This window comes from Drosophila nasuta, chromosome 2L, assembly GCF_023558535.2.
Source record: "Drosophila nasuta strain 15112-1781.00 chromosome 2L, ASM2355853v1, whole genome shotgun sequence".
Classification (NCBI taxonomy): domain Eukaryota; kingdom Metazoa; phylum Arthropoda; class Insecta; order Diptera; family Drosophilidae; genus Drosophila; species Drosophila nasuta.
Genome location: NC_083455.1, coordinates 27326200 through 27741740, shown reverse-complemented (window position 1 = coordinate 27741740; position 415541 = coordinate 27326200). Strand labels below are relative to the sequence as shown.

At 38.8% G+C, this 415541-nt stretch overlaps 26 protein-coding genes and 2 long non-coding RNA genes across 33 annotated transcripts in view; 15 read left to right on the top strand and 13 right to left on the bottom strand.

Moving 5' to 3' along the window:
- The window catches only part of LOC132789254 (homeobox protein aristaless), a 12425-nt gene extending 4352 nt beyond the window's left edge, over positions 1-8073 (bottom strand). Inside the window, exon 1 of the mRNA XM_060797149.1 lies at positions 7684-8073. The gene's annotated coding sequence lies outside the window, so the exon portion shown is untranslated. The remainder of the gene's footprint in view (positions 1-7683) is intronic.
- A 13185-nt stretch (positions 8074-21258) lies between these two features.
- On the bottom strand, positions 21259-23416 carry LOC132796867 (60 kDa heat shock protein homolog 1, mitochondrial). 2 transcript variants are annotated; one of them, XM_060808221.1, is made up of 2 exons: positions 22603-23416; positions 21259-22542 (listed from the first exon to the last, which is right to left on the bottom strand). In XM_060808221.1, the coding sequence occupies exons 1-2, from the start codon at positions 23290-23292 to the stop codon at positions 21391-21393; spliced, it is 1842 nt and encodes a 613-aa protein (XP_060664204.1). In that variant the 5' UTR covers positions 23293-23416; the 3' UTR covers positions 21259-21390. The 2 variants fall into 2 exon arrangements, with proteins under 2 accessions (XP_060664204.1, XP_060664195.1); XM_060808212.1 differs by having other exon boundaries at positions 21259-23416.
- A 12833-nt stretch (positions 23417-36249) lies between these two features.
- LOC132785917 (equilibrative nucleoside transporter 1) lies at positions 36250-40090 on the top strand. Its single transcript, XM_060792250.1, has 4 exons — positions 36250-36768; positions 37240-37540; positions 38218-38697; positions 39445-40090. The coding sequence occupies exons 1-4, from the start codon at positions 36460-36462 to the stop codon at positions 39837-39839; spliced, it is 1485 nt and encodes a 494-aa protein (XP_060648233.1). The 5' UTR covers positions 36250-36459; the 3' UTR covers positions 39840-40090.
- Positions 40091-40092: 2 nt separating this feature from the next.
- On the bottom strand, positions 40093-104355 carry LOC132785890 (1-phosphatidylinositol 4,5-bisphosphate phosphodiesterase classes I and II). The gene is given in 18 exon segments (XM_060792198.1): positions 40093-44382; positions 44440-44584; positions 44751-45119; positions 45216-45687; positions 46119-46982; positions 47041-47254; positions 49320-49495; positions 51521-51671; positions 51673-51759; positions 52404-52584; positions 53265-53447; positions 53897-54100; positions 54162-54347; positions 54767-54900; positions 55999-56136; positions 70528-70674; positions 83535-84042; positions 103514-104355. Coding segments are annotated over 17 exon segments (4026 nt in total). The 5' UTR covers positions 83628-84042; positions 103514-104355; the 3' UTR covers positions 40093-44100.
- LOC132785915 (uncharacterized) lies at positions 58654-61271 on the top strand. The gene has a single exon (XM_060792236.1). The coding sequence runs from the start codon at positions 58788-58790 to the stop codon at positions 61146-61148; it is 2361 nt and encodes a 786-aa protein (XP_060648219.1). The 5' UTR covers positions 58654-58787; the 3' UTR covers positions 61149-61271.
- On the top strand, positions 64071-66831 carry LOC132785906 (uncharacterized). The gene has a single exon (XM_060792222.1). It carries the CDS (start codon positions 64221-64223, stop codon positions 66738-66740), a length of 2520 nt encoding a protein of 839 aa, XP_060648205.1. The 5' UTR covers positions 64071-64220; the 3' UTR covers positions 66741-66831.
- Positions 67014-70840, top strand: LOC132785936 (uncharacterized). The gene is made up of 2 exons (XM_060792270.1): positions 67014-68108; positions 70476-70840. Exon 1 carries the CDS (start codon positions 67292-67294, stop codon positions 68069-68071), a length of 780 nt encoding a protein of 259 aa, XP_060648253.1. The 5' UTR covers positions 67014-67291; the 3' UTR covers positions 68072-68108; positions 70476-70840.
- On the bottom strand, positions 73628-74675 carry LOC132789758 (trypsin). The gene has a single exon (XM_060798009.1). The coding sequence runs from the start codon at positions 74638-74640 to the stop codon at positions 73711-73713; it is 930 nt and encodes a 309-aa protein (XP_060653992.1). The 5' UTR covers positions 74641-74675; the 3' UTR covers positions 73628-73710.
- LOC132785926 (lectizyme-like) lies at positions 76107-77133 on the top strand. The gene has a single exon (XM_060792258.1). The coding sequence runs from the start codon at positions 76122-76124 to the stop codon at positions 77028-77030; it is 909 nt and encodes a 302-aa protein (XP_060648241.1). The 5' UTR covers positions 76107-76121; the 3' UTR covers positions 77031-77133.
- Positions 78316-83529, top strand: LOC132799036 (transmembrane protease serine 9-like). The gene is made up of 3 exons (XM_060811170.1): positions 78316-79166; positions 80660-81493; positions 82640-83529. Exons 1-3 carry the CDS (start codon positions 78337-78339, stop codon positions 83478-83480), a joined length of 2505 nt encoding a protein of 834 aa, XP_060667153.1. The 5' UTR covers positions 78316-78336; the 3' UTR covers positions 83481-83529.
- A 722-nt stretch (positions 104356-105077) lies between the features above and the next one.
- LOC132785895 (rap1 GTPase-activating protein 1) lies at positions 105078-207908 on the bottom strand. The gene is given in 8 exon segments (XM_060792211.1): positions 105078-106654; positions 106727-107239; positions 107386-107427; positions 107429-107611; positions 107613-109091; positions 149442-149628; positions 197386-197918; positions 207546-207908. Coding segments are annotated over 7 exon segments (2862 nt in total). The 5' UTR covers positions 197688-197918; positions 207546-207908; the 3' UTR covers positions 105078-106498.
- On the top strand, positions 140246-239726 carry LOC132785943 (uncharacterized). 3 transcript variants are annotated; one of them, XM_060792282.1, is made up of 6 exons: positions 173275-173727; positions 188385-188410; positions 201139-201268; positions 210718-210776; positions 224953-224983; positions 239523-239726. In XM_060792282.1, exons 1-6 carry the CDS (start codon positions 173635-173637, stop codon positions 239550-239552), a joined length of 369 nt encoding a protein of 122 aa, XP_060648265.1. In that variant the 5' UTR covers positions 173275-173634; the 3' UTR covers positions 239553-239726. The 3 variants fall into 3 exon arrangements, 1 of the variants encoding a protein (XP_060648265.1); XR_009632377.1 differs by lacking the exons at positions 173275-173727; positions 210718-210776; positions 224953-224983; positions 239523-239726 and adding exons at positions 140246-140501; positions 154903-154976; positions 170717-170788 and having other exon boundaries at positions 201139-201200; XR_009632378.1 differs by lacking the exons at positions 173275-173727; positions 188385-188410; positions 201139-201268; positions 224953-224983; positions 239523-239726 and adding exons at positions 140246-140501; positions 154903-154976; positions 170717-170788.
- A 2202-nt stretch (positions 239727-241928) lies between these two features.
- On the bottom strand, positions 241929-316491 carry LOC132788629 (uncharacterized). Its single transcript, XR_009632641.1, has 7 exons — positions 316327-316491; positions 296926-296966; positions 273649-273726; positions 273508-273580; positions 273245-273439; positions 272974-273176; positions 241929-242124 (listed from the first exon to the last, which is right to left on the bottom strand). It is a non-coding gene; the product is annotated as an uncharacterized LOC132788629 (long non-coding RNA).
- LOC132798198 (uncharacterized) lies at positions 262847-267262 on the top strand. The gene is made up of 5 exons (XM_060809965.1): positions 262847-263811; positions 265210-265588; positions 265654-266274; positions 266417-266757; positions 266824-267262. Exons 1-5 carry the CDS (start codon positions 262912-262914, stop codon positions 267016-267018), a joined length of 2436 nt encoding a protein of 811 aa, XP_060665948.1. The 5' UTR covers positions 262847-262911; the 3' UTR covers positions 267019-267262.
- A 76-nt stretch (positions 316492-316567) lies between the features above and the next one.
- Positions 316568-317229, top strand: LOC132788623 (NADH dehydrogenase [ubiquinone] iron-sulfur protein 6, mitochondrial). Its single transcript, XM_060796123.1, has 3 exons — positions 316568-316768; positions 316839-317015; positions 317073-317229. Exons 1-3 carry the CDS (start codon positions 316634-316636, stop codon positions 317139-317141), a joined length of 381 nt encoding a protein of 126 aa, XP_060652106.1. The 5' UTR covers positions 316568-316633; the 3' UTR covers positions 317142-317229.
- A 1641-nt stretch (positions 317230-318870) lies between these two features.
- Positions 318871-321944, bottom strand: LOC132789781 (uncharacterized). The gene is made up of 5 exons (XM_060798045.1): positions 321837-321944; positions 321283-321651; positions 319900-320087; positions 319718-319835; positions 318871-319657 (listed from the first exon to the last, which is right to left on the bottom strand). Exons 2-5 carry the CDS (start codon positions 321336-321338, stop codon positions 319072-319074), a joined length of 948 nt encoding a protein of 315 aa, XP_060654028.1. The 5' UTR covers positions 321339-321651; positions 321837-321944; the 3' UTR covers positions 318871-319071.
- A 190-nt stretch (positions 321945-322134) lies between these two features.
- Positions 322135-324296, bottom strand: LOC132789773 (protein insensitive). The gene is made up of 3 exons (XM_060798034.1): positions 323993-324296; positions 323766-323851; positions 322135-323694 (listed from the first exon to the last, which is right to left on the bottom strand). Exons 1-3 carry the CDS (start codon positions 323994-323996, stop codon positions 322555-322557), a joined length of 1230 nt encoding a protein of 409 aa, XP_060654017.1. The 5' UTR covers positions 323997-324296; the 3' UTR covers positions 322135-322554.
- A 1827-nt stretch (positions 324297-326123) lies between these two features.
- LOC132784729 (early boundary activity protein 2) lies at positions 326124-327625 on the top strand. Its single transcript, XM_060790555.1, has one exon. The coding sequence runs from the start codon at positions 326328-326330 to the stop codon at positions 327483-327485; it is 1158 nt and encodes a 385-aa protein (XP_060646538.1). The 5' UTR covers positions 326124-326327; the 3' UTR covers positions 327486-327625.
- LOC132784748 (probable NADH dehydrogenase [ubiquinone] 1 alpha subcomplex subunit 12) lies at positions 327613-328888 on the bottom strand. Its single transcript, XM_060790578.1, has 5 exons — positions 328749-328888; positions 328592-328687; positions 328337-328514; positions 327848-327932; positions 327613-327787 (listed from the first exon to the last, which is right to left on the bottom strand). The coding sequence occupies exons 2-5, from the start codon at positions 328684-328686 to the stop codon at positions 327723-327725; spliced, it is 423 nt and encodes a 140-aa protein (XP_060646561.1). The 5' UTR covers position 328687; positions 328749-328888; the 3' UTR covers positions 327613-327722.
- A 38-nt stretch (positions 328889-328926) lies between these two features.
- LOC132784739 (actin-related protein 2/3 complex subunit 5-A) lies at positions 328927-329944 on the top strand. The gene is made up of 2 exons (XM_060790566.1): positions 328927-329253; positions 329320-329944. Exons 1-2 carry the CDS (start codon positions 329041-329043, stop codon positions 329560-329562), a joined length of 456 nt encoding a protein of 151 aa, XP_060646549.1. The 5' UTR covers positions 328927-329040; the 3' UTR covers positions 329563-329944.
- LOC132784717 (dynamin-1-like protein) lies at positions 329179-335939 on the bottom strand. Of its 2 annotated transcripts, none has more exons than XM_060790535.1 (9): positions 335701-335939; positions 334337-334481; positions 333604-334268; positions 333093-333544; positions 332685-333033; positions 331197-331419; positions 330926-331137; positions 330273-330866; positions 329179-329280 (listed from the first exon to the last, which is right to left on the bottom strand). In XM_060790535.1, the coding sequence occupies exons 1-8, from the start codon at positions 335800-335802 to the stop codon at positions 330810-330812; spliced, it is 2205 nt and encodes a 734-aa protein (XP_060646518.1). In that variant the 5' UTR covers positions 335803-335939; the 3' UTR covers positions 329179-329280; positions 330273-330809. The 2 variants fall into 2 exon arrangements, with proteins under 2 accessions (XP_060646518.1, XP_060646526.1); XM_060790543.1 differs by having other exon boundaries at positions 329179-329277.
- A 5377-nt stretch (positions 335940-341316) lies between these two features.
- LOC132795690 (angiopoietin-related protein 2-like) lies at positions 341317-342832 on the bottom strand. The gene is made up of 3 exons (XM_060806554.1): positions 342660-342832; positions 342034-342606; positions 341317-341978 (listed from the first exon to the last, which is right to left on the bottom strand). Exons 1-3 carry the CDS (start codon positions 342788-342790, stop codon positions 341861-341863), a joined length of 822 nt encoding a protein of 273 aa, XP_060662537.1. The 5' UTR covers positions 342791-342832; the 3' UTR covers positions 341317-341860.
- Positions 342833-348478: 5646 nt separating this feature from the next.
- Positions 348479-349276, top strand: LOC132792615 (uncharacterized). Of its 2 annotated transcripts, none has more exons than XM_060802050.1 (2): positions 348479-348572; positions 348646-349276. In XM_060802050.1, the coding sequence occupies exons 1-2, from the start codon at positions 348506-348508 to the stop codon at positions 349137-349139; spliced, it is 561 nt and encodes a 186-aa protein (XP_060658033.1). In that variant the 5' UTR covers positions 348479-348505; the 3' UTR covers positions 349140-349276. The 2 variants fall into 2 exon arrangements, with proteins under 2 accessions (XP_060658033.1, XP_060658041.1); XM_060802058.1 differs by having other exon boundaries at positions 348694-349274.
- Positions 349277-379306: 30030 nt separating this feature from the next.
- Positions 379307-380384, top strand: LOC132791239 (trichohyalin). Its single transcript, XM_060800083.1, has one exon. It carries the CDS (start codon positions 379376-379378, stop codon positions 380294-380296), a length of 921 nt encoding a protein of 306 aa, XP_060656066.1. The 5' UTR covers positions 379307-379375; the 3' UTR covers positions 380297-380384.
- Positions 380385-380733: 349 nt separating this feature from the next.
- Positions 380734-382031, top strand: LOC132794863 (microfibril-associated glycoprotein 4-like). The gene is made up of 3 exons (XM_060805132.1): positions 380734-381082; positions 381136-381719; positions 381782-382031. The coding sequence occupies exons 1-3, from the start codon at positions 380810-380812 to the stop codon at positions 381897-381899; spliced, it is 975 nt and encodes a 324-aa protein (XP_060661115.1). The 5' UTR covers positions 380734-380809; the 3' UTR covers positions 381900-382031.
- A 5705-nt stretch (positions 382032-387736) lies between these two features.
- Positions 387737-387964, bottom strand: LOC132798758 (uncharacterized). The gene is made up of 2 exons (XR_009633972.1): positions 387848-387964; positions 387737-387784 (listed from the first exon to the last, which is right to left on the bottom strand). It is a non-coding gene; the product is annotated as an uncharacterized LOC132798758 (long non-coding RNA).
- A 6277-nt stretch (positions 387965-394241) lies between these two features.
- On the bottom strand, positions 394242-394931 carry LOC132798181 (uncharacterized). Its single transcript, XM_060809934.1, has one exon. It carries the CDS (start codon positions 394929-394931, stop codon positions 394242-394244), a length of 690 nt encoding a protein of 229 aa, XP_060665917.1.
- Positions 394932-408629: 13698 nt separating this feature from the next.
- LOC132797746 (ficolin-2-like) lies at positions 408630-410359 on the top strand. Its single transcript, XM_060809527.1, has 3 exons — positions 408630-408781; positions 408839-409405; positions 410124-410359. The coding sequence occupies exons 1-3, from the start codon at positions 408648-408650 to the stop codon at positions 410242-410244; spliced, it is 822 nt and encodes a 273-aa protein (XP_060665510.1). The 5' UTR covers positions 408630-408647; the 3' UTR covers positions 410245-410359.
- The last annotated feature ends 5182 nt before the right edge of the window (positions 410360-415541 follow it).

Genomic DNA, 415541 nt, shown 5'->3' with positions numbered 1-415541 from the left:
CGACGAGCAGTGCGCTGCGTTTATTTAGTTGTTGCGCCTCTCCACGGTTTTGTTGGCCATTTCATGTGCAGATCGTTTGGAATTTTAATTAAATTGGGCGGCAACTTCATTTTCATCATCATCAACGGCTGCACAGCAACAGCAACCGCAAAACGGAGGCAAGTTTCTCAGTTTGCTGAGATCTCAGATCTGAGAAATGCATAAGCGAATATCAGGTGCCAGCTGTCAGTCAGTCAGTCAGTTTGGCAATCTTTTGGGTTCAATCAGTCAGTCAATCAATTTGGTAATTTCGACATTTTGTTAATTTCATGTTTTGCTAATTAATATACAATGTGCTTTAATGACAATTAAATGCGTTAGCCCAAAATGCAAGTCGCCTTCTTCATCTTCTTCTCCAAAAATGTGCATTCCCTTTAGGTCCAAAACGAAAACTGCAAACTACAAAATTGCCAAGCTACTGCTTTTGGCTTTGAAGTCAAGTCAGAGTCTCCGTTTTTTTTACTGACTGAAGTCAGTACCATTCCGGTTTGGCCAAATGCTGCTTGATTGATGGCCCCAGCCTTAAGTTGGCGTTGTTCCTCCGTTCGGTGTTCAGTGTTCCAGCTACCGTTGACATTTCGCCTCGACCATCTCTCTCTCTGAATACATATATCAAAATTGTCCAAATACCTTGTTAAATGGCAAATTAGTGTGGTTCTGATTGATTTAGTTGCATTCTTGCGCCGAGACGATGAAGTTGCAACGCGTTGCAGACAACAACATCATGATCATCTTCAGCTGACAAACAGACAGACAGACAGACAGAGTGGCAGAGAAGCCTTGTCATTGGGTGTGTACAAATATGGGGGAGAGCGAGAGGGTATTAAGTATGGATATGCTCGATGGCTTGTTCAAACTGGATTCCAACAATACTCTTCATAAACAGTATTAAACATTCCATTGTTTTCAAATTATGTTTCTCTATTGATTCGATTCAGAACAGTTTAAATAACATAAGAAGAAAAATGAAAATGAATATTCCATTCTATTCGAATTGAACTTCTTTTATTTGATTCAGAATAGTCTAAATTATTTTAATAGAGAAATTAATAATTAATTGATCTATTCTTTTGAGCCTCTACTCATTCAGATATAAAAAAAATGAGTACTCCATGAATCTTTTCAGCAAACTCTCTCAGATTCTCCAAATGACTACTATCAATATTTAATTGAAATAATAGTTTAATTATATTCTACAAAATGTATATAAAGTGTTGACAAATTAAAGCATACAATCAAATGAAAAGCAATGGCTTTATATAAAAAAAAATATGATAAATAAGTCTGAGATTTCAAATAATAGTATTATTATACACTGAAAAAAGTATATAAACTGTTAGCAATAGCTTGCTATCAGCAATTATAATAAATAAGTCTGAGATCTTCAAATTTTTGCGTTTTTTATGCAATTAACTCAAAAGTCTCGCAAGAATTTCATTAATTTTTGTAACATTTCTCTCACTTAACTTCTTTCATCTGTAAGGGCATTCGTGGTGCGTTGTGCTGAGCTTGAAGTTTACTTTCTGGTTTTTATGCTGTCGATCAGTTCATAACTCATTGCTGGGTTGCTCATCATTAATAACTTTTATTATGATTCGCACTGTCAGTTTTCAATGTTGTTAACAAATTCCGCGCATTGACAGCTGACAAACTTAATTTGTGTAACTCGCTTTTGTCTCCCTCCCTCCTCTTGTTCACTCTTTTGCCCGCAAATTATTATTAAATTAGCTGTACGAATTGCAATTATGAGAAACCTGCGGAGTCGTCCCCTTTGGATAATCTCTCAACATCGCAACATCGTAGCATGAACATCATAAAAGAGCGTTGATTAATTCATTGCATGCGAACTGTGCTGTGGTACAGTAGACACTGCTTATGATGATTGCGATTCAAAGTCAAAGTCAGAGAGACTCGAAGTTATGTGCAGAATGTGTGTCGTTTGGCTTTGTTCTTCGACCGCCTTATAATTGTATCCGCGTTACGACTTTATTATTGCACTGAGGATGAGGAAAGAGAAGAAGGAGGGGGAGAACTGGCGTTAGTTGATCAGCCACATCAAAGTCTTTTTTACCTGATTGACGTTCGGTAATTAAAAAAACTTTTCAGTCAAACTGTCAACTCTTGACGTCGACACGTAGCCAACAGCCAAGGCAGAAGCTGGCCAAGATTGGCTGGCAATTTGGCTTTCATGGCTTCATTTAGTTGCAGTCGCAGTTGCAGTTTGCTGTTTGCTGTTTGTTGCAGTTGTCTGGCGACATTGTAGACTGTTGACTGCGGACTAATCAAGTTAGCGCTGCACTCGCTCTGACCAATTGCAGATAGTGCGATTTCCCACATTTGGTCAATTGGCAATACGCAATACGCGTTAGTTTAGTTATGTGTTATGTTTAGACCGATCTCCGGTCGTGTTTAACTGTTTGACACACAACTTCAACTGCTTAGAATCCACATGCTAATCAAACCAAGCGCCAGTCTCTGCAGTCAGTCACTCAGTCTTTAGCTCAGAGTTCTCAGTCTCAGCCTCAGACTCTCCTCCTTTCTGCCTCTTCAAGACTTGTTTGCGGTTGCTTGTTTCGTTTAGAGATAAGCTCCATTAGTGTCTGGAAATTATTTAAGAGCAAAGTTGCAGCTTGCAACTTGTGGCAACTTGTGGCTGCGTGTGGGTTTTGTCTGCCTTTCCCCCCACCTTCGCTCCTCTTCTCCTCAGTCAAGTGCAGAAATTAAGAAATTAATTCCTAATAACAACAAGCATTCGACTGCGAGTACAATTTTAATTTAACGCAGATTTCAGTTCTCTCTCACACACACACATCTCTGTCAGGTCGATAAGCATCAATGTTTTTGGCCCTGTTCTCGCATCATTTGACTGTACCTCACTTCTCCTCCCTCGTTGTGCTTCAGCCTGCTGTGCTCATGTAGCCTGGTGTCGTTTTTATGGCTGCACTTTTGTGTTCTGAGTCGCTGAAACTGGGACGACGACGACTTGACTTCTCTGCCTCGGCCACTGGCATATTTCATTCAAGCCAAGCCAGCAGGGGAAGCAGAAGCAGCAACAGCAGCAAGCAAGGAGGAAACCGAGACGAGACAGGTAGAACGAGAGAAGAAGAAGCAGCAAACAGAAGCTCTTTTTCTGGCATTTTGTTAATGCGTCTGCCTGGTCCACTTGGCTCAGGCTCTTGCTCTTGCTCTTCGTATCTGACTCGCTTTATTTATGGGTTTACATTAGGCTAAACCACTTTAGTCACACTTTGATGATCAGCATTGCCCCCCGCTCCCTTTCTCTCCTCCCTCCCTCTCGATGATAATGGCAAACATTTTGGGTGGCTTTTGTCCCTGTGGCAAAAGCTCATTCGCTTGGCCCATCATAATGATAATGGGGGGGAAATACATTTGTGTGGGGTCCACGTAAATGAAATTGATGGATTAGCTGAGAGCGCTAAGCCCACCTGCGCCTTTTAACTTATGAGTCGTCGTCGCGTCTCTTGTTTTACATATGCGACACACTTGATAAGGTCAATTATGAATTTCGTATAAGCGCAGACGACAATCGACAATTTCGTGAGTCACCCAAAACACATAAAACCGATAGCGACCCGCTCTCTCGCTTTGACTCTCGCTCGGAGGCTGCACCTGAGCTGTTCCCGAGCTGAGCTGGCTGAGCGGCGCCTCTTGCCGCAAGAAGAATGCCAGCTTATCGCACCTGGCGGCCCAAAGGCGGCGCCAAGGTAAAGTCAATGCAACCAACAGCAGCTCAACTCTGAGTCGAAGTCGCAGACGAGTTGGGTACATTATGGCCCTCTAATGCATACACACTCCCAATTATAATTAGTTTATTCATATCCTGTGTCGAAGTCTCTTCAGTCTCTCGCTCAGCAGCCTCATTTGTTGATGGCGCAATCTTAATTCAATTTGCCGCCTATCAGCGACTGCAACTGCGACTCATCATTACTCTTTCGTTTCGGTTAGAAATCTGTCTAGTAAATCTAAATTGGAAGTTTCGAATTAAACATATGTATTTGTGGATAGTTTGAATAATTCATAAAAAGTAATAAATTGCAATTGAAGATTTTTTTAAATTTGCTATTTCTGAAATAAATTGCCTTAGATGTGAAATTGTTGTGTATGCATCTCATAGTATAATATCTCAATACGTATAAAAAATATACTGTAGTCACATATGAGTATGAGAAGAATGAATACATCCGTAAAATATTCGATTTGAAAATTGATAGAAAGAAAATTATAAAAGTGATAGTGAAACAATGTTCAACAATTTTATAGAATTGCATTGCAATCACTCTTAGTATTTTTAAACTCTAGTTACTATGATCAAATTATACTGTTGATTAAACTATTATTATGCGTCATCTTGTATAATATTTTAATATAATTAGGAAGTATTTTTTAATCAAATATTTGATTTTAAAAGTAATATAGTCCATTACGCTAAAATTATACTACTATTTATTATTCTTTTATTATATTTCGCCGAGTATAATGTTTTTATACACTTAAAAAGTACATTTTCAAAAAAAATATTTGATCTTAAAAATGCTATTTGAATGCCTTTGAAAGATGATTATAATACTGATAATGGAAAAATGTTTCTATGACCACATTTTGTAGTACTGCAATAGTATTGCAATTAAAGTATCTATATAGTAGGTTTCTTATTCTACTGAAAAAAGGTTTAACACAGAATGAATTTATATTCTACAAATTCATATTCTAATTTATTTTCAACAAATTCATTCTGTGTACAACCGTTTTCTAACTAGATTTAGTTAGAGCATTTGTGGTTCGATGTGACTGCGTCTGCTTTCGTTTTTTTCAAGTCTTGCCTGCTGCGCCCTGGCCACCCTAATGGAAGAGTTGTTGACGGTAGCTAAAGGTAGTCGACATTGCTGTTGATGTTGCTGTTGCTGTTGATGTTTGTTGTGCTGTGTTGTGCGAGTCATGAGTCAGGTCCAGAGCAGAGATGTTGAGCGTAGCTCGCTGCTTGCGAGCTGTTGATGTGGATGATGCGGGGCCAATTACTCATAAAATGCATGTTAAAAACGCTGACCAAGGAGCTGGCCAAGAGAAAGAGAAAGAGAGAGAGAGGGGTAGGAGAGGAAGCTGTATGCGAACAACTGTTGCTCGACGCCTGGCGCTGTCTTGGCCAAGTTAAGCGAGACGAAGTCTGAGATGCATCCGTGTCTCTGCCCTTTGTCATTGTCTTGTACGCTTTGATAAGAGCAGCAGACGCAGACGTCGATGGTGATGGGGATGGGGAGACGAAGAGCAATTTGGGGACGTGTCTGAGGTTGATATTTCATGTTTGCATGTTCCATTTGTTGGTCAATACTTTGAGAGGGGGAAGGGCAAAGGGGGGAATTAATGAAGCATATGCAGAGCTCGCTCGCTCTCGCTCTCGCTCTCATTGGCGCCAACTGTTATCTGGCAGCGACAGCAGAAGCGAGAGGCGAAGTCGAAGCTCGATCTCGAGCTGGGGGCGTGGGTGTCGCCTAGAATTCATCGTAGTCAACGCCTCCAAGGTAGCGAGAGTGCGAGACAACTCTAATTGGGAAATGTCTCTGCGACACAATCAGAGAACAGCAGATAGATAACTGCGCATTGTATCTGCCAGATACGAACTCAAACTATGACAGAAAAAGACGCTATCAAGCTGACAAGTTTTAATTGTGTGTCGGCCTAATTGAATTGGGTTGCGAATCGCGACACGACACATATTTTTTTGGCAACTCTTCTTTTTGTTTGTAACATATTTTAATTTTCCTCGCGCTTCGAAATCTAATCGAACTGTAGAGATCTCGTTGGCACTCGGGTTGTGTGCTATCTAATGGGAGATGCTACCTTATTGGTTGCCAAACGACTTGCGTCACGAGCAATACGAAATTGTTAGTGACAAGTCACATGAGCATTATTATTAATTAAATCAATGTGCAATGTGCTGCTAGCAAAGTTATTATCGCTTTCAGCTCCGAGTTCCCGAGTTCCTTATAAAAAACCCAAAACAAAACGAGAAAAAAGAAACGGAACCCACGTTGAGTGAGTGACATTGATAGGGACTTGGTCTAGGGCTTATCGACTGACCGAAGCATATCTTAACTCTTCGAATTTCAACTACGACGCGTTGTTGTTGACATGATTATCATTGATGGGCGGGCGAGGGGCGAGGGGGAGCTAGATACTAGCGTAGTTGAGGGGGCCCAACAGTTAATTTCATTTATAATAATAATATTTTGTATATATAAATTTCATTGTTTGCGATTAGGAAACATTGGAAAAGACATCACAATGACAAAACGTGATTTCGTATTTGGCCTGCTGACAATTTTTGTACGCCTTTAATGGTGTTTAATTAAAGCCAATCAGCGATAAACCTATCGGGCCTATCAGCATGTGGCATACCCTATAAATAAGTGCTCAGACCTCACACCTTGGCTTTGGCTTAATCAAATTTTCCGTAGTCTGTGTAGTCTGTAGTCTTTGGTGTCTCGGTACAAGGCGATATCGCAGTGTCCGAGTGAATTAATCAAATTTAATGATATTTAATTTTTGATTTCTTCAGCTAATTCAGTCAGTCATCGAATAGAGAATGGGGGGTAAGTTCTAGATTGAGATAGACTCATTGTCGATTACTCGACTTGTGAAATGTAATTCCATCGTCAGACCAAAATCAGGTCATTTGTAAGACAAACACACGGCGATCGTATCTCGAATATATGGGCAATTGTGATGATGATGGACAGATCGAACAGTTTTGATAGTTTGACAGGTAAATAGGGTCAAGTGGGGAAGTGAATACCAATTATTAGCTATTGATTTTTTGTGCTTGTTAGGAGTGATAATTGCTTATAAGATCTTCCGGTAGAAGTTTTTCTAAGAAATGAATAGCAAACAGATAAGAGATGTTGCCTTTTTTTTTTTTTTGGAAATTTACCAAGTACTTGAGATATTAGTTGAATCGAGTACAATACGATAGCAATGAAATTTGTTTACTAATTTGGTCTTATAGAGAACTGATGATAGATTAATATACTAAAGAAATATATAGTAATAATAAGTATTCATAGTTTCTTTCTTTTTTATTTGTCAATGATGATAGATTGTCATACCAAAGAAATATTTATTTCGAATTTAAGACAGATTAATATATTAGATTTATTTCTTGTTTCAGAAATGAAGCGTAATCATTCCTTTATCAATGAGAATAGATTAGTATACTAAACCAATTCATGTGAGGAAATGAAGATAGATAGGACTTCATCTAATTCTTTCCTATACAGAAATAATAAATTGATCTATTTGCTTCATATACAGCAATAAATATAGATCAATGTATTGAAGAAGTATAATATATACAGGGAAGTAAAGAGAAGAGAAGAGAAGAGAAGTATTTACAAATGAATCTAAATCTAATTATTATACTAACTTCGTTTGTTTAGAAAAGACTTTCATTATATTGTTTAACTAGAAGTAGACTATATAGACTATATAATGAAAGTTCTTTCTATATATATTTCTAGTTATACAATGGATCAGGTTATTAACTTTTCTACTATTCTTGAAGATCTTATAAATATAATTATGATCATTTCTTAGTCTTTAGTTCTTTAAGATCTTTTATTATGAACTTACCTTGCGCTAGTTTAAATTTACTGGAGTTTTAATATAGTCAAGTCGAGATGTTGCTGTGATCTCTGCTGGTTATATAGTTTTCAGATTTTGAATCTTTTTCACTGGTTTTGTAAGGAACTGTTGTGTTGAGCACTTGCCGACGGTCTTTCTGCGCACGCAAAACGTTATGAGAAGTCCGTTTGAACAATCAGTTGTATACTTTTCGGATATATGTAATTATTTTGAATATAGTTTGACACTAGAGCACTAAACACACACTTGGATACACACACAAACACACACTCAGATTAACTATTAACGTAGAAACATGGAAACATTCGCAGCGTGTGTCTCTCGAGAGCGCGACGACGCCGTTGTGATGACCGGGCTCCGTCAGTGCCGCAAGCGAACTACGCAAAGAGCAGGCGGCTGACAGCGAGGCCGGCGAAAAGTCGAAACAACTCGCAACACTCACAACACAACACGCTGAACACTCAGGTGGGCCACGCCAAACGGCAAAAGGTAACAACACTTCTTCCACTACAAATACAAATAAAAATACAACTACAACATCAACCGGTTGTTGTTCGACTGGGAATTCGTGTTGGCCAGAGCGAGAGAGAGCGATGCGATCGTGTGTAGTCGCGATCGTTGCAGGTGTCTGCGTTGTTGGCAGGTGAGCAGCAGCAGCAGAAACAGCAGCAGCAGCTCCGCCTCTCTTGCTCTCTCTCGCACATCAGTGCAAGCGAGAGAGCGCACGCTGCCGACGTCGCATTGGCGCTCGCTAAGCGATGCGCCACTCAAATAATGGCGGACTCAGCACGCGCTCTCGCTCTTGCTCTCTCGCTCTCTTTGTTTGCTTTTGTTTGTGTATTAGTTTCTATGTGTTTGTGTGTGTGGAGTGGCACGTAATTGAATAAGCCTCGCACAAAGTGCAATAAATTTGATTAGCAAAATGGAAATTTATTTCCCAGACTTTTGTTTGCTTTCCCATTTGTTTGCCATAGATGCGTTTTCTTTACTCTTCTCTCCCTTCCCTCTCTCTCTCCCTCACTCTCTCCCTCTCTCTCTCTCTTTCTCGTTACTGTTGCGCCTCATAAATTACATAATTTAGACTTCGCTACGAGTGTTGCATTCCACTTGATGCCATATATAAAATGCTGCTTAGTGTTAAAGGGTCTCTAGTGAATGCCTTTGTTGGTTTATTGAATCCAACTTGGCAACTCGCCTGTCAAGATTCTTAATTGCAACACATGACGTGCAACAAAACTGCGGAGTCGCAGTCGTCAGCTAATCGAATTCCGCTTTGAAACAATAAAATACTCATTCAAATTAAGCAATTATAATTGCACATTAACTTACAAACTTTTCACAAAAAACAATAATTTCTTAAAGAATGAAGAACATGAAAAATTTGGTTAATTGAAACAGAGCACGTAAACTAAATGTAATTTAAAGAGAATCTAATTAAATTCATCTTATCTGATAACTGATCTTTATAGCAGGCATATGTGTGTCTCCTTTTTTTCAAGATATCTTTAAAAACCAATTTAACGCGGAATTTTTTTTATAGCTTGGATTTAATAACTAAAATCGGAACTAAGTTTTATAATTTCTTATATTTTTGGGAGTGTTCTTCTTATTGATAAGATTTTTTAATTTATATTTTTAATGTTTTTTAGATTATCTTAAACCAATCTGATCTAATAACTGATCATTATAGGAATCACACATTTTTTATTCTTTTAAACATGTATTTAGATCGGGAAAGACAATATTTGGCAGCATTCTTTTATAGATTCAATTTTAAAACTCAAACATTTAATCTTTTCATAATATCTTAACCCAATCTGATCTAATAACTCACTTTTATAGCAATCGATTGAGTATTTTTCTTATATTTTCGAAATATCTTTAGGTTGTGAACGACAATATTTGGCAGCGTTCTTTTTATAGATTAGATTTCATAACTAATATATTTAAAGTTTTCAAAATATCGTTAAACTCGTCTTTGCTGATAGCTGAACTTTTATACAAATCAGTTGAGTATGTTAAATCTTTGTGTAGGTCTTTAATAGATTAGATTTTATAACTGAATAACCTTTAACAAAAAAAAGCTTATTAAAAATTGTGCATTTTTAATATCATATTACCCCATACCATTTTAAGTACAGCGGCTTATGTCAGTAAACCTCGTTTAGAAAAAAACTTTAATAGAGTTTTGGGGAATTAAAAAAGCATAAAATATTACTCGTAGATAAATTAATGGGCATTAATATAATGCTTTATGTTAAGTAGTGTTGAAATGTTCTTCAATCGGTATAATAATAAGAATAAAATGATTATAGAGATAATCATTTAGTGTTGTGTAAATAAAAAGTTATTGGAACTAAAGGTAATAGTAAAATAAATAATAGCTTAATGGCAATAACAATTACGCGAATAGAGCTTAATTAATTCTTTGAATTGAATCCCAAAGCAATTTCCACTCTCTCGGTGTGTTAGCAGCTCGTTTATTCTCTCATTCAATGATAACTACTTCATTAAACTCCAAATGCAGCGCCAACTCCAACTCCAACTCTCCTCTCCTTCTTCCTCTCTGCTGTTCGCCCACTCGCTTGGCAGGGCAATAAATAAAGTGTTAATGGCAATTGCATACAAATAGTTTGGTGTTGCCATTATATGGACATTATATTAGGCATTGTCGGGGCCCCGAGCCGAGGTAACAAGAAGTAAACAATGCGACGCTACCTCGTCGCTGCACTCGCTGCACTTTGGCCAATTTCACGCTTCATTTACAGTCGAAATGCAAACAAAAGACGACCATTTGGCGGGTTCCAGTTACGAATTACGAATTGGGAATCGAGCTCGGGTTCAATGTACACCAGTTTGTCTCGATGGCTGGATGGCTGCTTGGCTATTGGCTTCACTTCGTTTCAACCTCGTCCCCATGTGGCCGTGTCAATCAGCTCGTCGCGCAAGGTGTGCACTCTCTTTTTAGGAATAGTAGCCGGGTCTCTGTCTCTGGCTCGGTCTCTTTCCCTGCTGACTAGTCAGTCTCTGGTCAGTCCATATGCTGCCGACTCTCTAAAGTCGCGCATGCGCGCACGTCCTAATGTAATTATTATCTCAACAATTGAATTTCCGGTGCGCCGTTTCTCTCTCTCTCTCTCTGTCTCTCTCTTTCTGTTTTTTTCGCTTCTTCTCTGCGCTTCGGTCTCTGGGACAGATGTCGCGCAAAACGTTACAAATGTGCACTTAATTGCGCAATTAAATAATTTTATTTCTGCTGCGCGTTTTCCTTTTGCTGCTCACCTTTCCTTTGCCATCGAGCTCCTCTCGGTTAAGTGCCAGTTGAATTGAGAGCCCAATAGCAAACAAATTGCAGCTATGCAGCCATCCACTCTATCTACTCCTGCTTTATCGCCTGTCCGAGGCGTCCTCTTTATTATAAAACTATAATGCATAGCACAGCGATGTTATATCATTCGTTTGCTGTCGACAGAACTTTCCACTTTTTTGCGCGCGAATCTCAAAATTAATGCCATTTATCATTGCTGGCAAATTTGATTGCCTTTTTATACTTGGCGAGGTTCTATAAAGCGATTAATATGTTAAGTAAAGTTAATAAAAGCATTATAACACTAAAATGTATTCAACTATATTTTATTTCTATTTTTAAACCCGGTTCCCATAGGGTAGAAGGGTATTATAACTTTGAGTCTCCATAAAAGGTAGAAGTCCCTATAAAGTATATATATTCTTGGTCAGGGTCAAGAGACGAGACGATATATGGTTGTAGTTCACTGACGATCTGCAATATTTTGTACTCTATGATATATTTTACATGTAGTATATCAATATACCATATATATCATAAGGTATATTTATAGTATTTTTGTAATATACTAATTCGGTAGATTTTTAAATTAATACCACACTGTTTAGCGTTCATTAAAATTGGGTACGGTATATTTTTAGTATTTTTGTGATATATTAATTTGGTATATTTTAAAATTAATACCACACTGTTTCGCGTTTATTAAAATTGGGTACGGTATATGTTTAGTATTTTTGTGATATATTTATTTGGTATATTTTAAAATTAATACCACACTGTTTCGCGTTCATTAAAATTGGGTACGGTATATTTTTAGTATTTTTGTGATATATTTATTTGGTATATTTTAAAATTAATATCACACTGTTTCGAGTTCATTAAAATTGAGTAGCGGGTACTCGATTACACTCGACTTTAGCTTTTAAAAAATCGAATTTAATACTCCTATTGCTAAAAGCATTATTCCTTAATCGCATAATTAAGAAAATATATTTTTAATTTGTTTACTCATAGTATTTTTTTTATAAGCAAATATATTTCAATTTTTAAGATTATTAATTTATTGCTATAATTTATCTACTTTCAGTTCCTATACTTGGCAAACACGTGGTAAGTTTCCCTTCGTGTTATATAAATAAGCACTTGTAGTTTTCCCAAAATGACAAACAAATAATTAACAAAGTATAGATTGGGAATTCTCATAGTCAAATGTTCTATCTAATTTCGTTTAGTTTATTAATATAATTTGTAGCAACAAATCCTCGAGTCATACTACTGCGATCTAGTATATTAAAAAAGTGCCTGTTAGATTAGTAAATTGCAGATGTTATCGCATTATTTTCAATGGTATGTTTAGCTATTTCCTATGGACTTTGGAAATTGTGGTGTGCTCGTAATTTATTTCATTAATATTGCCAGTGATCGTGTAGTTGATTTCAAGTGTCTGGCTATCTTTAGTTAGTTAGTTTGGCCAGGGTTAAAGCCAGAATTCTATTACCAAGGTAGCGAGGTATTCTCACAACTTGTGCTCAAGTGTTTGCTTCCTTAGGCTCAATAATTTCTTAGAGGGAGCAGAAGGGTCTGCAGGTGTAAGGGAGGGGAGGGGCAGGCTAGTCAATTATGCGAGCGAACGATGCGTTGGCATAATCTTTGGTGTGGCCTACATAGGCTGCCACAATTTCCACCCCAGCCTAGACAATAGTTGCGTAGCGGTTCATGAAACGCAACACAACTGTAAACGATACCAAATTATATTTAATTACGTGCGATTAGTTAGGGTTACTGGAGTCGCGCGATCAAATTGCAGCGATAAGCTGCTGCCTGTCATTTGAGGCAAGGCCCAAAATAGTATGTACAAAAAATGTATACCAATCCAAAACTGGCTAACATTAATTCAATTACAAATGGTTGCGTTTGTGACAAAATGAGGCAGGCGTGTGACATAATCACCCCAAATGGGGGAGACTACGAGTAACTAAAATATATAGCAAGCTAGAAAAAGAGAGTTAGAGTGAGAGCTATGTAGTCGCATTTCCTTGGCATTGGGGCCCCGCCTACAAGTTTTGGTAATTTGATACGACAATTTGTCTTGCTTTCATTGCGACTTTGGCTTCGACTGCGGCTGCGGCGACATTTTCCAACGACAACTGCATTTTCACTCAATTTTCGTGGGCAACAAATTGACTTAAGCGGAAGCGCGTTATTAACTGGTTTATGCAACCCATAATCGCCCAGATTTCCAGCCCCCGATAACGCAGCTAGCGGGTGTGGGTAACCGCCTGTCGATTACCCGACTTTCCACTACACAAAATGTCCCGACTAACCGCATACCTCGGTCTTAGAAGACAGCATTAGGTAGACTATCGAGTTGGGTATGTAGTTGGGTGTTTTAATGAATACTTAGTTATATATATTTTGAATTATTATTTTTGTATTACATTGAATACTAATTAGGATACTACAACGGGTTAACTCTACTGGACTTCCTAGCTAACACTACATCTGCAGTCCTGTTGGATGCTACGGCATTTATCCTAATGGGTGATTTGTTTTTGGGCCGCTTCTTTGCTTCTTTGGGTGCTTTCTTTATTGATTGTTTTTTATTTTAGCTTCTAGCTATCCAACTAGAATGTTTAGGAAGGCACGGACATAACCTGTCATGTCTTTTTCTTGGTACCTCTTTGTTGCTTCGGGTGTTTTTTGTAGTACGAACTTTTGGTGATACCTTCACAGCCTTATTATCTTTGGCACTTTAATAAGTACACATTATATTTAATGCTAATGATTTATGTTATTTATATGTTTAGAACTATCTTTTTAATATCTAGCTTTGCTATTTACTTTTACAACCATTTGCCAACTTCTTTGATATAAATAACTTGGGTATTACCTGTGCTACGCAGTATAAAAGTATCTGAATTAAGAAAGGGATACTTTTTTTTTGGGTCCTCAGATGTACAATCGAGCTCTCTATTAGCTTAGTATATCATTTTTTTGTGGATGATACCTTGGGTACTTGGTGATGCCAGTTGGGTAATCAGTATTACTGCAGCATTAGTTATGTTATATTATAGACCACCTCAGCTGCGCAATCTTCGCTTTTAACTATAGTTTTGGCTACCCTATTGGGTGGCTGTCAGCTGGGTATAAGAGTTGGGTACTATCGCAGTTAGCCGATTACCCGACGTCTCAATAAGCAGTCAACAATTAAAACGAAAGCGCGGTAATTTCATTTGTTCGTAAATCTAATTGTGGAAAACATGAAAATGTACACAACTAATACACACACACGCACACACACATAGCATATCCATCTATGGAAAACAAAAAAGAAAAATGCTTTGGTAATTAGTGCGTGTACCATAGACAGGGGAAGGGGGAAGGGGCAGAAGCAGGAGAAGAGCGGGCATCAAACTTAATTGCCACTCGGTAGTTTCAGTTTCAGTTCCAACTTGGAGTTTTTCCAGTTTTCGTTTCGTTTTCGGCTTTCATTTTGCGCCTTTTTGTTTTGGCAAATTAATGTTATAATGTTGTCGTTGGTAATTTCAGTTTAATGTGCGTCAATTAAAATTATTAAAGTTTATCTCGTTCGAAAATTCAACGTTTTTGAGTAAATTAAATATAATTTGTTGTACAATGACCAGCGCGAATTGCAGCTGATTTCCATAGCTCTGCTCGGATGATAAACAATTTCCAATTTGGCGATACCCTTGGCCTGGGATTGATAGCAGTTAGATGCCAGATATATCTAATTCTCGCTATTGTACTTTTGTTAAATGTATTAAACTATACAATTAATGAGCAGGAAGTAAAGAGTTGTATTCAAATTTGCTTAATTATTACTTTATACTAAATAGTAAAAAGTAAAGAGTTTTATTCAAATTTGATTAATTTCGAAAAATTTACGGAATTCATGTAGTTCAAATACTCTAAATATTCTAAATAGTAGTAGTATGTACAGTATTTACAGTATACTGAGCAATATGCAATATACTATATGTTAAATGGTATATACTATACATACTATTTAGTATATATACAGTATTTTAAGTAAAATTTATCTTGTAAATTTTATTCAGTATTTTCAGTATATAGTAAATACTCTTATACTATTTAGTATTTCTGCAGTACAATATATGTGTATATACTTTATATTATACTTTATACTAAATAGTATATACAGTATATATATTTATATATGTATAGTACTTTAAATATTATACTAAAAATGCGAAAATTCAAATATACCTTTCATTGATATTTATATTTTAACACCTATTTCTGTCTAACTGAAAAGTATCTTTTACTATTGCGTGATCGTTCAATTCCGTTTTAGTAATAGTTAAATCGTAAGGCAAGTATCAGCAAACGTTCAATTATTTTCAATATTTCGATTTCCGCTTGCATATTCCGAGAGTCCATTTGAAAACTTCTTGCAGATGCGCCTCAGCCTCACTTCTCTCTCCCTCTCTGTCTGCTTCACTTCCAGTTATCTCCACACACTCAGCAGATGTTGAGACCACGCTCCAGGTGTGTGTGTGTGAGTGTGTGTGTGTGTCTCTCAGTCTTCGTTTTATCCCTTTGGCGCGACTCTGTCTCGATCCCCGCTCACTCTGCGTCCTTCTCTCCACTCACTGTGGCTATCATCGCATCGAATTCGTTTGTTTTATAATTGATTAATTAGAGGTCGGTCTTTTGTGAGGGAAGCGGAGAATCATCCTTTGGCTATCGCTAGAATTATAATTGGTAGTGCGGCATGTGTTATCCTAAGTAATATCCCTATTTGGTCTCTGGTCGTTTGTCTGTCGGCAATTTGTTTGGTCTCAGCACCCAAATTGATTTTATTGACTTGTAAATGATGTTCACTCTGTCCCTCAGTCCCTCGTCCCTCGCTTGCATGGTCCACTGCTTCCGTCTATTTCCATTTTCATAACCGATATGCTATAACACATAGTCATCTCACTCCTCGTCCCATTTCCATGTCCATGTCCGTGTCAGTGTCCATGTCCGTTGGCTACTGATGTCACCGCTAGTTAAATTTACGACTATTTTTGCTGGCATTGGCTTTGCCAGATGGATCTTCTTGTAACTCTTGCACTCGAATACCCTAACTGCTGGGGTGTTTTAAATGAATTATCAAATGTGTTGAATAATTTTTGAATGAATGAGTGGCAGTAATTGAATTGTAGGATTGGGAACTGGGTGAAAACGAGGAAAGGATATGCGGCGAGGTGAGGTTTTGCTATTTATTAGAAAATTTTATAGTAAAAAACCTTTGAAATAAATAATATTAATATTATATTATTGATTGTGCTTATTTGAAGAAATATTCCTTTACAAAAATGTATGACCGTAGCATTTGTCGTTACTTGACAATAAACTGTTTGCTATTATTATTGAATATGTAAATGTATATTAAAATGAATTACTTATTCAATTACTTAGAATATATTTCACTGTTGAGCTAGCTAATATTTGGCAAGAAATAGGTTCACTTATCAATTGGAATTTATAGGAATTTCATTGGAATGCTGTGTAACTTTTGATACTACTTTTTACTCCCATTGAAATTTAAATTCGATGTTAAATTTCATATTAACTGATCATTCTTCATTATGAGTAATTTCTTCCAAATCCGCTCTCTTTTGAAGCTCACTTTAATCCTATTTAAATCAGTTCACCTAAGAATTAATTAATTATTACTTGGAATATACATTCTTGTGTTGAGCTATCTAATATTTGGAAAGAGATAGATTTGCTTATTAATATTACATTTAAAACAATTCTTTCGACTTGCTGTCTAATGTGGCACGTAATATTATTACTTCGATTGTCATTTGAGTTCCATATAAAATGCCTTATGAAATCTATTTTCATTGTGAGTAATTTCCACCAAACATCTGCGCTCTCACTTAATTTTTAAGTCACTTCAATCTTGGTTAATTAAGTTCGCCTAATACTTCTATTTAGTTGGCCATCTTATCAGCTGTGATGATCAATGGGCCAGTGTATTTTAGCCTGCGGCTTGTCTCGAAATAGCTGCTGTTTCTTGTAGCATATTAATTTATTGATTTCACGCCGCCATTGCGAAACGCTTATGAGTATTTCAATGGACTAAAGGCGGCCTCCGGGCAAGAGACGAGCATCGAACAACGAGCATGGAACGTTGAGCTCTGAGAGTCGAACGTCGAACGTCGATTCGGCGCCGGCGCAGCATTAGCGAGCTGAGCTCGCTATTAATTACTTTTTGTAATTAGTTGCAAATTTTATAGCTGGCCGCATGTGGCAAGCCGCAAGTTGGGAGTCGAAAAGTGCCTAAAGATGACTATAGACCGCATTAAGATTGATAACGAGCTAATGAATGTAAATTTTATACTTGAACCTCTCTCGCAAAACAGTCGCTCAACCCGACAGTCACTCAGTCAGTCAGTTGTTGTTGCGTGGAGTTTTCCAGTTTCCCAAAGCGGCTCGCAAATTGAATTTCGCACTAAGCACGGCTTCCGTTTGCAGTAGCCAACTTTGCGAGACACACGGCGACGACGACGACGATGGCGACGCCATCGAACATCACAGTAAAAATCCCATAAAAACGAACTAACTACATGTGTTTAAGACGCCTGTAGCCAGCTGAGTTACAAGCTAATTAAATTCGTACCCTCAATAAATCCCAAATCAGCTAAAAGTAATGAAAACAGCCGCAGACTTATTAATATATCAAACATAATGGAAATTTATTAAAAGTTTGAAGCGATGAAGATAGCAAAGATATGTTTAAAGTCTATGAAAGATGTAGAGAAAAATTAAATTTAAATTTAAAGAAATATTACTTTAATCATACTATAATAACATTTTGATTATTTGATATAACATTATTCTCTTCTAAAGCCCACCTATAAGTTTTACTTTGATGGAAATCTTAAAGAAATCTTTAATAAAGATAAAATGCTTTAGATATTGATATTCCTTTGTACTCCTTTAAAGCATTAGTTTTAATGAAAATACTGTAATATTATTGTTAGTATTTTATTGAAATAACGAACTCAACTTCAATTAGATCGACTGAGGCCTTCAGGCTATTTTATCTTATAGTTGGTAACTTAAAATAATTTAAAATAGTGAAATGTACTGAAATACCGAAAACTGAAATGATTGCAATTATGATTTCCGCTAAAGAGACTTCCTAAGAGCTAAATTCCTAAGTTGTTGGAGAGGAATTAGCATTTGGGATGAAAAACTATAACATATTGAATACTAGAAAAAACAAAACACATAATAATTTTGAGGCATCGAAGTTGTACTTTAAATGCCAAGCTTAAATTTCTTCCCTATTTATATTGGTTTCCTCTTAACTGATCGCATTTTAGTTTAGTTTTAGCCAAGTTGCACTGCAGTTTTGGCAGCAGGAAGAGGGAGGAGGCAATGTAGGAGTGGCGAAGGCAAGGCAATTACTTGCAAATGTGCAAGCTACTTGCTAAGCAAAATATTGGTAATTAAATAGATGGGTCGAGGGCTCATCGGGAGGCAGCCGCTGGACGACAATGCGACGTTGACAAATGAGTTCATCAGCAGCTCCTTTTAGTTAAAGTAAAAAAAAGAAAGAGAGAGAGAGAGAGAGAGAGAGAGGAGGAGAGAAAGAGATAGAGGGGCGAAAGCAGGCAGGGGCTAGTTGAATTAATTTCAAAGTGAAAAGCGATTTATTTTCGCCATTTGCGCCAGGCGGCCGTTTAATAAACAATTTAATAGCGCGCATAAATTTCAGACATCATATAATAAACCCATTTGTCTTTCGATGAGGAATGGAGCAAGAGAGAGAAGGGAGAGGAGAGGGCGACCGGTGAGGAGAGACTTATGCACATGCCACATGAATGTCGGGGTTATTAAATTATGCGGCTCAAGCGTAAAAATAAACCGTAGCAAATGTAGGACGGGCTCCAGCGACAAGCTGAGAGAGCGCTGCCTTTAACGAGCCCTAATGTGAGTCGCTCTCTCTCTCTCTCTCTCTCTTTGTCTCTGTCCCTTTCTCAGTCTAACCTGTAGACTTTCTCTAAAGAAAATTAGACGCGAGTCGGCTTCAATTAATCAGAGATATTCGAATAAATCAAGTGCCATAAAAATGACACAGCGTGAGATACTCGCAGAGAGAAGCGAAGAGAAGAGGCTGCCCAGGCACAAAAGATGAATATTTAATTAGGAACAAATTAAGAATGCAAATAATGTGGAACTACCGTGGATAACACGGGGCGTTCTGAGTCGATTATTAATTGATAGACTTAACAATTAGTGGGCAGCCCAATCATCATCTGACTGTGGGATATCGCCTCCTTCTCCTTCTCTCCTTCTCTCTTTCTCTATTCTATTAGCTAATTGGGTTGAATCTCCACAATTCGATATACGAAGTACTTTTTATAGTACTTTGATTGCCATACACAGAGCGCGTGCTGTTTTTGGTTTTTAAAAGGTTATCGGATCTTCGTTTATCGATCGAGGTCATTTTTTGGCATTTAGTTGCTTGGCTGTTGCGTGAAATAGAAGCCAAAGAAATTGATTTTAATTGAATATGATTGATGTGCTTAGTGCGTCGTGCAATCAGCTTTTTTAATTGGTGCCGAGTTTAGTCATAATTTCATTAGTTGTTCGTTTGGCATGTCAACGATGACTTTCTTGGGGAGTCAGTAAAGTTCCTGGGAACTCGACAACTCGAACAACTTAATTAATCCAGGCAATAGATAGAGGGAGGAAAGAGCGAGTGAAAGAGTTGTGATTGCTATCGAAGGCATCAAGCAATTTGTATGCGACCATCAGGCGATCAGGCGATCGGACAGCAACAAGTCATTTCACACTTTGATCACGCTTGAAAAGTGAGCAAACTGTGCAGCTGCAAAAGCAGGATCCACTCACTGGCCTGGCTTTGGCTTTGCCTTAAAAGGATGCCCCCAACAAGATTGGAATGTGGCAACGTGCATATATTAAGCCCAGTAGTCGATGCCCACATACTTCATTTCGCCCCCGCCACCTCCTTTGCTCCCATCTACAGTTGGAGTTGAAGTCGCAGTCCGAATTGGAGTTGAAGTTGGCAGTTGGCCAGGCGAGGCACCTCCACACAGTAATTAACTTGTTTCAATAATTACGCATGCGCATTTGCACATGTTCCTTTTGGCCAGTTAGTTGGCTCGCATTCGCATTCGACCCAGTCGATTGCCTGTTGCCAACTTTTAACAAGATTTTTGCATTGCGTGCGCATTGGAAACACAACAGCAACAACGACTCCGTTTTCCCCAAATACTCTAGCCTCAAGTTGTGCCAAATTTATTGATTAGTTTGTCACACAAAGACTTTAGGCGTTTTATAGAGATCGTTGAAGCGATGTGTAAAATCTGCCTGTTATTAAATTAGTAATTTTCTGAGTAATCTCTTCTACAAAAGCGATAGAATTTATTTTTCTGTCTGATGATTTTATTGCTAGACCTTTGGGATACAGTTGGCTGGGACTGTTTCGATTTTCTGTTTCCCTAACAATATATCGATCTAAACTCGCTTAATGAATGATTAGTATTCAACTTTCTTTCCCAAACATTGCCTAAACATAAATTACTTAAAAACTAAAAGCGAATAGAATGAATGAGATTTCAGAATTCTTTGGAATATCAGTACCTGAATACTCATTTTTCTTTTGTGATTTGAGTGCTACAATACTTCTAGGAAGAAACTTCCTCGTTTTCCTACAATTTTCTCAGTAATATGTCAATCTAACTAGTTGAATAGTTTAAATGGTTCTTGCTTCGAAAAAAGAATATAAATTAAATAAAATTTAGCAAATTGTCCTATAGTTATAATGTGAATTCAATTCGATACTCGACTCCCTATATTTGCTGCATAAGACCCCGTTGATATCCTTAGGAATAATTTCCGGAATAACTTTAGAACAACTTTCCTTCTAAATTCGCTCCATTCCGACAGAGCATCTAGAGTGCTTCGTTGCCTACTTCATATGCGTTTGTCGTGTTTTTTTGGGTGGAAATTTATGCAGCAGCCGCCGCTTATTAAGCAGGCCATGTCCACGTCTCGGGCAACTTCCTCTCCAGCGCCTCGGTGATCAGCTCCTTTGTCCAGCGAGGTGGCAGGCGGCACTTAATTATTGATAGCATTACAAACGCGGTTCACTGGGTCACGGCGTGTTCAATGTCCTTCCTGACAGTTGCTGCCCTTGTTTCCCCCCGTTGTGCAGTTGTGCAGTTGAGATCTCCATTTGGTTGGAGCACTTTAACAATTTTTCTTTATTCGGACATTTAAAACACACAAAAGGAATTTGGCGCACAGCAAAATACAAACACAAGACAACGCGTTAAAGAACAGACAAAAAGAGAGAGAGGAGAGCGAGAGACACGTACTCAAAATTGACTGCTGTCAATGTCGTGCACCTCCACATCCTCCATGCCGGGAATGCTTTTGACCGCCTCGTTCATATCGGCAGCAGAACCACCGCCTCCCATTCCTGCCATGCCTTCCATTCCACCCATGCCTTCCATTCCGCCCATGCCTCCTAGAGCAGCTAGTGCTTCCATGCCTCCCATGCCGCCCAAGTCCATGCCGCCAAGAGCTTCCTCTAGGGCGTCAGCTCCTCCTCCATCAGCCAGAGCAGACAGCACATCTTTCTCCCGCTTTTCGGTGATGACCACCTCGGTAGTGCTAAGCAGCGAGGCAACTCCCGCCGCATCCTGAATCGCTGTGCGCACCACCTTGGTGGGATCAATGATGCCCTTGTCAATCAGCATTCCGAACTCGTCGCGCATCGCATCGTAGCCAAAGTCATCGCTGCCATTCAGCACTTTGGCCACCACCATCGCTCCATCCACACCCGCATTTTTGGCAATGGTCATGCAAGGAATCCGCAGAGCATTGCGCACTATATCGATGCCCTGTTCCAGATCCTCGTTGTCGGGTTCCAGTTCATCCAGCTGTGGAATGCAGCGCAGCAAAGCGGTGCCACCTCCAGGCACAATTCCTTCCTCAATTGCAGCTCGTGTGGCATTCAACGCATCGTTGACGCGATCCTTTTTCTCCACGACTTCCACATCGCTAGTCCCCCCAATGTGTATGACAGCGACGCCATTTGTGAGCGTGGAGATGCGTTGACGCAGACGATCCTTTGCCTCTGGCTTCGTGTTGGGATCGTCCAGTTCATCCTGCAACTCCTGGATGCGTCGCTGCAGCGCCTCGGGTGAGGATTTGCCCTGCAGCAGCATGGTGTGATCCTTAGTGATGCTCGCCTCTCCCACCTCGCCAAAGTCCTTCTCCTTGGCCTCCTCGATTTTGGCATAGTCGATGTCATCGCCGAATACTGTGGCTCCGGTAGCCACCGCAATGTCACCCACCAGCTGCTTGCGATACTCACCAAAGGCGGGCGCCTTCACCGCGCACACTTGAAGTCCCATCTTGAGGCGATTGAGGACCAGAGCATTCAGAGCCTCGCCATCGATGTCGTCGGCAATGATGAGCAGCGGACGACGCTGGCGCAATGAGATCTCCAGCGAGCTGACGATCTGCTTGAGGGATTTAATCTTCTTCAGCGTGATGAGGACGAAGGCATTGGCGAACTCTACCTTGGCTCCCTTCGACTGGTTGATGAAGAACGGCGAAATGTAGCCCTTGTCGAACTGCAGTCCCTGGAGTATCTCCAGCTCATCCTTCAGCCGCTTGCCCTCCTTCACGGTGATGGTGCCTCGAGGTCCCACACGATCGGTGGCCTCGCCAATCAAGCGTCCGATCTGCGCATCGCCATTCGCCGAGATGGTGGCCACCTGTTCGATCTCCTCACGCGTCTGCACCGGACGCGACATCTTCTTGAGCGATTGCTTCACTTGCTCCACGGCCAGCATGACGCCGCGGCGCATCTCGACGGGATTTGTGCCGCGTGTGATGTTATTGAAGCCCTCCTTGGCAATGGATCTGGCCAGCACAGTGGCTGTTGTGGTGCCATCTCCAGCCGTTTTATTCGTGTTGTCCGCCACATCCTGAACGAGGCGTGCGCCCAGCTGCATGTGCTGATCCTTCAGGGAAATCGCTCTGGCCACCGAAACGCCATCTTTAGTGATCTTAGGCGATGTCCAGGGACGCTCTAAGATAACGCTGCGTCCCTTGGGTCCCATCGTCACAGCAACTGCATCGGAGAGCACATCCACGCCTCGGATCATCTTGGCACGCGCCTCAGCCCCAAAGCGGACATCTTTCGAGTAGACGCGGGCAAAGGAGCGACTGGAGCGAACTGCTTCACGCACATACGAACGAAACATGATTCAAATTCAAATTGAAATTCAAATAATGTATATATTTGTGTAATTATCAAAATGGGGAATACTAGAGATATTTATTTTTTTTGCTAGCACCGGCTCTCTCTCCTTAAACAATACAAATGTGAATGCGGAAATGTGTGAAACCTGAACGTTAGATCGTTAGCCTACTTGCTACTTGAGTATAAACTCTTTTTAAAATTGAATATTGGGAATGTTGAATCTGTATCTAGTTGGCCAGAAGTTGCAGCTTTTTATGTAGTATTTAAATTTCATTCACAGAATGCTGATAATTATATAACTTTTGATGTGAGTTTCTTATTTTTATGAGTACCTTATATATTTATTTTACTGGACTCTTAATGAGTTAAAACATTGTCGCTTTCAGAATAACAAATTTTGATATAATTTTCCTTTTAATAATTTCCTGTGTTTGTGTATCCTTATTTACTTTTAATCCATATTTAAAGTGACAAATAAGAGTGTCAACTGAAGTCTGCTAAGATAATTGAATTTCCAGTACTAAACTAAAATTGAATGCATTTTAACAGCTGTCTATAAATTTTTAGATTATTACTTAGTGTAAGTTTTTTTTTTTTAATTTTGACTTTTACATCACATAAAGCATTTCTTATTTTATTTTGCACAGTACGAAAGTATTTTCTAAAAAATACTTAAGTACATTTAATTTCAATATTTAGTATAGTGTTTGGTATTTTTTAATATAAGTATTTACTGACTAAAATTTACCTTCTTTTAAGGTATTTGGTATTTTGACAGTAAATATGAAGAAGGTTGCATTTACTTACATTTTTTTGTGTACAGTACAGGTTGTGTATTGTTAAAAGTTAATATTATGATATATTAACAGAGTATAGAGTATAGTATATTGATATTATCTTTATTGAATTACCCTTTTTATTTTCTATATTTTCTGAGTTTCGCCAACTAATTAGAATAAGATCTTTATAGATGTCACAACAGTTTGCAGTTGTATTCAGATGATAAGTTGACAAACAAGTGAAAATGCTTATCAATCATGCTGTGACGTCAATATGCACGAGCGATGCAATGTCGTTGAGGAGAATTTCCAAATATCTTGTTAGCCTTACGCACTTTTCCAATTAATTTCATTTCCGTTTCGTAGCTGCGGCCCCGCGAACACATGTTTCAATCTTCAAAAGGTAGCGAAAACATAGAATCAATAATTAAGAAATGTCAAACATAAAACGAGAGGCCCGCAACAGTTCCGATAACACACAGATAGGTGCGGGCGGGAGGGGAGTACTGCAGGAGGGGGGGAGTGTGTTTTTCATATCGCTAAAGTTTTTGTTCATTTTTTTGTTTTGCTTCTTTTAGAGCTCGCGTGACAAATCATAATTGATTGTTCGCTTAATTGAATTGGAGGCTGATAAGTGGCCCCCGCAAACAATCGCAGAGTAACAACTTGAAATCAGTGACAGGATAGATCAGAGAGTGAGACAGAGAGAGGAAGAGTGAGAGAGACAAAGAGAGACGGAGAGAGAGAGCTTAGCTGAGTCACTTAGCAAACATGACTCACGTGATCGGACATAACTCAGTACAAATGCCTGACACTGCTTCGAACACGCTAATAAATTGTTAATGGTTTTATCACAGCTTTGAGAGTTTACAGATATCACACTAATATACCTACGATCGTCGTAAAACCAAAGACAAGGCAACTGCCGCCTAGGGAATGCCCCAAAAATGCTCAGCCAGGGAGGTCAGAGATAAGCGGCGTTTGCCCCCGACGACTTGCTCCAGGCACGCTCTACGCATTAGTCACACACTCAGACAAAGTTCAGAGGATGGTCATTGAGCTCCTCTTCAAATAATAGGTGCAAGTGGGATGGTGCAGGAGACAGAAAGAGAGAGAAATCGAAATCCATTTAGGGGTAGAACTCAGCTTATCTACTTTAAAGATGGGATCTCTTTGCCTTATAAAATCAATTTGTTAGCAGAAGAAAACTTAAACTAAAAATGTAGATATATTATTTTAAACATTTCTTTATATGAAACAAGGAATCTGACGTTCGTGAATTGTTTGAAACTTTAAGAAATAATAGAATGGAATAGTATGTAATTTAGATTCTATATAAAAAAATGTTATTTTTCAGTGTATTTTATACTTTTTCTTTAGTTTTATAGTATTTATTTAATAGAAATTAGTTTCTATATACGAGTATAGTAATAATAAATTGTTTAAAACTTCAAGGAATAATAGAATAGACTAGAATTTAGATTCTATTAAAGAACAAGTTTTATTGCACTCTCAGTTTATTTTAAAATTATTTATTTAATTTATATTTATTTACTTCTGTTTATCAGCAAGCTCAATAGCTAGGTTGTTATTAATGAGATATTTATAAAGTAATTTTGTTTGACACTATTTCGTGTTAAAATTTTTCTTCCGCTCTCTGAAATCTTCGCTATAGAGATGCTTAAATATGCAATACTTGATATAATAATTGTGCTATACTTTCATTATGTTTATTAGAATTTATAGTTTGTATTTAATACTTATTTACAGTATTTATTGTAATAATTCCAAGAAAGCATGAGTTCAAATTTAAGTTGCTTAAAAGGAATTTTTGTTGCCATTGTTACGAGTTAAAATTTAAATAATAGTATAATTCACATATTTTAGGAACTTCTTTGCTTATATTAATAATAATATTTATTGATACTTAGAGGAATAATAATAATCAAAATTTTACATATGTATTTTGCATAGATAAAACACAATTCACATAGTAATGATAATATAAAATAATAATACAATTCACTTATTTTCGGAATTTCTTTTCTTGTATTAATAATATTATTTATTGGTACTTAGATAATGAATACAATTATTAATATAAGCAAATAAGTTGCTAAGTAATTTTTTTATTATCTGAAATTTTTCCCTCTTTGAACTCTTTGCCCATTGCTCGTTCTTTCCTTCGAAAGATTCAGTCAGCTGCTTGAATAATAATATAATTCTTAGAGAATCCTTAACACTTTGGACACACAATAGTGGGGGTGCAGGGGGGAGAGAAGCAAAGGTAGAACTGGCTCCTGGATAAGGATCGATTGTCAACGACAAAATCAACTCATCAACATTGACAGGCGGCCTTTATGGCCATGTGGATGGGTTTCGTAAATAGCCCGAGGTCTGTTTTCCAATTGACGCGTGATTGGCATGCAGACCTGTCATCCATCCTCCACAGCAATCGCTGGCAACTGGCTAACTGGCAACTGGCAACTGGCAAGCGTAACCGCTTCGCTTCCCAAAAATAGTCATGACACAGCAACAGAGTTGCCAATTGTCAATTCTGTCGAAGAAGAACGTGCTGCTGCGGTGCTGGAGTCGAAGTCGAAGACGAAGTCGAGGCTTTTAGGAGGTGTCACCTACTTGGTATGGATAGTATCGTATCCCGCCTGGTATGGAGCATGTCTTGCCTCACTCATTTAGCCAATGCATATTTTAAATTAATATTATTAAGCAGCGAGACATTTAATTGGTTTCCAATTGCAAACTACACAACTTGTGTCTTGCCGTCGGCACTTCACTTCTCTCTCTCTCCTTTTCCTCTCTTTATCAGTTTCTTTAGGTAATTTGCGCACACACACAAAATTCGCTTTATTTAATTTTCGAGCCTAAAATCGAGTCTCAGCGAGTTAAGTAGCAAATTGCAGTGGCGACACCTGCCTCAGTTAACCTCACCTTCAGCCTCAGCTGTCCACGCTGCTCTCCCTTCTGTGCACACACACTCTCTCTCTCGCTCTCTCGCTCTCTCCCTCTCTTCTTTGTGCTCTTGCTCAAGCGCCGCCTTCTTCAGCTGCGCTCTCAGCCAATCAGCGCACAGCAAACACAGCTAAAGAGTCAACAACGCGGCTGTCTCTGTGTGTATGTGTGTGTGTGCTTTAGTGTTTGTGTGTGTGTGCTAGTGTGAGACTCGTGATGTTGGTGTTGTTGCTGGTGTTGTGTCGTCGACAGGCAATTTACATGAAATCAAAATGAAACGTATAATAGGCACAGATAGCAAAAGCATAGACGAATATCGCATGCGCTTGCGTATATAACGTATACGCAATGTAATCAGCTCCTGAGTATAAGAATTGCATTTTTGTTTAGCCGTTGCCATTGCTAACTAATATATAAATACATTTTTAAACAGAATTTCTTTGTGAAGCACTAAATATGCTTTATGGGATCAATAAATGCTTTTAGTTTTTGTGTGTATTATTTATATTATTCAATTATTAAATACTACAAAATAATCCTAATAACTTAGGGCGCTATTATTTCACATTTCAAATAATACACTTTTTTATTGGTAATTTAAACATTTTCAAAAAGAAATTTGCATTATTATTAAACTACTAATTTGTTTTCCGCGTTGCATTTTACTTTAATATATTAACATGTACACTATCCATTATTTTATTTTTATTTTCATACTTTTACTCTTATTTCTAGGCTTGGATCAGTGTTCATTATTATTTCATACTTGTTATAAAGAAGGGTAAGTAGTTCTGAACATTTTTAAAATATTTTATCTATATTTTCAAATGCAACAACATATTTCTATCAAATCCACAATACTACCATTTCTTTTTAAATTGTTTCGTAATTCATATTGATTTGTTGTTTTAGATGATTATTACTAGTGTAAATAGGCTACCCAAGTATCATAATTAAATAATAAGTTATTAAATCTTCGTTTAATAATTACTCGTTCACAACAACTTGTCCGTTCTATGTGGTTAAAACAAAACAAATGAGAGAAAGAGAGTCAAAAGAGAAGAGCAAAACACTTTTAGTGTTACCAGCTTGCGTTTGGTCAATTATTTTTTAACTCCTTGAAAAATGGAATTGGTATTTTTCTATAATCACTAAATAAGGGACATCAACTACTCTTTTTAAAATGAATTTGACCATATTTATCACCCCAACATTCGTGCGCTTTCCTTACACGTAAGTTAATATACCGCATCTGAATGTAGAGTACACTTCTCGCCTTTGAGCGCGCCACTCAAGTTGTGTTTACTTTAACTTTTACCATTTGGGGGCAAGTGTAAAGTGGTCTGCTGCCGCTTCAAATCGCAAGTTCGCCCCTCTTTATGTGTGTGTGTGGGTGTAACCAAATAGGAACTGAAACAGAGCAGAGCAGCCAGAGTGTGGAGGGTAAAGGGAAGAAGGGAATAGGGAGTCTCTCTCTCTCTTTCCTTGACTTCTCCGCTCTGCTCTCGCCTGATTTTTGATTGTTTTTTTAAATTGTTTTTGCACGCGATTCGTGTTTAAGCCGCTTTTATTGCTGTAATTGCCATGGCCAATTGTTGTTGTAATTGTTTGTAGTTGTTATTGTTATTGTTGTTGTTGCAGTTGCAGCTACATAATTTAATTTGAATTCATATGCGACCCCAAAGTGAGTAATTGAATAACTTTGTTTTTCTCCACATTTTTTCAGCTGGCATTTTGTTCCTCTTGTTGTTGTTGCTGTTGTTTTTGTTGTTGCTGCTGCTGTTTTTATAATAAATTTGATTAGCGTTTTGGCAACACTCGCGTGTGGGCGTTTGCTAGAGGAGGCGTGGCATTGCCCCAACTCCTACTTTTGCCAGCTGCTGCTTTCAGTTGCAATTTTCGCCTTTTATTTCGTTTTTGTTCCTGCATTTTTTGCAGTTGTTACTTAATTTGATTTCATTGCCTGTGGCATGTGCAGTCCATCACTTTGTTGTTCAGTCTTGTTGTTGTTGTTTTTGTTGTTGTTTGTGGGCCGAATTGATATGCCAAGCTATTGAATTTTTAATCTCTGTCAACAGGCGAACGATGAATGTCGAGCGACATTTTCCATACCCTTTTTTCTATGCTGATGGATTAAAGTGTTTGTTTAGCTTAGCTTAATTGTTTATAGCACTTAAAATGTGAAATAGTGGGACGAAACTTTCTTTGAGTGTTTGTTAATGAACTACCAAAAATGTAATTATCATAATCATAATTCTACGCGTTAATGAGCTTTCTCTGTAGTATGTTCATTATCATTTCATTGCCTTAATAAAAATTGCATAGAAAACGCAGTTTTTTCTTTTCTGCACTCCAGCAAAAATGGAAATCCCACAAAATATGAGTGCAATTTGAGTAGTAATTAAAAAAAACTGCCTTACAATTGCTTTCTCACACTTCTTTTTACTTCTAAGTGCTCTTTAGTTTTGTTGTAGAATATAATTTAGTTTTGTTCATACTCTTCAAATATTTTGAATTATTTAAGTCTTTTATAGAATTAATTCTTCAATCAAATTGTTATGTAGTCCTTGTGATATTTTTAGTATTTGTGTGGTATATTAATTTTGTATATTTCAAACATTCAAATCAATCAATTTGGTTTACAAATATACCAAATATAGTCATTGGTATATTTTTAATATTTTTGTATATTTCAAACATTCAAATCAATTAAATTGGTTTATAAATATACCAAATATAGTTTTTGGTATATTTTTTTTTAGTATTTTTAAGGCTTGCAAACTGTTGTACAAATATTTTGAATTATTAAAGCCTTTTATATAATTGATTCCTCAATGAAATTGGTATATAGTCCCTGTGATATTTTTAGTATTTGTGTGGTATATAATTTTGTATATTTCAAACATTCAATTCAATTAAATTGGTTTATAAATATACCAAATATAGTTTTTGGTATATTTTTTTTAGTATTTTTGTATATTTAAAACATTCAAATCAATTAAATTGTTTTATAAATATACCAAATATACTCGTTGGTATATTTTTAGTATTTTTGAAACTATCTCTCGAACTTATTTTTAATTCACTTCGTACACTTTGAAAGTAATGTATTTATTGGGAAACATTTAAACCTCTTGCAGAATTTCCTACCAAATCAAATCGATATTTCTTAGTACTACTTACAATTGAATAAATTGCTTTGCTGCTTTTTTTTTGCTAAATTGAAGCTTTAAATCAACGCCTTGAACAGCGCCCAGCAAAATGCAATTTCTGCGGTTCCAAAATTGAATTCGGCACAGCAAAATGTCGAGATGCGAATTCATATATGAGTATGTTCCATCGACAATTCGTTGTGGCCGGAAATCAGTTTAAGATCATAAAGGAAATCAGAGAGAGAGATCACGTAGACGGGGAAGAAAATTGGGCCTAATATGATTAAGATTCATTCATTTTACGCATTAAGCAAAGTGCCGAAGACGCCTTCGAAGGGGTCAGACATTTGATTAGAGCGTTCTCTTTTCGATTTCAATTTCAATTACGTTTCGATTCGAATTGCTGCTGCAATTTTGAGCTGTCATTGAACTTACCTTAACGGAAATCGAATCGATGCCAAAAACTTTATTTAAATGTTAATAGTGATCGTTGGTAATTACGCGAGCAGCTGTCAAATTTGGCCACGTTCATTAATCTTTTGGGCAGCGGCTACTAATTAATTAATTTGATTAGCATTTATTGCGAATTATGAATTAATTTATGGCACATTTTGGCAACAAGTTCGTTGCCTGAGTCTTTCGTTTCGTTCGTTTGGTTTCTCACAGCACAACGAATTTGCCTAATCATAAGCTATGTTCATTTCTTGATATCTTTTTGGATTTGCATAATTTTAATTAGTGTCTTGAACGCACTGCCACGCCCCTCCAGCGCTGCCCCTGAGCAAGTCAGCTCATTAACTGGAAAATTGTTTCATTCTTTTTCTCTCAATTCGCTTCGTTTGGTTTTGGTTTTGGTTTCATTTCTTGTTTCGTTTGACTTTGACTTTGGTTTTGACTCGAATTGCGTGGGCAGCAGCAAGTTGCGGCTAGTTTGTTGCATCATTGAAAACAAGACAAAAACAACAACAACAAGAAACACAAACACTGATCATGAATATGCCATTTCGATAATATATTAATCGTGTGTTCGTCAGATCGTTAGTTTCTTCTTAAATATGGATTCATGGTGAGCGCGTGTCGTGTTCTTAACATACACTTTAATTAAGCTGAACTCTGTGCAACACATTTCAATGTTCATGTTAAATGTTATTTATATGATAACAACATTTAACTTGTTATTAGTTATTTACAATTAATTAATAATTGTTAATTGCTTTCAAGCAAGCTGAATTTTAATTTCAGTCGAAGTGATTGATTGGTTAACTGACTGACTTACTACATGTTTAACTTATTTATAGAATTGCTTATGTTATTAATATATTAACAATAATTGTCTTGTTATTAGCTATACTCAAGTCAATTTAATTTCATTGTTTTTGACAGCTTTGAGCTGAACTGAACTAATTAAGAGAAGGTTGATTTTAACTGACTGACTGACTGACTGACTTACTATCTGTGTGATTGAATACCTAAATACTACACCATATCAAATATAGTATATACAATGCAATGCAGAATATAGAATAGAAGAATACAGATTAGATATTCAATTAAAGTATATTTCAATCCTTCTTTCTTGCTATCTCTCACTTTCTTTTTAAATGTATATAGAAGTTTTTATTTCTATATTCCTAGTTGATTTGTTAGTGTTGTTCCTCATTATCTTTCTCTACATTCTAAAATAAATTCGTATTAAGAAGAGGAGAAATTTGAGTTCCATGACAATTCAACTTGTTCTGCTTTATGTTTTCTTTAAGAAATTATATTATTTTATATCTCAACTTCTAAGAGCAAAGTTATATTATCTGATTGATTTTTTGGATATACTTCAATTATGATTTTCTGATTAATACTCCTTCATATGTGTAATTCAAGTTTAACCTCAGCTTACTAATTTCTATATGTTTTCTTAAAATAATTTGTTAATCTCACTATAAAACTTCCTTGAGCTTAAATTCCATATTAAATCATTTAGTTGATTTTTTTTGGACTTGGATTTGATGCCTTATTTATCATTCTCTACTTATTGCTTATTAATGTGTGTAGTTTAAGATATACTTTTGTATATCTTATATAATTTTGTCTATTTCGCTTTCTTTGATGTTTAAGTACTTCTTTTTACAACTGCATATTACTTCATTTAGTTGATTCCTAAGTAATCTTGTAACTATCTTTCGCTGCTTTCCCCTCCCGTGAATTCCCGCAATTAAGAATTCTTCATTAGATGAGCTGCTGAGTGTTGCGAGTAATGAAATCGCTGTTGGACGCTGTTGTAACGTCGCTCGATCTCTTTAGGAACAGGGAACAGAAGACAACAACAGTAGTTGCTGTGGGGCCGTTGGCCACTTGCGTCGTCATGCTCATTTATATGCATGTCTCATCGAGGCTCCATCTCCCATCTCTCTCTCTCTCTCTCTTTCGCTATCTTTCTCTACTCAGCTCAGCTCGTTGTCGAGTCAAACAAATGTTTGCACAACACACAATAATGATGACAGCGCAAATTAGCTACTAATTTTCACAGACAACACACTCAATGATGATGGCAGAGCGTTGAGTATGAGAATCGGGATTGGGAATTAAGAATTGAGGACTGAGAATTGAAATGAGGGTTAGACGCAGGCTAGCAGGCAGGACCTCACACAGCTGGCGCCGGAAGTGATGTGCCACGGCATCTCACAACTCGCAACTCGGAGTTGGAAATTGCCATAAATCAGCATTTGATTATCCTTCCTTTTGGCTAATTTGAGCTTGTCCCTTTGCCTCGTCAGTTGCGTGTTCTTCACTCCTGTTTCTGCTTCTGCTTCTCTACTCTTTTTTTAATTTATTAATTATTAGGCGGTGCGCCGACGCCGTCTCTCGAAGTCTCGCTTCCGCTATTAGCGAAAAAAATACTCATCGAGAGGCTGCATCAACCGCTCTCTCTCGCTCGCTCTCTTGGGAGTTTTTGGGCGTCGGCTGTCGGGCGTGACTGTCAGTGACTGGCACTTGGCTACCTCGCAAATGCATCTTCCATCTCCACATCCTCCTCTCAACCACTTGGCGATCATCGCTCGGGGTGGCCACCCGAACGTCACTCAAATTGAAGTCTCGCAAATGAGAATTGCGTCTGCAGTTGCCCAGTTGTTGGATTTTTAATTAAGCGTGGACTGCTCTACCCCAGGCCATTTCAACAGCCAGAAAGAGATGACAGATCATGAGGGGAGGAAGTGAGACAAAGAGAGAGCGAGATAGAGATAGAGTGAGTTACATGTCTTGCGATGCACCTTGTCGAGAAAGCATTATAATTATCGCGTGAAGATTGCAACACATCTGAGTTGCAAGCCGATATTAAAGTAACTTTAAATTAAATAATTTATGCAAGATTATTAAATTGATATTCTTTACTTTCTTAGAAGATGTAAGAAATACTTGTCTTATCTCAAAAGTTCTTTAATTCTGCTTGTGTGAAGAAGTTTAAGAAAAAAGTTGTATAGATAGGAAATATCACAAATTAAAATATGACAGTGTTTACATAGGAATAATAATTATTTTTGGTGAGTTATCATTCAGTATTATTAAATTTTTCTATTAACAAATATCTTATATTGAAGTTATCAAATTTCTCACATGTTAGAAAATTTAATAGAAGTCTGTAGGAACTAGATAAGACAATTTTTATATTTTATACCCGCTACCTAGAGGGTAGAAGGGTGTGACAACTTTATGAGTCCTGAAAATTTGGTTGCTAAACTATTTAGATGTCATTAAAGAAATTCTTTTGTATGAAAATAAACGCCTACTTACTAGGTGACAATCTGTTATTTTTTACACTCTATTAATATATCAAATAGAGCGTTTAGTATATTTTTAGTATTTTTGTATACTACTACTATACACAATTGGCTGATAACATGGTATATTTTACACTCGACTGTAACTTTCTTAATTGTTATCATGGAAGAGTTTCTTTTAACAAACTAAATCAAATTAAAGTCAGCAAATTTGGCTCATAAGTTGTCAGTAAACTAAACAGAATTTTATCGTAACTATATAAGGTAATTTTGTATTTTTAAATACTTGGAACACGCTTTGACATTTAAAATATTTTAAATTTGAATCTATTCAAATATAAATAGCAAAATTTAAGCAAAATTAGATACTAGCAAATCGTGCAAAATTAGATGACTAATAATTCAATGCATATGCTCCAAAAATAAATATGGCAATTGAGTTCATTTATGGAAAACTTTTTTGCTTATTAAAATAACACAATCAAGCAAAGCTGATCTAAATTGAAGCATTTATGTACAAAAAATTAGAAATTTGCAGGTAAACATGTTGATTACATCTCACTGCTAGCAATAAATGAAAATCCTTTTGTCGCTCTTTACTTCTAGACATTTTCAATGTAAAACAATCTAAATTTAAAATACCTAATTCCGTAAGAGTATTTAAAGTGCGTAGAAGCAGACAGCTGGCTACTCTTTCTTGTTAGTAATTTTTAATTTGAGTTCTTCTGACAGCTCGCTGTCATATAAATTTAATTGAATTTACATTTTTATTAATTGCCGCAAGAGTTGCAAGAGCAGAGGAGAGAGAAGGGAAGTGCTGTACAAGCCGAAGAAGCATGAATGACCCTCCTGGCTAACTGGCTAACTGACGGACTGACAGACTGAGTGACTAACTGAGCAACTGGCTAACTGGACAACTGAGTAACTGGCCTGGGCAAGTGAGTGACTGGTTGGTTTCTGCTCCTCTAGCTGTGTGTTTGCTCTTGAATGAATTTAATTTGAGATGATTTGTTGATGGTTTCGTTGCGGTGATTTCTTGCTGACTAATTTAATGTGATTTTTAAATTGCCACAGACCTGGCCGAGTGTGTGGTCGAGAGGAAGAGCGGAGCGAGATTGATGCTGAGTTGGAGTCTCAGCTGTAGATTGATTTGGGGCTGCGATGCATTAGTCGAGACTACAAGATATTCATTCGTTTTTTTTCTTCTGTGTTGTAGGTTCAAATTGATGAGCGACACGCCTCTTCTTGTTTGGGGTTTCTCTTCTCTCGTTTTTTGTACTGGGCTCCCATTATAAACTAATCTAATTTGTTGTGCGTCTCGCGATTCGCATTGCGGATGACAATCTGTGTCTGAGTTTGGCTAACGAGCCGACTTCGAGGCTTCTTCTCGCTTGGCTTTTATGCAGTTTAATTCGCAAATCAAACAACCGCAGGGCAGATCGCAAATTCACGCATACGTATAAGTAAATTAAAAATAAATTTATGTTCTGGCCAAAGGCGTTGGCCGGGACGAACTCTCAGGATGCGTGTGTGTCTGTGTGTTGTGTGTGAGTGAGTAAACGGGTTGTGGCTCCGCTCGAATGCAAATCCAATTAAAATTGCCTAACTCTGGCATCGGCTTCAAGAGGGTCGATATCAAAAACTGCATTGGCTGCTGCTGCTGTTGCTGCTTGTGTTGCTGTTGCTGGCGCTAAGCCGTAAAGCGGCGCTGTGCGCTGATTTAAAACACTGCGGGGCGTGCTTATTGATTAAATACAAATTGCATTCATTCATCATCAGCTGCGCTCTGCTTGCTGCTGCTGTTGCTGCTTTGGCAATTAAATTACACTTTGTAGTTGAGCCTCTGCACATAATTCGCTCGTTTCTCAACCTATAAAACACAATTAAGCTGCCAAAGCGAAACGGCACTCAGCCGCAAAACACACTTAACAAAGCAATTAATACAGTACTCTAATTTCAAATTACGCGCTTACTTGCAAGCAAGTTGGCAGCTTTCAAGCGTGTGGCAGCGCTTTGGCAGTTCGCATGGCAACTCTGCTTGTCAAGCAATGGTTGGCAGCGCGTGCGATTGAAAATGAAAAATTATTAAATTAAGTAATAGACATTTGCAATATTTTTAATATTATGTTAATAGGTTATCAATTAATTTTATTCTAATTTCCTTCCTTCTACTTCTTTGCCTGACCGCGTTAATTTAATTTAATGTGTTTTGGTATATTTTTGCAAGGTCTGATGGTATATGTTTGCATTGACCGTGCGGTCACACTGCTGGCCAGCTGTTGCGTTGGATTCCGAGAGAGAGCAAAACGCGTAACACAAAGCTGAGCGTATTTTTTTGCGCTGTTGATTAATTAATATTGGTTGTGCATTGAGTGGCGCAACAATAATAAACAAGAAGAACGCATGAAAGCGCGCAACTCAGCAAAACAACTGTTGATAAAATTGAAGCTGCTGAATAAAAGTGATTTAAACAAGTTGTTGACATTCCACGCCTGCCATGCAACGCAACGCAGATGATCGCCAGCGGTTGGTGGACCATGAGGAGGAGCCAGCAAACGATGAGCCCATGCTTAGCGGGGATGGTGATGAAGGAGGTGGCGGAGGAGCTGCCTTTGTGCCCGCCTTCTCGCCACACAGAGATGAGTATAACATCGATGATGAGCGCTGCCTGCTGGAGCGGGAGCATGATGAAGTGGTGCTAATGAGCACTGCTCCCAGCTCGGGCTCGGCTCTGACCTACTGCGTGTTCTATCTGCTGGGTATTGGCACCATGACGCCATGGAATTTCTTTGTGACCGCAGAGGATGTAAGTAAATGATGCGACCCGCATCTCCTCCATTCACAACAATTGATTACAAAGTGAAGCAAGTGGGAGAAGAGAGTGAACGACTGCGAGATACCCGTTAATTAAAATGTCATTAATTGCATGACATCATTAACTACTACGGTACTGAATTATATTCAGCTTACAGTTGCATCGAGCTGGAATACCCTTTTAGCATTTGGGTACCGGGTATAAAAAGCAAAGTACACATAACATTTGCTTTGCAGTCTAAGGTTTTTCTTATCGCTCTCTCTCTCTTTCTCTCTCGCTCTCTCTTTCTCTCTCGCTTCCCGTTTATTGCATTGTTGTTGTTTTGTTTTGTTATTATCGTCTTTAGTTTTTCTTTGTTTACGCTACTTTTGGTTGACTCAATCCAAGTCGAGCCAAGTCATCCCCCCTTGGCACCATCTGCTCAACGTGACACCCTCATCTCATGCTCCATTTCATTCACAGTATTGGAAGTACAAGTTCCGCAACACAACATCGAATAACACCTTCGATGTGGATGAGCTGACGCCTCTACAGAAGAGTTTCACCTGCGATCTAACCTTGACTGCCACCATCTCGGGCACCACATTCCTATTGCTCAACGCCGTCTATGGTCATCATGTCACACTGCGGGCCAAGATGCTGGGCACGCTCTGCACCATCTTGGTGCTGTTTGGCATCACGACGGGATTCGTTGAGGTCAACACAGACAAGTGGCAGGAACAATTCTTTCTCATCACACTCATCATTGTCGTTGTACTAAATTGTGAGTAGTTGATTTTATATTTAGTAAATGTTGACTTAATTAGAACTGTTCACTTTTTGTAGAGAAGTTAGATTTGTTGGATACTCAGTGATATCTCCAACTTCATAAAGTATTAAAGTAAATCTTCTGTCCGTTTGCATAATCAACTATCAGCAACTATGCTTGAAAGATAGTAATATCTCCCCCATAAAAGTTACTACGAAGAATCAAGTTATTTGCATGAAACTTAAATAAGTGTATTTTTCATTGATTCTCAAAACTTAAGGATTGTACCAACATAAAAGTAGAAAATAGAAGATGAAAGACAACAATTATTTGCTCCTTCATTTTATTTTGATTCTCAAAATTTCTGATAGAAAAGCAACGTAAATATATAAAATAGAAGATAATAAGTGATGAAGGTGAATATAGAATTGCATTTATCCATCCCCATAAAGCTCTAAGTTCGTCTGTCGATGTGTCCGCTCCCTTAAACAATTAGATATGAGCAACTATAATATTTCTTCCGATAATATGTAATAGATTCCCAAGACTTCATAAAGATCTGAAACAAGGAATGAAAGCCTTTATTGCATTTTATAAAGTCAGCTTCAATATTAACTTGTAAAGCAGATTGTGAACAGTTCTGTTTAAGTGAGCACTTTTATTGCCCTTACTAATGATGTGAATGTTTTAAGGTTCTGCGGCCACAATGTCGGGAGCTTTGTACGGCGTCGCTGGACTGTTTCCCTCGGAGTACATGACAGCTGTGGTCAGTGGACAGGCTTTGGGCGGTATTCTAACTGCCTTGGCCTTCATCCTCGTGCTGGCCTTTGATGCTGGTCCCTCGGCAACGGCATTTGTGTTCTTTTGCATGGGCGCAGTGCTGATCTTCTTCTGCATCGTCAGCTACATTGCAATGAGCAGACAGGCGTACTTCAAGTACTATCTGGAGGGCGGAGATAAGTACAAAGTGATTAGTGCGCAGCCATCGCACAGTCGCAACGAGGTGGCAGAGACGGGCGTGCCTCTCGAGCCAATACTGCGGCAAGTGATGAGCAAGATCTACATTCATGTTGTGTGTCTGGCTCTGCTCTATGCAACGACGCTTTCGGTTTATCCGGCGGTGACGATACTCATGCAGTCGGAGTACTCAGCCAACCACACAGAGTGGAGCGGTAAGTTAGCTGAATTATTATTATAGAGTAAGAAAAACTTTCTTAATAGATTAGTCAGGCCATTCTAAGGCCTTTTGTATATTTAGATTATATATATTTTATATAAAACAGTAGTATATTAGTATAGTATTTTTAAATATGATTCATTCTATTAAAGTGTGAGTTGTTAGTTAGTTTTTTTAGCAGTTTAAAATGCATTGCGACCACAAAATATAGATTCATTTTAAATGACGAGAGAGTAAAAGCTTAGAATAGACTTAAAAGAAAGTTAATTTCATTCTGAGACAAAGTAAAACAAACTTAAAGTAAAAGCTTATAATAAATTCAAAATAATTTCAATTACAAAGTAAAGATATTCGGTATTCGGTTTAGTTTTAAATTTGGTATTATCGTATATGTATGAGTGGGTTTATTTCATGAGTTATTTGTTATCTGCTAATTTTCTTGATATCGAATGAGAAAAAATATATGCGTAATCATACACAACACTATAATTGTTGATTTCGGGCAATTATTCTTTTCCAAGTATTACAAAATACTTGAGGGCTTTGTTGACGCATGTTTAATAGCGGACTTTATCGAGATCTAAACGAAAAATCTCAAAAATGTTGAAGCGTGATGCAATTACATATGAATTTTACTTAAAGTAGTTTCTTTTTTATTATAGGATTTGTTTAATTATATGAGAAATTGTTAAATTTGTAAATCAAAGTGCAATCAAAGTTAATCACTGCTCTCTTTTTTTAGATGTCTACTATCTGCCTGTGGTGAACTACTTGTTCTTCAATTGTGGCGACTACTTTGGCCGTTTGATCGCTGGATTCTTGGAGCGTCCGACGAATCAACACACAACGCTTCTCCTCACCGTGGTGCGCATCATCCTGGTTCCGTGCTTCCTGCTTTCGAACAGCAGTGAGCATCACTTTCTGCCCATTCTGGTGCAGCACGATTACACGTTCATTACCATGATCATTGTGTTTGCCCTGTCCAACGGTTATCTGACGAATATCCTGCTCATCATGGCGCCACGGAGCGTGGAGCAGCACGAGAAGGAGTTGGCCTCATCCATAATGGCCGCCTCCTTGAGTGTGGGCATGGCCATTGGCTCGGTATTGAGTCTGGCATTCGTGCAGATGTTGTGATTGTTTTAATAATGTCTCAAAAAAGGTGCCTTAGATAGATTTCATGTTTTACAACTTGACATAGCTGAATGAATTTTGTATGTGTTATTTTAATTAATTGTAATGCTCAAGTTTGCCAATGTCTGCAAAGCTTGCGACATATCAAAAGTGAAATTATTTATGTGTCCAGCGTTCTGTACGTTAATGTCTTACCTGTAAGTTAATACGTTTTTATACACTCGAACAAGATAATCAAAAATAAATGTAAGCTTCGTTTTTAAGGTTATTCACTTTGTTCAACGTTTATTATGGTATTTGTTTTTTTTTTTTTCTGCAGATCACAACAACAATGTGGATTAAATTTAGGTTCAATTCTCTTTTTGTTCTGTATTTAAATTGTATGCCATTTTCGTATATTTTATATGAACTCCATTGCAAATATTTTAACTAACATAGTTTTGCACATCAAATTGGGAAGTTATATTTGGTTTTGTTTTTATTTTGCCCTAATGTGCCCAGCTGCCGCTCAAATTCAAATGTCAACTATCGGCACGTTGCCAATTGGACTGTGTCCAACTGATTTCAACCTAGTGGCAACGCCAGTTTAATTCCGTTCCGTTACTTCGCTTGCAGTTGTTCTGCACTTGTTGCGCGTTTAAATAAAAAAAAATTGTGTTAAATGTTTAATTTGTGCGCGGAAAAGTATATAAATGTAGAGTCGGTATGGTTAGCCTTTCGTGGATACTCGTTGGTCGTTAATTAGTGTCGTAGTTTTCTTTTTAATCGCATTGCAAAAATTTTGAAAAGTGTTCGCGTGTGTGTGTGCGTGAAAAGGAGCCGCGCGCGCATTTTTTTCAGTGCTTGTGAGTGTGAGTGTAGTGTCAGTGTGGGTGCTCCAATAAACAGGCTGCAAAGCTTAAATTAAAATGTGTGCAAGCATTTATTTAATATCAATTGGAGCTCTAGTGTTGTGTTTAAAATGCGCTTTGCAATAATTTGCAAATTCTGCATGGGCAGAAAGCCAGTGCACGCATTTTTTCATTTTTTTTGTGTTAGTGTGAGTGCGCGTCATCCTTTAATGATAGAGGCATTGCAAAAAATTTGCAGTCTACGCGTGTGTGTGAAAAGAAGCCGCGCGCGAGCATTTTTTTTAGTGCTTATGTGTGAGTGTTAGTGTGGGTGCTCCTGTAGGCAAGCTACAAAGCTGAAATGAAAATGTGTGCAAGCATTTATATTATGTAAATTGGAGCCCTAGTGTTGTGTTTAAAATGTGTTTTGCAATAATTTGCAAATTCTGCATGGGCAGAAAGCCAGTGCATTTTTTAATTTTTTTTCTTGTGTGTTAGTGTGAGTACGCGACACCGGTAAAGTTAGAGGCTGCCATCTTGGTTTTCGTTTTGTGTATGTGAGTGTTTATTCAAGGCCAGCATTGCGACGATCTTATATGCTGTCCCTTTTCGACTTGTGGTGACAAGATGTGCTGTTGTTGTTGTAAAGGTAAGTCTTTTGCACGTTTAAACATATTTGACAGAAAAAATAATCAAACGGCAAGGCTTTCGGGCACATTGGGTTGCAATATTTGAAATTCACATTTAAAACGTATTTAACTGGGAATGTACTTGTGTGGTGCACAATTGTAAAAGTGAGTATGCAATTGTCTGCTTAATTCAATAGTTATTTAGTTTGTAAATTCTTTTTTGCTTTTGCAAGTTCAGTTAACAATGGGAGTTCTTTAATATGCATACATTACGTACAATAAATATGTTCTAGGTCTGGTCTAAACATTCATTTAGCTAAATTGTTATTCCATTTTAATTATTATTAATATTATTATTGATGTAATGTTTTTATAGTAATACTTATGCAACAACAAATTCGTTTGTTGTTTGGGTTTGGAATATATCCATAAATTTATTTAATAACATTCAATTTGTTTGTCAGGGCCTAAATTGTTGTTTTTTTCTTTCAATTTTGTTTGCTTTTTGGTGTTAAACACCGTTTTTGCTTGTTAGTTACCAATTTCGTATATTTAGTGTTTTTTTTTTTTACTTTTCACTTAACTTATTTTTTATGAAACACACACACAAGAGAACAACAACGAATATCGATTAAAGCATAATCAAAGAAATATGGATGAGGGGGCGAGGGGGAGGCGCATGCATTGTTAAGGAAAAGCAAAAGAAATGAAAATTTGAAATAAGCGCTGCAACTACAACAACAATAACAAGAACAACAACAACAACAACAACAACGACAACACACAGATACAGACAGAGAGTTAGTTATGCTTATGGACATATGTACATACATACAACACCAAAAACTATTACAATACTTTATTTGTTATACTCTGTTATACTATTGAATCGTGGGCCAATTACTGTTATACATATATAACATACACATAGATATGAAAAAAGTGCTAAACACACTTGTTCGCTAAACACCGATAGACACATTAAGACAAAGAACATTATCATCATGATGATCATCGTGGGGATGATCATTATGAGATTACTATGAAAAAAAACACACACATACTTATATATTGTATTCACCTATTTTTTGTGGGATGGGATTGTGGATGGTTTTTGGGGGCGGGGGCGGGGCAGGGTTATAATATTGCTTGCCGCTATTTGTTGGATTTCTGCTGGTATTGTACAACAACAAGAGTAACTCTACTTTTAACACATTACACAACATCAATTTAGTGGGATTCGGATTTGGGGTGTTTAGAGGTTTAGAGAGGGGCAGGGTGGAAGAAAATTTCATCAAATTCTCTAGCTTTTGGAAAGTATTCGATTTCTTTTTTGTTAGTATAGGAAATTACAACATCTAAGGTGGTTCTGCCGTCCAGTGAAATGTTCTTTCAACTTGAGTTTTTTTTATAGTTGGTTTAAAGTCGCATTTCGCAATTTGTTTTTCGTTTTGTTTCGTTTTTGATTTGTTTTGATTTGCTCTCATTTTACATGTATGCATACATCATATATTGTATAGACTTTTTGTGGACTTAGCACATGTAATGCTGAAATTTTGGATTTCGTTACAAGGCAGCTTGGGTTTTACCTAATCAAATCAAATGATAATCGTAGATTGGTTACAAACAAAGAGTTCCACATTAAAAAGATATTCTCCTGCTTCTTTTTCTGCTTCATTTTCATATTAAATTTTCCTTCTTAGTTTTTGTTTTGTTGGTTTTGATTGTCGCTAGAAGCGTGAACAGTTTCGCAGTGCTGCTCAAACTGTAGCACGCTATATTTTTTTGTTGATACTTGATATTTGGTGTTGTAGGTTGTGCGTCGTCTGTGTGCGTGTATGTGTGTGTGCATGTGTGAATTGTGGGGAAAGAGGGGGAAAAAGAATACACGAAAGAAAGTTGTTCTTTTGTTTTTCTTCTTATTTTTCCGATAAAATAAAAACAGTTGGACAGAGAATTGTTTATTAGAGGTTTTTCATTGAGTAAAAACTAAACTAAAGAACTAAAAAAATAGTAAGTAATAGTATAGTGACTAAAAACAAGCATAAATAAATATATAGTTTGTTGAGCCAACCAAAGAAATTGACTAAATGTTGGCATTTTAGACTTGTGCTTTCTTTTGTTTTGCGCGAGATTCGATTCACAATTTTTGTGCAAGAGCATTAACAAATAATATACACATCATATATAGTATATTGTATATATGTTTAAATTAATGTAAAAGTAAAAAAAGTAATACACACAACCACATTTAATAGTAGAAAATGGAGCACATATTTAGCATCCTTCATTCCTCATCGTCATCGTCAACGTCATCGTCATCATTCATCAATCAATCCTTTTCTACTTTCCTGCTCGTTTTACAAGTAGTTTTTTGTTTAAATAAATATATGTATATAGTTTATGCTTAAAAGGTTAGACACTCAGAGTTTCAGCGAATAGTTCGAATAGGAAGAAACCGTAGTATGGTGCGGCATAGAGATATAGATACATACATATACAGTACATGGATATAAATACACCGACTGTTACAGTTACACTACATAGACATAGAGAGAGATAGTACAGCTAGTTTGTTCAGTAAGAAAAACGTATTTCTCAGTTATAAAACTAACGCGAGTCGCGATCCCAATGATCGATCGATCGATCTCGCCTAACGCTACGAAGACTTGTTTTTTGTTTTTTTGCTTTCTTTTTTTTGTTTTTTGTTTTTTGTGTTTTGCCGCGAATACTGAAAACCGAAGAACAACTTTGCAACTATGATGCCATTAAAAAAGATCCTCTGTAATCCTTTCGATTTTGGATTTACGTCTTCATCTCCGTTGTCGCCGATGCGGCCGTAATGCTATTGTGCGATTTGGCCGGGGATATGGCCATGGCACCACCGCCAGCACCACCGCCGACGGCACCGCCAACATCCAGGCTGAGTGTGAGATTATTGCCAGAGATTGTGGAGTTTGCGGCACCGCCAGAGGCAGCGGATGCTGCTGAACAGCCATGATGATGCGGCCCATGGAAGAGCACCAGGAAGCCACTGTTCGAGACGCAGCTGCGAGATTCCGCATCCTTGTCGAGTATTTGACGCGCCTGCAAAACAAGTTGCCCAATCAGTTGAAAATTTGAGTTGATTTCTTTATTTTGTACCTTTGAGCGATGTTCTGCGAGACCATTGCGCACTGCATCGTGCGTCTTCTGCAGCTCATCCGTGCGCTTGTCAAACGTCTGCTTGAGACGCACACGTTCTGCTACGCCTCGCTCCACCACAGAGCTGGCCACCTCTCGTTTCATTCTGTCGAAGAGAGAGAGAGATTAGGAATATTAATCAGATATTATCATTATCTTAATCTTGCTTTTCAAGAACTTGTTTCTTGCTTCATGAATGAAAAACGGTGTAGGATTCTAGAATGTTTTCTCTATCTAGAACTCAAAAGATATTTTAAATTTCTTAACCCTACCTGACCAGCTCGTCGCGATCTCTGTGCACGGTGGCCAAGTTCTTGACCTCGTTGCGTCGCGCCTCCTGCAGCTGATGCATCACCTCGCCGGTCACCTTGTCCAGCGACGCCTTCAGCTGCTTCATTTGACTAGTCTGCGAGTTCTTCAGCACCTTCTCCGCTGCCGTGTAGATGGCCTCATGGTACTTCTCCTGCAGTTCCCGATACTGCGATGTATACTCACGGCACGCGTAGCGGAGTCGCGACTCTTGGGTGCCTTCGAGGCTACTGGAGCCGGTAGCCTCTTCGCTGAGTTCGCCGGCGCCGGCGCTCTCCTCGCTGCTGTCGCCTAGATCGAGAGGGCAGGGGGGAACTTCGATGCCGGGCTCGCTGTATGGAGAGAAACAATTACTAATTTCAATGGCGTCGTCTGGCAGTGCCTCCACTCTTTAGTGGAACCCACAAAGTCGCCCGCTGCACACTTACAGACTCTTGTTGCTGAGGCGCTTCACCAGCTTGTTGGTGATGGTGAATTTGGGTTTCTTGCCGCCATCGAGGGGACTCATCTTTTGGCCAGCGATCTTGAGCTTCTCCTTGTCGTGTTTCTTGCGCAGCGATTCAAGCTTCTTCTCCATCTCCAGACGCTTCTCGCGCACCGATTTGTGATCGAGTATTTTCTCCAATGGTTCCGCCAACACCTGCTCGACATCAAACTGCGAGGATTCCACCTGTCTGATGGATGTGGTCACGGATTGATCCAGCGAATGCTGATGCTGAATGCCAGTTGTGACAATCGATACGTTGTCATCGTTGTGGCGTCCGCCATCGGTGCGATCGGCGGGCATCTCCACGCTGAGAGCGGCGACTGTGGAAATGCTGGCGCGATGCTTGGGTGAGGTGGCTAACGATTCCACCGGACGTAGCTCCTTCTTTTGGCCACCTACTTGGACGAAAACGACTGGAGGATCAGAGACATTCGAGCAGAAAGAGCAGAGAGCGAAGAGACAGAGAGAGAGAGCAAGAGAGCGAGCGAGAAAAATAGTTGGGGAATAAAAGGAAAAAGTGGAGTCGGAAGTTTTTGTTGGGTGCAGTTTGTGTGTCCGTCAACCGTTTTTTATTTATTGTTTTGTGTGGTATTTATAGATTGTGTGTTTGGTGGTTTTTGGGGGTTGGTGGGTGCGTGTGCGGTGGTTGTGGTTGTGGTGGTTGTGGTGGTGGTTTAACCAAATCCAAAATCCAAAAGTTTTTAACCGAAAGTTACATTTGACATACAAAAGAAAAGTAGAAAGAAAAGAAAGTAAATTAAAACGCAACTCGGAATGCTACACAGAGTCGTCCTCAATCGACTACATAACAGACTAAGAGGCAACTACAAAACGAACAACTTACACGACTTGGACAGATCCTCATCCGCATTAGCCACCGCATCCGTGTCGTCGGTCAGCACCGACAGCTGAATGTCGCGCTTCTCCAGCTCGCTCTGATACTTGATGGGATTGGCCAGCGCCTCGGCAAAGTTGGACAGATCGTCGGGCACATAATCCTTGACAACGACGCACAAGAAGAGCGAAGCCAGCGCAATGGGTTGTCCCACCTCGGAGCGGAGATTCACATGACGATAGCCGGGACAAAGACCAATCACGGGCAACACTCGATGACCAATTAACTTGCCACTCTCCTCGTAGGCTGCCACACGAATGCTGGCCAGTTCCGGAAGCACCACCTTTTTGAAAACGAAGGGATCCTCATCGTAGACCGGATTCATGCCATTATCGCGCACTGTCTTGGTGCGAAACTTCTTGCGCACCGTATCCGCAGGCAGACCGTACATATCGACCTCGACAAAGGTGTTGACACGCTTGTCGGTGAGAAACTGGCCGGAGAGCACAGTGATGGAGACGGTGCCCGCAATGATGCCGTCCACGGTGCTCTCGGCGAAGGGATCGAGTCGTCGGTCAGAGCGTCGCATGAACTCTGGCTTTAGCAGATAGCCGGAGCGTGCGTTGTACTCGAAGATGCCCAGATTTAGTTGCATGGCCAGATCGAGTGTCTGGAAATTGAGTGCGACCAGCTGGCAGCCAGCATTCCAGAACAGTTGCGGCATAAAGTTGGAGCTATCGAAGCGTGTGCCGGCGGGATAAACTCTCGACAACTGATGCTTGTTGTAGTTGACAAACTCAATGGGTCGCTCCTTGAGCAGCGTCGTTGCCTGCTTCTCATCAAACGAGGACATTTCATAGCAGCGGTTCTTCTCTGTAAAGTATAGGAAGGTAATCAGTGGGAGTTTCGTTTATGTCTGACTTGGACTCACTTTCTGCATTCTCGAAGGAGCTAAAGTGAATAGGCTGCACGTAGTTGACCAGCGCTGAGATCTCGGCACCCGCCTCGGTTTCCTTTTGTGCCTTCTCTGGAGGTGGCTCGTTGCCGCTGGGCAGACTGGGCGTTGTATTGGGCAGGGATTCATCGTCGCTGGAGCTGTCCGAGTCGGAGGAGCCAGTGCTGTCCTTTGAGCTCTGTCGGATTTGCTGCGAATTTAAAGAGACAAAGCACAAAATTGGTCAAAATCCAAAGCTAAGCTCTTAAATTGGATGTGAAGGCGAGTGGCGAGCGAAAGCAGCTGCCAATATAAAAGCCATTATAAGGTTGTATCTGCAGCTGTGGAGGAAAGCGAACGGAGTCAATGGGGTCGATAATGCAAGCAGCGCATAATGGCAAGAAAATCGTGCAGATTATGTTGCCCCTCGGGGGGCAGAAAGGACGAAGGAGCAGCGCACAATGGAGTGCATATCGCACAATACATTGTGCATTGCATAAAGTCATTCATAATGCAAGGACAACGATGGCAGCAGCAGTCTCAGCAGTCTCAGCAGTCTCAATTGCCTTTCTCCATTTCGATTTTCCCATTGACGTCGCGCATTGAATCGATTTCGCTTTCAAAAGGCAACACCAGCTATAATTGTGACAGCTTTCTGCTTTATCCGACAGTTGTTCCTCTATTTAGTCTCTATTTACTCGACTCTCCACTCTCATCGACCCTGACCGCAACGCATCTGCATCTCGTGTGGCTAATGAGCCCAAAAATGCAGTCCAGTGCAGTTCAAACTGCAATGCATGAGTGTGGTTGTGTGTGTGTGCTCTGGACTCTCTGGCCACAACGGAAGAGCAACATCCGTTGCCATTAGCTCACATTTGAGCCCCACACACAACTCGTCGGTCGTTGGTTTTGGTTGCGGTTTGCGTCCTCTGCCTCTGGTTATGCAACAGCGCCCCCCAAAAATCATGAATAATGTTGTGCTCTAATAGCAAACTGTGCAATTAAATTAATATGCATAATGCTCGTGAGGCTCACAGAGCCATTAAACCCCGTACATTGACCAAGGATATGGACACCACTTTGTTGACAGCCGCATGGGAGCCGTTGAAGTGGGAGTTTTCATTAAGATAACTAATATCTTTAATCTTGCTGAGTTTACACAACTCATTCGGGCTCTATTTGAAAAGCATTCGTTATGCTGCAGTCTGATTTAGTTGAGTTCAAGCTTAAGCTTAACATTTGATTTGCAAATTAGTGAAGATGGAAATAGTGATGGTAGGAATACTCAAGAAATTAAACCTGTTGAGGACTTACTTTGAACTTGAGTTAACTTGAGAATTGAAGAGTTTTAGTAAAAGAATATTCGAGGAATAGGACTTACTTTAAATTGGTTGAACTTGAGTTAATTTAAGACCAATTTAAGTCGAATTTTATTGCATTTTCATGGCAGTTTGTTTAGACCTTAGTTGAAAGTGGACAAAATTCACAGCAACTCGTTAAAATGCGCTTTATAACTGATCTATAATCCATACAATTACGTTATTAAACCACTGAGAACTCATGAAAATGAAAATTCGAGGAATTTATTGAACTTTGTTGATTTTTCGCGGAAGACTTTGAAGGGCCACTAACTGATTTCTTAATGGAGACGCACATTTAATTTGGAACAAGTCGCTGTGATGCTTTTAGCCACAGTTATCTTCACTTATCTCGTTCGGGCGGGTATCAGGATGCCTCATTATTATCGTCATCAATTGTTGAGTCGAGTTGAGTTGAGTCGAGTCGAGGAACCCTTTTTCTGGTTGACGCTTCGTTGACTGTCACTGGTCATCAAGCAGCTCTCGAATTTATCCATTTATGTGCGGGTGTGTGGGCGTGTGGAGGAGTATGTGTGTGTGTGTGTGTGTGTTGGTATGGCGCTGTCATTACGACATATGTAAACTCAGAGCGTAAACACCGACAACGACGACAATCAACATCAAAAACAACAACCGTAATACTCTTTTGCTCTCGCTTTGCTGCGTGGGCGTGGGAAGCTAAGGTCAAAGGAGGTGAGGAGCGAGGGGAGAATGGGGGAGTGTTGTGTACACACAGAGATAAACAGTGCGACAAATCAAGCGAGTCCCACGTTGGCATCGCAAATAGAGAAAGGAACGTGTGCGTGTGCTGCTATTAAATGCAATTACAGGCATGCTCACACACACACATTCGCACACTTCAGTCACACCCACACACACACATACACACTTGAGCTTTGCTTTTATACTTATACTTACTTGCAGTGGCGGCGCATGTCCTCCTCCTCCTGCTCCGCTGACAATGTCGCCATTTGCGGCGCCTGTCAATACGCGTCCTGCCGCCGCTCCGCCTCCTTCGTCCTGCGCTGCGGCAGCCACTTGTTGCGCATTGGCAGCTGCTGCCGCAGCTGAAGCCGCCTTGGCTGCCGCATCAACTGCAGATTGCAATAAGAGGGGAAAAAAATGTTATTGAATAAACAGAATTCCAATGCCAACGGCAGTGGCTGTCGAAGTGGCATAAAAAATAAAATTATACATAAAAATGGAATGCAAATCGAAATAAATGTAAATATATTACAATTTTTTGTTCACACAAGTTGTCAAAAGCAAAAAGCTTTTTAAATAATTGCTCAGTACAATAAATAATAAAATAAATTAATCGCATTACACTCTCTCTTGTATAATATTGCGAACAGCAGCAGCAGGAGATTGGAGAAGAGGGAGAGGGGAAAAGACCTTGCACAGGCGCAGCCAATTGCTCTGGGATTAGGTTGGGTGCGAGGGCGACGAAAATGATTGCCAGACCAGAAATATTCCCTGGCAATTGCCATGCTGCTGTGTTCAACTGGGATCTGCAAGTTGCTCCCGACTGCGGCTGCGACTGCGACTGCAGCCAGTGGCAAAAGTCATTTGCATTTATAAATTGGCTTTTTGCAATTCATGAGCGAAATGTCAACTCAACTGGCGCTGTTCCCGAGAGGGAGGGGGGCGGCAAGGGCGTGGCTAAATTGTGCAGTTGTGCATGCAAATGGCTCCTGCAGGACACGCAGTGTTCAACAGGACGTTGTCGCTGTCTCTGCGGCCCATTAGCCAGGCGGGCAGGCACCAAGCCAATGCCATGCCAACGCCAACTAAATACATTTATATGCAAAATACTAATAAAACTTTATACGAGTGCGGAACACCAGACAGTCAGTGCACAAGATGAAGGGTTAAAACTGCCCCTTAAACTATACTAGTACACATAACATATGGGCGAGATAAAGTACTCGGTAATCGTGGCTGGTAGACAAAACTCTGTTGTAAAGCTGAGCACAACTTGTTCGCAACTAAAACAGATTTGCATTCAGTGAGTATCTTATTATATACCCTTTAAAGATAAAGATAGTAGAAGGTAGTATAGACTAATTCCTTTGTTTAGCATTGTGTTGATAGTATTCTTTGTACTTTAGGTTCGATATTTTGTTGAAATTATTGTTACTAAAACAGATTTGCATTCAGCGAGTATCTTATTATATACCCTTTAAAGATAAAGATAGTAGAAGGTAGTACAGACTAATTCCCTTGTTTAGCATTGTGTTGATAGTATTCTTTGTACTTTAGGTTCTATATATTGTTGAAATTATTGTTACTTCTTAATGAATAAGTATGTTATTTTTTCTTTGTACTTTAGGTTCGATATATTATTGAAATTATTGTTACTTTTTAATGAATAAGTGTGTTATTTTTTCTTTGTACTTTAGGTTCGATATTTTGTTGAAAATATTTGTTACTTTTTATTAAAGAAGCATTGTCTTGAATCGAAGCGATCTAATTCAAAATATTCTTCGAACTTTGGGTTCGAGCTTTGTTGAAATTATTGCTGCTTTTCAATAAGAGGGTTCTTAAACCAAGACGATTAAATTGAAAATATTCTTTTTACTTTGAGTTCGATTTTAGTTGGATTTATTATTACTATTTATTGAAGAAGCGTGTTCATTAATCGTAGTGATCAATCACTTAATGCGTGTTGCAAGTCAAGCAAAATAAATTAGATTAACTTGAGCAGCTCAGCAGGTCGAGGGCTTTAGCACTTTGTGTGGTTGTGTGTGTGTGTGTGCTGGCTTATCTAAATACTTTTCTTGCGAATAAAGTTGGAATATAGTTGGGAAAACACGTTAAGAAGTATGGCTAAGCAGTAAGAAGAAGTAAGAAGTACTACGAGTAGTCTATGCAAAGAACAACAGAAGACAGCTGCGTGCGTGGAGCTCATTTGCATTTGCCAGGTGCTAAACAAAGAAAACATCGTGGCGGGCGACGGTGAAAAGGGCGTGATGATGCCGTCGTAACATATGTAGCATCAGCAGCAAAACAATAACATCAATAACAATAACAACAACAACAACAAGAACAACAGCTACACGAGAATATAAAAGTTAGTTGGCATTACGCATACGCCATGTATGGCAACCGAAACTCACCTGAGTTGGCTGTTGTGAGTTTATTGCTGGCAGCTGGCGTTCCCTGTCCCAACGCCGACGGCTTCTTGTGATGATGGTGATGGTGATGATGGTGCTTCTTCTTGTTCTTGATGATGATCTTGCGACGCAGCATCGATGGCGGTGGCAAATCCCAAATTGGGTTCCAACGGATGCGAATCCAGCGGCTTGTCCAGCAGCATATCGCCAAAGATTTCGCGGCAATAATTGGCAATTTTCGCCTATAACACAGAATGGATTTTGGGGAAAAAGGGAAGTTAGTTGCTTAACTGTCTGCTAACTGAAATTTGATGAGTTTTTCCTCCCCCTCCCCCGAAAAAAATGAAAGAGAAGAGGAAATCGAGTTGAGGCATTCACGTATGTTGATAACTTTCGTGTGGCTTCGTTTGCTTCTGTTTACCTGTGTTCCCCATGGTAAATTTAGTTTATATTACTACTTTTAATGGTTAAACTTTTGCACAGTGGCCCCTCTTTGCCCCCTCCCCCCCCTCGCAACTTTTGCTTTGCGTCGGCCCATAAAAAGTTTGCCTTTGTTATTATCTCGTGGAGCTGAAGCATCAGGCAATTACCTTTGGAGTGGCTTCTGAGATTTACCACGGCGCACAGTTCGCTGTGTGCTCTTTCCCCTCTTTCTTCTTTTTCTACTCCCCTCCTCTCACCTGCCCCGATCCCTCAGCTGGGACTACATACATGTGAACGTGTAAGTTCTCTGTTTGCCCACTGACGGATTGTTTGCCTACAGCGGGAGTAGAGGGAGAGGGAGAGAGAGAGAGAGGCCTCGTCATTCAGCCACTGTTTTATTAGTTTAGGACGCGTTACTTTCTGACTGGCAACTGTTTTTGTCGAAATGCGGGTCAATATTCACCTGTTGCCTGGGATTGCAGTGATTCTCAAAACTTAATATCACAGGGTATTCGGATGTTTTAAATGCACTCTCCGCGATGGCCTCAAGCACGTCCTTGGCAAAGATTTCGGGCACAAACGTGTAGCCATGGACGATGACTGGCTCCTCGGTGCGACCATTCCAAAAGTCTAGCTCGACGCATCTGGAACAAAAAACACATTGAATGTGAAGCGATAAAATTAACTGACGAAAATCCACAAAAAATGGTTCAAGCATAAAAATTGTTTATCAGACGACGTAGCGCAAACAACCAACAAAAAAAAGGAAGCGAAAAACAGCAATGCGCGAAAAAATAAAGAAAAGAGAAACGTTTAAAATGTCCTTGGCTGCGGCAGCGGAACGACTTTTGCGTCAATAAATTTTGTGATGTGTGTGCATCATCAACGTCGACAGCGACGCCGGCAGCGACGCCGGCAGCGACAGCAACAGAGAGTCAGCGAGTCAGCCATGTTGATGATGAAAATGGCGGCAGTAAAAATGGCGACCATGCAATTTCCGTTGTGCTAAAAGGCAACGCAGCAGCAAAAATGCACAAAACACCTGACACATTGTATGTAGATGTGAGTGTGACGACTCTATGAGTGTGTGTCTGTCAGTGTGTGTGTGTGTGTGAATGTGTGTCAGTGTGTGTGGAGTGGCCTTCAATGGACAGCGTAAAGTCGCATCAAGGTCACCGCCAGCATCCAAACTGACCGCAACAGACATTTGTATTCATGTGCATGTCCCATTTAATTGCGTCATTAAAAGCACCTTACGGCCACGCCCATTTGCCGCCTGTCATGGCGTGTCGTGGTGGTGTCGTGTGCTTGAGTGGACACTCACCTGCAGCCGGCGAGAAGGCATTGCCTGTATATTTCCACAGAGGATTTGCCCGTCAGCTGATGGCCAGTCAGGTAGGTGTTGTGTGAGGAGTTGATGAAGTAGTGCGACAGCGGGTGATCCATATCATCGCAGAGATCAAGCTTATTGGGCGCCATGATTGGATTATCATCGCCCATGAGATACCTGTAAAATAAAGAGAAGTGGTTAGCTTATGTTTATCATAGAGTAACAACATTTTGAATGTGAAAGTACAAGTTCTTTTTAGTCAGACAGCAATTTCAATAAGTTGCACTTCGCATGACTCAAGGCGTTAACAAACTTGTGAAGCGGCACTCGTTGTGTGTTTTATATTCTGCATATGTGAAGGACGCAACGGCATCCTCAGCACTGTCGTCCCCCTCTGCGTTGCCGTCTTAGCCTTCGTCTTCGTCTTTTGCGCGTCATATGCAAGGCGCGTGCTGTTGTGTGCTTGAAGTGCCGTGAAGTGACTCTAACAGGCGCGTTGCCTGAGCTGGATAAGCTGTCAGTCAGTCGCAGGCCCCGAGGCCTACCTCCGACTACCGACTGCCTAACAATGTTTGCAGTATGAAGAGCAGGGCGGGGAAGGGTGGGAGAGGGAGAGAGAGACTTACCTCAAAAAGCCATCCAAGCTGAGTTGGCCCTTTTGTGCGTTAAACTTGTTGGGCTCGTATTGTTGAATGAGTTCTTTGGCGCGAGCAGGATTTGCATATGGATAGAGTATCTCATTGAGGCGCGGATCGCGTTGCGTCTTGTTGAGGAACTCCACCAGCTGAGCGATGGACATGCATTTGCGCTTTGCCTTGTCTGTGCCACAACTAAAACAGAAGATATTGGGTTAGAGGTTAGACTACAGTTGGCTACAAAGGGTCGACTCACATGGTGTCGAAGAGACGTTCGACTTCGGAACGCTGCGTCAGATATTTGTACAGATTGTAAAAGTCCTCAAATTGAAATTTCGCCACCGATATGCTATCGACTTTGCCCGATGGCAAGCCGGTCACGTCCAGCGCCTTCTCGACACGTTTCCGATCCTCTTTATTCTGCGCAAAAAGTTTAATGATGCTAAAGTGGTCACGACCAGGAAAACACAGACGAGGCGAGGTGTGTGTTAAGGGTATCAGCCAGACAATGCGGTTGGTGTTGATGATGTTGTGTTGTCGTCGTCGTCGTCAGTGATGCATGAGCCACGTTTCGGCCACATTGAATTGTTGCGTTGCCAGAAGTAAGTGTGAGAGGGATAGGAATAAAGTGTAAAGAAAGAAATTGGCGTAAATTTCAATTTTCTAGGCAACACTTAACAAATATTGTCAAATGCTTCAACGCACAATGCACAAAAGCCAACACCAAGCTCAAGCCCAAGCCCAAAACTTTGACAACAACCCAGCTGGGTTCACGGTCGAGTCACAGAGTTGGGGTCAAACTTGAGAGTTGGGGTTAGGGTTGGGATTACTATCATACTACACTGCGACAGTGGCAATTACTTTTTCACTGGTATGCGACCGCTTTTGTCCACCTGCAGACAGAGCTTTGTGTGGGCCTTCTGCAGGAACATAATCGCCGAGCCATTCAGCTGGGCCAGGCTGTAGGCCAGTTTGATGAGGCCATCCGACCAGATCTGCAAAAAGACAAAAAAACACAAACAAGCCAAAGGGTATAAGGTCAGACTCTCGACAGTTGGCAAATGCAAATAAATCACTTGAGATTTCTTAAATTCACAATCACAATCGAAGCTATCCCATAAAGGAGGTTGTGTCAACGTTGCAGAATAAATTCAAATGTTCCGATTGTGCCACATTCCACTGCCAAAAAAACTAAAAGCTCTACTTAGTGGTTGAACTGTTTCTGTTTCTGTTTCCTCTGCGGATCATTGACTACATACAAAAAACTATATAACTTTAGCAATTTGTGGTCTATAGTAACTAAGAGAGAAAAAACTAATAGCCTCCCTCCTACTCTCAGTCAATTTGAGTTGTTGCAACATGCATTGCCAAAAGCTGCATGTTTGTTTACTTTATTTATATTATACATACATATATTTGTGGTGCCCGAAATTCCGTAAAAGTTTATGAAATTTTGGCATCCAGTTTTGTTTATAGAAATGTGCGCGACGCGTGCCAAAAATAATAACAATAACAACGCACATGCCAGCTCACCAACCTCCCCTCCCTTGTCCACGTCCCCACTCTCCGTCTCCGCTTCCGACTGCGGCGTGTTAAAATATAGAACATTGATTTTGACCAGGCCAAGAGCGAAGTAGGAGCAAGGACGCTTAGTTGCGACTGTGTCCAGTCAGACATACAATAGAGGGTGTGGCACACACACTCATACTCACACCCACACTCACATTCATACACACAACAGCAAGCCATTATGTTAAATCAATAAAATGTGTTCCGTCAGTTATATTTTTACGCGCATTTGGCAAACGGTTAAAAATAGCCCCACGACCGACGACCGACAACTGAGGACAGGTGTGTCCCAAGGTGCCCCAATCGACTCGACTTCAAATCGCTTTTAACAGTTCTTTCGATTCCCAAATGTCTTTGACCCACTTTCTGAGCTATCAATCTATTGACTATTTCTTCGCATTGAACATTTCGAATGTCGTCAAGTTGTCAATTGGCCATAATGAAGAGCAGCTGTTGAGCACTGGAGCATTGCCAAACGAAAACTAAAAACGCTTTAGATTGCTTTTTTTGTTGTTCGCACTCACCTGTGCAATGTCCCGTCGCGTGCAGCAAAAGTTGACAAATGTCATGTTAACAAAATCAGAGCCATGGCAAATGGTGACGGTCTTCTCCTCGAGCGTATCCTGTGGCCCCAGCGTCACAATCTGTCGCAGCTTAGCGTCCTGCAATGAAAAAGCATAGCATTAGTATGACTGTTATTAATTACCAGAGCCAAGATGAAGTTTTATGACCCAACTGGAAGCCATTTGCTCAGCCTCAGCCTCAGTCTCAGTCTTAGTTGTAATCCACCGAGAGAGAGAGAGAGGCTAAAACTCATTTAGCTGCTCGTAAAGCAAATAACTGTGCAGGCAAAAAGGATAAGAGGACTACTTACAACAGGGCATCATATTTCAATTAAATATCAGCAAATAGATTTACGAGTCGCAGCGCAATACAAGTCTTAAACAATGCGACCAATGGGCCACACCCAGCAAATCAACCCATCTAAACAATGGCAACAAGCGGACAGCACCAACGATAGAGAGTGACAGAAAAAACCACAACTAGGTTAAATGCAAATCAACCCGATGGCCAGATAATCACGCAACATGTTCTACAAAACTAAACCAAGTGCGAAAGTGGCACAACTCAACTATGAGATACCATAACAAGTACGAGTAGAAACATCACGACTCTACACTTTGTTTTCTACAGTAATTTTCAGTAAAATCCTTCTCAATGTAATTCCCAAACTTTCACAGCTTAAGGGATAATTGCAGTACAATGTGTGAAAAATCCGAGCAATGTGTGATCATTTTTATGTGGATAACGAAATTGCAGCTAGGACAAGACAATGTCCCGGATATTGCAAGAGCTGCATGCTCCCTTAAAGTAGTCTTAACCATTTGATGGCAATAGGGTATAAATATAAAATGGAGCAAGAGATGGCAGCAGGACAAGCGACTGTTTGGCGAGACAAGCGGCGGTATTAGTTTTGGCTTTGTTGTCAGTTTAGCAGTTGGTCGTGCTCCAACCAACTAACCAAGACTGACTGACTGACTAACTGACTGACTGACTGACTGACTGAGTGGCAGTTGCAGTGTCAGTCAGCAGCCTGGGGCGCTTATCTCCAGCAACTGTCGACCGTCGACTGTCGACTGTTGACTGCATTGTTGCTGCCACCCGCTGGCAAGTCCAACATGCAGCTTTAGGATTATCAGCGTCCTTTAAAATGCATGACACTAACACACACACAAACAGCAGGGATGTAAAAGGGGCAACGGAAGCGGGAGCATGATTTTGGCATTAACTTTCGGGCTGGTCATGTCTTGATATTTACAGTAAACCCAGCAGCACAGCGTACAACATGTGTGTGCACTTCCGATGTCGAGACAGTTGACAAACTGCTGGATAACGGACAACTGTCAGTGACAAATATGTGGTTCTTGTTGTGTGTGTGAGTATGCTGTGGGTGTATTCGTATGTGCTGAATGTTAATCATGAATATTTTAATATACGAATTGTCGCACTCACGCTGCGACCATGTGAAATATATTATACAAAAATTATCCTTAGAGAAAAGCCGATAAAATTCAATAGTTGAGCATATGCTCGACTGCAAACTATTCTGCAGCTGTCTTTATGATCGTTGATTGATTAAGCTGTCAGTTGATATCTGATCGGTTTCAGCCAACGCTTTGGCAACTTAATCCACTTTGAAAGTGTCCGCAATATCCTGATACTTTCTCGATGACTTTGCCAGTTGACAAGCCAAGTCAAAGGCCATGTCCATGCCAGAAAATTGAGTAAACTCCAGGTCAAAGCTGCTTTCAATGCAAAACGGGGCTAATAATGAGTTGTTGTTGCTGGTTGTTGTTGGTATTTGAGCAAGTGCGTTTACCCGCTGATTGACTGACACGGAGAGCAGAGCCTGACAGGCATTGGCATAAGCACGAGACTGGCCTTGTGTGTGTGTGTGTGACAAAAGATAAGGGTGAGGAGCGAAGAGTTTCTGGCCAAACGTTTAGTATCCGTTTTGGTAAAAGTTCCCTTGGCGCGTGGCCATAAAAACCGGCTGTGAGCTGGCTCTGGCTCACATGGTTTTTGGCCAGGCTTATCTGCCGCCGCGTCATAATTTGCTTTTAACTAAAAACTAATTCGGGCAAATTTGTCGCTCTGAATAATGTAAGAGCCCAGACAAACACAGACGCAAGGTACACAAGTATAAAGCTGGCAAGGGAACAGGTACAACAACAGACAGCGAGGACTTTCGCGAGGAAGCGTAAAGCGGAAATGACTACGGTGATTATCTTAATTGCTTCTCACGCAGCTCACAGCTCGCGCCTGTGTCTGCCTCCGCATCGGCCTCTATCTTTGCTCTCCTCTGTCTCTGTCTGTGTCTGCGTGGGAGCACTGCTAATCCTTTGGCTCTGCACGAAATTTGAATTTTAAGAACCCTCATTATGTAGCCAGGCATGGTTAGGCACAGCCTGAAGCCTCAAGTCTGCAGCCCTGACGTATATAAATTTAGACCGTTTCTCCCCATTACCACCACCCAGCAAGTCCTTTATTGATTCTAAAAGGTGCTAATAAATTGAATACCAAATGCCTCGACTATCCCTATTTCACTCCTCTTTTCGCTCTGTCATTCGGATTTTTATTTCCTTTACAAAATTTTCGTTCGGTTCTTGTCAGATTTTATTTGTTCGTTGTAAACTAAAATTAGGTAAAAATTAAAGTACAGAAAAATTAAAACAAAAAAAACTGTTTTGGCCAAGTCCAGAAATACCAAAAAAAAGAAAGGAAAACAAAGAGTTTTAAGTGTTGGTTCAGAATGCGCAACCAGAAAGTGGAAGAGCAAACCTTAAACCGACTTACGCCCTACAATGTGATGCGTTTGCAAAACTGCAAATCCTTCAAGTTTCGCAAAGGCGAAATGTATCCCAACATCAGGCCACCGGTATCGCAATGCAGCCCCAGCCATACTTTCACCCTGCTATCGTCCACAATGGAAGCCAACGGCTGTGGACCCATCGATCCTTCGTTGCTTGAGCAAACTAAGGATAATCCCTATGCCGATAGCATGCCAAAGGTACCAAAGAAGCTGATTGCGCCGCCAGATTATCCCTGTAGGGATAAAGAGCGGCGACTCCATGCGCAGGTCTTGGGAGATGCAGAAATGGCGGAGAAGTGGAGCAAACTAACGCCCAGAGAACTGATACGTATGCACAACTGCAAGACGCATGTGTATCAGAAAACAGAGACATATCCGTCCATTAGGCCGCCAGTGTCGCGTTGTAGTGTGGGGAAGACGGCCGAGTGGCTGGTCGATGCTCTCGAGGATAATTGTTGTAGCCGCCTGTTCGATATGGAGCAGGACGATATCTTAGACGTGTGGAAGCAAAGTCCGCACAAGCACACTCTTAGTTTTTACGGCGTTGGCCCCGGTATTCCTCCGCCTGAGGCAGTTGTCTTCAATAAGGTAATTTCAAAGTGCCTCGACAAGGTTAACACCCCGAAACCCGCAAGAGAAACGTACACTTCCCCTAAATTAAAGCAGAAACTGCCATCCAGGAAAACTGTGCCGTGCGGCGGCCTGGTGCTAAATCAACCATTGTTGGCTGTGAAGCTCAGTAAGATGCCAAACGTGAAGAGAAAATTGAATGCAAAAGAAGTGCTCGATTATCTTTACTGCTCGCGTCCTGCAAACGCTGAAGTACCTTTTCTCGATGAGAAGAGGATCGGTTTAAATGCAGCTCTTGATATGGAGAAACCAGTTGCAAAATCACGACATAGTCTTAGGAGGAAGCACTACTATTGTGATTTAAAATGCGGACTTGCCGAGAACAAGTGCACAGATCTCGAGTGGATGAAGTATAAGGCAGCACCTGAGCCATATAATGAGGCCTTTAAACGGGAGATGGAGGAAATGGAGCAGGATATCGAGCCGGAGCCTAAGAATTACGATGAGCTTTATGATGAATTGCTAACTTGTTTTGAGGATGATACAAACATAGATCCTGCATGTGAACTTTATAAACGATGCTGTTGGAAGTCCACTCAAGACGGTTCAGAGGATGGTAGTGGAAATGTGCCCACTGCAGGAGGAGGACGTGTTCCAGGCAGAAAGCCTCCTGGAAAAAGCTCTAGTAGACACAGTGGTAAGGAAGAGATTGATCAACCCGATAAAGATGGGCATGGAAAGCTGGTGCCAGAAAAGGATAAAGAAAAGCCCAATATTACGATAGATAGTCCAGACAAAACAGATAAGGATAAGCCTGATAAGAAGCCCGGCAAACAGAGACCTGATAAAGACAAAACTAATGATGATCAACTAGAGGATGAAGACAAACCAGCTAAGGGAAAACCTCATAAGAAACCCGCTAAAGATAAGCCACATAAAGATGATACTACAAAAGACGATTCGGCGAAACCTTCAAAGGATGATAAGGATAAGGGGAAGGATAGAGATAAAGATAAAAGTAAGGATACAGATAAAGATAAAAGTAAGGATAAAGATAAAAGTAAGGATAAGCTTGGCTACGAGTCGGACGACGAAAAAGGCAAAAAACCTCCGAAAAAAACTAGTAAAACAGGTGACGAATTTGTTGAGGAGACAATTGCTCCTCCTATTGCTCCTCCTATTGCAGTCCCTATTGATGTACCGTCAAGGGATACGATCACAGATTTTTTTAAAGAAAAGCCAGAAGGTCATTACAAGAAACCGTCTAAAAAGCCTTCTAAAATATGGAAACCACCTGGAAAAAAACCAAGTATTATCAAGAAACCCCCGAAGACTGATGAGAAACCAGCTGAGGAGCCCGTCAAGGACTGTCCTTGCGAGATCTGCGAGTTTATGAGACGTCGCTTTCAGGAGCCCGACTCGCCTCTCATTATCGAGATGAAGCGAAGAGAGAAGCGTAGGCAGCTCAAAGAGTATTATAGGCAAATGTGTTGTCGCCAAAGACCTCAGGCTCCTCAGTATCGAGCTCCATTGCACAAATGTGATCCCATCGAGTGCGACGATACGTTTTGCCTTAATCCCAAGCTGGCCGAGTATAGTGACTGCTTGGATGCGATGTATAAGCTGCAACAGCTATTGGGCCCCAAGCATTGCATTGTGGACAATGAGCTGAGGTTCAATCTGGAGGATCTTAAGCGTCGCATCTGTAAACGCTTTTGTGAATGTTTATAGAAAGTCTATCTATCTATATACATATGTCTTTTGTATCGATCAGTGCGTATACGTAATGGGTTGATTCTGGTATATATATTGCTGTTTGTGTGTATTCATAAATTTCCTTCTCTTTAAGCAAAAGTATAGAATTGTGTTTTATTTTCTATTGAATTTAGCAGCCTGCCTACTTTAAGTCTTCAGAATCGTCTGACAGATATATCCCGTCAGCTTATGAGTTTATTATTACTTTTAGTTGCAAACCGAACAGACAAAATTTATATGTAATTTATGAAAGTATCGACAAAACAGATTTTATGCACGTCTTAATTAGTCAACACGATTTTTAGTGATTTTCTATTTGTGGGATTTCTATACTGCGAGATTCGAAATGCGCAAAGAGCAAAAGGAAGTCTTTCCATACACTGAAGGCCTTACTCCATACAATGTAATGCGAATGCAGAATGTCAAGACTTACAAATATCGCAAAGATGAAATGTATCCGAGCATCAGGCCACCAGTTTCGCAATGCGGTGCAGTAGAAACTGCGGAATGGCTGGCGGATGCCATGGAAGTGAGTGGCCTGGAGCGTCCGCTATGGAATCACAATCAACCAGAATGCCTCAAGGGTGAAAGCTTTATTCAAGAACCGTCGAAATCCAATGAGAAGCGATTCAATTTGTGCAAAGCTCCCAGATCGCCCAGAAGAGAGATGAAACTCACAGCTGCGCAAAGGCAATTGGACTGGAATAAACTCACGCCCACAGACTTGATGCGAATGCAGAACTGCCGGACATTCGACTATCATCCCTGTGAAAGATATCCCACCATAAGGCCACCAATATCGGAGTGTAGTCCACTGCAGACTGCCGAGTGGCTGTCGGATGCAGTAGAGGCGAGTGGCTGCAATCGACTGTTTGATATGCAGACCGATGATATCGTTGAGGTTTGGAAACGTAGTCCAGGAAAAGAAACTCTTGGCTTTTACGGCGTGGGAGCTGGCATACAAAAGCCTGAGGCTATAGAGTTCAATCAAGTGATTTCAAAGTGCCTCAATAAAGTCAGCAATGTAAAACCAATGGCACCTTTACCGAAAAAGCCAGTCTGCCAAGAGCCACAGATACAGCTGAAGCTGCCGACGAAAGCTCGCGGACCATTTATATTAAATCGTCCACTGTTGACATCGAAGATCACCAGGATGCCGACTGTGCAGAAAAAGCTGTACGCTAGCAATGCCTACACCTGGCTTCACTGTCCCCGTCCACCGCCAACACAGCAACCCTTTGCTGCAGATTCGCCTGGAGTCGCCATGAGAGCTGCTCTCGATATGGAAAAACCAACGAAAAAGCCAAAGCGTGGATTGCGTCGAAAGCATCCGTATTGTGAGCTGCAATGTGGCATTGTTGAAAGCAAATGCACGGAATACGAATGGAGGAAATACAAAGAGGATCCGGTGGCATATGAAGAGGCCTTCAAGCGAGAGATGGCAGAGATGCGGCCAGAAATTTATCCCGAGCCGCAGAACTACGATGAGTTGTATGCACAATTGGTGTCGTGCTTTGAGAAGTCGCCTTACCGGGATCCACTTAAGAAGGCATACATAAAGTGCTGCGATGCGAATGCATTTGCCGATGACGATGGTGGCTTCGGTGGAGGTGCCGGCGGTGGAGGTGCTGGCGGTGGAGGAGCAGGCGGTGAAAGTGGCAAAGGTAAAGGAAAAGATAAAGGAAAAGGAAAAGGCAAAGGTGAACACGATGAAGACTCATGGGATTCAGATGAAGGCAAAGATGTAGGTGGATTCGGTATAGAGGGCTACGGAGAGGATGATGGTGATGGTACGGGAGTAGGTGGTAAGGGTGGGAAGGGTGATAAAGATGGTCAAGGCGGTGGCAAAGGAGATGGCAAAGGAGATGGCAAGGGCGATGGCAAGGGCGATGGAAAAGGAGATGGGAAAGGCGATGGGAAAGGCGATGGGAAAGGCGATGGAAAGGGAGATGGCAAAGGTGATGGTGCAGGCGGCGGAAAAGAAGATGGCAAAGGAGGTGGTAAAGGTAAAGGAGATAAGGACAAGGACAAAGGTAAAGGCAAAGGAGATGGTGGCAAAGGCGATGGTGGCAAAGGCGGTGGAAAAAAACCAGGAGGAGGCGGAAAAAAGCCCAACACCGGTGGAAAAAAGCCTGGTGATTCAACTTCTCAAACTGAACTGCCACACGAAGGTAGCTCTTACACAAATCCTTCTAATATATCCAAGAAGTCCTCCAAAGTATCAAATGGTTCACATAAAAAGAAACCAAAACCACAAAAAGCCAAGCCTCCAAAATATTCTAAGCCTGTCATGGTAACTGAGACCGAGATCTCAAAAGATTGCCCTTGCGAAGTGTGTCAGTTTATGAAACGGCGCCAGAAAGAGCCAGATTCTCCGCTGATTCGCCAGCTAAAGCGTGAGGAGAAAAGACGGGAGCAACGTGATTATTTAAAGCGCATGTGTCATCGCCAATACATCAAATATAGATATCCAGATTATCCAGCTCCTGCCCATAGATGCGATGCTATTGAATTTGACAACTGCTTCTGCAGCAATCCAAAGATTGGTGAATATTGTGATTGTCTAAATGCCATGCAGGAACTGCAGAAATTGTTGGGTCCCAAGCATTGTATTGTGAACAATGAACTCTTGTTTAATGTGACGGATCTTAAGGATCGCATCTGTCGTCGTCTATGTGAGTGTCTTTAGTTGAAGAAAGGACTAAGACAATGGCAATCTTAATTATGTTTTTTATAATTTTCGAACTTTTTTATGCGCAATATAACGAACTTCACAGGGTAATCCATTTGTGTTTGATTTCATAGTTCCAAGCATTTTCAGATACACAATTAAGTTGGGATTCATCTCAGTATACTCAGTTGAAAAATCATATTCGCCATTAGTAAACTTCATTTATTCAGTTCCAATTGTTAATCATTTCATTTTACTACAATGTTTTGATCGCATAAATTTTTATTTTTAACAAAATTTTAGAAATTTTAGTGTCGTCCAAGTTTTTGCGGCTTTTAATGTTTTTAATATACAATTTGAATTGAAATTTTAACAAGATGCATACACAAAAAGAATCTCACTGTTTAGCAAAAAGTCTTCATCAACGAGAATCCTATTCTTTAGCGAAAAGTCCACATCAAAAGTTAGATTGGAGTCAGATAAGTCCTTACGATGTGATTCAAATGAAAAACTGTAAGCTATTTAAATTTCGCAAGAGCGAAATGTATCCCAGCATTAGACCTCATATGGTGCTTGATTGGAGCAAAATTACACCCTGCGATTTGATGCGGTTGCAAAACTGCAAGGCTTTTGATTTTAAAAAACGCGAAAGATATCCCAGTATCAAGCCACCAGTGTCGCTTTGCGATCCTGAGTGGACAGCTGAATGGTTAGCAAATGCTGTCGAAGATCAGGGTTGTCGTAAGCTATTCAACATGGAGAACGACGACGTTGTAGAAATATGGAAACAAAGTCCACAAAAAGATACGCTCGGCTTCTACGGAGTTGGCTCTGATATTCAGACACCGGAGGCCGTGCAATATAATCAAGTGGTGTCCAAGTGCTTAAGAAAAGTTCGAGCCTCTAAATTGAAGAATAGAAATAATGTTTCTAATATCTATAAATTTTCACAAAAGCCTCCCAAGGCATCCCGCAATTTAATACTCAATCGCTGCTTGCTGGAGTCTAAACTGGCAGAGATGCCAAAAGTTCAGCAAAACCTCCATCCAAGCACAGCCCTCAAATGGCTACATTGCCCCAATTCAACATATAATCCATTTGAAAAAACCCAACATGGTTTTAAGCCTGTTTGTCAGGGAAAGTTTGCTGCTAGGAGGAAGCAAGTTTATTGCAATTTGAAGTATGAAATTCCTGAGAAGAGATTCACAGAATTTGAATGGATGAAATACGGACAAGATCCAAATTTAAATGATGAAAAATTCAAGAAGGAGATGGAGCTATTGGAAAGGGTTCTAGATAACGAGCCAAAGAGCTACGATGAGCTTTACTCTCAATTGGTATCTTGTTTTGAAAAGGAGTACAATCGAGATCCTCTATCAGAGTCTTATTATAAGTGCTGTCAGCAATATTTAAAGAATAAAGAGCAATTTGGTTTCAGCGCAGATGATGGGGCAAGTGGAGGCGCATTGGGAGAAGGTCTTGGCGGTGGATATGGTGACGAATGGGATCAATCAAGTGGTGACAAAGCGAACGCTGTTAAAGGTGCAAAAAATATGGGTGTTAACTTTGGGGACTTCGGATTAGCATTGTCAAGTTCAGGACTCTTTAGAGAAGGTGGTGCACAAGCCGAAGAGTTTGGAACAGGAGACGCAGGCTTAGGAGGCTCTGGAAATATCAGCTCAAAAGGAGGTGCCAGCTCAAAAGCCCTAGAAATAGGAGGCGCCAGCTCAAAAACTCTCGGAGCCACCAACTTAAAAGCTCTCGGACCCACCAGCTCAAAAGCCTTAGACCTAAAGGCCACAAGCTCAAAAGCCCTAGAAATAGGAGGTGCCAGCTCAAAAACCTTAGGACTGGGAGGAACCAACTCTGGAAATCTACAAGCGGCAGGTGCAAAATCCGAAGGCTTTGGAGCAGCAGGTTTAAGTAGAGTTGAAGTTAAAAAAAAGCGAGGCAAAAGCAACTCTCGTGTTCCTGTTAAAGGCGATAGATCTTCTAAAATGGGAGCTGCTGATCACGGCGATATCAAGAATAAAAAGAAAGGAGAGGCGAAGACTGAGAAGGCAGCAGGCATTAAGAAGAATGGGGTTAACCATGTCGGAAATATGCTCGGTAAAGTGTCTAAATCAAAAAAGGAATCCATAAAAAAAACAACTGTGGAAACGAAAACCAAAGCTACAACTAGTTTAAATGATCTTGATATAATAGAGCATAGATTTCTCACTGAAGACAGGGAATCTAGTGATCCCTTAGTTTTACATAAGTCGCTAGGTAAATTGAATTCATTTTCGTCCGATTTTCCCAGGGGATCTTTAAGCTCATCTTTATTTTGGAAAAAAACATCCAGCGATACCGGAGATGAAAAGCGCAAGGCCAAACGTAGAAAAACAAAAGATACTAGTGTGAAAGGTGGTTCACGAAGAGGAGGTGTACTTAAGGGGAAATCAATAGAAAAACGAGGCAAAGGTAAACATCAGAAAGAAGTCTCATGCGAGGAACCGCTTCTCGAGCAAAAAGCAAAAAATCCAAACGAAGACTGTCCTTGTGAGATCTGCGAATCTTTATATCAGCGCAAAAGTGACGCACCTTTTATTGTTCAAATGCTGCGAGAGCAAAAGCAGCGTCAATTAATCGAGTATCACCAGCGATTGTGTCGTCAGGCAAATGAGTTGTGGCAACCGCCCAATTATCTAGCTCCACAGCACAAATGCGATGATATCGAGTGCGAGGAATACTTCAACTTGAATCCCAAAATTGCCCAGCTCTTTGATCGTTTGAATGCTTTAAAGGATTTACAAAAATTGCTGTGTCCCAAACATGACGACGATAAATATCAGGTCTTCTTTAAAGTACAGAATCTGAAGGATCGCCTCTGCTGGCGTCTTAATCAGTTGTTATAAGCTGAACTTCGAAACAAACATTTTAATGTCATTCTGTCGTTAGGTTTTATTTGTTCTGTTTTAATAAAACTTTATTGTTTTAGGTTTTAAACACAGTTTTGCTTTTTTTTTAACAGAAAGTTATATTTGTCGATTAAAAATAACAAAATGATTGCTTGCGGTGTAATTTGATTGCAATATTAAAGTATAATGATGTCATATTTTTTTTTTTTGCTCTTATGAAATGCGAGTCGCAGCAAGCTTTTAAAATATAATCATCTGTGTTTGTTTCTCTAATATATTCGTCATCGCTGTTCATTTAAATACATCCGGGTTTTCAAAATTTTTGTCATGAAATAGAAATATAGAAATCTACAAATTTTGTTTGGCAATAGAAACATCTACAGCAAATTCCTTCAACATGCAGAACGAAAAACAGGATCTGGATTATCCCCCCTACAGAGGTGGATTGGACCCAAGTCACGCCTTACGATGTGATACGACACCAAAACTGCAAGACAGCCAGATTTCTAAACAAGGAGACTTATCCCAGCATTCGACCTCCGGTGTCGATGTGCAGCAATGTCCAGACCATGGAATGGCTGGCCGATGCTGTTGAAGAGAATGGCTGTGCGAGGCCCTTTGGATCGGAGCAGAACGATGATGTGTTGGAGGTGTGGAAACAGAGTCCCAACAAGCATACGCTGGCATTTTATGGGATTCTCTCGGACATTCCCAATCCAGAAGCAGTCAAGTTTAATGCAACAATGTCCAAGTGCCTTAACAAGGTCAATGGCATCGAGGATGAGAAGAAACAAAAAGGCATGAAAGGATTGGAATCTCCCAAAAAGGCAAAAAAGCCAAAAGGACCCTACGTGCTCAATCGAGGCGAATTGAAGTCAATGATCGATAAGATGCCTACGATTCAGCGTAAACTAAACTCGAAGAATGCACTCTCTTGGCTGCACTGTCCTGAGCCCGAAGACCCTGAGTTCCCTTTCACAAACGATGGTCAAACTATTCCTCTCAACAGTGCTCTCGACATGGAGAAACCAGTGCGGAAGCCAAAACAAGGCTTACGACGCAAACATCCTTATTGCGAGATGCAATGCGGACTTCCCGGTAATAAATGCACCGAGCTGGAATGGATGAAATACAAGAACGATCCCATACCCTATGAAGTTGCATTCGCTTTAGAAATGAGTGAAACGACTGATGAACCCGATCCGGAGCCGAGAAACTACGATGAACTTTATACTCATCTTGTCGGATGCTTTCAGAAGAGCAGCGACAAATCGGCTGCTGATAAAACCTACGCCAAGTGCTGTGGAGGCCCTCGAAACGTAAAATGAACCAAGGTTGTGGGGAGCATGTTCCAAGCTCGACTCGGTAAGCAGAGGGTAACATCAGGGAACAATAAGTATTTGAAAAGAAGTTTGCCTTGTCCTTCACTTGTCATTACTCAGTTCATTCCATAATTTGTTATGAGGATAGGAATAGGTTGCCTCTTTAAGTATGTCCGAGTCTCTTTACCTTTTACATTCGCCCTTGGCGTCCATTTCGTTTGCCAACGTTCCACGCCTCAGCGAATTTTAATAAAATCCGCATTCCATTTCGTTTCAATGCAACAACAACAACAACAAAAGCAAAAACAAAGGCAAAAGTACATTTTTAATCAACGTGCGCCAAAAACGACAACGACCACGCCCACATGCCACAAGCACACACACACACATAGAGGGAGAGAGAGAGAAAAAGAGAAAGAGAGAGTGGGTTCCTCTTCTAGCTTTGAGTTGAGTTTTATGCAGACTTTTAAGTAGACTTTATGCACCGCAGCATATGCAGCACTTTTTGCCCAACTTTTGCGAGTTAATCATCGCATATTTGCCATGGCAGCCAGTGCTAGTGGGCGTGGTAGCGCCCTCGACCTGCTCACTCTCGTTTTTTTTTCGTATTTAATGAATGCAACAATTTCACTGTGTCTTCTTAGTACTTAGAAAGCGAAACTCATTACGAGAGGAGGTGAATGAGGAGGCAGCCTTGTGATGGGTCAGTCAGTCAGTCAGTTAGTCAGCTGGGTGTGTCGTATATGATTTATTTGCGTAGATTTGCTGAATTCCGACTAACCCATGCATGTGAGCTGGGTTTTGCCCATTGACCTGTCTCAAATGTGCAGCGCAGTAGTTCTAACAATTGCCTCAAAAAAAGCGACGGAATAAAAACGAAGGGAGCTTTAAACAAATGATGTGTGAGAGGGGATTTCTTTATTTTTTTAAGGGGATTCTTGTTGGAAATGCAGAGCAAAAAGTCAAATGTTTTTTGTTGTCTTTAGATTCATTGTTGTTGTTGTTGTTCTTGTCGTTTCCTATTTGCAGGCAGGATACGCTCTGCCGGCTGTGTTTCCCTTCCCTTCGTCTTCGCGCGCTGCTTCCTTTTAGCTAACGTTACGTAAAATGCTTTTTGCGCTCAATTCCTTGCACAAGGCGAATGCGAAAGTCGAGAAGAAGTGGAATCAGAAGCATGTTGCCGTGTCATTGCAATGATAAATGTATTGGGTCACACACAGAATACACACCCACACTCCCACACACACACATACATACGCACATGGGCACTAAGTACACACAATGAGCAGTTGCGCCATGAAAGGAAAATTGTGTGAAACACACACAGGACGCCAAGATGAGAACGGAGAACAGAGAATGTGGCACGGGAAACGGACAAACAGACTAGCATAACAGACTGTAGGAACAACAACAACAACTGAAACTACAATTGGCGACAGCAAGAAATGCCAATGAAAGAGACAGCAAGAGAGTGAGTGAGACAGGCCAACGCAACCCAAATGGTAAACCTACGAAAACTGGACTCAACGCACGTGACCTGGCTAAGTAAACCGAAGTCGAAAGATTTGCCCAACCAACAACCACTCCACTCGCCTCTCGTAGAGAGGATTATGCGTGACGCATAGACTCACTTGAATGTCCCAGCCTACCTGGGACAATGAGGAAAAACTCCGTCGTCCTGTCCGTCTGTCTGGATTTCAACAACATGTAATTGGATTTCAATCGTTTGGTCGGGCGCCAGTCAGAGCAATTTTTATTAGCTCATAATGTGAACAGCTCACCAAATGTTCTTGTTTGCATCGCCCAAGCGAATCCCAATCTCTCGCTTCTCGCCCAACCGTCCAAATAATTATTGTTTCCAAAAAAATGTGTTTACAAACAAACAAATAACCGGGGAATAAGGAATGCCCCGAAAAAACAAACTGGAACAGACGATAGACCGAATTTTCAATGCTCTTATAAAATAGGAAAATACTTTAGAAATATAGACAATTTATTGAGTTCACTTATTAAGAGTCAATAGAGTAACGCACTTTAAATATCTAATTCGATTCCACCTTATACTCTCCCAATTTGATTAAATTTAAGCAGATATTTTAATGCTGTGGCAGCTAATGCATGTTGTCGAAAGCTTTTTGCTTTTAATAAGTTTACTCGTGACTTTGTTTCGCCCCTTTAAAAGCATATAAATGCTTTAACTTTGTTATAATATCCGTTCTTCGCTTCGCAAAGTGTATTTGAAAGCAGCTCGGCATATTTGTACACACACGTACACATCCAGAGGCACGTTCACACACAAACACACACACACGCAGTAGACAGTTGAAAGCAAACACGCACACACACAAACAGAAAGACGAGCTGCCACATTGTGCGTGTCGAAAATCAAGCAAATATTTCTTTATTTTAGAATCGACACGGATAAATCAATAGAATGATGTGCAAATATTACGTATACGAACCTTTGGCTTCTTGGCATATTGTCCCGTGCGCACGTCGCGTATGGTGGCAATGTCTAATATGTCCAACTCATTGTTCTGATCGACCCAATAGAGGAAGAATCCCTTGGCATCCACGCGCATCGTAACCGGCGTACCGCTGCCCGAGTCCTGAAAAGAAAGCGAAAGAATTAATAAAAGGAAGTGGGAAAAAGATGAAAGTAGCAAATATGAAATGAATAAGTCACCAACAGTAACACCCCAACTGCGTATAAGAGGTTCTTTTTTTATTCGAATTGATTCAATTTATTAATAAATTCCATATTTTTTTCGGTCATCATTCGCCGTTTCTTCACGGTTCATTCAACTTGATGATGGGTTATTGGCAATGCGGGAGGCAACCTAATGAATTTATTGTTGTGAATTTCATTTTCCGATTGCCCACAGAATGGTCGCCACAAAACGCACAAAAAGCAACAATGAAACAACACAAAAATATTGCATTGCTTATTATTTAAGTCAAATTAAATGAGACTGTAAAATGTGCAAGTTGCCGCCGCCGCAACTCCCTGCTCCCTGCCCCTCAGGTCCATAAATATTTTAGCATCCATTCATAAAAACCCCAAGAGAAAAATGCGAAATTTTGTTCATCTTGGCCGCAGCTGGCGAAATGCCTACAGAAGGCAATGGCTAACAGATGCGTTATGAGACTTGAGTTTGATAAAACATCTCGCAGCCAAAAATGAAATATTTTGTATTTTCTTTTGCTTTTCCTCAATATATATAAATATACATATATATAGACGTATATTTTGAATATATATGCAAAACAAACGCGCCACGAGGCAAATGAAAACTGGAACTCGTTGAGATGACATTCAATTTTGGGTGCTGGGCATTAAATGGTGTGAAAGCAAAAATACTTTGCACTGGCATTAACTAGGCACTCGAAATGTGTATGCTGTCGAAATTTGTGCAGAATTTATAACCACATTATAGTCATGTTTCATAATTCGCACATAAAATTTCACTGCTTGTTCTTTTGAATCGATATCTTCTTCCCAGAATTATCGCTGTCTCATTTTATGGTGAAATATTTAATAACATGGAATTTTAAATTATGACACAAGAGTTTCAGTTGATTAAGTAGCTGAGGCCTCAATGTGATATATCATAGACGAAAACAAAAGTTCCCTCCGCTGCTAGCTCAGCTTACATTCTCTTGGACATAACTTGAACTGTAAGTGAACCCAGTGAAGTAAGGCCATTACCATTTTGGTGGGAATTATTCTAATGTTTGGCGATGAACATTGAAATGCTCGTAATGAGCAAAATTGTGTTGGCCAAAAGAGCGCGATGAGTTCATTATCCTTTTGCCTGATGTTGGTTTAATGAACTCGCAAAGGTGCCAAAGTGGCTACAATTTCACTTTTGGGGGTCGGCCACAGTCCCCTTCCGGGACTTCTGCTCCCTTCCGTCTCCTCCGCGCCGTCAATCGTCAGTTCGTTGCCAACCCAACGAAAGTGCCTTCCTAATAATTGATATTGAAAACATTTACTTGCACTCCGAAATATGCGCAGCGCCTTCTCCTGTGGGGGAAGCGTTTGGGTCAGGTTTGGTTTGGTTTGCTTTGCCTGTCTCCCATGCCACTTTGATATTCAATTAAGCGCATATTTTGTCGAGGGATATTTGGGATGCCATTGGAAAAGGGTTTTGGGGCAACGCTAATTGGACTACAGTTTAGCCTACAAGCTCCTCCTTCTTGGCCACTTGAGCTCTTGGCCTGTTTGTCTAATTACTCTGAACTAATTGATCCAGCAATCCCAATCGCAATCCCCCAATCAAGCCACCCAAAACATCGAGTTGTTAATTTGATTTCAATATGCGAAATTTGGTGTAAACCAACAAATAAACTGGCTCAAAAATGTTGTTGTGCTCGTGACTGGAAAACTGTATCGCAGACACTTGTCGCTTGGTTGGCCTTGTTGCTGCCAATGCTAAGAGCGATTACATGCATAATTCAATTGATGTAACAGGCTGCTGCTGCTTCTCATATATGTAGATGCGAGCTGGGACCTTAGTTGGACAGAAAAGGGATAACTCTGAGTGTGTGAGTGTGGCGCAGATGCAGATAGAGATATAGCAACAGAAAGAGCTACAGATAGAGATGGAGATACAGATACATCTGGCAGATACAGATACAGTCATCTAGCGCTGTCAATCATGCTTAGGGGAGCTGCCAATAAAGCGACAAGAGGCAAGTGCGTGTTTTGGGGCTGAGTTTAGAGCGAGAGCAGCTTTGGGAACAGCTATGCAAATGCTCTTTGGGGCGGGGCCATGCTTCAGTGTTAGTCAGTGGTGTCACTTCTAAGTCGCAAGTGTGTGTGGAGAGTGTTTGGCTTCAGCTGCTGTTGCTGCTGCTTCTGCTCCTTCGCACTTAACTGGGGGGACAAAACGAAAACTATTGGAATAAGTGTCAGCAGCTGCAGCTTCAAACTATATGCAAATGATGTCATAACAATGTTAAAGAATGTTTAATGCTGGCACAACGGATGCTTACACAAAACTCTCACATTTATTCTCCTGACTGACTCACATATATAGCCCTTTTGTGTGAAGTTTACGAGGTATAAGAATGCTTGTCACCTGTGCAAAGTTTGTCAAGCACTCGAAACTTGCTGTTGCGTGTGTTCTCTTGTTGGTTTAAAGTTTGGCATCACTTATTAAGTATACGCAGTGTAGTACATTCGGCACTCGTTAAGCAGCATTCGTTACTCAAGCAAATGGCTGTGGATGCAATCAACAGCCAGAGCAGCTGTCAACTTCGTGTCACACAATTGCTCGCCTCGCTGTTTCGCCTCAGCCCAAAATGAAGATTGATGTGCACACTCCAGAGTCACACACACTAGCTTTAAATTGACCATGAACTCGACCTCCGCACAGCTGTCTTTGTGTATTGTATGACAACTATGTAGTCATGGTGTTCAACCTGACGACAATTTGGGCAATCGAATGCCGAATGTCGAATGCGAATGCGACGAGCTTATCGGCAAGTTGAGTGACCATCGCTTTTGGTTGCCCTGCCCTGCGATATCTAGTAGGAGGTGAATTGAAATGCCAGAGATTAGATATGGTATTGTTTGCTATTTAATTGCCGACAAGTGTTGTATTACGCAAAGATCGCTCGATTTAGATTCTAGATATTGCTCAATTCAGCTGATAATACGCGCTGATCACTTGATAGATCCAATCCACATACGTCGGCACCGAAGTGTATACCGTCGGTCGGCTGGCATATCCGCATGGCATGTAGCTCCAGGAGCCGAGAGCCACCAGCTCAGCAGGTCCCGAGATGGGCCAGTAGACGAGCGGAGTGCCACCATCGCCGTAGCATGCCTTGATCTCGGCACACACCTGATTCTTGGTGAGTGGCGCATCCGAGGGCAAGAGCTCGGCACAGCGAGTGCTGTTCAACAGCGGGGCAAAGGCATATTGCAGCTCCTTGGAGTATTCATCGCCATCGACATCGGTCAGTCCCCAGCCGTAGGCAATTGCCGTCTTTCCACTGTAATCCTCATCGAGGTCGGGCAGCGCAATCTGCTGCACACGTGTCGAATAGACGAATGACTCAGTGACATGCAGCAGGGCAATGTTGTCGCTGCCGGCGTTGCCATTGAATGAGCGATGCGACGAGGCAAAGTCCACGTAGCGCACCTGAGCGTCGCTCACATTGGAGCGATTGGCGAGACCCGCATAGATGGCCGAGCCAATAATGCCGTTGTTAAAGCTGCGCAATTCCTCAACACAATGCGCCGTGGTGAGCACCCAACGCTTGCCGATAATGGCGCCAGCACACTGATGACTGTAGACGAGGGGAGTGAGACTCAGCGAGACGAGATAGGCGGCATTATCCACACCCTGGACATCGAAGCCATCGATGATGCGTGCTGAGGGTTCCTCGTAGTGTTCTTCCTTCAGCTTGAGCAGCAATTTCTCCAAGAGACTGCTCACCGATGATGAGGCATCCACATCGTCGAAGTGTCCGGCGAGGTAATGACCCAAGGGGGGACTGTTGACCTTGGCGTTGACCAGCGCCAAAAGCGGCAGCAAAGCCAACACAATTTTGAGCGACAACATGACGAACTGCGTTTGTTTTGAACTCCTCCCGGAAGCTCCGTTCCTCTTTTATAGACATCGCACGGAGCTTTACAAAGGCCTAGATAAAGGCACGAAGGTAGCACGAGTGATTATCTTTAGCTAGAGACTACGAGAGAGGAAAACTAACTGAGAGAGAAACAAACGAAGAGCGAATTTCCCCTAGCTTAACACCTAGTTGCCGAACGATTTTTTCCTAATCTATTTCATGCCCTTTAACGCATTTTTAACTGGATTCAAACTCTGTCTTAACAACACTAATTATAAAATTAATCATTTACTTTTTAGTAAAGAATATTATTAAGCTTTCTCTTCTTATTTCTCCTTTATTTGCAGAAAAATAACTCAGCACAATTTTCTATTTTTATGGATTGGGTAAGTTTTGTTTTAATAATCAATCTAAACGTGATCAAGTTATCAGCAAGAATTTTCTTGTCACGCTGTAAATCTTAATACAATTAATAGCTATTGATTCGATTCACGGAGATACCCTAAAAACACCGGGAATTACCAACTAAGCATGTAATAGGTTTTTATTTAATCTGCAAAGGTCTATACTCCCTAATCTCTAGACAATTTGGTAATCTTTTAATAGTCCACTATTAATTGCATAATCTATAGAGCAATCTTACGTCAGTCAATTGGTCATTCTTACTGAAATATGACTTCAATTACACAATCTCTCAATTATGCTCGTTTTAATCAAATATGTCTTTAATCCTGATGCAGTTTTATCAAATTTCAATTAGCCAGTCATCAATCAATTGTCCATTATGAAATGACTCTTTAGGTGTTGCCTCTCTCGCCTCGTGTGCTGCACAAAGTTGATTATCATCAACGGGTAACTGGACTTTTAAGTGGTCTTTATGCCACACACGGTATTTTCCCGCCGCTGGGCATTTCCCAGTCCTGTGCTAATGTTGTCGTTCCTCTTGTTGTTGGTTTTAAATGTGTACACAATTTGTGCGGTCGGACAAAGTCCAAAGCCCGCTGCGGCGTAAAATTTGCTTTTAATTGGCAAAGCCTGGAAAATGTGGGAAATTGTGGAAAATGGGGAATTGGTTAACGGTCAGCCAGCCAGCATCTGCCGCCATCGAGAGGACACTGTCCATTCGTTCATGCTCTGCGTGCACTCATGAACGCAGCCAAGGACCAAGGACGTGTTTCCATTTATAGACCCCCATACACATGTATTTTTAGCGCCCTTTTATGTCTACGTGAGAAGGGAAGTCGCTCACACCTCGTTTGCCATTACACTTTACACACGCGTTTAAAGTGTAAAAGTTGCGGAAAAACCCATGAGTGTATTCAAGGACACGATCCTTATCGTTCGATGACAAGTTTCTGACTGGGGGATCAGCTACACTGCGTTAATTGGGGAAACTTTAATATAATAAACTGATGATAAGGCAACAGAGAAATCTTTTTCATAAATCTATCTGTTAATCGGACCCGATTAGACCATGACAGCGATCGCCTATAAAAACCTAGCCCTATATCAACGATCCAATCATTCAGAGTCCACAACTCATTCAGCCATGAAGGTACTTGCTATCACCTTGTTCGCTTTGCTGGCGTCCAGCGCCCAAGCTGGCAAACTGACCGATGTCTTAGCCAAGATTGTACCAAGCTTCCCCAGCGGAGCCGTAATCAACGGCACCGAAGCTGATCCTCATGCCGCGCCCTACATTGTCTCGTTGTCGACCAGTTTTGAGAGGCACTCACACATCTGCGGTGGCACTATCATCGCAAAGGATTGGATCATCACGGCTGCCCATTGCGTCTCCAAGCCCGTTGGCATGAGCGTCATCGCTGGTCTCCACAAGCGTGCTGAAGTCGATGAGCGCACTCAGCAGCGTCAGATTGATTTCGGTCGTATCCATGAGCAGTACACCGGTGGTGTTGGACCCTTCGATATTGCCATCTTGCACGTGAGTGAGTCCTTCGAATTCAACAAGTGGGTGAAGCCGGCTACGCTTCCCAGTGCCAACGAGATCAACGAGGGAGAGATCCATCTGTATGGCTGGGGACAACCCAAGTCTTACATCCTCACCGCCTCCAAGGCTCTAATGACTGTGACCACCCAGATTGTTCCTCATGAGCAGTGCGTGGAGATTCTGCCCGATGATGCTCCATTGGCTGAGACCAATGTCTGCTCGGCCTCCCTGCAGCAGAGCATCTCTGCTTGCCAGGGTGACTCTGGCGGTCCATTGGTTATTGAGCGTGAAGATACTCCCGCTCAGGTGATTGGCATTGTATCCTGGGTCTACATTCCTTGCGGTTTGGCCAACTTGCCATCGGTTCACACCCGCGTCTCTGCCTACATTGACTGGATTGCCAAGATCCAGAGTGCTTACTACATTCTCAACTAAGACGAGAGAGTTAGTTGGTTGTTTGCTTCAATTCAATAAACATGCTTGATTCCAGTTGAGCTCAGTTTAAATAAATATACGATGTGTATTATGTTTAATTGTATAGATTTAAAGATTTGTTCTTAATATTCAACTATCTGGATGTTTGTTTAAACTTTCTAACAATTCTGGCTAATCCTTTCGTTTCATATCCAATCCATCGTGATCTTTTTGCTTTTCACTTTTTCAGTTGACAATTCGATGTCGCGCTCATCCCTAAAAACTATTCGATTTAAAAAATTAGTGATGCTGAAAACATTGAAAACGACTATCGGTATTTGGTATAGCGATGTTGTACAATGTTTATTGATATCGATGTTAAGCGATGCATCGATATTCTATTTTAAAAACATCAACGGATATGAACATCGATGTTTTCCTCAAAATTATATAATATTAAGAAGAACAGTGACGTAACAGAGATAGGAGAGTAGTAAAAGGAGCATAACTAACATCACAAGAGAGTTAGAATAATCGAGAAAGAGTAAAGTGAATGGCAAGTTTTGAGTATGTAGATTAGTTCAGGTGCAATTGGACTAATAACTTATGATTTTTAATTAGAGTTACTTTGTGCTTTATCTGTGGGCGTGTGCCTTTCAATTTTTTGCGATTTATTTTTGCCCAATCAAAGCACGATTGAAAACTTTGAGCGGCTAATCTCAACCAGATTAGAAGCGTCGAGATTGCTGTCTTTAGTTTTAAATTATTAAAAGCTTTTTAGCTTAACGCTAAATGAGGCGTCTGACTATTTTGGAATTCCCCAGAAATATTATCGATAACAAGCAATAATAAGGATTCAACCAATATATATCTTAACAAAAACTATCGATATAGACATATTGATAGTTTCATAAAATATATTTCATTCCAAAAACTATCTATATTTTTATCAAATTTTTTTAAACTGATCTTTTTTTTTTATTAATTTTTTTATGGTAGTTCAAATATTTTTCTCATAATCTACTCTGCTAATTTTCTAAAATGGACTTTGATCTATTGAAAATAAAATGATACTACGTAATTCCCATTCTTATCAGCCAAGGGCATGTGGAGAAACTTTACTCTTCGCTTAAACAAAATTTGTATAGTGTGACAAGCAATATTCACTTACAATAAAGAATAAAGATTATCATTAGGATTATCGCTAAAACGGAAATCTTTTTCATAAAACCATTTGCTAATCAGTCGATAAGAGTCCATAAGCTTTCTATAAAAGACGGGTCTAGACCAGCATGGTCAACACTGGAACTTCTGAAATTGAAGTAAAATGAAGGTACTTGCTGTCACTCTGTTCGCCCTGCTGGTGGCCAGCACCCAAGCTGGCAAACTGACCGACAACCTAGCTAAGGTTATTCCTAGCTTCCCCACTGGCTACGTGATCAACGGCACAGAAGCTGATCCTCATGCCGCACCCTACATCGTCTCGCTGGCCACCAACTTCGACAAGCACTCGCACATCTGCGGCGGCACCCTCGTCGCCAAGGAGTGGATCATCACGGCTGCCCACTGCATCTCCAACCCCGTTGGAATGAGCGTCATTGCTGGTCTCCACAAGCGCGCTGAAGTTGATGAGCGCACTCAGCAGCGTCAGGTTGATTTCGGTCGTGTCCATGAGCAGTACTCCGGTGGTGTTGGACCCTTCGATATTGCCATCTTACACGTGAGCGAGCCTTTTGATTTCAACGAATGGGTGCAGCCCGCTTCTCTGCCCAGCGATGGTGAAATCAACGAAGGAGCGACCCATCTGTATGGTTGGGGACAACCCAAGTCTTACGTCTTCACTGCCGCCAAGGTTCTGCAGACTGTGGAAACCCAGATTGTTCCTCATGAGCAGTGCAAGGAGATTCTTCCCGATACCGCTCCCCTGGCCGAGACCAATGTCTGCTCAGACTCCCTGCAGCAGAGCATCTCCGCTTGCAACGGTGACTCTGGCGGCCCATTGGTCATTGAACGTCCTGCAACTCCAGCTCAGTTGATTGGCGTTGTTTCCTGGGGCTACATTCCCTGCGGTTTGGCCAACTACCCATCTGTCTACACCCGCGTCTCTGCCTACATTGGCTGGATTGCCAAGATCCAGAGTGCTTACTACACTCTCTACTAAGATGTGAGAGAAAGTGGGATAGTTTGATGTTTGCTTTAATTCAATAAACATGCTTGACTCTAGTCAAGCACAGTTTAATTAAATATACGATGTGGATTATTTTTAATTGTCATCGACTTCAGCTAATTTTGGGAATTTATGACTTGAGATTATTTTCTAATTTTAACTAGATTAGCTCAGGTGCAATTAGACTAATAATTTATGGTGTTTACTTAGGCTTATTTTGCACTTTGTCTGGGGGCGTGTGCCATTGAATTCTTGCGATTTACTTTTGCCCAATCATAGCACAATTGAAAGCTTTGAGCGGCTAATCTCAATCTGATTAGAAGTGTCTAGATTGTCTTCTTTACTTGTGAATTATTAAAAGCTTTTTAGCGTGACGCCAAATGAAGCGTGTGACTTTTTTGGAATTCTCCAGAAATACTATCGATAACAAGCAATAATGGTGATTCGACAAATATATTTTATAACGAAAGCTATCTATCTATATTTGAAATATATAATATTTTTATTGGGCAGATTATTATATAGAGTTGAGTTTAATCATAATCTAATATATATCAAATACCAAATATATCATTTGGTATAGATTTAGTATTTTTGTGGTATATTAATTTTGTAATGACAATGGTTCCATCTAATAAATTTCAAATGCCAAATATACCATTTAGTATATATTTAGTATTTTTGCGGTAATGATAATGGTTCCATCTAATATATTTCAAATACCAAATATATCATTTGGTATATTTGTAGTATTTTGTTGGTATATAAATTTGGTATATTTTAAAATTAATATCCCACTGTTTTGCTTTTATTCACAATAGGTAGCACGTATCTGACTGTCGAGTACACTCGACTGTAGATTTCTTACTTGATATATAATTTTGTTAGATTTTTATTTTTTTGATAGACATTTTTTTGTCGGTTCTTGAACTGTGTATTTCATGATTGCTGTCAAATTCATAATTTATGAGCATAGTGTTCTGATATAATTTATTGATCTATTTTCGTTCAAGAGATGCCAGATTTTTTAATTTTAGAATATTTGTGATAAATAATTGGAATACGGTTTTCACTAGCGATGTATTTATAGATTTTAATTAAATATATGCATAATTTAGTTTGGTTGAGGGAGCCCATATTACCTTTTATAAATCTTCATAGTCCGATTCTTTTACTCATAATCTACTCAGCTGATTTTCTACAATGTACTTCGATCTAATGAAAAGAAAAGGATAATACGTAATTCACATTCTTATCAGCCAAGGGCATATGATGAAACTCCACACTTCGATTAAGCAGAATTTTGATAGTGTGACAAGCAATAATCGCTTACAATAAAGAATGATTATCACTAAGACGTAAATCTTTTCCATAAATCCATCTGCTAATCAGTCGATAAGAGCACGTGAGCTTCCTAGTTATAACCTCTATAAAAGACGCGTCTAGACCAGCATGACCAACACTCGAACTGCGGAAATTGAAGTAAAATGAAGGTACTTGCTGTCACTCTGTTCGCCCTGCTGGTGGCCAGCACCCAGGCTGGCAAACTGACCGACGCCCTAGTCAAGGTTATTCCCAGCTTTGCCACCGGTTTCGTGATCAACGGCACCGATGCCGATCCTCATTCTGCGCCCTACATCGTCTCCCTGGCTGCCAAGCCCGAGAGTCACTCACACAGCTGCGGCGGCACCATCATCTCCAAGGAATGGATCCTGACTGCTGCCCACTGCATCTCCAACCCCGTTGGAATGAGCGTCATCGCTGGTCTCCACAAGCGCGCTGAGGTTGATGAGCGCACTCAGCAGCGTGTGATTGACTTTGGACGTGTCCACGAGCAGTTCGGCGGTGGTGTTGGACCCTACGATATTGCCATCTTGCACGTGAGCGAGCCTTTTGAGTTCAACGATTGGGTTAAGCCCGCTGTTCTGCCCAGCCGCAATGAGATCCACGAGGGAGAGACCCATCTGTATGGCTGGGGACAGCCCAAGGCCTTCCAGTTCTCCGCTGCCTCGACTCTGCAGACCATGACCACCGACATCGTCAACTACGATGCCTGCTTGGAGAAGATGCCAGAGAACTCGAAGCTGGCTGAGAGCAACATCTGCTCGGACTCGCTGCAGCAGAGCAAATCCGCTTGCAACGGCGACTCTGGTGGTCCTCTGGTTGTGGAGCACAAGAATGCCGACACTGAACTCATTGGCATTGTGTCCTGGGGCTTCATTCCCTGCGGTCTGGCCAACTACCCATCTGTGTACACCCGTGTCTCTGCCTACATTGACTGGGTTGCCAAGGTCCAGAGTGCCTACTACATTCTCTACTAATTTGTGTATTTTATAAAATAAACACATACTAAATTTACTTTTCAACAAGTAATTGAAATATCTTTTGTATCTGTATTAGGAGTGTATAATTGTTGAGTTCTCTCTATAAGATATCTGGATTATACCAGATTAACTATGAAACTTGCAAAAGTTTTGAATAAAATTGTTATTTAAATGGTTCTCAATTCCTATGAAAGAAAAATTTTGAATTTCATTAGTGTGACAACGTTAAAGAATTGGGGAAGATGATCTTTTATTCAACAAATCTATGAGTGAACGAATTGGGGAAGATGATCTTTTATTCAACAAATACATATATTCAAAAAATCTTTTAAAGAGTTTTTTTTTTTAATACTATAAATGGAAGTTTATCATCTCTGAAATAGTTATAAAGTATACGATCTGATAAATTTTTATTTGAAAATGAACTGAATCATATTCTTATGATGAAGAACATTGGAATTTTATCAGTCTGGCAACTTTAAAGACATGAAGTTCACCTTTTGTTCAACAAATTCGCCAATGAGTTAGTTCTCAATTCGAAGAAATGTCTAGATAAGAGCAAAAGCTTCTAATTTACGATAGTGTGGCAACGCCAATGCCTTATAAACTAAGCGTTAAGTTGGCTGCGGCTTGCTAACGGAAATTTTTTAACACTTCTTTTGGTTTACAACACGCTTAAAATCAGTCGGATGATTTGGCAAAAAATAAACCAAATACTAGACGCACTTCGTGTGCTTTGTTTAGATAGATTAGCTTAATATACGGTTGCCCATAAAGAGAATCATTGATGTTTAGGAATAGCAGCAGATTTACGATCCACTTGCCGCATTATTTATTTACGAAAAGTGGAAGAAGAAGCAGAAGTAGGCCGCCAGCTACTTGAGGAGGAGGCAAAGCTATTCAGGTAATCAATTGCCATTGATATTGATCAAGAGTGGCGACTTGACACGATCTAAATGAGGCGAAATAGATAGAGGTAATCAGGACAAAAGCACTAACGAAGCGTCCGACTGACAGACGGACGGATTGTAAATCTGTCACATCGATTAGACTGCAAAAACATGATAACCATGCCATTCATTATCTGCGATAAGCAGAAGCGCTATAAAAGCAACAGCGCGAGTCTGAAATGACAACAGTAGCAGCGGTAGCAGCAACACAGCAATCGGTATGAAACAATTTGTGGCACTTCTTGTGCTGGCCGTGGCCTCGGCTAGCGCCAACACCATCGCCTGGCCAGGCTTCCCCGAGGGACGTATCATCAACGGCCAGGAGGCTACCTCCGGCGAGGCTCCCTTCATTGTCTCCCTGCAGTCGACCTCTGGCTCGCATTATTGCGCTGGCTCTCTGATCCAGCCCGATCTCGTGCTGACTGCTGCCCATTGCATGACCTACACCAACTTCCAGGTGGTTGCCGGTGCTCACAGCCGCACGGACAAGACCACCACCCAGATCCGTCAGGCCAGCAGCTCGCGTCAGGTGATTCACGAGAAATACGGCGGCGGTGTCGGACCCTACGACATTGGTCTGGTCTTCCTCTCGGAGCCCTTCGATCTGACCGTCCGCAATCGCGATGGCAGCTCCCCCGTATCGACCATTCAACTGCCCGGCAAGACCTTCTCGGCCAACTCCGATGGTGTGCTCTTCGGCTGGGGACGCGACAACTCTGGCTCCTTGCCCGACAAACTGCAGAAACTGGATGTGAACATCATTGGCTACTCTGACTGCGCCAAGGCTCTGCCCAGCGGCAACAAGCTGGCCGATACCAATGTCTGCACCTTCACCAGCGGCCTCACCGACGGCGCTTGCAACGGTGACAGCGGCGGTCCCCTGGTCAACAGGCAATCCAATGGCGAGTACCAACAGATCGGTGTTGTCTCCTGGGGCTACACTCCCTGTGCCAGCACCAAGTACCCCTCGGTCTACACTTCCGTTGGCTCTTATGCCGATTGGATCGAGGAGCACCAGAACGACTTCTAAGCTCTCTCTCGAGATATGAATAATAAATATTTGTGATTTGCGATTACTACTTACGTCGTCCCATTTGATGAACTTCTCGCCATCCTGCAGCGCCTGTGGCACCTCCACGCTGGCCGTCGATATGTAGGTGCCTCCTGCGCTCATCATTCTGCCACTCACTTTGCTGCTGCTTCCTGTTGTTGGTTGTTTGGGTTTCCTTTGTTGCTGTTGCTGTTTTGATCCTCTTCTCTCACCCTCTCAATCTCTAGGTTACTCTGGGTGACCTCTGGGTGCGTTGATGCGCTTTTATTTATTTGCAACTCTGGTCTCTGGTCTCGACTTTGGGCTTAGCCTCGTCGCAACATTGCCTTTGTTGTGTTTGCGGCTCTCTCAATTGTTGCTGGCTTTGCTTTGCATACAAATGACGCCATTTGACCGTGTCCTGGTCCTGGCCTCAATTAGACCCGGTTGCCGTTGCCGTTGCTGTGGCTTCACCTGCTTCACGACTACACCTGCTTCATGCGCTGCGCCTGCTGCATTCTGCGGGTGCTTCGCTTTTGCAGTTTGATTAAAATTCCGTGTGCTGCAACGAAAAGCGAAAAGAAAACAATGTGAATCGAATGCTTGTGGCTCTCTCTGTCTCTCTCTGGTTTCTTGTTTGCAATGCCATTCAATAGAGTTAGTTATCCATGAATCAAATATGCAAAAGCCTCCTCTGGCCATGACTCTCGAATTTTGCACTCGAAGAGCCTTTAAAGCATGACCAAATCAAGTTGCACGTGCCACAGGCATCATTGATCAGAGGCTAATGAAAAGCGGTCACAGCAGGCACAAATTGCAAACAGCTCTCATTGTTCGACTGTCATTTAATTTGGCTAGTTGCACTCTGCTTGCTGTCGCATATGCCAACATTTTTTATAGCCTGACATTTGTAAATGATTGCGAATTTTAGAGAACCAAAATAGTAACATTAAATTGGAAATGAAATCAATATAAATAAGTAAGAAAGAACCGGTCGAGAGTGGTCGACTGTGAGGTACCTGCCACTCATTTTCAATAAAATTAGATTGTACAAATATACCAAAAATATACCACCACATTACAAATATACCAAAAAATACAAAAACCTATATTTGGTATACATTTTGAATATGCGTATTATAGTACTAAATGATAAAATGAAACAAAATTTTACAAATATACCAAAAATATACCGCAGAAATCTTGAAATCTTAAAATCTTAAATCTTTTAAATACACCATGCAGTACAAAATATATCAAATTGTGATTATAGCTCTATCTCTTATAGTTTTTGATATCCAGTGTTTCATACGGGCAGACGGACGGACAGACAGACAGACGGACAGGCTCACATAGCATAAATTTCCTGCAGGTTCAAATTTACCCGTAGACTAGAAGGGAATTAAAAATCGAATGCTTTACAAGTTTTTAACTGTCTTTTTGATTTATTTTCAACGTTTCATCATCATCAGATAGAAGACAAGGCTTTCCAAATGTGACCTCAACTTAATCACGAAAGTCAAGTCGCTGCGAATCAGCGAAAAAAGCGCGCCAAGGACGCGCTTATAAAATATGGCAATAAAGGGTGCGGAATTAATGCTGCTTTGGTTTTAGTCAAATCGATTCGCGTTCCCCCCTTGTTCTCCCCTTTTCGTTTGCCTGTTTTCATATTTATGAAAATGTCTTTTGGTTGCGCTTTTGTCTCGCTTCGCATTCGCGTTTGCGTTCGAGTTGCGTGTTAAGGTCAAGTCTGAAGTCTGAAGTCTGTTGCCAGCTGCCTTTCTTTGGCTCTGGCTGAATTGGCATTCAGAGTGTGGGTTTCGCTTTTGTTAGTCTATTTTTAGGCATCTTCTCCCCATCTCCATCCCTTCCCCATCCCATCTATTCATTGTGCATTTTTCGCATTTCGCATTTCATTTATGCAAAATTGTTTCGCTAATTTGGCGCACAAACATTTCGAGTTTACAGCTTTCGGGTTTTCAATTAGCAGTCGAACTTTTGACCTGTAGCGGTAACTGAACTGTGCTCAGTTCTCGTTTTAGTGTATTGTCTGCGTATCTTGAAATAGGCATCCGGTTTGTGCGGCAGTCCGAAACGGAACTACAGCACCCAGATGCTCTCCGATGACAGCTGTCGATAAAAGCGACGCTCTTACTCGGACTCGGACTCGGACTCGACTTCATTCAGCAATCTTCTGGGGATGTGAATCATGGCAAAGTTGAGTTGAGGCTTTTGGCTGTTGCTGTTGCTGTTGCTTTCAAAACTCATAATCCACTTACAAACAAAGCAAACTTGCTGAGACAAAGGAAAACCCAGAAAAAGATATAGAATAAGGAAAGAAAGAACAGAACAACAGACACACACGTGATTTTCGAACTAATTCATTTATAATTTCTTTTGGCCATGCCATAACCAATTCCAGCCAACTTGCCACAAAATGAAAATGTAAGCAAAACTTTTAGCCAGTCCGAGAAAACCACATAACTTTTTCCCAATCTGTGTGTGTATGTGTGGGTGTGTGGGTGTTACAAACACACAAACACTCTCTCACACACACATTATCATCATTGAGCAAAGGAAGTCATTTGTTTTTGTTGCGTTGTTTGGTCGAAATTCTCTCGTAAATAAAATTAAATTTGTGTTGTATTTACTTGGCAATTTTTCGAAAATTGAGTGAAATTTTGTGACGTCATACATCACACATACAGACGCAGCAAGCAAATTGAGCGACTGCCGGAAATAATTAAGCATTTTGTTTTGCATGCAAAATGCGTGTGGAAATGATTGGAAAATTGTTATGGGTTATATAACAATCGGAGCACACGGAGCCAAATCGAATGAAAATTGCAAGCGACGCCGTTTCGAGTTTTTCTCCTCTTCCCTATTTTTCTTTTTTTGGTTTACTTTTTTTTTGGTTTGTGTGTGCTTTCTTTCTGACTCTCGCACAAATCGTTTTAAGTGTTTTATGGCAAACGGGCAAAAATTTATTGCAGGCAATTTGCAGATGTACCCACGACTGGGGTGGCAAGAGAGTGGGAAGGATGGGGGCAGGAAATCACAGCGGCAACACACAGATTTGAAGTGACTTCCACTTTTAGCAGAGCGAAGCGACAACAACAATAATAACTGAGAGCTGGAGAGTCACATGAATCATGCATACGACACAAACAGAACAGAACAAAATGGCAGACCCCAAACAGAACCCAGAAAGCCAAACCCCAAACTCTCTGAAAACCCTCAATCCCTAGACCCGCTCTTGTAGTCGGGATCAGCGCCATAAATCAAAGTGCCAGTCAAAAATATGTTATCCGACTGTAAACTGTGAATTTTGTTGTGCAAAAAGTGCCGAAGACGAAACTTTTAATACTCTATCGTCGTCGTCTTCTGGGGGGATTTATTTATGTTTTCAAAGTGCTCACTTTATGAGCATCGCAATTTTAGTAGTGTGTACTTCATGGTCAGTTAATTCGCTCTCTTTCTCTCTCTCTCTCTCTCTCACTTTCTCTCTCTGGGCACACATTAGATGTTGTGTGTGATAAACAAGACGGCCTCTTGAAATAAGTGTCCTCCAGGTCACTTTGTATGCTTGAAAGCGTTTCTTTTGCATTCCATTTATTATGCAAGGCAACTTCGTGTTAGAAAATTAAATTTTGTTTGCCAACTAATTGAAATATGGATGCGACATGGTCACTTTGGGCCTATTAGAATTTAGTAAAAGTATATTTCTATTATCATGATTAGTTAAAAAAAAAGAACACAGAGAGAAAAAAATATAGATCGAAAAGTAGATTGCAAGTTTTGATTAAGGATTTGTTTCATCTTAAAAAATAAAATGTTATGTAAGATTGGGTTGAAAATCATTCTTAAAACAAGATTATAATAATGAATTTCGCGATTGGACAATCTAGATTTTTTGTTGAATTTCAATCTTAATTTAATAATCCTCCTTAACATCATACAATAGTGATCCAAAATGTTATTCTTGAGTTTATCGCGTTTTTTCTTTCCTCATAAATAACAATTATTTTAAAATTAATGATGACATATTTTAGTAACTATGCGATGTATTTGCAGCCATAAAATACTTTTTATATAAATTACACATGCTCTTAAAGCATGGAAATAAATATTATTAGTCAATGGTTCGCAATTATCTCGAATGCTATCAAGTATTTATAGAGATTTATTGCTATATAATGTTTCCGTAATTTCTGATTATAGTTCCTCTTAGTTTCTGTAAAAGAATAACTAATTACGGAGTTTTTTATCAACTCTATGTATTCTTTAGTCATACTTTGAAACATACTCAGCATGCTTTATAGATAAGCATATTCTGATAGATCCACCACATTACCGCAGATACTCTTTCCGGGTGATAATCAAAGTTGCCCTCACTTTTCCCCCTCCCGAATCTGGCTGTCTGCCAAGCAGAGTCAGCTGCTCTTGTTGTTGCATGGAATTGAGGAAGTTGCTTGTCAAACGGCAATCTTCTTTCGCACAGGCAACAACAACAAGAGCAGCAAGCTAAGGAAAAAAAACATGATAATCAAATCAAGGCGCCAGCTATTTGGTTAATGTGCATGACAGCGTTGCCAGCGCCAGCTTCATCGCCATCGCCATCACCGTCGCCATCTCAGTCGCTGTCGACGTCGCCGTTGACGTCGCAGTTGGCGTCGCAGCTGGCAGCAAAGTTAAAATGCTTAAAAGTGAGGCAGGTGAGCGTCGAAAGATAAGAGGATGAGTGAACGATAGAGGGAGAGGGGAGAAGAAGCAGCAGCAACAGAACAGAAGGAGGTGAAGCAGGCGGCAAAAATGTGTAGCATGCTTTTAGGAGCGAACGTTTTTGTCGACGCGCAAATTGCAGCGACAGCCTGTGGCCTGCCTCTGTGTGAGTGTGTGTGTGTGAGTATGAGTGTGTGTTGTATGCGTGCGTGTGTGTGTGTGTGTGTGTAGCTGACTATAATTTCATTTGTGGTACATAAAACTTTTGCCTCTCGCTTCATCTCTGACTGCGCCCAAAGCAGAGAGCAAGAGCGAGATAACTGCGTGTACGTGTGTGTGAGTGAGAGAGAGAGAGCGAGCGGGATGGAATTACATTAAACTAATTGCTTTAGCTTGTCATTGTTGTTGCTTTTGTGTATTTATTGTTAGTGGAGAGCTTTTAGGCGAAAACCAAATTATATTTACTTGTATGTCAAATACATTTTTGTTGCCTATTACAAAATTTAAGGCCGCTTCTCGCTTACAGCCTCAGCTCACAGCTTACAGCTTGACAGTCCTTGGTCCTTGGCAAGAGCAAAGTACTGAACAACAACAACAACAACGAGGGAGCCTGCAATTACCTTTGACCTTACGGACCGCACACACACAAACACACTCACAACTTAAACACAAGCAGCCAGTAAACAACAAGCAAATATCAAATATTTAAGCCAAACAACCAACGCCGCTGGGCCACGCCCACAAAGGACACTTGGAAAGTGCTTTTTGGGGTTTATTAAAATGCGAAAGTGTTGAGTAATTTGCGGTCTGTTTTCCCTTTTTTGTTTTCCTCTACATGTTGTTGATGCTTCGATACGCATCGCAGAGAGAAAAAGTTACTAACTTGGCTAACCAGGTTTTGCTGGCTGTCAAATAACTTTATGAGTTAACATCTTCTTCTAATGAATAGTAAATGATATTTCATACGAGCTTCATTCAACAGTTCTTAGAATACAACTATAGATATTTTTATTTTTATACCTGATAGAAGAGTATTAGAACTTTGCGCTTGCAGGAAATGTTTACAACAATCTGTCAATCTGGTATATTTAGTATTCTATGGTATATTTTGAATAGTAGCACTATATCAATATAACAAATATAGCATTTGGTATATTTTTAGTATATTTGAGGTCTATTAATTTGCTATATTTATAATTTTAATACTAATTTACTCTTACTAAAAATGGGTAGCGAGTATTTCACAGTCGAGCACTCTCGATTGTATGTTACAATCTGTCAATCTGGTATATTTTAGTATTCTATGGTATATTTTGAATGTAGAACTATGTATATCAGTGTACCAAATATAGCATTTGGTATATTTTATATGAACTCTATGGTATATTTTGAATAGTAGCACTATATCAACATACCAAATATAGCATTTGGAATATTTTTAGAATATTTGAGGTTTATTAATTTGGTATGTATATTTTTTAAAATTAATATTGATTTGCTCTTACTAAAAATGGGTAGCGAGTATTTCACAGTCGACCCCTCTCGATTGTAGTTTTCTTACATGTTTTTCTCTTATCTTTCTCTGTTTTGTTATTCGCTACATTTCTGTCTAAGCTCAGCAGCAGTTTTCTCATTTTGAATTTAATATTTACACAATGAAATAGTTCCAAGAAGAGAACTTCCATATCTGAATTTGCATCGCGTCAAAGTGAATTTCCGATTCTGTTTGCTACATCAAAATTCGAAATAAATTCGATGCGTTTGAAGGGTATTTATTATTCGAAAAGGTGCAACTGTTGTTGTTGTTGTTGTTTTGTGCTGTTGATACGCCTTGAATATTTCAACACTGCGCAGCAATCATGTAAATTTCACTTTTGTTGTTGTTGTTGTTGTTGCTGTTTCCTGCTTTTCACATAACGGACAATTTTTGCCCGTTTCACTCGTAAAAATTCATCAGGCAACAAAACAGAGCGAAAGTTGATGGACGGCAACGAAGAGCGGGGGAGTAAAAGAGGCGGCAGCGTGTTGAGTCAACAATTTGCCGCCCCCTTCGGCTATAGACTCGCATATCGGTAGCATAAAGTACACAAATAAATAAAAATATAAAGCACCGTTTGTCTCCGTCTGCTTCAAGTCGAGAGAATAGAAGGCGAGGTGCGGAGCGGAGCGGAAGGGAATTGCCGAATATTGTGTCCTTCTGGCCACAGCAAAAGCAGAAGCAAAACCAAAAGCAGCGGCAACAACAACATTAAGTTCAATGACACCCTAAAAACAACAGCCCTCTGGACCCGAGTTCGGTGCGAGTTCGGTTCGAGTTTTGTGGCTCGTTGAGGAACCTCCATCAACGTCAAGGGGCCTTCACCTCTCAGCTCTCTTTGCACGCCTTCAATTGGAAAACTTTTGTTACACTTCTCGCTCCTTTCTCTCTCTCTCTCTCTCTCTCTCTCTCTCTGCATTTTTAATTTTCCCCTCCCCAACAGAAATTCACTTAATTTGTGTGAGGAATGAAGTTTAGTGACCCAACTCTCCTCTGGCCTTCCGCCAGATAACGCGTTGTCGATATACTATAAAGTAGGCAAATTGTGAAAATATTGACAAAACAATTGATGGCTTCAGCACGCGAATTGTGCTCCCTCATCACCCTTTTTCTTTTCCATTGCCATTTCCATTTCACACGTTTTGTCTTTATCTACTTTGCATTTGCTGCTCAATTTTGCTATTTATAAAGTGCGATGAGCTCTACAAATGCTTTTCGCCCAAGGGGAAAGTGCAAAGTGCCAAGAGCTTAGCATAGTTTTCGGCGCTGCCAAAAGCGAAGATGCGACATTGAAACACGCAATTCTCACGTATCGATTGATAACTTGCGATAGTCATTCAATCAATAAGTGCCAAGGAAAATGTCTAATGAAGCAATTAGAAATCTGTATTATTTAAATTCTGTTATAATGAAACAAGTAAGAAATCTATAGTCAAGTGGGCTCGACTGTGAGATACCTATTCTCGGTAGAAGCAGAACAATGCGGTATTAACTTTAAAATATACTAAATTATTATACTTAAAAATACCAACAAAATTTACTAAAGGCAATATTGAGTATTTTAATATTGTTCAACTTTCAAAATATACCATAGAATGTAAAATATACCAGATTGTTAGCATGTATAGTATATTCTGTTATTAATATAATGGTACATTTTCAATGGTTTATTTTAAATGTAGTGGTATATTTTGCATTCTATGGTATATTTTGAATATAGTAACCATTAGTAAGTAAGCGCTTTTGCCCATACAAAAGCATTTCTTTAATAACTTCTTCTTTTAGCTAGAAATAAATTGAATACGAATTCCATTAAACACGAATTTACATTCCCACTTCTCATCCTTGCAAATTCTTTAGCCTAATGAATTTTGTAGTCGACTGCAAATCGCAGCGTCTCTTAATGAAATTTCATAATTTCTGGTTTGCCGAGAAACCACATAATGATTATTATTATGACACTTCATTACAATCGCCTGTCGTTCAAAATGTGCTCGGGATCATTATATAAATATTTAATCAACTAAAAAGCCACAGAAACCAGCTTGCTTTCTTGTGCTTGTGTTTCGACAGCTTCGCATTTCATAGGCAAAAGTTCATGCGCCGCCTTCCTCGTTGCTCTTTACTTTCCTTTGCTTTGCTCGTTCAATCTTTTCTGCTCAGCATCCTGTCAAATTTTTGACATTTTGGCAAAGATCAAAAGTCAAATGTTTCCAATTCGACGCTCGCCCACCGCGAAACCAAACCGAACAGAAACAGAAACGCGATACAAACAAAAGCATGCGCTGAAAGCAAGCACGCCCATAAACAAAAATGCGTGGAAATGCGGCCCATAAATCTCGGACAGCTTTTCATTACGGCTAATTACGGGGCGTCAGTAAAGGGGAGGCATCAGGTGGAAAAGCCACAGTTGAGGAGCTGAGGGAAAACGTTGCATTAGCACCCAAAAACAAAAACAAAAAATAAATAAATAAACACGAGCATTAATTAGACACTATCATTAACTCAATGTGTCTGTCTTCTTCCCTCTCTCCTCTCGCTCTCTGTGCGTGTTTGTGTTTAGTTTGCATACAAATGCATGGCCCATGCCCCATGTGGCATCACACGGCGTATGCGTAATGTTTGTGTGCGTTGCAGGCACAGTTGACAGTTGTGTCAGAGTCTTGCGGTTTGCCCTTTGGCAAACACCATGATGATAATTATCGCCATCATCATCATCATCAGCGCCATCGCCTTTGCTATTCTAATCATAATTATTATGCCAACTAATGAGGTTTACTTAAAGCGACCGCTGCGACAACAACAACAACAACGAGCAGGCGAAAGTAAAATGATAATTATTAATTAAAACCGCGTTTCAATGTCGACAGCACACAGCCCAACGCTTTGGGTTAAGTTTATCGCGCGTTAAAAGTAGCAAACAACAAATAAGAATATGCATAAGCGGGCATATGGGGAATGCCAGACTAAGAGTTACTCTATAGAAATCAGATCTATTTGTTTAAAATTATTTAGATAGCATTATGAAATTACCTTAAGTCTAATTATTGGATGGGGTCTTAGTTGTTTTGTCTGACAAGCTGGTACATTCATATATTTTGAATATTCTATGGCCTTTGGCATATTTATAGCACTTTGGCGGTATATTTGTTTGGTATATTTTTAAAATTAATACCCCACTTTTACGCTACGCTAAGTCAGTGTACCCAAAATAGCCTATGGTATATTTTTAGTGTATTTGCGGTATATTAGTTTGGTATATTTTTAAAACTAATACCGCATTATTGTGCCACTAAGTCAGTGTACGCAAAATAGCCTATGGTATATTCTTAGTATATTTGCGGTATATTAGTTCGGTATATTTTTAAAATTAATACCGCATTATTATGCCACTAAGTCAGTGTACCCAACATAGCATATGGTATATTTTTAGTATATTTGCGGTATATTAGTTTGGTATATTTTTAAAATTAATACCGGATTATTGTGCCACTAAGTCAGTGTACTCAAAATAGCCTATGGTATATTCTTAGTATATTTGTGGTATATTAGTTTGGTATATTTTTAAAATTAATACCGCATTATTGTGCCACTAAGTCAGTGTACGCAAAATAGCCTATGGTATATTTTTAGTATATTTGCGGTATATTATATTATATTTGTTGCATTAATACCGCACTATTTTGCTTTTATTCAAAGTGGTTAAATATTTAATTAAGCTAATTATTTTAAAATAAAGCTGAAATTCATAGAATAATTTCAGCAATTGAATAACTTCGACTTTCTTTAAAAGTAAAGGAATTAAATATGCAAGTATTTGACACTATAAACTAAAGTTCATTGATCTTCAATCTTTTTGGAAATTGCTCTCAAGTTGCATTGAGAAAATTCACTTTTGAAAAGTGCAGTTTAATTTTAAAGGGCAATAAACACGCATTTACCACACAGCAAAGTGTGATAAGTTGACTTTACATTGTTGTCAGAAGTGAGTGATAACGTCTATAGCTAAAGCTAGAAGTTACAGGTTAACAGCAAAACTTAGCTAGAATATATCAAACTCAGTTAAATTTAATTTGTTATTGAGTATAACGCTATTCAAAATATACCATAGAGTACACAATAGACTAAATTATCAGCCAAATCAACACCTCAGTTAAATTTAATTTGTATATTGCTAGAGTAGTATATTCAAAATATACCATAAAGTAGAAAATATACTAAATTCTCAGCCAAATCAACACCTCAGATAAATTTAATTTGTATATTTACCAAATATATAATATACAAATATACTGCTTTACAGGGTATGCTAGAGCTGGCAGAGCAACAGCAATTGGCATTTGGCAGTTTCAGCTCATTCATATTCATGGCAGCTGCCTCCCACTCTCTTCATTTGCACAGTAGCTCCGGACGCACTCACTCGCACATTCACATTCGTATTCGCATTCACATTCACATTCACTCACTCACACTCGAAACTCCCGACGGGCAGCTTATTCGACTATCCATAGAATATTCAAACATCGCTGTTGTTGTTGCTGCAGCTGCTCATCTTGCTGTTTTATTTATAACGATTCACTTCAGTTCAGTTGAGTTCGCTTCAGTTTCAGTTTTGTGTTCTGTTCTGCGTTCTCTGTGTAAATTTTGTTTTCATTTTTATCGCGCTTTTATCTAGTTTGTCAACGTTATCAGGGCGTGAGTATGCGACTGCTACACTTAGCATTCAGCATTCAACATTCACCATTCAACGTTCAACACACCCACCAACTAGTTACTAGCTGACACACAGAGTGAAGAGACAGTGAGAGAAAGAGAAAGAGAGAGTGGAGAGCTTTGCTCTCCTTTTTTAGCCACAGCTGCGGAACCACATGGCAATGAAGGCAGTTAGAAAATTCCCGTATTAGATTTGACGCTTCATTATAATGATAGATCGTTGTGCGTTGGTGTATGACACAACACAAAGCAATACTAGACGGGCAGCAGCAACAGCGACTAGAACATGTAGTAAATAGTTGGCCTACGCTGCGTATGCGCAACTTTTTTAATGTTGCAGCCGAGCTGGCGTCGTTGTTAAATAATTAATGAGCAGCTCAACTGAGGCGCGCGGGTTGCGGGCATAAACTGCCAGTCAGCAGTGTGCGAGGAGGGGTGAGGAGGAGGGAGGGGGGATGGGGCAAAGGAAGAGCAGGATAAGCAGCATAATGAGCCAAGTGTGCATCACATTGACGATTCACCCACACACACACGCAGGACATAGGACACTAATTGCCGCTGGCTTTCACTATCATGCCCTCTCTTTCTCTTGTTTCCTCTCCCTCTCTCTCTCTCTCTATTGTGCTCTCTATAATTTCAGTCTGTCCTTTAATGCCTTAATTGCGTTTGACTGATTGAAACTGGCGGCTTTGCGAATGCCACTCAAATGCAACCGACAACAACAACTCAGCTGCTCTGCAAAATCTATGGCAAAACTGTAAGCTGTAAGCTCATTACAGCTTAAGCATTGTTGTGGCATGTAACAAGAATGTAAAGTGCTCCAATTAAACAAGCAACCAACTAACTCTACTGCTTTTATTTGTGGTCCAATTTTGAGTGAACTGCAAAATAAACCAATTGATATCCAATGCACTTATGACAAAGTTATGTGGAGAAACTTTTAAGGCGTGTTTTTGCCAACTTTTACACATTGAACTTTTCCGCAATAACTGCATAAATATTTGGCAAAAAATACTAAGGTTGTTGAAGTAACTGTAGTATTGACGATTCTCGAAAATTTCATTGCGATCAGATAAATATTGTTGAAGTTATTTAAAAAATAGTTGCTTCGACTAAAAATTTGGTATATTTTGTACTCTTTATGGTATATTTTGAATGTAGTACTATTATTACATACCAAATATAGCCTTAGGTATATATTGCTTGAAAATCTAATATATTTTGAAGGTAATACTATATCAATATACCAAATATAGCATTCGGTATATTGGTAGCGAGTATTTCACTTTGCTTTCTCACTTGTTTTAAATATCTGAAAATTTTGTATATTTTGTACTCTTTATGGTGTCCTTTGAATGTAATATTATATAAATATACCAAATATAGCTTTCGGTATATATATTAAGTACTTTTGTGGTATATTTGTTGAACATGGTTTTATTGAAAATGGGTAGCGAATATCTCATTTTGCTTTCTCGATTGTTGTAAATAGCTGCATTCGCTTAAAAGATAAACATTCTCCTACCAACTCATACATCAATCAATCAGTCAATCGCCAATTGAATTTTGGCTGTTTGTCAGTGGCTTTTTATGAGCATTGACAGCAATTTTGAAGTGCAACTTCCCCTCGCCACAGCCACAGCCAGAGCTGTCCGATTTTTGTGTAGCATTTTGCGTGCCTCGCACTTTTTCTAGATAGACTCATAGATACGTATCTGTGAGATACTCGCGTTTTGTTGTTGCTTGCCATTCGCCTTATGAGTTCAAGTACAACCGGCGAGTGGCAGCAACAACGATCACATGGAGAGCAACAAGCCGCAGCGTCAACTGTTGGACATGCCAAGTATTTGCCCCTGTGTGTGTTGCAACTACACGAAAATCTTTCAACTTTTCAACACCGCACACAAAAAAAAAAACTGAAAAAGAAAACAAAATGAAAACACAAACATGAGAAAAACCGAAAAACAAACACACACCAAAATATCAAACAGCAAAACATTTTCTCTCTGGACACACGCGAAAATCTGGCCAGAGGCAAAAGCAATTTTCGGCACAATTTTCAATTAGCAGCCACAGCAACAACAACAACAATATCGAGAGGGGGCGAATGAAAATGTTTAACAAATAAATTGAATTGAATGAAATTGTATTTTGATTTGATTTGTGATGGATGAAATCAACAACAACAACAACAACAACGACAAAAGCAAATCCCAAGCAGTAACTGAAACCGAATCGAATCGAATCGAAACTGAATTCAAAATCATTCGCAATTCCTGCCCCAAGATCTCAAATTTATGCCACAAAAATTGCTCAATGCCTCCCCTCCCTTCTCTGTTTTTTTCTTTTACCTGCTTTTGACTTTCAGATGAGGCGACGAATGTATTTCAATTACAGATTTTGCACCCAGTTGGAATTCCGATACAACGGGGCGGATGCTTAATATGTTAAGAGAGAGGAAAACTCGTGTCTTTTGGGTCTTTGCTGATGATTTACAGCTGGGCAGCGCCGTGTACTAAGCGCTGACTTATTAACTTAGTCACAGTCACCCAAACACACACACGCTGAAACACATTTACACACTTAAACACTTGGACGACACAGAGTTATAATCACACGCGTTGCGGATTCTGCGGAGTCTGTTTGAAACTGAAACTCAATCACAATCTCAATCCCAATCTGAATCTCAATCCCAATCCCAAGCGCACAAAATTCTTTCGCCGCGGGGAATGTGAAGAAAGTTTTCAGTGAAAAACGCGACCGAACGCTTCGGCGTACGACGAGTGTCTGTTGGGAAAACGCGAGCAGCGAAAAGCCAAAACTCAAAATGAAAATTTCAGCATTTTGAGAGAGCGTCATAGAGTGAGAGAGATGGAGAGAGAGAGAGAGGGTGCGGGCGCGTGAGCGAGAGCGAGAGAGAACGACCTTTGTTGGAGCCAAAGCATGCGTGTGTTTATGTGTGTGTGTGTGTGTGTGAAGGTGAGCTGCTACTCGAGTACTGTGTGTGCGTGAGTGTATGTGTGAGTGCTTGCAAAATGTCAAATTGTAAATAAACGAAAATGCCCAAAAAGCTGTTATACAAAAGCACAGAGGCAGCTGTTCAAAGGGGTGACTGTTATACTTCCAATTTCTGGTTTATTTAGCAATTTTTTTAAACTAAATTGAATTTAGGTATACACTTTTAAGGTTTAATTGATTAGTTATAATATTAATTTAAAAAGAATTTAATAGTTAATAATGTAGAATATGTGATGAAAATATGATTTAACAATACCTAATTTAATCCGCAACGACTTTAAATAGAATTAGATATATACAATTAGTGGATTGCGGATAGATACAATCCGTGTAGGGGATATACAAGTTTTATATATCTAATTTGGGTAGTATTACTTTGTGGCCATAGCAAAACAGGCATAAGAAGTCGCCTCCGACCCCATCAACAATCTGGTTTATTTTCTACTGCTGTCGACTATTTTGAATGTTATAAATTCCCGATAAATGTATGAACCTTATAAAGTCTTCGGAATATTTTAGTATTTTTGGTAAAATTGTAATTCTAAAAAGCCAACGCTCCAATTTGACATTAGACATTTGCCAATTTAAATTGTTAATTCTAATTAGAAAATAATTTATATTGAATTTGAATTTAAATCAGCAAATATTTAACTGGACTTTAAATATCAACTGAAACTGATAATTAACCCTCTTTCATATCTATTCAATTTCTACTTCTAATTAGCAATCATAATAAATATTCAGGCTTGTAGAAAATGTATTATAATTTTATTATATTTATATCTTTTATGCAATTTCTACTTGTTTATCTTTTAATTTGGAATAATTATTCACTCTTGTTAAAAATCCTCATTGAACTCCCGCCTCTGCAGCTGCTTCGAATTGTGCGCGCCCAACCCCCAACAAAAACAAAAAGAAACAGCAAACGCCAAACTGTTAACTGGCGACTGTTATACACTGAGCTTTTTTTTGCCATGCTGCAAACAGTTTGTGTGTTTCTGCTCTCTGCAGAAGCTCTCTCGACTGCTTCCTCTCGCTGTCCCGCTCTTTCTTTCTCTCTGACGCTCTCTGCTGCTGCGTTGAGTTTTGTTTTTGTTTTTGTTTTGGAAAAGCTGCCAATGTAAAGTTAGGCATGTTGTGATAAGAGAGAGTGAGAGCGAAATGTCGCTCTCTTTAATTGGCTCTCTCTTATTAGTTAAATAAACATGCGGAACTACTTAAAAGGGGGTAGGAAGGGGATGCGAGAGGGAGAGGGAGAGGGCGGCGGCTGTTGATAATAGTTTTTGCATAGTTTTCACATTTGGGGAGTTGACAGCGACAACAGCAAGAACGGCAACGACAAGTGGCCCAAAGTAGGCGTGTCGCCCGGCTGGTTGACGCCGACAGCGACGTCAGCAGCGACGCGACGCTTCACTCGCTAATCAGCGACAAAAACGGGCAAGAATCACATAAAAATTGCCAATTTGATTTGTTTGTTTGTTATGCTATTTACTTATTTTTTGGTTGTGCGGGTGTCTGTGTGTGTGTGTGTGACGACGGGTGTGTGTGCCTCAATTTGAATTTGAATTACAGTTGCAGCCAAGAATTTTTATATATGATTTTAATTTTAATGTGTGCTCGAAGCGTAAGTACGTGAGGAAACAGCGCCAGCCAAATAACTTTGACGGATCGGACGCGCGCATGTGGCCGGGATATAGATACAGATATAGATATATAGTACTATATCATCGTGAAATGTGAATGAAAAGTGACGATATGTGAGATATTGTGTATTGTATTGTGCTGGCTGACCCACATTTTCTCCCTCTCTTGATTGACAAGGTGAAAAGCGTGAAAGTATCTCAGGGATAAAACGACGTGTGCAACACACAACACACAATGGGACAACAAATGTTGCACGGCTTTTAAGCTGCCAACGAGCAGAGCTGATTGATTGTTGTCCTCAAGGTCGTTGGACAAAAGATATGCAAATCCATTGAGAGCTTCTCTTCCCCCCTTTCAACTCGCAGCCCCTTGTCGATCGTCAAGCATATAGTACTCTGAACTATTCGCATAAAGTTGCCCGAATTATGGCACAAAGCAATTTCATTGCATATTTATTTGATCATAAAGTACAGCAGCAGCAACAACAACAATTAGACAAGCATTCCACAAGGCAAACAACATGTCTATGGGGAATTTCGGACCAGAGAAAGCGAGTGTGTGAGAGAGAGGGGGGGTGGGAGCAGGGGTCAGGGACAGTGGGCAGACCAACTAAATAAATTTCTCAATTGTTTATTTTTTCCCAAACAAATCAGCGAACATTAAAAACAGCGGAGCGCCCACAAAATTTGCCCCGAATAACATTAACATCCGGTGAGGATAAAGAGGGGGGAAGACCGGAGAGGGGAGATCAAAGAGGGGGAGAGCCGAAAATTCTTTGAAGCACTCGCAGGTGTGCTGTAAAGCAATTTACATAATCAAAGCAACTATTTTGTGGATAAATCATGTGAAATATTTGAGTTGAGGTATTTTAATGAGGTTTCAGCAATAAAGTCATTTATCATTTCGCAATACGGAAATTCTGCTGATCTATAACAAAAATCGAATGCGAAAATGTTTAATGTAAAATTCTCTCTTTTTTCTTTTACAGATTTCCACTTGACAACAAATTGGTGAGTAAAATATTTCCACATCTTCGATTTACTTTTAATTATAAACACAGTAATAATTCTATTAATGAGCTGTGTGGTCAACAGACGTGTTGCATTCCTATTTAAGATTATTATTTCATTTTTCCAAACATATGTGAAACCGCTGAACAACCATATCACGAGTTGAGTCGACCCAGAAATAGTCGCAAATATGTGTTTAATTAGGGCTGCAATGATTTACATAAAAAAACATTTGCAGGTCGCTTATAATCAAGTCAAATTTATCACATTTGCGTTGGGTTGGGCTGTTTGTTCACTTTTATAATAAAATGCGTTGAAGGCGCTGAAAAACAATTGCGAAAATGAAGAGAAATGAATATGCTACGTGATTTCCACCGAAAGAACCATTAACAGATATAAGAAAGCAACTCTAGGGAGGGGGGAAGTGGAGAAAGGGGAGTGCGACATTGGCTAGACTTTGAAGAGAACCCGCATTTGGCGTGGCGCGTGTCGAAAATGCAGAAGCGAAACAAAATGCAGCCAATCGAACGAAAATTATAACATTTTTATATGTACTTAATGATTTATTTATAAAACTCGATGATGACGTCTCTTCTTCCCCCTTTCCGCTTCACACCTTCAAGGGCAAAGCGGGATGAGAATCAAACACGAGCGCAACAAAAAGTACAAGCAAATGAGAAAAGGAAGAGAAAAGACGCGAAAATAGAAAAACAAAAACAAGTGCAAAAATATTCGGTGACAAAGTGTGCTTGACTAGACGATGCTGCGACTGTCTGAAAGTTGATTCAATTTGCATTTAATAATCTATTAAATCTTTAGGAAATTCTTCTGGGTAAATATCCTAAGATAGAAAAACTCGATTTAGTGTATCGCAATCATTTTCGCCCGAGGGGTAAGAAATCTCTTAAATATGTCATAAACATTGTGTAACTTGGTCATACTCTTTTCAAAGGTTTTTGGCAGACTTTCTGAAATATATTTTAACATTTTTCATTTTCATTTAAGAATCTATTAACTCTTTAAGAAATCTAGTAGGAAAACTAAAACTTTAAACATCCCAACATATGAAAAAATCTTTTAAGTGTGTCGGAAACATGTTCCTATATATTTTCATTTAAGCAACTATTAAATCTTTAAGATGGATAGAAAAAATGTCACTAAATTAAATCTTTATTAAAATACACAAGCTGGGAAAAAGTCCCTTAAGTGTGTCACAAACATTTTCGCAACTTGGTCACACTCTTTTCGTAAAGTTTTTGGCAAAGTTTATAGCTGATGCCTCGAAGGAGTGTCAGACAGAGAAGAAGGGAATTTCCTGCGCTAAAATGTTTAATTTATTAATGAGATTTATTAATAGGAACCGCTGAAAGGTGAAAGCTCAAGAGGTCGCCAACAGCCACCGAATTATTTCGGGGGGAAACAGGAGGGGAAAATAGCTATGTGGAGCACCTGTCGCTATCGCTTTTGCTGGTTTAGGGACGAGTAGTTTCTCTCTCTCTTCTCTCTCTCTCTCTTGTTTGTAATTAAACTGAAAATTATGCCCCCCGTTTTTATACACTTGAAATATGTGTGTGGTTGCCCCCTCCCTTCCCCCTCTCTGCGCTCCACAAGCTGATTCACTGGAAATTCATGCCGTTTGCGGTAATGAGCAGTGGGTGGCACAGGTTCCAAAGTGTGAGGTGCGAGGCTGCCGCCTGATGTGTGTCTGTGTATCTATGTATGTGTGTGTGTTTGTGCTCTGCCCCCGAAAATAATTTCGAGTGTTGTTTTGCCTGTTGTCTCGTTGGGTGGGTGAGTGAAAATAACAGACGCCAAGCACTGGAGACGCATAAAACAAACCTGAGACAAGATAATGGCCGTGTTATGGTTGTACACGAGGCATATGGCACATTAGCAGAGATAAACGAGCAGCCAGACGGACAGACAGACAGTCAGACTTCCACTTTCACTCTCGCTTGCACAATTCGCTTTTCGCATGGACCATTAAATGGCCACCTGATGCACATATTCCGATGATTTGTCACACTGTGCACTCGGGAATTACAATATGTTGCATGGCAGATATGCTAATTGTTAATTGTTTGTTTGTGATACGCTTCAGCATTGCCTAATTGCCAAATTTATTGAATGACTTCTAAATTGATGGAAGTTTAAGGAGGGAAAATCTTTCTAGTATAGTTCTTTCAATATATGAGATACATTTTATTAAAATGTATAGGAAAAAGATGATAACAAAGTGAGGTTTGTTATTCACCATATTATTTATTGATGTATTATATTAAATCGAGTATTATTATTCATTTAATTACAAAAAAGAGCCTCTCTCTTCATCAACTATTTGAGAGAATTCATTTTAATTTTCGATTTATATTCAGTCCAAATTGTGCACAATAATAATCGTTAATTCGTTGGACTTTAATGGATCATTTCCAAATTATCAAATTAATTAAAGACATCAAATAACTTATAGAGAAATTATTATTTTCATTTTTATTGAAGTGTTTATATGTCATATAAATCCAAGTTGTTGCTGCTACCATAATTAAATGTTGTATTCTTCTAATTTGTTTTATTATCTGCTGATTTTATTTAGAATTCTTTTTATGGGTATTTCTCCCACAGTAGAATCCGGACCTAGAACCGCTTTGCTATCTATTCCCAATTTCGTTCACCTCCGGTGCTTGCACTGCACCCCCCACCAACCCCCCGTCTGACCACCACCCACGTACTGCTTTTCACCTCTCGTGACACCCGAGATAAAGCCTGACTTAATCTACAACTTACGGCGCGAGCTGTTGATTAGTCGCATCTTCTCGCCGAATACTCGACGTATACGTAATGCTAACCTCTTGCCCTGCTTGCTCATGTGTGAAGCCCACCCACTCCCACTGCTGCGCTGCTGTTGCTGCTGCTTTTGAGCATTTTCAAATGCTTATTAATTGGTGTTTTATTGTTGTCCAAGCGACAGTAAACAACAACAACAATGCAAAGCCTGCAGGCAGCGCTGCCGGCAACGATTACGGCATCTCAAGGTGGGTGGCTTACGCTCTCTTTTGCTCTCGCTCTCTCTCGCCTTATCATGCTCGCTCGCTCGCTTGCAAAAGCTCGGCTCAGAGTGAGAGCGAGATGAAGCTATATTTGAAGAGAGCGCGCTGATCAACAATGGCTGCGTGCTCTCAGCCCTCTCTTTAGTTGTTGTTCTAGCTTTTGTTGTTGTGCCTGCTGCCTACTTATGTTATTCAATAATTTGTTTGCGTTCTAAATTTTTTGATTCATTTGCTTACGCACACTCACACACAAACACACCTATACAGCGATATTTAGGTATAGCGTCAGTCACAATTATTTGCTTATTTGTCACTTTAATAAAATAAAATGCCATTAATTACCTTTTTGTGGCTGAGGCGGTTGGCGGTTGAAATGCGAATTTAGGCGATGACGAAGACGGGGGCGAAGGAGGAAGGCAGAACCCAGAGAGAGAGGGTTAGCCAAAGCTTAGCAGCTTAGTTTTTGTTGTGGCTGCTGTCGGTCGTTGTTGACTGCAACCCTCCTGTGATGAGGCCGGTGTGTGTGCGGACAGAGCTTAAGAGAGAGCAACTACGAGAGCGCGAGAGAGCGAGGCAAATGCTGGCTGCTCTGTTATGAAGTAATAACGATGGAAAAAATTGCCTCACTCACAACACTTTCTGCTGCTGCTTCTGCTCCCGCTGTTGTTGTTGTTGTTATTGTTGTTGTTGTGTTTTTGCTATTTTAATGAGAATGGTTTTTATGCTTTACGTGCACACACAGCAGCCACCGCCGCCAAAAAACACACAATTGCAAATACAAACAAAGTCACACACAGATTTTGTGTGTTTGTTGTTGGCTTTGCATTTGTTTTGTGTTTGGCCAATTTTTCGCACTATTTCATCGCTTTTCAAACACACGGCGCGAATTCGTTATGTTTCGCCATCAAATTTATTTCTATATTCATTAGAATTTTCTATTTTGAGTGACTTGTTTTTTTTGTTTAGTTGTATTCGAGTTGTTGAGAGATTTGCAAATGTGTTTTAGTTATTATTGCTATTGCTGTTGCTGTTGTTATTCTAGTTATTGTTGTTTTTGTTGTGTAGAGCGCACCTTTTTTGCAGCACCTCGACTAAGCCCCTAAAAAACAATAACAATTCTCAAATTTAACAAAAAAAAGCAAGACGCGACGACGACGACGACGATACGTCCGTCCACAGCAAAAGTTTCTCGCGTTTTGAGAGTTTGAAAATAAATTCAAAGCAATACGGCCAGTGCAGAGCACATCAAATGATATAAACGACTACAAAATACCCTGCAAGTTAGTTAAGAAAGAAAATAATAAAATATAGGTTCGTTTAGTAAATAAACTGGTGAATATAAAATCTCAGAAGTAAATAGTGCTAGGAATTTGTTTTTAAACCACAAAAAAATTAACATTTTTCTTTGACAATTGCAAAGCTTGGTCGACAACAATATACCCTTTGTTATGTTTGCTCCGAGGGTAGCATAAGCTTGTGTGTGTGACAGAGAGAGCATGCGCAGAGCGCAACAGTTGCAGGGAGAGAGCAACAGACCTCTAACAGAGCCTTGAGATCATTTTTGAAAGCCACAATTAATTTGAATAATGTTTAGTACGAATAAGCGCATACAAATTAATAAAAAATTAAAATAAGCAACAGTAAATATCAAATGTGTTGTCAAATAAACAAAACTGAATAATAAACACTTGCAGCAGTGTGACCAGAGCTATCAGAAAGCATAAAGAGCGAAAGCTCGATGCAGCTGGTCACCCTAACCGCAAAAAAGCTTGCTGCAGTGTTGGAAAACGCTGCAAGTTGAGCGCTAAATTTGAAAATAATCATAGAAAGTATTCTTAAATTCGAATCGAATTTATAACTAGAAAATCTATGCTTTGCAGTAAATAAGAAGAACATTTTTTGATGTATATATTCCATATATTTTGCATATATATTTATATTTGTTGATTTTGTTTTTCTTTTGTATATTTTACACATAAAAATTACGGATGCTTCTCAACAAAAACAATTTGTGGTACTTATGGTAGAATTCATAGATTAAATTTTGTTTTTTTATGTTTTCTTTTTGCATAATTTCATGTCGATAACTTGATAAGAACTCTCTTTGATTTTTCTTTGATTTTCTTTTTTTATTCATAATAATTGTCTAAATATGTGAAAATTGTTTGTTGTGATTTTGAAACATTTCTTGTATCGTTTTTGTTAAAGAGTTTTTTGTTAATTGCGATTGATCGATGATTGATCGATTGATCGAGAATTATGCGTTGTTAAATTAAAAATATGTACAATGAGTCCGCAGATCGATTCGATGCTTCGTCGTCGTCTGCTCTCAACTTAAATATTTAACATAGTTCATTAGAAATATTTAAAGCAACTTAAACTTAATTGATAAGAGTTGATTTGTTGGTTTTGTTGTTGGTTGATTGGTTGGTTTGTTATCTTGTGTTATCGATTTTGCTGCTGCTAGAAACTATCGAGGGGATGTGATATCCTGTGAAATGGTGAAACACATACATACATAATACACATATATATCGAATATATATCGATTATATTGTAATTTCATTGTGTGAGTGTGTGAGTAATTATTATTGGTTATAAATTGCTGATGAGGTTGTTCTTGTGATGAAAACGAGAGTTTCACAGAATATTGCCAGGTGCGACTACAAATTGTGTTGCGTAACATTGATCTACTAATCGTGATTTGAATTCGATAATCGTGGAATAACTTTCTGTATCTTTATCTTTAACTTTAACCTGTAACTGTAACTGTGATGCTTGGCTAATCGATAGCACTCGCTCTCTTTCTCTCTCTCTTTCTACGACACTATTTGTCTCTTTCTTGCACTCTTTCTACTTATAATAAGGATTAGGGATTAGGGATTTTTTTTCGTCTGGGGTTGGGGGAAATTCTAGCATTGCGTTTAAATATGCTTAAAGACTTAGATGCTATATATTTGGTGTAACTTTTTGAGTTTTGTGTTCTGTGTTGATGCTTTTTTTCGTTTTTCGTTTAGTTTGTAACTGTTATACATATATATACGCATAGGTAGACTACTAACTGTACTCTCTAACTGTAATAATAATTCTCGAACTCCTTCTCCTCTTCGTCCGTAATAATGTTTTGTTGATCTCTGCGAGTTCTACAGATCTAATGCAAACTAAATATAATACAGTTTTGCTCCTTCGACTTCGATTCGACTTATTCTCCTCCCTTCTCTCGATGCTTCCAAAGTGTTATACACGGCACAGTGGTTACTCCTGCTCTTTCCTTTCAACTTCCTCTCTCTCTCTCTCTCTCTGTATCTCTCTCGCTGCGTTAGACGCTTAGATGGGCGATATGGAGAGCGGCGCGGCAGCCGTGTCCGGCATGTATTCCTTCAGAAGATCGCGTAGTCGCAGGATCTCGCGTCCAGCTGCAGCCAGATCACCCTGCAAGGACATCTCTCGCTCCCTTAGTCGCTTGATATCTCGCTGACAGGTCTGCAATAGAAAATAGAAATTAGTTTCTCTTCAATCCACATTTCACTCTCTCTCTCTCTTTCAATTACTTACCACATTCTGCCGCAGCAGATCGAGCTTGTCGCACTTGAGGCGCGTGACCTCCTGGCGCAGATTCTCAATCATCATGATGGTCTCGTTGCTGGGCGAGCTGCCCATCATGGTGCCCTGCACACCCTCCAAGCACAGCGAGCACGCCTTGGTCGTGGCCTCCGCCGAGCTCATGCTCTCCAGCCCAGTGTCGCTGTCGATGTAAGCGGCGCCTCCATCGAGGTGACCCATCATTGGGTCAAGATCTACGCTGTTCAAGCTCGAGTCATCGCTGGTCTCCGACATGGTGGCCACGGCCACGCCCACAATACCGCCATTCTGCGCTGCGCTCACAGCAGCTGAGGCCACGCCTCCAATGCCGCCGCCATTCTGTTGGCTGGCAACTGGAGCGTGGACAGCCAAGTTGTTGTTGTTGTTGTTGTTGGCCGGTCGCGAAGTGATGTCCGGCGACGAGGAGGTCGACTCATTCGACGACTTGGACTTGGACGACGACTTGGACGCCGTGCGACTGCAGGTCTGTAAAGTAAAGAGAAGAGAGTTGGGTTAGGATTTGTTGTTGATAGGAAATTCTTTGGTAGAAGGAAGGTTGTTAATGAGGAATTATTTCATTTCAATTTGGAGTGTTTTTGAAAGACTTTCCTAAGATAGGAACTTCTACTTACATTCAGATTGGGCGTTTGCGTCTCGGGCTGTGGCTCCTTTTTTGGCATTGAGTGTGCCCAGCTTGGTGTTCACACTGAACTTGTCCGGATGCGCCCCGTTGCCGGTGTCGACGCTCTGGGAGCGCACGCGCATGATCAGCGCCTTCTTGACGGTGTCAATGAAGCGAGTGCCTGCATTTCCGCCGCTGCCACCGCCACCGCCGCTCTCTGACTTGGGTGTCTCGGGGGGTGGGACTGCCGGCAATGGTCTGCGACAGATCGGCGCCGAGGAAGTCGCGGGTTTTCTCCTTCAACTCCTCGACGAGGTTCTGCAACAGCGAGGTGCGAGTGCGCAGCTCGAGCTTGGCAAACTTCTCGGCCTTGTAGCAGGCGTTCTCCGCATTGATCAGCTTCGTCAGCAGGAACTCCTTGAACTCCTGTCCCTTGCGGAACACCGCAGGACTGGGCAACGTCGGCCCGAAGAAGGGAACATCGTCGCGAGCCGTGACGCTAACCTTGTAACGAGTGTGTGGGGTGTTGGGTTCGAGGGGCTGCACCACGATGAAGGCATGCAGGAAGTGGCTGGCAATCATGTCCGGCGAGAAGGGCGTGTTGGTCTCCTGGAACACGATGGCCACGATGTCGTTGCCAATGTGCCGCTTGCGCTGCAGTTGCTGTGGATCACCCTCGGTGTGGGGTAGCAGCGTCGAGACATGGAACATGATCTCGCGTTCCTTGAACACCTCATAGACTGCTGTGTCGCCAGTGTGTCCGTTCTGAATGTCCAGTCCCCCGCGATAGCCCTTGTGCTCCTTGAGGCGAATGCGCTGGCCGAGCACATCGAGGAACTCCTCAAAGGCGGGCGACGTCTGCTGGTTGCCAAAGAGCTCCTCCTCGGTGGTCTGGCCGTATCTTTGGTACAGCACGCCGAACTTGAAGTGCGACACTAAGACATGCTCATCGTAGACGCTGATCAGCTGCGAGGCACGCGGACACAGCACGGGCATAAAGTTGTCCACCTGAATCTGTTCGTTCAGCAGTCGCACCATTTTCGCCGGACTCGGCTGGGCGCCCATGCAGGAGACGGGAATCTGCTCGTGCATGGTGCCAGTGCGGAGTCGCAGCAGGATGCGCATGTGCTCCTGATTGGCCACGTTCTCTGTCTTGATGGAGATGAGCACCGGACCCAGTTGCTCGTCGTGACCCACGAGGTTGGAGTGCTCGCGTCCCGCATAGAAGCGACGATAGCACTTGGCCGTATCGTCCGTCTCGAACTTGGCCATCCAGGTGGTCTGTGGCAACTGTGGATTGCCTCGGGCATCGTAGCTGCACTCGTGCTCGGTGCCATCCAGCCAATAGCCGCCGTGTAGGGGCAGCAGAATCATCGGGTAGGGCGCCGTCTTGGACAACGCATCCTCGAGCAGACGCTGCGAGGCGGGAATGGCCGAGACAATCGAGGAGTTCGATGAGACCGACGATTGCGACTGATAGTGATGACCATTCGAGAGCAGTTGGCCGCCCGTTGCACTCACCACGCCGCTCAGCTGAGGCGAGGCGGGCGTCGAGCTGCAGGCGGAGCCAGAGACTGAGGTGCTGGAGTGATTCATCGAATGGCGCAATGTGGCGCGCGATCCCGAGTGCTGCAGTCCTCCTCCATTGTGGCCAGCATCGTGTGGTGAATGCGGCTGTGGCACGCGCTCCTCGCTGCCATTGCTGCCGCGATGGTTCTGTAAAGGGAAGAGGGAGAAGAGAGAATGGAGATTAGTTGAGGCAAACTAAAAACTGAAAACTGTGTGGGATTAGCAGCGCATGGCTGCATTATAATTTCATGCAATTATCGTGGCTGCTGCTCTAGGGAGCGCAATCCCTATGTAAATAAGCGGGGATTGGAGCTGGGATAATGGCAGGGCTCGCGACCATGTTTGGAGGCTGCTGCCTTGCAATTTTGTTGGCGCAAAACAAATACGAATGCGAGAGATATGTGGGCGGCATTTGTGGCTGTTAAATTTTGATAGCATTAAGCCAACATTTTCATTTGACATGCGAACACACAGAGAAAACATGGCAAACATGGCAGAGAAGAAGTCCTGTCCTGGCGCCAGTTTGGCTTTTGTCTAGTCTCCAGTCGAGCCTCGCCCTGTGGAGGTAGAGAGAAGTCACGCCCTTTGTGCTCCGACTGAGCACACACACACACATATTAAAAAGTTCTTTTTATTTTCTCAGTATTCCGTTTCCATTTCCATTTCCATTTTGTCTGTTTAGCCAGCTGCAACTGCAATTCGCTGGCTTGCAGCCAAATGTGGCAAGTAAGGCAAGTAAAAAGGTTATAGAGTTCATCGATAGTTCGTGGCTTGATTTAATAGTCTGCTATCTGCCAATTGCAACTGTTGTCAAGACGCTGTGCGAGTTCATTGAAGGATGCTAAGGAAATGTGTTGAAAGAAACAGGAACAAAGCGAATCTTTGGCAACTAATTAATAGGAATATATTTCAGCTGTCAACAAAGAGCACTTCCCAAGGTTCACAACTATCTTAAACTATTTCAAGCATATAATTTTCGTAACTGCAGTACTTAAAAACGAAGGTCAGACCTTCGCTGACTTTGAGATTTGTGATTTGAGATGCATTTATGCAGCGATCTTTTGATTGAGTGCAATTTAAATGGCAGTTAATGGACAAATTGTGGCGCGCTAATGAATTGCATTGTGATGAGTGACTGTGAGTGCATTCGAAACGCGCTCAAAACTCACAACGAATGCACCCAATTCGAACAAAGCGAATGCAAATGTTGCAAGTCGTCAACGAAATACAAAATTCATGTGGCAATTGACGGGAATTAATAAATTTGTTGTAACCCGAGACTTGACAACGACTCTGAAGAGGGGGAAGGGGTGGGGGGATAACACAGGCTAAACGGGAATTGGTCTGTTCGGGTCGTCACACGCTTAGTTGGCTTCATTTGCTGAGCTCTTGTTGTTGCTGTTGGTGTTGCTGTTGCCCTCCCCCAAGCAGATAAATAGCTGGATAAACAGTTGCGACTGTTTGTCTGGGTTTGGCTTATTGGTTAGCTATTTGGGATTGGAAAGAAGGGGATCAAACGGAGACAGGGAAGAGGAGGAGGTGGGCACATGAGTCATGCAGACAATGACCAAAACTTAATTTCCCTTTATCAGGACCACGCCGGGGGGAACTTAATTGGGCCGAGGGAAATGTGTCCAACCGAATGTGGAGTCTAATTTGATGAGATTTGTGTCTCAAGAGAGCGAGGGAGAGTGGGAGAAAAGGGCAAGTGGAGTGAAGTGAGCATGCAACCGGGGGGAAGTGTCTAATTAAAAACGCATTGCTCGACTAGAGAACTGTGTCTAATTGAAAGTGGGCAAGCTTGAAGACCGAACTGAAGACTAAAGAGTAGAGCAGCTAGACCTGCAGAGCGTATTAAGAACAACCGGGAGAATCTCAACACAACAAAAAAAATCAATGTGCGGCGAGTGCTCATGGAAAGCATAACGAATACAGCGACCTAGTGCACAGACAAAACTTTATGATCATCCCATTGCTGCTGCTGCTGTTGCTAATGATAACGATGATGATGATGTTAGTGATAATGATGATGTTGTTTATGGCGTTGTGCCGATTCTCTAGAACTTAAGCGGATTACATAGAAGGCGAGAAAAGTGTTACGAGCTCAAAGAAGACGCTGACAACGACAACAACGACAACGACGTTGACTTTAGGCCATATGGCTCTGTTTCGAGGTTACTGGGCTAGCGAGGGGGCACAGAGGGGACAAGAGGAAAGGCGCTGCCAGACAAGCAACCCCTTGAGCAGCAGCAGAAGAAGAAGCAGCAGCAACTGCATTGAACACAGACCATAAAATCTGGAGACGATTTGCATAAGTCGAAGGGCAGGCATCGCAGTCAGGCGTAGTCAGACGCTGATGATGTTGTTGCCCCTGCCACACACAAACACACATACATATGTGAGTGTGTAGCGAATCCTGCGGGACAGAGGGAGAAGGAGAGACGTCAACGTCAACATCAACGTTGCCTCAAGTGCAGGGCCCCGTCATTAAAAATGTGCATTTTGCATGCTGCCATTTGCTTGCGGGGGCGTTGAAATCTTTAGCTGCCACAAAATGAAAACAAAGTGCAACAACAGAGACAAACAGCAGAAAGAGAGTGAGAAGAGTGAGAAGGGAGGTTGAGAGCAGAACAAGGCACAATGCACAGGAAGCTGTTGTGTTCTTTGCTGTGTCTGAGTGCACAGTTTGAGAGGCAGCAGTGAATGTCAAACAGGAAGTTTATTTAGCATTTCCTACAGTTGCGCAGCCAGTGACTCGGCAACCCCAAAAAGTGCTTTTGCTAGTGTGTCTGACTGTTTCTGTGTGTTTCATAACTTATGCAACGCACATTTCACAAGTGTGGCAGGGAGAGAGAGAAAAGAGTTGCAAGTAACTCAAGTGATTGATAGACACACGAAGGGGGCGACGCACGTGCAAAGTGCCAAGCTTCAAACTCGAGTCGGAGACACAAAAACGCAGAGACAATCTCGCCTGGTATAAGCCCAATTCAACCCACACTCGGCCCCCTTGACATGATTTATGCTTTGCGCCTGTGACAAACACGTTGCAAGCAACGTTGTTGTTGTTGTTGTCTCTCCACTGAAGCACAAAATAATCAAAAAGTAAAATATATAAATGTAGGGGAAAAAAACGTATTTTTTCATTTGTTGGAAAAGTTATTTCGAATCAAACTCGCATAAATCAAACCAGAGGCCAAATAAATCAAAGGAGTGCGTGTCAAACTGTCAGTGCAGTTCAAACTGCGCACGTCATAAGACACTTGGGTGAATGTCGTCGACTGCATTTGATATTTGATATTTTAAATGCATAGATTGTAGTCAGAGAAACAACAAATTCAACGCCATATTTAACTAGCTTTATTTTGGCTAGAATATATGTTATTCCTCTTTCTTTTTCAACGCTCTAAAAACCCTTTCTTCGGGGGCATCATCGTTGCTTAATTGTCTTCATCTTTATGAGGGGCTTTCGTCAGAGAGACGCGTTGCACGTGAGCTGGCTGCTAAAAAGAGTTGCTCAAGCTATAAACGCTTTCACAAATTCAATTAACACACATATTTACATATGAATACGCATGTGTAAGTAAGGGTTTTATTTTATTTTTATGCTCAGTTACAGTTCTTATCGCCGTCGTTCTCGCAGCTCATTAAAAGATTGAGAGAATTCCTAGGAATAATACTTGTGGTAACTGCAAGTGAGCTCATCGAAATGTTTTCACAGGGGGAGGGAGGAGGCAACAATAGACGGCAATAAAAAGCGAAGAGTGTGAACTCTGACAGTTTGAGCAGCACTGCTCGTTGATTGGCTGTGACTAACAAAACAGCCATAACATTGGCCACTTTAGGCAACTTGTCGCAGTTGCTGTTTTTTTGTTGTCTGCGACAATTTCATTAGGCCAAAAAAAGCGAAAGGCGCCTCCAAAAATGGAAAACAAAAACCAAAAACGATTCGAATTCGATTCGAAAAATTGTCAAGTTGGCGAATTGAATTTTAAATTATGCAAGTTTGCTGATTGATTTTCAAATGCTATAATTACTTAATAAACATTTTGAGTAGCGTTATTTAAGCAGTCGTATTTTAAGCTGAATATATTTTTAAACACATTTTTTGAGAAATTGTTGTGTTTGTGCAACTGTGCAACATTTTGCTTTTAATTGCCACTGCAACATTTGCCGCTCGCGTTGCATGTCACAACTTTGACCCAATTTGTGCGCAATGAACCCAAACACGTAAAATTTGCATAATTAAGAGGGTCTCTTTCTCTCTCTCGCTCTCGTAGTGGCTTTTTCCACTTCGTGTGTAGCATAAAATTAGTTGCAACAATTTGATTAAAAGAAAAGGCAGCAGCAGCAAAGTTAAAGTACTCTCACGCCCACGGGCAAACACCGAAGAGGAAACCAGAAGCGGAACCCTCAACCCTGAACCGAACCCAAGTTGACTTGTCACGTCATCTTTCTTTCTCTCGTTGTCATGCTTCTCTGCGTCTCTGGGAAGCAAACTGCCTCCCAAACTGTCTGCCAACTGCCAACTGTCAGACGCTATCACAGTGTCTCACAGGTGTCCAGCGAGCGTAGCAAATTTCTTCTTATATAATCGAGGAAAACATTAGCGAAAAAAGTCTGAATAATGTGCCGTTTTGTTATGTTAAATTAAGTAATTATTTTAGCTAAGATTCTACTAGACAAAATTGCTTTAAAAATAAAAATATGGTGATGGAATTTTTATGGCCATCAAATTTGGTATTAACCATATTAAGTGTTCAAGTCTTGACAAAACTTTGAGTTATTGCTTCTTTCTTAGAGTAGAAGAGTATTAATACTTTGGTATATTGTTAGTATTTTTTTGGTATATTAATTTGGGATATTTAATAACATAGTTAACAACCATCAGGTAGAAGGGTATACCTTATATACCTTTGGTATATTTTTAGTATTTTTGTGGCATATTTTAAAATGAATACAGCACTTGTAAATGTCCGCTACCCATTAGGGTTTTATAACTTTGGTATATTGTTAGTATTTTTTCGGTATATTAATTATTTAATATTTAAAAACTTATTTGATGACCATAAGGTAGAAATGAATTGTTCCTTTGGTATGTTTTTAGTATTTTTGTGGTATATTTAAAAAGGAATACCGCACTTGTAAATGTTCGCTACCTATAGGGTAGACGAGTTTTATAACTTTGGTATATTTTTAGTATTTTTTTCGGTATATTAATTTGGTATATTTAAAAACTTATTTGATAACCGTAAGGTAGAAATGAATTATACCTTTGGTATATTTTTAGTATTTATGTGGTATATTTTAAAATGAATACCGCACTTGTAAATGTCCGCTACCCATAGGGTTAATATATTTTTAGTTTGTTTGCGGTATTATTTCATTTTAAAGTATATACCGCACTGTTTTGCTCACTCGCTCAGTCGACTGATGCTTTCTTACTCGTTTGCTTTTCTTGATCTTGCACCACTGTGCAGGGCCGCTTTTCAAATGTAAGCTCTCTTTCCACCTTTCGGTGTTTTGTCAGTGGGCTCTGGCCAACGCAAACTGCGTCAATCGGCAATCGGTGGACTTATTTCAATGCCTCTTCGAGTGCAAGAGAGTGAATAAGACGCCGTTGTAGGGCCCTTTTAGGCTGCCTGCGCATGTGCATTGAAGCTGCGCCGTGTTTCCACTTGGCTGCACAAACCGTAGGGCGAGTTGCAGGCAGCGAGGTGGCAGTAACTGCTCTGCAACAGCAACAACAATCGTAGTCGCTGTCGCAGTTGCGCATTTAAATTACAAACAGCTGACAAAAGTTGCCGCCAGCTCTTGGGATATTGCCCAATCTTGGCAGCTCTTCTGCTCCCTCTCTCTTCTCGCTCTCTTTCTCAGTCTTCCCTTTGAGTTTAGTGGCTATTGTTGAGCTGTTGCTTTCCCGCTGCGCTTCGTTTGCTTTTCTCATAAAATAATTGCGCGTGTGATGAAGTTGATCCACGCTAGAGGGAAGACCTCGTTCACTCTCCAGCTCTGGACGAGAAGGCAGAAGCCGTGGCAAAAATAAAAGAGGGAGGCAAAAAACCGAAGCGAAGACTTTTGGCTTTCAACTGAAATTAAGAGACGACAACGCTGTTGTTATTGTGGTTGATGTTCTTCCTCTGCTTCTGCTTCTTGCTTGTTTGTCCCACGTTCTTCTGCCCCTGAGAATTTGGCAACGAAGCGTGAAACATGAAGAGCTACAACAAACAGCTACAACTACAATTTATAGAATCGCTGTTGATGTTAACGTTTCTTGGCTGCTTCCTAGAACCCGACTTGTAGCCCAAAAGGCAAAAAATTGCCCTGTCTCAACTTGTAATCTTTCGCTAACACAAAGAGCGTAGATTCTCGCCTCCAGAAGAGGGACAGGAAAGAGTGGGAGCAGAGAGGGGAGGGAGCAAAGAGGTCTATTACCTCACGGCGCGCTTACTGAGAATTTGTTAGGCAGACAATTCCTTGATATTCCGGCCAGCTGTCATAACTTTGGCAACACACACCTCAACACAACACTCTCTGGAAAAGTCGCTGGAAATTCTGCTGTTGTCTTACACTTTTAATTACACAGCTGCTTGGCAATTAGGCAAATTCCCCTTTGCCCCTTTCCCTCCGGGACTCGGCAGCTAAACAACGTTTAATATTGATTTAACAAGACCACAAAAAACATTATGTGGAACGCGTCGCTGTTTACTTGGCCCAAACAAGCGAGAGGCGCACATTTGCATCATTGATGGCATTGGCAACCCTGATTGCACCACCTTTTGCACCTCATTCTTTTTTTTGTTGAGGTGCAACGGGGTCAGCTCATAGAACACACTCGAGTTACCTCTTCAGGTGCATCTCTCGCATTTGGCAGCTGCCAGTTGCCGGCTTTTGGCCCTGAGCCTTTTGACGTCAGCGCATTCAACACTCTCTTCAAAAAGTGTGTGCACCTCAAATTGGGTTGCTCTATGGTCAACATGAATTTGCACCTATTTTAAAGTCAACTAGAGAAGAATGCTTAAAGTGAAATCAAGTTAATAGCGAGCTAATAGTAAAGTTGATTCTACATTTTACTTTTTGCTAACTAGAAAATCTATAACGAGGCAATTAGCTGCATCATTGTTGTGTTTCTGAGTATTCCATTTAAATTCTAATTATAAACCAGATGCTACTGATGCTGATTAATAACTTTGTCAGCAAAAGTTTTGCTACTAAACTTTTTATACCCGCTACCCATAGGGTAGAAGTTATTTAAGAAATTCTTTTGTATATTTCTGTTTTATTTTTTCACTGTATTCAATATACTAATATACCGAATATACATTTTGTGTATCTTTAGTATTTTTGTGGTATATCAATTTGGTATATTTTAAAACTTTGTTGCTGTTATTCACAATGGGTATTGGGTGTCTCAAAGTCGAGCACAATTTCTTGTTTGTGATTGTTAAAAGCACAAAAGATAGAATTTATTAGAACAGCTTGATACTAGAATATCATTATTCTCGAATAATCTTATATATAACTGTATGATAAAAGTATAGAGAATTGGCAGCTTACGTAAGATTTTTTAAGCTAATCTGTTGTTCTACAAAAACTGAACAAGTTTTACTCAGCTTATTATAAAAAACCTTAAGTCTAAACTTAGATTTTAGCTTGCTGTTGAAAGCAGTCAACACATTCTCTGCTCTTTCCCCTGCTTTCTAACTCTCGCTCTAACTCAAGTCTATAACTCAACCATCCTGCAGTGGCTATTTGTCTGCCTCTTCGCTGATTGATTTATGTTATGGCTCGGCACATGGAGATTTACTCTCCAGTTGTCGCTCTCGCCTGGCCACCCGCAGTTCAGTCTACATTCACTTTTTGTCGTCGCTGTATCTGTATCTGTAGCTGTATCTATAGCTGTTGATGTATCTGTATCCGTATCTGTATCTGTAGCTCTGCATATGCATAACTTGTATGTTGCCGGCTGACTTTTTTGCATATTCGCGTTGGTTTTTTTCGCTGCTCTTTTTTTGTTTTTTGGCTGCTGCTTTAATGTGGGTCAACGCACGTCCGGCTCCTCCAACTTCTTCTGCAGGCAACCCGCAACTCGCACATCGTTTATCTTATTCATTTGCAACTGCTGCTGCTGCCGCGTTGTGACTGTCAAACTGTGAACTGCAGCGACAATTGCCACAAATTGCTTATGCACTTATTTACGCGCTGTATTTTTTCGCGCTGTATAAATATAGCAACCGAGAATGCCCACAAGTGAGTGTTCATCATCTCCCCGCCCCCCTTCGATCCCCCCTCTCCAGTCTCTCTTTCGGCGCCATTGGGAATTATATTGGTTGCATTATGAGTACAAATGGATCGACGACGCGACTGCAGAAGCCAGACATCGTGGTTGTTGACTTATTTATATGAAGATGAAATGATATCGCTGTCTGCGCTGTTCTCTAAATTGGTAAACGATGCTTTTAAACTATTTATCCCTTTCGCTGCTGACTCAGTGTGGAGTAGGAAAAGTGGGCAGGAGTTGGGGAAAGTGCAACTCCTGAGTCATCGGCTTTCTACCTGCAAGAGTCACTCTCAAACTGAGCACAGTTGCAAGACAATTGAGAGTGGGTAAGGAAAATGGTCGCCGAGAATTATAGAGATTACTGTGTTGTGTACCGCAATAAACAGCAAGATTTAACAAATTGCCATGAATACCAGACTAAACAGTGTTGCATAGTAATAATCAATAAATTAACAGCGCATCAAATTAACAAGCCAAGTTAACAAAACACAGCAACAACAATAACAACAACAACAATAATTGTTGCAATAAGCTGAAGCACGCAATGCGAAGCTAAGAAATGCAAACTGGGAGACTACAGTGAGTGCAATCAATCAATGCACCGACGAATACAAAGACACACACAAATGTGTGGAATAAATGGTAATGGATAGATTGGCATGTTGCATGTTGCATGTGCCGCTGCAATTAAAGTTGAAAAACCGACCAAAAAAACGCAATAAAAACAAAGCTGATTGCAACGACTTTTGACAGTCAACTGATAAGTGCCACAACACCAACAACAGCAACAACAATAACTAGCCGTAAATTGGCTCAAAGTGAAATGCAAACAAAACCAAAATGAACCGCACTGAAAATCCAAAAAAAAAATGAAGCGAGTTGAGCAATAAGCAAAACCCCGAAAAATTGTTGTGTTTGGTCAGCAAAAAAGAAAAAAACGCAAAAGCCAAATAGATAAATAAGTATATAATATATATACACAATGTTTACTATGCAATGCAGTCAACACTTTCAACACACGACCATAACAACAACAACAAAAAGTAATTGCATGATTCACGTTGTTTTGGGTGCGTTTCTACAGTTTGACAGTCACTGTCGCAACTTTCTTTTTACGAAATTTTTATGAAGAAACTCTCGCAAAGAAGCAGCCAAAAAAACGCCGCGAGAAAACAAAAGCGAAAAGACAGCTGTGCGCGAACTGGGCGTGGCACGTGTGGGCGTGTTAACAATATTTTGGTGTTATTTTCTGTTTTTTTCTGCTTAATTTTTTTCAAGACATTTTCTCAGATCGTTCAGCTGCCCCTCGAGGGGACTGAGCCTCTATCTCTGAGCTAATGAATTTCAGCTTTTTTTTTTCTTTGCTCAGTTTGATTTAGAAACCAAAGCGCAGACTTTCTTTCCCAGCTTAGCTGAAGATATAAAAACGCCGAAAAAAAAAAACGAAACGACTGAAAATAAAACTTAAAGACAGCACAAAAACCGGAACCAAGCCAAGTGTGTATCTTAAAGTATTTGTATCTGTATCTTAAGTATCGTTGGCTGTCGTTGTCTCGGTATCTCTCTAGCCTCTAGACGTCGACAACGTCGACTGTATCTGTATCTCGTTTGTTGTCTCTATCTCAAGCTTATTATAATTTGTTTTATTTCTTTTTTCACGCACGCGACGGCAACCTTTGTTGCGGCTTTTGTTGTTGTCATAAACCTTGGTTCAACTCGGTTTTATTTTGTTTTTAGTTGAATAGAAGCAAACTCGAAAATTCAATTAGCAAACCACGAGAGAGAGAGAGAAAGAAAGAGAGACGCAGGAATTCAGATTTTTATTATTAATTGAACTATAGTCAAGGTTTTCTATGATTATTATTATTATTTATTATTGCTTCCATTGCTGATCTGCAGAGTAATGAATTTTTACATATGCCATAGATCGCTTAACATCGCCAAAATGAGGTCAAGTGAGCCATGATGAGCAATATTATTGTGATGATCATCATGATTATGATTATGTGCTGTGCTGTGCTGTGCTGTGGTTCATGAAGCACTAAATCAAAGTGACAAGTGATGAATATGAATATGAATTTGAAGAAGATTCAAGCCAAAAGAATTCACTGCGGGCAATGCCAACACAAAATTAGAGATGTTCAAGATGAAGATGAAGGCTAGATAGAACGCATGATATAATACTGTTAGTTGTAATCAGAGGAATCTGAGAATATTCTATAGAGAGCACACACTCCATTGAGAGCTGGATCAACTCGGTTGCTTTTAGCCTTGGCTCAGTTGTTGGCTTACATTCTGATGACTTGCTGAAACGTTGAATGCAACTGTGACTCCGTCTAAGGTTTCTCTAATGCACACAACTCACAACTCAAAACTGTAGTTGGCCCCCTGTTGGCTGATCTGTTTACACAAAGCCTAAGCTTCAACGCTCTTAAAGGCAACTGCAAGTTGACTCTGGCTCTGTCTCTGGCTCGTCTTACACTGCAGTTAAGTTTTCATTTAGACAGAAAAAAAAACCAGTTAACCACTCGAGTCGACTTTCAGTTTTGCCTGCCTAGCGGAAAAACATTGTTTACATTCGCGAATGGCAAACAAATTACACGAAAATTAGCAAATAAATTATGGATTCCAAGGCGTGGTTCAAGAGACAGAGACAGCAAGATAACTATTTGATTAGCATGCGAATAGAGCTGTAAGAATTATTATGACATTGACTGTCAGCTGTCCGATAAAACAGTCTTTGGCTATTCTTTTAGTCTCGCTTTTTATGGTCTCGACTCGGACTCTGAGTGATCGTCGATTAGCTGGTAAATAATGTAGGCTTGGATTGTATCATCTGAATCGGAATAAGAATAAGAACTCGAAGTCGAATTTGAATTGAGCGCATTGTGTTCTTCGAACTTAACTGCTTTAGTGCCGTTGTTTTGTTTATTTGCTGCTAACTGTTGTTCTCCGCTTCCTCTACTCGCTTTTTTTTTTGTTCAGCTATCGACGCTTCGATGACCTTACGTTTAATTTATGCCACAGCACAGCAGAGCAACAATAACAACGGCAGTAAACCCCATGGCCTTGTAATGGTTCTGGGACTGGATGAAACTCTACTGCAAACTGACTTCTTATGCCTGGCACTAATTAGTTAGGAAAAGCGAGTATGCTGAGGATGTGAACTGCTTTGTGATAGCAAAGTAAGGGAAGGATTTCATTTATTTTGAATGCAGTAATAGTAATTAGCAAACAGCTGGAATGTTATATAGAATATACCAAGTCATTACCAGGTAATCGATATATAATTTTTGCTATTCAAATAAGTACTTTGCAGTCGAGTATACTTTACTTGTATAGACTCTTATATGAGCTATTGCATGCTGTTTAATTGAATTATAAATAGTAAAAAACTAATCATATCATTATCAGATAATCGATATATAGTTTCCACTATTCGAGTAAGTACTCTGCTGTCGAGTACACTTCACTTTGCTATTTGAAGGTTGCTCAATTAAATGCTAGATACAAGGTAACTTCAAGTCGCGTTCCCTCTCTCATCTCTTTAGCTATTCTAACTAGTTTTGTTTTGGATTTTTGGCCAAATCGTTGGCTGTTTGTGTGGTATGTTGCACTCTCTCTGTGGCACGCCGGAAAAGCATTGTTTATTGTTATTGTTAGTTCGCTTTTGGCCGTTGCCAACTTTCGCTGCCTGAGAAAAGTTGTGTGTGAAAAGCGACTGTCTATGTAAATGCTACATCTGACTATCTGTCACTGTGTGTGTGTTAGAGTGTTGTTGTGGCTGTTTGGCATTTGCAATAACAAGGCTATAGAAATTAGCTGACACAGAAATATGCGCGGCAAAACGAACCAAAGTATTTGAGCGTGGCAATCAATCTGCAAGTCAATCTACAAATGCCATAAGCCTAAGCCTACAGCTCCAGTTCCAGTTCTACCTCGCTCTTCTCCCCTTCCCCCTCTGCACACTCCACTCTCTTGGCAATCCCATTGAAGGCTGACAAGTGAGCGGATCATTGCCAAAGTGCCCCAGCTTGTTTGAGATGTGCAAAATGATGATAGCTTTGACATATTCATCGCGATGCGATGCGATGCGATGCGAAACGAGAGCGTATCGAATGAGCAGGCGAAACGAGTTTGCGCCCCAAAATCATGGAAAAATAAACAAAAAACTGAGTGCAGCTCAAACTGGGTTAAGTCAAGAGAGCGAAGTTGCAATTGCAAAGAGCTTTAAGCTGCTTAAACTGTTGACAACGACGAGCTTTAAGCTGCTTAAGCAGCCGAGGCAACAACTTCATTTAGAGTGAGACCAAACTTTTATACATATGAAAATGCTATTCTAGTGTTGCTAAATATTTGCAGCTATTAACTAGCAGCTTAAGCTGCTTACGCTGACTGAATGTTTTAACAAAATAAAAAGCTTTAAGCAGCTTAAAGTTGGCAACTCAATTTCAAGTGTTGTCAAGAGCTAACAAAACTATTACGCACTTGACTCGACTCCCTCGCAAAAAAAACGCTTGGCTTAGCTCACAGCGTTGTAATCAAATTATTTTTAGTTTAATTCCTCATAAAGTACTTAGTACTCACACTCTCCCCCCTCCTCAGTGTTAATCGCTGGGTTGTTTCATGAACTTTACTTCGCTTCGCGCCAGGCGATGACCTAAGCGATGTGAATTCCATTTGGCGAATGATGATGACGAGTTCCCAAGCGACTGCGTCTCCCATTATGGCCAAGTGTAGTTGTTGTTGTTGTTGTTAGTCGCTTTGGCTAATTTGTTTAATTTTCATAAAATGGGCAAAAGAATGCGAACAACACAACAGAGCGCACCACACACAAATTAAGGTCATTAATGGGTTAATAATGAGCAAGCACCCCAAATAATATAATGCGCGAAACTTCTTAGACTAATTAAATGTTTTGGGCACTCGCTCTCTAGCGTTTTAGCCAAATTTGACAGCCCGTTTGAGCGGTTATTGAAAGCACATTAAACCACAGACAGTTTGAGAGCAACTGGTCTGGTTCATTGACACATAAAGTTGGCGTTTTTACCGCTGTGACAGTTTACGGCCAAGACTACTGACCCTTTTGCTTTTTCTTGATGGCCATTAATTTGGTTTCTTGTGTGTGGCGTGCGCCAAACGATCTTTAATCTTTCATCTCGTTCGTGTGTCGCCAACTGGCCAATAAAGTGTCGCCTCTGGCTGACCTCTTGACCTGACCCCTCACAACGTGTACTAACTGTAAAGCACAGACTTTATTATGCCATTTCACAACACTGTTGTTTACTCAGCTCAACGTTGCAACACTGTTTGCCTTTGGGGCAATTAACAACACTGTTTATATGGGAAAGTTTTATCGTTGCTTCTCTTTGCGCCCACAAAGTATTGATTTCCAATACACCTGCCACAGGATGTGGCACGTGCCCAAAAAGTGCCAAGCCGCAGAGATATAAAATTTCATAAATTGGCAGCTGTGTGTTGAGCAACTTGGCAGCACAGCTGCCACATGTCGCATGTTCTGGTCAACATCGACCAACAAAAAATGTAATTAATAACTTACAAAACACGACAAAAAAAAATGAGAGCGAAAACGTTAAAAGGAAGACAAACAAATCCCACAGACTGACAACTGACAACTGGCCGGAAGTCGAAGGTGGGCGCGTGAGAAGAAGAACAAAAGAAAACGAAACCAGAACAATCGGAGGTTCGGTTCGGTTCGGAGGTTCCAACAGTTCCATTTCGAACCCCGACTCTGACCTGACCACAAAACGCATCCTTCCGGCTGAGTAGGGGGAATTTGATTGAACGGCGCGCTTCCTGCGGCTGAACTGAAACCGAAACTGAAACTCAAATTGAGGCACAAATGACGTCAATTCTCGGGGCCACAACTAATAAGCCAACAATGGTTGGCAGTTGGGTAGTCGGGTAGTTGGGCAGTTAGAAGTGGGATGGGTCGTGACACACATTTTATTGACAGGGAATTGGAAATGCCATTAAATGAGTGCGGCATGAGTTGACACAAATGCGACACAGACACAGACGGAGACACAAACAGAGGCAGCGAGCGTGAGGCAGGTAACTTGCCGCGTTGCCGCCACAAACTATGATTAGCTGCGCCGCGCTGACTGACAATCATATTAATTATTGGGCAGCCTTCGCCTTCCCATTCCCCTTAGCTAATCGTGTCAGTTGTGTTTTGTTATTGCACCCTGTAGTAAGAGGGTATAAAAAGAGTGATGTGAATGTGGAAAGAACTGAGAATGAATGTAATTATCTTATTAAATATGATATTTAACAGGCAACGCCTCTATCGGGAGACACTTTATTGCTTCCCAACTTCAGCTACAAGGCATTTCAATGTCGATCACACTCGAAAGCATTGTTGTGTTTATTACTCTATATTCTGTGGGTATAAAAAGAGTGATGTAACCACGGAAAGAACTTTAACGATCTTATTAAATATAGTATTTAGCTAAGACATTATTTGGAATTGCTTTAGCTACAGCAAAAAGACATCGCAATGTCGATCACACTCGACAGCATTGTTAATGTGCGCTGTGTTTGCACTGTGCTGTTGCTATTGGTTTATAAGCCGAGTTTATTGCTTTATGGCACGACGCCCATTGCCTGCCTGCTGCCAGCTGGCCCCAAGGATTCGTTGCATAAAACATGAGGCAAGCATGGACACTGTGTGCTGAGTGTGAGTGTGTGTGAGTGCTGAGTGTGTTGCTGCCCCCTCAATCGGTTGCACGACAGCTGCGTAATGTGGAGCAAGCAGCAATTGCGTGTCAGCAACAGCAGCGACATCAGCAGCAACAACGACAGCGGCTAAAGTTCAAAGTTGACGCGTTTGGCAGGCGAACATTTGCTGCGCAATAAATCTTAAACTGTGCAACACAGCAGCGTTTATAAATGCATGGGAAAAAGCAACGAATGTTGTGTTGTTGCCGTCGATAGAACAGGCAAAAGCTTTTGCAGCTTAATCGAATCAAAATGTCAATCGATTCAATTATGATTTCATATCAATTTGATAAGCTCACGCAAAAGTATTTAAATCGATTGAAATGTATTTTTAAAAGGCATTTCCTTTGTCGATTGGCCAACTGAAATATTTTTAAATCTATAATTTCCTTTTATAAATTGGCCAAACCACGCATACAGTTTGGCAAGCGCTGGCTGCGGTAGGTGGGCAACTGTCGAAGGGGCGTGGGGACAAGAAAAACCCGCTTAATGTCTGGGACATGTTTAAAGTGCTGCTGGCAAGCATGCCATAAATTCTAAGACTTTGCCAGACATTTTTATTAATGACGCAAGTCTCGAGGCTGCCTTCGTTCGGACTTTGCAGACTTGCTTTAGCTCCCAGCTTAAAGATTTCTTCTGGCTGCCAGTCTCGCAGCCTCGCAGCAATGTCAGAACAGGTGCGGGGCATTACTTCCTAGCGCCCACTTCCTGACACACAACTTTGGTGCCAGCAAACTGGAAACTGGCCACAAATGTGGCATTGCAATCGAAAGAGACTGAGAGAGAGAGAGATAGAAAGAACTTGGTTGGTTACTTCGATCGCTTGCATAATTAACAGAGCAACAACAACAATCATAACTAAAGCTAATATGCAGTTACCAATACCGTTAAGACAGCAGACTGCGACTCGAAACTTGACTTTTTATACCTGGGTAGAAAGGGTATTATGGCTATGTGGTATATTTTGCACTCTATGGTATATTTTGAATGTAGTACTTTATCAATATTCCAAATAAAGCATTTGGTATACTTTTATAGTACTACATTATAAATATACCACAAAGAGTATAATATACCAAATAAAGCATTTAGCATACTTTTACAGTACTACATTACAAATATACCATAAAGAGTATAATATACCAAAATATTATACCGCAAATATACTAAAATATACCGAAGGCTTTATTTTAAAAATATTGTTAGTCAATATATATATATACCAAAAAAGACTTTGGTATATTTTAGTATATTTGCGGTATATAAATTTGGTATATTTTCGAAATAATACAGTACTGTCTTGCTGTCTTGGGTACCTCAAAGTCGAGCACACTCGACTGTGACTTTCTTACTTGTTTTTTATTTTGCTTCCCATAATCAAAGCGCAACTGCAACTGCAATAAAAATTTAAGACTCTTTTGTACACACACTCGACTCTGCGCTTCTCCTCCTCCTCCCCTCTGCCTTTGCATTGTGTTACTATTATAATTATTTGCCAGGCCATAAATTATGGGAACTGAGACTGAGACTGAGGCTGAGCGAAGAGACGTTGCCACATCGCTTAATTACCCAGCGGCCATCTAAGCTTCGCTCTCATGTGTTGACTAATGGAACGATTTTTGCTCAAGAGTCGCCATCAAGCAACAACTTTGAGAGTTCACTAAACCTCAGTTCGAAACAAAATGAGCTAAAAACTTTTGCACTCTTGATGATGATATTACATGTTGGCACAGTGGTAATTGCCTAATTTGCGCCACACTTGAGTCTAGAGCAATCAAATTTGATTTGCTGTGAAAGCGCTGCACATTTAATGCAATTACGCGTTCAGTGACTGCTCAACTGTAATGGCCACCCCAACCTTGACTGTCAAACTATCAATTGCTATCAATGCAAATTGATTGTAAAAGTTAAGTTGAGTCTCTCGTTCAGTGTCTGCGTGGACTGACCTTGAACCCCATTAACAATCTGTCTCATTTAGTCTGTCCACAGTTTCATTTCACTGGAAATCAATGTAAATCGCATCGCTTGAAGCTCCATTAGCTCGTTTAGCTCGCCACTTTGGTTAATTAATCAACAAAACATTTTTCTTAATTGCTTAATTAACGCAGCGTTTTCATCGCCTTCGTCATTTCCAGCCTCCAAATGGAGTCAATTTTTCCTCATAGTGTGTACAAATTTGTTGGTCAAATAAATTTTTGGGGGCCAAAAGAACTCATTTCCGTTCACCACCGCTGTTTGAGCCCATTCATCAAATGATGTCATAGCCGAGAGTTGAATCGAGTCTATTGTATGTGTTTTTTGTGTACATTCCTCATAAATGTAATTAAAAGTTGTCACAAACTTCGCTTCCCATGCTGCGCTCCATTGAGCCCAAAGAGACCAGCGGATATTCACATACGAGTTTATTCATAAGCTTAATCGAAGTCTTGGCATTATTCTCTCATACCGAGTATCGTCTTACGCTTTTGTAAACCACAAAACAGTCGGAAGGAAGGTGAGGGTGAGGAAAGAAACCATTTTCTCAGGGCGGTTGTTGTCAGTTTGCTATTTGGCAGTTGATTTGATTTGGGCCGCCTGCAGACATGTCAGCGCATGATTAAACACGTCCTAATGCTTGCTTAGTTGACGCCTGACGAGGGCCCAAGGAAATGGCCTCGCAATCGCTGGGGAAATTAAATCTTGCCTCGAGTGCTCTGAGTGCTGAGTGCATAAAAATCGATTTCGTGCGTGTGCTTGGAAGTGAAAGCGAAAGTGACGAGACAAAAGAATTATCGCTAATTATTCGCTACACCTGCTCTCCGAACTAGCAGACTGACCGATTACTCTCCTTTCTCCCCTCTCCCCTCTCTCTCTCGCCACTAAGTCCAACTAATGAGCTTTAAGCCGAGCTGAGCTCTATGAGCTGAGCGACTCTCAACGAATCGTTGTCAGTCCTCTTAATCCGCTTAACATATCTGTCTACAGTCTGTCCTCGCTATGCAGCGACAGCAGCTGCAAATCCTTTTCTAATTAAACGCCATAAATTTGCCCATTTCATTTTGTCGCCTTAAGGGTCAGGAATTTATCCACAGCAATTGCATTAACTAAATTAAAAAGCATAAATATAAAATGGAAATAGAAATGGAAAATGATGAAACCGCAGCCGCAGTTGATTCAACTAATCCGCTTTGGAAAAACTCGAGGATGAAAACTCTTGGAAAACTAAAGCCGCGGCATATTTCAAAAAATGTGTACGAAGAGGGGGAGTTTTAAAGGCCTCTGCACCTCTGTCCAGCCTGCGGGGCATTCATTTGGCTTTTCCCATAGCATAGTTTGAGTTTCATTTCGAGTTTCGAGGTCCGTTCTTGTTTGTTTGTGTCTATTGAATACGAACCTGCAAAGAAATGGGAAAAAAACACGAGCATTAGTTATAGTTTAGCTTACAAAAGGCGGCGGCAGCCACGCCCACGCTTAGCCCAGAGGCAGCTGCCTGTAAAAAAATATATATATATGTGTATATGTGTATATGATTTTGATTTCTTTTCTCCCTTGCAGTTTTTCTCATTTTCTTTTTAAGAGGTTTTTCGCAATGGGGTTTTTTCAGCGGTTTTTATTGCACAACGTGGAAAAACTGCGCCGAGGGTTGCTCGGGATTTATGTGCATGAATTTTCAATGCGAAAACTGCTGCCAGCCACTGTGGCAATCCCTTAAAACTGTCAGGCTAATGCGGTTGCCTTACACATGTGTCTTTGTGTGTGTGTGTGTGAAGGAGGCAAGGATGTAAAAGCAGGGAAAAGTAGGTCGACTTTTGCGCAGATTTTCGCGTTGCTCTTAACTGATTTGTAATGCAAATGAAGGAAACTCGGTGGATAACTAGCGCAAAAGGATGTAACTATGTAAAGGAGGTAACTGAAAGAGAAAGGGAAAGAAACACGCGCGCGAAGCGAGCATTAAAAAACAAACAAGACTACACTCGACTGTGAGATACCAGAAGAAAAGTGCGGTATTTTAAAATATACCGAATTAATATACCGCAAAAATACTAAAAATATACCAAATTGTATGTTGGTATAATATATTGGTATGTTTATATAGTACAAGAGTGTAACATATACTAGATTGTCAGTCCAAGAAAATATACCAAATTAATATACCACAAAAATACTGAAAATATACCAAATGGTATATATGGTATTATATATTAAAATACTAGATTGTCTGCCAAAGCAACTTACTAAATTGATATACCGCAAAAATACTAAAATTATACCAATAGCTATATTTTTTATATTGAAATAGTAATACATTCAAGAGTCCAAATTTTAGTAGATTTTCAACCCAATTCCATACCCTTCTACCCTAAGTTATAATACCCTTCTACTCTATGTGTAGCGGGTATAAAAACAACAAGCGGAAAGAAGCGAAATAAACGAGTGTAAACAGGGGGAAAATGTGAACAAGGGAAAGAAAAGAACAAGGACGAGACAGAGAAAAAGAGGGGAAAGGACAATGTGCTGTGCACTTGACAACAACAGCTGATGTTGCTGCAGCAGTTGCAAGCGAAACAATTGTCTCTGAGAGGCAACTCGATTCCAAGATGCCAATCCTCTTCAGCTCTTCAGTTCTTCAGCTGGCGGCAGGTGGCACTCGAAAGGGAGCGAGGGTAAAACAATAATAAGCCAGCACAGCGGGTGGCCAAGGATGGCATAAACAGGATGTGCGTGGTGTGTAGCTAACAAACACACACACATACGCAGACAGCAGATAATATATGATAGATAACGAGCTGGACACAAAGATTCATTAGATGCCCCCCAAAACAAAACGAAACGGAACCTGTCGCGGAAGTCGAACTAACGAGCCAAGTTCCAGTCCAGGACTGACCCAAACGAACTGCTGACTGCGTGTTTGTGCCACATGCATCATTAGAATTGTAACATGTGGCATGCCCCAGCTCTGCCTGCTGCCTCCCAAGACAAGTGCAGCGTCGAAAGGATTACGCAAAATGTCTGAATTGCAATCAAAGCAAAACTGCAGCCAGCTCTAAAGCAAGTAGAAGTGCGGTACTTAAACGAAGGATAGACTGAGAAATACCCTGTAGTATTCTGAGTTAAAGAAGAGACATTTGACTTGGATGAAATACTAAGATTTGATTAGCAAACTGATTGCTTAGGCATAGTTTTGTAGTTTAAAAGATTGGTATTATTATTATTTGGTATACTTAGTATAATTGGTATATTAGTATATGGTATGTTTGGTATATTATTGCTTGGAATATTTTGTATATTTTTTAATTATAGATTGAATATTTACTTCCTGTAATATTATCCTCAAATTAGCTCTTCAAACTGCCTCATTTCAAGCGTATCCTCACTTTCAATCTTGTTCAAATTTTCAGAATAGTTTGCCGACAGCTTAAGCTATGTGCACAACAAATTGTTTGACTTGGTCTCAGATATTTCTCGAGTTATCTCAGCTCGATTAGCTGTAGAGCTGAGCTACCCGCGATAGTTGGGTAAACTATTAGAGAGTATTTGATGCAGAGCTCGCTAGAGCTTCCATTTGGCAGCTCAGTTTGAATTCGCTGAAGCCTGAAATTGTTCGACTGGGTTGCTGGATAAGCTGCCTCTCTCGACTGGCTGGCGAATGGTTAATGTGTAAATGGGTGTGCTGCGGAGTGTGCAGAGAGGGGAGGCAGTGTGTGGTATTGAGTCTGGGTCGAATGCCTCGTTGCATTTAAATATTAATAAACATGGCGTGCCAAGCAAAATGCGCCAAATGCCGCGCGAACCAAATGCGAGAGCTGAGCTGCTACGTGACTTCCATGAGTCAAACCCACCAAGAGCTGAAACTCTGGCTCTGGCTTTAGCGCTGGCTTTAGCTTTGGCTGCCTGCCCCGCCCCCTCTGTGTATAGCTTACAAAAAGGTGTTGCCATTTTTTTGCTGTTTTTTTGCGCTGAACTTTGGCCAAAACGCCGCAGAGTCATGCAACAACATTTTTCCAGTCTCTGCGCTGTGAGCTGTGCTGTGGGCGCACCTTTTGCTCGTTTTGGCCATTCATTCTTGCAGTCTTTCATTCATTCATTCACCAAGTCAGTCACTCAGTCAGTCAGTCAGTCAATTCTCATTACTTTGTGGCCTGTGTCATGTCATAAGCTCTTTGACTACAACTACATTAAATCATAGTCCAAAAGGGTTGAGTCTCCACAGTCTGTAGTCTGTGGGCAGCAGCTGCCCAAGAGACCAACTGAAGACCAACTGGCCAACTGGCATCCTGTTGCTTTGCTGCTGATGGCGCCAGCTGAGAATTACAATAACCATATGTAAAACACAACGCCCATGGCCAAAAAGACTTCTGTGACAGGCGACAAGCGACAGCAAAACGAGAAACGACGACAACAACAACTAAAACTATATGGCCAAAATTAGTCATGTCCGAGTTGGAACAGTATTTGTAGAGTAAAAGATCAGCTAGAAGACTGCTAAATGCTCTAACAGTTATAGAGAAGGAATTGTTAATTTTATATTTGAATTGAAATGAGTTGTAAGCTAACTCTAACAGTAAGAGAGAAGGAATTGTTAGTATATTATTTGAATTCAAATGAATTTTAAATAAGTAAACAGTACTGAAAGAATACTTGTTTTAAATAAGCATTAGGAAGAGGTTTAATAGTTGTGAAAAAAAGTGTGTTTAAATTTCAACAACTCAGTTCTATTCAACAACTCAGTTCTATTCAAAGTCGTAGATTTCAAAAGTTATTCAAAAGTAAGCTCAATAGTTTCGCTCACTTTAATTCAAGTTTTAGACTAAGAGAGATAGCTTAATGAAAACAAGCTTTAATTAGCATTTTATATATAGTTTTTTTTATTCATTTTAATTAACAATTCTTTAATTCTTTAAATTGAATTGAATTGTTACAGATTTCAAAGTAGTTTCTATAGTTTCGCTCACTTCTTTTCACCGCAAACAATTGCTGCAAGAACTGTTTTCACTGCAGCAATTTAAGCATTGTGTTAAAGTGTTTTCATCACAGAAGAATGTTTGTTATTTTCTTGCTAATTTCAAGCCAACAATTCACTCTTTCTCTGTGGCACAAACACAGAGTGTTTGCTGGAAGAAACTACCCCATAGACCAGTCCAAAAAACAAGCATATTGAAATACGAGTGAAAAAGACACGAAAACAACTTGGCAGCCATATTCTCCTCCGATTCATTCTCAAAAACATTTTTGCCTTTGTCTTTGGCCGCAGAATGTGTTCACAGTGTGTGTGTGTGTGTGTGTGTTTGTACGTGTGTGGCTTATGACATCATGCCAACTTGTTGGAGAAGAATGAACGACACACAAGAAAAAAAAAGACCCAAAAGGCAGCTGCCAATACAATGAACGATGGATAAACTGAGCTGCAGCTGGAGACAGAGTTGGGAGCTGGAATTGGGATTAGCAGTTGGATATTTGGTCAGCTAAACTGACATTTGAATGTGTTTTATAATAAATGCCAATTGACAGAGACTCGCAGCGAGTCTTTCACCTGGAAGCGATGGTCAGCGATGGTTTTGCCATTTATGGAATTGGCCATCGATTTGGCTGGCATTACGCAACGGGGAAACAGGACGGAACTATTATCACCGTCTCTCTCTATTTCTCTCTACTTACATCGTATCTGTCGCCGTTTTCGGGCGGAAGCGCATTAGGCCAAAACAAATTCTACAGTTTACGACTGCGCCATTTGTTTTATGTGTTGCTATGTTTACAAGCCATTTGACCTCAGATGTTAGACGTTAGACGTCTGCCAGCCAACTCGAATTGAGTTAAAGTTTTTGGCACACAATTCTAGGCCGCAAATGGCCTTAAAAATTGGCCCAAAAAAAGAAAAACTGAAGCAGAAGCCACAGGCAATTAACTAAATGAAGTGTCATTTGTAGTTAATCATCATCGTGATGATAATCATCATCACTGCCAGCATGGCTTTTGTCAACATTCGCATGTGGGCGACCTCATTCGGAGGTGTGTCCACAATGGAAAATCAATAAACAACGTTTTATCATATGCAAATAAAGCAAACCAATTTCCCCTCGCCTTATCTCTTTAACACTCTCCGTCCGACCGACACATTATTTGTTTATATAGTAGACGCGACATTGATAATGCGGTGCCTCAGGGCACCAAATAAATATAGATAAACAATGCCGATAATCGGCGGAAAACTACATCAAAGTCCTACAACAAGTATTAGTTGTAGTTGACTGGCTCTCAAACTGTGCAGTGGCTGCCCAACTGCGTCTCATTAGGTTGCAAAACAGGCGCCACGACGCACGGAACGTGATCATCAACAAACCCAAAAAAAAAGACGAACAATGAAACTACAACGAATGAAAAAGGGATCGTAAATTCAAACTAAATTATAATACACACTATCCATAACAGAGAAAGAGACAGAGAGAGATAGAGAGGGACAAACGACACATTTCACATTTTCTAGATGTCTAAATGTCGGCATAAACATTTCACTCGACCACTTTTTTATGGCCTCGAGTGTCGAGTCGTAACAGAAAATTAACTGAAAAAAAACAGGAGAAGAAAAACAGAAACAAAAGCAAAAACAATGTAAAGCGTGCGACATTGTGTAATGCGTAATGACAATGGGAAGGCGCAAAGGGGCGTGGTCAGGTTGGGTCGAAAAATAAAATAAGAGTTGTACTTAAAAAGCAATATCTAACGACACAGACCGAGAAAGAATGGAAAAAAGTGAGTCTTGTGCCTCAGGCGAAGGCGTAGACCGCTTGGGACGTGACAACAACACATGCTCAGGGAATTACTTAGAGAAATAACAGCGAGAGAAAGACTGAGAGAGAGGGAGGGAGAGAGAGACCCTCAGGTAGTTTTCAGCGCAATTCGTGGAAGCAACTTAAGCGGCGATTAGAGCTGGCGCCAGACATCAGGAAGCAATCGACTCAAGGATGTGATTCCAGGATTCGTCAAATTGACTTCGCTGCGATTGCGATTGCGATGGCGATTGATTGCCACTGGAAAAGCAAACACAAAACACAAAACTGAGAAAGCAAAAGCAAAGCAAACGCAAAGTCAATTTGCAGCAATTAAAAACAATCAAGTGACAGTCACTCTTTGCGAAAAATTGCTGGCATTATTGTACCCGGTACCTAGAGGGTAGAAGGGTATTATAAACGCAATTTCTAGTATTTCTTAAAATTTCGTTGTGATCAGATAAAAATTGTAGAAGTTATTTTAGAAATACTTTTTGGCTGACATCGTATTACTAGGTATATTAATATACCAACTATATCATTCAGTATATTTTCTAGTATTTTTGTGGTATATTTAGTAATTGGTATTATTCAGTATGTATTTTGGCTGACATCGTATTACTATATTAATATACCAACTATATCATTCAGTATATTTTCTAGTAGTTTTGTGGTATATTTAGTAATTGGTATTATTAATGGTATATTTTCAATATGGTACAATATTAACATACCAAAAATGCCGTTCGGTATACTTTCAGTATTTTTTTTTTTTATGTATTCATTTGATATATAGTTAACGGGTATCTCACAGTCAAGCATCTGTAGCTTTCTTGCTTGTTTTTGCTGTTGTTGTTTGTGCTCTCATGACAATTCCGTTGCCATTGACATTTGAACTGATGATTTGAACGACGCTGATTGAACTCGAAATAGAAATAGTTAGCTGCGATATAAAACGCAAAACAGATAGTTCCCCCCTCCCCTACTTTTTACGCCTGACAGTTTGAACGGCACTGTGTCATTGACGTGCTTTGAAGGGGCTGTGGTGGGTGGGCAGCAGCAGCAGCTAACTTGGCCAAAAAGCGGCAGCTGGGACACACCTTGCACACATAAACAGACATCACAACAAAAGGCGCTTTGTAAAGTCGATGTGGTTGCTGCTGTTGCTGATGTTGTTGTTGTTATTGTTGAGCAACTACAGACAGCAACAGCAACAATGATAGAAAATATTGTGTATGCCTTTCGAATTGCAAATACGAAAACTGTAAACTGGTTTGAGTTTGCCCCACCCCCTCCCTCCTGCCCCCTTGCTGGCGCAGCTGTCAGTCAAAAAAGTGATTTGATTTTGATTATTTTTTGTACATTTTCAAGCTGTTGTTGTTTTTGCTGTTGCTTCGGCTGCCGTTGCTTGGCTAATTGACCTTTTGGCTGGCATAAAATTGAATCTGCGGTTAGTTTAGCTCGTTTTTCCATGCCATTGGCCAGCAACGTTAGTTGAAAGAGGCGGTGGAGGGGAGGGAGGAGTTGGAATTACATTGTATTTGTTATTTAATTTCAAATCTCGCATGATTGAAAATTGATTTTGATTTTGCTTTTGCTTTTTGCTAATTAAAATGAAAGTTTTTTCTTCGATTTGCCAAGTGAAATTGCCTATTGGCAATCAACGAGCAACACAGAGAGGGAGAGAGCGAGAGAGAGAGAGAAAGAAAGAGAGGGGGAGAGATCGAGTGCAAAATTGTAAATTGTTTCGCCTGGCGGGCAGAATGCGAGCGAGAAATGCCAGCGAAATTGAGAAAATGTCATAGAAAGCAAATTGTTCGATTGCAGCACAAATTGGCAAAAGGCAAATTAAACTAATTGAAATGTGAAGTGCAGTCAATAAGTGCCACAATGATTTTCCCCCACTACATCAAGTGAAAACTCATTGAAAGTCAGCTCAAGAATTTTCAACCCATCAACGAGAGAAAAGGCAGCGAAACCAGTTGAAACTAACTCTCAACTGCAAGTAAAAGCTTTTAGTGCACAATTGTCACCTACTTGCTAAATTCTAGGACAAATAAAATAGCAATTTTAGTCATTGATTTCTAGATTCGTTTTTATTTAATATTTATAAAGTTTTCCTTCGCATTCTAGCAATTAATTTTATATTATAGAACTTGTTTATTAATAGCATTATAATTCTACAGGTTTTTATTTATTAAAATGATTTGTGCAATTTATTTTTGCTTAGTATTTTTAGTATCTAGTATATTTCAATTTTGTATTTATTTAGTATTTTTAGTATTTAGTATTTTTCGTTTAAATTTATAAAAATTTAATTTTTATTTAGTATTTTTAGTATTTATTAAAGTGATTAGTGCAATTTATTTTTGTTTTATTTGGTATTTAGTATATTTTTTAGTTTTCTATTTATTAAAATGAATATGGCAATTTATTTTGTTGTAGTTAGTATTTTTAGTATCTAGTATTTTTATTATTCAGCATTTTTCGAATTTAGTATTTTAAATAATTTAGTATGTTTATAAACCACCCTATTTTCAGTATTTAGTGTGTTTGCTATTTAGTATATTTCAGTGTTTTTTTCTTATGAATATTTGTATTTTTGTATTTAGTATTTTCCATAATTTGTTCTCTAACGCTTCTCGTGCTTGCAGTTTGAGATGCACTGCACATTAGCTAAGCACAGTTGTAGAGTCACGCGTAATTTGCTTTTTTGTTGCTGTTTGTTTTTGATTACATAAGCATCAACTTTTTTGTGCTGTTGTGTTTTACAACTACAACTACAACAATAAAATAACTTGTTCATTAAACACGAGAACTGCAAACACTTGAAGCGCGGCCCAAGTCAAATGTTTGTAAATAAAACTCGTTTAAAATATGAAAAAAACAACAACACATGATGATGGTAGTTGTTGTGGCTGTAGCTGCGGGCATGTAAATTTTTGTTAATAGCACAAGTTTTTCATCAACAGACGATGAATAATAAATAAATATAGTAAGTAAGTAAACAATAAGCGATGCAAAAATAAAACTGACTGAAAAAAAACGGGCGAAAAGCAAATGCTAAGTTATGGCAACGATTTAATCACTCGACTCGAGCAGGAATTGCCTAATCATTGAAACAGGTTGAAGCCTGCTGCTGCTGCTGCAGATGCGAATGTGTGGATGCCACAAAATGTGGCACATAAATCAACGCGCCAAGTATTAATTATAAGTCAAATGCCATTGCCATATGTTGAGAGAAGAGGCAAAGACAGACGCCCCCATGCTTTAGGGCTTCGAGTGAGCTGCCGCAAGACACTTGCAGCTGCTGCTGCAACGCGCAACGCGGTTGCCAGCATTGCGGTTGCAGCTGCTGCAGCAAAAGTGGCATGAAAGTTTTCTGTGTTTTCTGTGCTTTTTTCTGGGTCAGCGACGCATTGGAAACAAACAAACAAACAAACCAACAAGCAAAGCAAAGCAAAGACAACTAAAGCTGAGACTGAGAAGCTGTGGCAACAAAAGAAAAACAGCGGCAAAATGATTCTCCATTTGCGATAAGCAGCAGCAGCGACGACGGCTACGTGGCGTATGCGCAATGTGGCTAGCTTGGCCCACTAAAAGTGTGTGTGTGTGAGTGTGCAAATTATGATACACATGGCTCAGATTACAAACTCACACACATTTCTGCTAGAGAACTGGACAGTTCAAAGACCGAGTTGAGACTCGACGAGACTCGTTGAGTTGGCTAATACTTGGCTGCCAGTTGGCTGCTGCCTGTTGGCTGCTGACGTGCTGTGCAAACTCTTCTCTGACCCAAATCGCGAGAGCCCCGCATTCCACACGACAACGACGATGGCGACGAAAAAACCTGCAGCTTGCTGCAAACTGTGCAACTTGGCACTTGCAACCTGCCACACAGCCATTTACCGCACGCCAAAGTATCGAATCACAGCTCAAATTATATTGAGCAAATCGAATAGAGAAAAAAAACTAAATAAACCAAACATAGAAACAGCGAAAAACTTAAAGCCGACAGCCAATTATGTTAATTGATACTCAAATCCAAGACTCGAGAGCTGCTAATTAAGCGCGAAAAATATCTGCTATAAGTAAAAAGTCGAGGCAAATTAGTTTGTCAACAAACAAACAAACAAACAGACAGTCGACAAGGTTTTCAGTTTGGGCAACTTGGCGGAATTTCAGCTACTATTGATACAGCTGCTGCCAATTTAGGCCGCTCTACAGCAACATTTAATAGATACAGATACCAAACAGAAAAAAAGAAGAAAAAAAGTGCTAAAGGCAACACGCACACAGATAACGATACAATTTGCCAACTTTAATTGAGAAAGATAAGCGAAATATGTAAATAAATAATAAATGAAAAGAGAAGAAATAAGCAACTAATTAAATGATAAACTTGAAGAAATTAATGCAGACGATCGTCAAGTGAGATTAATAAACAAAGCAAATTGATTCGAAAAAGAAACCAATTCAAATAAGTAAAGAGTTTAAGGAATGTTCATTTATTTATAATAGATATAATTCAAATTAATGCTAACTTGTTAAATGAGCTTAATAAGTAAAGCAATTTGATTAGAAAAGAAACTATTTGATTGTCAACTTGTTCATTTTTTAATATAATTAAAATTAACATAAACTTTATACTACAAATATAGTATTACATTCAAAATATACCATAAAGAGCACAATATACCATAAAACTATAAGAACAGAGTTTCATAAACTGAATAGAGCTATAAAAACAAAGCAATGATTAATGGGTTGAAATATGATTCTAATTAAAAACCAAAAAAACGAAGCTAGAGATAACAGCTTGTTTCGAATTTTACGACTCAATAAGTTTGTGTACATAAAAAAGTGTTTTAAAGATGATCGCAGCATAAAACAAATGTCATTGAACTGCTAAAGTTCTGTATTAAATAAGTTGTCTCGGACTAAGGAAAAGACAGTTTGTGCGTAGAAAAAAACAAATGGCCAGAACACGACAGCGTGATCAATTGGCTCGTTTTGTGAATGATGTGAATAATGTGAATGTTGTTCCATAGGATCGTGTGTGTGAACGTTTTTTTTTGTGGCGATTATAAATTGCTAAGCGACAATTTTCAGCTACAACACGATTCTCAGAAGTTGTTGTTGTTGCGTTTTTTAGTTTTTCTTGATTCTAATTCGAATGCGAATATAAATTTATTTTTGTTGTCTTTTTTTTTGTTTCACTGTTCAATTTGGGTCAATAACATTTGGCAACTTCAATGCGTTGCCAGCAAAAAAAAAAAAGAAAAACCAAAAAAGGCAGCCAAGGCGCCAAGTTCTGTGTAAAGGCCAACAACAACAACAACAATGACAGCCACAAAGTAATTGTAAAAAATAATTTACAGAAAATTTAGCTTTGGCTATTTTCATGTGCGGTTTGCAATCGGCAGCCAAATTGCGGCCAAACTAAAATAAATTATACGGGAAGCACACATTATATGCATATATATTTACATATATATAATCTGTTGAGTTTGGAATATTTGAAGCGAAAGTGTAGCGAATTTGTCAAGTTTGTTTTTGTTTCTCTCATTATGAATAATAAAGTGAAAATTTCAATAATAAAACGTCAAAATCATCAAGAGAATATTTAGCTGTTTTTGTTTGTTTATTGTTGAAAAGTGAAACAACTTTTACTTTTCGACGTACGCTGACAAAAGAGGCAGCTAAACAGCTTCAGATACAGATACAGATACTCAGATACAGAGATACAGATACAGAGATACAGAAATAAACACAAACTCGACTCGTTCAGTGACAAATTCTTTAGGCGAGTGAAACTTTGTGTAACTGTAACTCAGAGTCGATTTGCATGTGTATTTGTGTGTCGAGATATTTCTGTAAACATTTCATAATTATTTCAACGTGCGTCTCTCTCTTTCTGATCTACATATAAACAAATAGAAATACGATAGTTGCGATAGTTACGATAGCGTGTTCCAAGAATCGAGAACACAACCTGAACTATTTCGCCATCAGAACTAAAACACTTTACACATATTTGTCAACTGTTGACAGTCGACGGACGGCGAGAGAAACTGTCGCAATTTTGGCAGCTCACAATTTGTCAATCTACAGCCAGAAAAAAACACTTTTCCAGCGTGAAAATGTGAAAATGTTGTCTTATAAATAGGCACACAGCTGCCACTCGCCAGCAGTAAAATGTTTAATTAAGAATAAAAAACGCGAAACATTAACAAAAAACACAAAACTAATAAAGCGATAAAATAGAGGTCGCACTGTATAAATAAAAACCCGAGTGCTTATCGCTTTGGCCTCACACAAACACACAAAAATATTGTTTAAATATGAAAGAGAAATTTGTTTTGGACAAAGAAATGGGAAATTAATGACCCAAGGTAGTTAGAATACAAAAATACCCTTTCTTAAGGTGATTAATAGAGTGGGGTGGAAAGTTATCAACTCTTTTTTCTAATGATTCATAGAATAGATTTGTAAATATAACAAGAGAAACAACTGTTTGAAGTCATACGATATTATAGGAATTTAATCGTGATACGACTTCAGCAATTACTCATTTATTCTTATAGAATAATAACTAAAGTTGTAACGATAAGTGAAAATTTGGTTGCGATCAGGTAAAAATTCTAAAAGGTCTTTAAGAAATACCGACAAAATGGTATATTTTAAACTATGTGGTATATTTTGATTGAAGTAGTATATTCATATACCAAATATAAACTTTAGTACATTTTTAGTAGTTTTGTGGTATATTTTAACATTATTATTCAACTCAATTAACTGTTTAGATAGTTTTTGAATAGAAACATTTTAAAAATTAAATCATTTATACATTTTTTATTCCAATTGTTGGTTAATTTTCTTCTTCTTTCTTCTTCTTTTTTGACAAATCAGTAAATTTAACAAGCGAAACAATTGCTTGAGTTCATACGATATAGTATGAGAATTTAACCATGTTTACCATTTATATACCCCTTTGCCAGTCACCTTTACAGGGTATCACAAAGCGCGTTTATTATCTCGTGCGCTGTGCAATTTGACTGTGCAAATACAGCAAGAACACACAAAACACAATCCAAGACGAATCCAAGGCGAACCTTTCAGCACAGATATGATATGATATTGTGTACAGTATATAGTATGTGAATATGATTCTTCTTTCGTATCAGCTCTGCGCTTATCTCTCCAAGTTGCTCCACTGATAAGTGATTGCATTTGTTGCCTCACTCTGAGCCACGTTAAGGTAGCTACTGCTAGTGTGTAAATTGACAACTTGCAACGGTTGCTTGCTTGTTTAATTAATACCGCTTGTTTATAGACACTCCTCCTCCTCATCTTCCCTTCCTTTGGCTGCCACCTGAAGCCAGCCAAAATGTAGAAAGAATTGTTGTCATTGTCTTGACGTTTTCGTTTTTTTTTCATACGAGTATACGCAATTTCATTTCTTTTGCTTTGCAGGCGGCAACAATGCAGGCCGAGAGGCAACTGTTGTCACTGTCATTACACAACACAACAACAACAACAGCAGCAACAACAACAAATGACAAGCCTCTAGTCTGCAAATTGTTGTTGTTGGCAGCATCGGGTTGATTTTCATGCCGCATTGTCATCACATTTCTGAATGTATCCAACGAGTACTCGCACTCAAAAGTATTCATCCACATCCACAGTGGCTGCCATTGTCTGTGGACTTTGCGAGGCCTTCAAAATGGATGCGACAAACAACAAAAAACAACACACACGTGTGACAACAGAAGAAGACAACACAAGACTCGGGTAAGTCTCATTTACAAGCATATTCATAGTGCACATGATTTGAAATATTTTGATGAAATCGGTTTGACAAATTGCACAAAACAAACAAACGTATGCACAAAAGCTGATGAAATCTAAATGAATGAACGAATTGTTCAATTATTGTATTTACTCAAAGTTTACTTTCAACATTTCTTTAGAGTTTTCTATTGACATGCGAGAGAGTAATGTACTCGTAATAAATGATCTTGAGTTATTTTTGGGTTATGCAATTGCAACTTCATTCATTGCTCATCAATTTCTCCAATTCTATTCGATAACTTTCCCTCTTATCTCTCTATTTGTTGACAGATGATTCTTGAAATTGTTTTTCCCTCTCTCGCTTATCTTTGCTACCTGAAGTTATCTTTAGCTATCGATCAGTTGAGCTTATCTGTGATCTACCTCTACCTAAGATACTCGAATTGTGTATTTTTGTAGCGCATTCAGGTCTCGTCGTGTTGCCCTTCGCTTTGCTTTTAATCAGTCTGAGGCAATGCATAATAATCATCAGCATTATCATTGTCATTACTTTGAATGTGAGTGTGTGAGTGTGAGTGTATTGAATACTCCCCAACATTCATTTTTATGTTCACAAAGCGGCAGGCATACAAAATGCGGACTGCAAACAGTCGACTGCAAAATGCATATCCGGTCGCTTCGGCAAGGAAGTGACGATGGAGGCGACGACTCTCTGGAGGAGTCAGAGTCAGGCATTGCCTCTGTCCATGAATCACTAACTAACTAACCAGAGACAGAGACAGAGGCAGACACAGCATTGTTGCCTCGTTTGGCTCTCGACTGTTCTCAGAGTTGAAAGAGGGAAGAAGGGAGGGAATTTCGAGGCGCATTAATCGCCAGCCATTATGCAAGACACGCGCCTGGGGCGGCAACTGGCAACTGGCGATGGCAATGGCGATGGCGACTTCGACTGCAATCCATATGTAGAGGAGGCAGCCCACAGTCTAGTGTATAGAGCTGCCTCGTTGCAGCTCACTTTATATGCCACACGTCGTTAGTTACATAGCTTCCTGACCATTTAAGGGCAGCCAAGCCAAAAACTACAACGACGACGACGACAAAAAGCGAAAGCGTTTCCAAAGACCTTGGCGCGGGTTTTTCAACTTCTTGCGATGTGTTGCCCAGATGCAATATTACAGTACAACTCGCTCGCTCGCTCTTTTTTCCTAACCTAAAGATACACTCAGCGAGTCGCAGCAGGAAGTCGAGTGTCCTCAAGTGGCATTAGTTGCAAACCTTGACATCAAAGTGGGCAACGTCATAAATTTCCATTTCGATTTCCATTTCCCAGCCATGTGTTGTCGCGACCGCAAACTCAGCTGAGTGTGGATGGAGTAGAGTCTAGAGTCGAGTAGGCGGCACACACATAAAGTATCTGACAGATACATGGACTGCCTGACAGCCGAAAAAGCGACTGAGGAATGTGTGGGCGAAACGAAAGGAAAATTCTACATGAAAAGCTGATGTATAAGTAAATATACACATATCTAAAGTCAATGTCTCCCCACCTGCTGAGTAAATTGATTCGAGAGAGAACGCTTAAGAAGGTGTCGATAAGCGTTTACCATTGAGGCCACAAAAGAATTGAAATTGGAATTGGAAATGCCAATTAAAGCGGAATTGGAGCGTGCGATCCAAGCGCAGAGAGCAAAAAGAAAGAATACTTGTAATAATTCTAGCCAAAAGTCGTAAGTTGAAAATTGCCCAGGCGAAAGTTGGCCGCATAGATTGAGGAAGGAGAGGGAAAGAGGGGGGAGGAGGAAGTGGAAGCAGTAGTAAAAGTGCGTAGGTAAAAGAATCATAATGGGCGCATAATGATGATGAATGTGTAATCTTCATAATGATCAGAAGAGCCAAAGCGAAATGATGATTGCAGCGCTTTCGCTGAGTGTGGATGGTATGAGTATGAGTGTGTGTGTGTGTGTGTGTGTGTGTGGAACCTATGTGGAGAGTCTGCCGCAAAGTGATTTATGCGATTTATGTCAATGCCTCTGTGTGCCGCATTTATATTCTGTATTTCTATCTCTTTATTTTCTTCGGCATTTTTTTGTTGTGTGTTGGTTTCCAATCACTTTTGTTGCTGCCTTACAAATTGCCTGAAAATTCTTTTGTGTATGCGTATGCGTGTGTGTGAAAGGTCACACTTAAGTAGGTAGCTAAAAAGAGTACAGCGAGAGAGAGAGCGAAAGAGAGAGCGAGCACTTTAAATTACAAATACTTGTGTGTTATCAGTCAAGCGTTTGAAATGGTTGTTGCTTTTATTTAAATGAGGCAACTCCACTCCACAACCGCAACAGCAGCATTTTTATGTAAATTACTATAAAAATTGGTATTAAAAAAGCGACGCGCGGTTCATTGATAACGCAAACCTTGCATTAAATGGCTTAGTAATACAGTTTGGAAATCACCAGTGGCTCCCAAACTGCGACTCACATTCTCTGTGTTTCGGTTTTTGGTCATCGCCCACGTCAGTGGCTCGAGAACTGTAACACGTTTGTGACTAAGCCAGGGGAGAAAGAGAGAACAACAGCAAGACAGACGCCAATTACAACGCCCAAATTGCATTTAATTAATGAAAATGTATCGCCAAACACAACCCACACACATTTGTACACCTAGAAGAAGCAGAACTCACCTCTCTGTGATTGTTGTTGTTGTTATTGTTGTTGATGTTGTTGTGGTTATTATGGTGATACTGTTGACTGTTGTTGTTATTGTTGTTGCTGCTGCTGTTGTGTTGTTGTGCTGCCGCTGCGGCGGCTGCTGCTGCTGCTGCTGAGCTCGAGCCCGACGACGACATTCGCGATCCGGGCAGATCGCGCCACCTTAACACCCCCATGACCGCCTGACGCACCCAACGCCGTTCAGCGCCTTCGCTGTAAAATGCCACCTTCGCTTGTTGTTCTGCTTCTTCTTATTCTTCGTCTTGCGTTTGCAAGCAGTTTCTCTGTTTCTCTGCTGCTTCTTGCTGTTGTTGTGGTTGCTGTCTAGGCTGACTGCATTGATCGATAGAAGGAAGAGGGAGACAGCTGCCAGTTGCTCTTGTTATTGTTGTGGGCGGCATGCAATTCAAACTGTAGCCGCAGCCGTTGAGCTAATTGTTATAATTTGGTAAAGTCGTTTTTCTTCTCTTCAAAATTATTATGACTTTTGTTGTTGTTGCTGTTGTTGTTGCCTGGCTGTATATTTTGTATTTTTTTGCGTTTTCTTTGCACGTCGTTCGACTCGTTTGACGAGTTATTTGTGTTGCTTTTTTGCTGCTGCCTTTTCAATTTTTTTTTTGGTTATTTTGTGTGAGTTAGCCAATGGCTGTCAAACTGTAACGGGCCGCTGACGCGACTTTCCAAGCGTCAAAGCTGAGCTTTTTATGCAAATAACACTCGCACTGCGCAAATTTCTAAGCAAATATTTTCACTTAACTCAAACACTCACACATACGTACTTACACGACACACACACACAATCTCACATACAATTCACAGACGAAATGATGTTTTATTTTTGTCAGGCGAATGCACCTCCAAAAGAGTTGCAATGCGAGTGAGCGAGAGAGTGAGACACAAAAAACACACGCACAAAATTATATTTTTAAATTTGTAATTTGTTGCATGGAGTGCAACTGCATCTGTGCATTTGGTTTTGATTTGGAATTTATAAATAACTCGCGTGCGTTTTTCTGTTGCTGTTTTGAATTTGTAACGAACAACGAACCGACTACGACGACGACGACGTCGACGATGCTCTGACGAAGTCTGCTTCTACTTCTGCTTCTCTGCTGCTGCTGCAGTCCGACAATAAACAAAACACAACCGAACCGGAGCGCACGTCTGCTTCGTATGCTGGCTCCGTTAACAGAGCTGTGCTAACAGCGTGCGACGTTAACAGCGGCACACGCATGTTAGCGCTCTCCGAGAGAGAGTTGCTGCTCTGTTACTGTCCAACAGTTCATGCGAGCATAACAGCCAATTACAGCGACTGTTGTTTAACAGCCGGAGAGCGCCAGCATGTAACAGCACACTGTTATGGCTGTTAAGATATGGAGTTGCGTGCGCTAGAGCGAGACAAGCGTAGGCAGCGCGCGAAAAACGTAAATTTCAAATTGAAATTTATCAAGGGAATTTCAGAGTTTCGTTTATTAAATTGTTTTACAACTTTTTACAAAGAAACTACGCACTTTTGTACGCTGCTCGAAGATGGTACGATAAGTGGCAACGTATTAATGATTCAGCAACGGAATACGCCCGCAAAAGTGTGATAAAAGAGTGGGAAATATATTTTTGGGTTCCACATAAATAAAACTATTTATACCGAGTATAGAGATGTGGCAGATTTATGCGCTAGACCCACTTGACCTTGGCATTTAAGCTATAAAACGAGTCGAATTTGAAAATTTCAACTAAAGAAATGCAACAATCGAAAGAACAAAAGCAATGAAATTAAATTGTTCACACAAAAACAACGCGTTGCACACGTTTCTAGTTCTTGGTGCGCTTTTTGTTTATAAATAAATAACGAAATGGGGGCGTGGGAGGCGTGGCCCTAAGCTGAGTAACAAGCTTCATCACGCCCGCATTGAAACACAGCCCCAAAAAACAAAGCAACCCAGCTTTAAAATTAGTTGTAAACTAAAGAGTTAGAAGAAGAAATTGTTGTTGTCGTTGTTGTTGTTGTTGCTGCTGTCAGACAGACGGCAATCAACAACGAAGCCAGCGAAGCAGCAACTTGGCAAACAACAGAGCCAAACCTCAGTTGAGCGGAGGGAGTCAGGTAAAGCCAGGAGAGGGACAACGGAGAAGGGGGAGCGGGGAAAGAGGAGCCGCAATGTGGCCCTGAAGCGCCTTGGGGCCAACGTCAGCGTCGACGTCTGCGTCAAAGCCACAAAAAAAAGTGCCAGCGACTGAAATCAACAGGCAAAAAGCAAAAAGCGAATGGACAAAGCAAAGAAAATAGTTTAAAGTTGCATTGTTTCTATGCAGGTGCCAACAAAACAGAGAGGGGTAGCGAGGGGAAATTAAAAAAGCCGCAAGTAAAGCAAAAGTTCGGCTAATAACGGCAAAAGATTTCCCAAACTTGGCAACAAAAGAGACGAAACGAGACGAGATGAGATGAGACTAGAAGACATGCAACAACCGGAAAATAATTATAAATTTTACAAGTGCAACACGTGCAAAGAGTGAGAGAGAGAGAGAGAGAGAGAACTATGCCAGGTAGATCATAGAAGAAGCCTTGGGAGTTGCTTTATCTCTGACTGCCATCTGTGGCCGAGGGGACTTGGATTCCGTGTAGGCAGCGCTATAGATAAAAATCACACACTCCACACACAGGTGTGAGTGTGTGTGTGCAGTTCATTCTGATGCAAAAACTGCACTGATAGAAAAAGGTAGTTAGGAATATTGTTTCTAAGAAAAAACTGTTTTGATTCAACAACAATTTAATCATCATTCGAAACCGCAACAAGAAATTTATAATGAGTTCAGTTCAGAAATCTTTGAAATTTTGTTAGAAATTTAAAATGATTCATATTTATTATGTAAAGCATATTTTATTGATTTTCATTTGTTGGAATTTACAATTATTCATAAAAGTACATTTTATTGAATTTCATGCTGGTATTTACCCTCAGAACTTTATTTACTAAACTTATTTCTTTCTATTTTTGGTTTGGAAGCAACATTTATTTAGAATGAAATAAAGCAAATGAAAATGAATCCAAGCACTATATTTATACAACCTAATTAGTAAATTAAGCATATTAAATAGCTGTATATTTAATATTAATAAAATTTTGTTTCATTTTCATTTGCTTCAGTTCAAACTAAGTAAATTTAATGAGATTAAATTTGAATTGAAACATAACTTAACACTTTAAGAGTTTCTTCTTGCAATATTATCAGTTATTTCCTGTTCTAAATTGAGTCAAGAAAAGCTTATTTTTATTCACATTGTTTCTTTATTTAATCGCTATTTTAAATACCAAATGAAACCACAAAAGCTTTGCAATTTTGGATTGAAGATTAAAGACATTTTATCTGCAATTTATTCTAAGGAACTGCTTTCGAAGTTATGAGTCGAGTTATTTTTAGTTGAATACAACTTTCCGTTGTAGGAATAAAGATTAAAGCACGCCAAGGCCTTGAAATTCAGTTTGTGAATTTGTTCGCCATGAATAAAGAACACAATCTTTTTCGCTCAGTGTAAGAACAGAGCATAGAGAACTTCTCAATTCGCGTCGACTGTGGGAGTTGCTTTGCTCGCTGGTGTGTTGATGATCCAAGAGACACAGACACAAAGACAGAGACGTCGTTGCGGCTGACGACCATGGCAATTAACAACTTCAACGTTCGTTGCATGCCCCCCGTTTGCGCAGCTGCCTCACCTGCCCCCTCTTCTCACTCTCTTTCTCTGCTTCACAGCAGACAAATTGCATGCAGCCCATTGAAATACACACAAACAAACACATGTGTGTGTGTGTGTGTGTGTGTGTTGCATGTGGCAGCTTCTAATGTGGCACTTGGACTGGGCGATAATGTGGCAGCAGCAGCGTGAAAAATATGCAAGAAAAACGCGCGCAGAAAAAAGCCAAAATGAAATGCTCAACTTGAATTTGTATTTAAGTAGGAGAAGAAGGAAAGAGGCAGGGGGATGGGGAGGGGGAAGGAGGGAAGCACTGCAAAGTGCGGCATAAATTTTAGCAGCTTTGCGGCAGACAATGAAAAACCTCAGTGGCGGCCTATTTCCGGCTGCAAGCGAATCCCCAAGATACAGAAAAAAGCAAAAGATACAAATGTATCTGCGAGTGTGTGTGGGCCACATTTAAATGGACGGCGGCTTAATTAGGCGTCCCAACTAAACAGCAGCAGCTGTGCGGGAAGAAGGGAACTTGTGGAGAAAGGGGGAGTGGCAGAGAGAGATTCAGAAGGAGGCAGCAAGGATACGCGGCAGATGCCAACACACACTTGATTAGCCCGAAAGTATGCAATGGCCATTGGCGCGTGCAGCAATGCGGCAAAGCGCCTGCCACGCGCTGTGGCATGCAACAGAGATTTATAAAGAACTGGGTACAGTTTGACAATCACTGAACTACTGAAATTCAATTTAGCGACTTGGGCAAACACATAATTTTTGTTTAATTTTGCAAAAAGGAGCAGCTAAACGTCGCATGCCTCTTTTCACGTTGCAACGTTGCAACTGCAACCTAGTTTGCGTCGCTTGGCATCGCCTTCTTCTTTTTTAGCCCGCATAAAAGTTTTAAAAGGCAGCAGCGTCATTCGGGTTAAGCGAGGAGTTGCTTGCTTGCCCAGGCCCGCATATTGTTGCAAGTGGCAGCAACAGCAACAACAACAGCAGCAAGGGGCAAGGAGCACGAAAGTGCAAACACAAGGAGGCAAGACCCGGGCAGCGTTGCAAGCGCCTTTGATGGCAAAGTTTGCATCGAAATTTCTTGAGAAAACTAAATTAAAATTTGAAAAGAGGTTGCCAAGTGGCTGCAGCGCAATACAAAGCAAGCGAGAGGGGGAGAGAGTGTGAAAGAGAAGGACGGTTGGTGTTGAAGTGGTTTCAATGCTGAATCGAGTGGCGGCTGCCTCAACAAATGCAATTATCAAGTGGATTATGTGTTAATGGGTTTACATAAGTCGCACAGAAAATAATAAAATTTCTTACAATAACGCCAAAATCTTAGAAAACTAATTCTTACACTTATAAAACAAACAATTACGTTTAATTTATCAGCAAACTTTACATAAATTTAGTATTAGCGCCAGCTGGCGTTAGTTGTGGCTACTGCATGTCGCATCGCCCTCTAGTAACAGCTAAAGCAACTAACTGTGTGGCGCTAACTATTGCTATTTGAGCTTACTACACTTTTCAAATGAGTAGCGCCAGCTAGCGGTAGTTGTCGCTGCGCGTCATATCACGACGCCCTCTACTTTGCGGCCTAAGCAACTAACTGCGTGGCGCTAACTATTGTCAGTTCTGCTAACTACACACATCAAGTGAGTAGCGCCATCTAGTGGTAGCTGAGCTTACTATGTATGTCATCTACAAGCAGTGGTCTAAAGCAGTGTACTGCTCAACTACTTTCAGCACTGCTTGGGCCGTGCACTGCTTTTGTTCAATGCTTGGGGCGCTCTATTGCCCGCGGGCGGTATTAAAAGCGCCTGCTCAGTGTCGACGCGCTGTCAAATTGCAACTGAAAAAGCGCAACTAATTTGTGAGCTGGAATTGAAATTGAAATTTATTAATCAAAAATAGTGGGGCAAGCAAAGGCTGTTCCGCTTGGCTGTTTGCTGGCCCAGCCACACCCATCAGCTGCCAAGCAGCTGAAATTGGCCATAAAAAAACTAAAATGTAAAACTCCCAGAGGAGACAACAAAGACAACTCGCGTAATCCCTGGCAATTCAGCAATAGCATGACACCCGCACACACAAGCACACTCACACACACACACACATGCAGCTGTATGACAATAATGCGTATTTTTGTTAGAGACCACAACAAAGCGCAGATTATGTCAAATTATACAGATGTTTTTAAAGGTGCGCTGAAGTTGTAGAAGAGATAAAGATACAGAGAGAGATAGAAAGAGAGGGGGCAAGGGTCGTCTGTGGGGGGTGCGAATAACAGACTTGTGGCAATTTGCCGCCTGCATTCCACATGAGCATTGTTGTCGCAGTTCTTCTCGTTGTTGTTGTTGTTGTTATCGCTTTGTTGTCCTAGTTGCCCATTTTTATGACAGAGGGGGGACAGTAAAAATGTTAACGACTCTTGGCTGCAAGTTGCGATTTTATGGGTCAGCCGCAGCATAAGGGATGTTCTTCTGTGTTGTGTGGCGTGTGTCGTGCCACAACTTGTGGCACATTGTGTCAGGTCAGTGGATAAAGAGACGAACTGCAACTCACCTGTGAGAAGTAGGCTGGGAGCACACAGCGTTGATCATCGAGACGCGAGCATTGCACTCTCTCCAGCAGCTCGAAGAGATCCTGTGTGGCGCCTCGCAATCGTTCCGGACTGTGGGTGACGCTGCCACCAACTGTTTGTGCCGATTGTTGCTTCTGGTTGTTGCCCGCCATGAAGGCATGCTGGCGTCTATGGAAGAGAGAAAGAAAAAGAAGACAGGAAACTGTTTAATAATAGTGCACGCAAAAAACTAATCACAAACTGCAAACTGCAAACTTCAGAGTTGTGTGTGCGCAGCCAAGCTGAGCAGGCAAACGAAAAAGAAGTCAAGTCAAGTGAAGTCAAGTCAAAGCACTTGGCAATGTCACAGCTCTTGGACTTGGCGTTTTGGTCATGCAATCTCTTCATGCTTCAGCGCCAACTACAACAAGAACTACGATTCCACAATCCCAACTTGCATTCAATTGACTGCGCAAACTCAAGTGGTTTCTACCTAAGGGTAAAGCCAGACCCTTGAGGAAGAGGAGAAGGGGAAAGCGAAGAAGCAGAGAGTGCCACTAGAACGTTGTTAACTTGGGCCACAGCTGCGGAGTAGTCAAGATCACACACAGAGTGAGAGGTAAAGAAAGGGCAGTGGAGAGGGGGGAGCAAGGGTTGACAGCGAGCTGTGAATAGAAGCTTGACATCGACAGAAAAGCTAAGCACAGCGTTTAACTAAAGAAAGCGACAGGAGTTGAGAAAACAAAAGCAAAGTAAAAGGGAGGAAAATGCTGAAAAATGTTGTACTTTATAAGGTAAACAAAGGAAAAGGTAGAGAACTAGAGAAGTGAAATATAGTGGAGTATTTATAAGGAAAAGAGTCCGAAACAAAAGAGTTAAATAAATGATATAACATTATGTGAAATGGAGAAGAGTTATTTAGAGTCAAGAACTTCAAATTAGGAGTTAAATGAATATAAAAGTAATAAGAACTAAAACAGTTGTTTAAATTCGAAAAATTTTTGGGATTTCTAGATTTTTTTTTAGATTTTCGATCTTGATTTAAGAATAAACCTTTTTGGTTCAATTTTGACTTACAAACAATCTTGATTCAAGATTTTATTCTTGATTTTAGCACAATTTTTCATTCAGTGTATGTATATTTTAGTTCTTATTACTTTTTATTCGGATAATTTTGCCTAAAGTATCCTAACATACATATGTGTAAAATATTAGGAGAGGAATATGTTATGCCTAAAATTCAAGCAAAAGAAACTATTTTAAAGAAATATGTATCTTAAAACTTAAATGTTTTCCATCTCCATCTTCTATTCAAAAATAAATCAGAAAATATGTTTACTAAGTCTGCTTCTTTAAGCAAAATCAGTTTACTCATTGTTATACATTGTTACTAAAATGAATAACGATCACAATGAACAAAGTTGAGGCTTAGAAATTGTAAAGAATTGAATATGAAAAGTGTGCAAAATAGTTCCCATTGATGATCTCGTAGAGAAGTGAAGAGAACTTTCCTATAAGTTGCCACAACAATTGCCAAAAGGAGAAGTGCACTTGAGAAAAGGATTCGGATAGTTGCCTTTTGCTTTTTAGTGTTTCGCTTTTTGCTCTTAGCTTTTCCTTGAGCTGTCAGGAAATGTCGAGAACTGAACTGAGCTGAGGGAGAAATGCACGGAGTTCAAGAGTGAAGCATTTCTCAACTTTTTAAGTTGCTCTCACGCATCAGAGAACACAACAACAACAGCAACAAAGAGAACAAGAATTATGAGTGCCTCTTGAATATTTCAGTAATTTTTGCAGCATTTGTTTTTTTGTGTTTTTTTGCTCTCCATGTTTATTGTCACTTGTGCAATGTTTTTTGCGCTCATTTGAATGCGAGTTGTGTGTGTGTTGAAGTCTGCTCTCAGATGTTTCCTTTTTCTGTTTTTTTTTGATGGCTGAAGTTTTGTTGCAGCCGTTGCCACTTTTGTTGACACACAAAAAGCAACAAGCGCCTCAAAAAGAACACACAGAGCAAATCAGCAAAGAGATGAGGAGAGAGGGAGTGAGGAGGGGGAAAGAGGGAACTTCAGAGGAGACCTCAAAGCGACCTCAGCTGGCCCAAAGGAGCACATCACATACTCGAAGAGGATGTCGTAGTTGTTCCAGTTGTTGTTGACATTGTTGTTGTTGTTGTGGTTGTTGTTGTTGTTAGGTGTGTGCAGCTGCTGCTGCTGCTGCTCCACATTCTCCCAAAGACAATAAAAACAGCACGAATATTGTCAGTAGTTGTTGTTGTTATTCTAGATGCACATGGAGCTGCTTCTGCTCCTGCTTCTTCTTCTGCTCTGCTCCTCCTTCGGCGGCCATAAATTAACACCTCCAGAGAGAACTGAAGCATGAAGATGCCTGCCGAAGAGGAAGAAGAAGCAGAAGAGGGACAAGGATGCTTGGCATACATAAAAATCATAAAATGATGACAGTTATGCGAGAAGGATATCAAAAACAAGACAACAACATGCAACGTGCACCGTGCAACGCCACTCAGTTGCCTCATCACAACTCAGCTCATGATCGCTTCAAACAACAACAAAGTCAAAAGTAGAAGAAGCAGAGCAGCGAGTGTTGATAGTTTGAAGTGCGTGCCACAAAGTGGCAGAGAAAGTGGATTGCTGCAACCCGTTGTCTCGTAATACGAGAACTACAAAGTAGTTGCAACATGGAGGGGGAGGAAGAGTAGGAATCGGAAGTTAGAATACTAATGAAAGGAATACAAATCGCAGCTGTCAGTCATACTTTTAGATCGATATTCAAGTCACATAGATATGAAATATTGTAATCTTTTGACTAAACAAAATCTGTTCAAAGAAACAAATGAAATTTCAAATGTAAATTCCGATTTAAATCTTGAAAGATCAAAGAATTCACTGAAAAATTGAAATTCAGTTTTAAAACTCTATCTGATATCAAAAATTTAACTGAAATACTTTACAATAACTATCATTTATATCTTTCAATATTTCATTAAACATCTGAGCTAAAAAGTCAACTTATAAACTTGAATGTTGTATAATTCAAATTCAGTTTATAAACTCTATACAAAAACAGTTTACAATTCAATTGAAATAACTCAATTATTGATATGAAATATTCTAAACTTTTGACTAAACAAAAATTATTCAAAATTTTAAATACTAAATTCAGAATATTGATTTAAGTCTTTGAAGATTAATGCGAAAAATTTAACTGAACTACTTCAGCACTGTAAAATTCAGATTCAGATTTAAAACTCTAACTCAAAACTGTTTAAAATTCAATTGAAATAATTTAACTAAGCCACAACTCCATTTGACAAGTTTCTAAATCAATAAAATCGTTTTATATTTCATTGTTGTCTGCATATTAATATGCAACTAAAGCATAGAAAAACCTCTCAACCTTGCTCATAAACAAACATTCAATACAACTTGTTTTGAATTGAAAACAATTCAATCAACTGCAGCGTTTCGTGTTTCAATCTGCATAAAACACAAATATTTGTTCATAACATGTTTTCGTTTCTCTCTCACTAAATTGCTCATAAAACATAAAACAGGGATTGGAATGACTTCCTTTAGCTAAACACAAAACATAATTTAATCTACCAAAAGATATCAAATGTCGAATGAAATGCAAATTTCAATGGGGAATTTTAACACTTGTAAATGCATTGGAAATAGATTTAAATATCTTTAATAACTTCGTTTCATACAATATTTCGAGCTAACATATAATAACAAATATTTGTTAGTTGGAAAATCGAATGAATTTATGGATTTTTGCAAACAGCATCAGCAAAGGAACTCGACGTAGTTTTTGGCTGATCAAATTACGAGCAAAACATTTTATTGCATTTTTATGACAATTTTTCACATGAATTGACAGGGAAAAATGCGCTTCAACTTCAGATTCAGCTTCAGCTTCAGGCAGGGCGACAAAGTCCGCATAGAAATGAAAATTGAAATAGAAATAAAATCAGAATCGGAATCAGAATCAGAATCGAAGCGGAGTTTAGAAGCTGAGCATAAAAATGAATGAATGTCCCTAACAAGCAATAAAAATCAGAAAAATATGTGTGTGTGTGTGTGACAACAACAGGATGAATACATGACAACCGATGGCATCCTTACAAGGGGGGAAGGGAAAGGGAACGTGGACAGCTGAAAAGTCAGCAGGCGTGGAAAGGGAACATTCAGCAGCGGGCATCAATTGCATTTTCTCTGGCTGTTGCCACCCACAAAAAAACATTACGTTTCCGGTTGCAAATGTTCTTGCAGCAGTTACCGTTGCGCCTGCGTCTGTGGCATGCCACAAGGCATTGTTCCACTTCTCCGCCCCTCCCTACCCCGCCCACTTCATTAAAAGCTATTACGAGCTAAACAAAGCGTTAATATTTCCTTAGCTCAGTTCTCAGCTCGCTTATTTCTCTTTTCCACACCAAAAACTGTTCATTAAATGCAAATTTATGTCACCCACCCAACCTCAACCCCCTTCCCTCTCCTCTCTCCCCTATCCCCTTTTCCTTCCTCCCCCCTCTGCCTTAACTCATTTGGCATGCGCGGCGCATTGCGCGTGTTTTAAAGTTTTGCCGCCGAGTTCAGAGTGGAAAATGTTTACTAATGAAAGAAAAACAATTACAACAACAACAGCTAAGAGGGGCGTGTTGACAGTCGGGAAAAGGAGTGAAAGAAGATATATGACCTGCTTCGCTGCACTTAATCACAGCCCCAACCAAGCAACAAACAAAACGGCAAACGGACGGAGACAGGCGGCAAGTGTTTCACTTAGAATGCGCCGAAAAAATACGAATATATTTCATAGAACTCGGAAAAGTCGAAGGGGAAAATACTCTCTCTCGAAGAAAGTATCTAAAATGAATTATTATTATTATTAGGGAAATTCTTTCGATCTTTCAAAGAACGAATAAAAAATGAATTATTATTATTATCTTAAAACCCTTTCAAAGAAAGTGCCAAATATTAATTATTTTTATTATTATATTATTGTCAAGAAAATATATTGAAAACCCGATTAATAATCTTACATATCTTTCAAAGAAAGTATCTAATATGAATAATAATTATATTATTATATTATTATCAAGGAATTACTTTCAATCTTTCAAAAATGAATTATTATTATGATTAAGCGAATACTTAAAACAAATCTATTTTTATCTTAAAAACTTTTCAAAGTGCCAAATATGAATTATTATTATTATTGTTGAGGAAATACTTTGAAAAACCCGATTACTAACTTAAAAATCTATCAAAGAAAGTATCTAAAATGTTTAACTTTTATAATTATCAAGAAAATACTTTGAAAAATCTATTACTAAATTTTGGTTTCATAAAAAGTATTGAAATTTGGTTTTATATTTATTTTATTTATTATTACAGTTTATTCGTTTTATAAAAGTATTCGATTCTTTTTTTTTTTTCCTTTCAGGTTTTGCTGAAAGTTGGATTATAAGATGTGAAATAAATTTGATATACAACTATTAAAATAATAACTAAAGAAAGGTAAGTTCTTCATTAAATATCTATCTTAAATACTGGAAAATCTTTAAAATGTGGCACATAAGAATTAGTTGAGAACTAGATAAAAATTGCTAAAACTCTTTGTTAATTGAGGAGACTAAAGTATTTAACTTGACAGTAATTTGTTATAGATTATAATTTTCATTTCGTAAACTCTTCTTTTGAATATTCCCTACACATTCGATGACAAAATCAAGCGACTCTCAGCCATGAAGTAGAGCCTGAGACTTGAGTTGGGTTTTTTGTTGTGCAAGGTTCAGTTTGGGGTTTCTGTTTGGGTGTTTTTCGAGTTTGGGTTTCTCGCTTGGCTTTTTGGATATCCGCTGTGTGGTTACGTGGGAAAAACACTTGTCTCAGCCTGAGAAAGAGAAGCAGAAGCAGAAGCAGATGAAGCAGCTCTGCAGATTTTGATAGAGAATCAAGTTCTCTTTTCAGTCTTTTTCTCTGTGTAGTTTTCAGTTTTCAGTTCTCAGTTGTCGCTGCTCCCCGGGCGCTAATTAGTGAGTCAAGTGAGTTTTCCCAGTGAGAAATTACAGGAAATGTCCAGGCAGGCAGGCAGACAACAAATCAAGTCCCAAAGGACAAAGGCGACACACACGCAGAGAAAGAGACAGGCAGAGAGAGAAAGAGAGAGAGTGCTAATGGGTCAGCTTAGAGTTTTTGAGTTTCAGTGGAAACTGGAGCACAAAACTGATAATATCGCCTAGCACACATAGCAAGGACATAGAAAGGACTCGCACCGACTGCAGTGCGATGCACTTTTCGATAAGCTAAAAACACAAACTGGACAAAGGACAAAGGAGAGCGAAATAGGGGCACATGTAAAAGGATATGCCAGCGACAAAAGTCACAATCAGACCGAGAAAGGAAGAGGGAGAGAGGTCGCCGGGGTGTCCTGGCTTGGCCTGGCCTGGTCTAGGTCGTAATTAATAGCATAATTGTAGCCGCAGGATATATGTGAACAATTTATACGAAAAGTACGTGAAAATGACGCCAGTTACACTTAGAGCTAAATCCTCGAGTCAATAACCGAGCGTGAGCGTCATTTATGATGAATGATGATGGCAGGACATTCAGAGAGAGAGTTGAGAAAGTCGCCTTGCGGAAGTGAAGGAACTGAAGAAAGCAATAAAAGGAGCAAAAGGGCGGATTAAAGAAAGAAACGAGGCTAAGCTAAGGAAATGGGAAATGGGGTGGCATTATCCTTAAGAACAGGAACAAGATGCAACAAAGGGGAAAGAAGTCGCGACGCGCTCCGCGTGAATTGTCATTAAAATTAGTTGCAAGTCTTGGACGCGGCATTCAGATTTCAATTCGGATTCAGATTCAGATTCGGTTTTCAACGATTTCGATTCGCATTCGCGTGAAAGTTTTTCTCATTTCCGCCAGCGGAAAAACTTGTCCCTGCCCATTTCCCTATTGTGTCTGTGTCTGTCGAAGGACTTGTCTTCAAGGGTTGCAAAACGGGTTTCTCGCTTCGTTCAGCCTCATGAAAATGCAACACGTTCCACGCTCCTAGAAGACGCTTCTTGAGATGATGTCAGCCAGGTACAGGCAACGCTTTTCCGCTTTTCCGCTTTTCCGCTTTCCTCGCTTTCCTTTCGCCCGCTCGTAAATTAGCCACAAATTTGCCGTAAAAGTTGAGGCTGTCAAGACTTTTTTCCTATTTTATTGGTTGGCTATTTGCATAATTTTCATTTCCCTACTTCAACTCCTTTTTTTTGGGTTAAAATTACACAATTTTCGTGGCGATTTTCCAACATCTTTTATTGATAACCCCAAGAAAGAAGAAGGAACTTGTTTCTGCTGCTGACAAGCTGTAAAATTTATAGCGTCACAGCTTCTTAGTTGATCGATCGAAGGAAAGTGGCCGCATTTACTCGTAAAGTGAAAGTGAGACCAGAAGGAGGAGTTTTCCCCTTTCCCCCTTTGGGCAGCTGCGCTGTGGTCAGTGGAAAACATGGGAAAAACAATCAGCAACTGATGCTGATTGCCGCCAGGCAGATTAGCTGAAAATGTGATTTAGTTCTTCTTCATCTTCATCTTCTTCTTTTGCCCTGCAACCTTTTCTCAACCTAAGCAAGAACTGGGTGAGAGGTGAAAGTGTTGGATGGATGTATGTAGATCAGGTTAGTCAATGAGAAAAGAACTTGTGATGCGATGCCAGATTAGAATACTCGTATGCATAGCTAATAGATTGACTAAGCAGCTGAGTTAAGGAATGGGGAAGGGAAGAGGTAAGCAGTGTGTGAGGGAGCGAGTGAAAGGATGAACAGACGAAGATCAACAGAGTCAAAGACGATTTGAATATTCAACACAATTAATAAGCATGCTAAGTAGCTGAGAAAAAAAGCAAAAGAAAGACTGAAGTGTGAGAGAAAGAGAAGAACAAAGGAATGCAGAAGAACCAACGATAGATAAAAATATAGAAGATGTTGAGGTTGAAGATGTGAGTTAAGATTCTTGAGAGGGATTCTTGAGTAGAGAGTTGGAAAGTGCGAAAACTTTTAATTAAATTAATAACAAACTACAAACCAAAAGATGAGAGTGAAGTTCTAGGGAAGATCTCAGCTTTAAGATAGCAAACTATTTTCGTGCTAGAATTCAGCTAAAAATATAATTCTTTAAAGGAAATTTCCTATGAGTAGCACTCATTATTTTTAAAGACAAGGATTTCAGCTTAAGGATCTTACTGAATAAAATTTCCTAGGAGACACACTTAATTATATTAAAAGCACAGATTTCAGGCTAACGAGAGTGAACTATTTTATTATTATAATTCCGCTTATAAAATGATTCTCTTAAGGAATTTTTCTACTTGTAAAGACAAAGACCTTGGCTTAAGAAAAACTAACTATTTTATTAGTAGAATTCCGATAGAGAAATGATTCACTGAGGAAAATTTCATAGGAGACGCACTCATTATTTTTAAAGACAACGATCTCAGCTTAAGGAAAGTTAACTATAGTTAACAAAATATATTTTGTTACTATAATTCCGATAAGAAAATGATTCACTAAAGGAAATTCCCTATGAGGAATTGTCTTTCAAAGACAAAGAGGTCAGCTTACAGAAAGCAAACTATTTTTGTATTAGAAGTGAGCTTAGAAAATGATTCAGTAAAGGAAATTTACAAGCTTTAAGAAAGCAAACTAGATTTGTGAGCTGTGATATGATTTTTGAAAGGAAATATCCTGGGAGATGCACATATTACTATAAAAGACAAATTTCTCAGCTTAAGAAAGGCAACTAATTTTGTAGAATGTGATTCTCTTAAGGAAATTTCCCAGGAGACGCACTCATTACTTTCAAAGACAATCAATTTTATTACTAGAAGAAACTATTTTATTACTAGCGCTAAGAAAATGGTTCACTGAAGAAAATTTTCTAGGAGTAGCACTAATTTTGTATTAGAATTCAGTTGGGAAAATGGAATTGAAAGGAAATTTCACTCATTACTTTTAAAGGCAAAGGAACGCAAACTGTTTTATTTTTAGAAATTGAATTGAATTAAAGTGGCACTCATTACTTTTAATTTTAGTTATCAACTCTCTTGTAAAATATTATTTGTATTTTTGAGCTTACAATGAAGTCAACTTGTTTAGCCCTAGAACACGTGAAAGTCGTGTGATAAATAACGCCTGAAACGAGTCTATCAAGAGCTGTCTTCTGTCGACTATCGAGTGTCGAGTGTTCACTCTTAACCCATTTCGCGGTCTACTTAACGTCCACTCAGTGTGATCCATTAACCATTATCCAATTGACAAAGAGCTCGAGGCGCACGATCCAGATCATCTTTGTGTGTGGATAATTATGCAAATAGCAACAAGTCAACAATCCATTTCGCTCTTCTCGCTCTCTCTCCCTCTCTTTCTTCTGGCTTATATAACTGCCAGCAGCGTCATTAACAACTACAAGCGATTCCCCCCTTGGTGTTCTCTTCCGTGCTAAGTGTTCATTTCCCCCTTTGAGCAACTTCAATTTGACACGCAATTGAGTTCAGCGCAACCTGTTGACTGCTTCCCCCCCTTTCTCCCCCTCTTCCTCTTCCTTCTTTGACTTGGATTGAAAGTTCTCCTTGGCAAATGCAGCATGAAAATGGCTTCGAGTGTTGATATTTTTATGCTATGTATATAAAAATAGCCCAGCCAGGCTTTTTAGTTGTGGCAGCCACTTTGCATATTAATGCAGCGCAGTCAGACACTCAATTGATGTGCCACAAACACGCGCCACATGCCACGTGCCTCCCCAAATATTATAAAAAAAGGCGCGCTTTTCTCTCTATCTCAAGGTGTTGGTAGCAGATACTTTTCTTGGTCACTAATTATTTAAACTCGAGAGAACTTTAGCAGTGTCTTTCTCTTTCGCTTCGCTTCGACAAAGTTCTCCAAATAAGTTGCGTGGGTGAAGTTGAACGCAAGGTCGAAAATACAGCAAGTGCTGCAATCAGCTTGGCTCAATCAGCAAACGTTAACGTTGCCCAAGGCAACCACAACTGGTTAATTTGCAATTATATGGCCAAAGCAAAAAAAGAGATGTGGGACGCTGCTTTGTGGGCTTTTTCGATGATGTGATGCCAAGAGATCCAAAGCAATCCAAAGCAATCCAAAGCGATGCAAAGCGATGCGAAGCGAACGATTCGCAACGCATTTCCTCAAAACATTCGCTGTCGCATTTGACAGCTTGACAATATTGACATATTGAGCGATGGAAGTGGAGTCAAGACTCGCTCAATTGATGGATCACCAGGTAGTTAAGTGTAGTAAGCTGTGCCGTGTTAGTAGGTTAAATGTCAACATGTATTATTATTACAGCTGTCCGATTACCGCACTCTGAGTGACTGCAAAAGACGCGCGCGTTTTCGGAGCGTTTTCTTCGCGATTTGCGCGCGTTTTGTGTGCAAAGTGCAGCAAATTGTTTTGTTTACTGTGCAGTCTGTGATAAACTTATCACTTACAATTTGCCTTCAACCTTTTTTTATTGCTTTATCATCTAATTTAACTAAATTTATTTTGACTTAGTTGATTCACACATAAATAGACGAATAAATAAATAGATTGTTTGTGAGTCATCGACTACTAAATGCCTAGCTTATGTTGTGTTACTCTCCTCTCAATTTATATGTTTCTTTTCTATTTCAATTGGTTTTTATGTCACATTGAATATCTGATAAGTTCGTAAGGTTCATTTTCAATCTCGAAAGATCTCCAAACAATTTGTTTACTAAAATTCATTCAGATCAATTCACAATTATTGGTATTATAGAAAAACATTTTTGAGGTTCAATCTCCAAACATTTCTATACCTTTTGATCTAATCTTTTGCTGTCTGAAATTATCTTCCCACATGATCAATTCACAACTATTTGTATTGCATAAAAACGTTGTTGTTGAATTTGCAACCATCTTTAAACATTTTGAACGAATGTTTTGCTGACCTGACTCAAATTAACTTCCCAAATGCTCAAATTATTTGTATTATATAACAATTTTGTTAATTATTATAAGTATTAAAACTATAATTGCTTATATATAAGTGTATAATCTTTATATTTGAATACAATCTATTAAAAATATATTATTTAATTATGAATTTGGAATAATTTGTAATTAAGTAATATATTTCTTTAATAGTTTGTATTGAAATGTGAAATTTGGACTTAAAGTTAAAGTTAAAGTGAGTTAGGGAAAGTCAATTTTATGAGTTATTGAGATATGTTTAACAATTTGTTGCTCAAAGCTAGACTAAATATAATAAAAATGTATGAAGATTAAACCAAATAGAAATATATATACTAGGTTAAAGGGTTGTAGAAAGTCATAAAATGAACTATCATAAATGTTAATTTTATAATTAAGTCATTTAGTAAGCAATTTAGTTAGTGAAATATAGTAATATAGTATTTGTTGATCAATATAAATATATGAGAATTGGACAAAATAGGAATTTCTCGCTAGGCTTAAGGGTTGTAGGGAAGTCAGAACATTTATTCAGTTATTGAAAAATAGTAAACTTTTTTTAGAACATTCTAAATTCATTCTTATTAACGCCTTTCTAATTAGTTGTTTGTAGTTGCACATACATATGTTAGGCTGCTTCCTTCTCAGTTATTTTTTTATTGCATGACTGTTGATCATTCCCCCGTTGATAGCCATTCTCCCCCCTCACTTCCTCTCTCTCTGCTCATCAGCAGTTGCGCTGCGGGCCAAACCAACAAAAAAATATGTTTTTTTTTTGTGAACCACGCGATTTGAAACGCCAGCTGACCCAGCGTAGGCGTTGAACTCTGGCTAAGAGAGAAAGACTGAGAGACTTTAGCGATCTCATGTGGGTTTGGCCAACAACAAATGTGATTTATGGTGCGCAGATCGATCGATTGGCGATATGCAACTGCGGCTTAACGCCTAACGGTTCTCTGTAGAATGATTGCCACAAAATTGATAAGCAATGAACGAACTTCTTGTTGACTTTACTGATTTGCAAAAAACTACAAAAATGCCAATCGAGGGTTGCATTCCTAGGCGAGAAGGGGTTAAAAAAAGGGTTAGGCATATCGCCTTACAGCATTTTTTGGCGACAACCGAATAAAAAAAGGAGAGATCGAAATGTCCTGCTACCGTTGCATGTACAAATAAAAATAAACAGCTGTTTGTTTGAGCAAATAACAACTGCAACATCATCATCATCATCATCATCAACAGTGTCTTGGGCTCTATTCATTAATCATAAATTTAATTAACAATCTATGCTTAAGGAGAATGACAAACGTTGACAAAGACTTTGCCAAGGCGTTGCCCACAAAATAGGAAAAGCGGGAAAAAGGAAAGATGGAAAAGGGTTTTCAAGGAAAAAGAAAATTAGCCTGCAGCTCCGATTGTAGAGAGAGAAAAAGATAATGGAACTCTTTGATAAACCATAAACTCATTTGCAAATTTTTGTCATTTGCGGTTTTGTTTGCAGTGCCACACAAAGGGGCATGCAACCGGGACAACGGGACAACGGGATGCACACAACATAGTAAAATGTGCAAAAAGGCAACAAAGCAAAATCGCAAACAAAACAAACAATAAACAACAACAACAACAACAGTGTGTGTGACATTTTTGGCCTGGAACTGCGAAAAATTTGCATATTTGATGCGCAAGAGGGTGGGGAGGGGGAAATGCGTGGCACGTTGTTCAAGTGCGTGGCACAAATTGAATTGCATTTAATTAAGGCGAATTATGCGAAGCTAATCAAAGCAAAAGAAATTTGCATAATTTTCGCATATGTCACGTGAAACAAACACAACATCAATATTTATTATTAAACGACACTTTTGATATATGATCAATGACTGGGGAATATGATATATAGTCTAGTAGTCTCTGATACGTACAGCAGGTTCTTCATGTAGCGTTTGCGAGCGACCAATGTGTAGGATTCCTTGTGTGTATGCGTTAGATATTTCATTTTGTTTCCAAATTTTCCCACACAGGTAAAATTATCCCGAACAAATCAAAAAGAGAGACAGACAAAGACAGTTCTTGGCTCTCTCCTTTGGCAGGTATTTTTATTCTGATTTCTGTTTTACACTTTTGTCTTTTCTGTTTGTTTTGCCTCAAGATCGTTCGCTGAGGGATCTTCGTTTCGTTTCGCTTAACAGGTAGTTAGGAACTTGCACTTTCAGAAAGCATTTTGTATTGCACTTTTGTAGTTGGAAGTAAATGCTAACTAAATCTTACAGTTACACAACGTTCTACAGTTCTACACTACGATGTTAAGAATATGTTTCGCGATTTCGATTCGATAAAGTAAAAACCCAATATAACGGAGCCCCGCGTATGTACAACCTAACGACACGACGAATGTGTTTCAACTGAAGTCGCGTTTGGAGTCGGACCAACTCCGCAGGCTCGGCTAGCTCACAACGAACCTAGTCGAGTCGAACCGAAGCGTAGCCAAGCGAGTTTCAACCCCGGAACTACGCTGTAGATCGCAACGAACAAGTTCGACGCGTAGGCTCAGCGCTTTGGCTGCGATCGAACATGTTCGCTTTGAACTTGTAGTCGCTGCTCGTTCGCCTGGCCTTTTTTGAGTCTCTCTATCAAGCCATTATATGGCATTATACCGACACCGGCCGGCTACCGGATATGAGCGTGCTGCCACACAAAAGGCCTGACTGACTGACTGCCTCTGCTTCTGTGCTTCTTCTGTCAGCTCCGGCTTTGTTTTTGGGGTGGCCAGAACAATGGAATTGAGCGCTGTATAGAGGCCTCTATGTCCACAATACGCAGCATACTAATTTCAACCGGACTTTTGGGCATGCAAAACATGACAAACAATGGTCAGAGAGCTCACTCTGCTGTTCTAAAGGAGTCATTAACACCTGAACTGTCAGCCCAGTGGTCCGACAGATCAGATATCTGATATCAGTGTTCAAATTGAAGGGCTGAATCAGCCTTAAGTCAATCAAAAAGTGCGAGAAATGTGCGGAAAATGAACTGACAAGCAACCCTCGACTTTTGATAACAAAAACTTGAAGTGCTTAAAGAGTTTTGCAGTTATTTATTGGCAGAATTATACTACACAAAGATTGCTTAAATCAATATGAAGTCTATGATAAATAGGAAAGAATTGCTTTAGGAATTTTCAGTAATTTATTGGTAGTATTATTCTTGTTACTTTGTTAAATTTCTAAATTGTACTATGTGATTTCAACAAAGTAAATGGTCGAGGTATAAATAGAATAACTTTAGACTACAGTTGATGGGAAAAGCACAGAAAAGTTCTGCAGATAAATGAATGAAGAATACTCTAAGTTATCTCTTATCATATCAAGTAAGTTTGTAATGAAATATCATCATATGACATCATTTCATATCTTATCAATATGATATCAAGTAACTTTTTAATGAAAAACTTATAAAACTCTGCAATTTAGATTATTGATTTCATAAATAAATTATTTAGGAGAAGTCAGCGAAATAAGTGACGTAAGGAAAGGAAGTTCCTTTCCAAAAAGCAGCCTCAACTCCTCTCCCAATTAATCTCAATCGGAGAAAAGTGGAGGAAAACCTTTTTCATTGACTGCAATTTGTCAGCGATGAGAAACAAGGGAATTTCCTTTCCCCAATCTGTATAATTTTTCTCGTTGATCTCAAGAGAGAACTAATCGTAATCATAGCCTAAGCACAATGCAATTCTTGAATCATTAAAATTCAATTTCAGCAAGTTGAAAAATAAAAAACCTCAACATCATTTCCACTTCCACTTTGACTTTGACTTGTACTTGGACTTCCTCTGATTTTTTTTTTGTTTGGTTTTTTGATTAGGTCACGAATAATAATCTAACTCAATCTGCAGTCGGTCTTATTAGACGTGTTTACGTTTAGTTTGTAGTTTGTTCTTCAGCGTTTTGTTATTGTCTCTCTCTCTGACTGCAATTTTAGCCATGAAACACATAACTTTCTATCTATTGTCTTTTGTGGCTGTTATGTGTTTTTAGTTACCTTAGCTAACTAGGCGAGAGTTGAGAAGCGAGACTCTGAAATATGCCCAGCGGGGTTTCTTGGGGCTGTTTCTGTTTCTATTTCTATCTGGCATTTCTCTGTCTCTCTCATTCTGTTCTCTGAGGTTTGTTTTTTTCGTAGACGTTCCGCTAGTCAAGTTAACGCTCAACACCTCATAATTCTATTGTCTTTCGACCCGAGAATGTGAGTAAGTGTGTGTGTGTGCATACATAATAATGATAATCAGGCACTTCTGGGCAACTCTTGGGTCGCTTCCCGACTCGTTAACTTCACTTTCGTCGACTCTCGCAGCACCTTCTTCTCCATCTCCATATCTATCTGCGTCACCTTCTTTGGCTACTTTTACACGTTTTTATACCCGCTACCCATAGGTTAGAAGGGTATTATAACTTTGTGCCGACAGGAAATGTATGTAACATGTAGAAAGAGGCATCTCTGACCCTATAAAGTATATATATTCTTGATCAGCGTCAACAGCCGAGACGATCTAGCCATGTCCTTCTGTCCGTCTGTGTGTCTGTCTGTCTGTCCGTCTGTCCGTATGAAACACTGGATCTCAGAGACTATAAGAGATAGAGCTACAATTTTTTCGACAGCATTTGTTATGTTTGCACGCAGATCAAGTTTGTTTCAAATTTTTGCCACGTCGGTATATTTGTAGAATTTTTGCAGTATATTTGGTATATTTTGAGAATAATACCGCAAAATATATTGCTTTTATTCAAAGTGGTTAGCGGGTATCTCACAGTCAAGTACACTCGACATTAGCTTTCTTACTTGTTTCTAGTTACTTGGAGGAAATTATGCAAATTAGTTGCGCTTCTGTTTATGTGTCTTCGTCGTCGCCCAGTTCTCCGAATACCCTTTATGAGGCATATAGTTTAGTCATAAAGCGACTTAACTACCGAGTTCACCCCAAGGAAAAGCACGAAGACACCAAGGAACTCTAAGAAGTTAAATCTTTTGCGGTTCAAAGATCTATTTGAACTGCTTCTCTTTAGATTTTAGTAAAGGGTTTCTTTTTTATTTTTCCCTTTTTTTTAGGGTTTTATGATTTTATAATTTGCAGTTCATTTCAAGTGGCAAGCGCAGCTCTCTCACCTCTCATCTCTCATCCCTCGCTGTTCCAATTCCGATTGCATCTACTTCAGGTGTCAAAGGCGTCTGCGCACGCGCTTCACCCCTCAAGGGAGGTTTGCACCCTCCGTTCCTCACCCTGAACTACCCTGAGCACTCACAGCTTTTTTTTTTGGGTTTGAATTTATAATTTTTTATGTTAGTTTTTTTTCCATTTACATTTTTTTTTTTTGGATTTACTTGCTCAATTGGCAGCGTTTGATTTGATAATTTCAGAGCGGTGGGGGGAGACTTTAAAATCATATAAAATTAACATAATTTTATGAATTGACAGCAACAAACCATAGAGAATGCGACAAATAAACTATAAATTTGTTCGACTCTCGTTGCATATTAATATGCAACATAAAGTAGGAGGCAACAACACAACCGACTATTAATGAGAGGAGAGCGGGGAAATTTATGAAATGCTCTGCCACTTTTAGACAATCAATGATCCCTTTAGATCACTTCGAAATTTATTGAAAATTATTTATTTTATAAATGGAAAGTTTAGTATATTTTTGATGAAGAAAATTTAAAGAAAAAGTTATTAAAATTTTATGAATTTCAGAGGTGGAAGAGTGACAGCAAGATTTCTATTTCAGCACCCAAAGATATCGATGACTAGATAAACTTTGAAGAAGAATATTAAGATTAAAAATTATTGAAATTATGAATTATAGATTGTAAAGTTGGAGTAAGATTTCTGTTTAATCATACCAAAAGAATCTATTAAAAAAAGAATCAATGATAAAATAACGCTCAGAAATATTTTGAAAAATGATTTATGTATGGAAAGTAGAGTTGATTTTTGGAGAAGAAAATTTTGAGGAAAAATTATTAAAATTTTATGAATTTTAGAGGTGGAAAAGTGACAAAAAAGATTTCTATTTCATTACATTATCTATTTATTAAATAAGCGTTGAAGAAGAATATTAAGATTATAAAATTAAAATTATGGATTATAGATGATAAAGGGAACAAGATTTCTATTCAATCATAATTTAAAAAATGGATTTCTTTATCAGGCAATACATTATGATAAAATATTGTTTAGTTATGAAAAATGATTTATTTTATAGATGTAAAGTAGAGTACATTTTGGTAGGAGGAAATTCTGAAAAGTTATTAATATTTTATGATTTTTAGAGGTAGAAAAAAGAGAGCAAGATTTCTGTAACAAAAGTATTGATTTCTTTGTTAGACAATCCATGATGTTCAACGATTTTAATGTTTAAAAATAATATTCAGATTCTAAATTATTCAAATTATGAATTGTAAAATATAAGAAAGTTTCTGTTCAGTTTATTTTAAACATTATTGATATGAGACTTTAAAAATTTAATATCAAGTGAAATGTTTTCGAGTTATCTCTTTAAAACAAAGTAAATTAAGAATGATTTGAGTTGGTAAAATATTCAATACAAATGTGACCTCAACTCCTTGATTTGTCTGTCTGCCTTGTCTCCACTTTGGATGCCGCACATTATTGGCTTGACCCTGACATTGATACAAAGCGTTCACCTCTCATTGGACACCCAATCTCAGCCCCCTTTCAACCCTTTTGACAACCCCCAATAAAAGGGGGAGCATAAAATCCATTTCACAAATTTTGTCGAGCTAATTCGTTTCAATGAAAATTTCCGCAATTACAAAAAGCAAAAAAAGAAAAATGAAATGTTAGAATTACATTTTGTGCACACACTAAATAAAACATTTTATCGCCGCCAACGAGGAGGGGAAAGGGGGCAGCCAGAAGGGGGGAGGGAAGGCAGAGAGAATGGGGCCAGGCTGCCAGTCAAGCTGACGCCGTAAAAGTACATTAACCCAGGCCTCGCACTGTGCTCTGCAGATTGCTTCGTTGTAAGGCCAACCCCAGTACCCCCCTCTCTCTCCCCTCTCTTGCCCCTCACCTTCCTCTGCTCTTCACTCTTTACGCTGGCTGCGCCTCATTCAGACAGATTCCCAGCTGGCCACCCACAAGAGGCAGAGCAGCGACACCCTTTGGACACATTTCAAGCTCTCTCTTTCACACACACACTCTCTCTCTCTCTCTCTCTCTCTCTCGCTCGGTCGTTGTGTGGGCCTCTGTTACGCTTGTTAATTTACGCCAAAGCTTGCAAAACATTCACATTCGCATTTAGATTCACAGGCTATAAATGTGCAGGAAGTGGCTGGGAAGGTGGAAAGAAGGGGGAGTAGGGGTTGAGAGCGGGAAAGCGGTGCTTTAGTTGGGTCGCAACATCACTTAATGAACTGCAAACACACACACACACACACACACACACCTATTCACATGTGAGCTTTTAAATGTTTAATTGCATTTATGAATGTGGCTCACATGAATTTCGCTCAGTGTACGAATGTATTCATATTCATATTCAGGGCCTAGACGAACATCCCAGAGGGAGAAGGGTATGAGGGAGAAAAGCTTCGTTGCCGCATTGCCGCATTTTTCGCAATGTTTCCGTTTTGAATTCACTTTTCATTTGCAAAAAAATACAGCAGAGTAAAAAAATAGAAGCAAAACTCCCACCCGATGCCTAAATCCTGCGTCAACTGTCTCGCTAGCGTCTCGGCTAGGCCACCTCCCACCTCCCACCTCCTCCCCCCTCCTCCCCCCTCCTCCCCCCTCTCCCTCTCTCTCGCTGTCTCGCTCGCTCAGCTGGTGGCACGTTAATGCAGCCCCTAGTCACAGTTGCCTTCTAGGCACACATAATTAAAACGTCATCGCAGTCGCAGTCGCAATCGCTGTAGTCAGCACTTTTTATACTCTAATCCGGGTGCAATTTGCTGCAAGGGCATCGCGGATGGATCTCAGGAATCCATTAAATACCAGATACCAGATACTTGTGCAAACTAGCATCTCATTTGCGAAGGTATATGCATAGATGAAGTGCAGCAAGGAAATCGCTTATGCGTTGTCTAAAGGGTTTAATTTTGTTATGTATTATCTGTTCAAGTTGATGAACATCTTTTTAAAATAATTATTGATGAGGAACGTCGTTTAGGGGTAAGTCTCTAAAACTATAATTTTAAGAAAGTTATTGTTGAGGAATATCGTCTAGGGACAGGACTATCGTTCTCCAAATCTATTCCTACTATATTACATTGAGGGTTAAGCCTATTTATGTATTATCTGTTGAAATTAATGCATATCATTTAAATTAAATTAATGATGAGGAGCATCGTTTACGGGACTTTCTCCCAATCCGTTCCTAATAGGTTACTTTAAGGTTTAAACTTAGTTGTGCATCATCTGTTTCAATTAATGAACATCATTTTAAAGCAATTATTGATGAGAAATCTATCCTTAATCGATTTCCTTAAATTCCCCAAGCTATTTGTGATGCAAAGTTAAACGAAAATAGAGAAAGGTTTCTTTATTAAGAGAAGTATTTCTAGTTCAGGTTCGGAGAATACTTGTTTGTCTTAGAATTATATTATAATAAGGAATTTATTGATGATTACCGATTAAGGAGTTTGCTTACCTAGTTTTAAATAAAATAGTTTCATTCAAGAAAGTTTAGTTAAAAAAGAATTGTGATCAGCTATTTTTAGAGTATCTCATCTTCGACTTTTCTTCAATTCTCGCGGCACCTTTGCGACTTTGGCGACTTCAGGCTGGCTGAAGCTGAAGCTGAGGCTGAGGCACTTGAACAGGTTTTAATGCAACTCGCAGCGAGCTCTTGACTGCCACCCGCACTCCCCCCATCTCTAAAGCCTCCTCTCCTACCCTCTTCTCCCCTCTGCTTTGCCATATAATGCTGTCAAGGTCTATACAAATATAATTTCCTCATTTAATGCTGCAAATGCAATTTAAGCAGATTCGTCGTAGGCAAATCATAGGCAGCCTCAACATGATTTCTCGCAGTGTAGACGACAACTCAAAAACAGAGAGAGAGGGACAGACAGGAGGAAGGAGAAACACTGCGAGGCTTTTTTATGCTGTTGTTAGCTTAACAATTCAGAACTCGGGAAAACTCGGAGAACTCTGCTTAAAGTCTGGCAATGAAAATGCAAAAAGTAGAAAAGTAGAAAAGTGGAAAAGTGGCAAATGAGCGACTTTAAAGCGAACGTTTGACAAACTAATTTGAGGCTCATTTGTTGCCCATTGAGAGCGGGTAATTGAAATTTAAAGGGCAACACACTCGATGAATCTATCTCGATTCTCGATATTGACAAAAAACAACAACGGACGGAGAAAAAAAAAATGTAAAACTAATAAATGTAGAGCGTATGGAACGGGACAAGAACCTCACGACCCTTTTGCCTGATGCTCGCTGCTCTGAGGGGTTAATGTCAGAGCTCAACAAGAGGGAGAGAGACAGAGAGAGAGAGAGAGAGAGAGGCAGAAAAGTTGAGAAAGTTGCCGACTCACATGCGGCTGGTCCCAAAGCAAATAGCAGACAGACAGACTGTGAAGCTCAGGCAAGGATTGAGCATTGAGGATTGAGGATTGAGGCCTGAGCCCAGGCAGACAGTGCAATGTCCCGACGCTGCATTGTGCACAGCGAGTCCTTACAAGTACACAGCGAGAGAGAGAGAGAGATAGAGAGAGAGAGCGAGACAAGGCAGAGAGACATCATTTCATCAAAGTTGACAAACTCATCGTCGTCGTCGTCTGCTGATGGGACTTAGTAGTCGTTAACCGAGCACGAGCACGAGCTCGACATTGACACATCATTTCCTCCCTATCTCTATGACATTCCTTCTCCCTTCTCCTATTCCCCCATTCGCCTCTTACCACTTTCCTTTTCCTATTAACATTTGCAGTCTCTTTCTTTCTCTCTGTGTGTGCTTTCTCGGCATGCAAATTTACTGCCACACGCCTCAAATGCCAATTGGAAGGTTCTGTTAACTCTTTTTTCCCTTCACTTCCCCTCATCCATCTCCTTTCACACACCTACAGTGGCGAGCCTTGGTCAGCTCATCACATTATGTACCCTGTAAACTTTAAGCTGTGTGATGAGTGAGGTAGACAGCTGAGTTAATTTTTCAGTTCCTTAGAAAATATTTTCGAAATTTAAGCAACAATTTATGTGCCTAACAAATGGACTACATTTAATTTCTCTTTTTCTTTATTTCCAGGATGTTTGCAGCATGTTCTTCGCCTACTTTGCAAACTGTTAAGCAGAAAATATAATTTACAAGAATAACAGAGTGAGTCTTAGTCACAACTCATATTATTATTATAAAATTTTATAGTTAAATAACAAGTTGAGGCTCATACAATGAGAAATTATTCCACAAATTGCGAGCAACTTTAATGCAAAGCCTCTTATAGAGTATCTCATAGTTTTCTTATATTATAATTCTTGAATTAAATAATTAAATCATAAATTTAGGCTCGGACAATAAGAAATTGTTCAACAAATTACGAGGAACTTCAATCCAAAGCCTATTATAGAGTACCTTATAGTTATCTTATATTATTATTATAGAATTTTATAGTTAAATCACAAATTTAGGTTCAGACAATCACAAATTATTCAACAAATTAGGAAGAGCTTCAATGCAAAACCTTTATAAAGTATCTCATAGTTATCTTATTTTAATATTATAGAATAGGGTAGTTAAATCACAAATTTAGGGCCAGACAATCACAATTAAAAAAATAATATCCCCAAACTTCAATTCCTAGCCTCTTCAATTATTATTATTAAATTGTATATTTAAATCACAAAATTTGGGTCAGAAAATCACACATTATTAAACAAATTACCAGGATTTCCACTGAAAGAAAGTGTTTTATAGGGTAACTAGTTAGTCTCCTCCACTTTTCTAGTCCGGTTTTGTCTATTTGCTTGTCAACTTGTTCCGAGTTAATTTTTTTCAATTAAACAAGATCCTGTCTGGTGCCGCATCCTTGGCAAATGACATTTCGTCTCTGGTCAGCAGCACCTCATCCCTCCCCTCACTCTCCCCCCCTACTGCTTCCCCCCACACACACTGCTTCTATATGCAAATTGTATTCCTAAAAAGTTTCGCACAGCAAGAGAAACTTTTAAGCTGCAGCCCGCTTTAAGCAGAAATGAAAGCCTAAAGACAGCAAGAAACTTGAAGAGCTGAAAAAGTCGAAATATCAGCTCACAGTATTGCGGAATTCTCAAGTTTTGCGATTGGTTCGAGGCGAACAAGAAAACTAATAATTAAATTAGGTATTAAGTTGAAGAGCAAATTAAAGTAGGATTATCACTGAGAAATAATTGAAGAAAATAGCTGAAGTGTATTCAATAGTTTAATATTTAACGCAAAGGTATTCTATACTCAATATTATAAAGTTTTAAATGTAGTACAAGACGAAGAAGAAGTCTATTATGAAGTAAATTGAAAAGCATATTAAAGAAGAATGAAAGAAAATATCATTCTGCAATAATTGAAGAAATTCGTGAAGTGCATTTATTAGTTATTTAAATATTTGACACGTGTGTGTTCCATATAGAGTTTCAAATGGAGCTAATTAGGACAGTTTTAAGGAGACCTTTTGGTCTCCTTCTCCTTCTTCTCCTTCTCCTATTCCTTCTTCTTCTCGTTCTGCGTGTCCCTGTCTAATGAGCCGTGTCAGTTGGGCGCTTTCTAGGTGTGTGTGCACGGCATGTGTTAACACGGCACCAGCAACAACAACAACACTCTTCACATGTCACAAAATGTGTTTTTAATTTGCCAAAGAGAGAAGAGGAAGAGCGCGTGTCGCTTTGGTCGCTTTGGTCAGGTGTAAAAATGTTAAAAGGTTCGCAGTGCCAAATGATGATGATTGAAATATGCACACTGTGACCACACACGAACACAAACGCACACACGCACACATTCAAACGCCTGTCTCTCATTTTCATTCTCTCTCCCACTCGCCCGCTCTCTCGCTCTCGTTGTCCTTTGCTGAATTATAATTACGCGTCGCTTGGCTCGTTAGCGCAAAAGTTGACAACCAAATTGCAATAATTGAACTCCGCACAAAATGCGAGTGTGCTCAGCAGCCAGATACCCTACTGTCTTTTTATTACATCAAATGTGTTACTAGTCAAGCGACCCCTTACAACTGCTGCACAGGGTGTAAATGTACTAAATATATATATTAATTAATTTCAATTTCGTTTCTGTAACACGACCTGATCCACACGACCATCAATTAGTTGGCGCATCGAGGCGCAGTTTTATGACCGCAGCATTTAATATGCCAAGCCACATTCTGGAAGCCCCATTATATTTGTCACCTTTGCTGATTTTTATGGCACGTTGTCGTTAACAGACAGACAGACCAGCGTCTTGGGTGGTCTTTGGTCCTTTGTTTAGCTCGCACACCTTGCGCTTCGCTTTTTTGTGTGCCATTAACGGCCTCTGGTCACATCTAATTAATAATAGTCACCATTTACGTAGCGAGGCCACTTTCCAAGCTCTCATATTGCTGTCTTACTCTGACGCCTTGCAAAATCAAATTATCACGCCATTCGATCTTCCAGCAGTTAATGGCACTCGCAAAATGGAATTATGCAAAGCAGCAACAACGCACAAGTGAAGCTAACGTTTAAGAGAGCGTAACTTCAAGAGAGCAGCAAAGCCGTGAGAGCGCATACGCTGCGAAAGGGCTTTGCCGAAAATGACTCGCGTAAGCTCGACTCAGTTGATCTACGCTAATTGATGGGAACGTCATGTGCTCGTTAATTTGTCAGTTGTGCGCGTCGTATTTTGCAATTAATTAACCATTTATGTGCCGAAAAGTGATTATCGTGTGTGAAAATGTAGAGTGCAAGTGCGTGTGTGTGTAATTTGTTGCTTTAATTCGGTAAAATGAGACGCGCGGGAGTGAAAATGTTCTTTGCATTGTGGAGAGCTGGAATGGATCGCCTGAAGCAGTGAGCGCAAAAGAGACAAGGCATGTGCGATGAAGACGTGCAAAATATTGGTGCTGCTCTGCAGCTGCCCTTGCTCTGCTTTTACTTGGGCTGTTCTGCAGTCCGCAGCTGCTGCGCTGCATTTAGTATGCCTCTGCCACGGCGCTGCTGCTGTTAATGTTTCTATTCTGCTGCTGTGCTGATGTTATTCCTTTGCCTTGGCTCTGCTGCGTCTCACTCGCTGCTCTGCTACTCTACGGCTGTTGTCTGGTGAGTGACGTCTGTTATGTTCTTACTTATTTATGTTAAGAGTGGCTCTGTAATTGTCACTGTAAATATGAATGCAGATTGAAAGCTTCTATGTTTATTTGATCTTTATGCTTTTGAGACCCACGCGAGCTTTTCGAGCCTGTTGACACTCAACCAATTAATGTTACTTGTTTTGGCCTACGCAATATCTCAGCTCTCTTGTTGTTGTTGTTTTTCTTTTCGCCTTAACTTCGCACTTTGTGCGCCTAAAAATAGACTGAAAATTTATGCGTTTATTGAAATCTTTTGCTGACACTGACAGCCAACAAAATGGCTGCCAAAGCAAGCAGCACCTGTGGCTATGGCAAAAAGCTTCAGCTATCCAGCTGAGTCTATTGTCCACCTCCTGTGGCCTGAGGCCATTCTCTCTCTCTCTCTGTCTCTTTGTTTCTCTCTTTCACTCTGCAGGTTTTTGGTAATTTCTCATTCGTGATTACAGTTTCTGGCGTCGACGTCGCAATGACAGGCAAATTGTTGTCAGGCTGGACACAAGGGAGGGCGCTTGCGGGGGCGTGGCAGCTGCCGGCAAATGGGCAGCCAGTTTAATTAAACTTTAATTTATTTCATTGCAATATTTATAGGCTGCTGGGCTTTTTAATTTATCCGCCTAACCGATTTTCATCATCGCAAACATAATAGAAAAGAATTTTGATAGCGCAATTTAATTGTGATTTTTCTGTGCCACATTTTTCACAGCCACCACATGTCTTTAATTAGTTCAAAATTCGTTTTGCATCACATTTTATTACGTTGCCACAGAGAATTATTTTGTCTATACAGTATAGTGACAATAAATGAAATGTTTTGCAATTAACTGCAATGTGTCACTGAAATTAATTAAAATTAAATTGAAAAAACATGTGATGCAAATTATAATTTAAAATAATTGTTTCGCGTTTAATTGTTCATTCAAAACAACAATTCTTAAACACTTTCAATAATGCCAAAAGTGCACTTAACTGCAATGCATTTAGAAGTGATCAATTTAAATTTCGCTATTAAATACAATATTTTATATATGGTATGATGTATTGTTGCATTTATCAACTTTAAATTGCTTCTAAATTTATTGGATACAAATCCAATTTAAATTTACATTTTTTGTTTTAAATGTGATAAATTTGTGTGTTTGCATTTTATTCCATTTGATGCTCATATTTGCTCGCAATTCACTCTCGGGTCTCATTTCTCACATGTCGCAGCAGAGAATTTCTCACACTGAGACAGAGACTGATGCAATCTTTCGACTTCTACGTGCTCTGGGGGCTTCCTACATGAGTTGTCGCTGCACAGTCAAGGCACAATATATGACCGACCATTCAAAGGTTCACTTGCAGCGATAAATATTGCAATTCTCTGAGCCGCAACTTGCAATTGCCTTGCCTTCTTATCAATGCCTGCGACAGCGACGAGGCAAGTTTCTCACGATGACGACAACAACGAGGCGCAGGACAAAAGTCGTTGCCACGTTGCCTTCGTTTTGGTTCCCTGCAAAAGTTTTATTTATGCGAAATGCCCATTTTATAAGACCCAGACTCGACTCTGCATATGAAATGCCTTAGTTGAGGAGGAGCTGTGAAAGGTGGGCGTTGAGAGTTTTGTCACCACAAGCATGCCACACGTTGCCAGCTCCACTTTCCGATTGTGCCGCAGGAACACATTTATCAATAAGTGGAGTTTGCAGATGCAACTAGAACTCGAGTTGGAGTTGCCATCAGATGCTGCCGCCGGCGGTGGCAAACAAAGTTTGCAGTTTGCTCTGTTCAGCTTTGAGCTTTCAGTTTTCTCTGTTCAGTTTTCAGTTGAGTTCAGTTCAGTTTATGGAGCAGTTCCCACAATGTGGCGTTATCTGCCACTTGCTGGGCGGTTTCATGTTTCGCTTTGCCATTGTCGTTGTCGTTGCTGTTGTCGTTGAGGCTGTCAACAGCATGAATAATATTGAAAGCGACAAAATGCAACGACACTTTGTGAACGGAAATGTTGATGGAATATCAAACACCTCTTAAGTTGAATGACCCTTCGAAACTGTTTTTCCAGACTGCTTATTAAATTTAAGAATTTAATAAACATTTTACTGCATTCGCCACTCAATAGTGAAAATACCCTTTTATATAACCCCACTTAGGGTATATTGACTGCGAAATATATTCGATACAATAAAAAATTCATCGCGTTACGGAAGCTGTCACATTGATTTGAAATTGAGAAACTTGTTAGGTGTTTTCCCCGGAAGGAACTCATAGCGAGCATATCAAATGCAAATTGAAGCTTAATATTTAAAAGGCAATCTTACTTACAAGCACAATCCGCAAATAAATATATGAGAGAAAACACTCTGCTTACCTGTAAAGATAAAAGCAAAATGCAAATATTTAGTAAAACAAATTCCAGTTAAATTTACTAATCCATAAACAATGAAGAGGGATTCTCTGATAGCTGTTAATTAAGTATGCAAACAAAATGATACCAAAAAAATGTCATTTATGGTTGGTTAAACAAACACAAATTTGATATGTGAAACAAGTTGAATGTTGTTGCCATTTTATTGCTGTTGTTGTTTGGGGGAATGTCACAAAGTTAAGTAAATCAAATTAAATGCATATTGTATACAAAAGCCGAAGCGATAAAACCATTTACAAAACTTTGTGGATAATTTAACAATGCCTTTTCAATCGATGTTGTTGTCGATGCTCATAATGACCATAATCATCATAATGATGATGAGGCCAATTTGCAATACTCTCTGTATGTATGTCTGTCTGTCTGTCTGTTGCTCTAGGGAAGTCCAAATGAAATTATTCTCAATGTGTTTTCCACACAACGTCAGAATAAACGAAATGAACATTTCTGCCGTCTGTCTGAAGTACTTGAAAAGTGCAAATCCAGAGGGAAATCAGCACAATGAATCGCCAGACGATACAGAATCGAGCATTGAACACTTGAGCAGCTGAATGTCAGTTTTCATTTGTCCCAAACTTGGATAAATCAAGCCACATTGACACTAGTTCCCAATCGCATTTGCTAAATCGTGATGGAAGTTGACAGAGGAGGGAACTGAGATCAGAATTGAAAGTCGAAATACAATAAAATACGGGTATTACAGCTTTGTGCCTTATAGCCTTTGGTATATTTTAGTATGTCATTGATATATTAATTAAGATCAGAATTGAAGGTCTACAATAAATTACCGCTAACCGTAATGCAATATGGTATGTGTCTTATAGTATTTGGTATATTTTAGTATTTCGTTGGTATATAAATTCGGTATACAGAGGAGAGAACTAAGATCAGAAATGAATGTCGAAATACAATAAAATACGGGATAATAGGGTATTATAACTTTGTGTTTTATAGTATTTGGTATATTTTAGTATTTCCTTGGTATATTAATTCGTTATACAGAAGATGGAACTGAGATCAGAATTGTAAGTCGAAAATATAGCCTTTAATATTTAGTATTTTTTGGTATATTAATTCGGTATATTTTAAGAATATTGTTTAATCGAAAATGAGTAGCGAGTATTTCACAATCAAGCCCACTTGACTGTAGATTTTTTAGTTGTTCTTAAAGTAAAACTTTCCATTCTATAATTTCTACAATTTATTTATTGCTATATCTTTTCCATTACTTTTGAGTTTCCTTTAATGAAATCAAAGAGTTTTTTTCGTTTAGTTCTTTTATGTGAGTTGTCTTTGGCTGATTGCCAACTTTTGAAGCAAACAATAATTATGGGTTTTGACGCAATTTTAAATTGCAAATAAATCCATTCGTAGAATTTATTCTAACAAATTATTGCCATTGGCAACAGTTGAAAGTTTATCTTTTTCGGGTATTATAACTCAGTTTGTTTGACACTTTCAACTGATGAAATGATAGCGTTATTTTCCGCTGCGTAGTTATGTGAATTTTACGTGGTTGGTGGCCAACTTTTTTCGGTTCGAGCAACTGTAATAACTTTTTATGCAATTTTAATTTGCAAATAAATATTAAATGCGAGCAGACGAAGAGACCACAAAACGCACTACAAAACGGCGAGTAGAAACTGTAATTTAACTAATTTCATTCAATATAAATTATAAAGGTAAACAGCAGCAACAACAATGACCAACAACAACAACAATTAGTCAGCCAGCCACAAAAACCTTATAAGCGTGTAATTTAATTTAATGCAGCCAAAAACAACGAAGCAACAACAATAACAACAAAGCAAAGCGAGCGCGTGAATAAATGTAGAAAATGCTGCCGAGTTGCAACACATCAGCAGCAGCAACAACAACGACAACAACAACAAAACAATTTGGCTTTTAATGCGTTGCAATCGCCAAATCGCCGGAGCATTCAACGGCTGCCAAATGGCCAAAAGCAACAACAACAGACGGGGCGTGGCACTTGGGAGGGGGTGGGAAGTGTAGCTTATATCACAACACAATTTGTTGCTGTGGCTAATAAAGTTGTTTTGCTGCAACAACAACAACTAAATTTGTTGCCAAAATCAACGTAAAACTAAAGCAAACAATGAGCAGAGAAGAAAGAGCCCAAGAAAAAGCGCAGATAAACATTGCTCAATGCGCAGTGGAAGATAAAGAGGAAGCACGAAGAAAAGAAACGAAACAAAAAAGTCAAATTAATAGGCGTCTTAGCTGAAATTGTTGTTGTTGTTGTTGTCTTGGCCAACAATCGGAAGTGCAAAATTAAAAGCCAGACGAAAACGAAGACACGAAAACCCAGCACAACAAACAGTCTGACTGCGGATGTATGTATTATTCTATGTGTGTGTCTGTCTGTGTGTGTGTGTGTGTGTGCTTGGGTCTAGTTAACTGGAAGGAAGTGCGGCCTAGAAGTTGCAGCCAGTTTAGTGCCAGCGGAACTCTTACAAGTTCATCTGGAGCTCTCGGCAAACATTAGTCAACTTTCAGTCGAAAATCCTTTAGATGGAGAGTGTCCAAGTCTAAGTTTGCCAATTACAGTTGCGTTGACTTGCCACTCAAGATGACTCATTGGATTTGCCACCAACATACCCTGTACTCAATGTGAAGAGTCAAAGGTCAATGCATGGCAGATGGATATGAAAACTATCTAGTGAAAATCAATAGCAATTCTAAATTGGATAGAATAATTCATTACTTCGCTTACATATTTATTGAAAGTTCAACTGAAATACATGTTTTATATTATTCAGTTGTTTGTAAGCACAATATTGATAGATTTTACAAATTTAGTTGCACGCACAGATATTGAGAAATCAGTTTTGCTTGATATGTCGAAAAGCATTCATCAATTCGTTTACTATCCAAAACACATGTTTCAATTGTTTTAAAAATATATATTGTAGTAATTTTCTATTTGCTTCAACTTTCAACTTATAGGCAATCTAGACTACATTTTATTCAATTACTTATTTAAAACTTTGTTAAAGTGACAACCATATACTTAAATTTTAGAATTCTCATAGATAATTTTTATGTTATTCCTACGAGTTTTTCAAAAATCCGTATAAATGATTAAGTTTTCTTCTTTCTGCCAATTTCGATTACTCTCGATTTCTTTGAAATAATTTCTTGTCGTAGTTTGTTTGCAGTTTTCTTAAAATCTTAACAACATTCTAAAGATTCTTAACATATAATAAGCTTATTTTACCACTATGTAGTTTCTCTTCAATCGAATTGCACACATAATCATTATTTGATTCCTCTACTTTCTTTATTCGAATACTCATTAATTAATTTACACTTTTGCTTAACCAAATTGTAAAATTGTTCCCACACTACATATGATCACAATAAGCACAAGTTTTTTAGCTTCTTCACTCGCTGCCAATTTCGATTGCTCATAATTTCTTTTAAATAATTTGTTGTCATAGTTCGTTTGCACTTTTTTTGAAACCTAAACGACATTCCCAATTTTATTTTATTTATTCTTAAAAATAAAGTTTCTTAATAATCAAATTGTGAACATATACATTATTTGGTTCCCTACATTCTTTAATTGAGTACTAGTTATTTAATTTACACTTTTGCCTAACCAAATTCCCAAATAGTTCCCACACTTTAATATATGATCACAAATTATTAGCTTCTCCACTACTCACTGGCACTTTCGATTACTCTCGACTTCTTGTAATCAATCTTTGTCACAGCACTTTTGCTGAAAGGTGAATTCTCCTTTCTTAACAATCAAATTTGTTAACATATAAATTATTTGGTTCCCTATTTTCTTTAATTCAGTATTATTTATTTAATTTACACTTTTGCTTAATCACATTCCCAAATAGTTCCCATACTTTAATATATGATCACATATTATTAGCTTCTCCACTACTCGCTGCCACTTTCGATTACTCTCGTTTACTCTCGATTACTTCAGCTTCTCTTGTGGATGGACTTTGCCAAACACTTTGCTCTAGTTGGCAGCTTGTTAAAATCTGTTTAACACCTCGCCAAGCATTCGCCGCGAATGTGTATTCACGAGCAGCCTCTAATTTGGCAAAGCGCCTCCTCAGAGCGTGTTGCAAGCCAAGCTGCGAGTGGGTTGCCACGTTTTTCGCTTATCGTCTGACTTTTTTGGCTAATGGCTGTGTGCAATTTGCCTGCTAATTGGCCCCCTCAAACACTTGCACTGCTGAAGCCAGCCAAAATGAATGGCCAGTTATTAGTCGCCCCGCATCGCATCGTGTTGAGTTGAGTGTTTTGTTGACCGACGCGACGCGGCGATAGTCAAGAGTCTATGCTAAACACGTGCCCATTAATCAGGCTCCCAAATTGCCGACGGGTTAACAATCAAATTGCAAACTTTACATTTACAATGCCGCCGCCCCCACGCCCCCTTGTCACATTAGCCAACGTTTTGGCCGATGGCAAATGCAAATTTAAGTCAAAATGTCAGGCGATGTGGGGGTGAGGAAATATATCTGCATAATCCCTATCGCTGGATTAGGAGCTCATTTGGAAAGGTTAGAAGTGGACAAACTGGTGTACAAATCGTATTCCATCAATCAATTGAAGTAGTTTGTATTAAAAAGTCAACTAATTTGGGGGTATTATTTATTTATTGAGTCTGCAAACAAATGATTAACTCAATTAACATACAATTAAATCGATTAGCTAACTAATTGAGGGAGTGACATTTCATTTAACATGATTAGATTGGGGGAATGCAAATAAACTCTTTAATTTAACAACTTTCCAGTCATGCAGTCTCAAGGTTGTTGGCAATTTATCATAGACAAACTTTTAACTAAATATGTCAAGCTGAAGCATTTCCTTAAACTTCTCATGGATGGTTAATAGAGCTTAGAAACTGGGATGACACTTAAATTGGAAAAGTTCCCAGCTAATCTCATACACACAAGACACAACACACGTGCATTCAGTTCAGGTGACGAAGTAGTTTTTCTTTTTGTACCCTCTACCGATAGGGGAGAAGAGTATTGTAACTTTGTGCCTGGAGGAAATGTATATAAAAAATAGGTGGAGGCATCTTCGACCCTATAAAGTATATATATATTCTTAATAGGCACGATGTGCCATCGATAAAAATCAAATAACATGCGTAATTTCAAAGCTAGTGTTTCGAACAGACCAACAGACAATAATAACTAAGGTTTTTATGATTCCTGAAAATTTTGTTGCAATTGGTTAAATATTGTGGAAGTTATATAAAAAATATTTTTGTATGGGTAAAAAAGCCTACTAACTACGGTATATTTTGCACTTTATGATACATTTTGAATGTAGTACTAAAACAATATACAAAATATTAGCTTTGGTGTATTTTTACATTTTTCGCGGTATATTATTTTGGTGTATTTTAAAATTAATACCGCCTTTGCTAACAATCCGATATATTTTTCACTCTATAGCATATTTTGAACGTAGTAATATAATGTATATATATTTATTATTTCTGTGGTATATTAATTTAGTATATTTGAATAATAATACCGCACTATTTTTCTATTATTCGTAAAGAGTATCGGGTATTCCATAGTCGAGTGTGCTCGTCTTGTCTTTCTTTGGAGAGCGGCAGCTGCAACATTTTGATGACCATGGCTGTATTCTAGTAAATCAAGGTGCCTCTTTTAATTGTTTTGGCATTCTGCGGATTGTGATGCATTTTAATTGTTGCACATTAAAATGCAATTCTCAACTGTTGTTTAATCAATGCGCACGTGCGACAAATTCACAATTGCCTCGATTCACAATTTACGAATCGCAAATGCCGAAAAATTAAAATTTATCTCTTTTTTGTTGCTTTAAAAGCGCGCATAAATAATTCCACGGTTAAATAAAAGGGAAATTGCCATAGACAAAAAAAGCGTGGAAATTGTATCGGCTGTCAAATTCAGAAATTCAGAAATTCCATCAAAAAAAAAAGAAGAATTTCCACGCGAGTGTAGCAATTAAAGCGCTTTATGTACACGACGACGGCAAACTAGCAAACAACAAAACAATAAAAATAAATATGAGCAATTTTTTTATTGTTCATTTGTTGTGTTATAAATACTTGCATATAAATACACATATTTTTTATCACTAACGAAATAAAATGGGATTTAAAAGCGGCAAACAAACGCCGGAAACAATGGTCGAGCCGCGTTGAAACAGTGGCTGCAAAAAAAAAGAAGAGAAAAAAAAGCAAGTAAGGAAGCTACAGTCGAGTGTGCTCGACTGTGAGATACCTGCTACCCATTATGAATAAAAGCAAAACAGTGCGGTATTATTCTTAAAATATACCAAATTAATGTGCCATAAAAATACTAAAAATATATCAAATGTTATACTTGGTAAATTGCTAAAGTGCTACCTTAAAGATATAAAATACTGAAATATACCCAAGGCTACATTTGGTATATTGATATAGTACTTCATTCAAAATATACCATAAAGTATACCACAAAAATACTAAAAATAAACCAAATGATATTCTTGGTATATTGATATAGTACTATTTTGAGTATATAAAAATGAAAATGTATCTACGTTTGGTATATTGATATGTTACTACATTCAAAATATACCATAAAGTACAAAATTTATACTTTATAGGTTCTTATCATCTTCTGCCTGTTACACACAGTTGTAATACCCTTCAACCCAATGGGTAGCGGGTATAAAAAAAAGAAGAAAACAAGGCGACCAGACACTCTAGCGTTTATTGCACTCATTCAGCTCCACCTCTCCGCACCTCTGTGCCCCTCTCTATCGCTCTCTCTCTATCTCAGCTGCTGGTCAGACAATTTGCAGCCTTGTCTGCTGCGAGGCCAAATTGCTGCCAAAATGCTGCCAAATTTAACCCCAGGCAATTTTTACACAGTCATTTTTGTTATTCATTTTTTTCTGTTCATTTTTGCTATTTTTTTTTCTTTTTTGGTTGCACTTTTTCGTGCCGCACGCCATTTTCATTTCTCGCATTTTTCTCTCGCCTTTGCCGCAGCATTTTTCATAATTCTTGAGGCATTTTCTTGCGAGTCGACTAAAAAAAATACAAAAAAATAAACCGCCAACTTGCAAAAGTTGTGTGGAAATTATATTTTGGCAACGTGTAATAATCTCCTTTTACCAAAAACGTCCAAAAATATTTCATAGTTGCACTTTCCAGACGGCAGGCTGCTTTCCTCTCCCTCTCTCTCTTTCTCTCTCTCTCACTCTCTATCTCTTTCTGCTTTTGGCTGCCCAGCTAAGTCATAAATATATTGTTGCAAGCGAAGAGCGTACGCCGGCAAAGGAATCATAAATATGTCGTCGTTGTCATAGTTGTGCTCTTCTTATTCCTCTTGTTGTTGTTGCCCAAAATGTGGCATCGAGTCTCTCGCATATAGAAAGCAGATATATCTATCTATATGACAGTGTGTGTGCCATACATTTTGGGCACAAAATGCTACAAAATCTATGTAATAACTCGAGCGTTAGGCGAGACGCGGCCAAAGTAGACAAAAAGTTTGGAGAAGTCGAGTGTGCGAAGAGGAGCGTAGGGACGCTAAAGTGATTTGCCAGCGACAGTGGGGCAAGTACAGCTAAAGTAGATGACTATCTTTTATGAAAATAGAAAAAAGTTTGAAAAATGAATTTGTAATGATTGTATTGTAGAATTCTCTTGCATAAATTGAGAAGAGTTTAAAACAAAAAAATACATACATAATTTAAATTATTAATTTTGTTATATGATGGAAAAGTTTACTAATATCTTAAAAGATTCTTTAACCCTAGAAGTCCTCCATCGATATGAAGAATGCTTGTGAGCTATTCAGAGAATTTATCCTATTAAGCAAAGCTGAGAAATAATTATTGGAATCTCACAATTCAACTCATTTCACTCAATTCGCAGCGCATAGTCATCAACCTATCAATTTTTGTCAGTTAAAAATGGTTTTGATTCAGAATATTACAAAAAAAAAAATAATCTTGTGAGCTTTACTTTCTTCTCTTTATGAGATTTTTGATACTTTTTTGCAAACACTGTCAAAGTTACTTAGTTCTAATCAATGCTAAGAAATAATTCAAGCAATCTTACAACCATTTTGCTCCCATTTTCATCTGATCACAACCCACTGTACCTCATCGCACACAATGCCGCAAAGCTGTTGATATTGCAGCTATTGTGGTTTTTGTTGCTGTTGCTGTTGCCATTGCTGTTGTCTGTCTATGCAAGAGAGAACTATGTAGAACCCACTAATGGTGTATCTTTATGTCTGGCACACACATTGTTATGGCTTAACTTAAAGAGTTATCGAAAAAGCATCTCGAAACGCGACAAAAAATTGCTGGAAAATGTGCCGCAGATATGCAGAGCTTGATAATATTTGTTAGCTGCAACTTATTGGGGCCATGTGGATGGGGAGTGTGTTCCCAGAGGGCAGCTTCAAGATCGCACTTTAAAGAGTGCCGGATATGAAGATGGAGACGGAGTTGGGAGTTGGACCCAGCGGACGGGGCTTCGAGGTGCCCTGAGAGGCGTTGAAATTGTTGTTTTGAAATCAAAGCCCAAGTCGATAATCGAATCATTCGCTCGCATACAAATTTTGTGGGCGCGTGTGGGGGAGTTTGTCCCCTCTTTCTTCTCTCTCTCTCTGTCTCTCTCCCTTGGCAATTGAATTGCTGATGAGTTGCTGATGCTGCTGCTGCTTTGGCGGCGCCTCCGAAGCGTCATTGAATTTGAAATGCAGCCACGGGCAATACAATAATAGCATACAAAATGCGCCGCCAAATGAGATGAACAGAACTGAGAGTGAGACCAAACTCTGAAGCTCACCACAAACTGTTGTGCCACACATTCACATGCAGCATTTCCTTGCACAGCACCTCAGCTATAGCTTCTCTCCGCCTCCGCCTCCATCTTCATCTCCATCTGTTAGTAAAGCTCCCCAGGCAGTCGTTGAAATTTGAATTTCAAAATTGACGTCATCCACAATGCGCATATGATTTACTTGTACTCGTACTTGTATTCGTATTCGTACTTGTTGATTCAAATAGGCGGCGGCCATGCCACGCCCACCTCGTTGCGAGCCACATTAGATAAGCAACTTGAGGGAATTGCAGCCGCGAGTTGAGTGTGTGCAAAAATGCGACTGTCTAGAAGACAAAATATAAGAAAACACTGACCAACTAAGCTCAACGAACCTCGAATGATCTATCAAACAAAAGTCTCTTCAAAAAAGCTGTTGCTTCATTAATCAAAAGCTGCTAAAACTTTCAATTCAATTAGCCAAAGTTTTTAATTAAGCTTACATAATTTGTCTGTTACATTTATAGAAATTTAAAGATAAATAACTTGGATTATTCAGCTTTATAAATGAAACTGATTAATTTACGTTGTATATAAGCTTTGTTAAAACTTGCAAAAGCTTCTTTAATGTGCTTTACATTTTTTTTTAATTCATACTTTACATTTTTCTTATCACTTTAAGCTGCCAAGATGCACTAGATAGAGTATATCGATTTGTGAAAAAATCTGTGTAGAAATACGACAAATATTTGCAGCTCATTTGAGAATATGGTAAAGCAGCTTTTGTGATTTTGGCGCTTTGGCGTTGACGGCGACTTTTATGGCCGACAAATGAATGCAACAAAATTGTGAGACGAAAATTGAAAGAGACAGCAGTGAAACACGTAATTAGCCAAGCAAACCGAACATGGCCAACACACTTGGAGTGTCAAAATGAGCAGAGATAGAAATAGAGATAGAGAGAGAGAACAACCCTAGTTGATACACACACATATTTAGCGTTAATCGAAAGTGAATTAAAATCGAAAAGGTTTCGCTTTTAATTGCAAAACGAATTTAGAATTTTATCTCGACTCGACTTGCTCACTCAACTTAATTGGACGTTAATGAGTCTTTGCATTAAACGTGGCCAATTAAACAGCTCAAATGGCCTCATATTACTAGCTAGACTCTAGAGAGGTGTTCACCTGTGAATAGACTGAATAGAGATAAATGAACTCGAACTAAAAACATTTAATTGTGCCCATAAAGAATGCCGAGGCTGCATTTAGCTCATTTTAGTTTCAGTTTCAATTTCAGTTTGAGTTTCAGTTTCAGTGTCTGAATTGCTCTTTTTTCGTAGTTTTGATTTCAACGAAAGTTTTTTCCCAGTTGCATGCGGCACGAATTCAATTTGAGTTGCATTACGTATACGCCGCGTATTCGTAGTCGTAGTCGTAAATTGCATAATTAGTCAGTCACTTGGTCCAGCCTTGTGACCTTCATCTGTGCACAATGAACTTGGCCGCTAACTCTTGACTTTCTTTTGTTCGATCGATTGTGTCTCTCTCTCTCTCTCTCTTCCTCCTTCTCCTTCTCCGTCTGTCTCTGTCTTCATCTCCATTCGCCAGCTGCCAGATTGGCGCTATTTGCATATTTACATAAATTTGCGTAGTAATCACTTAAACTGCCCGTCGTTTTGTCTCACTTTAGTCTCTATCTCTATAGCAAAGATCGCGCTCCGATCGCAAAACCAAATGCTTGGAGAAGCCACACACGGAGTCACAATCACAATTCACAAAAAAACCAAAGAAAAATAACTAACAAAAAAACCAGTTGTTTACTTTGGCAATACCCTGTAGAGAGGCGACTTAGGGTATGCTATTTAACATGTGATTTAAAAAACAAGTGAATACATTGAAGTTGGGATCGCGGGTAGCTAAAATATAAAGCAAGAATTGGAACAAATGAAAGCTTAACTTTAAACAGCTTTTAGTTTAAAGAAGTAAGATTAATATTTCTTTTGAAAGTTTCCATATATTTTTATATAATAAAAAGTCACGTTATATTCGATTTTCGTTTAAAATTCATATGTAAACTAATTTGACAATGAATGCTTATTACATTAAGTAAAAAGTTATACATTTGCTTATTATATTGAAAGTATATTTGTTAAGTCTTAATAAACTCAAAAGCTCTACTTTAAACAGCTTTAAAGCTTATTAAACTCGGAATTAATAGTAAAATTAATTTGCTAATGAATTCCATTTTACTTTTATATTAGATCTAAACAAAGTTTGAATATATTATATAAAATGAAAAGCTTTACATTTGCTAATTACATTAGGAAGTACAATTGTTGAACCCTAATTAAATAAAAAGCTCTACTTTAAACAGCTTTTAAGCTTATTAAACTCTGAATTCATAGTACAACTAATTTGCTAATGAATTCCTTTTTAAGTTCATATTAGATCTAAACCAAGTTTGAATATATTATATGAAATGAAAAGCTTTACAATTGCCAATTACATTAGGAAGTACATTTGTTGAATATTAAAGTTCATTGTCTAATTAACGAACTGTTTGCTATGCTTTCATTAATTTAATTTTTGCAACTTCTCACAATAAACTTTTATGTCCCTATCCAGACACACCTTGGTCTAGTTTAGTCTTCACTAATTTAATGCTGTACATATTCAGTTTAGTGCAATGCTGTGCACAATCGTTTCTATTCAGTTGACCGCGACTGTGAACAGTAGTCGCTATGCAGTTGCCGTTGTCTCGCTGTGCGATGCGATTGTCTGTGATGTCTGTCTGGCTAGTTCAATCAACTGGCAGACAGGCAGCAGCAGCAACTATTTTTGGTACGCTGCCAACAGCAACAATTACAGCAGCAACAGCAACAACAACAACAAGAGCAACTCAACGTTGCAGTCGCATGCCAAAAACGCTGAAAGTGGCGGCTGCTTTTGACCCACTGACTGATATACAAAAAAAGTTTTGCAGTTTGCAGTTGCCGGTTGTTGGTTTCCAGTTTGTTGCATTGTGTTGTTGTTGTTGTTGTGGTTGTTGTTGCAGTTGGCCGATTGCAAATGCAATTAACTTGTTTAACATTTCGGGCGCCAGTTGATCTCCGGCTTTGCCACTTGGCCTACTCACAGCATCTACGAGTTAGTTTCGAGTTTTCATAACAAAAAGGATGCCGTAACATGACATTAGAAAATAACAAAAAAGCAGTATATAACATTTTTGAAAAATAAAGAAAATAAACTAATGTTTAAATATGGAAATTTATGCAGCTTCCATTCGTAGTTCATTTACATTTTCTAATTGCATTTGCTGATGGCTTTATGTTTTATTATCTTTTCATAATTAGTTTATGTATAAAATTAAATTTAACACTTTTTTTCCATTTCAGCTAAAGACAACGCTGTTGACCGCAGGGTAAGTGTATTCGATATCATTTAAAATATTCTCAAAAATATGTCACTTTGTCTGCCACATCAATTCTGATATTTGCAACCGCATGAACTTACAACAGCGTGTGGCAGCCACAATATGTCGTTCACCGCAAAATGTAAAAGTTTTACAAGTGTTTTTGACTTTTACAACAAAAGGGACAAGAGAGTACAGAGTGAGAGAGAGAGAAGGGATAGCTGAAAGGGAAAGACTCTTGGAACTGATAGACAAACAGTGTCGTCTTCTTCATCTTCTTGCATTTTCCCAACTCTCTGTCTACAATTTCCAATTAATAATTCATAAACATTTGCTTGTCGTCTCCAATGCCTTTCCTCCCTCCTCCCTCTTGCCAACACTTGTTGTTGTTGTTGCTGTTGTTCAAAGTGTTTTTCTTGGCAATTTGTCTGCTGCATAAAAAAACACAACTACAAAAAATAAATTTGTTTGTGCTGCCTTCGTAATTGGGTTACCAGTGGAAGCAGGCGAAGCTCTGTCGCTGACGTCGACTGCAACCCACAAGATACAAGATACATTTCGTATATACATATTCCGATACAAACTTGTTGTTGTTGTTGCAGTTGCAGATGCAGCTGCTAAGTGAAGTGAGTTGAATTTTTCGTTTGTGCTGCTTCAACTTTTCTGCAGTAAATGGATGAATTTCATTTCTAGCAAACGCGTGTTTTACGACTTTTCCCTGATTTTTATGCGTTTTTTGTCGCCTCAGCTTTGAAATGTGATTAGGAATGAGATGAGGAAATCTGAATGATGATCTGCTCTATAAATCATAAAAACTATGCGTAATCCGCACTATTAAAATTTTGCTATTTTCAGATTTATAAATATCAATTTTCCTAATTGCCAAAGGGAAAGAGAGAGAGGGAGAGAAAGAGTGAGCCAGCTAGTTAGTTACCTGGGAGCTTGAGGTTCATGCATAAGTCATAAGCAGGCAGCTCTTTGGCTCTCTTTCCTTTCCTACATTTATTAGCCTCATTTCACACAGAGTGAAAGAGAGAGGGAGAGCGAGAGAAGGAGGGGTAACGACGGCCTTTTCAATTTTTGCATAATTGTGCGACAATAGAAAATACCGAACCCGAAAACAATAAACAAAAGACAATTTTTGTGTGCCGAAGAAAACAAAAGTTACATCAGTTTAGTTTTGTCCCTCTTTCCGTTCGTCTAAGCCCTAAATCTAACTGCGAGACATCGAGAATGGACAAAACACCTGACTAAGTTGGCCTCCATTTGCAACCATCTCCATCGCCATCTCCATCTGCGATTCGGCAGCTGGAAATGAATAGCCGAGGCATAAATTAGCGTCAAACTGCGAAATTGACTTTCGACAGAGGCAAACACACAAAATAGGGAAACGGGTCGAGTCGAGTTGAGTTGATTCGGCGAACGTTGTCTTGGCACCTTTTTGGCGACGCCCACGTCAAGGGGAGAGCAACGATGGAGTGGGAGGGGGGAAGGGAGCAGCCCCCAGGTTCCAATTAGGCGCATTTCTAATTGTGTGCAACAGGCCAACAACAACAGCAACAGAGAAGCAGACAGAGCAGAGCAGACCCGGTTCACTGGCATGGAAAATGACAAAGCAGCAGCCTCTGCTCCCCTTCCCACTCCTCCTCCCCTCCCCTGTCGCCTACGGTTGGCCTCTGGTCTCCCTGGGGAACTGTTGTAGCCACAGGCTTCGTTGCTCTTTCGCTTTTTTATTGATTTTTCATCTCATTCACTCGGCGTGACTTTAATTTAATTGTTGTCAGCATCTTTGAACTTCATATGCGACACCTCCTACCTCTTCCCCCTCTCTACCACCCCCTCGGGTGTCAGCTGTCGGTGCGCTAATAAATTATAAATTTGGAGCGATTATGTGCCTTGACAATCGTAAGACCGTAAGACCCATTGATCTCTGCCGCCTTCCCAAAATAATAGATTACAAAACTCGTTTCCTGTATTCAATATCGCGAATTGTGACTGCTGAATAGTGACTCGAGTGAATAGCTCTCAATGGTGAATAACGAATCATGAGTTGCGATTGCGATTCATAAGTTGTGAATCGAAGTTGAAGTCGAAGTCATTTCTTGAACTTGGCTCACATTTGGTGGCTCAATCGCAAGCAAAGCTCATGCTATTATTGTTTGTCGCTTTAAAGATCTGACAAACAGACAGACAGACAGACAGACGGACGGACGGCGTTCTTGAAGTGCCGTTACTCTTTGAGAAGCCCTCGGGGGCTTGGCTTGACTTGACTTTAAGTGTGTCGCCGTTGATTGTTCATAGAAAATAACTTGAAATTCTTTATCAAGATTTTGCGTAATGCAATAATTTCTACTTAAAGTTGTATTGCATAGAAATGTTAAAAGGGTAGCTTCGTTCACTGTAAATTCTGCGATAATTTGAGTTGTATTTGAGGTCTTCTTAAAAGAGTTGTAGGACGTACTTTTCAGTTTATTCAAAACAAACTTAACGTAAGAGAATTTTAATGAGAGAACTCTCAACTCTTTACTCGCATCTCCTTACAGGGTATCATTTAGCCCAGCACTCCCTGCTGCTGTTTATTGATTTTTGTTTAGGCCAGCGACAGTTTGTGGCAATTGCTAAAGAATCACGTACGCGGACATGCCCCAACGCCCACAGAATGCCTTCAGTCAGCGACTCTCCGCTTTCTTCCCTCTTCCCTCTTCGCTCTCTCTGTTGTTGCAACGTCGTGAGGCACAAATAAGCCGGAGCCGTGGCAAGTCTTAGTCTGAAGCGGCTGAAGCGAGTTGGCAGCTCTGTCACCTGACTCAAAGCCTCCTCAAATGTCACGCGTACTCCGAGGAGTGTCTTTCTTCTTCTTTTCCCCCCTTTTTCTGTCTGTCTTTCTCTGCCTCTGCCTCTTCCTCTTCTTCTGCATGCCATCTTCACTTTTGCTCGGTTTTCACTCTTTCCGCTGTGTTATTTGTTTAACAGCATGAACTAGTTCATTCAAATCTCAATTTAGCTCTGCTACCCGATCATTTAGTCATTAGCTTTGCCAATTTCGAAATATTCGTATACATAGCAAGTTGCAACACGCGCTCCACTTGCAACAATGGTCAGCATTAGCTCCACTTGGCCACAGCTTGAGCTGAGCCACCCACGAAACTAAGCAAATTATTTGCGTGTTGCGAGTCATTGTTCAAAATTATCTTACAAATGAAACAAATAAGCAAAACGTGCGACGATATAGTCATCAAGCAAATACCCTAGAGCTGTGAGTTTGTTTGGCAAATTTGATTATTTATTTGAAAAATCAGCAGACAGTTGAAGGCTTCTTTGGTTAGTTTATTCAATTATTTAGTCTTTATTGGTAGCTCGTATTGCTCGGTATATTCTATATATTAGGTTGGCCAAAAAGTCTTGCGGTATTTCCGATAGGTGTCTTTGCAAGCGCGTAGTTCTAGTTCTATTTATCGAATCGGTTCATGCGATACCTTTTTGGAAAGCTCTTTTCCCGCGCTAACACGTGTTTGATTTATTGTTGTTTGTCTTGAGTCGTTCGTGAGTTATAGCGTCACAAACATGGAGCAAAATAAAGAGAAAATACGGCATATTTTACAGTACTACTACGATAAAGGCAAAAATGCAACTCATGCTGCCAATAAAATTTGTGCAGTTTATGGACCCGATACAGTTTCCATTTCCACCGCACAACGATGGTTTCAACGTTTTCGTTCTGGTGCGGAGGTGGTCGAAGATGCGCCACGGTCCGGAAGGCCTGTCGTCGAAAATTGCGATAAAATCGCCGAATTGATCGAAAGAGATCGGCATAGTAGCACCCGTAGCATCGGCCAAGAGCTTGGCATGAGTCATCAAACCGTTTTAAACCATTTGAAGAAGCTTGGATTAAAAAAAAGCTAGATGTATGGGTTCCATACGACTTGACGCAAAAAAACATTTTTGACCGTATGGATGCATGCGAATCGCTTCTGAATCGCAACAAAATCGACCCGTTTTTGAAGCGGATGGTGACTGGCGATGAAAAGTGGATCACTTACGATAACGTGAAGCGCAAACGGTCGTGGTCGAAAAGCGGTGAAGCTGCCCAGACGGTGGCCAAGCTTGGATTGACGGCCAGGAAGGTTCTTCTGTGTGTTTGGTGGGATTGGCAGGGAATCATTCACTATGAGCTGCTCTCCTATGGCCAAACGCTCAATTCGGACCTGTACTGCCAACAACTGGACCGCTTGAATGCAGCACTCAAGCAGAAGAGGCCATCTTTGGTCAACAGAGGCCGAATTGTCTTCCATCAGGACAACGCCAGGCCACACACATCTTTGGTGACGCGCCAGAAGCTCCGGGAGTTCGGATGGGAGGTTCTATTGCATCCACCGTATAGTCCGGATCTCGCACCAAGTGATTACCACCTATTTCTGTCCATGGCGAACGACCTTGGTAGTCGGAAATTGGCCACAAGAGAGTCCTGTGAAAATTGGCTCTCCGAGTTTTTTGCCAATAGAAAAGCGAGCTTCTATAAGAGGGCCATTATGAAGTTGGCATCTCGTTGGGAACTCGTCATCGAGCAAAACGGCGCATATTTGACTTAAATCGCATTATTCTAACCAATTTTATGAACAATTGAAAATTCAATAAAAATACCGCAAGACTTTTTGGCCAACCTAATATACTGAATTGTTCACATTTATTATATGTTTTCAGTATATTACATATATAATTAGTATATACTACATATAATGAATTGGTAGCATTTAGTATTTGCATTCAGTATATTCTATTGTAAGAATTGTAATAATTCAGTATATGTTTTCAGTATATTACATATATTCAGTATATTTTATATATACTAAATTGTTGGCATTTATTATATGTTTTCAGTATATTACATATATATTCATTATATTCTATATATACTGAATCGGTAGCAATTAGTATATGTTTCAGTATATTAAAAATATATTCAATTTATTCTATATATACTGAATTGGTATCAACTAGTATGTGTTTTCAGTATTATAGTATACTACATATATGTATATTCAGTTTATTCTATACATATACTATATGTATATTTTGTATTGAGTTCCTTCAAGCATAAGCTAGTAATTATTATCTTAGTAATTTAGTATTTTAGTCAATGGAATATTTTAATAATTATCATAGTGTCATAACACATTAAAACCATTTAGTATCATTTTTATAATAGGGTTTCATATAAAGTATATGGCAATCAGAGATATATAATGACTAGAACACACTCTTTAACAAATTAGAATATTGCTTAGCAAAGTATCACAAAATAGAGATTTTTATATTCTCAAGATACGAATTTATTATTAATAAAAGTCAATTGTACTTCAATCTATCGCAAAGTCTAGACTTATGATAAAAATGTATGATCAGTCGATGGCCTTAGTAGCTAGCACTTCCTTCTTTTAGTTATTATATTATCTTGTATAATAATTAACATATAAATAAATAAATAAATATGATAAAAATTTGTGCTATTTTTGACTACACTTTGTGGCAGAGTGAAATACAATTTACTAAAAAAAATATATAAGTTAGATAAAACATCTTTATTTCATATATTTTCACTTTCTGTAGCTTAGCAGCTACCCAGCTGACACAGTTCGCTTGCTGCAGGGTATTTGCACAAGTGATAAATGATCTGGCCTGGTCAGTTGCTATTTGGCACGAGTTTTGCATATAAATTAGCCTGAAAATGCCAAAGAAATTGGAATTGGAGTTGGCCAAATTCTGAAGATGAGAAGCTGCTGCTTTTGCTGCTGCAAGTTGACCAACTAAATGACTGACTGGCTGACTGATTGAATGACTGATTCTTATAAACTGGGCTAAACTGTCTGAAAGCGTTTTGAGGTCAGCTAACTGACAACAAACGAAATGAAGATCGAGTCGGAGTTGGAGTTGGAGTTGGAGATGCGAGTTGAAGTTGAAGATGGGTTGGCATAATGGGAGCAGCTGTCAGAGAGAGAAAGAAGGGAAAGGGTAAGAGAAGGGGAAGTGGAGATTAAACCCTGCCAAGTAAATTAAGTAAAAATAGCCCCAAAAGAGTTGAAGGGCGACAAGCGGAGGGGGGCAACGGAAGTGTTTATGTTTATGAAAATGTTGGCTGCAGGAACAAGAAGAGAGAGGGGAATAAAAATGTGTGGGTGACAGGGAAAAGCAAACTGAATGAAAAGAAAAGAAAATCCCTTTTTGGTTGTCAAGTTCAAGCGGAAGAGGGACGAAGAGCCCTGAGGTGCTGTAGAAACAAAAAAAACAGAGCCAGAAAAGAAAAGAAAATGAAAATTGTTGTTTTCCCAGTGACAGTGACTTGTATAATAATTATTTACAAATGCGACAAGAGTGGGGAGTGTGGAAAAGTCTTACTGCGCATTGTTTTCGCTTTTCAATCAGCCCAAAAGAAGGTGGGGAGGGGGGTTAGGGGATTGCCTTGGGCCTCCCACACACGAAGCGAAGAGAGAATGAGTTAAAGCATCCGCAGGTATCAATTACAAGTCTCTAATGCGAAAATAACGAGCAAAGAATTACAAATAACAATACGACAAATATGAGAGAAGCAGACAAAGCAAATCCACAGACAGAGAGGGAACTATTAAAGAGCGAAAGAGAATGAGAGAGAGAGAGAGAGTAAGTGCATTGGGTAAAAAGATACGCGATACAAATGAAGCGCAGCGCAATTCGTGACAAGTTGTGGCAGGTGCAAGTGAAGGGCACAAGAAGCAAACAAAGACCGAAAGACAGAGAGAGAGAGAGAGAGACAGAGACAGAGAGAAGAACTACTTAGATGGGGAATGGACAACAATAAATGCGGATGATAATGGAACCCGATACCGAACACATAAAGCAGCTTTAAAGAGCTTATCAAATGCGAGCATTGTTTGTTTTTTTCTTGTTTGTTGTTTGTTGTAAAGGTATTTTTGCCACGTTCCTTTGCCTGATTTACGATCCGGCGCCGAGGTGATAAAAGGAAATTTTTTTTTTTTTGGGCAGCTGAAAATAAAACTAATCAAGACAATAGCAGTCCACACATAATGTGAAATTAATCAGTAGAGAAAATGTGTATTGAATGTGTTCTAATTGGGAGAAATCTGAGACTTGATATGATTCATAGAAATTTGGGCATTGAAAACATACTTTGCTTTTCCTTGAGTGACATTAATAAGTAATAGATTAGCAAACAACACAAATTGTGATATTAATCAGTTATGTGTGGAGACAGTGCTCAATAGAAGCTCACACATACACTCATACGTTTGGGTCTAAGCAATCTTTGTGAAGCTTTGTTGTCCAACCACACCCACTTATAAGATCCGCCCCCTCAAATATCTTGGTCCGCCGCCTATCCTCACACTTTCATATACATTTGAAAGACTTTCTTCAAAATTTTTGGCAAGCCATTTTTAATGATAATCTGCAATGCTTTGAAGTTCTTTTCAACTGTTGAGTAGAAGATGTTCAACTGTTGAGTACATGTAAGCGAGGCAACCTTCGTGAAGCTCAACTGCTTGACCATGCCCATTTAAGAGGTCCGCCCACATTAATGTCTTGGTCCGCCGCCTAGTCAAAGACATTGGCATGCATTTGGATGACTTTCCTCCAAATTTTTGGCACTGACTTTTTTGCACTTTTGATATTATTTAATTAACAGCCGCCTATTAACAGATCCCTGCAATTTTACATATCAAGTTATCAGGAGTTGATTAGAAGCACACACATACACACTCACACATTCCCATTTAAGCTGGGCAATCTTTGTGACGCTTTTCTGTCCAGCCACGCCCACTTATAAGATCCGCCCACATTAATATCTTGGTCCGCCGCCTAGTCTAACAGATTAGAAATCCTTTCAGAGACTTTCTTCAAAATTTTTGGCATCGAATTTTTTCACGCTTTTGAAATTCTTCATATAATTTGGTAGTAGTTGATCAGCAAAGCACAGTTAATAGCTATGAAGCTCTTCTCTCCATGCCTTGATAGCAATGATATTTTCGAACTTCTAAGAGCTGAGATACTTTGAAAAGACCTACAGCCTGACCCGAAAATGATAAAACTGAGTTGATGATAATATAGAATAGAAATATAATTCATAGAAATTCGTTAATTTAATAAAGTCTTTTTCTTTGACTTTCCATGAGTAAATATAAATAAGTAATTAATAAAATTAGCACACAAAACACATAAGATTCATAGGAATTTGGCAGTTTCCTTTAGTCCAATAAAAGTGAAAGCTTTAGCGACAAAATTAGAAGCAGTCACAATAGAGTCGCAGTTACTGGGAAAGCAAACAAATTGGAAATGAAGCGAAGTGAAGTGAAGTGAAGTGAAGTGAAGTGAGGGTTGGCAGCGCCCACTCAGCAAGTGGGTAGCCCTGTTGGCAGTTGTTGACTGACGTCAGAGCTGAATGCAACACTGTGTGCGCTCTCTCAGTTCATTAGTCGCCCTCTGTGGTGGCACACAAAGTGGCAACAATAGCTTTGGCCGTGTTGCATTGTTACGTGTTGTGTTGTCGAAGCCAAAACAAATTGGCAGCAGCAGCAGCAGCAGCAAACTTTGGGCCAGGCCAACACAACAGAATTGCGGTGAAATTGCGATGGGAAGACAAGTGGCAAAGCAAAGCAAAGCGAAGCGAAGCTAGCTAGTAATTGCAGCTGCAACACGCGGTGGCAAATGCAACTACGCTGCTCATATAATGACGACCACAAAAACCAATGGAATGCGACAAACTGCAGTTAGTCAGAGAAAGAGAGAGAGGGAGGGAAAAGCCAGCAACTGATTTTTTTTGGGGCAACTCATCAAAAAGGCATCCATCATTGGCGATTTCTGCGAGGCGCCACAACGCGCAGCTTGCCCCTCAATTGGCAGCAATGCAACGACCTTTTAATGGCCCCACAAGATGTGTATATAAATGTGTATATTTGTGTTTGTGTGTGTTAGAGAGAGAGGTGTGTGGCACGTACCCGGCTGGTGAGGATCCCTGGCTGAAGCATTTGCCAGCTGCGGACGCTGCGGAGGTTGCATGAATGTGACGCTGTGGCGGCGTCGGCTGATGATGCGGCGAGTTGGTGGCCGACACTGTGGGCGTGCTCTTCGACGATGAGGAGCTGCCACCGCCACCGCCACCGCCTGTGGCACTTGCCACACTCGATGAGGCACCTGCCACTTTGCGTTTGGGTGAGAGCTCCTGAACTCCGCCAGCTCCTCCATTCTCGCAGACGTTCTCGGTGCTGACGACCTGCTCCAGCATGTGTATCTTCAGCATCTTGATTGATTGATTGATTGATTGATTGACTGACTGATTGGTGACTGATTGACTGACTGATGTTTTTGTTTTTTTGTTGTTTTGATTTTGATTTGTTTTTGCTTTGTCTTGGTTTGAGTTTTGTTTGGTTTTTGGTTTTGTACTTTTTGGTTTCAATTATTTTTGTTGTTTTTTGGTTGCTTTTGGTTTACGCTTTTCCCCGTTTCACTTTTAAAGTCTTTTTTCTTCTTGCTACAGAGAGAACAGAACTTGAGACTCAAAACTTAATACACATTTCCACCGAGAGAAAGAAGAGAGCGAAGAGAGAGAGAGAGACGAAGTTGATTAATTAAATTGTTAGTCAGTTGAGTCGAAGTGCGTTTTGAATGCTTTTTATGATAATTCAGTTAACTTGCAACCAATTTCTGTGGCTTTTGCTGCTCGAGCAGCTGTTCAAAGGTACAAAAAGGAAGATAAAATAAACCCAGGCGTATGCTTGTCCAGCAAATACCCTAGAAGTTGATTGGCATAAAGAGCGAGAATAGTTTAAAGCAAAAATTTGAAGTAAGGTAGTAAAAAAATCTGATAAAAGGGAGCTAAAAGTTATCCAAGCGTATGCTTGACTAGCAGATACCCTAGAAATTGATTAGCATAAAGAGCGAGAATAGTTTAAAGTGAAAAGTAGAAGTGAGATAGTAAAAGAAGTCTACAAAAAGGTTTTATCTTCCTTTTTGTAGACTTCTAAACGACCCTAGAAGTTGATTATAATAATAAGCGAGAACAGTTTAAAGTAGAAATTAGAAGTAAGGTAGTAAAAGCAGTCAACAAAAATCAAGATAAAATAAACCAAACCGTATGCTTGACCAGCAGAAGTTGATTATCATAATAATGGAGAACAGTTTAAAGTAGAATTTTAAACTATATCACTAAAAGAAGTCTGCAACTTGGATAAATTTATTACTTCAAAGGGTCAGAAAAGTGACTTAAGCAACCCTTCGAAAACACCTTTTGAGTGCTAGGGTATGCTGAAGTATGGAAAAAAGATGGAAATTTAATAAGTGCGAGAAGCCAGAAGCGAGGAGTAAAGTCAAGTTTATGGTCGGTCGTAAAAGCCCATCAAATGTGCTTTGTGGAAAAGGAAAAACAAAGAAAATCACTCAGGCCCAAAAAATAAAGTGCTGGCATATTAAGAAATAATGCTGCAAAAGCCATTGGCATTGCTTTGCTTCGACTTCAGCTTCGACTTCAACTTGAGCGTCTGCTGCTTTCGCTTTTGTCCAACGAAGCGATGAAAAGCGCGTGAAAATGCGTGCAATATGAAAAGGCAATGACAGGCAGAGAACGAGGAGGAGAAGGGGAGGAGGGGCAGACAGACTAGGCAGGAGAGGACAAACAACCCGCACATGTGTAATACGAGCAGCTAAAGATGCCCCTAAAGTGGAGGGGGAATCTGCTCCCTCTCCTCCCTTTGAACATTGAACAGGAAACGTGGAACAAAACCGTCATAAAAGCACTCGAGGCTAAAGCAAAAGTTGACTTGAACCTGCCCCACTGACAATTGGCTTAAGTCTCGACTGCAGGAGGGTTCTCGCTCTCTCTCCCGCTCTCTCTCTCTCTCTCTCTCTCTCTCTCTCTCTCTTTCTCTGGGAGGGAGAGAACTGAGAACTGAAAGGTAATGGCTGCCGGCACGTGTCCAAGTGCCGCCAAGATGATTTATGTTGCATGGCATTGACTGAAGGCATGTGGCAACTGCTTAGCCTTCTTCTTTCCCTTCTTCTGCTTCTTCTTTTTCTTCTTCTTCTCTGGTTGTCAGGTGCTGGCACCACCTCAAAAGCTAAGTGGCTACCGACTGACTTGGTATTAACTTTTTGGGGGCTAGAAACAAGCATTTAAGGAGCTCAAAGGGATGTGTTTGCCACAGACACTGGACGTTGAACGTTGAACGCGACTCATGACAAGTGGCAATAAGATTATGCTTGCCTCAGGCCCAAATTAGCGTCAGCACTTGACTTAATTAGACGGACAAACTCTCTTCCACAACTCGAACTCAACTCAACTCCCAAAATGCCCGATGAGAGGCTAAGTAATTAATGCTGCCTTTTCCTTAAGTGCAAGAGTTCATTACATAATCGAAACTTGTTCGCTAGATTTTTATACCCGTTACCCATAGGGTAGAACGGTATTATAACTTTGTGCCGGCAGGAAATGTATGTAACAGTCCGACCCTATAAAGTATATATATTCTTGATCAGCATCAACAGCCGAGTCGATCTAGCCATGTTCGTCTGTCCATCTGTGTGTCTGTCTGTCTGTCCGCCTGTCCGTATGAACACCTAGATCTCAGAGACTATACGAGATAGAGCTATAATCTTTTGGTACTATATCGATATAACAAATATACCGTTTGGTACATTATTAGTATATTTGTATTATTGGTATATTTTGAAAAAATATCCCAATATTTTGCTTTTATTCAAAAAGGGTAGCATGTATCTCACAGACGAGCACACTTTCTTACTTGTTCTATACTCAACTTCTTGTTGTTGGCACCTTTTTGGTATTCTATATATTCAATGGAATAATTTATGAAGAGCTCGACAATTAAGTAAATCAATAAAACTGAGCGTTATTTCGAATGTCTTTAAAAGAGAACAAAATGTATTGAATGTTAGTTTAAGGGAAGTCGAAGAAGAAAATCCTTTAAATTCGATTTAAATGAAATGCAAAAGTTGCGTTGAAATGGAATATATTATACATATATTTTGAGCACATAATATATTTCATGCAAACAATTATTTAGTCAGTTAAATAAGCCTATCAATTTTAAATTGAATTGAGTATTATAATTCAATTTTGCGATTCAAAGAAGAAAGAAAGCAACACGTTTAAAATATATCCAATTAATATACCCCAAAAATAATACTGATTGATACTATATATTTGATTGAAATATAGTATATATAAGCAGTTAGTAGGCGTTTTTGACCATGCAAAAGTATATCTTAAATATATTCCTTTGAATATAAATTCATATTTCTAGCTTGAAATATTATTTAGTGCCTTTTTAGAGCATATCAACAATATCACAATTCATTACTTTTCACAAATATTCCTCTAACAATATTGCCCCACAACTTGGACTTGTCATAAGTAAAATAAATCGCATTTTAATAGATTTGAAACGTATTTAAGAGTTGTGCATTTTTGGCAAATAATGGCAAATCTTTCACGTTACACAATTCACAATTATGTCGAATATTAACCCTGGCCCAAATCGATAAGCTGAAGACATTTTTAGGAGGTGGGCAAATCGCTAGGAAATGATCTGCGAATGGAATCAAATTACTCAATGGGGGGAAAACAAACGAAAACATAATAAAAATCATTCAACTTGAATCGAATTAAGAGCAATGATTTATTTTCATGTTGCTTTTTATTTATTTCTCTCTATCAACGTTTTTGTACATTTTAGCCCAACACGCAACTTCCGCTGCAAATTCGTCTTTTCCGCATGCGAGACAACAACAACAACGAAAATAATGAAAATATTTTGTAATAAAGGCAACACTGTACAACATAATCCACGCTCAGGTGAGAATGATGTATGTAGACTCATATATATCCATATAATGCGTATATATCTCTCGTAAAATAAAATTAAGTGAGCGAATTCAATTACGAGGCACACAAAACAACCTCCGAACCCCTCACCCCCTCTCCACACCCCCTAGAGGCCCCATTATATAGTCGATTCTATGCAAAAAAATAATCCATTATGTGCGCGTTTTTATGGTTAGACTGATGAGGAAGGAAGCGAGGGAAGGAGGGAGGTAGGGAGGTAGAGGGAGGCGAGTAACTGCAATAAAAACGCATATAGAATAATTTATTTAAATCAGCATCCAACCGCCCCCATCGAACACAACTCTGACGATGACGACGACCTTTTATGGAGTCGGGGCGAACAAAATAAAAATAAATATCGCAATTTACAGCGATACAATTACGTAGCGAGTGTGGGACGATGTCTCAGCTAATTGTGGTTAAAAACCAGCGAGAGGGAGAGGGAAAGAGGAGACTCGAGAGGGAAAACTCGCGCACAGATTGTAATACTTAAATCAGAGTCATTTCTTTTGCACTTGTGTCGCCAAATTGACATTTTATGGACGTGTTGTGATGATGATGGAAGACCTCGAGGGTAAAGTCAGGAAATGACATAAGAAATCAAGACAATAAAATAGATAACTCGAATCGATAAATAGCAAAACTTTGACCAAGCAAAATTGCTGACTAAACTAGAAAAAAGTTGATAGATTAATAATTACAAAGGCAGCCACTAAAATAATTAAAAGCAGGCAAAAAGTATTCCAGAAGTTAAGCAAGGCTAAGAACTGATTGAACATGGATTATATATGGAATTATTCATGAGACAAGATCGTAAAGAAAGTGTAGGAATCTGATAAGTCCGCTAACGATAGTTGAACTCAAGTTGTCCGATGAATGAATAAAGTTAAATGTCGGAATTCGATAAGTCAGCTAATGATAGTTGAGGTCGATGAATGAATGAAGTTCTGTTAATGAAATGGGGCAAATTACAGTTAAGTAAACAGGCTGCCACAAAATCTGATTGAACTGACAAATGCTTTCAAGGTTGTCCAAAGCAAATGGACGCTGATAAGATTAGATAAGAGTAGAGAGAGAGACTGTCTCAATTGCCAGATAAATTTACAAATTCCTGTAACATTACACAACCAAACATATTTGTTGTTCTTTTGCCAACTGACGGCAGCTGCTGCTCTGTTTTTGTTGTTGTTTCTGTTGTTGTTTGTGGACAGTAGCAAAGCAAACCAAACAACGAACACTGAACACCCGAGAGAAGTCAAAGTCGATGCTGGGCAAAGTCAAAATGGCAGACAACTCGCAACTCGCAACTGGAAAATGGAAAATTGTTGTGTGTGCGACGACCCCAAAAAAAGCAGAAAAGCAGAAAAAAAATAAGAATGCTGTTTACAAAATTTGTCAAGGCATAAATATTTAAACACGTGTAACTGTAACACGGAAACCCAGAATCAAAAATACCAAGAAGCAGACAGCAAACATTGGGAACTCAAAAAGCCTCCGGGCAAGACGATGCTAAAGATACCCTAACTTTGGGATTGCGTGCAAATATGAATCATTTAAGATTAATTTAATAGAACCCAAAAATGTGTTAGATACCTAGAAGACTGACGCATTTTGCAGGGTATTATCGGGGAGAAACTTGAAAGAAATTCTGCAACTTGGCAGAGCGTAAAATTTTGGCAAAAGCCCCAAAGGAATCGGGACTCTGGGAAACGGGGAAATTGAGAAAACGAAACTTGGAATTACCTCAGGCGATTTCTATGTTTACATCACACAGTGAGTCAAGGCAGCATGTTACCAATTTGTAAACCTATATATCAAAAGTGTGTGTGGTAACCTTCCCCCTCCTCCTCCTCCTCCTCCTCCTCCTCCTCCCACGCTGCGTTGAGCTGATAAGGAAACCAGCAAACTGGGCATTCACAGAGTATTTATAGTTGAAGCGTTGACTCAATTTAAGTTGAATTCTTATGTTTACCGTTAGGCGTAACACTTAGTGGGAGGATAGAGAAAGAGAGAGAGAGGGGGGGCAAAAGGTTCGAAGTCCCAACAAAAGAAACCAAAGGCAAAATGACGTATCGACGACGACAAAAGAAACTGAAATCAGATTGCGAAATGTTGACGCAACAGTCAGCGGAAGAAAGAGAGTGACAAAAAGATAGAGAGAGAGAGAGAGAGAGAGATGGGGAGTGAGTGAGAGTGAAAGAAGGGCAAACAAATATTTGAGTGTGTCAAGCACTTGACACAGTTATCGGGCGATTAATTAGCTGTGATAATACCAAACAAAGTGAACACAAGAAGAGTTTTCACAATTGATAAGCGACTTTTTATTTTAGTTGCTAGCCGTTCAGACAATATCGAACAATGTTTACACGTAATTTTTTGGCAGCAACTGTTGAAATTTCACACATTGTGCGTACTCAGTGCTTCTGACCTTCGACTACCCCAAATGGTCAACCTTAAAAAAGTTCTAAAACTTTAAGTCAACAGTGTGGAAATAAGAGGAAACTGACCTTCGCATATGGTTCACATAATCCCTGGAATATTACATGGAATATATATTTCATATTGAAAAGAAGAAGCAGACAAAGCAAATACAGGAGCGAAGTGAAGTGAAGACTTTGGGCACAGGTGTAAACAGCTCGTAAACAAACACGCGCACACAGACACACGCACTCACATAGAGTACCATTTCCCTCCTCCTTCTCTTGCATACTCGATGCCAAAGGCAATTAAAGTAAACATACAAAATACACGGCAGGCGAGAGGCGAATATCAAATACGAAAACAGCGTCTATCTCGTTCTCGCTAGCTAAAAGTACACTCCACTCCTCATTCCTTTCGGTCAGACTATTCTCCCTCCTCTTCTCCCCTGCTGTATTTGGCACTGGGCCAACGAACGCGCACGCCCCATAAATTAAACTCGCGTGTGTTCTGCGTGTCTGTCTGCATGCTGTGGGCATGGGGGACTGAGGGGGACAGAGGGCTGGGAGACCACTGCGAAAGATAAGCGACAGAGCAAAACGCATTTGGCAAAACGGTAAATTTGCAACAGCGACCAAAAAAGCATCGCATCGAAATCCAAAATCAATGCAGGCGAATGACACGGCAAGAGGACAACGCAAACAAGCGACACTTGGTGGTTGGGTTAGTGGGAGCGGGAGAGGGAGAGTGACAGGGAGAACGAACGACACTGCAGAGTCATCGTCTGCGCTCAAAATAAAGCTCGATCTGTGGCTGCGGCTGCGACGTAGGCTGAGCTTTTCAGCTGGCTGCACTTCAACTTGAACTTTCGGTCAAGCAGCAACAGCAAAAACCAAAAAACAACAACAGCAAAAGCAAAAGCATTGAGCGATGACAAGACAATTGATGGGCGGCTTGGAGTGGAGGAGTGAGCGAGATAGGGAGCGGCTTGTGTGCACGCTAGAAGGAGATAACGATGAATGAATAACCAGATAAAGTGACCAAAAAGCAGCTGTTACTTTTGCTCTTCCTCTTCTTTAGTCTACTTGTTATTGTTATTGCCGCTCAACTGTTGAGCTTCGAAGGCAATTTGCCAGTTGAAGAAGTTCATTGCAGGCGGCGCGTGAATTGTGAATACACTCGTGAATAAATATTTGATGTGAGCTGCCGTTTACCTTTCGCTGCAAGCGACTGCAAATGAATAAAGCAACAGGCCACAACGAAAACAACAGAACAAAGATTGACCAAAAACAGAGCACAATGAGAAATAAGAAAAAAAATTGGAGACACATAAAAAATACGCCCCAAAAGCGTATTGCAAAAATTCCAGCAGCAAATTTCGCGTTGCAGCTGCGGCAAAAGAAACACGAGTGAAAATTCGCCAACAACTGGAAAAATTCCGAAAACAAGAAAAATTAAAAATCATGCCAATAAATGCAATGTGCAATGTTTGCAATCGAAAACGAAAACCAACAACAACAACAAGAGGAGCGAGTGAGCGAGAAAGAGAGAACGAGAATAACAACAAGCACAGGGTGTATCATGTCAAACCCGTTTGAAAGAAATTCACGTGTGTTGAGGACTCTGTTGGCGATGTTGCAACAAAAAAAAATTGCCCCGCTAGCAATCAACAAAAACAACAACAACAACAACAGCACGTTGCATATTAAACGGCACACGAAAAAATGCGTAAAGTTTAATTTGCATATTTGCAATGCGGAAAAGGAAATTGGCAGGCAAGAGAGGGAAAGAGACAGAGAGTGAGGATGCTAAAAAAATGACGACAAATCTGGAAGTTGATTGACCACCTTTAAAAAAGCTCAAAGCACAAAGATTCTGAAATTCGATAAAGTGAAACTAACTGAAAAGTTAATCGAAAATACTGGAAATCAATAATATTGAACTCTACCAAAATGCGAATGTGCTAAAATCCTTAACATTGAACTTGAATTATATTGCAAAGCAATAAGAGAAAAGTGAATTGCACATAAATTATAATTAGCAAGTTGATTGGCTGTCTTTAAACGTGATAAGCTGATAAAATACAACAGTTTTAAGTTGATGCCACAATTCGACAAAGTGAAATTAATTAACAAATGAAACGACAATCCAGCAATCGATAAGATTAAATTTGAAACGAATATGAATCAGTGGAAATTCAAATTGAATTCGATGGGGAAAATAGAATTTCTAGTCACTCATACTAATTTTGTTCTTCGTTTTATTTAGAATTCAATATTAATCGTAGTGAAATTTAAAAGCTCAATCAAATTTAGTTTAGGGTAAAGCATTCGCAATTGTTTAAATTGTTAAAGTTCTCTGTTTTCTTAAAGAATTGCATCGAAATCATTGCACTTTATCAATCTTTGCTCGTCAATCACAGATCAATCAATTGAAATTCCAAGTTTTGCGGTACTTTTAATGCTTTATCAGTCTGTGCATCAGTCTCACTTCAATCAAATGCAGTTTAGTCTAAAACTTTCGCTTACAAATGTTTAAAATTTCAAGGTATATATTTTCGCTACTGAAATATTTCTTTTTTTATACTTTATCAGTCTGTGCATCAATCGAAACTTTCGCTCACAAGTGTTTAAAATTTAATGTTCTATGTTTTCGCTAATGAGATATTCCAAATTTCTATGCAAATCAAAGCACTTTATCAAGAACTTTAGCAATCAGAGCACATCAATCACAGATCCATCAATTGAAATTCCAAGTGTTTCGGTGCTTTTTATGCTTTTCAAGCTTCTCAAGCTCTCAAGCTCAAGTTGAGGCATTTGTCAAGCTCTGCGATGATATCCCAAGATGTATTGCCCACTTGTTGATCTTAATCTCAGAGCTATCAACGACAGCAATGAAAAAAGCACTCCATCAATAAGCCAGGCACACGAATACACTCACGAATACATTCACAAAAACACTCACACTCACTGTGTGTGAAGCCTGCACATTTATCAAAATTCAATGCGATCGCAGCGATAAAAAATTATAAATAAAAAAAAAAAACGAGGAGATGGAGCCGATGGAGAAGAAAACACACGTAACAATCACGCGTGACGCATTTCAATCGAATGCAACAACAACAACAAAAACAACAACAAAAGCAATAAACAACAATAATTGACAAATGACAAGCTGAGCCGGTGAATGGCAAATGAGCTGCGATTTATTCATTGTTGTTGTTGTTGTTGTCGCTTTATTTATTGTTGTTGCCGCTGCTTTTTTTGGCGCTTCGTCTCTTTTTTTGGGGGCTGTTAAGTTGCTGCCACTGTTGTTGTTGCTATTGCTGCTTTTTATTGGTCAACTCGATTATGATTATTGTTTTGTGGAGTGCTTTGTTGTTGTTGTTTTTGCACAATTATCAACGACACTTTTGTAATTTGTTGGTTAATAAAAATTTCACTCGTAACTAATCATAAAAGTGGTCGAAACACTTTCGTTTATTGTTGTTGTTGATTTGTAGTAGTAGTTGTTGTTGTTGTTGACAACCCTTTTTCATATCAATTCACTTTTTGATTCACTTTTGTGTGTTGCAATTGAAAACTTTTCAAGTATTTTGTTTAATTTCACTTTTCAACGCGTGCCGGCTTTGCTATCTCTCTCTCTCTCTCACACACACTCTTTCTCTCGCTTTTTGGCAAATTCCACACTCGATCATTTTTGTCAGCTTTCTTTTGCACTTCTTCTTCCACTTCTTTTGCCGCTGTTGCGATGTTGTCGCTGATAAGAATGTGCACGCAAATTAGCCAAATTTCTTGGCACTCACAACACTCACACACACACACACTCGTAAGCACTCACAGGTTAAAGAATTTAAGCTTTATCTTCTTCTTGTTGTTTTTCTTTTCCTTTTTTGACAATTCGTTCAACGAATTTGTTGGTTGCTGCCTGCAACTGTTGCTGCTGCTGCTAATTTGCAAATGATGCGTTGCTGCTGCTGGTTGCTGTTGCACGGACAGCGCAGCAACAACTCACACATTTTGAATGTAGCGAAATCGCACGGCGAAATTAGATGTTCGACGCTGTTCGGCTCCAGACACAGAGACGACAACGAGAACAACAATAACAACGACGACGACAACGACAACGAAAAGGACGACGACTGTGACGGCGACAGCGACTGCGACGGCGACGGCGACGACACGTTCTCGACGCCCACACGAGTCGATTATCAAAACGAAACTGAAATGCCAATTGGACTGCTGCGGCTGCCGTTGCTGCCCCAACTGCGCTGCTTGCGCTGCTGGCTGGCGCACGAAGCTCAGATTTCAGGTTCCACAAACGAAAGAGAGAGAGCGAACGAGAGAGAGCGTGAATAGCTTCCACAACCGACACTCTCAGCAACTGGAATAACAACAACCGTTAAGCGTGGTCGTCTTTCTCTCTCGCTCTTTCTTTGTGTTTGTGTTGAACTAAAAGCAAGTGCAGTTGCAGTTTAACAGAGGGTTGCGAGAGTGTGGGAGTTGCATGCGGCATTCAGCGGTGGCAGTCGCATGGGGGCGCATTCTTGTTTATTTACATTTACATTTATTTACATTTACATTACAAACGCGAGCGATTATTGTCGCCGACGCCGCCGCCGTCGCCGCCTGTTCACAGTTGGTAAACTGTAAATAAAGCAAGCAGAGCAGAAGCAAAAGCAAAGGCAGAAACAGAGCGGAGAATGAGAGGCCCGCATTAGCCAATGCAAACAAGAGTCCAGCCAACATAGAGTCCAAAAACAATGCATTGCGGTCGGCTTCAAAGGCCCAAAAGACTTTCGAGTGCAATGCTATTTGCATAGCTCTCATTCCACACTCTTTACTTCCCCCCACCGAGTTTAGTTTCTTTCGTTGCGTTTCGTTTCGCTTTACCCTAAAAGTATGCAGAATGCGGCGAAACGTTTGCTTTGCTTTTCTCTGCTTTGCTTTGCCGCTCCGCAAAGATAACAAAAACAAACTCTCAACGGCCGGCATGGGACACCAACACCAATGCCAACAGCAAAGCACAGAGCTCACGCATACGCAAACACACACACACACACACATGCAGAGTAAAGCAAGCACTGTTGGCGAGAGAGCCCAGAGCACAAGAAATCTGTAGGCGCTCTCTCCCTCTCGCTCTGGAATGAAAACATAAACAGTTGTTTTTACACTGCACTGTGACAGAAATATTTTTTAAGACTGCTGCAGACAGTTGTTATTGCGAAACAAACACAATACGATAAAACAGTTTAGGTTTACAATCTATGAATTACGGAGTAAAAGATAAAACATGTACATTTTGTTCTATGATAGCTTGCAATCAATTGATTTACAATTTGTATGAATTGCATAGTAAAAGAAAGAATTTTTAATACTAATTACTTGCTGCAGATTAGTAAGAACAACAAAAACACTTTCAACTGAAATAATATTCATTATTCGTTATTCTCATTCATTATTTATAACTTCATTCATTCATTATAAGTCTGCAAATCAAATTCCATATTTTCTAATCAGAAAGTAACCGCACACTTGTTCAATAGTGTCGCTCAGCTGTAAGCTCCACCACGCGCAAGCAGTGTGGATAGCGATTGTCTGCTGTGGATGCTGGAAGCATTCGCTCTATCCGAAATCAAAGCGAGGCATGCGTGAGCAGCAAACAGCGAGAGCAGCCGAGCACTCTCTCACTCTCAGTCACTAACACACTTACACAGAGACTTGCTATACACTTGCATACGCATAAGCGAATGGCATCCACAGACGTGGCGTCGACTGCGACGGCGTCGTGCACTTGTTCGCTCGCTTGCGTTTATCAACAGCCTCGCCAGCTGTTGTTGTTGTTTCTGTTGATGTTGTTGTTGTAGTGTGTGTGGTCACATACTGCTGCTGCTGATAACGCAAGTGGCAGTTTTGGAGTTGCAGCTGATAAGACAGCGAGAGAGGGAGGGGGAGAGAATGGGAAGCAGAGGAAACAACTGTTGCTGGCAATAGGCCAAAAAGCCAACGCCAACGCAACAACAACATCCACAATAGCTAAAGCAAATATGCATGGCCCACTTTTGGCTGCAGATTTGAATGCAGCTGTGGGTGGGAGGGGGGCGTGTCGGCATACTTGAAAGCAACAATAAAATTCACTGTATTCACTGTTCGACTCACCGCATTTGTGCCAGCTTGCTCTCGTCATAGCTCTCGAGTCGTTGATACTGCGCCACCTGGCGGTGATGGGGCAAAGTGCCTGATCCCGAGTGGCGACGATAATCCGCAAAGCTTTCGCTCTTCCGCAGTCCGGGAATCTTGCCGGAACTATTCCGCCAATACTTGATCATGCGATGCAGTGCGGTTGGCGATGCTGTGGCCAACGACGCAGCCATGGCCAACGACGTCTCGCTGCCACCTGCACTCAGCGTGTTGCACGCATCGGCGTGATCCACCAACGTTCGATAGGAACTCATTATTTAAACGCCCCCCTTTCGAATTGACGCGACAAATTAAACTGCGAAGCGCGAACTGCGAGTGATTAACGACCCCCTAAAGACCCCGGAGAATACTGCTGAAGAACGGAACAGAACAGAACAGAATCGAACTGAACTGAACAGAACTGAAAGCGAACATTATTATTATCTGCATTCCGAATGCCATTCGTATTCACACTCGTATTCATTCGTATTGTCATTTTCATTTCCATATTTTATTGTATTTCCATTTACATATTTACATTATTACGATTTTTCTTTTCGCTTTTCTCCACGTTTTATTGTTTATTTAAATTTCGCTTTTATTGCGCTATTCGTGGCATACACATCAATTACTATACTTCCATATATATTCATTGCTTTATGCTCATATAGAACTGAGAATTCCGAACTGAGAACTGATAAAATAAAAATACAATTTAATTCCATTTTGTTTATTCAGCATTTCAGTTTAACATATTGCGATATTGCGCTTGCACTTCAATTCATTATGCTGACTAATTAGTTTATGAACAATTTTATTATATTTATTTGCAGAATCGCCTGACTAACTGTGAATTATATCAGTCAACTGCTCCGCAGGGAAATTCAAGAGGGTAAGTGACGTTCAACAATTTTTAATTTATCAAACTCCACATTTATATATATAATATAATATGTATTTATATATTTATAATATAATATGTATTTCGTTTATTTTAAAGTATTCCGTTTATTTTAAAAATGATACAAAACTACCAAGTCATAAAATTAAAAAAGATGTAGAGAAGATTATAAACAGTTGTAGGTTGATTATAAAGTTTTTGAATTTACTAGAAAACAATTATTTGGAAAGCTTCTCTCAGTGTATTTATTATAGAAATATATAAAGAGCTTCTATAATTGTTGCATTTATTAGAAAATTTTATTTCTAGAAATGTCGAATTTAATTTCCAAACATTTTTCTCTGTGTATTTTCGACCACGTTCCAAATTTTTTTTTAAAACGTATAGTATTTTTTTGGTTTTTACATTCGAAACATATTTTCATATTTCATATTTCCTATATCTGTTCTTTACTTTGGAATAGGTTGCATATACAATAATACCTTTCTATTTAAAGTATTCAATTTCTTTCAATAATTCACTTCAAGAAGTATTGTATTGTATTTATTACCGAAGTAGCTTCCACTGAAATTTCTCTCAGTGTATTCCAAGATTTTTTGATTGGATTGATTTTATTATAGAAATATATATACAATTGTTGCATTTATTAGAAAAGTGTATTTCTAAATATGTCGAATTTAATATCCCAGCATTTTTCGCTGTGTATTGTTCCAAATTTTGTATGAAAACGTATAGTATTTTTTTGGTTTTTATATTCGAAGCATATTTTTATATTTCCTATTTCAGTTCTTTACTTTGAAATAGGTTGCATATAATACCTTTCTATCTAATGTATTGAATTTTTTCCAATAATTTACTTCAAGAAGTATCGTATTGTATTTATTACCGAAGTAGCTTCCCCTGAAATTTCTCCCAGTGTATTCCTCAGATCCACCACGTTCCAATATTGCATTGTTTCGCTGCGATGGTGGAAACAAAAGTGAATTGATAAGAGAGTTGTGTTTGAAGAAGAGTTCATGTGTATGTGTGTGTGTGGGAGGAGGGAGCATTGTCTGGCATTGTGGCATGCCGCCTTGTGGCACACTCTATTAGCAACTGTTGTGCGTCCGTCATCAATCAACACGTTGCGCCAATCAATCACATTTTCAATTCCATAATGCAGCTCACCCTTTGACCCAAGTAACAGCCAAGCAACAGGCAACAGAAGTTTCTCTCTCGTAATTCTTTCTGTCTTCAGTTTCAATCTCAGTTGCTGTTCTGGCCTGTTGACGCAAGTTGCCCCCACGTGTCTTCAGCCACTTGTCTAATTGCAAGAAGCAAGAAGCAAAGCAAAGCGAGTGTGAGTGCAGCACTCAATGCATCAATGAATCAAGTATTGAATCATTTGGTGGCCAGTTTCAGTTAATGACTGCTTGGGTCATAACATTGCAAGTTTTATTGCCGCCGAGCAGCCCGCAGCGTTGCGATAATGGCCCAGACTTAAAGGCGTCGTTTATGGCCTGATAACATCGCATTCAAGTCCAATGCTAATTCTCATTCTTATGCCGAGTCCAAATCCAATTCGAATTGCAAATGCGGAACGAAAACGGGTTTTTCTTTTCAATTCTAGTCTTTTGCTAGTACTGATTGATTAGGATTAATCACGAAAGCTTCATATGGATATTAAATGGCAGCTTGTTGAACTTGAAGCTGCAAAAAGGATTAATAATAAAGATATTAATCACAAGCGAAATTTAATGAGCTTTCGCATTGCAAAATTGTTTTTGCCAGCTTAGGTTGCTATCTTTATTTTCTGTTTTAATGATATTAAGTTAAATGATTTGGTTTCTTTAGCTTTAATTTGATTTCGAAGTTGTTGAGTATGAAAGTAAGTTTAATCGTACTTAAAATTTTAGTGAGCTTTCAAAAGAGAAGCTTTCGCAATTTTAGAATGTAATTTTGTTTTATTTTTGTTTTTGATATCATCTGCAGTTTTTTTGCGTTTCGAAAACATTTCTCTGAAAACAACAGAATTTCAAACAGAAGACAACTATTAATGAACATCAGAATATTCTGTGCTTAGTGATTTGTTTTGGTTAGTGATTTATTTTTGTTTTTAGCAGTCGTATTTGGTAGTTAGGCATAAGGTCGCTAATCTTTATATTCTGACTTAAAGGCAATAAGTTTAATAATTTATTATCTTTAGCTTTAATATACTTGAAAAGCTTTTGAATTTGCAAGCTAGTTTAAGCATCGTTGTTGAGTTAAAGCTTAGTTATTATGCTTTTAGAAGAGGAACTTTGACAATTTAGGAATGTATTATTTTGAATTTTGTTTTGCTTTTCTTATCATCCTCAGTTTAATTGTGTTTTATTATTAATGAACATCAGAATATTCTTTGATTAGTGATTTGTTTTGGTAAGTGATTTATTTTTGTTTTAAGTAGTTGTATTTGGTAATTTAAGGCAATAAGTTTAAAGCTTTTGAATTTGCAAGCTAGCTTAAGCGTGGTTGTTGAGTTAAAGCTTAGTTATTAAGCTTTTAGAAGTAGAGCTTTGACAATTTAGGAATGTATTATTTTGAACTTTATTTTGCTTTTCTCTGTTTATCATCTTCAATTTAATTGTGTTTTCGAAGCTTTGTAATTAATGAATATTAGAACATTCTGGAGTAAGTAATTTGTTTGGAGACACAGCTGTTTTGTTTTTGTTTTGTGGGACAACTCGAGGAGAGTTTTCACGGAAAAAGCGAAAGCGAAACCCGCCGGTCGACTAATCACAATTTTTGTGTTATCAGAAACCGCACTAAATGCCACTTGGTACGCCGTAATCGAATCCGACAACAAACTGTGAGTGTGAGTGTCAGACTGAGTGTCTGAGTGTGAGTGTGAATAGTCAGTAGCGAGTAGCGAATGCCGCAGCAAATCAGATAAATCAAACATGGAAAACAAATCGCATGATAAGCGGCAACAGGCAACCAGGTAGCCGAAAACAGACAAACTTGGCTAACTGACGTTGACTTGGCCAATGAAATCCAATCGAATCGCGTTGCAAAGCGATGTGAATCGATTCGAATCGAATTGCAGCCATCAAACGTCATTCGCAAATCGGCTACTGTAAATTTGTGTGTAGAGCAGAGCTGAGTGGAGTTGACTTCATCTCAGAGTTGAGTTGAGATTTATAGTGTCATTTCCTCGTAACATGATGAGGACAATCCCCTCCCTCTTGCTCCCCCCTTCTTCCCCTCCGCTGTGTGTTTGTTGTCAAAATTACATTAAAGCGGAAATCGCTTGCCCCAAAATACTGACCACAAAATACTGTAACACAACTGACCAGTCCAAGTCGAAGTCTCAGTCTCAGTCTCATGTCACTTGAGCTGGCAGAGAGTGGGTGTTGAGGAAGGGGGGGGAGAGAGAGGGAGGGAGGGGAGTGACACGCAACACCCGCGACACTTTTCCTTCGGCGGCGACATAAATCAGGCAGCGTCGGCAACTTGCCTGAAATGCGAGACACTTGCAACTTTAGTTGTTGCGGGGGAAACTTGTCAGAGAGATTTACCACAACTCCTTCCCTCCCCCTTCCCCCTCTTCTGTGATCTCCCCTGCGGAGTGCGTAGACGTAATAAGTCGGAGCAGCCACAAGGCGTCGACGTCGCGACGGCACGCGAGCCATGTCTGCCACTGCCACTGCCACATAATTCATTCCACTGATCCACTGAGTGCCACAGCAGCAGCAACAGCAACTGCAACAACAGCAGCAGCAGATACTGGACACTGTGCAACGTGCAACGCACATCGTGCAGCGTCCAGTGTCGTTGGCTTAATTGACATGTGTTCATTAGGGAGTCTCAAACATTATTGCCAGTTGTTATTTCGATACTCTCTTACTCTGCTATTTTGCTATTGCTACGTCGCTACTTTGTGGCAGTTGCAAGCAGCCAGTGACGAAAGGGAGGCGCCACAAGCAGAGGTGGCACGTTGCAGCGCTTTAAATTTGAGTTGAAATTCAAAGCAGCAGAATTTTAGTATAATTTTTAATTTTACTAAGTTAATTCTAATTAATAATGTGAATTTACATTAAATGCAAGAAAGTTTAATTTAGTAAACTTTATTATTATTTACTTACTTTAATTGCAAAAGCTTGATTTAATAATCTTCATTATTGTTTAGAAGTGCACCAAATTACTTCGAATTCTTTCAAAGTTCTTCTTAATATGCCAGTTCAAATGCCAAGAGATTTGAGTCCCATTGGTTAATGAAATTTGCACTTAAGGGCTACTCACTAGTTCACTTTGTGGCATATTTTTGTAGAGGAAATTTTATGTTGCCTTTACTATTTTATTCCCAATCCCAAAATTCTTTCTGTTCCAGTTGAGGCCGTTAAGTGAGATTTTGATATTCTTGCATTTGTCATTTTTTTTCATATGTATTTATTACTCTTGCTTTTCCTTTTTCTTTTTTCATTTTTAATGCTAAACACAACTATTTTTCTCTGCCAGTTGAGGCCGTTAAGTGAGATTTTGATATTCTTGCATTTCTCTATTTATTTTCATATACATATATTAATTACTCTTGCCTTTTAATTTTTACTGCTAAACGCAACTATTTTTCTATGCCAGTGAAGGCCGTTAAGTGAGATTTTGTTATACATTTATCTTTTCCTTTTCTTTGTTTTTGATGTGTGTTAAAGAAAAGAAGCTATCTATTAATTACTCTTGCTACTGTTTTTAACTCCTCGTGACGTCTTCTTTGCACTTGAAACTATTCAAAGATTCTTTTCATTAGCAACAAAAGAAAGATTTTATTTAAATGGTGCTCAAAAGAGATTGATATCAGCTTCAGTCTTGATTGGCTTGCAGATCTCACACGTTGTGTTTTATTAACCCAAAGAGTATTTTGTGTCTTTGTTCTAACCGCCGTTTAAGAAAAAAAAAGGCGACACTTTGGTAACATTTGTCGCCCTAAGCAACTCATTCCACAGCTGTTGCTTTTGCTGTTAACTGTTTCCCTCTCTCTCTTAGCTGTTGTCTCTTGCTTGTCTTATCAGGTTGAGCGACGACTTTGGGACTATCGATGAGCCCTTTGACCTCGCTGCTAATTGCCTTCAGCAGGAAGATCTTTTTGGGGTAATCCAACAACAGCTGTTATATCGTTCTATTTGTGTCGTCTCTCTCTTGACCTTTTGGCCTTTCAGCAGGAGGCAGGAGGCAGAAGACGAAGAATAAGGCTATTGCTTAGCCAAACGACGACGACGATAAAAGTTATAGGCGCCATAAATTAAAATGCAAATTAAAAGTCACCAAAAGGGCAGCAATAGAAGTGAATAGATAGTCAAGCAGAGAAGGGAAATAATTATAGAAGGAGACTACATGGAGATGGAGTTCAGTCTCTCTTTTTTTATCGCCTTAATTATGGCCAATATTTGGCCAATAAAAAAGTTGATTAAGCCAACAGCAGCGCAACAAAAGTTGCCAAGTTTCAAGCTTCGAAGTCGACGTCATCAGCTCCTCACTCAATTCCTAAGTTTTTCTCAAGTTTTTTCTGCTTTCGGTTCTGTTTTTTTTCTTTTTCGGCAAGACATGAAAAAAACAGACACACGCAAAGTTTTAATTAAAAATTTGTGCGCTCTTCAACTTGAAAAAACTAAGGGGGGCGGGCGCTCAAAAGGGGGGCGTGAGCGGAGAGAAATGCGAAAACTGCGTGCAACTGCGAAACTGGCAACATTTCGCTTTCATGCAACAACGCAACGCAACAATTGCGACGCTTCCCTAATCCTTGCCAGCTTCACTCCGCACTTCCCTCTCTCTCCCTCTCTCTCCTCTCTCTCTCTCTCTCTCTCTCTCTCTCTCTCTCTCTCTCCTCTCTCTCTCTCTAACTGTCGCTGTCTGAGCCGCGTCACGTCGCTCGGTTCGCTCATAAATCTCAAATCAGCTTAAATTTAATTTTTGCGCTTTCCGCTTTTGTCTTCTCTTGGCCAAGTGTCGCTTGGCCATTTCGCCTACAATTGGGCCAAGAGCAAGGCAGCTGGCCAAGGAGTAAAATGAGGATTTAGGGTTCGGTGCTAGCTTCACTCGTCTCTCGTCAGCGGCAAAAGCAGCGTTTAGACTCCATCAAACTGCCCGCGGCAATAAAACTTTGCCACGACAACAAATTTGCAACACTCTTTGCGAGCGGGTAGCACGAATATTCGATTGGGTTTGCAGAACTTTATACAACTTGAAAGTAGATAGAACACTAAGCTACAAAAGTCTAGCGTTTGATATAGAAATCTTTGAAATATTGCTTTTACTTTGAAATCATTGAAATATTGCTTTTAGTTTGATACTTTCTACATACTTTGCCAATTGCCCAAACAACTTGAACTCACTTTTAAGCTACATTTCTCAGGGAATAATAATACTTTTAGTATTTGCTTAAAACTAGCTTCTCTTATTGTAATCGGAGTTCAGTTGTTGACTCTTTACAGCACTGAATTTATGATTGACTTATTTATATACATGATTTTCAAGCATAGCATTAAATAATTAATAAACAATGAGGAAAAAAGGAACATGTGTTGTGGATATTATTCTTTTCGTAGTGAAATAAAAACTTTAAATTACAGGGAGTAATTCAACAGGGAGTAATTCACTCCTTCAGATGTTGCTAATAGTCAGTAACTTACATAAATGGACAATGAATGAAACTAATATGAGAAGTTTAATATAATAAAACAAGGTAACTTTTAGAAAGAATTGACTTTTTCTTTTCCCTTTTCCCTTTGCTCTGATTCCCAATTTAGTTAACTTTTAAAAATGTGACCATTTGATAAAAAGTAGAAATTATTGAAATTTTCATTCTACTTTTCATCACACTTTTTAAAATTGAAATAAATTGGGAGTCAGAGCAAAAGAAAAAGTCAATTCTTTCTAAAAGTTAACAACATTTATCATATTAAACTTCTCATGTTAGTTTCTTGCTCGCTTAATTCATTGTACATTTAAGTTGCAGACTATTAGCAACATCTGAAAGAGTGAATTACTCCCTGTTGAAAGTCTTTGTCAATATTTTACTCGTATTAGCTAAACAGTGAGTATGAAGTAGCTACTCCCTTGTATAGCTTTTCCTTTCTACTTGATGTCTGGAGTGTCCTCTCCTTAAGCTATAGATAGTCAATGTATTCTAATTGTATTTGCTGTATTATGACAGTTAATGCCCAACTCTAGTCAGTCCTTTACATGTCACAATCTTTCATTTCCTTAATCTCTACTTTCTCCGTCTGACAAGAGATTCTTCCTTCTAAGCTTCGTTCTGTGTGTTCTCAGTTCTAATTCCCAGACAAACAAGCCTTAGCTCTTTTTTTGGCTGAGCATACAGCTATCGACTTGCTCTGGACACAACTCCCATTTCTAATCTCTTCATGCTACACGCGGGAGTTGACTAACTGTTTCCCTCTCCTCTTTCTCTCTCTTCCTCTCGACTTCACTCTGCTGTTGATAAAGCAACAAAAGGCAGAAAACCCAGGGAAGAGGGGGGAGCATTGTTTGACTTTGGGCTGTTTGTTCCTTGCTTTGCTTTACAAACTATTGCCTCAGCTCTGCGTCTGCCCCTTTGGGACTTTGTTGTTGTGGCTAACTGAATCTAAGCCCTGAATAATCGCTTTTACAGGTGGGTTACGACTGGGTCAACTCTCAACTCAACTCTTTGATGGTCGGTGCTCCTCACTTCCCTTTCCCTTCCTTTCCTTCCGATTTTGGGCACAAAGTTTGTGACTTTAATAATTCAGCCTAGATACCCTGCAGTTAGAGTTGAGTGTGAGCTTGGGTGGCTTAGTTGACTGGCAAGTTCAGAGCAATTTCCTGGGCGACAACTAATTACGGCACTCGCCACTGAAACCGGAGTCGCGACTGGACGGGAAGAAGGAGTCAGGGAAGTTAAAGGAAAGACAGAGAGAGAAGCAACCTCCAGATGATGACTTTTTCCTTTATTTGTAGAATGTGCACACGTGTCGAGCGATAGAGACTAAGGGGTACTAAGGGGGACAATAGCTTGTAGAATAGGATACTAAATTAATGAGCTAACACCGGGGACAGCAGTAGACAAAACGATAGGAAAGAGGGCGAGGGGGAGCGAGGAAGGCAGACAGAGACATAGAAATACATGCATACTTAAGGACATAGATACCGAGTTTTGCCTGCGGCAATTAATTAATAGAGTGTCGAGTGTCGGCACAAAGGAGAAAGGACGAAGACGAGGGCAGGATAAGCGCAGGCAGGATAAGCAGCTGGTCAGGTCGCTTTAGTTTTTTTCAGTTTTTTTTTTTTGAGTGGGTGCCAAAAGGAAACGCATTTAAATTAACAAATAAAAAATTGTCAAACGCCTACGCAGCGCACTTTCTTCTTTCCTCTCTCTTTTCCCCCTCTCTTTGCTTATCTCGGGATCGTGGCAAATGTTGCGTAACTAAGTGCAACATGAGGCACGCGGCAACAGGATGAAGAACATTCGTTTTACCTGCCCTCGAGGTGAGATTTTTTTTGTCGAATGCATCCTGTCTTAATTGAGCTGTTGGCATATTGTTGCCACATTTTGTTGTTGTGTTGTGCCACGTGACACAATTTTGAAATTTCATGTTTCCTTGCAACAATTGAAGCGTGTTGAGTGCCGCAAGGACAATTGAGTTATGAGTTCTGTGTAAATGACTTTTCAACTAGTTTGAAGAGGGAGTCGAAAAGCACTTGAAGAGAAGCAACTCAATTGTACATTAAAGTACATCTGATAACAACTGAAGCATTTGTAGTTGTCACATTCCCCGAATTAAAGAAACAAATTCAAATTGCAGACGGACATTTAGCAAGTTACCAAATTATGAGAAGAGCAGAGTTGAGTATTATCGAGATGAGTTGCTAGAATAACAGCTGCTGAGGAGATACAAAGTAGAAAGTAATTTAAAGTTCTAATAGAGTTGTCTAGTTCATGTTCCCAAAATGCTATATTTGATAAGGTAAATAACGTAATGGTACACAAAGTTTTCAGTAGAAAGGAATTTGCTAAGCTCTGTTTATATGTACAAAACTATAAAAATGATTTCATAATATGGGAAAATAAAGCACAAAAAATACTGCATAATAGCATAATGCTTAAAGAAGATATAATATTATATATTAGCCTTTAATTTAATGTTTATGCATATAAAAATGCTTTATGAGGTGTAGTAGAAAAGATCTAAATCCTGAGATCATATAACATACAAATTTTTAATTACACTTGCAAAATATTGAAATGTGTTAAAATATAAGAATATAAATTAAATTAAATCAATTGGTTGTACTTATGAGTTAGAAATTTCTGACAATGTTCAGACAATAAATTCTATTTTTTTTGTAAATACAAATACTATTAAAAGTTCATAATTACAGTAGTCATTTAGGATAAAATCTGCTAACGAATTAATCGCATGATATTTGTTGGATTCTTTAAACTCTGCTTTAATATGAATCGAGATTAAATGTTTGGCACGCGTACTAATAGATTTAAATGTAGTAATATTTCCATATACCAAATATGGCCTTCGGTATATTATTATTGTATATTATTCACTCTATTTTTAGAATAATACCACACTATTTTCGGTAGCTGGAAATTTCTTACTTGTTAGATCCAAGTTTGTTCACTGAATGCCCTTAGAAAATATGTAAAATGAAAAACTTAAATACTAGTATTTCAATATTTTCTGATTGTGTTTTATTTTCACATATTCATAGATAATTTACAACAAAACAGTTAATTTTCAAAGCATTTTTCTGCTTTAAAGTTGAAATGTTAAAGTACAAGCAATTACCCCAACTATTCACTCGGTATTAATTATGGCAAAGTCAACAAAAGTATATCAAAATCATGCCGCAACACTCGACACACTCATTCCATTCGTCGTGAATAACATGTGAACATATGAACATGGTTAATGAGTGTAATGAGTGTAGCATAACCGAATGTAAACACGAGCAATTATGCGTTCAAAGAGTACACTCTGCCCTCGCTAAAGAGACTTGCTCTGACTGTGAAGCAATTGAAAAGCCGAGGCATTTGGGTCTCTAACCCAAATTGGCGATTTGATAAGCTTGGCAACTCAAGTTCAAGTGCCTTGGCTTGGCTCTTGGTATTGACCAAGTTTTGGCCCTGTAAGCAATTTTGGCAAGCAGCGCAGGGAGTGGGGAAAAGAGAGAAGGAAGATAGAGAGGAGAGAAGAGGAGAAGCGGCATACTCAAGTATCTCTCGCTGAAAATCAATAAAAAGTGCAGTGCAATGACTACAATTAAAGCAGTTTGACCAGAGGCAGAGACAGTGGTGGGGAAAAGGGAAGCTAAAGGGGGGCTGCAAGCTTTTGTGTGACGAGCGCAATTTACGGCAAAACGATGGCAATTAACTTGGCCACCTGCCATAGAGATAGCAGCAAGAGAAACAGAAGAGAGGGAAAAAGAGAAGAGAGACTTTAAGCATCTGGAATTGTCGTTAGGTCTGCGGCTGCAACTTGTCGCTGCCACACACATTATGTTGCCTCCTCTTGCCTCACTTTGCTTTGCGGCTTTTTGTCGATTTTCCTTTCGGACATTTTCAATGACATTTTTACCACGACCCCAAAAAGAGAGCCGAAAGCGAATAGTTGTCCGAATGCCGAACGAATAAATGAGTAAATGACTGAATGAATGGGTGTTAGTGCAAATGAATGAATGCCCAATGGCTGCACGTTTGAATGTTTGAATGGAAAACACATTTCCGGTCCCATTGTCACGTGCTGACTTTTAAGCTTTTCAACTTGTCTCCAAAGGAATCCTGAACTCATCTCTAATGAGAGTGAGGGAAGGGAAGAGAAAGTGAAAAGAGTCTCTTCTCCTTCTGTCTTGTGGCTAATCAAATGGAACTTCACCTTGCGAATGGGTCGTAAAAGAGGCCACGTGTCATCCATCAGTCTAACACAATCAATAAAAGTGAATCACGACTCGCCGCTTGAATATTTCCACTACTAAGATACAACTACTTATATAGATACAGATACAGCTACATCTATAGGTAGATACAGATACATAATAAAAGTGACAGCGAGATGACTAAAAGTAAGTTTTGTATGCCAAAAGTTTTCGCTGTGCGTGCGTTATTAATACTTCATCAAGTTTGTCAACAGCCGCGCCAAACAAATCTGTGTCACCTAACCCACTATCTTCGCCCCTTCTTTCTTCTCCGCTCCCCTCTCTTTGGTATCCTTAACAAGGACTCTCGTCCCACGCACGCAGGAAAGGCAAAAGTTGTTTACAAGAAAGTCGACGACGCTGACAATTTCATTGTCTGCCCGCACCACGCAATGCAAAATTGTGAAAAACAATTCAATTTCCGTGAATAAAGCTGACAAAAAAAAGAGCAGCAAAAAAGTTTGCTATGAATGACGAACTGCGAATGCACTAATCGATAGTTTCTATACATAAAAGAAGGCAATTTTGATATTCAATGCGAACTTTTATTCATGAGCTAGATCTTTACTTCAGCTAAAGTTTAAGAAGAAATCAAGCAAAGACTTCTAAAGAAATTCTTTTGGTTGAACAAGATTCATAGTTTCGATAGTTAAAAAAGAAGTGACGAATTAGCTCATTTATACGTTGACTATTCAAATATTCTAAAATAGTTTCCGATTCAGTTTTTAATTTCAATTTCTTTAGCTTCATTAGTTAATTATATACAAGTTCTTATGCATCTTTTTTTACTGCAGATTCAACACTTAAGATGGAAGAGGGCGATTAATTTTTAGATAAATTTATTATGAAATTTTAGTTTAAGTTCCTTTAGTTTCAACAGTTAAAAGAAGTGAAATCTTATAGATTGCAGTTTTTCTTTTAATTTCTACAAAAAAAGTAAACGATCAACTTTTAACTTTATAAGTTTCTATATTTTAAAGCGAAGTGGAATAATTTCTCATCTATTAATTCAAATATTCTAGAATGGATTCCGATACTGTTTTTAATTACACATCGTTCGACAGTTAAAGGGGAAGTATTCATATAGACATATTTATAGTATTTTTCTGATGCAGCTTTTAATTTTATGCAGATTCAGTATTTAAAAGGCAAGTAAACGATTATTATATTGATAGACTTATATTTCCAATATTCTCCTTTATTCAACTACTCTGTGAACTGAATGTTTCGATTAGAAAAGATTCCTATGCAGTTTCCTTTTCATTTCTGCAGTTGCAGTTAATAGTTTAGGAAAGAATAAGTAAAAAAAAGTAAGTTTTAGTTATAAATTATGCAATTCTGAAAACTTAAGAGTGAATTGCTTCAATACAGCACGAATTCGCATGGACTTTGACTTGTTGTAGGATATTAGGAAAGAACATCAGAAGCGGCAGCAGAAGCGACGCCAGTAACATAACTGTAAATGGGTTCCAAAGGATATGCGTGTGGTTGCCTGCTTCGCTGTTTGGCTCTTTGGCTGCTGAATGCTGGGGTTGACCCAAATCCAACTCCTGCTCGATGTGGAATATCAAATAAAAGACGACGACAACGGATGAGAACGGATGAGGGGGAGGATGGGAGGATGGGAGAATTGGAACTGAACATGGTCATAAAAGTAGCATCGAATGCTCTGGCAAATCAGTTGAGCAAACAATAAAAACTGTTCCTGTTAGACGAGCGACATTCGCACTCACATTCGTATTCGTATTCGCATTCGTATTCACATTCAGACTCGCACTCGCACTCATTCTTTGTCTGACCAGCGACATCTTCTTCTTCCTCCTCCCCTCCGCTGTGACCCATTGACTGCTCCACGAACTGAAATGTCTCGACTCGAATTCATAAATAAAACAAAGTGGCGCCAAAATGACGCGGCGTCCCCTCAACTCGACATAACTTGCGGGTGTTGGACGCCACTGTCTCCTGCCTCTTGCCTCCTGCCACTTGCCACATGCCTCTTCCCGCCTGCCCAACTATTTGTTATTCATTGGCTTCACATGCTGCTCGCTTTCGCTTACGCAGTTTTCTCTCTCTCTCTCTCTCTGTTTCTCTTTCCGATTGTGCAACTTCTTTTCATATCGATTTTCTAGTTACATTTGTCTGGCTTTTGGGTCGAGCATAAAAAGGCAACCAGTTGCTGTTGCTGTTCCTGTTGCCAGTTCTCTTCTATCCACTCTCCTCTCATTTCCCTGCTACTGAATACTTCCTGTGGCTTTCGCTGGGCTTTGCCACAACAGTGCAGCCATCCAGCTTGAAGCTTCAACTACAAAAATTCTACTAAAATTGCTAATGCTCTTTACAAGTGCTTCATAACTTTGCCTTCATGGATAGCGTAACCCAATAAAATGTTTATGCACTCGTAAACTTCCCTCAACATTCAGTTTGAGAGAGTGAGAGTTTTAGTCTCTAATAAATTCCGTTCGCAAGGTGTCTTAGAAGCTGACTTTATGCGGAGATGATTCATATGCTATGGAGTTTGTTTTTCTATTTCATAGAATGTTGTCTGAAGGCGTTAATCGCTCTCATCTCATCTCATTGCAATATGAAATTGTATTTGTTATTTCAATAAAATATTAATTTCATTTAACTAAATCTCTTTTCAATTATCTTCAATATTAAACATAAACTTACATTTTATTTCAACAAACTTTGTTCGAATTGCCATCGAGCTTTAAAGTGTTTATTTAAAATGGTTAGTTATAATTAAAATGAACACTAACGTATTTCTAAAGCACTTTCGGTTAAAGGGTTTTTGTATTCCTTTTTTAAAATTAATTTATCTATTTTCTGTGTTAAAACTGGAAATCTCATAATTTTATACAGTTTTCTAATTCTTTTAAGAGTTGTCTACTACCTGGGATTGCAATTCAATAAAAGTATCTTTAATATCAAGAAATACTTGTAATTTATTTCCTTTAGTTTAGTTTTTAGTAAGAGTTTTCTCATTCCTGGGATTCCAACTCTTTAAAAATATCTTGAATATTACAAAATTATTTTAATTTGTTTCTTTCAGTTATTTAGAATGTTACTATCAATATAATTTTATGATTTTCTAATGCTTTTATAAGTTTTCTATTTTCTGAGATTAAAAATCTTTAAAAGTATTTTGAATAGTAAATCTTTCATATTATATTTCTTTATGGTTCTATAATGTTACCATCATCACAATTTTATTCTTTTTCTAATTCTCTGTAATCTATACTTTCAGCTCATTTTATTGTATGTCTCTTCGTTCAAAGGTAAGTTTTTCATATACATTTTCATATACATTTCTATTTCAAATATTATTAGACGACTTCCCCAGTCTTCTCACTACCATCTAATCATTATTTTGCATTCCACTAGAATTTTTTTTAGTTTCTTTCTCTCATTTGCATCGTTTTTCTCAGAGTATTTGCTGGTCGGCAATTGAATATTATTGAAATGCATTTGCATAATACGCTCACTGCACTTAGGTGTGGTGAGCTGGTCAAAGAGGGAGGAGAGGAGGAAGAGAGGTTGGGAAAAGAGGAGAGGTTGTAGAGGATGGAAAGGAAGAGTTAGGAGTGAAGTGTGGAGAAGCTAGAGAGAGAATATAGGAAGTAGAGGGAGGAGGAAGCTTTAGGACTTTCGGTATAGTGTCAGTGGCATTCTGTGCTCATTTGCAGTTGGCGGCACGTGTTGCAACTCGTTGCAGCAGGCGCCTCCTAATCGGGGCAGCTAAGCAGCACAAAAGCAGACCGACCAAAAGACTCGTTTGTGTTGTTCTAGATTTTGTTGCTGGCATCTGCAACTACAACTGCATCTGCAACTGCAACTGCCACAAGGCAAAGTCTGTCTGTGTGCGCAATGTTCGACTCGCAGTTGGCAGCTGTGCAGTATTAGAGATATTTTCGATTGTGGTATCCAAGCTGTGTGGCATGCAACATGGTTTGCTTGCCACTCACACACACACTCACTCTCAGTGGCATGCAAATCAAATTGGCATTCAAAAAAGCATTCGCCATCGATTGAGATGGCGTCCTAAATGTGTCCTTGCCACATTCTGAAGCCACAGCGAATGCAATGCCAATGCTGCCATTAAGCACCAAATTATGCATGCCCACTCACATCAAACATCGTTATGGGATACTCTACATATACATATATGATATTTGTACTTACCCCCTCCACTTTGCACTCTTACTCTCCCCTCTCTGTGCCTACTCGTTTATCATTATGGCATTTCATTTAAGAGGCAAATGCGAAAAATTCGCTTTTTTGCCATTAAAATTTATGGGCCTAGGCAGCAGGGGGGATAACAACGACAACAACAACGACAACGACATGCAAAAGTGTGCCAAACTGATGTGTGTGTGCGAATGTGTGTGTGTGTGTGTGTGATATGCAAAATCCATTATTCGTATTGAGGCGCGGGCTGAGAGGACTCAGGCTACGACTACAACGACAGGATGTGCATTTTTTTCCGGGGGTGTGTGCAGAATGCAAATTTCCTATTCATTTTTTGCACTTATTTTGCATACCCAGCGCTAATTAGTTGGGTGAGAAGGGTGTATTGAATTGTAGTTTAGAGGAGTCGACTTGCATTAGTTCTTTGCTATGAAATAGAAACAAGATGGTCCAAGTAGTCAAGCAAATAATTTTGAAAAGAAATACAGATTAATCATAAACTACTATTTTATTTAAAAAACAAGTAATACTATAATATACCGATAATTCTAAAAATATACTAAATGCTTTATTTGGTATATTGATAAAGTACTATATTCTGATATATTTTGAATGTAGTACTAAAATATACTATATAATACTAAATGATGTATTTGGTATATTGATAAAGTACTATATTCTGATGTGTTTTTAATGTAGTACTATCATATACTATTATACCAAATACAACCTTTGGTATATTTTCAGAATTTATTCGGCATATTAATTTGGTATATATTCAATTATTAGAGTGCAAAATTTACAGGATTGACAGCCAAAGTCTAAGCTAAATTTAAACATAAGATTTCTATTTTGTTTTCTATTAAATTGATAAAGTTTTTTTTATTTTAATTTCAACATTAAATGTTAAATTTTTTGACCAAATTATTTACATCGATTGCTTAGTAGTCACATCACTTTTAACCACCATTTATATTATTGACCGCAATTCAAAGCAGAGATTGTAGTACTTCATCCCTAACATCCCACCTTCAAAATGGTTTACAGGGTATGTTTCAAGTCGAGCAATGTCCGTTGATCTAAACAGTATGTTTTTTGTCATGCTGTTGAGGTAATTAAATTGCATTGCGCTAAAAGCAAATAAATTTTGTCACATTTTTTTGCAATCGATGTCGTCGCTGCTCTTGTTGCGTTAATAGGCAAATCGTGTTGCAAGCAATGGGGGCAGAAATTGTACTGAGACAGAGGCAGGGGAAGGGGCAGGGGCAAGCTCGATCAGATGAAGTGCGTGTTGCAGTTTAAGTAGCTGCCACAAATTGATTTCACGCTGCGAGTTGAGTCCTTAGCCTCTTGTTTGGCCATGCTCTACTTTCTGGCTTCGTCGTCGTCGTCCTTCGTCGTTCGCTTTCTGCTTCCCGCGGCAGGATAACAATGAGGAAGGATGCAAGTCGAGACGAGACGAGAACGGGCTAAGGATGTGCCTCGCAAATGAATGGAAAAGTCTTAGGGAAATCAACTCGTTCCCCTTTCCATGTTACCTTTGCCACAAACTCATCTGAAATTCGGCAGGCGCTTTTCTATTTCACTTTTTGTTTAGTTTTCCTTCGTGTGCTTTGTTTTTTTCTGTTTGTTTATTTTGCTTAGTGGCTGGCGCTTTAGTTATTCTTCTCTTCAGTTCAGTTCAGTTTCTTCCCCTTTTGCTCGCGCACTTGTTGGTTGGTGGAAAATGGATTTTCTATTGCATTGTTTGCGCTTCAATGTAGGCAACCCTTTCGGTCCGAGTCTGGGAAAATGTTTGGACCAAAAACCAAGCCAAAAGCCAGCTCGCATTGTGTCAGCCAGAGACTCCACGAGAGAGCGAGAGAGACTGAGAGACAGAGGGAGAGAGTGTTAACAGTTGCATGAAAAGACTCGGTGAATTCTCAGTTTCAGTTTCGTTCTTTATTTTGTTGTTGGAAAAAAAGAAAAACTAAATTGTGGGAATTTGCACAATTAGAGCGTGTTGAGTGTTCAACGCAGCCCCGAGAGGGAAGAATCTTTAGCCAAAGAGAAACAATTGCTTAAAAGAGCATTTAAAAGGGGACGCTGCTCGTTGCTTGCAGTCACTCCTTGGGCATTTCTTTGACTACCTTTCAGCTTGATGCGAGTTTAATGCAAACCACATGAATAGTCAAGTATTTAATCTTTGCCTGTGGTTAGAACTTAAAGTGTGTTTGTTCGCTTCACTTGAGATTATTTCTGCTAAATTGAATTCAATAGAAGTTTAGGTAAAAGGAACGTTAAAGAATTGTAAGTAGAATTTGCATGGAAGTATTTCAAGTGAATAACTGATATTTAAATATATGCATATCTCTACTAATTTATGGATACTTTATATTTGATACTATTCTGCAATTTAAACAATCAGGAAAGCTAAGTCGAGTATAGGTTCTTAAAATATACCAAATTAATATTCCTTAAAAATACAAAAATATACCGCAAAAGGCTATATTTGGTATATTGATTTGGAGTATTGAAATAAATACACCACAAAAATACTGAAATATACCGGTGACTATAAAATATAGCAAACTAATATACCGCCAAATACTAAAATATACCACAGGCTATATTTGGTGTATCGATTTGATATATGGATTTAGTTTATGAATATTAAAATACCACAAAAAGTACTAAAATATACATAACACTGTAAAATATACCACATGAATATACCACAAGATGCTAAATAAATCGAGGGCTATATTTGGTATATTGATTTGGTGTATTGAAAAAAATATACCGCAAAAATACTAAAATATACCGGTTTCTATAAAATATAACAAACTAATATTGATGATATGATATGTTGTATTGATTTGATATATTGATTTAGTATATTAATATTAATATACCACAAAAAGTGCTAAGATATACAGAACACTATAAAATATACCAAATTAATATACCGCAAAGTGCTAAATAAACCGTAGGCTTTATTTGGTATATTAATATTAGTATACCGCAGAAATACTTAAATATACCAAAGATTTGGTATATTGAGTATATATAACTAATTTCTATTGAAATAGGTTAATGACTAGCAAAGATTTAAAAAGGAATGATTAGTATTCGACACAGTTATTTGCAATATAAATGCTGATTAAAATCACGCATAATTTGCAAATAAATTCAACATTTCATTCCCAACAAATTCTAATTTGTTCCGCTGCATCTGATAAGTGTTAAACAAACTTTGCATTCAATTTACTTGGCTTCCCACTGTGCATCTGCTTATTGAAAATGCAATCTCAACAGTTGATCAACTCAATTTTCGATCTTGGTTTTTCGCATTAGCATTCGCTTCCTTTGCCACCTGAATAGCTGCTGAGCATGCGAGTGCTTGCAACAAGTGGCTGCAGCCGTAGGTGGTGCGCTTAATGGACCATCAGTCAATCAATCAATCAATCAGTGGGACGACAAAACGCCGCCAGTGGCAATCATTTGAATACAAGTTTGAGCAAAGAGAGAGAAATAGGAGGAAGAGGGAGAGAGAAGTCTGTAATCATAGACGCTAATCGTGGCTGCAAATCAAATTGTGATTGCGACTCGTTGTTGCCATTTATGCAAAATAGTTACAACTTGATGGAACTACTTAACTGCGTAGCTGAGGAGACTGAGAGAGAGACTTGGTTAGTTAATTAAAAGCCGACGGTGGCACAAGTTAATGAAGTGCGATTGGCAATTCCTGTCGCCAGGCAATTGCCCTCTGATTAATGGGTCATGCATGGAAGCCACCTTCGAAAGCAGCAGTAACGAGGTCGAGGCGTTAATGTGATTTACTTCCCAGTTCTCAATAGTTACGCCCACCTCTACATACATACATATATAGATAGTTATACCCGCTACCCATAGGGTAGAAGGGTATTATAACTTTGTGCCGACAGGAAATGTAAGTAACAGGTAGAAGGAGGCATCTCCGACCCTATAAAGTATATATATTCTTGATCAGCGTCAACAGCCGAGACGATCTAGCCATGTCCGTCTGTCCGGATGAACACCTAGATCTCAGAGACTATAAGAGATAGAGCTATAATTTTCGACAGCATTTGTTATGTTTGAACGCAGATCAAGTTTGTTTCAAATTTTTGCCACGCCCCCTTCCGCAAAAAAATCGAATAACAAACGTAATTTTAAATCTATAGTTACGAATTTGGTATATACAATAATAACTATAGTAGTTATGATTCCTGAAAATTTGGTTGCGATCAGATAAAAATTGTCGAAGTTATTAAAGAAATACTTTTGTATGGGCAAAAACGCAGGGTATATTGTGCCGTCTATGGTATATTTTGAATACGGTACTATTTTGATATATCACATATACCATTTTAGTATATTTTAGTATTTTTGCAGTATATTTGGTATATTTTGAGAATAATACCGCAAAATATATTGCTTTATTCAAAATGGGTAGCGGGTATCTCACAGTCGAGTACACTCGACTGTAGCTTTCTTACTTGTTAAATTTACGATTGCGAGTTGAATTTCCATTTGCATTTTGCATTTCAGCTGCAGCTTATCGCTGAGCAATTAGCCGCAATTAATGGCCAACTATTTTGGTCAGCTGCCTCTGGCTTTGGCTTTGGCTTTGAATCCGATTTCAAATTCAATTCAAACTCCCTCATGATTTTTACCTAAGCAGAAACCGGAAGTGCAAACAAAACAACAACAACAAAAAAGCGAGTCAGGCTATCGATATGAGCTAATAAAAGGTTTTAAACAAAAACAAAGGTCGCTGCGATTTTGCAGACACGAGGGGGAGAGAGAGTTGTTGGCTCTGCCTCAGTCGCTGCCTTTTCTCCTCCCTCTTTCACGCTCTCTCAAGAGCTCTGACTTTGACTCGAAATTTTTGAGTTGTGAATTTTGCGAGTCGCGTGTTGTTTAATGCATTTTTGCACACTTGACTGGCCGTCGTTACCTGGGCAATGTCAATGCCAGAATGCCAGCTCGTTAAAGGGTTAGGGATTTGCCTCTGCCTCTTCCCCTACCCCTTCCCCTACTCCCAACTCTGCTTCTGTCTGTCATATGATTTATTTTTAATGGCCTCATATTTTTGCACAATCTCCGGGGCACATAAACTAGCATTCCATTCGATTGTTCCCCCTTTCACTCCGCTCCCTTTCCGTTGCGTTTTAAAACGCTGGATCATAATTTTATGAGCTTCCAATTGGACAAATCGCTGGACTGTAAAGCGTATTAAAAACTTCGTTAAGGCTCGTTTTAATGATGCCATTGCGACCAAGGTAGAAAAGGATAGTTAGGGATAGTAGACATTCTCTTTTTTTTAGTACTGTCATATATTACAGGAAGATTTCGTGTTAGTTAGATTTTTTCATTTTAATAATTGGGGAAAGAAAATGTGTTCACTTTAATTGAATTTCTAGAATTTCGTACTAAAAGAGTTTCAAATTGAAAGGAAATAAATACAATGTAAAGAACATATGAAGATTAGAGACAAAGAACATGAAGAGGAGTTGCTTGTGCTCCAAATTCAATGATACCAACAAGTTCGATCTACACCGTTAAATTTTAATACAACTACAACTTTATTTACCTTCGACACATTTTTCTTGTCTTCTGCATTTTCCATTTATATTTCTTTTGCTCCAAGTTCAATGTTGCCAACAAGTTCGATCAGCGCCGTTAAGTGTTTGCATTCATATAGTTACAACTACAACTTTTTCTACCTTCGCAACATTTGTCTTGCTTTCTGCATTGCCTTACAACACGAGTTATAAGTTCGATCAGCGCCGTTAAGTGTTAAGCATTCATATGATTACAACTACAACTTCTTCTACCTTTGCAACATTTGTCTTGCTTTCTGCATTGCCTTACAACACGAGTTATAAGTTCGATCAGCGCCGTTAAGTGTATGCATTCATATGATTACAACTACAACTTTTTTCACTTTTATAACCTTTGTATTGTGTACTTGCATTACAATACAACATGCAACTGCAGCACGTTGATCCTCAGTCATACTGCATCAAACATGTTCGCTTAGAGCACGAACCATGCCAATCACTTTTAGGGGTTGTTTGTTTTCAGTTGAAAAATGTGCTTGAATAACATTGTTCGCATTTGGGAAAAACTAACCACAAAAATGTGCAATTTGAAATGCATAAGAAATTTAAAAGAAAAAAACAAGTTTTCTTTTTTTTCGATTCGGTTTCCGCGAGAACAATTAAGAAAACCAACTGACAAAACCAACAACTTTGAATCGAAAGTGGTTTCCTTTTTTTTATGATGAGTCCGAAGCGTATTCTTATGCTTATTTATTTATGCGTTTTACTTTCACTTGATTTCATTTTGACACACACACAATGAGGATAATCTGTGTTTGTCGAGACATTTGCATTTGCATTTGGCTGTCAGTCTCAGAGTCTCAGTGAGAGTTGGCTCAAAACCCTCCTCAACATAAAGGGAAACAGGGGCAACAAATTGCTGACCTATTTATATAATTTTCTTGAGTAGTTGTTGTCTTTGATTCTGTTTGCAGTCGACTGGAAACACTTCATTCCGTTTGAGTTGTCAGCAGTGCAACGACTTCTTCCTTTCTTCTATTCTTATTCTCATTCTCGTTTTGATTTTTATTCCTTGACCCGAAGTAGTTCGTTTCAATGTGGGATATGATTATGGTTACGCTTTATGAATCACTTTGAGTGCCTTGACTTGGAATTGAAAGTGCTTTCTACATATTTTCGATATTCAAATTGAGTTCAGGAAAGGTTAAGAGCACAGTTTTATCAATCGTCAGTTCAGAATGTTATCTCTGATTGAATCTCAGTGGGAATTCGATCTGCCTTCGGCTTATTTCGCTTTCTCTGTGAAGAAGTGAAAATGTTTATGATGGCATTAAAATAACATGTCCTTTATATATCCTTTGTTCTCTCTCTCTCTCTCTGTTCGCTTCATGCTAATGCGCCTTGTGTGTCTAATTGCGTGGATTGTGAGCATTGATGAACTTGTGTCAGTCCGTCAGTCCATCAACTCTTTTTCTCTTTTTTAGGGGTTGCTTCTGCGCTGCGCTGCTCTTCGTCTCGTTTTAATTAAATTTTCTGCGCCTGCGCGCAATTTTTTACTCATTTAACAGTTTTGCCAGGTTGTCTGAAGGCGGATGTCCTCGCACCTCTTTTTTTAAAAGGGGTTTGGCAACCAGTTTTGACTAGTTGCGGTTTCTGGGTGGAACGGACAAATGGACAACTTGTCAGATGGTCAGTTGCCCACTTTGATCCTCAGCTTTTCAGCTGCTCCAGTTTTGCACGCTTTTGTAATTTGAGATGCCTTCGCTTCAAAAATGATTAATCATTCCATTCCACATCAACATGAGCTTCAACATCAGCTGACAACTCGTGTTGCGCTCAATCAAATATACAAATCAATAATTAATCAACTCTGATGCGCATAAATCGAGAAATCATTTGCCAACACCAAGCGGAGCAAGAGGGAGGAAGAGGGGCAAATTTATGGTAGATGCCTCCTAAGCCAATCCCTTTCGATTTTGAATTTGAATTAGAATTACAATTTGAATTTGAATTTGAGCTATGCAAATGATGCGAGAGATGCGAAAGCGAGAGGGAGTTTAGAGTTACTCCAAAAAAGGATATTATTAATACACGCACAGTCCTGTGTCCTGACACACACACACACAACATAATCAAAGCGAACTCAACGACATCGCATTTGCATACATTAATGTCAGAGCAGCTCCCGTATCTTTGTCTCTGCCTCTTTCTGCTATATCTATATACCTGATATCCTGCCCCGCCCTGCTCTTCATCTCACTTCTCCTCTTTTCTTATACCCGGCTTAAACTCATTTCGTTGATTGACTGACTGACTGACAGATTGATTGAAAGATTGCCAACATTGTTAAGCAACGCGTAGTTTTTAATTAAGTTGTTCAAAAATCTATCGTAAATTTTGGCAGATTGAAATTTCAAGAATAGATTTTCATTGATTGACTTTAAAATAAGTAAAATTCACAATTAGTTTAGGTTTTTTTATCAGCATGAACTTGGCAGGATTGAATTTCAATTTTGGAATATCATTGATTGAATTTTTACTTAGTCAAAGGCACAATTGAAATGTTTATTGAAAACTTAATTACTTTAGGAATATGCATTAAAGCATTTTACTCCTTTCGTCACTTTCCTCTGTAGTACAGCGTATTCCTTAGTCGAGCATACTCTTGACACTGTTTTGTTGCTTTGATGTTTCAGGCTGCCTTGATGGAATTATCGCTGGTCCAAACATAAAGAAGCCCAATCTGAGCCAAAGTCGCTTTAAATTTATTATAATGAGGTTTATCTCTCGTATTTTTATGCTTCGCTCATAACAACAGCAATTGGCTTAGAGGCGACTTAAGAGAGGAAGAGAGAGAGGGAGGGAGGTAGGGAGAGAAAGAGAGAGAGGGGAGGAAGAGAGAGAGAGAGAGAGAGAGAGAGAGAGAGAGGTAGAGAGAAATAAAGACACATATAGAGAGGTATGGAAAGAGAAAGAGAGATAGATAGAGAGAGAGGTAGAGGGAAGTAGCCACATGTGTGGGCGTCGAGTGAAGAGGAGCAGTGTTGGGGGTAGGCGTGGCAAGTGCCTTGCTTATTGTTATTTTCGTGAGTTCATATTTATGTTTTATTTGCCAAAAGGTTTCATTTAAGCGGGGTAAAGGGAAAGCTTATTAAGCCATAAATATAAAATATAATGATGTTGCGGCGGAAGAGGAAAAGGAAGCAGCTCAGCTCGGGAACTCGGCAACTTGCGAACTTGGCAACTTACGAACTCTTAGGGTAGCGTCTTTAGGTCTTTAGGCGAAAGACTTTTAACCGCAAGTAAAAGCAAAAGCAAAAGGCAAAAGGCGAACGGAAATTATGAAAATGCCAAAATTGGCCACATCCGGTTGAGGTTGCTTTTTAGCTGCCCCCTCCCCGCACCCGTTGCCCATCTACCTGCTACAAATTTGCCATATTTCCTTAGCTTCTTTCCAAATCGTCAAAGCCATTTGCGTAGCATACTTTGCGGCCGAAGCTGAAGCTGGAAGCTGAAACAGAGGCTGAGGCTGAGCTTGCAACTGAAGCTGTGGCTGTGGCTGTGTGGCTGTGGTTAAGGCTACAGCTTGTGGCAGAGTTTATGGCTGTTGATGTTGGCTCTTTAACGAGGAGGCATTTGCTTCTTCTGGTTACTTTGTTGTTGCGCAATTTATCACAAAATGTGGCAGATTATGGCAGATAAAGTTGCGACTCGAAGAGGCATTTCGCTCGAGTGCATAAATCAAATTTGCCGCTGCTTAAAACTTGATGCTGCCCCCCTTCCCCTCCAAAAAAGCGTGGCAAGCCAACTGTAGCGTGTTGCCTACTGCGTGTTTCCCAGTTGCCAATTGCCAGTTGTGAGTTGTAAGTTTTGCCAGTTGGCAGCCCAATCAACAGCCAATCCACGCCTCCGCATGTTTAGCTTAGACGCTTCTCGACGAGTTGCCAAACATCGCAACATCGCAACATGAAAACCGCTAATGAAACGCCGCAAACTACACGCAACAAAGTTTTCATCAATTGCCAAGCAACAAGACTCTTTCGCTCTGCGTGTGGCATCTTCACTCCACATATTCGTATGCAAAACGAGGCTGAGTCGAGGAGGCTGAGGCTGAGAGATGCCATTCGCTCTTTTGGCCACTTTTGCAGTTCCCAGTTCGCAGTTCTGTGTGACGCACTCACACAATTTCATGCTCGAAAGTCAATTAAAAACTTTTGGTCAAGTGGCTCAACGCAGCTGATGAGAGTTCTCTTTCTTCCCCTCTGCCTTTCCACTCCTTCAGTCTGCGGCTCTTCAATTAATTTTATCACATGCATTCGATCAAATTCAATTAAAAGTTAAGCATACGCCGAGTACGTGGCAATTACTCGAAACTGAAAACTCCAACTCAAACTCAAACAGTAATCCAACTTGAGCCTGTTCCTTTTATATCAGCCAGGACACGAGCTATGAACGAGCGAAAGTCCTAATGCTCAACAGGTTAAGGTGGAGGCGAGGAGGCTGCTTAGCAAAAAGCGCAGGCAGCAGCTAGAGATGACAACGTGTGGGGAAAGAGTTGAGAAGAAGAGTAAGGCTGTTAGAGAAAGAATTTAGATATTTACAATTCACATGTTTTCTACACAGAGCGGAAAAAGTCTGGGTTTTTAAGTTGAAACAATCTTTAATCAAGATTTTTATGTTAAAATTGCATTTTAAGATTGAAAACATCTTATCTTGAATCAAGATTTGCAATCTACTTTTCAAACTAGAATGAAATAATTTTCAATCAAGATTTTAAACTTAAAATAGGATGTTTTTAATATTTAAATAAAAAGGAGATTGCAAATCTTGAATTAAGATTTTTCCGATCTAAAAATAAAAAAGAATTTGGTTCTTGTTTCTTAAGACCTTGAAATACTCTTCCTTTAAAATTAGAACCGTTAGCTCAGTAAGTAGAGATGTTCCATATCATTAAGCCTTGTTGTCTTTGGTTTTGGGTTCAAACTCTGAATTTTCTATCTTGATTTAAGATTAAACCTTCTTGGTTCAATTTTGACATACAAACAATCTTGATTCAATATATTATTCTTGACTTTAGCACATTTTTCTTTCTGTGTCTTACTTCTATTAATTATATTAGAATTGCTTTGTCACCAATATATGAATGCCTTCATAATCCAACAAGTTAGTTCAAAAAGAATTGATACACTCATGACACTCGTGATTGTCGTGCTTCTATTACTATCGGTTGCCATCGTTAGACAGAACCCTGAGCACTAACCGACCCTATCAATAAAAAGCCATTAAATGGACTGCTCGTTGTAAGAGCGAACCCCAAAAAGTAGTCCCTAGAGAGCTGCTGCTGCCAATTTGCAGCAGAGCTTAAGAGTTGAGTATCTGTCAGTCCTTCTGTCCTTCCGTCGATTTGTGGGTGTTTGTCCTTCCGTCTGTCTCGAATGTATCCTGTCAGCCACTCTTCAAAGGCGAGCGGGGCAGCGTTTTCTAAACTTGACTGGACTGTAAAAAGTTCCCGCACAAGTTCTGTGCGTAATTCAATGAACGACGTCGCCATCAGCGACACACGTGAGTCGCATCTCAAAGTGGGGCATGGGGCATGGGGCACTGACAGAATGTCGAGCGTATTGAGTGTGAGTGTTGAGTGAATACCTGTGAGTGTTGGTTGAGTGGTGAGTGGTGAGTGCCATCAGCACAAATGCGACCACATTAAGGTGCGAAAGCACATCATCAGCCAGTTGCCAGTGGGGACTGGCAACTTAAGCACCTGCTCAATAATGCAACAAACGGGCAACGAGCTTTCATCATGCCACTTCCCAACGCTTCCTTCCACACCTTAGGCATCAACTGGGTCAAGTTGACTGCGCGCTGGGAGCGACCTTGGGAAAGCGAATAATGTGCAAATACCGAGAGTCAATTTAAATGAAGTAACTATAATTTGGGGAATGTAGTTCAATTAGAAAATATTGATTTAGTTTGGCCTTAAATTTGTTGGAAAGTTGCATAAAGGAATAATTAATCCCAATCATATGAAATATCAATTAGAAAATACTGATTTTGTTTGACTTTACACTTGTGGTATATAGAAATACTAAATCTTACATCAAATATGAAAATACTTAATTTATTATTAATAATATTTGATACGAGTAGATAAAATATCCTTCTTAACTAGAAAAAACTGATTTAGTTTGGCTTTACATTTGTGATATAAGAAATTAAATATCAAAAAACTGATTTATTTTAACTTTACATTTGTGATAATAGAAATATTCTTATGATATCAAATATCAAAATACTTTTGTCTTTATATTTGTTACAATGTGATATATAGAAATTCTTAATCCTTATCATATAAAATATCCTCCTTAATTAGAAAACACTGATTTAGTGATTTATTTTAACTTTACATTTGTGATAATAGAAATATCCTTATCATATCAAATATCAAAATACTTATCACTTTTGTCTTTACATTTGTTTACATGTGATATATAGAAATTCCTAATCCTTTCATATCAAATGTCCTCCTCAATTAGGAAAAACAGATTTAGTTTCAAAGTTTTGTAGAGAAATACTTCCAACTCATATCAAAATTTCCCTCAGAGATGTTAGATTACCATCATAGCAAACTTAATCACGAGCTGTGTACAGCTTTAAGCTGTCGAAGCTTATATAAGCGTAGCATGGTAGCTGTGGCAAAAGCGTAGCGACAGCAAGTGGATTAGTAAGTAGTTGGTCACCTGGTTAGCTGGTCACCTGGTCAGCTGTTCAATTGGTCAACTGGTCGTCTGGCCATTTATCATGCTAATGCGTTTGTAGCTCTGCTTGTACCTTCGTATCATCATTAATTATTATGTCGTGTCGTGCTGTCTGCCTCAGCAATCCCTGCCTCACTCTCTCCCTCTTTCTCCTTCTCTGTCTTTCTCTTGCTTTTACCCCCTCGTTGTTGACTCAACAACTTAAACATTTGTGCAAACATCAGCAGACAGTTGCCCAGTGGATAGTGGACAGTCGACAGTGGACAGTGGGCAAATGGTCAGCGGATAGTGTCAATGAAGCTAGAGCTCTAATCCTGCTGGCTCCAGCTCAAATCACGTGCAAATTAATCATTCTTTTCTGAGGCTGAGCTGTGCAACTTGCTGTCGAGCTGGCGAGCTGCCGAGCGTTGACAAATGATTCGCCAACAAAATTTGAGATTTGAGATTCAATTTGCATTTGGGATAATCAATCGTTGACTGCCGATGTCGATGTCGCTGCCGCTGACGCCGGCGGCTGTTGCTAATTTGCTGATAAGAAAGCTGAGCAGCCTCACGTCGCATTTGCATAAATTGTATGAAATATTATCAAGCGAAGATAGACTGAAAGGCAGACAAAGGACAGACTGAGAGAAATAGGCAGACCCAAGCGAATTTGCGAATATGGCAAACGAGCAGAAGAAGGGTGAGTTGGGTGAGGTTCTGAGGTGTTTGGGTTTATGAATATGCCTCCATTGTGTTGCCTTCGTTGTTGTTGTTGTTGTCACCTTTTTTTCGGGTGCGTGCGTCATTGTGTGGCATGACAAACAACGCAACTTACACGTGGCTTAAGTCAACAGCGGCTAAAAAAGTTTAAAATATTTTCGTTGAGCACAAAAAAAGTTTGATTGATTTGGGTTGCCTCTGTTGCTTCCCTTGTTGCTCGTGGTGTCCTTGTCGTGAGCTGGCCTGGCCTATTGATTGATTTGCTTTTTTGCATTTGGATTAGTGCAAATTTTTATGCGTTGATTGGTTATTTGATATTCATGGCACAGTGGGAATAGCGACACACAAAGGGTGTGGAGAGCGGAACGTCGAAAGGAGGAAGATGTCTAAACGGATACCCAACGAAGCGTGCCAGAGGATTAATGTAATTACCGTTGTCCTAGGTTGTTGTCAAAGATGCAAGATAGATGATGATGGGAGAGAGCTTCTCACTTCGCTGACTTGTTGTCAACAAGTGAATAGAGCCACAATCTTAAGCTAGACTGAACTTTAATCAAAGCTTTAAATTCTTTTCAAACAGATCTTTTTATATCTCTTAATTTCAGATCCTTTCCCCAGGAAGTTGTTCGCCCTAGAAGTTGATTGTCATCTGAATCTGGATAATGCAACCCATTGTATTCAAAAGTTACAAGCGAAAACATCTGCTATGTCTAATAATAAGAATGTGACTTAGATTTAATATTCTTAATAAATAAACATACACATACGAATGTCCTTTTTCAAAAATAAGCTTAATGTAACACAAGAAATATGTATTTTGGTATTATCTTTATCCTTTGTATGCCAATCGATAGTCCTGTTTGTTGTGATTACAAAAATGTGTATCCTTGCTAAATCCTTAAGGATTTGGCAGAGCTATGGCTAAAAAACGAATGTCCTTTTTCGAAAACAAGCTATATCTCGGCCATATCCTTGCGCATTTTCAAAGGACATATATTGCCAGGATCGCAAGGACGAACTCTATCGATCGGCATCAAAAAAGTATGGGGTCATCTAAGGATCCAACACTTGAAATTTTTCAGTCCGGGGGCCGAAGAAAACCGGCCGAAATCACAAAATCCAGGATATCTAGAGAACCGCAAGGACGATTGAGATGAAATTTGGCAGGATAATAGTCCTTGCCAAGAAACTTCGATTGACACTAGTCCGGCAAGGATCGGACAGGATATGGCCGAGATATAAGCTATTTTCTCTGAACAAAAAAGTCCTTGTAACTTTGTTACTTACAGGACATTCGTCCTTTTTGGTATGCCAATCGGTTTGTATTTAAAAGAGCTATCCTTCTGCCAAAGGACATCCCGATCGTCCTTCAAATGGCCGAGATACGGCGGATTTTCGGGAATTTTGCCAATTTTTCTACACCTACCCCTTAAAAAAATTTCAAGTGCATTTTTTGGTATTATCCTTAAAATCCTTGAATGCCAATCGATAGTCCTGTTTGTTGTGATTACAAAAATGTGTATCCTTGCTAAATCCTTAAGGATTTGGCAGAGCTATGTCTAAAAAACGAATGTCCTTTTCGAAAACAAGCTATATCTCGGCCATATCCTTGCGCATTTTCAAAGGACATATATTGCCAGGATCGCAAGGACGAACTCTATCGATCGGCATCAAAAAAGTATGGGGTCATTTAAGGATCCAACACTTGAAATTTTTCAGTCCGGGGGCCGAAGAAAACCGGCCGAAATCACAAAATCCAGGATATCTAGAGAACCGCAAGGACGATTGAGATGAAATTTGGCAGGATAATAGTCCTTGCCAAGAAACTTCGATTGACACTAGTCCGGCAAGGATCGGACAGGATATGGCCGAGATATAAGCTATTTTCTCTGAACAAAAAAGTCCTTGTAACTTTGTTACTTACAGGACATTCGTCCTTTTTGGTATGCCAATCGGTTTGTATTTAAAAGAGCTATCCTTCTGCCAAAGGACATCCCGATCGTCCTTCAAATGGCCGAGATACGGCGGATTTTCGGGAATTTTGCCAATTTTTCTACACCTACCCCTTAAAAAAATTTCAAGTGCATTTTTTGGTATTATCCTTAAAATCCTTGAATGCCAATCGATAGTCCTGTTTGTTGTGATTACAAAAATGTGTATCCTTGCTAAATCCTTAAGGATTTGGCAGAGCTATGGCTAAAAAACGAATGTCCTTTTTCGAAAACAAGCTATATCTCGGCCATATCCTTGCGCATTTTCAAAGGACATATATTGCCAGGATCGCAAGGACAAACTCTATCGATCGGCATCAAAAAAGTATGGGGTCATCTAAGGATCCAACACTTGAAATTTTTCAGTCCGGGGGCCGAAGAAAACCGGCCGAAATCACAAAATCCAGGATATCTAGAGAACCGCAAGGACGATTGAGATGAAATTTGGCAGGATAATAGTCCTTGCCAAGAAACTTCGATTGACACTAGTCCGGCAAGGATCGGACAGGATATGGCCGAGATATAAGCTATTTTCTCTGAACAAAAAAGTCCTTGTAACTTTGTTACTTACAGGACATTCGTCCTTTTTGGTATGCCAATCGGTTTGTATTTAAAAGAGCTATCCTTCTGCCAAAGGACATCCCGATCGTCCTTCAAATGGCCGAGATACGGCGGATTTTCGGGAATTTTGCCAATTTTTCTACACCTACCCCTTAAAAAAATTTCAAGTGCATTTTTTGGTATTATCCTTAAAATCCTTGAATGCCAATCGATAGTCCTGTTTGTTGTGATTACAAAAATGTGTATCCTTGCTAAATCCTTAAGGATTTGACAGAGCTATGGCTGAAAAGCGAATGTGTACCATATCCTTGCGTATTTTTAAAGGACACATATTACCAGGATCATAGAGAGGAATTTTATTGATTGACTACAGACTTTTGACTTATACAAATACTTTTATTATTGTTGAACAAGCAATACATTAAACTAAAATTAAAATTTGTATATACATAGATTTATCGAATTCCATGTATTTGTGCACCGCTGATATCCAATAGCTAGCAAAACGAATGTAGTTCTCTTTTGGCTCCAGAGTTCCATTCAAGGTGATTAGACATTCTTTATCCTCGCTGAAACAGGATACGCGATATTTAGATCCTCCGCTTTGTTGGCCTCAATTCGTTTCCACTGCTGAGATTACGCTGATGCCCGCTTTCTGGAAATATAAATAAAACTGGTTTGCATCAAATGGGCGTATCATTCAAACATAATGGGGCTTTAAATAAGTTATCTAATAACAAAGTCATTTGTCAAATGTAATAAAACAAAGATCGCATCTGAGATAATCTGGTGAGGCAGATGGTTAATTAGTTCAGACAACAAATTACGAATTGGAAACAGGCAAAGGGGGGAGAAAAAGACAGAAACTAACACGCTAATAACTCTCATTAAATGCGACCAAAAACACGCACACAAATCAGAGCCACAATCGCCAAAGCGGACCCATTCATTACATCAAAGACAGCAGCAGCAGCAATAACAACAACAACAACAACAACAGATATAAAAGCGTATAAAAAAGAGAGCACGCGGAAGTGTTTACAAATGTCAAATCAAAGCTTGAGCAAAAAAAAAAACAAAAAATAAAAACCCTTCTCTATGCACAGTAGACATATATGGCTCGAAGAAAGAAAAGAAATGAGATGAAAACGAAAACAAAAACGAAAAGAGAATGGGATGGGAATTTAGGGGGTGGGAAGAGCTGAAAGAGATAAATGGAGGTAACCGCATCTGAATCTGGAATCCCCAAATGTAACATGATTTCAAAGTTTCTCATGTCAATTTGAGATTTGGAATCGCGTTGAGAAAACGTAACGAAAATGTCAATACCATTGACATTTGTTTCAGTACTCGAGGAGCAAACCTCCTAAAATGACGACAACAAAACAGCAACACAGCAAAACAGCTAAACAAGAAAACAACAACGGCAACAACTACACACACACACACACACGACAATAACAATAGCAATAACAACGAGTCGAGCCAAAGGCCATTAGCGGTCGCGAGATGCACTAACAACAGATGACGCTGCCGCACAGTGGAATGCTGTCGTTGTTTTGTCTGACAAAATATGCAAACTTGGCACAAAAGAGAGTTTTTTACGACGATTGGAGAAACATTAAAATTTGTGTCTAAGCTATTACTAATTATTTAATATGGAAGTTAGATTTTCAATTAATGAATTTAATGAATTAAAATTTGCTAGAAATTTGTCTAAATCATCATTAATTATTGAATATTTAAGTTAGATATTCAATTAATGAATTTAATGAATTAAAATTTGCTAGAAATGTGTCTAAATTATTATTAATTATTTAATATTAAAGTTAGATTTTCAATTAATGAATTAAAATTTGATAGAAATTTGTTGTCGTTGTTTTATTTGACAAAATATGAAAACTTGGCACACAGCTGGAGTTTTTTGCCACGATTGTAGAAACATTAAAATTTGCTAGACATGTGTCTAAGCTATTATTAATTATTTAATATTAAAGTTAGATTTTCAATTAATGAATTTAATGAATTCAAATTTGCTAGAAATTTGTTGTCGTTGTTTTATCTGACAAAATATTCAAGCTTGGCACGAAAGAGAGTTTTTTTGCCACAATTGGAGAAACATTTAAATTTGCTATTATTATTATTTTTTATTTAATTATTATTAATTATTTAATATTAAAGTTATATTTTCAATTAATGAATTTAATGATTTAAAATTTGCTAGAAATTTGTCTAACTCATCATTAATTATTGAAAATTCAAGTTTGACTTTCAATTAATGAATCTCAATAATTTGTTTATTTTTTGTTGATCAATGCTTGCCACCCACTGTGCGGCGTCGACGTCATCGCGAGCGCCTTCACTTGATGTATTGTTTCAAGACATTTGATTTATATCACTCGACGAAACAGAAGAAGTAGAGAACGGAGGGGGAGTGGGAGGGAGTTTGGGAACGCATTTCTCCATTTGCTTTTTGGGTCTGGTAATGAAACTCCAATCAGCACGTTGGTCAGCATCAGCTTCAGACTTTAGCAGAAACTCTTGTCTTGTGTCTTGTGTGTGTCTGATGTCTTGCTGCTCTTTTGCTCTGTGGCATGCTGGTGTGGCAGGCAGGGGGCAAGCTGTGGCAACGACGCGACGCGTTGCGTAACGCAGCTGGAAAGTGGAGCAATCGTTGCTTTCTTTGCCTTGTCTCTGTCTCTGTGTCCGTCTCTGTCTTTCTTTCTTTCTCTTGTCTGTGTGCTATCTACGTTTTTTTTTTGGTTTTTGACAACTGCATGATGCATTGCCCCAGTGGCCCAAAGTGGGTGAAAGGCTTCACATAGCTGGCTGGCTTGGTTGCTTGCTACACAATCTGCAGTCTGTAGTCGCTGTCGAGTCTGTCTTAATTTACGACTCTGACGACCACGATAACAATTTGTCAGCTTAATGGCAAACGAAGGATGCGCGGCGACAAGTGGACGCCACGCCAACTCCTTTCGAAGCAGTCCCGCTCCCTCCTCCTCCTCCTTTCGCTTGCTCCACGCTTTCTTGGATACGGAAGAAGGTATCAACACAACTCACGAAATCCAAAAAAGGAAAAACAATAAAAAATGTTGCGTTTATTTCGAGAAATAATTGCGATTGCTGTGCTTCGCATTTTGAATGCATTTCGCGTGACTCAGCAGCAACAACAACAACAACAACGAGAGCATTGCAAATGCGACTACAAAACAATTAGAGCTAATTGTGCAAGCGAGACAACAACAACAACAACTGCAACGCATGCATCGCATAAGTGTATTTTATTGCTGGGCACTTTGGCAACTCTGTCACAGCTCTTAGATTCGCCTCGTCGCTCGCTGCGTCTCGCTCTTTCCCAATAAACAGCTGATTTCGTACCTCACATAACTCACACACACACTCACATACACATACGCACACGCTCATAAGTTCAGCTACAATCTGCATACCAATTGACAAGCCCATGAAGCCAACGATCCCTCCACAACCCACACACACACACACACACACACACACACACACACACACACGCATACAATAATAATCCGACTACAGACAACAACAAAGGCAACAAGCAACAAGTCGAGACTGCAGGCACCTTGTGCCCATGTCATTGGCTCAAGCGAATGTATTCATTAGTCGTCGCATTGCCGGCGTCTAACTCACACACACACACACACACACACACACTAACACACATGCTGGCAATTACAAGTCGTTGAATTTATGCTAATCTAACTGCAAGTCCCGGGGGCCAACAACTGTTCGTACACTCCTCGCTGTTTGTCATTTGATTTGTAGCTAAAGCAAGCCGCGTGTCACGACCTATCGGTAAGGAGTATGGCTTTGAAAAAGAACCTCAGTAGTATCAATATTAGATCTATACTATGTTGATTATATATACCAATATTACACCTATGTATATAATCTATCAAATAATGCCAATACACAATACTGCAGGCAAAGAAAGTGTGAGTAAAACTTAATGTGCATTATATTATATTAGATCTATACTACATATGTTGATGATATGTCTATATATATCAATATTAGATTGATGCTATATTGATATGCATATATAAAAAAAATATAGTATAAATCTAATATTGACACTAATAACACACTAACCCTAACTCTAATTTTCATTGCCTGTAATATTTTGCATTGACATTATTCTTTAGTTCATCATAATTATTATTATGCATAAGCATCATTCAATTTAATGTTGTTATATAATTTGCCAATTAGCATCATCATTATCATTAAGTTTATTTACAAAAGCACTGTTATTAATTTCATTGTTATAAAATTATGAGCGTCACAATTGCATATGATAATATTAACTCTTTGCATAGGAATTTGTTAGACTTCAGTATGAATGCAGCCTTCTAGCTTTAGAGACCTGTACAGTAGTATAAGTGTTCCTTAAAAATAGTGCACACATTCCTTGCTACTTTACAGCAACAGCTACTGTACTTCATAGGCCTGAAGAAGAAAGCACAACAATTTTATTGTTCTCACTTAGAGTGACAAGTTCTCACTGAGAACAGTAAGTCATTTAGAATGAGAACAGTCTGTCACTTAGAGCGAGAACAGTATAGGCTTGTACTCTTCATGAGTTAGTACTACACTTGTCTCTTTTTAACACGCTGTACACGAAGCGAAATTATAAGAACAGCTTGTGTGTGCTTTTGTCCAACTGTGCACATGAGTTCAGTATTTTTCAACACATATGTACATATGTATATTATATAGACATACATACATTGCAAGGAAAGCGACAAAGCTTTAGCATTTGAATTGTTTCTATCATTAAAAGCAATGTAAGCTGATTTTAATAGAGTATGAAAATACGTTAAGTATTCGATTTAAATGAATTCTTTCTATCATTAAAAGCAAGTTAAGCTAGGAAACGCATTTAAGAGTATTTTTAAATACGTTAAGTATTAGATTTGAATGTTTAAATAGAGTTAAATGTATTATTGCTCTAACAGCGGTAAACTTTCGTATTCACTTTTGCATATTCTTCGCTTCTTCGTGTCACGCGACCATCGCGAATTCGTAATCAGCGAGGGACAACTACAACAACAACAACAACTACTACATCGACTACGACGACAACGAGTTATGTTCAATTACGCCACTCTAACTCTAGCAGTAGTTGTGGTTGTAGTTGTGTTCGTGTTTGTGTTTGTATGTGTGTGTGTAACTCGAAGCTATCTACGCATTCGCATTTGTTTGGCATATGTTTTCATTAATCTTACTTAGAGACCCACCTGGAGCAAGGAGTGGGAAGTGGAGAGAGAAAGAGACCCGAAGATAGTCGCAACAAGCCCACATGCAAAACGGGGCTGAGCTGGACTTGGGCTGGGCTGTAAGCCACCATAAAAGAGAGGAGGCGAGCAAAGGGAGGAGGGAGAGGGAGGCAATCGAGGGCTGTTGGGAAATGATCATGGCGTTAATCAGGGCATGTGCCAAAGCCAGTCAAGGTTAAGCTTGGACACAACACTACACTACACTCTTGAGGTTTCTGCACAACTCTCTGATGACTCAGAGATAGAGACACGTTGATTGAGTTGAGGAAACAGCGATTAAAGTGGTAACAAAACAGGCAAAGAAAAGAGTTTGTTGTTATATAGTATCTTTGTATCTCTGCGAGCGAAGTCAAGGTTGAGCACATTATGATAAATGAGAATGCGTCCAAGAAGCAGTCAAAACAGAACGAAACTACTTTAATTAAATGGCAACATTATCAGTCATGAAACAGCTTTTATACTCTGTAAATCAAAGAGAGAATAATTGGTAAGTGCTTGAGTAGAGGAAAACAGCTTTGATACCCTCTAAATCCAAAAGATAATAACTTGTGAAGAGGAAAACAGCTTTAAGGAAATCAATCTCGTCACAGTTTGAACCTTGAAAACTCAATCTTTAATTAACTAGAACTGATGAAGTCGAAGTTGAATAGATTCCCATTACAGGGTATCTGGCGATTATTCACGCCTCTGTGGCTTAAAATTCCGATTCGCTTTTTTGGTGCTGTCAAATCATTTTTGGCATTTTTACGGCCCTCGCTGATTGTTTATTCAGTGGAGTTCAATTGTTCGGCCGTTTGATTTTGCGCTGCACAAATGCCATTTAAATTTAACCTTTTCAGCAGCCGATTTCAATTGCCGCCAAACCGTGTTGCTGTTGCTGTCCCGCCTCCTCTCCTTTCTGGATCCATTTGCTCCATTGCTAAACTATGCAAATTTCATGGCTACCAGCAGCAAAAATAAACAGCAAACGGCAGACGAAACTCATCAGGCCAAAAGCCGGCAATTGAATCGATTGAAGCGCCATTGAATGTCTACCTGCCCAAACCCCCTAATCCGACACAGACATCCCCCTCTGCCCCTCTTTGATCCCCTCTTCAGTCATCCCGCCAATTCTCTCCCCTCTTCAGTTGAAAATCCCATTTAAAATTCGCTGAAGAGGCCGTTGACTATGACGCGAATGATGAGGCTGGAAAACCGCAATATCATGTTGTTTAGTATCATTAAAGCACTTGACGACGCGAGAGAAGGGAGAGGGAAGGGGGAGAGTACTTGCCCCCTGGCCACATTGCACGCCTCAATGCTACACATTTCAAGTGAGCCAACAATGGATGGCAAAGCAGCCTCAATGGCAGCCCAATGGGCATTGTATGCAGATCAGCAGCGGCTAAGCCCAAAAATAGATACTTGTCTCTCTCTCTCTCAGAGCCCCGCAACAAAAGGGATTTCGATCGGATCGAGTAAATGATATGCTACCGCTACAGAGCTTCAATTGTGGAGTGAAGTGAAGTGAAGTGAAGTGGAGGAGTGGCTTTGTTCCCATTGAAAATTGTTTTTGCTCAATTTGGTAATCTTGGAATGATCGATATCCGATAGATAGCTTGCCATCAAATTCAAATTGGGAAAGTGTCTGACAGAAACTCGCTTGACATTCTACGCCAAAAGGCTTTCAATTATCGCGAGTTTCGCTTGCAGCTGCATTCTTGAGCAGATCGCGTTGATTACAATGCCCATTAGCATATGTAGCACGTAGCTAGAAGAAGTGAGGGGAAAAGCAGCCTAGAGCTCAGAGCTTGGCTTCGCTGCTTTGCGCAAGCGACAACGCGACGCCTCGCAACAGTTAAGAGGCAAAACAGAATCCCGCGGCGCATCGCACAACTTACAAATTTTGTAATTGCCAAACAAAGCGAACAGCTTTGAAGGAGGAGGAGGAGGAAGAGCAGCAGCAGTGGGAGGCGACTTGGATTCACACAGCGAAAACAACAGCCAAATAATGCGCCAAATTATAGTAGATATGTATATAGTCAGAGAGAGAGAGAGACCCAGAGAAGAGCTGCTCGGCGGGCAATGTGCACATTGTGCAAATACTTTGCTGACAAAATGCAGGCGAAGCGACTCCAGACAACGCGCTCTTTGAAAGTGAAACTGAAACTGACACCGACTAGAGATGGGGGCTGCTATGCGATATATAAACTACAATAAACGATGATTGTTACTATCGATTATGCCATAGTTTATACTATCGATTAGTTGACAGTTTATACGATCGATAAGGCGATAAATTCTACTATCAATTAGGTGATAGTTTACACTATCGATTAGGCTATAACTTTATAGATTTGTCAGAACAATACTACATTGATTAAGAAACTCTTCAAACTGATTAATCATCTAACTGCTAGACTGAGCTTGCTATAAATTTTAGCCTTTCCTCAATCAAGGAAACCTTAAATTTGTATATAAACGAGGATCGATTCTTTTATTTAATAAGTGAAGAACACAGAAATCTTCAGCTCTTAAAAGAACTTAAAAGAAAGAAACGTCATATGTTCTCTTCCGAAGTTAACGAAATTGAAAAAATTGTAAATCTCGATTATCCAAAGCTAGCTTCAAACTTAGAATTTACTTGTAATTAAAATGATTTATAGAAATTATATGATATGGTGAATGGGCCACGCCTATGGAGTCAAAAATGTAACTCAACCTTCGGTTATCATCAGTAAAGAAAAATAATATGCAAAGAATATTCTGTTTCAAATTTCAACGAAATTGAAATGTAATGAATTGTAATTTTCGATTATCAAAATCTAGTTTCAAACCAAGAATTCTATTGTAATTGAAATAAATTCAAAACTGATATACTTTGCAATGTATAAAACCTCACACATAGAGTCAAAATCTAACCCACGCTTCGGTCATCGTCTTGTAAGAAGAAACGCCTACTCATGCCCGAGATGAATTAAGGTAGCATATCACATATCAACAATGAGTCAACGCTTCAAGTCCATCTCTATGTCAGACTGCCACTCAAAGGCTGACTACAATTCCAGCTTCAAAGTTGAGCTTCAGGTTGAGCTCCAGCTACAATTGCGACTGCGAATGCGAATCCAACTCCGACGCAGTCATTGGAGGGCAATTACAAAGCAGTATTACGAAAAGAAAAGGGGCACATCAAATGCCATGCGATCACTTGTTGTGTGTGTGGCAAGAAGAAGAAGAAGAAGACGAAGAAGAAGAAGAAACAGATGAAGGGGAGGCTATCTATAAGCCATGTGATTAGCCCAAAGACCGACACGATGATGATGGCCCACATCTCTCACAACGCTCAATTTGTTGGCCCCTCGAGGCAGCTGTCGATGTGATTGTAACTTGGCTGTAAATGCGGAAGTTGGCTGGCAAAACGGTTTCTTTGTTTTACAACTGTATTAGGACCCCATAGGTGGGTCAATCCCCCTCCACCTCTTCCCCTCCGATCCCCTCCTTAGCTTGCGTTGCGGGCGTCGTGCAATTACGCGCACCGCCCGCTGGCTTTGTGGCTCGTTTTTATTATTAAATGAAATCAAAAGCAATCATAAATAAACTTAAACTCGTTTGACCACAAAACACTACGAGCCACACAAGATACAAAGATACAAATAACAAGAGCAACAACAAAAACAACAGAAACAGCAACCGTCAAGTTATTTATACTTAAATAAACTACAGATTGGTATGTAAAAAACGTGCAACTTTAATGCGAATGCGGGGCAACAAAAAACCAAAAACCCAAAACTACAAAAATGAAAATGAAAACAAACAGAAATCGAAATAAACAAAAAGATATGTGAGCCACGGACTCTCAGATTCGCCACTCCACAAATGGGATACGCAAGACTCACAAGACACAAGCCCCAAATAACCAAATAACCAAATAAAAAAGCGAAGGCACTCCAACTGCCTTTTTCGTGGCTTATCGAGTGTGCTATATACTGAAGTACAACAAGTGTGTGTGTGTGTGTGTGTGTGTGCCTCGCATGATTGGCTCCGTCTCCGCGTCTGGCATTAACTTTGGCTTTGGCAATGCATTGCATTGAGGTAGAGTAGAGTAGACATTACAGTACAGTAAGCTCGGCCAGTTGTCGTGTTGTAATGTAATTGTTGCAGCGACACTGACGCCACCCTCTCTCTCTCTCTCGCTCTCTGTCTCTCTCTGCCCCATCTCCATTCTCAGGTACCTCCCCCCTCATCAATACCTGACTGCCGCCTTCGACAGCTTGTGGACATTACTCATTCAACTGAGCAGCTCGCAAATTCAATTGAACGCAAAAAAGCAAGCGTTAAGTTGTAATCGCACACAACGAGCATGAAATGCGCTACAGTCAGTCAGAAATAGCATATTAGTTCACTCAGTTATTAAATATCAATTCGATCAAATATGTAATACTGCATACTATTTAATAACTGAGCCAATGAAAAAAGTCTAGATCTATAGATAAACTTTTAATCAACTTTTCTTATTTTCATACAGCTGAATCTCTCCTTTCTTTGACTATTCCGCAGCACTACAGCCAAATATATAACTCATCTAGTGTAAAAAGTCTAGAACTATAGATAAACTTTGACAGATTCTTTAAATTCTCTTATTTTCACACACCTGAATCTTTCCTTTCCCTGGCTGCTGACTTTTCCTCAAATGCTCTACCATAAGCTCAGCTCCAAAGGGCATATTAGATCACTTAGTATTAACTCTATCAAATATGTAGTAATGCATACAAATAAATACTATAATAATGTGGAAAGTCCAGAACTATTAATAACTTCTTTAACTTCTACTATTTTCACACACCTGAATCTTTCCCTTCCCTGGCTGCTGAGTTTTCCACAACTTTTCATTCAAGTCAATAACTCAGCTAGTGTTAAAAGTCTAGAACTTTAGTTCAGCCCTAACAACTTGTTCAACTTCTTTTGCTGTCACACATCTAAATCTTTTCTTTCGCTGACTTCTAAATTTTCCACAACATTGCATATAAATAAATAGCTGAACTGATGTAAAAAGTCTAGAATTATAGATCAACTTCAACTTTAGTTGAACTTCTATTGCTTTCCCCCAACTGAATCTTTCCTTTCCTTGGTTGCTGACTTTTCCACAACAGTCCATTTAAATTATCTTTTATCGGTGTTTCCTTCCTGTTTTCTCTCCATCATAAATCTCGCTGGTCTCTTCCGTTTCACATCTTTCTCAATTGCATCTCATCGATTGATCCTCTGCGTGCAACGCGCAGCGTCTTTCCTGGGTCGGCTTAACTCTGATCTTTAGCAGGCAGGCAGCTCGTGCTGCTCGTGTTGCCTGTTGCCGGAGTTTAAGTTTCACAGTTTTGTGCTTCGATTTCAGTTGACTGTTTTTATTATATATCTGTGTTTTTTTTTTGTTTGTATCGCTTTATCATTCCCCTGCTCCATCTCCGTCTCCATCTCGGGCAGCAGCTCCTTTATGATCCAGTATTTACAAGCGTGTTTAATCGTAATCGCCAAGAGACTCAGACTCAGACTCCGACTCACTCGTGTGCACAATGTGAACAACGTTGTTGCTTTAATTGTTGATGCTGTATCTGTATCTGTTTCTGGCTTTTGGCTTTTGCATATAAATATGTATCTCACAAGTATTTTTCGTTCGCTCACTTGCCGCACAATCAATTCACTGCTCTGATGTTGATGTTGATTTTTATTTCAGTTTCCCACTCATTTGCATTTACCATAAATTCAATTAAACTGTCTGTCGAAAACTCTTTTTCTCTGTTATGTTTTCTTTCTGCTTTCTGCGTCTCCTTTCTCCTCCCCCTCTTTCTCAACTTGTTTCCATTTCATTTCCCTCTCTCATTCTCCTCTGTTAGCATCACTTTGTGACTTTTCTTGATTTCTTCCTTCTTTTTGACTTTTCGCAGCTTTCGCGATGTTTTCACGCTTTTAATTCAATTGCAATTGCACAATTAATCATGCGCTTGGTACACCTTGGCACACACACACACACCCCACACCCTCACACCCCTCAAAGTTTGGATTTCCCTAGTGCGTGTTCAACGCTTGAGGTTCAACGGAGCGTATGAGCGATTTTTATGCTGTGTCTCTGCTTGATGTTGAACTCTTTTGTGTTAATTAAACGCTTTAATATCTGCGCTGCGCTTTGTTGACGCTGTCATAACAGTACACACACACACACACACACACACTTGCACACACATACACACACACCCACTGGCGGCTGAAACAATTGCATTTTTTAGTGTCGTTCCGTGCAAAATGATTGATTTGATTTCTCAGGCGAGTCAAGCAAGCAAGTAACAACAACTACAACAACTATTAAACAACCAACGCACAATAGTAACATACACACACACACTCGCACACACTTGGAGATTTATGGCGTTCCAAGTGCATGAAATTGTATTTTATTCAAAATCCACCTCAAGTATTTTTCAATATCTTTTCTGCTTTAGCTTTGGCGTGCTGCCTCAACTCGGAGTCGAAGTCTCGGAGTCGGTGGCTTTTAAGGTGCGTCGTGTTCGAGTTCGTGTTTTGAATAGCGGAAATTCCACATGAGCACACACATAAAGTCAACCGCCTGCCGCAGTCGCAGCAGCAGTCGTAATTACAGCCACAGATGCAAAAGTATCTCACAGATACATCGACTCACTGTAACATTGACATTTAGAATGCAACACCGAGGCACGAACCATTCATAATAATGCACCTCTCATGCCCCGCCCCACCTCTCGACGAACTGCTGGAAAAATCAACAGAAAATCAAGAAAATCGACTTGATCGGAAAATCGAATATCGAGCGAAAACGCAAATGAAAACGCACTCGAGCTACAAACAACTCTACAAATCCACTAACCTTGTGCCCCTGACCATAAAAAATTGCGTATCGATTCCGTCGTCGTTCCCTCTCTCTCACTCTCTCTCTCTCTGTTCCCCTCTAGCTCACTCGCTGTATCGATATTGAAGTCGTGGCCTGGCCAATTACAATGCACTTGCCACTTGCCCCTGGAGTGGGCCACAAGATGTCGACCACGACCACGACCACAAAGTGAAACCAAAGCTGGGTGGGAGTATGAATGCATCTGAGTGGATGTTGGCTGTGATTCACATCCACAGATTGAGGCAGTCTTGAGCAGGTGTTTGTTGCAAGTTTCACTTTCAACTCTTAAGGCAATTAAATTAAGACATTGAAGAAGGAAGGATGCAGAGCACAGAGAAAGAATAACTTGTAGTTCACAAATTTATCCCAAATGGAAGACAACGAAGATATCCTAACAAAAGATAGTTCGAAGTGCTTCACTAATCAAACCATGAGAGATGAACTAAATAATTTAGTTTAAAATCCCTCATTGAAGCAAAGTACTAAAAGATGAATACAAAATTAAGTGAATTTACAATTTCATCTTAAATGAAAGTCAACGAAGATAACCTAATAAAAGTATTTCTGTAGAAGTCGAAGTAATGAGAAGACAGTACGAGAAAAGCTTCACTAATTAATGAAACATTGAAATATGAACTAAATAATTTACTTTAAAATCCACTCATTGAAATAGATACAAAATTATGTCTACCAAAAAAAGTGAAGAATGCTAAATAAAGCAAAAGAAGTGGAAAAGAATAGAAAATATAAAGAAAGAATATAGTTCACAAAGTAATCTCCAATGGAAGCAATAAAAGTATTTCTTTAGAGAAGAGGGTAAGAAAAGCTTCACTAATTATTGAAACAATGAGATATGAATAACTTACTTTAAAAATTAAATAGCTACTAAATGATGTCTACCAAATAAAGTGAAGAATGCATTATCAAGCAAATGAACTGTGAAATCTTTCACTGAACATGTTTTCCATCAGGAAGTTGAACTAGCAATTGCTACTTTAATGTCTAATTAAATAACAAATTTTGTTTAAAATCCATTAATTGAAGTGGATGCTAAGTGATGAATACTAAATTAAATGAAAAATGCATAATTCCAAGGAAACAAGAACTTAAAGTTCGTAATTTAATCTCCAATGGAAATCAAAAAAAGATATCCTAACAAATGTATTTCTGTAGAAGTTGAAGTGATGAGAAAAGAGTATGAAAAGCTTCATAATTAATGCAACGATTAGCGATGAAATCATTAAGATTAGCTAAAAATCACCTCAATGAAGTAGCTACTAAGTGATGAATACAAAATGTAAAATAAGGCTAATGAAATGGGAAATCCTTCAACTAGGAAGTTGAACTAACAACTACTACTCTAATGTCTAATAAATATTTATTACGAATATAAATTTTAAAGCTCCTCACATTAGTACTTCATCTGCCTTGGCATAAATCGCACCTTTCCCCACTTCGAACACCTCAGTAGCGTAATAAATTGTTGTCTCTTTGAATGGCTGTTGTTAATCATGCAAGGTGTGACATTAAAGACATTACTTTACTTGCTAATAGGCAGCTAAAGATCTTTCCATTAATTCCAACATTTTCGCAATGCATTTCCCCTTTTTTCCTCCTCCTCCCATCATCATCAGGCATTCAACTCCCAGCATGCACAATGTTTTTCGCAACAGCGCAAAAATATTTGTTTGGCAACGAGGAAAATGAGAAATAAAAAGCAGCAGCACATAAAATGTTCTCGAGTCGAGTCGAGACATGGGCACGCTTCGCAGTGCAGTTCGAACATCATCAACGAATCGAGTCGCAAAGCAACAATGCTGTAATGACCCACTCAGCAAGAGCAACCACAGCAACAACAACAGCAACATCAGGCAATCCCAAGCACAGCAAACTGCAGCTCGATACTCATAAGTCAAACAACAACACTTGGCAACAAAAGATGGCATCATAAGTTAAACATAAATGTCGGCATTAAGGCATTTGTGACAATGGCCAAAAGCGACTTTAACTGGGCCCAAACAGGCAAAGTAGCAGCAACATCAACGATGTCTAACACACTGCACCAGCAACCAAGCAACCAAGTGGCCAAGACACAACAAGTTAAGAGAACTAAACGCAGCTAAGAGAGAGAGCTCGAGACTCGCTTACGTTCGTTACGTTATTTGCTGGCCAAATACCAGATTCAGTTCCACCTTAAGCCGGCCCCAGTCTCAGTCGCTGCCTCAGTCGCTGTCTCGGTCGCTGCTTCAGTCGAGTCCAAAGCTTGGCGAGGCGAAAACGAAATCAAGCTGAAACCGAAAGTCAGACGGAGCTGAACTCCAACATCGAGAGTGAGGCGCCGCATCGAGAGTCTCTTCGCGCAGAAGAAAGAATTCGACAGTCAAATCTCCAAAGAGACTTCGCTGTCGCTGCCTCAGTCGCAGTCTCAGTCACAGTCAGCGTTGACGTCGCTGCTGCGCATGCTCATTTTTGGCGTCTTCAAGCAAATAGCCCAACTACCAAAGGTTTCAGTCGTATTTTTGGCAGCCGAACGTGCGGTGCTTTTGGCCAACAGACTCGCGCGTGTGTTAGCCCACAAAAAAGCAAATAAAAACAAATATACGCTAATCAAAAAAATAGCAGCAGCAGCAATTGTGAGTCTAATTACAACAAGTGCGTGAGTTGAAATAAAATGTATGAGGAATCAGTGTGAATCGAATTCAAAGCAAAGTTTAAAGTGCACAAATATTGACAGAGACAAGAGTTCGAGATACAAAAGTATCTGCAAGTTACAGAGCTGCATCTCGTATCTCACATCTGTTTAGATGCTTGCCAAACTCAACTCAACTCGACTCGACTCAACATTTTATGCAAATTATGACTTTTGCAATTAACGTACTACGACTAAAATACACAGCAAAAACAACAAATTATTGTAGCTGCAGTATCAAGAAATAATCATAATAATTGCAATAACAAGTTGAAAATATTTGAAGTTTGCGTTATTAATTAAATAAAAAATTGCAAATCAACGTTGATTAACATATAACATGGCAACAAACATGGCCAAAAGCAACCACAACAGCAACATCAACATCTATAAGAAGTGAGACCCAAGTGCACTCGCATTTGTATTCATATTCACAAAAGATTATTCGTAGCAACCGCAGAAGACCCAAAACTTGAATCTAAACTCAAATTGAAAACTGAAAACAGAAAACTGAAAACTAAAAACCGTGGAAAAGCTTCAAGTGTGAGGTTCTCGTGTGATCTCTGATCATTATTATTACTTGTGTGTATGTGTGTGTGTTTCTCTGTGTGTTTGTGTGAACAAGTCGGGCGTGCATTAATTACAAATCTATTTAAATGAGTCCGACAGCTGAGCACAGCAGGTGAACGCGTCGACCAAGTGTTAAAGATGATCATTAAAAATCATGTTGCAATGTTGCCAACTACTCTGCGACTAGAAGATTGACAACATCATCATCTTTAATTCTTTTGAAATGTGAATTTCGAATTTAAATAAAATGTCAATCTTCAGATTAAGCTGACAACTGACAAACATAATGTTCTCCACAAAGATTTAATACCCGCTTAAACTACATATTATTATGTCGAGAATGCTCAACTTGAAATTCGCAATATATAAAATGTTGTGCTCAAGGAAACTTATAAATCTGTTCGGAATATATATCGTCAGAATAATTCAACACAAGTTGCAAATGTTTCATTTGCAAGCGACTAGAATTAGTTCCTGAGGAATGCGAGTAAACTTGTCTAACACCTTGCCTAAGCAAACGTGTGATTTTGCTAGTCGTCTCTAATTAACTTTAAACTATTCTTGCATAGTAAAACTAAATTTAATTCCATACTATTCGTTGCATAGTATTCCTATATAGTATAGACACAATATGAAACTAAATTTGGTTCCATAATATTCCTATAAAGTATACAGATTATGACACTACTAAGAATTCAATACAAAAAACTATTCTTATTGACATGTTATGAAACTATGTTTAGTTCCAAACTGTTCTTATAGAAGACATACATATATACATAGTATGAAGCCAACTCCATACGAAATAGTTCTTTAAGGAACTGAACTAGTTTTTTTTTTGGAAATGAACGCGCATAAATACGATTATTTATTCAATCTTTAATTCCCGTCTAACACCTTGTCTAAGCAACGTGTGATTTTCTATTCTTCTTTAATTAACGTTGAAACTATTCTCATATATGTACATAGTATAGACATATTAAGAAACTAATTTATGTTTCATACTATTCCTATATACAACACACATTTTGACACAAATAATAGTTTCATGAAAAATCCTGTTCTTATATAGTATAGATATATTATGAAACTGATAATATTCTTATATTTAACATAGATTATGAAACTAAGTTTAGTTGCATACTATTCTCATATTATGAATCTAATAAAAGTTTCAAATAAAATACTTTTCTTTTATAAAAAAGACATTTTATAAAACGAATTTTAGTTCCAAACAAAATGGAACCTCGAAAAATTTAACTATTTCTCTTCGGCAACTAATGAAACAATCTTTAATGCTTTACTTAATTAACTTGAAACTATTATTGTATGCTATAGACATATTATGAAACCAATAATAGTTCCACACAAAATATAACATACCAAATATTCTGTGAAGAATTGAACTACTTTTTTTTGGCAACTAATGAGCGCGCATTAATAAGATTATTTAATCATTATTAATCTTGTTAAGCAACGTGAGATTTCTCTATTTGTCTTTAATTAACTCAAAACTATTCTCTATAGTATAGACATCTTATGAAAAAAAATATTCTTTTATGGAACTATTATTTATTTCATAGTTTCATAATATGTCTATACTAATACTATGAAATAAATAATAGTTTTTTTTAAAATAGTTAGAAACAGTAAAGAATATTATGAAACCAATAATAGTTCCACACAAAATATAACATACCAAATATTCTGTGAAGAATTGAACTACTTTTTTTTTTGGCAACTAATGAACGCGCATTAATAAGATTATTTAATCATTATTAATCTTGTTAAGCAACGTGAGATTTCTCTATTTGTCTTTAATTAACTCAAAACTATTCTCTATAGTATAGACATCTTATGAAAAAAAATATTCTTTTATGGAACTATTATTTATTTCATAGTTTCATAATATGTCTATACTAATACTATGAAATAAATAATAGTTTTTTTTAAAATAGTTAGAAACAGTAAAGAATTGAACTAGTTTCTATTTTGGCAACTAATGAGTTTGCTGTGAGATTTCGTTTAGATTCGTGCATTGCATAAGATTGTTTAATCAATCTTTAATGCCACTCAGCACACATTAGATTAATACTAAAATTTGTTAACATCGTTAGCACTCCATAACAGCAACAGCAACGGCAAAAGCAACAGCAGCAAGTTGTTTATAATCGTTAGTCGATTACTCGATTATAAATTGCACATTAAATTGCCAAGTGAATACAGAGACAGAGATCGCAAATGAAATATGTGTGGAATTCTCATTGTGTACTTGAGATCGATAAATCGATTATGAATAACAAGCACAACATTTGATTACTCCCCAAGTGCAGCAAGTTCACCTCGCGTCATGATCGATCGAATCGAATTGAATCGAATCAAATCATGCGTCAGTAGTTCAGAATTGATTTGGGTCGCTTTTCTCACTCCCAACCCCAACCCAAGTGCAGCAGCAGCATCCTTGGCACACTCGATCGCAGCTCAATTGTCGATTATTCACTGTCATGACGCATCGCAAAATCCAAAGAGTTGCTCTGCACTGCAAGTAGTTGCAATCGACAGATGGACAGACAGACGGACAGACAACTAGCAAATTACTTTACAAAATTGTAACATGCACAAATATGAACAAAGTCAGACAACTACAGACACAACTGCAATCCACCCGCCTCAAGCTGAAGCTGAAGCAGCTGGCCTCAGAGTCCACTGATGGTTGCAACTGCAACTGCAACGGCAGCAACTTGGCCAACACACACACTCGATGGCCAACTGTGGACTGTGGTTGCTCACCTCGCGCACATCTTGGATAGAGAGTGAGAGAGACACTTAAATGCTTAGACAAGAGCGTTACGTGCTACCCAAATAAAATCAAAAAGCATAAACAATTTATTTCTATAAACTGCAGTTCGAGTCTCAGCCTCAGTCTCAGTTTTAGACTTAGCCTCTGCTTCTCCTTGTGGCGCAGATTAAAGCCAACAAAATGACTTAACTTATAAGCAGCTCTTGGCATTTGCCAAGAGTCGTTGCCTCGTTGTTGTTATTGTTGTTGCTGCTGATGCCGCAACAAGTTCGTGTAATCAATGCAATTTAGTCGCCAGCCATGTCAGGAATGTGGTGCATAGGTCGAATGCGAAACACGTCTAAAGCCAACCAGCTAACGACTGACGTGTGAATAGACCGTCAGAATTGAGTTTTGCAATAGATCGACTTGAGATTGAAGATTGCACTAACCACGTCTATGAATACAACTACCGAGAATACAACCATGAATAGCGGGCATTCAGGCGTAAACTCCATTGCTCAAAGGTGTTCTAATGGTTGCCCAAATGAGCTTCCCCCCGAAATTCGAAATTCGAAACATGGAAGCACTTAGTTCGAGATATTACCAGTCAGATATCAATTAATTAGCCACTACCAACTATCTTAGTACACACAATGCTAGTTAGCTGCTTTCAGGTGAGCGGCAATCGAACAAGTTTCCACAGACTTAGTCAAGAATTTGACGAGCAATAGAAACTTGTTCGCCATTACACATGTTTCTACTTCTTTTTTTTTTGTGGATCGCAGACCTGTTCTTTTCTTTGCTATTCATGAATTTCTTTAATGCCCGCACATAAATAACACTTGCTCACCTCATCCTATAGAAATAGACGATTAAGTCACTACTTCGACTTCTTCACAAAGTCAACGCTTAAGGGGTTTAATTGGTCAGTTATTTACGGACTAATTTCCCAGTTGCATTAAGCTAAAAATCCCTCGCACATCACGCACATCAGTTGGCCCCATTTCGAGGCAACATTAAGAGAGCAATCTCGTATTGTCCGAGAGGTGTTACACCCATTTAAGACTCAAGGCGAAACCCTAAAACAAGGTTCTTCACAGCAAAAGTCGTCAATTGCTATTATGACCTTTTGTAGTCACCCAGCAGCTGTTTTCCCGCCACACAACTGACCTTAGCAAATCTGTAAAGCCAAGCTAAAAAGAGTTAACAGCTAAAGCTGAAGTTGAAGCTAATGCTATTAATAACTGGCCAGCGAATTTTGCACAGTGCATGCCCCAACCGAAGAAGCAAAGGAGGGAGTCAAGTGAAGGGGCGTCGACTTGAGATTTGATAGCCAAGCTGCAGCTCATTAAGCGACCAACGAACGGGCAACAGCTGGGGCTTACAACTCGATGCATCTACTTGCCACTTTGGGGCACTTTAAGCCGCACTTTGCAACGCCAGGGCAGGCAGGCAACGAGGCAAGCCAAACGAGCCAAGACGCGCGCGGCTGCAAATGAAAACAAAAGTGAAAAGGTCAGCAGCCAAGCAGGGAATCGACTCGAGCTCAAGAAGACGAGGAAGAAGCTGAGCCAACAGCAGGCAGACAAAGAAAATCCAAACTAAAACCAAAAATAAAAATGAAAACGAAACAGAAACTGAAGAAGAAACCTCAACAGCTCAGCCAACTGTGGCCGCCAAGCTCAAACGATTTGCCAGCGAATTTTACTCTTTTCTTTTGGGGTACTCCAGCTTTGTTGAACAACTCGAAATCAATTGCAAACTTGGCGGAAACTTGGGAGAGCTTATGTAGAGTGTTGAATGCACAATGTCACTGGAACTTTGTGATTTTTCAAAAGGAAGTTGTCGAAAGAAGTTAATAATAAATCTATACAATCGATTGCAATCTATAAAAAATAAATTAGTAAAAAGTAAAGTACAAAATTAATTTCTTTTACTTGTATTTACTAAATACTACACTTCAATTTAGCAATTTAAATGTTTCCCAAGTATGGTTGAGCTTACATCAGAATCTTCGCTACTAGAAACACATACTATAATATAATATATGGATATATAATCTGGTTGAGAATCTCACATTACAAATCTTCTTTACTTGAAACATATAATATGTAATTGAAAACAAGTAAAGTTGCTAAAAGGAAATCAACAGAGAAGAACCTCATCACTTCTTTCCACAATTCTACAAAATATTGTCAAAACAATCTCCGCACTTTAACGTTATTTTATTTCTCTATTTAACGCCATTTGATTTTATTCCCCCTACGATTGAATCTATCACTATTTGCCAACTTAATGTTTGCCAGAGTCCATTAAGCTGTTTATGAGCAAGTGTATCTAATAATTTCAGCTGGTTTTCTTGGCCAGCAAGTTGCGCATGCGCTCAGTTCAGCCTATAGACTTGGCCCAGAGGCAAAGGCAGAGGCAGAGGCGCAGCTGGAGTTGCAATTGGAGCCTCAACTTGACTCGTCCGATTGCCCAATGTGCGCACTTGTCTATTTTGCTGTTCATTTTAATCTTTCTAAACTATTGCCCAATGCTCCTTCTGGGGGCCAATCCAATACGTGATTATCTACTGCGGTTGCAATTGCTGTGGTTGCCTCAAGCAGTAGCCACTGCCGATGGGAAACTTCAAGTCACAAATTGCGGCAATTTGAAGAAGCTAAGCGCGCACTTTTGGTGGCTTTTATTATTGGTTAGTCACAGTCTTTGTTGCACTTAATGGGCTAGTTGGAAAATCAAGCGCGTAACTGAAGAAGCGACTAAAACCAAGTGCAAGTCGAGTGACAACTTTCAAATGGAAATGAAATATTGCCAGCAGCACTTTCATTTTTATTTCTACGGCATATTTGCAATTCGATTTCCTTTCCTTTCCCCAAATAAATCGAAATAAGAAAAAAAACATTCGCCAGGCAGGAGACGAACTCAAGAGTGACGACATCATCCTCAGCTCAGAGTTGAGCTGTTGATTTCGGACCGATTTTGCTCTGAGATCGGTCTGACATTAGCAAATGGCACTAGACAATAGCAATTACCTCCCCGCCCCGCTTCGAACCCCTCTTTTATCTGTTTGCCTTTGCTTATGTAATCTTTGCCAGCAGCCAGAGCAACAATTGACATTTGGCAGCAGCAGAAAAATAGCAAAAAAAAAAAATTAAACTGAATCAGCTGCCGAGCTGCAAGCGGAGATGAATAAACACAGTTCGCTTGAAGATGCCGCCGTCGCTCAGTCTAATGAGACAACAACAACAACAACAACAGTAACAACTACAAATGCTACTGCACTGCGTCGTCAGCCCACAAAATATCCACACGGTCTCAATATAACAGTTCAGACTGTGGACGATTCAACTGCCGATGATTACTCGCGTGCTTCGACATTGAGAAGCAACAGCAGCAACAATTCCTGCTGGACTGATACCCAAAAGTACCGCATCGGCATGCTCGGAAGTCCCGAGACACTTGCTGAGCTGCAAGTGCGACGCTACAAGTATCCGCTGACCGCCAACTATTATCTTAATCGTGCTGGCAACGGGTCGGGTGGACAAATGCAGGAGAAGCCCACGCCCTTGATGATGCTGGGCTTTGTGAAGCGCGCTTGTCGCTGGAAGTATCTGCGTTGGCCCATCATCTTTGTGGCCAGCGTGCTGCTCTTCTTCGGCCTGATCACCTACTGCCTCTGGCTACACGACGTCAGCGTTGCCCGAGCTCGTTTCCTGCAACGTCGCTACGAGGCAACTGTGGCCAGCAGCTCCTCGTCACCTACCGACTGGGACCCACTGACTGAAGAGGATGTCACCGAAAGAGAACGCGAAGGGGAAGCGAAAACGGAAACACTGCTGACCACGACCACAGAGAATGGCAACATGTTGCACGCATCCACGCGCCTCAAAGCCATCGACACGCACAGAGAACAGACCACATTAATGCCTGTGACCGAAGCGGACTCGGCGGACTTCGAGGGCGGCGACGAGGACTACGACGATGTGCTACTCCCCGCGGACAGCATTCGCTTCACCTCGGGACACCAAAACAGCTTCGGCGTGCCCATCGAACAGGACAAGCGCATGCTGCAGCTCCTCAAGGATGTGAGTAGAAAATACCAATTGCTCTTTTACTGCCTTGACTAATGCTTCATTCATTCATTCACAACTATGATCAATCATTCTTAGGAATTTCTATCAGCCGTCTAGAAACAGCAAGAACCTTAAGTAAGGAATTAGCTGAGGTGCAATACCCTGAAATTAAATTCTTCTTGACTTTTATATCGCATTATTTTCGTAACTTTTCGTCTTACTTGGAAAGCTTCTTGGATTAAATATACTTTCTTAATAATTTATACCTGTAATTCTTCTTGCCTTATGTAACGCTTGCTAATACTTAGTTGTCTATAAATTATCTTTCTATATGCATGTCTAAAAATATAGATACTGTCGCCTGCACATATTATTAAAACTCTAAAGCATCCAAAAGAAGCGTCCAAAAGATTCCCTTCTGAAATTCAAATCTTGATTAATTAGATTCAAAATAAATTTGCTAATCATTTCTCTAACTCTTCCTGAAAACAGTCAATTTCTATTCCACGTTCTACGTTCTTATGACACTAAATTTGTAATTAATGACATTCACAAAAAGACCTTGCTAACAATTTATCTCTTGTATTCTTCCGGATACGCTTGCAGTTTGCCATTTAAACATCAATGTTTACTACCTAGTTTGTGGTTAACCTTGCTAGAAAGAAAGGCAGAAGCATTTCTTTTAATCTAGTCTCTTGTGTCACAACTTAATTTTAGACCACTGAAGAACTTCTTGAAACGAAACAGTTAATTTACAATTCAAATTATTCATACCACATCTAATACTAAATTATTGATTAATATATTCAAACACAAAAGACTTTGCCAATAATTTACTTCTTGTTTTCTCAAGATGTTGTTAACCTTGCCAGAAAGAAAGGTAGAAGCATTTCTTTCAAACTAGACAATTTTGTCCCCACTTAATATTCAATCACTTAGCAATCTGAAAGAGACACTTAATTTACAATTCAAATTTCATATTCACCTTCTTACATAATAAGCTTCACAACAAGACTTTTGCTACTAATTTATTACTTGGTTTCTTCCTGATGTTTTTGCAGTCTGTCATTAATTGATTCTACTTTGTTGTTTATCACCATTCTAGAGAGAAAGGCAGAAACATTTCTTTTTAGTCTAATAACTTCCGTCTACACTTAATATTCAAACAACTTTAGAAACCTGATATTAAATTTCTCTATTAATTTCAATTGTTCATTGTTCTTTTGATGCGATATTCTTGATTATCAATTCACACATAAACAAACTAATAATTTAGCAACTGAATTCTTTTGGATAATGTGTCAGTTTTTAGTACAAGGTTGTTCTGGCCACACTCATTTCTTTCAGTCTTGTACTGAAATCTTTTCAACAAGAGTTTTCCTTTAATTGTTTTCCACACTCTTTTCACAGCTTCTGCCCAAGCCGCAGTCGACGCCCCCGGGGAACGTGCATCTGTTGACCCGCGTGTCTCCGACGCTGCCGCCGCCCTCGGGGGTCAGTGGCAGGCCAACGGAGGCGATGACCACGACCCCGTCGAGCAGCAACATTGGCAGTGTCGTCGGATGCATCTCCACAGCTCTGCCTATGTGTCGTGGCGTGCTCGACTATGATCTGACCTATGGCAGTGGGAACGGAGCACCGCGGGATGCCGCTGCAATGACTGCGTATGAACAGCTCATCAATGCCAACTGCTCGGCACGTGCTGTGGAGTTCATTTGCGCAGCCCTGGAGCCCGAGTGCCGTCCCTCGCACATTGGACAGCTGCCGCCGTGTAGGCGCATCTGCAAAGGTAACTCAAATTCAACCCAGTCTAAAGTCCGACGTTGTTAATCAAGCAATTCTTCATGCCTGCAGCCATATTGGAGGCCTGTTCGATTGCGATTGCCAACTCGGATCAGCTGAGCGAACTCTTCGACTGCAGCCAATATCCGGATGCCCACGAGACCCACAAGTGCGAGGATCCCACGCGCAGACGCGACTATTGCTACGGCAATGAGTTTCAGTGCCACGACGGCAGCTGCATTCCCCAGACCTGGCAGTGTGACAACATCAAGGATTGCGCCGGGGGCGAGGACGAGGATGAACAGTGTCTGGTATGTGAGCACGAGGAGTTTCGTTGCCGCTCCAACGAGAAGTGCATCTCGGAGCAGTTGCGCTGTGATCTCAACTACGACTGCTTCGATGCCAGCGACGAGGAGGATTGCGACAACTTTGGCTCTGGGGACAGCGAACCCTTCGACGAGGCGGAATTAAACGCCTTTCCCCGCATCTTCTCTTACGCTAGCTTCCTCTCGCCCAACGAGACCAACGAGAAGCTCTACACATACATCACAGCCACCACAGATGAAGAAGCTGGCACCGAGACCAAGTTCCAGCTTCATCAGGTGGCTGCCCCAGTCCCAGAAGCTGCTGCTGTTGTCGCTCCGGTGAATGCCAGCGCAGAGGAAATAGCTGCTGGCGGACCCAAAGGGTTTGGTAAGTGAAGGATCTAGGTCTTTGCCTCAGTTCAACTGACAACAAGCGGAGCTCTAATTTCTAATAATTTATCCTATTATAACTACAACAATAAGGACGAAACTTTATCTTCAAACATCATTATTTGTGTTCCCCTCCTTAGTGAACTTTCGGGACAGCAAAGAGATCATGATGACCAGCGATTCGGAAACCAAGTTCAAGTACTCATCGCAGCGCGCCAATCGCACTACAAGCAAGCTCAGCATTCCCACAGCCACCGCGCCTACTCGAAGTGCCAGTGCCATTCCCCCCTCGGCCCTGGCTCAGCAGCGAGAAAGGGAGCGACTGACCGATCAGCTAATCAGCAACACTGGCAGTCCCCCAAGCTCCACAACCAGCACCACAGACAGCTCACTCATAACAAGAGCGCCAGGACGTTGTCAACCCCACGAACTGCGCTGCGTGAGTGGCAAGTGCATCACTGTCGATCAGCTGTGCGACAAAGTGAGTTAAGAAACAAATCCCCTAAAGAAAAGTCCCTCAATTCAATCCCATTTTTAATCGCAACAGCAAGTGGACTGTCCCGATGCCGCCGACGAGATTATGTGCGTCTACAGAGAGCGACCCAGTGCAAGGCTGTCGACGACAACTCTGAAGGCAACCACAATCACCACAGCAGCCACAACAATGTTGCCACAAACAACGACAACGACGCGACGTGCAACGCGGCCAAATCCCAATCGAAGTCGAAAGCCCAAGTCTTAGGACAATGTACATTATTGTGGACTTCAAAATGAACGTATATTATTATTTATGTCTACTTGTATATCTCTCTTCTACTTCTTTGTATCTTTCGTATCTACGATCTATCTATATATGATATGTGTATGATAATTGGCTAGACCTTAAGTTGTTAGTAGATTGTTTGACTATTTTTATGTACCAACTGCAGACCGTAACCGGAATGTATAATATTTTTTGTGTGTATTTTAGCAATAATAAAGATAAGTTTTTGTAGTTAAAAACAAAAGTCAAAAGAGGAGATGGAGATGGAGAGAAAGAGAGACCTTAGCTACAATAATTGGTAGGTAGAAGTAGCTATTGTCTGACATCAATAGGTGAGTGACAACCTTGCCAGGAGCAGAGCTATTGTTTATTGAGGGTCTTTCTCTACGAATTCATTTCAAATCAAAGTGAAAAACAATTAAACTCTGCAGCGCATTACAATTTCACGGCGACCTTCGATTTATGAGTGCGAGTTGCGTCAACCCACGCACCGAAAGTCATTCAATTAACAGGCCCATTGTTATCGATATCGCATGGAGCCATTAGGAGCTCCCCTGACTGACTAACTGACTGACTGAATGCATTAGAGACATTCACCCACACGCACTCACTCACTCACTCACTCACTCGGTTGGTCTACAAAGTGAATAGAAGTGCAAGCCAATACAGGCACTCGAGTCGCATTCAACTCTCTCTGACACGACTGCAACACGGAAGACAGCAAACGACAAGGCACTTGTCCAATGAGCTCTCGGCCAGGCGAATGCAGATTAAATTGCAGTCACTCCAAGTCTCTTCCCCCGATTGCCTCCCCGTCGGTTGACTGAATGTTGACAGCAACTCAGACAACTCGAATGCAGCTCACAATTTCGCACAGGGGCTGTTCCAAAAAGCGTAATCTGAGCAGCAGCACGAGGCCCAGGCACATCCCAAGCTGAACCACAGAAGTTAAATGCATTTTGATTTCACCCCCAGGCACAAAAGCAACACACAAACATAGAAAAAAAGAAACCTTTTTTAGGGCTATTTTCTGATTGATTGGCATCAGAAATCCGCTTTTGGCATAACGCCAAATGCGATTTGATTGCTGTTGTCCTGTCGTCGTGTCGTCCCATCGTTTATGCTGTTTGCCCTGTCGTCCCTCTTTCTCTCTACACAATGACAATAACTATTAATATATGTTTTCAGCAATCCCTAATCCCAAACCTGATAACTTTCATGCGCAATTGCATCAGAAATTGCAACTGCGAAATGGGATAAAAAACTAAAACTTATTTTTGGGTGTTTTTTCCAGTTTTCGTAATTTTGGGTTTCGCTTGGCATTTGATACGTTTGACAGCTGTCGCTCGTCTAAATTTTCACCTTAATTAAGTGATATTAATCGTTTCATCTGCGTGCTGATTTCAGCTCTTTCTCTACAATTTTTCAGCGCCTTAAAAAAAGGGCGCACAGAGAGAAGGAAACAGAGGGAGGGAGGCGTTGAGCTACCTCCCCAAAATCTCACTTACAACCCGAAAGCGAAAGGAAAGCAACAGTCATTTTGTGGGCATTAAAAGCTTTTACAATTTCACTCGCCTTGTCGCAGGACCAAGCACAGTTTCAGTTTTCGCCCTTGTCAGTAGAGTGTAGTTGAGTGGTTCAGTGGTTGAGTGGGGCACACGCATAATTTTCATTTAGTACCCTTTTCTGGCCTGGCCTGAACCCTTACCAATATTGTTAATGGAGCCGATTGTAATGGACCATTTGGGGCGCCGCTTTATCCTAGTGCCGGGGCCATATGTGAGCATATGAAGGTGTTGTTATCTATGCCCAACCAGGCCATAAAATTAATGGAAAGAGCGCTGGCAGAAAGGACTGCTTCAACCCAAATCTAGTGACCTTTACTGTTCCCTATCGACAATATTCGGCAAACGGAATTTAAGGCTTTAATTCAACAAAGTTGACAGGGGACAGAAGTATTTGTTGTTCAAACTTATGCTTGCTCTCTTTTGGGTTACTTCAAGTTTAAATAAGGCATTGAATAGTCACTGATCTGACTCAATTTTTAAACTAAATTTAAGAAGAACTCACCGAAGTGAACCTAATTTATAAAGATGCTTAGATAGCACTTTTAGTCTTTAAAGAGATGAAAGTGCTTAGACTGGCATCTTGAGGTGAAGTAAACCAACATTAAGTACTCAGACTGACCTCAGAGCAAGCTTACTCTTCAAAAGTACAGCACTGGCTCAACTCGTCACCTTGAGCAGGGAAACTCAACCCTCAAGTTCACAGTTGACCCGTCAATCAAGCAGCAACATTATTGAATCGAATTCCTAGCGACTGCTATCAGACAACCTCAACTCTTGAGCTGCCACCCTTGGCTGACCTTTTTCGATACAATATATCCTTTAAGACGCTGTCCCGTCGTGTGCTCTAAATACGTACCCGTAATTACGTGTTCATAGTTACGCTTGATCGTTTTTAAATTGCGATCGGCGTACTTCCGCCCAAGGACAGAGAACCCGATCTAAAAGTGGATTTAAAAGGGCGCTGGCAATGTCGGCACTTCAAGAAGTTGACATAATTATGCCAGCAGGACCAGAACTGCGTCTAAAGAGTCATTCATTCGAGGGATCGGAGAAGGAGCAGACAACCCTTAAGGCTGCACCCTTTTGTTGCTGTCTTAGGCCCCGGGGTGCTCTTAATGATGATACTGACGATACACTTATCGCATTCCTTAGCGACAGTTGTTACACCAAGGAAATGGGCGTGACACCGCCCCACTGAGATTTGCATAGTCGCAGCGGCGACTCAAGTACAGTTTTGTGGGCCATTAAAGAGCCCATGAATCGGAGAAAATCATTAGGTGCATTTTCCAATTGATTTCACGCGCTAACCGCAAGGAAAAACGACTGGCAAAAACACAACACAACATCAACACAGACAAAATCAATAAGCAGCAAAAGGCAGACCCAATAATCAAAATCGAAGGGAAACCGGCAACCGCAAGCAGAGATTGTCAAATGTGTAGCCATACCCAAAAACTAAGACCCTATCTCAGAGGCAGACGCAGACGGACTGGAATGGACAGACAGTCAATTGTTTCATTGTGAGCAGCTTGTCACGTCGTCAGGCAGCATCAGCAACAGAAGCTGAGCTGAGTTGCGTTGCGTTGTCGTGTCTCCTCCTGTCGCATTGTTGCAAAATTGATGAGGCGCAATAGATGCGGAATGTGCCGCTGGCTCAGCTGAGTCCCTCTCTCTCTCCCTCTCTCTCTGTCCCTTGTTTCTTTGCATCCCTGGCCAGGGATTGCGGCAAAGAAATGAAGCAAAATCGACACACACACAAAGTGAAAATTGCTTTTGGGCAGCATCTTTTTACGCCTGATTGCAGCTCAAAAGTGTTTTCGACTGCCACGCAACACACACTTCAGTGGGTATGTGTTGTGTGTGTGTGTGTGTTTTTGAGTGTGTGTGATTTGACAGGCTGCCCACACTCAAAGACAATGGCAAAAGTACAGCGCATTCAGAGCTCACTCCGCCTGACGCAATGCAAACAAGCCAAACAACGAAAAAAAGTCCGAGCTGAATGATTTACGAGTGCTTTACAACCACTGTAAGCAGCAGATAGTTGGATAGTTGGCTAGAGTTGGTCAACAGGATAATGGCAGGCAACAGGATGTGTTCTCGCTCGTTGCTGATTTGCATAAATGCTCATTAAATCATTGCTAACTGGCCGAATCTGTCCGTCTGTCCGTATTTCTACCTTGTTGTTGCGACTTCAAGTTGTTTTCATCCAGTTTCGAACATAGTTTTTTACCTGACCTCGCTCCCGCTTCCTCCCCTCTATAGATAGTTGTTACAACAACAACTATTTGTTTTTTGAATGTCAAGTTCAAAATGATTTACCGACTTTTTAGCTGCTTGTCGTTTGCCCCCCGCCCGGCCTGACTCCCCTCCCCTCCCTCCCCATCCAATAGGTAATTAATTGGCCAGCTCAAAGCTCGAACTCAAGCTGAAGCTGGAATTGATCGCGAGAGCAACGAAGCAAGGGATTGGCGAAACAAAATGTGGCACACTCACGAGTTAGAAAAACAAGCGGGAATGCGACAGTTAAATTGGTCTGATCGATCGCAAGATACCCTGCAGTTCATGGGCAATGAATAAGTTGGAGATAAAGGAAGGTTTACTTCCCACTACTAATCGTAGTTAGTTAGTAAGGCACCCTAAATAAAAGTTTAGATCAAATTTCCCAACTTGCAGCTGAGCAACCTTCGCTGCTAACTTCTCTACGCGGTATTAAAGTGACCAAACTTCCTAACTAATATTGTTAACACGAGCCATAGAATGTTGTTTATGTACTCCCCATAAAGATGCGTATCGAATGGCCCAGTTCAAGTTGCTTAACCAGTCGTCAGTGAGGTAAATAAATATGTCCATCAGCCATAGTCAATCACAGGGTATGAGTATGCTGATTTTGCCCCTAATGAGCAGAGGAGACGAGAGTAGAGATTGGCTCATTAGTGGCCAGCAGCCTGAATTGTATTGGATTGCAATTTAAAGCAACATAGAGAGAGAGATACAATTATAATGAAAGATGAAATGAAATATGGCTACGGCCAGAGAGCTATTGTATCAACAGACCCCGATATGGACAAACCTAATGAAGACCAATACCTTAACCAGCCTCAGCATCAGCTTTGACTCTGACTTCAGCTGTTCAATTGTTCCTCAGACAATGACAAGTTGGCAGCAGCAGCAGCCACAACCTGGATCTATATGCTATACACATGTCCGTTGGGTCGAAGGTGCGGCATATCAATGACTAATAACCTTCCATGGAACGGAGCTTACAATGCAATTTACTCATTGTGCCCAAGAGAACGGAATAGTGTATTATTGTTTGGTAGGTTAGATAGGACATCTGTCAGTCACTCAACTCATTCAACTCATTCATTGGGGGCTGTGACAGTCGCTGCACATGACTAATTATTGCATTGCAGCTTGTCGACAAGACCCTGACTTGGTCTTGGGCGCCTTCTTGGCCTGGTCAGCCAATGCAAGCGAGCGAGCTAATGATGCCTGACAAGGTTCTGTGGCTAAGAAACACGCCTGCTGAATGGTGTTCCTAGCGTGAAATATTTGCCATCAAAATAGATCGCAAGAAATACACACTCGGAGTGCAAAGTCAATTAACTTTTATCGAAGCATATATTTGCGTTCGAGTTCAATATCGGGGCAAATCTTGAGTAGAGCCAAGCAAGGAGGGAGCCTTGGCATGTGACTCAGCAGCTGCATAAACAAATTGCAGTCAACATTCATAATTTCCTGTTTAAATTAAAAGTCGGCCAACTCACAGAGCGAACGAACCATTTCCTAGTGACAAAAAATTACAGCGCAGCTACTCGGAAAGACTGCTTTTGCATATAGCAGAAAAGCTGGCGACTGGCTTAAGACCCCAAAGAAACCAACAATATTTTAGTAGTAGTAGAGCAAAGCGAACCACGCACAAAATCTCCAAAATCTCAAAGGCAGGCAATTAAATGTCGCCTTCAAAAAACAACGCGCAACTCTTTCGACGACCACAGCAGGCGATCAAAAGCGAATACTACTCGACTACTATTCGGACTGCTAACTACCTATATTATAGCATAGCATAGCATACTCAGTGGTATTATAGATCTGTGCAGCTTGCTGTTGCTGCTGCAGTTGGCAGTGTTGTGTGCGTTTATTGATTTTATTATTAGCCACAAAAACCAGCGACAAAAATGTAAATCGATATCAACGATACCAACGACCAAAAATTATGCATTTCGAAGCCAATTTGACGATTTGCCGATACGACTATTTACGACTTGTGTTCCCTATGCGAGCGAAGAGTATATCAACTATTCGAACTGGTCTGCAACATTTCATTTTGTGTTAGATAATATTTGAATAAAATTTGTGGACTCACCCCTTTATTAAGATGTTTCCTTGTGGTTCACAATGTAATCCTTTTAAGTGAGATGTTTCTTTATAGTTTTCGATTTAATCCCTTCATGTAATATGTTTCCTTATTGCTGTCGATATAATCCTTTCATGTAAAACATTTCCTTATAGTTCTCGGTGTAATCCTTGCATTTTGCATATTAAAATCAATCACTTTCACTTATTAATCTGTAATTAAAAGAATTAAAAATTAAACGATAATATAATTGTTCTATTCTATTATGTTCTATATTTACCACAACACTTATATTCCAAACAGTTGTAGTAAAAGTTGCCTTATAGTTTTCAATTTATTTCTTTCACAAAAGTTATTTCCTTATAGCTTTCGATTAAATTCCTTTATGTAAGATGTTTCCTTTTAGTTCCAGATTTAATCCTTCCATTCTGCTATTTAAAAATTAATCACTATCACTTATTATTTACTATTTAATCTGAAATTAAAAAAATATAAATTTAATAAATCATTTTAGTTTTTACATATTTCGTTTTTTCTATTTACCACTGCAGTTATTTTTGGAACATTTGATTGTGTTGCCTTCTAATTCCAGATATGCTGCTTTCATTTATTAAATCTGGAATGAAATGAATTTATAGTTAAACGATCATTCGTAATTCGTATAATTTATTTCTTCTTATTTACCACTTGTATTCTGATGAGGTGCTTGTGTTTCCTTACTTGTTTATTTGCCATGCAAACAGCTTAGTATATCTATTTGATCTGTAATAAAAGAAACAAAATATATAAATTAACTGTAGCTAAGTTTAAAAGACTTTAAAGAAAAAGGTAGTAATCTGTATTAATATTTCTTTCTTAGAAAATCTTTCCTGATACTCTTAAACGTTAACAATCATACTCTAAAGAGTATTGAAGTGTCAATACAGTTTTACATTTTCAGTCATCTTTTCTCTTCTTGAATATTTAAACTCTAGAGAGTATTAAAATGTCGCATTGCTCTATTATGTCTCCTGCTTAGCATCTGGTTTATGGCCAACTGAAGGCAAGAGCTCTGTCGACGTAGCTGCTGGCCACATATTGGCCACATTTGCAATGCCGCCGACGCCAAAGGCGGACGGTCTACACTTCCACCTTCCCCCTCTCCACGCCTCGACCCTCCCTCGTTGCGTCTGTCAAGCAGCTCCCCCCTAGTGTCGCCGCTTTCATCTCCGTCCACATAATTATGGTTCGTTAACCTGTTTTTTCGGCCAGTCAACGCCGATCAACGTCAACGTCAACTCCAAGCCGCCAACTGAAAACTGTCGGCTGGCAAAGTCGAAGTCGAAGCTGAAGCTGGAGGCCGCATATGAATGTCGTTTATCATAATCTTATCAACAATTCACATTCAATTATAAATCAATCAAAATTGCACCATTTTCATTTATTTTCATTGGGTTTTTTGTTGTTTCGCCGACACGCCGTTTGCCTGTGGCACGCTTTCGGCTCTTTCATATTCGAATTCATATTCGTATTTGAGGAGATTGGGGCTTGTGTTCGCATAGCGATTGAGATTTTGATTTAGATGTCGGTTTGATATATGGCAACCACTTGGAGCTCCCACGTTTAATTTTTAATGAAGTCGCCAGCAGCTTTGTTAGGAATGTTGTCAATATTAAACATTTAATTTCAAAGTGAATAGAATAGAATTGGACCACAAATCGAACCCTTCCTAGAACCCCTGAAGTGAGTTGTTGGATTGGACTTATTTTGGATGCTTTGGTGCGTGAATTTTATCTTTGGAAATTCACAATTTGCAATTTGCAGTTTTTGTGTGGCATTATCAACCCCCCGTTGTTGCGCACCCTCGTCCTCGATGATGATCCTGGCTTAATCAGGGACACGCTTTCGCTCTGATTGCAATTAAGTAGCCCACTGTGTGTGTCTCTGTGTTTTTATTATCTATCGCATCACTACCAACAAAACTTAATGCTTCATTAATTTGCATTATTTGAAATGGCAAAATTCTCGAGACCAAAAAAAATGTGCAATTAGAAACCAACCGCAAAAAGCTGACGACTATCGGAAAACGAATATCTGCAATAGCAAATTGTGAGTGACGTATGAATAATGCAGTTGTGATTGAGGAATGTTTGTTTGCATTTGCATTTGGATTTGGACTTGGACAGTGCTTAAATTGAGAGCAGTAGCTTTAATTTTAGCTTTCGGCAAATGTTTTTTATTGCCAATTAGCATACGATATAATTCTTATATACTACTTTCCTAATGTTATTCTAATTGTTATTCCATATTCCGGAATGGAACGCAGAATCAAAACAAACTCAAATCTCTGAAACTTTTTGCAGCCCACGCATATATTTAAATTGAGATTTTGTTCCGTTTTGTGCTCGCATCTGGAGGAGAGTTTACTTGGGTTCATTTGGCACAACCTTGAGCTGGATTCCTGCTACCCACACATATACATATTTGAGTGTTCGATTACATCAGAATCATAGGCGAGCCATATATAAACAGAGAACGGAGACGGAGAACAAGGACCGGTCCCATCTTCAACTGCACATCTTAAAGCAGCTCCCACATTTGAACTGATGCTCACAACAGATATTCATCAAAAGACGCTCTGAGTTAAACAAATTAGCATCGTCTTTTATTTTCGGGGAGCTACTGTCGACAACAACAACAACAGAAACTGGTAAGACACTTCTTGTTTGTTGTTGTTGTTGCTAATTAATTAGAAGGTGTGTGCTGAGGTGTGCCCAGCTATTTATGAACAGGCGGCGCTTGAGGCGATGACAGCTTCGAGACTTTACTGCGTTCTACTCATCATCATCATCATCAAAGCGAGTCAAGGCCCCGAAGCCAAGTTCGAGAAGAGGCAGCAAAACCAATCGAAGGGCTTGTCATTCAAAAGTTGAGCTATATACCCTGTACTTATCGACTGATAATAGATTTATTAGCTGCTCTTTGTAGTGTAGTATGTATACACTTTTTAGATACAAATAATAAATCTAATACCTTGGAAACTTTATCGAAGAATGCATTGATAGAGAACGCTATTGGTAATCAACTGGTAATCAATTTGTTGAAATGGGTTTGTCAAATGTAATCCATAAAAGTTTCTAGTTCGAGCTTTACTTTGTAGTAGTAGTGTTCACTTCTTAGTTTGAAATAATAAATCTTATACATTAGTAACTTCATCTAAGAGCTGCAATGTATTGCTAGAGAACGCTATTGGTAATCAGTTGTTAATCAATTAGTTGAAAAATTGGTATGCCAAAAATGATCTATTATTTATCAATTTATTTTTAGCTTTACTTTATATTATACATCTTATACTTAATTTAACACACTTGTAATCAGATGTAAAGATATGGTCAAGCATTGACTGAGTAGACTGTTGATTATCAACTGTCACATCAATAAATTGATGTGCCAAAAATTTGCCTAAATTTGTGTGAAATGCATGTCTATATGTTTGACTAGGCAGCGGACCGAGATATTAAGATGAGCGAACCAAATGAATGGGCGTGGTTAGGCAGCAGAGCTTCACAAAGATTTTCCTGCTTGCATTCATACATGTTTGTGCGTATGTGTGTTCTCCTAGTCAACTGCTACTCAACAGTTAAGCAGAACTCGAAGGAGTTGCTTAGTAATTTTAGGCAAAAAAATGGCATGCCAAAAATTTGAGTGTATGCGTGCCAAATGCATTTGTATGTGTTTGACTAGGCGGCGGACCGAGATAATAGTGAAGGCGAAGGTGCTAAGTGGGCGTGGTCAGTCAGAAGAGCTACACAGAGATTGAACAGCATGCTAAAGTGCAATTTCGATCGACTGTTACTGTTACTGTTAACAGTTGCAGAACATTGCAGAGCATTAACAGAGGCAAGCAGCTTGTAGTTGATTTAGGTCAGTGACGAAAAAAGTCAATGCCAAAAATTTGAGTTAATGTGTGAAATTTGTATGTGTGTGTGTTTGACTAGGCGGCGGACCAAGAAATTAAGATGGGCAAACTTGCTGAATGGGCGTGGTCAGCCATGCGAGCTTCACAAAGATTGCCCAGCTAATCTAACTCAACTGTTGATCAACAGTTCAGCTTTCATTCAACTATTGATCAACAGTTCTGCTTAGTTTGAAGGCTTTACAAGAGAAATTTGTAGCCAAAAATTGGCTTGCCAAAAATTTTAGTCTATGTCTGCCAAATTGTGTGTGACTGCTTGACTAGGTGGCGGACCAAGATATTAGTGTAAATAGAGGGGCTAAGTGGGTGTGGTCAAGGTGAAAAGGTTTACAAGGATTTGCTTGCTCTTGATATACTACACACAGCTATGAACTTTGAAATAGCAGTGCTTAGGAAATTTAAAAATACTATTATAAACGCAACTTCTAGACATCATTTAGCTATAACAGCTTAATGTATTTATTTTTAATTAATTCAAATAATAATTAATATTATTAAATTCTCATGTCTATAATAAAATTCTATATTTCCCTACTTTTTAAATTCTTTACTTTAAATTCCCATTTCTAAAACATAATTCTATAATTCTTTCCTTACTTTTCCAACAATCCCTTAAAGAATTAATTCAATTGACTTCAATTTTATCACTTTCCTAAGATCTCTCAAGTTCTGGTACTTTGATATACTAAAAATGTTAATTTATTCACTTCTTAACTTAGTAAATTTGAACTAAATTCTAGGGATTAATGTAAAGTTGGCACATCTCAGGCCTTTACCTAACATTAGTTTCATATTTAAAAACTTTCATTACTATTCAAGCACTTTTTAAGGTATCTACTAGTCTTATAACGTTAACTACTCTCAGGGGTGTGTTTTTTGTTGCACAGCCAGCAACTGTTGTCATTAGGCGTTGTGACGAACACCACGAGGTTCTACTCGTCTAAGCCTACTCTGTCTAGCTAACTTGCCGGCTCAGTTCAGGGCTGGGGTGGGTCTTTGGCTTCGACTGGGTAGTAAGTCATCATAAATTAAAGTGTAGACAGAGTGTAATACTAGGGGAGAGGGACAGTACTCATCTCGCATTATCTCAAACGCTCGCACATTCAGTGCCCAATTAGAATTAAAAGTTTAACACATTATTGTTTTCTTCTCCATGATATACAGTAATTTAATAAACATACTTCATTTTGTTTATAAAAATTATCTCTAGTTAACAATAGTGCTTGATTTATTGAGCCTTTATTTATCGTTACGTTAGTTTGTTTTACTTAAACGGTTGTCTTCATGACTTAATAATACGAAAGATAGAGAACCAACACGGAACACACGGAATTGAGAACCTCACAATCACAACCCCAATCAACTATAATATAGACACGGCTATGCCGTACTTACGCACTTTCCATCGATGTTAGCAGGCCTGATAACTGATGAATCCGTCGTAGCATATAAGTTAACAGACAAAACATTTCAAAACCCAAACAACAAATCCAACAAGTCCAAAATGCAGACTCAGCGTCTGACTAACTTCCTGCACGCGCCGAGTGCACCTGCAAAACATTCCAAGAAGACCCAAGCCAAGTTGCCCAATACATCCGCCACATGCCGGTGCAAGCAATTCCAGGAACAAGAAGCATTGCACCCAATTCACCAACCAAAGCAGCGCTGTCGACGCCGCTGCTGAAACTCGCAGCTTTATATAGGGCTAGCTTTAGAATTAGTCTTTAGTCTTTAATTCAATTTCAATAAAGAACGGTTCCAATCGGAATCGTAATGAAATATATTTTGTTATTATTTTTAAATAAATAATTAACTGGCGCCCGAGCAGGGACCGGAAAGTTCGCGTATCGATAGTGCAAAACCGTATCTAAGTGCGCCAAAGAACATTTTCGGTCAAATCGCGTTACGATAGAGCAAAACAGTTTCTAAGTGCGTGAAAGCGAATAGTGCATCGACAGAGCAAAACAGTTTCTAAGTGCGCGATTCAAACCAAGTTATTATCCCAATAAAGGCTCGTGATAATCAATCACTGGGAAATAACAACCAGCCAATCGGACATTAATTTGACGAAGTGCAACTAAGCCAAAAGGACGTTAATTCGACCAAGTGCTACCAAAGCAATTAAATTTGCAAAACCTTCGCGACTATTAAATTAGTCAGTTGAAGGAACAGTTCAAACAATCTCGGCAATTAAGTTAGCCAACATAAACCTGTACCAAGCCATTAAGTTAGCTAGTGTAACAGGTGAGATTGTGAGAACTGCATCGGTGGACCACATATTCTGCAAGATCCGTTCTCAGAATACTCTCCAGGAGGTATGGATCACGGAGCCCCAGTAGCAGCTGCAAAAAGGAACAACCCCGTCCCATCAGGAAAGGTGGCCACATCATTGCTAATGTAAGCTAGATATAAGAAATTTTACAAAGAAAAGAAAACAAAAACAGAAATTAAAAACATAAAGCAAAGTGTGAAAATACACAAGACTCCAAGGAGTCCATATAGAATATAGCAAATCACAAGCAAATGAATAAAACTAAAAGCGAAAAGCAAAATTAAAAAAATATATAAGAAAAGAAACGAATCATTGCAAAGTAAACAAGACTCAAAAGAGTCCATAGTAAAAGAGTAAATAACATAAATAAGCGTAAAGCGATAAATCAAACAAAAAGATCACAACGGTGATATAACTTATTCCAACTTTGCGATTCCCAAGGACCCTCCAAGGTAGAAGGAAAACCATCCACTGGTTATAAACTTATAATATAAAACAAAAAAAAAACAAAAAAAAAAAGGAAAAAGGAAAAATATAGCGTTTAAATTTCATCTTATCGCTTATGGCCAATCGTCATAACTTAATTCGACCCCCCATACTAGATCCAGAAGAAATAGAACAAGTGAACGAAGCACAAAGGCAACGTTCAATTGAAAGACAAAACAATAGGCATTTAGAACATCAACAAAACAGACCCACCATGAACGAAAATAACAGAGCCGCTCTAACAGCCGCTATAAGCGAAATATTAGCCGAACAATTGCCAATATTATTAAGGCAACATACCAATCCTGTAGAAGATTTTCTAAGTCTCCCAGATCATGTTATTGCGCCAGAACATCAAAGAAATTTGACAGATCTTGACAGAGTACCCGACATAGCAAAAGGTTTGCGAGAGTTTAGTGGAAACCCCGAAGAATTTAGCTCATGGAAAAAAAGTGTAGAGCGTGTTTTACAAGCATATAACTCATACCAAGGTACGCCCAAATATCATAATATCTTGCACACCATCCGAGACAAGATAACGAAAAGTGCAGACCAAGCTTTAGAAGCATATAAGGTACCGCTTAACTGGGATGCCATGTGTAGATGTCTATCACTGCATTATGCAGATAAACGAGACATAGCAACCCTAGAATATGAAATGACTACATTAGTACAAGGTCCGAATCAATCAGTGGAAGATTTCCACAAAGACGTATACAGACACTTGTCTCTAATTTTAAATAAAACGAGTAGCATGGATATTGACAGAAACGGGGAAGCAATGTTGACAAAATTATACAGAGACAAAGCGCTAGACACTTTCATTCGAGGGCTACAAGGTGACTTGCCTCGGCTATTAGGCATGAAAGAACCAGCAGACTTACCTACCGCACTACATCTCTGCTTAAAATGGAAAATCAAACCTTTAGGTCGAAACATGCCACTTTTAAAGGACATCCAACACATTTTAGAAACAGTAATGGTAAACCCATACCAGCCCCACGGAATGTCATCTTCTCAAACAGACAACCACCACCAATCCCTTTCAGACAACAACAGCCACGACAATACATACACTACGGACAACTACCACCAACCCACTACCAAGACAATATTTCCCAAATTTGTATCAACCAATTGCCAACCCACGGCAATACACTGTTGCCACAACCTCTCAACAGGTTGCACCACCTAGGCCAATGGCCCCGAAACCGCTACCGCGTCCAGAACCAATGGATGTGGATTCCAGCGTTCAAACGAAATTTGTCAACTACATGAACAGGCCACGATTCGAAGCTGGGAAAAGACCCCCCAATCCTATACCAGACGGACAGAAACGACAGAGAAACTTTAACATACAGACAAACAACGACGAAATAACAGAACCTTCGACAGAAACTTACGATACCACAACTAACTATGAACAAGCAGTCGCTGAATACGAGACTCACGCAGACGTAGAACAAACAATAGAAGAATACGTAGAACAAGTAGACCAATACGACAACAACTATGAAGATGACACTTGCGAATTTTATGACTACTCTGCACTAAATTTTTAGAGTAAAGAGTTCCTCTCTCCCATACTTTACTTGTAGATTGAGGAACGGCCAAATAATTAAAATTCTCATTGACACTGGATCCAATAGAAATTACATCAAGCCGAAATTTGTAGAAAACCCCACTCCAAATAAAAACCCTTTTCACGCCGTCTCGATAGGAGGTAATACACTGGTAACACACCACAAAAATGCCAACTTGTTCAATATAACAGATGTTGAGGTGAAATTTTTCTTATTAAAAGACCTAGAAACTTTTGATGCTATTTTAGGAAACGACACCTTAAAGGAATTAGGAGCAGAGATAAATCCAAGTAAAACCTAATGGTAATCAGAAACAAGATAAAAATCCCTTTAAAAGAACAAATCTTCGAAGCAGTAAATACAATAGTACCAAGAACAAGCCACCTGTCAGAAACACAGAAAACAAATCTAAACCAACTCTTAAAAAATTTCCAAACCTCTTCGCCAATCCAAACCAAAACTGACCTACACAACCAAGGTACAAGCAACAATAAGAACATCAACCGACACCCCTGTATATTCCAAGTTCTATCAGTATCCAATGTCACTGAAAGATGAAGTGAATAAACAGATAAAAGAACTTTAGAAGATGGAATAATTCGACCGTCTCGGTCCCCATACAATTCTCCCGTATGGATCGTACCCAAAAAAGCTGACGCTTCAGGAAAAAAGAAATATCGCGTCGTAATAGACTATCGCAAAATAAACAGAGTAACCATTGCAGACAAATACCCTATTCCTGAGATAGGCGAGGTACTTGCACAGCTAGGTAATAATAGAGTATTTTCGGTTTTAGACCTCAAAAGTGGTTTTCATCAAATCCCTTTGAAACCTTCAGATATAGAAAAGACCGCATTCTCCGTCAATAACGGAAAGTATGAGTTTACACGACTCCCATTTGGTCTCAAAAACGCGCCCGCTATATTTCAGCGAGCTTTGATGACATACTTCATGAACATATCGGTAAGATATGTTTCATTTACATAGACGATATCATCATATTTAGTAAAGATGATGAATCCCATTACAGGAACTTGGAGTTAATTTTTCGAACTTTACAAGATGCCAACATGAAATGTCAGTTAGATAAATGCGAGTTCATGAAGAATAAAGTCGAATTTCTAGGTTTTGTAATTTCCGATAAAGGCATCGAAACAAATCCAAATAAAGTCGCAGCGATAGCCAACTATCCCTGCCCTAAAACACTAAAAGAGCTGAGATCTTTTCTTGGACTCTCCGGCTACTACCGAAGATTCATACAAAGTTATGCTAAGTTAGCAAAACCCCTTACGTCTCTTTTAAGAGGGGAAGATGGACACGTGTCCAAAAACAGGTCATCAAAAAAACCAATTACTCTTGACTCCGAAGCATTGAAGGCTTTTCAAAACTACGAAGTTGTCTTATTTCAAAGGAAATAATTCTTCGCTATCCAGATTTTACTAAAGAATTTCACTTGACAACGGACGCGTCTAATTACGCAATAGGAGCAGTCCTATCGCAAGACAACCAACCAATTTCATTCCTATCGAGAACACTAGCAAAAGCAGAAGAAAACTATGCAGCTAACGAAAAGGAAATGCTGGCCATCATTTGGTCACTTAAAGCTCTCAAAAATTATTTATATGGGAAAGCAAAAGTCAAAATATTCACCGACCATCAACCCCTAACACATTCTTTGAGCAGTTGGAACGGAAATGCTAGAATTAAAAGATGGAAATCCTACCTAGAAGAATATGACTACGAAATATTCTACAAACCAGGAAAGGAGAACGTCGTAGCTGACGCACTCTCGAGAATAGCAACTGATCAAATCAATTCCATAGCCTCAACTCAGCATAGTGCAGAAAGCTCAAGTCACGAACTAATACCCAGTATGGAAGTCCCCATTAATGTTTTCAAGAACCAAATATTTCTTAACAAATCAGATAAATCCGACTACATATTCTCTATACCATTCCCCACGTTCCATCGACACGAAATATACAAAAAGGAATTTAACGATAAAGAACTAGTAGAAACTCTAAAAAAATACCTCAACCCTTCGGTTATAAATGGCATCCAAACAACTGAGGATATAATGGGGAAAATACAACTATTATATCCTAAATATTTCAAAAACGTCAAAACCCGATTCTCTCAATCTATGACTGTAGACCTCACCAACGAATCTAGACAAGAGGAGGAAATCCTCAAAATCCACAATAGAGCACACCGCAGTGCCGAAGAAAATAAAATTCAATTAGCAGAAAAATTCTACTTCCCCAAAATGAAACAAAGAATAAGCAACATAGTAAGGCAATGCAAAATTTGTAAGGAATCTAAATATGACCGACATCCCCCTAATCCAGAAATAAAAAAAACTCCAATACCAGAATATCCCGGTCACATCATTCACATTGACATTTACTCAACCAAAGGCCATTTAGTTCTTACAGCAATAGATAAATTCTCAAAACTAGCACAGGCACGCATAATCAATTCAAAGGCAATAGAAGACATTCGAACACCACTTAGGGACATTATTTTCTATTATGGAGTTCCTAAGTTCGTTGTAATAGATAATGAGAAATCTCTCAACTCAAGGTCCATAAAATTCATGCTTGAGGATCAGTTAAATATTACAATTTACACTGCGCCACCATATAAGAGTACAGTTAATGGACAAGTAGAAAGGTTCCATTCGACACTTTCCGAAGTAATGAGATGCTTACAGAAAGAAAACCACCATAGAACCTTCGAAGAACTTCTAGATAGAGCCATATACGAATATAACTACTCTTTCCACTCCACGACCAAAAGCGACCATTAGAGGTATTCTTCGGAAGGAGAGTCACGACAAACCCAGACCAGTACGAACAGGCCAGACAAGACAATATTGACAAACTTAAGATAGCACAAAATAAAAATTTACAATTCCACAACAAAAGCAGAAACGAAATAATAACTTATGAGCCAGGACAAGAAATATATGTAAAAGTAAACACTCGTTTAGGTTCAAAACTTTCCCCAAGATTTAAGAAAGAATTAGTTAAAGAAGATAAAAATACAAACATTTTAACAGAATCTGGAAGAATCGTACATAAAAGTAACATCAAATCATAATATTCGCAGGGTATTACTATGGACAATAACGGAAGCTACGATGGACATTACAAACTACACGAACGCTCAGACAGTGACCATTCATAGGGACTGGGAAAATTACAGACATCCTCAACAAAATTAGTACATGTAATAGACCTTAATCAAATCCAGGAAGCACTAGACCTACTTAACAGTCATACTGAAGAGGGCCTAAAGCGTAGTCCGCTATATTCAACAATACATCATGAGTTAATCGCTACCACTAACGCACTCAAAACAATAACAGATTCCCCAAATAAACGAAAATCTAGGTCACTAAATTGGTTAGGCACAGGTTGGAAGTACATAGCAGGTAACCCAGATCATGACGATCTCGTCATGTTAAAAGAAAATATCAATAATCTCATCAGTAATAATAATCAACAGGTTATAGTTAATACACAACTGGAGCAAAGAATTAACAAACTTACGTCCTTATCGAACTCCCTAACTAATTCAATACAAAAAAGTAGTTTTCTTAGTAACGAGGTAACCATTAGCCTTCATAATGAAATCCGATTATTAAAAGATGAAATAGTAAATATCAAGTATGCCACTCAGTGGGCCAAATTAAATATAGCAAATACTCTTTACTAAACGAAAATGAACTAACAGAAATTGGAGAAATATTTAGAAAAGGCAATATGCCACCATTGTCAATCGAAGAGATAATGGAATTCTCCGATATATCAATGCTTCATAATAAAACTACACTTTTGTATATTGTCAAAATTCCTAACCTAGAAGAAATTGAATATCAAGATATTTTATTAAAACCAATAGTAAAAATAACGCAATTGTACACTTAGAAATAAGTCAACTATTTTTGTATAATGATATAGTATATGGCATACCAAAAAATTGTAAAACCTACTTAAACATAAAAGTTTGCGACAAAAGAATGTTATTGATGTAAGCCAAACACATTGTATTCCGAAATTAGTTAAGGAGAGAGAGCACTGTGCAGTTTCAGCAACGCGGATCACATCCCGGAGATAGAGGAAATCGACAATGGTATAATTCTCCTCAATAACTTCAACGGCAATTTGGTCTGGAATGGAACCGGAAATCATCTGGAAGGGTCATTTCTAATACACCTAATCAACGATTCCATGCAAATCAAAGAGCGGCTATTCAACAATATGGAGCCAGTCATTATGCAACCAAAAGTGCCAATCTCACGAATAACAGCCGAAGAAACTGAACGTTTAAGGATTCTATCCCTAGAGGCACTGGAAGCGCTTCATCTCAATAACACCAACAAGCTGCAATACATACAGACGCATTCCATGGTCAACAGCATTACAATGTTAACGCTCTTCGGTGTCATCCTGATAACAGCGTTAGGACTTCACGCTTGCAGTCGGAAGAAGAACACCATTACCCTTCAACTTGGACCAACACCAGCTCCATCAGAAACATTGAAGCCACCACTCCGCAAGCAAGAAGATTTACAGAAAAATCCACTGCCTCAATTCAACAACATCCCATACTTTTGAGAAATAAAATTTGCTTGAGGACAAGCACGAATTAGAGGGGGAAGAGTTAACAGACAAAACATTTCAAAACCCAAACAACAAATCCAACAAGTCCAAAATGCAGACTCAGCGTCTGACTAACTTCCTGCACGCGCCGAGTGCACCTGCAAAACATTCCAAGAAGACCCAAGCCAAGTTGCCCAATACATCCGCCACATGCCGGTGCAAGCAATTCCAGGAACAAGAAGCATTGCACCCAATTCACCAACCAAAGCAGCGCTGTCGACGCCGCTGCTGAAACTCGCAGCTTTATATAGGGCTAGCTTTAGAATTAGTCTTTAGTCTTTAATTCAATTTCAATAAAGAACGGTTCCAATCGGAATCGTAATGAAATATATTTTTGTTATTATTTTTAAATAAATAATTAACTTATATGCTTGTTGATGTTAGCTGTTAAAGATGATAAAGGGTTATGGTTATCAGGCTTTCAAATCCCTATGAACCCCATGTTGGCTGTACAAAAAGTCGAAAAAATGAGTTAGTCGATTTTTGACAAGTACTAATACAAATTCAATTTAATTATTCAATTTAGCAAACCATGTTGGCACTCTTAGTGCATTTTGCGAACGAAAACAATCCAATGCAGATGGTGCCGGCGTTTTTTTTTTGTGGAGCCGTAGATCTCTCGCCGGAAGATCTACGCTCCTTTGAACGTCTCTAGTATCGCCTTCGCTGAGCCGCTATCGAATACCGTTTGATAATCTGCAGCGAAGATTCGCTGCCGCAAGATTATCGCCTTATTCCCACTCTAGCTGGCTGTTCGCAGCGAGGTTCGCTGCCTTCACCAATTCTCCCTTAGGCTTGCAGGTTAGGGTGAATATCCGCGTGCGCTTCACTAGTGGCACCTGTTCAACAGGTGGGGGGGGAAGGCGAGGACCGCAATGTGCAACACCTATTACACTCTATGGAGGGTCTAGCGTGTGCAATTGCCAGCGGTATGACCAATAAGCTGCATAAAATAACATTTTACCGCAAGGTCTAATCAGATTGACACTACTTACCAATCAGTGGCAAAGAGAAAATTTAGCAATTCTAAATTCTCTAAAAGAGCCGGCCAATCCAAGTTGGGACAAAAGAAAATCTCGAATGCCCAAAAGTGTTGGCATTCCTTTCTCGGTTGCAGTATTATTTTATATTTATTTTTGCAATTTTTCTTTGCAAATTTTTGGTCTGATGTATTAATGTTCTCAGTAAAAAAAAAGTGCATAAGTGAAGATGGCTGCCCTTAGTGAGTGCTCAAAGCATCTCTGTGTGGATCAATGCAATACTTACTCCCCGTTCGATAGACTCAACAGTTGAGCTATGCTAAGTGGAGTTGCCAACTTAATTAAGGCTTTGGCGCATCAGCTGATGCTTTGATTTGTGACAATCAGATGTTTATTTGCAACTTTGCAACTTTAATTTGCAACTTTAATTTAGACAACTACCTCACAGCGTGAATAGATTCATAAAAAATGAATATATGAGTAGCATATGCATTCAAAATGAAAAAAATATGAAACTTATTTTCATTTTGCATAAAAAATGCATTTGTGAAGAGGCAGCCCGAGGCAAGAGAGGCTGTTGAGGGGTCAGTGAGGCGTAAGGGAGGCGTCGCCACCCCAGGACAACGTCAACAATGCCAAACAAATTTAATAGAACAGAACACAAAATCGAATCACATACTTTTTATGACAGAGGCTGATATAAATTTCTAGGCTTTTTTACTCCATTTTTTATGATATTTTGTGACAGGAAAATTTTATGCATTTTCCGACTAATTTAGTGCGCTGTAAGCGAAGCGAGGCGAGTGTCCTTAATGATTTGGAAACCAGGACAGCAGGAGCAGCTGTTGAGCAAGTTCAACTAATTGCGTTTAATTAGAGCAAGTTGTAAAACTGCCGAAGACACACGCATAAAATCGCATTCATTCGTTTTGTTTGTGTCACAACAAGCAAAAGGAGTGAAGAGGAATTCATGTGACTCGGCTTCTTTTTTTTTCGCTTTTGGGTCGCTCGGTCAATGATTTTTATGGTACGCATTTTACGAGCAATTATGCAACACGGGCACGGAAAAGAGGCCTCTTCCTGGCCGGGCTGTGGCTGTGGCAGCTGCCACAGTTGCAACTGGAGGCGTATCCCTGACACGCTTCGACAACGGCAACATTGAAGCAAAGCAAAGCAAAGCGTGGCGAATGTCGCTGATGGATTACAACGCCTCTCTCTCTGTCTCTCTCTCTCTTTCTCTGTGTGTCTCTTCTTGTCTCTCTGAGGACACCCCTTTTGTGCCTTAGTTTTGATTTGTGACAAATCATTGTCGCTGACATGCGTGGCAACTCTGCTGTGACGCGGCAACTCTTCGTTGCACGTTGCACTTGAAAGTGTCGCTGCTGCTGGCACAACAACACATTCGTCATTCCACTAAAATGAGCAACAACAACAACAACAACGAGAGAGACAATTTTCGAGGCGTGTGCCGCGATATGTCAAACGTCATTAGAGCTATCTCAGTGTGTAGCGACTCTTGACAGGCGGACATGCATCACAAACACGACAGATCTAACGCTTCTCCTTCCCCTTACCTCTCTTCTACCTCATCTCTGCCATTGCGACCTTCTCGATCGATTCAAAAACCTAACCCAAATGCATAGCTTAAGGCAAGTTGTGGGGGAAAGCAGCAAAGCAAGCAATTGCCTCGCCCTCGCTCAAAACATCGTTGAAACATCTCAGTTATTGGAGGTAGAGCCCATCACATAGCTTTAGCTATAGCTATAGCTATATTAGAAGTCGCTAGACAATGCGCCATAAACGCTCAATGCTCAAATGTGATAAAGCACTTGGCATGCCCATAAAACAAACTTGGGGAATCCACAAATACACACAGATCTCTTAAGTGGACATCACAATCATATATTCATAATTCACATTCGTTTGAGTATTCATCATTCATTGGCAACTCAATCATCGTTGGCTGCTACCTGGCTGCAAGTTGGTCAAAGTTGTGACTCGTTAATCATAATTCCCCCTAAGACAAAACTAATTTCCTTACAAAAGACTTTTAATGGGTTTCTTTGCCATAAACGAAACTCCAATTCGAATATATATGCCATTTATAATCAATTGATATTTTAATAATCATATTTGACATTGAATTCGAGCTAAAAAACAAACACTAAAACACTGATAACAAAAGATGACCATACTGATATTGATCTTGGCAAGCGAGTCATTGGCATTTCTTTGACGCAAAAGGAATATTTTTATTCACAAGCATACATGGTAAGTTTATATAGAAAATGTTAGATTCGATCAAGTTGAATTTCATTTAGATTTACCAAAAGTTTCATAGTTCAAATCTCTTATCTTTCATGGTAAGTTAAATTTTATATATTCGATCAAGTTCAATTTCATTTACATTTACCGAAAAGTGTATTTTTAAGTCTCTATCATCTTTTATGGTAAGTATATTAAATTTGATATATTCCACCAAAGATTTTATGGTTCAACAGTCTGTCCTCTTTCATGGTAAGTAGGTCAATAAGTAAGTTAAATATTTTACATATTTGCGAACAAGTTCAATTTCATATAAATTTGCCAAAATATTTGTGTTTTTATCTTTCATGGTTAATGTATTAAATGTGATATTTGTATTCGATCAAGTTAAATTTCATTTGGGTTAACAACGATTTTAATGGTCAATTCTCTTTTATCATGATATACAATATGATTTATTCAATCAAGTTCAATTTCATTTACATTAATTTTTTAAGTATCTTTCGTGTTAAGTAAATTAAATATGTTGTATTCGATAAAGATGTATTTCATAAAAATAAACCAAACATTTTACTGTTTCATCTTTTATGGTTAATATTGCTAAATATTCGATCAAGTTCAATTTCATTCAAGTAAATGTTGCTTTGTTCAGGTCTCTTTCATCTTTAGACTCGTTACAAGTATCTTTGACTCAACCAAAAAGCAAAACACGCACGCTGTCAATTATCTCTTAGCTGCTTTGCTCCCTCCCCTCCCTTTGCGTGCGGCGTTGTGTAAACGCCCAAAAGTAAAACAAATATCATTTCGCAAAATAAATATGAAATTATGATTGCCCATCATCCCAGACCTTTGCGTTCCCGTTCCCCTTCCCTCTCTCATCCCTGCTGAAAAACTGAAACATTTTCAATAAGGCAAATAAATCAATCAGAGAAAATTAACCATGGCTTTCTTTTCACAGTTTCACAAATACTATCCCATCGATAACCCTTTTTTTGGCATCATAAAAACGTCAGCAACCAACACACGATAAAAAAAAGGTAGCGAAAAAAGGGGTAAAAACTGATAAAATATGAAACCCTGCACGATTTTGGTAATTTTTTTTGGTATCGAAAAATTAATTAAAGACGCACTGCAAAAGAGTAAAAATAACAACAGAAAAGAGGAGAAAAAAAAGTGAAAGTTCAATGGGATGCAGCGCAAATGAAGCAATTCCAACGAGTGTCAAATGGCTGAAGCGTGGAAAACTCACAACAAAAACAGAGTGTGGAAAATCCACGCAGCATTCGCCTCATTTGAGGCATGCCCCAGACAGACAGACAGCTGCCTGATATTTGCCACAAATTGTTGCGGTAGCAAACTAAAGCGATTACGATTACAATGAACCGACGCCGACGTCGATGCCGATGACGATTACATTCGATTGTGGCCTGCGTGGGTTTTCCGCTAATGCGAAATGAAACAATTTTGCATGACCAGAGAACAGAGCATTGAAATCCTCTTCTCTTCTCTCCTGTCCGCCTCACCACACGCCCCGAACTCACTCACACAAAAGGGGCGTGCAATTAGAGAGGGCGAGGGTGAAGGCGAGGGTGAGTCGAGAGCTGAGAGGGCGAGGGAGGTCCACTAATTGTAGGCCCATTGTATTGTCCGTGTGTGGCTTCTCATTTTAATCCTGGGCATTGTTCTGCTCTGATTTGGTTGTTTGTACTCTGCAATCTATGCACTCATTTATTCATTTGAGTGCATTTATGAATCAATGTCCAAACGCTGCAATTGCAACCGCCTTTTGAGCTGTCAAATCGCCCCGAATTCGCCTTCGCAATGAAGTTGTCAGCACCGAATGCGATCGCAGGCGTTTTCATTGCATTTAAATATTTCACCGCCACCGCCATCGCCACCGCCATCGCCACCGCCAATCGCTGGCCAAGTGCCAAGTGCCGAGTGCGTAATTTAAGCCCAAATTGACCTAAAAACCAAAAAAAGATTGCTCTAAAAGAAGTGTGTTCGACTAAGAGATACCATGGAGTGGAGATGTAAATGAGGTCGAGGCTAGTCAATAGACACCTTACTTATTATCGGTTTGCATTAATAATTCGATAGAAACCTTATATTCGGCAATAAGAAATCGATAGACAACTTACTATCGATTGGCATTAACAAGTCGATATACACTTGACTATCGATTGGCATTAATAAGTCGATAGATACCTTACTATCGGTTAGTGTTAATACGTCGATAGTCACCTTACTATCGCTTGATATTAATAACATATATTCAGAAGTCTTTCAGTCGTCTGCGGAAAGATCAGTATAAGTTTAACGAAACTAAATCGTGTGTAAATTCGTATATATCATCAATTTAACCAACCATTACAAATTCAAAGATTATCTCTCTAACCAACATAGCAAACATAGAATCGATTTTTAGTCACAATTGCAATTCCCAGTTCAATTTCAAAGTACTGATAGTTATCGTCATAAATTTGTACAACTTTTCTACAAATTCCTCCACTTAGCTTCGTACACTCATTAGCTAGCTACTACAGGGTATCACAAGTAAACCATGTGAACAGAATAGCTGCGTAGCCAAGAGAGCCCGGCCCAAGCCCAAGACAAACCATAATCGAAACCAAAGCCAACAACCGAAAGCAACTAAGTAAGCCAAAGCAATCCATTTCAAGACTCAGACTCGAACTCGGACTCAGACTCAGACAGAGATTGAGACAAGCCGCAAAGTCGTAAGCTGTGCACTTTATCTATGGAAGTTTGCTTGGCAAGTTGCATAAATAATCCGTGCAGCACTTCAAATTGATAAAGACAATTTACAATTTAGCATGCACAATGCATGAGAAGCTGACTGCCTAAGCCTAAGACCGACACCAGCAGCAACAACAACAGCAAGCATCAATAAAAGAGAATTCGATTGCTTTCAGTGGAGGAGGAAGAGAGGGAGGGGAGCAGCAGAGGGGGCAACTTCCCCCAACTCCCCTGGCAACGCGACAAGCCAAACAAATCAAATTGGAGTCATTTACCCGTCGACACTCGCATCAGATTCACATTCAACACACCAGATTGTGGGACATGGAGCATGGGGCATGGGGCATGGGGCATGGGGCACGCGAGGGCAAGGCGCCTCATGTGGCACAATGACAGCGTGGCATCTGCTGCCGCCAAGCAATAAGATGTGCGCAATTCGCTACGCTGAATATTAAATACTCTAAATAGCAATAAATACGCTATTCCCATAATAATAAGTGTCAAACACCCTTTGAAATCATTTAAAACAAATCGGATGAGCTTCTTTGCTATACTAACTCTTCAATTCCCTTTACAGGTATCGATTCTCTGAGTTTATTTCAACTATAATCTTCATTAATAATTTCTATTCTATACTATCTTTCGAACTCTAATTCAAGTCTAATGTTATATATAATCAACTAAATGGATCTACAAACTATAAATTATAAATATTTCAATTCCTATGCCTTCTAATTCTCATTCTAATTTTATATTGTGGAGTTAATATAACCTTTTAACTTCCACTTCTGTTTTCTATTCTTGAATTTTGTTTTAAAATATAAAGAGGTTTATATTATCTTGATATTCTGCTGCAATTTTTTGGTTTTGAATAGCAATAAATACTTCGCTCTAATGACAACAATTCAATTGTGTTAATAATATAAGTGTCAATCACCCTTTGAAATCATTTAAAACACATCGGATGAGCTTCTTTGCTATACTAACTCTTAAATTCCCTTTACAGGTGTTGCCTCTCTGAGTTTATTTCAACTATAATCTTCATTAGGAATTTCTATTCTATCTTTCGAACTCTAATTCAAGTGTAATGTTATTCAAAATCAACTAAATGGGTCTACAAACTATAAATTATACATATTTCAATTCCTATTCTAATTCGCATTCTAATTTTATATTGCTAATCTAATATAATAATATAATATAATCTTTTAACTTACTTTTCCGTTTTCTATTCTTGAGTTTTGTTTTAGAATACAAAGAGGTTAATATTATGTCGATGTTCAGCTGCAATTTTTTGTTTCTGAATAGCAATAAATACGTCGCTTTAAGTACAACAATTCAATTGCGGTAGTAATAAGTATCAAACCCTTTGAAATCATTTAAAACCCATCGGATGAGCTTCTTTGCTATACTACCTCTTAAATTCCCTTTACAGGTATCGCTTCTTCGCATTTATTCCAACATTAATCTTTCATCAAGTGTGATTGTGGTTTAAAATCTTCACTTTTAAATTCCATTTACTGCTGTTTACTCTACACTGTTTCAAACTTTTTCAAATATATTCTATCTTTCTTTTCCTTCTTTCGTGCAGTCTTTATACATTTTTCTTACTTCTGAGTCTGAAGTTGATGGTTTTCTAAACTGCAAATTATAAGTATTCCAATCTTCATTTATTATAATTTTACATTTTTCATCTGACTTTTGTGCTCTCCAATCTTTTCTTTTATAAACTAACTCAACTAATTTCCAGTCTCCATACTCTCTTCTTACTTTTTAGTCTGAATTTGGTAACAATTACTCCAGCTATACATTGAACTACAGAGTTTCATCTAAGATACATATATAAAATAATATCTAGTATCACAAATATGTATTCCTAGTGCTTATACCCCAAGCTACTCTAACCGACAAGCATAAGAACTTACAGTTTGATTATGCTGCATGTTTGAGCTGCTCAAATTTACACTCTGCGAATGTGATTCGCATTCGACCCACATATGAAGTCGATGATATGGTAGGAAGGGGTAAAAGGAAGGTGATATCGGGAGGCAGCAACTGTGGAACTGTGGAGCTGCTCAAGTGGAAATTACTCGATATCAGACGCGACGGTCGCTGACTTCGGCGTTGAATCGACTTGGCAATCAATCAATTCAAGTGCCAGGCCTCCATTTCGAAAATTATGAAATTCTGTGAGGCGGACATCCTGGCGTTCAGTTCACTTTACTTGCAAGGCATTCATCCAGCTATAGCCAATTATGTCATGCAGGCAAGAGAAAGAGAAAGAGAAGAGTAGAGACAGAGAGAGAGAGTCGTGTTTGTAATCAAAACTGGTTACCTTGACATTGCCCCTACATCGAATGAGCGAACGAACAAAGCGAGTAAGTGACTTGAATCGACTCACTGACTGACTGACTGACTGAATGACTGACTGACTGATTGACTGACTGCCTGAGCGAGTGGTTTGCAAGCAAGAGTTGAGCGTTAGCCAGATAGCTTGTCTTGTAGCTTCAATTGGGTCAGTGGGACTGGCCCCATCGTCTAATGGTCATATATAAATTGGATTAACACATTGCTGAATGCACTGGGACGCCACCTAGCGGCCAGCGGCCAAAACAACTAGCAATTTGCTGTAATTAAATCGTAGACTGAAACTGGCGAACTGGAACTGTAACTGGGACTGAGAGTCGTGCCTTGCACTTAAATGGCACTTTTAATGGTGTAATATCATTTGGCGCACTGCGCTTTTAATTTCTATTTATGTCTCTTTGGCAATTTCTCTCTTTTAATTTTAATTGCAACACGATCCAACTATGCAACAACAAGAGTGTTGAACTCAATTGCAGACAACAGAAACAAAAAACCAAAAAACAAACCAAAGCAAATGTCGAGTGACAACTGTTTGATAAAGTGCATTCAAGTCGCCCCCAGTTGACGCCTTTATCAATTTTGCGTTGCCCACCAAAAGTGTCAAACGGTCTCATGATTAATGCGTTTAGAATTCCGATTTCCATGCCGCAGACTACGCACCATAGAATTATTATTATTTTGAGTTCGAGTTCGAGAAGTTAACATATTCAATTTTCTACTTAATCAAAATGCATTCAAAACAACAACAACAACAACTGAAATATGAAAGGGAGCAGAGCATATCTGTCTATCCATCGAGCTAGCTGTCTCTCAGTTTGTTTGTCGGCTCGACGCTGTTTAAGTTTATTTTAAGTTCAAATAAACTAATTTATCATGCCATTAGATAGAGTGTGCGTTAGCCTTGAAGTCACTCTCCAGCCATATATAAATAAATAATTGGCCAAAAGGGCCTTGACTTATGGCCACTTTAGAATTGATTACAGACTACAGACAGCAGAACTTTCAATCTAATTAAACACACAAAGATTGATTTGAAAGTTTCGGTATGGAAAATGAAAGAGATTAATAAGTGAGAAGTGAGCTTTAATGGAATTTGGAAATTATTTGGATTGCAATTAAATGTAGAAATGAGTTCGCTTTCCAGGTGCTCTTATGCAACTGTTAGCTTGGAGTCACTCAAGCTCAGCTCTTGTTTTGAATGGTAAAAGCTGAGCTAATTGGATTGCTGTCGAACAGCGAGAAAGAAGAAAGAAGACAACACATAAAAATAAACAACATCATCGAGGCTATAAACAAAATGAAATGAAATTTCCCACTCAACTCAACTGAACACTTGACATTTTGGCATTAGCATTTACATAAATCATATTGGCTGTGGCAATTTAAGAGGCAGCGCTAAGACTAAAACCAAACACGACAATGCTCAGATGATCAGATGGAGATGTGGCAAAGGCGAAGGCGATGATGATGATGGCCAAGATGATGCTGTTGCTTTTGATGATGATGATGACGGCATTTCCAAATTTGTTGTTGTTACTCCCCTGCCAAAAGGTCAGTTGCAGAAAAAGCAAGCGCAAAAAAAAGGAAACATGCCACAAAGGAGGTGAAGTCTCGGTCTCAGAGCCAACTCAGAGCATCAACAACTACAACAATAAACATAATAATAATAAGCACAACCTTAGAGACGAGGGAGACTGAAAAGGAAACCGGTTGCTGCTCCTTGCGAGGTGACTTCCTGGCGTTCGTTATTGACTTTAGAGTCGCCTCGTCTCTCGCTCTCGGCTCATGTTTCGAATTTTTGTATTTCAATTCAATTCATGACATTTGAAAGGCAACCAACAACCGACAACCGACAACTGGCAACTGGCAAAAAGGCAGCGAAGGCAACAAGCTGCTGTAGCCCCTTGGGCAGCAAGCGTCGCTCTTCTCGAAAATCAAAGTCAACACAATACGGCAAATTATGGCGCTTCCTCCTTGACCTTTCAACTGCCTTCTCCCTACTCTATTCCCTCCCTCTCTTCCTCTCCTTAGTCGCCTTTGTAGGAGCACAAGTTATGCAATTACGCGCCGCATTCACATTCTCAATCGTTGCGAATTTGTAGGCAATTAGGCGACGCGTTGCCGCAACCGTTGGAGGAGACGCAACAAATAGAGGAGGCAACTCCTAGACTAGAGTTGGACACGTGACTAGCACGAGAAATTCATTCCAAATCTGGTATACTGATTAAAACTATTTTCAATTCTATTTTGATTATGTTTGTAGCTTAACAAATATTCATTTTGAAATTGAGTGGAAGAAGAAGATTGTAAGTAGAAGTATTAGAAAATATTAATTTTCCAAAAAATAGTTGAAATTTAAGACAACAATTCGACTAATAATTCGAAATCTAATCCATTGTCTACCTCAATAATAGATCAGACAACAAAATGCAGTTCATTTCTATCTACAGCAAAACAAAGTAACTTTTACCAGTCAAATTAGAGAAGTCTGTACAAAAAATTTTTTCAATGGACATTTGTAGTTCGACTGATTTGAAATCAATGACAAGGTCTACTTCAATAATTAATCAGGGGAACTTCTTGCCAATGAAAATATAGTAGTAGTTTATAATAATCGAAAATGACTTACCTTTTTTGCCGGTTAAACAAAGTATCCTTATCCTATCCAATCTATAATGAAAAGAGAAGAGAAGACATTTACAACAATGTTTGACTCGTAGCGAAATCAATTGCATAACAATTAATCAAGCGATCTATATTCCAAAGAATATATAATGATCAGAATTATAAATTAAAATAAATATCAGGTATTAATACTAATATCGAAATGATTGATAAGAATTATACAATAAAATAAATGTAGTATTAATATTAACATCGAAAAATTAAGGAAAACCGAAAGAGAATATTGTAAAGTTTAATTTCAGTTTATCATGGATAAAAACACAAAAAATATTAACTTAGTGTTATTAATTTATATCGAGCTTAAGATGTAACAAAAGCACTATGAGCCACTGGCAATATTCCCACCGGAAATAAAACTTATAAAACAGTGTGACCATATCATAATTTACGTGATCTTGATTTCTGATGACCTTATATTAACGATGATACATACATCGACCATGGTAGAGGTGCAGTGTATTCATCAACGAAAAACTCATGATTATGGAAATAGCTCTTCTACTTTATAGAAAATTCGTTCACTTTAAAAAGAAAATAATCAGCTTTAAGGAGAATACCCGCCAATGGGATATGACAAGGGTTCTTCGGATGACATCGTGTCACGCTGCAGAAACTAGAGACGAAGGCGACGACGACACGACACGACCGCGACACGACACGTGTTCAACTCTTGTGCTGAGTCAGCGAATGGGCCGATAAGTTGCCTTCGAGAAGGCGTCGCACTCATAAGTGCGTGATAAGCATTTTGATTTATGCTAACGGGGAAGTCACACACATACACACACACTTACACACTCACGCACTGGGCAAGATAAATAGATAGAGAGACATGTGTGAGTGTGTGTGTGTGTGTGTGTGTTTGGTACAAGCAAATCCTTAATTGAACGTTGCAAGCAAACTAATTTTATGGCATATTAGCAGACCATTAATTATCATGGCGTTATAAATTTTAATGCCGATTAATTGCTGCCAAAACACAGGCAACAGGCAACTAGCAACCAGCAACTGGCAACATCGACAACGTCGTAACATGAAAGTCGTGTCTGTGCTGTGCTTTGCTGCAGTTGCTCCACAGTCTCAAACACTGAATGACGTCGATCCGGGACAGAAACCAACGAACCACAGCAGCAACCACAGCAGAGCAGAGCTGAGCAGACGCGTGACGACGCTGCCAATGGCCAAAAAGGCTTCCTGTTGTGCGTGGGTCGAGACTTCATCATCCATGTCGCTGTTGAAGCTGCTGCTGATGTTGCTGCTGATGCTGTTGTCGATGTTGAAGCCGTTGGCAGTCGACAAACTGGCAACAGCCACAGCAACATCAACAGCAACAGCAGCGTCATCAAATTGGTCGCACGCGTCATAAAAACCGAAACCAAAACCGAAACCGAAAATGAAAACGAAATCAAAGCAAAGCAGAAGTAAAGCGAAAAGCTATTTGAGGCCAGCCTGAAGCTCGGATTACCTATAAAACAATCAAATTGAATAAAGTGTTAAGCACTTGGCAACAAAATCCTCAAATGCGCATTAGACAACACTCAAAAGCTGTCTAATCTGCATAGATAAAACTCTTTTCTTCTATTACATGGCGTTTCCTGCTTGCTGTGAAGTTGTTCGCTAAAATCTGCGATATTAGCTAAAAGATTTGTTTAGTTGACTCTAATAATATGTTAATTAGAGAAATGAAACATAAGAGCAAGAACTGCAACTTTAAAAGAAGAAACAATTCATAATGCGGCATCCAATTATTACACTGAAAAAAAAATACTTAAATATACCAAAGTCTATACTCGGTACAACAAAATACTACTACTTTTAAAATTTTAGCAAAAATACTGAAATATACCACAAGTATACATTTAGTATCCCGAAATACATTTACAAATGTGGTATTAATCTTAAAATATACCGAATTAATATACTGAAAAAATACTGAAATATACCAAAGTATATATTTGGAATACCGAAACACTATTACCTTTAAAATTATACCAACAATACTAAAATATACCAAAGTGGTATTATTCTTAAAATATTAATATGCTGAAAAAATACTGAAATATACCAAACTATATATTTGGAATACCGAAATACTATTACATAAAAAGTGTGGTATTATTCTAAAAATATACCGAATTTATATGCTAAAAATACTGAAATATTCCAAACTATATATTTGGAATGCCGAAATACTATTACATTTCAAGAAATGTGGTATTATTCTTAAAATATACCAAATTAATATGCTGAAACATGCTGAAATATGCCATTAGGCAATACTATTACATTTAAAATTATACCATTTAGTAAAGAATATACCAGATGGCTTAAATTTATTTTTGCTTACTCCCAAAGTTTTGTGCGTCTTACAACGCATAAGATGAACTCAAAGCTTCCGCATTTGTCACATATTTTATCTACACAACAAAGCCAACGAAACTAGAGTATTTTATTCGTTGATTTGCTTAACAATTGTCAAACACAATGTCCCTAAAAGGCTTTACATTAATAAAGCGCTCGCATTCATGAGCTTACTCTTAAGTTAATTGATACAATAAATCATTTTGAAAATGGTAACAGACATCGAATGTTTTGCTACCAATTAACTGTTGAAAGCCAAAAGCCGCATTTAAACTCTTAAAGTAGCGAACATTGCTGAACAGCTTCTTTCTTTGATCGAATAAATCGAATGATTTATGAATGAAACAAGTTCAGCACCTAATTATGAGTTGTCGTCAAATTGACTATCGATGGCCATAGGCCGGATCATCGATGGTGGCAGGTAGCGTATTCTTAATTCCAAATTATAAACGCATAACTCTTTTACTTCACTTCTTCTTCACGCAGCTGCCACGCAGCTGAAGAGTTATTTATGGTATTTTGATTGCACTTAGTGAGTGTATTAATTTGATTATAATGGTTATATATGCGGCATAAATAAACATTTTGTTGGCTATTCACTTTTGCATTTCGCTTTGAATATTTATGTGGGACGCAAAAGACAGTTAGAGAAAAGACTTGGGAGCAACCTGCGACATTTGTGGCCCATAAATGTCGCGTAAAAGTGTCTCCAATTTATTAAGCCCCCGGGTTAGGCCCCAGTTTAGGCAGCAGCCGTAGCAGCAGGTAACTTCCGCCAACAACCCACACTCATCATCATTACCATCAAGAGAGCGTCATCATCATCAACATCAACAGCGCTTTGATGTGCAGCGAAATTAGTCGATAAACAAAACTAAACTAAAGTTGATGCTGATGTTGATGTGGTGAATCAAACTGGAACTGAGATGAGCTCTTAAAGCTGATTCGGTTTATGTAACGTGAAGAGCTGTAACAAATATTTAAGCGCCGTCTTTAGTTGGTTAATGAAGTGTTTTAAATTTGTTATTAGTCGCTTTTGCGGTCATCTGAAGCGCCGAAGATCCATTAAAATAAAGTGTGCCGAGAAATCAAAGAAGACAATGTGTCTATGTAACCCCATGACTCAAACACCTTGACAGCTGCATTTTAATATCAAGTCTAACTCTCTCTTTTCGTTATATACATCCACTATACTATATATAGATCCTTGCGGAGCTTGACTAATTAGGCAACAGCTGCTCATTTACCCCCTGTCGAGGTCAGAGACACGCCCCATACTAAAATGCTGAAATTATGATTGCGAAAATTATGACAGCTCGCAGAAAAAGCATTTATTAGCTGTTCCAGCAACCAGCAAGAGCACAAACAACAAAACAAATCTATAATTTCGATTCAAGGAAAATCACGAGTCAGAACTCCGAGGAGGAAGGGAGGCGAGAAAATTTATAGAGCCTGCATTGTGTCATGCAAATTTATGACAAAACATTCAAAGCCGTGCAGAAAGGTAAACAATGGACATGTTCTAAAGCAAATGCAACTCGCTCCCTTCAAAAAGGGGAACGGAGCGTGTGGAACGTGGCCTAATATAATTTAATTATAATTTCGAATGCGTGCAAAATTGTGAAAATTGCGAAAAGTGCAGACAAAACGGCAAAAGGGTTTTCCTGCTCTCCATTCGAATACGCAAATTTCCCGCATGTAAAACGAAGAAGAGAACCCTCAAACCCAAGTTAGGGGTAGCAACCCCTCCACTCTCTAGGAACGTCTGTTAACCACGCTTGTGTGGAAATTAAAGGATCAACGTCTGTCTGTCGACCAACTGTCTCAATACTCGTATAACAACTGTCCGATCCATATCGCACCCACGCGATAATGTCAATCAAAAAACTGTTCAGCTCCGAATTATTCAATTAACATGGGCAACAATTACACGCAGATAGCCCCGAGAAGATCGGTAGATAAGGCAGTTTCAGACAGTCCCGCAACGGGATAGAAATATCACACTCTCGAGACGAAACGAACCGGTTCCTATTTTCAATGAGTGACGTGTGACCAGCGGTCAGCCTAAAAAGAACACCCGCCGGGCAGAGAAAAGGGGCAACTGACCAGAGGAAATTGAATTAAAACAAAAGGTTACCTTTTCCTTTACCCGAAAATGGAAATTGTGAAGTAACCAGTGACCAGTGACTGAGCGAATGATGGACAGCGAACAGTTGCGTGTTTTAATAGGATTTACGTGCTAAGCGTAATTAGAGAACTAGTTCTGCGACTAGTCCGATATCGAGTACAGTTGCCCCGAACGTGTTATCGTTATCGCCAGCTATCGAAATTCGAATGTTTACACATTCAAGTGGTTTTTGCATAATTTACATACTTAATGAGCAACGCACACATTAGTCTATTCCCACTTTTGTAATCAACTATGAAAACAAATAAAAATTAAGTGAAAAAAATCTATAAAAAATTGTATCGTTTCTATAGCGCAAGAGAAAAAAAAAAACGTGATAAGAGTAGGAGAAGCAAAGAGTGCTGTATTGATATTACAAAACGCAGGCAACAACCCTTCAATGGGACAGGGGAGGGATAAAAAAAAAAGGGGCGAAAGGGTTACAGCCAACAGCTGGACTCATCCATCATTTGCATATGCAGAACTGAAGCTGAAGCTGCGAGGGGATAAGGATGGAGAGGAGAACTGGCAATTCAATTGCACACACAAGAGCACATAAATCAAATGCTTTGCCCAGTTACAGAAACAGTTACATTTATGGAGTGTGTTAGACGTTGTGAAGTAGGATTTGGGCTTGTAACATTCTCGCATCCCGATCCCGCATCTGTCATTCACAACAAAATCCCAGACACCAAGGCGAAGCTTCTGCTAATGGATAAGCCAGACAAGAGGATTAAAGTAGGCTAAAGACTTGCTCGATATCCTAGATGAGCTGGTCCTAGACTAGCTACTCCTTTGATTAAATATAAAAATAAAATAATATAAAATATACCAATAATATATCTATACCTTAGGGTATTTATTTTTCAATATATCCTAGACTAGTTGCTTTAAGCATTTTAATGGCCTGTAATTATTATTGATTAAGTATCCTATATATAAAAACCGCTTATCCAACAATATATCTATACCTTAGGGTATTTATTTTCACAATTACTTTCCAATTATCTCACAAACTGAATATTCATGCGAATGCATCTACTCTTTTTGAATGCTCTAAATTTATTTTAGTCTGCTGTCTGTTGACCTTTGGATAAAACATTGCAACAACTGAGAGTACCCCAATATGTGGTTCCCTTCAACTTCACTCCCCAATCATAGACACCCCAATTAACCGTATAAATTTCTATTCCCATTGGATTGGCCTCAATCCCATTCAACGATGCTATATCCCCACCGTATCGATGTTTAATTATGCAACGATAACGCTTTGCAGCATTAAATTCATTTGTCTGGCAATTTGTTGGTCATCAGAGTCTCGCCCATTTGCCAATATGCAAAACACTAACCACTCACAAAAGCAAACATTGCAGCACTGCCTCCGTTTGTCCGCCTCGTCGAAAGGACTCCACACAGCTGCCACAATATTTACCTGTATCTGCAATACAGTCAGGCAATCGATACTTGTTTGTTCGGGTTGCGAGTGAGAAAATGCAACAATCAGCAGAGACAAAAGCCGCAGCCATTAGAACATCCGATTGGATTCACTCGACAGCCAAAGAGGAAGGACATCCAGGGAGGATGTCTAAGGCAGACAAATTGTAGCCAAGATTTAGGTGAGCAAACAAAGCAATTTCAATAAGATGGGCAGTCTAATTATTGTTTGGATTTAGCCAAGTGCAAGAAGCGACTTAAAGGATAACCGAAGCAAGCAAAATTAATCAGAGCAAGAAATATGAGAAACACTTAAAACACAATTCCGAAATAAGTCCTTAGTTTACATAAGAATTTAAGAATTTCAACATAATAAGCAAGCTAGGAATCTAAATGGTGTTTGTAACATATACATCGAAATTTAAGCAATGTTTAAACAAGTAAGAAAGTTACGTCGGGTATTAATTTGAAAATGTACCAAAATGTACCGCAATAAATACTAAAAATATACCAAAGGTTACTGTTGGTATATTAATATACTGCTACATTCAAATTATACCACAGAGTGCAAAATATACCAAATACAGAAAATATACCAAAGGTTTTATATTTGGTATATTGATATAGTATTACATTCAATATATACCATAGAGTGCAAAGTATACCAGATACCAAAAATATATCAAAAGTTATATTTGGTATATTCAAAATATACCGTATAGTGTAAAATATATCAAAGGTTATATTTGGTATAATCAAAATATATCACATAGTGTAAAATATACCAGACACTGAAAATATACCAAAGGTTATATTTGTTATATTGATATAGTATTACATTCAAAATATACCATAAAGTGCAAAATATACCAGATATCAAAAATATACCAAAGGTTACAGTTGGTTTTTCCTGGAAGCTCAAAGCTATATTACACTTCTATCCTATGAGTAGCGGGTGTAACAAATCAAGATATGAAAAACCTTTCGTAGAAGTAGACTTTTCGTAGCGAATTCTAACATAATGTTCTACTTTAAAGACCATTAAGAGCTGTAAGTAAATAAACTTGGCATTCTAGTCTGAGTTTATTTCTTGGAAAATATTGAATGGCTTGCATCGATTTGCTCATTAATCCACTCGGAGCAGAGTTGAACCCTTCGAGTGTGGTTGAGCACACCTCTAGAAGTGTCAGTTGGAATTCAATTTAGTTTTCAATCAGTAGACATTATATGTACTATATGTATGTAGTAATAGTTGTTGTTGTTATTGAGGTTGAAGCTTTTCTGCTGAGGTTTTAGCCGATAAGTAGCTGCACGCATAAAACTTCAAATTGAAAGCGTTGCGAAAACACACACAGAGTGGGAATGGGAATCGGAATGAGAATTTACAATTGGAATGGAGGCAACTACCGTCGATGCAAGGGAAAACAACAGTTCAGTTAACCAGAAGGCAACACGCAAGAGCAGCGCTTGGCTTGCCCCGAGGCAAGGACGAGGACGCGGACGAAGAGCAGGAGCTGCATTCGCAGCCAGGACAGCGCACTGGGTAAATATAGAGAAATGTGGGCAAATATGATGATGATGGTTGGTTGCATCGAGTCGATTCGAGTCGAGTTGAGTTGAGCTCAGTTGAGTTGCTTGTCGATTGTCGGTTGGGTGGCTTTGCCACACGACACTTGGGACTCTCTCTCTTTCTCTCTGTTGCCCCTTGCCACTTGCCACATGGCTCTTGCCTCGTGGCGGGTCGCGCTAGTTTGAATTTCTGATGCGTTTTCGATTTTCCACGCGCGCATTTTCCCTCTCTAGTTTTTCCTCTATTTTCTTTTGTATTTATTGTTGTCGCTGCTGCTGTAGCAAAAATTGCAACTTTGTTTATTTAAGCATTGGCATCGATGGATGTTGTTCATGTTGTTGTTGTTGTTGATGTTGTTGCCGCGTGCTCATTTATACTTTGCAGCGTATTTATTTTTGATTACATTTCAATTGTTGTTTGTGTGTTTGTGCTTTGCATTGTTTTGTGGCATTTGTTTTGCCGTTGTGAATGGCCCAAAGAATTAGCCAAAACATTTTTCCATGCACAAAACCGAAAAACAACAACAACAACAACTTGCTTGTAAAATGCAAAATGGGATATTGCCAAAGGGGCTGTGGCTAAGAGCACACCAAAAAGAGAGAGGAGAGAAGACACAAGCGGGGAGACTTACAATAATAATTATAATTTTTTTTTGCATTTTCATTTCCCCACATTTTTTGTGTGGTGAGTGTGTATGTATGTAATTTTTGTGCTGTTTAGTGTAATTGCTGTTGGCAGCTGAAAAGGACAGTCGACAGTCGACAGCCGTGAACTCTGCCCAGCGGCAAAGTGAAAATTAAAATGTGTCGGCTCTTTGAGCAGGCAACAGCAACAACAGCAACAGCAGCACGAGGCAGCGCCAGGAGCAACAGCAACAAGAGAAGAAGCAGCAGCAACCAGGAGATGTGACAGTGGTCAGCCTACTGATAATATTAAAATATCTGAGCAAACAATTTGTGTGTGAAATTCTGAATTATGCTAAGAATTTAAAAGAGAACTTGACATTTCCCATTTCTATTCACTATTCTATTGAATTTAGGAATGTAAATTAATTGAAGAGTTTAAGATTAAATACTCTGGCTAATATAATACTAAAGCAGAATATACTAAAACATATATTATACTAAAATATTATATGGAATACTACAACATTTAAATATGCTAAGAATTTAAAGTGAACTTCACAACATTTGCATTAATTGGTCTTAGGAAGCCAAATTAAATTGCGAACCAAATATCAAACACTCTGTCTCATAGAATACTAAAACGGGTTATATACTAAAACATATATTATACTAAAATATACACTATTATATTATTAATAATCAGGAAAAGCAGATTTAAACTTTTTTTCACCTTATTTGATTTATAACTGTAACTGAACATTATATGAAGTTTAGTACAAAAATTTAACTCTAATTTCTTTTCATTTCAATATTGAATTTAGCATTTTAATTGAATTGTATTGACTTGTTACAAATTCTTGTGAATAAACGATTAAATTCATTTTATTTAATTCATGATAAACAAACTGAGCTCTAATTGCCATTCAATTCTATGTTGCCTACAGTATATGAAAGTTAAAAGATATAAATTTGTTCTTATTGTTGTGTTTAATTTAAGATTATGCTTCAATTGCAACGCAAAATAAGTTGAAGTTCAGCTTTAATTTCATTTCATTGTTCTGTTGAACTTAAGATTGTGGTTTAAGTTTAAAATCGTCTGGAATAAAGTAACAAAATTATCAATCGAATTGAACTAATTCAAGCTATACTATATATAACTACTGTTCATTGTTGTGTTGAATTTAAGACTGCCCTTTAAATGTTAATAGAATTTGAAATACTCTTGAATGGGGAAACAAAAATTATTTACTTGAATGCAACAATAATTTCTTTCAAATTTTCTTTTGCCAGTTCAACTAAAATTTCACCTGATTTCTTTCTCTTCTATTACTAAAATTTCTTCACTAACTTGACTGTCACACCCACTGTAGTTTATGCCTGACGCATGACAGGCCAGCAGGCGCATAGAGCGACATGGAGACACACACATAGTTAGAGGCGGCAGTGGGGCAGCTTAAGAGCATGTGTGTGTGTGAGTGTGAGTGTGTGTGTGTGTAGCTCCCACCTGCAGCTCTGCATTGCTGTTTACTCAGCGTACATGCGACACTTGAATGTCCTCTGTCCTGGCTTCCCCATTCGCATTCCCCTTTACATTCCCTCTCCTTGATGTCAACCTCATCCTCTTTTTGTCCAGTGCAATCGCATTTAAGGACTTAAACGTCGAGAAATTCGCGGTGCAACGCAACTGTCGCATTTCCGCATTGCAAATTACTTCGAGGCAACAACAGAGCAGAGCAAAGAGAGAGACAGAGAGAAGGCGGGAGTTTAGCGTTTTGTAATTAAGATAAAAGCGACAAAGACAGAGCAGAAGAAGTAAAAGAAATAAAGAAGGGGAACTGCGTTGCTGTCAACATTTCAAGTGTTTGCAACTGGCACAAACTACGATGCAACGCTGATCCACAACACAATTGATTTAGCCACCTAAATGAGAGGAGCTTAGGAGCGAGGACCTGCTGCGCAAAAGGATATGCCATAATTTAACCCTAGCAAAGAGTTGAACAACTCTGTTAAATTGTTAAATGTGGCATGCAAAATTGCATATAGTAAACGTCAGCTTAACGTGCCACACAAAAAGTGAGCAGTCCATGATGGACACGCCCCGCTGAGATCAGATAAAGAGAGAGAGAGACTATAGTGTAAACCTCAGACAGGCAAAACATGAAGTATAATAACAACAACTCGACTGATTGACAGTGGCCAGGGACAGCTGCAGAGATGCAGAGATGAAAACACGCCCGCCGACAAACTCACCCAAGAATCGAGCGCATTACAAGCTCATCAACGATCCCTTTTTTCACATTTTGGGTTGGTGGATGGACCAGCCCTCGATTGTCATTTAAATTGAGATTCAAAACGCGAACCCGTTTTCGTTTTCTATGCCTGATATTTTGTGACATTTCCACATTAAAAACGTTTTAAAAACACAACAAACATGCAGATTGCGAGGGATCTCGAAGACCTCGGGGACAAAAAAAGGGACAGCTTCCATCATCCGACAGCGAGCGCGCTAAAATCTGCGCTCAAATTGAAACATTTTGACCCGAAGTCGAACCCGAACGCAAAGTCGGGTCTAGACTCTGAAGTGGTCCAAGCATTAGAGATTAAAAACCAACAAACACGCTCATATCACGACGATGTTGATGATGATGATGCCCTTGAGATTGCCTCGGGGTTTAGTCGAAGGTCCGAGATATTTCCGGGGATTTCTTTCCCATTTTCGCTGTCATATTTTGACAGGCGAAAACAATGTGTGTGTTTAAGGCTCGCAAAGTGTGCAAATCTCAAGATAAGATCAACTGATAAGCAACGTATTTTGAAGGCTGTCACGAGAAATGTGAGAAAAGGGAAGGCAGAGAGTGGGGGGAAGGGAACTTTTGCGCAGCCGTCAATTAACGGCAATTTATAGCCGCAAGGGGCACGCGTTCCAGGCAGCACTCTAAAACGAAACAATTAACAATTGTTGTCGCTCCAGCAACAGCAGCAACAGCAACAACAACGAAGCTTGTGAGTTGCGCCTGCGCAACAACAAACAACAAATCAAACAACTTCAGCTCTGCAGTAAAATACAAAAATACGACACAAAAAAAAAAAAATGAAAATAAATAAACGGAAATATTTCCAATGGCGCGAAATGGAGTGCGCTTTAATTTGCATAAATTACGTGGACATCTAACGAAAAGGATGCAGGATGCAGCGCATGAAGAGCAGCGAATAAAGGGTTGACAGGGTTGCCACCACCCAACCACCCAACAGCATCCGACAGCCCAAGAGCAACGCGGCAACCTTCATCCGCCCGCTCGACAGACGCAATGCGTTCAAGTGGCTGCCGCCTGCACTCAAAAAGTACAGAACAACAACGTGAACGAAGAATGAATACTCTACACATTCTGTATAATAGAATATTCTTTAAATTGATATGATGCATGAATCACAATAATAATAATAAAATGGAGAACCAAAATACTCAACTCTAAAACATAAATATAATACTCGGAATAATGTAATAATAAATAATCAACTCTAAAAAATAAATACAATATAAATTTTTGGACGATTATAAATTAGATTATAGTCACCATTATAATAAGAAATTCTTGTTACAAAAATACTCATTTATAGAATTTACAGAACAGAAAATAAAACAACTTTGAATGGGACTAAAATAATTTATGCTCAAAATTAGTAACATTTATCATTATAGAAACTTTGTGTGATTAGTTTGCTGCAAACTCTATCAAACAACCAGTCACAAACTACTTTTAAAAGCGGTAAGATTTTTGCTTAAAATTGTATGATGAATGCATGAAATTAAATGATAACTAGTGAAAATAAAATAGTTAACCAAAATACTCTACTCTCAAAATATAAATTGTCGATGCTGATTAACTTGCTGTATAAGAAATTCTTGCTACAAAAATACTCATTCATAAAATTTATAGATGACAAATGAATATAACTTTGAATAGAAGTAAAATATCTAAGGCTAAATAATATCGTAGAAACATTTATATTTATAGAAACTTTCTGTGATTAGTTTGTTGCACATTATATCCAAATAATCATCACAAAATGCTTTAAATAGCTGTTAGATCTTTTGCTTGTTACACTTGTGAACTTGTGAACATAAAATAGTTAACCAAAATTCTCAACTTTAAAACATAAATATAATAATTTTATGACGATGCTGATTAACTTGCTGTATAAGAAATTCTTGCTACAAAAATACTCATTTATAAAATTTACAGATGGCAAATTAATACAACTTTGAATAGAAATAAAATATCTGAGGCTAAATAATAGAAACATTTCTGCTTATAGAAACTTTCTGTGATTAGAAAATGCAACTGTGAATAGGAATAAGTATGTCAAGCTTTATAGTATAAACTTTCTGTGAATTGATACTGACTAGTTTGTTAGATTCTCTATAAAAATGATCAGTCTCAAGCCCCTTTTGATAGCTGATAAGCCCTTTGCCCTGCATTGCACTATTGCAATTGCACCCAGGCACACATATGAGAGAGAGAGAGAGCACTTCAGGTTTTGTTTCAAACGCTCACAAAACATGCATAAAAAACAACGTTTTTTTTTGCTCCAGTTGAGTTTTGGTCGAGTGGTTGATTGCATTTACGGTAGCTGGACCCGCGACCCGCGTCTGTCCACTCAGCAGCCTCCGTTGCTGTCTGAAGTTCGCCTCGAGGCGGAAGCTGAGGCTCAGAGAACACTACACAAATGCTACCGATGAAGAGGATGATGAAGAGGAGAAGCTGGCTTGTTGCTTGAGGTGTGGCCGCTTAGTTGATCCGTGAAAATGTAATGTAGCTGGCAATTCCGATTTAATATGCGAGAGCAGCGACATCCCAAAGAGTTACACAAATAGCCAAAGGGCAGACAGGACAAAGGCCGAGGGAGAAGGAGGAGGAGCTCGTTTTAAAACCCGCATAATTGTCAGGATTTGCACGCCACGTTCGCAAAAGGCCCGCGGCTGAAAGGGTTGAGGGGCGGCTGTTGAGGTTAAGGATAAAGCGCTGAAATCGTGGACTTCCCTTCACTCCCTCCACTCAGTTCTATTTGCGGAATTCCCAAAAGTGAAAGCCACATTAAAGAGAACTGTACTTGTTGACAAAGTTGTCTTGAGAGCCAACGCAATCCCTTGGACCACAATCAACAGACAATTATCAAGCGTTTAATTTCGCGATTGGAGTTTGAATTCAGTGCGGTTCGCTTTTTATTCAAACACTCCGGGTGACAATGTCCCAGACACATCGCAGATGGGATGACAAAACCGCAAAAGCCAAGGGAGAGAGAGAAATTGTTGCGCAAGGAAAAAGAAAGAAAATTTGAAAGCGAGTCGACAATCACAATACGCACTGCAGGATGCCGTATGCCAAATAAAAAACACGCGCAGGATTATCGCAAATAAAAATCGAAGATAATTCGGGGGTGAATAAAGAGCGCGGGGACTGAAGAAACCTATTCAGCTAGGCCTATCATAAAAAAAAACACAGTTCGACAAAAAAAAGAGAAGTGAAATTAAACTAAAATTAATCGTTTGCACGTGCATTGCAATTGAATTGGAAATTAAAATCAAAACTCGAATTGACAAGCGAATTGGGAACAATAACAACAACAACAAGAAAAACGAGTGTAGAAAACTCTTCTCCTCACTCCTCGACCTGTCACCTGGTTCCATGTGTTCAGATCTATTCATCAAGTTGACATTGCAGATGATGATTAAAACTGAAGCTGAAACTCAAATTGATGGTAAAAGTGCGCCAGTTAATGATCATCATACGATGTGATAATGACGATGACGACGTTAGCTTGAGGACACTTGATATGTCTATCAGTAACTTATGGAGCTCGTTTCGAGTAATTTGTTCAATGTGTTTTCTGTTGTATTCCCATTTAACGAGCACAAAAGAAAGTTTTTTTAACAAGCCCCCCAACAAAAAAACAAAAAAAAAAATTGAAACGAGACGAAAATAAGACACGAAATTGAAGAAACAATTTCGACTTTAGACGACTTTGATTATGTCATAATGGAGCTTATTTGGGGTAGTCGTTAAATGCGATAAAACGCTGTGATGGATTGAGGAAAGACTTGCAGGAAAATGTGTTTCGAAATTGACAGTTGAAAACACTAAATGTGCAGATATATTGTACGGACTAAGTTAAGAGTTGGACTGATTAAAGATTGACACAAAGTTATTATATATCTGAAAATATTTTGTTAGAATTTCTTAATGAAAATGTTTCGAAATTGACAGTTGAAAACAGTAATGTGTAGATATTACTTATTATTATATTATTTGAACTAATTTAAGAGTTGGACTGATGATTAAAGATTATTACGAAGAATTATTATATATCTGAAGATTCTGAATGAGTAAGAATTGGATAAAACAACAAAAAGGTAAAAATGTTAAAACTATATAGGAGTTATATCGATTGTAAAAGAAGCACTGCAAAGAAATTATGAAATATATCTAAATAAAGGCCATTTTGGGATTGAAACTATAATCAACAACTAGAATAAAAAAATAATATGAAGAATTAATAGAAAGCTATAGAATGAAAATATGATATCTTAGGAAACAATTCATTCTAAATTCTGGATAAAACAAAGATGTTGTAATGTATTTCTGAATTAATATCATTTAGGTATCAGATCTATAACCGACAATATTAAAAAAAATATTATGAAAAACTAATAAATATCATTAAAATAAAAAAATAAGCTATAAACCGAAAAGATATCTTAGACAACTGTTCATTCTAACGACTGGATAATCTTCTGTCTAATGTACAGTACAGTAGACCCTCGCGTCAGGCACAACAAACACTTGAGTTTATCCAAGCAAACATCATAAAATGTCATAAAAGCAGCAAAAAACAGGAAAAGTCGAGTGCGGAGTGCTGGCAAATAATTCAAATATGCACCACCAACGATCGTCAGAGTGGTTGACTGGATAACTAAACCACCCCCCGTCCCCTGACCGTTGGGGGTCAACCGAGTGCCGAGTGCTGCCTGTACAGTGAACACACAGAGGTCACTCGTAAAAAGGGCCGTAAAAAAATGATTGAAATTCGTGCGAAATCAGCGGAACGTACGGCGACATTTTCAACGAGAGTTATTCGAAGAATGAATTATTAGAGGACTTTATAGACAGCTGAACGGACAGGCGCTATCTGCTCTCTCACTCTCTTCCTCTCTCTGTCGCACACTTGAGCGTGCAGCGCAGACGCGTCACGTTGAGCACTTGAGGCTAATTTTGTCGACTGAATGTGTAGAGAGGATTTTTTCAATGCCAGATTTTTTAATTAAACTTTTGTTGTTGTTGTTAATATCGAAGTAGAGGAAAATTGTCGCTTTAAAAAGCTTTTGTCAGCAATTTGTTGTGCATTGAATGCATAAGTGAGTGAATGAATGAATGAATGAATAAATGACAATCCAACTGCTGCACGCGTATTGAATTTCCCAGAGAACATGTTTTTTTTCTTTTTCATGCGAGAATAATTTTGAATAGCGGAAAAAACGCTTGAAAAATGAAACGACAACAAGAAAAACATCAGCAACAACAACAACAAAGTTGTTGTTATTTCTTGCTGCTATCAAAATAGCCAATGGCCAGTGGACAGTTAACAAGCAATGGCATTGACCATGTGCCCTCTCCACTCAGCTCACAAAAAATAACACACACACACACACCTCCCCCCTCTCTCTGCCACCAGGGACTTGCCACAGGTGAGCAGCAACATCGACAGCTGCTGTTGCATTGCATTTTTTATATATTTAGTTGTTTATTTTGGAAAGGTTGTTCGAAATTGGTTAACTGATTGCCCCACAGCAACAGCAACAACAGAAAACAGAAAACTGAAAACACAAAACTGCATTAAACTTGCAGCGACTAGCAATAGAAATAAAATCTATAAATCTAAATGTATTTTAAAAATATTCTCATGACTTCTCATCTATTCTCATCTATAAAAAAATCACTTAAGAAGCAATCATTATTACTAAAAATATAAAATATAATAACTAATATATATACAGCTAAATGTATTTTAAAAATATTCTCCTAACATCTCATCTATTCTCATCATTACTAAAAAAGTAATAATTATTATTAAAAATATAAAATTTAATAACTAGTATCTATAAAGCTAAATGTATTTTAAAAATATTCTCATCACATCTCATCTATATTCATCTATAAAAAAAATCACTAAAGAAGTAATCATTATTACCAAAAATATAAAATAACATATAGTATAATAACTAGTATCTATACAGCTAAATATATTTTAAAAATTTTTGCATGACATCTCATCTTTACTCATCTATAAAATAAATTACTAAAGAAGCAATCATTATTACCAAAAATATTAAATATAATAACTAGTATCTATCTATACAGCTAAAAGTATTTTAAAAATATTTTCATAACATCTCATCTATATTCATCTATAAAAAAAATCACTAAAGAAGCAATCATTATTACCTAAAAAGTATTTTAAAAATATTCTCCTCTATTCTCATCATTACTAAAAAAAATACAAAATAGAATAACTAGAATCAATGTATTTTTTAAATTAAATCATTAGCAAAAAAAAAATACATAAAGAATATGAGTTAAACGTTATCACACTTCTTACAGCATTTATAGAAATAATTATAATAACTTGGTTCTTTTTTAAACTCATAGATCATATAAAAGAACTTGTGTTGTATTGGAAGAAGAAGAAGATATTGAAGATTTTTATAACTTTGGCAAAGAAATAAATGTTGTTTAGACTTTAGATAAAAAGTCTGTCATTGAAATTTTTACAGCTAAATGTTATTTAAAAATATTCTTTATGACTTCATATATTCTTGTCTATAAAAAATCACTAAAAAAAACAATCTTTTTTTACAAACGACATAAAATAGAATAAGTAGAATATATCCAGCGAAATGTATTTTGTAAATATTTTTTGAACTTATCTCTATTCTATTCTCATCTATATAAAAAAACACTAAAATAATCAATCAAATTTAAAAACGATATGAAAAGAATATTACTTTAAGGTCATCACACTTCTTATAGCATTAAAAGCATTTATTATTGGAATAACTTGACTATTTTATAAACTCATAGAGCATATATGGGAACTTTTGAGGTATAAGAAGAGTACTTAAAGGTTGCAATATCCTTAATAAAGAAGAAAGGTATTTCAGATTTTAGATATTACAAATTCTACAGCTGAAATTTTATTAAATTGGTAAATTATATGATTTTAATAAAAATTATAAATACATCTCATCTCATCTCATTCCTTTCATTAAAATTATAACACTAATAATTTTATTTATTTCGGAAAAATATGAAATCTTGTTAAAGAAAGTTTTTATGAAATTTTAATATCAACTAAGAGTTTAAAACAAATATTTAAGAACAAATCTGATAAATCTATCTATGAATATGATATTACTTTAATAAAATATCAGATATATTTGAATGTTATATAATAATAGAATCTACAGCAGCTGATAACTTGTCTTCCCTACATGCAGCCCATAGATCACATTGTAAAACTTGTGTGATGTATTGGAAAAACGCCCCTTCTCAGAGGTGAGGTGGAGTGGAGGGGAGTGGGGTGGAGTGTGGTGTGGTGTCAACCCTTGTGTGCGTGCAACCACTCAACCACTTGAAAAGCGAAAGCAGCAAATGCGAATGTGGCAATAAATCTCAGACAAAGAGAGAAAAGACAACGGGAAATTTGTCACTTTCGCCGCAACAAAACAATTGACAAATGTCGAAAATTCTATACCAAAAAAAAAGGCAACAAAAAACCCAAAAATTTCTCCACAAAAACAACAAAAAAAAAAGAAACATTGCGGATGACGATGAGATATTATATAGGCGCTGAATTTTACGGTAAATTGCGCAAGGATAAAGGATAAAGGATTGCGGCAAGTCGCGAGTTAATCCTTTTAAGCAAAAACAACCCAACGAAATTGCCACTCAAAAGGTGAAAACTGTCGAAAAACATTCGTCCAGTGAGTCCTTTCGATTCCTGCTGTGCGCACGCGCCTGACTTATTGGCAGCTGCTGCGCAGACGTCGACGTCGACTGACCATCGACAGGACGAAAGGACGACAGGACGAAAAGGGGTCGGGTCGTAAAATGCGGTTGCCGGACAAATTGAAATAGCAAAATCATTTCTCGGCCATGGAAAATTGCATTTAATTACAGCGGCAAACAAATGCGATTAGATGCAGCAGGACAATTTTAGAGCAGGACTCGTCGTGTCCTTGGCCAACAACAAATTCACGCCTCGCTTCACAAAAGCACTGTAAATTATATTGTTAAACTGACCAGCGGCCGAAGAGCGACAGAGACAGAGACAGAGAGAGTGCGATAGAAGGGGGAAGGGGAGGAACAAAGAGAGTTTCATAATTGCAGCGATCGGAAACAATCAAACACAATGGGACCCCGTTGCCCTATCTCCCCCCTCTCCATCTCTTTTCCTCTCCCGCTGCTGTACTACATTGTTTGCTTAGGATGCTTCTGCTGCTGCTGCAGTTGTAGTTGTAGTTGCAGTTAGTTACATGACAGGACATAATAATAAATATGCCAACTAAATTATGAAACAACCCCTCCCTGCGACAGCACCCCACCCCTGGTCACGGTTGCGCAACTCACAATGTCAATTACACAAACAACTCACAGCATCAATGCTCAGTTAATATGAAGTCTCTCAGGTGCTATGCTGCAGTCCAAAGCAGTGCAATTTACACACACACGCATTCTGAATATGAATATGGAAAGCAGTGCAATTTACACTGTTTGCCTACGATACTGCTGTTGTTGCAGCCTGCAGTTGTTGTAGTCGTAGTGACATTTAGTTACATGACAGGACATAATAATAAATATGCCAACTAAATTATGAAACAACCCCTCCCTGCTACAGCACCCCACCCCTGGTCACGCTTGCGCAACTCACAATTACACAAACCACTCACAGCATCAATGCTCAGTTAATATGAAGTCTCTCAGGTACTGTGCTGCAGTCCAAAGCAGTGCAATTGACACACAAAGCAGTGCAATTTACGCACGCACCTGATGGCGAGTTTTGTAAATTATGAAAAAGTCGCTTATTTTACATCTATACATAGTATTAAATATGTTTAACAAAAGTGGCACTTACCCTCACTTTGTTTGCACTATTCTTCACTTTTTTAACACTTTACACTGAGTTTATTCACCATTTAAACTTTTTGTAATATCCGCACAGCACTTTGCAAGCTCTCTTTTTTCATAATGTTGCCACACTGCCGCAATAAGGTTAAGACCTGGCGCGCAGTCATCTGAGCAGCGTTGCCAATTGCGCAGATAAAACAGCTGTTGCGTGGCGATAGTTGTCAAGCAGTGTGGCCGTTTGTGTTGTACAAAATACTGCAGTTGGGCACATCTCTAAAACGAAACCAAATAATAAATTTTTAGCAATTAGCAAAATGATGGCCAGCAAGCAATTGGTAAGCAATTTAAGCAAAGTGGCACGCTCCAGCGAGCAACTGCTTAAGCCATTGGCCGCAGTGCGCTGCTCTAGCACACGCAGCGACATTGAGAAAGTCACACACACTGGCCAGGTAAATACATTTCAAGAGCAGTTAACGCGAGGATGCGATTACGCAAACATTTGTTTTCAATTTAAAACAGGTGTTCGATAAGGATGATTATCGCAATGCACGCTTCGTCAATGCCAAACGCTATGTCAACGAGAACTGGGGCATCAAGCTGATCGACGAAGTCGCTCCCACAGTGACCACCGAGCGCGTCGTCGCCTGCGACGGCGGCAACGGACCCTTGGGACACCCCAAAGTGTACATCAATCTGGTAAGTCGGGGAATATATTAATCTATAAAGGGTTGTACTAAGAGTATCTCTTTTTAGGACAAGCCTGGCAATCACACTTGCGGCTACTGCGGCCTGCGCTTCGTGAAGAAGGATGAGCATCATTAAATGATATAGTTCAAGATTCGAAGATTGTTAGTTGGATGTACTATATAAATAAAAACACTTAATAGCTACTGAATGCCTAATGAGGGAACTTCTTCTGATTTTTATTGACATTGCTTGATAGTTTTAAGATGTCAAATGCGAAGTGGAGAAGACCGAAAGAATTTAGTGTGAAAACTTTGGAGAACTTCTTAAGTGAACATGTCAGTCTTTGTTATCCACTTCTATTTCACGAAGAATTCTTAAGACTAAAAAATCAATTTGGAAAAACGTAATGTGCAATTTAATAATTCTTTCAAAAAGTATTTGATGAAAGTAAAAGAACAAACGTAATGTGCAATTTCTTAAAAACTATTTGATGGAAGTAAAATCAAAAAATGATACAAACAAAATTATATATTTAAAAACATTTTCTTTTTTGGATTTTTAAATTAAAAATTAGTTTTTTGTGTGACATTTAAATATAAATTTATTTTTTAAATGAATAATTGATTATTAAATATGATTTTTTTTTTAAATAAAAATTAGATTTTCGAGTTGACTTTTGAATACAAATGTAACGTTTTGATTTTTAAATTATAAATATACTTTATCTTTAAAGTGAAAGTTAAATTAAAATTAAAGTAAAATGAAACCGCATGATAAATTTTGCCATAAGATAAATAATTCTTATATTAATGGCAAAACCCAATATGAGGGAAGAACATCATCTGCAGCTGTCTTTGCTTATTGCACAACTCATTTTTTTATTGATTTTTCTTCTTGAGATGATATCTAATACAATGTTTCGAGTTTTATGTTTGTTTGTTTGTTGTTGTTGTTGCTCGCGGTCTATTTGCAGTTGTTAGTAAAGTTAATAATTGAGAAATTAATAATAATTATCAAGTGTAACTAAAGTTAATCGTGTTAGATGTTAGCCATAACCGTAAATAATACGTGAGTATACCATATAGCGTAATTATATATAAAGAAAAACGTAATAAATACGTACGTAATATACCGAATATATACCGAATTTATATATCGCCTGTTTGTTGTTGTTGTTGTTGTTCAGTGCAGAATCCTTTAACCGTGTATCATACTTTTCTTTTGTGGGGGGTCGAAATCATAAAGATGAGGAGGAGGAGGACGAATCGTATTCAACGAATCGAATATATAAATAATGCCTTATAAGCTGGGTTCTTCAGGTTTCTCTTTTCCAATACTACGCGGGCATTTTTTTGTTTTTTGGTTTTTAGATGCTGTTTTCTTATTCTCGTTCTTGTCGTCGAGCACGCTCCATTGAGACACAGATAGCACTACGAAGAATGCGTTTTAAAAACAAAACTAAAGAAAAGAATAACAGCTGTGTAGCTAGACTAGCTAGCTAATCTTTGCACACACTCAAAATAATAATGAAAGAAATCATGGTTCACAGACCAAACTCAATTTCTTAGCATTCAGCAGCAGAACTGTTCCGCCTCGTTTCTCTCGAGGGGATTCCGCAGAATGCTCTCTTCACTCACTCTTTCTCTCTTTCGCTGTTGCGCTGTGGGAACTGAAAGTGAACTCGACGCTCTGCTCGAAGCTTTTCACATTCACAATGCAGAAACAGCAGCAGATAAGACGACTCCGTCTCTCCAGTGGAGGAGGAGGGGAGGAGAAGTCAACATGCTGCTCAAATAATTGTTCAATAATCGTCGTCATCTGTTGTCTCAATTGCGTCTCATCTAAAACAGCAAGAAACATTGAGGAGAATGTAAACTAAAATGTAATAATTTCTAATTTGGATAAAGTTGATGTAGATTTTGTTGTAGTAGTTGTTGTTGTTGTGTGGGACGAATCGCTCTTGATATTGTTGTTGATGTTGTTGTTGTGGCTGCTGCCTGGGTGGGAGCAACAGTGATCGCTTGTCTTGTTGGTCTTGATTGGGGCAATAGTTGTTCACCACTGGTCACCAGAGGTTACGTGGCATGGCGTAGCCTTCTTTTGTCACAAATAGATTGCGATTCGCATAAGCCACGCCTCCTCCTCCTCCTCCGCCTCCAATCCTGGCCACCGTTCCGCCCGAGTTGTCATTGCCGTTGCCGTTGCCATGGGTCACCACAGTCTCCTGACGGCCATCGATCATGCGTGTCACAGTCGTCGTCTTTTGGCCAGACGAATCCTGAGTGACCTTGGTGGTCTCGTAGCTGCCATCGGGCTTGCGCACCGTCTTGGTCATGACACTCTGGCTAAACATCTTGGGCCCTTGGTAGCTGCCATCGAAGATGCCGCCACCGCCTCCAAACGGAGTCATGGGCGTCATCATGCTCGGTTTGCCGTTCGACGGCGGACGCGGCGACGGACGCAACGCATTCGTCTTGAGATGATCGCCATCCTTGCCGAGAGTCCCATGAATGCGACCCATGATCAACTCCTCATCCGACATCTTGGCGCGTGGCAAACTGCGTCGCTGATTCGAGCGCAGAATGTTGTTGTCGTTGCCCTCCTCGGGATTCATGCGCTGAATCAGCGAGTACAACTGATCCGCATAGATTCTGAGTGAAGAGAAAAGGAATTAGTAATGATTGAAACTGTTTTTACTCCCCTCCACTTACTCCCCATCCAGATCAGTGTCCAGCGGACCTTCCTTGCGGTTAAACTCCTTCAGAATCTTGCTCTCAAAGCCAGGCTTCAGAAACTCATCGCGCAGATTGCGCTCCACACCAGCATCAGCTAAGCATTAATGTCGAAAATCAATTAAAAGTTTAGGATATTAAACAGATAATAGATTACTTACATTCATCTTCGTGCACCGCTTCGAGCAAACGTTGCAACTGACGCTCAAAGTGTTTCTGCATCTCCAGAGGACTCGTGAACACTTGGAACGCAAACTTGCGATCGTCATCGAAGAGCTCATCATCAGTCTCCGCCTCCTCGAACCATTGCGGCTTGCGGAACTCGTCCTTGTTAGAGGCCGACGAGGCGCTGGAAAGGATACAACAATTTTTTTTTAATTAATTTTTATTTAGAATCTATCTATCTAAAGATAATAAGTAAATACTATGACGGTGGGAAAGAATAAAGAATGAAAATGAATGTTTACTTTGGAAAACAAATCTTAATCTAATACTTTGGACTGTAATTTAAAAATTAATGTTTACTTTGCTAAACAGATCGTAATCTAATACTTTGAATTGTAATTCCACATACATATGAATACATTTCTTAGTTGTAAAGATACTACAACTAAACTTTGTCTATAAGAAAGTAAATCTCGCCTTCTGCTAATATTTTATTTAAATTATCATTATCAAATCATTTGTTTAGAATATTGTTTTTAAAGTTCAAGTAGATAGGTTTTGAAGTTTTTCTTTACTCTCATATTGTTATTATTGTTCAAGAAGATAAGTTTTTCTTTACTTTTATATGTATTGTTATTATTGTTTATTTCCGATAACAAGTTTTATGTAGACTAAAATTAGTTTTAGTTTTCGGTGATTCGGAGTTCAAGAGCCGGGCGGACAGATAAGCATATGAACACTACATATAGAGTATGAGGTCGATTATGACACACATATTTCTTATCCAAAAAGGATGAATTAAATGAAAATTTTAAATCAATAACTATTGACATTACACCTCTATTAGCCGGACGCTTCCCTGGACGAAGCCTTTTTCACTCTATTTTGATCTTATTTATATAATTATCAACAATATACCTCTATTAGACGGACACTTCCCTGGGCTAAGCCTTTTTTACACATTCCTGTTCTGTGCTTCCTCTTCCTCATTTTAGATAACCGAGTTGTGAAACCCTTTTACGCTATGCAAAGCGGGTATCAAAAAGGCAAAGGTGAATTTCGACTTCCATTTATGACAAGTGAAGTCTCCACTCCCCCACTTTAGCCCCCTCCCTTTCACTCATTCAATCCTGTGCTGCAGCCCACAGGCAGTTTACGCCAATACGCAGCCTCCGCAACACACACACACACACACACACACACATAGGCACAGAAATAGGCTTTTGCGCCTGTGTGCACGTGTGTGTGTGTGTGTATCTATCCCACACATACATATAAAGCAGGTGCCTTTGCCTGGTGAGTTTTGCCTGCTTTATCGATCCGTGCCTTGCAAAAAGCCGCAGCCAAAATGAAAAACTGGGAGGAGGGGGAAAACTTACTCCTGCTGCTGCTGCTGATCTAACTCCGATTGGAACATTTTCTTCAAGATATCCATAACGGCTTCTTTCCCTTCTTGTTGTTGTTGATATTGTTCAATGCAAAATCCTTTTGCAACGCAAGCGTTTTTTAATTCACGATATACACTAGTATTAGTGTATGTGTGTGTGAGTGTGTTTAGTTTTAGTTGAGAGAAAGAGAAACTAAAAGAACCAAAATGACGCAAATATTCAACAATATTGTGAACAATATCTCGTTGAAAGTTTTTCGTTTATAATTGCTTCACTCGGTTTTTCCTTATTTTTTTCTCTGTTGCTGCTTCTCCTGTAAGTTCTGCTTTTTTTGATGTGCACACACAATTTTCAAGTATCCTATAAACACCACCACGAAACACAACGAACAGGCGACGAAACAGAAATTGCTCGATTAATGCCAAACAGCTGATGCGGCGAACGCGTTTCGTTTCCCACTTTGTTCTCTGCGCCACTTTGACGTTACGTCACCCAGCACAGTGGAAAACGAAACGCACGCTACGTTACGCGACAGTGTTACGTACCGGCATTTAGCACGTGGCGCGCAATTTGAAATTCGCTATAAGCTTGAGATTACTTTTGTAATTTTGATACATTATAGATTTAAACGCTAATAATTTAAAACACAGAGACTGACTTTAAATTCTAAGCTAAGATTCGATTTCGTAATAAATTGTAATTGCAATGTAAATAAAGCAACACTTGCGCTTTTGTGTTACGTCATAAAGTTGATAACGTAACGTAGCGTCTACGTATTGAGCTTGGCGCGGAATTTGAATTTCAACCACATTATTCATGTTAGAATTAAAAGAATTTGACACATTTTTGATGCGCTACAAATTTATTCAAGAGTAAGCACAAAATCGAAAGATAATGTTCTGATTAGTTATATATATATATATGAATATATTGTCTACATACTAGATAAGTACTTGTTTTGGTCAGTCGCAAGCTTGCGCTTCCAATTGGAGGGATGGATGCCCTTGAGGGTTGCACACCCTGAAGGGATGGTTTAGCCCTAGCTTTAGTTTTCGTATTCGTATTCGTAATCGTAATCGAGTTACAGTCTTGATATTGTAACCGCGAGAGATCTTCAAGTTTGTACTGCATACAAAGTTGCTTCCGTATTTTGTTGCCTCCTGCTCTGGTTGGTTTCCTTTCCTTTCCTTTTGTTTTTTGGGTGCTATAGCTACTACACATAAAACTAGTCTAATAAGTAATAATTTTTATCGCTAAGGCTCTCTATGGCATATTCTCCTTGTCGTTGCCCACGAGACTGCAACGTTTTCCCTTCTGGATCTTCATCATTTTGTTCTCATCAGCACACTTTGTGGTGATGGCATTGCGCACCTCCTTCTCGCTGGCATTCGACTTGTGGGTGACGGCAAAGATGATGTCCTGTATCTTGACCGGATCCAGCATCTGCTTCAACGGTTTCTGCTGATCCTTAAAAGCGGGCGATGGCTTCCCAGTCATCGAGTGTGTGGCGAGAGTTTCGCGATCGAAAATCGTAACCAGCAACTTGCGTGTGGCGAGCGAGGAGACGGACCAATTGATGTTCTCAAAGACGCTGGCTGGCACACAGGTGTTGTTGGGTCCAATGGAGACCATGACTTCGTTGTTCAGCTGCTGCTGCTGCTCCTTGACAACCACCTCCTCCTTGATCTTTAAGCTGTTGTTGTTGTTGTTGTTGCTGATGTTGTGATTGTTGTTATTGTTTTTGTTGTTGCTGCGTCGCGTGGGCAGTTTGTAAACATTGTTGTTCGACTGTTGCAGCGGCGCTGGCGTCGATGTCTTCGGTTGCTCCACCCTGCGTCGCTTGATCACCTGCTGCTCCTCTCCGCCCAAACAAATCTCCAAGCGATCCGAATCAGCCGAGGTGCTCAAGCTGTTCAAACTCTCAGCAGCCAGGCGAATTTCAATGGCATCCGCATCATCAGCTGCTGTCACAATCTTGTAGTCAATGACCTCAGCACGCTGAGGCTGTTGTTGCAACTGAATTGGAACTGGAGCTGGAGCAGGGGCTGAAGCAATTGGAGCTGCAACTGCAGCTGGAGCACAGATCACCGAGCTGGGCGGTGTCAGCAGCTGCTGCTGTGCTGTGGGCGGCGTTGACGGTGTCGTCTGCACCGTGGCAAGTTGCATGCGTGCCGAGGTCGCGTGAATTTGCGACAAGAGATCCGTGTGCTGTTGCAGCTTCGTCTCCAGATAGCGCAGCTTGTCGCGTAGCGCATGATTCTCGGCCTGCAGCGAGGGATCCTTTGGCTCCAGGCGACGCAGCAGCTCAAAGTCCTCGCTCTCGGTTTGTGTCCAGGCATTCAACAGCATCGGCTGCTCACGTTCTGGACTCCATTGGAAGGTGCCGCCGTTTGCTTGCATAATCTGCATTGGAAGCCATAACGGTAAAGCATCGATACTTTCGACTTGAGGGGGGGAAGAGGGGGCCTACTTACTCGTGCATCCATTGTTCCAATCCAAGCGGCGGTGCGGCGTCGACGTTGTTCACTTCCCGTGAGATGAGCGTCAACTGGACAAAACGCTGCGCAAATGCAATGCGAACCACAAATATTGGCGGCAAAAAAAACACACAGAGAAGAGAGCAAGAGCGAGAACAACAACGAGGGTAGTTTTACTATGCGTAGTTATTTTAGCAAGGCGACAATGCATTCCAATTACTTACACATGCTACCTGGCAGCCAAGAGTGACGACAACAACAATAACAGCGCGCTCTCTCTCCCTCTTTCCTTCGCTCACAGCAGGCAATCAGCACTGTATGTGTTTATGAGTGTGTGTGTTTCGTTCCGTTTCCCTTTGCCAGGTATACGCACAGTTTGCGTGTCCTTTACGAAATGGGACTTGCTTTGCCTTTTCTACGAGATCCCAACTGGCGTCTGGCCAATTTTCATGTTGCCTTGCGTTTTCTTTTCTCTCTCACTCTCCCTCTCCTTATTTCGCTTCGCGCGGGAACTGGGAACGCAATTTTAAAGCGCAGCGTTGCCACCTGACACAGCAAACAGCTGAGTTGCCAGCCAGCAACAAACAGCAATAGTTGAAAATTTTGTTGCAGATATTTATCACTAGTAGTATATTTTATCACTTTTAGTAGATTTGCACTTTTAACGATAAAATTTAAATTTTTGCAACGTTGTGTTGTCACTTCATGTAAACTGGTTACGCAAACGCAATGAGACCAGTATACACACACACACGAATGAGGTGGAAACTAGAGAGCATAATAAACGCCGTCTCTCTGATCGGAAAAATCATCCCTTAAAAATGCACAGAGTATTAGAGAGTATTTTACAAGAGAATATCTACTAAGCCAGGTAGTCCCATTGTTTGGCTGCAATTCGCAGAACAGCGCGCAAAATTTCAAGAATGCATTCGAAATTTTTGCTTTAAATCATAAGGAAATGCATTCAAACATTTCAACATATTCAAAGCGAAAAAATCGTAATGAAAACGATGTATTTTGGTAGAAAACCCAACTTTGCGAAGTTTGAATGTTCAAAGAAATACATCGCACATACAAAATAATTAGAAAACATTGACAACAGACATGCATTGGAAAGCTAATGTTATTGTGCATCTGTTTCAATATACATATGCCATTTATTTGAAGCGTAAACAATATTATTTTTGATGCACTCAAATATGTCGAAGTTTGTGCTTGTAAAAGTGTTTTTGCGAGGAGTTCTTCTTCACTACTTCAATATGAAGAAAATTGCTGCCGAAAGACATCTTATTTACGATTTAAAAGTGGCAATTTTGACTTGGAAGACGCACAACGTCCTGGGCAGCCAACAAAGTTTGAAGATGACGAAATCAAGAAGAAGAATCTTTGGGAGTCACTCAAGCAGCCATTGAAAAACGTTTGAAAGCAGACGAATACAAGCAAGGAAAGCAAGGAAATTGGAAAAGTCATAGCTTCAGATGGGAAATACTTTGAATAATACTATTGTTCATGTTTTTCTTAAATAAACGTTCAAAGTTTGAAAAAAATCGAACTAATTAAGTTATAGACCCATTTACTAAAACTAAATTAAATAGTTTAAGCATAAAACAGACAACTGACTAGAAAGATAGTCCTGCATTTCCGTAACCAGTTATATTTTACTATACATTATTATTTTTATCCTATCAAAAGTTTAAATACATACCGACTGTCTTTTCCCTTACGTCTAATCTCAAATTGAATTTCCCATCCAGAGTACTAGAGTGTTTTATAAAATAAAAGTAAATACTTCCACCCATTGTATTCAAAATCTATAGTCCAATCATCATGGATATAATATAATAATAGAAATCTTATAAATTTCAATTTCAGCACAGTGCTGCCTATTGTTTAATAAATTGTGTATACTTGGTTAACATTTTATATAAGCTGTAATGTAATCTGATCGGTATTCTAGCCAGGATACAGATATATTTAATATTCTACAATGGGCTGTGATCTAATCTTTGATTATTATTTCAAGTATTCAAACATGTTTAATATTATTCCCAATTTCGCGATGGTAAATCAAATGGGAAAGGTATAAGACTGACACTAACTTCCATATATCCCAATTTTCAATGAAAAAATCAGAGTTTCATATTTTAACATTAAACTTGATCTAATGTTAAAATAACGTTTCAAACTGTATTAACTAAAAGGATAAATTGTGACCTTGAAATATTCATACAGTTCTGCGAACGCAGCACTGCAACACTGTCATTAACTGCGCTTAGATGGCAACCCTAGCTGGCTGACCGCCATTTGCCATCTGTCAACGGTGAAAATATAACTGTTAATCCACGGTCATAAACCTAAAGCCCTCATAAAAGGACAGACGAATTTTGCAAGGTCAGCACAGCACACGTCTTAAGAAAATTGCTGACGACATTTAACATTTAAAAGGAAAAACCCAAATCGCGACATCTGTCGAAAGAAGAGTACTTAAAATTCAAATTACTTACCTGCGTTTTCGCTGGGTGATCTCTACCTGATCCGAGGATTAAAGATCTGAAGTTTATGACCAACATGGACGAGTATACAAATATCGATGTGCGCAGAACATGCAAATCATTCCTTGACGATTCGTCGCAACAGAAACAACTCGCCCGCATCAATCGACATCCGGCGTTTTTCCAGCCGCAACACAGTTTCAGTGCACCACAGCTTTATCCAGAGTTCTTGAAACTATTTGCACCGCACTTTTCGCCCTACCATTACAACTCGGCTCAAATGGACCTTGAGCGCTTATTCAACAAGCCCGTCAGTCAGGAGCAGCCGCAGCAGCAGCAGCCAACGGCCAAGCAGCATCCTCCTCAGGGTGCTTTAGCACCATCTCGACCTGCTCTTGTGCCGCTCCAACAGGTGCCAATAGCACAAAGGATGCCATCGAATCAGCTGCCGCCGAAGAAGGCAATTCAACGTCATCCCATACTTAATGTGAAGGTGGTTAACAAGATTGAGTTGCCTCCGTTGGAGCCACTGCCACCCATCGAGGACTCCTTCATGGAAGAAGTGAAGCGAATTGAGACAACGCAGGGGCAATATAAAATGTTCTTTGGCCGCATGATGGACATGATGGATACGCTCTGTCGGCGCTACGATGGTCTCGAGGAGGAACCCGAACCTATGGCCGATTCAGACGACGAAGAAACCGAGGAACCGCCGCCGCCGCCTTCGAAGCGTCAACGTCCCATTGATCGCTCGGCCACAAATTCTCCGGATTGCGATATGTCTGATGAGGAGGAGGAAGAGGAGGAGGATTTGTCGAAATATCCTGAGCGGATTGAGTTACCCGATGGTAGCTACAAATATGTGCTGGGTCCCAATGGCACCACGATCACCAGCAAGGAGTATGGTCAAGTAGCCTGGCCAAATGCTCCAGTTGCCACACGTGGTCTGCTCATGGTTGTATTCACAAGCGATGATCTGGCCACTCACACTCTGACTGGCAAGCCGTCGCCTGCCTTCTATGGACGCGAACGGCCTCCGAAGAAGATGCTGGATCCCGATCGGGTGGAGGATATCATTGTGTCCGTGATGAATCGCACCGGGGGCAAGGAGCGTCACATTCGTGGCACCATTACCACCAAGTGCGCCGACACCGCCAAGAAGTACAAGCGTCGCGCCAAGAAGCTAGCCGAAAGTGAAGCCATCAACCAGGGACAGGGACAGTGATGAGTTTTGGGGATGAATTTAGTGATGATGGTGGCTGGATATGATTTAGCTGATGTTTTAGTTATTTAAGCTCTATATGTATGTGACGATTTGTGACTATCGATTTCCTTTTGCAAATAAAAGTTGCTCCTTTAAAAGCAGGTTTATTCACGTTCTTCTTCTTTTTTGGGTTGTTTCTCCTCTCGACTTTAATAATAGACTAACGATGTTGTGTTTTTGTTTTAAATGGATCTTTATCTACTTCTTCTTGGGATCCCAGGCCTCAATCTTTTGCGGAGTCGTGCTGTATGGCGCATACGCTTCTGCAATTTTAAAGGGACTGTTTAGTTCAATGATAAATATGATGAAGCTACTCAATTTACCCTTGGTGCCCGAGAGGTTCTCGCTGTGGTCGGCGATCCATTTGTATTTGGGGCGGCAACCATCACGAATGGGCGGCAAATCCGTCTGCAAAAATATGTTTTTAAAGAGAAAAAATTTAAGGATTGATACATAAACTTAATACAGTAAACCAAGAACAGTAAATGAAATTTAGAATTCTCTGAAGCAAAGAGCTAAAAGCTCTGGAAACAATTTGAATGGTAACAAGGAGATTTTACTTAAAGAAGTTAGTAAATATCAGCTCTATTAGCTTGATAATATATTATAATAAATACATATGTATCTTGGATCGAATTTAGAGGAATTAAGTCTTGGACTTTCACTATGATTAGATTTTACTATACGTTCTCAATTAAATATATTAATGAATAGGAAACAATTCAGGAAACAACTTTAAACCATTTCATAAGACGGGTATAACTGCCTTCCCTACACATATGTGTAGGGTATCTGCAGTCTGGTCGACTCACCTTGTAGTGCATCCAGCCGAACCATTCGGCGGGTATCTGTGATCCGTCGTAATCCATGTTCACATGGGTAGCGAACTCGACCCAACGATTGCGGCCATAGAAGTAATAGGGATTCTCAAAGTATTTGTTGCCATACTTGTCGATGCCAATCAGCGTGCCTGTCTTCAGATCATCGTTTCTGTTTATAATACAAGAATGTAGTCCAGTATTAAGTATTTCTGCAGCTTATATAAGAGTGCTTTGCATTTTACTCACCTGTATAGCTTCAGATAGGCTTGCTTTAGGCCGCCGGCCTCGCGTATTGCCTGGAACAGTCGGCCCAGGCGATTGATACCCAAGAATTTTGTCATTCTGTGCGGCAAATGCAAGTTCAATAATAAATTTCTGTGCTTATTTGTTGTGAAAAACTTACGTGCTAAGCAAAACAGCGTTGCCACTCAGCTGTAAAGTGCTTGTCAAACAACCCTGCACAGGCTATGCTTGTGTGTATGCTGTAGCCCTGCACAGCTGATTGCTGATAGCCAACAGCGTTACCACTCAGCTATAAAGTGTTTGCAGGGCTGCACAATACGCCTGCCCGCTGTTGACAAACAACCCTGGCTCTTCACATCTGTTCGCCGATAGCGACTTCTGTGTGTGAATCATATTGCTGGATAAAAGAAAAGAAACAGTAAATTAAAAAGGAGAAAAAAAAACATAAAACTATGGCTAAGAATACCTCGAGCAGTGCATTTCGTAAGATCGATGTCGATCAATACAATGAGGACAACTTCCGGGAAGACGATGGCGTCGATAGCGCTGCCGCCGGACCGGATGAGAACGAAATCACTTCGCTGCTGACCAAAGGCAAGAGTGTTGAGGCGCTGCTCAGTGCACTGCAGAATGCCCCATTGCGTTGCAAGAACCAGCACGTCAAGGTGAGGCATGCGATAATGCGTCAGCTACTATAAAAGAAATAAATATATAACACTAACTTTTTATAGGACAACGCCCTAAACATAACGCTGCGTGTGCTCTTATCAATCAAATCAACACAAATGGATCAAGCCATCGATAGCGTAGAGCAGAACGATCTGATCGATGTGCTCATGAAGTACATCTACCGAGGCTTCGAAATACCCTCGGAGGGATCCAGCGGACACCTGCTACAATGGCACGAGAAGGCATTTGCCAAAGGCGGCCTTGGTTGCATTGTTCGCGTTTTGTCCGACACGAATCGTGCTTAAGGAACGCAGCAGGATTATACAAGGATAATATACAGTCAAGCATCTTAAATACACACATATAGTCATGGATGTTGTCTACCCCCGATGGAACACCTGAAGAACTGAATGAAACCGCAGCCCGTGTCGAAGCTTGAGCCCTAGTTTGATTTTTTGCCCCCAATTACAAATGACAAGAAGTTTTCCAAATTAGATTTTAACTCGTATTCAAGTATTAAAGTTTTTATTACAAAAAACAATTGTATTGAGTATCTTCTAAATCTGCAAATAGAACACCATCTTGTCTAATAGGAAGGACAACAGACATTTCCGACCCCATCCTAATGATTTCTGAAAATTGCTAGCGATCGGATAACAACCTTTAAATTGATTCATCTGACTCTATTCACCATTATTTATCGCCGTACTTATAAGTAAATGCATTAATTCCATTATATTCCACTATGTTCGATTGATGCATTAAATATTTTATATTTTTTTTAACTGTTCTCCCTTTTTTATTTTATTAAACAGAGAATGCAATAAGTACGTGAATTGTTCTTACAAAATCAGCCATTTGATCATGAATGATTTATGAATTATGATTAATGTTACGACGTACTTCATGTCTTTTGGTATTAAGCTTTTCATCAAACATTTTCTTTCTTTTTTTATTTGAATATTTAGAAAATGCACCGAATTCTTAATGAAAGATGAAATAATGTGTTAATTACCTGGTGAAACATGATGATGAGAGGATTCCTATTCCATGATGGCATTAAGTTTTGTAATCAACCGTTTTTCTCGTTTTTATTTTGACTATTCAGAAAATGTAATAAGTGCGTGGATTTAACTTAAAACAAAACCAATCATCACGATTAAGCAACTTTCTCTCTGCACATTTCGCATGCTGTAAATGCGTCCGATGAAATTGAAGTTTGAAGAAAATGCTGTCGAAATGCAGCTGCGATGGGGAAACGAACCAAGAAGAAGACGACAAAGTGTTCTTAAAGCTATTCCATAATGTAGTCTGAATCGTAGCCCGTTTGATGTTGAATTTTGTTTGGGAGGGTGCTTGGGGAAACACTTAACAAAGCGAAGGAAGAGGAGAGTTTTGTGAGTTGCATTCCCAAAGAGTTGTCTTCAATAAATAGTATTTGTTGTTGTTTTTGATATATGCTGGATGCTTGCTGCTAATTGCTTGTTAATGGTAATATTATTATGTATCGAAACAGGCTCCAATATCATATCTGGGGGGCAAGTCCTCAAGTCTACCACATGTGAGTCTCGCGTATCTCGCTGATGATGTGATTAGCACGTGTGAGAGCCTGCAAAAGAGATTCCAATTTTAATAAGAAATGTCTGTCGAGACAAATTGCAGTCGCACCTTTAACATATCCGCTGCCTCTTTTCGGCGCACGGCAATGTGATCGGACTCGTTTAGCAGTGTTTCGGCCTTCTCCGACTTGTAGAGATGTGTGACGAGTTCACTTTGCAAGTTGTCCTTAACGTAGTTGACCAAGAAATGCATAATTGCCTTTGGTACCGAGTCTTGTATCGATTTGCGCACAATGTAGAAATACGATTTGATCAGACGTTCTAAAAATAAAGAATACAGTTTTAATAAGGGGAATCTATCTCTCAACTTTTACACTCACCAATGACATCGCAATCCTTTTGCTCCTTGTCGGTGAGACGACGTGGATTGTGCAGAGCTGGCACATCGGGCAGCAGATTGACGGGCTTCAATGGACTGACCATAATATTATTGTGCACTGGCGTATTGCTGGCCGAGTTCTCAATGCTGTCGGGGCGATTGGGCGCAGGTGGCAGAATATTTGACAGCCACGACGAACCAGTCGAATTCTCGCCAACATGATTCTGTAAAGCAAGCAAAAAATAAATTTATTAAACTGTTTAACGGTTTAAGTAAGAATTGTTATATTATGTCAACAGTTAAGATGGCTGATTGATAGAAGTTTGGAATGCAATTCGGGCTGGGAAGAGCACAAAACAGCTTACCCTCGATAAAAGAAGACCATAAATTGTAGAAGTTCGCTACGAAAACAAAAAGTGGGTTCAACAAAATGCTAAATAGAAAACTATAGTACTATAAATCGATTTTATGGAAGAATGACAATGCGAAATAAATGATGTATTTTAGCGATGTTTGCAGTCTAACTTTGATTACGTGCAATTTACAACTTGTGTTGTATACAATTGCATTCCTATTCATTCAACAATTAGATACATCTTAACTTGATTGAATCGGGACTAATCGATTAAAGCGTGTAATTCTAAAATGTTGAAAATTACTTAATGGATTGCTAATTGACATGACAAGCTTTTAAAAAACAGAGAACAACAGGTTAATCCTATTGAATATTAGCACATTTAAACAATGTCGCCATTTAATATTAACATTTCTCATACTAGCTATTTCTGAAAATCATGCCTCGAAAGTTATTTTTGCTTAATTAAAAAAAACGTTAACATTCAAGTATAATGTGCCTAACTGATCCGAGTTCTTTGATAAAGCTATAATAACCAGTTCTTCCAAACATACAGAAAGTGTATTTAAATTAAAGTTGCGCTTCTTTCACATAATCACCAATATGCATTTAAGAATTGAAATACTTAAGAACAGTATTTAAAATAGTATAAATACTGCGCTTAAGTATCTCAATTCTTAAATACAAATTTTAAATGAACTTGCTTAACTTAAATTAAAGTTGAGTTTCTTATTATATGAAAGAATTTCAACTTTAATTTAAATAAATACATATTCAATATTGACATACATATTATATGAGGGAAACACAACTATAATTTAATTTGACTGGCAACCTATTCAAACTCTATTAATGTTTTCAAAACTCTTCAAAACGCCAGCAATAATTTTGCTGTCAAAGCTAAATGAAATAAGTTTAGTAGCACTTCCGTAATCATAAGTATTGTTATTGTTGACTGCCGATTGTATCAAACGCAAATGATTAAGAAAGTAAATATAGTAATACCTCCAGTAAACATAAGGATTTCTGACTGCTAAAGCAAAGAATGATAGTTTGATATTACTAACTGATAAGCTGTTGACTTGATATAAATTTTGTATCGTAAGCGGGTTTCTATGCTGTTTGATTCCTTACCTGATCATGGTTCTCATTCTGCTGCTGTTGCTGTGTCTGCAGCTGCGCCTGCGATTGCTGTTGCTGCTGCTGTTGTTGCTGATTCTGGTTAACAGCATTGTGTGCCGAGACCTGAGGCGACATATTGTTGCGTGGCGTGTTCGTGCGACGTGGCTGCGAGTACGGATCGTTGTCTGTTTTCAGTAGGCTGGGCACCAAAGCTGCTTCCTTGTGGAAATCTGGATGCTTGGTGTTGATGTAAGCTAGCTCAATGGCCACAATGTTTTCCACCATTACATTGGTAGCAGGCAGACGACAACGCAGCAGCTGCGTTACCACATCCACAATCTTTTCGTGCAACTTAGGAAAACTGCAATGCAAAAGAGGAATATAAACCTCAATTTTGTAGATAGAAACTTGATGACCTACCGCAGCATTTCCTGTTGCACCTCGTTGCCGCAGTGTTGCACAATGCGCTGCATCTCCTCGTGAATGAGCTCCACGCAACGCAGCGATGGCTCCTCCAGGCGACGGATTTGCCGCTTCACCAACAGCTCAAAGGAGACCTCGGGCACAAACAGCGCTGGCCTCGGACCTGTGGCATTTCGAATAGCAGTGAGTATGTCCATCTTTGTCAAACCCGCCAGCGGGTGAATCGAGTCCAGAGTGCGGCCGAAGATCTCGTGGAAAATGTAGCAAAGACGTGCACCGCCGCAGAGCTCTGTGGTCTCAATGTTGCGGGCGGTACCCTCGATGGTGGAACAATAGGCGCTCGAGAATTTTGTGATGATGTGCAGCAGCGTTTGGCTCTTGTCTGAAACATCTTCGCCATAAGAGTTGAGTAGTGATTGGAACTGCGTGGACATGATATTGACGCGAGTCTGCAAAGAGTGTGAAATAATTTAATAAAATCACTGAGAAGTTAAGGCTTTGGACTTACCTTAAGATCGGGCAAACAGTCGCGAATGTGATGCATTAGCAGACGATTAAGTGTCTTGGCCAAGTAAGGCGTTCCGTTGCGTGTGGCAAGCGTTGGGTATTTGCGTTGCAAGAACGCCGCCTCGTCCTTCATCTGCTCGTCAATGTCCTTCTTATCGATAATATCCTGTTGCGAGCGATTCATCACACCAATAATGCCCAGCTTGACGGGTATCACACGACCGCACAATATATCAATGGCATCGGTGCCAGCATCCATCAGATCGAGTTTAGTGACCACAGCCAGCGTTCGCCTGCCATCGGGATCCACATCCTTGGCCAGTTTCAGGGCCTCACTGGTGGCCATATCCGTATTGGCCGCCGTCACAGCCAAGATGATTGAGTTGGGGTTCTCAATGTATTTGACAACCAAATCTTTGATCTGTGCTTCAATATCCTCGGGTTGATCGCCCACCGGCACCTTCGTGATGCCCGGCAAATCGACGAGCGTCAAATTGACGACGCGGGTCGAGAAGATCTTGAGATTGATGGGCTCCGGGCAGATGCCCTTGTTGCTGCCCGCCACACGCTCCGTTTCATTCTCGATCTCACGGCGTATTTCGTTAAAGTCCGTGAAGCATTTCTTCGTGTGCAGAAAGCGTCCCCATTCCTCAGCATTAACAGTGCCTGTCACAAGAGTTGGAAAGTGCATTAAAGAGTTTGTTTAAGTTTAAGTTTTCCTTTGCTTTGCTTACCATTCTCCGCAGAGCGATGCTCGCGATCCTCGAGGGGACAGTAAATCAGTTGCAAGACCAAAGGTCGCCGGGTGACAATTCCTGTGCCACGTGGCAGGAACGAACGTCCCACAACGCTCTCGATTACCGAACTTTTGCCCGAACTCTGCAATCAGATGGCAAATTTAAAACATTTTAAGTAGAGTTGAGTGCACCAGGAAATAAGAGAGACGCGATTAGCACTTGTGGTGATACAAATTCCTCTTATCTGCAATCTACAAAAGGCAAATCACTTGAACGACGCTTGAGCGAAACGATAATAACGGATAATGGGGAAGGCGACTCAGCTAATTGTGATGCAATTCGAACCGCAAAGTGACACAGCAACTTGAGCTGAGAGTTCTCGAGAGAATAACTGAGAGTCAGCAACAAAATGTTGAGAAGTGGTTCTGTTATTAAAATAAGCTTTCCCCGGAACAGATTGTAAATAAACAAACATTAAAAAAAAGAGTACATTATCAATATTAAGATCATTTATGATGACTAGTGACTGTTTATAATAATATTTATATATTCCTTTACTATAAATAGCTAACGAAAGAAGCCACAATGTAATCTAGATAACAAAAATAATATAAAGGAGCTGAACAATCAGAAAAGAATCCGCAAAACCCACAACTATAATATTAAATGACATATTGTAATGGAAATTAAAGGAAGATGCATTATTTTACAGAGAAGAGTTGAAAAAAAAAAAATATGAACATATTATTTTAGGGCTAAAACAAATTTTCAATACATATTATAATAACGTTTTACTAATGCAATCAAACTTAAGAAAATGGAATTCAACAACAATATCCGAAGTGCAATGCGTTGCTCTGGTCACACTGCACGCAATTGCATGCACAAGAAACGTTCTTAGTGGGTATCACAGAGTCGAGCACATTTAACTGCATGTGTGTTTGTGTGTGTATGGGAATGTGTCACAACAGCAAACGCAAGAGCAGCTGTTATTTTTTGTGTGTTATGTGCCAAGCAAAAAGGGTATCGATTTTTCATAGTCGGAGCAGCTGCTGTTGCTGCTGCTGTGGTTGCACTTTAAATTATATAAACACAATCTGAGCTGTATTCTGAACCAATTAAACAACAATTGTGCTAATGTTGTTGTTGCTAACAATTACGTGCCGGCATTCGCGTAGGCCAAAAAGGGGGGGAAGAAACGAGAGAGAAAAGAGAAGCGGCCAAAACAAGCCGCAAGTTATATAATTGAACAATGTTCAATAATGTTCGACGCTGCCGATTTCTAATATTGATGACCCGAATTAGCGATTCTCCTTTCTGGGGTTTAGCAATTTGCATATATTTTGGGGCGTCTCGCTTACCTGACTGCCGAGAACAACAATTTGCGGCAATTGTATTGAGTCAGAGCCGACAGTGTTGAAGACATCTTGTAATTTGTTGATAACTGGAATTAGGGCTTCCATTGCTCAGGCAGTACGCGTTAACTCGCTTTCTCTCTCACGCTTACGATTGTTTAATTTATTGGAAATCCTTACGAAATTGTCGCACACATTTAATAATACTTTTTGCTTTGTTGCGCGATTTACTGACGCGACGACGAGTGTGGTAAAACTTTTTGCAAATTTTGACAGGGCTGCAGAAAAAACAGTGCCACAGTTTAGGGTTGCCAGACAGTTGAAATGAGAAGTGAACAAAACATGGCAGCGCAACAAAAATTAAATGTTTTATTATTATTATATTATACTAACTTAATAGTTAGATTCAATCGACAGCATTTTAGAAAAATTAAAACCAATATTAAATATAGTTTACCACAAATCAAAAAATCTATGAGTATTTAAACAATCTTGCTATTGCTCTCAATGAAGATAAGCGTTATCGATTTATCGATAAGTCAATAGCAATCAAGAGCGCGCATTGTGATTTGATTTGAAATGATTGCAAACGTTTGTCAATTTTGTGAATAAGTGCAAATTAAATAGCAAGGTATTCACGTAAAATCAATTCACGTAATGAAAAGTGTTGCTACCAATACAGACAGTATTTAAATGCAATGCCATTAGCTCGTTAAGCCCTTTAAATGGGGGGCAATAAACTTATTGGCTAGGCTGGTTGGATTGAATTTGAAATGGCCACAACCACAAAGAGATATCCGCTGAAGCCTCAATGTTCGATTGAAAAATTTAACAAAGTGGCAGGCAACAATAGATTGCCTCCCCCTCCCCCCTCAGATTGCAATCCCAGGATTCCCCACCCCACCCACTTTTTACGAGTATTCTCATCGCCTGGTACTTATACGTATTTCGCTTTTATGGATTTTATTTTGCTCTCTTTCCTTTCCTTTTTTCTCTTCTTTTTTTTTGGCTTAGCTTCACAAACAAAATGTGTACATGAGTGTGTGCGTGTGTGTGTGTGTTTCATTGTGCAAACTTAATGATATGGGCCCACTAGCATATCCTTGGCCATGTCCATGTCCACGTCCATGTCTGTGTCTGTGTCCGTGTCCATGTCCATGTCGGATACTCTCGTCCACACACCACAATTCACAGTGCATTGTCGGGAGCATCTCAATATATTCCACTTTGGCTTTAGATAAAAACTGAGAAGAGCTGCAAAAGGGGGGGGGGGGAAGGGAGGTGGGAGGCAGCAGCCAAGTGGTCAGAGACATCGTACACACAAATAGCAAATAGCAAAATAGGAAAATAGAAAAGGGACAATCGAGCTTGCCTCAAGTGCCTCAGATTTGCATGTGTACAGTGGGCAGTGGGCGTGGCCCCATTTAGTTTGCTACACGAATTTGCCTGCCATTGTGTGTGTGTGTGTCTGACTCTGTGTGTGTGTGTGTGTGTTGGCCATCTTGGCTCATCTGTCGATTTTATCGTTGTGTATATCAATGCTCAAGGATGCTTGTCGCTTTTCTTCTTCTTCTTTTTTTGAGGGGGGTTTCACAGTGCATTTAAAATTTGATAATGGCTCCCAAATCGACTAGAATATTCAATGAATGCGTCTTGACATTTATTTGCCATATTGCGTTAACAATAACGACAGTCGGAGTCAGTTACCTTTTAATGACAAAAGTCAAATTCGTTTTCAGATGACACATCTATTGGGACACTTGGCAGACTTGGCAGACGAATAATAGCCAAATATTTGATAATACACATATATTTAAATGTTGCTCAATTTGTCTTTAAACTTTAAGCAATAAGCTTTGCTGAAACTTGTAGTGGATTTGCTTTATAATCTGCTTAATAGCAACTAAGTAACTACTTTGTGGTGCACAGGGCGAAAAACTAGAGTATATATTAGTCAAATAATTTTCAGAGCGAAAATACTATTTTGCTTTAACATTATGTTACTTTGTGGTGCACAGTGAAATAATCTTCAGAAAAAAAAACGTTTTTTATTTCTGAATAAAAGTTAATACTTGAAAGCTGAAATCTAAGTATTCTTAAAACCGAATTCAGATTGATTTAGAATAATCTTAAAATTAAACGTCATCTATTTATTATTACTTATATATGTATATAATATGTTATATTTACTATATTATCTAATCATACTTCATTATCTAATTTGAATGATTTCATAACTAAGCTTAAAGCTTCATGTCCTTTGCAAAGCTGCTTCAAGTGTAAGCTACTTGCAAAAGCAATCTACTCTTAGCTAGTCCTAAGACACAACTCCACATAAGCCATAACTTGTGGCCAGCTCAACTTTAAGCTGTCAATTAATAAACACACGCACACACAGGCTCAGTATAACGCACACACACACACCTCTGGTGTGTGTCAAATATTTAAATGTCTCATCAAATTGACTTTGTTGGAGCTAGTTTTGTATTTGCGTTGACAACTTGGCCCAAAATGTGCGCAACGTTGACAACAACTACAGCCGAAACTTGCGAGTCTTGTGACATTTATTGGCCAGGACAACGACGACAATGTCCTTGCTCCTTGTTCCTTGTTCCCTGCTCGTTGGCTTATGGCATTGTCGAGGTGACTGAATATTAATTTGATAATTTTCCACTCGAATGCAAATTTGATGTCGAGTCTTTTTCTTCGTCTCTAATTGACTGACGAATATTTAAAATATGAATTTCAAATGAAGTTCAGCCAGCTGCCCTTTGCCCCTCGTCCTTTTTCCTCCACTTTAATTATGGTTAGGGTAATGGGCATGATGATGACGTAAACGATATTCAGGCTTCTGTCGGAGAGGAGCCTGGCATTAATCATTCGCAAGTAATTTTGCGGATTTGCATGCGTTGCAGAAAACGATAATTTTCATCCATCATTTTCAAGTGTTTCCGCAGGATTATAATAGTCAGACAGGCGAGCATCCTGTTGCCTCGCTTCTGAGTTTCATCCTTTTGCCTGATGTTGCTAGCTGCCTTCTATCTGTCTGTCTTCCTCTCTCTCTCTCTCTTTCTCTGTCTGTCTGTCTCTCTTTGTGTGTGTGCTCATTATCCTTCGTTGTCGTCAATTATTCTTGTAATACACACAGAGAGCACTTGTCGAGCAGCAGCCACAGCCGCAGCAGCTTTTGCATTTAGTTGATGAGCTTCCTCGTCTGCTTTTTGGCGACTTGCTGCCTCATGCTGCATGCTACATGCTGCATGCCGCATGCTACGCGTGATTTATGCCTCATGCATTGCTCATTTTCTTGGCTCTTTTGTGTGAAGAGAAGAGCGAACCAGGCATCTTGATCAATCGCCTCAGTTCAGTTTGCTGCAATTATATATTACGCATACGCATGGTCGACCAGTCCACCATTCAGCTTGATTGTGCTTGCCACAGGCTGCAGTAATAATGAACTTTGATTTCCGACTACACTAATGACTGTTGCTACGGCGACTGTGGCAACATGGCAACATTTGTGGTTGCCCAAATTGCAGTTTGGAAAACCTCGAGATGATTGACGCCTCAAGTTGAGTTCATGCGTTGCACGTACGTTGCGGTAAATGCAACATGCAACACACACTTCATTGACGAAAATATTAAATGTAATTACACTTGTCTCTGCTGTCTCCTCATCATGGCAATTCATTCATAATCTATTCAATCTTTCGCGACTTTGCCGTTTGATTCCTTCGACTTCTCAAGCAGCTCCCCCTCGCTCTTCCCCCCTCAACGAAATTGAGGGGAGTCAAAAAGTAGCACAAACTATTTTCGCATCTTCTTGCGCTCTGATGAAACATGGAAAATGCAAACGAATTTTTTAGCACGCACCAAAACTTTTCCCTCTTCTCTCTTCTCTTTTTTCTTTTTCATTTTTTTTTTGGGTTTTTCTGAGATGGGAGGAAGGTGGGTGAGCGGGGGGGTTAGCGGCGCAGTTCCAATTACATTTTTGAAGGAAGTAAATACTCTGCTGGAGGAAGCAGCACTCAGTCTAATGGATGGGGCAAGTAGACGAGGCAAGTTGGCAAGGTTTGGGGCAAGTTGCAAGTTTGTCATGCGAAAATCATACAAAACTTGGGTTTTTCGTGTGCTCACGAAAAGTAATTGAGGCGGAAATCCCTAATTGGCACCTTCAACTCAGCTTCAGCTCCTGCTTCAAGCACGAAGAAGGATGAATATTGGGAGACTGACAAAAAAAAAAGAAGAAGAAATCAGCGCAATAGAAGAAAGATGAAACCACACCCCAACCCTCTATGGGGAGGGGGCGTGGCACACGTAGTCGCATGCAAATGGGAAAACTTTGCTCATCAGCGCGCACAAATTGAGTGAAATTATCAGTTCAAGTGAAATTTACACTTGAATTTGTCGCCGCTCTCAACTTGTGGTTGTATTTTATGGGACTCTACAACAGTACACTGTTCAAAAAAAGGTGATAGCTATTCGACAATTTGTGTTTACAAATAATGAATAAATAAATGCACTTACCTTTTGATATGTAAAATATATTTAATTTCGCTGCTTCATGTGTCGAGTTATTCCGAATGTTTCTCTGAAAATAATAGAGCATATGTTATGAAATTTGTCTTAATTATAATTGAATATTTTATTAATCAATACTGTGAATATTAGTTGAATGGCACAACAAATACTTAACTTATAGAAAAAGTTACTAATACTCTGGAAAATTATGTAAAAACATTTGCGCCGTCTAACGTTCAATGTTTATTATACCTTACCACAGCTATCATAATATTTTACTCCTAGTTTATTCTCTCAGTGTAATCAATAGTAGATCATATGTTATGAAATTTGTCATATTTATAACTGTAAATTCGATTAAAGAAATTTGTGAAATTCAGTTGGATTTCAAAACAAATACTGAAGTTATAGAAAAAGTTCCTAATTCTCTGGAAAATTGTGTAAAAATACTGGCGTCATCTGGTGTTCTGAGTTTGTAAGCTTTTTATTCTTCACCACAGCTCCAATAACGTTTTTTGTTCCCACTTCTTCTTCTCTCAGTGTAATCAAGCATTTGGCAAAGATGGAAATGATTGCTTTAGAGGCAGCTGCTCGAGCTTAGCCCTAAATCCAATTAAACACAAGAAACGCGGCGGCAAACATGTGTGTCACATTCTGATTATTTCCCAGCTGGCAACTGGCGACTGCCAAAAGCCTTTTGGCCTAATTAATGGCCTAAGAGCCGAGCTCGTGATAAAAGCAAAGCAAAAGCAGCGACATCTGCAGTGCTCTCAGTTACTTTTTGCCACACAACACATCGAGTTCATATTCCAGATGTATATAGAAAAGATATATAGTGCTGCAAATGGAGATAAAGATAAAGATAGAGAGAGAAAGAGAGAGAAAGAGAGCAAGCCATAAATTGAATTGTGCTGGACGTTTTAACGACTTGCCAAATGTGTGGCAATTTGGCCAATTACACAACGAGCGTCTTGCCAAAAACCAGCAAATTATCACATTTAGTCGCAAAAGTAATATTCATATAACCAAAAATAATGCATTGCTTAATTTTTCTTTCATTTGTTTTCTCCACTTTCTCAATTATGTCACTTTACTTAGCATCAATTGGAATGGTAGTCAGCAATATGCCAAATGATTTATCCAATATTTATTATAGTTTCTTTATGTAACCAAGTTATTTAAGAATTCATTATAGTATAAGGCTGCTGGCTTACACGATCTGGTATATTCTGCACTTAATATACCAAATATAGCTTTCAGTATGTTGTATTCTTTTTATTCTTCGTATTAATTTGAGACTTTTTTTTTGTCAGTATTGAATGCCTGTTTATATTCTATTATACAACACAATCTGGTATATTTTGTACATATTATACCAAATATAGCTTTCGGTATATTGCATTATGTTTTGGTATATTCATTTGACATTCTTTTCTGTCTGTCCGCCTATTTCTATTAACCAGAAAACTAGAATCTATTTGAATTGTTGGTTGTCTATCTGGTATATTATGTATTTATTATACCAATTATAGCTTATGGTATTATTGTATTATTTGTTGGTATATTTTTGCAGTATTATTTCTAGTATTGAATTCCTGTCCTATTTTACTACAACAGACAAATGCCGAATGCCAAATAGTACAATCTAGGTTGTCTTTCTTGGACGTATCATCATAGTGGCTTTTTCAAGGGAAATATAAGTACGAAATTCGGTCCAGAAAATGCCTTGGTCAAGTTTCCCGTTGTAAGTGCCAGCCAAGTTGCTATAACGAGTAAGATGTTAGCCTTCACAATAGAGCAATGAACATTTTTTCTTACGCTGAAGTACACGAGTTGTACCACCAGGCGCCTTGTTGTCCTGTGGCGCAGCTTCCACCGGACCAAGCATCATTATCCCGATCATATGTTGAAAATTTCTGGCGATAGTTCTCTCTGAGCGAATCGCCTGCAGTTCCGCTGGCTGCTCCAAGCGTGTGCAAGACATAGTCTTCACTTTCGTCGCCAATTGCGAATTTCTCATACTTTTCATATACTTCAGTTCCTAGATGGTCTTCGAGTATCACAAGCAACTCTTGGCTGTATTCTGCAGTTAATGCGTGTATTTTGTCCAATCCCAAAAAGAATTCGCCATCTAGATTCCCAAATCCGTTTTTGTAGTAAGTCCAATTGCGATAAAAGTCCACACTTCCATCGGCTCTATTCAAAATTGTAGTCCAACCTCCATCCTGAGTCTCGGCATCACAGGCCACTTTAAATGGGTTTTGAATGTAGTTGGGAACGTAAATGTCGTAGATTCCACTCGATTGCGAATTAGCTGTTGCCTCAGCACAACTACTCACATAATGCAAGCCGACATAAGACTGAAACAATCGCAGACGATCTTGCTCCGCTCTGGGGAATTTATTATAACTAACTTGAATGAATAAAGGAAGCTTCTAACTCACTTTAAGTCGGCTAACTGCGATTTAATTGCAAGAATTTCATTAGTTGCATTGAACTCTACCTCCGAGGTAACATTGCAAAGAACTGCAGATATATTTATAAGAAATATAAAATATTTTAAACTTGGCAACATTTTTGTGATAGTTAATGAAATTGCTACAAGACTGAGCTAATTTCCATATACCTCACTCTTATATATGAAAAGCGAAAACTTCTTATCATTAAATCCGCTTTTTATCGCAACATAAAATGTATTCTTATAACGTTATGAAGGCGCTAAGCTCATTAGTAAATAATGCTATAAAAATTAGGCACTCAACATTCTCATATTACATGGCAACCAAATAATATTTAAATAAACATAGAACATATTTATTAGTGACTGGCTGACTGACTTAATTATCAAAGCCAACAAAATCTAGGTGTATCATATGAAATGGAAAGTGAAGGGAAAACTGGATGTGTTATTTTGAATTTTTGAGCAACTAAAACCACTTGGTATTTAAATTATAAGAGGGATTAAAAATTTGTGTACTGTATATGATATGATAACTATAGTTTATAAAAATAAATTAAAACGGGATCAACATAATTTAGTTAAATAAATTATAGCCACTGCAGAATGGAAGTGGAATGGAAGCAAATAAATAGTATAAGCTACAGACGAGCGTAGTCGAATGTTAAATACCCGCTACACAATATTAATAAGAGTAAATCAATAAAAAAAAAAGTGCTAAAATATACCTCATAAATATACCAAAAAAAAGACGGTCAATAACATCAAATCAATGCGGAAGCTGTATTATCGGTAAAAATATACCAAAAAAATACTGTTATTTTAATGAACTCTTCAGCTATCAGCTATCAGCTAACAAAACATGTTAGAAAATGACACCCAAGCATATCGACTGTGAAAAATGCACCACAAAATTCCTATAAAAGCAGAACAATGCAAAAGCGGTATTATCGTTAACACATACCATATAAATACACCGAAAAGTACTGTTATAAGAACTATGTATTGAGTTATCAGCATTCCACTCGAACATACTTGAATGTTAGATCCAAGATAGACAATATTAATAAAAGCAAGTTTAATATACCATACTGTTAAAATGTACCATATAAATATACCGAAAACAATACTGTTACGTAAATGAGCTATATAGTTATCAGCAAACATAAGTGAAATCATTTTGAGCAACAGGAAATGTTGTGGCTTCTTGGTTATCTCTCGGTCTCAGCCTCAGCTTCAGTCTCTGTCTCTACTTCTGTCTCTGCGTCTGTCACTGCTGTTGTCACTGTCGACCTGGCCTACAGGCGCTTTTGGGCCTTTTGTTCCGAGTCATGCTCGCTCTCTGGATGTTGAATGTCTGGGTAGCACTTAGCATTATTGCATTGCAACGAAATGGATCGAAGTGAATAGAATTGAATTATTTGACAGCAGCGAGTGATAGGGAAGAGTGAGGTGTGTGTATATGTGTGTGTGTGTGTGTGTGTGGTGGGTGGGGGATTGAGGGGTTGCCACCCATTCGCTTAAATGTAATTAAATTCGTCGCACTACGTCGAGCTCAACTCATCGTTGAGGTCGTCAAATGGATTGATTTATGATGATGTCGTTGCCTTTGGCTTCAGCTCAGTCAAAGTCTCCATCTCAGTGGAGTCTCTCTCTCCCCTCTCTCTCTCCCCCCTCTATCTCTCACTCTTTGCTATGTCTCCCCTCGATGCCTGACGAGGCATGACATAATAAATTGTCCTCTTCTGCGTCCTTTCACACGATGACAGACACAACTCGCATACACATGAGCTTTTTCCACTTGCAGCAGATTTGAAAATTAATTTGGAAAACTTTTGACTTTTGGCTCTCGGTCGCATATCGCACTGCGTTATTTATATTTATATTTATTATTTAATTTTCTTTTTGTTATGTACTTTTGCCGTTTGCCTTTGCTTTGCTTTGCTTCGTCTTTTGCTTTCGCCACGCTTTTTACGCTCGACTGCGCTCAGCGTTTGCCTCGCTCTATATACCCTATAAGCGTCTACTAGAGGGTATCTAGAAATGCACAAGCAACACAATAATATATCTGTTATACTAATGTATCAAATACTTGTCGAATGTAATTACACTTTGGAAATAGTTTCTGCCTAAATTCATTTGCTTAGAGGGCATCTTCTAGTCGCATTCTTGGCGCGCTCTTTGTTTGGCTACGTTGACGGCAAAGTTTAATTTTTATTGTTGTTTGACTTTGTTAAATGATTTTTATTGCCTTTTTTTTTCTTCTTGGGAGTGCGAGGGGCAAAGTACGCGAAGCCTTTGTAAGAATTTAATAAAACTGCTGCTGTGGACCATATTGCGAGGCAAACAAATGCACAAAGCCAAACAATCTCGTCCCTTTTCCTGGTCCTCTGGCCATTTATTGAAACTTCTCCCCAGTTTCCTGTCTCATGTCTTGAGATATATGAGTGCCATTTGATGGTCTCCCCCTCCCCTCCCCCTTAGCCCCACAGAAAAGAAAAGTGGTTTGCCAAATGCTGAAATGTTTGCCAAAATGTCAAATGCAAAAAACAACTTGAATTTGCTTCATAATTCATTCACCTGAATCTCTCTTCTCTTTCTCTTTTTCTCTCTCTGTGTGTGTGTGTAATCAAATTGAATCAGGGCAATAAGTAAAAAATAAAATCAGGCCCAGCAACTTGGCCAAAAGCCACAACAAAGTAAACCGAACCAATTTGTAACCACGCCGTGTGCACATTTTTCTTCCATCAACTTCCCCCCCTCCATTCGTTCCTCCTCCTCCTCCTCCGCCTCCCACGCCATATAAAGTCACCACAATAAAGGCGCCTGCAAGGCACTTGAATCTCAAGTGCTTGACGCTGTTCAAACAACTTTGCGTTTTGCGTTGCGTTGCGTTGCGAAAAAGAGGTGAAAATTAAATTTAATTTCGAGACGCCCAAACTTATTTAACTGCATACTTGGCAACTTTTTAGAATGCGCAACTTTTATCATTTGAAGAGGCGCCTGCAGTTTTCACAGTTCTTCTCTCCTTGCCAGTTTTTCAGTAAATTATGAATAGCAGTTCATAAGCAAGAATGCAAAAGTGCTTTAAGCTTCATAAAACGAGCTTTTTGGGAATGAAAGTTAAATAATGGATGACAGCTTTTGAGCATTTGATGCAGATATTGAGCTTTTACTTTTCAAGTTTAAATAATTAAATTCTGTTTGGTTTTTTAAAAAGATAAGAATAAAAGTTAAATAATGGATGACAGCTTTTTGAGCATTTGATGCCAATTTTGAGCTTTTACTTTTAAACAATTAAGTTCTGTTTAGATTTTTAAAAAGATAAGAATAAAGAAAAGTCTCATTATAGACTTCAAATTACATGTCGAACTAATGCTTCTTAAGCAATTCATCAAAGCCATTCAGTAAAAGATTTTAAACAAATATTTTTTTAATTAAGCAAGCAATGCTTTATAAAGCTTTATAAGCTCATTCTTAAGCAACTTTTTGACTAAAGCAAAGAATTCATCAACGCTTTTCAAGCATACGCTAAAGCAAAAGCTTTAAAACAAATACTTTTCAAATTAAACATGCATAGCTTTACAAAGCTTTATAAGTTCTATAAAGGGATTAAATTAAATTTAGTAATGTTTGTTGCTTTATATAAAAAAACTTCAGTCATACGTTTGTGAGCTTAAAATAGGCACAAATTTGTTGTCGGGCTTTTGTCGCATTATTTATTGTCATGATTATTAATGACTGGGGCTCTTTAATTTGAATAATGTGACAGTTAACAAATTACGGTTATCCAATTTGGAGCCAATGTCAAATGGGATTTGTGCATTTCAACTGTCAATTACAGGACTGCAGATTCTGCATGTGAATGCAGCAACCCAGAAGGGGGGATGAACTGAGAGAAAGAGTGAGTGATGGGGATTGTACGCATTTAGATTTCCATGCCATGATTTGTGGCCAACAAATTGAACTGGCTTCTACGAGTATGAATGGGCTGTCGAGCTCATCAAAGCTAGATTAGAGCGACAACAAATGCATCTACCTCTACCTCTTGGTCCTTCACTCTCTTTTTGGCATGCTGAGTGCTGTTTGTGTCAACTGTTTTGTTATGGATGCTTGCATCTCAGTGCTATGATAATATATCTCTTTCTATATGTACATAAGCACAATGCACAATTCTCTCTATCTCTCTCTCTCTCTCGTTCATGGTGCATTGCAGAAGGAAAAGGAGGCTGACAAAGTAAAGGGTAAATTGTATACAATGTACGAGTACGCATTGCGTCATTAGGAGCAACGACAGAAGACGGACAGACGGACAGACGGACAGATACGCCCCATTGTTGGGAGCTGAAACAAAGCGATAGTTGCAGCTGCTCTGCCTGCCTCTGCCACTGTCAGTTGAGCTCTCGCTTTGGTCATAGTTTTAATCTCACTAATGGCACCCGACTACTGCAGTAGCAGGACAACAATTGTGCGCTCTGCTCAGCTTACAAAATCAAAAGACCTACGCGCTTCCCTCTGCACTCGTTTCTCTCTCTCTCCCTCCAAGAATGGGAGCAACCTCATGTCAAAAGGTCGCCCACTGGAAACAACAACAACAATTCACCTTTTTGCCTTCAAAGAGATTCGTTGCACAAAGCCAAACCATAGAAATCGAGGCAAGACTTAAAGCAAAGATTTCGCAAAGAATTCCCGGACTGAGAAGCATTTAGTCACATATCATTATCTGATCCAATCCCAGTAATAAATTCTTGACAATTCTTGTACAATGAATAGCAGGTATTCCCGCATAGTCAAACACGGTCAAACAGCATTGAATTGCTTATAGGTGGATATCCAGGTGGTGTTAAAATGACTCATCTAAATTGGGATTTGTAAATTCAAATGCAACAATTTGATTTCATTGCAATGTACAAAATGTTTCTAGAGAATTCTGGTTACTCTTCAAATTTATTTTTCTATCTCCGTCTGTCAATCAATCAATTTTAAGTGATAAGAAATTTGAAAATTTTCAGAGAATTTTGTACGGGAATATTCCGAAAACAATATTGAGATTATTTTTACCATTTGGGGGTTATTGTATACAAGTTATTCCCCTCAAAAATGAGGGGAATCTTGCATCATTTTGATCATCAAAATATATGAATATTATTCAAAGTAGTTCAAGTCGATCAAAACAATGCCAAAAACGTGACGTTCACTTTGGAGCGATTAAGATACGTTTTGTTCAATTGTATGCGAAGCGCGGTGTGTTGACCGAATTCAGAACATATTTGTTTTGCTTTTTAGGCATGTGAATCACCTGAAAGTCAAACAGACCGCACTCAAATTAACACTTAAACGTTTCTTACGAATTCTGAATAACAACAGACGAAATTAGTTATACCATTATTTATGATGAAGTATTATATTTACCGAATACCCGGTCTAAATAACAAAGCGGGTATAATAAAGTATTGCAAAAGTGTGATTGCTTCTATAAAAATACATTTTTATTTACACTCATTATCATAACTGGAGCATTGTTCAGCGATGAACAATTCCCATTTCTTAATGTTCGAAATGCGTCCGCTATGAATCACTTTTTATTAGGAATATCTTAAAAATACCTGATATCGTGGGTGCGACGTTTGTCTCAAGCTCACTATTTATTTATACAATACATTCATTCATAAACCTTTTTTGTTTACTACGTTATCGATATACGTCACTAAGTGCTCGACGATTCGAGAGAGAACGAGTAATCGGTGTTGTGCGAAATCTATTTAAGGTGTGAGTTTACGACAGCGATCGACAGTCGTTGTTAAACATCTTGAGCACAAACAGGTTTTCAAAATGCACCAGAGAATATTAATTGCCAGTTCGCTGTTTGCGGTTTTTGCATTATGCAATTGCATTGTTCGTAAGTAGACAACACTAGACAGAAGACACACCTCCCTGGGATTTTCTGGCTTAATTGCCTCCATTTTTCTCAGATCCAAAACCAGCCCCCAAATACTCAAGAGACTTTACCTTTCCCACAGAAGCGACGCCAACTCGCCCCCAGTTGCCAGTGTGGCAATGGCCTTTCCTTGACGAGACGAATCATCGTGAAAAGCGTCAGGTGGAGATGACCAACGAGGACGAACAGTTGAACAGATGCGACGAATATTTGGGCCACGGGCCCTACACGCATCCACGTCTGCTATTCATCTGGTATAATAAGCCCGGCGGTCCAGTGGAATATCTGCGCAAGATTATAACAGACGATCTGGATTTGCCGCATCTGGCTAACAGCATAGAGAGAGTGAAAATAGAGCCTAGCAAAATGCTGATTGAGTTGTCGAATCGTCTGCAGGCTTTCGAGGTGCTTCGCAGTTATTGCCAGCTCTTTAGCCGCAAAGCTGGATACCGTTCACAGGGATATGATGAAAAACCTCTAAACTACGAAATACTGCTGACGGATCAAGACTTCAGTAATGCGAACTAATCACACACACACTCAAGTATTATTAAAAAACTAGTCAAATATTTAGGACAACAAATGCAACTCATAACTCATGTACAGTTTAACAAATTTCATCTATTTATTGAAATAAATTAAGAGAAAATATATCTATTCATAAATAATGAATGTGGTTTTTTGTGTGAAAGAATTTTACGACTAAAGTCTCAGAGATTGCATGAAATTTAAAGAAGATAGCTGATATGCTTTGAAGGTGCCCCAAGCTAAAAAAAAAACCGGTTATCAATGCTCAGTTTTTCGATAAGCATTGTTAGGCAAAGCACAAATTTAACTCACTGCGTAAGTTTATGTTCTCTTTATACTCCTACTTAAGAGACATAACTAAACAAGCAAAAATCAATTTGCACGCATGCTTAAATTGTTTTGAGTCCATGAGAAAGACAAAGCTAAGGCGAATTGTGATCACAGATGCCGAACATGTCTGCGTCTATTAACTCGTGCAAACTTCGGCGACAGCATAAATAAAAACAATTTTGAATGCAATGCCATCTTGGCAAATACCAGGTTATAAATCGTAAGAGAATGCTCAGTTTTTCTCCTAGCATTGTTAGGCAGCGCACAATTTTAAGGCACTGCGTAAATTTAAGTTCTCTTAAAACTCGAACTTAAGAGACACAATTAAGCAAGCAAAAATAAATTTGAGTCGATGGCGAGGACGAAGCTAATGCGAATTGCCGAAGTTCGATCCTATCATAAGATGCCGAACATGTCTTCGTCTCTTCACTCGAGCAAGCTTAGCAAAAAGCAAAAACAACTTCGAACGCAAAGCCACCTTGGAAAATACCCGATTATCAATCGTAAGAGAATACGCATTTATCTGCAAGCATTGTAAGGTAACACACAAATTTAACGCACTGCGTAAGTTTAAGTTCTCTTTATACTAAAGAGGCATAATTAGACAAGAGAAAATCAATTTGAGCGCTTGCTTAAATTGCTTTGAGTCGATGACAAAGCAAATGCGAATTGCCGAAGTGCGATCCTACGAAGCCGAACATGTCTTCGTCTCTTCACTCGAGCAAGCTTAGTAAACAGCAAAGCAAAAACAATTATGAATGCATTGTAACCTTGAAATGCACTAACATATATATAAGTATGTAATATGTATGTTTGCAAGTACTTGAGGTCACTCACCTTCACATATTGACACAACAGCGCTGCATACATGTATTCATTATTAAGAACTTCACTAAATTAACTTGCACTCTTTCACTTTCACTTTCACTTTAACACTTATTATCACCCAAAAAAAAAACCAAAAAACACACACACACAAACTCACTTTTACAAATTTTGAAGACTGTAGCAGTCTCACTTAACATCACGGGAAAAAAAAAGAAAAAAAGCACACACACACTCTCGGTTACATTTGCATTTCACTTCTATGCATGCACAGCAACACCAACTCACACACGAATTTGCAGGTGGAACAGAAACGCAAAATCACGCCACTTTTCGACGCACTTTTTTCAATTTACACAGCAAACGAATTACGCAAAAAAAACTTCACACACCTATTTTACATTATTCACTTGTCGATATTAAATACGATTATTAATTATTATATATAGATTTTGAAATGCAAATGCTTCGCGATCACAACTTTATATTTTCACTCTGCGCTAGTTTGTCACATACTGATATTTGTGGGACATTATTCTTCCCTTCCATGCCAAAGCTCGAAGGAACTTTCAAAAGTGAAATTTAGGGCATAAGGGAATAAATGCTGCAAGTCTGACAATTATGAGAGCAAAGTCCCATAATGAAGTTTGGGTCCGAGTGCAAGCGAGTGCGCGCTACTCGAATGTCAAAACAAACGCATTCGCTGATCGTGTCTAGTACACGCCTTCACCACAGTTGCAGGCATTTTGTTATTGTTATTGCAGTTTTGTTGCTGTGTTCATTTGGTGACATGACAAAAACAAAGCTACGTACTAAACTGGACAATTTAGCTAAAGAGAGCAAAAGAGAGTGTCCAGGCATAGATCTATTCTGTAAAAGGCTTTTACTATTTAATAGAGTGTGCTTAAGAGCGTTTTTTCACAAGTGTTTATAAATAAGTTGACCTTCACTACTTAAACGGTTTAGAGTAATTAAAGAAAATCAAAGTAAGAAACATAATATAATAGATTCACGAAGAGAAAAAGTATTTACAAAAAAACCCAAAAGCCTTAATTAACTCTTAATTCTGCTGTCAACTGAAATGATTCATCGCCGTTAAAGATTTCTTTGGTACTTAGTCTGATAATAATTGCTCGCAAATTTAAATTGAAAATAATAATAAATAATAATTACCTTGAGTCGAGCTTGTACTAATGAATTTCATTAAAATCTGCAATTAGAATAAATAAATAAATGCGTTTAATTAGAGTATTTGGTGTTTCGTGTTTCGTGTTGTCGTCGTTCGTCGCATAAAACAATTTAAGCTTTTTGCCTAATAAATTGTTGTGCGCCAAATCGCTTTTGCTACCTGTTCCCCGCTCAGTTTCGATCAGATCGGCGAACTAAATGCAATTAAGCCTTGTGCAACATCAAAACGCATTTTGGGTCCCACCATGTGCCGGGTCATAGTCGTTTATTGATGTTGTTGTTGTTGTTTTTGTATTAACTAGGCTTGCTTGCCACCCTCGCCCCGCCCCACCCTCTCTAGCTCGCTGCTCTTGTTGTCGAGCTGGTTGCCTGCGCTGTTGAACACGGCCACAAAGCAGGGAAACAGAAGGAAATGGGCGAGAGCGCAGCTTTACAATTTACACATTAATTATGAGCAGACATGTGTTGTTGGAGGCGGCTTCGAGCTGGGAGCTAGGAAGTGGGAACTGGTCGCGGTAACAGGTGCCTACTGTTGTTCGGCTGTTGCTGTGTTGCCGCCTGAAAGTATGCAAATGCAAGCAAGGCAAAATATGCCCCTGGCTGTTTTATGGCAGCGAATTAATGAACGTAGCAAACGAGCAACGACGACGACGACGACAATGCATACGACTGCAGTAAGAGTGACAGAGAGAGAGAGAGAGAGAGAGGAAGCTAGCAGCTAGCACAGAACACAACCTAGAGTGAGAAGCGCGGAGAGAGGCAGCTGCAGCTGGCGTTAGCTAGGGTCATTATTGTGCTGCTTCTCTCTGTTCTGTTTCTTGTTTTGCTTGCCTCCTCGATGTGTTGTGCATGCGTGTGCGTGTGTGTGTGCGTTGTGTGTGTGCAATAACAGCAATAATTTATCACCCTCAGTCGAAAATTATGCATGAACTCAATTGTGCGTGAAATTAAATTTTAAGCGCAAACAAGACTTGTCCACTCACTCTCTCTCTCTCTCTCTCTCTCCAACTTTCTCGCCCTGTTTACTTCAATAATTTGGCTAATTTCACCACTGATGCATTGCCCTTCTCTTTGTCTCCCTCTCTCTCTATGTGGCCTCTTGACATGTTGCACATGATAATTGAAAATATTTCAAATTTGCCAAGCCACCTTGATAGAGAGACCCACACAAGACAATTAATATTCAAAAGCAAATGCACTTTGTGGCCGCTTCGCTTGTCAACATAATTAAACCGAGTTGCCAAGACAATTTTCTAGCAAAATTTAAACTCAGCTTTTAAATGCGACACAACTTTAAGTTTGCCAGAGAGAAATGCAAAGTTTTCTGAATTGGATTTTTGTCGCCCAAAAAAAAAAAAGTTGCATTGATTGCTTTAAAAATAATTTCTTGTTTCTTACTCACTCTGCGCTCGTTTGTCACTTACTCATATTTGTGGGACATTATTCTTCCCTTCCATGCCAAAACTCCAAGGAATTTTCAAAAGTGCGATTTTGGGCAAAGGAAATAAATGCCCCAAGTCTGACAATTATGAGAGCAATGTCCCATAATGAAGTTCGGGTCCGAGTGCAAGCGAGTGCGCGCTACTCGATTGTCAAAGCAAACGCATTCGCTGATCGTGTTTATCACACGCCCTCGCCACAGTTGCAGGCATTTTGTTATTGTCATTGCAGTTTTGTTGCTGTGCCTATTTGGTGACATGACAAAAGCAAAGCTGCTTACCAAACTGGACAATTTAGCTAAAGAGAGCAAAAGAGAGTGTGTAGGCATGGATCTATTCTGTAGGCTTTTACTATTTAATAGAGTGTGCTTAAGAGCACCCACACAAGACAATTAATATGCGAAAGCAAATGCACTTTGTGGCCGCTTCGCTTGTCAACATAATTAAACCGAGTTGCGACGACAATTTTCTAGCAAAATTTAAACTCAGCTTTTAAATGCGACAACTTTAAGTTTGCCAGAGAGAAATGCAAAGTTTTCTGAATTGGATTTTTGTCGCCCAAAAAAAAAAGTTGCATTGATTGCTTTAAAAATAATTTATTGAGTCAATTGACTCTTGCAGTGAGGTCTTTGCAAATAAACGCAATGCAATTCCAACTTACAATCGTGTATGTCTTTGTGTGTGTGTGTGTTGACTTTACTCTATAGAGAGCTAAAAGTATGTGTACGCTCCTTAGTTGAGTTCTATTTGAAATTTATTGCGGCCGGAGTTCGTTCACATGGCAAGTTAAAGCTTCGGTTACATGATTCATGCACATGGATAGACTCACACACACATACACACACACACAGTTGACTCTTACACAAGTTTCGAGAGTCGAGCAGCCAAAATGCTCTTACTCTCTTGTCAATCCAATTTCATGATGACCGTCGTCGGAGACTCAACTTGAGCTTGGGGCTGAGGCCTACATAGAGTATTGTATTGATTGGACATTCGGGATGGAAGAAGAGGAGATGGGGGAAGAGGTTGCATTTACTTGGGTTTGCCAAATCAAAATAACAAGTCTTATGCATATTGATTGCGACATCAAGTGCAAGACTGCACTGCACTCGCTCTAATGTTTAGTTAGCTCTTCAAATTGCAGCATGAAATCTCTCTAATGAAATTCAGGCAATACTATTATATAATACAAATCATCTTTGCAATTTAAACAGCATTCTCTAAGCAAAGCGACTAACAGTAACAGCAGCTGTTATTAACAGGCCTCTGTTAAAACTCTCCACAGACTTAACACGCGCAGCAGTTTCAATTCAAATCGCACAAATTCACCACCACGAAACTCACCACCCAAAGCGACAAAACTTGTGGCCGTGTGGAAGCCAAGTGTTGAGTGAAGTGCTGTTGAGGGGTGAGCCGCATGCGGTGGTTGGTATAAGAGAATGTTGAGTATTCAACAGAGAGGTGAGTGTGTGTGTGTGTGTGTATGAGTGAGTGCGAATGTGTATGAGCTGCAATTGAAACCGGAGACATGTCCCGCTGTTGCTCGCGTTTGGTAAGCAGCAAATATGCGCTAATGTTAACATCGGGATTTACATTCTCATTTCAAAGGGATTACCTGCTATATGCCAAAAGAGGATTGCATGGTAATCATTCGACACATTTCGAATAATGAATACGAATATGTTTTTTTGTGACATTTCAATTTATTTTAGATGAAGAACTTCTTTATTTTATTAAACGAAATATATATTTTACTTTAGGAAACTTAATTAATTTAGATTGAAAGTAATTTAATTGTATAAAAAGGAATATATATTTTATTTTAGGATTGAAAGTAATTTAATTGTATTAAAAGAAATATATATTTTACTTTACGAAATTTAATTAATTTAAATTGAAAGTCATTTAACTTCATTAAAAGAAATATCTATATTATTTAAAGTTATTTAAATTTAATTTAGATAAAGTATTTTATTTCATTCTATTCAAGATTATTGTGCAATTAATATTAATTTATTATTCGACAATATGTGCAATTTTTATGAGCCTTTTTTATATTTAATATTTATCACTGAAAACAGTTCGAGGATATGTATCAAACATGAATGCCTATTTTTATCAATATTTTAAATTTCTTTCCAAATTTATTATTATGAGCTTTATTTTAAAGCAGTTATTTTACGGGATAATCAAACTGAAAGTTATTCAAAGCATTTAATTTGATTTCAAATATATCTTGTTTATTTTTGTGAACAGCAAATTAATAGCAAAAATACAATTGTGCAAATAAATAGCGAATTTCATTTGACTGATGGATGGAAAATGCAATAAAGAACATGCAATAAATCAAACGAAATACGAAATAAAAATGTATTTAATTTGAATATTTCATATGTCGTAAATAAAATTATTCAAAGTGATGAATTATTAGTGCTGATAGATAAACGATTTAATACACTTGTATAGCGAATGTTTCGATCTATTTATCGAGGGTATTTTTGCAGCTTTGTATTTATTTAGCATTTGTTTTGCACTCTCTAAAATGATAGTCATAAATTGTTGGACTGCGGCTTGGCCAAAAAATATAATAAATAATCGAGAAAAATATCATAAATAAGCAAAACGAATACGTAAATCGAAATGCATTGCCAAAATTGAAATTGTGTGGCAAAGAAACATAACTTTATTGAGTTTATTGTAAGTTTTGTCAGGAGTTATCATGACATCCCCCAAGGGGGTAAATGAACTGTCGCAGAGTTGCGCGTCAAAGGACAAAGGTCGACGATGTCACTGTGCATTTAATTTGCACTTGAATGGCAAATGGTAAAATAAACTACACAATTACTGCATACAATGCGATGCGATGCGACAACAACAACAACAATAAGTACGAAAGTTAAAGTGGAGTGTGCTCGACTATGAGATACCCGCTAAACATTTTGAATAAAAGCTAAACGGTGTGGTTTTATTTGTAAAATATACCAAATTAATATACCACAAAAATACTAAAATATACTGATTGACATTTGGTATGTTGATATAGTGCTTCAGGGAATACTAAAATATACCAAAGTTAAAAAACAGAGTAATATTATTAATAAAATATACCAAATTAATATACTACAAAAATACTAAAATATACCGAATGATATATTTGGTATATTGATATAGTGCTACATAAAAAATATAACAGAGAGTACTAACTAAAATATACAAAAGCTCAAATGCAGAGTAATATTATTCATAAAATATACCAAATTAATATACTACAAAAATACTTATATATTGAAGGCTATAAATGGTATTTTGATATAGTCATACATTAAAAATTTATATACCAAGCTTAAAACAGTTCACAAAATATACCAATTAATACAAAAATATATTGAAGACTATATTTGGTATATCGATAGAGCTATATTCAAAATATACTATGGAGTACTAAAATATAAAAAAGCTCAAAAAACAGAGTAATATTATTCATAAAATATACCAATTTAATATACTGCAAAAATACTAAAATATATTGAAGGCTATAAATAGTACTTTGATACCGTACTGCATTCAAAATATACCATGGAGTCATAAAATATACCAGATTGTCAAACAAGTCTAAGTATTATTCATAAAATATGTAAAATTAATATACCGGAAAAATACTAATAAATACTATAGGCTTTATTTGATTTAATTACATAGTCATACATTGAAAATATACCATGGATTACTAAATATACCAAAGCTTAAAACTGTTCATTAAATATACCAAATAATATATATCGCAAAAAGGCTAAAATATACTGAAGGCTATATATGGTATATTGATATAGAGCTATATTCAAAATATACTATGGAGTACAAAAATATACCAAACAGTACGAAATGAATATACCTGTAAATATATTAAAAATATACCAAACGTTATATTTGGTATACATGCAAAATGTACCACAGAGTGCAAAACATGCCAAGCTGATCAAGAATATGTATACTTTATAGGGTCAGAGATGACTCCTTCTGCCTGTTACAAACACAAACTTATAATACCCTTCTACTCCAATGATTACCGGGTATAACAACAGCGAAATGTAAAGAGCCAACGATACAAATGGCCAACAATTTCAATTTGCTGCTTTGTTATTTCAGTTGTGGCCATTTTTGTTGCTGTTTGTTGGTTGTCAAGTGGCTCTGCCCCTCGACCCTTGACCTCCCTTGGCCCCGCCTCCGCCCTCGCTATTGTCGCTTGTCTTTGGCAACGGCGCTGCTTAATTAATTTATTTAATTACGCACACACATTTGCATACATTTTTAATCAGTTTGTAATGCTGCACTTCTGTTGCACTTTCCGCGCTTTAATCATCGCTGGGGCAACACCGACCACTTTAATACTCTTTAAATATAAATATTCCCTTAGCAATTGCCTAGCAAATATGCCTGCTCATTGGCAGTGTATGAAAACTGTTTATTTCTCGTCAATAAACAAACGAGGCAGCTTCAAAGCTTCACATATTCAATGCTTTTTTTTTTGTTGTGCATCAACTTGGGGTTGATTGACAATCGTTTGGATTGATAAGCAGCAGAAAATGCAATGCATAAATCAATTACGTGAATTAAATTGTGTGGAAATAATCATAAATTGAGTTTTAAACGTTGCCAAAGCTATGCAGAGGTCCGATTTAAAATCGAAATCAAATTGTTCTGCGAATTCTACACTCGAAAGCCAGCTTGAAGAGATTTAACATGGATTTTTTTGGTGGGTTCGCATAAGGCATTTATATATTTTAATTTTAATTTAAAATTTAATTACATCAATTATGCGTCTCATAACAACGAAAAGCTCTTAACCGACCGAATAAATGCCCTTAAAAAGCTTTAAACTCTGCCTCGACTTAATGTTATCTCCTTCTTCTTCTCCTTCTCCTTTGCTTTCTCCTTCATCTCGCACCCATTAAAGAAAAGGGTAAACAAAAAATAACAATAAAATGAAGACATAAAAACGTAAATGAAACGAGCTCAGCTCTCATCTCTCATCTCATCTCTTGCCATCAGCCGTTCTACACTGCGAATACTTGATGGCATTACGTATTCGCAATAAAGTAAATTAAAACGAACGAAGCGAAGCAAACGCAACAAACTAATCTTTTGTGTTAATACAAAACCGATTAATAATGCATATATGATTACCATAAATTTTCACGAATATTTCGCCATTGTTTTTGGCATTCGAATGCATTTAAAATTCTATTGTAGTTTTTACCATTAGTTTAATTAAAAAAAAAATCTACTTTAAAATTCTATTTTCTATACGCTCAACTGGCAATGCTCGACTTGAAGATACCCTCTCTTGTGATTCATGCAATTTAGTTTAAGCCAATTTCATGGGAATTGGCCATAAAATATTGTAAGCTGTAATCTCAGCATTCTCTAGCAAAATGATTTGCTGTGGAATTTAAATGAAACCACACATAATACAACACTCTAAGCGTGTGTGTGTGTGTGTGTTTGTATAAATATTCAAAAAGATTTTGCATGCGGCGCACATTTTGAATACATTTGACAATTTCTTCGCTTTTTATTGCAAGAGAAATGAGAAATATTTGCATTTACTTGAGTAGCAGCGACGCCAGAATGCAAAAATGTAATTTCCATGAAACCCAGAGATGCCCCATACAACTCTCTCTCTCTCTCTGTTTCTATCTCTCTCTCTCTGAAACACCCTCAACTTCTCCTGAAGAGCCCCAGCAGACACAGCCGAGCAGTCTGAGTAGACCCAACAGACCCAAGCAGCAGGAGCAGAAGCAGAAGCGGGAGTTCCTTCACCATCTCCATCTCCTTCCTCATCCTCATCCTCATCCTCATCCTCACCAGCCAAAAGTGGCTGCAAGTGCACAGGCATGCGAGTCAGCCACCGAGGATCTTCTACGCTTCCTGCTTCCCGCTTCTAGCTTCTCTATTATACCCTGTGCTTAGCTGGTTAAGGGTATGCTAGTGCTAAATAGTTGTGGACTAGCTGAAGTTCGAACGCATTTTGATAAGTTTGCAAATAAATAAATAAACCTTTCTGTGGCAACTTAAACTATTGAGAGTTCAGTTCAAGAAGAAACTAAGTTTAACATGAGCTGAGTCTCTTATAAAGGGTTTAGAAATTTGTTTTAGATGTTTAGAGTTTTACATTATTCTTATGAAGTTTGAATTGTAAAATTAACTGGCTATTAAAGCTATCACAACACCCTAAATTATTGTATTGTCTTCTTACATAGTGTCAACAAAAGTTGATGACAAATTCTGTAATTTTTATGCTCGTTCCCGTATGTTAGAAGGGTATTACGTTTCTGTGTCTCCAGAAGGATGCATCTCCGACCCTATAAAGTATATAAAAACGTCCGTCCATAAGTCTATCTATCTGTCTGTCTGTCCGTCTGTCAGTATGAACACTTAAATCTTAAAACGTATAAGAGACAGTATAGTATATTTTGGTATGTAGTACCATATCAATATATCAAGTATGGCCTTTGGTATCATTTGGCATATTTTAAGAATAATAACGCACTGTTTTCTATTTACTTCAAATATGTAGCGAGTATCTTACAGTCTCGCAGTTAATTCTTTATGTTAACTTTAGTTCTGAAATTCTTATTTTTATTATTATCCTGAATTTCGGAAATTTCAACTAGATTGTTAAAAAATTGCTTATTTAAATCCTTCACATATATTTGTAAGCATAATATAATATGGCCCTCATTTTTTTTAGTATTTTTGTGGTATATCATTTGGTATATTTAAGAATCTTTAGTATATTTTGGAATGCAGTATGTAGTAGCATATTATATAATATGGCCCTCTTTTTTGGGTATTTTTGTGGTATATAATTTGGTATATTTAAGAATCTTTGGTATATTTTGGTTAATAATAATTAAGAGATGGCTTTTATATTTTCTGCAATATGAAATGCTTTCGCAACGTACTTTGCTTCTCAAAGTCTATGCTCTCACAGGGTATTTTCTAGTCGTTCACTCACTCTCTCTTAGTATCACTTGCTACTTGTTCAGATTGTCAAGCAGTAAAATTTGTAGGCGAGCAGAAGTCGTTGCCGTCGCAGTTGTTGTTCTTGTTGTTGTTGTTGCTGTTGCTGGCATCATCGTTGGCATCTATTGGGTGGGTTAGCGCCGGGGTTGCATTTGCATGCTGACAGCAGCTGCCTGCTGTTAAAGTAGTTTCACTTTAGCCCTGCCCCAATCTCGGTGCCACATAACATAGTTGCAGCAAAACAGGCACGACGCTGCTTGTCGCATTGCATGAAATATTTGACTTTTGATTAAAGCGCCAACTCAAGTGTTCTGCAAGTCGCTTCTCTAGTCTCTAGTCTGCAGTCTCCATTCTCCATTCTCTATTCGCTTCAGTTATAACTGTGGCCGTGCTTGCCACTGTGGCACTTGACAAGATTCACTTGTCTTTCAAATGCATTTCATATTGTGCTGCATAATTTTGTGGTTTTTCTAATGTGAAATGTGTGCGCGCAAAATTCTAAAGAGCTCACAACAACAACAACAACAACAACAGCAAGAGACTGTGAGCGAAAAAATATATAATACGAGTCATAATAATAAAAAAGGAAACCAACAGACGTTGAGGATACTTTTCCAGGAACTGGCGCAGAAATATGCATTGTCTGCTTGGTTGCAAGTGCGGATGTTTCACACAAGCTGCTTCATTGCTTTTTATTTTGGCTAACACATAGTACCTAAGGCTTCTACATATTACGACAATTACAAGACTGAAACATTAGCTTCCATTCAATCTTTAGACAAACTAATTCAAACAAAAACAATCATTAATACTAGAATAAAAAACTAATATAAAACGCAGTAGCTAATTGAATTTACTAGTGTTGTCAAACCTCAACATGATAATTAAGCCAACCAGTGTTGTGCAGCACAGAAATTAGTACTTAATCAATCTACAAATACAAAAATAGCAATTAATGAAATCCAAAAAACAATAAATTGCATTTACTAGTGTTGGACAGCTTTCAAATGTTAAATGAGCAGCCTAGTGTTGGGCAGCACTGAAATTAGTGTTGTATAAGTTCGATTTATAAAGTCAAATCAAGTTCATAAACTCTTTTAACTAAAATTGAACTCTTTGAACTAAAATTGAGATACCTTCTTCTATACTCAATACAATTAATAACACGACAAATACAACTACAGAAGTTTGGTTCACAGTTTCCAGTCAAACTTTAAACAAACTAATGTAGAAAAGAAACATCATAATGCGTGTTTAACACTAAATAGCATTTGCTAGTGTTGAATAACAGCAAAATGTTAATCGAGTAAGCAAGTGTTGTGCATCACTGAAGCAAGTATTGCATAAGATTGATTTATAGAGTTAAATTTAAGTCATAGACTAAAAAAATTATATAATACACTAGCTTTGCCAGTGTTGGAAAACATTTAGATGTTAATTGATCACTAAAATTAGTGTTGCACAAGCTCAATTTTAAAAGTGAAATCAAGTAACATCATCATTATGCTAGAACAGATAAATAATATAATGCGCTAGAGCTAATTGCTTTTATTAGTATTTGAAAACGTTAAAATTTAGCACTGAAATTAGTGTTGCATAAGTCAAATCAAGTTCATAAGTCATTATCGTGGTTATTACACTTGCACACACACACACACACTCGCATAACCTCTTCAGATGAACGGAAATGGCAAGCGCGAGGGGGGAAAAGAGGGGAAGGCGACGAAAAATTAATCATACGCTCTGATTGGCAGCACACTCGAAGGGGACTTGCATTGACTGCGCCGCGTGTGAAGCGAAGAGAGAGGGGGAGAATGGAGAATGGAGAGTGAGAGAGAGGAAACAAGTAAAATATTATTGCGGAACACAAAAAGCAAATTAATTTTTCATAAAAGGCAAACCGCGAGCCTGGTTTGGATGGATGGCTCCCTGGCTGCCCGTTGCCTGACTGCTGCTGGCTGCTTGCCTCGCTGCCTGCCACCGACTGTGGCATGCTGTGTGGAATGGAGCGTCATCTGCAGCGCTTGAAGGGTGCCACCAAGCAAGCAAGCAGCAAAGGACGCGTAGCTTGACGTTGCTCCACACACACACACACACACGCAGTTACCTTTTGCATGCAGCTCTGGGATCTGCCGCAATTAATTTCCAATGTGCGCTTTATGCGCCTCGTCTTTGCGGTTCGATGCCATCCTCGACCATCGCAGGTTTGTCCCGGTTATCCAGCAGCATCGGAGGCAAGTGCACAGCAGCGTGTTAATTGCCTCACCAAATAAGAAATGAACTGTGTGGCAAGCAGCAGCTGCCCATTGACTGGCTAATTTATGCTTTATTCCATTCGTTGCCCAAATAATTAGTCCCACTTACAAGTCACTTTCCGAATCGTTATCAACTGACTTAAGAGTATAGTTTACGCATCGAAACGAATGCAAATTTATGTCTTGGCTTAGGTTATTGTTGCCTTAAATATGAGCCAAGTTTTGTCATTAGAAATGCAGCGTTGATTTTTCTCTCACTCTTGCAGATCTTTTCTGACATCACAATTTTTCTTTGTAGAAGATTCCGTTTACACTCTCACGGCTATTCTGACAACTCTCTCGTGATGTTAGTTAAGCTCTCATCATTACTTTCTCATCTCTGTTACGACGCTGTACTTCCAAATATATCATTATGAGTGACCCGTATTGATCGAGAAGCGAAATAAAATGGACGATCGAAAACCGAAGAGACATTTTATAAAACAAATCATTTATTCCATCATTTGCCTCCTAAACATTCACATTGTTGTCCCGATTTTCGGTGATGGATTTGCTACGAATCGATAGCAGAAATGAATAGAAATTCACCTTTTCCTAGCTGCTCCTGATCGTCGACAATAACGAATGTTATGTGATTCCGATCTCTTGACTAGTTTCTATGATCAGTGCTTCTATTTTATCGAGTCCCATACAAAATTCGCTATCCAAATAGTACTTTAAGTGAATTCATATTCTATACTTCGGTACGCCTACTTATTGCGGGTCTTTAGTAGTTTTTGTTGACAATCTGGTATATTTTGTACTCTATGGTATATTTTGAATCTATGGTATTATATCAATATATCAACATTGGCCATTAGTATATTTTTACTATTTTTACGGCATATTAATTGGTATATTTCATGAATAATACTGCACCTTTGTAAAGCTTTGTCTGGCAATCAGTTATATTTTGCATACTATGGTATATTTTTAATGTAGTACTATATCAATATATCAAATATATCTGTTGGTATACTTTTAGGGCTGACAATTTGGTATATTTTGCACTCTATGGTATATTTTGAATGTGGTATTATATCAATATATCAACATTGGCCATTAGTATATTTTTAATATTTTTACGGTATATTAATTGGTATATTTCATGAATAATACTGCACCTTTGTAAAGCTTTGTCTGGCAATCAGTTATATTTTGCATACTATGGTATATTTTTAATGTAGTACTTTATCAATAAACCAAATATAGCTGTTGGTATATTTTTAGGGCCGACAATCTGGTATATTTTGCACTCTATGGTATAAGTTGAATACTAAATATCCCATACGCAATGTTTCATAATGGGTAGAGAGTATCTTACAGTCAAGAGCACTCCACAATAACTTTCTTACTTGTTAGTTATGAAATTAACGATCTATGTGCTGTTCTCAACTGTATAACTAGTAACTTCGACTGGAGCTGCGTTAAACGCTTGTTAATCTCAACTGCTGTTCGGTTTAGTCTTTGCTGACGTCACAGTTTGAAAACTCATTCGCAACGATTGTGTTTGCTGCCTGCCAAATTGAGCGAAAAAGCCTCGACAGCCAATTGAATGAAGCTGGCGACAATGCAAGGACGATGACAACAAGGGGAGAGGGAGGGGAGGAGTGTCAGGTAGGAGGCTGCATCAGATCAGGTGGAGGCATCAGTTCCGTCTCGTTTCAGCTTGAAGTTTATGCTGTTTGACAGCTTTCGGTTGAGTGTGTGTGTGTGTGTGTGGCAGCAGAAAAGTTCAAACTCGTCTGCCCAAAAAAAACAAATGACAACAAATGTTTTGAACGCTCGGCGACGCGATGCCAGGGAGGAAGGGAGGTGGGGAGAGTTGAGTATAAATCGAAATATTATCAAGATGCCGTTGGGTCTGGCGTGTCTCATCGCAACAGAACAGAACTGCTGTTAAATTGCTTGCAAAGCGCTTTCCACGCTCAGAGCGTGAGAGATATGAAAAGAATTTTGGTAAACAAGTTTTTACCTACAGCAAAAGCTACACATGTAAGCACACTCTGCATACACTGAGAGAAACACTCGCAATATACAATTTAAGTCGCCTCAGCTTAGCTGTACACTGGAGAAAAATAACAGTTTCTAAAATCAAGAACATTCGCCTTAGAAATGAGGTTCCAAAGATAAGACAACTTAAGAACGAATTCTTAAAACTAACAACATTTGTGTGGAAAATACCAAATTCTCAAACAAAGACAAAAATACTAGATTTAGGTTACAAAATTCTGTAATCTATCCAATTTCTTATGAAGTTTTTATCATTCACCAACTATTCATTCTTCATTGCAATCTAAGAGAGGAAATCTTGGGTTCAAATGCTGCCGGAATCGATGATTAGTATTTCTTGAGTAGAGTGATTAACATACAACTGGATGCGCAAATAAAAAAAGCAAACAAAATAAAGCTATAATATTTTTGTGTTCCTATAATAAGAATTTTGGTCTTAAAACCATACGATTTTTTCCTCTCATTATTAAGAACTTGGGTCTTATATCAAATGCTTTCGATATCACTTTTTTTTCCTACCATTAAGATTTTCAAGTTCTTTACACCAAAATTTTTATTCTATAACTTTTTTTTTCTGTGTAGCTAACGTTGTTTTTCGCTAGTTTAAAGTTTTAAGTTCTTGAGGCACTTTTTAGCCAAAATCTTGATTTTATAACTTTTTTTCAGTGTATTTAACGCTGTTTTTCGTAAGTGTTCATTAAGAATTTCACGTTCTTGACGAATTTTGTAGACCATAATTTTAAGTACTAAGTTTTATAACATTTTTTCCAGTGTAGTTAACGCTGTTTTTCGTTAGTGTATGCCAATATGAATATGTGTAGCTGTAGCTCTATGTTTATGGGAAATTTATGGTCTCTGTCTTTGTAATATTTGGTTGGGCTTGAATTTCATTTGCTCTCAACACAAGCCTTGGGCTACCCCCAAACTTAACTCCTCTCTACTCCACGCATACTTCACACTCGTAGTCGATGGCGTAAGTATAAATAACATAAAAATGAAGCGTATTCAACCTCAAAGTTCAGTTGGAATAAGCACTCAATAGATCTTTCTAACCAGCCCAGGGAATGAGAGAGGCAAACTCAAACTCAAACTCAAATTCAAAGGCAACTTTCGCATTTCATGTGCATACGAAATGGCCGCCGGCTGCCGTCAATAGACGATGAATTTAAATATGCCCCAAATTGAGTATTGGGCACGTAATAAAAAGCATAAAAAACCGAAGCGAGAGAAAAGGGGGAGGAGCTGAAAGAAGTTTGGGCCATGGCCAGTTGGAACGGCCTCAGCATCGGTGTTATGTATGGCATCGTAAATAAACCCTTTTTTTACTTAATCCAAATTCGTCCCCGGGGAACAATTTGTTACACAATTTAAAGAAAGCAGACGAGCAAAAAAAGAGATGGAAAAAGAAGAGCAGAGAGTGAGAGAGAGCGAGAGATGCTCCAGAGTTTATACTTGAAGTGGCCGAAGCTGGACAGGCGCTTAGATTTAGCCCCAAGCTGAGCCTCAGCTGTCTGTGTGCGAGTGTGTGTGTGTGTGTGTGTGTACAAGTGTGTGTGTGTGTTTGCCCTTACCATTGGGGCCATGGGGTCAGTTTCAGCTAAATGTATCTGCATACATTGTCCCTTTTTCCGCTGCAATATTTTCGCCATAAAATATTTATGTATATATTTTTCGTTGTTCCGTCGTTCGTCGCTCCTTTCGAGTAATAAGGTTTTAAATTTCTATTTCGAAACACACATTTTTGATATGCTTACATAAAGAATATGCAGCAATAAAATGAGCAGATGAAACGAAAGGATAGCCGGCAGCCTTTATCCTTTTTCGTTTTCCTTTACACATTTTCCTTTTGGTTCCAGAAGCAAGAAGAAAAATCACAGAGAATTCTACTATTGATGCCAAATCGTATTTATAATCACATTAGTTCGCTAAGTACAAGTTTCAATATTTGTACTAAATTTCACAAAGATAACAGCAAAATAATAAACAAAGCGAATATTAAATAACTATTTGTAGCTTGGAAAGAGCCACAGTGAAGTAACCTATGATAAGAGTAATATTTTAAAAAATACAATGTAATCTAAAAGCCACTTGAAGTAAAATTACTAAATTGCGTCTTAAGCATATTCAGAGGAAACTGATGAAGTCTTGAATACAAGTGTTAACAATATGAAGCTCAACAAAGCTCAAGCTTACTCTATTCAATACGAGTAAAAGAACTTAAAGCTCAACGAACTCACTTAAGAGATTAATCCAAACGTCACTTGCAGCCTATAATTACAATTTGAACAATATGAAGCTCAACAAAACTCAAGCTTACTCTATTCAATACGAGTAAAAAAACTTAAAGCTCAACGAACTCACTTAAGAGATTAATCCAAACGTCACTTGCAGCCTATAAGGACAATAACAATGGTCATCAGCAACTGTAATAAGCACACAGAAAACAAGTGATCAAGTCAAAAACAATGCTGTAAATCGATGCGGACTTTCAAAAATTAGCGGAAACGGAAGCCAATCAGCAGTCAACGGAAACCGCATTGTGTGCCGCAGTACTTCAATTTCGTGGCTTCGATTATGATGAGGCGGCTGGCTGGCTGGCTGCCTTTGACCTCTCACAGTTTGAGCTCCAGCTACAACTGCAGCGCAGCCTTTGGATTTGGATTTGAGTTTTGGGTTTTGTGGTCAGTGGCCAAAATAATGGCCAAGGGCCAAATTACGTTTCCGCCAGTCGACAGCGCAGCTTTCGCTTGGCCGGAAATTGTGAAAAATCAACTCGGTCAAAGGCCACACACACAGTAGATTGAAGTCGGGAGGGTCAACAATTGAGTTTCGTAAGGAGAATTAATGCTTAACGAGCTGATTTCAATATACTCGTACTCGCTGAAGCAACTTGAAATGTTTCACTGCAAAATATTGAATTGAAAATGCCCAAAGTTCTGCTGAGCGAAATGTCTGTGAATTTCATTATGAAATTCCATAGCATTTAATTATGCCAGCGGCATTTTAGCCCCCACTTCCTTCACTCCCCCTTCACGCTTGGAAGTCGCCTTCACTTCGACAATGGAATTTGAAATTATACGAATACCCAAATACTCATAGTTCTACTCAAACTTGACTCGCTTTCCTCGCTTCGTCCAAGTATTGATCCCAATTGCAGTCGACTTTCGCTTTGCATAATTTATTCAAGAATTTCGAGTACAATCCTTTGAAATTGATTGATTTAATCGCACTCATTAGCTAATTTAGTCAATATTCTTGACAAACTTGAGTTTTCAATTCATTTCATTACATTTTGATTGATCTATTCGAATTAAGCAACTCAAATACTTGTCAATTAATTAATTGAACAATATTAAAAAAAAACCTCTAAATGAATGTATGTATTCATAATTAACAAATATTATAATTAACACTATTCCTAATAGAAAAAGATTAGCAGCGTATTAACAGCGAAAGTCTCATGAGAATAAATAAATATTTATATACAGAGATCAATAATGTCGGCAAGCCTATTTCATAGGAATTAACTCCATATGAAAAACAAATTTGAAAGTTCTCGACTGTGGAAGTATAATATACCATATAAATATACCCAAAAAATACTGAAATACGTAAATTGATGTACCAATAAATACTGAAAAATACCAAACTATGAGATATCCACTTCTCAATTTTAATTAAATCAAAACCATTTTATATACTATATAAATATACCGAAAAAATACTAAACCATAAAATTAACATACCAAACAACACTAAGATATACCAAACTTTAAGACAACTACTTCCCAATTTTAATTAAATCAAACTCCTTTTCATATATACCATATAAATACACAAAAAAATACTAAACCATAAAATTAACATACCAAAAAATTACTAAAATATACCAAACTTTAAGATAATTTTTATTAAAACTGAATCATATTAAAATATTCCTTATAAATAGACTGAAAATACTGAATATATGAAAATTATATACCAAAAATACTAAAATATACCAACAATTATATTTCGTATATCGATTTATTGTATGTATACATTAAAGTTGCTTGTGCCTGTCGGCACAAAGTTTGAATACCTTTCAGCCCTAAGGGTAACGGTTATCTAACTTTTTGACCACTAATTTTATAAGATTTGATTCCACCCCATTTAAAAAAGAACATTAACGAATTGCAGTTTTAAATCTGAATCACTTTCGTTGAACATTTTGAGCTACTTTTAGTGCAACTTGGTTATCTTTTATGGCGTGCATAAATTTGCATTTAACCGCAAAGGGCAAAAGAGAGACGGAGAGAGAGAGAGATGAAAGATCTCTCGATACCGATAACATGCATCTGCTTGGGAATTTCAAACTTGAAATTCTCGGCAACATTTGGTAGCTTATCGAGCATTACGTGATCGCACGTATGCGCATTCGTTAGCCTTAACAAAGGCTGCGTGCAAATCCCCCGAAAAACAGAGCATAAATTATCCCCACGCAAATGTTGTAAAATATAGAAAAGTGTCCTGCAGACCTGCATGACCACGAGAGTGAAGCAGGGGAAGGTGGGAGAGTAGGTTTGGGGTCACGTGGCACGTGAGAAGTTTGAGCAAATGTCGCAGCGAGAACTAAAAACTAAACTGAACTGAACTGAACTGGAAGCTGAGGGCAAACTGTTGCGCCAACATATTCGATAATTAAATAAGGCAACAAAATGTGAAGAGTTTTGGATTTGAATAAACACGCGAATGCTATTTAACTTACAGTTAGAGAGGAATGAAATCGAGGAGCGAGGTGGAGAAGGAGGAGGAGAGAAGCGACTCTTTGCCGTTGAAATTAAATAAGTTAGGGCAAACCGCTAACGAGAAAGGTGTCTGGCACTAGGAATTAATGTGGCGGTTATGTGAAGCCTCTGGCACTGGTGTTGCACAACCGCAGGGGGACGAGGACAGGGGAAATAGGAAACGGGATACGGGATGCGGATGCGGGCCGGAAGGCTTCGCAGCGACGGCGCGTAAAATTGCAGGCGGTGCACACACATGTGTTTCAGGAGTTTAATCTGTTTAGGCAACACGAACGACTGCCGACAACTTGGAAAACTTCTGCAGCCGCTGCTCGCTGCTCTGCTTCTTCTTCTACTTTGGTGGCAAACAAGGTAACACTAACTTTACCTGGCAGCTACCACAACAGCTGCAACTTGACGGTGCGAGCTGCGAAGCGAAGAGGTGAGAGGTGAAAGCACATTCACCATAATGTACTAAACGCAGCAACTGAAACAAAATGAAATACAAGGCACTTGCAGACGTCTGCACTGCCTGTCTATGTTTTCCCACCCTTCCCTTCCCTCCTTTTTTGGGTTTTGGCCTGGCTAAAATAAAGCAACTGACAGTGTTCAAGTTTTTGCCAGCGTTGTCAGAAAAAACACTTTAGTGCTGCTCGCAACTAATTGCCAAGACAATTTATAGCTGCTGAAAGCCAGAATAAAAGCTACTCAATTATCGCAACTCTATTTCATCATTAATATCATATATTTTGAAAGTGATATACCAATATACCAAATATAGCCTTCGGTAAGTAGTTATTTTTACCTATACAAAAGTATAAAGTTTAGTCGGTATGAAAATAATTAACAACTATTCACTGATTGTGTTCTGATGATGCTAAGTTCACGACTGAGATTAACAAAGAGTTTAATTTTTTTTGCTTAACATTTGATAACGAGTATTCGAATATCTCGTTAAAGTGGGGAACTGTAAATGGGCTCGTTGTTGGCGTTAATTAAAGTAAATTTTCAGCAAAAATTTGTAATTCCGACAAAAACAAATACGAGGCAATACAAAGGGCCAGAACAGAAGCCGCAGAGACAACATTTTTGACTGAATGAGTGTGTATGTGTGTGTGTGCTTGTGTTTGCCATCCAGCTGGCAAATGCAGAGAAAATGCTCGGAAAAACTGTGGAAAACTGTGGCAACGAGCACAGCAAATGCCATCAGCCATCAGGCAGCCAGGCAGTCAGTTGTGTTTGCGCAGCCGTGAGTAAAAAATTCAAAAACATAAACGGAAATTACCACAAAATAGAAACCACAGACCTTATACACCCCTCACACACACACACATACACACAGCAGTTGTTGTTGTTGTTGCTGTGGCGCAATCTAGCAGGACAATCTTTTGATTAACATTCTTGGCATTTTTGGGGGAAATTAGTTTTTATGTTTATTACCTGAGCCATTACATCGCATGGAAAATGAACTTGTTGAGAGCAAAATTCGCTTATACATTTATATACCCTTTAATTATAACAAAGATTAAAGCGGGTCGCTTGGCAAAGCATTAAGAGAAAGTATTGAATATTTCGCTCTTTTCATAAATCAACAATTGCAACAGCAGAAATATTTAATTGAGTTAGAAATTCATTTCTGATTTGTTATAAAATAATTTCAAAATAAAAAAAAGACAATTACGATCGAAAGTGCCCAACTGTGAGATACCCGCTACCCATTTTGAATAAAAGCAAAACAGCGCGGTATTATTATAAAAACATACCGACATACATATATATTACAAAAATACTAAAATATACCGAAGACCATATTTGGTATACAGATGAAATACCAAATACTGATGGTTATTATTAATAAAATTTACCAAATAATAATTCAAAAACTATACCGCAAAAATACTAAAATATACAGAATGGCACATTTGGTATACAAAATATACTTTATTATAAATATACCATGCATGGTTATTATTCCTAAAATATACCTCAAATGTACCAAAAAATATACCGAATGCCAATTTTGGTATATCGATGATACTGACATACCATAGATGTAAAAATATACCAGATTGTCAACTAAAGCAGCTGAAACCCCATTTGGAGCAACTATTCCAAAAGATTCGTCAGAAAATTCTGCTGACTCAGGCTATAAAGGGTAAACTGAAGTCGAAAAACATTTGCCAAGCTCGTAGATGATGCTTTAAACATTTTATTCAGCTCTTCAAATGATATAAGCAACTTCAATGGTCGCCGTTGGCCGGTGAGCCAAAAGAAATGATCGCAATCAATAAGTACTTTGTGGAAGCTGCTGCTGATGCCGATGCTGCTGTCGAGTCCAGACTCGGTTTAATTAATGCAAATGGTAGCAGCTCGGTGATTTTGATTTTAATTTAGATTAGAGACTCTTATTATGTAAATCGAAACGAAAACGAAGCAGAAGCGATGAAGCGAACACAGCTCAAAGAAATCAGCTACAGCTTCGAGATGTTGTGCGTTCAATTAAGCAATTAAATGTTATATGTCAAGTTCGGATTATAATAATAATAATAATAAGTAGAGAAGAAGAAGGACATTGTCATTGCTACATGTTGTGCGAATGCGAGTTCATTTCCAAATGTCAGCCGACAGTTTTAATTAACTAATCAAAAAGTCCAAGCAAGCATTTCCCCCAAACTCTCAAGCTTTCTAATTTTCTCGTTTATTTGCTCTTGGCCAAACACATAATTCAATTTTCATCTTTTCTGTAATCGCATTTAGAGTTCTGGGTGCACCTTTTAAGCCTGCTGCTTGCTCGTAAATCAGGTGGAATTATTTGTCACACACACAGACGAACGAATATTCATTTTACACCTGTTCCCTAAAATGTAACTAAGAGACTGTGGCCCAAGGCCATATTTTTGGTAATAACCAAAAGTACTTGTAACTAAAAATACACCATCTACATGGAGGAGACTCGATTATATCTTTGGCATTGATTAATTTACTGCATTTCGAATGCGGCAAAATTTCAAATTTACAACCTGCAGCTGCTAATTGAAAGCAAATATTTAAATTGCTTTCTATGCAGCTGCACTCGATTGAATGAGAATGTTTGTAATGAGGCATGAATCCTTTTTCAATTCATTTTACACAAAAGTTATTTACAAATTTGCTGTGACAAGTTTGATATTGAATATGACAACCAACAGATTAACCTAGTTCGATGATTTCGTTCAAGTTACTGCCCCAAAAAGTATGCTATAAAAGAGCGTAGTGCAAAACTTTTTCTACCCTAAAAAGTATGCTATAAATATTTGACATTGAACGATAATTAACAAGTGCGTAGACTTGTTTTTTTGTTCTGTGGAATATTTTCATACACTATGCACACAAAAGATAATGTCAACTGAATCACTTACCCCATTTCAGTTGCTTGCGTAGAATCAACAAATATTCATCGTTCAGTTATTTTTTTGTTGTTGCATGTTTTGTGAATTGTTTCAATTTGCATTTAATATGCAAAATGTTAAAAGCATTTCGCAATGATGATGATGATGATAAGCAGCCAGCCAGCCAGCCCATTTTGCATTTTGCACCTGCAATAAAAACAATATCATGAAATAATAAAAAAACAAGTTGCATTAAAAGTATTACACATTTGTTTTGTTCCCCCTACCCCCTTCCCCCCTTCGCTTCCATAAGCCGTGTGTACATACATAATAAAAGGAACAAAGCGGAAATGCTTTCAAGTGTAATGATAAATGAACGCAAACTCGGAACATAAATCAACGGGCGGGAGACGTCAGAAGGGGAACTGCCTAGGTGTTGCTTGTGATTGGGAGGTGTGGGGTGTGGGGGCATGCACCTCAGATGCTGCTGCTGCTGTTGCTGCAGTTGCTGATGATGGTTTAAGCCCAACTTCAGCGCCAAACTAACTACAAACAGGCTTGCTCCTGTCCATGCTCCAACCTCACTCCACTTCGCCCCCCTCTGTGGATGATTTAAGCGCTGCTGCTCGACTCCAAATGTGTTGTGGGAAATATGCATAAAAGCAACACCGACAAAAACAACAACAACAGTGAAATAAAGAGCAGAAATATTATATATATGTATATATATGCACATATACATACATATACGATAGCTGCTGCTTCATACGCATATCGTACAATATTTTTAATTTTTCACATTTTTTGCAGCAAACCAAAAAAAAGTAAAGCGCATAAAAAATCAGCAGCTAGTGGAGTGGTCGACTTTAAAGATACCCAGCACATTGATAAAGTATTTTTAAAATGTCGATATTGTATATAAGAATTATTTGCTGATGCTTCAAAACTACTTCATTCACTTTGTAATAACTGGACAACTGAATTAGAAATATGTGTGACTTGATCTCTTTATAATTGTATAAGAATAAACGTGTTTATTATTTCTTTTCTCTTATTTTTCCGTATAATTTGACTTGTTAAATATGGCCGTTGACTTTTGATTTCAATTGTTAATTCTTCTTTCAAATTATATTGGTTTATATTGGATATTTGAATAAAGTATTTGTGTTGCCGAAATAGTTATTTCTTTAGTCGGAGAATTCTTTAATTATTATTATTTTTTTATATTACTTTTATTATTTATTTTGTTATCTATTATATCTTTTATCTCTTATCTCAGAATTAGATTTTATATTTTATATTTATATAAGAATAAACGTGTTTATTGTTCCTTTTCTCTTTCTTTTTCTTTTAATATAATATTTATAATTTGACTTGTTAAAACAATGTGGCTGTTGACTTTTGATTTAAATTGTTAATTCTTCTTTCAAATTATATTGGTTTAAGGTAATACACTTGGATTTTTGAATAAAGTATTTGTGTTGCTAAAATAGTTAGTTCTTTGGTCAGAGAATTCTTTAATTATTGTTAATATTTTGCATAACTTTTATTATTTATTTTGTTATCTATTATATCTCTTATTTGTGTTGCTAAAATAGTTATTTCTTTGCTTAGAGAATTCTTTAATTATTGTTAATATTTTGCATAACTTTTATTATTTATTTTGTTATCTATTATATCTTTTATCTCTTAACCAACCAAGTTGTGTTTTATTTTATAATTACAGGGCATAAAAAACAAATAGTTAAACGCGCTGGCAGGCAACGACAAGCAAAAGGTGCAGCTGCCACACCCACCGAGCAGATCCCGCAGAGAGTTCGCCTACCACAAGAGCTGACCCGCTTTCCCCTTCTTCCCACTTACATCCCCTACGGAACCCGCAGGCAATAGAGAGAGAGAGGGAGAGAGAGACGGACAGGAGGTAGGCACCCATGTGAGCCATTGCACACGTATTCCCATTCACATTCCCATTCACCATTCAGCATTCGCCATCGTAGTCTCTCGCATTCGCATTCGCATTCACATTCGCATTCACATTCAGATACTATGCGGAGTCGTTCGTTTCGGGTTGAAACATTTTTTTCGAAATTGCATTGTGAATAATGTAGTGTTAATTCTCGAGAGTGCCATGTTCCCAGTTTTTATGGGTTTAATGCTTTTGTTTATTGGTCCGCTGTTGCATGAGGCAAGGTCCGAGAGGTGCCACGATGGGCAGCGACTGTGCCACAACAACAACAACAACAAATATAAGAGGAGTTTCTGCTTCTGACATTTGATAAGAAAATGCATTTGGCTTTCACTTTTGTCTCTCTTTCTCTCCCTTGTTCTTTTTGTGTCTGCAGATTGCTGCTACGTTTTCGACTTTGCATTTGACATTGCTAACAAATTAAATTTTCATTTACCTTGAATCCATATACTATTAATTGCTAAATAATAAAAGCAAAGCAATGTCATAAATATCGATGGCAAATGACAGCAAACTGCTCAAGTTTTTCCTCTAATGGCAGCTCAACACGAGACAAAAGCTGTAAATTTTACACCACATCCGACTAGTCTATACTCTATACAAAATGTAATATATAAATTTGCAATAAATATCAAATTCCACTGAAAAAACTTTGCAATATTTTATTCAATTTGCCTTTTTTTCTTTGAGAGTTGAGAGTGTATTCAAAATGGGATTTCAATCGTTTGTTTTATTCATTAAAAGTATTCACTTGTATCTTGTCCTGCATAAAAAGGAATTTATGAGACTGTCCGGCACTTAAATCGATTTTTTATCGCCTTTCAACACGACAAAACTCGATGTTGTTGTTGTTGTTGTTGTCGCTCTGAATAAATTACGAGCGAGCTACTAATGGACAATCAATAATTATGATTGACAATATTCCCATTCACATTCGATACTCGCAGTTGCATTCGCATTGGCACTCGAAATCGGATTCGCACATCAATTAATTGTTATTCGGACACATTTTGAAAAATATGCCACTCAGTGAATCATTGAATATATGAGTGTATTCAACGAGCAACGAGTTGATTGATTATGCGAACATTATGCACTCTTAGTCTCTCATTGAAAAGCGATTGTTTCAATTTTGCAATTGCCATATTTAAAATATTTACAATTTCATTCATTCCAATTGAATGCAATGCGTCCCTTTGTCCGACTCATTAACCGAACTCAATTCAGCTTCAACTCTCCAATTGTATGCCAAAAGTATTTGCCACAAAATAGTTACAACACATATTTACGCACACACAGACGCACATCAGTGGAGCACTTTATGCAATGTCAACTATAAATTGCATTTCAATAAGAATTTTCAATTAAATATTTGCTATTTTGTGGCTGAATATTTGTTAAAGCCATAACTTGGAAAACATGCTAAGGCAGGCAATGATTGACTATGGAATACCCTAAAGAATACACTTCGAATCGAGAGTGCTCGACTGTAAGATACCCGCTATACCCGATATTACTCTTAAGTTATACCAAAGGCTATATTTGGTATATTTATATACTATTACATTTTAAATAAACCGAATTAATATATTTAAAAATACTACAATATACCGAAAATTATATTTGGTATATTAATATACTATTATATTTAAAATATACCAAATTACTGAATACTGAAAAAATACTAAAACATACAGTATGATTAATTTGGTGTGTAGATATAGTATACCATTTAAAATATACCAAATAAATATACTAAAAATACTAAAATATACTAAATGCTATATTTGGTATATTTATATACTATTGCATTTAAAATATACCGAATCAATATACCGAAAAATACTAAAATATACCGAATGCTATATTTGGCATATCAATATTCTATTATATTAAAAAAAGCCAAATTGCTGAATACTGAAAAAATACTGAAACATACCGTAATATGTATTTGGTATATCTATGTATTGTAACATTTAAAATATACTAAATCTAAAATACTAAAAATACCAAATGCTGTATTTGATATATGAATGTACTATTAAACTATTAAGTGAAAAATATGCTTGATTGGCAGATAATTATTTCTTTAATAACTTCTTTAATATTAAGCATTGATATGCCTCTACCTTAGCTATCCTCTTCGCTCTTTAAAGGGTATTGGCGACTCGCAATTAAGCTGCTTTTGTCTCTTCAAGTTGTATAAAGTTTTTGTATTTAAGAGCTCAATAATAAAGTCAGCGATTAAAACGTGTATTCTCTTTGAGTAACATTTCGAAATTTGTGGAATTTCCTCACACATACATATATGTATATAGTCTGTGTGTGTATGACATATATATATGTATCTATATACTATAGGCAGCATATGGCAGACAGTTGTTCAGGTCGTCGTCGTACAAACAATTTTAATAATTTCGTTTTATGAAAATGGCGCTCGGGTTAAATGATACGAGAAGAATGCGAGGAAGCAAAACTCGTTGCGTTTTATGTTTTTGGCACATCCCTTCGCCCTTCCCCCCTCTCTCTTCCCTTTCACTGTCATTGCCATGTGTGTAATTTAGTTGGAGCGTTAAGAGGTCACAAGGAGTAGCGGCTTCTTTGGCAAAAGCTTTTCAATCATTTTGAAAGCTTTCAATGCCGAGAGTGCGGTGGAAATCCCTTTTGATTCTCAGCTGCCGCTCACAATCTAATCAGCAAAACTCATACTCGGCAAATCTCTTTTAAATGAGCCACTAATTGCAAACTCTAGGCTAATAATACAACCCAATCTCGGAACTCTCGGCACCATCATGCCCGCACCACATTCGGAAACTAATCAAAAGGACGTATATGAAGGGAGATGGGAAATGGGAGAATGGAATGGAATTTCTTTGGCTAAGAAGCAATTATCGCAGATAAACCAAAAAAAAGAAAAGAATGAAATAAGAGTAGAGAAAAAGAGTTTTTGCGGCAAGTTTCGGGAATAACTTTTGGCTCATCCCATCCCCCATCTTTATCACTGTTTGTGAAGCACGTTTATCAGTGGCCAAGTTAAGTTTTTACTTCTCTGCTTCTGCTTCTGCTTCTGTCTTTGGCCTTTGCTGGCTCATTGTTAACTTTTCTGCCTTACTAATGGCTATCAGAGATAAGTCCGACTACAACCCAAAGTTTTATTTTGTAAGCAATGTTGTTAATCTGTCGAGTGTGTGTCGAGAGGGGAAAGAAACGTAACGTATCTATACCCAGAGGGAGTGCTTTTAAAAAGTTATCAACAAGCGCTCAGCCAGAGATTCAAGTATTCAGTTAAGACACACACACACACATGTAAAGCACACACTCACACACATTTGCATGGTGCTAATCAAGTGGAGTTGCATGTGTGTGTGTGTGTGTGTGTGTGTGTGTGTGCCTTGATTATCCCCGAGAACTTGAAGCCCAAGTCACCTGCTCTCTGCTTTTCTTCATCATTTCCTTCCACGCCTCCTTTTGCTGTTGATTAATCAGCAAATTTCTGAGATTACCTAATTCTCACATTATGCTGTCGAGATTAAAGCGAAGCTGAAGGCTTTCAATTAGCAACTGCTGTTGGCTCTTTTATCAATTCATTAGCGTAATCCATTCCTTAACTCAATTATTCGAAATATTTTAGATAGCTTATGTAAAAAACTTTAATTTTTTATGAAATTATGATTGAATATTATTTTAGTTGCATTCAAATTTAAGTGAATAAAAAGTATAAAAAAGTAAGCTAGAGTCGAATGTGCTCGACTATAAAATACCTGGTAACCATTTTGACTAAAAGCAATGCGGCAATAATTTTAAAATAGATCGAATTAATATACCATAAAAATACTAAAAACATGCAGAAGGGTATATTTTATGTGTAAAATATACCACATTGTCAGCCAAAGCAAATTAAAGTCATTGTAAGTAGGCGACTTTGCCCATAAAAAGTGTACCAAATTAGTATACCACAAATATACTAAAAATATACCTAAGGATATATTTGGTATATTAGTACATTCATAGTAAGAAGGCGATTTTGCCCATAAAAAGTGTACAAAATCAGTATACCACAAAAATACTAAAAATATACCATATTTGGTATAAAAGTACATTCAAAGTAAGAAGGCGATATTTGGTATATTAGTACATTCAAAGTAAGAAGGCGATTTTTCCCATAAAAATTTTACCAAATTAGTATACCACAAAAATACTAAAAATATACCAATTGATATATTTGGTATATTAGTACATTAAAAATATACCATAGTGCATAATATACCAAAGAGAGCACAATATACCAGATTCTAAGCAAAAATATACACATGTATATACTTTATAGGATTGAGAATGCATTATTTTGCCTGTTACATACATTTTATGAAGGCACAAAGTTATATTATCCTTTTACCATACAGGTAGCTGCTATAAAAACTTGAGAAGTAATTATTGTAAAACTTAAAAATACATTTGTTTTCCCAATAAATTTCTTTCGAATGTGAATAAATACATTAAATAGATTTTCACCCGTAATAATTCGGCATTTGAAACAGCTTAAAATACATTTTGCTGTCCAGAAAGCAACTAAATCAGCAGCTGAACATTAAAGTAAATGCAATATTCATTTATTTTTGCCGTTCATTTCAACTTCGCTCACTCAGAGGCAGTCAAGAGCCGGAAATACAAGAATTCTCCTTGGATGTGATGTGTGTATATCAAATGGATGTGCTAAAGAGAACGACAGAGAGAGAGCGAGAGGGGGCTTGTATATGATGAGATTATTTGAATTACCTTTGCAATCAAATTGACACCACATAGACGTAACGTTCCGGACACTCAGCTCAGGGAAAGGCATGAGGAAAAGTCTGTCTGTCTGCTGTCAGTTTCTGACTGACATTTTACATAATATGTTTGTCGACTGAGTCTGAGTTTGGATTTAGCTCTATAATTCAAATGAGATATTTCCAAGGCATCAAGCAGGCTGTTAATTAGCAGGAATTTGTGTCTGGCAGTCGTTATAAGATTTGAGTCGAGCAATGAGTGAATACACATTTAAAATGTCGCAGCTGAAATTTGAGGAGAATTGCAACTTTTTCGATTTGGCAGCCACCGAAAATCTCTTCTCCAAGTTGAGCTGCAGCGATAAAGCCAACAAACAGCGGCAGCAACTCAATGAAGAATCATTTTTGAGTGGCATCGAGAGATTCGGCAACGAAGACGACGAGAGTTCAACAAGATTATTGGGGCTGGAGCAAGTGCAGCGTCGCTCGAGCATCGTCTATGAGAGTGCGCAACTGAAGGCGGCAGCTTTACAGAATCTGCTCAAGACATTTGACTCCAGTTGGCTCAACCAGCAGCCGAAGCCAGTGGCCAGCACAGTCCAGCAGCGTCCTGCACCTCAGGCCTATGGCTTCAAGGAGATTTACGAACGGAAGAAGCAGCAATTACTGCATCAGTGTTTGGAACAGGAACGCACTCAGCGTCAGTTTCACAGTCGTCCGATGCCCAATTTTCGGCAGGTGCACGAGCAGCATGCAAACAAGCTCGTCGTGCATCGCATCACTCATCCCGTGAGTCCAAATGTGCTCAAAAAGTCGAGGCAAATGCTGCTGAAGCGCGATCAAAAAGTCGAGCAATTCATTCAGCAGCGCGAATTGGATCAAAGACTAGAACAACAGTTACGTCCCAGAACCAAACCCGTGCCCAAGTCAAGGCCAGCTCCACTGAAGCCCCACAATCGTCCGACTATCGCACAGTCGCTTATGAAACCCTTTCGCCTCTCCACAGAACTGCGCGCTGAGCAGCGCAAACAGTTTAATGCTCAGTCTCAGCTGGCTCAAGAGAATCGTCGTCGAGAACTCGAGGCACAGCGAAAGCGAGCTGAGCACGAGGAATATCTCAAGCAGCGACAATTGGCTACGTTTCGAGCTCGTCCAAATCCATTTCGAAATCACTAAGCTTGGACCAAGCTACAGTTCACTTTAGATCTTTTGTTTCTAGTTTCGTTAAATTGTTGTTTCCGTTCAAACTATGATTAATCTGTATAAAAATGTACACTATATGCATAATATAGTCGAAATAATGCTGATAGTGAAGTTATTTGTTGAAATGTAGTTCTGCGGTTAAAGTAATTTGAGCGATAAGTACACAGAAAGAAAATAACGTGCTAAAATCTAATAAAATTAAATGATGTCAAAATTTAGACAAGAAGGAGAAGTTCAAAATTCTTCAAAAAAATTAGATTGCGCAATCTTCAAATTCAAGATTACAATCTTGTTTCGAAAATGAAAAAATCTACAAATTTATCAAAGAAGCCAAACTCTTTAGTCACGATTTGCAATCTAGTTTTCAATCTAGATTTTTTCTCTCTGTGTAGTTATAGTATTGTAATGTACAGTATATTTTGCCTATCTAACGCAGCCTTGCAGTTCAGTCAGTACTTTGCACTCGGGATTGAATCATTTGCAAAAATGCGGCTTAAAATAATTACCATAATTTTCGTTTTGAATTTATTCAGTTCGATAGCAAAAAGTGTTCAAAATACGCAGTTCAATGAGACTAAAGCAATTATAGAACTAAGGGAAAAGTTTGAGATATTAAGAAACAAGATTGATGATCTCACTAAAAAACTTCATCAATCCGATGATGGAAGATTATATGCACGCTGTGCTGAAGCAACTACTAATCAAAATACGGAGATCAATATAATTAATGGATTTGTTGAACTAAAGGCAAAATTTAAGGTATTAAAGTAATGATAATAGTTATTTCGTTTTATAAAAGAAACTTCTTTCAGATTGGAGATTTCAAAATAGCGATAGATGAGCACGAAAAAGAGAGAAAGGGGCTTAATGATAAAAGATTATATCCGCGCAGCTGTGCTGAGGCAACTGCTGTCTTTAAACACAGCGGAATCTTTGAGTTAATGGTCCCAGACAAACTTCCCTTTAAAGTAGCCTGCGATGCGGAGACTAGAGACGGCAATTGGACGATCATTTTACGGCGCATGGATGGAACTGTGAATTTCAAACGCACATGGAAGGAATACAAGAAGGGTTTTGGAGATGTGAGCGGAGAGTTCTTTCTGGGTCTAGACAACATCCACGACATGACTACAGATCAGAAGCAGGAGCTAATGGTAATCCTCGAAGACTTCAAGGGAGAAGTCCGTTATGAGTTATATTCAGAGTTTGCAATAGGCAGCGAATTGGATGCATATAACTTGCATACGCTGGGAGAAGCAACTGGAAATGCTGGAGATTCTCTTACACATCATCGCAATCACAAATTTAGTACTTTTGATCGGGATAATGATGATGGCCCAAAAAATTGTGCCGAATTATATACTGGGGCTTGGTGGCACGTTGCTTGTCATCATTGGTAATATAAAGGTGATTTCTATTTGCAATTTGGTCTCTCAAAAATGTGATTTTTTTTTGCAGTCAATTGACGGGTACATATAATAATACGTTAAGTGGCATGGGCATAAATTGGCTTCATTTCCATGGTCATCTCTATTCGTTAAAGAGTGCTCTTATGATGATAAGACCCACTAAGTAATTCCTTGAATCTCGGAAGTTAGTAAACACTTTTTGTTTTAAGTACTACAAAATATACTGACAACTAAACATATATTTTATATTAAATATATCTTTTAAACGTATTTTCCAACAAGTTTGTATTTAAATTAAAGAAAATAAAATCATATTCTGATCTGCTACAACGAAGTTAATGAATATTTTTTTTTATACTACAAAATATACTCACAACTGAACACATATATATCCACAAAAAAGAGTTGGTAAATGTAACTGAAATAATAATATATCCTGTCTTGTTATCATAATGATAACCCTCAAAGAGTAAGGCCATAAAATGTTCAAAAAATTAAAATTAAAATTTTTAAATAATACAAAATTTACTGACAACCAAACACATATTTTATACTGTATTATATATAAATAGTCAGTGGTTGTTAATTTAAAGAAAATAAAAACATAATCTAAGTTTTAAAGAACCTATAAATAGTTTCCTGAAACGTAATCTGGCATTTCCTCATAATATATGTTGATAATGTTGTTCAATTTCGATGCTCATCATCCATGCTCACACACAAACACACAAGTATACGCACACCTCATGTGTGTGCACATTCAATTTGTTCATTTAAAATAGCTCAGGTCGAGGTTCCATCAATCAAAATGTTTCCTTCCATCTCCCTTTCTCTCTTTTTCGCTCTCGCTCTTCAGACAACAGACGCCTTTGGCAATGCCGCCCACGTGTTTCAGCGCAAACAATTTGTTGTAAGTGTATCAATTGATGCGCCCTCGCCTGCGGATGTGTGTGTACGAGTGTGCGAGTGTGTGTGTGTGTGTGTGTGTTCGAGTACGTCACATAATCAAAAGCACAAATACTAAAACAAGCACTCAAACTGTCAAAGCAATGATTGATAGTGTTGACATTCGCTTTTTGGCTTCAAAACGCCAAGCAGCAACAGCAGCAGCAGCAGCAGACTTTTTGTGCATTGAATTCTGTTAATGGGACGCGTTTGTCGATGGCACCCACAACTCACTTTTCCCTTTCCACACACTCCTCCACACCTTTCCCTCTACACACATATGTGCGTGTTTGTGTGTGTGAATGATGAATTGCATTGCATGTGTTTATAGTGCTCGAGTATCGAGGTCGAGCGAAAATTGTATTTATTGCAAATTTGCCAAGCGAATTGAAAGGTCACTCTCAATTTAATCGCTGCGCTTAAGCTCAAACAAAGTTCTAATTAAAACATTGCACGCAAATTAATAGACGACGCAAATTACATTTCTATATTTTTTTTTAGCAAACTGTGTACATAATTATGGGATTTCACTCATCAATGCCAGCATATCAATTATTTGACCTGTCACTCTATTTATACACAGTATATTTTATGTACTATAGTATATATATTTAATCACTACATATATTTATGTCTTTATTAATTTTAAGTCTATCTTACATTATACAATATATATTATTTAATATATTATACATATTCAATCCCAATTAATCTTAGCAAATTGAATTTTAAATGTTTTTAAAGTACTGCCTTTTGAAAATTTTCACAACTCTCTGTGAACTCAACATTTTCGAGCTACTCCCTTAGGGATTAAATACTCTAAATATTTAATTTACATACCTATTACATATATGTGCATCGTTATAAATTTTAATTGTACCTAGCAAAGAACTTCAATTTCCATCTTTGCAAGTTTTCTTTAAGTTTACTTTATTTTGGAAAATTTCACAACGCTCTGTTAAGTTAACATTTTCGAGTTACCCCGTTAACGGTTAGCAGCGACTCTGTGCTAACGGTTAACAGTATAACAGTTTGCTTGGCCCATGTTAGCAGTAGACGGCAAACTGTTATGGCCTTAACATTCTTCTGTTATGTTAAGGCTATGTTACGTAGCTGCAGTATTAACTTAGCACTATTATTTGATAGACTTGAATGAAATTTCGGAAATAATAATATAGCAAAAATATGTAAAACGCATAATTATGTAATTGGCATTATGAAATGAAAACAATGTTGCTGCCACTCGCTGTTGCTAAGAAAGTAACAATTTTGTCGCTAACATTTCGAGATATGAAACCATAAAACAAGAGGCGACAACACAGCGGGGGACGCTAAAACTCAATGGGGAACAATATGCCAAATTTGATGGGTGGGATTATATGAGCAAGGGGTGAAGAAGAAGAAGAAGTGCTGCGAGCAATGTGTGTGTTGGCTTTTATGTGAGTGTGTGTGGATGAAGCTTGCGGTTAAATGAGACGCTCGCAGGATGCGATTTCGGATGGGATGGCATGATGATGATGGTGGTGGGTAGAGGGTTGAGGGTGGATGCGTTGACGACTCGCCTCGGCAGTCTGCAGAGGAGTTTCATTTCGCTACGCTTTTTGTTTGCGGCTTGGCACAGTGCGGAATTTAATAACGCGCTGATGCATGCAAAATAACGCATAAAAACATAAAAATGCACACGCAAAAAAAAAAAGGGGCAAACAAATTACAACACCCCACAGATAAAGTAACAACAACAACAACAACAACAACAACAACAACAAGAGAAACAACAACACAGTCAGAAACAGAATGCGGCGGCAACTGAGAAGGCAACTTCAGTAGCTGCAGTAAAACAATTTTCGCAGTCAATTTTCCTTTATGAGCGGAAAATATTTCACAGTGGAAAATATTACATGAATATTGGCAGCCATCCGCCATCAGGCATCAGCCATAGACCGCTTCAGCTCCCTCAACACAACATTCGTTGAGAGAAAACTTGCACAAAATATGCTGGAAAACTGATGCGAGTATTAAATGTAAACTTACTTTAAAAATTCATATTTATATGCCATAAAATACCTTATATAGTCCAAATATAGAAAAAACTAAATAATCTACTTCAAATAAATATTTGAAATTTTTGTATAATTTAAACTAAGCTTCTATCTAACTTAGAAAACTTCTAAGTGTCTCAAATTTACATCGTAATATCGCCATATGATATCTTTATCTGTCTTCTTAACAAAAGCCAAATGCACAACATAAATGCGAATATGCACTTATTTTATAGCATGTTCCACTCCCTTAGCTTATTTCCCTTTTTAACGTACTTTCAATCGGTATTAAAAAACAAAAGCTAAAGTCAAAAACAAAAACGAATACGAAAATGAAACTGAGACTGAAGCAGAACCAGAAGCTGAAGCTGAAGCTGAGGCGTCGAAGGTAGTCGAAGTAGTCGCATTTGCTGCATAAAGTCAAAGTCATTAAAAAGTAATGTCATCTCGTCAACGCACCCAAGCCACGCCCATCTACAATTGCCCCAAGGCAAGAAGGCAAGGGTAAAGGGTGTGCCAACTCCTTCAGTGCCAGGCGCTCCATTAATGATGGATGAATACTCGACTCGAGTCTTGAGTCTCACCTAGAGATGGTCAAATGAAATGTGGAAACCAATGGAAAACACTTCAGTTGTCCTACGTGAGCAGTGTGTAATGTTCTTCGTCGTGTCGTGTCGTGTCGTGTCACGTTACGTGTCCATCTCTAGTGATGGATTCGAGTAGTGTCTTTGGACTCGCCTAAAGATGGTCACGGTTGGAGAAATAAAAGTTATAAAATAAAGTAAGATACTAATTCAGTTGGTTTCGTGAATAGTCTGCATTGTTCTTCGTCGTGTCGTGTCACGCCACAAGTTCATCTCTAGTGCAGGAAGGTCTCTCAGTCTAGACGACTGTCGACTGTCGGCTGTTGCGCACCGAAAAATGATTTGATGAAAACATTTGAAATTTTTATCGGGTGCAAATTTATGCAGAACTGTTGATGTCATCGCTGCCGCCACAGGAAAAATGATGACGATGCGAGTGACGTTGAAATATGAAGCAACATTACCTTCCCATTCCCCGCTCCCCTTAACAGTCAAAGTCAAAGGCAGAGTCAGAGTCGGAAGGAGCGCCTTTCCAGCTGAAACTAGGGACTACAATGATTGGCTTTTTCTGTACTTCTGTTGTGGGTGGGACTTTAGCCAACGAAGCGCGTCTGTTAACTGTGCTTGGCAGTCGCCGATAAGAACTTTTTCTTGTGCGTTCATTTCTTTTGTTGTTGTTGTTTTTGTTGTTGTTTTTATGGCGAGCGCCTTAATTTTTATTAACATTAGAAGTGCACCTAAAAATTTGTAATAAATGACTTTGAAATTGATTGGAAGCTCACGATTTTTATATGCTCCATAAAGTCGCTTACACTCGAGTGGGCATAAACAGACGAACAGACGAACGATAAAGAACAGTCGACAATACTCTCTCATAACTATTTCACATACGCAAAAGAGAGATAATCAAAATGTTTATTGATGATTTGATTTAGTGCATTATTTGCTGTCAAAGTAATTGGTTATTTATGGTCCCATCAATGATTAAACATATTATTTAATAATAGTTTGCTTAACATTTTATTACGCTGCGCATTTTTAATCGCTTTCAGCTTTTGTAAAATTTGTTATGTGTTGTCCCTCGTCTAACATAACATTTTGTGCTCTGCTCCGTAGATAAACCCAGAAGATGAACTCCACTTTTTATTGATCATTTCGCAGTGGCAGACCTTTTGCTTTTATGGCGCGTGTTATTTCATAAACTTTGAGCAAATTGCACGAAACTTTTTTTGTGGATTTAACATGACAGTTACACTCCCTCGCATAGAGCATTGCGTACCTCAAACCATGTACCATCTACCTTCTATGACTACTATGTATGGCTATTATAAAAGTTTGCTCTTTTTTTATGCGTCTCGTCTCCCCATGGGTGCTGCTCTGAATGTGGCTTCAAGTTTCTGCTTCTCTTTTATACCTGCTACCCATTGGAGTAGAAGGGTATTATAAAATTGTGCCTGCAAGAAGGCCAGAGGAGAAAGTATATATATTCTAGATCAGGGTCAAAAGCCAAGAATATAGCTATGTCCGTCTGTCGTTTGTCTGTCTGTATGAACATCTAGATCTGAGAGACTAGAAGAGACAATCTGGTATATTTTGCACGTATGGTATATTTTTAATCTATATTGACATTTTTAGTATTTTTGAAGTATATAATTTGGTATATTTTAAGAATAATACCGCATATACCAAATATAACCCTTAGTATTTTTTGTATTTTGCGGTATATTAATGTGGTATAATTTTGGTAATAATACCGAACTGTTTTGCCTCTTATAAATATACCGAAAAACATTGCCTTTGATATGTTTCAGTATTTTTGCGGTATATTAATTCGGTATATTTTTAGGAATAATACCGAAATGTTCACCTGTTGTAAATATACCAAAAAACATTGCCTTTGGTATGTTTCAGTATTTTTGCGGTATATTAATTGGGTATATTTTTAAGAATAATACCGAAATGTTATACTTTTATTCAAAATTCATATCGCGTATCTCACAGTCGAGCAAACTCGACTGCACCTTTCTTACACGTTTTTTTTTATTGCCCAACGCTGTTTGACGTGGACGGACGTCCAGCTCGCAATGTGGTTGGGCGGTTCAGTGGTTCAATTTTCCGTTGCTGCTGCTCCCACAGGTGACGATGGCCTCGTTTATGAACAAACAGCAAAATGTTGTCAACATTTCGAAATTTATTTGTTCAATATACTTATAAACGCACACAGACGATGAGCATATGTCGACTGTAACTCTCTTTTCCTCTGCCTTCCCTTCACACACACACTCTCACTCTCTCTCTCTCTTAGTGTGTGTGCGTGTGTTATTAAATTAAACACAGAGCTGCCATCAGCGCTGAGCCAAAAGCATTCATTAGCCACGTTTACTGCACCCGTGGCGACCTCCATTTTGCCTGATGAGTTTTTCCTGTTGTTGCTACTTTGTTTTTTTTTTGTCCTCCATGTTCAACGTTGTTCTGCAAGCAAAACTTTCTTGTTGTGTTTGTATTTGCTTTTTGTTCCATTCAACGTGTGTGTGTGTATTTGATTACCCAGCTGGATTTGCCTTTTTAAATTGATTGTCACCTTCCATCAGATCTCAAAACTTTGCCAACATTTCAGCTGAACAGGGGATTTTTCTATAGGCAGGTACTTTGACATGACTTTCATTCGAGTTACAACTGAGTTTTATTTCCAATATTTATATGATCGACTTTCATATTACTTTTAAATACATCTACATATTTGCTATTTAGTAAAATTTCCATTTAGTTAACATTTTCGTTTTCTTCCGCTGGGAAGAAACGCACATTTCATGCATGACTATCATTAGAGTAACATCTGAGTTTTATTTCCAATATTTATATGATCACCGATTTTTATATTACTCTTAAACACATATGTATATTTGCTATTTAGTAGAATGCTCATTTAGTTTACTTTTTCTATGGTTCTTTTCGTGCTGCACACATTTCAAGCATGACTTTCAATGAAGTTAGATATAAGTTGATTAATAATTTTTCAAATTTTAATATTTATATGAATATCGATTATTAACAACTATTTGCTTAGTAAATTTCTTATATAATTTACTTTTAAGTTGCTTCCTTTTCCACTGCGAAGCACTACACATTTCAGTCACGCGTTGTCATCAACTCAGTTCCCACTGGGTGACTGAGAGCCGCATTTTTTGATTACTTTGTCTATTTGCTGTGGCGGCTGCTGTCATTTCGTGACTGTGGCACGTCATGTTAGTGTGTGTGAGAGAGTGTGCTGCATGTTGATGCCGCTGCTGATGCTATTTGATGCTGCTTTGGTGTTTTCGTGTTTTTTTTTTTTGGTGTGATGTTACATTTTGATACTCGTATTTGTTCTAAAGTGTCCCGAGTACGTGAGTTCCTAGTTCCTTGCGTCGCATATCGCATATAGAAATGATTATTGCGCGTCATTTCGGCAAATGGCCTAGGCCTGACTTTGGCCCCAGAAGCCATCAGCAGTTAGAAATGTTATACAGAAATATTAACGGTCTACAGAGTTCAGTTTTGTGCTGCAGTTAAATGCGATTTGACCTGCGTTTTTCGGGTGGTGGGGTGGTCGACAGTTACACGCCCAACGCATTAATTCTAATTAACTTTTTGCGGTTCGTTCGCTCATCAACCCAAAAAAGGGACCACAACCTGAGCCTGGACCGCGAGTCAGAGTCGCAGTTGTTGCCATTTTGCCATTTGTCGGTTTATGAGCACTCGGCCCAGCCCCAAATGGGGCCCAAACAAATGAAGTGCAGGCAATAAAAAGCGACAAAGGCAAATGGCAAAACGTCGTCCTAGTCGTCCCTGTACGCATTCCTCTCTCTCTCTCTCGTTCTCATCTCTCTGACTCTGACTGCGTTTCGTGCGTTTAGCCATGGAAATAGAAATGAAAATTTATGCGTGCCGGCTTGCCAGGCAAACGCCGCGCCGCGTTCGTGTGATTAAAACACCTGCGCCGACAGCTGCTAACCTCAAACCAACTCCTGAAGCTGAAGCTGGACCTGGTCCTTCGTTCAGGGCTCGCAATTGTCTGTCTGTCGTGGCTGCCAGGTGATCATAGCTTTTCATTTTACGCCGCCTAATGAAACGTCATGTTATTTATGGCCCAGTTGCGTCCTAATGCAAAGCCATTTCTTTCCATCTAACTCCGCAACTAGGCCAGGTCTCAACGACCGCAATATCACACTACACAATACGCTCCGCAAATTGCCAAGTTCAAATAGTTTCCAGAGGCTTTAGATTGGATTCTTATTTCTTAATGGCAAGCTCCTTTTAAAGCAAAACTCTATCTACAACTAAGATCAATCTTTTATTCAGAAACAAGTCAGGAATACTTGAAAATATAAATTGTTTACTTGTTAAAAGATTGGATTCCTATTTCTAAATGAAAGCTCCTTCTTTAGTAAGCCGCTATCAACAATCAAGATCTCACAACTCAATCATTTATTCAGAATAGTTGAAAATATAAATTGTTTACTTGAAATTTATTGAGTACATGATTGAAAATCTCGATACATAATGCAATTGAATTCAATTTGCACTAGCAAGACTATCAATTTGAAATTTGCAGCGGTTCAGTGGTTCAGCGGTGCATAAATAACCCAATTGGCATTGCTGCTAGCTGGGCACATAATTCATTCAGAGAAGAAGCAAGAAAGAGCGGGACACAAACTAAAACAGTCGATGGGAAATATCTAAAGCAATTGACAATTTGACATGCATTAAGCTGCTCAATTTGTCTCCACAATCGGGACTTTGCCCATGCCATCCTCCCTTAGGAGTTGTCCAGATATATTGCTCACTTGTCACTTCAATGGATGCGTCGTGCTTTCAAAGGTTTCCCAAGGTTTTCCTATACTCGTATTCTGTGTGCTTTATTTTTCTATGGACAAGCTTCAACCCTAAACGTGTTTGGCATTGATAATTTTAGAGGCGTGACGCGCTGTTTGACCGAGAACCGGACTCGTTGGCTGAAATGACTTTCGGCATGAAGAGCAGGGCCAGGGGAAGGGAAGAAGGGGGGCTGCGGACCATTAAAAATGCTAATGTGTCTATTGAATGCGAATTTTATGCAAATGACAAGGTTAAAAGCAAAAATAAGAGCTACGTCGCTACGCGCTGGTAATGCGATAAAAAATTTGACACATCATCACTTTTCAATAAAATCAACAAATTTTATTTAAGTCACCCGACGGATGCGCCTCGCTTGCCCTCCCTACTACCCTTCCCCCCTCTCGGCTAGTAAACTTTTTTCATCTGTGTGAGAGCCACACAAAAAGAGCGCTCGGAAGGACGTTGAATGGAGGCAACAGGACAGTCGAGAACAGACTAGGCCACGACCGAGCTGAAAGTAATGCCATTTTCTATGGGGGGTGGGGAAAAGCGCCTCGATTACCCATGGGTGAAGGAAAAGCTTATCCATTTTGGCCATACGTTTTTGTCTTCTTCTGTGTGTGTGTGTGTGTTCGCTTTGTTTTTCTTTGTTTGGCTTTGCTTTTCATTCGGCTTTCCGCCTTTTGTCGAATGGCTTTTATTGTTGGTCCAACAAAAAACGGAAGTCGCCAGCCGAGGCTTTTCACTTTTCCAATGAAAATACTTTGCATTTTGAAAATGCGAAATCCGGTTATGTTACTAATTTCTCCATCTCCCATCCTCTCCCCCTCTTCTAAGCTTCTCTCGCAGTAGTCAACATCAATTGCAGAAAATGTAGTTCTCAACTTGCAATGGTAACTCAAATGTCACTCCTCATTGATTGATGGCATTGACAATTGCGCCACCGTCACCGCCCACGCAACAGCAACAGCAACAGTAAAACCAACGAATCGAATCGAATCATTCGGCCTTCTGCAACTCTCCTCTCTCCCCCCCCTTTTTCCAAGAGTAGTCAGTCAGTCGGTAGTAGCTTTTGCTCTGCCTACACTCGTATCATGTCAAGCGTTGCGTTTTCCGCTGTCAATCCGAGATACATTTGTCTGGCAGCGGCAGCTCAATTAGGCGGTTTGAAATCCTCATTGAAACGCTTGCAGCGCACCATCTGCTTGATTGCCTTTAAACATGAACATGCCTGCTGCAAAATCCCTATTTTAATCAACTTCTAAAAGCTAACTTGATTGTAACCAAAAGAATAAGAAAAGTGTTCAATTCAACAACCGATTAGAAAGTCGACATTTGATAATTTGCCTTAACAACAAAGATACTTCGTTAATCAAGATGAAGACAATGTCAGATGTTGGTAATTGGAAAAGTAAAACAAGTAAGAAAACTGCTGTTGAACTGAAATCATTCTCATCACCGTCATAATCTTAAAATATACCAAATTAATATACTGCAAAAATACAACAAACATACCAAAGGTTATATTTGGTATATTGTTATAGTACTACATACTAAATATACTATAGAGAGAGACATAGAAGGATGGTATTATTCTTATATTATATTATACTAAATTATTATACTTAAAAATACTATATTTGGTATATATATAATCTTAAAATGTACCAAATTAATATACTTCAAAAATACTACAAATATACCAAAGGCTATATTTGGTATATTGTCATAGTACTACATACTAAATATACCATAGAGAGAGATATAAAAGGATGGTATTATTCTTATATTATATTATAATAAATTATTATACCAAAAAATACTATATTTGGTATATATTGATATAGTACTACATTCAAAATATACCATTAACTACTAAAATATACCTTATAGCAAAAATATCTCTAAGACAAATAATATTTATTAACAGACAAACATAGCTGTCAAACAAAAATAGAAAGTGTTTAAATATGATTGAGCTGCTATCTTGATTATTATGTAACATTGTAAATCTACTTGTCAAGTCTTATCAAAAGAACTGCAAGATAAGATTTGCGAAATCATAAACAAGTTTGAAATTTAATCTGGAAATAAATAAACTGTCCCCTAACCTGTTTCTCTACTCAGAGGCACATTGATTGCTATCAGTCAAGAGGGACTTGTTCATGGCTTTGTGTTGCCATGATTACAAGAACTGCAAAGCAATTTCGTAGAACTATTAAAACGGACAGCTCTTGAATGGCAAATGACGAATGACGTATTGCAATTGATAAGCGGATCGTAAACGTAAAAGCTTCAATGAATGAATGAATGATTCAATGAGTTCTTTTTATAGTTTCAGTTTCAGTTTCATTCGCAGTGGGCACTCGTCAAATGGTTGTCATAACTGCTGTGTAAATACAATTAACGCCTCATTTGAATGACGGCAGACGAACGGAGGACGAAGAGGAGGAAGAGAGAGGAAAAGAGGAACTCTTGCTGGAAAATGACGACAAAAACAGTTACACGTTTATTTTCATTGCTGAAATGTTTCTGTTTTAATTGCCAAACACTCCGCACTGCCGCCCTTCTCTGAAAGCTGAAGCTCTTTCTCGTCACCAGAGTTACCGTGAAGGGGGGAGAGCTCCAATTGAATGAAATTTGTTTTTACTTTTAGCATTTCGTGTAAACATCGCGTGCAATTACGAATATTTTCGTAGTTGCCATGTGCGAGTGTGAGTTTGAGTTTCAGCTCCGGTAAAGTCCACATATTCAAATTTTCCCATCCAAATTGAACAAAACGAACGCTTATCAAAACATTAACAACAACACCAAGAGCAACCGTAATAATAACAGCAAACAAGCACAACTAAAACAATTAAGATTACCAAACAAACCTCGAGACTTGAACTACTTCAACTCTACTCTCTCTCTCTCTCATTCTTTCTCGTTCAGCAATTTGTGAGCTGTCAACATAAGCAATTGCTTTGACACTCACGCCAGCTCGATTCACCCGGATGCACCCTACAAGTTATATACTAAGTATAACTATAGTTGATATAAATTATTGTATTGAGTGAATCATAAATGCCACACCGAGATCATTAAAAATCGCATTAATTATCTCTTGTCATTGTGCAAATTAATTATAACTTTGCGGGAAGTAGATTAAATATATTAATACCCGCTACTCATGACGGGAAAAAACACCTACATACTAGAGGCTGGAAATCGAATATACCAAATATAACCTCTGGTATATTTTTAGTATTTTAGTGGTGTATTAATTTGTTTATTTTAATATGGCCAAAATACTAAGGGTCTTAGTTGATTTTGTATATTTTATATGGAAATCAATATACCAAATATAGCCTTTGGTATATTTTTAGTATTTTAGTGGTATATTAATGTGGTCTTAGTTGCTTTTGTATATTTTGAATGGAAATCAATATACCAAATATAGCCTTTGGTATATTTTTAGTATTATGTGGTATATTTATTTGGTCTTAGTTGTTTTTGTATATTTTGAATAGAAATCAATATACCAAATATAGCCTTTGGTATATTTTTATTATTTTAGTGGTATATTAATTTGGTCTTAGTTGCTTTTGTATATTTTGAATGGAAATCAATATACCAAATATAGCCTTTGGTATATTTTTAGTATTTTAGTGGTATATTAATTTGGTCTCAGATGCTTTTGCATATTTTGAATGGAAATCAATATACCAAATATAGCCTTTGGTATATTTTTAGTATTCTGTGATATATGTGGAATATTTTGGTATATTTTAAAATGAACACCGCACAGTTTTTCTCTTACTGAAAATGGGTATCGAGTATACTCGACCCTTTCTTCCTTACTTGTTCTATATTGCTGATCAAATTCAGTCTTTATACCGACTAAAATTACATGAAATTTACTACTTTTCTTTATACCTAACATAGTTTAATAAGTTTTCAATGCACATAAAACCTTAACATCCCCTTAAAACTTCTTCTCGTTAATCGCCTAAAATCACTTAAAATTTACAGCTCAAATTTCCATTCTACTTCTAGTTCAGTATTATAGTATCTTCCAAGTGATTTTCTTCACTTTTCTCGTCTAGTTCAGTATTATAGTATCTTCCATGTAATATTCTTCACTCTCGTCTGCATCTTCGATTAATTCTGGCAGAGCTATTTGATGCACCAACTTCATTTGCTGTTGCATTTCGTCCTCATTAAAGGTGCAACCATCTTTTGGTTTAAAAATCGGTTGCGAGATCAGCTTGAGACTCCTACGTTGCAGCAGTTGCCTGCTGAGCAGCTCTAGAGGCGCCTCCAAGTTCCAGGCAGCTCGTGCAGACAGCTCGCAGTAATCAAAGCTGGGCTGTTTTCGATAGCACAACTGGCGAGGCATGCGCTTCAAATCGGCCTTGTTGCCACAGACTATCACTGGCAGCTGCTTGCCACAAATCCGTTCGAACGAGCGCAGCCAACGTGCCACACTCAACGCAGTGCTCTCCACGCTCAGATCGAACATGATGATGGCGCATTTGGCAAAGAAGAAATAGCCATCGCAGAGTCCACCATGACGCTCATCCCCAGCCACTTCCCAGAGCTCTAGAGCCAAGTCTTGATAGTTGGTCTGCAGCAGCAGCGTATGCACCTGGACACCCTTTGTGAGCTTATGCGTATCCTTGAAATGTCCTGTTGCATGACGTCGCAGGAAGGTCGTCTTACCCACGCCCGAGTCGCCAAGCAGCAGACACTTGTGCGTATCTTGAGAGGACAAACTGGCCTTGAGTTCCATGTGTCGGATTGTAATCGAAAGTACTTTAAAATTAAAATGGAAAACGAAGCCTGCTTCGTAGAGAGAATACGTCAAGTAAATTCTGAAGTAAGTATTGTAGAAGTTCAAGATAGTTCCTTGGAAGCGAGTGTATCTCTCTCTGTGTTGTAAGTGTGAATCACGCAGACAATTAAAAAACTCCATACACAAAAATACGAGAGAACGTTGAGGCGTCATCAAAAGCGACTTTTGTTTGAGCTCAGAAAAATATGTGACGGCAATTTAATTAAAAACTTATGAATGAGTGAACAAAAAAACTTTTCGCACATCCTTCGACTTGAAGATGTTTTTATCGTTGTTGTTTGCGCAAATTATCCACACACACACCCGCACACACATATAAAGTTGATGTGTGTGTGTGTGTGTGATCAGCATACGAGAAGTTTGTGAGGGTTTTTATACTACACGCTATAAAAGTAAAAGCACAAAGTTTTTACAGCGTAAAAATATAATTGGAGAAATTTATAAAGTTTTCTTTTTACCCCATTCACAGGGTGTTTCGGTTAAGTTGCGGCTTGTGGAACCCCATGAAAATACTTTACTCTTTACTCTACGGCAGATTGTTTATCATAAATATAAATATAATATTAACAAGTAAGAAAGCTACAGTCAAGAGTACTCAACAAAACAGTACGATACTAATTTCGAAATATATCAAATTAATATACCACAAAAATACTCAAATATACCAGAGGCTGACAAAACAGTACGATTATATTCCCGATTTATACCGAAATAATACTGAAACGTGTCAAATGCTATGATATAAAAGCAAAGGAGTACGTTATTAATCCCAAAATAAACCGATTAATATACCGCAAAAACTCTAAAACATATCAAAGGCTGTGTTTTTGGTATATTGACATAAAAGCAAAACAGCACGGTATTATTCCCAAAATATACCGAAATAATATACTGAAACTTAGCCAAAGCTAACTTCTACATTTTTTATCTGATCGCAACCAAACTTTCAGGGACCAAAACAACTATTGTTATTATTGTATGTTATTTAGAGAGATACCTGCTTCTGGCCGTTATAATATCCTTTTAATACACATAGATATTTTCAACAATCTCTCCTCTCGATTAATATACAAATTAAATAGAGTATACGCTCTTCCACACACTCTCTTTCATTGGTTTTTAGTTTGCTGCATTTTGCTAGCTTCAGTTTTTGAGCTTTGGCTGGAAGAAACATTCTTCTGCATGCCGCATGCCATCACGCTAAGATGATTTCGAAAAGAGATAATTAAATACATTACTTGCACAACAGCCAGAGAGCGAGGACTTTTAGAATAATATATTTATTACGTATACCACAAGTGGTGCCCACTCCCTGAACTTCGAGTTGTGACTGAATGGCACTTGGGACCATCTGAAGGACTCTTGATAGGAGCATTGAGTTTAGTTAATGCTTGGCGAATTCAATTGCCAAATCGATTTGAAAAGGTCAGCTACAACTTTTCAAGTAGTGTGTATATTTTTTTTTGTGTTTGGCCAGAAGTCAGGAATGTGAATGCATTGTAAATGTATTTTACACACACAAATTTTGTGTCTTTTGGTCGCCAGTTGAGTTGGCACATTTACCAGCATTTCTCATCGCTTCGAGGGATTTTTTTTTTGTGGAGCCCATTTTATTGTGTGCATTGGGTAAAAGTGAATAAGAAAATTTGTTTGCCAACTTTTGGTGTAATTTGTAAACATCAAAGAGAATGCCAGAGAAAACATGTCCACGAGTCAAAGGGATCAAGAGTTGCTTTGCGAATTCGTGCGGAAATCTTCTACGTGTGCGGCATGCCAAAATCTTCTCATCCGGCTCACTTTCTGCCTCCCTCTCTCATTCTCTCTATCTCCCTCTGACTGTAAGCATACGAGTTGTGCCACCAGTTGCCCTTACAAATCCTTTGAGGCTGTTGATATAACACGAGAAGGAGCATTGCTTAACTTTGGCTTACGTAAATCAATGGATTCGTCTGCGAATGGAATCCAGAGTTCGATTGGATTGTCAGCTTACATCGAACTAATGAAGCGCCAAAAACTCAAACCACAAACCAAAAAAAAAAAAGAATCGTTAAAGCCTGACCACGTTGATGTTGCTGATGGGCTGCGGTGGACGCAGCTGCCCAAGCCAAAGTTATGATAACAAAGAACTAATTAAGAAACATGACGTCCTTATGACAGCCTTCGCAGCAGAAGCAGCAGCCGAAGCCGAAGCAACATCTCAGACTGAGTCTGAGGCAGCAGCTCTGATGATGTCCTGATGTACTAATTAAGTTTTGAACGTGACGAGAAATCGCAAGTAGCAATTTCGTTGTTTGATTTTTCGCTGCGCAAAAATTGCCTTTGCCATTCCGCACTTTCTCCTTGCGGCGGCTTCTTTCATCTGAATAATTAGCTGCAAAGTGTGCAAAGGAGTCAGTCACAGGAAGAGGCAACGACTTGCCTCCCCCCCCTCTCACTCCTACTCGCTCATCAGTTTCGGCTAGTTTCCTTTTCGACTAACTACAAATTAGAATTAATTTTCTTGATGTTTTCGTGTATATATATAAAGACTCTGGCAGCTGGCTGTTTATGAGCTGAGGCTAATGAAGAAAGACAAAGGGGCCAACTTAAACAAGTTGCTCTGGACACTTTTCTCTATCTTGAGTACTTTAAATTGGTGTGAACATAAAAAACTCAGCTACAAGACAACAATTTGCAACAAGACCTATATTATTTATTCCCATTTAAAGTCAAAGATGTACTCACCCGCTTAGCAGCTTAGCCAAGTATTTATCACCTGAAAAAATGAAATGAATTCAATAATTAGTTCACGAATAAACAAAGTTGAATATAAACAAAAATTCTACTTTTTAAATTGCAAGTAATTAATTTAGAAATTGTTTGAAAATTATTCACAAATATTTTCTTTGTTTTGCACTATTTGTTTTCGCATTCATAATTTGTTATTTAACTCCTTTGTTGTGTTTGTCACTGCATTCCTTCTTTGTAACTCATTCCCCAGCATGTTTTTTATAGTCTCTTGTGTTTTTTTTTTGCTTGTATTATTTTGTGCTATTTTCGGTTTCTCACATTATTATTACGAGTATTGCGAGAATTTCTCGTGTTTGGATGCAGCTTTTGTGTTTGCTTTGAGGTTTCATTAAAAAGAATTTAATTACAAGGAATTCATTTTCTCTCTGTCCACGAGGCAGTTATGCCACGCCCACTCTATTTCTGGTTATTATGCATTTTCACGTTTTGTGTGCGACGTTGTGTCTCCGTCATGAACAAGAAAGAGACACAGAGAGTGCGAAGGAGAAGGACAGAGAGTGAGAGAGAGAGATAGAGGTAGAAATGTGGAATATAAAAATTACCGTTGCGGGGATTAAGAAGTTTCGCTATTATCATTCAAATTATAATTACTTGCAATTGTTTTTATAATGTTCATTAACATTTAGCGCCTTCAGAAATTGCAGCCAAATGGGAGATGGGAAATGGGGAAAACGGCAAAAATGTGAATGTAAATGTAAAATGCGAATGCGAATGATACTGAGAATGAGAATGAGACGCAGTCGCAGACACGAAGCTTTAGCGAATTGCCTGCGAGGGAGAAAGCAAAAGCACAAGCAAAATTCTCATTGCAGACATTCTCGTAATTATTTTTTAAATTGTAATTTGCGTAGCATAGACGCAGCCTCTGGGAAGGATTAGCCCCAGAAAGATGGCAGCATGTGTTAATTGGATTTTGGCTGCTCATAAAAACAACAAACTTTATGCCAAAAATTGTCCCCAACGAGACAATGCTGCGATGCTTAGAAATATGGAAAGTAAATAAGCCACAATAGTCAAATTTAGCAGAGCGTCTTACTGTATGCTCAAAAAAGTAGGCAACACTTTTTTGTCCACCCAGTCTGCATGCCCAAAAAAGTAGGCAACACTTTTTGTAAGTTTTCTTTCTACCACAATTTAAAGCACTTGAAACTTAGCAAGCAATTTTGTAGTAATTTTTGTGCATTTATAGATTGATTTTTGCATAGCTATAGAGCTGCCTTTAAACGTTGATCCCTCGGCCACATGCAATTTGTGTGCATCTCGGTAAATATAAATAAATAATTCATTAAAAACGCACACTCGAATAAAGCAAAAACAATTGTGGTTTTTGCTGAAATCAACAATTTCATACATAAGTACATCGACAGGCGTACACACACGTGTTGTGTGACTCACTGTGCGCAAATGTTTACAAACATTTCTTTTGATTTATTTAAGTGGAACTAATTGTGGGCGTTGAACTGCAACAAAAACAAAGTCACAAAAAAAAACACAAACACACACACACATACACACGCACAGTTTGAAGAGCAACAAAAAACAATATAAATATATGAGAGAAGCAACAAAAAATGTAATTTAAGTTTGAATATATTGAATATGAGTTCGTCCATAGACGAGTAATAGCACTCGTAATGCCAACTTGAATAAATTCACAAATTGTTTAATTAAACTCTCGTCTAAAGTGAGAGAGACAGAGCGAGAGAGAGAGAGAGAGAAAGAGAGAGAATGCAGTTTCGTGTCTATGAAAAATTAATTTCAGCACTTGGACAACACATGATATGGCAACGAAGGAAAAACTTCGCGTGCTTGCGTGCCATTTGTTATCGCAAAACAAAGAAAACGACATAAATTCAACACCTACGGAAAGTCAGGAAACCATTCCAGTGGCAGCTAAGGGGCAGCCGAAAAGAGGAAACTTGCCAACAACTGCGAAGAGGAAAGGCTAAAACTGTATAAGCGTACACATATTGCAAGTAAATACGTTAAGCCTAATTGAAGAAGATATCTGTCAAAGATACAAGTATCTTTGGCTCGCCGAAACGCGAATACTCTTGCAATTATTGTAATGATATAAAGTCGATTGTGCTCGACTATGAGATACTCGCTATCCATTTTGAATAAAAGCAAAGCAGCTTAGCAAATTAGTATACTGCATAACTACTGAGTAAAAGCACAACAGAGCGGTATTACTCTAAAAATATACCAAATGAATATACCGAAACAATACTGAATAAAAGCAAATCAGTGCGGTATTATTTTTAAAATATACTAAGTTACTATACCGCAAAAAATACTGAATAAACCTATTACAGTACAGAATTATGTTCAAAATATACCGAAAAAATATATCACAAAATGTCAAAAATATACCAAAGGCTATATTTGGTATATAGATGAAGTACCACATTCATAATATACCATAAAATATAAAATATACCAAATTGTCAGCCAAAGCTACTACATACAAAAGAATTTCTTAAATCACAAAAAGCTAAAAATATACCAAAGGCAATATTTGGTAAATAGATAAAATATTACATTCATAATATACCGTAAAATATAAAATATACCAGATTGTCAGCCAAAGCTACTACATAGTAAAGGATTTCTTAACTTCTACATCGCAATTTTCAGGCAACTTAAATACTATAGTTATTATTACCTCAACTCTGTGGTTAGCTGGTATAAAAAGAAAAATGTAATTTCGATTCTAACCTAAAAGAGTTGGTCTCAAAAGGCTTTGCTTAGTGAAAATTACCAGGAAAGCAAACAAATGCAATGCAGCTCAAATACGAGAATTTCTATTGCATCTCAAGTGCAACCAAATTCGCACAAGGCAAAGGACATTTCAAAGTAATTAAATGATCATGTATAAATACGAATGAATCCTTCTATCTGTCCTTGTATGCGTGTGTGTGTGTGTGTGTGTGTAATTAAGTACAATAAAGCAAGATGCAGGGGAGGAGAGAAGATGGATGGACAGAGGACACTCGACTGCCATTAATTTGAGTTTACAAAAGCCTATTTGTGATTTGTCAAAATTGAATTTGCTCCTTATCGAGAATTTGATTGATGGCAACTGTCACGAACCATGCATGACTCCTTCTTGCTCCCTCTCTCTCTCTCTCTCTATCTATCTCTCCCTCTCTTAAGCAGACCTAGCACTTTTGCATACACAGCCGAGCTTTGCCGCAAATGCAAATTGCAAGGCAGCTCCCACAAGACTAGAGAGAGATGAAGCAAGGCGACAGACAGCTCGAAGAGTCTCTACACGTGCTCATCGAATTGTCAGTTTGTCGGATTCTGGCAAGTGGTTTTAACCAGGCCAAATGTAGATACTTCTAACTCTTTGTTGCACTTTAAATGTGCAGCCATTATTTAACCCCCACACACACACACACTCACACGCAATGTTGCAGGTATTTATCAAGTTTTTATTTCATTTTCTACGTTTTATTTCCCTTATTTTTTTCTTGTGTTTTTTTGCCATTTGTTGATGGCCAAATCTCAAATGGAGTCACATTTTCAATGGGGCACTCCGCAGGCTGTGACGCGCACAACTTTTGTCAACAGCGGACATAAAAAAGTGCATAAATTTCGAGAGTGCACGCCCCATAGATACTCATTGGAATTGATCTGTTAAAATCTAAAGTGATGAAAAGAAAATGTCGGAAGAAAGATTATCTCAAGATCATAAAATGAAATTGGAAAACAGTAGTTGAAGAGTAAAAAGCATGAAATTTGACAGCACTAAATTTGGCAAGTAGTTTTGATATATTTTTGCTTGGTAAAAATTGAATGAAATGTTGGAATATGCGTACTCAAAAAATATTAAATTGATCTGTGAAAGTCTTTTTAGCTATATGTATGTGTAGAAATATGTATTCACTTAATAATTAATAATAGGTATATCGAAAGAAGAATAAAATGATTTCAATTTCATAATATATGTTGGTAAACAAGAAATCGAACGTCTGAAATAAAAAACCTGCTAAAATCAAGAATAAAATCAGGAATCAAGATTGAATGATGTCAAAAATGAACCAAGAAGTTGTGTTCTTAAAGCAAGATTGAAATTCTATAATAAATCTACATTGCCCAATCTTGAATTTCAAGATAATAATCTTGTTCCAAGAATGGAAAAATCTTAAAATTGAATTGAAGCCTTAAATCACGATTGGCAATTTACTTTTTAATCTAGTTGAAGAGTAAAAATCATAAAGTTTGACAGAATTAAATTCGGCGAATAATTTGAATATATCTTTACTCTCCAGTAATTTAGAGAATATAGGCATAGACTTTGGGCACTTTTGTGTGTTACAGGGTATACAAATGGCAGGGCCGGAAGTTGAAGTGCTGTTGGGAATTGCAAAATTTGTTGCCTGCCATTGTCATTTTTGTTTTCGTGGTGGATGCTGCTGCTGTTGCTGCTGTTGCTGCTGTTGTTGCTGTTGCAACTGCAGCGCATTCGTGCGTTTTATTCCCAGCCAAACTGTAAATTCAAAGCCAACGGCGCAAAATCGAACAAACAACAACAATGAGAAGAAGCGTTAGTCCTTTTTGCAGCCATTGAAATTCGCTGCAATTGTCAGTTTTTTGCGTTGCATGCAAATCCCTTCGAGGGCCAAAAGTGAAACACACGCAGCAACATAACATCAAAATTATGTTTTGGCCCATTTCTTAAATTGGTCGCAAGCATTTTCTTTTTTTTTAATACCCTGCAAGGGCAGAGCTTAACTTAGTAAGCTTTGCATTTGTTCAAGCTGCTTAAAGGTAAAGAATTCTCAGTATTGCTGCCACGTTTGCTATGAAAAGCTCTTCTCCCGCATGTTGCACGTTGCACGAGTGCGTGTGCTGCGTACGTGAGTGAATACCCTACAAATGCTAAGGTATATTAACTTGAGAGAGGGGGAAAAGGTAAACTAACTTGAATTGAATTACCAAGTTGATTGCCTCGATTATAGGTCATAACGCAGTCAGTCATTGTGGCTAGTTGTTAATCCAAGACTCGTTCAATGGCCAGGATCAGAGCAAACATTGAAGCAAATGTGCTTAAAACTCACACAATGTCCACTTAATGCTGCCCATTAATGGACTTTTAAGTGCAGCCAACAATGTTCCCCAGCATGTTTGACTTTATTGTTGAAAATGCTCTTCTTCGATTGCCATTCAGTTCAGTTCAGTTTCAGCTGTGTCCAGCTTCTCCACTCTCCCCTCCTTCATCCACTCATAGCTTGAGCTCATAATCCCCTTTCTGAATGCGGCAACACGTGCCAAACTTTCGTCACTCAGCACTTCTAGTTTCTATTTGTGGCCAAAGGTAAATAAGCTCAACTGAAAAGTATTTATTAGTGATAAATGACAAAGTCCAGAGAGCTGCTTAACTTTAACATAAGCAACGACCAGTTGAAGCTAAAAGGGAAATCGAGTACGCTAAAATTAGAATATTAATATGCCACAAGTTTCTATTTCTCTCTCTCTCTTTCTCTCTCTCTGTCTCTCCCTGACGGACCTGCTTCGAACTGGTTTCCTTTGGGGCCGTCGGCATTAGCATTAATATACTCGTTGGAAAATTGGAAAAAGCGCTGAGTAAATGCGTCTCAGCTGGCTCACATTTCCTTGCCCCCTGATGGGGTGAATATACATATATTTTATGACCCGGCCTCGTCTGGCATATGGCATGTTTCCTAGCTTGGTTGCCTCAGTCAAAAGATATTTAAAATCAAATTTGTTTAATTTACATGCATAAACGCGTCAAATTTGTTTGGGAAATGTGCAACCGGCTGTAGCAATAACAAAACCAGAGACGAGGCTCTAGCTGCTCTATCGTGTGTTTGCTGTGCTGTGCGCTCAAAGGCAACAACTGTTTCCGTTAATATAAAATGCAAATTTTGAGCATTTTTAGCAGCGCCCAAAATTGGTCAAAACCAACCTCAACCTCCATCTCCACCTCGTTGGAGGGCGGTTGTTGCCCTTGGCCTGCGGTCAGTTTGGTTGCTGCGGCGCAGCAACAACACAAGATATATGAGTTTGTAATAACCAAATCGTTTGGCTGGTTGTTGTTCGAAAGCGGAGGAGTTAGGAGGTTGGGGAAGACTGTCCTGTCAGAACTTGGCCAAATGCAATGAGTAGTAAAATGTTGTTAGAAATTATGGGCCAAAATGCCGGATGTTGTTCATATCCCTTTTGTAAACGCACGGAAATAGCCAGGGCAGCAAGCCAACATGGAAATGATGTTGGAAAAACAATTTCATGATGTTTTGATTTCGAAAACACAACATATGTGCATAAACACACACAACCAGAACAGCAGCAACAGCAAAAGCAACAGCAACAATAACAACGACAAGTACTGGCCAGAAACAAAAACAAAACTGGTTAGCAACTAACTAACGCATTTGGGCCTTGTTGTTACCCTTTTCGATTCGATTGACGGTTGTAATTCAAAGCTGTTGGATGCCAACAGCAATTGATGCTGTTGCCATTTAATGAACCAGTTAAAGACTCAAAGTCGTCTGTCTTCTCAGCTTTATACAGGCTTTTGCCTCTGTTTTGTGGTTTACAAACCACAGAGAAACCCAATGAAACTGATGTAAATATTATGGACATTTTCCCAGTGTTTGATATCAATAATTCAATTGAAGTGTTTGAAGAAAATAAGGAAACTGCTGAGCTTATATCTGCTTATCGGAAGTCTTGGAATATTAATAGGAAGATTATGTGCAAAGAAACTGTGCAAAACCAGCATTTGCTCTTCTTCCAGGGTTTGATACTTTAAGTGTGACCAATTACTACTTATTGAATTCGTTTTTCCAGGGTTTGGTACTTTAAGTGTGACCAACTACTACTTTCATTTGATTTGAAAAGAATGCACCTGAAAATGTTGTCTTCTTCTAAGGTTTGTTAAGTGATCAACTATTACGCTAAATCTAACATTAGATTTGAAAAGGACACATCAAAAATTTTCTCTTCTTCTTCCAGTACATTAGGTGTGACCAACTACAACGCTAAGTCTATCATTTGAAAAGAATACACATGAAAATAAATGTGGGTAGACTGTCCCTTCAATCTCTCTCGTAAAAAGGCCGAGCATAAAGTGCTTATCTTCGAGACGCATAAATGAATATTAAATGGAATCGCATCGCTTCGAATTTATTGCCATCGAGTGACGAACAACAACAACTAGAACTCGAAGGCTGTCCATTTCCAGGCGGTTGACGCTTGTTTACAGCCAACTGCGAGTCCTTTGCCCTTTCTTTGCCATGTGTCTCTGTTGTGCCTTCTCATTTTCAAATCCGATTAGCATCATTTAGTTGAGGCCACAGAGTTACTGTCGCACTGTGTCCATAATGTTCCAACTGATTGATTTCCCTTTAGCCAAAAGACTTTCATCTGTTTTCCTCTTTTAGACTTTTGAGACTTTATTCTACAATGACCGGCCGCCATTACTACAGACTTGGCGAATTAAACGATAAATTGCCAGCTGATCGAAGTTCAATTTGATGTGAATACAATGCACAATATCTTGAACTTTCACTGACGGCAGCTTTTTTCTGTCAAAGATCGCAAAGCACATGTCGCGTGTGGCTTTCTTGTCGCATGTCCAATAAATGCCCAGATACTTCTTCCTCGAGAGTTGCGTGCCATTTGGTCCAATTACAATGTTGCCATTTCCCGCGGGCAAAGATTTACCTGCTTTTCGTTGCCCATTGATTTGCAGCAGTTGCTTCTCCAACTGCACTCTAAGTAAATGCAGCATTGAATCAGATGAGACTTCGTAGAATCTGCGCGGTGTCTGCGTCGCTTGATTCATTTCGAGAGGTGGACAATAATCCACGGCACTATCGAGACAATCGATTGCTTGAAGTTGACTATCGTTACATCGACTATAGCTTACAAAATCGATAATATTTGCAGATAACACTTAATCGTATTCGACTATCGAAGAAACCGATGAATATTCAATTATGTTAAACTCATTAATTGTGATTTTATTTATTTAATTGTGATAATTATTTAACTAAAATCTTTCTAAATCTTAATAATGTGAAGCATAATTTATATTTCTTGATTTCCTTTAAGCGATGTTTTCAGATGAGCAACATTTTGGGCAATATTTTTCTCAAGTTCCGTCTTTGGAAACTTGTATGGCCCTAAATTTGGCACAGAAATTGTAAAAATCAAAAATGTATGGTCACACTACTGAAATATTTACTTATTAACTTCAAATAGAAGCAGATGTCTAACTCTAAAGCAACAGCATCTTACTATTTTTGTATTATCAAGTAGCAAAAGTAAAAGGAATTTAGTAATCTTACATATCTTTAAGAATTCCATCAAGACTATGGCGATAGTATCGATAAAGTCTTTAGCGATGGTTTCTTACACGCAATTAGCGATGACACTATGCATGTTTTCTTGTTGTTAGTACACGTTAATCGACAGAAGCTAGTAATCAGCTAATTAAGGAAAAACCTTTTGCCATTTGATAGCAGATACTTGGGTTCCATTTGGCTAAGCAAATGGCGCCTGACACACACACAACAGAAGTAGTAGAAGCAGCTGTTGGCCAAATGATGAGTGCTTCTGCAGTCTGGGGAACAAGTTCCAGATTGCATCTTTATCTATCCGACTCGAGCGATGCTCATCGTACATATTCTTAGAGGCAATAAAAGTTTCTGGGCAATAAATCTGCAAGTTTGCAGACCGAGACTCCACGAACCTGTAGCGAACATCTGCCGCCCGCACACACACAGAAACACACACACACACACACCCGCATCTGCATCTGGCAAAGAGTTGAGTAGAGAAAAACAGGTGGAGCATTTTATGTTCAGGTCCTGGACGGGTCACTGATTCACTTGGCTTTAAGCTGCTTCGTACTTCTCCTGCTCCTGCTGCCTATCAACACTATTTTGATATTTGCGTTGATAAAAATTAATGCAATCCCTGGCCCGGATCCCCTCCCCTCACCCCTCCCACGCGCCGTTTGTCCGTCGGCTCTGACGAAAGTGTTGACGCATACAAATTGTGCATTAGCGAAAAACTCGCAGCTTTCGGGGCATTTAGTTGCAAATGCGTCACCAGAAGCTGGGTGGCAGGATCCGGGTGCCCGGTTTGCCGGCATCCAGGCACCGGTTGCCTGCCGCCTGCTGCATGCCGCCTGGTGGCTGGTGGCTGGTGCTAGTGACGCCTCCGTTTCGCGACAGCCATCGGCGAAAATCTGCAAGCATCCGCATGGCATTTGCATAAATGCAATTTAAAATCTGAATTATTCATGAGCGCCGCCATTTGGCCATTTGTCTGAATGACCACTTGTGGCATTCGCCTGCTTCATGCCCAGCCCCAAAACAAAACCAACACACACACACACACATACACACAGAGAGAGAGAGACAAGCTCATATATTGGCCACAACATTTGAAATTGGACACAGCTCGCAGTCTGTGCTCATGCCTGCCTCCACCTCCTTCTCTCTGTGCGAGAGTTGGTCAGTCGCTCAATGCTGTTTCTATACCCTGTAAACAGGCGAGAACATTTGAAGCGTAACCAGACTATTGTGGGAATATGCAACATTGAAAAACAGCCAACTAGTAATCTTAATATATATAGAGTACTGCTTTTTTTAACACTTTCTTTACATATTATTCTAGTATGATGAACGATCGATGATACTATCGATCCACAATTGATAGCAGCCGATAGTGACTATCGAAATTGCCATCGATAATGCCGTCTCACATTGATCTTTGTAAAATTATTAGCAATTAAGAAAAATCATATAGATATGAATCGTTTATTAAAAAAAAAATGTTTTATTTAGTATACATAAGTACTTCGATCGATAGTGTGTCGAAATTAAAATAAATGTCGAATGTCCGCCACAACAAGTGCGTCAAATACAAACAAACAAGACTGCAATTGCATCAGCTGTACCAAATAGGCAGAGTAAAAGAGTAAAGAGTAAAATTTCACGTTTTGGAGATATTTCCAAAGGACAGACAACAAAAAACTTGCAAAATGGCTTGATTGCAGCAAAGAATACTAGAAAAGCGACAATACGTCAAAATTTGTATGTCGGACGATACATCGGTTACTATCGATAGCACACACTAACGATAGTTCTCCACCCCTATAGATTTCAAATAAACCTTGATTATAATGTCTCAAGTAAATAAATATTACAGGGTAGCTGCTAGTCAATCACTTAAATCGTTGCAATGGTTGATTTTTTTTCGCATTATCGTGGAACTGCATGTGCATGTGACAACTTAATGGTTTCCGTTATTTGAAAGCAAAAGCATCGAAAATTGCTGATGTCAAATTGTCGATAAGGATTAACTCTTCCGTTTGTGTACATTTTATATTAGCAGTTCCACATTTGATTTGGCTTCCACCATGGCTCTTTGGCATGGTGAGTGACCAGCCAACGAACGATTCGCCCCTAGCCTTAACACTCGTCTGTTTACTTTGAATTTGGAAATTGCTTCCGAAGTCTATGTTTGTTTAATTTATAGAGCAAACACTTTCCTAATGTTGTCCGAAGTGCTGAATGTTCATGATTCTAGCAGCTTGTCGAAGACTATCTTATTTATTTTATGAGTGAACGCCTTATGAAAGAACCGCTTTCAGGGACCGATAAATGGAGTTTCTATTAAGAACTTCATTTCATGCATGTGCAAATATTATATTGCATTGATTGCATATAGAAATATTATATTGCATTAATATTTAATCAGCTGCATCTGCGATATTAAAACGCGATTTTAAAGATAACGGTGCTTCGTATTTCATATAAATATGATATTATCATATGCAGCTCAGCTCAGTTTTCTACCAACTTTATTTCAGCTGACATCATGAAAAACTTGAAACTCATCATGAAATTCTTGCTTACCACAATATGCATTATTTCTGCATTTTATTACACTGCTGCTGTTCAGAACACCGGGCAAAATATGACGGCTCTTAAATCGGAGATTCTCGACATAAAGTAAGCATGCAAAGTTCAATTTCTTTTTGGAATAAAAATTTATTAAAATTATCCCAGAGATCAATTAGAGCGCCAGCAAAGATCATTGGAAATTAACGAAACCCTTAAATCGTATGGTCGAAATTGTGCTAATATTACAACGAGTGGAATCCACAATGTGCTCATTCCCAGCTTCAGTGATAAACCCTTCAGAGTATATTGCGATGCGAAAACTCGAGGAGGTGGTTGGACCGTTATTTTGCGTCGTTCTGATGGAACTGAGAACTTTCATCGGAAATGGAACATTTACAAGAAGGGCTTCGGGAATTTGGATGGCGAGTTCATTTTAGGATTAGATAAAATTCATGCGTTGACATCAGAGAATACTATGGAGCTGCTAGTGCAGGTTATGGATTTCGATAACGATGCACGTTTTGAAACGTTCAAAAGATTTGGAATCGCAAGCGAAGAAGAAGATTATGCGTTAAACACTCTGAGCAAGGGCGAAGGAACTGCTGGAGATTCACTCGAAAAACATTTTAGAATGAAATTTTCTACCATTGATCGTCATAATGATCTTCAGCCAGAAAGGCCCTGTGTCGATGCCTATAAAGGTGGCTGGTGGTATCATGCTTGTCACGAAAGGTGTGAATAGAGTTTTCATTATACCCGCTACCCATAGGTTAGAAGGGTATTATAACTTTGTGCCGACAGGAAATGTATGTAACAGGTAGAAGGAGGCATCTCCGACCCTATAAAGTATATATATTCTTGATCAGCGTCAACAGCCGAGACGATCTAGCCATGTCCGTCTGTCCGTATTAAACACTGGATCTCAGAGACTATAAGAGATAGAGCTATAATTTTTTTTTTTTTTGACAGCATTTGTTATGTTTGCACGCAGATCAAGTTTGTTCCAAATTTTTTTCCACGCCCACTTCCGCCCCGCAAATCAAAATAATCGAATAACAAGCGTAATTTTAAAGCAAGAGTTGCGAATTTTGGTATATAAAATAATAACTATAGTAGTTATGATTGAAAATTTGGTTGCGATCAGATAAAAATTGTCGAAGTTATTGAAGAAATACTTTTGTATGGGCAAAAACGCTTAATTACTAGGGGTCTTAGTTGCTTTGGCTGACAATCTGGTATATTGAGCCGTCTATGGTATACTTTGAATGCGGTACTATATCGATATACCACATATACCATTTGGTATATTTGGTATATTTTGAGAATAATACCGCAAAATATATTGCTTTTATTCAAAATGGGTAGCGGGTATCTCACAGTCGAGTACACTCGACTGTAGCTTTCTTACTTGTTTTATGGTTACTTTGTGTCTAATTTCTGCTATTTGCAGCCTTCTAACTGGAACTTGGGGAAACCACACTCATGGTTATGGTATCAATTGGTTCACATTCCGAAGACATAACCATTCGATGAAGACAGCTGTCATGATGATAAGGCCGCGAATAGTCTAAGCTGCTTTACTCGCAGTGCTGATAAAAATCGATTTCACTGTTTGAGTGTAATTATATAATTTAGGGCAGATTTTTCACAGTGTATAAATAAACTTATTTACTCAATAAAGTTCTTTACAACGAAATTCAATTTTACAATGGAAAATCATGTAGAACTTTTAGTCAAAAATAATAATAACAAGTAAGAAAGCTCTAGTCGAGTGTGATCGACTGTGAGATAACCGGTAGCCATTTTGAAAACCGTAAATACTCTGAAATATACCAACGGATGTGTTTTTTGCATATTGATATTTGGTATACTCAAAATATACCAAAGATTGCAAATTATACCATATTGTCAGCCAAAGCAACCAAGACTTAATATACCGAATATACTAAAAATATGCCAAAAACTATGTTGTTGGTATATTGAGTATATAAGTTGACAATATACTCGTATTTCGTTTCTCCCATAAATCAGTTTATACGGAAAATAAGACATTGAAGAATCGGTACTTACAACAAATTTATGAAATTTTGAATGTGTTGTCGGCTTGCTGAAGGCAAAAAAGCATTTATGAAGTATATGTTCATGCTTTTAACACGACTGCCGAATGTCCTTGGCACTTTCTTTGTTTCAGGCGCTTCGGCAATTGCAGTCTGTACCGAAATGAGTCCCATTCCCATATCCTCTCTCTTTCCTTTCTCCTTTCTTTTCATTTGGCCTTTCAGCTGCATGACATTGAAATATTACAGTACACATGCGTGTATGTGTATGCGTATGTGTGTGTACATAAGTGTGTATATATGTTAGTACAATACACATATCGATTTTCTACGGCGGATGCCAGGGGTAAAGTCAAATGTCTGTGAATGTTTTTGTCACAAATGACTTTGCCGTTTTAATTGATTGCTGGCAATAAACCGAACGGGCGCCCATTCTACATATGTATGGGTGGGTGTCTATGCGTTTGTGTGTGCGTATGTGTGGGTGAATGTGTCACAGCAGATCCCACAGCTGTCGCGGAAAGTTTAAATGGAAAAGCGTCAACGTCATACGCGTATCGTGTTAAAGGTTCTCCCAGAACTCGAAGGTGCGAGGGAAGCGTCTCAAATTTTTGACTGACGAGGGGCTGGTGTGTGTGTGTGTGGGGAGGGGCGCGTGTCGCAGCAAACGCCTTTTTCAGCTTTGCGCGCTTTGTGGAAAATTTCTTGTTTTATTCTTCGAATTTGCGACAATTTCAACTTTTATTTGCACAACATTCACCGAGAAAGAGAGTTGTGGATGGCAGCGGTGGAAGGGAAGGAAGGAATTTCCATTTTAGCACCCATTCCTGGTCTCCACTTCTTCTTTCCCTGCCTCAAATGGTTGACGCATAAAATTCTTCAATTACATTTATGATTTCTTGCTGTTTCGCTTTATGCTGTTGTTGTTATTTCATTCTTTTTTTTGTTTAGCTATGATTTGCCTGTTATGTTATTGAGTGTGTGTGTGTGTGTGAGTCCGTTTTCTTTTGTATGCCATTTTTATTGCATTATTTACTGATTGCGCAGTGCTAGCATACACTTCCTTATGAAGATCTTGACTCTTTCAGTATCAGATTTGAAGATCTAACAACTTTATGATATGACATGAGAAGAAATCTTTAAGAAATTACTATATTGATTAAGAAAAAATCAAATACTGGCATTTCCTTTTTTAAGAAATAACTATTCTATTTATTATTATCATCATTTAAATTTTTGCTTCCATACGATTTAGTTTTGCTCTTTACATCACTTTCTTTTCCAAGGGTATTCAATTCTCGTGATATTTTTGTTTTATTTGTACTTATTGCATGTGTTTATGCTTCGCATTTGGTTTGCTTTGGGCAAAACAGAGAGCGAGAATGGAGTTGAAGCCATTTGGCGAATTACTTGAAACGTGACTGAAACGCCATTTGGCGAGCTTAGTTTAATTTGCCTATGTTAAGCCTGCGACGAATGGCAGGACATGCGGTACAATTCGATTCTGCTGCTTCTATACATTTCAATATCGCTCATACGCAGCATTGGCCGAGTCGCAATCATTGCTATTTGATTTTTGTACCAGCTGAAGAGCAGGAGCAGGAACAGGAGCAGGAGGTGAAGGACTGTCCTGGGTCATGTCGAGGAATTTGTTCGCCTATTTGGGCCCTGTGTTAATCCCTTTAATGGACTATTAAGCGTTTTTTACTGCCAGCCCAGGCCTCAGTGCCTCAGCCTCAGCCTCTCGCATGGCATGGAGAGTCGCTCACTCGCTTTTGGTTTATGGCGGCTGCTCGAGTTTACGATAATCTCATCATTTGATGTTGCAGCACGTTTCACAGCGCACACTTTATGCTCTCTCGCATATTTGCATTGCAAAAGAGAGTGAGAGAGAGGGAACAAAGCTAGAGACAGAGACGGAGATGTATGCTAAATTCAAGCTGTGTTCGAATACAACTGTGTTTGGCATTTCAAAAATTTGTCAACTGAGGCTTGGTAATGAATTGATTGTCACAGCGGGAGAGTCGCAAAATTTTCTCAGCAGTTTTTCCTTTTGAAATTGATATGCTCAAATGGGTGTGCGTGTGTGTGTGTGTGTGCCGCTTTGATTGACATGTGAATAGAAAAAGCCGCAGCCACTTTCAGTTAGCCGGCCAATTAGTAGCGCTTTTTGCCTTTTGTGTCAGACTAACAAAGCCAAGCACAAAAGCCAACACCAGCCCCCAAAAATGTCCCGACTGCCCCTGCCCTTCACACTCCCCACACACTTCCTCAATGGGCAGCCAGACTTGGACTTGCGACATGAACGTGAACGTGAACGTGAACATGGAAGTGAATGTGAACGTGAATGTGAATGCGGAAATGGGAAGTGAACGAGGAGCGTGTCAGTCACGCAGTTTTTTAGACGGTCGTCGTTAATGCCAACGACCACAGCACAGACAACAGTCGGACATTTTGGCTCTGCTCTTCAGGCTCTGGCTCTGGCTCTGACTCCGGCTCCGGCTCTGGCTTCTGCCTCTTGGGGGCGTGGCATGCGGTGTGACTTTGTTGCGTGATTACCTTAATTGATGGGCATTTCCGTTGGAGCAAATGAAGCCACTCAATTAACACCTTTCACCTGGATAAAAGTCGCACGTCCGCTAAAAGCAACAACTACTCAACAGACACACACACACACACACACACAAACACACAGCAGGATTTAAATGTATTTAGTTACAATGTCGTGTGTCTTTTGTGAGACTTAACAATTAAGCTCAGTTGTTGCATGCTATTTGCACCACAATATCTGGTGTGAAAACAATACTTCGTATTAATATCAATGGAATAAACTTACCATCAAATATAAATTTCTGAAAAGATAGAAAACAAAACTTGTTCAATTAGAATTGAAAATGTAATGGTATATAAATTTGGTATATTTTAATATGTTTTACAGAACATGTTTAAGAAATACTAATAGTATAATAATAATATACCAAATATAGAATTCGGTATATTTTTAATATATTAATTTGGTATTTTTAAAATGTTTGTATGTACTAGTAGTAAAATAATATACCAAGTATAGACTTGGGTATATTTTTGAATTTTTGGTATATTAATTTGGTATCTTTTAAAATAGTTTATTTTATTAAAACTAGGTAGCTATAGCTTTCTTACTTGTTGACTCTTTAGGCATTTTCCATAATTTTATTTCAATATTCAAAGTATTTTTAAAATGTTTGTCGAACATTTCTAAAAAATAATAATAGTATTATAATAATAAACCAAGTATAGACTTGGGTATATTTTTTAATTTTTGGTAATAATAATATACCAAATATAGAATTCGGTATATTTTTGATATATTAATTTGGTATTTTTAAACTTATCTAAGAAATAATACTAGTATTATAACAAAATACCAATATACTTAAGTCTAGTAAATTTTTACATTTTTGGTGTATTAATTTGGGATCTCTTAAAATGTTTTGCTTTGATTAAAACTAGATATGTAGATGTAGCTTTCTTACTTGTTGACTCTATCTATTGACTCTTTAGGCTTTTTTCCATAAATTCATTTCAATATTTAAAGTTTTTTTGCGCCCTCTTATGATCTTTTTCTTCGTTTGCACGCACTATTTGCGCCTTTGTCGTAAACTTGAGTGCACTTCGGCAAATTGGTTAATAACAAAAAGAACAAAGAAAAACCGAAATACCTTTTAACGAGAAACCAAAACATGAAACAAAACTTTACACTTTTACAAAGCGTTTTTCTTGTTTTCTTTCGTTTTTTTTCTCCCCTTCTTATTTTTGCTGCTCTCATTTTGTTGCAGAACACGGATGTGGGACGTAGGACGACGCGTTTGCCTTTTGCTGATGTTAACGAAATTATAAAACTTGCTCGATTTTCTACCCCGCCACTACTGCAGGTGTAAAAAGTTGTTGCAGCAAACTTTTCCTCTGTCGGTGTCGACAGCGGCAACGGCAACGGCGGCACTCAAGTGTTGCATTTAATTTTTCAATTAAAAAATTGGTTTTGCTTCGCACTGGTTGCAGCTATGCATGCTGAAAGCCCTGTAAATTGCAGCAAATTAGTCGACAATGAACTACCACAAAGCGGCCTACCCAAAATGCTAGTCCAAAAGAGAAGCCTACAGCAAAAGCAGCACCAGATTACGAAAAGCCAATAAAGACGAGCAAAAACAAACTGGCTCTTCTAGTTCTAGTTGGCTGTTGTCAGCGTGCCGACCAGACAAAAGTCGTAATCACAACACAGTGAAATTGTTTTGGATGGCAGCCAGCAGCAGCTGTAGAATCATCAGGAAGGGAAGGGAAGCAGGTGGTGTCATATAGGCGCCAGTCGAGCAGCAAGCCAATCTGCCAGCCGAGCTACCATATTCTTTCCTCTGAGATAATTTCCTGTCATTATTTTGTGGTCTTCCGCAGTCGAACGTAAAAATTGCGACTCAAAGGTTTATTTCCAGCCAAAGCCAAACAAACAGGCCACAACAACAATAACAGCAACAACAGCACAAGGGTCAGACAGACGGACAAATGAACAGAAATTCAGCTGGCAGAGATTGCAAGTTTGTGCAGCTTGAAAGAGGTGAAAGGGAATGAGATTCAGTCAGTTGGTCAGGCAGACGAAAAATTGACTGCATTGCCCACGGGTCAACAAATAAATTGGCTCTTCGCTCGACCAGAACGAGAAAAAGACAGATATATACACATGTAGATAGAGCGAGAGAGAGAGAGAGAGAATCGGCCCAATGTTGATTTTTGAGGTCATCGCTGATATTGCGGATGTGAATCCTTTTTGATTGCAT

What these genes read in the sequence shown, in the direction of transcription:
- LOC132791239 (XM_060800083.1), top strand. Translation starts at nt 379,376, where the DNA reads ATGAGTGAATACACATTTAAAATGTCGCAGCTGAAATTTGAGGAGAAT.
- LOC132785926 (XM_060792258.1), top strand. Translation starts at nt 76,122, where the DNA reads ATGACAGCGATCGCCTATAAAAACCTAGCCCTATATCAACGATCCAAT.
- LOC132798181 (XM_060809934.1), bottom strand. Translation starts at nt 394,931, where the DNA reads ATGGAACTCAAGGCCAGTTTGTCCTCTCAAGATACGCACAAGTGTCTG.
- LOC132794863 (XM_060805132.1), top strand. Translation starts at nt 380,810, where the DNA reads ATGCGGCTTAAAATAATTACCATAATTTTCGTTTTGAATTTATTCAGT. An exon ending in AACTAAAGGCAAAATTTAAG is followed by an intron (nt 381,083 to 381,135) that starts GTATTAAAGTAA and finishes AACTTCTTTCAG; the next exon opens with ATTGGAGATTTCAAAATAGC. An exon ending in CACGTTGCTTGTCATCATTG is followed by an intron (nt 381,720 to 381,781) that starts GTAATATAAAGG and finishes TTTTTTTTGCAG; the next exon opens with TCAATTGACGGGTACATATA.
- LOC132798198 (XM_060809965.1), top strand. Translation starts at nt 262,912, where the DNA reads ATGAATAAACACAGTTCGCTTGAAGATGCCGCCGTCGCTCAGTCTAAT. An exon ending in GTGTAGGCGCATCTGCAAAG is followed by an intron (nt 265,589 to 265,653) that starts GTAACTCAAATT and finishes TCATGCCTGCAG; the next exon opens with CCATATTGGAGGCCTGTTCG. An exon ending in TGGCGGACCCAAAGGGTTTG is followed by an intron (nt 266,275 to 266,416) that starts GTAAGTGAAGGA and finishes TCCCCTCCTTAG; the next exon opens with TGAACTTTCGGGACAGCAAA.
- LOC132795690 (XM_060806554.1), bottom strand. Translation starts at nt 342,790, where the DNA reads ATGTTGCCAAGTTTAAAATATTTTATATTTCTTATAAATATATCTGCA. An exon ending in TCGCAGTTAGCCGACTTAAA is followed by an intron (nt 342,607 to 342,659) that starts GTGAGTTAGAAG and finishes TAAATTCCCCAG; the next exon opens with AGCGGAGCAAGATCGTCTGC. An exon ending in TACAACTCGTGTACTTCAGC is followed by an intron (nt 341,979 to 342,033) that starts GTAAGAAAAAAT and finishes TACTCGTTATAG; the next exon opens with CAACTTGGCTGGCACTTACA.
- LOC132797746 (XM_060809527.1), top strand. Translation starts at nt 408,648, where the DNA reads ATGAAAAACTTGAAACTCATCATGAAATTCTTGCTTACCACAATATGC. An exon ending in TCGGAGATTCTCGACATAAA is followed by an intron (nt 408,782 to 408,838) that starts GTAAGCATGCAA and finishes AAATTATCCCAG; the next exon opens with AGATCAATTAGAGCGCCAGC. An exon ending in TATCATGCTTGTCACGAAAG is followed by an intron (nt 409,406 to 410,123) that starts GTGTGAATAGAG and finishes TGCTATTTGCAG; the next exon opens with CCTTCTAACTGGAACTTGGG.
- LOC132796867 (XM_060808212.1), bottom strand. Translation starts at nt 23,292, where the DNA reads ATGTTTCGTTCGTATGTGCGTGAAGCAGTTCGCTCCAGTCGCTCCTTT.
- LOC132792615 (XM_060802050.1), top strand. Translation starts at nt 348,506, where the DNA reads ATGCACCAGAGAATATTAATTGCCAGTTCGCTGTTTGCGGTTTTTGCA. An exon ending in ATTATGCAATTGCATTGTTC is followed by an intron (nt 348,573 to 348,645) that starts GTAAGTAGACAA and finishes CATTTTTCTCAG; the next exon opens with ATCCAAAACCAGCCCCCAAA.
- LOC132789781 (XM_060798045.1), bottom strand. Translation starts at nt 321,338, where the DNA reads ATGGATATCTTGAAGAAAATGTTCCAATCGGAGTTAGATCAGCAGCAG. An exon ending in AGCGGTGCACGAAGATGAAT is followed by an intron (nt 319,836 to 319,899) that starts GTAAGTAATCTA and finishes ATTAATGCTTAG; the next exon opens with CTGATGCTGGTGTGGAGCGC. An exon ending in GACACTGATCTGGATGGGGA is followed by an intron (nt 319,658 to 319,717) that starts GTAAGTGGAGGG and finishes CTCTTCACTCAG; the next exon opens with AATCTATGCGGATCAGTTGT.
- LOC132784739 (XM_060790566.1), top strand. Translation starts at nt 329,041, where the DNA reads ATGGCTAAGAATACCTCGAGCAGTGCATTTCGTAAGATCGATGTCGAT. An exon ending in GCAAGAACCAGCACGTCAAG is followed by an intron (nt 329,254 to 329,319) that starts GTGAGGCATGCG and finishes AACTTTTTATAG; the next exon opens with GACAACGCCCTAAACATAAC.
- LOC132785906 (XM_060792222.1), top strand. Translation starts at nt 64,221, where the DNA reads ATGCATACACAAAAAGAATCTCACTGTTTAGCAAAAAGTCTTCATCAA.
- LOC132788623 (XM_060796123.1), top strand. Translation starts at nt 316,634, where the DNA reads ATGATGGCCAGCAAGCAATTGGTAAGCAATTTAAGCAAAGTGGCACGC. An exon ending in AAGTCACACACACTGGCCAG is followed by an intron (nt 316,769 to 316,838) that starts GTAAATACATTT and finishes AATTTAAAACAG; the next exon opens with GTGTTCGATAAGGATGATTA. An exon ending in CCAAAGTGTACATCAATCTG is followed by an intron (nt 317,016 to 317,072) that starts GTAAGTCGGGGA and finishes ATCTCTTTTTAG; the next exon opens with GACAAGCCTGGCAATCACAC.
- LOC132784748 (XM_060790578.1), bottom strand. Translation starts at nt 328,686, where the DNA reads ATGACAAAATTCTTGGGTATCAATCGCCTGGGCCGACTGTTCCAGGCA. An exon ending in TCGGCTGGATGCACTACAAG is followed by an intron (nt 327,933 to 328,336) that starts GTGAGTCGACCA and finishes ATATTTTTGCAG; the next exon opens with ACGGATTTGCCGCCCATTCG. An exon ending in GAACCTCTCGGGCACCAAGG is followed by an intron (nt 327,788 to 327,847) that starts GTAAATTGAGTA and finishes TTAAAATTGCAG; the next exon opens with AAGCGTATGCGCCATACAGC.
- LOC132789773 (XM_060798034.1), bottom strand. An exon ending in TTGGAACAATGGATGCACGA is followed by an intron (nt 323,695 to 323,765) that starts GTAAGTAGGCCC and finishes CTTCCAATGCAG; the next exon opens with ATTATGCAAGCAAACGGCGG.
- LOC132785936 (XM_060792270.1), top strand. Translation starts at nt 67,292, where the DNA reads ATGTGCAGCAATGTCCAGACCATGGAATGGCTGGCCGATGCTGTTGAA.
- LOC132784729 (XM_060790555.1), top strand. Translation starts at nt 326,328, where the DNA reads ATGACCAACATGGACGAGTATACAAATATCGATGTGCGCAGAACATGC.
- LOC132784717 (XM_060790535.1), bottom strand. Translation starts at nt 335,802, where the DNA reads ATGGAAGCCCTAATTCCAGTTATCAACAAATTACAAGATGTCTTCAAC. An exon ending in ACTGTTTGCCCGATCTTAAG is followed by an intron (nt 333,545 to 333,603) that starts GTAAGTCCAAAG and finishes CACTCTTTGCAG; the next exon opens with ACTCGCGTCAATATCATGTC. An exon ending in AGGCAGCGGATATGTTAAAG is followed by an intron (nt 330,867 to 330,925) that starts GTGCGACTGCAA and finishes TCTCTTTTGCAG; the next exon opens with GCTCTCACACGTGCTAATCA.
- LOC132789758 (XM_060798009.1), bottom strand. Translation starts at nt 74,640, where the DNA reads ATGTTGTCGCTCAAAATTGTGTTGGCTTTGCTGCCGCTTTTGGCGCTG.
- LOC132785917 (XM_060792250.1), top strand. Translation starts at nt 36,460, where the DNA reads ATGCAACGCAACGCAGATGATCGCCAGCGGTTGGTGGACCATGAGGAG. An exon ending in TCTTTGTGACCGCAGAGGAT is followed by an intron (nt 36,769 to 37,239) that starts GTAAGTAAATGA and finishes TTTCATTCACAG; the next exon opens with TATTGGAAGTACAAGTTCCG. An exon ending in CATTGTCGTTGTACTAAATT is followed by an intron (nt 37,541 to 38,217) that starts GTGAGTAGTTGA and finishes GAATGTTTTAAG; the next exon opens with GTTCTGCGGCCACAATGTCG.
- LOC132785915 (XM_060792236.1), top strand. Translation starts at nt 58,788, where the DNA reads ATGCGCAACCAGAAAGTGGAAGAGCAAACCTTAAACCGACTTACGCCC.
- LOC132785943 (XM_060792282.1), top strand. Translation starts at nt 173,635, where the DNA reads ATGTTTCTATTCTGCTGCTGTGCTGATGTTATTCCTTTGCCTTGGCTC. An exon ending in CACGCTCAGGTGAGAATGAT is followed by an intron (nt 201,269 to 210,717) that starts GTATGTAGACTC and finishes ATTTATTTGCAG; the next exon opens with AATCGCCTGACTAACTGTGA. An exon ending in CCGCAGGGAAATTCAAGAGG is followed by an intron (nt 210,777 to 224,952) that starts GTAAGTGACGTT and finishes CTATACTTTCAG; the next exon opens with CTCATTTTATTGTATGTCTC.
- LOC132799036 (XM_060811170.1), top strand. Translation starts at nt 78,337, where the DNA reads ATGAAGGTACTTGCTGTCACTCTGTTCGCCCTGCTGGTGGCCAGCACC. An exon ending in AGTGCTTACTACACTCTCTA is followed by an intron (nt 79,167 to 80,659) that starts CTAAGATGTGAG and finishes CGGAAATTGAAG; the next exon opens with TAAAATGAAGGTACTTGCTG. An exon ending in AGTGCCTACTACATTCTCTA is followed by an intron (nt 81,494 to 82,639) that starts CTAATTTGTGTA and finishes AAATGACAACAG; the next exon opens with TAGCAGCGGTAGCAGCAACA.